Here is a 572,156-nt window from a genome sequence, read left to right on the forward strand (position 1 = left end):
TTTCTCACGGGCTCTTTGAACCATTTTTATGTATATAGATATTTTTTACTATGTCTTTTGGCCCCTTTGCCAGTACAATTTTTACTTTTCCAACCTCTTGAAATTTCCTCCTATCCTGGGATACGCACTCACCAGGCAACGTGACTTCACTCTTAAGTAAATGCACTTCTGGAAGCAAGATCTGGGGTCGCCTGCCTTGCGATCTAAGCCCGTGGCTCATGCCATGGTCTTTGTTCAGTGCCGTGAATGCCGTGAACCTGTGTAGTGTTTGTGCACCTAGAGTAGCAGACGGTCTCACATGCACCCCTTGGCCACGTTCACGAAGAGGGTCCCCTAGGTCCCAGTCCCGCGTCCTGCACCTGCTGACTCATTTACCTCTGGTTTGCAATAAATAGGTTAACGGACAGAGGTCCTCAGCCCTGTCCTTGTCAGCAGCCAGCAGCTGCAGCTACAGCATGGCTGTAGACTGAAGCTATTGTTACCGTCACCTGCTTGGCGCCCATGACACCTCCCGCCCAGTCGTCTCCCAAGATTCCTTACATGCAGGGGCGACACTGAACCTCTAACCTCGGCCCCGGATTCTGCCCCTCACTGACGGCCAGCACCTTTCCAGCCGTCCTTCCTGATGTCCGTCCACCCGTGCACACCTTGCCTGCCTCTGAGACGCCCCCTGCGTTACACGCGATAACACGTTCGCTCATTCCTTCTGGAAAGAACGCTGTCCGTCCGCGTCTCCTCGATCCGTAGGGCTGGTGTGGACTGAACCGGTAAACCAAGACAGCAGGTGCAAAAGGTGAGTGGACACTGGCCGGACGGTTCCAGGGTTGTGTAAGCTTTACGGAGAGGATGCTGGAGGCGTGGCGCAGAAGGAAGTTTGTTTTGCTGAAGCAGTTTCAGAAGTAGAAATTCATCAGGGTTCGAGGATTTGAGGATAAATTGAATGGCACGAGACTACATGTTTGTGGTGGTAAACTGAGATTTGTTCTTGAATAGGGACCCTCCCCCCTGCCCCTCCCCCCGCCTTCCTCCTGGATCACGGTGGCATCTTCTGTGACTGTGGTCCCTGCCACAATTCAGGATGGGCGGGCGTCAGTTTGGCTCCCTTTGAATCTTTACGGTTTTCTCTCCCACGGCCCGTTTTCCGACCATCTCAGCCACGTTTCCTTGTGCCCTCGTGACCAGAGGCTCCCTGGAAAGAGTGGCAGGTTGAACCAGAACATCTGATCAAAGCTGCCACTCGTTGGTGACTTCAAGAGGCTCTGAGCTGCCTGGTCCCAGCCTGGCTTCTGAGGGCTTGTGGGCGTGGGCGTGTGCACAAGAGTACCCGAGTATGAGTGTGAAGATATGTACGTGAGTGTGTTAGTGTGTGTTTAAGTTGGTGTGAGAGCACATGAGCTTATGTGTGTGTGTGTACGTGTGAGTGTACTGGGTATGAGGGTGTGTGTGAATGTGTGCGTGTGAGTGTGTACGTGAGAATGTAGTGTGTGTGTGTGCATGTGTGCATGAGTTGTGTGTGAGCACATGCCGTCTACACACCCAAGTTGCCCCCGAGCCTGTGAGAAACTACACTGGCAATTTGGGTCGTCCCGCCGTTTACCAGGGGCGTGCGTCCGAACGTCCATCCGTCTGAGAGAAACTAGCGTCTCTTGGCCTGTCTCCTACTATGTGAGGTGAGGTCTCGCCTCCTCTCCCGGCTGCGTCTGTGGGACGAAGCGTCATTCTGCTTCGTCACCTGCAGGCACCAGCACAGGTCAAACCCCAGAACCGTCTAAGACACATGCAGCCACGTGTGAACGCTCCCGGGGCCGCTCCATTTCAAGGCATCACTGACTCGTTAATTAGCTAATTAACCAAATTACCCTCTGGGCTCTAGAATGTTCACAAGTGCGCACAAGCACGCACCCCTGCACGCGGTTTGCCCGCAGGATCCTGGACCCTAAGTGTCGACCACCACTTAAGCAAGTTCCAATGACCCTGGTGTCTTCTGTCCCTGGGTCTCGGTCACCCGTTCTTTCTTCGGGAGCCAACGAGCTCCAGTTTTCAGAAGGAAGAGCATGATGTCTTCAGAAACCATCCCAGATCTGCCCGCTTTAATTCAGGGAACCCCAGTGGGTGACCACGAGGCCCCAGAAGCCTGACGAGGCCTGAGCCAACACTGACTGGATGATAAGGCACAAACATTGGCCAGATGCCCCGTCACTCCCCCAGCCCCACAAGGTCACCCTCTCCTCACCCATCCTCCCTGGCAGGCAGAATAGGAGAACTCTTGAATACCCAGGGGATGGAATTCAGGACCAAAAGCTGGGTCTTACGTGAGTGGATTGCCTCATAGGATGACAGGATGTGGTGATTTCTCACTTCTATACCCTCAGATCCAGTCTAGGACTGAGCGGGATTGCAGAAAGCCCTAGATGGCGGTCGAAGTCTGGGTGTTAAAAACCCTCCCCCTACTAGAAACGTGCCAAGCAGGAAAAGTTGTGATTTCTCTGGCCCTGGTCTTTATGTGTCTAAGATGTAAGGGTCAGTAATGCCTCGGGTCACGTAGGGCCATGACACCCGGGATCGTGCAAGTAACATGGGCTCTAATGAGCAGTCTCAGGGTCTGCTTCCTTTGAAAGAGGAAACAGTCCCTCGCTGAGAAGTTCAGCGATCACAAACCAAGGTCAAAATTCCCACAATATTTATGCATTTAGATCACGGTTCAGAGAATAAAACAAGGCCACTAAGCTTCAGGAAGAGGACCCTGGAGCCGTGCACAGTGACCAAGGCTCTGAGGTGGAACAGAGCCATGGAGCTCGGGCGCTGCGTCCTGAGGGTGCGGGACAAGGGGCCCACGCAGGGAGCATGAGCTCTGAGCCTGGGCTAGAAAAGCCTAGTTCTGGTGGGGTCTTAGGGATGCTGAGAAGCATCTCTGGCAAAATGCTGACGTCCACCAGAAAGCATGCACACCCGCGGCCTCATGAGAGCAGACGCGGGAGGGCTTGGTGGTCCCACAGGTGGGTCTTGGCAGGGTTAGGAGATGGGACAGCTCATTTAAGATGCCAATTGTTTAAAATGGGCAAGAGCCTCGCCACCAGACCCCCGTGTCACACACACACACACACACACACACACACACACAATTCCAGGACACTTTTCTAAAGGGGGTACGTCACAGCATCACTACATTAACTTCTTCTCGCAGGAAGCATCTCAAAGAGACACTTTGATCTTTTTTTGGTTCAGACCAATAATGTTTCAGTTGTCCTCATCTGAGCACCCTGGCCACGCTGCTTATGTCACACCGTTGAGTATGTCAGCTACCCAAACCCAGAATCCTTAGAGCCTCAGATTTGCATTTTATGCCCCAGTTGACCAAACGATCCCAGCCGGCCACACACCACCACTGGGGAAAATGATCTCCGTGGCCGTTAGGCAAGTGCCCATCCAACGGCTGGGGACAAGTCACAGTGCGTCCAAAACACATCCAGTTCTGCCACTGGACCGACACTTTAGGGACAGGAATATGCCTCAACTGTTAAAACATTCTAGACTTAAAATATGTTACATTTGGATTTTTCCCTGAACATCTGCTATCCATTTGCCTCCATTGAAATGGACATTTGTGGACAGCGCTTTGCCTGTAAAATCCCACCATTTCTTTTTCTTCACTTTGCTTTGCTTCGCTTTAATTTCTTTCTTTTTTTTTTTTTTTTTTTTGGTGGTTATGAAGACCAAAAGAATTGAACAGAAAGAGTGAGACAGGAAAATTAGAACAATCTGAGACACAGGGGGGTGGGTGTAAGACCCTCGACGGGAATAAAGAAGAGAAGGCAGGTGTACACGTGGATGTAGGTGTCGATTTGCATATACTTACATATGATCGATAGATAGATGATAGATAAATAAATAGATGATAGATAGATAATAGCTAGAGAGATAGATGATAGATATACAGATAGATGACAGATAGATGAAGTCTAGATAGATAGATAGATAGATAGATAGATAGATAGATGACAGATAGATAGATAGATAGACAGTAGATAGATAGATTAGATAGATAGATAGATAGATAGATAGATGACAGACACATAGATGATAGATAGATAGATAGATAGATGATAGATAGATAGTAGCTAGAGAGATAGATGATAGATAGATGACAGATAGACAATAGATGATAGATAGATAGATAGATAATAGCTAGAGAGAGAGATGACAGATAGATAAATAGATGAAGGCTAGATAGAGAGATGATAGATAGATAGATAGATAGATGATAGATGATAGATAGATGATAGACAGAGAGAAAGAGATAAACATATATTTGTTATGGCATCATTTATAGTAACAAAAAACTACATAGAACCAAAATGCCCAAAAAGAGAAGTGAGCCCATTAAAATGTCTCCAACTTGTTGGCATTTCTATCCATCCTCTGCCATTCAGCTCAGATGCAAACACTTCGTGGCTGAGGATCCGAAACCCTCGAGCCGAGTTGGATGCTTTTCTTCCCGAAACTCTAAACATATTCATGCATTTCTTAATGAACTTGTCACATTCCACCAAAACAACGTTTCGCTTTCCCCCTATGGAACCATGAGCTTTTTGGAGCGGGAACCAAGTCAGTTTAGCAAACTGCGTGCTAAACGGGAACGCGGGAACGCCTCTTAGAATGCAGAAACACAGTAACGGCTTGCAGAACACACGAGAAAAATTAAAATCCTGTATCGTTACACGTTCCCATGCAAATCCACCATGAAAAAGAATTGTAAAGACTCCAGACTTGAAAGAGCAAAGTAACTGTGGAAAGACAGAGCCAGGGAGGGCATTAAAGGTCATGTGATGTAATCCCCACACTTTACAAACACAGAAACCCAGAAAGCAGGGGTCTGAGGAGCTGGGACTCACTCAACAAACATCTGAGCTTCTGAGCCACGCACGCCCCCTCCCGCTGTTCCAGATTTTTCTGCAAAAATCCCAGGAAACAGACACCACTTGGGAACCGAGCCGAGAGCTCCGAGCCACTCCAGAGACACTGTGGGAGAGCACTGCTCCGTGCCACGGGGTGGCCGGCTGGTGTGGCGCCAGAGCCCCCAGTGGGGCAGGACAGCCTGCCTCCAGGTCCCCAGGACCACCTGCCTGCGCCCCTGTGCTCCGCCAGGTCACCTGCCTTCCATCCGAGGAGGGAGCTGTGTTCAGGAAAGTGCAACACGTGAGAAGAAAATATTCAGATGCAGATGAATCTCTCTGCTTTGGGGGCACACCCAAGCCCCCAAAGCCCCGGGTCCCCCCGCCCCAGTGGTTCCCACAGTGCAGACTGTGAAGTTCAGCAAACCACAGTCCGCGTCCCCCAGATTTCTCCCAAGGGGACCTCTCTGAGCAAAACCAGGTTCCCAGGAAGGTGTGGTCCTCCTCGCACTGGGGAGCCCTCAAGGACACCGTTTTTGCACCTCGATTCCTCCGTTCTGGCCACGGCATTTCTGACGTGGGGTTTGTGCTAGCTCTAAGGACCAAACACTTCAAAGGGCCGGTAAATCAACTCCAGAAACCTCATGCGGTGGTGTTTAAAATGAGATCAAGTGCTTGCTATTATTTCAAGCTGTTTGGGGGGATTCTGTTGCTCATCACGCGTATATGTTCGTGTTTCCATTTATATTTTTGTCTACAGTTTGGTTCCTAAAACAAATGTTTCAATGTGTTTTGTGGAAAAGATGTTGACAGCCACAGCATAATTTGATGTAATAATTAAAGGGCACGGCATAAAAATAGCATCTCAAGATTATTTATAGAAAATGGAGGTGCACACGGGTTTCTTTGATTTTTTTTAATCCGCTTTCATGAAAACTGTTTTTAATTCAGTAATCAGCAACATATACTTAGTTCACTGCCTAAAGTAACAAAACATTCTAGAAATGCAAGACCCACGGCTGACATGTCCGTAGAAAGGGCACCGCACACCTGCTGAGTGGACGGCAGGGCAAACCGGCACAAAGGCACGCACTTTGCCAGGAAGTCTCGGGGACAACACCACGCGAACAGGCAATACAGCACTTGGAGCTCTATCCCAAGAGTCAGGAAATGTGCTGGGCACAGAGATATTCCCCACAACCTTCTGTTTAGTGCAGAGAAACTGACCACGGTTATGACCACCAAAGAACAGGGGCGCCTGGGCAGCTCAGTCCGTTGAGCATCTGACTCTTGATTTCGGCTCAGGTCATGATCTTGCGGTTCATGGGTTTGAGCCCCGCGTTGGGCTCTGTGCTGACAGCTCAGAGCCTGGAGCTGCTTGGGATTCTCTCTCTCTGCCCCTCTCCTGCTGGCTCTTTCTCTCTGTCTGTCTGTCTGTCTCTCTCTCAAAATACATAAGAATAAGCTTTAAAAAAAAAACAATTGAAGAATTAGATAAAGTCATTTTCAATGAACCTAAACTGCGTAACTGCAGAAACTCTCTTATTTATTTGACACCAGCTTCAGCCTTTGGGTCACCAGATGCTGTTAAAATTCACTCTCACTTTCCAGGGAAGGTCCTGCCCTGTCGTTTTGCCAATTCCATGCACTGTGTCTCTCGATGGCCCTTCGTTTCTGGGTGCCTGTGCAACGTGCGTCCCTGATGTGTGCGTGTCGAGACGTGGCCCGGCTCTGCTTGGAGGAAGTCCTGGGCAGGCACGAGCCAGGGTGGCGGGAGTGAGCAGATGACTGGACTGTCCCGGGTCCCCCAGGGCCAGGAGGGAGGAGGCAAGGACTGATGTGGCCTGAGTAGAAGACAAAAGTCCCCACAGGGAGGGAGTGAGGGACATGCCGGCAGACCTCACATCCGTCGGAGGAATGCCGGGGGCCATGACAGGGCAGGACACTCACAAGAACCAGGCCAGGGTGCCGGTGGGGGAACTGACACAGACCACCATGAAGCCACCAAGCCAGATGTGGGGGACAGAGAGCACTCAGCAGACTTGCACCCCGGCTCCAGACACAGCCTGTGAGCGGTAGGTCCTCCCAGGGCCCACGAGGGTGAGGAGGAAGCTGGTGCCCGTTCTCCTCACTGCCGGGCTCACACCGACCACGGGCCGGGTGGTGGGTGCACTGAGCAGGCGAGGAGCTGGTAAGGGTGCCAGCGCGATGCTCAGTGCACAGGTTAACACAGCTGCTGCGGCGACGCCCTTCCGAGCAGGTGCACCTGCAGCTGTGGGGGCTTGTCCTTACAGACGAACACCGGCCAGGAGATTCTCCAAGCCGCCAGAGGTGCACAGGGTAGTGGTACAGGACCAGCACCAGCCTGGGTTCCAGAAAGAACCTAGCTGCAGGTTCCGAGAACCTTCATGGCGCTCACAGCTGTATTCCCCTCACAGCATTTGTAAGGGTTTACTCTAGGACACTTTCTGAGAAGAGAAACATAAAAGATTTCATACATAACGGTGAAGGATTAGAAGAACTTATGTTCTACATAAGAGAAGAGGTCCATTTACCTGGGATACATCTGGAACATTACATTACAGGCGAGTATAATGCATTTTAACAACTATTTTATAATAATATGAAAAGTGGATGATATCATGCATTTTTGAAAATGAGGATAAAATTACATAGATGATAAAAAAGTATATATAATGTTATTTTCACCTGATTTTCATCACATAACTATAATTCACATGTATACGCAGAGAATAAAATTATGTGATTACAGTAAAGCCTTGGTTTGTGAACATAATTCCTTCTGGAAACATGCTTGTAATCCAATGCACACGTGTATTACTTGAAAGTGAATTTCAATAAACATTAAAAAAAATTTTTTAAGTGAATTTCAAGAACCATTGGCTCAGTTGTGATCACGTGACTTTCAGTGTCACAGATGACTCATATTGCAAGATGCCAAGATACCTCTCGTTTATCAAGTTAAAATTCGTTAGAAATGTTTGCTCATCTTGCAAAACACAGAACAAGTTACGCACAATCCAATGTTTTACTGCACGTGCATATTTATAACTACATAAAAACCTTCATAGCAGAAAAATTAGCAGAAATTTCACCCCCCAAAAAAATGGCCCATAGGTATCAGTTACTACTACTGTAATTATTTTTAAGCTATGTGCTTTTTGGAAAGAAAAATCAAAAATGATAAATAATCAGCCCGTAGCGTGTCTATTCCCTGGTGAAAACTGAGCCAATGGCATTAAAAACCGGTAAGTAAACATCGCCCCCCGGACTCAGCGTTTGGCCCCCGCCCCATCGCCGTGGCCTCATCCTGCAAGTGGCTGAGGCTGATTGGATGCTGGGAAAGAGACCACGCGGTCCTGCCTGCAAAGCACATGGCACAATGGAGCCAGCGTTCCATCCTTCCTGCTCCTTGACCGCCACCTGCGAGGGAAGACAGTAGTCAGTGGTACTGCTGAGCCCACAGCCCCCAAGGGCAGCATGACCAGGGGAGGCTGGGCTGCACGGAAGCCTCAAGGTCCCCCTCATCCCCAGGGATGCTTCTCCCCCATGCATCCTTCATGCCGTCTGCAGGGTCTCCCGTGCCAGGGACAGAGCTCAGCCACCCCCGTGTGCCTCTGTGCAGCACAGAGCAGCTAGAGCCCAAATCCAGGTGGGAAACAGGAGATGTGGGGCTCCACCCTCCTGACCCCTTCAAGTAAAAGCTCTGGATAGAGGCAAGGGGGCCACTGAGCCCCACAACTCCCCCACCGTCAGGGGCTGTGCTCCCTGCCCAGCTCTATCCCCCCACACTGCGGTACGAGCCCAGTATTTGTGGGGCTGGTCCCTCCAGGGCTTGTCCGTCTCAAGATTCACTTGGCCATTCTGGGCCCTATGTATTGTGTTCAGATTTTATTCTCTTCTATTCTATTCTATTTTTGGAGCAGGGAGAGAGAGAGAGAGAGAGAGAGAGAGAGAGAAAATCTAAAGCAGGCTCAATGCTCAGCATTCGGCCTGACACGGAGTCAGTCTCATGACCCTGGGATCATGACCTGAGCCGAAATCAAGAGTCAGATGCTCAACTGACTGAGCCCCCCGACGCCCCTTCCGTTGAGATTTTAGAACCAGCTTGTCACTGTCCCCTCCAGAGAGACTGCCGGAACGTAGACTGTGCCTATCCGTTTGCTGATAACCTCAAACTATTCCAGTAACTCGACCTTCAAAATATCCCAATTGAATGTAGCACATCCTTGTGTTACTCGGGAAGCGTTAGTTGATTTCAGTCCTATTTTAGAGCTTGCTGTGTAGACAGATGTACATCACTTCTTAGACTGCATCCTGGGGAAGTGGTGTCTTTATGCTGTTAGGTTCTTTTCACATACTAAGGATTAATTTTTAATTTGTTGTTGCTGGTACATGGAGGTATAATTGATGTTTCTATATTGACCTTTTACCCAAGGATACAAAATATTACCAAGCTCACTTATTTTGATAATTTCCCTGAGAACTCTTCTAGATTCTCTGCATCCAATGCTCCCTTTTTCAGACCTCCTCCTGTCGCCAGGTTTGAACGTGCCCTCCATTTGCTGGCAGCCAGCAGGAGCACGGATGCTCGTATCTTCTCATTTTCCACCTCACGACGGAGACGGCAGCCACACAGAGCCGGTCTGCGTTTCTTCAAGCGATTGTTGGGAAGAAGTCAGTCTTTTTGTAATTGCTGTGTTCACGGACCGGGCTGCTTGCAAGCCTGCAGCTCACAATTTGTTTTTGCCACTATTCCCACGGCCCCGTCGCCCTTTCCTGTTCCCGTCTCGCCTCGTTGTGAATTGATCGAGTGGTTTGTGCTCCGTTCTCTCCCCCATCGGTTTCGTCATCGGGCACTCTGTTCCCTCCTTGGCGTTACCCAGAGGTCGTGATGTGCTTTCTTGACCCGGCAAAGTCTCGTGTTGGCTTGTCCCATAACCACCTGCCAGGCAATGTGGGGACCTCAGCACAATTCAGTGACACTTGTCCACTCCTGGGTTTTATGCCGTTGTTGAAGAGAAGTTCACTTATTTCTTTAACTTTTTAAATTGTGAAATCATTTCAAACTTATTAAAAAGTTACAAGAAGGGGCGCCTGGGTGGCTCAGCCAGTTGGGCATCTGACTTCGGCTCAGGTCATGATCTCACGGCTCATGGGTTCGAGCCCCGCATTGGGCTCTGTGCTGACAGCTCAGAGCCTGGAGCCTGCTTCGGATTCTGTGTCTCCCTCTCTCTCTGCCCCTCCCCTGCTTGTGCTCTGTCTCTCTCTCTCTCTCTCTCTCTCAAAAATAGATAAATGTTAAAAAAATTGTTTAAAGCTGCAAGAAAAATACAGAGAAATTTTATATTCCCTCCACACAGGTTTACTGTTTGTTTAAGTTTTTGTCATTTGTCTGTGTAGATAAATATTGTGTGAAGTGTATAAGAGTATCTGTGTTTATTATACCCCTCAACTCATTAATATTTCAGTGCCTATTTCCTAAAACAAGGATGTTTTCTTACAAAACTGTAACACAGTTTCAAAGTCAGGAAATTTATCATGTATGTATTATGTTTAAATGAGCTATGGTCAATATTCCAACTTTTTTCAATTATTCTTTATAGCCAGTCTCTCTCCAGCACAGGGTACCGCCGGATGGCACGTCACATCTGTCCCCCATGTGTCTTTGATCTTCTTGAATCTGGACCACTTCCTGCCATAACACTAACATCTTGGAGAATATAGATGAGATATTTTAGATACTTTCTTCACTTGACTTACCCGATGTTTGTTCACGAATTCCCCACATGACACAGTATGGTTGTGTGTCCTTCTCAGGGTGTCCTGCTCAAAGGCAGGTGACATCCACTCATCCTTTGCCAGTTTGGGTCACCCAGGAGAGCTGCGGTCCGGTGTCCCCTCCTCTGCTGATTTTTCCCTTTAACTGCTAAGCGGTTCGCGGGGAGATGACCTCTAATCAAATTCTGCTCAAGATCTGGAACCCACCCATGACTCCCACTCAAACCAATTATGATACAAAGGCCTCAAAATCATCATGGTAGAAACCTCCACTCTCCACGCTTGTCAGTTCCCAGACCACCTGCTTGCTGTCCGTGTCAGTGTATTTCTCCCACAAGCTTTTCATCTCTTAAGCCAGGTCAACTAATCTGTCTGCCGTCTCCTCCGGTCTGTCTCACGCATCTGTGTGTTGTCTTATGGGCTCCAACACTGTCCTTTCCTTATTGACACTGATGTGCAAATCCTCCCAGAGCCTGCAGTGGGAGCTTTCTAAAACTCAGTGCCTTTCGAGATATTTTCATCATAATTTTGTAGGCAGACAAAATGTTCGGTCTCCTTGGAACCTCCTTCCCCAGACCTGGAGACCGCCATTTCTCCGAGGACCCCTGATTCCCTTCTAGTGGAAAATGGGTATTTTTTTCTAATACCAAGATCTGGACCCTAGGAGTGTTCATCGCCCCTGAGGCATCATTGCTTCCTGACATTTTCACCAGACAAAAGTAGTGTGTGTGTGTGTGTGTGTGTGTACATGTGAGCGTATACACACACACACACACACACACACACAGGTACATACACGTTCCAGTCCCTCCTGTACCACGAAGGTCTCCCTGTTTTTTTCTTGGCCTGTCCCTGCTTGTACATCTCTGATTCCCAACATTACCGCTGCCCTTGGTTGGTGCTACCCTGCATTAAGGTGGTTCCCAGGGGGGCCAGAGTGGCTCAGTTCGCTAAGCAGCCAATTCTTGATTTCAGCTCAGGTCATGATCTCACGGTTTGTGAGTTCAAGCCCATGTTGGGCTCTGTGCTGACAGTGTGGGGCCTGCTTGGAATTCTCTCTCTCTCTCTCTCTCTCTCTGCCCCTCTCCCACTTGCCCTGTCTCTGTCTCTCTCAAAATAAATCAACAAACTTTAAAAAATAAATAAGTAAATGGGGCGCCTGGGTGGCTCAGTCGGTGAACCGTCCAACTCTTAATCTCCGCTCAGGTCGTGACCTCACGATTTGTGAGTTGGGGCCCCACGCCGGGCTCTGTGCTGACAGCTCAGAGCCTGGAGCCTGCTTCGGATTCTGTCTCTGTCTCTCTCTCTGCCCCTCCCCCCACTCGTGCTCTGTCTCTCTCTCTCTCTCAAAAATAAATATATTAAATACATAAATAGGGGCGCCTGGGTGGCTCAGTCGGTTAAGCATCCCGCTTGGGCTCAGGTCATGATCTCGCGGTCCGTGAGTCGGAGCCCCGCATCGGGCTCTGCGCTGACAGCTCGGAGCCTGGAGCCTGCTTCGGATTCTGTGTCTCCCTCTCTCTCTGCCCCTCCCTGACTCACACTCTGTCTCTCTCTCTCTCTCCAAAATAAACATTTAAAAATTTTTATTTATAAATAAATAAATAAATAAATAAATAAAATGTGATTTTTAAATAGAAGACATAAAGTGATTCCCGAGCGGCTACACACACATCCCACTACGGCAGCACAGCGTCCCGAGAGCTGTGGGATTGCACAAGTTCGTTCCGAAGATACTTTTACCACCACGTCTCCTACCTCGGCCGGGTTACTCACATTCAGTCGTTCCCCCTTGCGATGAGGGCCAAGTAGAATTATACTGTTTTGTTTGTGCTTGCATTCAGCCTTAGTCCCCCAGCCCCCATAATTGCTGATTCAACGCTATTTTCTGAATATGTGGAATCCTGACGTGTTTCCAAAAGTCAGACCTTGAAGACGTGCCCAGAGATCGACGCCCTGCCCTGGTCCTTCTGCGACCCTGTTCCCTGCCCGGGTCAAACCAGTCCCCTCGTCTTCTGGTCCATCCTTCCAGGGCTTTGTTTTGGGGTTCTTCCCCCAAAACTGTTGGATATGTGTATATTTCGTGACTTCCCCTTCCTTCTTACCGGGCAGGCTGCACGTCTTTCTTCTTTTACAAAACTGCTTATTTCTCCTTGTGTGTCAGCAACGTATTTTTTAATCACTCTGCTATACTCGGACATTTTGGTAATTTCCAATATTTTGCAATTATAAACAACGTTACAATGAATAATCGTGGGCACATTTTGCATTACTAAAGGTGTGTCTTCAGGGTAAATTTCTGGAGGTGGGATTCTGGGTCCAACTATGTATGGGTTCTGGGTATTGCCAAGTTTGTGTCCCCAGGGGGTTCCTCCATCTGGCTTTCTCCAGAGCACAGCAGAGCAGTTCCCGTTTCACAAGAGGCTCAGCAAGTATACGGTCCACTAAATATATGTATATATTTAATGTTAATTTATGTTTGAAAGAGACAGAGAGAGACAGGGCGCGATGGGGGGGGAGGGGCAGAAAGAGGGAGACACAGAATGGGAAGCAGGATCCAGGATCCAAGGTGTCAGCACAGAGCCCGACACAGGGCTCGAACCCATGCACCATGAGATCATGACCCGAGCCGAAGTCGGACGCTTAACCGACTGAGCCCCCCCCAGGTGTCCCCAGGTTTGGCATACTTGCCTGTGTAACCACCAATCAGTATGACTACAATTTGCGTTTCTCTTACCAGGAGTGAAGCTTGCGCATCGTTTTGAAATGTTTAAGAGTTATTATTATATATCTTATTTGTGTGTGAATCACCTATTTTTATCCTCTCTGTAGCCATTTTGTAGGGCTTTTCATTTAAAAATACCAATTCCAAATCATTCCGAATTTCTTGTACAAGTATATTTGTCCAGATGTATGTCCAAAAGACAAAAGTTGATGAATTTGTGACTCTCAATCTGCCTTTTGGCCAAATTCAGGAAGCTTTGAAGTGATGTACATGGGAACGAGCGTCTGAACTGCGGCAAAGATTTAAGATCAAAGGAGAAAACCGTGAACATCTTTGTGCATGAGTCTCATGGCCAACAGCAGCCCAGGCAGCACAGAGATGACCCTGTAAGCCCACAGCCCCAAGGACCCTACAGAGTAATGTTGCGTGTATAATTCACGAGTCTCTAATTGAGGACGAGGCTAATACAGTCATAAATCCGTGTTCTGGACTCTCCTTCATGCGAATAATTGCCAGATTATCAAGGGATAGTTCAACATAGTTAAAGTAGCTCCATAAAAAAGTTTTTTGAATATGTCTTCTATGTACTAAGGATATCAGTTCCCTTATCTGTGACATAGGTTGCTATACTGACTCAGGATTATTATTGGTGCTTTTTGCCAGGAACACATTTTTTTTTTTTAGGAAGTCAAACCAATCAGCCTTTCTTGGTTGCCCCTACATCAAGACATTGCCAGAAAGCCTTTCCCTACACTGAGGTTTTGAAGGCATTCACACGTATTTATTGCATATTTCCTATTTTACATCACTATCTCTAGCTCATTTGGGCGTTCTTGCAGTTATGGAGTGCAGGACGGGTCTGATCATGCCTTTTCTTAGTGGCTCTCCTGCTGGCCCCCCGACCCTCCTTCTTCCTCAGGTGTTTCCTGCGTACCCTCTTGTGTTTACTTTTCCTTATGAACTTTGGTGTCAACTTTCCAGGTCTAGGGAGAAAAGCTTGTTGGTGTTTTCACTGGTTTTACACTGACTTTATGAAGTAAGAGTGGAACAGTCATTCATTTCATGTTCAGGCATCACGGGAACCACAGTGTGTCTGTATTTTTGAAGGCTACTTCTGTGTTTTCCAGGCCTTCATTTAGCTCTTGAGTACTTTTTTTCTTTATTTTATTCGTATCTTTACCTGTTTGTCTGATTTGATAGAAATTACCTTGTTGTTCAGTGATTTTTATTAGAAACTGGGTTGACTTTTACCAAAAGTTGTCATCATCCAATGGGGAAATCACGTGACTCTTCCTTAGCCACGTTTATAAGATACATAATATTAACAGATTTCCTAATATCGAATCACCCTTGAATGAACCTCTAAAACCAGTTGGTCTCAGAATATTCCTAAATATTTATTGGTGCTGGAATTGTTTTGTTAAAATTTTGATCTAGGTTATTGCTTGGTTATTTAAAATTAATATTGGTTTTCAAATTCCTTCTTTATGTTATTTTATCAGGTTTAAGTATCATTGCTATTTTGCTTCATAAAAAAGAACTAGAAGTTTCAATCTGGTCTCTAAAAGCTTGGTCTCTAATTCCCCTGGGAACTGATGGCTTCCTGTGAAATAGTCCTCCACAACTTTCTCCAGTTTTCCTGTGAAATGGGTCTGTTAATGAATTCTGTTACTACTTGCCTGGGCTTTCTGATAAATGTTCTGTTTCACTAAGGTCTCCAGCTATAACTGTATGGACACAGGCAAGGCTGTCTCTCCTGGTTCTCAACTTTCTGCACATTCTCTCCCTGAGCCTCTGTCTCCCTGTCTGTCTCCCTGTCTGTCTCTCAGTCTGTCTGTCTGTTTCCCTGTCTATCTCTCAGACTCTCCATGTCTTTCTCTCTGGCCTCTGTATCTGTGTTATCTCTCTCTTTGTGTCTCTGTTTCTCTGTGTCTCCCCATAGCTGTATCTCTGTCTCTCTCTCTCTGTTTCTGTCTCTGTATGTCTCTATCTACCTGTGTCTGTATCTCTGTCTCTCTGTCCCTATCTCTTTGTCTCTGTGTCTGTCTGTGTCTCTGTCTGTCTCTGATTCTTGATACCTCTGTCTCTCTTCTTTTTGTCTGTTTCTATCTCTCTGGTCTCTGAATCCGGGTTGTCTCTCTCTGTCTGTCTCTGTGTTTCCCTTTGTCTCCCCATAGCTGTATCTCTGTCTCTGTCTGCTTCTATCTCTGTGTCTCTATCTCTCTCAGTCTCTGTATCTGTATCTCTGTCCCTATCTCTGTCTCTCTGTCTCTGTCTCTCTCCTTTTTGTTTGTTTTTATCTCTCTGTCTCTGTCCCTCTGTGTCTCTGTCTCTCTGATTCTTTATATCTCTGTCTCTCTCCTTTTTGTCTGTCTCTCCCTCTGTCTCTGTCTCTGTCTGTCCTGGTTGTGTGAGTCCCGCCAACGGTAGACCAGAACCACACTCATAACCAAGCGATTTGCATGAACAATATTGTGCCAACAAATGCAGTGTTACAACCATTCTTTTCCTGGAAACTCTTTTCCTCCCGGACATTTGGGAGACACAGATTCAGTCGAAAGGAGCTGAGTTTCATCATCTTCCCAAGTCTGTTCCCGGGATTTAGCCGATGCTCCTTAGGAGGGGTAAAGACAGCGGCTTGCCGGGCGGCTGGCTGCTACACGGCCCGGCCTTGGAAAGTCCCTAGAACTCCTTAAAAGAAACAAATTGCATTTTTAACCCCAAATCCAAAGGAACAAACACAAGTCTGGCGTCTATCCACCCTGGTGCCCCGGAAGCCAATCGAGCTTAGACACTAACTCGTCCACACCGAGGGCAGGAGTCCCCGCTGAAAACATCCCAGCCCCAGACAGGCCCGCAGGCCCCTGCAGGCTGACCAAGGTCCGCAGAGGGAAACGAGTCCTTGGACGATGACCAGACGACCCCAGCCGACTGCTGTCCGTCAGAACGGGCCCAGCACGGCCGAGCCGACTGGGAAGTCAAAGCTCCAGACTTGCCCTGCAAAACTGCTGGCCAAGTGTAAAATACAACTGACAGAATGAGAATAGCATAGTGGGGCCCAATCAGGCTCATGGGCCCCGATTCCTGGTCTCTCCCTCCACCGTGTCCCTCTGCCCACCGCGGGGCGGCTCCATCCGAGAAGCCGGCTCCAGTCCCTCTACTCCTCGCTCTGCTGTCCTCACCCAGAATGTGAGGCCACGCCTCGGTCCTTCCCTCCCAGGCTCTCCACCACCCGCTCCCCGTCCGGCCACCTAGGCCCCGCACCTGGTCGCATCCCTGCGTGCTCTGTGTCCTCCCTGTGCACCTGCCCAGCCAGGAGCAGCTCTGGGGGGGGGGGGGCACAAATCCGCTTTCAAGGAGGGGCGTGGTTTTTTTGTTTTTTTTTTTTTTTAATGTTTACTTATTTTTGAGAGAGAGGGAGAGTGGGAGAGAGATTCCCAAGCAGGTTCTGTGCCATCAGTGCAGAGCCCGACATGGGGCTCGAACCCACGAACTGTGAGATCGTGACCTGAGCCGAAATCAAGAGTCAAATGATTAGAGAATGGAGCCCCCGAGGCACCCCGCAATTATTTTATTTTATTTTATTGAGTTTTTTTTATTCCCTGCAATTATTTTATTTTATTTTATTGAGTTGTTTTTTTTTTTATTCCTTGCAATTATTTTGAAAGCATGTGCTTTGAGATCAGATCAAGCCCTCACTGACCTCTTAACCTGGGCCAGTTACTTGGTCCTGAGTTCCGGGTTCTTCGTCTACCAAGTGGGAGCAGGGCTGCAGGGAAGACCCGGTGATTCTCGCAGGCACCAGGCACGGCTCCCGATGCCCGTAGAGCAGGCCGTCGTTGTTCTGTCGCTGCTGTTATTATGGCTCCAGGCAGCTAAGGGCATCCAGCACCCCTGCACCCCTGCACCGCTCCCAGAGGGGCTCGTCACACCCACCCCCCCTCAGGAACGGGCACCGGGGCCGGGTGACCACGATGCCGTCAGGGAATAACACAATCCAGGCTCTGGCAGAGTCAGCCCCAAGACACGGCCGGGCCGGCACTCTGTCAGCTGCACCTGTTCAGGCTCGTGGGGACCCAGAGTCCAGGCGGTCGGAAAGATGCGCAAGGGCCTTGCTGTACCCACCCTCTCGCTGGCCCTGGGAGCAAGGAGATTGGGGAAACTGCCAGAAGGAAATTGGACTTGGCCGCCCCTCCCCCACATGACGGGATGAGAGGGGAGCCCTCGGTGCATGGACGGCCACGGGCACACTGGCGAGATGCTGCGGGAGTCTGCACCTCACACGAGGGGCAGATGGACAGGTGCATCCGGGGACGGGCAACCGGGTAGGGAGCCGGGTGCGGAGATCCCGCCCCGGGAAACCCAGGTCCTGTGGGGCGGGGAGGGCGGGACAGGCGTTAAATCCTAGGGTCAGACGGCTGGGTCCAGAGGGCTCTGACCTTGCCCAATGGGGGAGCTTGGGCAGAGCCCACTAATCCTCTGTGGACTGAGGTGAAGACCACGCCAGCCTGGATGGATAGCGGCGAGAATTAAGCAGAACACGCACCACGCCTGGCACATGGCGAGGCCTGGACACATGCTGGGCCCATGCTTGGTTGGCGAAGGAGTGGGTAGAGGCGGGTTGGGTTGGGGACCAGCAGCAGCTGGTGGCCAGATGAGAAATAAATGGAATCTTCCAGTGAGAGCAGGCAGCAGGCGGAAGCCCAGAAGGAGGAAAGGGCCTCACGCCCCCCCCCCCTCACGCCGTGCGTCCTGGCAGAGGGGCAGATGGAAACCCGGGGCCGCCAGCCTGCCCGACCCGGGATGGGTTTCGAGGCTGCCATCAGAGTTTATAGGAGGGACCTAAGCCATGGCATTCCTCAAAGCAAAACAAAACTATGCAGTCGTGACATTCAGAAACTAGCTCCTGTCACCGTGTCTGGCTGTGGTGAGGTCATCTGAGTTTTCCCCCAGCGGGGCCGGTGCTGTCTGGACCCCTGGCCCTGTCTTTCCCACTCAATGGCCTGTAACAGGGGCCACCATCTGGCTGAGAGGGCACAGGGTGTCACAGCCCCCTCTCCACCTAGAGTCACCATCCATGCACCCTGTGCTCCCGTGAGGGCCCTTTCTGTTTGCTAGGACACCGGCCAAAACTCCGGGAAAACAAGTGACTTGTTAATGACTATGTTTTCATTCTACCTGCATTCAAATGCCAGCACCTTAATCTTACTTTTGTCTTTCTTCTTCGTCATTATTTTTCCGTGACCCACGCTTATTCAACCGCCTTATCAACCCCGTCCGACTGGACGTGTTTCCTTTCCCAGAAGGTTGGCCACAGATGCTGGAAAAGTCAGCTTTTGCAGGTGCCGGGGAAGGTGCAGGCCGGGTGGCCCCAGACATGCAGCCTTGGGGGGACGTCAGCCTCGGTGCCCCTCGGCGGACAGAACAGGCACCCGCCCGTCCAGTTACCCGCCCGCGGCACAGCCCGCTCAGTTGTGCACAGACAGGGCTGAGTGGGGCAGGGTTAGGGGCCGGAAGAGTGTTTTCCTCTGGCAGGGCCAGACCTTCCTGCTTCCTTCCAGCATGCCTCCATCACAGCAAGAGCCCTTCGGGACAACCGGGCTGGCCAGACACACAACGGTGCCCTGTGACTGCATCCTAGCTGCCCAGCTTCAGAGCGACCCCTTCCCTGTCCCCCCTGCTGCTCCGCCCAGGCCGCCAGCAGGTGCCTCTGACCCCCAGTGGGAGACAGGCAGGTCTGGGCGCCCTGTAGCACCAGCTCTGAATCCCGGACCGGCCAATTCCACGGCTGCTGTCACAGGTCCCACAGACGGGGGCTTACATAGCAGAAATATATTTCTCCCCAGCTCTGAAGGCAGGAGTCCCAGAGCAGGAAGCTTTTCACCGGTGGGGCCTCCTCTGTGTCCTTGCGGGGTGGGAGGGGCTGGGGGCTCCCCAGGGGTCTGTCAAAGAGCACTAATCCCACCCCGGGGCTCCACCTGCCAACACCATCACTCTGGGACTCGGTCTCAACATGTGAGCTTTAGGGGGGACACCAGCATCAGGTCTGTTGGAATCCCCATGGGAACGAGTTCAAGCTCATCCCTCTGCTGTCAAAGTCTTTGTTTGCAAAGGGGGACACTCTCCGTGAAAGAGAATATGTTTACGCATGAAAACACATACCCAGAAAATAGTGCGTCTTAGCTCTCTAAAGTTGACCTGACGACAACATTCAGCTGGAGAATGACTTCCACGGGGGAAATGAAAGCCCTTCATGGGAATCCCAATCCTTGCAAATCCGTCCTCGACATCATTTCTTCTCTCTTCGGTGGTTGTATCCAACTCCACAACTTGCGGCTGTTTGCCAGCCCCGATTGTGCCCCAGAAATCAAGAATCACTTTCTCAAGTGACCCTGAAGTTTCCATTGCCCATGAGAGGGTGTGTGCAAGACCCCTGTTTTCTGTTAGGGTGAGAAGTCCCATCCCGTCCCAGGTTGGCCCCTCTGGGAAGACAGAGCTGTGGCCCAGACACAATGGGCATCCAAGGGCAGATGCCACCAACCTCCGCAGAAACACCCCTGAACTGGGGCACCTAGGTGGCTCAGTCAGTGAGCGTCCGACTTCGGTTCAGGTCATGATCTCGTGGTCTGTGAGTTTGAGCCCCGCATCAGGCTCTGTGCTAACAGCTCAGAGCCTGGAGCCTGCTTCGGATTCTGTCTCCCTCTCTCTCTGCCCCTCCCCTGCTCTCTCTCTTTCTCTCTCTCTCCCTCCCCTGCATGTGCTCATTCTCTCTCTCTCTCTCTCAAAAATAAATCCCCTTGTATAAGGGGATGAGAGCCTTCTTATTCCAGAAACTTCCATGGTTCATTCCCCAAAGCCGTGTGTTCGGAATGGGTGGTAAGCATCCCTGTCCCTTGCCGACACACCACCTGTGGGCTCACAGACCAGCGCCAGCCTCTAACTACTCAGCACAGGTCATGCAGCCACTGGTGGGCCCACACATCTCCTCCTGGGGAGCCCACGGGGTCTGCTCACCGTAGTCACTAACGCCCTGGGGTGATCACATTCCACCTCTGAGAAACTGGTCAGTAGAAGCAGATTAAACCTGACCAATCCTCACTCTGTTCAGCTCACACTTGTTCTGTAACAAGAGCACACTTGACCGTGATGGGCACCGAACAAGGCATACGAGTGCTGAACCACGATATTGTGTCCCTGAAACTAATACCATGCTGTATGTTAACTGCACTGGAATTAAAATAAAATGTCTTTTAAAAGGTTGCTAAGCTGACATTTAAGTCACTTCTGTATTTATTTTTAGAGAATGAATAGCATTTTTCTCAAATAACCCATCAACAACCACAGGACCCTATGCATTAACGGCCTCCTTCCTGCCACTACGGTTGAAAGATTGTAAATAATAGAATGGAAAAAACAAATTTCTTGGGCATTATTTGGGGATACGCTTTATGCCTGAGCAGGCCCCCGGTGGACGGGATAGAGGGTGGACCTTCTGTGCTTGCTCCCATTCTGACTGTGGCCTGAGTCAACATCAGAAATGACGGGTGAGCCTGATGCCCGGAACGCCAGAAAGTATCTGAGCTGTGTAAGTGACAGATGGCCATGGGGTGGAACTCAAGGTTCCAACTGGGGCCCCGTGACACCGTGACACCGTCAGAGTCCCTACTGCTGTGCGGTGTGGGTGGGGACCCAGGCTCCCTCATGATAGCCACTGATGACGGTTCACACTTGACCATCTCGCTGCCACCCTGCAGGGGCGTCGGGAGCCCCTGAGGGCGGGCGAGTTCCCTTGACGTTTCTTGTGGTTCTTGTAGGTCTTCATTTCTGAGCTATCCTTGCACAGATCTAGAATTCTGGGTGGACAGGGATTTTGTTTTCTTTTCTTTTTTGGTGATGCTTTGCTCCAAGAAGGTGGGCAAGTGGGCCCGTTGGGGGTTGTTTTTGTACGTTAAGGATGTTGGTGTGTTTCCAACAACAAATCTGCTGGCATCTTTATCCCCGTTGGTCTGAACCAGCTGCGTTTAAGATCTTCCCTCCCTCCATCACCGGTTTGGGGCCCTTGGGGTAGGATACACTTCAGGTCATGGAGCTCTAGGGATCTGTGGTTTCACAGCTTCCATCGATTTGGAAAATGCTTATCTCTCCAATACTTTCTTGGGGTGCCTCTCCACCCACCCAGCCCCAGGGACTCTAGCTACACATGTGCCTGAAGTTGCCCCCCCACCCGGACCCCCTCTACTGCAGGTCAGAATTTCCTGCTTATTGCATGGTTGGTAATTTTTATTGGATCTCACACATTGTGAATTTTATTCTGTTGCATGCTGGATATTTCTGTATTCCTGTAAATATTCTCAAGCTTTGATCAGTTAAATTACTTGGAAACGGTATGAGGCTTTGGTTTGGTTGTGACCAGAGTTGCGCTTGGTCTGGGACTACGTGTTCCCCTCCCCAGGCAGGGCCATTCCGGCTACACCGCGCTGTTCTTCATGGATCCTGGGCCTTTCCAGGCGGCCTGAGCTGGGAGGACCAGGCGCTGTTCCTTCTAAGCCTTCCAGGTGCTTCTTTCCTTGGCCCTGGGGCGGGGGTGGGGGGCTTCTTTGTGATCCTACACTCAGTTGAACAAATTGGTGCCACTCTGTCCCCCCAACAAGTTCTCTCCAGACGCTTTGTCTCCCTGGATTCTCCTCTTCGCCTCCACTCAGGAATCCGAGAGGCTCTGCCTGGCGCCTTCCCGTACCTTCTCCTGGAAACTCTGCCAGGCCATGAGCTGGGCTCATCCTGGGCCCACCTGTGTCACCCCTGTCTTTCAGATGATACATGGATAGATAGATAGATAGATAGATAGATGATAGAGAGATGATGGATGGATGATAGATAGATAGATGATAGATAGATAGATAGATAGATAAAAAGATATGATGGATGGATATGATGAAAGGATTGATAGATGATGGATGGATGGATGGATGGACGATAGATGATAGATAGATAAATAGATAGATAGATGATGGATGGATAGATAGATAGATGATAGATAGATAGATAATAGATGGACAGATAGGTAACGGATAGATAGATGATAGACAGACACATATAAAGATGGACAGAAAATAAAATGACAGGGAAGACATACCTCTAAAGCATAACAAAAATACAGAACAGAATCACTGAGAGAGTAAGCACGTGGCATTTTTGGCATTTTTGGCAACACAGCAGCTGCCATAGCAAAAGGGAAGAAGACACGAGTGTCCTTCCAACCACAGGAGCTCCCACCCAGCGCTGGTGCCCGTCCCTTCTGCTGGCACATCACTGGCTGAAGCAGTCACACAGCGGTGCCCAAGTTCAAGGGGGCAGACTTGCAAACGAACCCGGTGCCGGAGTAGGAAGAACCAGAAATGCTGGCGAGCGCCACTAAAGCCCGTCAGCAAAGCTGTAAAACGGAGGATCTGGCTGAGGTCGCGATTAGACCAAACCCACCGTGGTTCCCTGCCTGGGTGCAGGGCATCATCTGTCACAGAATCAACGTCCTCAGGCAAAGAAGGATGGGCTGATGAGAAAGGCAGCACCCATACGCCACAGGGGTGAAGCCCTCAGTGTCCAGCCCTGTCCACAGCGTGGAGGGTAGTGACAAAGGGACCCCTTGCCGTCCCAGAAACGCCATCTGCGTTAGAGGCGTTCCTTTTGTGAGCTTCCTACCTCAAACACATTACAGACATTTCAGATAAATAGTTCTTACGTGAGCTCCTGCCGGCTGCACCTGCCCTCCGCCTCCTGGAATGCAAACGTGAGAGCCTAGGACACACGAGATAACGTCATCCGATAATCCTGAGCTCACCATCATCCCCTCCCCTGAGAACCAACCCCTCTCTGCAAGGTGGGCTCATTTTAAAGGTGTCTTCTTCCTCCCAGAAGCTCCCAAGCCCCTGGCACAGTGATGTCTAATCCAGAAAATGGGTTTGAGCTTGACCAGTGCTGGCTCGAGACTTAGCACACTGGGCGTGGATGTCGCAGACCTCCTAGCTGGTGAACTGGTGCAAGTAACCTCATCTGTCAGACCCTTAGTTCTGTCACTGAACATTGAAACAGGATGTCTCTCCTTGAGAAGGGCCTGATGCGTGGGGAGAAATGCGTCAATGGCGGCCCCCATGGTCGGAACAGAAAAAACGTCCGCTCTGACGTCTGGCTCCTCCCCACAACACCACGTGGCCTCTCACTGTGCATCTCAGCGCTTATCATGATTTGTCTCAGGACATATCAAAGTCAAAGTAGACACTTTTCTTTTTCAGTATACAGGAAGACCTTGGTTTGCCAGCACAATTTGTTCCGGAAACATGCTTGTAATCCAAAGCACTTGTATCTCAAGGCAAATTTCAAGAACCATCGGCTCAGCTATGATCACCCGATGTTCAGCACCATGCACAACTCGTGTTGCAAGACATCGCTCGTTTATCAAGTTAAAATTTATGAGAAATACTTGCTTGGCTCGTGGAACACTCACAGAACACGTGACTAGCAATCCAAGGTTTTACTGTGTATGTTCTGGCCCTGGATGGGAGGGGGACACGGGGCTAATAAAATCTGAAATGGAATTAACAGAAAAACTGGTCAAGGAGCCTTTCAAAAGCAGAATCATAACGTCCTCACGAAAATCCAAACGTTCAAAATAACCCCTGGTAGAAATTAGTGCTCAAAGAGTCCAAAAATTACACGTGGGGGTAGGAAGCTTTATCATGGAAGGCCAAGCCCAGTCAAAAGAATGCGAGCTACTTTTTTTAACGCTTGCTTTTTCTCCCCAGTCAAATCTTGTTTTTTCCCTGGGAGTGAGTCAAACACACAATGCTGTGACAGGCAGAAAGAATTCAGTGTTTTTCCCACTGGTGTGTGTTGAGTCATTACCGGCAATACATAGCTGTTTTGTTGTTCTGTTTTTGCATGAAATATCCGCATTTCCATCTAGGAAAGTTGAGTTCTGACAGGTTTCCATTCATGATCAAAACAAGAACCATCTTCCTACTGCCTCACTTCTTGATGAGCTCTATTGTCTCTGACTTGGGTCATTCTCCATCACGGCCTCTGAGGGGACAGATGACGGCGACTCTGTGCCATATTCCGGGTAAGCATTTTTTCCCAGTGCTATCTCAGAAGCTGAATTTAAAATTCTTAACTGTCTGGTGCGAGATTATGTACTCGCACTTTGCAGGGGAAGGAACGGAAGGCCGCTGACCTTGGCCGCACCACAGGACAGCCGTCAGCAGGTGCACGGCTGGGGCCCGCGGACACCTGTGCTCCACCGTGCCACCTCTCTGTTGATGAGGTAGAGACTCTCCTTGTGATGAACAAAGCATGTGTCTGTCCCTTGTTATACTGGGCATCATGGGTTGGGCCGCGCCCCCCAAAATTCACATCTTGACATCCTAGCCCCTGGAACCTTGGAATGGGACCTTATTTGGATATAGGGTCGTCAAACAGGCAGTTAAGGTCACATGAGGTCGTTCGGGGAGCCCTGTCTGATATGACTGGTGTGGATCAGGTCACAGAGGGGCGACCCCGTGAGGACACAGGGAGAAGCTGGCCACCCACAGTCATGGAGGGAGGCCTCAGGAGGAAAGGGTCCTGCCCACACGTGCAGCTCAGACTCTCAGCCTCCAGAACCGGGAGCAAGTCGATTTTATTGTCTAAGCCACCCGGTTTGTGGCGCTTTTTGTCACAGCCCCTTGAGCAGACTGAGAGACCGGGTGGCATCTGTCATTGTGTTTCCATGCAGCCGGGCCCAGGAGAAAGAGACCTTGAGCCTCAGCCCTAGAGACTGAGCCGCTGGCCCCACAGACAGGGCCCCCGAGAGCGCGTCCTCACCCACCCACGTCCGCGCCTCTAGCTGGCTCCCCTCCCGGCTGTGTGTCTGGGCCATGGCCAAGCACAGCCTTCCCTCTCTCGAGGAATGTGCCGCTCCCCCCTGGCGAGGATGGGATTGCCCGAGGGGAGGTGAGCCCTGGCCTCGTACCCCGAAACGTCAGGCAGCTGCCAATGCGGTCACGAGTGCAGACGCGGCTGCCTTGGAGGGAGTCCACCCCGCGGCACCTGGGAGCCGGAGGGGCCCCTGGAGATCCATGCTGGGACCGCAGGATGGGGCCCCTGGACGGACGGGACACATTGGCTCAGCTCCCGGCAGAGGTCAGTGTCGCTATCACGACACAGACTTCCAGGCCCCCCGGTCTCGGGGTGCAGCCCCCACAGACTTGCTGCCGCTCTGCAGTTAGGGTTCCTTCCTTGACTCGCTTGTGTGATACTTGTGTGTTTGACATGCGCTTAGGCGTGAGGACCTTCTCCCTTGTTCCCTTGTGTCTGAGCCCGTGCATTATTTTTAACCCTGGATCACTGTCCTGGAAATGATAACTCTTAGGAAACCTGGCTCCAATTATTTCCATTTAGAATTCTATCGACAGCAGTAATCCTCACGGTTGTGCTCAAAAATGCGTCATGTGAGGGGGGCCGGGGGGGCTCAGTCGGTTGAGCATCCGACTCTTGACTTCGGCTCAGGTCTTGATCTCACGCTTCGGGGGTTCGAGCCCTGCGTCGGGCTCCGTGCTGACAACGTGGAGCCTGCTTGGGATTCTCTCCCTCCCTCTCTCTCTGCCCCTCCCCTGCTCATGCTCTCTGTCTTTCTCTCTGCAAATAAATAAACTTTAAAAAAAATGCACCGTGTGATAAGAATAGTCCTTCTTACACTGCTGCGTCAAGGAATACTGGCAGCTTGTGGTGTTTGGTGATTCCCTGTGACTTCCCTCCAGTTGTCACACTATTTCACACAGGGCGTGGTGCCCCCCCCCACCCCACTCCCTCACCCTCCACAAACAGCTGAGGAGTGTCATGAGATAGCGTCACTTAAGAAAGTAGTTTTGCAATTCCAGGAATCCCCGAACGTCCTATATCCACACACGAGACAGACCCCAGACCCCAAGTCCCTGCATCCTTGGTCCTTAGCTGGCTGTGTTGGGTCCAGAAGGGTGGATTGGGTGGAAATGGAACAGAAAAGGGGACAAACAAGAGTAGCATTGTGAGGAGAGGGAGGGACAGGAAAGACGAAAAGGAAGGCTCCGGGTGATCCAGATGAAGACACGGAGGGCAGTGGCCGGGTGCAGGGAAGGGGGCAGAGCAGGAGGTGAGCAGGTGAGCACAGCAGGAAGACAGGGGAAGAGGGCCATGCTGAGCAGGAAGATGTGCTCTCGGGGACAGCACCGTGGGACAGGGATGCCTGACACACACGTGGCCACAGAACACCAGTGTATCTCCGGGGACACGAGCCCCTCTGGAGCCACGGTGGCATGTCCCATGCAAATGACCCACAGGCAGTTGGAAGTTTCCGTCCACAAGGGAGTCTGGGTGACAGGTGTGTGTTAGCCTCGAGAGGACACGGAAGCCAAAGCCAAGAGAGAGGCCCAGGTGACCGTCCATCCATCCATCTGGACTGGGACAGAGACAACAGGGACAGATTTCCCGCAGCTCTGGAGGCTGGAGGGTGGGGCCGGAAGATTCGGTGTCTGTGTCCTCATGGGCGAGGGGGCGAGGGGGCCTCCTCTGGGGAGGGCCCCAACCCCTCCTGAGGTGACCTCATCACCTCCAAGGCCCCCCTCTGACCACCACCGCTGTGTGGTTCAGACTCCAATGCACAGTTTGGGGGACACAAACGTTCCGTCTACAGCCACAACCTTAGAGACAATGGACAACATGGAAAGGGAAAGGGAAGAAATCCAAAGCTCGGAATCTGAGGACAGTGTCCTTGGAAGGGCTGATGGAGGGGACAAAGGATGAAGAACCCGAGTGTCACACACCCAAGCACACGAGTGCTTCATAAAGGAAGGGGCGTCAGGGGGTAAAATGGCACCAGGGAGTCACAGGCGACAAAGACAAGAGATGGGAAGACAAGAAAGCCCTCAGTCACTCTCCAGTCGCGTGGCTGTGGGAGCCGACACGGGGCCTCACTTCCCCGGAGACACAGGAGACAGTGGCTGATAAGAAGCAGCACACGTTGGCTGCTCTCTCGGGGGGTTGGCGTAAGCTGGGGTAGAAGCAGGTCAGAAAGACGGGCTTTAGTCCAGTGCAGCAAGAGGACAAGAACTCCCGAGATTCCTGTAGAGACGTCTGTGTATCAGGTGCCTCAGGACGCTTGAGACCCTCTGACCAGAACTGACGTCTCCCACCTGCTTCCAGGTCTGGAGAGGACCGCCCACGCCAGGTACGCGCAGGGGGACCCAGGGACGTGAGTGAGGGCACCACCCGCCAAATGGTACCACCGGGTGGCCCCCAGGACAAGTCCCCTGCCCGCAAGGTGAGGTGTCTAGGGGGCTGCGGTAAGTACGGCTGAGGCACAGACGTGCCTGCAGCCAAGAAAGCATTTTCACCATGATATTTGTCACCAAGGAGCCATCATATTGCTATGACACAATATGGAAAGAGAACCAGGGTCGTTTTAATCCAAATTGGGGTAAGAGAACCGTGGTGGTTTTAAAGCCAAAATCTGAAGGACTTTCCCCCGAGCTCTGTGCCAGGTAAGTGCGTCTACACGGCCAAGGCCACCTCACTTTGGGATGAAAGCTTGTCTGTCTTGAGCGCAAGAAACTTGAAACAACCACGTTCCTCTATTTAGCCAGCAAGGGCAGTAGCGGGACACTTGAATGCCTCTTGGAGACTCTTTAGTTAGCACTTACTGAGAATAATTACTCCCATACGTTTGGCAGTATTTGTGTTTTTATGTTACATACATTTATAAAATTTTCAAATTCTACAACACATCACCCGTGATGTGATAAGTGCATTTAAAGCACTTAAAATCCCACCACCAGGGAAACATGCTTTTCACACTGTGTATGTGATTTTCCAGATATTGATACAAAAAACTAAGTGAAAATATCAGGGCGCCTGGGCAGCTCAGGAGGTTAAGCATCCGACTTCCGCTCGGGTCATGATCTCGGGGTTTGTGGGTTCAAGCCCCACGTTGGACACTGCGCTGACAGCTCAGAGCCTGGAGCCTGCTTTGGATTCTGTGTCTCCCTCACTCTCTGCCCCTCCCCCACTCATGTTCTGTCTCTCTCTCTCTCTCTCTCTCTCTCTCTCTCTCTCAAGAATAAATAAACATTAGGGGCCCCCAGGTGGCTCAGTCGGTTAGGCGTCCGACTTCAGCTCAGGTCATGATCTCACAGTCCGTGAGTTTGAGCCCCGCATCGGGCTCTGTACTCACAGCTCAGAGCCAGGAGCCTGCTTCGGATTCTGTGTCTCCCTCTTTCTCTGCCCCTCCCCTGCTCATGCTCTGTCTCTCTCTGTCTCAAAAATAAATAAAAAAACATTTTTAAAAAAATTTTAAAAAAGAATAAGTAAACATTAAAAAAATTAAAACAAAAAATAAAAAAGAAACTCACACGATGTACTTCAAATTTAAAATAAACATGAATTTTCAGAAATACAGTTTCTCAGGAATTAAAGCCCACATCTGAGAAAGAGTAGTGGACTCCCCATAGTCGAATAAAATTGTTTTATAATATCAGCACTTAAGGTGCTTGAAGACCCCGGGTCCCTGACTCCTCACTACACCCTTTTCCTCATGAGCCCTTTGAGCCCCAGACAAGAACAAATGTGTCCCCGGTCACTCAGCTCCGGGATAACAGACAAGGTTCTCACATCCGGGACTCCGGTACTTTCTACGTATCCCAACAGGTTTCATGTCAGAAAATCATAGACATTAAAACTGAGAGCTCAATGAGAGGCTGTCTAGTTAAACACCTTTATTTTTTTAATCCAGAAAGAGAGCTGACCTGTCCAAAAGGCAGACCACATCTTAGCCAGTGACAGACCTCGAACCCAGATGTCCCACGTGCCCTCCTCTCTCTTTTTAATTTTATTAAACCCTGAGTATAATTTTGCTGCACATGCCATGATATGTTTTCATTTTTTAAAAAGCCACACGATGTTCTATAAAGGAGGGAAACAGCCTCAAGTGTGGTAGCAAAGCTAATAGTGTGGCATCAGCTTTGCTGTCCCCAAGCCCCACGCTTTACCGCATACACCTGTGCCTGAACACACGAGAACCGCATGGGCCGCACAAAACAACTGGAGGTATTCCAGAGGTTGCACACCCCTGACTGCCGGGGCGGGGGGGGGGGGTGAGCGAGGTCGCGGGCGCTCCGTGGCCATGCTGTTTCATACCGCCTTCTTCTTAAATGGTTTTTAACATTTATTCATTTTTGAGAGACGGAGTGCGAGCAGGGGAGGGGCAGACAGAGAGGGAGACACAGAATCCGAAGCAGGTTCCGGGGTCCGAGCTGTCAGCACAGAGCCCGCTGCGGGGCTCGAACCCACCAACCGTGAGATGTCATGACCCGAGCCGACGTCGGACGCTGAACCGACTGAGCCCCCCTGTGCCCCTCATACCACCTTCTTCTTAAGAATTTTGTAAGGATATAAGCATAATCCTACTGGATGAGGGCCCACCTAATGGCCACATCTTAACTCCACCCAGAAGCCTGTCTGCTATTCTGTGTTAGAACCAGTAACAGTGGAGATGACATTTAGCTTTGTAGACACAAACCTACCAGCCAAGCACACACAGCCGAGAGGTATAATCTTTTAAACGTTGATGTATTTATTTTGAGATGGAGAGGGCACAAGCAGGGGAGGGGCAGAGAGAGGCAGAGAGAAGCCCCAGCAGGCTCCGCGCTGTCAGCACAGAGCCCGACGTGGGGCTCAAACTCATGAACCCTGAGATGGTGACCTGAGCTGAAATCGAGGGTTGGGCCCTTACCCAACCGAGCCAGCAGGCGCCCCGGCGTGTTGACTTAGAGGAACCCTGGAATCAAAGCCAATAGAACCTTGAGTTCCCATACATTTTCCCTCAGTGTAAGCAAACCGTAGAAACTCCCTGCCTCCAAGCCACCTCTCGGTCAGCCTGGTGCGGAGGGCCACGTCCCAGCTGGGTCGCTGCTAAAATTCAAGGAGGGACGCACAGAGGGACATATCGATGGGGGGCCTCCATCCCACATTCACACAACCACCTACTGCATGCACGACTTTGCGACGTGTGAACGATTCTGTCCATTTTCCTGGGCAGAGCCCAGGGAAGCAGACCTCCAGCCCCCCCCACACACCCCCTGCACAGAAGGCTGGGCACCACAGGCTCCAAGAGGCCAGGATTTTGTGGGAACACAGCCAAGGCTCCATCTCGACTGGACCCTCCTGCCTAGGACTCTCCCAGGCCCCAAGTGAGCCATCCGCACACACACAAACACACACACACATACACGGGGCAGGAAGGACGAGGCTCACAGCACTTTGACGAAGCAGTATCCTCTCTCGTGTCCTGTTCTCAAATTATCACGGCGGGCCGTGTCCTGGGGAAGCCGAGCCCAAGCTTTTCTGCCGATGGACGCCCACCGACCACAAGCAAGGACTGCGGGTGAGCGAGACAGACTCTGGGTCCCCTCCCGTCCCGGCAGCCCGCAGGGGAAGCCCCAGCTGAACAGAGGCCACGGCTCCTGACCCCTGCAGACCCCTGCCCGGGCACCAAGCTGTGGGGCTAAGGGGTGGAGAGCCCACGCTCTGAGGAAGGATTTAACCCAGGGAGGAAAGCTGGTCAACTGTGCAGCATGAAACACACGCTGGGGGAGACCAGCCAGCCCGGGGCTGAAGTGGGTAATGACAGCAGCTGGGAGGAGGAAGATGCCCGCAGAAGCACGCGGAGAAAGAACCTGCCGGAACCTGGCGGCCGGATCACCACGTGAGAAGCAAACCGCAAGAGGAAGGAAATGTCTGTGCATTTTGAAGATGGCCTGGAGAGGCCTGGGTCCTGTCGCTGGGGTCCTCGTCATGTCCTGTAGGACAAGCACACACAGGGGTGAGGGGTGGACACCAGCGTGCCAGGGTGCCGCTTGGATTTGGGCGATTGTGGTGAAGAGGTGAGCGCTGGCGTGAGCGCGGACAACCAAGAGGGAGGGCGTCTGATGTTCTGCAGGAAACTTCTGCTCTTTCTTTTGGGGATTTTGGGGTCGGAGAGAGGCTACCGAGCTTCTGCACCTCTTTCTGGGGTTGGGGACCCCCAGCACGCCACACTTCCCCGCAGATGGGACCCTGTCTCCCGGCAGGGGAGCTGGGCCGGCCGGTCACTGCTCGCCCGGCCCCAAGCAGCCCCGCAAAACGGGCAGGCTGTGACACCTTCTCCAAGCAGTCACTGAGGGAGCCCTCCCGCCACACTCGGGTGCCCCTCCCTGCACACGGACCCCAGGATGTAGAGCCTCTGACCCGGGGAGAGGACGGGGACCAATCATCCTGCCCCTCGCAGGGGAAATCGCCTTCCCCCGCTGATTCTGCCGAGTCACGCACGTGGCCAAGACAGAGAGCCCCTGGCTGGCCGCCCCTGTCCCCGTAGCCAGAGTGCAGGCGGCCCAGGAGCGGGGGAAGGGAAGAGAAGGGGAAGGGGTAGCCAGGACGGGGCCCTCGACTTCTCCTCTCCTGCCGCTAGAACCAGCCAAAAGCCCCCCAATGCCCCCGCCCCATCCCCGCTGCCCGAGCACATGAGTAGCAAATGTCTTGTTTTCTCTCTGGGGAGGAACCCGACACCCTCCACACTTGTGAGCCAAGCCAGCCGTCACACGATCAAGGACACAACACCTTATATTTTCTAGGAAAACGACAACATACAAATCCGGGTGGATCCGGATCTCCAATCTCCAGGGAGACAGCACTTCCTCTTTGTCAGTCTGTAGGGAACAATATCTAACATCTCTTGACTTGGGTTTTCTCGCTTATCCCAGGAAAACCCTCTCCTTCTAGGGGGAACTGGAGGGGCTGCTCCACGCGATTCCCGGTCAGAGACCGCCACCTGCTGGACATAGGACGGGCTGGGGCTGCGTGATTTCCGCAGCCTGGAAAATACCCCGGACAAGTCTATTTCTTGCCGGGTTTGGACAGATAAACGAGCCTCAGCCACTATCTGGTGCCCGTGTGGAGAGGTCTGGAAGCACCTGAGCTGTCCCTCGGTGCAGTGGCCCAACCGTGAGCATGTGTCAGCATGGAGTCCCCAGCCCTGCCTGACTGTGCTGTGTACTACAGGACGGCGGAGGGGGACCACGCCAAGGTGACCCCAGTCACGGCCCAGGGATGACAGAGGTCTCACAACAGGAATGAGCCTGGGGCCGGCCCATCTGAATTCCAGCCCCTCCCTGGGTCTCTGGACAAGCAGAACCCCCACACGAGGGTGGAGACCTGATCCCATCACCCCCCACACTCCCCACCTCCCACAGACAAGGTCTGAATTCCTCGGGGGACCCAGAGCTCACCCGGCCCCTTCTGCCCACAGTCCTGCTCACAAGACACGGAGATGCCAAGGAATCCACCGACTTCAGAGGGGAAAGGACAAGCAAAGGCCCTGTGGCCCCAGAGTCACAGCCGGTGCAGTGGACATCCCTTCCCCCACCCACCACCGTCCCCAGTGCTGGCAGAGACCTGGGCCCACAATCATGCCATGTATGTGACAGCAGCTTAGTGCGCGGGCATCTCGCTCGTTGTGAAAAGCAGGGATAGGGGAACGTGCTCTGAGAAGGCCGGTGGTCAACACGGAGGCCCCAGTGTCTGTGACAGCCCTCACGGCCACCGCTGCAGCAGGACGCAGCCTCGGGCAGTCCCCAACGTTGGAAGCCAACGTCCCCACCACCTGCCTCCACGCCCGCTGGTTCCATGTGACCCAGAAAAATCAACAAACAACCTGCATAAAACAGGACCGTGGTGCCGGGGGCTTACTTAAATGTCCCCGTGTGTCCCTGTGCCAGGTGAGGCTGGGCGGCCATGCTGGGGACGGGCCACGGGCAGGGGGGTCTCGGCCTCATGGACGGGGCCACTGGGCCACTGTCTTCGCCTTGGCCAGTCCTCCCCAGAGTCATCCTGCCCTGTCCCACCGATGGGGAAGCGAAGGTTCAGGGAGGCCGCCCCACAGGACACGGAGCAGCACCTCCGTATCTGTCCTGCTGTGCACGTGCCCCCGAGCCCTCCTCCCGCTGGGTCCTCCCTGGGCACCGCCTTCCCTCCCCCAGCAGCCCTCACACGGCCTTGTTTATAGCTTCCACCAGCTGGCCCACGAGCTGCCTGCAGCCTGCCAGGGACTTTCTGAGATCGCGGCTCAGCAGGCGCTCCCCTGCCCCGCCTCCCCGTCTCCCCGTCTCTCTGTCCCCTGTCCCGTTGTCTCCCTGTCTCTCCCTCCCTGTCCCCCTGTCTCCCGGTCTCTGTCTCTCTCTTTCCCCAAAGGCTGCTTCTCAGCCCCTTCCCCGAGGGGCCGCAAGGTCTTTGATGACAGCTGAGGCAGACAGGAAGGCCGCCACCACCGTGGAGCTGGTGGACCTTCTGGGAAGAGCGAATCCAGCCTGTATTAAAACAGCCGTTTGTGGGCGCAGGGGGGCTCAGTCGGTTAAGTGTCGGACTCTTGTTTTCGGCTCAGGTCATGATCTTACGGTTCGTGAGTTCAAGCCCCATATCAGGCTCTGCACTGTCAGTGTGGAGCCTGCTTGGGATTCTCACTCTCCCTCTCTCTGTCCCTCCTCTGCTCTCTCTCTCTCAAAAAATTAAATTAAATTAATAAAAAAAATAAAATAAAACGTGCCATTCGAGGTCGGGTGCACAATCAGGGAGAGCATTGTGATGACCGCCATGCAGGTGCCAGACTGTGACCCAGGGACGAGCTGTGCCTTCTGTCCATGGGGGCCACGTGCCCAGAGACACACAGCCTCACCCTCCAAGGGGCCGCGGCCCGGGAGCTGCGGGTGCGGGCAGATGGGGGGGGGGGAGGGGGACGTGTGCCCAGGAAACGAAGGAAGGAACCCCTCAGAATAAATTTATTGCACACATTGTCATGTAGTCCTTACCCAGGACATATTGCAGAACAGTACAAGCAAAACAACTCACCACACCCACGGGCCAACGAAGGGAGATCACGCCATCACGCCAACTGATGCGGAAAAGTGCGCCGTCTGCAGTGACGTCGCGGAAAAGCGTCAAGAACGTCCCATCGAGTGAGGAAACGAGTTGCGGAAGAGCCGACGTGGAAGATCCCCGCTGCGGGAAGTCTGCAGGCCACCCGGCTGTGCGGCGTGTGCGTGAGGGTGCACGGACAGGAGCCGGCTGTAGAGGAGGTCCAGGACGGCGGTGGCGCCCCTGGGGGAGGCGCACGCGGAGGCCCTGGGGGTTTGCACGGGGCTTTTACGGGCTGCTGTTCATCAGTGCTATTAATGTTTTCTTTTTTTTTGTTTTTTTTCATTTATTTATTTTTGAGACAGAGAGAGACAGAGCATGAACGGAGGAGGGTCAGAGAGAGAGGGAGACACAGAATCTGAAACAGGCTCCAGGCTCTCAGCAGTCAGCACAGAGCCCATCGCGGGGCTCGAACTCACCTACCGCGAGATCGTGACCTGAGCTGAAGTCGGACGCTTAACCGACTGAGCCACCCAGGTGCCCCAGTGCTTTCAACGCACGTAGACGTTCAGGGTAGGACACGTTCACGGTTAAGGAGTCACAAGTAACAGGAGTCCTTCTGGCTGGGCGCCTTGTGATGCGGGCACAGTGCGCCGGCCACGTGTCTGCGGGACCCCTGGTTAACCATTTCCTTGCAGGAGGAGGAGGTGGGAGCCAGCACCGAGAGCAGGATGGTCTCTGAGCCCCACACCGCTCTGTCACACAGACACACAGAGGCCATTGTCCTGAGGGCCCCAGTCACCGTTTCCTTCTTAACATTTGTGTTGCCTGCCGCCTTACCTTTCGGGTTTCTGGCACTCAGAATGTCTTCTGGCTGAAAGGAGGGGACCCACCTGCACCTGACAGCCTCCGCTAGGCCCCTATCCACCGCCATCCGTGAAGATAGCTCCTAGGGTGGCTGAGGGACACCCCATTAAGTGACAGTGACCTGCTACTGTGTGCTGGTTCTGGGGAAGGCCGCCTGACCGGGGAAGGAAGCCATGGACGCAGAGCCTACAAACGGACAGCAGGTGGACAGTGACAGGCCAGGGCCAGCTTGGGGCAGGTGGGAAGTAGGCTCTGGGGCGCAGGGGCCACCTCTCCAGAGCAGGTGCACCTCAGAGGGCTGGGGAAGGCCTCAGGCTCTTCCAGGCAGGTGCACTCCGGCCAAAGGGAATCCCGCTGGGACCCACCTTATGGACTTTCAAACAGCGGCCACCTTCCTCCGGCTCCCTGGCATCAGGAGGCAGGCATACAGCTCCTTGATTTGTTCCTGAGCAAAACTGTCCATTTCTAGCCTGAGGATCGTGCTCAGGGTCCCGTGTGCTGCTGGGACATCTGTCTTCTGTCACCATCAATGCTCTCCTCCAGCTCTGGGCCTTCCAGACCGGGTCTCAGAAGCGTGCACTGAGCCGGGTCCCCAGGTTTTGACCTCCACAGGCCTCCGCTCTATCTCTGGGGCGTCTGAGCTCAAGCCTAGCTTACATCACGACCGGGCTTCCTGGGGTCTGGTCCTGGTGACCCTCAGGGAAACCTCACGGGGCTGCTCAGCTCAGATAGAGACTGGAGGGCAGGGCAGACCGTCTGCCTTTTCTCATCTTCCACCCCCTTCCACACTCACCCCATGGCCTCTCTGCACATACAAGGACCCAGTGGCAGTCCCGCCACCGGCTGAGACCCACGTAGGCCACTGCGCGCACCTGCTCCTCCAGGTCCGGCCTCAGGGACCGTGCCGTCGGCTCCCAAAAGGAACACCCACAGCACATCCTGCAGCGCAGCCGACCCTGAGCCAAGCGCGGGTGGCCTCCCCACCACACACCAGCTCTGCCCGGTGCCCCTCGCCTTCCCGGGCACGGGCCTCAGAGAAAAGCCTCCTTCTAGAACTGCCTGGGACGTGGTCTTCCCAGCTTTCCCGGCCCGTGAACCTCAAGGCTTCTGGCAAAAAACACCTCGACACCCCCGCACCCCAGAGCATTTGCTGCCCCCTTCCCGAGGACCTTCAAGGCTGTGGGCATCCGTGGTGGCACCTCTCCTTGCCCGCCACTGCTGACCGGCCATCCCTCTGTCTGCTGCCCACGGGGCCGCACACGCCTGGTCCCGTGTCCATGCAGGGAAGGTGGAGTCAGGGAGAGAGCGCCTTCGTGCACAAACCCAGGAGTGGCCTGTCCCCGGGGCCACACAGACTGTCGCCTAGCCCCGGGCACACCGTGTCCACCCTGGGCTTTAGCAAACGAGCCTGACTGTGTGCAGAAACCCCTGGATGTGCATCAACAGACCCGCTTCTGGCTCCACTGCCCTCGCTCAGGCGTGACCCCGAGTGCGCAGGTTCCCTCCATGGCCTCATCAGACAGAGTAGCAGGCATGTCCCAGGGCCCCCAGCACGTGCTTCCTTGACTCCATAAAGTCTTTCCAAGCTTCCAGCACGTTCTCCTGCTTCTCCGCAGGTCCCGAAGGAGGGACACCCCAGCGGGCCCAGGGTCAGCAGGCACCACACGCACGGTGGCCGTGCTGGGCTCACGTCTTAGGAAAACATCAGCCGTTTGTTTCTCTGAGGACTGGAGAGAAGCACGGTCACCATAAAAGCTCATAAAGGAACTGGCAGAACACAGAGGAAAAGTTAAACCGAAACACGTGGGAGAGCACCACACAGGCCAGAACTCCTTCTCCCCTTTCCCTCCAGGCATGAGAGGGGTGCCAGGTCCGAGCCGGGGCTCCGTCCATGGGCAGCACTGCAGAGATGTGACTGCAGAGACAGAGGGAGACAGAGACAGAGACACAGCGAGGCACGGGGGACAGACTCAGAGACGGACAGAGACAGGGAGGTGCAGAGAGGCACAGGGAGAGTGGAGATGGAGATCATGGGACAAGGCAGACAGGGTCATGTTGTAAAAGTGAAATCTGGGGGCACCTGGGCAGCTCAGTCGGTTAAGCATCTGACTCTTGGGTTTCAGCTCAGGTTGTGATCTCACCGTTCGTGGGTTCGAGCCCCGCGTCGGGCTCTGCGCTGACAGCTCGGAGCCTGGAACCTGCTTCTGATTCTCTCTCCCTGCCCCCCCTTCTCTCTCTCTCTCTCTCTCTCACACACACACACACACACACAAAATAAAATAAACTTTAAAAAACACTAAAATCTGTACGAACTCAACTTTTCAGGCTATCACATCTCACTCCTGATTTGTGTCAGAAGTGGAGGTGACGATGACATGTGACAGGAGGTGACACGGCAGCCACCCTGCTCTCCCACCACCAGGAACTGGCCTCAAAGCCCAAGCTGGTGCTGGGCCTGGTCTCCTGCCCGTCCCTGTGAGCTCCATCCTGGAACTCGGCTTCCGTTCCTCCATCCGGCCGTCCCTCCCTTCCTCAGCCCATCCCGGGTCCCCTGATGACAGGACTCTGGCCGCCCTGACCGGCCACTCGCACACGGCGCTCGCCCCTTGCCCTGGGCAGTTTCCAGCTTCTGTTTCCAGCAATGGGAGCGTCTGCATCGGGTCTGCTACACAACATCCTGTGCCCAGAGGAGGGTCCCCTATCCCTGCCTTGGGCCCCGTGTCTCAGGCCAGAGAGGAATTCTACAGCAGACACAGGAAGGAGAAATATCGTCCTACCGAGCTGAGCTTGAACCCTAATTCTTGGTCATTTAACGCCACTGAACCTGGGAACAGGTCATAGGTCAAGCTCACACAAGGTGCTGTTGGAACCTGAAACATCACACGGTGCTTAAGGGTTTGTGCTCTGGGGCGCCTGCGGGGCTCAGTCAGCGGAGCTCCCGACTCCTGATTTCAGCTCAGGTCATGCTGTCTCAGTTCACGGGTTCAAACCCCTCGTCGGGCTCTGTGCTGACAGCACTGAGCCTGCTTGGGATCCTGTCTCTCTCTCTCTCTCTCTCTCTGCCCTCTCCCCTGCTTGCTCTCTCAAAAATAAACAAACATGAAAAAAAATTTTTAAAAAAGAGTTTGTGCTCAAAGGCCCATTCAATCCCCTGCACATGTTGAGACCCTGACCAAAGGGCTAGCCTGGCTGGGTGCTGGTGGGGTTATTGCAGATGCTGTCACTGTGATTAGTGTCATCCTGTCATTATCAAAGGGCTCGACAGGATCAGGACCCCTTTGCACAGAACTCATTAGCAGGCTTCTGGATGGTTCTCCTTCCTGTGGATTCGTGTTCCCTCAGATTCTTACAGGGGCCTGGTTTCCATCACAGAGATCCCGAAAGCACATCCAGGGACCCTAGGGCCCAGCCCCCAGCCTGTGGGTGTGGCTTCCCCAAGCAGTGAGGCCACGGGCCGCCCAAGGGCGGGAGTGGGACCTCAAGCCCGGTGGACCCACCTGCTTCTGGCCCTCATGTCACTTGCGCTCACCCTGAATAATTGGGAATTCGGCATTGCATCAGCCACGAAAGCCACGGAACAAGGGATTAAGCGTACCCGACAGGTGTGGGCCACCAGCCCCGCTGAACGGCCTGCACAGCCCCCAACAGATGGGGATGCCGGCCCGGCCCCTCAGTGTGACCCCCCAGCTGATCACTTTTCACAGGGGAGGCACCCTGTCATAGACTCTCTGTGGAAGACGGAGGTAAAGTCTCCATCCCAAGGCAGCCAGCCAGGTGCAGGCAAGAGTGACCCCCACCAGGCACCCGTCCAGCAAGGGGAGGGCTGGACGGGGATGTGACTGTGACGGGTGATGACTGTCCCTCTCTACATAAAAGGAATGGCCCAGCTATCAGGCATGGGGGGGTGGGAGAGCCTTTCCTGCCCATGGGCTGACTCCCCTGGCTGGCGCTGGTCCCTGTGAGGGACCAGGGTGCTCCTAAAAATTGTGAGGCCAGGGTGCCCATGGATCCCCAAAGAACTCGGCGCCCAGAGGCCCCATCCTCAGGGGAAAAGCTGGGAATGTCTGCCCAGCAGAGGCCCGAGAATGGAAGCTCCCTGATGCTCCTGTCCTCAGCCAGCATCCTGCCTTCTCTCACCCAAGGCCTTAAGAGAAGGCCCCGGGGTAGGGAACGGGCAGAGCCTTCGCGTCAGAGCACGGGGCTTAAATTTCCACCCTGCCTCTCTGTGGCTGCGTCACGCGCAACGAGTTTACGTGAACTCATGGACTTCACAAAGCAGATCACGAACGTGACTCTTGGTGGCACCTGGCGCAGGGAGGGAGCGAATAGTCCCCCAAGACGCTGCCGTTCCCGTGAGGCCGACAGTCTGCGTTCTGTCCCCACAGAAGTCACTGCTCCTGGAAGCCAGCGTCCAGCTGTGGGCTCTGGGTACCCACGTGTGCCCACAAAGCCACTGGTGACTGACCCCCAGCTGTCTGGAGAGGCAGATGCAGCAAGCCCCCTGCATCTCCATGTCGACCACCAGATGGCCCAGAAGCTTCCAGGGGAAGGTGGGAGTAAGCAGGTGTCCCTGTGTCTGGCGGGTTTCGGGCCCTGAGCCGAGCAACCCTGGGGTCAGTGGCCGAGCCCTGCAGGAGCCTCGGGCCGATTCTGAGTCCCCGGCCTGACGGTCCATCCCCAGGCCACCTGCTGCCTGAGATCTCCAGGGTTCCGGGCGGGCTGTCACTGAGCTGAAGGCAGTAACCAAGGAGGGCAGGTCTTTACCGGTCCCCAGGACTCTGCTGGCGCTGAAGGCCTCCCCTCCAGCGACTCTCTGGCGACAGGACAGGAATGAGGTCTCAGGACGTGGACCCACCTGTCACGCACTCTCTAGAACCAGCTTAGCACTGCTGCCTCCGTTTACCGCCCCTCCTTCTGCAGAGATGTGAGACGTGGCGCACTTGAAGGGCACCGATACCTCTGAGCACCACCCAGCTTCCTTCCAGTCTTCCACTTGGAACCTTTCCACTGGGGGACGCCGGCTGAGGGGTGAGGTGACAAAAGGCCCCGTATTCCCACCTGCCTATGTCTGATGTCTGGGGCTCCAGCCGCCTCCCTCCAGCACGAGGGCCAGGGGCCACAGAACATTCGGTTTTGAAGCTCAGCCCTAGTGAGCAAGCACCCTTGAAGACACGCAGTGAAGACGCGCCTGTCCCCTCCGCGTTGTGAGCCCGCAGCTGTGGCCTTGAGGACCCTGGGATGGGGGGGAGGGGCTAAAAAAAGACAAGGACCTTTCGCAGTCTTCCACGTTTTCCTGGCAGGTGACCGCCAAAGCCGATGGACTCAAACAAGGCCCCTGAAATGAGTCGGATTCAAAACGAAAGGCTCTCCTGGGGGCGTGGTCAGCGCGCGCGCCAGTTTGCACGCACAGAGACGGACAAACGGGAGGTTTCCGTCTCTCCGGGGCTCGGCCGCTTTGATCCCCCGGAGAAGCTGACTTCTCTGGTCAGACGTGAAGCGAGACCGCGCACCACCCGAATTCTGCCTACCGGGCGGGGAGACGCGCGTTGGCGGAGCTGTGGGAGGGTCACGGTGTCAGGGGCGGGGAGAAAGCAGCCCAGTAGACTTACTACCCCCCATGTCAGACTCTGCACCATGAACACGCTTCTCCACGCGCAGGCGAGTACTTTATTTTGCACGTCTGAGCCCCTGTGCCGGCGGGTCCCCAAGCTCCAACCTCAGCGCTGGTCTAAGATGGACCTGCCTGGGGCCAAGTGATCCTAGGGGGTGGAGGAGAGTCATTTGCAAAGTGGTCCTTGTCAAGGCCTGGCTTCCACCACCGGGTCTCTGCTGCCTGGGGTGAGCGGGGGCCCCGAGCCCCGCGTGGCTCAGAGCTGCGAGCAGGGCGCCGGAGGAGGGCTGGGGGCCAAAGCCCTCGTGAGCAGGATAAACCACGTGTGTCCGATCTCGTCCTCGGAGCACACGTCAGCGCTGGGAAGCCGAGCGGCCGTAGGTGGGAATGGAAAACACCAAAGCCGTCTCGGGTCATAAAGAAAATGCTTTCGGTGCTCAGAGCTGTAAATCAGCAAGAGCAACAGGCCGTGTCCTGGCCCGGCGCGGAATGTCGTGGATCCCACATGTGCCTAGAGATGGCCCGTGACTCACAGCGGGAGGCTCGCGGCCAGGACCCCGCGGCGGCTGCCGCCACATCGACCGGTGGTGGGGGCTTCATGTCCCGCCAGCTCCGCTCCTCGGGGCCAGGAAGCGCACTTGTCCGCCTCTCCGGCCTGGCCCTGCTCCCTCGGAAAGACCTTCCCTCTCCAATTCGTCTGCTGACTCTCTTTGGGGCAAACACGGCGTATTTCACATTCCATCAGCCAAATAAAAAGAGGGTGGGAGAAACACAACTCTGAGAGACTACACTCACTTTGAGGACACTGCGGAATTCTTTTCACGGGGCAGTCCTTTGACTTGGCAGAAAATTTTGATTTTAGAGAAAAGTGCCATCACGGCCTGTGACTGCTCATCTCCTACTTGGGCAGCAGGTGGGTGATGTCCATGGTCGCCTGGTGAGTGTCCGGTGGTGCAGCCGGTTTTAGGACCCCTGAGTCCCCCACTCGCAGGCATAGACATGGGAGGTCATCCCCAGGTGGTCTACACTGGGGCCAGTCCAGCACCAGGAATCGTGATGTCTGCATGGATTCCCACGTGGTAGAAACTAACAGCTGTAAGGGTGACTCCCGGGGCCCACAGGAAGCGCACTTGATGGCCAAGTGTGGGGCAAAGGTCAGAGCCCCCAGCTTCCGATGGGGCTCTGACTTCCCACACAAGCACTAAGCCCCCAATTTGGCTTTTTGCATTTCCTGCAGGAATGAGAGAATTTCCCCAGCTTCTTTCATTTGGAATTGTTTTTAGGATAGAAGAAACAGAACATAGTGGAAAATGATCATGTAAAAGAAAAGCCAATATTCTGGGGTGCCTGGGTGGCTCAGTCGGTTAAGCGTCCGACTTCGGCTCAGGTCATGATCTCGCGGTTTGTGAGTTCGAGCCCCATATCAGGCTCTGTGCTGACGGCTCGGAGCCTGGAGCCTGCTTCAGATTCTGTTTCCCTCTCTTTCTGCCCCTGTCCCACTGGCACTCTTTCTCTCTCAAAAATAAACATAAAAAAAACAATTAAAAAAAAATCTATTCTCACAGCAAAGTGTCCAGTAAAGTACTGTTAACCCCACCTTCCAGGCAGGGACCCTGAGATCCAGGGGCCTCCGGAGCACAGTCCTACCGCCCAACACGGGGCTCCCCCAGCCACCAGTGAAAGCCGCAGGCTGGGCGTGGCACGTGATGACTGTGCCCCCCACCCCTGCTTACACATGGTTGCAGGCCACCGCAAACCTGCACCGTAGAACCTTCCGCACGGCCGCACAGGCGAAGAGCCGGTAAGGGACACCAGACGGCTCTGCCCCAGACGCCGAGGAGCTAACATCCCCTTGCCACAGTCACCGTGGGCGCGAGCGCGCCATGGGGTCAAACATTTCCCCACTCCCTCTCCTTGTGTTCGTTCGTGGTTTTAGTTTCAGAACGGATTGCGCTCTTCACGCATCTCGAGATTTAACTACTTGGGTTAGAAAATGGCCTTCACTGAATACCCCCTTGCAAGAAAGGGAGTCCTTTTAGAAGTTGTAATTATGTTGATTCAGTAGCCATAACGTTAAATTGACACATTTTTTAGTTGTCAACAGAGATCTTGCCACGTGGTGGGGTTTGCGGCTTCCAGGCTCCCGATCCAGTCGGCTTTGCGCAGAGAACCTCGATGCGGGATCTGGCTCCTGTGCGTCTGCGGCTGCCCCGCTGGTCCAGCCCCCCTGCCCCCGTACCACACACTCACCCGACATCCGCCAAGGGTCCGGCGACACCCCCTGTTATTTGAAAACCACTAACGCCCCCTCTGTTCACACCCTTCTCCATTCCCCGAAGGGTCGCCCAGACCTGGACCACAGGGAGGAGGGTGGTGGTCCTCGTACTCCAGCCAGGAGGGCGGACAGGCTGCTTCTAGAGGGACAGACCACAAAAATACACCCTGCGTCCATACGCCCCGGGACTTCAGCCTCCCCGCCTCCCCTCCTTACCCTGTACCGGGAAGAGAACTCAAAATGACATCAGCAGCTTTCAGATGGCTTTCTATACATCCAGCACATTCATCAGTACCCGTGACCTGCACCAGTGCCCTAGCCCCCAGGAATGCTGGCATTTCGACTTCACAGATAGGAGAACAGTGGCCGAAGCAGGGGGAGCCCTTCGGCACAAGTGCCCTGAAGCAGGACCCACGGTCGTCCAGTCCACCGCGACCCGCCGCCCCACTGCTCCTTCGTGACCCGGGAGACCCCGCACGTCCGAAGTTCTTCCGGCCTTGCTTGCTTCCTGCATAAAGTGCAGATTATGATGTCTGCATCCAGAGACACAGAACCAATGGGATATACAGAGGGAGAGATCTGAGTTAATTTCATAAAGACTCGGCCCACGCCTAAGTGGAAACTGGCAAGTCTGGAACGTCAGGGCAGAGGGCGAATGAGGCTGAGCCACGAGGGGGACCAGCCGGCAAGAGCAGGGACAGCTTCTTCCCCAACAGCCTCAGGGCAAAGGGGCTGCTTTGGGAAGCCCCAGACCTTTCTCTGACCCATCGCAGGAGACCCACCCATATGACGGGAGGTTATGTGCTTCAGCGGACGTCTGCGGACACGAAATCCCTCCCTGGCCGCGTGCACACGGCAGTGTGAGCAAGCAGCGGGGCACCATGGCCGCCTGGCCACGCTGGCACGTGACCTTCACCTTCGCTGTGTTCAGAGGCCATTGCAAGGTGGGGTCCAGAGTGTTCTCCTGCTCAAGGTGCCTGCCCCTGACAAAGGCAGCCACAGCCTGGAGTCCCAGCCAGGGGCAAGGGCCAGGAGCCAGGGGCCAGGGGCCAAGAGCCAGGGGTCAGGAGGGACCAGGGCCAGATGTGAGGGGCCAAGAGGGGCCAGGGGCCAGGAGGGGCCAGGGCCAGATGTGAAGGACCAGGAGGGGCCAGGGCCAGATGTGAGGGGCCAGGAGGAGCCAGGGGTCAGGAGCCAAGAGGCAGGCGCCAGGAGGGGCCAGGTTCCAGGGGGCAGAGGGCAGGTGAGGGGACCTCCAGCTCAGGACCACCCCCTGGACAGCCATCCCCACTTGAGCACCAGCTGAGGACACGCCCCGACGGCCTTCCACGCTGGGGTCTCTTCTCTCCATGTGTGTTTGTGTTTCCTCATGTTTGAGCATCTATTTATTCTGTCCTAAAAACACTTCAGCCCCCGGCCCGCTGCCTCGTTTTCCGCTGCCCGTCCCTGCTCTCCTCACGCCCCTCACCCCCGGCCGCCCGCCTTCCACATCCTGAGTGCCTGTCACTGCTTCCTGAGCAGCCTCGCTGTGCCCACGTGCACAGGTGCTTTCTCCTTCTGCCCCATCCTGCCCTTTCGCGGCCTCCAGGCCTGCGCGGTGGGAGCACTCGGGTAGCTGATTCGATTTGATTTTGTTCACTTCACTCTTTCTCCTTTTCATCATTTATCTCTATGTTTTCATTTTCCTACTCCATTTGTAAAGCCTTTGCTCTAGCGATTCTGTTCTCCAACCTTCATTACTTGGAGGGGCTCCCTGTTTGCTAAGTATTTTCCCATAGGTCTGTGTCACCTGAAAACGGGTCTGGGATGCACAGCGAGTCCTGTCACGGGTGCCAACTTAGACCCTCCCGAATTCTGCACCTGGTGCAGGCACACACGGCCCCACCTGGCCCCACCCAGCTCCCACTCGGCCCCACTCAGCCCCACTTAGCTCCCACTCAGTCCCAAAAGGCCACATTCCAGGTCTTTGCCAGATGAAGGGGCTTCTGAAACACTGTCTCGGTGCTATGGGGTCTGCACCCCTGTCTGCCACTGGAGCTGGACACCTGAGACCCCACCCAGGCGTGTTCTGTCCAGATGAGGTGGCCTCCCGGCTCTGGCGCCAGACCTGCCTCCTTCCTGAGGGCTGTGCTGCCTGCTTCACCTCTCTGTGCCTCGGTTTCCCCACTCTAATGTGTTCCTAGTAACGCACGGGGAGGCAGGTGTGCAGACAGGACCCCTCCAGAGTCTTCTCAGCACAGCTGCTCGCTTCCTCCCGACAGTGGGGGGTGTGGAAGGTGTGGTCTGTGGGCACAGCGGGATGCCATCCAGCCCCGAGAGGGGGATCCTGCCCTGTGACACCACGGGTGAGCCTTGAGACACGAGGCTAAGGGAGGGAAGCCAGATACAGGAAAACAAGTAGCGTATGATCGTCCCTACAGGGGAAGGTAAACCAGTAGGAACCATAGAGTCAGCGAGCCAGTGGGGTTGCAGGAGGTGGGGAGGGCACTGGAGTCACTAATCAACGGGGGTAACAAGGTAGAGCAAGGGAATCAGCTCTAGAGCACCGCCCAGGGCTGTGCCTGTCGCCAGCTGTGATGGGCTGAACCTGTGTTAGGTGTTCCCACCACAACAAAATAAAATTAAGGGGAGAGAGAGAGACAGTGTGTGTCTCCAGGCTGGGGCTTGCTTCTCCCAGGGACCTGCTCTCTAACTCAGTCTCCTTTCTAACTACTTCTAGTCCTTGCTAAACGTCCCAGTGTTGACAGAGCCTCAGCACGCCGACTGCCACGCCTGACCCAGTTACAGAACACAGCAGCCCGCTTAACCCTAATCCCCCCCTGGGGCTTACATCCCACCCGCGAGGGGCCTCTCTTGGTACGCAGCACCTCGGCCCCTCACCTGACAGTGTGGACCCACGATGAGGCTGCCACTCCCGCCCCTCGCCCCCACCCCTGGCTCGCCACCGCGCCACCCACCCGGCAACTTGACCGCAGGCAGCTGTAACACATTACAATTATTTGCAGCAGGAAGGAAGCCTCCCCCAAAGCACTGACTTCTAGGAACCTCCGTCTTGATTCCAAGAATAATATTTGTGGCTGACACCATGAGTATGCTATGATGGCCACGAGCTGCCTCTCTTTCCAGCTCTCAAGGCGGCGCCAAGGACTCTGCACGCTGTCCCCTGCTCGGTTCCACCCGTTCTGCCGTTTAGCAAATTGCTTTCCTGGTGAGTGTCAGAACTAGCTATCCTCTGGACAAATATCCCTCTAAAAATGCCTGTCCTCCGGCACAAGCCAGGAGCTGGGCTGAGACACCCACCCCCACCATCGGCTTCCATCTTCTGTGAACTATCTTAAAAAAGATTCAGGGATAGACGGGCGCCTGGGGGACTCAGTCGGTTAAGCATCCGACTTCGACTCAGGTCATGATCTCGTGGTTCGTGGGTTCAAGCCCCGCATCAGGCTCTGTGCTGACAGCTCGGAGCCTGGAGCCTGGAGCTTGCTTCGGATTCTGTGTCTCCCTCTCTCTCTGCCTCTCCCCTGCTCGCACTCTGTGTCTCTCAAAAATAAAACAAACATTAAAAAGAAATAAATACTAGTTACAGGGAGTTTCAAATGCCTAGCAAATGCTTGAGGTATACCTTTTAGCCAAGTAACCATAATGCTCCTTGCATATTCAGTATGATCTCAATTATATTTAAAAAGAGAGAGAGAGACAAGAAAATTACCAAACTGGCCATCATGTTAACAATGATTGTCTCCGGGTGGTGAAATTAGGAGTAAATTATGTGTTACATCATTTTATATTTCCTGTTTCTTTTAACTCCCTACAATAGCATAAATTTTATTAGGAAGCATAGGGAAAAAAATGAAAACAAACAAAAGCTTTCTGTATCTTCAATACAGAATCAATGACTCCAAGAAACATCCCTGGGTTTACCTGTTTCGGTCCTAAATGTCAAAGAAATGTCTGCTCTCTTTCTAACAAGAGTCATGGACAAGATGGTCGCGGTTTTCCTTGTACGTACTTTAATGGGCAACATTTTGTGTTGACAAAGATGTTTTATTTTTGTAAGGACACATCCAGCTTATTCCTTTTTGCTCCATACTAATCAGACTAGATTTTACCCAAATCAGAAGAGAATTCGGTTAACATTAACTTTGGGGTCTTTCGTCAAAACATTTCCAGCTGTTGTGCCTTGAAACTCCTTTTTTACTTCACCAAGATGTAATTCACATACCATAACATTCACCCTTGGAAGAAACACAACCTAGTGATTTTAGTACATTCACAAAATTGTACAAGCAACACCATTCATTCCAGAACATTTTTATCACCCCAAAAAGAAAGACGATCCCACCAGCAAATACTCCTCATCCCCTGCCCCAGCCCCTGGAATCCACTAATCTGATTTCTGTCTCTGTGGTCTTGACTGTTCTGAACGTTTATATAAATGCAATCATATGGGATGCAGCCTTTTGTGTCTGGTTTCTTTGGCTTAACCACAGTGCCTTCAAGGTTCATCTATGTGAAGCATGTGTAAGCACCCCATTCCTTTTTCTTGGTTGAATGATATTTCACTTTATGGATGTACCACATGGTCTAATCTGCTTCTTAATTGATAGACATTCAAGTTGTTTCCACTTTGGGCCATTATGAATAAATGCTGCTGGGAGCCTTCATGTACAAGATTTTGTGTGGACACATGTTTTCAATTTTTCCATATGTATGTATCTGTAGAAGTGGATTTGTTGAGTCATATGGTAACCGGATTTTAACTTGTTGAGGATTTTCCAGACTCTTTTCCAAAGTGTCTGCACCATTTTACATTCCCACCAGCCATGAATGAGAGCTCCAGTGTCTCCACACCCTCAGTAATTAATATTTGCCTATTTTATTCTAGCCATCCTGGAGGACTTGAGAGGACTTCTCATTATGGTTTAGCTTTGCATTTCCTTAATGACTAAGGATGTTGAGCATCTTTTCATGTGCCCATGGGCCATCTGCATTTCGTCTTTAGAGAAATGTTGATTCAAATTCTCTGTCTCTTTTTAATTGGGCTATTTATCTCTTCATTGTTGGGTTGTAAGAGTTCTTTGCATATTCTGGACACTAGACCTCCAACAGATGTATGATTTGTGATACCTCCAACTTTGTTCTTCCTTTTTCAAGATTCCCTTAGCTATTCTTGGCTGCTTGAATTTCCCTATAAATTTTGGGATCAGCTTGTCAATTTTTACTTAAAAAAAAAAGGCAGGGGCACCTAGGTGGCTTAATTGGTTGAGCGTCTGACTTCAGTTCAGGTCATGATCTCACAGTTCATGGGTTGGAGGCCTGCATCGGGCTCTGTGCTCACAGCTCAGAGCCTGGAGCCTGCTTCAGAGTCTGTGTCTCCCTCTCTCTCTGCCCCTCCCCTGCTCACACTCTGACTCTCTCTCCCAAAAGTAAATAAACATTTAAAAAAGATTTTTTTTTTAAAAGGCAGCTGTGAGTTGATAGAGATCGTGTTGAATCAGCAGATCAATTTAGGAAGTTTTGGCCCCAAACAATATTAAGTCTTCCAGGCCACAAATACAAGGTGTCTATTCAGATTTCAGATCTTCTTTAATTTCTTTCGATGATATAACTGGTGTCTGTGGCCCTGCAGATGTAATGTAAGTGATGTAATCTGGTGTATAACTTGTACACTTTTTGTTATATTTTCAGAAGTATTTTATTCCTATTTATGTTATCGTAAATGGAATTGTGTCCTTATATATAATTTTGGATTGTTCGTTGGTAATATATAAAATACAAGTTACTTTTGTACATTTATCTTGTATCTTGCAACCTTGCTGAACTTTTATTAGCTCCAATTGCTTTTGCGGAGGTCTCTGGATTTCCTACACACCGTGTAGAAATGGAAATGCACACGTCATCTGGAAACGCACATAGTTGTGTTTCTTCCTTTGCGATCAGGATGCCTTTCGTGTCTTTCTTTTTATGAGCAGAGCTTCATTCAACCGCGTGAAGCATTCCTGATTCAAACAAGAACATTTTCCAATCTACAGGATTCAGGGTAAAGCCGCATTCCCCTCGTGGGAGTCAGGATGAGTCACAGCCTCAGGGTGCCCACATGCCTTTGATCCGAGTCACCGCCCCACCCCCACCCCCCAGCCTGTTCCCCAGCTGACCTCGTTTATAGAACTGGGCTTCTCGGCTGGTTTTCTTCCCATTTAAGATGTAAGACTGGGCCTCTTCCAGCAACTCAGCAGACGCCTGGTCTCAGCCCCTGGAGGAGGTAGGGTGGAGGGGACCTCTGTCCTCGTGTCTGCTGGCAGGGGTGGGGGGAGGGGGTGGTCTTGCTACATTCAGATTCTGCGGGGCCACAGACTCCACTACCTACCTAGTCAGAGATGCCAAGTTGCCCAGCACCACCCATACCTCGGGTCGTGGACCCAGACCTGCTCCTTCTCACAGCAAGAGCCGAGCTATTCTCACAACCCGCTTCCTCTCCCTGCTCCACCTCCTTGGGACAGAGGCCGGTGCTCCTGGGGCCATCCCAGAGCAGGGGAGGGGAGATGGTACCGTGGAAAGGGGCAGGGGAAAACCCACACATTTAGAGAAAACGTCAAAAGGAGAAGAGAGGAAAGGAGAAGGAGCCGGAAACAAGTGAATGTCCCTTTGGAGCCAAGCGTGTTACACACTTCATTTCATTTAACTGACACACGGGAGGAGGACCTGTGTTCTTTCCATGGGTAAAACTTATGTTCTTTCCATGGACAGTCTTTAACATGTGTTTTTAATTTTTTTGATGTTTGTTTATTTGGGGGAGAGAGAGACAGAGCTTGAGTGGGGGAGGGGGGCAGAGAGAGAGGGAGACACAGGATCCAAAGCAGGCTCCAGGCTCTGAGCTGTCGGCACAGAGCCCGACCTGGAACTCGAACTACAAGCTGTGAGATCACGACCTGAGCCAAAAATCCAACAGTTGGACGCTTAACCAACTGAGCTGCCCAGCCACCCCTTAACATGACTTTTTAAATAATGTGCTCAAGGTCATGGACCTGGGCTTACAACTGAACTCTCTCCTCACAGTCACCTGACTCCCTGGCCCAGGGTCCCCACAGTACCTCTAGGAGTGATTTTCCCGAGGTAAGTGCTGGTGACAAAGATGCCTAAAAACATGAAACAGCAGGTGGCATGTGGCTTAGAGCTCTGGGGGTGTCCTGTGTGCCACACACAGAGTGTCCCCATCAGGTGCCTTCCCTGGTCTCCGGTCACAGGGTTGAGTCATGACATCCTGTTCACTGAGAAGGAGCCGCTCCTTTTAGGAACGTACCTTTAACCTCAAAGCACAGACAGGCTGTATGAGCCTTGCGGGCGCCTCTAACTCTCCAACTAGCCCTGCAAATCCGGGCAACTCACCGATCCCCTCCAGATGCTGCCTCCCGTGGACAGAGTGGGTGTCGGAAGACCAACCTCGCTGGTTTGCTGGGAGAACAGCCCGAGCTTCCCAGTCCCCCAGCTACCCGACCAGTATAACCCACAGGCTGCCGACTGTGTTCCTGGGGTGCCGGAGAAGATCCACCCACTCCGAGTGCACACACGGGGGCCTTGGTGGGGCCTCCACATCCTCCCTTAGGAATCAAATCAAAGGCCTCCCCACCCGCCCAAGGCGACAGCTGATCTGGTTCCTGCCCTCACTACTGTCCCGCTGGGTACCCTGGCCCCCCTCCCCGGGGCACCTCTGGGGACACAGGTTGCCGCTGGGGCCTGGGCAAGATAGTGCTGCAGACCCCCAGACCAGCATGCTCCCTGCAGAGGAACGAACGTGTTCCTCCCCAGGGTACGTGGCGCCTTGGCGCACGATCCCTGACGAAGGCTCACAGAATGTTCCGGAACACGAGCTTCCTCGATTTCTCCTCGTGCCATCCCACCCCCAGGGATCCTGACGGCAGTGCTCAGGGCCTAGGCTGGGGACCCGATGTAGGGACAGGTGCCACTCTCCGCTCAGAATGTCAGGCCGGCCCGGTCCGCCTCGGCGTGATGTTCCCCCACCCGACCCTGCTGCCCAACCTGAGTCGCAGCCAGCTAGGAGGAGGTGAGGCAGCGCCCCGGGTCCTGAGCTGCCACAGTAGCTCCGAGCCCAGAACAAACAGTGGCGGGAAGCCAGGGGCGGTCACGCAGCGCCCGCTGCCACCCGCCAGGGCTGTTCTCAGCAGCACCCTGTGGTTGCTCAACAGTCCCCCCCACACACAAGCCACCCCAGCCCACCCGCTCCCGCTGCCGGCAGGGACACCAGGCGCCAGCACGGGCTCTGTCGCCGGAGATCGATGAGGAAGGTGTGTCCAGGCCTGAGCCCCAGTGACTCACACCCCACCCCCGACCCGCTGGCACCGAGGGCGGCTGTCGGCAGCCAGAACGGGGTCCCTCAGAGCAGGAAGGACAGCGGGTGGGACACTAGATAAACGAAAGCACAACATGTCTTTTATTCCTGTTGCTGTCACTTGGCTCCTTACCTGGCCCCAGGTCCTCTCTCGCGGTGAAGTATGGTTGACGGGAGGCATACGGGACGCAAGCAAGTCACTAGAAGGCACAACACATGGAGGAGGCCCAGGGTTTGTTTAAAACAGGGAAGGTGTCAGGAACAGTATCTGACCCTAAACAGGAAGGGGAAACTGACGCCTGCTCCAGCGCGATGAGCCGTGATGCCCCATGAGTAAGCCAGACCCAGCAGGACAAACCCTGTCTGCTTCTGCCTCCAGGAGCGGAGACAGTGTAGAGGGTGGGAGCCCCGGGCAGTGGGGGGAGCTGGGGAGTTGGTGTTCAACAGGGGCAGAGTTTCGGTTTGGAAAGACAAGAAAGTTCCGGAGGAGGACCGAGGGGGTGGCCATATGACAGTGTGAATGTGCCGAACGCCACTGAATTGTACTCTTAAAAATGGTGAAGATGGTAAATGTTATATTAGGTGTACGTCACCCCAATTTACTTTTTTAACTTTTTTACATTTATTTTTGACAGAGAGAGAGAGAATGAGCGGGTGAAGGGCAGAGAGGGAGACACAGAATCCAAAGCAGGTTCCAGGTTCCGAGCTGTCAGCACAGAGCCCAACGCGGGGCTCAAACCCATGAAACTTGAGATCATGACCTGAACCGAAGTCAGCCACTTAACTGAGCCACCAGGAAACACTTTTTAAAATTCTCATTACATATTTAATGTGTTCTTAATAATGCGCTCAGTGGGGGGGGGGGTATTTAATAAAAAATAATAATTATGTGCTCAGTGGTTGAGACACATACCTGCCCAAGAGGCAGGCGGTCCTCACCTGGTGGCCTGACCCTGGGTGATGGATCAGGGGCCCAGGGACAGCTTGTCCTGCAACCTGACCTCTAACCCCGCCCATCCCGCCTGCAGCCCTCCTGTCACTTGCTTCTGGGGCAGGTATAAGGAAGACAAGACTCCCTCCACACCTGGGACCTCGGGTGCTTCACCTCCCTGTGGGCGGGGACGTGGAGAAGGGGAGTCAAGCCCACCCTGCCCTACCTTCCAGTCAGCACCACTTCAGGGCAGGGAAGAGCCAGCCCAGAGCCCGCCTGGTGTGCCTTCTCCCTGTTGTCGGGCCGGCACGTGGGGTGTGTGCAGCCAGGCAGGTAAAGGAGCCTGGCATTTGCTGGCGCCACCGGTGCCCCCAAGTTCCCATGACCCCACTGCACACATGAGCCCGGAAGGCGCCTGGAAGAATCCGAAGTGCAGGCAGGGAGCAGGGACCCAGTCTGTGGCCCGTGCTCCATAGTCAGACAAAGCGAGCGTCCTCCGTCCTCTGAGAAAACAGCCTCCTGAAAGTACCATGCAGACACTTTCCTGGGAGGAAAGGGACACTGTCAAAGCCCCTGGCCTTCTGAGGGCAGCGGAGGGTGGCCCAGGTGGGGAGGGGAGAGGGGGTGAGATCCAGCAGGTAAAACCACCAGGCTTCCATACCTGTCCCCAGCTTCCAAGGGGCTGCAGGCTGGGACCCTCCCACCCCCACCCCCACCCCCACCCCCACGCTGGCCGCCAGCAGCCCTGCGTGCGCCTGCCTCCCGGAGGTTAAAGTTACGTTCCTTCCATGCAGCACCTCAAGGTCAGCAAAGAAAGAACTTCAGACCAGACCAAGCGGGGCCGCACACTCCACCATGTGCATGGGCTGCATCTGGGCGCGTGCATGTGCACGAATGTGGATGTACCTGTGTGCACACGTCTGTCCGCACGTACGCACGCACCTCAGCTCTAAGTCTGTGGGCCTCAGGTGCTGGCGTCACGACCTGCACACCTCGCGTTGCAGCCACACCCCCCCACCTGGCACGGACGCAGAACTCTCATCCATCCCCAGGCTTGGGCTCTGGCTGCTCTGCCCAGAGCGAGGCCAGCCCGTTCTCCCCGTGAGCCTCTGCTCCTCCACGGTTTGGAAGAGGTCGGGCCCCACAAACTCAGGGGGGAACTCGCAGGACCCTAACTGGGCATCTGAGGACTGGGAGGGGCCTGGAGGAGGCAAGCTCCCAACAGGGAGCTGGGTTTCAGAAAGGAAGGCTCAGCAGGGCGGACGGAAGCAGGCATCGGCATGGCTGGAAACCGGAGACCAAGCCAGGCCTAGGAAGGGGCTGCCGGCCAGCTGGGGAGGCAGGGGCCTGAGGCACAAATAGAGGCCGTGACCAGGCATCAAGGCAAAACTCATACATACATAGACTTGGAAATGGAGTCCATGTGGGGTGGGAGGCCTGGGGCATCTTCGGCTGAGCCAGAAGCTGAGGGTCCTGAGATTCTGGCCTCTCGGTGTCCTGTCCCAAAAGACATTGGCCCAGTAGACGCGCCAATATTTTGAGTGTCTGCCTCCATCCTTTGAGTATAGAATGCAGAAGGAAGCCAAGCTCAGTGGAAAGTGAAATTTAAATCCACTACAACCCTAATCCATCCCGGAAGGAGCTGATCAACAAGCATGCATCTTTCCTAAAGCAAAAACAAAAGGAATAAACTAAAAAGAAACCCCCCCCCCACAGAGGCCAGCAGAGACCCCCAACCATCTCTCTACTGTAAATAATGCAGCGTCCACGTGAAAACGTGATGCACCTGACTCAGAAGCCGCCACTAGTGGCCGAAAGGGCCTCAGCACGGAGTCCCTGACCCACACCCCAGACTCCGTCCACGCTGTCCCAGGAAGCACAGCAGAGGCGGAGAAAAGGCGCAGAATCGAAGCCAGGAACTCAGCTCCGTTTGCAGAAACTGTGCCCAGCGTTTGTGTGCGTGAGTGCCGGCCCCATACGGGAGCAAATCCCAGGAGGGTCTGTGCGGAAGGACTCCTGGCCGGTTCCCCTAACCAGGGGCAAGGAAGACGTGTTTCAAGCATGAGGCCAAAACGTAAGAAGAAAGATTAAAAGCCATTTTCATCACAACGCAGTCCGTAGGTGGGAGTTCGGGGGCTGACCCTGACCTCAAAGCTGCTGTATCACTGAGCCCACAAGCCGTGCGTGCAGCCTCAGAACTTGAGACTCCGGGCCACCCATTCCAGAAGGCCCCTCAGCTCTGCAAGAGTACAGTGTTGTGATGCGTTTTTGACCCCTCAAGACCTCTAAGTCAGCCCGACAAAACCAAATTCTCTCTTGAGTCCAAGAGGGTCCCGTCCTTGTTAGGGGCACCAGCAGCCACGGGGTCAGAACCTGAGAGTAATATGAGACCCCATCATTTTCCCTAGACACCCCCCCCCGTCAGCCTCCTAGTCTTGTGTCTGCTTCCTAGACACCCCCCGCCCCAAACCCCATCCCTTTCTGTCTACCCTGCCGTCAAGGTCAGCATTCAAACCATCCTGTCCGCTCATGTGCACTTCGGGAATGGACTGGGGCTACTTTTTCCGTATCCCCTGCAGAATAAGTTTATGAAAGTAGCGTCAGCAATAATAGTGTGCAGAATTTCCATTTCTGCAAACCCACACTTAAAATGGTAAAGATCATCAAAGCATCACAAAACTAGAAACCAGTTACCAAAAATCTAGGTTGACAAGATATTCCCGAACCAACCCCCAAACTAGAGTGAGTCAGAGACACAAATTCTAAACAGGTTTTCTCAGTCTCTGCACTTTGGAAGTGTTGAGCCAGATAATGATTTAAGGCGGGGGAGGGAGGAGTCTTGTACATCCGTGGCCTCCACCTGCTGGATGCCAGCACCCCCGCCCCCCGCCCCGAGTCATGACAAGCATTAGTGACTCCAGACATATCCTCTGGCACTTTGAATATTGCACGGCTATCCAAAATGGGGAGACTATGGGGAGAGCAAATGCAAAATACAGTTTAACTTTTTTTTTTAAATTTTTTTTAACGTTTATTTATTTTTGAGACAGAGAGAGACAGAGCATGAACGGGGGAGGGTCAGAGAGACGGAGACACAGAATCTGAAACAGGCTCCAGGTTCTGAGCTGTCAGCCCAGAGCCCGACGCGGGGCTCGAACTCACAGATTGCGAGATCGTGACCTGAGCCGAAGTCGGCCGCTTAACCGACTGAGCCACCCAGGCGCCCCTAGTTTAACTTTTTTTGGTAAACATATCAGTGAGGGTAAAACCACCGTTGTTAGTCTGATGGTGTTGCCTGAGTTGTGGAACAAGCAACAAAAAATGGAGATATTCTAATCGTCTCATTTCTATATCCTTGAGAGCCAAGATTCCCAACGTGAAAGAAAGGAGCCACAGATGTAGTAGAGAAGAGAAAGCACAAACACCAAAGAATTCTTGAATTTGGACAGAACACATTAGAATGAACTCCTGGGCTATTTGGTCTTTAAAAAATTTTTTTTGTTTAATGTTTATTTATTTATGAGAAAGACAGAGAGACAGAGTGCAAGCTGGGGAGGGGTAGAGAGAGGAAGGCACAGAATCCAAAGCAGGCTCCAGGCTCTGAGCTGTCAGCACAGAGCCCGACGCAGGGCTCAAACCCACAAACTATGAGATCATGACCTGAGCCGAAGTTGGACACTTAACCGACTGAGCCACCCAGGCACCCCAGCTATTTGATCTTTTGAAAAGAAGTTTCTGTAATTCTTGAGCTCAGTTCAATGAATGTTCTAGAATAATGACCAACCAGGTGCACACATGGACCATAGATTGCTGTCTTGAAATGCTTGAAATACCAAAATAACTAGGGCTTTTAGAGATCTGACGAATCCCACGCTGGGGGCAGGAAGGTACCCGAGACACCTTGTAAAATCAGATAGCAAGGAAGCTATTTGAGACCATCACCATGGCAATACTAGAAGGGACCAGAAGCCTTGATGAGTCTCCTGCTGGTCAAACATGGAGAGTCTTGAAGTCGATAAATACAGTAATTTCCATTGGATTGAAGGCTATAATATGTGTTAAATCCAAGAGTTTATCCTAATATTTTTAAAAGTAATGAGTCATCCTTCAGAGAACGAAATGACCCTCATGCTCTTGAAAATTAGTAAATACAGGAGGGAAAAGAATCCAGCATTTTTCCTACCTTCCCTTTATGAACGACACCACCACTGGGCCCACGAAGGGAAGTTTCTCTTAATAGAAGTATTCCAACTAAAAAGCGAAAAAAATAAGTGCTAGAATTAGATTATCCCCAGGTGGTTACAAACTGATGAATCGAGGCATTTGGCATCAAGGTCTGATAACATCACAAAGGGAGATAAGCTGGTGTTATAAGCTCTGTGATTAAAGAAGAAATCATGGTCCATTTTCTTACCGAAGGCACCAAACCAGAGTCGGATCATGGAGCCCCAGGATCCATTTGTCAAGCAGGAAGTACAGAGGGCAGTCGAGCTACACCATGAGTGTGCAACCATTAGATACAGATGGTGGGAGACTACAGGTCAAACAACCCAGATTCTTTTACAAAGAGGCTGCAGGAATAAGGAAGGAATGGAGGAGGACCCACATTTTAGAAGACCTTTCAAACATATGTAAGTTGTTTTAAATGCACAAGGCTGAACAGTGTCTAGGAAGCACCCTTGGGTGACAGCACCATGACAAAATGGCGGACGGGAGCTCCCCTTGTGGGGAAGAGGGCTGTAACCAGGATAGACATACGGCTGGTGTCTGTGGGGGCTGGGACAGGGCTGTTTATTGGCCTGGGTGGTGGTTATAAGTGTTTGCTTCGCGATAGCTTGTGAACCCACGTATTTGTGGTTCTTTGGGCGTGGTTTTATGTACTTGTGTTTTATTTTACAATGAAAACAGTAAAATATAATATATTGATATAACCATGTCACCCTTCCATCCTCTAGGGGGACTGGAACCTTCCAGCGATTTCCCTTGAGCTTTGCCGTAGAGTTCACCCACCCCATCTTCACCTGAGAGAACTTCACGTAATGCATGAGTATTGAGGTGTCCGTCTGCCTCGAAGACGACCCCCTTCGGCTAAGTGGTGCGCTTCCTGTGTGTGGCTTCCCCCTCTGATCAGACCAACGGCTGGGCTGGATTACTGTCCTTGAAGTGGGGGCGGGGGGCGTGCTGCTGATTTTTGCACACTGCTTCTGGCTCTGTCCTCCATGGTGCTGGCAGGTGGGGAGAGACCATCACTCATTTTGTTCCCTGCGTCCCTGAGTGTACCTGCTCTTCTGATGCCTGGACCATGTGCGTTTTATTTCCATCCCAGACCTTCGCATGGCACCCGTGAATTTCTCCACGCTCTTCGTAACAAAAACAAGACAAAAGCAAAGAAGCCTGTTAAGTTGGGGGTGACGTTGTCAAGTCAGAACCAAGTACCTTTTGGGTTCTTCTGCTATCTTGGTCATTATCTGGGATCTCTCCCACATGTACTTTTTCTCCGAGAGATTTCCCAACTCCTCAGGAATGGAACACACTGAACCTTATGCGATGGGAAAGTTCTGGCACAGTGCTCTCCTCTGACGGCCTCACATTCCTGTGTCTAGAGTGCACCGAGGACATGGACCCCAGTGGACGCCAGTTCATGCGGGAGGCAGGAGTCTGCTCAGGAAGGCTGCTTCGTCTACGGCCGTGATGAGGTTCACCCAGCGCTTGTGGAACTTTCAATGTTGGTAAGGGATTGTCCCAATGAAATACACCATATTTCCCAAAATATGCCAAATCCACCAAGTGTGCCAAAACGTCCTTTGCAGAATTCGCTTCACAGTGCGTTTCAAGAGATTTTAAATGTTCAGATCCTTCGGCACGCTAGATTTACCTTTCAAAGCATATCCTAAGGCATCCAGAAATGCAGGGAAAAATGCAAGAGCGGGCACGTTCTTACTGCATCACTCAGACTCATAAAGCATCTGGAGACCACATAGTCAAACATGAAGGAGTGATCAAAAAATGAGGTGGCCTTCAGCCAATTAAACTGAATCTTAAAGAGAATGTGACAATAGCAGGATTCGTAATACCATATTACCAGTTAGTGAAAACTAGAATCCACCTCGGAAGGTCCCGATCTTTCTGGGGGTGAGTGGGGGGGGGTGGTCTGTAAAATTGGCTGCACCTTACTTAGTTCTAGGAAGCATTTCTGGATTACACAGGTATGTAAAATAAAACAAGATTACAAGAATTAAAAGTGAAGCAAAAGAAGGGAGAAAAAAGACCAAATAGCATGAGGGATGAGGAGGAAAACAGTGCTTATGAAAAATATACAAGGGCAGGCGACAAACGCTGCCATAAAGTCACTAGCGGCCAACAAATTATGAGAAGGTGCTTCTTCGTATCTGTCTCAGAGCCAAAACTTTTTAATGGGAAAAAAAATGCTTGAACAGATATTTCCCCAAAGAAAAGACACAGGTGGCGCATGAGCACACAAAAAAGATCGTGGGCAAAAAACAGAAAACGTGACGACGCTCAGTGGACACAGAACTCTCGTTCCTTGCTCGTGGGGATGCAAAACGGGGCAATTTCCTGGAAAGACGCTTTGTCGGGGGGCGCCTGGATGGCTCCGTCAGTTAAGCATCCGACTCTTGATTTCGGTTCAGGTCAGGATCTCATGGCTCGTGAGTTCGAGCCCCGCGTCGGGCTCTGTGCTGACAGCTCGGAGCCTGGAGCTGTTTCGGATTCTGTGTCTCCCTCTCTCTCTGCCCCTCCCCTGCTCACACTCTGTGTGTGTCTCTCTCTCAAAAATAAACATTAAAAAAAATTTTAAAAACCATATGACCAGACAGAAAACTGCACATGAATGTTTATAGCAGCTTTTCAGACAGTCATAATAACTAGAATCCACACGATGTTATCGGAACGGTGAACACATACTACATGATACATGACATAACCACAGTCCCTGCGTACCATGGAACAGCCGTCAGCGGTAAGGAGGAGCACAGAATGTGGACAAGTCACAAAAGCGTTCTGCTGAGTGCAAGAAGCCACACTCAAAAGGCTCCATTTCTGTGATGTTCTGGAAAAGGCGCTACAGTGGGGACAGAGAACTGACCTACGACTGCCAGGAGTTCTGGCTGGGGGACAGGCTGGTGGGAAAGGGGTCCCATGAGGCAATATTTGGGGGATGGGATGGCTCAGTGACTTAATCAGGAGATGAATCCTTGATTTTACTTGTTTCTCAAAACCGATAGAAGTATACACACAAAAAAGAATGAACTTTACCGTATGCCAATTTATAGCGGGTTTTTTTTTTTTTAGTTTATTTATTTTGAGAGAGAGCTAGAAGCAGGGGAGGGGCAGAGAGAGGGAGAGAGAGAATCCCAAGCAGGTTCCAAGCTGTCAGCACAGAGCCCGATGTGGGGCTCGATCTCACAATGAGATCATGACCTGAGCCGGAGTCAAGAGTTGGAGGCTTAGCGGAGTGAGCCGCCCAGGCACCCCTGTTGCCACTTTAAAAATACATGTTTTTAAATGGACATAAGCCTTTCAGAGATTTGTGGTAGGTGGGGGGGGACATGAGGACATGACAAGACAATGGGAAGGGTCTGCAGGACTGTGTCTGCCACCAAGTGGAGACACTGCCTTCGAGCGACAGGGGGACTTCAGCCTTCAAAGTGCGGGTAAGAAAGGATGGGAAGACTTTGGTTTTCAGAAAGCAGGCTGGGAACACGCGCACGGGACGGGAGGGAGATGAAGGCCGTGTCACAGACATGAAAACGCCAGCGGCTGACTTGCTTTACTCTCTGACCTTTGTCTGTGGGGCTGGAGGACAGGCGTGCCTGCGGGTATGTGCACAGGGATGGCACAGCCACACCAACAGTCGTATCACAGATGGCGAGGATCTGCGCCCACGCCGGCACTCTCTCCTTTGCGCTCACAGCAGACATCACTAAGTGATCGCAGATTCTCTCCGTGGCCTGGGGCTGTGGCCCCAGGGGCTTCTCAACACGGGCCACTCCCACAAGAGCTCCCAGCCCGACTACGTACAAGTTCTGTGGTTCGCAGAACGGGTGAGCAGGTGGAAATCGCTCTTGGACCGACACTCCCCGACACTTCCCTATGTCCTACGGGCAAAGTTACGTGGGTCTCAGCCACTCCCATAATCTGCTCAACTCTGATTTTTCACTGGAGAGAGCGCTCCGCTGAAGCAACTGCACGCATCTGCACAAATCCGAGAAAAGATATCTAAGGATGTGTCCTCATTTTGCTTCGGGGGATCAGGCCTTCTCCTCTAAGCCTCGGGATTGAGATGTTTGTCGTCACCGGCAAAGCACGACGGTGGGCGGGCCAGGTTTTACACACCTGCTGCTGATGAGTCAGAGGAGGGCCTTCTCACACTTCCAGGAGGGGGGGCACGTCAAAAATATATCTTCAGCATCGCACTGTGACTCTCTTCTTTATGAATTCAGCTTTGCCAATTTCTGTCGGCTCAGACTTCAAACCATTTTTCCCTGGGCCACGTGCTATCACCTTAATTATATTAATCCTTAATATAACTATATAGATCATTAGTATGTATTATATACATACATATATCCTTGCACATATTTATTTTGTAAGCATCCAGACACTCTAAAGGGATACTTTAAAATTTCAGGGGGGGTGGGGACAAGACAGAATATACATTCACAGATGCTTGAAACAAATACAGCATAGCCGCCAAAAACACCGATAGCTTGAAAATTACCACGGAAACCGCCAATGGCGCTCCAGATGCCATGCGCAGACGCTGACCATTACTTGAGTAGATGAAGTATCCCAGACCACGAAGCTTCCCCACCGTGTCCTCTGTATATTAAGAATTACCTGGGGGCACCTGGGTGGCTCAGTTGGTTGAGTGTCCGACTTCGGCTCAGGTCATGATCTCGCGGTTTCTGAGTTGGAGCCTCGAGTAGGGCTCTGTGCCGACAGCTCAGAGCCTGGAGCCTGCTTTGGGTTCTGTGTCTCCCTCTCTCTCTCTGCCCATTCACGCTCTGTCTCTCTCTCTCTCTCAAAAATAAATAAATATTTTAAAATAACATAAAATAAAAAGAAACCCCACTTAGGCAATGCCTGGCACGACACGGTGGAGAGCTATCGCCAGGGTCCCTGCAGAGACCACACAAACTACCCTCTGAAGGCAACCTTCTCGCTGGGTCCCCTGTGGGCCCTGGCCACCTGCCAGCCACTATGCCGCCCCAGCAAACGTCTACACATCTCATCGGCTGACTCCCTGCTGTAAACATTGAGTAGTTTCACATCCTTCTTCCCTCTGGGCGTGGCCCCATCTCAGGTCCCCGGGAGCCTCCCAGACTCTCAGCTGAGTCAAGGTCAGCACCTTCCACCGCTCTTGCCAGCAGCACACTCTGCACCCACGTGGTGACTCTGACATCCGTCCCCCTCACTAGGCTGTGGGCCCCGCTCTTGGCCAGCCAGGCCGCCACAGCAAATACCGCGGACCGGGCCACTCAGACTTCAGGTGCTGATTCCTCCTCCGTTCTGGGGGCTGCGGCTTCCAGGTCTGGGGAAGCCCCCTTCTCGGTTCATGGACGACGCCTTCTCACTGTGTCTTCACATGGCAGAGAGAGGGACAGAGCTCTGCTGTGCCTCCTGAGAAGGACCCTGGTCCAATAGAATCAGGGCCCCAACCTCAGGACTTCATTCAACCTTCGTTACTTCCTTGAGGTCCCATCTCCAAACGGTAGAGCCATCCTGGGAGTTAGGACTTCAATGCCATGAATATGAACTTGGGTACAGAGAGCGGACGCAAACACCCTGTTCTGCAACAGTCCACAAAGGTAACATGTGACCTGTCTTCTGCTTGTATTTTGTCACCAGTGCCCAGCAGAAAACCCGGCACTAGGTAGTTCATAACCACGCAGAATAAAGAGACAAAGTAAGCAACGATTCTTCTAGAAGACCCGTAGATAACATAATTTTGACATGTGTCTGATCTGCTAAGCCTGCTGTGGGGAAAACTCAAAAAAGTCTCAGACATGGAAGGTTCTTGAAGGCGGCCATCTAATTTTAGACCAAAGGTCTTACGGGCAGACTTGCAGCGTATTATAACCCCTTTGTGATTTGGTGGGGGCTGTGCATTATTATGATTCTGATGAGAAAGTAGTTGAAATAGAAAGATAGTACAGAGTCTTGCAATGAAAGGTGGGCTCTTCTTTTGTGAAAGCTTCAGTCAAATACATCCTTTGGAGCTACACTTGAGGTACGCATATCCTGCCTCAGGGGTGCCAGGATATATCACCATACAAATAAAATATTCCAGGATCTCAGGAGGCAGAAGGTCTCCCGCATCGCCTACCACAGCGACTACTTACTACTGCAGGTGGCAGAGGCCGGACAAAGGGGGCAGACGGCTGCTTGGCGGGCACTGACTTCAAGGTACAAAACATCTAAAGCTCTGAACCAAACTGAGAGGCAGAAAGCTGGTCTGATCTTGACTCATCCACAAATAAGCTTTGTGACTTTGGGCAAAACATTGCACCTTTCCATCCAGCTCCGATATTTTATAACTTTATGACCCTGTTTCTCGACAATATTTATATTGGTGAGTCAAACCACCACATTTGTTTTCCGGAGCAAGCTCCAAACAATGACACAATGGCATTACATCAGGAGAATGAGGAATTATTGAAAGTCCCACTCTATTCAAAGTCCCCTCCCGCGCGGCAGGAATGACCCTCTGTCTTCTCACCCTGCCTGATCCGCTCAGTGACACTGGAGTCAGATGTACCAGGGGGGACCCCGAGCACCAAGAAGAGGCCGGGATGGCCACTTGGCCTCTGTCCTCAGCTTATCTACTCATCTAAGAGTCTGAAGAACAAAGCAAAAGGTGTCAAGGGAGATGGAGAAGTTTATTTTTCAACGAACCAAGTGATTACTGTGATGGGAGGTGTTGAAAGGTCATGAGTGGCTATATTTGTAGTATTTCCCTCCAGAATATTAAGGGCCAACTCTTGAGAAACAGAGAAAGTCGAACAGCTTCCCAGTCTATTCCAATGTATTCAGAGTCTGGATTATCTCAGGAGGATTAGAATGATTCTAGGTACAATATTCGGGCAGTCAGATACCCATGCACTTTCTATCATGGACAGAAATTCCTGCGGAAGGCTTTCTATCATCCCTTCCTATATATTTCTATCCAGGAGGGAAAGGCCTCAAAACAAGAAATGCACTGATTACAACAGAAGTGAATCTCACTGGAAGTAAACAAGGTGCCTTGAAGAGATGGAATCCAATCTTTGTCGAGGCCATGCCATGTGCCCCACGAAGGCATTTCACATATGTCACCCGATTTAACACTCATGATAGCCCAGCGATGTCAGGACACTGTCCTCTCTGGCACAGGAGGAAGCAGGGACTCAAAACACCCCCTCGCCTCAGACGGCACGTCGGCTGCGAGGCCCACTGCAAACGTGTGTCTTTGCCTCTAGGAGACTTGGGAGCACAAAGGGGAGCTCAACCCAGCTGCATTACTCGGGACAAGAAGACACCCACTGCCGTCTATTAACTCATTCAGCACAAATTTCGCGAGGCCCCGATCAAATCAACGACTCCCAAACTGTGGTGAGCATGTGAATCCCCTCGGGTAGTGTCTACAGTGAGAGCCAGATTCGGCAGCTCTGGGTGCCTGGTCACCTGCACTCCACACGCTGCCAGGTGATGCCCGTGCTGCGGTCCTTGGGCCACATTTTGAGTGGGAAGTGCAAGCTGGCCAGAGAGAATATAAAAATGGATAAGACCCAAGTGCTTCTAAGGTTAGTAGAAGAAGACACGAGACAACTACAGTCACTGAAATGCCGCGGTCATCAGGAAACCCCCAGCCGTCTGGGGTGACGGGGCTGGAGGACACCTCCTCGAGGAGGCTTTGACGCTGAGCCTGAGACAGAAGACGCATTTTCCCACAGCGAGCCCCTGGGGGGAGGGGGGGCACAGCTCGTTGCTGGGGGGAAGCAGAGGGGCAGCCAAGGCAGAGAGAGTTAACAGGACAGCAAACGGCAGAGAAACTCATAACCTCAACGCTATGAGCGGCACGAATGACAAGAAAGCTGGAAACCATAATCCCAGATTAATGATGAGGAGGCTGGGGCAAGTTCAAAATAAGGGGCACTGTGTAAAACACCTGGCCGAGGCTCCTCAAGACGTCAAGGTCATGAGAAGCAAGGCAGAGCTGAAATGCGGTCACAGACCAGAGCAGATCGGAGGGAAAGGGTGACCGAATGCCCCGTGGCATCTTGGACTGGATTCGGGAACAACAAAAAGAGAACGTTGAGAGTAAAAGTAGTGAGCTGGGAGGCGCCTGGGGGGGGCTCAGTCAGGTGGGCGAACGACTCTTGATCTCAGCTTAGGTCGTGATCTCACGGCTCATGAGCTGGATCTCTGAATCTGGCTCTGCACTGACAATGCAGATCCTGCTTGGGATTCTTTCTCCTTCTCTTTCTCTCTGCCCCTCCCCCCGTCTCTTTCTCAAAATAAATAAATAAACTTAAAAAAAATAATAATATGGGGCGCCTGGGTGGCTCTGTCGGTGAAGCGTCCAACTTCAGCTCAGACCATGACCTCGCGGTTCGTGAGATCGAGCTCTGCATCGGGCTCTGTGCTGACAGCTCTGAGCCTGGAGCCTGCTTTGGATTCCGTGTCTCCCTCTTCCTCTCTGTCCCTTCCCTGCTTGCACTCTCTCTCTGTCTCTCAAAATTAAATGTTAAATTTTTTTTTAATCTGGTTCTTCGAAAAGATCAATAAAACCCTAACAAGACCAACAAAGACCTAAAAAAGACCCAGATTACTAACGTCAGAAATCAAAGAGGGGACATCGCTCAGACCACACAAATAATAAAAGGGTAAGAATGGAAGCGTCTCTTTCCCTACACATTTAACAACTTGGATGAAGTGTTCCAGTTCCGCGAAAAACAAAAGCTATCGGAACTCATTCATGAAGATAAACCCTGACCAGCACAACATGTATTAAAGAAATTAATTTTTAGATTTAAATCTTCTAATCCACGTAGAAAATTCCCAGGACTCCACCAAAAACATTTTTTCAAGTTAGAGTCGAACTAGCTTACCGACATCACGGGGTCCGGGTCAATGTTCAAAACCCAATTGCTTCTGTATATACAGTTAACCCCTGAACGACGCAAGAGTTGGGGTGCCAGCCCCCCCCACGCACAATCCAAATTCCACATATAACTTCTGGCACCCTCAAATTTCACCACTAACAGCCTAATGTTGGCCAGAAGCCTTACTGGTAACACAAACAGCCGATAAGCACGTCTTTTGTGTGTTATATGTATCATATACTCTACCGTGCTCTTCCAATAAAGCAAATGTCACTACGGGAGCGTATTTATCAATAACGTCAGCTTACGTTGTTTGTGAGATGAGCCGTGAGCACCTACATCAATACCGTCCTCTATGATACAAAACACTGGGGATGTTATACGCATCGCACTACACATCAAAAACAGAAAGATGATGTGGGGTCACCCGGCTGGTTCAGTCAGTAGAGCATGTGATTTGATCTCGGGGTTGTGAGTTCCAGGCCCATGCTGGGCACAGAGATTACTTAAACTAAATAGGGGCACCTGGGGGGGCTCGGTTGGTTAAGCATCCGACTTTGGCTCAGGTCATGATTTCGTAGTTTGTGAGTGCGAGCCCCGCGTCGGGCTCTGTGCTGACAGCTCAGAGCCTGGAACCTGCTTGGGATTCTGTGTCTCCTTCTCTCTCTGCCCCTCCTCTGCTTGCGCTCTGTCACTGTCTCTGTTTTTCAAAAATAAATAAATGTTAAAAAAATGTAATAGAACATGCAGAGAGAAATACATCAGCCCCCACACCCGGAACCCCATCACCACAGACAGCCTCCCAGGGAGCCCCCAACGTCCCTCCCCCAGGGACCCCTGCAGAGCAGTGTGACAGGTGCATGACACAGGATCCTGTGCCCGAGGGACCCTGTGCCCAAGAGCCCCACCAGGTGAGGCAGCTCCCAGACACAAAGCACCCCATTCAAGTCACTGGAGCCCAGGAGCTGCCCCTTGGGGCGTGTTTCCTGCTTCCCTCCCAGGTAGGGCTGGGCCAGCCAGGCCAGGCCAGGCTAGGGAGTCACCCCCCTGAGGCCAAGAGAGACCGATTCCAAACCCTGTGATTTTTGGGGGGGAGGGGGTTCCTACAGGCTCCCCACCAGCAGCGCCGGCATGTAGAACCTTCCTGGGCTGGTGCAGCACGATGAGGCCGTGCTGGGTTGTGTCCGACCGCTAGTGATCACTCCTCCCTCCAGGGGACACTCCACTAACTCTGCACCAGGCACAAATGAGCGCACAGGGATGGCCGTGTGCTCGCACGTTCGCATTTGTCCAGCAGCCACTCGTATAAAAAGATCCTGGTACACCTGGCCTATCCTCCTCGTCCGTCGCCCTGTGCAGATGCTCACCTTTGTTCGGTTTCTAACGCTTATTCCGAAGTTATATCTCAGCTGACCTCCTTTTGTTGATTTTTCAGAGGATCCTTGTTAAAAAAAAAAAAAAAATACCACTAACACAGTCTAGGAAAGTTGCATGTGTCCCAAACCGAAGTGATCTGTTATTTCCAAATTTGTTCTTCGTAAATGTGGGACTTTTTCTTTCCCCTTCCTAAGCTTTTCTCGAGGGGTTATACTGTTCCAGATCTTTCCAGCATTTGGAAGAGCTGAGTGGCACACTTAACATTCCTCTTTAATTATGAAGCTGGAATAAACATCAGCGCTCGCCAGACCCGATGGTCGACCAAGGGCCGCGCGCGTTTGGCGGGTGGGGTCCTGCTGGGTCCTGCTGTGGGCTCCTGGCCCGGCTGATGTGATGGATAAGCCCCAGGATTGGCCTCTGAAGGAAGGACGAGGCAGCAAGCTTTCCATTTTGGCAGCTTCTTTGTTTACACAAAAGGGAAGGTGGAGAGGCCTGGGTCCCCACAGGCCTCCCCAGTGTTTTGCAACTTCTCCGAAAAGCTACTAGTAAGCGAGGCCTCTGCTCCAGCTGGCTGCCGGTCCGGGTGCCGCATGAAGACCGCCCCGGGGTCACTGGTGGTGCTGCCTGTGGTCAGGCGGCAGGAGCCACCCTGAGGGCGCCGAGGTGGCCCTCAGGCTGATCTTCAGGCACCAATCACACCTGGTTTCTCCTCTAGTTACACGCTGGGCACCTTCCTATCCCCTGCAACGGGGCTTCCTATGCCCTGCAACGGGGCTCATCCCTTGTGCCTTAACGCCCCTCACTCCCAGTGGCTGGAGGACACTGGCATTATCTTAGGTCACCTCACTGGGGCTGGGCCACCCGGAGCCCAGCCCTCCTTCTGTTTGACGCCCGTTATGGACAGATTGTGCCCCCCCCCCCAAAATTTCACAGGGCAAAGCCCTAACCTCAATGTCCCCAGTGTGAGTGTGTTTGGATTGAGGGTCTCTGAAGGATAACTATGTTAAATGAGGCCACTGGGGTGGGCCCTCACACCGTGTGACTAGCATCCTCCTAAGAAGAGGACATCAGGACACAGGCACACACAGAGGGGATGTCCGTTCGGGGACACGGGGAGCAGGCAGCCATCTGCATGCCCAGCAGAGAGGCCTCAGGAGTGCCACCGGCCCTGTGACCCCTCCATCCAGGACTCCGACCCCTAGAACCACAAGAAGACCAACATCTGTTGCTTAAGCCCGTGCTGTGGCACCTGGTGACACAGCCATAGCTGTCTGGCACGTGACCATCCCTGTCCCCGGAGAGGCCCCTCCTTAGGGCAGAGGACACCAGCATCTCAAGTGAGGAGCAGGGGACTGACTCTGATAAGTGGTTCCTCCTCGGTGACCTGCGAGTCAATCCAGCAGAAGCTGGTCTTTCTGGTGAGGCCACCACCAAGCAGAGAAGTGATGTCTTCATGCTCCCTGGGGTCCCTTCCAATGCCCGAGGCAACTGCCAGGACATGTCAGCTCCAGGCTGCAGGGGAAACGAAGGGATCTGGGGGAACAGGTAGACTGGTCTGGGTTCTTCCTCCTGGGCGCCCAGGACCCCTGTCCCTTCTGCTTCTCTTGGACACTGGCCCCACTCTGTTCTGATTCCAGTAGAACGGCCTCAGGCCTGGCCCCTCACAACGCCCCTCTGGCCACGGACAGACCAGGAACAGGTGACCCTGTGTGAGTCAAGGAGGACCAGCGCAGAGAAAGGGAGGCCAGCGAGGGATGCCCAGCAGGAAGGACTGTGTGGTTCCCTCCTGCTCAGACCACGGCTTTGGAGCTGGGTGAGCCCCCAGATGCCTCTCCTTCCCTCTCCTTTCCTTCCGTCCAGCTGAGGTCAGGTTTCTGCCTGGGCCCCTGAAAGTGTGTGGAGCGGGGAGGGGGGCTTTTTTCCTGGCCTGCTTGCACAAGCAGATGCTGACCACTGGGTCACAGCCATGTGCCTCCTGGATGGGGTGTGGCCTCCGGGCCCTGGGACGGTGCCCCCACCATGTCACTTGCCCTGAACCAGGGGCAGACGTGCCAGGTGACCAGCCCGTGCAGGTGCTGTCAGAGGCATCCTCTTGTTGTTCTGGGGCTTTCTGGTGCCTCTTCCACGAGGATGGGACATCCCAGACCTGCGTAAAGAGGGCAGAGCTGGTGTGGAGCCGGGCCAGAGCCCCCGAACTGCGGTCACGGCTGACCTGAGGCCGCAGGACAGAGCCACAGGCCCCCACGGGAACGTGGGGCATGAATGTCACCTCTGTTGGCTTCTGTTGTGTCCACAACGGGCCGAGGGCCACCGTGTTGACCGGTGAACCCCGACCCCAAGCAGCCCTCCCGCCGCACAGAACAGGTATCTTGTGGCTGCTGGAAAGTCTCCTGTCCTGGCGTTCCCTTCTGGAAGAGTCACCTCCGGAGCCCACGGCCAGTCCACACTTCCCGAAACACGTGGTAAACGCAGAGTCGAAACTGGTCACACATTTTCCCTCATTGTGTCCAACCCGATGTTTTTATCACGACAGAAAGTTCCACCTTACTGAAATGTGGCCGTGTTCAGGAAAACGCGCGGCGTAGAGTGAGGAGAGGCAAGGGCGGGCTGCATGCGGAAGCCGTCGGGTAAGAAGACGGGGATCCGTCCCTTCCGTGGCTGGCTGGCAGACGACAGGATTTGGGAGAGCTGCCAGCAGCCGTACCCAGCAGAACTGGGCTCCGTAGTAGAAACGTGGCCTGGGGATAGTTGAGAATAGCCCACCCCAGCAAGGGACGGACACACCGGGCAGCTCTGACATGTGTCATTCACCCCAAGGTTCTCTCAGCGTCGCGGCTGTCCCTCTGCGCACAAGACCCCCCAGCTGTGGGGCTGTGGTTTATAGGAAGACAGATCTGGTCTCCAGGCGCGCTCCCGGCACAGCTCCCAAACCCCCGGGGTTTCCTAAGTGGAGGAGCAGAAAGGTGTCTTTAGTGCTAACGGGAGTTTGGAAAAGCACCTGAAGTGGGGGCTGGTTGCCACGGAGACCGCCCACGTGGTCACAGGGGCGGGGCTGTCAGCCCCACCCCCTGACCTCGGGAGGAGGGGCTACAGCGGGACCGCCCACGTGGTTTACAGGGGCGGAGCTGTAGGCTCCACGCCCCGACCTTGGGAGGAGGGCCTGCAGGTTGGATCCATCACCAATGGCCGATGATTTCATCAATCACGCTCCTGTAATGAAACCCTCATAAAACCCAACAGACAGGGTCCCTAGAGCCTCCGGGTTGGTGAGCACGTGGAGATGGGGGGACAGCGGGCTCCGGGGCGGCAGGGAGCTCTGCGCTCCCTCCCCATCCGCGCCCTGGGCAGCTCTCCCTTTCCTCTGTTCCCGACTTAATCCTTTCACAACAGACCAGGGATCTAGTGAGCGATCTGTCCCCCGGAGTCCTGTGAGCGGCTCCGGCCAGTTCGCCAAACCCAAGGAGGGGTCGTGGGAGCCTCTAGTCTGTAGCTGGTCGGTCAGAACCCAGGTGACACGTGGATTGGCGTCTGGAGGGAGGAGGGGCCGTGCTGGGGGCCCAGCCCCTTCCTCTTGATGGTCTGTCTGTAGCCCCGAGCCACCCCTAAAATCCCATCAAAATCCCTCCACGTAAATCTGGCTTCTCCACCAACTTCCTGATGCCCTCTTCCCAAAGCCTCTTAGGTGAAACCCCCGAGCCCACCCTGAGGAAGCCTGTGGTGTCCTGGGAGCCAGCTGGGGGCTCCTGAGTCTTTAGGCCAGGGAACGTGGTCAAGTGGGGGGGTGGGCGTGCCCCACCTGAACTTGCTGGTTAGAGCCCACCATTCAGGGCAGAGACAGCTGAGCTCAGGTGGGCACCAGCAGGGGCCGTGGCTCCAGAGGGGTGATGACCCAGCCCTTCTTCACCATGCAACCCCTGGGAGGTTGGGGTTTTTTTAATTTCTTTTTTAATGCTTATTTATTTTTGAGAGAGAGACGGAGAGAACACAAGTGGGTGAGGGGCAGAGAGAGAGAGAGGGAGACACAGAATCGGAAGCAGCTCCAGGCTCTGAGCTGTCAGCACAGAGCCCGACTTGGGGCTCAAACTCATGAACCTGAGCCAAAGTCAGACGCTTAACCGCCTGAGCCCCACCCCTCTAGGTTTCCTGGCACTTGCTTTCGCTCACTGCCCAAGGGTTTCTGTTCACCTCCATGTCTGTCCAAGTGTTCCCAGTCTCCCCACCACACACACATCCCAGTCAGCTTCTTGTCCAGAAGCACACGGCCACTTGTGCTGGGTCCGTCCCTCCCACCGAGCCACACAGCAGCCTCCTCTGGGTGCCCTGGTGCTTCCTGGGTGTGGGCCTCCCCGAAGACACCGAGGCCACCATCCCAGATGCTCTGAGCCCCAGAATGTTCCTCAGTGGCTGCGTGGAGACAGGTAGATGCTTCCTCCTGCACGTGGCACTTGGTCACCTGGGCCCCAGGCTAGTGCTTCCCCCTGACCAGCTTTGCTATTGGCCGTGTCCTGCCCACCCCAAGAACCGCCACGCAGCTGGGGGGGGGGGGCTTGCGTACCCATGGGGAGAGCTTGCCACATCTGTCTCCTTGCCCCTAAGCCCACGCCCAGCAGGTCACTAGGGCAGTCCTAGTGGCCCCTCCTAAGTGGCAGATGTGTGTGGACCCCGCTCTGGACTCCGCCTTGAGCTTGCGCCCCAGCAATTGCGAGCTGGCTCGTACCACACCCTAAATTAGCCTGGGCAGGCGGCCGGAGAGCTTGGCCAGGGTGGCAGGTGGGAGGTGGTGTCCAGGGAGGGGGGCCTCAGGGCTGAGCCCAGTGACAGGAAGACAGACCCCACCCCCGCCCCGGGGAAGATGAACCTGCCCGTGGTGCCAGTCACTTTGCAACTCTGCGTGCTCGAGGGGACATGACCTCATGTCTCGAAATCGAATGTGACATGAACCAAGGCAGGCAAGAAGCCCATCGCTGTTACTGGGGATCCCTCCTCACGGGCCACACAGATTCCGGGGGACGTCGGGCAGGGCTGAGGGCCACTCAGCTCCCCTCAGCATCCCCCGTGGCCTGTGCAGTGAGCTGGGCTGTCTGCCCTGCGCCAAGCTACCTGGTCCCCCAACGTCATGCTTGCCCGGGCTGTGAAGCCTCTCTACCAAGCCTGGGGGAGCCCCCTCCCACGTGTCTGGGACCACGCAGCCCCACCCTCCAAGGATCCCGTACTGTGATAGACAAATCAGCGGAGGGAGCACATTCCGGCAAATCCTGCTTCCCATTCTACCGTCCAAAATGCCCGCAAACTCAGGAGCCCAAATGTTTGGCTGCCCTACTGGAAGGGAAAGCGTTTGTATCATACAAAACACCTTTAACCGCTCAGGAAATGTTCCCCCGAACACGTATCCCGGCACAACACTGCCAGAGGTCCTCCGGGACCTCCTTGCATGCAGCCGCACAGTGGAGCCATCTGCCATCAGACCCAAGTCGTGCTCTGGAAAAGTGAGGTAAGGTAATTATTTATTCCAATCAACAGGAGCCGTGTTTACTGACCAGGCACCTTCCAGTGGCTCCCTCTCCCCCTGTACGGAAGTCAGGAGTAAGTGCCCCCTACTGACAGGTGGCGGTAGGGAGAGCTGACGGGCCTGGGAAAAGGCACTGATAGCGTGTGTAAATCAGGGGGCGGCCGGAAAACCAAGCGGATCTCGGAACTTCAAGAGAGAAAGCTTCATTCAAAGACCTGGTTAAAACAGGGCAAAATCCAAGAGGCAGCTATGCGGTAACCCGGAGATGAAGAAGATCCGGAATCTGCTGGCCACGAGGACAGGATGCCCCACAGGAGCCAGACGGCTGGCCCAGCCCAGCTTCGAGCCCCACCAGAGCCCTCCCTGGTGTGCATTCCACGTGTCCACATACAGTCATACATCCAGAAACGACCTCTCTGGTCCCCAGCACCCAGGGGCAGGAGCAGAGAGACCTCAGACCATCAGGCAGCCCCAATGGAACAGCATGTTGGGTAAAAAGGCCTCAAAAGCCCCACTCAGGTCCTTCACTCTTGCTCTCCAGCCGGCAGAGTGGAAGTTCACTGAGAGTACCATCCGATCACTACAGGGAGCCCCAGGGATCCAGGGGAAACTTCCGGTCTGATTCAGCCCACGGGGCTCTGCAGATACAACCTCTCAGGGGCCAGGACAGAACAGCACCAAGCACACAGGGCAGGGGGACCAGGAAACGGGAGGCCCGCAGAATGGCCCGCCATGGGCCCTGGATAAATGCAACAGACCCTCACAAAGCCCTCAGGTGAAGGAGAAGGAGGCTCAAACCTGGGCATCTGCAGTCAGCCTGCTTCCACCCCATCCCTGGGGCTGCCCTGTGCCTGCCAATCGGATGGGGGCAAGGCTGGGGTTGCCTTGCGTCCTGGACACCCACAGCTGCCCTCAGCGGGGACCCAGGCTAGTTGCCAGCATCAGCAAGTAACAGTTTAGGGAGGCCTGGGTAATGCGGGCAAAGATTGTTTACTGTAAGTATGTCCCAAATTCTGCATGGGACATACTTACCCTACCCTAGTGCAATGTCACAGCGGCCTTCCTTCAGCAAGAGGATCCTCCTCTTTACGCAGGGGGATCTGAGGTCCAAAGTGTTGAGACCGCAACATGGAACTCAGGGATGGACATTCTGTTTTCCCTCCAGGTCTGCGTAGACACGCAGTGAGACCACATCTGGGTGGGGCTGGCTTCTGACATTCTCTTCAATGCTGCCCAAAACGGCTCTGTGAGCTCTGAGCTCTATAAAGAGCTCAGAGAGTCCCCAATCAGAATATAAACCTAAAACCGTAATTTAAAAAAAAGGTCGGGGGGAGGGGGGGTGCCTGGGTGGCTCAGTCAGTTGAGCGTCCAACCCTTGATTGCAGCTCAGGTCATGATCTCGTGGTTTGTGGGATGGAGCCCCAGGTCAGGCTCTGTGCTGAGCACTGAGCCTGCTTGGGATTCTCTCCCTCTCTCTCTGCCCCTCCCCTGCTCGTGCCCTCTCTCTCTCTCAAAATAAGTAAATATTTAAAATAAATTAAAATAAATTAAATAAAATTTAAAGAGGTGTAATTACAGTGCGAAAAACAAAATCAGAAACACCATGCCAGGACCCTGGTCATTCTTGGGTCCATGTTCCCTCCCTTCCTTATTACAGAAGACCAGGAGACCAGGAACCCACGTGGGTTTGCAAAACAAGACCACCTCTTCCTGGACAGTGCCTCCTTTACCAACACCATTTCAGACTCCAGGGACACAGGATTGAGCCACTGGTTCAAGGTGACGCAGCTGGGAAGCTGCTGAGGGAAGTCGAGGGGGGGGGGTGGTTCCCAGGGCCCAGTGAGCACTGACCACACCCTGCTCTCCCTTGCTTTTCTCACCATACCCTTCATATGCTCCCTCTCTTTGCTCCTGCAGATGACTTCCCCAACTTACCCTCTTACCAAGCATCTGGGCTTATTTTGGTTCGAGCATCTCATTTAATCCACATAGAAACACAGACTTAGCACGAGCTCTAGGTCAGGAGACCGGTCCCGGGTGGCACAGTGAGAAAGCCCAGAACTGCAACCACATCCTTCCATATGTAAAATCTGTGGTCTTCCCACCAGATTACTCTGCCTCTCCAAAGACTCTGAAAACCCACTCATTCATGCGAGATTCTGTTTTTCAATGGGATGAAATAAGCACGAAATGAACACTGGCATTTTAGTACATTCACAGTGTTGAGTGATCAGCACCACCATCTAGTTTCAAAACTTTTTGAAACCTTGTACCCAGTAAACAGCCGCGTTCTGTTGTCCCCACCAACACCCCCCCCCAGCCCCCTGGCAGCCACTGGTCTGCCCTGACTCTAAATTTGCCTATTCTACACACTTTAAATATAAACAGAATCCCATATGTGATCCTTTGTGTCTGGCTTCTTCTACTAACATATTTTTGAAGCTCACCCACACTGTAGTATGAATCAGTGCTCATTCCTTGCTGGGGCAAAATAAAGCCCACTGCACCAACAGATGTCTTATCCACACATCAGTTGATGGACACCAGAGTAGTTTCTACCTTTTGGATATTACGAGTGTTTCTGCAATGAACATCCATGCACACATTTTTGTTTAGATACCTGTTTACAATTCCTCACGGTATATACCCCAAAGGCGGGGCACTTCTGGGTCACAAGGAAGTCTGGAATTGTAATGGCCATTCTGGGGAAACTCTGATTTAGATAAATCCACCTTAAGAGGCGCCCTTAAAAGAGAGGACCCCAAACCTTTCAGAGACAATGGAATGCATTCTTCCGTAGGTTCTCAGAAGCTTCTAAAAGAACATCAAAACCTGCTCAGAAGGGATCCTTACAGCATAAATAAATCTTTAGCTAAAAAAAAAAAAAAAATTGGCCACCTGGGGTCACAGGCCTGTGTGTCCACCAGCGTTTTAAGGCTCCCTTCTGTCCCCCAACACAGGGTCCCTGCAGGAGCCCCCACCCCACTGGAGCAGGCTCTGAGCAAGGAGACTTTCTGTACACGCCCCGGCCCCCCAGCCAGCACCCTGGCCAGCACAGCCCAGGAAGCACCTGCGCCCGCGACCCCGCTAGGTCCTCTTCCCCGGGCCCCGCCCCCTCTCCTTCCCCGTCTCCGTCCTCCGTGTGGACCCAGGCCTTCTCTTCAGGGCTTCCCAAAAACCCCAAACCCCCAACCTCCGTCCTCCCGGAGGAACCCCGACCCCGACCCCTCCTCCCCGCAGACTCCGCCCCCTCTCCTTCCTCCACGCTGACCTCCGCCCTCTCCTCAGTCTGCGCCGAGGACCCCCGATCCCGCCCCCCCGCTCCTCCCCGGTCCTCCACGCGCACCCCCGCCCCATCCCCGTCCTCGGAACAGACCCCCCCACACCCGCTCCCACCTCCATCCTCCGCGCGGACTCCAACTCCCAACTTCCGTCCACCCCACGACCCAGGCCCCAGAGCGGAACCCCTACCCCCACCCTTCTCCCATCCTGCTCCCGGACTCCACCCCTCCAACCTCCACTCTCCTCCAGGACCCCCGCCCCCACCTGCCTGCAGACTCCGCCCCCTCTCCTTCCTGCGCGTGGACCTCCCCCCCTTCCCTCGTCCCGACTTCTGACCTCCCTGCGGAACCCCCCTAACCCCCTTCCGCGCCCACTCCATTCCCCCCAACCTCCATTCTCCTCGAGGACTCCTGACCGCTCCCCTTCCTCTGCTTGGACCCCCGCCCCCTCCCCAGTCCTCCCAGGGGACCGCGCCCCCGGCCTCCTCCCCTCCCGCCTCTCGCGTGTCGGGGAAGGAGCGCGCGCGCCGCCTGCCGGCCGCGCCGGCACCCTGCGCTCCCCGCGCATCAAGGGGCTTATTTACAGTTTTCCTTAAGGTAAAGGATTCTAGCAGCGTTATGGCCATTTCTGAAAATCCAAAATAATTAAAAACGAAGGGAAAACTCTGACCGCTGTGGCACAACTACAGGTAGCCATCGTGTATTTTCCTCCACGTTCTCCTGCGCTGCACGTGTGGTCCCAGGGGAGGACTGGCCGGCCTGGGAGGGCAGCCCAGACCCCAGGACAGGAGCCAGGTGCAGCCGCGGGGTCCCCCCGCCACCCCGGGAGCCAGGGGCAGTTTGCACCCACCCACCCAGGTCCGCAAAGGCCATGCCCACTGCATTTTCTCTAAGTCGAGGTTGAAGTGCCCTGGTCGTCTTAAGATACAGGCTCTGTGAGGCACTCATATCACACCCGCCCACGGGAAGGTCCTGGGGTCGCAGGTGTCCCTCCCAGCCGGGTCCCTGACGGCCACCGAGGAGCAGGGAGGCCCCTGAAGCTCTGTGCTCTGCCGCTCCTGGCCTACCGCTGTCACTAACCTGCCGGGGCTCGAGGGTGATTTAGAAAGACCCGACACACATGCACACGCAAGCATGCACACGCATGTACACACATGCACACGCATGTGCTCACGTGCACAAACATGCACATATATACATGCACGTGCACACAGTAACACTCATGCACACACACTTGCACGCAAACACATACACTCTATAAAGCAGACCCACCAATCCAGACTCCCTGGTGCGCAGGGGAGCTGGGGGCAAGAAACATGGGCAGGAGGTGGGGCCCTCTGTGTGCAGGTGCACAATCCCTTCCATGAGCGGAGCCTCCCACAGAGCCAAGAAGAGGTCTCCTGGCTGTGGGCAGTGGTGCTTTCAGCCCCACACACCCCCTGATGGAGCACAGGGGACTTCTCCAAGGAATACAGAGCAAAAGATCAGCAGTCCTCCAAAGTCCCTTCCATGCCCCCAGCCTAGCAAATGTTTGCGCCCATACAGAGAATATGCATACCTTGTCTAGTATCTAGGCCTGGGGGTGTATGTGTGCCTCAGTCCGGTCCTGGGGAAAGGGAAAGGAAGGAAAGGGGGAGGGGTGCGGGGGCAGTCCTGGGAGCAGTTCTCATGCTCAGTGCTCATCGTCCGGGGTGATCTGGGCTGTCTGGCAGCCAGAATGGGATTTCTCAGCTCTGCAGTGGGGTCTAGCTCTTACTATCCACTGCCCCCCCCCCCCCCCGGGTTGTTTGGAGGGTTGTATGAGATGATGCCCAGCACAGAGTAAATGCCTAGTCAAGTTTAAACATTAATATTGCTCAGATAACTCCCGTTCAGAACCCTCCCCTTACTTTATGTTTATTTTAAAATTTACATTCTTTGTTACCCACCGCCTAGTGGAAGGACACCGGTCGTTGCCCGTTTTGGGCAGTTCTGAAAAGCTGGTATAGACCTCCCTGTATGAGTCTTTGTTGAAGACACGTTTCTTTCCCACTGGGTAAAAACTTTAGCACAAGCTTGCTGGGTTATAAGGTATACATATATGAGAAATTGCCTATGAAATAAGAAAAGTGTATCCGAAAGTAGAAGAAAATGACAAACCGTTCCGGAAAAGACCGCATAGCGTTTGCGTTCTGCCAGCGGCATGAAGACGTTCAGTAACCCCACGCCCTTCTTGGGGTCCTCGGCTGTGGTTTTCACCACGCCCGGAGAGACGGGGTGATGGCTCACGGTGGTTTTAATGTGTATGTCCCCGACTCCTAACGATGCTGGGGTCATTTTCATGTGCCGATCTGCTGGTTGCGTATCTTCTTTGTAAAGCTCCTGTTGAAATCACTTCCCCATTTTCCCCAACGTCCGCTTTTAAATGTAACCGTGTCCATTTTCCGCAGATCTTCTCCTGCTTTCCTCTGGACAGCCGGGAGGCGAGAGGCCCGCTTAAGAGCCTAAACCGCTCAGATACACACACCTGCTCATGGCCGCCCACAGGCTGGGAGAGCTAGTAATTCTGGACCGTGGTGATGACGATGATGGTGGTGACAACGGTGATGAGGACACAGCACCACCCACGGAGAGCTCACTGTGTCCTGGGCTTCACACCAGCTCTTTACGCCTCACCTCAGCTTATCTCCGTTGCAACCCTGTAGAGAAATGGTGTCTGCGGCCCCTCATCACACAGCGGAGCCTGAGCAGGCTGCCCCCCTCCCCTGCATGCTGAGCACACGCCTGTCCACACTGCTGCTCGGCACCAACCAGAGCCACCAACCTCTTTAGGTGCCATGGAAGCACCTTCCCCGTGTCTCATTCATCTGCTGTCTCTGCGCTCCCAGCTGCAGCGGGAACAGCTCCCGTGCCCTCACGGTTGCAATTTGGTGGATGGACCCCTCTCCACACCTGGAGAGGTGATTCTCTGGGCAGGGCCGGCTTCTTCAGGAGGACAGTCCTCCCCACCACCCGCGCCCTCCTGCCGCCTCCTGGAATGCCAGGCCCCGGGCCCCCCTGCTGGACGTGACAGCTTTTCTGGCCACGGCCAAGTAGGCTCGTGGGGCCGCTGCAGAGCAGCCTGGCTCCCTCGGCCTTCTCCCTCACACCTGCTCCGGGGGGAGCACAGGCTGGCTGAGAGGTCAGGCCAGCCCCGCCACGTCTCTGGCCATTTTTACACGGTGAGATGCCCCCACAGATGTGGCCCTGGAAAACAATCCGGTTTGGACAAGCAGGTCCTAGAGTTCCAGTTCTCCTTCCCCGAGGATTTGCTGCTGAGCCCTCTGGAAGGGGCCGGGGAGGAAGTGGGACAGGAGGAGAAAGGTGCCCCACCTGGGCTCTGACCCTCCTGGCCCCCAGCGAAGGCTGACGTCTTCTGGGGGCTTCTGAGGGTCTTCAGAGCCTGTGCCCCATTGCCCCGCACCTCCCTGGACCTGGGCAATCACTGCCTCTCTCTCTTCTGCGTGCTCAGAACTGTTTACCCTGCCGGGTGGCGGTGGGGACAAACGCACAATGGAAGACCCCATCCACCTGGTTGTCTCCCAGAGTCAACTCCCCCCCCCACCGCCTCCCGCATCAGGGGCCGCAGTCCAGGCCCAAGCCCCACCCGGCCACGTGGTCCAGCCCGTGTCTCTGCCAAATTCTCACCAGCCTGCCCTGCAATGTGGTCAAGAGCCCGCCCCCAGATTCCCAGTGACTGACAGAGGCTGAGGACAGACGGGCTCTTCCGTGCCCGCCTGTGCACCCCTGGGAAATCCGACCTGCCGAGTCGGATTTCTTCATCCGAGGTGATGTTGGAAAGCTCGGCCCAGGTCTTTGGGAGAGCTGGCCGCCCCATTCGGAGCCCCCATTATGTCTGGGGAACTGCCTATCCCCACGTCTCCCGCAGTCTCTCGGCTCTGCCGGGCCTCAGAGCAGGCGCCCAGGGCCTCTGGGCACAGCAGAGAAGCCTGGCACCAGCCTACAGCCTCATCCTCAGCAGACAAATCTCATCTCTTAAAATCAACACTGGGCAGAAGACTGACAGAGAAAGGCTTTTTTTTTTTTTAACTTTTTTTTTTTAATGTTTATTTATTTTTGAGACAGAGAGAGACACAGCATGAACAGGGAAGGGGCAGAGAGAGAGGGAGACACAGAATGTGAAGCAGGCTCCAGGCTCTGAGCTGTCAGCACAGAGCCCAATGCAGGGCTCGAACTCACGAACTGTGAGATCGTGACCTGAGCCGAAGTCAGATGCTTAACCGACTGAGCCACCCAGGCGCCCCCAGAGAAAGGTTTTTGTCCAGCCTCCCCAGTCTCGCCTCCCAGACCGCTGCCCCGGGTGACAGGCAGGGCCTCAGCCCATCCAGTGCTGGGTGCTGCAGGCCAAGTCCCGGCTCCCTCCTCACCGGGATGCCTGGATCCCAGCTTGGATCTCCGAGGATGCTCAAGTCTGTCTTTACTCTCCTCCTGGATTCTCTTCTGGTTTTACTTTTACAACTGTGTTCTTGAGATACAACGCACAGCATGTCACGTCACCCACTGAAGATGTAAGACTGGGTGGTTCTCAGTAGCTTCCGTGCCATCCACCAACACCACAGTCAGGGGGCATCTCCATCCCCTGGGGAGGAAGCGTGTTCTGGTTTTCTCCTGGGATTCCTCTGTGCCTCTCACCTGAGCACGAGGATGGCTTGTGTGGAGGGAAGAGAGGACGGTGCTCCGTCCTCCCCTCGGAGCTCATCCGCCCCCACTCCTGGCAAGACGGAGACGCCCAGGCCAGACCAGCGCGCTCGCCTGGGAGGGGAAGCTTCTGGAACCAGCTGCTGGGGGTCTACCCCCAGCCTCCCCTGTGCAAGCCAGCACACCAGCCCCCCACCTGAACTCGGAAAGGCTTGCCCGCCCCTGTCCTGTGTGTGTGTGGGGGGGGGGGCGGGGAGTGTCACCGCTTTCGTCACTTTTCACGGGGCTCAGCTTTTCAGGGTTGGAAATGCTGATGGTCCACAAATCTTGTGGATTCACCTAACGGGGGTGACAGACCATCGACGATTTGCAAGCACAACTGTGGCTAGAAATGACGCGCACGGGCTGTGCTAGCCCATCCGCGTGTGTTCGCGGAGTTCATTCTCAGGACGACCTTGCAGGGAAGCACTACAACCGTTCTCCTCGGACAAAGGAGCCGGCTCAGGTGGCCGGTCACAGCCGCAGAGGGAATGCGCGTCCGTTTCCGGCGCCACCTGCAGGCCCGCGGCTGACAGCGCAGCGCGGTTGGGACGGTGGGGGGGGGGGGGGGGGGGGTCCCGCCCTGCTGCAGTAAGCCGCGCTGGCCACCAGGGGGCAATGCCGCCCGCCATGCGCTCAGCAGCGCCCCCCCACCCCCACCCCTCCCGGCTTAAGCGCAAATCCCTGGCATCTTCCGGTCCAAATGCAGGGCAAAGCGCAGCAGGAAGAGCCAGTTCACGGGAATCGCTCACTGGGGGAGAGGTGCAGGGACGGGGCCTCTCAGGGAGGACACAGGCTCTGGCCGCCCAGCTGGGGCACCGAGAGAAAGACACTAAATCAAACACAAGGGCGACCACAAACTGCGATTCTTCTTTTTTTTTTCCAGGCCTGTGTCCCGATCAAGCTACTGACCCTTTCTGCCGCCGATCGTCATTGTCTGTAAATGGGCGAGGGCCACCTGCAGCTGTGTGTGTCCAAGCAGGAGGGTCACCTCGCTCGTCCCCACCCTACCACGGGAACGACAGGGGCACGGGGACAGCTCCCGGGGCCGCCCACTGGGGCTGTCTGCAGGCAGTGCGACAGATGGTCACCCGGGCCATCTGTGTGGGGCCCTATCCCCCCGGTACAGCGTGCCTCAAGTGGGGACTGCCTGGACTCTGCAGCCCAGGAAGGGCGGACCCATAAACCAGCAGGTGCTGGCGCTGTGCTTGGTAAACAGTAGGCACTCAACCAATGTCTGCTTTCTTGTCCCAATTACACCTGCTGTCCCTCCAGAATCCGGGTGACCGTACACGGTCTGCAGAACCATGAGCTCCCCCCGACAGGATGCATGCCCTTCCCTGGATCCACCCTCCGCTTGTGGGTCAGATTATGGGCTGTCTTGGCCAACATCCACAGTTGCTTCAAAACGTGTCTTTTGTTGCTGGTGGGCAGGCCCATGTTTGTCCATTCGATCCCGTTGGCTGCTCGTGTTGCCTGGGGTCCTGCGTCCTTTGCGGAGCTCCCCCCGTTGCCGAGAAGGGGGCGTTGAGCCCCCAGCCACAAGTGTGGGTTTGCCTCTCCTTCAGGCTCCACCAGCCTTGGCTTCCATCGCTGAGGCTCTGTCTGGTGGGTAGGCGTCGAGGGTCGTCATGTCTTCCCCGGGGACTGAGCCTCCACGGCTGTATGACGGGCCTCCTTGCGCCTTGCTGTGTCCTGTGCCCTGAAGTATGTGTGGTCAGACACTGGTACAGGGCCTTGGCGTTTTAAAATTAACGTTGGCAAGATAGTCTCAAATCCTAATTTCAACCCGCTGTCACTGAATCCGAAGCATAAAGCATGCAGTTGGGTCGTGTTTTGGTTCTCTTGTGCCAAGCTCTGTCCCTTGGTCGGTGTGCTTAGTTCAAGTGTTTTTATTTATTTATTTATGTGCATTTATTTATTTTTGAGAGACAGAGGGAGAGCACGAGTGGGGGAGGGGCAGAGAGGTGGGGGGGATTAAAGCCCAAGCAGGCTCCGTGCTGTCAGTGTCGAGCCCGACTCGGGGCTCAATCCCACGAACCGTGACATCATGACCAGTTTAGGGACTGTAGAATTCACAGCAGACAGTTGCACGGATTTTTTTGCTGTCGTTTGTCTAGTTTGGGGCTCACTCAGCTTCTTGCATCTACAGGCCGGGTCTTTGTGGATTTGGGGTCTTTGGTGGCTGCCTCAACTACTCTGTAGCCCCCGCTCTCCTGCTCCCCTCCCGGGACTCAAGAACACTGCGGTTGTGTCTTCCGTGACTGTCCCCACGGGTTCCGGAGGTGGCCCACTTCTTGTGGCAGGCTCCCTTGTTCGGTCCCAGAAGGCAGGGCCCCTCTCCTGTCCCCTCCATCCGTGACCCCACCTCCAGTGAGTTGTTGTTTGTACCTTTCCGTTCTGTAAGGAAACTTCCGTCTGCTTCGTTTCCATCGCCTGTTTCTTTGCTGTGCTTTTCTGTCTTTTCACTTGCGTGAGGACGGCTTGCATGTGCCGGCTGAAGCCTCGTCGGCTGCTTTGTCCTCGGCCGGGGATTCTGGCCTCGGATTCATCTGGATGTTGGGGGCAGAGGACTGTCTTTTCTCCTGTCATGAGTTTCCTGGTTCCCGGTACATGGGTCGTTTTGGGGTGGTTTTCTACCGTCGCCAGGACGCTTGGACTCTTATGTTGGGAGCCTCTGGCTCCTACTAACCTCTGATCGGTCAGGCGGTGACCCGGTGTACGTGTGGCCCCGGGTCCTGGCGCCACACGGCTGTGCCCGCACGGATGGCTCAATCATCACTGTGTTGCCGCAGCATTTTGGTCTGTGTGGTTTCCCTGGTGCTGAGGCTCCCGTGGTCCCTGCGGCTGCTGCTGGCAGCACAGGTGTCTCAGTGGTAGAGACAGTGGAGCCGTGGTTCAGGGAGACTTCCGTGGCTGAGCCTTTCTGTGGACCCCATGACAGCGGGAGACAGTGTGTTCCCCGGGAGGGGCACAGCCTCCTCCTGGTGGCCCCCCACCACCCTGATGTCTCAGATCCATGGGGACAGAGAGGCCTCGGGCCAGGTCACCTGTCGTGGCATCGAGCACCCTCCCACAGGCAAAGGGCTTTGGGGTCCGATACCCCCCACTGCTGCCCTGGCCCAGGCACTGCAGACCGTGATTCCTCAGGGACGCTAAGGCCATTTCTTCTTGGATCCTTTTCTTGTTACCAGCCCAACAGCCTTGCACCCAAACGTGTTTGGATACAGCCAGTCCCGCGTCATGCAATGTCCCTGCCCAGCATGTGCCCACGGCCCCAAGTCTGCCTGGAAACTCCAACTTTGCGTCTGCTGTGTGAAATGTAACCTCTGAGGCCCTGAGGAAGCTCATCTCACGCTCTTGGTGACCACACATACCCCTATCAGAAACAAGAACCATGAGGGAGGATGGGACAGGAAGTCCCCCATGGGCAGGACAAGGGGCCATCTCCCAGAGATCCAGGGGTCTCCCAGTGGGCAGGACCTGGGCGCCCATCTTCAATAGACCCAGGGTCCCCCGTCGGCGGGACCCAGATGCCCATCTCCAACAGATCCAGGGCCCTGTGGGGGTGGGACCCAGACGCCCATCACAATACCTCCATCAGCAGTAGCCCCTGGGTGACGAACACAGAGTTAATCTGCACGGCAGACTCCAGGCCGGGCAGTGCCTGGTGGTGGCTGGTCTCTGGAATCCTCTGGCAGACTCCAGGCCACCGTGACAAACCCAAACTGTGTTCCTGGAAACCCACCCTGCTGGGCCCCGCCCACCTTGACTCCTTGCTGTGACACTGGTGGTCAAGGGTCCAGCCCCTGCCCCCCCAAACCTCTTGTTGGACACGACTCTCCCTTATGCTCCTGGCTGGGACTGAGCAGTTGTGTTTACGTGAATGGTCGCAGCCCTTGGCTTTATGATGACAGTGACCTCATCTGTGCCCGAGGCCTGCAGTGGGAAAGGCAGGCAGTGTGTAGTGCGGCCCAGTGACCATCCCCCCACCAGGGCCTGGGCGACAGTTCTGGGCTTTAGGGACGCAGAGAGTGAGGGGCCATGGGTCCTGTGTCCCCATCAGTCACATGGGGAGGGACGTCGACCAGGGAAGGCGGCCCAGACCCAAGACGGCAAAAAGCCAGCATGATGGGCCCCCACCTGGCGGTGGGGGGAGACCGAGGAGGGTGGTTCCGGGCACGACCAGCATCTGTTATTGAAGCAACAGGTGAACCCACCAGACTTCAGGTTCAGGCCTCAACTCTGTAGATGCGGGAAGAGTCCCCTCGGGGGCTGAACATCAAAACGGATCAGTATCTATGAGCAGCACCACACGTTATGATTCAGTTCTTAGTATCTTCGAATGTAGGTTTTCGAAGGTCTCTGGGCAGAAATCTTGAAATGCATTCCTAAAGGCAAAACATGTTAATTTATCATGGAACCCAAGGACCCACAAAGAAATCAGCTTCAAACTCCCGATTCAACACATGCAGACACACACGTGCACACGCCCACGCACACACAGATGGACGCGCACATGTACGCTTTCATCCACCGCAAGAAATGCCTGCCTCCCCGAGGCTTTGCCACGTTTATAATTTTATTATACTCTGAATAGAGATGATATTTGAGAAGCAGAGAAAATGACTATACAAAGGCTTATAGAACATTCATTTACATACTGGATATATTCTTTACAATGTAAGAAAAGTAAAAATACCCACTAATAAGTAAGGCAGATAAGGAGACGTGAGGTCTAGGACGCCAGGGATACACGTGGAGACCCTTGAATTCGGTTTGACTTAATGTGGTTATAGGTTAGCACTGGAGGAATACAGCATACGGTTAACAAGCAGGTTAATAGGACCCTGGCTATGACACTGTGGGGGGCAGGCCTCATGACCTCCCCAGGACAGGACCCCTGTGCCTGCTGGCGCCCGGAAGCCAGGTGTCAGGGACAGCGTCTTCCGCAGAGTGACCCCTGGCCTGCGTGGGGGGGCGGGACAGGGCTCCCCGCGGTCTGAGCCCCCAGTTTATGGATTTGTCTTGTTCTGTGAAACGGGTGTGTAACAGGGAGAAATCCGTCATACCAGCTCGCCAGAACCCGCGGAACTGGCTTCCCTTGGCTCCGGAGAGGGAGCGAACTTCCTGACGCCCTGACCCCTGCGAGAAGCCGCAGCTGGCCAGTCAGTTCAAAACGCAAGCGGGTGTGGCTTCTGGAATGCTCCGGACAGGGACTGCACAGGAGGCCCCGATGCCTCGGTCATCCGACGGCCTGTGCTCCCGAATCCCACACCCACCCCTGCTCGGATTTCTAAACGAGCCCTCTTCCTTCATCGGAAGGACCCGGGACCTGGGCTGCTGTCTCTGGGTCAAACTGGGTAGAAGCCATCTCAGGCTCAGGTCCCTTTGGCTGAATTTCTGCCACAAAGGGAAAGCTGTGATGCCAGTGGCCTCTGCCGAGGACCGGGCCACCAAGGCTTCCGGGAGACACTCACAGAGTCTCTCACAGCCACCACTACACCTGTCAGCGGAGAAGGTCCGCGAAGACCAAGGCAAACATTTGGCACAGAAATGAGGCACTTGTGATCGGTGCAGCTACTGGACCAGCCGGGAACCGTGTCCGCCTTCTCAGCGCCCATGGGGACTCGCGCACTCGGGATGCGCATGGCCCCACGTCGGTCTCTGACCCGCTTAAAGCAGAGACCTCACGAGACACACTCCCACCCCCTCCTGTGTGGCTGCCGGCGACTCTGGGAGGCCCAAGAGCTGCTCTGGACTTTGCAGAGCCGGGCAGGGCGGGCAGCTCCCAGGGCCGAGAGGCGCCTTACACTGAAGACCAGGCCTTCCTTCCAGCTCCCGCTCCGGGGGACACACAGGGCCCTCGGCACGAACGGCACAGCTGGTTTGGTCTCCAAGGTGGTGCAGAGCAACGGACCTCAGCTCAAGAACAGCCTGGAAGGTCTGAGCCTCGTGCTGTTCCTCCTGTCTCTCTGCTCAGGACGCTAGAAATACAGGATCCCACGGGGGGCCGCAGAGGCGGGACGAGTGGCCGGCAGCTCACAGAGGGGCGAGTCTAAACCCAAATGTGACCCACCCTCCGGAACCTTCCTCCCCAGAAGGGACGTCACCCGCAGCCCGGAAATGCAACGTTGACCATCAGGCTGCAGGCGGTCGAGGCTGTCAGGGCTGCGGCCCCCGATCACCTGTGCACCCACACGGGCTCGGCCCCGCGGCCCGCAGCGATGGGACCTGTCCCGTCCAGCAACAGGAAAGTGTCATCATAAATAATTTGGCATAAGCAGAATATAAATTACATGAAATGGCATTTCACGTCCCTCTTCTTTCTCCTCTCGCGGCCAGTGCACCGCTCAGACTCGGCGTGTGAGCAGGAGGCTGGGGCCACCACCGCCGCTGGGCCGAGGCTCTCTGACGTCATCGGGTGACCTCCCCGTCCTCACAGCCATCGCACTGTCCCCTCCCCAGAGTTCCGGAAGGGCCTGACCTGCACGAGCCTTCGTCAGACGTGCAAACCCTTCTCGGTTAGCCAGCGTCTCTGTCGTGGAGAGAGGTCTCCTCCCGGGGGCACAGGAGGGACCGGAGCCCTCCGCACCGGTGATGGCCCCGCTGCTCACGCAGGGCCACAACCAAAGGGCCGGGCGCCCTCCTTCCCACAGACGCCGGCGTGCAAGGAACACGTTTCCTTACATGGCCCCTTCCAACGTGGTGGAGCCCAGGTGGGCGTTGCAGGTGCCCAACTGCCTCCACCCAGGAAGCACCTGGCAGCAGGAATGTGTGGGGAGCAGTCTTCCAGGGGAGGCAGGAGAGGGCGGGCTGTGTCCTCAGATCTATAAGGCCGGAGAGGGATCCCCTTCGCCTCCTGGGGCTGCAGCGTCAGGCTCACCAGCCGCCACCCGGCAGACGCCCCGGCCCCCCTCCTGTCTCTGGCGGGAAGGGGCTCAGATCTTCTTAGGGGAGCCGATCATGACCTTTGACACAAAGTTGACGATGGCGCTGGCGGGCTGCTCCGGGTCATGCTCCGCAAATAAGTGGCACACGTTGTCTGTGGCACTGCCCTGCTTCCGGGCCACAAAACCAAAGACTCTGCGAAAGGAAAGCCGAGGTCAGACTGCCAGTGTCCGTCTGCTTCCTCCCACACTGCAGCCACCGCGACCCGCCACTCATGCTGCCCCCTAGCCCGACACCTGCCCACACCTGCCCACACCTGCTTGACACCTGTCCACACCTGTCCGACAACCTGTCCACACCTGCCCAAGAACCTGTCCATACCTGCCTGACACCTGTCTACACCTGCCCGACTACGTGCCCACACCTGCCTGACACCTGTCCACACTTGCCTGACTACCTGTCCACACCTGCCCGACAACCTGCCCACACCTGTCTGATATCTGTCTATACCTGTCCAACACCCATCCACACCTGCCCACCTCACAGGTCAAGCAGTTGTGTGGCTGGCCACTGCCCCGGTCCATTCCTGGCCAGAATCCTGCAGACTCTGGACGGGATGGGCTCCTGGGCCCCCACCCAGCATGTGGACCCAGCCCAAGGGAGGGCTGGGGTCCTCGGGTACGGGGGCAAGCGGCTTGCTCTCTCCTCGATCAGGTTACGTGGGGCACAGACCTCACGGGGCACCGGGGCGGTGAGGGGAGCGCTCACACCTCCAGGGGTCAGAGCTCCCCTCTCCAGCCCCCTACACCCCAGTCAAGACAACACGCTACCAAGGAGACTGCTTAGAAGCACAGCACGTCTAATTATTTTTCTTAGAAGAATGGAACTGTTCTCTGGATAGGCTTCCGTGAGCCCTCAGCTTCCCATAGTGACTTCCATTGTCTGGTTCCCTGGCAAAGCCCCTTCTCCATCTTTGAAAAATGAAGGATTTTTCTGTTCCTGTTTAGCGGTTTCCAAGCGGGCTCGGCTCAAGTAACCCCGATGGCGTCGCACATTCCACGCAGGCACGAGTGCCGTCAGCCCCACGTGCCAGAGCGGGGCAGCCGAGGCCCCACCTGGGGTCTCCATGCGCTTTATCAGACCCCAAGACAAACATCACTGCGAGATGGGGACGCCAGAGCCAGACCCCTGTGATGTGACATTCCAGGCAATCAAATTCAGGTTACACCGAGGAAGCCGGCCTGGGGAGTGCACACAGCTCCGGAAAGTTCTGGGAGCGCCGTGCAGTTTCAGCCCGCCATCTGCGTCTGGGAAACACTGACCACCGTGTGGTTCACGCTCACACACAGGCAGTCCTTCCTTCCACCCTGACCTTGACGTGCCCGCCGCGCACGCCGCTCTGAGCAGCCAAAAAGCCGTGCAATCCGGTCCTCGCTACCCGACCACACGTACGGGTCGAATAGAAGTGCTGTGCCTGCAGATAAGAGCCCGCAGAAACGCAGACCCTGGGCAGGCCCTTCCCACGGAAAGGGATACTTTCAGTTTTGTTTACGGCACAACCCAAACCCGCTGGCGAGATTCAGTCATTTCCTGACGGAAACCCCATTTGCAAACCTGTAAGAGAATGTACTTTGGAGAAGGAAGGTGCGGCATCCCGGGACCTTACCTCGAGCAGGGGCCGTCTGTGATCCACCTTGCAGATTAAAAGAGGAGGAAGAGTTACGTTAGTCTCTTTATTAACTTAACGGGCAAAGGATGCTTAACGCATCGCTTCATACACACAGGGATTTCTTACTTCCTGTCCTGTGGATCCAGCGCGCAGAAAATCACACTGCTCACGGGGTAGTGCCTCCTGAAGAAGAGCCTGTGGGGACAGGGCGGAGGGGGACAGGGTCCCATCACCAGGTATCAGGGCGACGGTGATGCGTGGGGCAGCCCCCCCCCCAAAGGCGGTTTTATTACTGGTCAAAGAGCCCTGTGTACCACCATCAGAGGTGGACAGAGCGGGTGTGGGGGGAGCTGGTGCTCGGCAAGAGGGAAGCTCTCAGCAGGGCAACCCTGTGCAAGTGCCAGCCGCGTGGAGGTCGGGACCGAGCCCGGGAGCCCTGGCACCCAGAGAGAGGGGCCAGTGAGCGTGGCCTTCCTGTTCTCAGCCCACGAACCACCCACCATCGCCAGCCGTATTTCCTCGCTGGGGACAGGGCGTCGTCAAGGATGGGAACCCAACTCAGCTATGAGGATGCACCTGATGGCGCCAGGGGGAACTGTCACACTGGCTGTGGGGCGGGTGCCAAGGACAGGTCGGGCTGCACCGGGGAGGGTGGGTGCCAGGGGACCCATCCTGTGCCCCGTGAAGCTCCTGCCGTTCTTCTGCTCTTACTGTTGAGGACCCGGCTCTCTTGCTAACCACACCAGTCTGTTTCCGTAACAGGTAAATGGGAAGTGCATCTGAAATGCCTTCAATCCTGAGGTCAAAGGCTCTGCGGGGGCGGGGGAGGACCAGGCACTGTCTGTGCACCTGACTCCTCGGGCTGGGCACTATACTGTTCCCGCCGGAACTCGGTGACAGCTCTGATGAAGGCCACCGAGATACTGTCTATCACCCGGATAATCAGACACCGTCTAGACACGTGAAGGTCATCACCTGTTATATAATGTCTGGATTATGATGAACGATTATTACTAGCACGTGTTACTCTTACCCAGAACTAATCATTATTAGGTTACAATCATCTGGACGCTGAAATAGTATCTAGCAAGGTCACCTGAGCTCCGTGTCACCTGAGACGGGACGACCACCCATCACATGTACGGACACTGAGCAGACCGGGGGGCTCTACCATGATCCCCGGGTGTTTTTACAGAATCAACTTAAAAGATATTTGCATTTAAACATACACAGGCGGGGCGCCTGGGTGGCTCAGTTGGTTAAGTATCTGACTCTTGATTTCAGCTCAGGTCATGATCTCACGGTTCATGGGTTCAAACCCCACATCCAGCTCTGTGCTGACAGTGTGGAGCCCGCTTGGGATTCTCTCTCTCTGCCCCTCCCCTGCTCGCTTGCGCAGTCTCCCTCTCAAATAAACTTAAAATTTTTTTTTATCTAAATAAAAATTATACACACGTGTGTGATACTCAAAGGTCCAAATCTCTCTCTCTTCTGACAATTTTACCACATCCTAAGAAGAAAACCTTTGGGCTGAATATCAGGGGGTTGCACATGGCTCCTGGGAGGTGCGGAAGGGAGTGCGGGTGATGGACGCATCCCCAGGGGCCGCGCAGGCTGGTGGGGGGTCTGGCCCCGGGGACTCACTTCCTCTGGTTGTCGGTCAGGGTGATGCCCTGGGCGGACACCTTGAAGTGCACGACGGTGCACAAGGGAGGTGGCTCCTGGACCAGCGTGAGGCTCAGGGCCTTCTGGACGGCCTGGTGGCCGGTGAGGGACTCTGTCTCCACCGAGTTCAGGTACCAGACGTTGCAGGCTGCGAGACACAACGGGGAGACGCTGTGTTAGTGTGACCCCTGCCAGGTGCCCCGGCGCAGAGCCCTTGGCCCCCGATCCCGAAGGCGTGGGGAGCGAGGGACCGGGGACACACCTGCCCTGAGGCCCCAACCCGGGAGTCTCCTGGCGTCCCCGGTGGGGCTGGGGTCCCCTCCCTAGCCTTAGTGTGGGCGTGAGTCCACAGATAAGCAAATGTGCCAGAGGGAGGCATTTGTGTGATCCGCGTGAGCCAGGCTGGTCAGCCTGTCCTGCCTGTGCCACGTGCTGCCACGGGCTGGGGGCTTCTCTGCAGCAGCTTTGCAGGGAAAGCAAACTGCTGAGTGCGAGTGGGGCTTAGTAAACAGCCCGATGGCGCTGAGCCCGGATCCCTGCAGCTCATGCAGAAGCGGACGTTGGGCTTTGGTGGCGCGTGGGAGGTCTGCGTCACTCTGCCTGCCACCTGCTCCCTGCAGGAGCCACGGCCTTGCCTGGCCGACCACCACCACCGTGTCCCCCGGAGCACAGCCGCCTGCGCCCCCGCCGGCCAGACGCCAGGGTCCGTGTGAGTGCCCACAGCTGGCAAGCTGCTAGCCATCCACTGCTTCCAGGCAAATGCTGCAAGCCACAGCTAATTCACAGCTAACTTTTAAAGTTTGGGAAGCTCTGGGCCTCGAAGCCTCAGTGCCTCAGTGAGACCTGGGTTTGCGCCAACAAGTTCATGTGCCCTCGATCCCGGGGTGCCAGGCGCTACAAGCCTGCTGGCCAGGCTCTTTACCGACGTAGCGGGGAAAAGCCACCCGAATCCAATCGTCGGAGTCTCTGGAACAGGCCCAACTGGAAAGGCCAAGAATGAAGGAAGCAGGTTCCAGAAAACCTCCCGGGCGGCGTCTTCTGCCGGAGCATCCCCCACAAGGAGCCTCCGACAGGCTCAGAGGGGAGTTTCCCCGAGACACTAACTTTTCTCTGCAAAGTTCCCCGAAGCATCCGCTCACTCCCACCCTCGCCAAGGGGAGCTGGAGACTTCACCCCTGTCGTGGCCAGACGCGCCCTGTGCCATCAGCATTGTTCAGAGAGAAGTTTCCACCCCGAACACCAGTGTTTCCATTTCCCCGAGCTCCACTGACGTTGCTCAGTCCTGAGGACACTCAGTGCGTGTCCAGCCGCGACAGACACTTCACAGACACCATCTCACCCAGTCTGCACCCTGTCCCGGGTGGAGGGGCATATGAGTGAGGACACTGCGGCCTGGAGGTGCTGGGAAGGTGCCAGAAACCTCGCAGCCCCTGGGTGTCCAAGCCCCCGTGCCACCCCAGCTTCGTGCTGGCCGCTGCAGCGTCTACCGAGAACCTACTGGGTACCAGGCAGGTTCCCTGAGAAATGTCGGCCAATGTTCTGAAGGGTGAGCTGTGGACTTTACCGTGTGCGACTGTCTCCGGCCACAGATATGCCTGCAGACGACGCCCCGTGCTCGTCCCGACCGCAGACGCCCCTTTAGACGCCCGCACCTGCACCTGCATGTTCCCACCAGGAGGGGGTGATCAGGGGCAGGCGGAAACAGGAGACACACCCTGCTGCTCCCTGCTGGCGGCCACCGTCCCCACCATCCCCAGGGGACCTGCAGCTGCCATCTGACCTTGAGAGCTTTACAGGTGCCATCTTGGGGCAGAGCGTGGGTCAACACAAAGTCCTCACAACTGCAGCCGCCCAGCGCTCGGCCCCTGCCACGCTCTGACCAGACGGACTTTTGCGAAACGCGGGCGTGAACCAGGACTGCGCTGGCGGACGATAACCGGGCAGCATTTATCAGGAGGCTTGGAGAACAGGGCTGCACTCGCTGACCCAGAGGTCCCGCCTCTGAGAAGGCTTAGAAAGGAGGGCGACCAACCCGACCTTCTCACAACCAATGTGACAGGGGAGCGCAGGGGCAGCGGCTGACGCTGCGCTGTGGTTCGCAGGGAAGCCAGAAAGGGAGGAATTCTCGGCACAAGGAGAAGACGTTTTCTTTTCCTCCTTGGTTGGTTGTATCGAGACGAGAAGACGGATGCGAGTGGAGCCCTGGCGCATAGCCACCTCCCGAGTTAGGTGCTCGAACCCTCGCGCCTCACGCCCTCGGCTCGTGCAGTGATCGTACACCAGCTCTTTCTGGAAGCCGCACACACGGTAGAGGTTAATGGGGAAAGCGGACTAGAAACCACATCCGTGCCGCGGTCAGGCATATAAAATAACACGCATGAGTGTGAGAGCGGGAGCTGGATGGGTGCCTGGAAAATTTACCATACTGTGACTTTCGGGGGGTGGACATTCTGCCTTTGATTTCATTCCTGTCACTGTGATGCGGTTCCAAAAAAAAAGAAAAAAGAAAATTCTGATCTAACTACAGTGAAATCCCACACAGCTGGCACGGCCTGGCTCTGAGCCAGGACAGGCTGCCACCAATCTCACCCCCGCTCCCTTGCGGCACCACAAATGGCCTTTTGATGAGGAGTCGGGGTTTGGGGAATCTGGGTCCTGAGGGCAGAGCCACGTGGTCCTTCCTCAAAGCAGAAAAGGGAGGTTGCCCCTCCCGGGGACTGCTCTGCTGAGCCCAAGGGTCCCGGAGCCCCTGCCTTCCAGGAGACGAAGGGGTATGTCCTGGGGGGACCCGGCCCCCGACCAGCGCTCCAGGTGGGAACGACCACGTGCAGTGGGGCCACACCCATCAGACCCCTAGGGATCAAAGCCTCAGGGACACACGGGTTCACCCAGCCCGTTTCTGGGAATGTGGGTCCTAAGACAGCGATGCAAGATTCAGAAAAACAGACGTGATGCAGACAGCGCTGCCTGTACTGAGCAGCCAGAGAGAAGTCAAGCAAAGAAACAGCCAGACGAGCGACCGTGAGGAGCCGAACCACGAGATGGACCATTTCGCAGCCACTGAAAACGAGACCCACATCGTGTGCAAAAAACGGCGACCTTCTTACGTGACGTGAAGAAAGGAAAAACATCCAGGGCGTGTGGGAAACTCACTTCCTCTCTCTCCAGTGTCTTCCCTTCCTTTAACTTACAGATCAGACTTCTTTTATAAAGAAAAGAAATGTCGTGACGTGGCTAGTTTAAGAACACAACCTGACGTTTCTGGGAAACGTGCCAAAGGCCTGGTAATGCCTTCTCTGGACGGAACGCAGCCGCTGCTTTCCCAGCACCAGGGAAGAGTGCGGCCCAAACCCCAACAGTCACTGAGGCCAGAACAACCCACAGGGCCTGGGCCCAAAGGAGGAGAAGACGTGTGCATCCTTGCTGGAGCTGCCCACTCCTGCTAACACTCCCTAGTGCGGCTTCCTCGGCTTGATGGGGAGGAGACTCGGAGAATTCAGGGAATTCGAGAACCACTGCCAGTTCTGAAGGTGGATTAGGACACACGCAAAATTTAAGAAAAATCAGGGGCGCCCGGGGGTCAGTCAATTAAGAGTCCGACTTCGGCTCAGGTCATGATCTCACGGTTCGTGAGTTCGAGCCCTGCCTCAGGCTCTGTGCCGACAGCTCGGAGCCTGGGGCCTGTTTCAGATTCTGTGTCTCCCTCTCTCTCTCTGCCCCTCCCCTACTTGCTCTCCTTACTCTCAAAAATAAAATAAACATTTAAAAAACAAAATTTAAGAAAAAACACTAAATCCATTCCCTTGAAGTGATCGCCAGTGGGACAGTCTGACCGCCTTCTGGCCACAGTCGTCCCACACTGTGGGGCCTTGGGGAGCTCCCTGCTGGCTCTGTCCTCGCTCCGGCCACGGATCTGTGTCCTGATGCCACTCCCAGCCTTGTCACCCAGGAAGTGCTGCGTGGAAATTTAACCGCCTCCATGTGTCTTAGAAACATGAGATTTTAAAAGGACATTGTGTAAACGCTCAGCTCAGATGCTCACAGAAGACTCCAGGGTCCTGCCTCAAGTCCTGGGAACTGCCACCCTTCACAAAGGCAAACCAATGATAACTGCCGCATGTTACTGAACGAGATTATAAAGTGAACCTAAAAATGATACCCTGCAATAGAAGAAAAGGCTTTTGTTTTCTAAATACACATACACACACACACACACACACACACACACACACACACATGTATGTATGTATATATTTATGTGTGTGTGCCTGTATATATACGTATATACATACACACACATACATATATATTTATTTATTTTGAGAGAGAAAGACAGTGCAAGGAAGATGGGCAGACAGAGAAGGAGAGAAGAGAATCCCGAGCAGGGCTCAAACTCGTGAAGTGGTGAGATCGTGACCTGAGCCCAAACCAAGAGTCAAGAGGCTCAACCGACAGAGCCACGCAGGTGCCCCGAACAAAAAGCTTTAACATCTAAAAATAAGGGCGATTGTGGTTCCCAATTACGAGTAACTAATTCATTGATCCATTTATTAATTGCACAGTTGTTGGGAAAATGTTTGATAACCATGATGCTTAAGGAGAAACTTGCCAGGCAGCTTGCCGTGAGATGATATAAAGCCAAGTGCACAGTCCAGAGGCGTGCGGGCTGGGATGTAAACCTGAGCTGAGCACAAGCGGAGATGTCACAGCAGGGGGGAAAGGCCATTTCTCCCGGGCCAGGAAGAGCATTTTTCCATGAAAGCACAGTGGCAGGCAAACAACAACCTTGTGGGTGACCACATTATAGTTCCCAAGGCAGTTTTCAATGTCAGATTCACTTGGTCTCTGCAGCCATGCTGTGGCAAGAGATCATTATCATTATACTAAGATCTGTGTGGCTGAGTGCATCACCGGAGGTCAAAACCCTGAGTGGCAGAGCCTGGACTTGAACCCAGGACTCACACAGCCACATTCCACATTTTTGGGGTTTCATGTTCTAACGTACTCGCTGTTTGGGGCAAACTCTGTCACCTTTGTTCTGGCCACACAAAACTTACCCCTCAAGGATAAGTCTGAAAAGAGTTCAACACAAAATCATTCGTTGTGAAACCAGAGAGATGAACTTTAGCTGAGCAAGAGGCAGAGAGACAGGGAGTTATTGCACAGAAGAACAATGCACGTTGTACAGAGGAAGAAAATAGCTGTATGTTTCACTGACCTCCATCACAGAGCCACAGTTGTAAGCTATTCTACAGATAAGAGGTGCAGAAAGGAGGTATTTCGAGCCCAGGCCTCCAGCAGACTCCGAAATTCCCTCCCCAACATTTCTGAAAGCAAACGCCCACCATGTATGAAAGGCCTCCTGTGGGGAACTGGGTTCCCTCACAGCTGCAGACCCACAGGAGTCCTGTGGCCTCAGCCTTGTCCACACTGGGGCCACTAGGGCTGCATCTAATGCTGCAACAGTGACCAGGGTGACAGAGCGTGGCAGGAAACAAGATTACTATACAAGTCAATCCCTTACCATCCACCAGCAGAGGACAATCACAATTTGGAACTAAAAGAACAAAACAATTTAGGTTAGCAGCTCCAAAAGCAGAATACCTAGGTATAAATCCAATAAAATTACGTATAAGATCTATTTACGAGAAAAACTACAAAACTTTGAAAAAATAAACAATAACTGAATAAATGGAGAGATTCCACTTTATGAATAGGAGGGCTCAATTTTGTCAAGATGTCAATTCTTCCTAACTTGATCTCTAGATTCAATACAATTCCAATAAAGATCCCAGCAAGTTATTTTGTGGATATTGACAAACCAGTTCTGGAGTTTCTATGGAAGCAAAACACCAAGAAGAACCAAAATAAGATCAAAGGAGAAGCACCGAGTTGTAAGACTGACAGTACCTGACTTCAAGATCTGTTAGAAAGCTGGAAGTCAAGGCTGTATCACTGGTAAAAGAACAGACAGAGAGATCAATGGAACACAACAGACAGCAGAGAAATAGACCCCCAACAATACAGTCAACTGATCTTTGACAAAAGAGCAAAGACAACGCCATGGAGCAAAGATGGTCTCTTCAACAGATGGTGCGGGAAGGACGTCCCCGTGCAAAACAGGGACTCTAGACAGAGACACCACCCCCCAACACTCAGAGTGGACCACAGACCTGAATGTAACATGTAAAACTAGAACTCTTCTGGAAGATCCCACAGGAGAAAATCAGGATCACCTTGGGTTTGGTGATAATTTTTTTAGATACAACACAAAAGACACAACCCACAAAATAAAGAAATGGTGGACTGGATTTCGTTAAAATTAAAAACTTCTGCTCTGCAAGAGACAGCATCAAGAGCATGAGAAGGTGAGCCACAGATGGGAGAAAATATTTGCAAAAGACATGTCCGATAAAGGACTGATCTCCAAAATATACAAAGAGCTCTTACCAGTCAACAATAAGAAAACAACCAACCCGGGGTGCCTGGGTGGCTCAGTCGGTTAAGCATCTGACTTCAGCTCAGGTCATGATCTCATGGTTCGTGGGTTTGAGCCCCACGTTGGGCTCTGTACTGACGGTTCAGAGCCTGGAGCTGCTTCGGATTCTGTATCTCCCTCTCTCTCTGTCTCTCCCCCTATCGTGCTCTGTATTCTCTCTCTCTCTCAAAAATAAACATTAAAAACAAACAACCAACCCAACTAAAAAATGGACGAAACACCTTAACAGATCTCTCACCCAAGAAAGTATACAGATAGCAAAGATGAAGAGATGACCCCCGTCATGGTCCATCAGGGAAATGCAGGTGAAAACATGGCACCCCACTACACACCTATTAGAACGGCCAAACTCCAGAACCCTCATGACACCCAGCGCTGGCGAGGATGCTGAGCGGCGGGAACGCTCACTCATGGCTGGTGGGAACGCAAAATGGCGCGGCCGCTCTGCAAGACACTGCTGGAAACATGCTCCCACCACCCGATCCAGCAGCCGTGCTCCTTGGCATTTACCCAGAGGAGGGGACATCAGAAACCTGCACACGATGTTTATGGCAGCTTTACTCAGTTGCCGAAAGCTGGAAGCAACCGGGATGTCCCTCAGCAGGTGAACAGATACATAAGCTGCGGTCCATCCAGATGATGGAGTATTACTTGGCACCAGAAAAAAAACAAAAATGAGCCACCGAGCCATGAAAAGACACGAAGGAGACTTATACCACATCACTAAGTGACAAAAGCCAATGTGAGAAGGCCACCAACCATACGATCCAGCTATGAGACGTTCTAGAAAAGGCACAACTTCAGAGACAGTAAAAGGACCAGTGTTACCAGGGGTTTGGAGGGCAGGGATGAGGACGGAGCACGGAGGAGTTTAAGGACAACAAAGTTACCTTGGGTGACCCCCTAACGGTGGATATGCATCATTGTAACATTTGTGCAAACCCACCGAGTGACTACCACCAAGAGTGAGCCCCAGTGTAGACTGCGGACTCTGGGTGATAATGATGTGTAAACGCTGTAACAGGGGGCGCCGTGCATGCAGGGGCAGGGGGGTGTGTGGGAAATCTCTGCATCTTCAATTTTGACGTGAGCCTTAAAGCACTCTAAGGAATAGTCTATTAATTAAAAAAATAAAGTGCCCAGGCAAGCCCCGTGGGGAGGGACTGTGCCCCCTGGGCTGGGGGCAGCGCGGGGGAAACAGTCAGCCTATTTAGTGAAGCCCTCTGAAAGCTCTTATATTTACAGCTGGAGGTGCGGCCCCCGCACCCCATCTCCCCAGATGAAACGCAGCTCTGGACTTTCTCCTACTGTCTGGTCTTGTTTGTGGTGGGGTATCTATAGCCTGGGGAGTCCTGGTTCTGTCCTCCCACACTCGGTGCCCACCCTGTCCTGGGGTGGCTTCCAGAAAAGGAAGCTCCTTCAGGCACACAGCTGGGAAAGGAAACCCACAGACCCAAGGTGACAAAGGAGGCCGTGTCACTGATCCCCCTTCTGCCCCCAGGAACCAGGACGCGGGAGCGCGAAGCCAGCTACTGACCTGCCCCTTGCTTGAGGAGCTCGGCGGCTGAGTTGGCCGCCGTCTGGGGAGAACTATCGGCTATTTCCTCCAGCGGATCTGCGAGAAGGAACAAGAAAGAAAATGCAGAAATGAGTCCGGCTCATCGGAAAACAATCTTCACGACACCATTACACTCGTGACCGGGTTCCCAGCTGGTGACCAGCGCCGGTCTGCGGAGCTGAGATGGTCTCCTGGGGACCACGGCCCCACCCGCAGAAACCAGCACCAGGTTCTGGGCAGGGGGTACGGCGACACGAGCCGGCAAGACCTCTTCCTCACCTCTGCATCGCTGTGTACCAACAATTTCAAAAGTTACATTGCACTCACCTGTATTTTAAAATCACCACTATGGGATACAGTAATGTTCTGTGAAATTAATACTGCCTACCTAGGGACCTGGGAAATATGGCCAATCCCACCGTTATGAGGCAAGGGCTTTAGTTCCCTAACTACAGAGATGGTCAGACCGTCACAAAGGTGAAGAGAATACTTTGTCACCTAAGCTCAAAAATATCAACGCCCTGCTGAACTCGTAGAATCGCAAAAATTAGCGCGAACGGCCTTGAAGGTCTCTCGCTGCGGGCATTTTCTATCCAGGGGAACGGTTCACAAAGCGCGTCAGGTGACGGTGTTGCTGAGGGCGGCCTCGGGTCTGCAGGCTGGGGTGCACCACCGGATGCTCAGCCTTTAGGGTTTACCCACAGAGCAACACTCTGGTCTGGTTTCCCTCAACGGATCGTCACGGACCCGGCACTGCTGTGCCCGACACATACACACCCACACACCTGCACGCGCGCACACACACGCAAGCACGTGCACACACATACGTGGGCACACACGCGTGCGCACACACGCCAAGCCAGCACCGGGGACCCGCGGGTGTACCTCTGTCTGGAATGAGCAGCTTGCAGGGCAAAGCCAAGGGTGTGATGGAATGCTGACACACCAAAGCCGTCAGGCTCCCTGCAAACAGACGAACAGACAAGAGTTAACACGGCCCTAAATACCGCATTGCTTGGCCGATTTACCCACGGGAAAGAGGCCGCCACCGAGGGTGAGCCTTTATATTTTTAGCAACTAACACGCCCCATGATTGTGGGACTTTGCGCAGAACTTCAATAAAGTGACAAGTGCAGGTGAACAGCTAAGAAGTGGGGGCGCCTGGGGGCTCAAGCAGGTAACCGTCCGACTTCGGCTCAGGTCATGATCTGAAGGTCTGTGAGTTCGAGACCCTCATCAGGCTCTGTGCTGACAGCTCAGAGCCTGGAACCCGTTTCGATTCTGTGTCTCCCTCTCTCTCTGGCCCTCCCCCATTCGTGCTCTGTCTCTCTCTCTCAAAAATAAAATAAAAACATTAAAAAAAAAAACAGCTAAGAGGTAAAGAAACTGCAAGTGACTCTCAGCCCAGACACACAGTCACCAATTTATAAAGAGTAAGTCGGCCGTCTGCCGAGCCTGAGGCCACCTCCGTGGACCCCGCAAGGTGCTTCTGAAGGTTAAGACAATGCCGTGCTTAAGTCTGCACGTGAGTCTGGGCGTCTTCCCAGCAAGCCTGCGACGTCGGGGAGTTCTGGTCTTGCAGGGCCGCACTCCGGCTCTGACCTGGTCCACGCTCATAGCCCTGGGTGCCCACCAGAGCGTGGACATCTGTATTTCAGTCTTGAACCTGCTTCCCATCCGTTTGGTTTCAAGAAAGCTTTCAGAGCATTTCCATACCCAGTTTATTCCAGAGACGCTAAGGGAGCGAGGCACCCTCGGCGTGATAGCCCTGCCTCTCGGGGGCGGCAGGGGGATGCACACTGCGTGGGCCAGAACGGGGACTGTGCCCCTCAGCCACTTACCGAAATAGGGCTCGTTGGGGCAGCCTTTCAACCGCACTCCCTTCGGGGTACACTCGATCAGAAAGTGCCGCACAAGCTCGTTGGCCAGATCTCCCGCTGTGGGAAGAGATTTAAAAGGAAAAAGAGAGAATTTAAAAACGGGAGCCCGGGAGGATGGGAGAGGGGGACAGAACACGGGCTAAAGGGAGGGGCCGTGGGTGGGGCTGTCCTGGGAAGGAGCGCGGAGCCCCCACGGGGACATGCCCAGAGGTGCAGGGGTCCTGGGGACAGACCCGCAGACGCTCTGCAAGAACCCCCAGTGTGGGGAACGAGTCAGCAGCTGCAAGCAGGAACACGGGCGTCTGGCACCTTCCCGTCTTACGTACGCGGGGGGATCAGAGGGCTCGGGACACAAGGGGGATACTCGGGAGTGAGCCACTGAGAAGAGTTGGAGGAGCCAGTCTTGTGGATGCGACTGACCCAGGAGCCGCGTAACAGGCCCCGAGGAAGGAAGCCCCCCCCCCGTCACTGTGACTGCACAGAACACCAGTGTCCCCACCAGTCAGGCATCCTACGAGGCGCCTGGCAAAAACGCAGCGAAGGGCACACCGTCTGAGGGCAGAATACGAATAACACAGTAAACACAGGGAAAGAGGCGACAGTTCTGTGCCCCCTGTGCCCACCACGGACCGCGTCTGCGGTCACTTCTGTTTCTGAGCAGGAGGCAGCCGGACAACAGGACCCGCTGCTGGGGGGTCTGGTCCCTCGCCTTGCCCGTGGGCGGCTCGCACCCGTGGTCCACAGACAATGGCGGTGACACAGGGACGGTGGGGCTGGCAGGAAGGGAAAGGGCCAGACTCCTCGAGAGGCAGCATGGCGCCTCATCTCTGAGGAAAATGATCCGCGTCTTCAGCACTGAAGGGGACACACGGCCCCGGTGACGAGTGCCTCGGAGGGACAGCCAGCTGCCCAGAGAACAGATCCGTCCTCAGGATGACTGTCGCTGCATGGTCTCCGGGTACCACAGGCGGGATGCTGGCACGCTGAGCTCTCTCCTCCCAAACTTATCTGTGGACTAGGGCTGGGCGAGGACAGGCAGCCTGCGGGTGCCAGTGACATTGTGCTTCATGCACCTGCTGTTCTGTGTCCTGTTTCATCATCTTCACCTCAGGGCCGAGTCAAAGTCGGCCTGCGTGGTGGACGCACACCTGGAGGCGAGAACGCACTCACGGCATCCTCTGTGCTTCCAAAGTGACAGTGTGACACTACGTGCAGGAAAGATGTTGGCTGGAAGTTTCCATGGAGACCGTCCCAGCTCTCCACCGGGACCCCATCTCCGCAGACACAAGATGCTCCGGTCCCCAGACTCTTGTCTGCTATGATCCTCACCCAGGACTGGTGGGGACACACGGGGCTTCTGGAGCTGCTCTCAAGGCTGAGCTCTTCCTTTTTTTTGTTTTTTAATTTTTTTTTTTCTTTTTGAGAAAGAGACAAAGAGTGTGAGCAGGGGAGGGGCAGAGAGAGACAGGGAGAGGGAGACACAGAATCCAAAGCAGGGTCCAGGCTCTGAGCTGTCAGCACAGAGCCCAATGTGGGGCTCGAACCCATGAACCGTGAGATCATGACCTGAGCCAAAGTCGGATGCTTAACCGACAGCCCCCCAGGTGCCCCCAAGGCTGAGCTATTATACTTGATCTGCACGAAGCCTCCTCCCCCCTTGCTTCCAGATGCCACTATCCAGACTTGGGGTCTGTGCTGAGTCATGTGCACCCCCACCCACAGCCACCTGTGCCCAAAGGGACACCTGGGTTTCCCTCAAGCCCCTCGGTCGCGCCTGAGGCCGGACGCCTTGACTGCCAAACCTCACTTCCCTCCAGGCACAGCCCTAAGGCCGTTTCTCCTGGAAGCCGTGGGCACAGCCTACGCCCGGGATTTCTACACACCCTCTTCCATCCTGGGCGCGGAATGTGGGTGAACCATGAGCTCTTCCCGCTCCCAGTGAGGCCAGTGCAGGGGGAGCTGCCTCGGTTTACTGCCTCTCGCCTCACTGTGCTTCCCAGATGTTGTGCTGTTTACAACCCGACGGTTTGTGGTGATCCTGAGTCAAGCCAATCCATCGGTGCTATTTACTCGCTTCGCGTCTCTGTGCCACAGCTTTGGTGTTCTTGCAGTATTTCAAACTTTCTCATTATTATTACGTTCGTTACAGTGATCTGTGGTCAGTGATAGGCAGTTAGCTTTTTTATCAATGAAGTATTTTTTCATTAAGGTACACACGTTGACTTTTTAGACTTAAGGCTACTGCACACAGAGTAGCCCACAGTACAGAGTAAACGTAACTTCTACACGCACCAGGAGACCAAAAAGCTTCTTGGATGCGCATTATTGCGATATGGGCTTTATCGACCTGTCTGGAGACGTGCTCGCAAGGTCTCCGAGGTGGGCCTGTGTTCATGCCCTGGAAAGCTGTCAGTGAGGAAAGACAGCAATAGATAAAAGCAGTCTCACAAGTAGAAAACAACGAATCTTGGGGTGCCTGGGGGTGGGGGGCTCAGTCAGTTGAGGGTCTGACTTGATCTCAGCTCAGGTCGTGATCTCACGGTTCGAGACATGGGGCTCCAAGTCGGGCTCAGCACTGAGCACGGGGCCTGCTTTGGACTCTGTCTCTCTCTGCCCCTCTCCCCTGCTTGCTCTCTCTCTCTCACTCTCTAAAATAAAACATCAAATAAAATAAAGTAAAATAAAACAATGAATCTCATAATATGAGCAAAAGCAGGTCACAAAATACACGTTAGTTTCCTTCTATAAAGTTGAGAGCAGGCACAACTATGGATTCCAATTTTGGTGGTTAATATAATTTAGGTGGTTAATAATTTAACCTCCTACTTACGAGGCTTCCCTGGGTGATCTGAACTGTGTGTGCGTCAGGAATGGAGGAAGGGACAGGCGGGAACTGGAAGGGACATGCGTGTCACTGGGGAGGGCCCGAAAGGGCACGTGACTCCCTACTGGAACTGTATCAGCGTGAACTCACCAACTTTTTAAAGTGATACAGTCCCTCCTCTGGTCACTAGCCAGAAGCAGGGACACTGTGACACCAAGAAGCCCACCCAGGACTGACACATTCTGGTTTCCAGGCTCTGTCCCCCAGCACACAGACGCAGGGACTTTTGGAGAAATGGCGGGGCAGGGAAAACTGGAGGTGCTCACGGGCCGACGGCATGATGTCAGGACATGGGGCCAGTGCCAAGGGCCTCACAGAGCCCACTCTGGGGTGGCCGGAAGGTCCCACAACGATGGATTATGACGCATGGGAGGGGCATGCAGGGGCTTGCCCCCAAGGTTGTCTCCTGGGCCGTGGGAACGTGTGTGTTTGCTTCAAGATAACGTGTGTCCTACACCAAGGCATCGCAAACTTCTCTGCACCCTGGTTATGTTCACGACAAAAAGGGTTCCAGAGAGTAAGCAGATTAGAACACGGCTGTACATGGTTCATCAGGCCAAAGAAAGGTCATCTTATGACTCCAGGCTGACACCAGCATCACTTTTAATCCACCAAAATTCTCCGCCAAGAGTAGGCACAAGAATCGTGTATGTGGGGGCGCCTGGGTGGCGCAGTCGGTTAAGCGTCCGACTTCAGCCAGGTCACGATCTCGCGGTCCGGGAGTTCGAGCCCCGCGTCAGGCTCTGGGCTGATGGCTCAGAGCCTGGAGCCTGTTTCCGATTCTGTGTCTCCCTCTCTCTCTGCCCCTCCCCCGTTCATGCTCTGTCTCTCTCTGTCCCAAAAATAAATAAACGTTGAAAAAAAAAATTTTTTTAAAAATAAAAAAAAAAAAAAAAGAATCGTGTATGCGGGACACTGCCTTTTACGTGGGAAAGAAGGAAAAGTGTGTGTTTCCACGCACTGGACAGACGGTCGGGAAGGACACACAGGAATGTATCAAGGTTCCCGGCGCAGAACAGGGCCCAGGGGCTGTTCGCTCCGGCAGCTGGACAATGGAACGCGTCACCTACTCGAAGCAATAAAGAAATAGAATTCACAAGTAATTATCGTCCTTGCCTGAACAAGGACGGCACTTAGTGGGCCACAATAGAAACAGACAGAAGGAAACCTGAGCGCAGCTGTAAGAGTCGTCTCACTGGTGGAAACGTGAGCCACACACACTCCATGTGGGTTACTTCACCCAACGGGCCCCCCCAGATCCCTACCTTTCTTGTTCAGCTGCAGGACGGAGGGCGGGGGAGTGGCCACCTTCATGGCCAGGCCGTAGGCTCCTCGGAAGGAGTGGCTGTCCCTGACGATGAACGACCCAGGCTCCTTGTCCTTCAGCATGGCGATGGCTGGGGAGGGAAGCAGAGAAACACACACGTCTGCCGGGGCCCCCCACGGCCCAGCAAGCCACCTCCGTTCACGGCCTTTGCAAACTGGGTCAGGGGAGCAGGCCCGCCGTTCCTTGGGGGGGCGAGGCTCTGTAATGACGCACAGTTTTCAAGGAGGGCCTGACTGCCAAGGACGCAGACCACCCCGCCAAATGTTGGCTCACGAAGGTACCAGTCATGGTCCCCGAGCTCTCCTGGCACACAGCACGGCCGTTACCCCCATGGCACCTGTGAGCTATGAGGACCCCAGCTGACCGTCCAGGACACCGGCCCCCAGCTGAGGTGCCCGGCCCGGGTCTCCATACACACAATGTGGCGGGCAGGAAGGAGGCACAAGGCGGTCTCCCATCCCCGCCGGGGCCCCGTCCGGCACCCTCTCCCCGTGGGGAGTTTTTCTCAGAGACTTTAGAGTGTGTGCTTCCCACATAGCAGAAGGAAAGAAGCCTCTGTTACATTTTCCAAACACAAAAGGATGGGCTCCAAAAGTTACTGGACATTTAACGCAAATCCCAAGACTCGCCTCAGGGGATGGCAAAAATGTGGCCTTAGGTGGCCCTCCGTCCCCTGGGTCCGTGGCAGCCTGGATGGGGCTGGGAGCCCCCTACCCACGTGGCTGTCATCGGCCAGGGCTGACAGCTGGGCCTGGCACAGTCATCCTCCCAACTTCCCGCCTGAGGCTGGGGGCTCGCAGCGAAAATGCGGCTTCAAAATCACACCCCTCCCTCCACGTTCAAAACCTGGGCCCCGGGGCCTGGGCTCAGGGTCCTGCAAGATGGCAGCTTGGGGCAGACGACAACCTGTTGCCCAGACACCGGCCAGAATGTCCGCTCGTAACCGGACCACATCTTACAACTTAGCTTATCGACTTGAGGAAAGAAAGGGATTTCAAGTATAAAGTGACCCAAAATGACAGCCACGGAACTGCCGTGTCTGAAATGGAGCAGGATGTCCACGGGTGACATCTCAGCAAACAGCGCCATGGGGCCCACTGTCCGAGGCCCAGCTCCCAGTGAAATGACCAGGTTCCCCTTCTCTCACGTGGGACAGCGCCCTCCCCCATGTCCAGGCCGAGGCCCCCGCGCAGGAGCGGGCAAACTGCACGCAGTGGCGGTGAGGGCTCGGCTCTCCGGAAGGGGGCAGGTTTGGGGTGGCCCTGGGAGGTGCCTTCGCCCCTGCTGCCCGACCGTCTACACGGGCTCGGGGCTGCAGGGCAGGTGGGCGTGCTGGGGCACCAGGACCCGGCCACCGACACCAGCAGGCTTCTGCTCCTGGAGTGTTTCTACATCTGGGGGCTGACCGTGGAAGCGGGAGGAAATGATCCTTAGAGAATGACCTACTTTCAACTGTGATCTACCTCACAGAGCTTTTTCTTTCCCTTTTAACGGTGCGATCTTCCCTGGCTGTGGTGGACAGAGGCGCCCCAGCCTCAAAGGGCACAGGGGAGGCTGGGTCTGCTCTGCGGAGGAGGGGGGGGGTGGGGATCGAGGACAAGGTCAGACCCTGTTCTGAAACAGAATGAGCCAGGACACATCCTGGACGCGGCACAAGGCCCTGCCCAGAGCGGGCCTCACGCTCCCCTCGGAAGTGGCCGTGTCCTCACTGTCTCGCGAAACCAGTGCTTTCAAAGCCAGAGCACGGGGGCCCAGTGCATCCTGCCGGAACAGCTGTATCTCGTATCTACCTCACCTGGAGGCCCCGTTTACCCTGCATAACTTCTACGTGCAGGTTAAAAAACTCCCAAGGCACCGACCTGGACACGGGCGTATGTGACCAGCCTTGTCCCCAAAAAAGGCACATCCCCACAGTTAAAACACAAAGCAAACCAGACCAAACTAAACCCACAGGCAGCTTTCTGCCATCTGCAGAAGGTGGGCGCTCAAGGGAACGTTAGTCGGGGGTTGGGGGGGTGACCTCTACACAAAACACAGAGAACACGGAGAAGTTGTGCTCTGTGTGGCTCAACCGGGAAACTCCATGCCCAGCGCACATGTGAACTATTTCAACATGAGGTCCCAGCAGAGAAACACTTGCACACGTGTGGCACAGAGGACCACCCCTGCATGCCTACCAGGCGCCCCCCCATGCCCAACCTCTCCAGAACCTTCCAAGGCAGGGCCCTGCCACGTGTGTCCTATGGGACCACCTGCCCCTAGGGGGAGCCCCGGCTCCTCAGAAAGCCCACCCACCCACCATCCCAGGCTGGAGGCTGCACCAGCGGAAAAGGAACTCCACACAGAATCTTCTAGAACACAGTGCGTGACAGGCCCTTTTCAGACCATCCCACTGGACCAGGCACTTAGCACTGGGGTTCATGGCCTCAGTCATGGGGGTTCTTGCACCACGAGCAGGGAGGGGACAAGAATGTGGCGCTCAGCCACGCAGCACGGCCACAAAGGCCAATTCAGGAACTCGGAGGTCCCCCCAGGCCGCAGGCTCCCCCCATGCAACGTGACAATAGGTTCGTTGAGCTCGTGGGAAGAAAGGCACATTCTTACCGTGTTTATGATCCACTTAACTGAATACAAGAATTCCAACGAGAAAGTTGAACAGTGCCGTTTTCCAGCCACTTAACTGTTTCTCTCCAGGCAGTTGTGAGAACTAATCTTCAGGACAAGGCCTGAGGACTTTGTGCAGAAACTGTCCCCCATGTGGGCTGCGTGAGGACCTGCCCTTCATCCCTCCTCCCTGCTCTGAGGCACGCTGTCCCGGCTCGGCCCCCGGGATTCGGCTCAGACAGTGCATGTGCAGCCACATCCCTGCCTCCAGCGACCCCACCAAGCCTGCGTCAGGATGACAGCTGCTCACCCCAGGGGCCACCCCCACCTCTTCCCCAGCTGGCCGCCCCCCTCCTGGACACCACTCCTGTGAATCTTCCAGGAAGAAGTGATACGTGACTTAGCTGCTCAAAAACACCAACGACTTGGAATTTTCCCAGCTGCCGCGGGGCAGGACCACAGGCACACACCGTGTGGCATGTGTGTGAGGCAGGTGGGGACGCCCACCACGGGCCCCCTGATTGCCTGTCTTTCCGCTGTGGACAAATGCACGTGCACAGAGGCCAGGGTGTTGGGGAGACTTCCGGCCTTCCTCCTTCCCCCGAGGCTCAGGGCCTGGACGGGGACACCGGGAACATCTCTGCCTGTGACCATCTGCAGTCATCGCTGCCAATGGCAGCAGGCAGAGCCACCAGAAAGCACACGGGCATGCCGCCATGCTCACGGGCAGCACTCACGTCTGCCCAGCTCCCTCATTAGGACTGAGCCTCTGCTGTAAAAACCTAAAGGTGCATTTTCTGCAGAGGTAGGTGATAAAGGGCAGGCCTTGCTCAAGGCCACGAGCCCCGGACGTTCCCACCCCGGGGTCCTGTCCTGCCCACGCACCTTGCTCTCGGGAGATATCCGCCTTGTACCAGAATTTGGATGTGTCTTGGACAAAGTTCACGGACACATGTTTATCACCCGCATTATCTGCAAAACAGAATGTAAAACCGGTCACTGCGGAGGGTTTATGGCAACCGCTCACGTCTCATGAAACCAAACGTTCAAAGTCCAATGCGGGGCAAGGATGGGGTGTCCTGGGAAAGAGCGCCGTATTTAACTACGCGGGAGCCGGCTGGTGCGCGTCAGGGAGCAGGGCTTCCTGACCAGCGCAGACTTGGGGCGACATGGTGGCCGGCCCCGGGGAGCAGGACAGACAGGCAGACGGAGTGGCTGGGTGCTGCTTAATGGTGTCAGTATCTTATTCTTACACATTTGAAACATTTCATAGTTAAATTTTGAATGAGTTCACTGAATTCGAAAAAGAAAGGGGGTTGGGGGCGCCTGGGTGGCTCAGTCAGTTAAATGTCCACCTCTTGGTTTCAGCTCAGGTCATGATCTCACAGTTCATGGGTTCGAGCCCAGCATCGGGCTCTGTGCTGGCAGCTCGGAGCCTGCTTGGGATTCTCTCTCTCCCTCTCTCTCTGCCCCTCCCCTGCTCTCTCTCTCTCAAAATAGAAACAACAACAAAAAGAAAAATTTTCGAAGAACAAGGATTCCCAGTGGCAGGAGAAACAGAACCCACCGTGGGTCAGCGCAGAAGCAGAGGGAACAGAGACCCCGCTGGACGGCTCTGGGCTCCGCTCTTAAGGCGCTGCCCGGACATCCCAGGGCTCCCTCCTCGCTGAGCAAGCGCACACAGGGCTCCCACCGGCGGAGACGTGCCTACCTGGGCTGGGTGCCATTGGCTCCAACGCCTTGGGGAAATCCGGGAGGATGTTGGGGAATGGGATGCTCATGGAACTCCCACTGTGGGGGCTGGAGAAGCCGCTGGATGAAGGGGAGGCTGAGCCCAAAGACCGGTCCCCCTCCGAGGCTCGCTTCTTCTCGGGTAGGGGCGGCTGCCCGGGCAGGGTCAGCGGACTGTGGTGGCCGCTGTGGCCCGGCGTCACCGTGAGAAAACTGGAGGACAGGAAGCCGCTGTCACCGGCCGCTGCTGCCGTCCGCGGGGTGCTGGGGGCCTGGGGTGTTCCGTGGGAATGGACCAGCAAGGCCCCGGGGTCGTCCCCAGGGGCAAGGCAGCTCCCCACGGGGGCAGTGCCGAAGCCCAAGAAGGCCTGGCCACTCGGGGGGCCCAGAGCTTCAGGTGGCTCCGCCAGGGACAGCTGGTGGTTGTGGAAAGGGGCCTGGAGCTCGGCGGGTGGGAGGTGGGGCCGCCCGGGGCTGTCGGGGCCGAGGCTGGAGCCAGGGAACTCGCCGGAGCCCAGGACGCTTCCTGCCGGCCGGCCGCTCCCCAACAGGGCCAGCGAGGCTTTGGGGCTGCTCTCCACCCATGGGAGCTCGGCGGATGGAGGGCTGTTGGAAAGACAGAGCAATCAGAACACTCTAGGAGGCGCCCGGAGATCAGCAGGGGTCCCCCAGACAGCGAAGACAGACGGGAAACCGGTGCTGAGGCTCCCCCAAAATGTCAGCAGTCAGACCCGTCCCCTTCCCTCTTCGCCGCTCACCCCAAGATGCTCAGCCCCTCGCACCCGATCACACCTTCCCTGCCTCCTCCCTCCTCACTCGGCCAAGGCCTTTCTGCTCAAGACAAAACCCGGGTCTCCGGCTCTGAAGCCTCTCAGCCCCGTGTCCAGCTGGCAGTCTGTGCCTGCCCTGCATGCACGTCGGCCACGCAGTTCACTGTGTGTGGCTTCTGGCAGAATGGCTTCCCCAGGCACAAACCACGCTCCCCATTTTCTTCTTCCCCCTCCCCTGATAGCTAGCCAGAGCACCTGACTCAGTTTCCCCTAACCAGCTGATTAAAGGAGCCCAGTAGTAATATGAGAAGTTACCCTACCCGAAGCCAGAAATTCCAGGATGGAGGGAATCAGAAATTCCAAATTTCTGGAACTCCAGAAAGTCAGCTCCCAGCCAGCATATCACACACACTCCCTAGCAAACACTTACTGCCCCAGGCATCACACCAAGTCCTCAGATGAGACCCTGACCCTGGTTTGAAGAAGAAGAACCGGACGCCTGGGTGACTCAGTCAGTTAAACGTCTGACTCTTGATTCGGCTCAGGTCATGATCTCACAGTTTGTGAGTTTGAGCCCCACATTGGGCTCTGCACTGATGCTTGGGATTCTCTCTCTCTCTGCCCCTCCCCTGTTCTCTCTCTCTCAAAATAAATAAGTAAACTTAAAAAAAAAAAAAAAAAAAGAGGAAGGAGGCAGAATCAAGAGCCGGGGCATGACGTGTCCTAGGGAAACACCAAGGAACCGTTCCTGGTCAGGGCACATGCAGTGGCTCAAGGGCCGGCCCCCACAAAGCACCGACATGACCTCTCTCCCTCTGTGTGCCCCTCCTGCTCTCGCAATCCACCAAGGGGGTGTCGCTGGGCTTTCCCGAACACCGGGACAAACTCCATGTCCCCAAGAGCACCGCCATCCTGGCCGCCGAGGGAGACCAAGCCCGAGCACCCCTGCTCCAGGCTTGGCTCAGAGCACACTGTCACAGGTGCCGGTCCTGAACTGGCCACTGTCCCCAGAGTCCACCTACCAGTGGGTTCCCTGAGCACGTGGCCCGTCAACAGTGGGGGGATGCTCTCAGGAGTGTCTATCTGTGATTACACTTCTCAAGAGCGACGACGGTTCTCAGCGCACAGAGCAGCCGCGTGTGGGCTGCAGGCCAGGCCCTCCGCCCTCCCCTCCGTGGCCTGTTCCATCTGCAAGGGCGGCTCCGCTAAGCGCAAGGGCCCGTTTCCCTACCTCTCGCGCCGCTGGCCGGGGCTGCTGCTGGAGGTGGTGCTGGACGTGAACGCCCGCTGGAAGGAGGAGGGCGCGGCCGGCATGTCAGCCCGGAGCGTCGCGGCTTTGGGCCCGACAGGGCTCTCGGACATCCCCACAGCGCGATGCGGGATCTCAGGGCAGCCTCGAGGTTCTGCAGCGAGAAAACCAGAGTGGAGATGTGCTTACAGGCCTGGTCACTATTCTTCCAGAAGGGGTGAAATGGCTTCTGAAAATCTGTGCTGCAGGGGAGGGGCCCAAAGCCACTAAGCAGGGGTCACTCTGGTCTGGTGCACTCCCCAAATGCAAGACACGGACGGAACATGCGCCCAACTTCCCCACGCTACGGTGAGCTGACGAGCTTCGTGCAAAGCTTTGTTCTGCCTTGCACACGTCATCAACATCCTGCAGGCAACTTTACACAGACAGACCGACCGTGATGATGAAGCCGGCTGGCTGTCACTTTAGAAAGGGGCTTCAGAGGGCACCTGGGGGGCTCAGTCAGTTGAGCATCCAACTTCGGCTCAGGTCATGATCTCACAGTTTGTCGGTTCGAGCCCCGCCATTGGGCTCTGTGCTGACAGCTCGGAGCCTGGAGCCTACTTGGGATTCTGTGTCTCCCTCTCTCTCTGCCCCTTCCCCACTCATGCTGTCTCTCTCAAAAATTAATAAACATTGAAATAAAAGTCAGGGGTGCCTGGGTGGCTCAGTCGGTTAAGCATCCGACTTCGGTTCAGGTCATGATCTTACAGTTCATGAAATCGAGCCAGGCTCTGCGCTGACAGCTCAAAGCCTGGAGCCTGCTTCCGATTCTGTGTATCCCTCTCTCTCTGCCCCTCCCCTGCTCACACTCTTGTCTCTTTCCCTCTCTCAACAATAAATATGGAAGGAAGGAAGGAAGGAAGGAAGGAAGGAAGGAAGGAAGGAAGGGCAAGGCCTTCTCTCTGCGAAACAGCAGAAGAGACTCCACAGAAGAGACACTTTCCACAAAGTACAGGCCCTGTGGCTGTGGCTCAGTGGGCACTTCACCTCCATGTCTCCCGAGTTGGTATCTTAGTCCACACCCTGGGCTTCGAGCTTCCTAGCACACGTCCCACCTCCAGCACAGCCCTGATGGCTGGTGTCCCCACCCCAGCAAGATGCAGAGACCCTGGCCCGGACCCTGTCACTCAGGGAGTGAGAAACTGAGTGCCATGGAAACCTGCTGTTTAACACCAAGCCAACACCTCCCTGGAATTTCATACATTTTCACGGACAAAATGCCCATCTGGTTATGGCCCGGCATCTCCATTATTTCTGGATATTTGTACAATCTTGCCTTTTTCGATATTTATTTTTGAGAAAGAGTGAGAGTGTAGAGGCAGAAAGAGAGAGAGGGAGAGACTATCCCAAGCAGGTTCCACACTGTCAGCACAGAGCCTGACGCAGAGCTTGAACCCACCAGCTGGGAGATCATGACCTGAGCTGAAGCTGGACGCTCAACCGACTGAGCCACCCAGATGCCCCACTTGCCTTTTTTTGTAAACTCAGCTTCTTAAAAAATCGACCATGGTCAATAAAATAACATTGTAAGAAATACAGGTTATTTTGCTTTCTGCTTTAGAACAAGGGAGACTTGGGGCACCCGGGGGGCTCGGTTGGTTAGGAGTCCAAATCTGGATCACAATTGTGGGACTGAGACTCCCATTGGGCTCTGCACTGAGCATGGAGCCTGCTTAAGATTCTCTCGTTCTCCCTCTGCCCCCACCCCTGCTTGTGTGCACTCCCAGTCTCTCTCTCTCTCTCCCTCTCTCTCTCTCAAAACATATAAGTTAAAAAAAAAATAACGAGAGTTGATAAAAGCATAGTAAAGTCTTTAAAAATTCTAGATCACTCCTATGACTCATTTCCAGGAAGGGGATGGCATTAGGGCGGGTAATGCATCCTGGCCACAGACCCCTTTGAAGCACGTGGAATATAGGCTGGACCCAAGTCTGTGGTCAGGGCTGTGGAAGTCCCACTGATCTAGAGAGAGAAAAAGTGAGGTTCTGAGCCACTTGGGCAGCTGGGACTTGAAGTGAGCCCGATGCCTGGTCACCAAGGCTGAGGTAGCAGCTGGGAAGCCACAAAACAAGCAGGGGTTTGGGCAGTTTCACGGTGGGGCTCTAGGCACTTACCCAGGAAGAGAGGCCCTTGCCAACAGGGATTCCAGGTGAGGCCCCAGAGGGCCACGTCGTGGGAACACCAGCACCAGAAACAGATCAGGCCCACCTGGACCTAAATGTCTGCCTGGAGAAAATCTCCCTCTCTGGAGATACACCACCCTCCACAGCCTGCCTGTTTATTCATCGACTGATTGATCCATCCATCTTTCCATCTATCTACCCACCCGTCTAACCACGTATCATCCATCCACCCCATCATGCATCTGTCCATTCATCATCCATTCATCCACCTATCCATCAATCCATCCATCCATCTGCCTATCCATCCATCCATCCATCCATCCATCCATCCATCCATCCATCCACCTATCTAACCTAACCATCCAGCCAGTCGGCCAGTCATCTACCTACCTATCCAACCATCATCTATCCATCTACCTATCTAACCATCCATCATCTATCCATCCATCCAGCTACCTAACCTTCCATCCATCCTTCTATCCAGCTACCTAACCATCTGTCCATCCACCCTCTATCCATCCGTCTATCTATCTATCTATCTATCTATCTATCATCGATCTATAATTTCTGGACACAATTCAAATATTTAATTTAAAAAACCGATCAGGGAGCACCTGGGTGGCTCAGTCGGTTAAACATCCAACTTCAACTCAGGTCATGACCTCGCAGTTCGTGAGTTGAAGCCCCGCGTTGGGCTCTGTGCTGACAGCTCAGAGCCTGGAGCCTGCTTCAAATTCTGTGTCTCCCCCGCTCTCTACCACTCCCCGACTTGCATTGTCTGTCTCTCTCTCTCTCAAAAATAAACATCAAAAAAAATTAAAAAAATAAAAAAACCAATCAGGTGAGCCAGGTAACAGACAAAGAAATTTAAAACAAAGACAAAGAGAAAGAGAGAGAGAACACTCACAGCTATACATATGTTGGAGTTAAAAGGCATACACGCTTTAATTAAATGGAAATTGTTTCAGAAAATGTAAGAGAATTTCACAAAAAACCTGGAGTGCATTAAGAATAATCCAGTGTCGGGGCACCTGAGTGGCTCAGTCAGTTTAAGCGTCTGACTTTGGTTCAGGTCACGAACTCCTGTGGTTTGTGAGTTCGAGCTCCACATCGGGCTCTGTGCTGACGGCTCGGAGACTGGAGCCTGTTTCGGATTCTGTGTCTCCCTCTCTCTCTGCCCCTCCCCTGCTTGTGTTCGCTCATGCACGCGCGCGCGCTCGCTCTCTCTCTCTCAAAATTAAATAAACATTAAAAAAAATTTAGAAAGCAATCCATGGAATCTAACCAAGATAAGTAAAAACAAAACTACACATTTTCACTTAGTAGTCAAACTTATTAAAATCAGTGACAAACGTCGAAACATAGCACCTTGTGCAATCCTGGGAAGGGGGAAACAGAGGAACCGATTTCAGTGGTTTTTACGCACTCAGTACACTTTTCTCTACAGAGAAGCCCAGCGCTAATGTATTGTTTTTTTAAGTTCATTTATTTATTTGTGAGAGAGACAAAGAGAGCACAAGCAGGGGAGGGGCGGAGAGAGAGGGAGAGAGGATCCCAAGCAGGCTCCCCACTACCAGCACAGAGCCTGACATGGGGCTTGAACGCACCAACTGTGAGGTCGTGACCTGAGCCAAAACCAAGAGTCAGACACTTACCGACAGAGTCCCCCAGTCTCCCCACTAACGCTGTACTTGTACAAACCACACTGTAAGTCCCTGAGGACTGGCACTCCTGCATCCACAGAGGCACTTGTGGGAGGGACTGCTTCTGTCTGCGGGAGCTGGAGGGCTTCCTGGAGGAAGCATGTTTGATGGGAGCCGGGAAGGATGCAGGATTCCGGTAAAATGGACACTATGGGAGTGCTGTGCACTTTCTGCGGGCTTTGTGTGCACAGGGCAGGGCAACCCCACTGCCCCCTGCCGGGCCCCCACCCCTGTGCCAACGTGTCTCACACCTGCTATGAAGTAATGAACGAGGTAGGGGTGGCTCCGAAGTTAAAGGAAAAAGTCCAGGGCAGGATGTGGAAACAGCCCCGGGGGCTGGCCTGAGGACTCAGGGTGGTGGTCCTGATCACCCCAGGCCCGGCCAAGGAGCAAGCACCCAACTCTGGAGTCAGAAGACCTGCTTATCGGTAAAGGCCAACATGCCTGCATGAGGGTGGCTGGAGCCTGGCGGGCCACACAAGAGCGTGCACAGCACCTACCCCCCGGCAGGTGACTCCGTCACCAACGGTGCTCTCGGTGGTCCTGCTGCAGCCACAGGGGCACACGCTCTAGTGTTGCCGTGCCACAGCAGCCTCAGGAATCCCACGCCACAGCCGCGTGGCGCCTGAGATCGGCACCCCCAGGACCGAGGCAGGAGGGAGATGAGATCCTGCTTTGTTCCCGTCACCCCATCCCCGGTTCCGGAAAATAGCAAGCTCAGCGCTCCCCATGAAAGTGGCTTTGTTCACAACTCAGCACCAACTCTGGGCAATGGCTGGGTTTTGTTCCCTGCCCCAGGCCACAGAGCTTAATTAACCCTCAATCTGGAGAAGGGACAGCCAAGGACCTCAGCGTGGGGACACTGGCTTCCCGGCCACATTTGCCACAGAGCCGGGCCCTCCTGTGTGCTCAGAGACGCATGCACGCAGCTGAAGGTGGCCCCACGGGGCTGCAGGGCCCCCCACCCACCCAGCAGGAGTGGGGCCTCGAGGAGAAAGGGCACGATCTCCATCCTCAGAGGTGCGGGGCGCAGGCCCGTCCCTGTGGGACATCCAGAGAGTGTGACACAGGAACCCCACGGGGCTGGAGAAGACACTGGAAACCTGAACCAAAAACAAGCACACCAGGTCTGGGAGTTGGCCCATAGACGCAAACCCGCCTCGTGGACCCACCACCTTCCAGGAAGCGCACGCGGGGAGGGCAGGTGGAACATGTGTGGCTGACAGTGTTCACCTTGAACCTCTGCTGTTAGCAGTTACGGTGACGTTTTGAAAGGACTGTCCCTGGGCCCGGCCGCCTATTCCAGGCCATTGGCTTCTGCATTCTCAGTCTGGGTCCGGACGGAGGCCCAGGGGTGCAGTGAGGACGGTCAGGAGCTGGTGAGGCGTCCCGCCCGCGAGGGAGCTGCCTGGCCGGTGACACGTGAGGGCCCCGGAGGCCCCGACACGTGCCTCTTTCACGTCCCCAGCATCCTCCAGGCAAAGCCACGTTTGTGTTTCTCCTGACATAGTCTCACATTTCCCCTTTCCTGCTGACACCCCAGGAGGAGGCACAATTCCATCAGTGTTTGGAAACCAGGCCCCTGGCTTCCTGGTTCCCTGGGCCAGCTGCTGTCCTGGCGCCCCTCCCTCCGGGGCTCCCAGACCTTCCAGGACCTTCCGGGCCCAGGCTCCCCTCAGCTTCCCCTTCCTGCACTTCCTTTACCCAGAACAGGGGTGACAGAGGGTCGTGGGCTTTTTTCCAAAAGGTCTATTTTTAGGCCCCGCTGGGGCCGCTGCAGGAGGTTCCGTGGGAAGCTGGATAACATCTGCTCCCCGCTGGCCGCGATTCTCAGCACAGGAAAAGTTTCCAGGAAGAAGGGGGCCCCTCATGCTCGCTGCCCGCCCAGCCCAAGCCGGCCAGACCCAGGTCTATGCGTGCTGGGACGTGGCCCCCACCTTAGGCGCAGGGACCACAATGTGCTGCACAAGTCGGGGTGCAGGACATCAACACAAAGTCACGCCTCCCTGCCTTCCTGTGCGTGAAGAATCTTACAAAGCACAACAACGATTGACTCGTGCGTCAGTGACTGTTAATTACAAACTGCAGCTACACTTCCACATGGCCTTTAAGGAAACGTGAAATAAATTTAGCAGGGGGGATGTCAAGAGGATACTCACCTATCCCGGGTAAGAAAGAGGAGTTTTGCTATTTGACCACCTGACTGAGCCTCAGGCCGTGAGAAACAGGCATATTCTCGGTCACCCCTCTGGAAGCGAGTGTGAGGCTGTACATTCGTATGGTCGATCCATCATCGATCGATCCAGCCTCCACCATCATCCATCTGTCACCACGTCCCCCCAACACCCTGCCCTCCTGCTCACACCCGGGGACTACGGAGTTAACTGTGGACCATCAGAGAGATTTCTGCACGAGTAGTATGAACACATTTTTCATCTCCGTCCCTGTATCTCCAGGTGTGAAGGTTGGGGCTGCCAGGGCTGCCCACACCCCCTGAGGTTCTGGACCTGGGCTCTTGACCACAAGTCACGGACCGCTGGCCGCACTCCCAGCCTCTGGCACTCCATCTGCAGAATCCCACCCGTGAACAGCAGCTCAGATGTCTTCTCGGGTCTGTTCAGCTCTAAATTTAAAGTGTTATTTTTAAAAAGCATGACTTTGCATGGGAAGCTGGGTAGAAGTGATTTTTTTTTTTAAAGGAAGTCCTTATCTTAGCACGCTTCTGTTATTTGTCTACGAACAGCAGGCCATTAAGCCGAGCTTCTGGAAAGCAAAGGAAGGACAGCCAAGCAACCAGATAGAAGGAGAATTAAGTAGGGAAAACCCCTGAAAGGCTGGAACAGCCAAGGCCTCCGTGTGTGTTTCTGGATAAAAATCAAAGCCGCGTACCCGTAGCCCCACAGAAGGAAATGGCGGATGACCTCCGCGTGGACGGACACGTACTTTCTCGGTCCTGAGCTTTTCCCTTCGTGCATCTTCGGGTCAAAATCTCTGACCGTGAATGTGTTCTACGGCTAAGGTCAGCATTTTCCGTGCGTAGCCGGAATGCCCCCCCCGGGGGTGAACTGGTTCCCTCTTATAGAAGGACCGACGTTCTCGTTCCCCCGACAGACTCAGAAGTGCCCGGCCGACGCCGGGGTCAAGGCTCCTGTCTGGGTGCAGACGGCTGACCCCGCCGTGATGCCCTCCTCCAAGCGGGAGGTACCCCCTCCAGAAACATCTGCAGGCCTCCCCCAGCCGGGAGAACTGAGAACCTGCGCACACAGCTCAAACAGCCCGTTGCAGTCGGGACCCTGTGTTTTCCAGCCTCTTTGAGGATGTCTCTTTTCCATTCAGAGGTTCTGATTCAAACATGCTGGCAGGAAAACACACTTCCCCCTAGTTAGCTGGGGTGGTGCCGGGAATTCTAATGTGGAAACGGGGAGAGTTTCCAAAGCATTTGCTACCCGTGCGATGCACCACGTGAGTCCAGTCTCTCAGGCGCTCACGGGGCCCCGTGGCAACCCACAAAATTGGGCTTTGGTGTGTGCGCCCAGGAGGACAAACTGCTTCCGTCCGCAGGGCTCGGCAAAGAACGGCTTCGGGGCCAGGGGTCCTGGGGATACCGAGACCACCCGGAGCCTGGACGCAGGAAGCTGCACACAGAGCGGAGAAGCAGGCAGGGGTGAGGCGTCGTGACCAAAACCCCAAGGCTAGAACCTTCCTCTGCGGCTCACTGACATCTCCCTTTCCAAGAAAGAACGTGGTAAAGGACACACAAACTTCACGATCTTAACCACCTGTGGTGTGCAGTTCAGCAGCACCCAGGACGCCCACGCCGTGCGCCTCAGCACTGCCATCCTCCCAAACCAAAGCTCTGTCCCTGTTAGACACTCCTCCCCACCCCTCCCCCAGCCCCGCACCCACCTTCCTCCTCCCCGGACGGGACCCCTCGCAGGACCTTGCCCAAGTGGAATCATCCAGTATGCGTGCTTCTGTGTCTGGCTTCTGTCCTCAAGGGTCATCCGTGTGGCAGCATGTACGAAAATGTCCTTCCTTCTTAGGCTGATGATATTCCACTGCTGGACGGGCCACGTTTTGTTTATCCTTCATCCAAGGGTGGGTACGTGTGTGCTCAGCCCTCTGGCTCCTGTGAGTAGCCCCACGTCTTTCTCCCGTGTTCTGTCAGCCAGTTACGTGGTGGGGACCGGTCACTTGCAGCAGCCCCAGTGATAGGAGATCTTGAAGCTGCTGTCCACTGGGTAGGAATCAAGGCAGACTGGAATGCACATGGCAGATGGTGTCGGGCTACCCGGGGGACAGGGTGCCAGGGAGAAGGAGGCACTGGACCTCCCTCAGGGAAGCCTTCCTTGTGCGGAGGCCAGAGCCCAGAGAAAGTGCTTTCCAGGCAGAGGGGAGCCTATGCACCTGCTGGCGGGTCAGCCGAGGAGAGACAGGGAGTGTGGTCACCACAGCCTGCGTCCCAGGATTTACACGCAGACGGAGGCCAGCAGCAGACACGGACCCCACAGACGACGCCCAGGTCTGTCGGTGAAGATGCCTGTCCTCGTGACCCCCGTTTGGTTACAAGTCCCAAGTTCCCCGAACAATTCCAGCCCCACAACGGGGCCAGGCCACAGGACAAAAATTCTTGATGTTTTCTTCCTTTGGGCACAATTCCAGCAATCGGCTTTCCGCTAGAAATGCACGTGGGTTTCATGTGAAACGCTGCCACGGGACATCTAAGGAGAGGTCACTTCAGCCCGGCAAAGACTGCTAACATATGGACCCTTAAGAGCCTTCAACCAGTATGTGGGTGGGAGCCTTCTTCCCACCATGACTGTACTGCAGAACTTCACAGTCACGTTCAAAGGGCCTGTGGCACAAGCCTGCCTCTTGCCATGACTGGAAGACCCCATTTCCCACGGAAAATCTGATGGACATACATCCAAGGCATCCTTATGGGCTGCTTACGCCCCAGAACCCCTGGGCATTTGGGGACCTGCCTCTGGGACCCCAGCAGGCTAATGGGAGGTTTCTGTCCCAATTTCAGAAACCGGAAGCCTGCCATTTTCAGGAGATTATCACCGCTCAGATCCTAAAACCAGGTCCCCAGCCAGGCAGCAGTGAGTATGCAAAACCCGTAAATCACCCTGAGATCATGGGATCGTAAGACCACAAACCCTGTTAGGTCAGTGCTGGAAATCTCAGCCTCAGTTAACACTGCGTGGCTCCCTGGGTTCCCGCCATTACTGAGTGTGTGAAGCTGATACGTCTTCACAACGTGTGCTGAGACACAGCAGATATTTTTGTTAGAAAAAGCAAGTTTTCATAGAGTGTCAGCACATTACCAATAATCCCTACGTGCAGGGCCCTTTGCAGGCTTACTTGGTCCTCAAAACAACTGGTCAGGGTCTGCACTGTCACCAGCTGACCTGACGGGAAGCCACATCTTCCAGAAACTCCCGTGCCTCGTTGGCCGGAGGGGATTCCAGAACCTTCTCCTGAATTCCCATCGTCATGCTCCTCTTCCTTCTGGACCCGGACTCCCTGGGTCAGAGTCCTGGTGTCACACATGTACCCGCGATCTATTCCTCACACAATGCGATCTATTCCTCAGGTCCTGGAAGCTAAAGTTGGAGATCCAGGCGTGGCCGGGCTGGTCCCTCCCCAGGCCTCTCCTGGATGCAGGGACGGCCGTCTCCTCCCCGTGTCCTCACGTGGTCGTCCCTCTGCATGTCTGTGTCCTGATGTCCTCCGCTTACAAAGACGCCATCACACTGGACCAGGGCCGCCCTAATCATCTCCTTTCACCATAGTCACATCTGCAAATCCCTGCCCCCGAATCCAGCTGCATTCTGACATCAACATGTGAACTTCCGGGGAGGACATGCCCACAGTACTAGGCGCACGTTTTGGGGCGACATAGCCTCTTTGGAAATGGCAGGATAAGAATGAGGGCGCGTGCTTCAGGGTCATGGGGAGGACTCCCTCGGGAGGACACGAAGGGTGCTCACTACGGCGGGCAATGAGGAACGAGAGATGGGAGGAGGAGACCACCTGTCATCTCCCCTCGTCCTCGGGGCCCTGGATGGCGGCCCCGACAAGGCTGAGGCAGACATCCAGAGGCGCAAGCAACCTCAGACTCTGGGAGCCCTCGCCGGACGGTGCAGTGTCCACGGCACCCGCCATCCCTACCTGCGGCCTAGTGGGTGATCAGGAGGCTCCGAGGGGACGACACTGTGGCTCCCTGGACCCTAATGTCTTCACTCTGGCTATTTTCCACTCGGGTTCCCACCTGACACCATTTCCGACAAGCAGGCTGGTCACGCCGATCCACAAAAGGTCTTTGCTAACACGATCTTGGTGGTCAAGGTGTGGGGGAGGCTGTGCACGCACGTGGGAGCTTCAGGCCTGCGTTGCTCTCTGTGCTGGCAGTGGAGAGCCTGCTTGGGATCCTCTCTCCCTCTCTCTCTCTGCCCCTCCCTCCCCTGCTCTCTCTCTCAAAATAAAAGGAAAAAAAACTTGCTCCAAACATCTCACTGTAACTTCCAGCACCCAGTCACCACAACAGACGCTCCCTCCACAAGAGGCCAGGCCAGACGGCAGGTGGCCGCCCCCGCAGAGCCACATCCTGGGACCCTCTCCCCAGAACGACCCCTCCCCCAGGACAGGATGCAGGAAATCGCTCCGCTTTGGGGGGAAGGAGGAAACAGACCCGAGGGACCTGATCCTAAGACACATTTCCTTCTCTCCAAAGTGAAGGGCAAACCGAAATCCGCAGCGGATACGGGAGCGCCGCTCCTGGTCTCAGACGCCCCAGCCGCCCCCCACATGAGTGGTCTGTCCTGTCTTCACAGTCCCTTAAACAGAACCACGAGAACTGACGGGGACCGAGCGTTCTCTGACCTTCTCGGCCATCCTGGAGGAAGGGGGATTCTCTGTGTCCAAAGCATGAGCCGTTCCCTGAGATGCGAGCAAGGGTCAGCCTGGCCCCGGAGACCCATACAGGGACCCGGATGGGGACCCACTCTCGCCGTAGCGGGAGAGACAGGGGAGGGTGAGACCAGAACAAGCGAGGATAAACAGGAAGGGCGAATTTCATGATTAAGGGAAGAGGAAGGCAGAAAGAAGCTGGTGGAGAAGTCTGGACAGGGCCCAAGTGCATGTGCACGGAGGCCTGGACGCCTCAGACAAGTCTGGGGAGTGCTGCACCATGGTGGAAGCTTCCTGTCCTCCAGAGGGGTCCCTCGTGGTGACAAGCCCCTCCCGGGTGCCGGCGCCCTTGGCCACCCATGGCCAGAACCCCCCGCAGATCCTCCAGGGGCCCCGAGAGGGAGCCGAGGCCGCTCCAGTCCTTGGGGAACCCCTGGACTCGGCGGGGGCTGCGGGTGGGGACGCAGCTCCCTGCCTGACCCTGTCCTCACAGAAACCTCAACTCTGCGTGCCCATCTTTTACTACACGGGAGCCGCGGTTTACTGACACCCCAGGTGCCTGGGTCCACAGGGCGCCTCCCCGCGAGGACGCGGCTCTCCAGAGCAGGAAGCCGCGGAAGAGGAGGCAGAGCTGAGATGTGGACGCGGGAGTAGGGTCTCCGTGGCGCGGTCGCAGCTCCAGCACCACGGCCCCTGGCCTGGCGACAAGGGGGCCGACGCGTTCCCTCTTCCTGCAAGTCTGCCCAAGGTGCGCGTTCCAGGAAGCCTGTCATCAAGGGGTCCCCACCCTGTGGCCACGTCCCCAGAGGGCCATCAGGCACCACACCAACCCCTGCCCAAGGGGCAAAAGGTAAGGCTCTGGGCCCTCCGGAAACATCCACCTTCCTTCAGGGCAACGGCCGGGGCGTGCCTCTCCCCTCCCTCCCTCCCTCCCTCCCTCCCAGCAGATCCCTCAGCACACAGTCAAACACAGTCTTACTTCTAGACTCTTCATGATAAACTGTCCCCACGTTCTACTGCAACCCCGCCCACTCCGGGGAACAGGACAGCATCCCGAGCTCAAGGCTTCACACCCCACACGGGATCCGCTCATGGAGTCCCCATCAAGTGCCCCTTGCAGCTAAGGCTGGGATTTACCTCCTTGGCTCCTGCGGGCCACTCCCGGTGCCCGTGGACCATGCCTCCGCCCCGAGAGTCACGTCCCTACTTCACCTCGGTGTCCCATGTCTCAGCACCGAGGACGTGTTTGTACAGCAAATGTTTACCGAATTAGCAAAGCTAAAAACAGTCTGGTTGGGAACTTGTGGTTCCGGCCAGGAGGGAGCAGCCTCGCCGTGAAACTACACCCTGGATGTCACCAGGCCGCGGCACAGGAGACCCGGACAGGTGCACAGGCAGCGGCTGCCCAGGGCCCTGGGACCTGTGGGGGTGAGCCACCTGCTGGCCTTACTGCCTCCCACAGGTCCCGGGACTACCGACCAGCACGGACAAATCAGCTCCAGGAAAAGCCTGCTCACCTCTCCAAAAGGCCAAACCAACCAAACAAAAGAAAGTGGCCACACAGCCACAGAAAACCATTCTGGCAATACCTGCCCCAGGCCAACTCAACACCCACAGAAACCCGAAACGTAGGTTCAGGACAGCCAGGCAGTAAGCTCATCTTTCCCAACACCCCCGCTTCCCAGAGGAAGGGGGCCCTCAGGATGTGCCCCCAACCCCGGGAGACATGGGCATGGCGCAGGGCCCTCTGCCTCCAGCCAGAGGCGGAACAGCAGGGCCAGCGGGAAGGTGAATCTCACCACCACATGGTCCATGCTGCAGAAAGGAGACCAGACAAAATAAATCCAGAGCCTCCCCACATGGCATCAGGAAGGCCCCCTCGTCACACTAGGGACCAGGAAAGTCACTTGGATGAGCGCAGACTGTGAACGATGACGGCGTCAGCATGAATCGGGTGCTGGGATTACCTGGCAAGGATTTTACAGCAGCCTCAGAACCCTGCTTCTGGAAACATTTGCGTACTCTCTTCAAACAAATGGGGGGGAGGGGAACAACAACAAACCCAAAATCTCAGTAAGGAAGTAAAAGTTACCAAAAAATGGTAGAAATGAAACATGCAGTAAGAGAAGTGTGAACAGCAACGTGGGGGGGACAGGGAGGGGATCCTGGCCATAAGGTCCAGCAGGAGCATTTATCCCACGTGAACAGCACAGCAAAACAGGCCCAGGGGAGGGACCTGAGCGCCAGCAACAGAAGATCCGATGGCTGTGCCCTGGGGGACCCAGAACAGGGAGAGCCCGGCTGGAGGTCCTGAGAAGAAACGATATCTGAAACCCCCCCAGATGTGGCCAAGCAGCTGACTGATCCCCAAACAGGATAAACAAGAAACACCCCACCCATCATGAGGAAGCTTCTGGACGCCAGAGACAAGGAGCCCATCCTACACACAGCCCCAGAGAGGAACACCTATGGGCAACTTCAGTTCAAACATGGGTAACTAATTCATCTGAAACCAAAAGCCCAAAACGAACTGGCCCCCATGTCGCAATGACCGAAGGAAAAGGACTGCCAACTGGGAGTTCTACCAGGCGGCCAAAATATCCCTCCGCCACTGGGGAAAATAAGACATTCGCAGATGACGAAGAACGAACAGAATTTGTTGTTCACAAACCTACTCTTAACGAATGGCCAAAGGACACTGTCCAGAAAGAATGACAATCACGAGGCTTGGAACGTCCAAGATAAAGGAGACATCAGAATGGGTGAAAAGTACCTAAGACAGGCAAGAAAACAGAAGCCAAGGGGCGAGATCCAGGGCAGCAAACAGAGGAACGCTCCGCCCCTACCGCTCCCAAGAACTGTGCCTGATGTTTAAGCCCCTGCCCCACCTGCACGTAACGCACACACGCGGCAGAGAGGGGTCCACGTTGCCCTTGTCTGCGTGGCAAACCGTTCTGGGATTCTCTGCAGAGCAGCCCCTTTCCCATGGACAGCACCCCCTTTTCTCGACCCAGACTTCTAGTCGCTGTGAGTCTGGTCTCACCTTCACCTCCCAGGTGATGGACAGGCCCTTTGCACGCTCAATTCTCTGGCTCGCTGGCAAGTCCTCGCGTCCGGTGGCGGGACCCTAGCTAATGAAGATCCTTTACTCCGTGACTTCTAAAAGCACTTCATCAAGTCCCATTGCAAGAAACCCATCGGTGTTCTGATTGGAACTACATTAAATGCACACACGAGGTTGGTAAGATGTGACACCTTCACGACGTTATCTTCCTACCCAGGAACATGGTCTTTCTCCTCCTTTATTTGTATCTTTTTAAACATCTCCTTACTAAACTTGTAAACGTTCCCCTATTAACAAAAGAAGTGTCACTTCAGACAGTGTGCAAGCAGCTTTATTACCCCAGTTTTCCTTCAGCTGCCTCCATGTCACTCCTGGCTTGCCTTCGCCCAGCCCAAAGGCCAAGACCCTGCTGAAGACAGAAAGTCTACAGACAGCAGAAGGGACAAGACAGCTGGAAAATGGCATCCTTCTCAAAGATTCTGTCTTGGACAGACTGTGTCACATCTGCTCCTGTAACAGCCACAAGGAGGGGCCCCAACACCCACATCTTCTAAGACCAAATTTCATCTTCAGGGGACCCTTCTTCTTACCCCCTCAAGCGCTGTCAAGGAGCTCCATAACATTCTAGAAGCTTCTCTCTCTGCACTCAGTCACCCGGGAAAGCTGGCTCATCCTTGGGTCCTCCAACCCCATTCTCTCCCACTGAGTTTGTAAAAGTCTGTGTCACTTTCCTTGACCTGGTTTACCTGGCACCCACCTGATCTCCCTGAGGCTAATCACCTGTCAAGTATCAGACAGAGAACATGGCTCGAGGCCGACACTAGTTAGTGGCAGAAAGGGAAGCTGAGCTGGTCCACTTCCCTCAACTTACATCCTGGCAGGATGGAGTGGACAGTGGGCATGGTCTGGACCCCAGCTCTCACTGTCCCTGTGACCCAGTTCCCTCCATGTCACAGGGGAATGCCAGCATGGACGACTGGTCTCAGGTGACCTTAGGTAAAGTGAATGGGGAGGAAATCGCCACGGACCCAACTCGGCACCGAGGCCAGCGGGCCACTGATGCCTGCAGAGCCACCAGCCTCCACGAGTCACTTAATGTCCTTCAGCCACACAACCTCACGGCCACCTTCCTGACTCCAACTCAGCTCGGCAGCCTAATGCTTTCGGACGGCACTTTGCTGCTTTCTTCAAATACAGGGAGAAGCCACGGAAGGACAGGACACACAAAAGTCAGACAGGTAGCAGTCGGGGACATCTTTCCACAAGCGGTCCTGAACGCATAATCTGTGGGCCTCCAACTGACAGAGGGACCCTCCAACCCAGACCTTCACCCGGCCCTCAGCCCAATGCTGTGTGAGCAGCTCTGGATGCCCATGGCTTTCACATCAGATTTCTCCAAAAGGTTTTAAAATCCCGGTTACGTCACACATATCAACTTTCTTTAATCCTCATGAAAACGTTCCCGTGTGCAAACCATTAGTCCTGCATTGTGGACGAGCTTCTGAACAGCGAGGTTAATTAAGAAACTTGGGGGGCGCCTGGTGGCTCAGTTGGTTGAGTGTCTGACTCTTGATTTCATCTCAGGTCACCATTTCATGGTTCATGGGTTCGAGCCCTGTGTCAGGCTCTGTGCCGACAGCTCAGAGCCTGCCTGGGATTCTCTCTCTTTCTCTCTGCCCCTCCCCTGCTCATGTTCTCTCTCCCCGAGAATAAATAAAAATAAACTTTAAAAAAATACACTTAAAAAAAAAAAAAAAAAAAGACCCTTGGTCAAAGGAGACCAGCTCATCTCTGTGACTCGGAAACCTATGTTCTTGCCCCGAGACGACTTCGCCCCGCACTGGGGAGACGTCCAAGTCAAAACCCAGCCCTAAGGTACTGACTCTTCCCCCCCAAATACAACAGATGCCACCGTGGCAGGGAGTCCCCTGCATGTTGAGAAGGCACAGGTGCGGGTGAGGCATCTCCGGCCACCAACACTTGATGGAAGGACAGAACGACCTCTCTTCTCTTGCAATCAACGGACCAAAACTCTCGAATCTCACACCTCAGGAGTCAGAAAAACACTCCCATGCTACCCAATTTCTAGTATCTTGATGTGTGCAAGAAATTCACGGGAAATTACTCCCATGTATGAACTGTGTACATTTTAACGCATTAAACCGGGGGTAACACTGGAACAGACACTACCTTCTGGGCAGGAGCGGAGGAATCTCCCAATTCTGGAAGGGAGCACACACAAGACCCTCCGGGGAAAGAACCAGAAGGCGACGACTGATTGGTTTGGGCTTCTCTTTCTTCAAGAGGCTGAATACCCTATGAAGCATCTGGGGTTTTCCCGTCTCTCCCTCTTACCCGTCCCCATCCTTCCAGCTACAGCACCGGCACGGTGTGGCACCAGCCCAGGGGTCAGCAGATGTGGAGGCCAGCACTACCCTTGGGCACGGGTGCCGGGTGGCCCCTCAGACCCAGGCACCTGCCCTGTCCACGTCCTGTAGGCTCTCATGGGTGCAGTAGGAGGACAGATGCAGGGAGGGACCCCATCCCCCACCCCCACCCCCACCCCCGCCAGGTTCTACTCCCACCCCCACCCCCCAGGTTCTGGCTGCAGAGAGGGACCCACACCCCCCTCCCCCAGGCTCTGGCTGCAGGGAGAGACCCCCCACCCCCACCCCCCAGGTTCTGGCTGCAGGGAGGGACCCCCCCCACCCCCACCCCCACCCCCACACCAGACTGCTCCCAGTGCCTCCTCCCACACTCGCTGACAGTCTACAGCTCCCAGGAAGCTGAGTACAGCACCTGGGTGCAGCCCGGGCCTCCACCACGGGGAAAGCTGACGTCCCCCAGGGCCTGGGGCAGACGGGACAGCCCTGGAACAGGGCAGGCAGGCTTGCTCGGTCTCAGCAAAAGAATGTGCTGTGCTGGGAAGCAGCCGGGCTCCCAAAGCCGCACATCTGTGAACCAGGCTTTCGGCAGAGACAAAGCGTGGCTTTCTTCTGGCAGGAGGGGCCCCCTGGGTTCCGGGGCTGGGGTGTCTATTGCAGAGTCTTAGGGCCCGAGGGCTGTCACCAAGTGACAGGGGACACGGGGAGGGGAGAGTTACCCTCCTCCCAAGTCTAGCTCCCCAGCTCCCAGGCCCTGGGACTCTGCACCCCTGTCCCCTCCCCCCACCCCTCCCCCACCTCCGGGGAGCTCAGGTTTCAGCCTGCCCCCCCCCCCAATGCCAGCAGGCTTCGGGTGGACCAGAGAGGCCGCTTACCTGGGCAGCTCGGGGTGCCACTCAATCCACGGAAGGGCCCGGGAAGTCGTGGGCCAGGCGGAAGGCGCTCCCTCCGTGGGCTGTCCCTAGCGGCCCAGTGTGTGAGCAGCGTCCCCCACCCCTGGGGCAGGGCGACTCTGGGTTCCGGTGTCCCGGGGGGGTCGGGGCGGGACGGGGGCGGCCACCTCCGTGGAGGCCCATTCAGAGGGCGGCAGGGGAGAGCCCGTCCACGGAAAGAATCCGGGACTGCTGTGCGGGCCGCCTGCCCAGTCACTGCCTCCAGACGCGGCCCCGCCTGCTGGCCGCGCGGTTCGCTTCCTCTCAGTCTCCCTTCTCCCTGCTTTAACCTCTTACAAACCCCCCAGCTGAAGCCGTCCCCAGCTCTGGTTCAGCCCCTCGGCCGGTGTCACCCAAGGGATGAACAGAGAGTCCAGGGGGCCCTGCAAGCCCCCCTTCCTGAGAAGGACCAGCACCCCAGGACATGCTCTTCCAGCCCCACCTCCCCCAAAGTGGACCAGATCCTCTGGGATCCCCGCTCACAATGGAGAAGCTCCAGCAGCCACCGGAGTCCCTGGTCAGCCCTGCCCTGCCTACCAGGGTCCCCCGGATGGGGGCACACTGCTCACCGGGGCTGCCCCCACCAGCCCAGGGCAGCCAGGGACCTGCCTCCTGCTCAAATCCTGGAGGTTTCCTTCCTGACCACGGTGGACTCCAACACCCGCCACCCGCCACCTTACCATGTCTTTCCAGCTCTTAGCTGGGTCCCCTGGCTGCCAGCCTATTTCCCCAGCAGGCTGCTGGCGGGCCTGAACATTAGGTCCCTCTCCTCCCTCTTCTCTGCTCCTGTCCTTCCCTCTATCTGAAAAGCCACACTGCCGCCCCCACAAACAAACTGGTGAAGAATTCCTATACACTCTTCAAAGCCCATTTCGAATGACCCTGCATTTTTACATGACTTGGAACACCATCGCACTCAGTCACACGGAGGTATGTGCTCCATCCCCCTGCGGCCTGGCTTCCCCCAAGGCCCCAAGGCCCCCTCAGAGCACGAGGTCCCTCCCAGGACACCCGTTTCTTGCTCTCGTCCCAGCGGGGCCTCCGGAGCACTGCAATGGCCCCGGGTGCACACACACAGGGGAGCTTCCAGCCACTGCCTGCCTGGCCCTCTGATGCACTCATCACCCCGGTGAAAGCCGGCAGGCCCGCGCCCCTCACTAGGACCCCCGGGGCCACCTCTCTGTTACTGGCCAGGAAGATCCCCAGATCGCTGTCCTCGAGGTCCAGGCAGGGCACTTCCTGCGGATTGTTTATGTGCCTAAGGGAGAGCAAAGGATATGTCGGAAATGCCTGACCATGGCGCAGGGCAGCCTCGGCCGGCGGATGGACGGGCCCTTCCCGTGGTCGACTCTGCCTGAACAGAAAGGAAGGATCACGTCGTGCGGCTGGGCCCAGGAAGGCACTCCTCGGGGTGGGTCCTTCCCGTGGTGCCCGGCAGACGCCACCGCAGGCCTGACGAGTATGGGGCAGCCGTCGGGGCGGTGGTGGGGCGGGGGGGCGGGGTGCAGAGGGGAAGCAGCACAAGCTTTCTGCAAATGCCGCTACCGTGTGGCTTTGGTGCAACTCTTCCCTGACCTGGGCTCTCGGCATGGGCGGGAGTCTACAGACATTTTAGAACCTTCTGGAGATGTGTCTGCCCTGCCTCCTTCTCCTCTTTGCTGGGGGTCCCAACAGGGATGAAGCTGGTCTCATGGCTGTGCTGTGAGTAGCAGCAAGTCAACCGATGAAAAGTCAGGAGATTGTCTCCTGAAACTGCTGACCCCCACCTTGCAAGCCCGACCTGGGTCAGCGGGAGGACACTCCTGAGCTCACCCTCACCTGGCTGGGCCCCGGCAGGCTCACCCCCAGGTCAGTAAGGTCACAGATCAAATGCAGATACGGCCCGTCTACTGTGCTGCCCCACACGCACGGCCCGGCTGCCCTCCCTCCACGCGCTCGGCTCAGACGGCACCCACTGGAATCAGGTCCTCACCAGGCCCGGATGAGCACCCCGCCCGCGTGGGGTTCACCCAATGAAGCTGAGCCTGACACCCAACAACTGGGGTATCAGCAGGATACGTCTTAGGACTAAAAGCTCCTCCTGTGTGCACAGGAGGGGGCCCCAGGACCCCAGAGAGGAGGCATCGGAGACCCGCACGCAGGACTTCAGCAAGGGCTCTGCCCTAGAAACACAGAAGTGAGGGATCTCCGGAAGGTCCTGAACGACACACATCAGACAGGGGTCCTCGGGGTGGTTCTGACACCCTCCCCCTGCTTTCCCGGGGGTCCACTACCCCCCCCCCCAGCATCTGGGGAGGCGCTGCTCTAGGCTGCTTATGATCCAGTCCACTGATGGGCTTTTGCAGAGAAGGGATGAAAAGCAAACACTAAAAGCAACCGCACAAGCTCAGTGATACTCTGACTACACGGTCACCCAATGTCAAGGTCCTCCAATGCCTGGTCAGACCGCCCATCTGCCTAGTATGAGACCACCTGCACCCGTGGGCACACAGAACTCACCCACAAACCCACTGGAGCGCACGCTGGGCCTGGGAGCATCTGAAAGGAAACTCTCCCTTTTCTCCCCACTATTGAATTCTTACTTCCCTGGCTTCTGGGTTTTCTATACATTCGCTCCCTTACAGAAGCACACACGAAGGCATGGCACATAATAAACGCTGAAAAAGCGACGAATCCCTCAACGTAGGCCTACCTAGGCATATGTGCAGGCGCTAGCCATCCGAGGCGCTAGTCCACGCCACACGTGTGCGGTCACGCGCTGACACGTGATGGTATTTAAACCAGAGACTGTGTTTCTTTGCCTAAACGGTGGTTTGGTCAGGGCCTCTGTCCCTCGGGGACACACCCTAACCTGGGGGCTCAGGTGGCAGCCAGGAACGGGGCGGGGGGAGGGGGCGAGAGACGTCTGGCCCTCCTCAGGCCTCGTAACCCACGACCTCCCTGAGTGTACCCAGCAGCACGTGGTGTTTACCCGGTGCTCTGTGGCGCTCACCTCTGGGTGCGCGGTGTGTGAGGGGCGGGAACGGGGCCTCTGTCAGAGAAATGGCACCTGTGCCCGCGTTTCCTTTGGGTCCCTCCCCCCCATTCCAAGAGGTGTCCGACTGGCCGCGGGGACTCCCCACCGCACACACGCCAGGGGCCGCTGCGGGGCGGACAGGAGGCGGAACCACCCATCCAGTCCCAGGACCGAGCCCAGTGTTTCAATGTTGATAACCGACGGGGCTTTGGAAGTGCATTCAGAATTAAAACAAACAAACAAAAAACTTACGGGAAGGCAAATTTTTGGCAGGTGATCCTCTCCACAGGCTGGAATCCACCTTCCTTTCTCAGAGACCGCCCCCCATGCCACCCACGACACAGCTCCTTAACTGTTGTTTAAGTTTCAAAGATGCCAGAGGTCCCACAACTTGTGTAAGACCAGAGAGCAGGGCCCCCGGAGGCTGTCACCAAGGCCTGGGGCTGCAGGGCCCAGGATCAAGGGGACAGCAACCCCTCCACACACACACACACACACACACACACACACACACACACACACACACACCCTTCTCCCCCCCACCTCTAGCCTCCACTGGGGAAACACAGAAGTTCAGCGCTCTGAGATTCAAGAACAGTCCAGCAGAGGGGGAAGCAATGAGCTGAGTCCACTAAATTGGGAAACACAAAGACCCCTCTAAGCCAAAGGAAAGCACACAAAAGACTGCATTCATCGCAGTCGGACACAGTCGGTTCATGCGGGCACTTGCAAGCTGGCCGGCTCAGCAGACGAGGTGCTTGCACAGAAGGCCAACGTGCGTATTTTCAGGGCTGCATTCACTCAAGTGAATGAACGCTCTCATTCCCAAGCCTGGCCGCACACGGACTCCACCAGCCCACCAGGATGTTTACTTAAAAAGAAAAAACTTTTTAATGTTTATTTGTTTTTGTGAGAGAGAGAGACAGACAGACAGAACACAAGCAGGGGAGGGGCAGAGAGAGAGGGAGACACAGAATCCGAAGCAGGCTCCAGGCTCCGAGCTGTCAGCACAGAGCCCGACGCGGGGCTTGAACCCATGAACTGTGAGATCATGACCTGAGCCGAAGTCGGACGCTTAACCAACTAAGCCAACCAGGCATCCCAGGATGTTTATTTTTAAATAGATTTTGAAACACTCAATTTTTCTTTCTTTACTTTCTTAATCTGGGGCCTCGGGGGTCAGGGGTCTGGGCAACAGTTGTTCATCCACAGCCATTTTGTGGGGTCAGGAGGCCCTGTTGTGCACGGGTCAGTGTGCAAGGGCATCACACGTGTGCAGAGACGTGGATACACCCTTTCCGTTCACACACAGGCACCTAAACACGGACACAGGATCAGTATATACGTAAATGTGCTTGTTTTCAGGATCTGCAAGATTCAAAGCAATCAGAGCCATCTGTAAACGTCACACACGTTCATGTTCAGCACATGCCTTTACTCCTACTGTAAACACTCTCATCGCAAGTTCATCGCATTTCAAAAAAAAAGCCAACTCGGGTACAGGAAGGAAAGGGGATGCTTGGTGGAAGCATTTTGCAATTTGTCAAGCTTTGAAGAATGACAACTTTTTTTTTTTTATTTAAACAAAAAGAAAGCATTGCCTCCAAGTACTCTCTCTCACTCTCTCTCAACGAGACATTCCAGGCTGCTCCCTCTGGCAAACGTCCCCCGTCTCGGCCCTTTGAATCCAACTCCAAGGGGTCCCAGCAGCACTACCCCAAGACCAGGGGTGAAGCCCTATATACTCTGTCCTGCCGGGGGATCAGAATTCCTCCTGGTCTCAGGGCACCCGGGTGGTGCAGTCGGTCAAGCATCTGACTCTTGATCTCAGCTCAGGTCATGATCTTACGGTTCGTGAGTTCAAGCCCCAAGTCAGGCTCTGCACCAACAGCACAGAGCCTGTTTGGGATTCTCTCTCCCTCGCTCTCTCTCTCTCTCCCCCACTCGCACACTCTGTCTCAAAATAAATAAATAAACTTGAAAAACAAAACAGCTAGTTTTATGTTCCATTTTACTCTAGTTAAAAAAAAAATCTATCATGGATTAAATTTGAAGCTGCTATACATCAGAGGCAAATTTTGTAATGAAACATTCTCTCATTTTTTCCCACTTTGCAAACAAATATCAAGGCTAAGTATTGGATCAGAAATGACAGAACAGCTCATATCCTGAACTCCATCATTCTGTCTCTTTCCTGTATGAGGCTTGCGAGCAAATCACCCCTTCACGCAAAATCTTCAAACTTTGTTTTCAAGAAGCACATTTCCTCCTGAGGCTTTAAAAGCTTCACACCCAATTCCAAAGTGTGTAGGGGGTCCCCACCCCAACAAGCAATTCTCCAACACGACACAGCTGGGGCTCCTACAATTCGCCTTGACTCTGACACCATCTACCCGGTGAGACAGCGTCAGACCCCCCAAGCTGAGGGCTCATCCTCCAGCACGGCCCCACCCCCCTCCAGACACCAGTCCACCTGTCACCTGGGTTCTGACCCACCAGCTACAAACTAGAGGCTCTCACGACCCCTCCCAGGGTTTGGTGAACTGGCTGGAGCCGCTCACAGGACTCGGGGGACAGGTCGCTCACTAGATCGCTGGTCTGTTGTAAAAGGATTAAGTCAGGAACAGAGGGAAGGGAGAGCTGCCCAGGGCGCGGATGGGGAGGGGGCGCCGAACTCCCTGCCGCCCTGGGGCCCACTGTCCTCCCGTCTCCACGTGCTTACCAACCCAGAAGCTCTCGGGACCCGTCTGCTGGGTTTTATGGGGGTGTCATTACAGGAGCCTGATTGATGAAATATCGGCCATTGGTGATGGATCCAACCTGCAGCTCCTCCTCCCGAGGCCAGGGGGTAGGGCCGACAGCTCCCCCAGTAACCACGTGGGCGGTCCCGCTGTAGCCCCTCCTCCCGAGGTCAGAGGGTGGGGCCAATAGCCACGCTCCTGTGAACACGTGGGCGGTCTCCCTGCAGCCCCTCCTCCCGAGGTCGGGGGGTGGGGCTGACAGCCCCGCCCCTGTGACCACGTGGGCGGTCTCCGTGGCAACCAGCCCCCACCCCCAGGTGCTTTTCCAAACTCCTGTTAGCACTAGAGACACCTTTCTGCTCCTCCACTTAGGAAACCCTGAGGGTTTGGGAGCTGTGCCGGGAGCGCGCCTGGAGACCAGATCTGTCTTACTAGAAACCAGAGTCCCAGGGTCCATTATGGAATCGCTGAGAAGTCTAAGGATGGCGTCCCCGCGTGCACGTGTTTCCCGGGCGTAACCAGGCAGGTCAGAGGGGCATTTCACACACACACACCATCAACCGTCCGGGGTTGCCACTGCAGGCTGGCGCTGGAGGGTCCTGGGTGGGTCAGACCTGCCCGTCTCCGTCCTCACGGGGCTCCCTGGGTCAAATGTGAAACCTCAAAACCTCACAGGACGCCACCCTGTGTCCCCTCCTGTCCCCAATCCTTCCAGTTAACCAGCACCCCTGGTGGTTACAACCCGCCTCCTGGAGAATTAAATAGTATCTGATCTGAATTCAGATTTAAGTGCTGATTATTTGGGACAAGTGTTTAAATGTCCCTCTTGGTCCCTGAGCAGGCGCTGTGAGAGCAGCTTACTGAGGCCCCCCAACAGCAGGGAGGGGCTGTCTGGGCTCTGACTCTCCCCCCACCCCCACCCCGGCTTCTCATTCCTGAATCTCCCAGTACTCCTGGCGCACACGCTGACACACTTTCTGTTTATCTGGCTTGGTCACTGCGGAGGGGCTGGTGTCTGGTGAGGGGTGAATGAATGGGAGGCTCTGCCAGGCAGGCCGCCACTGAAACCAGGTGGCCAGAGGGAGACCAGAGCACAGGACCTGTGGCCCAGGGAGCACGCACTGCACCCGACGCCACGCTGCAGGATGGGCCTGACCTGCGACAGAGTGCCTCTGTGACCAAATAGGACTCAGGACCTGAGAGCCCCTTCTCCAGAGGCCCCTTGGCCAGCTGGCCTCGGAGCGCCCTGATGTGGCCAGGATTCTGCAAAGTCATCCCCACCCTGTGTCCAAGCCTCTGCCCTCCAGCAGCAAGAATCCTGCTGGGCCAGTTTTGCAAAACGCCCCCTTCCCTTGCCCTGCCTCTCAGTAACTTTCCACCCACTGACCTGTCCCTGTGCTGAAGTGTAGCCCAGATCTCCCCTGCAGGCTGTCTTTCCCACCTGCACCCGGTGCCTATCACCGTCTCTGACACCTGTCTGGTGGGTCTGGGTTTCTGCAGACTCAGAGGGACACAGAGAGGGTTTCTGCAAAGTAGAGTTCTGCTAACTGTGTGCTGAAACGAAGCCAGAACGTCCCTGAGACTGTAATGGTCACAGCAACAAAATGAGAAACCCGCTATTTCTCCCTTAGCCTAGTTAGTGCTTAGCCCTGCTCCCGCTTCAAACTCGCAGACCTCCTCAACAGGCAACAACCGGTGTGAACTGGCCGAACACACTGGGTCCTCTCCTGGGGTCCTCGCCGCCCCAGGATCACTGATCCTCCCGGATCACGCCCTGCACTTCCAGGAGGGCGGGGCTGGTTGACCACAAGTGCCCAGGGCATGCGTGAGGACCGCACCCACCACCAAGGACTCTCTTACCTATACTTTAACTTCTCATCATGCAGAATTCCAAACACATACAGAAGGAGGCAGAACCATAGGATAAACCTCCGTGGAAACCACCCCCCCACCCCCAGCTGGTCAACTGGCAGCCAATACTCTCTCTTCAACCACACCTGAACCGTCTCCCCTAGTGGGATTTACACCGAACTTATCAGTTTGAGCCCCTTGTAAATTCACACACAGCTATCAAGTGTTACACAAGGATGCCCCATACCCCCTTTTTTTTGCAATAAAAAATTATATTAGTCTAGAAGTTCTTAAATTTAAATTCAAGTTAACATAGAGTGTAGTAATGGTTTCAGGAGAACCCAGTGGTTCGTCTCTTATATGTAACAGCCGGTGCTCATTGCAACAGGTGCCCTCCTTAATGCCCATCCCCCAGCCAGCCCATCCCGCCAACCACCTACCCTCCATCAACCCTCACTCTGCTCTCTGTATTTAATAGTGTCTTATGATTTGCCTCCCTCTGTTTTCATCTTAGTTTTCCTGCCCTTCCCCTACTACTGTGTTCATCTGGTTGTGTTTCTTAAATTCCACGAGTGAAATCATACGATATCTTCGTCTTGACCTCTTTCACTCAGCATAATACCCTCCAGTTCCATCCACGCTGTTGCAAATGGCAAGATGTCATTCTTTTTCATCGCTGAGTACTATTCCGTTCCATCATACATCACATCTTCTTTATCCATTCGTCCTACCCTACAACCCAGCGATTGCACTACTTTGGAATTTAGCCAAAGGATACAAAAATGCTGATTCAAGGGGTGCCTGGGTGGCTCAGTCAGTTAAGCATCTGACTTCAGCTCAGGTTATGATCTCACGGTTGGCAAGCTGGGGCCCTGTGTGGGGCTCTGTGCTGACAGCTCAGAGTCTGGAGCCTGCTTCGGATTCTCCCCCTCTCTCTTACCCCTCCCTTACGTGTGCTCTCTCTCTCTCTCTCTCTCTCTCTCTCTCTCTCAAAAATAAACTTAAATACATAACTAAATAAGCAAATAACTAAAAGGAAAGACTGAATTTTTAAAAATGCTGATTCAAAGGGGGCACATGCACCCCAATGTTTATAGCAGCACTATTGACAATAGCCCTATCCTCCTTATCCACTTTGCCCCGAAGGCAGAATCTGACAGAAGGACACCAGGACCTTGACGTTGATACAGCCAACACAGGCAACATCCTCACCCACAAGGGCCCCTCTAAAACCACATCTTCCCCCACATCCTTCCCCCCTCTGTCCTTCCTATAAACCCCTAGAAGACACTATAATTCTTTCTACAATTCTGCCATGGCAAGGGCGTTACAGACATGGAACCATACAGTATGTCAACTTCAGGGAATGACTTTGCTCTGGAAACTCATCCAGGTTATTCAGTGTTATCAGGAGTTGGCTGGGTTTCACCGTGTGGACGGAGCTCGGACTGTGTGACCATTCACCTGCTGAAGGACATCTAGGCTGTCTCCAGCTGTGGGCTACTAAAAACAGAGCCGCTACAAATCCCTGCGGAGGGGTTTTTGTGTGACTGGAAGTCCATTTCTTCAGGATAAAAACTCAGGGGTCCACTGCATAGTTTTTTGTTTTGTTTTTTTGTTTTGTTTTGTTTTTTTTTTAGAAAGTGCCAGACCATTTCCCACAGAGAGGCAGCACCATTTTACACCCCCACCAGCAGTAAACGAGACTTCCCATTTCTCCACATCCTCACCAGCATTTGGTGCTGATGCTATTTTTTACTTTTCCCATTCTGCTAGGTCCGTAGTGATCCCGAGGTCTACACTAGCATCTCGCTGGTGGCTCATGGCGCTGGACGTCCTTCACATGCTTATCTGCTGTCTGTCCATCCTCCTCAGTGAGGGGTCTCTGGGCTTATACCCGCGTTCTGATCACGTTGTTTCTCGGTATGTAGAGGGCAAAGACTTTCTCTCAGTCTGCTGTTTCCTTTTCAACATCTTAGCAGTCTCTTCCTGAAGCAAACTCTTTCAATTTTGATGGAGTCTAACTTTATCAATCTTCCCTTTTACTCTCGCTTAGCCTGGGATCCCAAAGATTTTCTATTTGTTTTTCCTAAAAGTTTTATAGTTTTATATTTTAGTTTGTGATCCATTTAAGGTTAATTTTTGTATAAGATACAAGACTTTGGTTGATGTTCTTTTTGGGTTTTTTTTTGTTTGTTTACTTATTTTTGAGAGAGAGAGAGCGAGCGAGCACAGAGGAGGAGCACAGAGAGAGAGGGAGACACAGAATCCGAAGCCTTCTTCAGGCTCTGACCTGTCAGCACAGAGCCAGATGCAGGGCTCAAACCCACCAATTGTTAGATCATAACCTGAGCTGAAGTCGGAGGCTTAACTGACTGAGCCACCCAGGCATGCCCCCCCCCCCTTTTTTTGACTGTGTGTCCCCAGTGGCTACATATTTGTGAAAAGGACAGTTTTTCTTTCATTGAACTTGCTTTTGCACCTTTTCCAAAAGAAATCAGTTGGGCATATTTGTGGGGGTGTATTTGGGGTTTTTTTATTCCATTCCACTGGTTTTGTGTCTGTACCACGCCCCACCCCACACCACACAGTCCTGATTTCTGGTGACCCAGAAAGTCTAGAACTTGGTTAGCCCATGCCTCCTACTTTATTCTTTTTCAAAATTATTTTAGCTATCCTGGGGTACCTGGGAGGCTCCGTCGGTTAAGCGTCCAACTTTGGCTCAGGTCATGGTCTCTTAGTTCATGACTTCGAGCCTGGAGCCTGCTTCAGATTCTGTGTCTCCCTCTCTCTCGACCCTCCCGCACTCACGCTCTGTCTCTCTCTCTCTTAAAAATAAATAAACATCAAAATTATTTTAGCTATCCTAGTTCCCCTGCATTTCCATATAAGCTTTAGAATTGTCTTGCCTAGATCTACAAAAAATACCTTGTTTGGATTTTGTAGGAATTGTGTTAAAACTGTACATAAGTTTGAGAAGAACCAACATGTTCACCAGGGTGAGTGTTCCAACTCATGAACACGGTATTTCTCTCCACTTATGTATATCTTCTTTGATTATTCTTCACCGACACCATGGAGTTTTCAACATATGAGACTTGCATGTTTTCTTTGGCTTACGCTTTAGTATTCGCTTTTTCGATCTATTATAAATAGCACTGTATATTTAACTGAGGTCTATACGCGTTCACTGCTGGTATATAGAAATATAATTGATTTTTGTGTGTTTCTCTGCTGCCCTGCAACCAGCTGACTTAATTGTTCTGGGAGATTTTTTTATAGATTCCTGGGAATTCTCCACAAAGATAAATCGTGAATCTGCAAGAAGGGGCAGTTTTATTTCTTCCCTTCCACTCTCGTCTTGTATTTCCTTTTCTTGCACAATGCCCCCTGTAGAATTTCCAGCATTATGTGCAAGCTGCAGGGTTTTTTAGATTCTTTTTTTGAGGCTGAGGAAGCTCCCCTCTGAGCTATTCTACCGGGAATTTACAGTCATGAAAAGATGTGGATTTTGTCCAAAAAATTTCCTTCGCATCTACGAATATAACATCATGTGATTTTTCTTCTTTATCCATTAAATATGATGGATTACACTGACGGATACTGAAGGAGCTTTGCATTCTTAGAATAAATCCCATTTGGTCAAGGTGTGTAATTTTTTATATATACTATGGTTCTATTTACTCATGTTTGGTTAAGGGATTTTGAGTCTGTTCATAAGGGATATCGGTCTATCTTTTCCTTTTTGTTGTCTGTGTCTGGGTTTGGTACTAGGGTAACTCTGTCTTCATAGAACGAATTCTATGTTTCTAGAAGGGGTTGTGTAAAATTAGTGTTAATTGTTCTTTAAATATTTGGTACAATTCTCCAGTAAAACCATCAGGGCCGGGAGATTTCTTCTGGGGGAAAATGTGTAAATTACAAATTCAATTTCCTTGATAGTTACACAGCATCATACTGTCTGTTTCACGTTGGGTGAGTGGTCACCACACGTGCTCACCACTAACCCCTGGGTATGGAGCCACTGTCCCGATCCTGTCCGCAGGGTCTGCGGTGACAGGCCCCCCCTTCACTGCTGACATTACTAATCTGTGCTTCCCCCTTTTTTGTCTGTCTTTAGAGAGATCTGTCAACTTTCCTGATCTCCTCACAAAACCCGCTTTTTTTCATTTACTTTTTCTCATTTCCTTGTTCATAACTTCATTGACCTTATATTATATATTTCTATTATATTACTGTAATTTCATTGGTTCTGCTTATATGTATTATTTTCTCCCCTCTGGCCATCTTGGGGTCCTGGAGGCAGGAGTTCAAACATACCCGTTCCAGACAACGGGTATGTTTATGGCCGTGAACTTTCCCATCAGCACTGTGTTTGAGGTCTCTCCCACCAATTTTGAAATGTTTTACTTTTGCTGTTTTCAGGTCAAGATGCTTTTGGATTTCCCTTGAGAGTTCCTCTTGGACCCACGAATTACGGGCTGCTTCATTTCCAGGCGTTTGGGAATTCTCCCGTTACCGGGAGGAAGCATGGCACGCTTTCTTCTGGCTCTGTGATTTCACATCCCAGGATGCGGTCCCCTCGGGTTCCGTGGTCCCAGTACCCATGGTCAGTCTGCCTTTTCCCCCCACCATTCAGCCTCTGGCACCTGTTCCACACAGACCGCCAGGTGTGCAGTCTCACCTTGCGGGAGGAACGGGGAAAACAACATCTAGTCCATGCAAGGATGACAGCGCCACCCTCTAGATGCGGATCTAAAGCAAATCCTCTCGTGTGTCCACACAGTGGCATTTGGCTCTAAGTGACACAGAAGCAGGCATTAAGTTGCCTGGAGGATCCCACCCCGACACGGCACACTGGTCCCAAACGGGGCACTGCTGTACCTGCAGACGAGGAAACAGGCTCAGAGGGGCGCTGAGTCGGAGGCATGGTTCTTCGATGAAAGGACTCAAATCCCAGCCCCCTGAGACCATCCCTGTGCTTTCCCAGCACTGACACGAAGTCACTCCTGGTCTAGCTGAGGAAAGTGAAAACCGAATCCTGTCTACTCTAACACCCTGGATCAAAAGCCCCCGGCTGGGGAGTGAGGCGGACCTGTGTCTGCTGTGTGGCTCAGGGGGATGCGTTTCACCTCTCTGTGTAGGTTCCTCACCTGTGAGTAGGACGGCCCCGTCACGTGACCACAACGTGAGAGAAATCACACTGGGAAGAACACAGAGCCAACGTGGACTACGCATGAGCTAGTGCAGTCACCACGGAGCCATCCGCGGTCTGGGGAAGTCACCCACCACCCAGGGAAGTCACCCGCCGCCCAGAATGAGGGACCAACCGCGTCAGGACTGCCGGACGAAAACTCCAGAAGACTCACAGGTGTTCTTAGGATGAAATACACTCCCTGTAATGCGTTCGCTTCTTGTATCTGAAATCAAAGCCCTACGTCTCCCACGGGGACATTTACACAGGGAAGGCACTAGGACGACACACTGGCTACACTGATGCCGAATGTGCGCTGGCTGCGTGGGGCCGTGGACCACACCGGCCCCACCCACACCGTTCCCCTCTCCGGGCCTTTCTCAAGTTCCGGAAGGGTTGATACTCCACACAGGGACCCCAGAGGCCAAGTCAGAGGCTGCTGCTCAACCTGAAGGTTCTTTCCGGCATTTTCTGTCCTCAGGCTGATCATCCACACCCTCCGGCTGCCACCAGCACGTCTCCAACAAAGCTGGTCTCGATACACCGACATCAGCCCTCGGTCGTGGTGGGCTGGTGGGGGAGGAGGTGGGAACGAAGTCCCTGTGTTTGCCACCATCTACATCGTCCCAGTACAGAACAGATTTCTCCGCATGACGCTTACGGAACACACACGTGCACCAGCACCGCGCACCCTCTCCCTACTCCGCGCTTTACTCCCACCTGCTAGGAAAGGGGGCAGTGTGACCGCGGGGCTCTGCGTGGACAGAGACACAGTATGGTCCTGGAGCCACAGGGGACTTGGGGAGAAGGACAGCCCTTCCTCTAAAGGACGCACAGATCTGGTTTTCTCTAGGAAAGGAAGGACGGGGCACCGGCTGTCGTCACGACAACACTGCTGGGGAAGGAGGCGGGAGTTACGTGCTCTCCCAAAAACTGTGCGAGACGACCATTCAGGGAGCCTTCTTCCGCAGGGGAGAAAACCAGCAAAAGGAATCCACACTCACAGAGAAGAAAGATTTTCAAATGCGCCTGCGGGGCTCAATCCGTTGAGTGTCTCGTTTCAGCTCAGGTCATGATCTCATTGTTTGTGGGTTCGAGCCCCGCATCGGGCTCTGTGCTGGCAGCTCAGAGCCTGGAGCCTGCTCTGGATTCTGGGTGTCCCTCTCTCTCTGCCCCTCCCCCGCTCATGCTCTGTCTCTCTCTCAAAAATAAATAAACATTAAAAAAATTTTAAATAATAAAATGAACGCACATTTAAAAAATAATACTAAATGGACGTTGGGCTCTAACTATAGCCCCTCTCCATGTGCCTGAGGTCATGCTTGAGGTCAGCCCGTAGAGCGGCCCCTTCACTGCTGCTCAGCTACCGTTCCCTCCCGGGGCCCACATGTCATACTTGAACACTGCACTGCGTATGGTAAGTGTTTGGGGGCTGAGACAGACCCCTCCCGACAGCCGTCGCTCCCCTGGGAAGATCCAGGAGAGCGGCTGGGGGTCTCAGGCGGGCGGCCGTAATGCGGAGCAGGGAGCTCCCTGGCCCTGGGGCCCCAGTTCCTCTGTAAAGGGCAGGCCTTCTTCCAGCTTCTGGGCAGGGAGGAGTGGAGAAGCAGGGATTCTCCGCCCCAGAGCCCACCACCCCTCCCAGCTTGCTCGAGTGGCAGACCCGGGATGTACCGCAGACGTGCACCCACAGGACACAGGTGGTGGTCAGCCCCCAGCATCTGCACAGCACAGTGACAGCCCTCCTCGCTTTCTAGGCTCCGGAGATGGGACACCCGCGAAAACGTTTCTGCGTGAGTCGCCTGGGCAGGGGGAGGACAGACTCTTACCGTGAGCACCTCTGTACAGACCACTGGCGCTGCCCGTCTGCGACCCAGGCGGGCTGAACGGCGCATAACGCGGGGGCGTCGTCACTGGAAAAGAAAGCAGAGCGGAGCCCTTGTGGCCGTGTCCTCCCTGACGGGGCGCCCTGCCCACCACGAGCCTGGCTCTGTTCTTACCATACAGTGTTTCCGCAGACACGGGAAACGCGGGCGTGGGAGAGGGTGAGTCACTGCCGCTTTTGGTTGGAGAGAAGTTCCTGCCACTGATCCCATCGGGGTCTGGGGGGTACGCGGCAGCCACCGTCTGGAATTGGCACAGGGAGTCAGGTGAAGGCCACCTCCTGACGGCGGGCCCGGACTGGCCCACCGTGCGGGGACAAGAGGCCGCGTCCCCACGCACAGCCCTGCCACTGGCGGCCACGGAAAACTGGGGAGAGCTTCAGTAACACGAAGGAAGAGGGACATCCCTGCGGCCTGTCCACCCCCGGACACACGGAGCTGGCAGAGACGGCTCAGCTCGGGGACGCGGGCGCTCGGGGGAAAAACAGGATAAAAATCATCGCTACCTGTGGTGTGCCGGTGGGTACGTGAAAGAACACAGACACACCCACGGCACAGAGAACAGTCTGGAAGTATTCATCCCAAATGTCTCTCTTCTGGTCTATTCTGGGCTCCAATCTTCCCCCCCCAACCCCCGACGAGGAGGAAGACACAGAAGGGGAGGGCTCAGAGTACCGGGTTCCGACCCGTCTACCTGCAATATCTCAGCCGCACCTCCCTGGAAGATGCTCCGTGGATCCCACCACGGGGCCCCACACCCACCCCGACCCACTTCCTTCCTGCTTCCCTCCTGGGGAGTCTGTGTGCCCCTGGCCACCGCCGTCCACCTTCAGCCACCTGCCCGCTCCCACCTCACCCCACTGTGCAGTCAGGGCGCAGAGGCTCAGAGGAGCCTACGGTGGCCACGCCGTGCCCTCTGGGGAGGGCCGTGCACCCGGGCTCTCCTGACCACACCCCCTGCTCTTCCGGGAGGAACCCCATCTGTGAGACAGGAGGGACTCTGGGGTGTCAACAGGACCGCGATCGGGAAGTGTGCAGGCCCCGCTGTCAGGTGGCGGTGCGTACCTCCTTGGCGTCCGCCGGAGACAGGAAAGGCGCCAGGCTCACGGCCTGTTCCGCACCCGGGGTCTTTCCCCATCCACACTTGGGGAAGGCCGGCTGCCCCGCACCATCGTTGTCATACTGCCCGAGGCTGAGCTTCCGGAATCTTCCGCCCGGTGGCTCGTCCCCTGGGGAGCCTGACAGAGAGACACGTGGGCTGCAGGTGATTTTACTGCAGCGAGCGCACAGACCTTAATTAAGACCCGACCATACTTTCTCTAAGGGTGCTTCCTATTTTCTTTCACTTTTTGTTTGTTCTAGTTCCAAAACATTTTCATCTCCCAAAAGGAAGCCCCACGCCCCCTCCCTCCGCCCCCGGCAGCCTCTGTGGACTGGCCTGTTCCAGACATTTCCTATAAACGGAATCACACACCACGTGTCCTTTGCCGTCTGGCTTCTGTCACCAAGTGTGGTGTCCCAACCTGCCACTGTCTCACCTACCTTTGTTCACTTCCTGTTTCTCCCAGGAGGGATCTTGGTGCACCTGAGGCCAGGACGGAGCCCGCCCTCCCCTCGTCGAGGGCGCACGGAGGATCCTTGGTGGCTAGAACCCGGCCCGGCCAGGCCCCCTGATGGCTGCAGGCGCCTGGGGACTTTATGATCTGAGACCCCTCACCCCTTATCAGGCTTCGGGGTCCACTTTGGGGTCAGACTACTTGCATTTTGCTTTAGGACAGCCCAGGACGGAACAGAGACACAGGATGTTTCCCTGACTCATGAATATGCCCCCGTACGCACCTGCCTGCACAGACATCTCCCTTCTTCAGATGCTGTCCCACCTCTTTACCTTGGCACCCTGTCCATCCCCTATTTGCTCACGAGCACGACCCCAGCACACGTGGATAGTAACATCACATCTGTTAACTCGTTCACCCTTAATTTCATGCCTGGTCGGTGGTGCTTGCTCAGGGAGACTCGGGGATTGCTGTCGATGGATGTGCGCGCGACAGGGGGGTCCTCACCCTTGGGGTGCACAAGGCAGCCCCGCCAGAAACCAGCAGCTCCTGCAACTGAGCCCCCCCACCCCCCACCCCCCGCTGCTGAGCCGGATTCGGGGCAGGACAGAACCTTAGGACGCACCCACCATACCGAGAAAGGACTGGACAGGTGTCCAGTGGCAGGTGAGCACCAGGGACCTGTGGACCCATCGTTTGCATGAATCAATACCTCCTGCTTCTGAGCCTGTAAGAACATGGTCCAGGCAGCCACTAAGGGTCTGCTGCTGGCATGAGGCCCAGGCAGCCACTGAGGGTCTGCCGGAATAGGGTTCAGAGCATGCTCGACGGAAGTGGGGGGCATTTTCAGGCTGTGATCTGCACAGAAGCATCTCATGAAAGTTTCTCTTCCCAAAGGAGCAAAAACACAGGCGACATAGTCAGCAGAGGCCAGGCCTGTCTCGGTGACAGTCCCTGGCCTCCTCTGGGACCGAGAGCCTTCATCCCAGGGTGACACTCCTGGAGAAACGGGTCAGGTGTGAGATGCGGCCACAGCACAAGGACAGGCCAGCAGGAGCGACCCCTGCCAGGTGGGCAGGGCAAACCGAGTGAACCTGCAGCATGGAAAGTTAGGAGTTCGCTTTGAGGAGTAAAAAAATGCACCAAAATGTTCAGAGACGGCTGTCTCTGGTTGTGGGGTTCCAGGCAGCGTTCATGTTTCTTGTTCGTTTCCACCTTCTCTCAAGTTGTCACTAATGACATGTATTACTTTTTAATATTTATTTATTTATTTTGAGAGTGCATGAGCACAAGCAGGGTGTGGGCAGAGAGAGAGAGAGAGAGAGAGAGAGAGAGAGAGAGAGAGGATCCCAAGCAGGCTCTGCTCTGTCAGCACAGAGCCCAACGTGGGGCTCGAACCCCCCAACCATGAGATCGTGACTTGAGCCAAAACCAAGAGTCATACACTTAACCGACGGAGCTACCCAGGTGCCCCTGATATGTATTACTTTCAAAGCCAGAAAAATAAGACGCAGATGGTCTCCCAGGAGGAAGGTTTCCTTCCGCTCCGCCAGGTCCTGTGTGCCGATTCCCACCCCCCGATGCGTCTCTGTGGCTCTCCCGCTGGCAGAACCGATTCGGTGCCGGGGTGACTGTCTCTCTGCTTAGGGCCAGAGCCTGAGTCTGCGCCACGTCTGGGTGGCGGGGCTCGTGGGGGGCGCACAGCCCAGCGAGGGCAGGACAGTGTCCCCAGAGGCGGACACACAGGCGGCCCGCCCTTCGGTCATTGGGCAAACTGGAAGGCAGGCCTGCCCACCTGCCGGGAGGGCCTCCCTTGGACTTGACTTGCATAACGAAATGCTGCACACCTACTCCCGAACTGTATGAAGAACCTGCGCCATCACCCCGGTGGTGCCCACGTTTTTCCTTTCCAGTGAAGAAGTCAAATCCAGGGAAAGGAGAAAACGAGAGACCGAATGAAGGCAGGAGAGACTCTCTGAGCTAAAGCTGCATGCCAGGAACACCAGCAGGTGGGCTCAGTCCCCCACGGGGAGGGGTCAGCTCTGAGAAGGATCCCTCTCTGGGCCCCTGGGCACCTGCTGTCCCCACGCACCCCCTGCCCTGTCCCAGCCCTACATCCCCGTTCAGATCCCCTGCCCTGCCCCGCCCCGCCCCCACACTAAGATTCACCTGCTTCCTGCCACTTCCCAGCCAGTAGCCAAGGCGCCGGGACCTCGCCAGCCCTGCAGGGTCACGCAGGATGCTGGAATGGATGCAGAAAACACGGCAGTACAGGGCCGCGGGGGGGGTCTGTGAAAATCTCTGGGGACCTGCACATCCGCCCACCAGCCCTGATCACGTTCTCAGTGTGATGTCCACAGAGGGCGGGTCAGAGGGCTCCTCCTTTACCGGCTGCTGTGAGCCTGCCCCACCCGGGGACCTGCTTCTTCTGCCCACATGCGGCATGTGGCCGGCCACGCGATGGTCACACAATTGGACGCCGCCAATCCCTGTGGTCCCCGTGCTGGGCATGCACATGTCTTCAGGCTGGTCTCCTTTCCTCCCGCCACCGGACACTACTTCCCAGGCTTAAAGTGGGGCAGGTGTCCCCGGGAGACCCCCTCCTTGCCATTCCCAAACACCAGTATGTCTCATGTTTGCAATTTGACTTTATTCCCGGGGAGGGGGGAGGTACTGGGGTCACACCCTGGACTGTTCAGGTGTCACTTGGGCCTCGGCCAGGCTTGAAGAGGCTCAGGCTCACTAAGGGATGCAGGAGCTCGCTGAGCCTGAGACTCAAGCAACGCTGGGTCCTTCAGGCATTCAGGGGACACGCAATGACGGAGCCCCGCTGGGACTGGGCCATGCACACAGGACGATAGGTGGCCTCAGCCCCCGCACACCCAGTCACTCAGTCTACGGCGGATGCAACTTACATCACTCACCACCAGAAGGTGGGCAATAACATCACCCTCGGTAACTCAGAACCCACCCATACCCTCCCTGCACCACCCCACGGGGGCCATCTGTTCGGGTCTACGAAGGACTTGAGATCCTACAGTGTGGGGTCACAGCCCCTCCTCTGTCCCACTGAAATAAATACTGTGACAGGAAGGAGGACTCACCACCCTGGTCCCTGGCGTGGGACCCCCTCCATCCTCCAAACTCCACAGCAGGGCTGGAGACCTGGGCGGTAGGGGAGTCACCTGCGGGCGGGGTTCTCCCGCCTCACCCAGCACTGGGTCAGCCCTCCGGGGACTGGGACCCACGCCCAGTTAGAACCACAAATCTAAAACAGCCGTTCGCAAACCCGGCTGCATATTAGAATCGCACTAGAATTCTAGGCATACAGACCTCCCCGCCTTTCCCGTGGAGCCTGTGGGGAGGGGGGCCCAGATTAGAACCTCCCGGTGTTACCAACACACAACCAGGCTGAGAACCGAGGCTGGGGTCGGTCGAGCCCGGATTCACACTGGAGTCGTGCAGGTGGGGAGCGCTTAGGATAATTCTGATGCCCCCGGTCAACTCAACCTGGCCCTTTAGGGGCAGAAAGTAGCCATGCTCCTGCTCTAGAGCAGACAGAAACCCATGACTTTCTAGAACAGCACCTTTATCTCCCATCTGGGCCGGCAGAAGGCGAGGTGCCCTCAAGCTATTTATTTGTCTTTATACAAGCAGAGAAGAGTGAAGCCCTGCGTCACCAGGCCTGCACAGCGGGTTCTGGAAACTCCCGTGCATTCTTAGGAGTGAAAACAAACAAAGTCCAAACACCGCCCCACGGTGTGCTTGAGGCCTCCGCCTCCGGACTTCAGCTCATTCAGCTAAACGCACCCACCTCCTCCAGAAGACATTGGGAGAGGTCAAGGGGCAGCATGACAGTGAAAGGCCCACCCTTCCTAGCTGAAAGTTTACAGGAGGACACGGCGAGCTTTATTTCTGCCTAAACGGAAACAGGGATTGGCTGGCCAGATCTAAGAGGCGTTTGTTAGAAAGGCCTAGTGATGGGGCGCCTGGGGGGCTCGGTCCCATAAGCATGCGACTCGGTTTTGGCTCAGGTCCAGATCTTGTGGTTTGTGAGTTCCAGCCCCGCACGTCTGGCTCTGTGCTGACAGCGTGGAGCCTGCTTGGGATTCTCTTTCTCTCTCTCTCTGCTCCTTGTCTGCTCCCTCTCTCTGTCTCTCTCTCAGAATAAAACTTAAAACAATTTTTAAATTAAAATTTAAAATTAAAGATTTTTAAATTAAAAGAAAAAAATTCCTAACGCTGACGACCACGCAGGACCACAGCACGGACGGCCTTCAGCAGCACAGACCTCTGCTTCTGGGGCTGTCTCCACCGTCTGTGACCCCAGCCCAGACTCAGGAGAGCCCACGGGAATGGGCCGTCACTGGCAGAAGAATGCTAAGAGGCCAAGTGAGGCAAGCCTGTCTCTCTGCATTGCAACACTGAAAGGCCTTTTCACCGGACACACTGAAGTGCTCGGTCAGCTAGCTAGCGCTGCTTGCAAAACGGCCTGCTCAAAAGGGAAACGGTAAGTCCGAAAAGCTAGGAAGTCTCTCCTTCCAGTATGAGAAACTTGAGCAACACACCTCGCATGTTTCACTGCCCTAAGCTAGGACCTCAAGCACATACGGGGGAAGCCAGAGAGCCACCAAAAGGCGAGATCGCGCCTCGACTCACACGGGACTTTCAATTTTTTTTCTTAATCTTTGTTTTTGAGAGACAGGGAGAGAGAGAGAGAGAGCACACGAGCAGGGGAGAAACAGAAAGAGAGGGAGACGCAGAATCCGAAGCAGGCTCCAGGCTCTGAGCTGTCAGCACAGAGCCCGACGCGGGGCTCGAACTCACAAACCACGAGATCATGCCCTGAGCCGAAGTTGGATGCTCAATTGACTGAGCCACCCAGGCGCCCCTGACTTTTATTTTAATATTTGTTTATTTTTGAGAGAGAGAGAGAGAGAGAGAGAGAGACAGAGCATGAGCAGGGGAGGGGCAGACAGAGAGGGAGACACAGAGCCGGGAGCAGGTTCCAGGCTCCGAGCTGTCAGCACAGAGCCCGACGCGGGGCTCGAACCCATGAACCGTGAGATCATGACCTGAGCCAAAGTCGGACGCTCAACCGACGGAGCCACCCAGGCGCCCCTCACACGGGACTTTTACACTCAAGACACCATCAACAAAGGCTAGGGCCTGGCTTCGGTTCCCTTTTTTGCTTATTTGAATTTATCTTCCTTTTGAATGATCCTTCCCCTCCCCAAATGGTCTCTTCAGACATGTCATCTCCGTTTTTAGCAGTTTTGGCATTGACGGAGGACGGTTGCCAGAGCTGTCCACCTGCAGGGCCGCCCTCAGTGGACGTGCAGGCAGGTCCTGGCTGCTGGGCTGGAAGGAGACTTCTGAACAGAAGCAGGAGCTGGGACACTCCCGGGGCCGTCCCTGCTCAGACGTCACGACCTCCCTACCCCGTGAGAGAGGATCTCACCGCCCTCTATCCACGGACTGAAAAATAAACTGGCACCTGTCTGAAAGTGAGGGTGCCTGGGGCCATCACACCTGTGCGGACCAGCTGCTTCTACCACATCAGAGCCCAGAGGGTCTCCAAGGCAAACTTTCAAACATCTGAGGGGATGGTCCCCAAGACATGATAAACAACAAATTGCCACGTGGCCTGGAAGTTCGACTCAAGAACTGAAAACATCCCGACTGATACCTGTATGTGGTTGTTCCCGGCAGCACTATTCACGGCAGCCCCCCGCGCTCAGATGAGTGGAGACACGTGACGTGGCCCAACCACACAGGGGAGTACCATTCAGCCCCACGCGGCAACAAAGCTCTAACATATGCCACACCACGGAGGAGCGTGGAAAAGCGGACGCCCGTGAAAGCAATCAGACACGGCAGGCCACACGTTGTACGATTCCACGCACGAAATACCTGGCACAGGCCAACACGTGGAGTCAGAAAACAAGCCAGGGGCTGGGGCCGGCCTGACTGCTGATGGCTATGGGCTCGGCTGGGATGCGCACTTCGCAAGTTACTAAACTCAGGGCTTTGGAGACTTGCCATGGACGCAGGGGGTCTCGGGCGTTCCGGGGGCTCCTACGCCAAAATGCCACGGGCTCTTCCATTTCTCCTAATACCCGGTATCGGGGTAGGAGCTGCGGCCTTCCCTCCAACATCTCCACAGGGCAGGCCTCACTGCCAGGCTCCCACCCAGGGCCCCCCGCCCCGCAGACATGCTCAGAGGCAGCCATCCTGGCGCTGGGGTGACCCTGGCCAGTGGCAGGTCGGCGGGTCTCTCCCACGGGAAACAAGGTGTGCAGGGCCACGGGTTCAAGCTGCTTTCTGAGCACCAGCAAACCCTCACGATCCCACAGCGGATCCCTTCGCTTTGGGGTTGAACGCGTAACTTAAACGGATGGGCCTTCCACAATCGATCGTTGCAAGTGGCTGCTTCTCACTGCTCTGAATTCCCCTCAATATAAACAGGTCCCCTGACTTGGGAGTATTAGAGCGACAGACACCCTCATCTGTGGAAGCACATGAAGATGCCGGCAGTGAGGCCCGCCCGCAGGATGGGGGCCTGCCAGGGTCCTGTAATCATGGGCTGGGGGTTGATGTAACACGAACAAAGTATTCGGCAACACGAAGCAAGGAGCCCTTGAGGTCCGGGAAAAACAGAGCCCACTGTCTGCCGTCGGCGGGACCACAAATTTCGCAGACTGAGTCATTTCTTCGGTTACCTGGTGTCATCAGGTGACGTCTCTCCCACTTAACGGATGTGACCCAAGAAACCGCCTAACTGGGCTGCAGGGAGGGGCGCACAGACGTCAGCCACAGCCAGGGAGTCAGACCAGCACGAGGGAGCCACAGAGGTACAGAGGGAGCAAACACCACGGAACCCAACTCCCCCCCACCCCGTTTCACCAGGTCAAAGCTTTCGTCAGAAAGCTCTGGATGGGGGCCAGGCTCCCCACACTGCCCTGTGATGAACCTCCTGAAGGGCCCAACTCAGCAGAGCCGTCCACTTTTCCGCCAGCACCACACCCCCCTGCTGTGCACCACACCCCACATCCCCCTGCCGGGACACAAAGGGGTTTCCTGGCTCGTGGTGGGGTCAGGAGTTTAGCGGAAGAAGAGCTCAGCCATGCGATGCAGGGTCAGACAGACAGTAGCTCTGTGCACCTGCCATGGTAGGTGCCGAGATCACAGGTGATGCAGGGAAGCTCAAACATAACACCTGGAACAGCATGAGCACTCAGAGTGACAGTGCTTACTCTCGCTGTTAACCATCGTCGTGAACAACGCCAGTATCACCCTGGTGATCATCAGTCCCACCATCTCCTCCATTACTACCTTCGTCACCATTGTCATCATCTCCATCACCACCATCCTCCTCAGAAGCAGGCAGAGCGCCTGGGGGCAGGGACCTATTCCTGCTCTACTGCAGGGGACGCTGGACAGATCACTTCATCTCTCGACGCCTCCCAAACCTCAACCATAAGACGGGAATCCATCCAGGCGGCAAAGGGGCCTGAGGGAGAGGAAGGGGGTCCAGAGAGCAACGCCAGAGAGCGGCAAGGTCGCCATCGGTGTGACCGGCTCAGCAGGACAGGTGGCCCTCGGGCCCACACACAGAAGGACGAGGAGGTGAGAGTGTCCCCCGCTTTGTGACTCCCGTCTTCGCTTACAGCAGGGACCCAGGGAGCCTGCTGACATACCAGCGCAGGACGGCCTGGCCTCGCGTAGACACCATGCTCTTGAGGGGGCGCTGGGTCCAGACCCTGCCTGAGCCCGGCCGGGCGTCTTCTCCTCGGCCTCCCTGGACGTTGGTGGCACGCAGGCTTGGACGCCCGGCCGGACTCCCCGCAGCCTCCACACGCAGCTCCCTGCCCCTCACAGCCTCCCTCCATCCCAGCACCGCTGCCCGCTGGCTGCCCTCCCAGGCTGACCCGCCAGCTCTCCGCGGCCCCCAGCTTTATGCCACCCAGACACGGAGAACAAGTCACAGACCCCGTCCCAACACCTGTCCCTACGTTCACGAAGCCACACACCCCGAGGTCACCGCCTGTCTGCTACAGCCACCCCAGCCTTCTAGGCCCCACAGCAGGACAGCAAGGCCCCGCCCTGGTCCCTGCACCACACGTCCCGGGGCTCAGGACCCCACAGCCCTAGCCTCCTGGAGTCAGCGTGGCCCCACAGCAGCAGGGGCGCATAGAGACGGTGCCCGGATCCCCTCATCCCCGACTGCCTGGAACCCGCCCCTCCCTCCATCCTTCCCTATGCCCGAGCCCCCCACCCTCTGGGCCTGGCCACGAGCAGCCCTCTGCTCCCAGCAAAGCCAGCTCGGCACTGTGCACTTGCTGACCTGTCCCCACATGGTCATGCCCAGGGGCGCGACTGTCCTCCCTGCGGGCCTCCCCCAGACCCAGAAAAGAGCCCAGCATGCGAGGCCCCGTTCTGTAAAGGCACGCATGAACGCAGTGTGCAACCGCCCGCTCACCTTGCCGCACCGGGGCCCTGCCGGGGCCCTCTCCCGTGTCCCACAGCCTGCCTCCCAGGCTGTCAGGCGGCATGGGGCCGTTGGCCTGGATGCCCGGCGTGTTCATGTGGGTGGGGACGGGCTCAAAGGTAGGGTCCAGCTCCAAGATGAGCCTGTTGAGCTGCTCGATGGACTGGTCGATGTCCAGGGTGGGCGAGCCCGGGGAGGGGTCCGCGCCGGGCTCCAGTCCAGTCCCGTTCACGACCCTGACGTCTGGAAACCTGGGCTTGAAGGCTTTGCCGGGAGGGGGCCGCTGTGCATCGGGGAGGTGGGGCCCGGGGCCCACGCTCCTCTGCGGGGCCACTCTGCTGCCGGTCCCCCGGGTGGGGGTGACCAGAACCCGGGGCTGGGCCTGCAGCAGGCCGGACCCGTCCTCCGGGCCACGGCCGACGAGCCTGGCCTCCCCATCAGGAGCAAAGCTGTACTGCTGGGCGGCCACAATCTGCTGCTGGCACACCCAGGTGTGTGTGGAGTAGCCGCTCTGCCCGTAGGCCTGCGTCTGCGCGGACACGGAGGGCCTCCGCAACGCCGGGGGCGGCTGCTTGGCCTCTCGGATCCCGAAAGCCCGCTCCCGCTCGAACGGGGCGTCCACTCCAAGGCTCAGGTCGGGGGCGAGGCCACCGTGCGCATCTTCGCCAGCACTGCTGCCAAAGCCGTCGGACAGGAGGGAGTTCTGGCTGCTCTGGTAGCAGGCGAAGGGGCCCAGGTGGGCCGACTGGTGTCCCTCCGAGGACGACAGGGTCCCGATGCTGTCCACGCTGTGCAGGTCGTGGCCGGGCATGTCGTCGTCCAGGATGTCCGTCTCCCGCTCCTTGAGCGCGGCATCTCCGTTCACGTGCACCTGAGCCGGCACGACGTGGCGTGTGCCGCTGTGCTTGCTGGGAGCATCGGTCATATCCTTGAGGGGGCTTCCGGAATCTTCCAGGCCAAAGCCGCTGAGCAGCTGGTCCAGCTCGGCCTTCTCCTGGGGGCTGAGGCCCCGCCTGGGGCCCGCAGCCAGCCGCTCCTCCGTCCTGTCGGTCCTGACGGAGGCGGTGGAGTGGCCAGAGTCGCTGCTGACGGACAGGGTGTGGTCACCGTGGTCTGGGCTGGTGGTGGCGGGGACGGCCGGGGCCCCGCCTGGGACGCCGGGATCTGAGGCACTCTTCTTCCTCACCTTGGCATACAGGCTGCCATCGACCGGGCCCTGCGTGTGCGGCACTGGGGGAGAAAACGGAGACCAGCTGTGAGTCAAGGCTGAAAGCGTCCTTCAGGCTCCCGGATGCACATGTGCACCTGCCTGAACCAAAAGACGAACCTGTAACAGACAATGTGCTGTAATTAGGGACAAGTACTCCTCTGGGACCCCAAAATTCTGCATTCCCCCCCCACACCGGCAGAGCGAGTACCAGCCCAAGCAATTCTAGCAGCTTCAGGCCCCAGAACCCTTTCTACCTTTTTACGCAAAGGGAGCCATCACTTAGAGAATTTTCCAGATTCTCCAAGCTTAGGAGTCATCCTGTCTGGAGGACTGGGAGTTAATTTTGTCACGAGCCTGAACCCTGAGCACGGCCGAGCCTGCAAATCATCAGGAGGCGAGAACCCATCGTGCACGGGACACGGGCCGGCCGGCCCTCGGTGGGGAGAGACAGACAGGGGCCTGTCGGGACTGCCCCACGGAGTGGTGTCCTTCCACCGGGAGGGTGAAGCGAATCTTCGTGCACTGACCTCCCTCTGCCTGGCAGGACAGTCGGGAAACACAGATGAGGCCTCACATCAGGGCAGGAAGAGTGGACCCCCCCCTACTATTATTAACTACGAATGGGGCAGGCGCAGAGCGGGGTCCTGGGCGAGCCGGTGTCCACACCCTCTTGCCCCCTGGGACACGGCAGGGACACCAGAGCGAGGCAGCTGCTGAGGGCTGCACCCGCGCTCTAGGCACCTGGGAGCCACCACATCCAGGGGCGACTGGGCCTCTGGAGAAACCCGCCCTGAGATCCGGCTCCTGGCCTGGCGGGCTGGGTGCCCGCAACCACGGAAGTGCCTGGGTCACGCTCCAACATGCGGCTGGACTCGTGCAGGGCCCGTGTTCCCATGGCCCGTGCTCCCCTGGCTGCAAATGAGGGTGTGTTCTACATGCAGGCTTGACGTGAGGGTGAGGAGACACAGAGCGCAGATGAGGGGCTGCACTGGCCTGAGAAAACACGCATTCACTTTGGCTTCCATGGGAGCCCCTCTGGCGCCGGGAGGCATCAGCCCCTGCGAGACCCACGGAGCACGCGCCTTCCTTCCCCGTGAGGCCGGAGGCAACTCTGTACGAATCTCAGACCCTGCCGCGTCGACGGACAGAGGGGTCCGAGCAGGCCTGGCCGGCGGGTGTCTGGCCAGAGCACAAACCACTGGGCCACACAGCCGGGTGGCCGTCACGAATTCTAGAAGCGCGTCCCACCTGCCAGAACTGTGCATCCGTGACTTCCACATCCTTCTCCCTAAATCTCAAATAAACGCACAGGCGCAATGACTTTTTAAAGGAAGCCAAGAGTGGCGCCTGGGTGGCTCAGTCGGTCAAGCGTCCGACTTCAGCTCAGGTCATGATCTCACGGTTCGTGGGTTTGAGCCCCGCATCGGCTCGGAGCCTGGAGCCTGCTTCGGATTCCGTGTCTCCCTGTCTCTCTGCCCCTCCCCCACTCATGCTCTGTCTCTGACTCTCTCTCTCTCTCAAAAATGAATAAACATTAAAAACATTTTTTAGTAAAATTAAAAAACTAAAAAGTTAAAAAAATTAAAATTAAAAGAGGAAGCCAAGAATGAATGGTACAAAATTTCTTCCAGTGATTGTTCTGAGTTAGAACCCCTTGGCCAACCCCAGGCCAGGAATGGTCCACAAGGAAGGGTCTGCGTGACGGGTACAGGACCCGAAATGCCCTGGGCCGAGGAGTCCCCAGTTACCCTCAGTACCCTCAGCCCTACCCTCAGTAGCCATCTCAAGACAATAGCAAACGCATTATGACCCCACACTGGCTCTGTGTGAGACCCAGCACTTAGGACATTGGATCTGTAGCCCCCAGGGGGCTCAGGGACCTTCCCACCCACAGTGTGGACAGGATGCAGACATATGGCACCACGGGCTTCCGCCTAAACGTCCTACCACACGCACAGGTTGCAAGACCCATGTCCCATCTTCGGGAAAGGAACAGGAAGCAGCACAGCCCCAAGACCGACCTGCCCAAACCTGGGGATCCCTCTGTCGGAGCTCGGGTCTTCCCAAAGGCCCAGGAGCTCTGGGGACTGTCCAGATGTGCCCACAGACACACCCACTTGTGATCTGGGGGCGGGGGAGTTGGCTGTGGGGCGAGGAGAAGGGGAGGGGCCTCGGGCCCCCACACCCCCACCCTGTACTCTGGCCAAGGGCTAGCACTTCTACAAGCATCTGGACTGGTTTTTCACTTGAAGGAACAAGATGTCCCTGTTACCCTGCAGCCTCGAGATGGGAGTCCCGATCCGCATTTATGCTCCTGCATTCGGCTCACTCTCTGTTCAAGCCCCTGGTTCCTCATTTACAAAATTGACTCATTATCCCTATCTTTTAGGGCAGTTATGGGAGAGAACAACACAGGGGGCCAGTAAGCTATCATCAGCAGGCAGAGAGAGGTCTGTCCCAGGTGGACAGAGCCCAGGAGTCCCTCCCTGCCCCCCCCCCCCCCCCCCGCTGCTCCTAGACCACAGCAGGCACACACTTGCCCCTGCCCCAGGGCCTTTGCTCATGCTGTTCTTTGCCTCCATTGCTCTCCATCCCGGCTCGTTCCCTCCTCTCCTCAGCAGAGCTTCCCTGACCATCCTTTCCCCTGGGGTAGGGGGCTTCCTCTGTTTGTCTGTGGTACAACTACCTACAAACACGTTGTAGGTGTGCACACATATTACTTACTGTCTGTGCCCCCCACCACAACACGAGCTCTGGGAGGCCTTGGGGGTTTTTGCTCCTGGTGGTATCCACAAAATTAGGGAACAGATCCTGGTACCCAGTGGGCACCAAGCAACCAAGAGACTCAATGCTCTATTATGTTCTCATGCAAGAAAAACTGGGGAGCTATTCTGGAAAGTTCCACCATCTCTGTGGGCAAGAGCTGAAAACCACTAACTAGGCCAAGACAAACACACAGCAGCAGGGTGTGAAGGCAGACGTGGCTGCAGCCTGGGTTCCCCACCTCCCAGCAGCGGTGCCCCCCCCCCCACCGGACCCCCCCCAACCCCCCGGACCCCGTGAGCCTGGCCCAGGACAGTAGTCACGCTGCTGGCTGGTCTCCCCACGCTACAGAGCAAAGCTGAAGAAGTACCTGAGGGCACCCGATCCGAGGCTCCAAGACATCAAAGAAAACACATTGTGGCCCACTGTGTCTCTGGGCAGGCAGAGGAGTCAGTCGGGGGCCACAGGACGGGGCACGACTGTGAGGAGGGCACAGCCCTGGCATACAGTGGGTGCATTAACAATGGCACTGTGTCTCTGCACTTCCCGCCTCCCCCGCTGCCCTGCCTGCAGGCTTCCCCATAAGCCACGTCTTCCCACAGGTTCACGGCCCACCTCTGGCTTCTGCACCGCACACGGAAAAGCCCCACGTCACCTACACGGGGCTGCTGTCGTGTTTCCAGAGACCCAGCATGAAAACAGCAGGGCATGGGTAGTGAAAAGCCTCCCGGTTGGGAGCCCAACGCCAGGGGCTTGCGTGGCCACCCACCCAGCCCTCCCCAAAACACTAACTCGGGCCCCACCCCCTTGTGCAGAGCCCCCAGAGGCCTCACGCCACTGTTAAGGATGCCCGTACTTGAGGATGGCATAGGGCCCCTTATGATGCAGCCCGGGTCTGGAAAAGAAAAGTGCAAAGTGTTATCCAGGGCCCAGATGCAGCCCAGAACTCCAGCTGTGGTCCCAGTTCCCTTGTGCAGGTGTGGCTGGGCCCAGGGTCAAGAAGGACTCAGCCACTCGAGGGAAGGAGGCGCCAGGCTTCAAGTTCCGCACCATCTGGGAACTGGACACTAGAAGCGGCCCCTGGGGGTGGGTATGTGGCTCAGGACGGAGATTCTGGAAGGTGCAGCCAGTGGCTTCTTCTGCCCCCGGGGCATCTTTTTATACAGTTCAACAATTCGTTTTAACTTTGTGTTTCCAGCTCAAAGGGAATCTGACTGATCCTTGTTCCGCCAGGGAAAACCCTGATCCCAGAAGGTAGAGGCCGAGGGGGACGGCACCTGTTCAGTGCCCCTGTGCTCGGAGCTTTGCAGCTGGGCATACAGACTCACTGCCTTCACTGGTCCAGCCCGGGACCAGCCAACTCCCCCCAAGCCATTCCCCCCTCTCCTGTCACCTTTCCCTTCGAGCTGCCCCCACCCCTCCTGCCGGAACCCCAGGCTCCTTTCCACAGGAGGCCTGGGAGTTGCCTGGTAATGATTTCCCCACCCCCAGGGCCTAGTTAAAAATCAAACACACAATAATTCAGCTCTGATTAGGGCTGAATGACACAGCAGGGCGGTTTATCATCTGGAAAAGAACAAGAAGGAAGAAAACACAGAACAGGCTGGGACCCCACCCCGGCCCTGCCCACCCCCACCTGCCCTGGGAAGGGGGCTTTCCTACAAAGAGGGAAAGAGGCACTCAAAAAACATTTCAGAAGTAATGCAAGAACCTGGGTAAAACCAAAAACAAACCAAAACAGAGGAGAACATAACTTCCCATGCTGGCTGAACACACATTAAGCAACACCCACCTGTGCTCACAGGTGTGTTAAAAATCAGCCAAAGGGAACAGCGGAATCTTCTCCCAGACACGGACCACTCAGCCCCCAAAAAGGCACAGAAATGATGGGCAGGATGGGCCGCTGTCCCGGGGCCCCGCTTCCAACAAAAGTCCACTCAAAACAAAGAACAAACCCGACGGACTTATATAGCGACCTGGATTCCTTTCTTTTTTCCACATACTGACCCTGAATCTTACGTTCTATTCTTGTGTCAGGTTTGTTCAAGCCCGTTAAGCGTCCGACTCTAGACTTCAGCTCAGGTCATGACCTCATGGTTCGTGGGATCGAGCCCCGCGTTGGGCTCTGCACGGGCATCCCAGAGCCTGCTTGGGATTCTCTCTCTCTCTTTCTCTCTCTGCTCCTCCCCCGCTTTCTCTCAAAATGAATAAATAAACTTTAAAAAAAGAAAGCTCAAGTTTCATTTCAAAAGAGAGAACAGGGTGCTCCCCATGAGTCCTCATTGGAGAAAACGAGAAAGCGCCCTGGGGGAATGTTCACCGGAGGGCCCCCACGCACTTGACGGCTGCCGGCGGCGACCAACAGAGAAGGAGGAGGAAGGGTCAGGGGACTCCCTTCCGCACTCAGTCCGGGCTACAGGGGGAGAAGCAGGAGGTGAAGGAGCAGCGGGCACATCTCAGGCATCCGACAGGCCGACAGGGGCAGAAGGGGGGAGCAGGATGCGAGAAGGTGCATGCCCAGACGTGGCTATGCCTTCAGGGGAACAGAGAAGTGGGGACGCCCTTTCCCGAAATCGCCATGGCATCAGGATGACATTCTGAAGGCAAAGGCTCTTCGTGCCTGGGCTCCGTGACACCCCCGGGATGGGTCTCACTTAATCCCCAGAGCGATGCTGTGAGGCAGGAATTGGAAACCCCATTTTGCAGATGAGAAAACAGAGGCTCGGAGAGGCTGTGCAGATGTTTCAGACAAAAACAGGCCTCCGGAACGGGGGCAGAGCATCTGGGACTCCACCGACCTCGGGCCCACCCCAGGTTCCTGCCGCCCGGTATTTTAAAACACTGAACTTCCAGAGGTGACCAACCGCTTCTGTGGAATTAACAACTTAATTTTGGAGAGGAATTTGCCGGAATGTTTTCTCTGCAATTTCCACACACACACCCCACTCCCTCCTCGGCAACCGCCCGGACAGTGTGCTTTCCTCCCTAACTCCTGACGTGCCTCCTGGTGCTCCAGGCCGCTGGGCTGGTGCCAGGTTCTGTGTCCCTTTCCCAGGCTGCAGGGCAGTGGGCACCCAGGCAGACTGTGTGTCTCTGTGCTCAGAATCATGACCTGCCCCCTCCCGCTGTGCCCACAGCCGCTGGGGACAGGACCCCCCACCCCCGAGAAAGGGAAGTCCGCCTGCCAGGACGCACCTGATTGGCCATTTCTCTGCACTCGGAGGGTCACAGCTGCCTCTGGCGGGACCCTCCACGTGACTCGCTCCGGCCACCCAGCCAGACCGACCGCTTCAGCACCATGTCCCCACAGCCCACGGTTCTCACGGCTTCCCAGCATGGAAGAAGGAACATCACAACCGGCCCCCCATGGCCTTCTGGGATAAAGGCCCTCAAGGGGAGGTACGGAGGGGCCCCAGGGGTGATTGGCGACACAGAAACATCCTGTATCTTGACTGTGGTGGGAGCTTCGTAGAAAGAAAGGCAAACTTGGGGCGCCTGGGTGGCGCAGTCGGTTAAGCGTCCGACTTCAGCCAGGTCACGATCTCGCGGTCCGTGAGTTCGAGCCCCGCGTCGGGCTCTGGGCTGATGGCTCAGAGCCTGGAGCCTGTTTCTGATTCTGTGTCTCCCTCTCTCTCTGCCCCTCCCCCGTTCATGCTCTGTCTCTCTCTGTCCCAAAAATAAAATAAACGTTGGAAAAAAAAAAAAGAAAGAAAGAAAGGCAAACTTGAACAGCACACTAAGCTCAGTACATTTTACCGTACGTAAAGTACCCCGCGATCAAAACCCCCGTCGTGTGAAGTCAAGAAGGAAAGGAGACTCAGTGCACTGCGTCCACCCTGCTGTGGCTCCCTCCCCCTCCTCCCTCTCTTCTAGGCCTTTCCTTCCTGCTCCCAGGCCCCGTGATGTGGCCAGAACTCTCCTCCCCTTGGGGTGGCGGTCCCTGGGGCCCCTCTGTGCCCCCCCCTGTGCCACAGAGTCCATGTGGACTTTTCCACGGGAGTGGATTATGAGCACACTTTCACTCCCTTCCACAATCCATCTGGGTTCCAATCCTGATTAAAAATCCTGACCGCAGCTGTGTGACCTTGGGTGCGTTACTCAGCCCCTCTGACCTCACTTTCCTTATCTGCGGAGAACTGAGCCGGCGAGGGGGAGGGAGAGCAAGGGCGAGTTGGAGGATCGTGGGACTATCCAGTGAGACCACCACAGACACAGTGTCACACGTAGGCCCAGGGCGAACACTGTCCCCTCCCCGTCCCGGTGACCGATTCCGGGATCCCCTACCACCTGTGTCTGTGTTCTCTGGGCCCAGAGCCTGGGGAGCAGGAGCTAGTCCCATCAATGAGTGCCTGGAATTCAGCTCAACCAACCGTACCCTTTTGGGAACTGAGCTGAAAGACGGATTCTTCACAGAACAGCGAAGAAGATGGTTTTTTAAAATAACATCCCCCAATGCTCCCGAAGTCACGGTCTGACCTGACCCAGGCCACCAGGCAGGCTTCAACTGTCCTGCACATCCCACAGCCTGGCCCTGGGACCCAGCCGCCACCCCAAGCTCCTTGGGGTCCTTAATGGTACAGAGGACACAAGTGGCCGCCCTAAGTGGGAGGAGGTTCCCGGGGCCTCTCCGCCGCCCTGTTAGCTCAGCACGAGCCCTGGAAGGCGTAGAACTCGCCGCTGCAGAACCACGATGTCCAAGGGGCTCAGCAGCTGCGTGACAGTCACCCTGGCTCCAGTGGACCTTCCAGCACAACCCTGGAGCCTTCAGTCTGCACCTCCGGACCCCGGCGGGGGTGGGTAGAGACCGTGTCTCCTGCACCTGCTACCTAGGCTCTGGCACACAGATGCAGATGCAGCAGCAGTGTGGACGGCCCAGCTTGCTATTCTGAGAATGGACCCTGCAGGGACACCGACCTGCGTCTAGACCTTTGGCATTGGGCCAGTGTCTCGGTGCCCGTTGTGTCATGCAGAGGGTGCACCCAGGTCCCAGCCTCTGAGACCCAGAGAACTCTGTCCCCCAGCAAGGCGCTGGAAGGGGGATGGGACCAGACGGGGAGACGCGGGTGTCCCCGGGATGCCTCCTACCCTCAGGGGGCCGTGGGGACTGAGACCTGAGGCCCCACTTTTCACAAGTGCCCAGCAGGAGCTGGTGGGGGGGAGGATCCTTCAGGTGGAGGGGCATTATCTCACCAGGTCACTCAGAGATCTCTCTCTCCTCTCGGGCACATGTAACTGCACCCCTACAAACCGCTCCTGAAACCAGGTTTGCTTTTCTTTTACTCCGACAGGATTCCACCCCTGTGCTGATTAAAGACTGCCCTGCATTCATATCAAATTATTTCTCCTTCCAGAGTAAATCCAGAGCTACGAGCAGCGACCACGCTTAGGTCTCTGAGAACACAACCTCTCATCCCCAAAAGCAGACACGCAGTGACCATGCAGCGACTCTGACAGATCACAGAGTAACAGGAAAGCCACCCCCTACCCTGTGCCCCGGCTTCTGTTCTACCAAAAGCAGAAGATGCCAGAATTGCACGGCCATGAAGGCAGGGCCTGCCCTCTGGACCAGGATACCCGGCTCCTCCCCTGAGGCCCAGAATTACCTGCCTCCTGGGACGGGGCTCCCCGTGGTGTGCCTTCTTACCTTGACAGTGAGCGCTGCCTGGGGCCCCCAACTCAGAGCCACCCCCCCCCCCCCCACCCGCCCCCGAAACCACAAGGCAGGAACGCGTCTCCTGCCAAGCCGGCATGGAATTCGCTCCCTCCGGAGCCCAGATGAGCTCTGGGAGAACGTTCTCTAGAAACAAGGCAGGCTGTAAATTCTTGGAGAAACACGGAGTAGGAGGGGAAAAAAATGCAGGAGTGGAACATTCCAACGGGAAGTCTGAGGGGACCCGCCTCTCCAGGAAGGGAGGCGCCCACCGCGGGGGCCCAGCGTCTCAGAGCTGGGACTCCAGGACTCCAGGTGATCCCTCCTGTCCCCGGGCGAGGCGCAGCACACTGCGACGAAGGGCACTGGGGCACACGGCAGGGCCGTGCCCGGACAGCCCACACAAACACCACGGCACGGCACCTCTCCTAGCCGACGCCCCAGCTCACGCCCGTCCTGTCCAGGGCATTTATCCGGGCAGTGTGTGACCGGCTCCCTTCGCGGCCACTCCTAACTGTGAAAACACATTCCAGACCCAGCCGGCCAGGGGAACAGGCCATCCCCGCCACCGAATCAGAGCTCCCCTGGGCCGGCCGGCCACAAACCCCATCCCAAACCACCACTGCCTCTCTAAGAGGAGAGGCACTTACGGGGCCCCTAACCTGCAAACAGTCTTCCCTGGGCCCGCATGGTGCTCCTTCCTGCCAACCTGAAATGGATTCCTTTACATCCCGGGCGTCCTCCCCTTTTCTGGGGAGAACCGTCTCCTGCCACCCGTGGTTCTGTCTGGTTTGCAACCTCAGAGAAGCGCGGGGCTCTGCTGCAGGTCTGCGAAGCCTCGCAGAAGCCACGCACGCACACGCTCCCCGCTCACCTTCCTTCCAAACGGCCCAGCGGTGTGCTCAAGCTATGCCCGGGGGACCCGCTTTTCCAGGCAGGACGGCAGCATCCCGCTGGGGGGGTGCAGGTCGGCCTCCCTCTCAGGCCAGGGCAGAAGGTAGAAGGTCTAGGCTAAGAGGGGGACTCGATGGCTCCAAAAAGGGCAGCGCAATGTAAACATGAGGGCGGGGTTTCACGCAATCAGGTTCAGTGAAATTTGAACCCTGGAGGCTGAGGAGGCGGGGAAAAGTTTCTCCAGAGCCACTCAGCCAGACCTCAGCTTTGACTTCCAAGCCTCCAGCTGACACCGGGAGCCAGCCCGACACACAGTGTGAGCATCCGACAGCCGGCCAGAACATCCCCGCCTGGCATCCTTCCTCTCTGGGGCTGTGCCTCCTTCTCCAGCTGGATGGGGCCGAGTCTGTCCTCCGTGCTAATCGCACAGCCTGCATGCGCCTCCCCTCCCCGCGTTCCCCCACATTTCAGGCCTCAGTACCTGCTACCCGGGTGGTCTGCGGACCCCAGTTTACCCCTGCCCTGGCTGCAAAGCGGTGGGGCACGGTCACATGCCTTTACTCTTTAAACGAACAGAACACGCCTGCACAAACCAGCACAGACCATCCGACGCCTGCACATCCCCACAGCACAACCAGAACCCTTACCGGGGTCACTGCTCCGTCACCGTGAGGTGGGACACAACCAGGCGGTCAGCGCGGGCAGGGCAGCGCCCACCTCCAATAAGCCACCCCCAAGTGGCCACAGAGACACGAGGCATGGACAGGAGGCCACGACAAAAGTCCGCGCTCACCCAGGAAAAAGGATCTCTTCTATTAGGGGCACAACGCACGTTTCTTGCGCAAGAAGGTCTATGCAATCTGGCACCGGCAAGGTCACAGATAATCCATTTGCCATCGAGGGAGGGGACCTCACCATACCTGCTGTGCAATTAACACTGTCACCGTAATCATGGAAGTGACTCACTGAGCACATGGTATTTCCTCTGTGAAGAATTCACATGGAAAGGAAAGAAATCAGAGTTGGAAGTTCTCCGGGGCCTTCCAGGCTTTGCCGGGTTGGAGCCAGCTCTGCGTCTGGGTGTGAGCGGGGGTCCTGGCCTTCTGCTGGACGAGACCCTGGAGATCAGACCCATGCGTCTCAAGCTGGCGCCCGTGCCAGGACTCAGCAGTGAGAAGGAGACGCGAGCGTCTATACTCGGATCTGGGTCTCCTCTCTCTGTTTCTAACAGGCTGCAGGTCTCAGCGTCCACGCTGCTGGCCACTGAGCACGTTCAACATGCGGTTACCTCCCAGCACTCCCTGCCAGTGGGTTTGAGTACACGGAGCCCGTTCCGGCTGTTAGCATGAACCTCTCCCGAAACAACGTGGTCTTTGAGGCTTTGCTGATGTTTGCCCGGAAGGGAGCTGTGTGGCTCAGGGTCTGGAAAGGCCTCAAAACTTTTAGCCCACACAGAGCTATAATTGTGCACACAGGGTGACCCATCTAATGCGGAAAAGACGCGGTGGGCTTCCCGAGTGTCTCTGGAAGCAGTCAGTAGGTGGCACAGGAGTCCTGCAGGATGCCCGGTGGACCCTCACCTGCAGGGTCCAGGCTGAAAGATCATTCCCCTCACGCCCTGCTCGTCGGGACCTGCTCCTCGTCCAAAGGCAAAGTATCACTGCTGAAATCTTGCCTGAATTCCCAAGATCAACGCCAGTATATCCGTGGGTGTTTGGTCTAAGGGTAGTAAGAATGGATTCCAGGTAACAAATGTGCCACGTTCAATATGGATTTAAAAACAAAGGGGCGCCTGGGTGGCTCAGTCGGTTTAGCATCCGACTCTTGATCCTGGCTCAGGTCATCGTCTCATGGTGCGTGAATTCGAGCGCTGACAGGACAGAGCCTGCTTGGGAATCTCTCTCCCCCTCTCTCTTTGCGCCTCTCTCATTCTCTGTCTCAAAAATAAACTTAAAAAAATTTTTAATTAAAAAACACTGCTGAGCTTTCATAGCAGGACTGTCCTCGGAACGTTTCCACCACCAATCCTGATTTACTTCCATTTCCTGTAGTGACGTCCCCAGAGCCAGGACAGCACAGGGTACAGCAGGCTGTGAACAAGCCATTGTTATGTCAGTATAAACCAACAAGGTAAGTCTCTCCATGCCTCTTGGTTTCGGGGAGATAACCTCTTAGGGACAGCTGTGCACCTGTCCAGGGCCCGTTCAGTGAGGGGGTCACTGACTATGCAGGTGACCCCACCTTTAGGACAGCCAGGCCGTGGGCAGGGCAGGCCCAGGGAGCTGTCAAGATGCTTGTCCACTGGGAACCGCTTCCTTGGCTTCTGCACCTGCCCGTCACTGCAGACACCTTCCCCGCCCCCCACCAGCCTGACATCAGCCTCCTCTCTCAACCAGACACACCTGTCACCCAGTCACCTACAGGCCAGGTCCCCACCAAGAAGGACCCTTCTAGGCACAGTACTGCCCTGTAGCGCTAACTCCCTGGCTTTGCTCCCAGAACACGTGTCCTCCATTCAGGGGACAGGGGCACGGAGGATGCCACCTTCCCTGCCCTCGATGGAAGCCCCCCTACTCACACACACACTGAGCACTTTGAGGGCACTTGACACTCACACTGCTGACACAGTGTCACATACTGCCACTAAAACGACCCCAATTCCCAAGAAATGGCTGGATGCTTTGTGAGCCATATGCTCTGCAATCTGGGCTGGACATGCTAAATATAACTCCAGGACAGACACTCTGTCTCACACTTGCTCCTCCCACCATCCTCCCTGCCCCTGATGACAGCTTCCAGAACAAGAACAATAAAACACAGCCACACCCTCTGTCCTTGGACCTGTAGTGAGAATAAAAACCTAATCGGGGGCGCCTGGGTGGCGCAGTCGGTTAAGCGTCCGACTTCAGCCAGGTCACGATCTCGCGGTCCGTGAGTTCGAGCCCCGCGTCAGGCTCTGGGCTGATGGCTCGGAGCCTGGAGCCTGTTTCCGATTCTGTGTCTCCCTCTCTCTCTGCCCCTCCCCCGTTCATGCTCTGTCTCTCTCTGTCCCAAAAATAAATAAACGTTGAAAAAAAAAAAAAATTTTAAAAACCTAATCGTATGCAATTGTGTGTGTAAAAATCTCGTTTGCTGGAATTTGAAGGTGATTTCAACTATGTGCTGTCCCAAAACAACCACATGGGCAGTGGCTTCTGACTTCTGGCTTCTGACTTTTAATGGCAGAACCGGTCTTCAAATAGGACCTTCTACACAATCCCGACAGGGCAGATATAGGAGACCTAAGGATGGACGATGAGCAGAGAAGGTCCCGGCAGGGGAATGGGTGGGGAGGGGAAAGTCATCTCCTGAGGTGCCTGCTGGAGACCGTAGACTTGCAGGACATGAAGCCTGTGCCCAGAGACACCCTCACTGCCACCTGTTACCTAGCAACTCCTGGGGCCAGAGCCAGAGCAACAAGACTATGTGGGCGCGCTGGGGGGCGGGGCGCGCTGGGGGGCGGGGCGCGCTGGGGGGCGGGGCGCGCTGGGGGGCGGGGCGCGCTGGGGGCGGGGGCGCGCTGGGGGCGGGGGCGCGCTGGGGGCGGGGGCGCGCTGGGGGCGGGGGCGCGCTGGGGGCGGGGGCGCGCTGGGGGCGGGGCGCGAGAGCGCAGGTGCATCCCAGCCCCCACCCTGCTCAGGCTCTTGCTCTGCTGACCAGATAGTGAAAACTCGCAATCCTTCCCACGTGGGTGGCATCAGACACCCAAAGTGTTGCCGGACTTTTCCTGTAGTAAATGTCCTGGCCTTCCCTTGAGAGGTCACTGTCCCTGCCGACTCGACCTCAAACACCTGTTTGCAATGAGCCCACTAGGGATCAGAACTCTTAAGGTGCTGGTCCCCAAGGCAGAGTCCCAAGACTGCACTCCAGGTAAGGATCAGGGACAACCAGGAACTGCCAGGCTGTGTAAGCAGGTGCAGCCATCAAAGGGCGGGCATGACAGCCACCCCTCTCACAAAGGACAGGAGGAGAGTACAAGAGGGTATATGTGCGCTGGCCTGACTCCAAGGCGGTCCAGGAGCTGCCCCTGCCTTTCAGACCCCTGTCTGTGTGCACAGGGGACTGTCCTGAGCGCATGCCCTCACAAGGCTGTGTGCGGTAGAGGCCCATGACCCCAGCCAGACCAAGCGGCCTCTGTGCCTGTGCACACTGTCTGTCCAGGGCTAATCTGCTCAACCGAGCCTGGCCGTCCCCAGGGGGCTCACATGTGTTAATGAACGCAAACTGGTCCAAACGTGAATTCTGATGCACGCACTTTCCCAGATGGCACTTGGGCTAGAAAGGCCATGGTCTCTGAGTGACAAGACAGCTCAGGGCCGGCTATCACTCATTAAACTGCCTCCAGCATCACACGTATTCTTGTCACAGGATCCAATCCGGTTTCAAGTTAACACCCAAAGGATGTTTGCATATGGTTCTTAGCACAGAGGGTGAGACTCTTGTATTTCAGATAAGATGTGCCGTCGCCCTCCTTCCCAACTGGTGCCTGCTGTCTGGGCAGATTAACTCTCTGGGTCCTGGGATCACACGTGACAGGGACCTTGGGGGCCAGGGACTGGAGGCTCTAAGTCAGGAGAGTAATGGGTAGGTGCTTGCTGAGGTCTGCACAGAACAGAGCCAGGCCCACGGTCTCATCTGCCACATTCTGGCGGACCCTCCCTCTGCTAAGCTGTCGAAGCTCCAAAGCTCACTTTGCTTCTCCAAACGTAAAACCCCAGCATGCTCTCTAAGCGGAAAAGCTTTCAGATCCACTTGTGAAATGCCAACACCTGATATTACAAGTGGATCCGGAACGAGCACACCCTGCTCCTGAGCCAGCTCCACACATTCCGCAGCCACACATTTCCTGCCCAGCAGCCCCTCCGCCCCTCCCCGGAGTGTGGCGGAGCGTCCTGGGGAAGGGGCCGAGGAATCCGAACCCCTTCAGCCATCTGCTGCAGCCCTGACAGCTTTCCGGGCACCCCGTGTCACCCTCCTGGGCCCTCCGGCCAGGTCGTCCTGGACTGTCATCCACCAGAAAGCGGTCTCTGCAGGATAACACTTCCTGATGGGACAAGCCCCCTTTCCCTCCCCCAGCAGCCACTGCTTCCTCAGGCACACCCCACGCTCCTCCACGAGCCTTCTCGCATGCCCTGCCTGCAAGAGCCCCTCCTCTGTGAGTCTCACCAAGTGACTGGCCAAGTGGCAGCTTCTCTGAGAGTTTCCTAATTCCCGGCACACACTCCAGTTCTGGCACACGGTGCATCCTATGGGGACGGCTGGGGGGTGGGGACAGGTGCATGCACAGATACACACACTGTATCTGTACCCACCCTCACCATATACAAATACGAGTATATTAGCATACATGCACACACCCACACATATACATATGCATACAAACATATATACACACATATCCATGCATATGTATATTCATATACACATACACAAATATCCATATATAGTAAAGTTGTGTACACAAATATATATACACATGTATGTAAATATACACACATATACACACTAGTATACACATATACACACATATAGTGTATTTGTACACACACATATATGTAAGCATATGCATACACAGATGTGTACACACATATATACACACAGGTATATACACATATCACACATATGTACATGTGCACGTGCAGACACACATGCACATATACGTAGACACATGCATATCCAGATACATACACATATATAGAAAATACACACATACCTATGTATACACACATATACACATATGTACACACAAATACATAGACACATACGCATATACACTATATTTGTATATACACTCACATAATAATGTACAGATGCAGATATATACACACGTGGACATATCTGCATATACATGTACACATATACACACATACGACATGTATACACATATACATGTATTCGCACGTATATATATATTTAGATATACACAGATATACACAAACACATATGCACACATGTGTAGATGTGACTATTCAGATACATATACAGAAATACATGAATGTATGTGCACGTGCACACACACACATATATACATACGCATATATACTTCTGTATATATACGTATACTCATAATCATGTATACATGCAAATATATACACACATGCAAACATATATGCTTATGCACATGCACACACATATGCACATACGTATACACACATACACACACATACACCGACATATACACACATACATACATACGCTCATGCACACACACACACACACACACACACACACACACACACATCTCCCCCATCAGAAGGCCTGCTCGCTTCTCCCTGAGCTCCTCGCATGGCAGAAACCTGGCCGGCACGAAGGGAACGAGAGCTCAGGGCAGGCGAGCCGTGTGCACAAGGAGAAAAAAAGAACTTGCAGAGGTGGAGGAGACCTGTGGAATGATCTCCTGAAAACAGGCCATTTTCCAGGTGGAGACACAGAGGTTCAGACGAGAAGGAGGCTCAGGAGTGAGCAGAGACCCTCCCCGCGGACAAGGCGCAGGGGTGCAGGCACCCCAGCACCGCACAGCAGAGTTGGCAAGGACAGACGGGACCGTGACCTGGCACAGCAGCCCTCAGGCAGCAGCACTGAGATCTGCCATCACTGGCCTCTGGGGAGTGACACTCCAGACTCAGGAGGTCCTGCTAGGGCAGTCCCCTCCGTGTGACATTCCGTGATGCTCAGTGACGGTGTAGTCATGTATCTTCAAGCAAAACAGGCAGAAAGGTGACACGGCGGGAACAGAAACATTTTCTATGTGGAACAACAGAGTCACTGGGGTCCCAGCACCACAGCCCCTTATCACAGACCCCGGCTCCACTCGGTTCCGCTGTGCCGTGGTGCCATCCACCGGTGCGGGGCGAGACGGGAGACTCCTGCTGTCCCACAGGCGTCTTGGGCTCCCCAGTCTCCACCGACCCCGTGTTAGGGTTCTCATCAAGCCCTGAGCTCCAGGGCAAGTGACGACAGCGTCAGGGGACCCTGTCAGCTGTGGGACGTGCGTGGTGGTCACAGGGACCACGTCCACTCAGCAGCTCTGCCTGTGCGATTACTGCCCGTGGGGAGCAGAAAAGGGCACTGAGAGGTCAAGTGACTTGTTCGAAGTCACACAGCTCCCGTGGAGACGAGGGAGGAACACGTGGGCGGCCAGGGCAGAGCTACGGCTCCCACTCCCCCCTGGAGGGAGGGACAGTCCCGCAGGACACACGAAAGGCGTGGGAGGAACTGCAAAAATCAAGGCCAGCGAGTACATTCCACCACCATGACCCTGACTCCATACGTGCAAGTTCACCTACTCACCAAGAATTTTTACTTCTAACCCCAGATCAACACGTGGCATTTTCGTGGCCATCCATGGAGGCGCACAGAGCAGCCACGATTTGCAGTCGCCCCACGTGCACGTTCCCAGCTCTCACGCCATCAACATGCACCCTCCAGTCCTGCTTGAGGACACAGTTTTTGCATGTCTGTGCTCTTTGCTGGTACTTTTGATGTTTATGATGACTCCCCCCTGAAGGGCTGCCCAGTGTCCTGAACGGGAGAAGCTGAGACGTGCCTTCCGGGGAAAACCCGTGTGTTAGAGACACTTTGTTTCTGCGTGGGGGGTTCACTGAATCAACAGCACAGACTAAACAAGGCCTTTATGCAGAACCGCACGTATGATGGAGTAAAGCACTGATGGGCTTAAGAAAACACAGTGACATGAGGCTCGCGAGAACCCGAAACGCCCCTGGGAGCAAAGGCTGGCGATCACTAATTCAGTGTCACGGAGATTTTACGGACCATGACCCCGAAATGACAGGGTGGCAGTCCTCCAACACGGGCAATGCCCTCCTACCGCTCCCAGGACCAGGCCTTCGAACAGGACGCCCCCCACGGCCTCCCGCCACCACCCACCCGCTGTGGCAGAGAAGCCTGTCGCCGAGTTCCGGCCACCGCCTGCATGCGTGAGAGCACCGTAGGACAGGCTGGGTCTGCTCCAGGAGCTCGCATGCCCGGCCCAGCAAGAACCTCGTCAAGTAAGAAACCAAACAGACACCAAGGTGGAGAAGCACAACGGGGAGAGGAGGAGACACTGAGCTGGCTCTCTGGGCCTCGTTCCTGCCACCTGACACACGGTGGGGGAGGGGGGGGTTCCCTGCCCATCCCAGGGAGTGCCCCCCCACCCCCGGCAACGTCCAAGTCAGCCAGCCCAGTGCAGAGACACTGACACCTTCCCAGCAGCTCGCAGCCAGCGCCCCAAGGAGACCTCTCTGCTTCTCACATACTCTCCTGAACTCACAGCCCCGGGGGCTCTGGACCCCAAAAGAGGGCAGGGTTTCTGGCATCTGAGCAGACCGCAGGGACATTTCTGATCTAACCGCCAGCAGGCTGCCCTCGCTGCCCCTCCCCTGTGCCCTCACGACGGCTGCTGGACGTACCTTCTCCGCCGGCACTCAGGCTCTCGTACGAGTCCCAGCGGATCAGGGGGTCTGCCGTGTTGAAGTCCACGATCACTCCGTGGTCATTGCACAAGTGTTCACAGCCTGCATGGGGAGGAAGTGTCAGCCACAGCCCAGGCACGCCGCCGTGCGCCAGCCTGGAGGACCAGACGGAGGCGTGCCGGGCCTGAGTGCCGAAAGCCAGCGCCAAGACCCGCGTTCCTGCTCCCAGGAGCCTGGCGCTGACCGCAGCTGGTGTGGACTCTGGCTCTCCGTCCGCTGTGCACTCAGTCCACTCTGGGCTCTGAGTACTAACTGTGCATGCCAAGAGCACCCAGATCACTTCCCAGACCGGGACGGAGAGGCACCGAGCGGTCAGCCCTGAGGCAGAGGGCAGAGAGGCGCGTTTATGCCCAGGCTCCAGGCTCCCAGACCCCTGCGCCACTCTGCCCACATTCTGGGGAAGCCAATGGTTGTGACCTCACACACCTTGCACTTAACTAGCAACTGAATTAGGGCACTGATCTCAGAAGGAAGGGGACTATCTTCTCCAGCAATTCAAGCCTGAATTAAAACGTTCTTGGGGAGCCTGGGGGGCTCAGGCAGTTAAGCATCCAACTGTAATGATCTCACAGTTTGTGGGGTCAAGCCGCACATCAGGCTCTGTGCTGATAGTGTGGAGCCTGCTTGGGATTCTGTCTCTACCTCTCTCTGCCTCTCCCCACTAGAGCACACACTCTCTCAATATTAAATAAACATTTTAAATAATAAATCAGTAAAAAATAAATTGTTTTTGAGTATGAATCTCGCTAAAGAAAAGAACCACTCCCCTTGATGATAAAGGGGCAGATTCCTCTATTTTTAGAAAAAAAAGGAGAATCTATTTGTTTGCAAATAAATATTTGTACTCAACTGTACTTCTAATCATCTTTAAACACATTCAACTGTTTGTTGGGAGAAAAGTAAACAATCAGCACGATCTCCCAGAAAGAGGGACAAAAAGCTGAGGGACCAAGGGTCCGGGCTCTTCCTCGGGCAAAAGATTCCCCATGTCTGGGGTCTTACTGATCCAACTGGGCCCTGCTGTCTGTAAGTCGCCCCTCACCACACTGAAAACTATCCTATTATTTGAAACTTGGGGGACGCCCGGTGGCTCAGTCGTTTAAGCATCTGACTCTTGATCTCAGCTCAGGTCATGATCTCACAGCTCATGAGATCAAGCCCCGCTTCTGGCTCCACGCTGACAGCATGGAGCCTGCTTGGGATTCTCCCTCCCTCCCTCTCTCTCCCTCCCTCTCTCTCTCTCTCCCCCTCCCTCACTCACGTTCTCTCTCAAAATAAATAAACTTAAAAAAAATTGTGATGACAATGTCCCAATACGCACAAAGGTGGGAGAGTGTGCCGAGACCCCATGGGACCAGACCCTCCACCCAAGCTGGCGAGCACCCTGCCTCCGCGTGCATTCTGCACCCCACCTACCTTGAATCTTCTCAGGAGTGGCAGAGAAAACTAACTCAATCTTGCCGTTATCAGGAAAACGGTCATCTGAAAAACAAATCGTGTTCGGACAAGTTTAGAGATGAAGGGGCAAAAAAGCCCGTACAAACTCCAGCCAGGATGGCGCCCACACCCACCAGGGCAGGCCCCATGGCTGAGGAGTTCTTCATGTTTCCAGAACATTCTCTGGACCAGAGCTTGGTCTTCTGTGAGACCGGCAGTTAGTGGCAGGTGGGTTCAGCGCATGGGGTGTGGGGAGAACAGGGAGAGGAGCAAACAGAGACCCACTGCCCACTGTGACCTGCATCCCAGCGGCCCGCGGGCCTCACCTTGGCTGGCGGTGTCCAAATCCTCCTTCCCGAATACCAGCCCGCAGCCCTGGACGGCCCCGGTGTGAAACTGCAGGCGGAAGATGACGTCGCGGGTGGCCGAACGGTACTTCTTGTGGTAGCACTTGATCTGGTGTGAAGAGGGGACACACAGGCCAATTCTTGAGCAGCAGGGGGTCACGGGGTAGGCCTCCCCCCACCAAGCCCTGTGGACCAGCTGCAAATGTCACCACTTCCAAGGGACCTAAGTTCTGACGACCACAGCCATGGGCCGTGGCCGTCAGGCCAATGCGGATACTCTGGTTGCAGAGGTCACATCAGGATGAACTTCCCCAGGGTCTAGTAACTCCCTGTGGGGAAGACGTCGCTTTCATCCACATTCTCTAGGTGTCACAGGCAGCTGGGCCTCACCGTCCACGCTTCATGTGCTAAATACCTATGTGTGCACTAGGATTTGGAGAGGAGAGCACAGGAGAGAGAGAGAAAGGGAGAGGCAGAGGGAGGGGAGGAGGGGAAGGGGTAGATGGGAGAGGGCCTGGCATTTAAATAACCCGAGCAAGGCTGTCCCATATCCTGGACGCTCACTTGAGAGCAGCCTCCAGAATCACCACGGCAGTGATGTGAACTCAGGGCTGCGGGTGCCCTGGGTCCCTGGGGACACCTTTATGTGGAAGCCCCCCCTCCCCCACCCAAGGGAATGAGAGAGCGCCGGGGCCACAAGGAGGTCTCCCAGGCCACCGCGGGGTGATGTCTGCAGGCGAGGACCCTCCCCCCCACAAGCAGGGCAGGGGCTCCTTCCCAGGGTGCTCAGCAGCCCAAGGCCAGAAGCAGGCTGGAGTGTGGGTGGCCGGTCCCTCTCCTGTGCGTGCCCAGCAGGGTCGGGGGGAGGCTGGGGCTCTCAGAGGCAGCCACGCTCACAAAAAAGATTTTTCTAGGGCAAAGATGGGTGTTAAATATCCAGTACATCACAAAGGCCAACGAGAAGCAGCCACGTGGACCGGGTCCAGACAGGCAATGCAGGAGAATGCCCCAGCTGAAGCCTCTGCCGTGCAGCTGCCCAGGCAAACTACCCCACAAAGGGAAAGTAAAGCCCCAGGAACCTGGGCCCACTGGCCAGGAAGTGTGCCCCCTGGGCAGAGCCAGGCCGTTGTCTCGCTCTGCGTGTCTACAAGGAAACAGTCTGATAAATACACGAAGTGTGAACAGACCGAAGGGGAGTGTTTCGTGTTGACAAACATGCCCAGGGCTGCCTGGTGCATACACAGCCCGACTCGGACCTGGCCTCCATCCTGGCCTCCGTCCTGGCCTCTGTCCTGGCCTCCGTCTGGACCGGCCCAGAGCGTCTGCACCAACCACCACGAATTCCTGAGAAATGGGAACTCGGCAATCTGCTTTCAACCAACAATGGACCTTCATCCACAGGGTCTCCTCCTGCGGCCACCTGGGGTCACAGACTCCTCAGCGGGGCCCAACCAAAGGCCGATGATGGCTGGACTTCCTTCCAGAACACGCCATGTGCTCCTCCCCTCCTGCGAGCCCTCACCTGCACGCACCCCGGGGACTGTGGTCTCAACAGAGGTGCCTACCCACCCGGACCACAGAGGAGACCCCCCAGGAGGCCCCCCAGGATGCAGCAGGTCCCCTGGTATCCCCATCTCTCCAGGAGGATGGGAGCCACACCTGGCAAGTAGGGGTGACCCAGGGAGAAGCGAGGGGGGGGGGGTCCAGGCTCACTCCAGGCCAGTTCTTAAATCTTTCTAAATGCTGAGGGGAACCAGAGCTTTAAACAATGTCCTGAGGGGGACAGTGCCCTGCCACCAGCCCGCACGGCCACAGCGCAGTGAGAAGCGGCCTTGCCAAGCGTCGGCGCCGAGGCCTGCGTGCGGGACCCCTGGTGAACAGGGGGCGCAGCAGGCGCTGGGCAGATAAGCCCCTGCGCCCATTAAAGGGCTCATCCTGCAGCCAGCACCCCCCAGGCCGGGCCCCGCCCTCCCCGGGGACCCCAGGGGCTCCCTGCGCCGCTCACCACAACTCAGCACAGCCGCACCACACACGCCATGTGGCTCAGTCACAAATCGCAGCCCCTCTGAGTGCCAGGGAGCGGGGAGGCGGAGGTCACCATGCCTGGGGCAGGGTCCGGGATGGGGATCGCCCTCCCCAGGCTGCCAGCTCCCGTCATTTCCCAGGGCCAAGTGTGACTCTGGTGTCTGAAGACTCCTGGGTTTTCCCAGGACAAGGGCTCAGAACGGAAGGAGGAGTGACCTATCCACCGTTACGGGGCAGCTGCCCGGTCCCGCTCTCCCACAGGGTGTCCCGTCCGCAGAATCCTGACAAGCCAGCTGGCGGACACCCCAGGCCTCCCTGCGCACCTCCGGAGGCTTCGTGCTGAACCTCTCTTCCCGCAGATGGGGAGGCACCCGCCGGGCCCCCCCAGCCCGGCCGCCTGCCCTGGGAACAGATGCCAGGTGCCTCCTGAGGACACAGAAAACCCCAGGAGCCTTCCTGCACAAGGTCCGGGCAGCCACCACCACAGAGCAGCTCCGACCCAGAGACGGGGCCTACCCCCGCCAGGAGCCCTGCCGGGGCACAGGCACCAGATGCAGAGCCCATAACCATCCCCCGCCCAAGCCGACAGGTGTCAGCATCGGCGGCGAGAGACAAGAATCCCGCTCCTCACACTCGGGGGAAAGAACCATCGGCAGCTACTTGACGTGAGCGCCCCAAATGCCCCCTCTAAGATACCAAGGACAGCACCTCGTAACGATCACAGTGACCGAGGCCTGTAACATCCCCTTTGTCCCTCTGGGGTTGGTGAGTTTCCACAATACGTCCATCCCCTGCCTTCAGATTTTAGAATACGCATGTCTGAAACAATTCAAAGCGTAGCAGCCTGGACTCCGTACAAAAGGGGGAAGGACATCCGTCCACCACAGCCTGTCCCCAAAGCCGCAGGGGAGCACACGGGTGTGACACGAACGTCACAACCCACCGGGAACTCTTGGGTCGGGGGAAGGAAGGCGCTCAGGTGGCACGTGGATTTCTCTGGCGGCACAGCGGCTGTTCAAGCAGTGACCCCCCGTCTCCATCCCGAGGATGATCAGCTCTCACGACACATCCATACAACACGCGAGCCCAAACGCACGTACTGGCCTGACGCTATCAGAGGCTGCAAGCTTCTAGAGGGAGGGGGCCCCGGGAGACGGGTCTGAGCGCTTGGAGCCTTCCTTGTCTTGACAAGACGATCTGGAAACCGTCGCCCAGCGTAAAACCCACCTGTGCCCTTGAGCGGTCGGCGCCCGGGCCTCGGTCCCCCCGCACCGCACACCGTGTGTGAAGTGGCGGTCCCGTCCGCGACAGAATTCCGAATCACACATGTCATGGATCCATCTGGTGGGCAAGGAGCCGGTAAGCTGACCTCCCTGCTTAACACTTGGGCTGCACGGATGTGTTTTTAATTCAAACTCTCCATCAACAAGAGAATGGTGCCTTGGACCAAGGGCTCAAAGCTTGAGGACGCAGCCCCGGGAGCGCCTGTGCCCAGGTCAGAGGCCAGCCCGCAGGTATCCCCCTCCTCTGCCTGCCGCCAGCCCTTGTCTGAGGCAGCTCCTACTTGGAGCCACCTCCCACGAAACATCCCAGCGCCCACCAGCTTAGTACAAACAGCAGAAGAAACAGGACCCTCGACACTCCCCACCAGGAAACAGAGTCCCCCAACTGCAACTCACTTTGCTGGTGGTCCCGGTGATGGCCGTCCAGATAGGCTCAGAGGACAAGCTACAACCTCACACTTGAAAGACTGAAAACCGTGATCTCTAACCCTGGTAAGTCTGAACACCCACATCATCCAGTGCCAACACGAACCACAATTTCGAAATGCCGTAATTCGTGTCCACACCCATGGAAAGGTCAGCAGGTGCTGCCTACGAACGAAAGCACAGCCGTGGAGCTAGGACCGCGGGAAGGATCAAGCCCCAGCCTGGGTCTGGGAGGTGGCCCGCACAGTCAGGGAGGAAGGTGTGCGCACAGAAGTCACAAGGAACACAGAGGCAGGCACAGTGGGAAGTGTGTGGGAACTGCCTGCCGGAGGAGCAAAGTCCACAGAGGGAGCTGAGGACATGCACAGAAGTGCCCCCAGTGGGAGGGAGTAAAGGACAGTGCTGGGTGTCCGCAGCAGCTCCCGGAGCAGGCGTCCCCTCTGTTTAGAAGTTGGGTCACAGGAGCAAGGTCGCGGAGACCCGCAGTCACTAGAACACAATGTGAGTGGCCACAGGGTTTGCACAAGCGGAGACAGCAAGGCCAGGCACGCCGGACGGGAAAGTGTTTACAAGCCCATCAAGGCCCTGGGCCGCGGCCAGGATCCCACTGCGTCCGCACCCACGCGAATTCCTCAGCGAGGTTACATAACGGCCTGGCTGTGCTCACAGAGCTCTGGCCTCCTCCCCGAGGACCTGAGGCCCTGCCCTTCGGAAGGGGTGGACCTGAGAGATGGGAGGGTCAGGTGTGCAGAGGGAGGGCGAGGGGATGGGCGGGCAGTGCTCAGGCGGTCAGACTGCTCCCTCGGCCTCACCAGGACCAGGGCCGAGCTGCGCCCTCCCCAGCGCTTTCCCGGCCCGTCAGAGCCGATGTGGCCTGACTTCCCGCAAACGCAGCCCCCGATGTCTTGCTAACAGGTCTCGGGTGAGGAAAGGGGCAAATCTATCCGGGCACACTTACCAGATCAAGGAGGGGAAAACCCAGAGGGCGAGATGCCTTCAGGAAGATGATGACCGAGGACAGTGAGCCAGCCCTGGGAACTCCTCCCACCTTCGAGGGCAGGGAGGTGGGCTCAGTGAACACCAGACCGAGAGCCAAACCCGCTACAGCTGTTGGTGGTGAACCCGTAAGTGCCCTCCCTGCTCCTCAGCATACTGAGTCACGGCTGTCGCCCAGTTCTTGAGTGGAAATGAAAATGCCTTCGTGAGGGAAGCCCTGTAACTCAATCCCCCCGGGCAGGCGACCTGGGGCTTCTCCAGGCTCCCATGGCAAGAGGCAGGAGCAGGGGTGGCTCGCACCGCCATGGAGACGCTCCACCAACCTCAGGGAAGTTTCTGTAGCATCTTTCTCCCGTGATGATCCCCGAGGTCAATTTCGGGTAGAACCAGAAGGCCTGGGGCTCCAAGCTACCGCACAACGTGCACCCACAGATGATGACCTCCAGGCCAGCCGGCGCCTCTCCCGTGACACCCCCGGGATGCTCTCCCCCCGCCGGACCCTCACGTGTCCCTCCATTGAACAAGTCACCCGCCTGCTCGTTGCACTCAAAACGGGGATGTAACTCTCGGAAGTGCGGTCTGCCTGTGACTGCCTTTCCTGTCCTCCGGGCTACGTGCGCTGCCGCGAATGCCTGAGGTGACCCATCGTCACCAGCGGTTCTTGATTTCACTGCTAATCTCGCTGGGATAGGGCTGCGAATGAACACAGGTGTCATGGGCTGGGTTGTGTCTGCCCCCCCCACAAATTCACATGTCGAGGCCTAACCCCCAGGACCTCAGAACAGGCCTGTGTTTGGAGACAGGATTCTTCAAGAGGAGATTACGGTCAACAAGGTCACCAGGACGGGCCCTGGTCCACTGCCTGGTGTCTTGTAAGAAGAGGAGATCTGGGGCACCTGGGGGGCTCTGTTGGTTGAGCAACCAACTCTTGGTTTCGGCTCAGGTCATGATCTCACTGTTTGTGAGATCAAGCCCCACATCGGGCTCTGCGCTGACAGTGTGGAGCCTGCTTGGGATTCTTTCTCTCTCTCTCTCTCTCCTGCTCCCTCACTCTCGCTCTCTCTCAAAATAAAGAAACTTTAAAAAAAAACAAAAAAAGAGGGGATCAGGAGAAGGACAGCACAGAGGGACAACCACACTGGGACACAGGGAGGAATCAGCCATCCATACACCCAGGAGAGGCCTCGGGAGGGACCATCCCAGACATGCCTGGATCTCAGACATCTAGCCTCCAGCGCCAAGAGAGAAGAAATGTGTGCAGTTTACGCCCCTGGTCTATGGAGCTTAGTTAAAGCCAGCTGGGGGGGTGCCAGGGAGGGCTCAGTCAGTTAAGTATCTGAGTCTTGATTTCGATTCAGGTCATGATCTCACGGTTTGGGAGTTTGAGCCCCGCATCTGGCTCTGTGCTGACAACATAGAGCCTGCTTGGGATTCTCTCTCTCCCTCTCTCTGCCTCTTCCCTACCTGTGTGCACGCTCTCTCTCTCTCTCTCTCTCTCTCTCTCAAAATAAATAGACACATTTTAAAAAGAAGAAAACGAAATGAGACCCTCTCTTACACTCGTGTTTCTGAGTTGCGTCAATTATTCCTTCCTGTACTCACTTGTTTATTAAATACTTGCTTGGGATTATCGGTCTCTCTCTCAGCCCCTCCCGTTTGTTCTCTCTCTCTCTCTCTCTCTCTCTCTCAAAAATAAATAAATAAAAACTTAAAAAGAAAAATAGGCCAGCTGGGAAACTAACCCAAGAGGTTGAGATCCTATGTTACTGGGAGACATTCCTGAACTGAACGTCTCAGGACTCACTTCCGTGAACGGCACAGAGAAAAGTCACCCCGTGTGATGGAAAAATACCCCTTCCCAGCTGGAGCCCCCGCACCCTCCTTGTATCTGGTAACGCTGCAGAGAGCAAGTGCAGAGGGCACAGAACTGAATTGTAAACACAGGAAACATCAATCAAGTAACGGTACTGACAGTGAAGTCCTAAAATTACCCTGCGGCAGGAACGCACAGAGGTGGGGGAGAGGCCGCGTCAGGGCACAAGCATCTCCCGGGAAAGCAGCTGGGACACCTTCACAGGCTCTTCTCATGGGAACACAAGCTCGTAGACAGGGGCCAACAGGAGACCAAACACTCACCCCGGGAGAGCCCCAGAGCGCCCAATCTGCACACTCCCTCCTGCCTCGGTGCGGGTGCCCCTGGGGCTGCCAGGGCCCATCCAGTCGCCGTCCCCGCTCCTGAAGGCTGGCAGCCCCAGGCACAGGCTCACGAGGTGGCCTGTGGTGGAGACCTGGCTGGCCAGCGTGCTCTGGCCTCTAGCCTCAGGCGTGGGCCCAGCAGCCACCCTCACTGGCTCACAGCAAAGCTGAGCCATTACTCTTGACAAGCACGATGACCAGCTGTGCACAGACAGGACTAGCACCTGGCCCCGCACCATCCAGCATGGGACACAGAGGCGTCTCAGGTGACAGATCACAGATCACGGTCTAAAGGGGGCAGCTCAGACATCCCACCTCTGATGGATAAGACCCGAGGAAAGGGGCGTCTGGTCACCAGCAGAAGGAAGCCTCTCAGGGGACAAATGATCGAGGGGGCAGGAAACCCCTCGGAGCCCCCCGCCCTCCCCGCAGGAGGGTGCTCAGCTGTTGCAGAGCAACGCCGCATGTGGACAGGGTCACAGGACGTGGAGCACGGCTCTGGGGACGCACAGCGGCTATGGGCTCAGGAGGTGCACGGGCAGCTCAGGACTGGGTGAGATGCGGGGCAAGTTCACACTCGGCATCCAGGGGACACGTGGGCAGGCTCCCAGAAACCAGCACGATGGGCGCTGGAGGCTGGTGGACACGGGCCGGGAGGGGGTGGACCTGGGGGCCCAGCACGTTGCAGAAGGGAGCAAGGGGCAGCGTGGACCTGCAGGGAGAGGCGGGGAAGACAAGGCGCGATCAAGACGGGGGTGGGGGGAGTTTGATGGACGGTCAGGAGCAGAGGGGGCTTCAGGCCAGGAGCCGAGGGAAGAGAAACCTCTGGCCGGGACCGAGGAACTTGCAGAGACAACTAGACGGGGAGGGTCTCCAGGTCTTGGCCAGAGTCCAGGGGGCTGGGTGGGAGGGGACCCAGAGAGATCCAGAAGGCCGGGCAGGCAGGAGACCCCAGCACAGCCCTGTCCCCTCCCCGAGGCCTCCTTCTCGGCGGGAGCTCCAGGCCTCGAGGTGAAGTGGGGTGGGACAAATGGGGGCCCAGACAGGCCCCTTCCCCTGCGCTCCTGGGGTTGGCCCCACTCCCCACCCACATCCGGCCCCCTCGAGTCCCCAGCACAGGGTTCTTGCTGCCACGCGTCTTCTCGTGGACCCACCACTCGACCCACACCTGTCTGTGCTCCCCCACTTCGTGACACCGTGGTAGGTCTCGCTTCACAGATCCCCAAGGACCGTGAGCATCGGCCGCACAGCCCCCTCCTGACGGCCCAGCTGCCAGCCCAGTCTGGCCTCATCCACCCGGGGACCCGGGGGCCCCCACGCCCACATCTGTGCCTCCGAACACCTCTGCTCTGCCCCAGCAGCTCACAAGTGCGAGCTGGGAACGAAATAGCCACAGAAGTGCCCCCTGATCGCTTTTTCAGACTTCCCGCCATAGCAAAGGAGGCCCAAGGAAGAGCCAGACGCCGCAGTGAGCCCCCTGCAGCCACTGGATCAGATCACGAGTACACCTGAGAAGCATGTGGGCCAGTGCACGCGGTGACAGGCACCTGTCACGCAGCCGTAGGCACCCAGAGGCACCCTCCATGTGAATGCAGCACAGGTAGAAGCGTGCCCAACACACAGGACGGCTTCCGGCCGGAGGGACGTCACGTGGGCAAGCTCGCCGTGTGACCCGCCAGCTCTAGGCACCCGAACATCGGCCGGGCCTCCCGCCCCCGCCGGCTCCCCTCCCGACCTGCCTCCCGGACCCCAAGTGCCAGACCGGACCCCTCCCACAGCCTCCCACGCTACCTCTCAGCCGCATTCCAGCTGACCCGCTCCTGAGGTTACCTTGGGCCTCCAGGGGTGGGACAGACACAGGCACGTGGCCAGGACCTGCGGGGTTTCTGGGGTGAAGGCCGTGGAGCCAGCCATCCTAACTCACCTGACCCCCTCACCCCGTGGAGGTCCTCACTTAGCAGAAGGGGCCTTCGAGCTCATGGAGGCGGGCCTCTGAGGCCACCCGGACCCTGCAGGCCGCAGCGCTGGTGGGAGCCCAGACACGGGGCCCAAAGCCAGTCCTGGGGACGCGGCCAGTACCCACGTGCGGCCGTTCGGTGCGGCCCCGCTTCCCACCGAGGCAGGGTCCTGACCCCTCTGTCCTCCCTGCTGCTCACACTTGCGCTGACAAGGGTGACCCTCCAGGGTGAGCGGCATGTTCTCGGGTGGCTGAGAAGAGCTTCAGGAACAACCAGCTGTCCCGCAAGAAAACTGCAAGCCTCCAAGCCCACACAATCTGGCAGCAACTGACTGTCACCCAGACATCGGGACACACCCAGCAAGCCTCTGGCGCCTCGAGGCCTGGGGACCCTGTGCCCTTGCCACGTGCCTGCACCCGAGTCAGACCACCCTTCCGCCCGCCCACCCGCCTCACCCACCGTGGCCCGTCCTGGGATCCGTCTCCCACAGAAGGTCCACGGCCCCACCAGCCTCCTCCGGGACGAAGATGTCACCTTGTCACTCCCTTCCTTCCTATGCTAGGGCCCCACACAGAGACCCAGAAAGCTCAAAACAGGACAGTTGCGTAAATAAATTCCTGGTAAGGAAGGAAGGAAGGAGGGAGGGGACGGGGAAGGGTGTGGAAGGGGGGAGGAGAAGAGAAGGAAAGGAGGGAGGAGGCGGGGATGAGGGACCCAGGCCGCCGGCCAGGCCTCCACCACCGCCTCACAAAGACCCCGCAGCCACCAGCCCACAATCAGGTGGGAGGGAGGCCCCCCGCGTTTGAGAGTCATCTTCCACACTTCAGGGCTTCGGCCACCTCCCTCGGGTCCCCACAAGGGGACTTAGCTGCTGACCACAGGGAGCACCCATCCCAGGGACAGGGCCTCCAGAGGCCTCTGCCTTGCCCAGGAGTAGTGACTTAGGGATCTGGGTGCACGTCCTTAACAGCGTCCCCGCTAGCCTCTCCTGGCCTCCTCATCCCCGGCCTCTTTTTTAAAGCTGGAACATCAGACCGGTGCATGGAGCGGGCAGATAGAAGCCACAGCCATGTGCAGCCCTGGGAGGGGGTGGGGTCCAGAACATAGCAGGTGCTTCCTCACTGCTCTGCCCGATGGCCAACAATCGAGGAGGTCCTGGAAGACACACCCTCCCCTCTCCCCCTCGGTCTCCCCACCAGAGGGAAAAGGCTGGGAGTTGCTCTCAGAACACTCTAGAAGAGAAGCCTTTCCTCCCCGGGGACGGTGCAACACAGTGGCCCACCCGACACCTCAGTTCTGTGGCCTATGGAATGAGGACACCAGCCTCTTTCACAGTGAGGTCCCCAGGGACAGGGGACAAGCTGTGACGTGCACCTGAGGAGAACTCTCCCAGGGACACAGCAATGTAACATCGGTGCCCAGGGCACCTACGTTTGTGACCCCCCTGACCTGACTTGCATGAGAATTCAGGATGGGTCAACCACTGAGAAAGGGTTTTAAGACCTTTTAGGGGCGCCTGGGTGGCTTAGTCACTTGAGCATGTGACTCCTGATTTTGGCTTAGGTCATGATCCAGGGTCATGGGATTGAAACCCACATCAGGCTCTGTGCTGAATGGAGCCTGCTTAAAATTCTCTTCTTCTCTCTCTCCCTGTCTCTCCCCCGCTTGCACACACGTATGCATGCTCTCTCTCTCTCTCTCTCTCTCTCTCTAAGATAAATAAAAACTGAAAAAAAAAAAAAGATAAATAAAAACTGAAAAAAAAAATCCAAAGGTTTAAGGGAAATTGATAAGAATCCTCAAAAACTTGGAATGAGCCATTTCCAATCTGGTCACAGGTGCTCCCAGGCCCTGGAGACACTCAAGCAAATCAATTCAGTGTACGTGGGAAGCCATACTGCCTCAAGGTTTCAAGGGAAATTTCTCTAAAATTCATTAGACGGAAGATTTTTTCTACATTCAAGACAGAGAAAAGGCAAAAATGTAGCAGCTAATCTCATCCCAGAACCAGTACATACAGGAATCAAACTCATCCAGAGGAACCGCTGGTTAGGACATCAGCCAAGCTGTGATTCGCTAGCTGGACTGCACACGGGGGCCTCTGAGGATGCCTGAGATCGCACATCACAGCCGAGACCAGGGACCCTCGGAAGGGCAGTGGCCGAGCCAGGACTCGCATTTCGGAGAACATACTGCTAAGCGGTTCTCACCATTCGCTCTGTCCCTTCTACTAAAATAGCTCTAGGGGTGCCTGGGCGGCTCAGTCAGTTAATTGTCCAACTCCTGATTTCAGCTCAGGTCATGATCTTGTGGTTCATGGGTTCGAGCCCAGCATCGGGCTCCACGCTGACAGCTCAGAGCCTGGAGCCTGCTTCGGATGCTGTGTCTCCCTCTCTCTCTGCCCCTCCCCTGCTCATACTCTGTCTTTCTCATTACTTGGAAATGCAACTTTACAAAAAGGAGAAACATTGGATTGATAGCAGCTACTTTTTGGGTGGGAGAAAAAGAAAGGTTGGGAAGGCTGGGGGGCTCAGTCGGTTAAGAATCCAACTTCAGCTCAAGTCACGATCTCATGGTTCGTGAGTTTGAGCCCCGCATCGGGCTCGGTGCTGACAGCTCAGAGCCTGGAGCCTGCTTCAGATTCCGTGTCTCCCTCTCTCTCTCTGCCCCTACCCACGCACGCTCTGTCTCTCTCAAAAGTAAATAAACATTAGAACAATTTTAAACCAAATAAAACAGCTTCACTCAGACAACAAGCCAGCTGCCCCAAAGTAAAGGCCACCCTTCACTCCTCGAGGCGCTGACCAGGAGGGGGACACACCGCGTGCACTCACCATGATGTCCCCCTTCAGCAGCTGGGCCGGCTCGATGGCGATGTGGACCCTGCCTTGGTTTCCCGGGCCGATGTTGCTTGGGGATAAACAAGGTAGAGCTTAATGCAACCTCAGGACTTAACAGAAACGTTGTGTGAGAAAAGCGACTTCGTAACGCAAACTCAGAGATGACGCGAAACATCCCGCCAGGCTCCGGGATCCAAGTCGAGCGCATCACGGCCAGGCTGCCACCCACGTGTGGGTCCATGGTCAGTCCAGACACAGGACGGCAGCTCGTTCTGAGCGGTGGCAGCACCATGAGGCCACATCTTACCTGACGCCCTTTATACTAACGCTCATAAAACATCTAGGGGCGCCTGGTGGAGGGGGGGCTCAGCTGGTTAAGCATCGGACTTCGGCTCAGGTCATGATCTCACAGTTTGTGGGTTCGAGCCCTGCGTCCGGCTCTGTGCTGACAGCTCGGAGCCTGGAGCCTGCTTTGGGTTCTGTGTCCCCCTCTCTGCCCCTCCCCCGCTCATGCTCTGTCTCTCTCAAAAATAAACTATAAAATTTAAAATAAAAATAAAACATGTAAATGCACACAAAAGCAAACCAGAAAAGCCTAGAAACCATACAAATTCCGAGGACATGTGTCTGCCCTTTGTCTAAAATGCACAGAGGAGGGGCACCTGGGGGGCTCAGTCAGTTAAGTGTCCACCTTCGGCTCAGGTCATGATCTCACAGTTTGTGGGTTCGAGCCCCGCGTTCAGCTCGGTGCAGACAGCTCAGAGCCTGGAGCCAGCTTCGGGTTCTGTGTCTCCCTCTCTGTCCCTCCCCTGCTCTCGCTCTGTCTCTCCCTCCCTCTCTGCCCCTCCCCCACTTGCACTCTCTCCCTTTCAAAAATAAGCAATAAGAAAATTAAATTAAATTAAATTTAAAAAATAAAACGCATGGGGGAGAGAAAAGCACGGGACTCTGGTATGGCTACTTCCATCCAGTTTGGGGCCTGCCCACCCTCCAGGCCCCGGTCCACACCCCTCTCTGGAGCCAACCGTGCACCTGCCTTGACTGCTGGCCAGGCACTCCCGGCTGGATGCCCCCACCCCTTCCCGCAGGACAGGCGGCTCGGCAAGGCCCATCTCCTGCGAAGGTGGCACACTTACTATATCCCCGATGTGTACACGGGCTGCATGGCCTGGTAGAGCTTCAGAAAGGGCCGGCATGCTGGAAGAGAGGCGGAATCATCTATAGACACAGGAGTGTGGCCAACAGCAAAAGAGAGACAAGGTGGCCACGGGCTGTGCCCGAGCTTCAGAAGCAGCGCTGGTATAAGGTCACCGGGGTCCCTGGGGAGAGGAGCCCCCCCTCACTGGCTTTCTCCGGCCGGTGACCAGGACGCCCGGGGCCCGGATCCCATGTGAGCCTCTCCGTGGGAGAAAGGGGGGCCTGTCAAGTGCAGGGTCTGGGACGGGCCAGCAAACCTCGAGACCCTGCTGGGAGCGGACACTCACCTCCGCCCGTGTCAAAGTTGGGAGTGCCGTGCAGGATGACAAAATGCAGGAACAGTGGCGAGGTGTTCATTTTCACCGTCCCCGACAGGAGCCCGCTGAGGAACTGAACGTACCTGCAAAGCAACGGCGGCTTAGGGCCCCTGCAGCAGGGGCCTAACCCCAAGCTGGACGTTTCCTGGGGTTCTGGGAGGGGCCCCAGCCCCCACTGCTCACAGTGAGGGGGGCCGCAGCATCCAGGTGTGACCCTGGGGAGCACAGCCTGGGCACGCAGCCCCGTCGGGATCCCTGGACACCCCACACTGCGGGCAGCCTCTCCGTCTGTCCCCCAGCCCAGAGCCACGCTGGGCCAGGCCACAGGGCTGTTACAGTTCCCCCACCCTGGGGGAGGAGAGGCTCTGTAAGCACCTCACACTTCTAACAGGGTCCCTCTGCCCTCACCTCCCACCCCACGCAAAGACCCTGGACGGGCCCCCTGCCCATCAGAGGGGTCAGAGCGCCCATCACCAAGCAGGCGTGGGTTCTCATATCATGAAGGTTTAGCGGGGGATGTACAATAAGCATGTCTGTGACCACAAATGCCATTAAGGAACAACGAATCCCATCCACCCCCACCCCTGCACATCACTCCACTCCTAAGACAAGCACATGTGGCAAATGTCACTCGTGTAAAGTATCTGGACAGAGTGGAGCCTGCATCCGTGTCCCTCCCCCCAACTGTGACAATCACAAGTCTGTGGCTCCTGCTTTTCGAAGGCAAGCCCCAGCTCAGCACGGGACCCTCGGCTCTGAGCGCCCAGCCCCAGCCCGAGACCCCAACCCAGGCAGGTCAGGACGGCAGCCAGAGATGGCCGGTCACCCCTTCCGGTCTCCAGGGCCGCAGGCGGCTGACTGGCAGCAGATCCCAAATGTGCAGCCAGGCCGGTGGCCCCACGTGTGCCCACTACCGTGTGCCTGCGTGCTGGCCGGTCCACGCACAGTGCTGGCCCCAGGGGCTCCTCACGGGTGCTGGGCGCACACATCACTCAGACCCCCTCTCTACGCTTTGATTTACTCCAGCGTGCACGCAGGGAGGGGTAAGAAAACCTTGTATGGTACAACACATGTCGAATCTCTATGAAGTTCTCTTTGGGGTGGCCTCGTCCCGCTGTCCCCCAAAGTGTCAGCACAAGCGCGAATGCCCCGGGATGACAACCACGTGCACTGCAAGCCTGCTCGGCAGCTGTGGCCAGGGTCGGGGCCGAGCCAGCGGAGTCTGCACATGGGGGACAGGTAGCCAGGCCATGTTCCACAGGTCTACGTCTGTACGCAGCCACCCAGAAGCCCCCGTCGGCACCGAAGACCAGAAAATCGGTCCACGGGTGGACAGGAGACACAAAAGAAAATGAAAGGGCTTCCTGATCAGTTCCTCCAGCAGACCGCGGGCAGGACTGGTCCCAGCCGTGGTGTTCACCGCGGCAAAGGCAGGAAGGAGCGCAAGGGCCCCAGCCGCCTGCCCGACTCTCGAAGCGCACAGCTTGCAAACCCCGTTCCAAACAGCTCCACCGTCTCCCACCACCTCCTCCTGCTTTCGAGGGAAGAAACTCCCTGGGAGGTCGTTTTCCCGCATCATCTCTGTGCAGAAGGTGCAGACATGGCGCGTGTACGGGCAGGAGACACACACACGTCACTCGTGTGCCAAAGCAGCTTGAGATCTGCCGATATTCGCCACGTTGCTTAACCAGCTGCCAGAGGGAATTTATGGCTGGGGTTCTCTTGAATCTCAAACATGTGATCTGCACTTGGGTAAGCCACAGGAGGGCATGGGGGGGGCCACCCTGGTTCCGAGCAGGGGACACCTGATGGCCGCAGCGGGTACGCTCCCCGAGGAGAGAGGATGGGCACCCGGTCCCTTTGCACCCATCCGCCTCCCGTACAAATGCTCTTTCAGACACACAGGCGTTGTGTCAAGACTACAGAAACGTCAGAGCCAAATGAAGCTATACTGGGGTGTGTCTGGCTCTCAGACACACCTACGAATCTTAAATTTCTGCAGGCCAGACATCGGGGCTCTGATCCCTTCACCAGACTGCAGGCCAGACATTGGGGCTCTGGCCCCTTCACCATGCAGGGTCGGACACAGGAAGGACCCCACCAGGGGCCACCTTGGGACCCCTCCTGCCCCGCGCCCCTGGGAAGGTCCGCTGGCCCCGTCGTCCCTCCCTGATGGAGTCTGGACACGTGTGCCGCTGTCTCGACCCCCTCCCAGGAAGAAGAGTGCAGAGGAGAAGGGGCACAGAAACCCTCATCGTTCACTCGTCACATGCACAGCGTTGATGACAAGCTAAGACTGCAGAAATGGTGTTTTATTTATCAGAGCAAAAAGAATGCCACATTCATCAGCAACCCCGGGGCTTCAGCAAGGGGCTCCTCAGCATCAGCCGGAAGCCGACCGCTCTGTGGCTTTTGAGGGTAAGGAACAGGGGCGCCCGGGGTGGCTCAGTCGGCTCAGCTCATGATCTCACAGTTCGTGAGTTCGAGCCCCGTGTCGGGCTCTGTACTGACAGTGTGGAGCCTGCTTGGGATTCTCTCTCTCTCTCTCTCTCTCTTTCTGCTCCTCCCCTGCTCACCCTCTCTCTGTCTCTCTGTCTCACTCTCTCAAAATAAATAAATAAATATAAAAAAAATAAGAGTAAGGAACAGAGTGGCAGAGAATGGACCCCCTGTCAAACAGGGTCCCGCCTTGGAGCTCATCACCGAGTATTAATTAAGCGAAAGCTTGGAGGTGGCTTGCTGTTGAGGCCCCAACAAACCCCCACAAACCCCCAGCAAACTAATTAAGTCACTCACCACGAGACCCACTTTGAAATGGTTTCTCAAACGCAGTCCTGACATAGGCCACGATGTCCCCCCTCGGGGTGGCCGGGACCACAGGGAGGGGGTCGTCGGAGCCTCTGTCACACAGATGTGTCCGTCCTGGGCTCTTCAGGCCTCAAAGTGCTTCCAGGCGTACTGTATGCACGCACTCAGTCACCTACCCACTTGAGAACATCTCCCAAGGCGGGAGCTGGGTAGAGAACATCCCTCTAGCCCGTGGGTGCAGGAAGATTCACCTGGGAATGCAGAATGGAGCCCACACGACCATTACGCAACGTCAACACTACAGCTTTCAGCGCACGCCGACAGGAAGTACACGTGGCAGGCGTGGGTTTGCGAAAGTGAGAGGGCTTTCCTCCATTTTCCACACTCTTGCACTGCTATTAAACAGCTACAGTAAAAGGGCGCCTGCATGGTTCAGCTGGCTAAGCGTCTGACTTTGGCTCAGGCCATGATCTCACGGTCCGCGAGTTCGAGCCCCGTGTCGGGCTCTGTGCTGACAGCTCGGAGCCTGGAACCTGCTTTGGAATCTGTGCCTCCCTCTCTCTTTGCCCCTCCCCTGCTCGTGCTCTGTTTCTGTCTCTCGAAAATGAATAAATGTTTAAAAAAAAATTTTTAAAAAGCTACAGTAAATCCTAAGAGCAAAAAGAAGAAAATAAGGCAAACATTCTTCCTTGGTGGGTGCTGAGCATTTTGAGTGGATAGAAATACAAACCATATGATGGTGTCAACAGATGCAGAAAAAACACTGGACAGAATACAACATTGGTTTATGATAAAAAGTCTCAACAAAGTGGGTATACAAGGAGCACGCCTCCACATAACAAAGGCCATGCATGACAAGCCTGCAGCAAACATCGTACCCAATGCTGAGAAGCTGACAGCTTTTTCTCCAAGATCAGGAACAAGACAGGGATGCCCACCCTTGCTACTTTTATTCAACATAGTGTTGAAGTCCTAGCCACAGCAATCAGACAAGAAAAAGAAATGAGAGGCATCCAAATCAGAAAGATTTAAAACTGTCATGGTTTGTGGGTGACATGATATTATACATAGAAAACCCTAATCCTCCCTTCAAAAATTGTTATGACTAATAAATGAATTTGGTAAAGTTGTTGGGGCGCCTGGGGGGCTCAGTCGGTTAAGCATCTGACTTCGGCTCAGGTCATGATCTCACGGTTTGTGAGTTCAAGCCCCACATTGGGCTCTGTGCTGGCAGATTGAGCCTGGAACCTGCTTCGGATTCTATGTCTCCCCCTCTCTCTGCCCCTCCCCTGCTCATGCTCTCTCTCTCTCTCTCTCTCTCTTTCTTGAAAACAAATAAACAGTAAAAAAATTTTTTTTTTAATTTTGTAAAATTGAAGCATACAAAATTAACATACATCAATAGGTTGCATTTCTAGACAGCTAAGAATGTACTACCAGAGAGAGAAATTAAGAAACAGCCCAGGGGTGACTGGGTGGCTCAGTTAAGCGTCCATCTGACTCTTGGTTTCAGCTCAGGGCATGATTTCGCGGTTTTGTGAGTTCAAGCCCCGCGTCAGGCTTTGTGCTAGCAGCACAGAGCCTGCTTGGGATTCTCTGTCTGCCTTTCTCTCTGCCCCTCTTCCACTCATGCTGTCTTCTCTGTGATAAATAAACTTAAAAAAAATTTTTTTTAATAAAAAAAAAGAAAGAAAGAACCCATTCACAACTGCCTCAAAACGAATGAAACAGCTAGAAATAAACTTAACCAAAGCAGTGGAAGACCAGTATGCTAAAAACCGTAAGACACTGATGGAAAAAACTAAAGACGACACAAACAGAAAAACGTTCCATGCTGATGGATTGGGAAGAACAATATCGTTAAAATGTCCATCCTACCAAAAGCAAGTGACAGATTCAATGCAAACCCTATCAAAATTCCAATGGCATTTTTCATCACAGAAATAGCAAAAAGCAAACAAACAAAAAAGCACCTTAAAGTTCACATGGAACCACGAAGGAGCCTAGACAGCCAAAGCAGTCTTGAGAAAAAATAACAAAGCCAGAGGTATAACACTTCCCGATTTCAAACTAAGTTACAAAACTGTAGTAAACAAGACAGTACGGCACTGGCATCAAAACAGGTCAATGGAACAGAAGAGAGAGCCCAGAAATAAGCCCACGCACGTCCGGTCAATTCGTTTATGACAAAGGAGCCAAGAATATACAATGGAAGAAAGCAGTCTCCTCAATCAACAGTGTTGAGAAAACGGGGCCACTGTCTTACCCCGTGCACAAACTAAACTCAAAATGGATTGAAGACTTGAACATAAGACCTGAAACCATAAAAATCCTAGAAGAAGACATCGGTCTTGGTGATGACGTTTTTAATTGGAACCAAAGCAAAAATAAACATGTGGGATCGCATCAAACTAAAACAACTTCCACACAGCGAAAGAGTCCATCATCAAAAGGACAAGGCGGCCCACAGAATGGGAGAAGATACTTACACAATGTGGTTAATAAGGGGTTGGTATCGAAAATATATGCAGAAGAGATACAGCTCCACAGCAAAAAAACAAAAACAAACAAAAAAACAATAATCCAATTGAAAATGGGCAGTAGACATGAACAGACAGTTCTCCAAAGAAGACATCCACATGGCCCACAGACACATGGAAAGATGCTCAAATCACTGATCATCAGGGAAATGCAAATCAAAACCACCATGAGATACCACGTGACACCTGTCAGAACAGCAAAAATAACAGCACCAGAAACTACAGGTGTTGGCAAGGATGCGGAGAAAAAGGAACGCCCTTGGGCTGTTGCTGGGAATGCAAACTGGTGCAGTCACTATGGAAAACCGTGTGGAGGTTCCTCAAAAAGTTAAAAATAGAACTACCATATGATCTGGTAACTCCACGTATAGGTATTTTGCCAATGAAAACAAAAACACCTACTTGAAAAGGTCATCTGGGGGCACCTGGATGGCTCAGTCAGTTGAGCATCCGACTTCAGCTCAGGTCATGATCTCAGGGTTCCGGAGTTCAAGCCCCACGTCGGGCTCTGTGCTGACAGCTCAGAGCCTGAAGCCTGTTTTGGATTGTGTGTCTCCCTCTCTCTCTGCCCCTCCCCTGCTCTCACTCTCTATGTCTCTCCCTCTCAAAAGTAAATAGGCATCAAAAAAATTAAAAAAATAAAAGAAAGAAAAGGTCATCTGCACCCGTGGTTACTGCAGCATTACTGATGGTAACTGACGGTAGCCAAGACGTGGAAACAGCCCAAGTGTCTATCAAAGGACAGACGAATAAAGGTGTGGCATAGATATACCACAGGATGTTAATCAGCTCTAAAAACAAGAAAGAAATCTTAACATCTGCAACAACTTGGATGGAAACTACTATGTAAAGTAAAATCTCCAACAGAGAAAAACAAATATCCTATGACTTCACTTATATGTTGAACCAGAAAACAAAACAAATGAACAAATAAAACAAGCTCCAAAGCTCACACACACAGAGAACACATTGGTGGTTGCCAGAGGCAGGGGTTACTGGATGGGTAAAAGGCGGGAGAAGAGGAGGGGGAGGAAGGAAGAAGGAGGGAGGAGGAAGGGGAAGAAAAAGAAGAGAGGAGGAGGAGGAAGAGGGAGGAGGAGGAGGAGGAGAAGGAGAAGCAAGAGGAGGGAGAGGGGAAGGAAAAAGGAAAGAGGAAGAAGAGGTAAAAGGAAGAGGTGGAGGAAGAAAAGGAAGGACATGGAGGAGGGAGGGGGAAGAGGAGGAGGAAGAGAGGAGGAGCAGGATAGGAGAGGGGAGAGGAGGACAGGGGGAGGGGCAGGGGAGAAATGGGAACCTCTCTTCCCTGGCGGGAGCAGAGCATCCAGGGGGCTCCCTCCTAGTTTAAGTCACACCCACACGGGAACGTCTGCTGCCACCCTGGAAAGGGCCCAACAGGGAAACGCCACGTCAGGGTTCAAAACAGAACGAGGGGCTCGGTGTACCTGTAATACTAACGAAATGCTGGGTTTCTTGCAAGCGACTCACACTCCCTTGTGGGGTGTGTGGCTCAGAGTGGGTTCAGACTCAGAGTCCCACACCACCCACACAGCCGGGTCTGAACACACACGGACCTGGACACGGGAAACACCCAGGAAAAAAGGAGGCAGTGCCTTTGGTGGTCCTTGAAATCCCTCTCCCAGATGGAACCGAAACACGCCTATGAGCCGCCCCAAGGATTCCCTCGGAGGCTGGGGAAGCAGGTGCAGGAGACAGAAAGCCATCCTGGCAACTGCCTCGGCCATCCTTGGCAAATCCCCTGCTGTCAGCCTTAAAATAGAAGCGCAGAGGCTGTGTGCCCGGCTCCGTGTCACTGTCAGCAAGACGTGGGGCCGGGAGGAGGCCGCCCAGGACCCCTCTCGCTGGACCCTGACCTGCTGCGCACACCCTGACCCCGTCCGCCTTCTTCAGCTGGGCGCGGAGGGCGGCATGCACTCCCCTGGGGACACATGGCGAGAGAGTCGGCTGTCCCAGGCCCCTTCCGACCCCGCACACCGAGCATCCCGGGGGCTCCAGAGAGAGGGTAGTGGGCGGGCCAGGGAGGCTAACATGATGGAAGACGCCCCGGGCTCAGGAGCTGAGCGTCTAGCACAGGGGTCGGGGCCAACCACAAACCTGCCACAGAGCCATGTTCGCTCATTTCCGAATGCCTGTGCCGCTCTCCCGTGAGGACAGCCGTGACAGAGACCACGTGGCCTGCACGGCCCAGAACCTCCACCCGCCAGCAGATTACAGACACAGTTCACCAACCCGACCCGGCAGATAGAAACCAGTTCTGGCATCAGAGCACAAATTCACCCCTGCACCAAGCGTGCGGGAAGGACGCCTGGGTCCCCCTCTCAGAGCCAGCCGGGGCCGGGGGCTCCCCTCCCACCCACACACAGTGGCTCATCTCTGCCACTGGGCACCCACCAGCCCTCCCCTCCTGTTCTTGCCTTGTCAGGGGAGGCGCCTCTTCTGTCCCCACCTTCTGAAATATGAAATCTCACCCACCTGTTCACTCAGGCGTGGGGACACGTACGTACCGTTTCTGGGACGGCTGCATTAAATCCGAAACTTTATCATCGTAGAACTTCTTCATCGCAAATCTATCCAGGGCCTGGTCGGCGCTGGGGAAGGAGAGAGATGGACAGAGACACAGCGTTGACCCCGTGGAATCACAGGTGGCGGGGTGACACGGGACAGGTGGTATGGCTGTCCTGAGTGACCGGCTCCCACGGGAGCCCCACCTCTGCCATGCCTGCACGCGTGCACCCCAGCCTAGCATTAGCATCTCCTCTTGGACCCCAATCCCGGGAGTATGTTCGGGCCACCGTGGAAGCCAGGACTGCGGGTCTGGAGCTCTGTCCCAAACAGCAGGTGGCTTCCATGGGCCCCGCATGAGTCTTCGGATCACCGGGGTTTGGGGCACAGTCAGAGCTCTACGGTCAGGAACACCCAGCAAGTCCCCGGAGAGCAGTGTGGGACCCGCAGGGGGGTTACGACTGTCAGCAGGCCGGGGGGGGGGGGGGGGTCAGAAGGCTGCGCCAACATGGTTCCGAGGTGGCCACCACAGGGAACGCTGCTCACCAACAATCCCACGCTGACCTCAGCTCTACAACGCCCACCAGCGCACACGGCAGGATCCAGGAGACCCCGTAAGGGGCATTTCACGGGCCTGCCTGATCTGACTCAGATGAATCGTGGAACGTGGGTACAAGAGGTCGCAGTAAAAAGCTTCCTTGGAAATGTGATCTACGGGTGAGCCCTCCCCTTAGCACGTGTACGTGCACCTCCAGAAAATCGGTATTTCACCGCCTGCGTTTGTCTTAAAGCTGGACTGATGGGGTGGTCCCGTACGGAAGATCCCCTCAAGCTCTGAATATTTACCATGTCGAGGACTTGTTTTCAAGCTGGAAAGTACGGTTACATATCCACCCGTTCGCTTGTAAGCACTCCTTTCCCCAGAGCTCTCGTGTCCCACTAAACGTGGGACACTGATAACGCATCTGGGCCTGTGCGTGTTCAGTATTAACGTCACTGTTAGCATCAGGAGTGTTCCCAGGGACGGTCTCTGTGATTGCTCGTCTTCAGGGAGCCGACACACGAGCATCCTCCCTACTGTTTGATTTCCAGTTTCGGATCTGATCTGGAGCACGGTTTCACGACAGAGCTCTTAAAAACGCGTGCTCCAGGGGTGCCTGGGTGGCTCAGTCAGTTAAGCGTCCCACTTCGGCTCAGGTCAGCCTGCTTTGGATTCTGCCTCTCTCTCCCTCTCAAACAAATAAACATTAAAAAATTTTTTTAAGAAAACAGAAAGGCAGGTGTCGCTCCATTTTAGCGAGAAGTACTTAACACCGTTACTCGTGCGGCTGCCAACAGCATTAACAGCGGCAAATACCCGAGTACTGGTACTGGACGTTACATGCCACGATGCACTGAACGGCCACAAAACCGCACGAGGCTCAGCCACCATTCCCCCCTTCGCAGGCAAGGACCCCAAGGCTTTGAGGTTCATGAAAATGGCCCGAGTCTGTGGCGGAGATGAGCCCCAACTATGGAGAAAAATGGAGGATTGAGGAGGGGTGTTGCGGGTGCTCTAGGGCTTGAAGCCGCTGGGCTCTGTGCCCCCTGACCTGCCAGGTGAGCCCCCGCCCATGGAGCCCGGGTTGCAGGCACAGCCACGTGGCTGCGGCAGAAACAGGGGGCGACGCTGTGCAGGCGGCACGTGGTCTGTGTTGCACGCTGTGGCTCGGCGGAGGGAGTCCAAGTGAGCAGGAGCCTCGGGGTCTGGCACACGCCCAGACGCTGACTATCAGTGAGGGGCGATCCGGTTTGCAGGGGGGGCTGGGACCCCCCCCCCCCCCCGCCAGCCCCAAGCTCCCTGGTCCACGTCCAGAGAAAACATTTGGGAAGTCAAATTTCACTCCTTGGCGCTGGCAAGGCCAGGATCTGTGGGCCGCTATGAACAGGGCGCGTGTCCTCATAACTGGGGCAGCTCCTGCTTCACAGGAGGGTACGTGTGGACGCAAACCCACAGGGAACGACACTCTGGGCTGGGTTGCGGCGTGAGTGGTTTGCACCAGGAGATTCCCGCCAGCCTCCTGCGCCCGACGTCCCGGCCAAGGGTCCCGTGGTGGCTCTTCCGGCCCCCGGGGACCAGAGGGGACCGGAGACAGCTCCCCGAGCCTTGGTTTCCCCATTGGTAAAGCGTGAGCGGTGACTGGTTCACCCCCTGGGTTACTCAGGAGGATTGAGGGAGAAAAGACCAACTTGCAAAGTACATTCCAGACGCCAAGGACACGCAAACCACCGTGGCCACTCGTCTTGACAAGGTACAAGGTATCCAGGGAGGCTACACGGCTCTCGCTCTTAAGACGGGTGACGTCCGTCCCTGCTGTTTTCGGCACAGAACGAGGGAGCGCTCACCAGCTGCCTCAAGGCGACGTCGGGGTCAATCAGACACCTGCACGTCCTTCTCAGCAGCACCAACCACTAGCGGGGCGCTTTCCCCGTCCCGAGGGCCGGCCGAGCCTCCCACCCCGTCCCGGAGCTTCCGACACCCAGGGCAGCGCGGACGCCCCTCGTACCTGGCCGACACGTTGGTGAAGTGCATGTACGACGATATCACCACGCCGATGCGTCCCTTTCCGCCCTGCAGGAGACAAAAGAGGGACTCAGTTTCTCTGGACTCACACCGCAGAGACGGAACGCTCGCAGATGACAAAGAGCCTGCTTTGGGGGGGGTAGCCACCGTCAGCCTCCACCGGTCCCCGATCTGGGGATGGCAGCATCCAGCAGGCAGGCAGCGTGCACACCGGGTGCCCACGGCAGGTGCCACCTGGGGCATGGGGCAGATCTGCACAGAGGTGGCCGGTTAGCTCGCCATCTCCCACGGGGGACCAGCAGCATGTGCGGGGGGAGACACGCAACGGGTGTAGACTGGCCTGCAAGTGAGCTGAAGCCCCGCCCCACAGGCCGAGGTTATGAGGGCTGCACACGCAGCCTGGAAAGCCCGGAGGGCAGATGCCAGCGTGCTGGCAGCACCTCACCCCTGCCACCACTTACCCAGCCCTGCCTGGTTACACACAGGGACCGTGGCCCAAGAATGCAGGGGCTCAGTCCGTGACCACAGACACACACAGCCCAGACGCGGCAGCCAGCCGGAACCACGGGCCAACGGGACCCACAGGACTGGGTGTGTGGCAACACCACCGCTGTGACAGGCCGCCTGCCGCCTTCTGGAACATACTGCAACAATCCAGCCCAGCGGTCAGCAAACCACACTCCACCAGCCCCTTCTGCCCACTACCTGTGGGCACACACTACCTGTGTCCACACAACCTGCGAGCCCAGGGCTATGTTTCTGAACAGTTGAAGAAGAAGCAAAACTATGACATCTGTGACACGTGACAGTCACCTAAAGGTCAGCTGTCACTGTTTGACCCCAGCCATGCCCGTCTGCTTAGGTGCACGAGGGGTATTTCCACCGTCAACAGCAGGTGTGAGCAGTTACGGTCACCCCGCACCCGCAAAAGCCCAAAATATTCAGTCTGGGTTTTTCATGAAAAGTCAGCCAACTCGGACGTAGAGGCGCATGAAGCCAAAATGGCAGGGGCACCAGCACGCAGGCCCCCACGTCGGTCCTCAAGAAGAAATGGCCAAGCAGATCCGGTCACAACTCTGAGGACCCACACCACGTGGGAATGTCACCCAGGAGCGGGCAGCTCTCTGCCCATGCAAGTCAGGTGCACAGACACACGCCATTTACTGGCACAAACCCACTGCTAGCAAACAGCCCCTCGGCCCGGTGGGGCACTCATGGGACATTCACGGCCACCGCGCTTGGTCACTCATGGTCTCTGTGGTGCTCGCACGAGACTCCGAAAGGTTCAACTCCACCAGCTGTCTGTCCTCCACAGTTGTCAGAATCACTGACTGCACAAGTTGCTGAAGGTGAGTCCTTTGTACAGACTCAAAACCAGATGCTGTGGGCATGGAAACTTCTAGAAGAACCGTCTGCTCAGTCAGCAGCTAGCAGGTGGTGGGTGGGCAGTGAAGGAGACTAGGGGCAAAACCGCACAACCCCTACCCTTCACAGCAGACGGGAGAGCGGGGCCGTTGCAGGGCTGACCTGTGTCTGCCCCCCACCCCCCAGGCCAAGCGCCCCAGCTCTGCCTGCATTCCCAGCACGTGCAGAAGGAAACACACACTCTGCTGAGCTCGCAGGTTTTGGCCAAGTCCCCGATGTCACCCCTGCTACGATCAAGGTGAACTTCTGTTAACGCCGACATCTAAAGTTCACACTCAGAGGGGGCTTCTCTCTCACAGCACGTTTTCTAGAACGCCTCGGGAATGGCTTCCACGCCCCCAGAACGGTGCAAGGTTTTCCAGAACTCTCAAGGTCTAGTGTGCCAGGATCTTCCGGGGGCCCGGCCTGGGGGCCTATGAGCCACAGGGGCATCACCATCGCTCCACCAAAGTCACCAGGCCACGGCTAACGAAGACCCGTTTGTTTTAACTAACAAGAATTGGTTAAAAATTTAAAAAGCCTATCTTCTTTTGAAGTTTGAAGCAAGACGCAAATTTGGAGAGAAGGTCCTTCCATCTAATGCAATCCTGAAAAGCTCCACTTAGCTTAGTTTTGTAAGAAAACTAGTGGGGGGCCTGGCTGGCTGTTTGATGGAGAAGGAAAATCAAGTTAGAAATGAGAAAAAGCAAGAAAAGCAGAGAAAGAAACGTCGTCCCTGTTCGTGTGCACCTGAAAGGCTTTCCTCCAAGCTGGGAGCCACCGCACTCCATGAGGGGGGCCAGGAGGTGTCCTACTGCCCCCAGAACAGGGGGTCTTTGTACCCTGGGGGGAGACTGTGCAGAAAGCCCCACACAGCCCGAGGGGGAGGTTCTCTGAAACTAAACTCAATAACGCAATGGATTTTCGTGCAGCTTTGGAACATGAAAAGATCTGAAAAGGAGACATCCCAAGAAGGAAATGTCAACGCTTTCAAGATGCTCTGACAGTCACAGAACACGGTGTATAAGGGACAAAATGGGGAGCAGACCCTTTCCCTCTGGGACCAATGCCCACCCACCGCACCGTCCTTTCCCAAAGCACCTCCCACATGGAGGGTATGGGCCACGGGCTTCCCCGCTCGGGAAATCCGCTCTCCGTCTGGCTGCACTCCATGCCAGCCGGATCCAAGAAGCCAGGGAATGCAGGGAGGCCGTGCGAAACCAGAGAAGAGAAAAGATCCCAGGTGGTCGGAGGCCAGGCGCGGCCCGGACAGTGCCCCCACGGCCAGCACCCGCCAGCCTGCAAGGGGGTGGCCACGTACGGTCCCCATCCAGCTGCCGGCCGGGGGACGACCACGTTTGCAACAGCATCCTGCCTGCAGCGTGGGGGTGGGTACATCACAGCAGGAGTCAGACGGCACCCCCAGCCCACTGCTGTCCATCCTAACAGCACCCTTTTCCTTCTCAAAGGGCTTTCTTGGGGCGCCTGGGGCCTCAGTCAGGTAAGTGTCTGACTTCAGCTCAGGTCATGACCTCGCGGTTCGTGGGTTCGAGCCCCGCGTTGGACTCTGTGCTGACAGCTTGGAGCCTGGAGCCTGCTTCAGATTCTTCAGGTCTCCCTCTCTCTCTCTGCCCCTCCCCTGTTCATGCTCTGTCTGTCTGTCTCTCTCTCTCTCTCTCTCTCAAAAATAAACAATAAAAAAATTTTTTAAAGGGCTTTCTTTCTTTTAAAATGGTGGGAAGATAAAATGGTTCGCTATCATTCCTGCCCTTCATTCGTTTCAAAATGTTCAGCTACGTGTTCAGCAACCCAAGTCCCACAAACTCTGGAGCCAAACTCTGGGAGGGGGAAATGATGGCTCTTCATTTTTAAGGACAAGTGCGCGAACGTGACCACAGAGGCTGATGGACAGCGCCATGGGTGTGACGGGCGGTCTGTGGGCCCCCCGCCCCGCCACCGGCCTCCCCCACCCTGCCCTCCACCCCAGGTGCGAGGTGGCACTCACCCTGCAGTGGATGACAACCACGTGCTGGGGGTCACTGTTCAGCCAGGACTCCTGCGCCTTGCAGACGGTGCACACCTGGTCCAGGGGTGGCGCATGTAGCTCGGGCCAGCCCACGTCCAGAATCTGCAACGAGACATGGGCCCCGGGGGTCCTCTTGGGGGCTCTGGTGGCACCAGGCACCCCACCACGGCCCTTCTATCTATATTTCATCTAACAGTAAGGAACACTGGGCCGTGTTCCTCTTCTAAAACCTGCTGGGAAGGCCCTGGGGTGGCCCAGTCGGTTGAGCATCTGACTCTTGATTTCGGCTCAGATCATGATCCTAGGGTTGTGAGTTCAAGCCCCACGTCAGGCTCTGTGCTGACAGTGTGGAGCCTGCTTGGGATTGATTCTCTGCCCCCCCTGCCCCCCCCACCTCGCGCACACACTCGTGCACGCCCTCTCTAAAATAAAAAATAATCATGATAAAACTTATTTTAAAAAATTAAAATAAATAAAACCTGCTGGAAATTGTGGCCAGGCTCCTTCACTGGAAAGAAAAACGTGAAGGATTATGTTGCCCCCGTGAGACAACTACTCTGCTTTTTGCAGCTGGGATGGCAATTCTAGAAAGGACTTTCAGAGCCGCTAATGGGGCAGGGCTCGTGGGGAGAGCCAAGGCCCGGTCAGATCTGAAACTGGAGTTCTTGGCCGGAGCTACTGCCAAAAATCCCTCCGGGCAGACGAAAATCGCAGCTTGGGGAAATTCAGGGAGCCGTTCCCCACGCAGCGTGCAGACAACATCTCAGAGAGAGGCCCGCTGGGTGCACTTGGGAGAAACACGGTCCTCAAAGGACAGAAGCGGGCCCACGAAGGAGGAAGCGCCTTGAGCCCGGCTTCAATCTGGAGCCGGAACAGAGAAGGTCCTCATCGCCTGACACCAACACCAGCACCCGCCCCTGCCCCACGACGCAAAACACTTTCTATTTTCCTTTTCCTTTCTTGAAGGGGAAGGGAAGGCCGAGCTCCCTTCCCTAGGAGTAACAGAAGTAACATGAAACGATGGAAAATTTCAGAGAAATGCCGGCAAGCTGAAAAATATCACATACCCCCTTCCGCCACTCGGGGGAACAGCTGTAGCATTTAGGTGACACCCTGAGGTTTTTGTCCACATAGCGGAGACGCTACTGTCTTATCCCAGTGGCTGCAGAATGTTCCCACGCATGGATCATGTATGCTGTTTACGCCATCACTTACACATGTGAGCAATTTCAAAAATTTCCCCTAAATCTTGACAACTAAGAATAACGGAGGGAGAACGAAACAGGTGACAGGCGGGAGATCCTGGCAGAGGAGACGCCACATGCGTGTGCACACACGCTTGTGCACACATGTGTGTAAACCCAGGAGAGGCTGAACGCAGTCTGAGGATCACGCCAACGTCGACTTCTGGCATCGACATTTTATTACTTATCATTAGTTCCACCCGGGGGAAGACAGGGGCCGGGACAAGTGGGCTCTCTCTGTATATTTCTGCAAGTTCCGGCAAATGTGTACTTCCTTCAGACTAAAGCAGCTGATTTATTTAAAAAAAAAATTTTTTTTTAATGTTTTTATTTATTTTTGAGACAGAGAGAGACAGAGTATGAGCAGGGGAGGGGCAGAGAGAGAGGGAGACACAGAATCCGAAGCAGGCTCCAGGCTCTAGGCTGTCAGTGCAGAGCCTGACACAGGGCTTGAACCCACGGACTGTGAGATCATGACCTGAGCCGAAGTCAGACACTTAACCGACTGAGCCAAGCAGGCGCCCCTAAAGCAGCTGATTTAAAAATAACCCCCAGATAAGGGCAGTTCCTGATTCCCCTAATGACGTCACATCCCACAAAGGCTTGCCGGGAACAGCTTCCGCACCAGCAGATACGCATCGTGCACGTTTGATAAAACAAAACTCAGAATATAAAGGGTGAAGGTCCGTACCTTTGGGTTAAGCTTCGTGAGGTCGTACCTCTTTTCAGAAAGGTTTAACACCTGTAAAGGGGAAGGAACAAGCCGTCAGACAACTCAGCGTCCTCGGAGGTCAAAGAGGAAACCGCTGGTTTTCACGTTCACCCGCCGCCTGCCTTCGAGGTACCGAGGATGATAAAAGGTGGAATCGTACGTAGGAACGGAGGACAGCTGAGCGCAGGGGCCTGTCCAGCTGGTGCGGTTCGCCACCCGCTTTCCTCAGAACCAAGAGCCCTCCTGCCTGATAAGACCCGTCACCCTGGGCAGCCTCGCTCAACGGCCTGCGGGTTCAGTTAGTTATACTGGCTGCACGTCCATCAGAGGATGCAGGTGTAGACGGGGAAGAGATGAGCCCACCCAGGATTCTTAACTCAGATCTGTACCAGACACGCACACGGGTCTTTCTTCAGACATTTCCAAAGGGTCCTAAGGGTCCTTGTCCCAAAACAAGGCAGGGACCGCTGCCCTCACTGTTGGCGGGGGCCAGGGGTAGGCTCTGGCCCTACAGCTGCGTGTCCGGGGCCCAGGGCCCTCCCGGGTCTCAGAGGACACCTGCAGGGGACCAGCCGTGCGCTGACCCCTGGGCCAGGCATCAGGACGGGGCAGACAGTTCCTGCAGGGCCTTGGGGAGAAAGGAAGCCCCTGGGACAAGAGTGTGATGGGACAAGAGTGTGACGCTCTCGGCTAGGACAGGCTTTCCCCTGCCCGCAGCCAGGTCATCACGCCAAGGACTGGCGTCCGAGGGACCCAGGAGCCAGGACGGCACGGCTCCAGCCCGACCCTGACCACTCAGCTCCGGGCCGGCACAGCCTGTGGGAAGCGACGAGGGGTCACCTCCGCTCGCCCTGCCTCGTTTGCAGGCAGCAGGCGGCCGATTAGTCATCTGAGACCGATAAGGGCACAATAACGGCCTTGTCGTTTAGAGCGAAGATTAGCTGCTTGGATGGAGATAAGAACAGCGTCGGGGCAGGTGCAGCGGAGGCGTGAGGGGTTGTAATTTAACCCAAGATCACACGGGGCCGCTCCCCTGGGGCTGCCACGGCGCGAACACACAGGACAAGCCAGGGGATGCGGGAGACGCTGGCCACGCTTACCCCCAAGCGGGGACTCTCCCCCTCCACAACATCACACGCGTTCCCGGCTGTTGGCAGCAGGGAGAGGCTTAGCCGTGATGCAGGGACGCCAACCCCACAGGGGCTGGCGGCCCCCTCCTGATGCTGAGCGCCCAGCGCACCAGGACGGCTGCCCACCACTCGCTCAGGGGCAGCGGCCATGGGCAGGGGACAGCTGCACTTCCCCGGGGACACTCGTGACCTCATGCCACAGCAGGTGGCACGTGGAACAAAAGCCCCAGTGGGAGGGAGCCCCGGGGCATCTCCATGAAGCCAGGCACAGAGTGAGGGACCACGGCCACCCCACAGACTCAGTGGCCACCCCAAGACTCTCAGTGGTTTCTTCACATTTCAGGAAACTCAGTGTCTTCCCAGTCACAGTGCCCAGTGTTCCCCCACACCGTCCCTGCACTCAGTGTCCCCTCTCCTACTCTCCCCGCGCTCAGTGCCCCCCCCACACCATCCCTGTGCTCAGTGTCCCCCCCACATCGTCCCCAGGCTCGGTGTCCCCCCCACCCTCCCCAGGCTCAGTGTCCCCCCCCCCACCATCCCCAGGCTCAGTGTCCCCCCCCACCATCCCCGCATTCGGTGTCCCCCCCACTCACCAGGTAGTTGTCCCCGTGTTTGGACCTCAGCATGCGCGTCACCTCCTGCAGGTTGTGCAGGTAGGACTCCTCGGAGCAGCTGGCGGGGAAGGACACGGCGATGATGCGCTCAGTGATGTAGGTGAGGTCCAGCTCGCGGCCGTCCTCCATGGCGGGGCTCAGCACCGCGGGCCTAGGAGAGGGGGCCGGTCAGGACGCGGAGGTGCCCACACTGGCTGCTCGCAGGGGAGCCCCGGCGGCAGCCCCCCGGGGGGCTGTGTGTCTATTCCGAGTGTGTTTGCATCACAGGAGCCCCTGCCCTGCGGCAGAGGGAGACCCCCAGGGGACGGACTCTGGAGGGAGGAGCCTGGTCCTCACTCCTGGGGGTCAGGACGGCGGGAGCAGAGGCCCCGTGGCGGGTCCTCAGGTCTTCCTGCCCCACCTGGAGACAGGTGTGGGGGCCGTGGAGGGGACGCGCTGGGAAGGAGTATGGGCGGCCACCCTACAGGTGCCTCCCCTCGGCCACAGGGGCGGCCGGCTCTACCAACAGGGCTACTGTGTGCAGGCTCCTGGGGAGTTGGGGGTGGGAGGGCAGGGGTGCGGAGGCAGGACCACCGACCACAACGGGGCCTACAGAGGGGAGGGCTGCTGAGGCTGGGACGGCACCGTGGGGATCATGTCCCGAGAGCCCTCCCTCCTCATCCTCATGGCAGGGCAGGCCCCCAGAGCTGACGGTGGCCGGGGATGAGGTGTTGGGTCAGCCCCAGCGCGTTAAGACCCACAGAAAACCCACAAAGGGACACAGGACGGTCACAGGAAGGTGGTTTTGGTCCACAGCCATCGCTACCAGGAGCTTCGAGCCTTTGTGGCTGCCACCTGTTTATCGACTGCCCCTTTTATAGGTGTTTCTCTCCTAATTTTGGAAAATTCAAAAACCTACAAAAGTTTAACCAACCGCTACGGACCCACCGTCTCACTTCGACATTAACACACGTTTCCGCCCACACCCCCTCGTCCACCACTCTGGCCGCCGTGAAGAAATCCCAGACATTGTTACCACCTCATTTATAAACATTTTAGTATTTCCTTCTGGAAGACAGACACTTCTTAGGAATACCTACGGTGCTGTTATTATACCCACTGGAAGGAACATCATCAGATCCAGCATCATAAACTTAGTCATTTAAGTTGATTTATTCAAATCAGGATGCAAAACATCACCAAGATGTTTTTTCTCTGCCTTATGCACATATGGCCGCAAAAGAGTTTTGATGACTTTTAAAAATTAAATCAGGTTTTGGGGCATGTGGGTGGCTCAGTCATTTGAGCATCTGAGTCTTGATTTCATCTCAGGTCATGATCCCAGGGTCGCTGGGTCAAACCCCATGTCAGGCTCAGCACTGAGGATGGAGCCCGCTTAAGATTCTCTCTCTCTCCCTGGGGCGCCTAGGTGGCTCAGTCGCTTGAGCGTCTGACTTCGGCTCAGGTCACGATCTCACGGTTCATGAGTTCAAGCCCTGCATCGGGCTCTGTGCTGATGGCTCAGAGCCTGGAGCCTGCTTCAGATTCTATGTCTCCCTCTCTCTCTGCCCCTCCATCGCTCACACTCTGACTCTCTCTCTCTCTCAAAATAAATAAATAATAAATAAATAAATAAATAAATAAATAAATAAACATTAAAAGATTCTCTCTCTCTCCCTCTGCCTCTCTCCCCAACCCCCAAATAAAATAAAATAAAACAAACCAAAACAAAATAAATCAGCTTTTTAAACACTGATATAAAAAGTAATAACGTGTCTTATCCACCAACCACAGCTCCTGAGAGACTGCCCCACATGGAGCACTGGCCGTGGCCATCCCAGCAGGCCCTGCCCTCAGGCAGACAGAGCTTGGTGCACCTGCTGGGCTCAACTCTGGAACGCCCCCCAAGTTCACCTGCACAAAGAAGCCAGGGCTGTGCATGGAAACAATCACATTCCCACAATCTGGGCTTCAATGCTGGGAAGGTGCATCCAGGGGGGAAAAAAAAAAGAGCTTTCTACACCTTGGAACACGACCACAGACACGCATCACCTGGAAACATGACCACAGACTCGAGGAAGACCACACTCAGGCTTCCTGTCGTATCTGGCCTGAGGCAGGGACACCAGGTTCTGGACGCTTACCTGGACGGCCCGGCACGGCAGACAGCAGCAGATGGTGCAGAGCCCCCTGGAGCCTGCAAACGACAAAGCACAGGTCAGTCCCACGCAGTCCACAGCCACCAACCCACAGAGAAGGAAGGATGGCCACCGTTCTGTGATTTAGTCATTAAGTGGGAAGTCAAACACGGTGACTGCTGGCGCCTCTTACGGCCAGGGAGGGTCTCCAGCATGTCAGGGCCCTATGATTGCAGAGCCCCAGCCACATGGTCCACGAACCCCCAGCAGGACAAACCCACCCACGGCACCTGTAAATGCCTGTCCCCTGTATACAGGAGGTGTTCGACCAACGCTCACTAGATCACTACCATTATCATCAGACTGACTCGAACAAAACAAAGCCTGATAATTCTCTATTGCTTCTACTATTTGCTTTTTAAGGTTTGTTCGTTTATTTTGAAAGACAGAGACAGAGACAGAGAGAGAGAGAGACAGAGAAAGGGAGAGGGAGAGAGAGAGAGAGAGAGAGAGGGAGAGGGAGAGGGGGAGAGAGAGAGAGAGGGAGAGGGAGAGGGAGAGGGAGAGGGAGAGAGAGAGAGAGAGAGAGAGAGAGAATCCCAAGCAGGCTCCACACCATCAGCACAGAGCCTGACATGGGGCTCGATTTCATGAACCTTGAGATCATGACCTGAACCGAAATCAAGAGTTGGACACTTAACCCACTGAGTCACCCAGGCGCCCCAACATCTACCATTTTTTTAAAAAGCCCATCCTGCAGGGAAAAAGCCTCAGGTGTGATGACTTTACAATTTGCAAGATCCTTCCATGTGTGCGTGTGTTAACGTGATCCACAAAGGCCGCGTAGACACAATCTCAGGAGACACGCCCAGCAACTTTGTGAGTAGGAATTACCTCCCACATTTCAAAAGTGGGGAAACCGAGGCTCAAAGAGGTGTGCAAGGCATTGCCAAAGATGGCAGAGGCGGGAGAGCCCGTAAGCCCAGCACGGTGTTCCCGAGTGCCCTTCCTGGGACTCGCCGGCCCCTTCCCAGAGCCTGCCGCGTGTCCTGGCCCCGCTCTGCGGATGGAGTGCGCAGTGATGCTGGGAGCGTGTGGCGCAGGAAGCACAGAGTGCCCAGGGAGGCTGCCCGCTGGCTGTCCCTGGCGGACGGGTGCCTCTCGTACGGGTCCCGCCTTACAGACGAGTCCGGGACTGAGCCGGCTCCCTCGGTGCCTGGGACTCTGAGCAGCGTGGACAGCGGCTCCCAGGAGGTCAGGGGGCTGGGCCCACTCTCCCCAAAGCAGCCCTGAGGCCCAGCACTTCCCAGACGGGTCCCAGCCAGCCCCCAGCCCAGGGAATCCCCACCTGCATCCCCTGGCACGGATGGATGGCAGATAGATCCAGGGCAGACACACGACAGGTGCATATACACAATGCGTAGACACATACGTGAAAGGCGGGTCGCTAAACACACACGTGCACACACACACAAAGCGATAGGAAGGCTGGGCCGCCTGCCCCTACCCCTAGCCCCACCTGCAGCCGCCCCACGGTGCCAGTTTAGACTGAAGTAATTAATGTGCACGGACTGAAAACCAGACAAGATCCACGCGTGTAAGTTTGTAGAGAAAGCACACGTTCCTTGAGGGCAAGGCCCTTCACGCTTTCCAGCCCACACATCACCTAACTGGATGACGGGCCAGAACCACCGCTCACCGCCTGCACCCCCTCCCCCCAGCCCGGTGGTGAGGCCTCCTCCCCCACCCCTCAGGTGCACGGGGAGGTGGGCAGAGCCGCAGATCAGCGTGGAGGGGCAGGGGTCCCTGCAGTGAGGGGATCACCTCAAAAGAATGTGTCCCAGGAAGAGCACAGCTGGTGACTGACCATGAAGTAGCTCTATTCTGCATCTTGGGGACAGTGAGGAGACGGGCGTGGCCCGAACAGGTGCATGGAGGGGAAGAGTGGCAGGAGGGGTCCCTAGGACAGATACAAGGCCAGCTTGGGACCCTGTTTCTGGCCCTCTCCCTGAGGGGACGGGGTCCGGGTCCTCTGACCACGTGGCCCCCTGTTCCACCAGCAGCATCCTGTGACAGGCCACAGTGGACTGCGGTCAGAAAGCTCACCACACCTGGTGGGCCACCTGGCTCCCGGTGGGAACCCCCATAGGCAGCCTGGGAAACAGCATCCAGAAAGACCGTGTTGTGTCTAGAATCGCACAGTGAAGATGTGATAGCAACTTCTGACACTAAACCCAGGGCTCTTTCGATCCCCTGGCCCTGGTGGCCCAACGGCCAGGCCAGCATCAAGGAGGTCGGGAGAGTGAGCACAGCCCCCACCGCAGAGGACAGAGCGGCTGGGACCGAGCCACCTCTGGAAGCCAGCCTCTGAGACTCCACGCGCACCGGACTCCCTCCCTCAGAGGCTACGTTTGGAGCCAAGCGGATGACGTGTGGGTGATGGGACCCCGGGTACACAGAGATGGTAGCCCCTTGGGTGCCCACTCTGCTGTGTAGCGGCTAGGAGACTCTACAGAAGGGGCAAGACTTCCCAAAACACGTCACTGGCCAGAAGGGTACCCTCAGGTATGCAGTCTCTGTGCGTCTGTGCTGGAGAGCAAAGAACCAATCTGCTCGTGGGGTTCAAAAGCCGAGCCCCCCTTCAAACACCACAACGCATTTCACGGCTGAGGAATGACCCAGAAACCAGCTTCCTGGAAATCTACCAAAGAGGAAGGTCCCTTGTGCACCAGAACCCTGCATCCTAACCCCATACAGGAAGTGGGAGAAAACCTCTCTGCGGGAAGACCCCAGGCCCCCGGGGCTGCGCTTTGCTCGCAGTGCTTGGCAAGAAGACGTTGCCCACCCACCTTCCCGGGAAGTCTTCTGAGGACACCGCCAGCCACTCTTATCGTTACCGACCAGAGCGACAGAGATAACACAGGCGATTCCGGAGCTGGCTCCTGGTCCCCACCTGCCTCTGCCCAGCCCCGCCTCCTTCACCCCTGTCTATTTGGCACCCGCTTATCACAGCCCGCAACTTCTAAAGGCGCGAAGAAACCCGGTGGGAGACGGAGGGGAGGGGCACTGGTGGAATCCGTGGCAAAGGTTACACCTGCAACAGGGGAAGCGCAAGCCCACGCTGCCCCAAAGGCACTGTTTCCGGTGAGGGCCAGGCAGCGCACGTGCTGGGCCCCTAAGCGGTCCTGGGACCCCGACCAAGTCACTGGCCTCCCTGGCCAGCAGTCGCTTTGGGTCCAGCACTTGGAAGGCAGAGAGAACGCAGCCCCGGAGCCCAGGACCCTGGCCAGCAGCCAGGCGGGTGCTCCAGCAGGTAACCACTCGATCGCTGCATCTGCCCAGAGGGGCTCTCTTGCCCAACACACTTTTGCAATAATCGATCCTCATTTCTTTTGCTACTGGTGTTACTTCTATGTTTGAAACGCGCTCAGAAGTAGCAACTCTGTAGCTGTGGGATATAAACCCACAGACCCATCTTGCAGGAGGGGACACCAATCCCCCGTGATATCTGCACGCAGACACAACTGTCTTTTTTAAGAGAGGCAGACAGAGCCCGTGCTCGCTCCGAGTGGGTCACCCCAGGGCCAAAGGCAGGGCTGCATGGCTTTTCTTGGGAGAAACTGGTCCAGGCCTTGTCAGGAGACACGGTTCCCCATGAGACCGCCTTTGTGCTGTCACTCTGCACCCTGCAAACCTGGAAAGGTCCTTCACCTGCTCCAGCCTCAGCCACCCTCCTCATCTTTCTAGAAGAGGGGTTCCAGTCCCCACCTCACCTGGGGGCTAGGGCCCACACAGGACTTGCAGGAAACACCTGCTGTCCATATAGGGATCCTGCAGCTCCGGCCCTACAGGACCCAACCCCACGCTCCAGTGTCCCCTCCTACAGGACCCCCCCCCCCGACGGCCCCTCCTACAAGACCCCGCCCCCCCGCGCCCCCTCCTATAGGACCCCGCCCCCAGTGACTCCTCCTACATGACCCTGCCCGCCCACCCGCGCTGTCCCACTGGACCCGCCCCCCAGCACCCAGTCTTATAGGGAGCCATTCCCATGACCAGTGGGTAGCACTAGAAAACTGGCCCAAATTTGGGTGACAATGGCCCAAATATGTCTGTGAGACAAAGGCTTTGCCACTAGTAACCTGGCCCCTTTCTAAGCAGATGGCCCGTGGAGGGAAAGCTGGGGTTCCAAGCAGGACCCCGAGCCCCGTCAGCTGTGGGGCCTGATCACTGGTCTCGTCTGGGATCTGATCAGCAGGCTGGCAGGGACCTTCCCCCCTCCCTGGGTACCGCAGGGTCTGCAGCTGTGGGACACCCCAAAGTCAGCATGGGCAGCGTCAGAACCAGACCAGGCCAACCCCCAAGACTCTGCCCGTTCACACACCCTGCAGCACCCCAAATGTGAACCCTCAGCGCAGAGCCTGGTACTACAAGCACACGTTGTCTCCTACTTTTTCAGACGAAAAGTACAGTCCACACGTGGCACAAGACAGACACCTCGAAGACCTGACTGTTAGATGCACAAAGTCCCATAGGACCCACAGGACCCTGCTCTCCCACCTCAAGTGACTGGCGTCCAGGCCAGAAGACAGGACACTCTGGGTCTGAACCGACAGGTTGGATTTCCAACAATCACGTCCCAGCAGCAGAGGACTTGCTCATGGCTTCGAGGAGGGACGCTGGACAAACCTAATGCAGGGGTGAGTCTATACCAAGGACTCCTGGCCACAGAGCACGGAGCACCCCCCCCCCCCCCCGCCAAGGGCTTCCAGAAGGACCCAGCTTGGGGGCAGGGAGGGCAGTGAGGACACCTAACACCCAGCCGGAAAACAGAGGGAGGACGCAGACAGCGTGCCCCCGACACACGTCACCTGGCAGGTAAGCAGCAGGCCACGGCTGGACGACGTTGCCCCTTCCCGGTGGCTGTGACCAGCCACGTGGGGACGGCCAGCAGGCACCTGGCCAGGGTAGCCACCCAGGCTGTCCCAGAACCGCAGGACCTCCTGCAGATGAGGGCCCTCATCTGTAAAATGGGCTCCTACATTCAGCAACCTCTCTGCAGGGGTGCTGTGGCGCCACAGCAGGCCTGGCACGATGCACCCTTAGCATCTCGATTTCTGCGTGTTGTCTGGGAAACCAGGAAGACGGAGAAGACCTGCCTAATGAGACTCACGAGGTGGATGGTGCCCCCATGTCAGCAAGGAGGGCCTGTCCCCAACGCGGTGGGCTGGCGGGGACACCCCAGGTGGACGGGAGCCTGAGGAGAACTCACAGCCCATCTGTAGGGCTAATGCTGGTGCCGTGTCCCCACATCCCACTGCTGTGAGCCAAGGGCAGGCACCTCCCTCTCTCCACCCCTGCCCCATGGCCCTTCTCTTCCAGTTTTCCCAGCACACTCCACCCTTCCTGCCTCAGGACCTTTGCATATGCCCTGCAGGTCTGGAATGCTCTTCACCCACTTAGGCAAGCCTCACCTGGTTAGCTCCTTTTAATCCTAGACCTCTCAGCTCAGATATCACCTCCCCAGCAAAGCGGCCCCAATCCCTGGCCCTGTTTGTATGTGCCATGATGGCACAGCCCTCAACTGCACAGAAATAACTCGCCACATGAATTCTCGCCCATGCTGTGCACCTCCCTCCGCCACCCCAGGTAAAGACCCACAGAGGCAGTGGCTCCCACCTTCCACCTGGGGACCACGTCCTACCCCAGCAGCTGGCAGAGCACGCAGTTTGTGGGATACAGGAGGGAATAAGCCCACCGCCAACCGCCACACGTCCAAGGGATGATCTGGCCATGTTAGAGGCACGGGAATACCGCTGTACGTTTCGGTCCTAAATGCCTGTCATGTTTATTCGTAGGATAATAAAGTCAATGCACCGAGCGGCCTGAACACCCGGCCCCTAAAAGGGCAACAGAATGAAAGGTAGGAAGTGTGTCCGCCTTTGTGAGATCACATCAGAGGGAATCAATGACTCTGGGGGATACCTGGAAAGAAACTGTCCCTTGCACAGCCACAAGGCGACACGAGGCAAGAACCCGGAACGGGGGTGGGGGGTTCTGGCGCAGGTGGGAGCTCGCCCTAGCTCCTGCTCAGAGACCGAAGGCTGTGCCCCTGCTGCCCACCTCCCCTCACCCTCTCGGGCTTCAGGATGACGAGCAGAGACCCTCTGCGGCAGGGGTCCCAGCCAGGTGTGGACCGCAGGGAGCCGTGGGGCCTGTGCGCTGCTCCCAGCTGCTCAGACGGCCCTGAAACCCACAGCCACTAACAGTTCCGTAAAAAGGAACAAAAAGGACAGTTGCGTAACCGAAGCCAGATTCACAAGGAAGCAGGGCTCCGGGGCCAGGGGCAGGGAGCAGGCCAGCCGCGCGCAGGAAGAAAGCACAGTCCACAGACCAGCGGAAGCACACCGCACACGGCAAACGGGAAAAAAAAAATGAAAACCTTTTGCAAAGGCAATAACCAGCCACGTCCACTGGACAAATCCGAAGGCACGGATTCGTTCACTTGCTGCCCAGCAGGCAGGGTGCAGCAGTCAAGCACTTCCCGGCTGCTTCCCAGGCTGTCCAACCTTGAGAATTTACTCAACCTTCTGTGACTCAGTTTCCACACCTGGAAAGCAGAGGTGTGGGCAGCATTGGGTGAGGAAGCACGTGGACAGAGCTAACAACACCAGCTGTGCACCCAGTCGCCGTATGGGGTGCCAGGCGGGGGCTGGCCCCGAAAGCCAGCCTCCCCCAAAAGCCCATATGGACCGCAGTGCCTGGCGAGACCCTCTCACCACCGTGCAGCGGGAGAATCAAGACCTTCCCAAAGCCAGCCAGACAGACAGACAGACAACCACTTCTCCCTTCCACAAGAAGGCCAGAAACAAAGTCATTACCAGGAGCACCCAGCTTGAACGTCTTTCTTACCGCACTTAAACACGAGCAGCAGTGAGTGTCCAAAAAAAACATAGCAGGCTCGAGTTAGGAAATTAAAAGAACGTCACTCTGCTCCCCACCACCCCCCCGCCCCAGCTCCTCTAGGAGCAGCACGGTGTCGCTCTGAGGGAGGTTCTCTCTGAGCCAAGTCTACACCAAGCACTCAGCACTCGGCGGGAAGTAGGCTGCACCATATGGAAGGAAGGCGCCCGTGAAAGCAGAGGGCAAGGAGGAAGGGGGTTCCCAGCAGGAAGCCGCCGGCGGGAGAAGCGTCAGACCTGGCACTACATGGAACTTTTACTGCCCCCTCGCAGCAGAGCAAGGACGTGAGCAAACAGAGCAGGGGCACCGGGGAGAAAGCCACTGCCAAGTACACGCGGCCCCACAGATCCCTCCGGGAGCAGAACTCACGGCGCTGCTGAGGGGCCCCGGGGCCAGGGCTTCGCCTTCAGAAGCAGGCCCCTCTCACCGCCTGGCTCCTTCCCCGCTTCGAGTCCCGCGCCCTCTCCCTGCCCGTGGCCTCACAGGGAGCAGGTGGGACGGCGCCCGCCCCGCCGTGGCTGGGGAAGTCTCAAGGGCAGCGGTGCCGGAGCCGCGGGCAGGCCCAGCCCACAGCAGCAGCACGCATGCCTGCACGCTGGGCACCAGCAGCATGCGCCCAGCCCGGGCCCTGCAGGACCCAGGGGAGCAGGACAGGCTCACTGGGCAGGGGCTGCGTCCCTGACGGCAACCCGGCTTCCGGGGGGTGGGGGGGTGGAAATGGGGGCACAGTGAGAGGTGTCCGGTGTCCAAAGCCCTACCCCCACCCTCACCCCCAGAGCAGCCTACTGCACATTCCTGGGTGGGCAGGTCTCAGGCCGGTATCCCGCGCTGCACAGGTGCCTGGTGCCCACCCTCCTCTCTCTGTCCCTTACGTGGACACAAACACAAGGTCTGAGTGCGTAGCCGGACCAGAGAGAAGAAGCAGGGTCTCTCCTAACACGTGCCCCTCGGGCTCCAAGGCTCCCGGAGACCAAAACAGAGAGAGGGGGGCTGGACATACATCAGACAGTGGGACTACAGCGACTTTCCAGGCACCCAGGCTGTCTGCGCCTGGATCGAACTGGGCCAGTCGTCACTCAGAGCTGGGAGAGGAGGACCCAGAGCACAGCACACACCCCACGGCCAGGTCTACGCTGGCAACCACTGGCCTGATTTCGTTACCAAACGGTCAGGCTCATCCCCTACATTCAGAGGGAGACACAAGCGTGCTCGTTTGTAATTCCGTCTCTCACGCACGTTTCTTTTATTCTGATCCATTATCTCATAACGAGAACATCTCTCCCTATAAAGAGGACCACGGGAGAGCATAGTGGGTCCGCTGGGCCCCTCCCTACCCCGTCCCTGGCATGAGGGCTGGGGGACACCGGGTCCACACAGGTCTCCTTCCAGCCAGATGCGCAGCAGGCCTGGAGCCCACAGGCCGGGGTCTGCCTCAGGTGGCTTGGCTCCTGCAGGCTGGCAGGCCTTCCTGAGAGCAAGCGTGGGGACAGACAGCCGCCCCTTCACCTGTCAGGTCAGCCGACCTGGGAACAGACAGCATCTCTCACTCTTGGGAAGCTCCGGCTCCCACCTCTGTGAACCAGGTTGACAAGAGAGGTGTCCCACCCTGGTTGTGAGGACAGGAGAGGCCGGAGGGACACGCGGTCCCCAGGCTGCGCACGGCGGACATCAGCACGCTGCACCATCACCGGCCCCGTAAGGGGAGAGAAGGCTCTAGGCCACCTCCCGTGTCGTGCAAGTGCGGGATGGGACAGGGAGGCGCCTGCTTCCTGGTGGGGGAGCAGCCCAGACGGGCCGAGTGTGGGCATGGGTCAGGCGTTTATCCCTTACCGCATGGTGACAGAGGACATGGTAAGCCAGGGATCCAGCTCTCTCAAAACTGCCCTCAAATTCCCAGCAGGAGCATTTTCAACTGAGGCAGCAACAGCTAGGGAAGTGAGCCAGCGCACGGAGTGATCCTCCACGGTCGAGGAGCCATGCCGGCCACACTCTTCCAAAGGCAGCCGAGGGTCCCGTCATTCATTCTGCAGTTGGAAGCTTTAGCAGCAGGGACCCAAGTCTGCTCCAGGTGTGCCCAGCGGGGCCGTGTCCCCATCCGGCCCCAAGGTCCACCAAGGGCAGCCCGGATGACGCCACAGAGACCCTCAGACGCTGACAAATGTGGACCAAGAAGTAGGCCCTCCACCCCGCCCCCAGCAGTCCCCGAGGGAAGGCGGCCTGGGGTGCCCACCGAGCCTGCTGAACAGAGACAGCCAATAGTGGAGTCCAGGACATGCCGTCTCTACCCTGAGAAGGGCACAGCAGGCCTCGGCTTTGGTCACTTATGAATCATCAGGTTTCCGGGATGGCCATCCCGGTGCCCTTGACCACCAGCAGGTGGACCACTTCCTGTGGCCCCATCTGTCCTCATGCACGCCTAAGACAGCCCAGTGAGCATCCTCCCTGCCAGCACCAGAAACATGCTCCATTAAAATGCACCATCCAGGGGCGCCTTGGTGGCTCAGTCGGTTAAGCGTCCAACTTCAGCCAGGTCACGATCTTGCGGTCCGCGAGTTCGAGCCCCGCGTCTGGCTCTGGGCTAATGGCTCAGAGCCTGGAGCCCGCTTCCAATTCTGTGCCTCCCTCTCTCTCTGCCCCTCCCCCGTTCAGGCTTTGTCTCTCTCTGTCTCAAAAATAAATAAACGTTAAAAAAAATAAAATAAAATAAAATGCACCATCCACCCAGGCTGAGGTCTCCCGGGCTGCACCACTCGGGATCCTGGCACTGTGCCCACGTGACGAACCGAGCGATCCCCAGAGGGGCTGGATGACAGTCCCACAAGCGCCGGAAAGCAGCAAGAGCATAGGTGACGATGGTCACTGATGGGCCTAGAGACAGGAGCACCGCCCAGCTACAGAAACGGGGCGAGGGGACCTTCAGGAGACTGCCCTGGAGACAGCCAGAAGAGCCCCAGGGAGGGGCCCAGACCACACGGGGACGAGGCAACAGGGGGCCCTGAGGTCAGGGTTTCTGGTGCCTGAACCCAGTCAGAGCATTTCCTGGGTCAGGAGAAGTCCTGCAGAAGTCTCTGAAAAGGGGTGACAAACAGGGTCCTAGATGTGTTCTGAAGAGGTTTTCAGAACCCCTTGCTGGCAGCGTCAGCAAGGTTCACCAAAGGGGGCGCACCTGACCACAGATGGTGCGGGTGGGAACCCAGTGCCACCAGCTGTGGGGATAGGAGTTGCTCCAGCGGGTGCCAAGCGTGCGTCCCCCTCCTGTGAGGACAGCGATGGCATCGGGTGACCACTGGAAGCCTCGGTTTCCCCACTTGCCCTCTGGGGCCAGTCACTGAACATGCCTAAGCGTGGAGCCGTCGGATGAGACCCCGCCCAGAGAGAGAGCTCAGCACTGTGCCTGGCAGGCGGTAAGCGCCCATAGCATCAGCTTTATCCGTGTTGTAATCTCACCACCGAGGCCCGCCACGGATGCCAGGAGCAGGGGAAGGAGCACAAGGGCTACTGGGGCCAGGGCGACCCAGAGGACCTGAGAGAAGGGTGGGTGCCCACAGGACCTGGTCCCGTGGCTGAGGAGGGGGACGGAAGGGGGTCCAAGGACCAGAGCCGTGGTGCACGTGGGCAAGCCACACCCACAGGACCCACAGTGCACGACCCACAGGCCACGACCCACCTGACACGACAGTATTCCTCCACTTTCATTTAGTTGCTGCTAAATTTTTAACAAGAAATTCTCCAGGAAGATGAGAAAAAAAAGAAAACTGGGTTTGATCGTTCACTAGATCCCTGGTCTATTGTAAAACCATTAAGTCAGGAACAGAGGAAAGGGAGAGCCGCCCAGGGCATGGTTAGGGAGGGGGCACCGAGCTCCCTGCCGCCCCAGGGCCCACTGTCCCCCCATCTCCACGTGCTCACCAACCCAGAGGTTCTAGGGACCTTGTCTGTTGGGTTTTATGGGGGTTTCATTACAGGAGCATGATTGATGAAATCATCGGCCTTTGGTGATTGATCTAACCTGCAGCCCCTCCTCCCGAGACCAGGGGGTGGGGCCGACGGCTCCGCCCCTGTGACCACGTGGGCGGTCTCCCTGCAGCCCCTCCTCCCGAGGTGGGGGGGAGGGGGTAGGACCGATAGCCCCGCCCCTGTAACCACGTGGGTCGTCCCCTGCCAGCCCCTCCTCCCGAGGTCAAGGGGTGGGGCTGATAGCCCCGCCCCTGTGACCCGTGGGCGGTAACCCTGCAGCCCCTCCTCCCGTGGTGATGGGATAGGACTGATAGCCCCGCCCCTGTAACCACGTGGTTGGTCCCACTGCAGCCCCTCCTCCCGAGGTCAGGGGGTGGGGCCGAAAGCTCCACCCCTCGTGGGCAGTCTCCCTGCAGCCCCTCCTCAGGGGTCAGGGGGTGGGGCTCCCGAGGTCAGGGTGTGGCACAGACAGCTCCACCCCTATAACCACGTGGGCGGTCCCCCTGCAGCCCCTCCTCCCGAGGTCAGGGGGTGGGGCCTGCAGCTCCGCCCCTGTAACCATGTGGGCGGTCTCCCTAGGCACCACTCCCCACCCTCAGGTGCTTTACCTCCTTAGCACAGTAAGAGCCACCTATCTACTCCTCCACTTAAGAAACCCCAAGGGTTTGGGGCACTGTGCTGAAAATGGGGACAAAGACCAAATCTGTATTTCTTACAAATCACAGTATCCAACGTCCCTAAATTAACGGCTGCCCAAAACCAAGCTCAAACTCCATTCCCCTTCATGCTTTCCTACCAGTGAAGATACCAGATTTCCTAATCTTCAGGGAACTTCCTAATTTCCTAATTTCCAGGGAAATTCCTTCAAATGACCACCTGAAATTGCCATTTACCAAGTTACCATTTCAAAAACCATCCCCAAGGTTTTGGGCTCTTCACTGCCACCTAAAAGGGCACCTCTCGCTTCCAGTCACGTCCAGTTGCTTCCCCAGTGACCCTGGGGAAGTGCCTTCGGTGGGTAAAGCTGGGCTCAAAACCCAGCCTGGTCTCTACAGACAGGATGTTCTTGGCTCAACCGGGCGAGCCGGTCCACTGGGATCCTCGTCTGCGAAAAGGGGAAGGACATTCACCCAGGGTGCTCCCAGCAGCCCGTAAACAGGGAAGCTGGCCCAAAGCTACCTGCTGCCTTTTCTAACCTGCGCTTGCTTTTGCAATGAGATCCCCTTTCCGATCGCTCCTCTGACAGCTAAGAGTCAGACGAGTGAGAAGGTGGCACCGTCCAATAACCCAGAGAACACAGGTCACATCAGGAGAGTAGTCTCCTTGGATCAACCCCTACCCACAAAACCTACCCACAAAATGGGGTCAACCTACCCACCACATACAGAACGTGACCTGCTGGGCAAGCTTCGTGTGCAATCGTAATTCCTCACTGAAATGCTGTTCCCTCTTGTCCCTGTGAGGAAGTCAAGTTCCCGGCACCAACCCAACCCGACCTGACCAAGGACACAAGGCTCATCCGTGAAAGCCTCAGATCCCCAAGGTCTGTGCCCAGGCCCAGTCTACCCACACAGTCAGACAATGTGACACTCACCTGGACCTCAGCCAAGCACAACTTAAAAATGGTAAGTTTTTAAATGGGGGTCACTTAAAAAACAATCAAATGGACGGGGCGCCTGAGTGGCTCCATTGGTTGAGTATCCGACTCTTGATTCGGCTCAGGTCATGACCTCGTAGTTCATGAGTTCAAGCCCTGCTCTGTGCTGAGAGCCTCTCTCTCTCTGCCCCTCCCTGCTCTCACTCTCTCCAAATAAGTAAATAAACTTTTTAAAAAAATGATAAAATGGGGGCGCCTGGGTGGCTTGGTCGGTTAAGCGTCCGACTTCAGCTCAGGTCATGATCTCACGGTCCGTGAGTTCGAGCCCCGCGTCGGGCTCTGTGCTGACAGCTTGGAGCCTGAAGCCTGCTTCAGATTCTGTGTCTCCCTCTCTCTCTGCCCCTCCCCCACTCATGCTCTGTCTCTCTCTGTCTCAAAAATAAATAAACATTAAAAAAAAATTTTTTTTTAAATGATAAAATGGTGACTATTATATTTTCAGAGGTGTCCTCTATCTAAACACAGGGCTTTGATCTGGGAATGCTTCATGGGCCAGTGAGGCCGTTTAGACCAGCTGTGCCTCCCACAATGGTTTTTCTCTCTTTTCTGTACTCAGGAAGGTCATGTGTCCAGCACATGCTGGACCTGAAAGTTTATAATATATGATATAATTAATGCAATGATATAATTAATACAATGTGATAGGATATACAACATATAATATGATATGATATACATGATATACAATACATATATGATAGGATACAATATATGATATGACATGATATAATATAATCCTCAAATTTTCTCCTACAAAGTAGTTTTCAACAGCTGCATGGCATCCAGCAGGAGCACAATTTCCTCTGTGCCTGAATGTCATTTGGGCCCCAAAATTTGTCACTCGCAAGTGGCACTGTGATCAGCCCCTTACAGTTTACAACTTTTCAGCGTCCTTAGCGGCTGCCTCAGGGTGATCACCCCTCTCTCTCTGCCCCTCCTGGGATTCTCTCTCTGCGCCTTGCTCACTTATGCTCGCTCACTCTCTCTCTCTCTCAAAAAACAAAACAAAAAAAGCAAGAAAATGGCAGGTGAGTCTTGGCGGGAGCCATAGTGACAGCCACACGGCAGTTTGCAGATTAGACTTGAACCCTGTCTTGCCCTCCAAGAACCGAATGAATGAAGTGAATGAATGAATGAATGAACCGAATGAACCGAATGAATGAATGAATTTTCGGAGGAACCCCCATACAACTGTCCAGAGCGGCTGCACCAGTCTGCGTTCCCACCAGCAGTGCACGAGGGCTCCCCTTTCTCGGCATCCTCGCCAACACCTGTTCTTTCCTGAGTCATTCATTTTAGCCACGCTGACAGCTGTGAGGTGCTGTCTCATCGTGGTTTTGATCTGCATCTCCCTGATGACGAGTGATGCTGAGCATCTTTTCATGTGTCTGTTGGTGTCGGGAGGTCTTCTTTAGCGAAATATCTGTTCAGACCCCTGCCCATTTTTTAATCAAATTATGTGGCGTTTCGGTGATGAGTTGCGTTAAGTTCTTCACATATTTTGGATATGCTCCTCTCAATGGATACAGCAAAACAATGATTGGAAGAGCTGTGTGCACCCCTTTGCTTACTGCAGTGTTACTTACACCAGCCAAGATACAGACACAGCCCGAGTGTCCATCAATAGACGAATGGATACAGGAGACTGTAGTACACACACAATGGAATATTTCTCTGCCATAAAAAAGAGGGATATCTTTGCAACAACGTGCATCGAGCTAGAGAACATTGCGCTAAGGGAAATAAGTCAGAGGAAGACAAATACCGTATGACTTCACTCACTATGTGGCATCTAAAAAGCAAAGCAAATGAACCAACAGAAAGCAGGAACAGACCCATAAATACAGAGAACAAACCGATGGGCTCCAGATGGAAGAGAAAGAGGAGACGCAGGCTTCCGGTTACGGAATGAACAAGTCACAGGGATAGCATAGGGAATACAGTCGATGGTACTGTGATAATGTGGTATCATGACAGGTGGTACCAATGCTTACCACGGTCAGCGCTGTGTGCGTAACATATACAACTGTCCCATCACTACACTATACACCTGAAATCAATATAACCTTGCATGTCAACCCTCTGTCTTTTTTTTTTTTAATGTTTATGTATTTTTGAGAAAGAGAGAGACACAGTGTGAGCGGTGGGAGGTGCAGAGAGAGACAGAGACAGAGACAGAATCCGAAGCAGGCTCCAGGCTCCGAGCTGTCAGCACAGAGCCCGATGCGAGGCTCGAACTCACAGACTGCAAGATCATGGCCTGAGCCCAAGTCAGACGCTTAACCCACTGAGCCACCCAGGCGCCCCTGTCAACTGTATTTCAGTGATAAAAACATTTTTAAGTAATTTAAATAAAGCCATCCCAAGACTGCCCTACTAGCCTTCAGTAATCCTTACCTGGCTGGTCATTCCTTCCGTTCCGGAAGATGGACACGGGCAGCACAGTGCCTCCGGCTGGGCGCCCGGAGCCAGGCTCTTCAATCCTGGACCACATCCCCCGTCACCCTGCAGGTGGACCGAGAGCCCACCATGCCGGCCCCCGAGCCTGCCCTGGCCAGATGTACTGTCTGCCGTCACTGCACAAACCGACCACGTGTGAGCCTCAGAAGCCAAAGACGTGCTGCTCCTGGAAGGTGGGGATCCGTGTCTGGGCTCCATCGGGCCCACAGGGCAGCTGCAGGGCGGGGCAGAGCAAGGGCTCGGGTGTGGGCAGGCCGTCCCATAAGTCTGGGGAAGCTTTCACAACGAACGCTCTGCGGAGGCCGAACGGGGAATTTCAGGTCAGGGGAACCCCAGGCTGTCAGATGGAGACAGAGCCAGACGGGGACGGCTGTCTGTCTCAGATGCAAGTATGTGCTCAAGTGTAGGATTCCGCAAGTCAACAGACATTCTGATCCAGCAACCACCCACAACCCCTGATCGTGTTAAATGGCAGGTCTGACTGTGTGAAGCAAACAGCGCGGGATACACAAGAACCTGTTGCCATCCCGTGTGCACGTCCAGCCCAGAGGCCACCTCCGTCCTACCGAGCCGGCACAGCATCCCCTGAGCTGAGGACCCTCCCACCCCCACTGCCCCCAGAGAGAGCAGAGGCCCAGGCCGGGCAGGGGGAGGCACAGCGTTAACGCGCGGCAGGGCTGGGACCCAGGGTCCCAGAGAACCTTTCTGCACAAGGACAGACGGTCTACTTCTCTCTTCCCTAGCACCCCCAAAAAGTCAAGAAAACTGCCCACCCCAGGCGCGAAGGGAGGCAGCAAAAGCGGGCTAGGGTCTGCGCTGACAGGCAAGCCAGGGGTACAGGAAGTTCGCAGGTGACGACTTAACAATGGAGCCGTCTGAGGACCCCCGATCACTACCCCATCAGTGCATTCGATTCTTGCTATTCCGGATCATGCTGTCCTACAAAGTCAGGGTGAACACCCGACAGCTCTCCTGGGCCTGGAGTGCTAGACCCCGCAGCACTGCAGGCGGGCATTTTCAACTGGGGGAGCACTAACAGGGAGCACTGACGTGCAAGACCACGTGCACTGAGCATCACTTGCTGGGGGCAGGTGTTCAGCTGACGCAGCACCTCCTGGGGTCCCCTGAGCTGGGGGGGCAGCTCCCATGGTCCCCATCCTGTGTGGGTCCGTGGGTGTCCACAAATGCGCAGGGACTGCAGATTCGGGACTACAAACTCATTCCAGCAAGGCTGCAAATCCGCAGACACAAAATCTGCAAATGAGACGGTTCGACCACAGCTGAATCTATGAGAACCCGTAGATGGGGAGTCTTGGAGTCACATAAGAAATAGCGGGAAAATGTCCCCATTTCTTTCCCATTTTTTTATTGATTTATTTGGGGGGGAGGGGCAGAGAGAGAGAGAGAGAGAGAGAGAGACCCAAGCAGGCTCTGTGCTGTCAGCGTGGAGCCTGATGCAGGGCTGGAACTCACAAACCATGAGATCATGACCTGAGCCAAAACCAAGAGTCCCACGCTTAACCGATTGAGCCCCCAGGCGCCCCAAATGTCCCCATTCTAACAGAGTAAATGTTAATCTGACAGAGTAAATCTGACAGAGTAAATCTGTCACGATAACATTACAGAACAAATCACGACCACGGTCTAGTCCAGTCGTATTTCCAAGCGTGTGACCCTGTCTCTTTCCACCGAGGATGCCTTACACTCACAGTTCAGGAGATCGCACCCGGGCTCTGACGCGGACCCTGCTTGGGATTCTCTCTCCCTCTCTCTGTCCCCTCCCGCACTCGCACAATCTCTCTCGCTCTCTCAAAATAAATAAAATGTTAAAAAAGATCTGGGGACTCCCCCCACCCCCGGAATGGCTCACTCAGCTGTAGTGGAGCAGAGAATACGGGTCCCTAATCTCCCACCTTGACAATGAGGCTGCCGATGTGGGATCACACATTGCAGCCCACGGACCTGAATACTCTGTGCCCTGCTCGGTTTGCATGAAAAATCATGTTACCAAATGCAGTGCTGGCTCGACTGAAGCATTCCTTGCTGTCACTGTTGCAGACCCCAATCACCTTAGGAAAGACCACTGCAGACTCTACTTGAATACCCCCAAGGACAGACAGCTCGCTACCTCATCACGTCCAAGCCCATTTTTAACTCTGAATTTCCCAAACTTCTCTGTCACACTGAGTCCAAATCTTCCCCCCACTCAATGCACGCGCCTTGGCCCCATCTCTTCCACCAGCAAATCTTATTAAAGTTAACCTCTGGGGAGGGAACTAGATGGTCTTCCTGGGGGAACAGAATGAGAATGCCCTTGGCTACTCTGAAACGACCCCTATTCTTTATGAGGAATAATTGCTTTAAACAAGGCATAAATGAACCAAACGTTGCCATTTCAGAAAACAGTTATCAACCCTGTGTCATGTGCTGATGAACTCAGCAGGTTTGCAGTGAAACACTTCATCAAGCAGACTCGTCTTTCCAGATGTCACCAGCCCGTCTGTCCGTCTGTCCGGAATGCCACACTGATGACTCAGGGGCAAGCCTGAGCCATTAGGTCACACACGACAACAGAAACACTGGGGGGCAATTCCTACCAGTAAGGGGGAAGAGGTCCGGGCCAGCCCTGACCTCCGTGCTCACACTTAAGCCACATCCCGGCTGGACTCCTGAGTTCCAGGGGCCACCTGCTCACCCCCAAGACCCCCCCCACGCCCACCTGCACCCCTCCCTGCACCGTTGTAAGGCTGGCCCCACACATCACATCACCTCCTCTGTAAATGTTTCAGTAAGCGTTCTCAGAAGCTGGTTTTTGTTTTTTATTTTAGAGAGATCATGAGCTGGGGAAAGGGGCAGAGAGAGACAGAAAGAGAGAATCCCAAGCAGGCTCCACATGGTCAGCGCAGAGCCCAACGCAGGGCTCGAACCCACGAACTATGACATCATGAACCTGAGCCGAAATCGAGAGTCAGACGCTTAACCGACGGAGCCACCCAGGCACCCCTGAGTTTTTCAAATACAACCACAAAATGCCTCTAACATTAACAATAATTCCTTAATGCCACCACACAATGAATCAACATTCCCATTTCCCTGTCTTACAAGTTTTGTTTTTGTTTTTTGTTTTTTTTTTACAGTCAGATTGTGGGAATCCAGCTCCAAATAAAGCCTGACCATGTTTATCTAACGTCTCTTCGCTTCCTTAACAACAGAGGTGCTTCCTCCTCTGGCAAGTTTTTTGGAGGTGACCATGTGCTTTCTGCCCAGCAGAACTTCCCCACCCTGGATTCTGCTGACCCGACAGGAACTTCTCCGTATCGCCTGGCCCCGTGCTTCCTGTATGCTGCGGATGGGCCTGGGCTCGGTGTGGTTCTGGTCTGGTTTCTGCCAGGCCCACGTGCCTGGCCGACTTCCCCCGACGAGGCACATGACCCTAGCAGCTTCTTTTTGTGACCCAGGAGGTCACAGAGGGTCAGGGCCGCTCAGCTATTGCAACTGGGCACATTTTAACTCGGTCACTTTCTGGACATCTGCTGGCCAGCATTTCTCCTAAAACAAAACTTTCCCTCTTTGTGAAAAAAAAACAAAAAAACCAAGCTTTCCCTCTTTATCTATTTTTAACCTTGAGGTACAGCTTGTGCAACAAAAGAAGGTTAAAAGCTGGTTTCTCAGGGCGCCTGGGTGGCTCAGTTGGTTAAGCAACCGACTTTTGATTTCCGGCCTGCCTGGGATTCTCTCTCTCTCTCTCTCTCTCTTTCTTTCTCTCTCTCTCTGAAAAATTAAAAAAAAAGCTTGTTTCTCTTTATTTACCAATATTCGGGAAGTTGGCCCCCTAACACTCCTCAAAGGCCACTAACAAAGTTTCAGGTTTGGGTTTTTTTTTTTTCCTTTAGTAAGGGCTTTTACGTAAAGTCTGCTGCCGAGATCAGAAAGTGACATCGCGGCCCCAAGTCGCAACGCTGACTGCTCTCACAAAGGGATCCAGCCCCACGTCTGCACTGGTCCTCGGGAGTCCGCCATCCAGACTCCGTTCAATCTGGTGACGGGCCACTGCCCTCACCACGCAGCTGGACACGCGGGTGACGGCCGGCGAGGGGGCTGTGCCCGGTCCCCACCACCGGGAAGCAACATGTGAGCCCGGTGGAGAAGCTTCTCAGAACCCGGCAGGGGCCCAGCAGCCGTGTGGCATCTTCGTTGTTCTGTCTGCACAGGCGGGCCTCAGACTGCGACGGGACAAAACCTTTCTCTTGATGGAACCATTTCCTAATAACTCAAAGGAAAAGCCGCGGGAAGTGCACCAGGAGAGTGAGACAAGTGAGCCCGGCGGGGAGGCCTGAACTGCCCGCTGCCTGGTGGCCTTCGCCCACACACGCACCCCAAACACACGGAGCGACCTCCCCAAACCTCAGAGACGCGTGCAGTGACCCCAGGAAGGTACCTGTCCCGGGCCCCTGGCTCTCTGAACCGAGACGTTCCCAGCTTGGCCGGGACACCACAGACACCACCCCAGCCAGCCCGACACCCGCTTCTATGGCTAAGGAAACAGGAGGTAGAGACCCCAGTCACATAGAACCGTGGGAGGAATCGGGTTCCAGAACGCTGGGCTCCCCAGGCTGGCGGCCAGGGTCCCTCTCCCGCAGAGACCCACACGGCTCTGGTGGGGGCGATGCTGTTGTGTGCGTTTTGGGTAGTAATTACCCCTCTCAAAGGTAAAAACGCACTCTGGTCACTTAAGTGCCATCGATGGCACTTAATGGCACAAAGTGCCACGATGGCACGAAGATGTCTCTGCCGACACTCACGGGGTCCTGACTCGGGGTATTAAACCAGTCAGCGCTCAGCCCTCCTTCAAGTGGCACACCGCTATTTCCACCCCAATCCCACTCAGCCACTGCCTTCCAGGGTCCCCCCACATTCGAAGTCTGTGGCTGCTATAGAATCCATGCCACAAAAGAAAGGCCACTCAACCTGACCTTCTTCTCCGTGGCAGATTCCAGCCTGGGGACGTGGGGACACTCATTCACCGAAGAACGGGGCCCCCGTCGGCCCCGAGGGCCAGGGCTGCTGGGCACCGGAAGCAGCAAAGCCCACGACGCAGTCAGTGGCCCGTGCCCGTGTGTCCCACACCGCTGGCAGTGGACGTGAGGGACGCCAGTGTCACATGCTGGACGGGAACAGACGCAGACAAGCCTTGGCTGGTGTGACCGGCCTGCAGCCAGCGTGGGTGTTAATCATCAGCCAGGCTCTGCGCTCCCCCCTGGAGGTAAGCGGACACCAGGTCAACGTGTCCCCTGCTGCGTGTCCCTCCACCTGCCACCTGCTGCTTCTCAGGTGGCAGCAACATCTAGGTCAGCCCTGCTTATCAGCACGGGCTCATTGTGTGAGGCTCAGCATGGGTAGGGGGGCTCCTGAATTCCTGGAGGCTCGTCCCTCCTTCTCTAAGGGTCTGTGAACCAAGGCTCCCGGTCGCCCACCGGCAGTTCCCACGAGGGAGGCGCACACGGGGCCGCCTTGCCCGGTAATGCAGGCAAATGCTCCCTGGCCAGCTGGAAAACACCAAAAGCCCGGATGTAACATTAGGTGCGGGAGGGAACAGTGAAATCAAAGCAAAGTGCGGACCAAAGTCTGGCCTGTGGTTGGAAAGGGGCGGGGCCTCGGTTTCCCGGAGAAATCTGTGCCAGGTGCAGAGATGGCCCCAGGGCGGTACTGGGGGGAGGCTCAGCCAACAGGTGCAGACGGAGGCTGGGGGCAAAGGTCAATGCAAGAGGGCCCCTCCCCCCCACCCCATGGCACACTCAGGCCGACTTAATGCCCGTCCAGGCCCCGGCAGACGCAGGGGCTTGGCTGGCCTCCCCCGGAAAGCTCTGGAAGGCTGAATCCCCAAGTTCAGAACCACTGTTCCTCCTTCAAACACCTTCCCTGCTCTTCTGCATGCCCACAACGTCCATGGGGTCCGCAGCAGGGCCCAGACAGTCATGGCCAGCCATGCCCAGAGCCACAGAGTGCACCTGTCCCCCACGATGGCCCCAGCACAGGGCTGTGGCCAAGAGCAGGGAGAGCCCAGGAGCGCTGGGCAACACACGAGGGGTGGAGGGCGCGTGCACTGCGCTGCCAGCAGCCGCTCGGAGGCCTCCTTCCAGCCTCTTGGGGCTCCTGGGGCTGCTGTCCCCCGACCTCTCCTGTGGCCTGCGACCACATCCCCTGCTCTGCTCTTGACGACATGGGTTCAGGCTGACTTCTCCACGTCCGCAAACTCAGCCACATCCCAGGTTCCAGATGGACAGGAATCTGGGGGGCACACAGGTCATCACCCGGGCAGGTGCGGTATCCGGGTCAGGGGTGAGGCCTCCTCTGTGCTCCTTCTCACTGCGGATCACTTTCTTATCTCAGATGCCAGCTGGGGGCCTGCGCTGGGAGGCCCCTCTTCATCCAGGATCACTTGTTCCCTGCGAGGGCAGGGGGCTCAGTCAGGTGGGCGTCTGACTCTTGATCTCGGCTCACGTCATGATCTCATGGTTCGTGGGTTTGGGACCTGCGTCAGGCTCTGCGCTCACAGCGTGGAGGCTGCTTGGGATTCTCTCCCTCTCTCTCTGCCTCTCCCCGGCTCGTGCACTCTCTCAAAATAAATAAACTTAAAAAAAAAAAAAAAAAAAAAGATCTGGACTACTACCCAACAGGACTCCTGAGACGTTTCCCTGTAAGATCCGAGCATGAAAGAACAAGGACGTTCGCAACACTCTGCTGCCTGAAGGAAGTTATTCCATCACGGCCCCGGTGAAACACACTCGTGTGAGATGCACAGGCGCGGCAGCCGTGGGTCCAGACACGGCCGTGCGTGCACACGCGTCCTAGATTTCGCGACTTCCGGAAAACAGAGGCATCGCTCAGCTAAGACCCTGCCGTGCCGAGCAGATCCGCGTCTGTGCTTCTGAGGCGTCCTGCAGCGTGGAACTAGTCTGTGGGCAGGGATGATCCACAGCTGACCACAGACCCGCACGTACTGAGGGGAAGACAAGAAAGCCGCACGGAACCCGCGGTGGACTGGAGCCGGCGAGAGAGGCCGGGCCATCCCAGGACCTCCAGCGACCCTGCTATACAAAGCCCCCTCCCAATACTTGACAGGTGGAAAGCTTGACTGTGTCGCTGGTAGCTAATCCTGCAATAAAATAAAGGCCGTATCATTCAAGCGGATCTCCTCTCATCCGTCTCAAACTTCCAGCTGTCCCTTTTGGTGGGCGTTTTTTCTGAAACAATCCAGTACCTTTCGAAGAATCCGTCACGGCCACGGGTAGGCAGTGTGACACGGGCAGCATGTGCTCAACAGTCACTCAGCCCTTGTGCTCATCTCCACCCATCAGCTCTTCCTCTGCCCCTGTGAGTTTACACAAACCACACCGAACTGCGTCCCAACGCGTGCACACACACCCCGTAGCCCGCACGCACACGCAGGTGCTGCCAACAGAACCCAGTGTGGCAACTCTGGCCTCAGTGTGCGCAACCTGACACCTAAGGTCACCTGCTACAGAAACCAGCCACCGTCTTCACTTTAATTAAACACAGAGAAGTCCGGCCACGTGAGCTCGGTAAACAGCGAGCTCCAATTTCAGAAGCTATTCTGCACGGCCCCTCCTGCAGCACGAGAAACCGCAACAGCCCAGCAAAAACCACCGCTGTGTGAGCCAGGTGAGGGCTGGCACCTGCCTCCTAAGCCGAGCCTGGCGCTGCCCCGGAGGCCTGCGGCACGTGGCCACCGCAAGGCGGGGACGCGGCACCTCAGACGCCGAGGAGCCACGCTGGCTGTTGGGGCCCTCCCTGGACCGAGGCCGCCGTGTACTTCCAGGAACCCTGGCCCTGCGAGGAGTACCCGCCTGCTGGGACTCCAGCGTGTGCTGGCGAAAGCCACAGCTGCACCCAGAGAGAGTCGAGGTCCGTTCCCGCACTGGCGTGAGTCCGCTCCCCTGGAGGGACATGGAAGGCAATGACCGGGAGGGAAACACCCAACGGCACCCTGCCTGGAGCGCCAGTAATCACCCACCACCGTGCCCAATGCGGGCGCCCTCGACATCTCCCAGCAGGCTCCGGGGACGCGAGTCCCCTGCGTGTCCATCCAGGCACCTCCACCCCTCACTAGCAGATGGAACGGTCTGGAACTGATCAAACCAGTTCTCCCCGGCCAGATGGCAAAGGAACAATGGTCAAAAACAAACAAACCGAAAGACCTTTACTGCCCTCCCGCATTCGCTGAACAGCAAAAAAGGCTCTTGCCCTCCCTGTGTCTTTTCCACGTGCCACAGCCTGTGCCCAGACGTTCCACGCACTATTCCCCCTGCTCCTCGCAGCGACCCGCGAGGAAGGGGACAGCGTCCCACGTGCAGAGGTGGAGTCCCGTGCAAGGTGGTGCGGCTCTCCAGGTGGTCCGGTGCTTGAAATCACCAAAGCATTCTGTGCCCGTGTGTGCCCGTGCACACACATGGTCGGTGTGCCCACGCTCGTCTGCAGAAACACTTCAAACAGAGGCCCAGCTCGGCCTGGGAGAGCCTGACCGCCTCTCCCATCACGAGACCTCGGCTACCTGGAGAACCAGCGGTGCCTCTGCTGGTTGGGGGCCAGCCGACCGGACTCCCCGGGGGCCGTCCAGGCGGGAAGCAGACAGACCGGATGGCCAGGGTCATTCTTTCCTATCCTGGTGGGAGCGTCAGCCGGGCCGCCATGGCTCAGGCCGTGCCCCCAGCCACCGCCCGCACCCCACATGATTTCCCATGACACGCATCCCCTGCAGATTCCTGCCGCCCTCCCACAGCCCACACCCCGCGTGACTTCCCACAACGCACGCGACCCCCACGGATTCCTGCTGCCCTCCTTGCTGACAAGGTGCGCACCTTCTATCCTGGTTTCCTTTCCACACAGACGCCCTTTGACACAGGTGCCACAGCACCATGATACACACAGACGCCCTGTGACACGAGTGCCACGGCACCGTGACCCACACAGACATCCTGTGACACGAGTGCCACAGCACCGTGACCCAGACACCCTGTGACACGAGTGCCACAGCACCGTGACCCAGACACCCTGTGACACGAGTGCCACAGCACCGTGACACACACAGACGCCTGGCCACATGGGCACCATGACACACACACATCCTATGACACTGGTGTCACAGCACCATGACCCATACAAATGCTCTGTGACACGGACACATTGTGGCCCACATTCTATCACTAAAAAAATGGACTGAGGTATCTTCTGTCACAGACCAGGAAACCCAGGCTGAGCACAGGAACCCCTGACGTCTGGAGATCTGAAAGGCAGATGTTACAAGGGCGAGCCTGGAAAGCGTGCAAATGGCCTGAGGCCAGGGGTCTGTGCAGAGGCTCTGTGAGGAGAGCAGGTCCTGTCTGAGGTCCACGGGGGGCCTGACAGCCCCAAAGAACGCCCCACATGAAGAAAGAGACAGTCCCGTGTGACAAGCCCGGGGCCCCAGGAGACACCGAGGACCCACCTGTTCCACGTGCACCTGTGGTGAGTCACCCCCGGAAATGGGAAGAAACAGGGTAAGCGGACGGGCTCCCGGGAAAACTCCACGGAACGTCAGCCCGGGCACGGCCCCCGAGGCTGAGCCCATCGGACCCCTCTCACGGCCACGAAGCTGCAGCATCAAAGACAAGACGTGTAGTTAAGAAAGTCCAGATTTTTCCTCACTTTTACGAGGTCTAGCTCCTTTTAGAGAACGTCATAAAAAGCATGGAGCCTCCCCTCCGGAGCAGCACCCCCTGCTCCCACAGAATCTCCTCTGCAATTTCAAACACGCAGCGGACTCCCAGGCTAGGAGCTCAGGAGCCGGAGGGGGGCCCTCCCCACTGTGCAGCGTGGGGATCGGGGCCACAACGAGGAGGTGGGGGCCCTGCCTGGTGGTCCTCAGGCCGCCCCCACACCGACGGCCACACCTCGCGCCCATATGCCCTCCAAAATGAACTACCTTTTCTAGAACTCTTGCCTTGAGTTGCTCTGGGGCCCGACCTCCTTCTCGGAGCAGAGGAGGCGGGAAGAGCTGGGGTGCTCAGAACAGGCCAGCATGGGACAGGCTCTCCTGCTCCGGGAGCACGAACCGCCCTGGGCAGACAGGTGAGAGGATGACACCTGTCGTGCAGTCCTGTGAGGCCAGGATCCTGGCACCTGCAAGCAGGAATCGGCCCCTCGTGAGCCGCTGCCCCCCGGGGACCTGGGACTGCCCCCCACCCCATCCTCAAAGTAGAAATGTGCACAGACCCCAGGGATCTGACTCATTGTCCCTGCGGCCTGGAGTGGGTGGCAGCATGACCTTGGCTCTGGCCGTGAAGACTATTTATAACCCCCTTGCTTATCTTCAGTTCCTCAAGGAACATGACACATGGTCACTGGTTTGTCTGGAACGTCCATCGCTCCAATGCTGACTCATATGCTCGTCTGGGGCAGGGCTCTGTCTCCTGACATCCACGCCCCCCACCCGCACCCCCTCCCCACACATAGCCCCTCGCTGCCCAGATCTGCCCACCCGATGGCCAGCGTCCCTGCACTGACTGATACCTTCCGGAAACAGGAACATATCTCCGTGACACGTGTGGCCTCAGCTCCACACACACACGTATCAACGTTTCACGAGTGTGGGAGGGAATACGTGAACAGATAAACATAAAGCAAAAAGAAAAGGAAGAAAAACGGTCTCTGGAAATATGGGGAGTTAGACAGGCCCTACAGGGTGGTGACAGCCAGACAAGCCAGCCCATGGAGCATGGAGGTGAAGTCTGTGCGTGGAACTGTCCACGCAGCACCTGCACAACCCAGTGCTCCCCTCGACGGGGACTTGCGAGGCAAGGACTTGCGAGGAATTGGGGCTCCTGTCTTTGGAAAATCACTACCTGGGACGCCTGGGTGGCTCAGCCAATTAAGAGTCCGACTTCAGTTCAGGTCATGATTTCACGGTTCGTTAGTTCGAGCCCCCGCGTCGGGCTCTGTGCTGACAGCTCAGAGCCTGGAGCCTGCTTCGGATTCTGTGTCTCCCTCTCTCTCTGCCCCTCCCCTGCTCATGCTCTGTCTCTCTCTCTCTCTCTCTCTCTCTCTCTCTCTCTCTCTCTCAAAAATAAATAAACATTAAAATAAAAGTCAGGGGCGTCTGGGTGGCTCAGTCGGTTGAGCATCCCACTTCGGCTCAGGGCATGATCTCGGGGTTCGTGGGTTCGAGCCCCACGTCGGGCTCTGTGCTGACAGCTCAGAGCCTGGAGCCTGCTTCGGATTCTGTGTCTCCCTCTCTCTCTCTGCCCCTTCCCTAACTTGGGACATTCTGGTAAAGGCAGACCAGTGGGGACAGAAATGAGATGGGCAGTTGCCCTCGGGGCAGGTGCGGGGTTGGGGTGGGGGGAGTAGAGCACAGAAAATTTTTAGTGAAAATGGTCTGCGTGACGCTATGAAGGTAGATGCGTGTGATCCAGTGGTCCAGATCCACAAAACGCACACCACCAATGTGTAAACCATGGACTGCGGTTAATAAAATGTATCCGTATCTGCTCATCAAGGGTAACAAATGTGCCACATTACAGCACGATGGTTAACAAGGAAATCACGAGGGCAGAGGGCTATCCACCTTTGCTGTAAATCTAAACCTGTCCTAAAAAATAAAGTCTACTCACTATTTCTCATTGTTCACAGTCTGAAAGCAAGCGTTTGCTGGGTGAGTAAAAGGAAAATGTCTATTCAATCTCAGAAACGGGAGTCTCGGGCGCCTGGGGGGCCCAGTCGGTTAAGCCTTTGACTATTAGTTTCAGCTCAGGTCATGATCTCACGGTTCGTGAGTTCGAGCCCCGCATCGGGCTCTGTGCTGACAGCTCAGAGCCTGGAGCCCGCATCGGATTCTGTGTTTCCCCCTCTCTCTCTGTCCCTCCCCTACTTGTGCATGCTCGCTCACTCGCTCTCTCTCTCAAAAATAAACATCTAAAAAAAAAAGTGAGTCTTAAAAACAGCAGCTACCAAGTATTCTGTCCAGAAGCCGCTGCTCCCCACAAGTCCCCCAGGCCACAGGGGTGCGGGGACATTGCCCACCTGGCCCCAGCATGTCCCCCCAGGGAATGAGTGCAGGCTCTGGACTGGCCTGATGCTCACAGCAGCCCCATCCATGGCTGACGACTCTGGAGAGCTCTGCCATTCTCCACGGGGGCAGGTCAGACAGGTCGTAGAGGAGGCCTCTCCTCTCCCATCACAAACCGCACAAACCATAGTCTTCACTGGAGAGTGAGCAGGGGTGGGGAGGGGCGAGCAGGCTCCCCAGCTCAGAACAAGACAAGCAACGATGCTCAACCTTTGCACGTCTCCAGTCTACGCTCATGCCCGGAAAAGAGCCTCTGGGCCAGAGAAGCGATTACAACCCGCCGCAACCGAGGTCTGTTCCCGCCGCAGCCGCACCGTTACAAACGTTACAAAACGCAAACACAAAACATCTGAGAGCTACAATGCGTTTGCAAATAAAATTGCACAAGAAGCACCAGGTCACAGAAGAGGGTGTGGCCTGGGAAAGCCACCTGCCGGTAAAGAGAAAACAGTAATATTTACGTCAAGAACCGCAAGCACCTAACTTGGCAAAGACCGCTGTTGAGTGGACGCAGTGGGCACGTGTTCCTCCGGCGTGGCTCAAGCCGATCATCACAGGGTGGGAGGGAGCTACGTAAGAACAGACTGCACGTTCAGGCTGCGTCCCCTCCCTTGGAACAAGACGGAGGAGGGCAGCAAACTGTGGCCCGGCACAACTGTGGTAGGAGGGCCCAGGGGGCACGCCTGGTCCCCCATGGGCCATGCTGCCTGGCACTGGGATGGAAGCAGCCACGAAAGAGGTGCCCCCCCACCTTGCATATCCTAGACACTCGGGTGCTCCCTCCAGCTCTTCGGCCCGACCAGAGAGGCACCGGGCTCTCCACCAGCCACGCACCTGCCGCTCTGACCGGGGGCCCGCCTGCCTGCCCCTGGGGACGGAGACATCAGGCCGCCACGCCACGGGCGGCTGTCCGGGGGTCAGGTCGGGTCAGCCACGGCACAGCTCGCTCACCTGCTTTGTGTCCCCAACTGACTGCGACCTCAGATCACACGCCCCACAGCGCCCCCTACTATTTTCATTCCACAAAAGAAAATACGGCGGTGGGGACCGCTGCCAGGTGGGCCTGGCCCTCCTAGTCACCAAGGAGCTGATGCTTCTCAGTACTCAGCCCCTGCAGGAGCCGGTCTTGCCTCGCGGTCAGAGCTCAAAACCTGGCAGCACCTGCCACAGGCTGGGGGACCGACGTGGCTGTGCTCCTGGGAGCGGTCCTCCAGCAGGACGCCCACAGATCCCGGGGCGCACAGCCGGTGCGTTACAGGGAGGCCAAGGCGGCACCTGGGGGTCTGGGGAAGCCCCTTCCTGCTCCAGAGGGGGGCCCAAGCAAGCAGAGGGAGGAGAACGGGGCCCAGCTGCCGCCACCAGGGAGCACCCACGGGGATACCCACGGCTCCGCGAAGGTGCACGTTCACGTCCAGCAGGGCCAAGCGCCGTGTCGGCAGGTTCCGCTCACTGGCCCTCGCTGCAACCCAGGCAGCCAGTGGGCATCCCGTTGACGCGTGAAGCGTGAGTCCCAGAGACGCCGGGGAATGTGGGCAGGTGCCACCAGGTCCCAACTCCACGTCCCCGGCTGCACTTTCTCACCACAAGCACCCGGAGCGTGGGCGAGGGGAGGAGCCCACGGGGGACAGGGCAGGACAGCTGTACCAGCACCCCCACCAGTGACTAAGAGAGCCCCAGAGAGGTGGCAGGAGGCCCACTTCCAAACCACCTTATGGCCATGTCATAGCTGTATTTGGGGCCCCGTCACGGTAACCAAGGACGACCACAAACAAACAGGACTGCGCCCGGCCACACCTGGCCACACCACAAGATGGTATCTAAACCTGTCCCCCAGCCAGCAGGTGGACAGGTGACCAGAACAGAGGCAGGATGGGAGGGGCAGGGCTCACACCCGGGAGCCACTGTGCCCTAGGAATGGGAGTGTGGGTGTGAGCGTTGGTGTGTGTACGTGATGGAAGGTGTGTGCACATGTGTCTGTGCACGTGTGTCTGTGCACGCTCACACACAACCCAGGTCTGGGGAACCAGGGTCCTCTGGCCAACGCCACAGGGCTGACCCAGGCTAGGACAGTCAGGCCTCTTCTCCGCGGGGAGGGAGACTGTCCGGTAACGGCTGGCCTGACCCCTCTGTTTACTTCTGGAAATGAAGGTCCTGGGAAAGAAATTACAGTTCGTCTCTCCCGGCGCCTTCCAGAGATGGTTTCCTTTCCATCGGCTCAACAAAACAATGAACTCAGCTTTTGGTGTCCTCAGTTCTTACGAAATTTTGCTTTGCACGAAGCCACATAAAACAGGACACTTCCCACTGGTCTCTCTAGAAGTGTATCCGAGGGCGCAGAGGAAAGTTAAAGTAGAGCTGACCTTCTCGGAATCCTGGACAATCCCAGTCGTGCTGGGCCACGTGAGCCAGCCCCCCAGAAGCCCGCAGAAGCCCACACAAGTTCACAGAAGCCCAGAGAAGCCCGCAGAACCCCAGAGAAGCCCACAGAACCCCAGAGAAGCCCGCAGAAGCCCACAGAAGCCCGCAGAAGCTGGCAGCTAGGTCTTCTCTCCGGCCATTCTTCCTACCTGCTCTCCAGGTAATTCTGCCCACAGCTAAATTCTCCCCAGTCTGGCCTCAAGCCAGCATGCAAGAATTCTCAAGCCCAGGTTCCAGAAGGGGGCATCACCTCGCGAGTACCAAGTTATTAAGATGCATTAAATCGGGGCGCCTGGGGAGCTCAGTCCGCTGCGCATCCGGCTCTTGATTTTGGCTCAGGTCACGATCCCAGGGTTCCTGAGCTTGAGCCCCATATTGGGCTCCACACTAACAGCCTGGAGCCTGCTTGGGATTCTCTCTCTCCCCTTCTGCCCGCCCAGCCCTCTCTCTCAAAAAAAAAACAAAAAAAACAAAAAAAAACAAAAAAAACCAAGATGCATTAAATCAATGCACCCATGTGCCCAAAATAAACGCACCCACCACCAACAGACGTCAAGCAAGACAACAGGGAGAGAAAACCAGGTGGGCCACCGACTCGCCTAGCAGGTGGCTTAAGAGGCCCTCACACACAACTTGCCTCATTAACTAAAATCACTTCAGGGCAAACATGTGGATTCCAACAGAAGCTGTGCAGAACCAAGTTTACCTTCGTTCTTTACAAAGGCGATTCTTTTTTTTTTTTTTCCTTTTTTTTTTTTTTTAAATTTTTTTTTCAACGTTTTTTTATTTATTTTTGGGACAGAGAGAGACAGAGCATGAACAGGGGAGGGGCAGAGAGAGAGGGAGACACAGAATCGGAAACAGGCTCCAGGCTCCGAGCCATCAGCCCAGAGCCTGACGCGGGGCTCGAACTCACGGACCGCGAGATCGTGACCTGGCTGAAGTCGGACGCTTAACCGACTGCGCCACCCAGGCGCCCCTCAAAGGCGATTCTTTACGAAGGAAATGCTGTGTACTGAGATCACGCTGCAGCCCCTTCCTCCCGAAATGCTAATCCCACAGACCCCCTCCCTGCTCCCTCACGCCCTGAGCCAGCCTGGACAGACGGATGCCCTGGTGCAGGGCCTGCCACCGGCCCCACGAGTGCACAGAATCTCGAAGTCCCCAAATCTCTGCACAGAACAGCAGCCCGGAGGGAGGAAGGCAGGAATTTCCTCCAGAATCTTCAATATTCTCTTCATCTTTTATTATTTTACAGCCTAAACCTCTTAGGCTGTCGTGTTACAACCGATAAAACACCAGGTGTTTTTATCCCCCCATGACATAGAATGGAGAAAAGATAAAAGTTCAATTGTGTTCACTCGCGTTGGTTATAAACAGGGGGCAGAGTGATGACAAGAGGGAGGCCCCTCTCCCCGTGACAGTCGGCTGGGCGGTCGGAGAAAAGTCCCGCAGACCCCGCACCTGAATCACCTCCCATCCCTGAGGGTGCGAGTCCGCGATCCACGCATGGCAGGGCCAGATTCCCCCCTCCCCTTGGTGCCCTCCCCTTGGTGCCCACGGCCACCTGCTCCTCGTGTCCACACAGTGGTCCCTCCGTGTGTGTGTGGGTCCTGATCCCCTCTTCTTATAAGACCACTGGTCCTATGGGATCACTCCAGCCATGTCACTCAACCTCGATCACCTCTCTCGAGGCCCCGTCTCCAGATACAGTCACATTCCAAGGGTCTGGGTCAGGGCTTCAACTTGTGGATTTGGGGGTGGGGGCACATTGAGCCACAGCGCCCCCAACAAAGGTCTGACAGGGCTGTCAGAGAACCACGGTCAACACAGGACCTGCCCACAAGCCCAGAGGGAACAGGGTCCTCCAGGCAGGGCCCCGGCGGCTGCCATGTGGGCAGGTAACTGGGCTCCTTGCCCGGGTTTGCCTGGAAATGCTCCTCCAGGTGGGGCGGGAGGCCACAGAGTCCTCTGAACAAGGACAGCGACGATGCAAAGGGATGGGCACACAGAGCACAGAACGGAATGAAAACAATACAATACTGCCCGGCATTCATCTGATTACAAACATTTGCTGGAGACCAGAAACCTCAGGGGAGTCTATTGTGGGAACAATGTCCCAGTCATGCCTCTCAAGGGGGCGCGGAAGAGCCCCCATGAGCCCACTGTGGTACGCTCGCTCAGTGACCAGCTCGCACTCCTGTCCTGGGTCTGCGTGACCAGATCAGGCCAAGTGGGGAGGCCTGGCACCTCCCTGATGGTCTCACTTTCCAGGAGAGGCAGCTGGGGGCCTCAGAGGCAAAGTGTCGTGTGCAGGACCCCAAGCACCTGAACAAGGCCAGAATCGAGCCCTACAGACCCCTGGCCTGGACCCCTACCAGACTCCTGACTCCAATGTTTTTGCAAAGAGAGAGAGAGAGAGAAAAAAAAAAAAAGACATCATCCAGTAGGTTAATAAGATGACAATGGCTTGCTAAAGAACAAGAAAAAAATCTCATAAATACAATTTAATCGCATAAAGGCAATTATATATTATGTAACTTAAGCAGCTTTAAAAAAAAAACATGTTTACTATCTGGTCATTCGAAAGACCAAGACCAAGATGTAACTGCACCCAACTCCTGGACCCATTTCCTCAAGAAAACTGCAGGTCTCAAATCCAAGCCATTCGGAACCAGTTTCATCCTGACCAGCCTGCAAATGCATCACAAGTGACCGAGAATTGATAATCATAAGAGTATCCGAGTCGGCAGATAACCTACATTTTAATTCACTAGAAGAAACCGATGGCCACCCCTACAGTAACGCCTGTGCTACGTGCAAAGCTTCCCTGTGAGGAGCCAAGCAGGTTGTGTCTTCGCGGTGGGGGCATCACCGCACTTTGGAGCGCGACTCTGCTTCGCCCCAATCAGGCGGGAACAGGACAGAGGATGGGCTGGCACCCAGGAGACGCACAGAACCAGGCAGGTCCGGCGAGCGCCGTCCTTTGCTGTATCCCCACAGGGGGACTGGAGGCAAGCAGCTCTCAACTGTCACCTTTCAAAGCACAAAGCAGCGAGGACCCCACAGGTGACGTTGGACCAAGAAAGACTATGACACCCCGGGTGTCCACCTGCTTCAGGGGCAAAGGCCACGAACCTCAGAGGGGGGCAGACGAACCTCAGAGGGGGCAGATGGGGGAGGGTCTCCAGCGGTACAGCAAGTGCCTGTGGGGCGAGAGCACTGTCCCGGCCTCCCGTGTGGTCACGCCCACCGGCCCACGGTCAGGCTGCACATTTAGGACGCAAAGCTTTTCCAACCATGTGCTTCAATTTTAAATTAAAGTTTACCTTTTAAATATAATATACACACATTTCAAAGGTACTGAGTCCGTTGGATAGGACAGAAAAGTCCCAAGAGGCACAACCCCCTGCCCTCCCCGCAAACCCATCTTCGCACGTCCTCTGTCCTCCCCCGTGCCCTCTCCTAGTGGCCTGATCAGCTCGGGTGGCCCCTCCTTCCTCAGCCACTGTGGTTTCCTCTACTCCCAGCAAGCCCCTCCTCTCTTTCTTCCTCCACTAAGCCCCTCCCCTCCCCACCAAGCCCCTCCCCCGCCCAGCCCCTCCTCTTTCCTCCCTCCACCAAGCCCCTCCCCTCCCAATCAAGCCCCTCCCCCACGAAGCCCCTCTCCTTTCTCCTTCCAGGAAGCCCTGACCCTCCCCATCTAGCCCCTCCCCCACCCAGCCCCTCCTCTTTCCTCCCTCCACCAAGCCCCTCCCCTCCCAATCAAGCCCCTCCCCCACAAAGCCCCTCTCCTCTTTCTCCTTCCAGAAAGCCCTGAGCCTCCCCACCAAGCCCCTCCTCCCTCTCTTCCACCAAGCCCTCTTCCCCTCTCCCCCACCAAGCCCCCCACACACACTTCATAGGAACAACTGTGTGGTGGGAGGTCTTTGCAGACAGGGAGATGGGGTAACAGCCCTCCCTGGGCTCGGACACCCGCACCAGACATTTAGGAGATAGCACCGCCGTGTGCAACGTGCACGGGGCCAGGAGAAAGTGTGCACTGTGCCAAAACTCCTGAGTACAGAGTGCGCGCTTTTGTTTTTCTTTAAGAGACCAGCCTAAGAAGGACAGGACCCCTCCCCGTGACGTTTTTAACACCTTCCTCTTGCTGCCAGAGAAAGGAAAAGAAGGCACAAACATACTGCAGTCTTTTGAGGAAGGAAAGGGGCCGCCCCACAGGGGGTGCTGAAGGGGACTTCCCCAAAAACACTCCTTCTGCAAGGTCCACGAATAGCACAGTGAACTGTTTGGTTTGCACCAACTCCCCGTGATCCAGGGAAGGGCTGCCAACACAAGGAAAAAATGACAAATTCTGACAGCTTGCAACTTCTCCTCAAATCTGAAAAGAAAACATTTAACTCAGGCATCAGGGGGCAGAGAGGCAGGCTGCCCACCCCCCCCCCCCCCACCGAGTGTCCACAAAGACCTCCCTGGGTTCTCCCATCACAAGCTACACTGGAGTTCACGGTTACAAAGTCCCGCCGCACCCAGAGCCGTCTGCAGCCCCATCCATCTGCCGTGGTCTGCCCAAAAACGCCAGACTTAACTCCCTGCTGGCCCTCTGTGTGCACCCCCCATTTCCCTGTGCAGCACAGAACTTTCCAATGGGCCTCCCACGGCCGGGTCAACATGCCCCACACACTTCTTAAGTCAAAAATAAGCCTCTAGGGGCGCCTGGGTGGCGCAGTCGGTTAAGCGTCCGACTTCAGCCAGGTCACGATCTCGCGGTCCTTGAGTTCAAGCCCCGCGTCAGGCTCTGGGCTGATGGCTCAGAACCTGGAGCCTGTTTCCGATTCTGTGTCTCCCTCTCTCTCTGCCCCTCCCCCATTCATGCTCTGTCTCTCTCTGTCCCAAAAAAAATAAATAAACGTTGAAAAAAAAAATATTAAAAAAAAAAAAAGCCTCTAAAAGGACAAAAAGGCATTAAGTAAAGACTCTGGAATCAGAATTGTGATGTCAGAGCCATTGTGAACCATTCAGGCATGCTGTCCTCTCTGCCCCCCGAAAAAGCAGAAGCCTGGGTGCCCCCCTGCAAGGATCGAGGGGCAGGCCCAGCTGCGTGGGGGCAGAGGGGACCCTGCGGGGTTCAGAGCTGCAGGTACAGGGACACAGGGGACCCGCTCTGCACGCCCCCCGACGCCAGCGCCTGGCCCACCAAGACTGCCAGCCGCGGAAAGAATGGGCCAGGGAAGATGCACAGAGAGAAAAGCAGAGGATGGCAATGGTCTGTGAATTCTAACAGGTGCACTGCAGCTGTGGGGCGGGAGCAAAGGGTCTGGGGGAAGAGGGTCCATGAAGCCACAGGAGCACCAGGCATGGGCAGGCTGGGGAGGGCGCAGGGCAGCAGCATGGTGGTTGGTGGGGGGGATCCCGGGGAGCTGGGGAGAGAGGCTGGCAGCACAATGGGGGCACGGAGTACAGATTCTGAGCAGCTCAAAACATGCATGCTGGTCCATAAAAGGCGGTAGCTTGCCTGGAAAAGTAAATCACAAACAGGGATTAGCTCACAGGCAATGTGAGCGAGGGAAAAAGAACTAGCATCTTCTAGAAAGCAGCCAGGGCCACTGTAGACACAGGCGAGTGGCAAGGCGACCATGGAGAGTCTGGAGCGGTCTGTGGAGGGGACCCCCCCTTGTATGGCAGATGGAGGTGATGAGCAGGCCACCAGGAGCATGTGGAAGTCAAACGTGGCAGCATCAGGGGTGTGTGAGCTGATCCACGGCACGTGGGTGGCTTGGAAGGAGCCACAGGGGTACATCCGGCCTGGGGGTCAGCAGGTCGTAACCTGCACCTGCACGCCTGAGCAGGGCGGGGCAGGGAGTCAGGAGATGCAGAGAGTAGCTGTCACAGCAGGTAGGTGGGATGGTGCCACCCCAAGAGGGGACAGATGAAGAATTCCACATGCACCTGGCACATGTGGCCATGGGGCCAGACGAGGGAGGGGGGGGTGGCACGGAGCCGGCCAGAGCCAAGGCAGCCCCAACAGGGACGAACGTTGGGGCGGTCCCGGTCTCAGGAACAACGAGCCCGCTCCAATGCCACTGGCCGGACAGAACCACATTCAGGTTGGGCCCACGCTGCGTAAGAGGCACAAGCTGAGCCAATTAAATGAGATTTATCTGCTTGAAGAAGATCCTATTTCCGGGAAGAGAAAGCACACCACACTTTAGCGTCGCGTAAACAGTTAAGGAACAAAACGCATATTGATTTGTGCCGTTCACGCACGGGTCAACGTGCCAGGAGACGGCTGAATTAGGACAATGATGACCATGACCGCAGAGAGTATGGTCTCCAGTTACCACAGCTGCAGAGAAATACACCTGTTTCTAGGATGCAGGATGCAAATGAGCCCAGTACTCCAGTTCAAGGAGGAGACGCTCCCTCCAGAAGGCCCCCCCCAGGCTGCTGAAGCTGGTTCTCGGAACCGCTTGTGAAAGATGCCTGTGTTCTGATTCTGTGATGAAAGGGACCACGGCCAGAGCTATAGCTTCCATGGGGCGGTCAAGCTCAGGCCCGGGGTGTGTCTGTGGGCCCCCCCGTTTTGCGGGCTGCTTCTGATGGCTACACGTGGAAAGTTCTATCTTCCACTTCCGTTCTCCCAGACGGAGAGCAGGCGTGAGGACAGAGTTTCGCAAACCGGTGAATCCGGTCACTGACGCTTAGAGAGAAGGAAAGTCTTCGCCGAGCACTCCTTCTTGGTTTTGTCCACAGTCAAGGGCCATGCGCCCCCAGCAGCCTGTCAAACCATTACTGCTGCCATTCGTCCCGCTCCCCCACGTCCCACAGATGCAGGGGACACAGGACACTGGCTAATCTGTCACGCAGGCCTCCGTTCGAGGGGTCTCTGTGAAGGATAAGACACTCAGGCCAAGTGTGACAAGGCAGGAAGGGCCGTGCTCCCAGGAACCTTCCAGAATGTCCACATTTAAACGGCTGCGGCTCTGCACCTCCCCTCTCGTGGAGCTGACTTCAGAGGCTGAGCCAAGCCCTTTGAGGAAAACCAGTGACCGAGGCAAGAGCAGGGACCTCACCACACACTGATGCCAGCGATTCCGGGATTCATCAAAAATCCAGTCATCCCCACAGGCCCAGAGCCCCGCCACCAACAGAGTCCCGGAGACGTGCCCCCAGCCCTGCTGGCACTTCCAAAGGCAGCCTGAGAAACTAGCACTGCCCAGAACTCCAGGCTCACACTGGAGAGGAAGGACCCGAGCAAAGCCCTGGGGGCGGGGGGGGGTGGGTACAGACATCCCACGGGCATCATCCCTGGGACAGAAGCAGACACCGCGGGACCAGGCCTGGAGCCTCCCGCTGTTTCGGAGAAGGAGCAGAGGGTGCGGGCTGGGGGGGGATGAGGCCCCAGCTCCACAGCCAATCCAGGAAGAGCACACGGACGGCGAAAACCTGACACCCCTGACCCAGTGGCCAGTGACAGTCCCCGCTTGCGGGTCCGATGAGGGGGGCGCCCGAAGGACCACACCGGGGACACTCGCAAGCAGGGGAACCGGCAGGTGTAAGTTCATGGTTACAACGTCTCGCTTACACCAGTGGACACCTGGCAACACCAAGGACAGGCATGACAGTGGTTTCTGAGGACATCTTGGGCTCTGGGCCTCGTGGCAACTCCTGCACCAACCACGGCCGTAACACAGGCATCACTAGCACGTGAGGCCGGCAGAGGCAGGAGCCGAGGGCTGAGCTGCCGTGGCCCAGCCTGAACCTTCAGGGAGAGGAGCCACGTGCCCATTACCAAGCTCGGCATCTGGCAGGGGGACGGGGGGTGGAGGCTAAAGGCTCCCAGCTTGGCAGCCACGTGACAGCCACAGAAAGCAGGCCCTGCGGCAGCCTGTGACCCCTCACCCCTCCTGAAGGGGGCCTCCACTCACGGAGGTACAGTCCTATACTTTATCTCCAGCAAGGCGTGTCCAGAAAGGGGAGCAGCAAGCCGGCCCTGGGCAGCACACCGTGGAAGGGACAAAGGGGTCTGAGCACAGAGGCCTGGCTCCCAAGACAGGTGGCAGGTGGCTCTGGCGAGACTGGCGGGGGGACCCTGCACAAGGTGTCTGCCCCACAGCCCCTGCAAGTGTTCAGCTCTGCCATGTCACGGGTCAGTCCCCACGCGGAGGCCTCACTATCCGGAGGTCTGCAGAAAGAGTGCCGATTCAATACTTAACGCTCTGAACTGAGGGCGCCTCTGAGAGCACGTGTGTCTGGTCTGGGCCGACGTGGAAGGGACCACGTTGGACCACACACATCTGGGCCATCAAGTGGGAGGGACTCCTACCCTCCCACTCGCCAAAGCCCAGTGGAACCCCGCCTTCGGCACACTTGGGAGATACCGGGGAACCCCCATCCCCTGCCTTTCTGAAAAGGTTCTTTCTCCTACTTCCTTATGCTCCTGCCAGTGAGTCAACCAGCGGCCAAGGGAAAAACCAACTCATGATGCCCAAGCGATGCATAAGACTCCAGTGAATGAGCACAGCCTCCCAGGGAGCAAAATATTTGGAATCCCAAATTTTGCAGCCATTATACATAGATTGTGGGACTTCCTGAAAACCTAAATAATCAAGATTACCATAATCAACAGGGAAGAACATAATCCACGCGGAATGGGGGACATATCACTCACCTGTTTGACCCATGAACAAACCGTAGCCCTAGAGACTTACTCCAGCGGACAAGAAGCCCCCATGGGGATCACAGCCTGGGTCACTGCCCCCGAGTGCCCCCTGAGCTCAAGGCCTTGCCTGAGGGGCCACATTGCCCAACGGCCAGGAAGACACTGACCTAAGTCCATCCGGCCTTCTAGGTCCCAACTCGTGGTTCGGCTTCCCTGCCTGAGACCTGTGGCCTGTGGCTCAGCTGGGTTTCTGGAAGATGGCTCTCTCCTTGGCGACGAGAGTATGGTGGGGTTCACCGAGGAGGTCACAGAGGGAACCCACCGTGCCTGCCTTCCCCAGGTGAGCGAGCAGCTGGACCTTGTTCTAAACCACAGTACCCCCTTGTCGGTCAAGAAAGCCAGCAAGCCCTGGGCACGTTGCACGCGCGCGCGCACACACACACACACACAAGGTAAGCAGGGACCCACGCTGCCTGGGAGAACCACATCTCGGCTCCTGGGAGACAGAACTGTCCCCACCCCTTATCTCCAGGGGCAGCTGGGAGTTTATGGCCCCTCTAGGCACGGCAGCAAATATAAGAAGGGGCTTTGTTATTGCTGGTGGAATGCCCTCCTGCCTTTCAAAGCTGGCTATCGAAAAAACCGAATACGGATACATTTCCCCTACCCTGATCTACTGAGAGAGAACGCTTATCTACCTCTCAGCAAACTGCCAATTACTGCGGCTAGAAATGCCATAATCGGTGATAGCTAAGACTTCTGGTATAGTTTCTGAGCCAAAGAATTCAATCCCATAAGTAGCCGGCTCTGGGCCCCTTCAAGAAACGGTGCCAACAGGAGCGGGGCTCAATTCTTCTCTGTCAGGCAGGTGTGGCCGGGCCTGTGATACTGTCATAGACAGAGGCGCACAGTGGCACACACACAACACACACTCGCATGCACGCATCTGCATGTACACATATATGCACATCCAGGCACACACACACAGGCACACACATCCAGGCACACACACGGGCACAGACACACGCACAGACACACACACACACACGCAGGATGACAGGACAGCCAGCACTGCTGTTCGGACGCACATCATCTGACAGCTCTGAGAGGTGGGGGAACCAGGGGTTCGAAGAGGACGGTGCTGCCGGCCCAGGCTGGGTAACCCTCTCCACTCCCAGTGCGCTCCAAATCCCCCATACAAAAAGTTTAAAAAGAAAACTCATTTAATCTCTTCCTTGAAAAAAAACACAGGGCCGGACTAGCCTTCCACATGTGTGTGCATGTGAGGGTACATGTGTCTGTGTGTGAAAAGTGTGACTGTGACCTGTGTGAATTGTGTGTGTGCATGTGTGTGTGTGTATTCCTGCATGGGTGTGAAGTGTGTGTGCATGTATGCGTGTGCGTTCCTGTATGGGTGTGACCTGTGTGTGTGCATGTGCATGCATGTGTGTGCGCGTGTGTGCCTGTATGGCAGTGACCGTGTGCGTATGTGTGTGCATGTAGTTTCTGTATGGGTGTGACCATGTGCATGTGTGCATGTACATTCTTGTACAGGTGTGACGTGTGTGTGCACGCATGTGTGTGCATGTGTGTTCCTGTATGGCTGTGACTGTGTACGTGTGTGCACATGTGTGTGCACATGGCGTTCCTGTATGGCTGTGACCATGTGCGTGCACGTGTGTGCGTGCGTTCCTGTATGGCTGTGACCACGTGCGTGCATGTGTGTATGTGTGTGTGTTCCTGTATGGCTGTGACTGTGTGCATTTATGTGTGTGCGTTCCTGTATGGGTGTGAACTGTGTGCGTGTGCACACGTGTGTGCATGTGTTCCTGTATGGGTGTGACTTGTGTGTGTGTGCGTGCATGTTTGTGCATGTGTGTGCCTGTGTGGCAGTGACCGTGTGCGTGTGTGCGCGCGTGTGTGTGTATGTTTCTGTATGGGTGTGACCATGTGCATGTGTGCATTCCTGTACAGGTGTGATGTGTATGTATGCGCACATGTGTCTGCGTGTGTGTTCCTGTATGGCTGTGACCGTGTGCGTGTATGCATGTGCGTCCCTGTATGGGTGTGAACTGTGTGCGTGTGCATGCATATGTGTGCATGTATTCCTGTATGGGTGTGACGTGTGTATGTGTGTGCGTGCGCATGTGTGTGCGTGCGCATGTGTGTGCGTGTGTGTTCCTATATGGCTGTGACTGTGTGCGTGTGTGCACATGTGTGTGCACATGGCGTTCCTGTATGGCTGTGACCATGTGCGTGCACGTGTGTGCGTGTGTTCCTGTATGGCTGTGACCGTGTGCGTGTGTGAGCATGTGTGTGCGTGTGGCGGGTAGGGTGAAGGGACTCGGCATCCCTGGCCCCCCCACATAGAACTTCACGAGAAGCGCGAGCCCGCCCCCAGCACCCAGCCCTGCCCGGAGCCGGCGCCAGTCGGAAATTCCCAGCAACAGCTGCCCAGGAGGAGCCCGGCAGCCACAGAATCCCAAGGCTCTCCAAAAGCCCATCTCCCCTGGGGCCTCCAGCCACAGGGCTGCGGGACCTGAGGGGGGCTCCCACCGAGGCACGGCGGGCCAGCCAGAGTGGGGGTGCCACACGCTCAGGCCCCACTGCGGACCGCCAGCATGCCTGCAAAACTTGGAGGTGCAGACACCGTGACCCAGGCAGAAAACCAGGCCTGTCCAAGGGTTCCCATGATGGCCCACCGCCATCTCCAGGCCTCCTCACTGCCCCACAGAGGTCCTAACCCCACCCCAGCACCCCAGACTTCCAGTGCTTCTAGGGGTGCTCGACAACTCAGCCCTCCAAGGAACTCAAACCCCAGCCCAACTCTCCCCGATTCAGGGCCCCCGACTCCCGTGACAGCCTGAGAACCCCAACCAATCTAAGAACAACTAACCCTAATGAGCCCCCCAAACCCCCCCTACCAGGCCTGTGCCCTAAACCCTATTCCCACCCCCACAGAGCCCCGAAAAGTGGCACGATGTAATCATGAGAAAGAAGGGGTCGCCCGCTGGGCGGGAGGCCTGTGCCGAGGCCAGGGCCAATTACTTGATTCTCATCTGAAACCAAATTCTTGAGTTTTACTTTCTATAATTAGGAACACAGAGCCCAAGGCTCTAAGGCTTCCTCCGGAGACGAAAAGTATACGTGCTATCGAAGCATCTAGCAGCCCTTTCCCGAGGGTTTCACGCCTGTGGCCACAGGCCAAGGCGTCCGCCTTCTGCACCCGCCTGCCGTGGGGCAAAGGCCAAGGCGGGGTCACGGCCCCCGGGGAAGGAGCTCAACGGGTGCTTACCTTGGCTTCACATTTCTTGTGGCAGGGATACTTGCAGGCTGCAAGACAAAGAGAAAGAAGGTGTGTAAGTGGAGCAGGTTCTACAGCACCAGGTCTGGCACCCATGAACCCTCTGGACCCTTAGGGATTGGAGCTGCGGGGGGGGGGGGGGGGTCCGCCCCCACCCAGTGGCTCCAAGCTTCGGGCCAGAGCCCAGTGCCCATGGTGTGCAGGCACCCAGCTGTGGGCGGCGCTCCCGGGATCCCGGGAGGAGACCCGTGGTGGATCTGAGTTGTACGAAGCCTCCTCCGTGCCCGTGGGGATGCCAGCTTCTCCCTGTGGATGGGCGGATGGGAAACTAGAAAATCCACAACCTCCCCCCCATCCCTCCCCCCCCCCCCCCCCCCCCGCCAGAGCCAGACCTGGCGCCTGTCACTTAGTGAGAAAGCTGCCAGTGGAGCGCCACACTCCCCGCGCTTCCGGACGGCCTGGGAACGCACTGTCAGAATCAATCCACGTCTGAATTCCTGCAGGGGAATCCTTCAGCTGGGGCCATTGTGTGAGCAGCGGAGAGACTGTGTCAGTCCGGGGGGCCCCCGACGGTGCAGACTTAGAGCCGGAACCAATGGGGATTTCGCAGGCCCGCCCTCCGGAGGCTGTGGCCAGGCTGATGGCAGGACAGCGCCAGCGGCCCCCACGAGCCTCGGGCACGCGGCCAGTGCCCAGATGCCAGGCAGAAACCGCGGGACAGGGAACCCCATCGTGGGGTCCAGGGGGCAGCTGTGAGACGGGGGGCAAGGACCTAATCGACCGCACTGCCCGGAGCCGGGCCAGTGACCTCTCTGGGCCTCCATTTCCTCTCCCGGGGTGACGGCAATGCCCAGGGGACCCATTCAAGAGACCACTTTCAGACTACAAACACAATGTCAAGGTACACAAGTGTGCGGGGTCCTGAGGGAATAAGGCCTTGGGGGTCAGGAGGCAGGCCCCAAACCCGGCTAGCATGTGGAAGCCCAGAATGTTCCCCCAACACACACACACCCCGTCCCTCTCTGCTCCAGGAGCTGGACTCAGAAACACTGAACTGATGCAGGTCCCTGCAGGACTGACTGAGGATACCTCAAAGTAAGGCGGCCGCTGGCGGATGGTTACTGGATCTCCAGGACCAATGGCCAGGGTAGTTATCTTCGCGGGATCTCTTTTCTGAATGGTTTCTCTCTGCCTCTGAGGTTTGTGAGATTATCCGCAAAGACAAATATTTACTCTCTGTGTCCTAATGGGTGCACACAGCCAACAGGCCATGAGGGATTTCCTCATCAGGATGGGCTCGCCTCCGGAAGGGGCTTCCAGATGAGAAAGGCGGAGGGAAACACGGCCAGGGGCTGGAGGGCAGCGGGGGTCCCGAGGCAGAAGACGTCCGGCAGAGGCCCACGGACTTTGCGTAAGTCAGAAGTAGCAGAAATGCACGGAGGAACCGCCCTGGCGGGGCGGGTGGCTTGCAGCCTGGCACTGGGACGGGAATCTCATGGTGGTCAGACTTCCAGGATGGCCCGAGGGACCCGTGTGCCCCTGCAAAGAGCCTCACGTGGGGGAACTGAGGCCTCGTCAGCCACCGAGGGAGCCGGCTCGGAAGGCCTGGTTAGAGCCACAGGCCTCCCAAACCCCTGTCCCATAGACGCAGGGAGAAATGAGACACGCTGTCGCCACGGGTCGGCACGAACTTCTGGAGGAATCCACCACGCCGTGGCAGATAATTACGACCACAGGCCAACTCAACCCGGAGAGGGCTCTGGTCAGTGGCAGGGTGACGGTAGTGTGACACATTCATGGTGAACAGCCAGCCGACTCAGCCAGAAGAGAGCCAAAGGCAAAGCCGCGACATTCACAAAGGTCGACTTTACAGCAACGTAGTACAAACCACTCAAGTGCTAAGGTGGTGACCCAAGAAGTGGGCTGTTGCTTATAGAATGGACGCTGGTGACCCCCATAGTTTTATGGATGGCCCCTCGGGTTGTCCTCAGAGTAGCGATTTGGTGGTCAATCTGAGGCCCCACCACGTCCCCCCCATCCCAGCGCTTCATGGACACCTCCACCTGCCATCTTGGCCCCATGCCGCTGTCTCTGCCTAGAGCTCCCCACACACCCTTCCGTGTCCCGATGACTCGTTTCTTTCTCCAAGACTGAAAGCGGCAGCCGCCTTCTCCACCTGGAAGCCCTCCATCACTCCTCCTAGGCCGGGCTAAGTGCGTCAGTGTGTTCCAGAAGCCCCAGCCTGCCTTCCTCTCCACTCCCCACTGCTCAGCACTTCACAGTGATCTCTGCCCCCGTCTGCCTCCTCCGGACCAAGCTCACCCAGGACGGTGTCCTAGGTTGTATACCACCAACCTCCCGCAAGAGCGTCATGAACACAAGCAAGGGCGGCTCGTGCCGACCGAACGACCACCGCACACAAGGTCGCCGCAATAACACCTTCCACGGCACAGGCTTGCTGGACTTTCACATGTTTCCTCTGACCGCCAGCCTCGCCCTAACCTCGTACCCTTCTCAGAAGTCAACACGGCCACTCACGCCCTGCTGCTGTTTGCTTCCGGCTTTCCTGCTGTATAATCGACAAAATTGTATATATTTAAAGGGTACATACAGCTTGAATACTTGACACAGGTCTACATTGTGAGGCATTTGCCACAATCATGTTAATTATCACATCCATCGCATGACGTGGGTGTGAACGCTTAAGATCTATTCTCACAGCGGGGAGCCTAGGAGGCTCAGTCGGTTAACTGTCCGACTTCGGCTCAGGTCATGATCCGAGAGCTCACGGGTTCGAGCCCCGCGTTGGGCTCTGTGCCAACAGCTCGGAGCCTGGAGCCTGCTTCGAATGCTGTGTCTCCCTCTCTCTCCCTCAAAACTAAATAAACGTGAAAAAAGAAGAGAGAGAGACAGAGAGCGAGTGGAGATCAATGCCACGGGTCGAGTGGGGGCTGCACTCAGCGCAGCCCTGCTGGAAGAAGGTCGAGGGTCCGCGTGGGGCCTGTGCCTCCTTCGGGCTCTGAGGCCTGGAGGACAGACAGGCATCCAGTCCGCCGCCGTGTCCCTTCACCCCCAGGGTCTGTGCGCCGCACACCGGGTTCCCCGTGCAGATACGGGGTCTGCAAAGCACAGGTGCGAATCCCGGCCCCGCTGCCCAGGGCACCGAGCTGTCCCGGAAGGGCTAACCCCTCCAGAGCCTCGGGGCCCAGGCCGGGCAGCACCCTGCACACGGCACCCCTCACATCCCTCCCGAGCGAGAGACGGCCCTCAGCCTCAGGTTCACCAGCCTCCCCCTGTCGCCGGGAACTGGCCGGGCAGACAGGCCGGATGGGACCGGGGGCCCCAGCACAAGGACACCTGCCCAGACACACACACTGCTCCGCCACGCTGCTCTCTCAGTTGACTCGATGGTCCCATCTGCCACCGCATCCCGGGGTCATAACACAGCATCGGGCACAAAGCAGGCACTGACGGCGAATACCAGTGATCGGCCACCTACCCCAAGCTTCACCCATGATCGCTTAGCATACTGTGGACTGGGATGGCTTCAAAGACGGGACTCCCTGCTCTGTGAGCCCCTCACACACAGGACTCCCAAATCAGACTGTTACTCTCACACACAGGACTCCCCCCACAGTCTGTGTTGCCCCCCCCACAGAACTCCCCCCTCAGACTGTGTTCCCCCCCCCCACACACACACACACAGGACTCCCCTCTCAGACTATGAGCCCCTCACACAAAGGACACCCCTCACAAACAAGACTTCCCCTCAAACTGTGAGCCCCACACACACGGAACTCCCCCTCAGACCGTGTTCCCCCCACATATAGGACTCCCCCCTCAGACTGTGTTCCCCCCACAGACAAGACTCCCCCCTCAGACCATGAGCCTCCGCACACAGAGCACAGTTTCCTCATCCCGTCATTCTAGCAGGTGCTTAACATGTGTGTTGTTTAGTGAAGGGGCAAAGCCATCATCAAATCCTCCCGACAAAACCGCCTCCCTCCGCTTCCCTCCGGCCTCCTTGTTGCTCCCTCTCTCAGCCCTCATCTCCTCAGGCTCCTCCCTAGAGTGTTCCGCTCCACAGCCTTCCTTCATTCTGTCACTTTTCCACCCGATCTGTCCTCCCCTATCCAGTTTGAGATCCACGCAAAGCCTTTCTGGCGGGATCAGTGCCGCGTGGCGGGCCCGGTGTCCTCCCGGATCTGTCTTCCCCTTGGGGCGAAATCCCCAAGCTCACATCTGTCAGACCCACTCAGAACCACAACACTGAGGGCACCCGCACCTGTACCCTCCACTGGCTTATCTCACATGTGACCAGACTGGGTGTGTGAGAGCATTACCCGTGGAAACTGAACCCCTCAAGCCACCCGAGGGGACCTGGCGGAGCCGCGGGAACAGGTTACCACACACCCTAACTGTGGCCGGCGCACGTGCTCAGAGCAGCTTGAGGTGAGCCACAACCAGACACATAGCCCCACCAACACCCTCATTTCCATCTCTGCATGTCCCTGGAAAGTTCCAGAAATAGGGATAAAATAGCCCCAATGTGCAAGCATAACCGCTTCTTAAAAATTAAGCTTTTTCGGGGCACACGATGGCCCAGTCGGTTGAGTGTCCGACTCTTGATTTCGGCTCAGGTCATGATCTCATGGTTCGTGAGTTCGAGCCCCACATCGGGCCCTGCACTGACAGCATAGAGTCTGCTTGAGATTCTCTCTCTCCCCCTTTCCCTCTACCCTTCCCTGGCTCGCTCACTCGCTCTCTCTCTCTCTCTTTCTCAAAATCAATAAACTTTTTCTGCTAACCTAGCCACATAGGAAATATGTGGTAAATCAAGAGGTTAAAATGTGAAAACAAGGCATTTGAAAGTCAAGAAGGAGCCAGAAAAGGAACAGCAAAAACATGAGCCTGAGTCACAGAATATACCCCAACCCTTCTCCACCATCACCGTCAGCATCATCTCCATTGTCCCATCGTCACCATCACGATCACCATGGTCACCAACACCACCACCAAAGTCACCACCATCACCATCACTAACACTTTTGGACACTTTCCTGAGCCGGTCGGTCAACGAGCTCTGTGTTCCACGTGTACTTATATGCTACCCAGGGTCACTCAAAAGGAAAATTCAAGCACAGACAGGCAGAGCGGGAAATCTCCACCGTCCATGCTCCCCTCCAGCACACCCACTGCTTCTCCAGAAATGAACCAAAGAAAGGGCCTCCCACCACAACCTCACGAAGCTCGCATGCGTGGCTGCTCAGATAACACGTGACAGGCAGGCCTTACCGTCCACGGGCGCCACGCACACAGGGGCTCGACACGCAAACTCACGTGACGGGTATTGATCACAGGACACAAAACGACTCGCGGTCTCCTTTCTGTCTCTAGTTTACTGAGAAAAGGAAGAGACCATAGAGACAAACTATGTTTTGTCAGGTGCACCAAACAGAACCACGAAAGGGCCACGATTTCCCCTGAGCAGCCAGTCACTCACCCTGTCGGGCCCCGTCTATACCGGCAATGACCCTGCCGAGCTCCAGACTCCAGCTCTGGGAGCAGCATGCCCACATCCTGCCCCCTTGCGTCCACAGGTGTGTCCATGGGGCAGGGGAAAGGCCCGGTCCTCAGAATGCTGAAAATACCCCAACTCTCCTGATTTACCCCCATGAGATCGGTCTTTCCACGGGCCTTTATCCCCTGACAATGTCACGGCCACATCGGGAGCCATCAGAGTGATCCCTGAACAAAAGAGTATCAAAGCCTGCCATGCAAGACCTCTCTTGGCCTGGGGTGCAGCTCACAGGGAACCAGTTGAAGGGGGTCCCCCAGACCCTGTCACACAGGCCACCTCCAGGGAGAAAGGAGAGGGCCACACACTAGTAAAGAAGAGGACTCAAGGTGCAGACTCTGAAACAGAGATTCTAGGGAGTCGGGCAGGGGGGCACTGCTGGCAGCCGTGAGACTGATGTCTCCGGGAGCACCATCGGCAAGCGCTGTGAGGAAGGGTCACCTCGTCACCCTGCAGAAGGAAGTCTGACCATACTCCCCCGCCCTGTGACGCGGACCCACGACCCCCAGCCCAGACTCCAGGGCTCAAGGGAGCCATTACACACCGTTGTCACAGACTGATTAACATGCAAGCAGGAGAAACACGTCACAAACATGTCGACCGCCCGGTGCTTAAGCATCACACGGCGAAGCTGGTGGCTTTGTCTCCCGACGGCAGTGGCGCCTGACAGCGGGCTGAAGCGCCCCACACAGCAAGCCCTGACCCCGAGGTGCAGAACGTTCATTTGCAAACTCTTAGGGGGTCAGAGCACACGACTCAATGACAAGCATCACGGACACCACGGGCCGGACAGAGGGCAGTCACGCCCGCGCGGTCACTGCTGTCCCCAACCCGACACCAGTAACTCTCTGCTCCTTCTGGACGAGCTTCCTCCCGGCACAAATCTGTGTAAATACGGCGGGTCCCTGCCCAGCACAGCTGGGGGATAAACACAGGCCAGGAAGGGGAATTCTGCGATTTAACTTCTGGAAACTCCCAAAAGAAGGTTTTCATTTTGGTTTTCTGTTTGTTTGTTTGTTTGCTATGTTTCGGTTTCACAGCAAGAGAATGAGAAACACAGACTCACCTCGGCATGAAATTCCTTGGCTGTCAATAACCTGCTTGCAAACCCCGCACACCTTGGGTTTTTTGAAGGCTGTGCTCTTAAAGCTGTGCAGGCTCGGTAACTCTTCTGGCTGAAAACGCAGAAGGAGAAGCTGTCAGCTCTACAATTCCTAGGGCGTTTGCTCGCTCTTTTCCCTTCCAGGAAACAAGGCGTCCAGGCGGAGTTTGGGAAGAGCTAAAAGAGGAACTTGACCCGTTACACAGAGAAGAAGGAGAAGCCGGCGCTGGGATTCCCCGGGGGAGCCTCGGATACCCCGTCAGCATTCTCGACGCCAGAGCCCCCACGGAAGCGCACCCCCACCCTGCCCACAAATCCCCCTGTAAATGGGTGATGGGAGTCAGGAGCCGGCACTCATCAGTGCTGTTCATGTGATCGCGTGTTAGCTCCCACGCTGTGGGCGCACAACCACCTAGTTCCCGGACAAAGTACCCCAGAGGCATTCCCGGACCTCATCGCTTGCTTGCTCCTCTGGAAGAAGTGCTCGGCCAACAGCACCACTGTGTTCAGGGGAAGCCAAGTGACTGATAATCCCGGCCCCTTGGCTTCTCCGAGGGAATGTGCACGTCTGTGGAAGGAGAAGCGGTCACAGGCGACCAGCGTGTCACATTCATGGTTCCTCCCTAAACCTGGCACAGCACGGAATCCGCTACGCACACTGGTCCTGGGAGTAAACGAACCACTTACCTACCCAACCCGCGTTGGGAAGGTCAAGGCTCATGGCCGCATCTGATAATCTTACAAAACTTCAACCTGCCTTAGAAACCAAACACCAGTCCTCCTATCCAATTGGTGATACGTGTCGGTGCGTCCCCCCCTCCACCCAGTAACTGACACCCACGTGGAGGCCCCACACCACCACCAGGTAAAGACTCGACTCCCTGAGAGATGAAATGTTACCAAGAATGTAACTCCAATGATACAAATACAGTTTCTTATAAATGTTTTTAGATCTACACCAGTTCTGTGACCCAGCAATGTCACTCCTGCAGACGCTAAGGCAGAAATAAGTGCATATGCCCACAAGTCTTGTGCAAGAATGGTCAGCGCTGCCTTACTTAATAGTGCCCGAGGGACGCCTGGGCGGTGCAGTCGGGTAACCATCAGACTTCGGCTCAGGTCATGATCTCACGGCTCATGGGTTCGAGCCCTGCGTTGGACTCTGTGCTGACAGCTCAAAGCCTGGAACCTGCTTCCGATTCTGTGTCTTCCTCTCTCTCTGCCCCTCCCCTGCTCATGTTCTCTCTCTCTCTCTCTCTCTCTCTCTCTCTCTCTCTCAAAAATAAATAAACATTAAAATAAAAGCCAGGGGCGCCTGGGTGGCTCAGTTGGTTGAGCATCCCACTTCGGCTCAGGGCATCATCTCACAGTCTGTGAGTTTGAGCCCCAGGTCGGGCTCTGTGCTGACAGCTCAGAGCCTGGATCCTGCTTCGGATTCTGTGTCTCCCTTTCTCTCTGCCCCTCCTCTGTTCACACTCTGTCTGTCTGTCTGTCTCTCTCTCTGTCTCTCAAAAATAAACATTAAAAATAAAAAAAAAAGAGTGCCCCAAAGAGGAAATAACCCAAATGTCCATCAGAAGGAGACTGGACAGAGAAAGCCTGATATATTCCTACCATGGAACACTGTCTCAGGTACACTCAACAGCTTGCTACTAATACACATGACGTCACGCATCCCGGGTGGGCATCCAAAGCATGACTGTGCTAAACAAAAACACTCCGACACAAAAGCACACAGCGATGCCTATTTATAGAAGGTTCACGAACAGGCGAACCCATCTATCTAGTTCCTCAGAGGCAGGGAAAAAAGTGGCCCGAGTTCTGTGACTGCCCCAGATTCCTGCACCGAGCAAGGTCCCAGGATGCAGGGAAGAAGGGGGCCAGGGTACCTACTACCGGGATGGAAGAGACGGTACTAAGCGTCCACAGAACAAAGCAGAAAGGGCTCACTCACCCGAATACCACAAGACAGAGCTGCATGGAAGGCCTAAGATGTGCAGAGGGCCCTCTGAACCGTCCAGCCGGGTACTGACGAGCACGCGCATGCGGATTGTGCGAGCGTCACGGTACGAACTGCCCGAAACAAGGCAGAGAAAGAAGAGACCCCCTAAGTAAAGAGATAGATGAACAGAGCAACAGTGAGCGGGGGGAAAGTTCGAGCAGCCTAACACAGGTGTCACTGGGGCCTCTGTAAAGGAAGGAGGGGAATAGTTGAGAAAATAATGGCTAAAACTGCTCCAAAATCTGAGCAGAACTCTAAACCCATAGACTGAAGAACAAATCCCAAGTACAAGAAGTGTGTCAGTGGGGTTGCCGACTTTGGCTCGGGTCATGATCTCACGATTCGTGAGTTCGAGCCCCGCGTCGGGCTCTGTACTGACAGCTCAGAGCCTGGAGCCTGGTTCAAAGTCTATGTCTCCCCCTCTCTCTGCCCCTCCCCTGCTCGCTCTCTCTCTCTCTCTCTCTCTCAAAAATAAACATCAAACACTAAAAAAGGAAGTGTGCCAGAAATGACACACAATAATCACACTGCTTGAACCCAGAGATACACAGAAAATTGTGCCCCCAGAGGGTAGGAAAAGGCATGTTAGGACAGGGGACAACCATTAGCAAAACAGCAGATTTCTCTCAGAAAATAAAGCAAGTAAGAAAACAGAAGAGAGATACAAAGTGCCGAGAGAAAATCTGCCAACCTAGAATTCTGGACCCGGCAGAAAGAGCTTTCAAAAATTCAAGTGAATTTAAAAATTCTTATGATACACAAAAGCTGAAATAATTCATCACCAGCTGACATGACACCACAAGACAAGCTACACGTCATCTGAGCGCAAGGAAAATGATTGCGAGCGGAAAGATGGCTTTACACAGAAGGTACAGCACCAGAAATGGTTAAGTACGTGCACAGATCGGTACATAAGATTTTCTCATACTGGAAACTCACTACAAGATAAGTGGCCAGGCAAAAACTAATAATGATGAAACGTGGGGCTCAACACATGTAAAAGTAAATATAATAAAACGGCACAAAGCTCAGGAAAAGAGGGATGAAAGCATTTTACTGGAAGGCTCTCCTACTATCTGTGAAGTTGTATACTATCACGCAAAGGCGACTGTGATAAACTGTAAGCCCCAAAGCAACCACTAAAATAATGAGGGATAGATAGATAATAATCCAACAAAGCAGATAAAAGGAAATTATTGTTTACAAATTCAATTAATCAGGGGTCACCTGGGTGGCTCAGGCGGTGGAGCGTGTGACTCTTGATCTCGGGGTCATGAGTTAGAGCCCCATGCTGGGTAGAGAGATTACTTAAAAAATAAAATATTTAGGGGCGCCTGGGTGGCGCAGTCAGTTAAGCGTCCGACTTCAGCTCAGGGCATGATCTCACAGTTCGTGGGTTCGAGCCCCACGTTGGGCTCTGTGCTGACAGCTCGGAGCCTGCTTCAGATCCTGTGTCTCCCTCTCTCTCTCTGCACCTCCCCCACTCATGCTCTGTCTCTCAAAAATGAATAAACATTAAAACAATTGTTAATAAAAATGTAAAAAATAACGAATTAAATAAAAGTTCAATTAATCTAAACATGGCAAAAAAGAGAGAGTAGATCAATGACTAGGTGAGAGAAATAGAAAACATGGTAGATTGAAACCTCACCGTGTTAGGAATCACATTACACAAACAGTTTAAATACCTTAATTAAAAGGCAATGGTTGGGGCGCCTGGGTGGCGCAGTCGGTTAAGCATCCGACTTCAGCCAGGTTACGATCTCGCGGTCCGTGAGTTCGAGCCTCGCGTCAGGCTCTGGGCTGATGGCTTGAAGCCTGGAGCCTGTTTCCGATTCTGTGTCTCCCTCTCTCTCTGCCCCTCCCCCGTTCATGCTCTGTCTCTCTCTGTCCCAAAAACAAATAAACGTTGAAAAAAAAAAAAAAAAGGCAATGGTTGTCAGATTATACTCTTTTAAAAAGAAGAGTATTTTAAAAGAATAGAAAAAATATACAATGATAATGTTAATCAAAGGAAAGCTGGAGTGGCTATACTGCTATCAGACATCGTAGACTCCAGATCAAAGAACATTACCCACGATTTCCTAATGATAAAAGCGTACATGCATCAAGAGAGCATACGATCCTAAACATGTACGCACCTATTAACAAAACGTTCAAAATACATGAAGCAAGAAATGACAGGATCACAGAGACAAAGACACAAATGTGTAAATACAATCAGAAACTTAATTATCCCTGTGTTAGACTGAACTGTGTCCCCACGAAACTCATACATTGAAGCCCTGACCCCAAATGGGATGTATTTGGAGATGGGGCCTCTAAAGAGGTGATTAAGGCCAAATAAGCTCATAAGGGTGGGATCCTAATACAGTAATTCTTGTAGGTGCCCTTACAAGAAGGGGAAGAGACACGGGGGGGGGGGGGTGGCTCACATGCGAGGGTCGTCCATCTGGGGACTCAGAAGAAGGCCATCATCTACAAACCAAGGGAAAAGGCCTCAGGAAAGACCAAGCAATAAGCAAAGATACACAAAAGCTGAACGGCATTATCAAATAACTTGGCCTAGTTGACATCTGACCCCAAGCACAGAAGACACATCCTTTTCGAGTGCATGAAGAATGCTTCCTGAGGCAGAACGCAGTCTGGAACATAAAACAAGTCCAAATAAACTTAAAAGTATTCAAACTGTACTAAATATGTTCTCTGACCACAATGGCATTGTATTAGAAACTATTAATATATATATATATATATATATATATATATATATATATCCCTGCAAAATCCTTCAAGTACTTGGAAACTAAATAACACACTTCTAAATAATACATCATGGCAAACAGGATTTGTTCCAGGGAGGCAGACTTAGTTGAACATTCAAATATCAATCAATAAACTAAAAAAAAACCTACAATCTTTCAATTAATCAGAAAATAACTCTGACAAAATCCAAGATCCATTTCCTGAGAAACACTCTCAAATCAGGACAGAAACTTTCTCAACTTGGTAACATCTACTGCAAACCCCATATTTAACGACGACAGACTGCTTTCCCTTTAAGCTCTGGAACAAGGCAAGGATGTCTTCAATCAACATTTCTATTTAATGTTGTTCTAGAGGTTCTAATCAGTGCAACCGGGCAAGAAAAATAAATAATAGGTATCCAGTTTGGAAAGGAAAAGGTAAAACTGGCTTTAATCACTGATGACACCACTATCTATTTAAAAAAAAAAAAAAAAAAAGGGCACCTGGGTGGTTCAGTCGGTTGAGCATCTGACTGCAGTTCAGGTCATGATCTCACAGTTCATGAGTTCAAGCCCCACATCAGGCTCTATGCGGAAAGCTCAGAACTTACTTCCAAGTAAGTAAGTAAGAACCTGCTTCAGGTTCTGTGTCTCCCTCTCTCTCTGCCCCTCCCCTGCTCATGCTCTGTCTGTCTCTGTCCCTCCCCCACATGTGCTCATTCTCTCTCTCTTTCAAAAATAAATAAACATTTGAAAATAAATAAATAGGGGCGCCTGGGTGGCTCAGTGGGTTAAGCATCCAACTTTGGCTTGGGTCGTGATCTGACAGTTCATGAGTTCAAGCCCCACATCAGGCTCTATGCTAACAGCTTGGAACCTGGAGCATGCTTCGGATTCTGTGTCTCCCTCTCTCTCTCCTTGCTTGTGCTGCCTCTCTCTCTCCCTCTCTCTCTCTCTCTCTCAAAAATAAAGATATAAAAATTAAAACATAATAATAATAAAAATATAAAGAAACAAATATCTCACAAAATCTACAAAAAAGTTCTAGAACTAACAAGCAAGTTTAGCAAAGTGGAAGGACAGGAGATCAATGAATGTACAAACTGTATTTCTACATACTAGCAATGAACATTCAGAATCTAAAATTCAAAGAACATTACCATTTACAGCATCATCAAAAATATTAAATCCTCAGGGATAAACCTTACAAATTCTATGAAAGGCTTATAAAGGAAAAACTATAAATCATTTCAGAAAGAAAGTGAGGAAGACCTAAACAGATAGAGATATACCATGTTCATGGATAATGTAGTTAAGCTGCAGTTCTTCCATAAAATCCACAGATTCAACACAATCTGAATAAAAAATCTGGTTTTTTTTCATTTACAGATGGATTCTAAAACTCATATTTAAATTCAAAGCACTTAGAATTGCCAAAACAACTTATAAGATGGCACATAATTAAGTGTACAATTCAATCACATTTTCTATTACATTTTGAAACTGCATCTTCTTCCAAAGTATATTCTCAGGATCCCATATCACACTAGAAAGTACGAGGTGTTGAATGAACACTCTGAATCCTAGTTTTCGACAAATGTTGCCCTGAGGTCTATGGAAGTGCGATTCATCAGCACACAGACCACACCTCCTTACTCCCTGACCTATGGCAGACATAACTAATCACTCACAGCTCCTGTCCCCAGTTGGTCTTACAAGCTTGTCAGCAGACAGCTCCACCAGCCACTGCCAAGGGACGGAAACTGGCAGAGGGGCGATTCCAGTGTGAACAGATGCTGGGGTGGGTCTCTCCTTCCCTGCAGTTCAACCTGTCCTGAGTGCTGGCAGCTTACAGCTTTCCAGGGGACCGTCTCTAGTCCCATTCTCACCCATGTCTTCCCTGACCACATCTAGTCCCTCAGCCATCTTGTCACTTCATCAGTCATCTCGTGGTGTTTTTGTTGACCTTGCCAAGCCTAAGGAGGCAACGTGTCATGAACCAAGCAGGACACAGGTTCTGCTGCCTGCTGTACAAGCTCTGTAACCCTGGGCAAGTCACTAGAGACTTGGGGACACAGAGGATACCTTCCCCTTCTGCCTATGAAGAGAGCTCCTGTCAATGACCAACCGCTATACCAGGTGCCAGTTGTGTGCCCCGGCAGCCTAAGGGAATCACCTGGTCAGTTTTTAAAACCACTCTGCTACGGGCACCAGGGTGGCTCAGTCGGTTAGACTCCAACTCTTGGTTTCAGCTCAGGTCACGATCTCACAGTTTGTGGGTTCCAGCCCTGCATCGGGTTCTGCACTGACAGTGCAGAGCCTGCTTGGGATTCTCTCTCTCCCTCTCCTCTGCCCCTCCCCTGCTTGCTCTCCCTCTCTCAAAATAAATAAATGAACCTTAGAAAACAAAAAAGGAAACCACTCTGCCTAAACCCCACCCAGACCAGTGAACACAGATAATCTGGAAATGGGGCCAGAACACAAACTTTTTCAAAACTCATCCCACGATTCCAATCTGCAGCTGACCTGAGAGCCACTGCTACATAATGGACTATTCTATAAGGATCCATCCTGCACACACATAGGGCACTGTTAGTATGTGCTTGTTCACATCCTTATTATTACGGGTTTTTTTCAGGAGACTCAACTTTTTTTTTAATGTTTATTTATTTTTGAGAGAGAGAGGGCACGCAGAAGCTGGGGAGAGGCAGCAAATCCAAAGCGGGTTCCGTGCTGACAGCACAGAGCCCAATTTGGGGCTCAAACTCACAACCCGCGAGATCATGACCGGAGCCAAAGTTGGAGACTTAACCAACTGAGCCCCCCGGGTGCCCCAAGAGATTTAACTTTATGATAACGGGGCTCCTGCGCTCGAGGTTTGCAAAAGGTGGACGCCGGAGCCCCTAGGACAAGCTCAGGACATTGGCAGGCTCCTTCTGTGCCGTAACCATGACCACCACTGTCCCACAAACAGGGAAAAGATGCAAAACCGAAACCACATGGCCAAAGGAAAGGGTTGTGGGCTCAGACCCTGTCTCCACCCGTCTCGTGCTCAGACAGGAGCAGGCTCTCAGGCATCTAAAAATACAGTCCTCTGTGGCAGTGGCCCAGTTGGCACAGGCTTCCCCCCTCGTGTTTCAGTCATTTGTTTATATGCCTTCTCGCCTATGCTCTATTGCAACGTCCCAAAGGCAGGACACGGGGCTCTCATCCATTTGCCTCAGAGTCTCCCCCCCACCCCCCACTCCCCGCGAGGCGCGCCTGGCAGAAGGGCGAACCTTTGGACCCTCAATTAACATTTGTTAACGGAATGAATTGGCCCCAGTTCCTGGGCCAGTGGAGGATACTGTGACCTTTTATTCCTTACAAATACCTTTATTGGAACCGGGGAGAAAGAGGCACTGTGTTCCTGCGGTTTCCTGGCCCGCTAGGCCGCCTCTAGAAGACCGGAGGGGGAAACAGCAGAGGTGCTGTTCGGAAGCCGATGCCCGGTCGGTGGCCGTGTCCCCGAGGACTCCGCTCCAGATAGTGTAATAACATCTGCTCACGCTTCATCTGTACATAACATCTCCATTGTGAAATGAGCTAGACGGGATTAGACTGCCTTTGTTTTCACCTGATACTTTGCTTTCATTTCTCCAGGGGAGGGGGGCCGCGGGGTGCGCGGGGGAGGGGAGGCTTCAGTGCTGCCGCGTTTAGCAAGCTCGGGTTCAGGAATCTAAATTGCATTTAATTGTCGGGAGCAGACAGTTGGAAGGGCAGCGAGCAGGGCTGCCCGGTCTACGAGGACTCCCCGAGGGGTACCCAGTAATTAGTGCCGCTCTTGATTGTGAAGTCTCTTTTCAGACAGAAAAATCTCTGCAAAGCTGAGCAAGGAAAGCCCCACGTGAGCGGGGAAGGGTAACCCTCTGCTCTGCTCTACGCAAGTGCAAAACTGCACAGACCTCTCCCTACGGTCAGGGGGCTAATGTTACAGTAGCGAGGCAGGGACCCTCACAAAGGCTGAATCAGCACACCCTGAGCTGTTCTCCTCTTGGGAAAGAGGATCTCAGGGTGAGTTCTGGTACTTGGCATTCTGGCCAGCAGACGGGGGAACCAACTTGACCCTGAAGTTCAAGGGCCACAAAACCCTTCTGCAGGGACACAGTGGCCCCTAAAGCCGCCCACCGAGGTTTCCACCCCATGGCAGCCACAGATCACAGGCGTCCAGACAGATGCCCTTTCCGCACAGCACACTACACACAGTCCCCAAGATTCCCAGCAAGAGTGCCTGGCTGCTAAACTGAAAATCGCAATGGAGGGCAACCCAAAGTGACTCAAAGCGGCTGACATTTTGACTTCTCCTTTCTCAGAACCTTAGAAAAGTTTCCTGGAAAAAGAATGCACTAAATGCCTAACCATTAGACTCAAAGAAAGGGGTGCTCAACCTTCTGGGGGCATCTGCTGGGTCCAATGCCAACGCTGCGGAGGACTGTCCCCTGCACCACGGACTGCAATGTGGCCCCGGTGACCTTGCACTCTGGCAACATGCTAGCGCATCCCCGACATCAGCACAGGGCCAGCGGCCCTCTCCCTTTGAAAGAAACCTGCGCTGTGCCTCAGATCTGCGTCACGACCAATGTCCTACTTCCACTCGGGAAAAGGAGTCCACGGAAACAGGATCGAGAGGCAGCTGGATTGGAGAGTTAACCCTGAACCGCCCCCCACTCCACGTGGGCTCACCAGGGCCCCCGCCTCCCACCAGGCAACGGCTGGCATCCCCGCTAGGGGCCCCCTGCGCGCGCACACAAGGTACTCACGCGCGTGCACACAGAAACATGCGGGAAGGTGCACGCTAGCGCACAGAGAGGGCACGCGAGCACACACGGGCGCGCACAGCCACGGGCGCACGGACGCACGTGGGCGCACGGACACGCTTCCACCCGCGCGCGCACCGGTCTCAAAGCGCTCCCCCCGCCCCGCGCCCTCGCTCCCAGCTCCGAGCGCCCCGCTCCCCCTCTCCAAGAAGCCCGAGCCGCAGCGCCCCCTCTGCCCCGCGCCCCTGAGGCCCCGCACCCACTCACCTGGCGCCGGTGCCGGCGCGCCCGGGCCCCGCGCGCGCACCCTCCAGGGGGCCCCGAGGTCAAGGCGCGCAGCCGCATGGCCGCCCAGGCGCCCGCAGAGAACACAGCCCGGCCCCGCGAGGTCGGCCGCGGCGGGCGCTGTCCCCTCTCCCGCGCCCGAGCGGGGCTGGGATGCCTCCAGGGCCCCTACGCCTGCAAGTCCCAGGAAAAGTTGGACCCCGGAGCCCCGAAAGGACGCAGCCGGCACCTCCACGTCCACTCTACCGTCAGGAGTCAGACGCCGGGAACAAAAGCCAGGCGAGCGAGCGCACGGTCCCCCGGGCGCCCCTCCATCTGACACGAATTAGCCCTCCCTCCCCCGCCCCAGACCGCAGCTCCAGAGCAGGCAAAAGGCTTCTCAGCCAAACGCAGGCAAAGTGGAGAAGAAACGCCTCCCCGGGCAGGGCTGGGGGGCAAACCTTCCGCTGCCATCAGACTTGATTACCCACGCCTTTGGCTGGAGGTCAGCTTGGCTAGGATTTCAGACCTCTCCGGGAATGCCAACCCAGGGGCTGAACATCAAACCTGCCGGCTCTCAGGCTTCCAGGATTTTAAAATCCTGAGTGTCGTTCACTAAACCTGCATCTGTAATGCTCAGTATTGAGGGCAGTCTGCGCAGCTAACCAACAGTGCGTTTGGGGTGGAAAGAAGGAAAATTCCAACGCAGAAAGGTTCTCTTTCCAGTGCACCTCTTCAAGCGAGGAAAGCAGGCAGCCCTCCCTGCTAGAGATGGCTGAGGACCACGTGCGGGTCCCAGCAAGCTCGCAGCTAATGATTGGGGTCCTTCCACAGCTGGGGGGCTGGGATCCCCGCTCTCTTCCCCGCCTCACCATCCTCGGGACCGTCCAGCTGCTGGACAATCACATCCTGCTTTCTAGAGTCCTGCTTTCCTCTCTGGCTCTGCAGCTTTAGAAAGAAATTTAAAACCCCAAGCGTGGGAGGTGAAGGTGACCCGGAGGGTCCAGGCAGAATGTCACAGGAAGAGGAAGCCAGACACCTGGAAAGTGGAAGGGTCACTTAGCCTGTAGGGCAGCCCAGAGCCAGGCTGGATGCACGGACAGAACAGCTCGCTTCCTAAGCTCGCCAGAACCCCCCCCCCACCTGCCTCCATGGGACTGAGGGGACACGGCTGTCACTGTGGAGCAGTGGATCTCAGCTCACTGGCCTGCCTCTGTGCCCGGCCCAAGAGCCATCCTAACCCCCACCCCCACCCCCACCCCCCACACACCACAGCTCAGCCCTGCGTGGTTCTAACACTCTGTTTCGCATCTCTGATTCCGTGAGCAACTCCAATGCCTTAGCGCCGGGAGCAGTCGGGGTGGGCTAGAGCTAGGCCTTTATGGCTAACACATGTGCGAATTCCAGCCACGGATTCAAGGCCAGAATTAACCTCTCGGGTTCCGGCACTGAACACCCATCTTCCTGTTTCTGCAGGGAAACAGCAAAGCTCTGACTTTCAGCCACACACACACACACACACACAACAACAACAACAACAGCAACATAACAAACAGCATCACGCCATTCAGATGCAGACACCTGTTTATTCTCATGGCTCCCACTCAGTTTAAGCCTCTCTTCATTCATCCATTCATTCATTTCCGAGATTCATTCATCACTATTCATTTTTCTGGGCCGCATTCAGACTTGTGTTTTTTGCAAACGTTTCTCAGTCCTGTTTCTGTTAAAAAATTTTTTTTTTAATGTTTATTTAGTTTTGAGAGAGACAGACCGACCGCGAGCAGGGGAGGAACAGGGAGAGAGGGAGAGACACAGAATCCGAAGCAGGCTCCAGGCTCTGAGCTGTTAGCACAGAGCCCGATGCGGGGCTCGAACCCACAGGCCGCAAGATCATGACCTGAGCTGAAGTCGGACGCGTAACTGACTGAGCCACCCAGGCAACCCTCTCAGTCCTGTGTCTACTATACGTCCCTCTCCCCCACTGAGGGACACGGGACCTGAGGTGCCATCTGTGCCGAACTTGTTTCTGATTCCCCGCCATCTAATACAAGATGGGGTGCCAACCAGCGTCTAGGGGCTGAGCTGGAAGCACATCATTCTGCTATCTGAAAACACTCTTTCCAGAAACCAGCTGGATCTGCCTCCAGCCTTCCCCATGGACCCAGCAGAGGTGAACCCCAGCCACCATCAGGTGCCCCCCCAACGTGGTCAGGCTCCCTGACCTGGAGGCGGGGCTCCACACTCTGTAGGGGGCAGAGGACCCCCTGCAAATGGCCAGCAAGTGCTCAGGAGCTCCAATGCCCAAGATGCTCTTGTGTTCAAAGGGACACCCCAAAACCCCTCTCATTTAAAAAGTCCATCATTCAAAACATCAGTGCACTTTAGTACTACTCGTGGGTCAGATGTACGTGGTACGTGTCACGGGTGACAAGCAATAGGTGAGAATCAACAGATGAGACCAGGGGCTTTGGGTCCGAGTCCAGAACATGACAGCCCAAGTGAGTCCCCCCAGCACACGACACTGGGAGCCCCGCCGTGGCTCCCCACTTTGCCGGCTGGCCACTGCTCCAGCCCCCCTTCCCTGGGTCCTCCTGCAGCATCCCCCAGACCCAGGCTCCTGGGCTCTGTGCCCTGGCGGGTGCTGGGGCCCCCCTCAGGGCTTCCCAGAGTTTTCCGATTCTCCTTTGTTGAGTGGAAAGTACAGCCTTTCCAGGCTCAGCCCAGGACCCATCTCCTGCGCGGCCTCCCCAACTGCGCACCACCCCTCACACCCAAGCCCACCTCAGCCGTGGGCCTGACTCTGCAGCGCGGCCGTCTGTCTGAGCCTCGGCCTGGGCCTGCAGGGTCTAACCTCCGTCTGGGGTTTTCTACACAACACAAGCGGGGGCAATAAATGCTGGGCAAGAATGAAAAAAACCCGTTTCGCTGCATTTCCATGACGTCAAGGCCAGCTACTCCGTCCGTCTCAGCTCACCGTCTGGCCCCCTCGGAAGCCAGCTGAAACGTGGGGTCTGGGGGCAGCGGAGTCTGGGGGTGCTGGGGAGCCCAGAAGCCAGGCCAGGCCCTGACCTCCAGCCTGCAGAGGACAGACCTCAGGGGCTCCAGGGTCCACACCACGAGGGCAAACTGCAGTGCTGGGCGTCAGACCGGAAGCCAAGACCGGACTGGGGACGGGAGCCCAGGACGAGGCCAATTCTGACACAGGATTCGGGGCTCCCTGGGGGAGGGCGGAAGTGGGGTCTGCTCCCCACACACCCCCACACCCACACGCTTACAGAGCCGTCCAGAAACACTGATGGAGCCGCTGTGTGCCTGGCATGGCTGGGAGAATGCCCACCGCTACCCCCGATGGCAGAAACACCCCCACAGGTGCCCGAGGGGCTGTGGGTCCACTCTCGGGAGCGTCAGATGTTTCCCAAACAGGAAAGAGCCAGGGACCAGAGCAAGGTCACAGCACACGGCGTTTCAGTGAACTGAAGGGACCTGGGTGGCAGTAAGGTCGGGCCAGGGGATGAGCGCCAGTGTGGGGGTGGAGAGCCTGGTCCCAGGCCATATTGTCGCAGGGGGGCCTGACCCCAGCATCGGTGGGGAGACAGGAGCTGCATGAACACCGGGTCCCGGGGGCCCCACGGTGCAGCAGTTTGCAGTGAGGGCAGAGGGAGGCAGGTCGGAGGGGAGGGCCAGGAAGCTGCTGGATGTGAGGACCGGGAAGGGGTGTGGGGAGCGGAGGACATGGAGGAGGGCGGTACAGGAGGAAGGACCAGGGAGGCATCGAGGGCAAGAAGAGCAGAGCCCGTCCCTCGCTAACGGGGACAGGAAGAGTCAGGAAACGCCGTGTTGCAGGCCTGAATCGGATGCTGGTCTGGCCCGTGGTTTCCATGGAGACACAGATACAGACAAATGAAAACTGATGTCAGTGTGCACACACACACACACACACATCCACACCCGCGCACGCATCACCCCACGCCCCGGCTCTGTCCACGGCGAGGAAGCAGCCCCCAACAGCAGTGGCCACACCCGGCACCCAGGACTCGATTTAAAATCCTATTTCCCAGGGCACCTGGGGGCTCAGTCAGTTAAGCATCTGATTCTGGGTTTCAGCTCAGGTTGTGATCTCACGGTTCGTGAGTTCAAGCCCCACATCGGTTCTGCACTGGCAGCTCAGAACCTGCTTGGGATTCTCTCTCTCTCCCTCTCTCTCTCTCAAAATAAGTAAACTTTAGAAATGAAATAAACTGAAGTTGAAAAGAATAGAATTAAAATAAAATAAAGTAAAATAAAGTAGAAACGAATAAAATAAAATAAAATAAAGTTGAATAGAATAGAGTGGAGTAGAGTAAAGTAGAATAATCCTATTTCCCGGTAAAAGAAACCAGGGCTCCTCGCAGACATGGCTGATTTCAGGTGTGAGTCAGGGACAGTAAAAACGAACCTACAATACCTTGTTTTTATTCTGCGGCTTTTTTTGCCGGAAAGTAAGGGAATGCTCACAGAATGATGGGGCCGTGTCTCGAGGACACCAGAGCAGCCCCGAAGAGGCTGGCAGGACCAGACACAACTTGAACATCAAAATAAACAGTGATGACACCCGGGAATAAAGTCGGACCCAGGAGTCCTGCTGGTAGAGATGAGGGAGCACCCTGAAGGTCCGATGAGGTGCCCACGTGGTCTCGAGGCACCTCCTCATCTGGAAGGACAAGGGGGGACGGGCTCAGAGGTAACTGAGGGGCGGGGCATAAGTGTAAAGTTCAGCTTCCACGCGTCGTGGGAGCTTGGAGAGGAAACCCATCACCTGCCGTTCAGTCACGGTCCCCCTCTGCAGGTGGTCTCAGAGTACCTCCCCTCACTGTAACGGGGCAAAGGGTGAGCCGGCCAGAGAAGGCTGGCCGTGCCCCTTCGGCACAGGGTCAGAGCGACCGAGACTTTGGTGGGACCCGTCCCCCGTGAGAGCTCGGCTCTAGGGCACAGACCGACCCTGACCCGAACGAGGGGGTAGGGCCCCAGATCTGCGGCCCCCGGGGACTGGATGGATCCTGGATGGGACCTGCAAGGGGCCCACCAAGCACTCTGGGCAGACAGCTCGTGTCTTCACCCCCCTCCCCAGCACACATGAGACTGTCACAGGCCAGGCATTGGTCCCTGCCGGTCCACAGCTGGCCCATGGCTCGATGACCCTGAGTGCCAGGGAGTCTCCCAGAGCCACCTACGGCACTTTGAAAAGCACTTGGCCTCTGATGATGTTAGAGGCCCCAGGCCCAGGGTTTTCTGAGGCCAGCGAGTGGCTGGCAGCTCTCATCTGCAGCGACCTCTGGGCACAGCCTTCTCCCCTCGTGCGGAGGCAGGGACGCCAGCCATGCTGGGGGCTGGTCTCACACCTGGGCCTCCTCCAGCACAGGCCTGGCTCTCAGGACCTTCCTTCTCCTCCTTTCCCTGCTCCCCCTGCTCTGTTCTGCCCACGGGAGGGTGGCAGGACCCAGTGGGCCCCGAGGGGTGCTACCCACAGTCCACTTCTTCCTGACTCGGCATCACTGAGGAAGCCCCACATGCCCCTCTCACTGCTGGTGACACAGCTTGTGCCCAGACAGTGCCAGGACGGGGAGAAGACGGGCCGCTGGACAGAAGGAGAAACTGAGTCCCAGGGCATCCAGAGATGCATGGGGACCCAGGAGAGACAGAGAGCTGGCTTGCAGTGTCCCCCAAGGAGCACAGATGCGTGACCCCCGGGACACGGGGGACAGGATCAGACTGAAGTGCTGTGTGTTTAGAGCCTGACCCTGGAAGATGGTTAAAGCAGCAGGTGTGACCTACTCAGGAGGGCGCCGAACCGTCAGGGGTTCCTTCTCCAAGCTCTGTCCTTCACACCTGCCTTTCTGGAGAAAGTCACAGCAGGTGCTCAGGAACCCCATGGGGAGTCCCCTGGCCTGGCAGAGGCCATACAGCCTGGTAACCAAAGTGTCTTCCAAGTGACTCCCTGCCAGAGCTCACAGCCCACTCCCCACGTCTGGTGGCTTCTTCCAGAAGCAAGGTGGTGACCTCTGACACCCTCAGCACAAAGGTTTCTGCTGATGCGGAGAGAGTGAGCACCTATTCTCACTTTCCCCGTGTGTGTCCTACCCACCCTCGAAAAGCACGGAAAAGGCACTTTTGCTACAATGGCGACCTCTGAGGTGTGGGCGTATGCCCCCCCACCCCCCCCCACCCCCCCCCCCCCCGCTCCAAACCAGCAGCTGCTTCAGGAAAGAACTAGAAGTTCGGGACGAAGGGAGGTGGATCCAGGGCCGCTGCCCCCCCACGCAGGCTCCTGCTGCCCGGACTTCTTCCTGTCGCCATGTGGCGACCGGGATGAGGACAGGACGGGAAGACAGAGGAGGGGCTGGGCGAGGCGGGGAGGTGTCTTTGCTGCTGCACCTGCCCAAGGTGGGGACACGAGGGCGGGGAGGCTGCACAGACCCCCGAGCACCACGGACGCCTGGCCCTGAGGTGTGTGGACTCCTGTCCAGCGGACGTCACGGCCTCAAATGCAAACTGAAAAGGCAGAAGCAAACCCCACCGGGCGCCTCTTCCCTGCGTCCACCCCAACGGGCACAGAGCACATCCTTCATCAGGTGACAGCGGAGCCCCGCCCAGGAGTCTATCTGCAGGAGGGGCCGGACGGGAAAGGAAACAGACACCGAGTGTTCTTGCCTCTGCACGGAGATGGCCCAGGGGAAGGGGAGCTGGGGGCCCTCAGGGAGCCTCTCTGCCACCCACACCCACAGCCTGCCTGAGGCCGAGGGCCCCGGGCCTCTGGTCGGCACTCACGGTCCCCATGGAGCAGACCCAGGGCGGACAAGCCCGCAGCCACCCCATCCTGTCCCAGTTACCCTGGAGGCCGGGCGGGGGGCCAGCGAGCGGCCTCTGTCGAGCACGGGGAGACAAGGCTGGGGGGGGTTGGGGGCTTGGCCTCCGCTCCCCGATGCTCTCCGCATTGACACTGCCTCCAAGTACAAGGAAACCCCCGGAATCAGCTAGTTTCTGAGCAAATCCGCCAGGCCCACGAATGCAGGATGGGACCCTTCAGTTCCTCCCCCAAACCCGGGCTGTGGGTACACCCTCCCCCACAGTGCTCCCCACTGCCAGCAAGCTGACGGATCTCAGAGCTAGTTCTGTGTCCCACCGAGGAAAATCGAGGTCCCTGTCCAGGCCTGGTGGCAGGTCTCAATACACCAACTGTGGCTGGACGTTCTCCATCCCCCAGCAGGCCGGTTCTGGGGGACGCGATCTCCCGTTTCTCAGAGGTAAATGGAGGCTCTGGGAAGTGAACCTGCCCCACTGCCTGGGTAGCCCCAAACCCGTGCGTTTCCTCAGGCGGGTGTGAGGACAGGGGACCCAGGCCCGCTGCCCATCTGCAGGAGCACACGGCCCAGCAGCCCTCGAGCTCTCCAGGCCCCCCACATGCCTCCCCCAGCCGCCCCTCCCCGGCTCGGGGGGCCTGGATCCCACGGTGAGAATGAGGATTCGCGGTATGGGACAGGCGGACAGCGCCCCCCTCCCCCCGCCACGCTTGAGTCACCAAGCTGCGTCTGGAACACCCTCGGATTACCCTCGGCCCACCCATAGGCGTCTGATCTGCAGCCGGTGACACCTGGCACCCCAGCACACGCCCCGCTGTCCCCCGTGGCCTGGAGCATCACGCCCCAGGAGGCTGGACCCACACAGGCCACACAGACACAGATGAGACCTAGCCAGGCTGCGCCCTGACCCTCTCTGCTGCTGGCTGTGTGTCCACAGGTCTGCTAGCAACCACTCTGGGCCAGTTTCTTCACCTGCCGACGGGGACGGCAGCATCACTACCAACCTCCACCAGTCCGAGAGGCTGACTCTACGTGCCTTCCTCCCCCTCACTCAGAGGGTCAGGCTCTTAACAAACAACGGAAAGATAAAGTCGAGGCGTCTGAGGAAGCGTCACTGTTGACCCATTTCTAACTCTTTATTCCTGAAGTTTTTAAAAAGGCCAAAGCGGTTTGTGTTGACTGCTGTCACTGTGAGTCCGTATTCTTATTCCTGGGCAGGTGTTGATGCAGGGCTGGGGGTCGGGGGAGACGGGGACTTTGGGACCGCTCCCCTGGTACCTGGTGCCCCTCAAACCCAGGGAGGCCAGGAATCTTCTCTCTCTCCCTCACAGAGAAGCTGTGAGCCCACCTGGCCCCCCGCCCAAAGGGAGCGGATAACCAAATCCTGAGGTTTGAATTTCCGCAGAAGGCAGCCTGTCCTTCCCACAGATGGGGACTCGCCCAGTTCTCATGGCCCATAGCCTCGCTAAGGCTAAATGGTCACTGATCAGTCTTCCACCTGAGCCACCGTCCAGGGACGGCTTCTGTCATTCACACGGGACCCAGGCCTCACTGTTCAGAGCTGGACTGAGCCTCCCTGGGGACAGCTTTTCATTCATCTGGCTCCTGCTGGCTCCGGGGCCCTCGAGCATCAGCCCACGGGGGCTGGGCGGTGTGTCTGCCGGGGACCGCTGTCTGTCCCCCCACTTCCAGAAAGGTCAGTCATGTTGCGTTTATAATTTTAAAATCTTCGAGTTAATAAATAAAGCTTTTACATTCTATACTCTTGACAAGTTTAAAAGCTTTGATTTTCAAATGAATGCTCTGTATTAGAGTCATAACGCTCATACGATAAATAAATTTATTTTCACCCTGGAGTTACCAGATCTTAAAACCAACCAACACTCTCATTTTTACAACTAAGATACATGAAAAAAATTCTTAAGTGCCAAAATTTTGGTTCAAGTGCTTTCTCACTCAACTTACGCATCTAGAAGGCATTCAATCTACAAATCTTAATAATCACAATTAGATGAATTTCAGGCTTGGTTCTTAACGATCTAGGAGCAGCCATTTACAAAAGTGCCCCAAATGCCATCATTTCATTCAAGGCCACCAAGCATGAGCCTGTCACACCCTGGAAACCAAAGTCCAACGTCACAATGACATCATCTGGCAGATGAACTTGAAATCGATTCCAGCTACAATGGCTGAGTGACAGACAGTGACTTACATTAACAAAGCTTACCATGGTGACCATCTTGCAATATATACAAATACCAGACCACTATGTTGCACACCAGACGCTAATACAACATTATACATCAATTAAACCTCAATTCTAGAAAAGTAACGATAAAGGTCAGAAGAGTTTTTAATCAGTTCATTTTGGGAGAACAGAAAATCTATCGGCCAACGTACGTCTAGTGGGGAAGAAGGGCAGAAATGACCATGAATTGCCTTACTGACTTCCTTCCGTGGCTAAAAGACCCAGATGAAGGAAGGTTTAGCAAAACCATTAAAGAGGAAAAGAGCCCACATGCATTCTGGGCGTGGGCTTACAAAAGTACAAATTCAGAAGTTAGAGAATATGTTACAGCACAGGATCCGTCCTGCTCCCCACCCTCCCTTAGGATGGGCTATTCCACGTCAGCGCAAGTCAGCACGGGGCTTCTCCTGTGGCATCACCGTGCCCATCGCACAGAAGCAGCACAGCGTGTGGCTGGTGTCCCCGAGCGTCCCCCCCACCACCCCGCAGGGGCAGACACATAACCGGCCGCACAGGTAACTGACTGGGTCAATAAAGACAGACCAGGTTTGAAGCTGGCGGTCACTGGAGGCCACACCCTGCGGTCACACCCGTGTTGTATCTGCTGCCCTTTGATTTCTGATTAGCTGACGGACAGTGATTCACAGCGACCATTCACCCACCCATCATCCGCTCCCCAGTTTACTATGTGGGAGGGACCAAGGGAAGACAGCGCCCTAGGAGGGGTGGTCCCGGAGGCGCCGGGGGCTGGGCTCAAGGTTAGACTTGATCCCTGCGAAAACAGGGAGGCTTGTAGCCAAGGGAGGGAGCAGCAGGGGTGGAGACAGGCACTGGCCAGGACCTGCGGAAATGCCTGTGGGAAGGACTGAGGCCGCTCCAAGGGGTCAGAAGGACCCTGGCTGCGCTGAGGACTAAGGGCCATTCAGGGCAGGAATCTTCAGAGCTCATGGGCGCTGGGGCTAAGATGAGCCCCCATGCTTTCACAGGAGGACTCCCCTAAGTGTGGGCTCGGAGGCTGTCCTCCAGCTCTCGGGGTCTCCCCCGCATGGGCACAGGGGCACGGGGACACCTGTCCTTCTACCAGGTGGCCAGGTCCAGACTGTGTACTTGCTATGCACCAGGTCAGGAAGGGGAAGGTCAGGGGCACAAGCCAAGGTCACACCGCCCACAAGGAGGGCTCAGTGTGGACTCCAGGAAACCTCTCCACGGGGATGCTGCGTTCATTCATTCACTCATTCACTCATTCACTCCTCTGACCACCCATCACCCTCCGTGGTCGGCACCTGTGGGTGTATAACTGCTCTGTTCTTTTTTTTTTTTTTTTACACTTTTTTTGAGAGACAGAGAGAGAGAGAGCGCGCGCGCGCGCGCGCGCGCGCGCATGAGTGGGGGAGGGGCAGAGAGAGAGGGAGACACAGAATCTGAAGCAGGCTCCAGGGTCTGAGCTGTCAGCACAGAGCCCAATGTGGGGCTCGAACCCACAAACCGTGAGATCATGACCTGAGCTGAAGTCAGACACTCAACTGACTGAGCCACTCAGGCACCCTCCCTTTTTTTTTTTTAACTTTTTTTAATGTTTTGTTTATTTTTGAGAGACAGACAGACAGAGCATGACCGAGGGAGAGACAGAGAGAGAGGGAGACAGAATCCCAAGCAGGCTCCAGGCTCCAAGCTCACAGCATAGAGCCTAATGCAGGGCTCGAACTCACGAACCGATCAGCAAGATCACGACCTGAGCCGCAGTTGGGCGCGTAACCGACTGAGCCCCCCAGGCGCCCCTAGCCGCTCTGTTCTACACACACAGGAGCTCAGCTGCCGCCCCAAGTGCAGGCCACCCAGCTCGCGGACACCCTCAGCAGCTATACCCTGAAATGAACACACAGCAGGCTGCCTCCTGCCTGGAGCCCAGCCCCCCGCCCCCGAGGGACCCGGCTCTCGTTCCCCCAAGGTCCTCACCAGCTTCTTCCTCCCTGCACTACCGTCCCCCAGCAGACGCACACCCCAGCTTTAAAGACAGCCCTCCTTGTCCGCACCTCTCTTCCCTGCTGCTGGCTACAGTGCCCACTACCCACCGTCCCGTTCACACCAGGACCCACAACAACAGCCCACCAAAGCTCCTACCTGTCCCCAGCCAGCCACTGCGGTCACACCCATAACTGACTCTGCTCTTGTCAGAGGCACCTGACGGCTCCTTCCTCCCTGGTTTCCATGACCCCGTGTCCTAGACCCTCCCCCTCACCAGACGGGCCCTAGTTCCCCTTGGGGGCCCTCTGCCCCTGGTCACCACTAAGTATCCTGGACCCTACCCTGCACACGCCCCACTGCTGTCCCCTCCAGCCCTTCCTCCTGAATACTGAGCTCTGGGTACCACCCACTCCTCACCCCCACTGGGCTGTCCCAAAGGCAGCATTAACCTCAGCCCTCCCAGTCAGAGTTCTGGATTTTCTCCCCAAACATGGCCCTGGTGTCCAGGACCACCACCCTGTTCCAGGCACCAGCAAGCTGACCGTCTCCTCATCCGCAGGCCAGCTAGATGCATCGTCGTAACCAGGGATCAGGACATGACAACCCTCTGGCACTCCCCAGCTTTTGAAAAGACCCCTTTAACAAAAAAAAACCCAGTGTCCTGGGCCCATAGACCCCCTGAGCCAGCCCCTGCCCCCCCGGACCTGCTTGCCTCCTAGGCTCTTCTCTAACCTGCTGGGCTAGCTGCTGCCTCAGGACATTTGCACGTGCTCCCCCCCCCCCCACATACAACTGCAACTTCCCGTTGTCCGTCAAAGCACAACCCCTCAGGCCTTGCCTGACGCCCTGTGGAAACAGTCCACCACCTCTGCCCACGCTGGCTCCGCCTTCCACCACGTTTTCCTTCAGGTCCCTATTACTATCTAACATCAATGTGCACAGGATGGGCAGTCAGCCCACACACCCCTCACTCTGAAGGCCCGGCCCAGAGGCTGCGTCTGGCTCCTCCTGGCAGGGAGCCCACCCTGTGCTTTGGTCTCCGTTCTGCCTTCCGTTTGGGGGCATGTGACCGCCAAACGTCCACACAGGTCTCCCCAGCAGAGCCCGCTCAAGACTTGGTCTGTAACCCAGACAGAAATGGAACCACTTGGAAGGTTCTGAGCAAAGGAATGCCATGATGTGACTTGAAATGTTTAAAAAGGTTCCTCAGGCTGCCCTGTGACCAAGAGACAGGGGATGGAGGGGTGGCAGGGTGCGACCCAACGCCCCTGGCCGGGGACAAGGTGGCTCACCGATGGCACCAGGCGGGGGCAGGTGTCCGGGGAGAGGCAGAGGCAGGTGGGGGGTGGACAGCCATGGACAGGATGGTCCCGTCCCACTGCGGTGTTCACATGGCACTCATGAGATCACGAGGCCTGGGGATGGGCAGAAGGGATGGATGAGCGATGGGAAGATACGGGGCGGGGCTCCGCACAGCTGCGGTCAGCGTCCAGAACTGCAGCCAGGGGCCGGCGGTGACTTGGGGTCACACCTGGAAAGTGATTTGACCCTATGTGATCTGTCCGGAGAGCCACAAAATCTGTCCGCGCTCCTGGCCCGACCACCGCACCCCTGCAGGCCCAACTGAGGGCTCTTAAAACAGAAGCACCAGGCGCCAAGGGGTGACCACACCATTGACAGCGGGAGGCACCCGAAGTCCACCCACTGGGAGGATACGGTGTCCCCAGCACCTAGCCCAGGGGACACATCCTGCAGACAAGGAAGAAGGAGCTGGGAGCAAATCCATAGTTGGAATCATTATGTAAACATTAATGCTCTCCTCGAAGAAGAGACACAATAACGAAGATTGATCTCTGCTTGTTACTGGGAGGAAACACAGAACGGTATGTGGGCAGCTGGGCGGATTCCACAATGATCTGTGCCAAGGAAGCAGCAACTTCTGGGGGTGCCGGGGCTCCCTCCCCCCCCCCCCCCCCCCCCCCCCGCCTCTCCAAGGTATCGTGGCTGCGGCCTGTGTCATAGGACGGGGAACGTTTGCACAGACCTTGCAAAGGGGCAGCCAGCGTGTGTCTGCAGGCACCCCACCCCCAGCACATTTTTCCGACACACCCAACGCATTTCTTTTTTTTAGTACTGTTCCCCCGAGGCTATTTTGGCTGTAAGAGAGATTCTAACAAAATAGCAGGGATTTGACAAATAAAAGAACTACTTAAAGATGCGTTCCCGTTCATCTTGCCAAGCCCGGAAGCCAGTCTACAGCGCAGCTCGTGAGCGAGCGTGAGAAACAGCCTGCCTGGGAAAACAGAAAAAATCCCTGCTCTCCCGGCCTCTGTTCCAGAAGTCCACAACACGCGTACACACACACACACACAAGCATGCACCCACACATCTATGCAACGGTACACGCGTGTGTGCACGCACCAGCATGCATGCCCACATGTACACATATACACACAGCACTGCGTGTACGCGTGTGCACATACACGCATAACACGTGTGTGCCTGTATGTGCAGTTACACACCGCGTGGGTGTGCGTGCACGTGCAGCCATACACAGCATGTGTACCCCACAGACTACTGGGCACTGGGCAGCTCTGTAGGAGATTCTGGAGAAGCTTTTATTTATTTTTTATTTATTTATTTGGGGGAGGGGAAAGGGCAGAGAGAGGGAGAGGATCCCAAGCAGGCTCCGTGCTGTCAGCGCAGAGCCCGACATGGGGCTCGATCCTCTGAACAGTGAGATCACGACCTGAGCCAAAATCGAGAGTCAGACACTCAACCAACCGAGCCCCCCAGGCGCCCCTGGAGAAGCTTTTCAATCAGGATGTGATCTTTTAAAAATTCCTTTCATTTAATGAAACTGAAGTCGGAGACCCTGAGGTCTCCTTCTTGGTCTTGGATGCCCGTCCTGGACACCAAGGGCCATAACCCCTAGATGGGGTCTCCCCTGGCCGTCTGCAGCCCCTCTGCCCCCCACCGACACTATGTCCCACTCACAGCCCATCCCAGAGCATCCTGGGTCGTCACAGGATGCTCTGCACAGCCCACAAGGGTGTGATTACTGTTTGGTGCTTGACCTTCTTTGTGTGACCCCCATCGCTGGGCCCTGCCGTGAAACAGCTGCTCTTGTCAACAGGTGTACCTCCAGGTCCCCTTCCCCAGAGGAGCAGCTGTCAACAGGTGTACCTCTAGGTCCCCTTCCCCAGCAGAGCAAAGCCGCAGCCTCCCTTGCAGACAAGACCAGAGGGGGACAGGACGAGATGTCTGAGACGATTCAGCACAGACCCCAGGCTGGACCGTCTGCCACGTCCCCAGACCCAAAGGGCAAGGCTCCCCCCACAAGTGCTCCTGTGCGGGCTCAGCCCCTGCGGCAGGCATGGCCCCCGTGGGTTCGGGTGCGGAGGGCGCGGTCCTCACTTGACGGGGGCGGGCTGTGGCTCAGAGGGCTGTCCCCACGCAGAGCGCTCCAGGAAGGCCACCCGAGAGCAGAAGGGCGAGTGGGCAGGGGACAGAGCACCGTGATGGACCCCCAATCCAGAGACTGACCCCAGGAGAACACCCTCATTAGAAAGGTCTGGAGCCAACCACGGGCTCGATGCGTCTGGGAAAGTTTCCAGCACCTTACTCAAGAGATGGGTAGACTTTCCTCTCCCCAGGCTTCTTCCCGACAGGAACAAGGAACACGGAACGCCCACGCGGCCCCTGAGGGGCCGTCCACAAACAGGAGCCACCGTCACCTTGACCCCAACACCGTCACCTTCACCATGACTCACTCCCGCTTGCTCTGAGCTTGCAAAGCGACCTTTTCTGAGCTCCCAAGGCAATCTTTTCACCCAAACACGGGCCACTTTAACCCAGTCCTCTGCCCGGCCAAAGCCTTCCATGCTTTAATCCTGCAACAACAGGAAATGGATGTCCACGATAGACCATGACCAGACTGCCACGTCATTGTTTTCTTCCCAGTTCATTTTCTCAAGGACGGACGGCTCTGCCCAGCATCAGCGGGCACGTCAAGGGCATCTGAAAACATGAGGGACCCTTGTTTGTTTTCATTGTCACCACTGGGGCGGCCGCGAGCTTTGGGAAGGAGGAGGTAGGAGAGATGCTGTAACATCCTGGGGCAAAGCCTCCAACAAAGAATCATTCCACCCGGGACGCCGCGAGGCGGGCATGAAAGGGTGGCATCCGTGTTCCGAAGCCGGCATCATGGAATTTTCCGGAAAGAGCCTACAAACTGAAAGGTGCCCTATTTTCAGAAGGCCCGGGTAGGAGGCGGGCGGTGAGCAGGCCAGGCCCTCAGGACATCCTCTCCCCTAGGTCCGTCTGTGGCCCACTCCCACCGCACGGAGGAGGCCCCAGCAAGTCATCGGGCTGCACAGGGGCGACGCTTCCTGCAGGCAGATAGGAGAAGTGCTTCCAGCCAGAGCGCGGGCACCCCGACATCACAGGGAAAGGGAATGTGCTGGAAGCAAGCCGCTGCAGGCCCAGGCACCCGGATCAAAGAGGCTGGGCCAGCTCCCCACAGGCCCCGCCAGGAATGCGCCGGCTCCCTGTCTCTGTTTTTCTTTGCTTTTCGTAGCCAGCGGCCAAAAGCAAAGCTCCCCGTCCTTTCAGGCCCACTGGATGCTCGCAAAGGATCCACACCCTCCCCCCGGGCGCTCCCAGACTCCCCCAGAAATGTCCCTCAGCCCAGAGAGCACCCCTCCCCTGCAGTGAGGGCGGGTGGGGGGGGAACAGGCCCTGGGTTTCATCCTACAGAGGCGGGGTTCATTCATGCCACTCCAGCATCACCCGCTTGCAGATTTCAACTGGCTCTTGTTTCCTGGCTGGAAAAACTGGGGCGCCTGGGGGGCTCAGTCAGTTGAGCGTCCCACTTCGGCTCAGGTCATGATCTCACGGCTCATGAGTTCGAGCCCCATGTGGGGCTCTGTGCTGATAACAGCTCAGCTAGGAACCTGGAGCCTGCTTCGGATTCTGTGTCTCCCTCTCTCTACCCCTCCCCTGCTCTTGCTCTGTTTTTCTCTCTCAAAAATAAATAAACATTTAAAAAATTAAAAAAAAGAAAAAAGAAAAGAAAAGACAAATTGGGACAGAATCACCCCAACACCACACAGCACAGGTAAAGGACAGAGACATTGGGGCTCTCCTGGCCCCAACGTCTCTGTCCCCTGCACACACCCAGCAGGAAAACTCAGCCTAGAACCTTCCTCACAGGGTTGCAGGTTATGCCCAAGACAGGGGGTCAGGAGGGGGCTTTCAGGAGCCCGTCCACGGGCCGGGGCGTGGGAAAACGACGAGAAACCTGCCACAGCCCAAACTGCCACCTGGGAGCTTGAAGGACCCCAAGAGGCAAACGCCCAACTTCCATTCACAGGAGTTGCTCCCTTGACCTTTCAAGTCCCACATCGAGTGCCTCCTTCCATTAATATGAGACACTGGGGACACATGCTCGGATTTTAGTAACGGGGGCGGACATCCCCCAGGGCGGCAGAAGCAACATTATGACGTGGACCATCTGGTGAGCTCCAAGGACCTTCTGGCACAGGCAGTGACTCAGACCCCAGGGCCACCCACCAAGACTGGAGACCCAGGGGCTGGGGCGGGGAGCTGACCTTCCCTTCGTGATAACCACCATGACCCAGCAAGACCCGTCAGTTTCCAGCTCTCCTTGCCTGAGGCCCCAGGCAACGCAGGGCAGGGCGTGACACCTGACCTGTCCTAGCATCAGGTCACCAGGGCCTGGAGGCGGCTCCCCGACAGGCCATCTCTCCATCTCTGTCCCCGTCCACCCTCCACCCTCCGCCCTCTGCCCAGCGCCCTCCACCAGTGCGGACAGAGCTGCTGGGGGTGGACGCAGAAGGACCAGCCGCCAGGAGGGCACAGGAAAAGATGCGGACTAGGCGACCAGCAGGGAGAGGAGATGCGGGCGGGTGCGGGGGGGAGGCATGAGGAGGGCAAACTGGGGAGAGGTGAGGTCTGGCATGCTGGTTTTAGGGCTACATTCCTGCTTTGGGGAGTGACCAAAAATGTCATCATAAATACTGTTTGCACTTTGGTTTTTTTAGTGTGGTTTTTTTTTTTTTTTTGAGAGAGAGCAGGGGAGGGGCAGAGAGAGAGGGAGAGAATCCCAAGCAGGTTCCACGCCGTCAGCGCAGAGCCCGAATTGGGGCTCAAACTTATGAACCGCGAGATCATGACCTGAGCCGAAACCAAGAGTTGGACACTGAGCCCCCCTGGTGCCCCCAAATACCGTTCCTAAAGGCAGCCCTCACACAAACAAGGACCATGCTCACTGTCGGGGGTGCAGAGCCCCAGCTCAGGAAGCCCCTTCCCGAAGCTTAGGGGACGACACTCCACGCCGTGGCTCATGTTGGCAAACACAGCTGGTGCGGTGACAGCCACCATGGTGCAGAGTCGGGGAAACTGAGGCTCGGGTGGACGAGGAGACAAGAACTTCAGGTACTAGAAGGAGGCGGGCCTGGCAGCTGACCCTGACCTCTGTCCTCACATGTGCCCTGGCTGCCTGATGAAGCCACGAATCTCCGAAGGCAGCCGTCCACACACACACAGCCTCGCAGGCCCAGCAGGAACCCAAGCCCGGAGCCTCGGTTCTGCCGACTGGCGTCCAAGGACTGTGCCTCGAGTCCCCTGCCCAAGCTCCACAGGCTCCTGTCCTGACTCCCGGCCTCCTGACATCGCAGCCCTTCCAGAAGCCCCTAGGGGAGCCCCTTGAATGCTGCCTCCCCCGCCCCCCATGGCAGGCCTCCCTCTGCTCCTGCCACACGTGGCCCCTCAGGCCGACCCCTAACCTCTGACCTTCGTGTCCGCTCGTGGGGACTGTGGGCTCACCTCCACGTGACTTCACCAAACCTCACACCACCGCCACAAGGACACTGGGGGTCAGCGCCCGGGCCCGGGTCACAGAGCGAGGCCACCATGGGGCTGGACGCTTGGCCTGTGTCTCCTGAGGGAGAGGCGCGGCCTCGGGGATGCTCAGAAAGTATGTCCCCACGGGAACATCCTGCTAAGCCGTGTCAGGGACCAGCAGAGAACAGTCGCCTCTCTCCCCTTGACCAGCCCCCCAAATAAACAAAGGAATGTGGCCAACGTGGCAACGGCACTGTCCGGTCAGTGTGAAAACTTCCGTGGAAGCAGCAGGACTGGGGGGACAGGGGACAAGGACCGCCCAGAACGGCAGGGACCCCCAACTCCCAGAATTCCAAAGATGCCCTCCTCCCCACCTTCCCGGCAGCAAAGCCACAGGAAGGCACTGAGAAAGTTCTATCATGTCCAAGCTGAGACCTGCAGCCGGTGTTCAACATGCCCAGGACGCAGGCCCCGAAGTGTCACCTCGGTCACCAAGGGCAGCTCCTGACGCGCCTCCCACCTGCCCCTCCCGTGGGACCTGAGCCCATGCACAGGATGGAGCCTGTTCATCAGAGGCTGGGCACATCTCCTCCAGCACCGGCGACCTCCTCTGCCCCGCGTCAGCACATCGGGACACCCCTGGACCCGCCTGCCCGCCCGACAAGCCACGCGAGCCACACAAGTGTCTCCCATTTTACAGCAATGACATTTCAGAAAGAAGCAGGTGATGTTGACTGTAATGATGTATTTTCTGTAACCCAATACATCTGAAGGTCACCTGCGTGTAACTGAAACGAAAACCATCAGGGAGACAGTCAGCCCTTTTCTGTACGGTCTTCAGAATCGCGTGCATTATATATCCTGCCCGCCCATCTCCATTTGGACACATTTCCAAGTTACAGTGAAATGCAGTCTTAGCAAAAGCAGCGTTTTTTTTAAAGTTTATTTATTTTGAGAGAAAGAAAGAGAGAGTGTGAGGGGGTGAGGGGCAGAGAGAGGGAGTCACAGAACCCAAAGCGGGCTCCAGGCTCTGAGCTGTCAGCACAGAGCCTGATGCAGGGCTCCAACCCACGAACCGCGAGATCATGACCTGAGCCGAGATAGGAGTCGGACGTCTAAACCACTAAGCCACCCAGGTGCCCCCCCAGACAGCTTTTAAATTGAATTATAATCCACAGAATATTGGTATCGTCCTCCCTCGTCACCCCCCACACCTGGCGCGTGGCCAGGAGAACACGCGCTCCGCCGAACAGACTCAGCCCACGTCAGGTTCAGAGGAAGACAGCTCAGCAACACGAGGGTCTCTGCGAGGACTCACCAGGCCAGCCGTGTTCGAGCCCGTTGTGTCAAATCGTGGCAGCGCGGCCCCCAAGGTGCCCCGGGGAAGCCATCGCGGACACGCACCGCTCGGAGGGCACAGCGGGGAATGCACGTGGCCACCTCTGTGGCCCTTGGAAGGCTGAGTCCTTTCTCCTGTGGTCCCGGGACACCCTGTGCAGTTCCATGTTTGCATCCAGGACACCTGGGTCCCTAGGAACGTTCCTCCCACAGACCCGCATTTCTGGCCGATGCCCTTGGCCGCCACCCAGGGCGTTCAAGCCCGTGTGTTCCCCCAGCGTGTTGGGTGGACAGTGTGGGCCCCCTCCCCCCCCGAGGCGTTTCCCTCAAGACTCAGCCTCAGAAACACCTCCGCTCCCTGGATCAACTTGGGTTCACGTTATCTGCTTTTAGCGTGATCCATTGTGTTTTATTTCATGGACACGGCAAAGCTACTGACAGCAATGGTTTCCCTTCCCGCGCTGCTGCCAGGAAGCTCACGGCCAAATCCCTGCGATCACGGGGACTTCGTGCCGAACCCGCCAGATGCTGACCTTCCGCAGGCTCCACGGTCTTGTCAGATCGTTTCTCTGGGTCGTGCATTTTTTTTTTTTTTTAATATTTCATCCCTCTGTATCTGTTTCCGTGTGCTTTTCAAATCATTTTGGGAACTTGGCAGGGTATTGAATTATGAAAATGAATTAAGATTCCGTGGGTTAGGAGAGCCTTCTGGGGCCCAGAGGCCACCATGGGAGACCCCGAACTCACCTCCCCCACGGACACGCTAATTTTATAGCTGTGCACAGAGCCATTCCCCCTGAAGAAGAACCGAGGGCACAGGGACCACAGTGAGAACACCAGGGAGACATGGGCGCCAGGGGACCCGCTCCCCACACAGCAACCGGCAGGAGGGAGGGAGCTCACTGCAGATCCCGCGCACGCTCCCCGCCCTGGGACGCGAGGAGACAACCAGGCTGTCAGTGAAGGAGATCCACGTACGAACCCTGGAGCATCTAACAAACAGGCCAGGAATCGCTGGAACTCTCTCCAAGGTTGGAGGCCCCGTCCAGGATCACTTCCTATCTTCCCATTTACCCTTAGTGCAGATGTGAGCAGGGTCCAGGCACTCTGCCAGCCTTTCTGGGTGCCCCCCGCAAGCCCGTGCCCCCAGCCCACAGCAGCTCCTGCCGTCCCACCACGGTAGCCCTGGCAGGGCTTGCCGCGGGTCACACCCAGCCCGCATCTGCTCTAGGCCACCCGGTCCACCAAGGTGAACCCAGTGAAGCTCACACCAGGAGCCTCTGACCCACATGCCCTCCAACTCCAGCCGTCCCACCACGACAGCCTAGGCACCTTGAACCCCAGTATCCCCAGGACCATACCCGCAGCAACGCCAGCACACCTGCCAAGACAGCCCCAGTGAAGGGCACCCAGGACCTCCCCACCCCAGGCAGTACTCACTCCAGACCAAATTGGAAACACAATGGTCCAAAATCTATGGGATGCACCAAACAGTTCCAAGAGTAGAGTTAATAGCAATACAAGCCAAATATGAAAAATCCCAGGGCACATGGGCAGCTCAGTCAATTAAGTGTCCAACTCTTGATTTCAGCTCAGGTCATGATCTCATGGCTCATGGGATCGAGCCCGGTGTCGGGCTCTGTGCTGACAGCACAGACCCTGCTTGGGATTCTCCTTCCCTCTCTCTCTGCCCCTCCCCCATTCTCACTGCCTCTCTCAAAACAATTAAAAAAAAGAAAAGAAACGTGAAAAATCCTCAATAAACAATCTAACTTTACACAAAGAAGAGCAAGCAAACTCCTAAGTTAGTAGAAGGAAAGAAATGATAAAGATGAGAGTGGATATAAATGAAACTGAGACTAAAACAAAATTTTAAATACCAATGAAACTACAAGCTGCTTCTCCGAAAATATAAATGAAATCAACAAACCTCTAGCCTGACTCATCAAGAAAAAAAGAGCAGGTCCAAATATATAAAAACAGAGGAGACGTTACAACCAGCATCACAAAATACAGAGGATTGTAAGAGACTGCTACAAACAACTATACACCAACAAACTGGACAAATTCCTAGAAACATACGACCTTCCCAGACTGAATCACGAAGCGACAGAAAATCTGAACAGACTTATTACAAGGAAAGAAAGTGAATCCATAATTTAAAAACTCCCAAAGCACAAAAGTTTAGGATGAGATGGCTTTGCAGGTGAGTTCTAGCAAACATTTAAAGAGTTAGCACCCATCCTTCTCAAATTGTTCCAAAAAATACAAGAGAAAGGAATGCTTCCAAACTGATTCTATGAAGCCAGAATTATCCTGATACCAAAGCCAAAGATACACACACACACACACACACACACACACACACACACAAAATGACAGTTCAATAACCCTGATAAACACAGACACAAAAATCCTCAAAAAAATACTAGCAAACCAAATTCAACAGTGCGTTAAAAGGATCATTCACCGCGATCAAGTGGGATTTATTCCAGGGATGCATAGATGGTTGGACATCTGCAAGTTGGTCAGTGTGATACACAACGTTAACAACACGAAGGATAAACATCACATGATCATCCCAATAGATGGAGAAAAGGCATTTGACAAAATTCAATATCCACTAATGATAAAAACTCTCAACAAAGTAGGTATAGAAGGACCATATCTCAACATAATAAAAGCCATGTATAAGAAGCCCCAGCAACATCATACTCAACAGTTGAAAAGCTAAAGCTTTTCCTCTAAGAAACAAAACAAGGATGTCCAGTCTCACAACTTTTACTCAACACAGTTTTGGAAAGTCCAAGACACAGCGATTACACACGATGAAGAAATAAAGGGATTCAAATTGGAAAAGAAGTAACACTGTCACTATTTGCAGATGACATGATACTATCTGTTGAAAACCCTTAAGACTCCACCAAAAAATTATCAGATCTAATGAATGAATTCAGTAAGGTCACAGGATACATAATCAACATACAGAAATCTGTTGCATTTCTTTTTTTTTTTTAATTTACACCCAAATTAGCATAGAGTGAAACAATGATTTCAGGAGTAGATTCCTTAATGCCCCTTATGCATTTAGCCCATCCCCCTCCCACAACCCCTCCAGTAACCCTCAGTTTGTTCTCCATATTTATGAGTTTCTTCCATTTTGTCCCCCTCCCTGCTTTTATATTATTTTTGTTTCCCTTCCCTTATGTTCATCTGTTTTGTCTCCTATAAGTACAGTCATATGATATTTGTCTTTCTGTGACTAATTTCATTTAGCATAATACCCTCCAGTTCCATCCATGTAGTGCAAATGGCAAGATTTCATTCTTTTCGATTGCAGAGTAATACTCCATTGTGTGTGTGTGTGTGTGTGTGTGTGTGTGTGTGTGTGTGTATATATATATATATATATATATATATATACCACATCTTCTTTATCCATTCATCCGTCGATGGACATTTGGGCTCTTTCCATACTTTGGCTATTGTCAATAGTGCTGCTATAAACATGGGGGTGCATGGTCCCTTCGAAACAGCACACCTGTATCCCTTGGATAAATGCTTAGTAGTGCAATTGCTGGGTTGTAGGGTAGTTCTGTTTTTAGTTTTTTGAGGAACCTCCATACTGTTTTCCAGAGTGCCTGCACCAGCTTACATTCCCATCTGTTGCATTTCTATACACCAATAACAAGTTATCAAAAAGAGAAATTAGGAAAATAATCCATTACAACAGCCGGGAATAAATTTAACAAAGTGGTAAAAAAAATCCGTACACTGAAAACTATAAGACACTGATGAAAGAACTTGAAGATGACACAAACAAACACAAAGATATACCATGCTCATGGATTAGGAGAATTGATATTGATAAAATGTCCATACTCCGAAGTGATCTACAATGCAATGTAATCCCTACCAAAATAGCAATAGCAATCGCTTCTCAGTCTTTTGGCTAAGATCAAGTGTGAAATACCAACAGCATTTTCCACAGACGGAACTAGACCAAAGAATCCTAAAATGTGTATGGACAGCCACAGAAGACCCCTAATAGTCAAAGCCATCTTGAGAAAGAACAAAACTGGACATACCATGTTGTTCATGTCAACTGTACAAAGCTGTAGTGATCCAGTGTGGTCCTGGCACAAAGACAGACATATAGATAATGGAACAGAATAGAGAACCCAGAAATAAACCCACAATCGTATGGCCAATGAATGTATGACAAAGCAGAAAAGACTATCCAATAGAATAAGGACAGTCTCCTCAGCAAGTGGTGCTGGGAAAACTGGACAGCGACATGCAGAAGAATGAACCTGGACCACGTTCTCACACCAACACAAAAATAAATTCAAAGTGGATTAAAGACTTGAGTGAGATCCAAAACCATAAAGCTCCTATTAAGTTCTTTACATTGGTCTTAGCGATATTTTTGGGGAACAGTCTGCTGAAGCAAGGGCAAGAAAAGCTACTGTAAACACGTGGGACTGCATCAAACTAAAAGGCTTCTGCACAACGGAGGAAACAACCAGCAAAACTAAAAGGCAACCACAGAATGGGAGAAGATATTTGCAAATGACATGTCTGATAAAGGATTAGTATCCAAAATCTATAAAGAATTTATACAACCACACACACACACACACACACACACCAAACATTATCCAATTAAAAGTGGTCAGAAGACATGGGGTGCCTGGGTGGCTCAGCTGGTTAGGCGTCCAACTTCAGCTCAGGTCACGATCTCACAGTTTGTGAGTTCAAGCCCCATGTCGGGCTCTGTGCTGACAGCTCAGAGCCTGGAGCCTGTGTCTCCTCTCTCTCTGCCTCTCCCCTAACTCACACTCTCTCTCTCTCTCTCAAAAAAAACCTAAACATTAAAAAAAAAGCAGGTCAGAAGGCATATCCTGAACGGACACTTTCGAAAGAAGGCATCCAGATGGCCACAGACACATGAAAAGGTGTCTCATCATCACTCATCATCGGGGAAATACAAATCAAAACCACAAGAAGATACCACCTCACACCTGTTCAGAATGGCTAAAATTAACACAAGAAACAACAGGTGTCGGCGCGGATGTGGAGAAAGAGGACCCTCTTGCACTGCTTGGTGGGAATGCAAACTGGTGCAGCCGCTCTGGAGAAGAGAACAGAGGTCCTCAAAAAGTTAAAAATAGAACTGCCCTCTAATTCCAGTGATTTTACTTCTGGTATATATCCAAAAGAAATAAAAACATTAATTAGAAAAGATACATGCACCCTATGTCTACTGAAGCATTATTTACAGTAGCTAAGATACGGAAGCAGCCCGAGTGTCCATTGACGAATGAATGGATAAAGGAGAGGCGGTGTTTGTACACAATGGGATATTACCCAACCATAAAAGTGAATGAAATCTTGCCATCTGTAACAACATGGATGGACCTAGAAGGTATCATGCTAGGTGAATGAAGTCAGACAGAAGAAGGACAAATTCTATTTGATTTCACTTACATGCGGAATCTAAAAACAAGAAAACACAGACAGACTTCTAAAGAACAATGTGGTCGTTGCCAGAAAGAAGTGGGTGGGGAATGGGCAAAATAGGAAAAGAGAATTAAAAGGTACAAACTTCTAGTTATAAAAGAAAAAAAATGAGGCACCTGGGTGCTCGGTCAGTTGGGCATCCGACTTCGGCTCAGGTCTGATCTCAGGGGTTAGTGAGTTCAAGCCCCACATCGGGCTCTGTGCTGACAGCTCGGAGCCTGGAGCTTGCTTCAGATTCTGTGTCTCCCTCTCTACTCTGCCCTCCCCTGCTCATCTCTCTGTCTCTCTCTCTCTCTCTCTCTCAAAATAAACATTACAAAAAAATAAGATGCTGGATACCATGCACCACATAGGGATTATAGTAACAGAATCGAAGCACTTTGTATGGGACGATCATATCTAGATTTACGGTAGTGGTCACTTCATGATGGGTATACATGTTGAACCACTATGTTGTACTCCTGAAACATACAACATGGTATGTCAGCTACACTTCAATTAAAAAAGGAAGAAGAAAGAAAGAAAGAAAGAAAGAAAAGAAAGAAAGAAAGAAAGAGCTAAGTAAACATTTTAAAAGAGCCCCAGACTGGGCCTCCCAGTCCCTGGGACACAGGAGGTCACAGGAACCGGACAGGGGCGCCCCTCTCTGAGGCCAGCCACACCATCCCCGGGGGCAGGTGCATGGGGGTGGATGTGCTCACGTCCTATCCTCCTGCCGGCGTGGTGGGTGACTTTGCCCTGTAACCTCTCCTGCTGGTGGACAGCCGAAAGAAGAGAAGCAGGGACCCACAGGGCCTGGGGACACCTCTCGGGGCCTGCTGGGGGGCGGGGGCCAGCCAGACAGCAGCTGCGCCGGGGGAACACGTCCAGGCAGACACAGCCAGCAAAACGGTGGGCCCGCTGCCCCCCACCACTTCAGTGTGCTGAGGGTCAAGAGCACCAGGCTCGGCTGGGGTGCAATAAACATCAGGTGCCCCAAAGCACTGAGTGAGGAAGGGGACAAGCAGACAAAGGGCTGGTGCCCCTCCTGCCCGTTTTCGGACACCAGCTGGGGCCTGTGAAGTGACACGCGCCACGTCATTCCTTAAGCGGGGGACACACGCGACACTAGGGAAACAGAGCCATGCAGTGCAGTCACACCATGGCCCTCGAGAGGCCAGCTGCCCACTGAGAGAAGGGCACACGGGCCAGCAGACGCAGGACCGCAGGGCCCGCGAACGAGGCCAGCCTGGTGCTATGTACCCCCCGCCCCCGTCCCTCATCCCAACGGCGAGCTGTGGGCTCCCGCCACAAGCATACACACAGCAGATGGAAACAGCTCTCCAAAATTTGGCCAGGTTTGTTAATGTTCATTTGTTTATTTTGAGAAAGGGAGAGTGCGCGAGCAGGGGAGAGAGAATCCCAAGCAGGTTCCGTGCCACCAGCACAGCCAGACACAGGACTCGAACTCACAAACCGTGAGATGCTCGACCTGAGCCGAAACCAAGACTCAAATACTTAACCGACTGAGCCACCCAGGTGCCCCGAGGCCAGTTTTTTGTTTTGTTTTGTTTTGTTTCCTTTTGTCTTGTTTTGTTTTTTATGTGTTCCGTGCGAAAGAATTATGAACGTGACCTCGGCAGGCTGGACAGAAAGCCAGTTAAGGAGGACGGGCCACTGCTGTCCCCGCAGGAGTCTGCTGGGTGCCCCGCGTTTTTACCAGAACAAAACCCTCGTTTAAATATTAGACAAGAGATTACACATCCTGGTGAGTCTGCATCAACACTGGAATCCATTCTGAGCGTGAGACAAAGGAAATCATTCTTGCCATTTTTTTACAGTGCGGGTTTCAAGGAAACCCCACCACTCGCTGCGGTCCAAAAAGAATATTCTTTTGTGCTGCGCGACCAGTAAACTCAGGCCTTGTGTTCGCGGCTCTGGTCGGGGAGCCTGCATGGGTTCCTAGCGGGCATTTACTGGCAACTCTCAATAATATGACAACTTGAAATGTGGCAGTTTTCCAAGGAAGTAACAGTGGGTTGGATTCTCAAGTCTGTAAGAGGCCGTGTCAGCGGCCCTTGCCTGAAAGTTAATGGAGCTCACTGCAAAGCAAACCTTCCAGAAAAAAGAAAATGGCGGCCCTGAAAAAATTACTGAAACCCTGGGGTAACACGTGAGCACGCCCCTCTCTTCCAGTAAAGAATCAGCTTCTAGAAGGTTTCCCTTGGGGTGTGGAACTGTGTCCTTGGTTTGTGAAGCACGCCGGCGTGCTGCCGATGAGGGGGGGACAGGGCTCCCGGGACCCGGTGACAAAACGTCTTGCCCAAGGGCACACCGTTAACTCTGTGCAGCTTCCAAAGCTCTTATCTTACAAAATCGAAAGCAGCAGCCTTGAAAGAGCTCAGATGTTAGTGAGAGAGACATGTGAACACAAATGAGCGAGCTGATCCCAGAGGGCGTCAGGAAGGGTACACGGGCTGTGACGGCCAACATCCGCAGCCCACCTCCTTCCCAGGTGCCTGGCAGGGTACGTAGGGGTCAGAAATGCTTACCTGGGATGGAGTCTTCTGAAAAGGCTGAGAAACTGAAGATGAAAAGGAAGGAAAACGCAGTGTGTCCTCAAGATGACCTCACGTCACCAGGAGCGTCCTTAGGCCGTTCAGCAAGGCTGCCAGAGAAGCTCCGTGGCTGTCCCGGGTCCAGGACCACAGGCCGGCTCCCATTCTGCCCCAGCCCCAGGGTATACAGCCAGCTGCCCCCAGCCAAGGGCCTCCTCTCTGCTCAACACCATCTGGCACCACAGGATGTAGACATGCTGATGTCCTCAGAGCACTCGGGTCTGACACCAGGCGGAACACAGCGGAAACAACAGGTTTAGACCAATGGAAGGCAGGCAGGCAGCCCCAAAGTCAATGGGGGCAAACAAGAGACTGAGGTTGGCCAAAGGCTCCGGCAGCCCCCAGCCCGTTGACCTAACCCATCTTGGCTCGAGACCCAGGAAGCTGAACCCGGCCAGACCCCACAGAACACTCCAGGCTGCAGAGCTGAGCTCGGCCCCTCCAGGTCCTGGCCACACGATTACCCAGAGCACTGGTCACAGAGCCTCATGGAGCCACGGCCAGCCTGCCTGTGGCCTCAGTGCCCACCATCCTGACACACGTTGTCAGCTACCGACTGTTGTTCACCCTGCACGTGGTGACCCCGTAAGGAGACCTACATTGGCGGGGCCCTGGCCGCCAGCCCGAGGAGTGGCGCAAGAGACCTGGACGCTGGGGACCGTGGGCACCACGGGGCCCCCCAACTGCACCCACCCGGTGGCCACATCACCGTGGTAACAGCAGTCGGGCGATGGCATCTCCAGCAATAACGGAAACGCTGTGACAGCTAACTATGCTCTCCAAGATGACGCACACCATGGGTATTCCCCTAGAAACGGGGTGGGAAGGGGCGAGGACAAGAGAACTCGACTCTGCCGTTGCCCCTGACCTCATCCAAACATCTCATCCGGTCACAATCACACTTGCAGGTGGGCGACCAGAAAGGGCTTTGTGGGGCACCTAGGAGCTGCCAGGGCCATTCCAGAAGTGGAGGTGCACAGGCTTTGGGAAAACAGACCTCGGATGCTCCCAGCGTCCCCCCATGCGGTACCGGATGGGCAGGGCCTCCCAAGGACCAGGCGGCGCATCAGAACTTCCTCAGGGCTCCAGCCCCCGAGCTGCCTGCCCAGAAGTGGGTCAGGACCCCGTGTGCCAGTCCCGGGACGCAGGCCTGGTCCACCCGGCTGCTCCTGTGGGCTGAGCGTCTCCCCCCACCCCCAGATGCAGAGGGCCAGGACCCCTCCCCGCTGCAGAGGGCCACCTCGTCCGGCGCCCCTCCTGTGTGGCTGCCTGCACTTGGGGCAGCCTGCTGCAGCTCCTGGCCACACTAGAGAGCTCCCATGGGCCCCGTCGCAGACTTCGCCCCCACTGGTTAAACAGCGTGGAGACTTGAGGCTTGGACACTTTCCCCAGGTTAGCAAGTGGAACGTTCTACCCTGTGCCTTCTCATCCCCTCTGCCCTCCTCCACCCCATCCCTCCTCCAGGGCCTCATGCTCCCAAGGCCACTTCCCCGAGGGCTCCTTCCCCAGAGCCCCCAGGACTCCCCCTCTCCCAGCTTCCCTGCAACTCTGCAACTCTGCGATCCAACTCCAGTCCCCTTTGAAAGAAGGCCCCAGGCCCAGCCTTCAGGGAGCCCTGTGCCTGGCCTCAGAAGAAGCTTCCGTAAGGGGGAAGCCTGTAAGAATGTCTGCCCCTCCGCGTTCCCCAAACCTGACCAATGCCGCCACTACCCACGTTGGAAAAGATGCCAGTGAATCTGGTCCAACTGCAAGGCAGGGGAGATCTAGGGCCTGCTCCTTGGCATCCCTGACTCGAGATCCTACACGCATTCTTGGAAGATAAAAATTAACCAGCGACCAGCAGGCTTGGGCCTCTTGCTCTTAAGGCACAGGTCGGGACCCGTGCACAGGTCGGGAGGGTGGCCTGTCCCCAAAGCTCAGCACCTGCAGGGCCCCGGCACCGAGGCCAAACCAAAGCAGGCCCGGGTCCGAAAAGCGGCCGATGGAGCCCTGGGTAATTGCACTCATAGATCATAGACTCTGGCATGCGGTTCCCAGACTGAACTATTTATCCAAATTAAAACCATTCTCCAGAAACAGAATCAACCCTTTTAATTGAAAATAAAACCAAGCAACTCTGAAGGCTCTTTTTTTTTTTTTTTTAAATGAAAGACATTCTTCCTGCCTCGTTCCATTAATCACTGAGTTTACACAATCTGTCAAAATAGCTCAGTAAGAAGTCTCCGTCTTCCTTCCCCCGCGGGCCTGGTTTCCACCCTGTGGGCGCCAACTAGGCCCAGCAGTCAGGGATGCTGGGCAGACACAGAGAGGCTCTAACGAGCACATTGCGATGTGACTGCATATATCAAGGGGACGTCCAAAAGTCTGTGTCCTCTCCTGGGCACATGCCCAGCAGAAAGGAAAGCGGGGGCTAAAAAACAGATACCTGTACGTCCTTGACCACAGCGGCCCTGCTCACAACAGCCAAACCCGAGTGACCCTCTCCAAGGAAGAGAATGTGCTCCATCCACACGAGAGAATATTCTTCAGCCTTGAAACAGAAGGACATTCTAACACCTGCTGCAAGACAAGTGAACCTCGGAGGTCGTGATGCCGAGTGGGATAAGCCCAAAAAGACAAATTGTGGGGCGTCTGGGGGGCTCAGTCGGTTAAGCGTCCAACTTCGGCTCAGGTCAGGGTCTCAAGGTTCATGGATTCAAGCCCCATGTCAGACTGTGCTAACAGCTCAGAGCCTGGAGCCTGCTTCGGGCTTAAAAAAAAAAAAAAAAAGACAAATCGTGTGTGACCTCACTTGAACAAGGTCCCTGGAGGACTCATTCACAGAGACAGAATGTAGGGGGGATAGAGCGGGGGGGGGCTGGGGGAGGGGTGGGGAGTTAGTGCTTCATGGGGACAGGGCTTCTCCAGAGGGAAACGGATCTGGGGATGGACTGCATGAATGTGCTCAACACCGCTGAACTGTGTGCTTGAACTCTTCAAGTTAACGCGGAAAATGTTATGGTTTATGTATTTTACCACGATACCAAAAGAAGTTTGTGTTCTGACCTCGGTCAGACTTGCAAGTCCTTCCGCGGACATGACGGGCCAGGATCTTGCTCAACAGCCCCCGTGCAGGGATGATGCATGCAGGCGGTGCATGCAGAGGACACGGCCCTCACGTCCGCTACGACACATCCCTCTCCTGGGGCACTGTCACCGATGCCTGTGCGTGTGCAGAGGTGGTTACAGGGGGCAGGGGGGCAGGGCAAGGGATGCATTTACTGCCTTGTTGGTGCTAAAACTGCACGTGATCTCAGCGAGGTAAAGTCCAGAAGCACAGCCCTCCAGAACACTGCCTCTGGGCCAGTGCTTACAGAAAGACGGCTCTCCAAGTCGACAGCCATGTATTGCGTGACAATTATTTTGTAGAAAGAGTCCGAAATCAATTTAAGAAGCTAAGACATCCACTACCTGGGAAGCTTCTCTGACTGGGGAACAATGTTGGTGACAACTGTCCCCTCCCCTCCTGGCCCAGGACAAGGGGAAATGCCTGCCCAACCAGCTGAGGGCATAGATAGGCCCCTTCCTTCCCTCACTGCCCAACCCCCCCCCCACCCCTGGGGACTTCAGATCCCGTCCCCAGATCACCAGGACAAACGAGTCCCACCACTTCCTCCAAGGATCACACTGCTGGCCCCGTGGGGGATCAGATAGCGCCTCCAAGAATGCGGAAGTGGTATTCCAGCAGGAGACCCCGGAGCTATGGAAATTCAGCAGTGGCCCTGGGCCACAAGCAGGGAGGAAACCCCAACCTAACTCCAAGAGGCAACCCCAAAGTCACACAAAACACCACCACAGGGCTTGCTGGGCGTGCTGGTGTGAGTCCCCTGGAGGGCACCGAGGCCCCAGGCTGCAGGTGGGGAGCCCCAAGGATACTCCCCACGACAAAGGGCGGCTTTACCCCAAGTCTGTGGCCACCAGAACCCTCTTTCCTCCCAGCAGCTGCCCGAGCCGCGCCTTTGATCTGCGTCCAAAATCCCCAGTAGGGGGGTGAGGCTCAGGAAGCCCCTGGGAGGTGATGAATTAGGAGGGAGAAGGCCAGGACCCAGTCAATGGAGCCCTTTTGTTCCCCCAGCCAGCTCCAGCCCGGCTCCGGGAGGAATGCGCACAGAACGCAGACGCCCAGCTAATGGCCCGGCCTGGCCCCAGGGCGCCTCGCCGGCCAGATGTGGGCCTGCCCACGCTTCTCCTGCGGCTCACGATGAGTGACAGGCAGCACCCTGCAGCTGTGTGCCGGGAACTGGAGAAGGGTCCCCACTCCAGGCCCGTCCTGCCCACAGCAGAGCCGCCAGAGGCCGGCAAGGCCTTCCGGGCCACTCCAGTAGACACTTGCCTTCTCTGTCGGCTGCAGCTAGTTCTTGGGCCTTCCGAACCTCGGGGGGTAGTTTCCCTGCTCACAGCCGCTCTCAGAAAGTCTACGCTCAGGGCACACCCTGCGTGGCCTCTGAGCACAGTGCCGGCTGCCTGGAGCCTCAGCCTCCTGGACGGGGCCCACGGGCACAGCCCGGCCCCGGGAGCGTGAGCGGTTCGCCACTCGGGAAGCTGGAACGGGGGCCCACAGATGACTCCTAAAGCTGAAGAACAAAGCCGGGGCTGCCAAGGGTGCAGTGAGCGCTCTCCGGTCTCCCCAGGAGAGGAAGAGGAAGGCGGGAGCCCCCATGCGCCACAATGAGCACTGACGGAGGAAGGAAGAGAGGCAGAAAGCGACAACAGGCTCCCTGTCCGAGGAAGCAGCTGGGGCAGGAGCCCCGCCAGCTGCGGACACCTCGCCAGCCCCTCGCGGGGACCCATGGAGACCCCTGGTCTTGGGAACAAGTCCCAAGATTGCAGATGGACCTGGGTTCCAATCCGGGACGCCCCCCCCCCCCCCCCCCACACCACCAAGGCGTGCACTCAGAGGCTCTGCCCCCCGCCCATCACTAAAGCAGGACAGACTGTCCCCATCAGACCAGGGTTCCAACCAGCCCCAGGTCTTGAGAGCTCTGGAAAGCGGAGACAAAAACCACGCCTTGCGAGGAGGGTGGGGGAAGATCAGGTCCTGTGTCGGTGAGGACAGCTAAGCTGTCAAAAAGGTGCTACTGCAAGGCCATTAGCTGAGCACAGAGGCCCTGTCCAGCCCAGGGACGAGGGACAGACGCATCGGAAAGACTTCTCTCCCAGAGCTGGTGGCTCCAAGTTGCCAGATCAGGAATGCCCCACCGGAGGGAATTTTCCTGATTACGGACCAAGACTCCTTAAACACACATTTTTCATCAAATTAGCCCATTTGGGACAATATATATTAATACTAGATCACTGCCTTCTTTTTAAAAAAAAATTAACATAATTTTTAAAATGCGCAGGGGTCATCGCTGATGACACGAGCAGGGGGCAGTGACACAGGGGGGCACTCTGACCACTCCTAAGGGCTCCCCCAACCCGTGGTGGTCATCCTTGCCCTCGCAGGCCTCCCCCGCTCCAATTCAGCGGCTCCCCAGGGGGATTCTGGGACACCCGGCAGGGCTGTACCAAATCCAGGCACAGCAGATACCCAGATGTCCCCGAATGCACAACCTCGTGGATGTGACAGAGCACCCCTGACCCACACTGCCCCATGGACATTCACCAAACACTGTGCAGACAGGCAGAAGGCAACAGGAAGTTCTAGAAACCAGGAGATTCTGGTTTCCTGCCCTTCTAGGAAAGGGACAGTCGTGGAGAGATAACCGTGCCTACCCTGAGCCCACTCCAGCTGTGGAACCACCCTGCCCGCTTTCCACAGGGCTCAGCCCATGAGAACAGACTCACAACATTCACTGAAGCCAGCAGAACTCACGTTCAACGGCACTTTGATGGAAGCGATTCTGAATGTCTAGGTGTTTTAAAAGCAGCGGCGGAATGGTGTTCGATACCAGCTCCACATGGGCACCCCCAGAAAGGCTCCCCCCTGCATGCACCCCGCCCCCCGCTGGGCAGCAAGGGTTCCAGCAGCTAGAACAGTGCGCGGGACCCAGACAGTGACAGTGACCAGTGATGGCTTCCTACACCCAAACAGTAGCTCTGACTTAACCAAACACCTACTGAACTACCCAACTAACCAGGAGTCCTTTTTCGGGATCGACAGAGGTGACTACAGGGGCCTCCAGGTGCACGGGGCACAGATCACCCCGTGCTTACGGAGTTCTACCAGAAAGGGCCTGTATCTTCCGGACCCCAGCCCAGCTCCTGGGGGCAGAACCAGACCCCGCTGGAGGACCAGCCCAGGAACAGGGCCTCTCCCAGAGAAAGTCATGGCTGGGAGCCACCCTAGAGAAGCCTCCCACTCAGAGAGCAGCGGCCCCACAACAGTAACACTGCTGGCTAAGGCTGGCGGGTTCTCCAGCAAGAACGCCCTGCACCTCTCCACCCCACAGGAGCTGGGGGGGGGGGGGGGGGGGGGGGGGGGGGGGGCTGGGAGGGAACAGAAAGCTTTCTCCCCACACGGGGGTGGTTTATGCCAGGCTGGTCCTAGACAAGGAGCCTAAGCGCCAGGGCACCAGCCAGAGCTTTGATGGGATCCCTGTTTGTCAATTTACTCATCTGTAAAATAGGCCAGCCAGCAGTGGGTCAGAAACCTTCCCCACTAGGCCCCTCCCCTCACTTTTCTTGCCTTTTAGCCTTCTTCCCAGGCCTTTTTCTCCCCCTAAATCCCCATCAGCAACATCCCCTGCAGGACCATAATATTTAACCCCGTGACCTTCACCTCCCACAGGCACATTTGCAAGTTGCTCCTTTTGAAACCATTAGGTGCCAAACCTACACTTTGTAAAAGCTGGTCAATTTGCATCAAGGAGCACCCGGTTCCCAGATACTACTTTTTCCACCTTCTCAGTGCTTTGCAAAGCAAGAACTCAGCTGCTGCCACAGCTCACTTTGCACCTCATCAGCTGAGGAACCTGCTGTCAGAACCTGCATCCAACAGCAGGGGCGAGGACAGGGCCCTGCAAACCTCCATCCCGGCTGGAGCCCTGCGCCACACCACATTTCATCAACCTGAACAAGATGCTCGGCCTTTCTCTGCCTCCGTTTGTGCACCTGTAAAATGGGGCAACAACCCCAGTCCCATCTGAGGAAGGCCACTGGGATGAAATGCAATAAAGGCATGAGGAGCATTTAGCACAAGCAATTGCTCACTAAGTACCTGCTGTTACTATGTGATTACTTTGCCTCAGAGGTCACTATTACTTGGCAATATTGCAAAGTAAGATACTATTACTTGGTCTTTGAGGTCAGGAGTCTGGCCTCCAGCCAGGTCCCAGGCAGCTCCCTGTGCACAAAGGTCCCCTCATTCTCCGGGACTGGCCTCGTTCCCTCCACCCTCCAGCTGCACAGACTCGCCGGCCCCTCCCGGCTCCTCCAGGCCTCTCCACAGAAACGCCTTTCTTAATACTTGTTGATTGATTTGCAAATATACCTCCCAGGCCCCAGAGAGGAGAGAATCCAATCTCTTTCAAAGGGCAGAGAACTAACTACAGCACTTCAAAGACGGCAACAGGCAGACCAAACACAACAAAATGTCAAACCGGCCGGTTCTGAAACGCTTTGCAACTTTAATGCAATGAAAACTTTAATGCAATGAAAACTTTTACCCGATTTCAGTGCATTTTTAGTCTTTGAGGATCACGTTCATGAAAACCTCCAGAAGGTCAAAGTGTGTGGAGGACTGGAGCCCCCTCAGGGTCGGGGGACTTCTGAACAGGCAGTGACCGCCCTCCACAGTGCGCCCTGCTGGCCCCACTTCCCCGGGCGCTTTTATTAATCGCGGTGGGGAAGGGGGTCGCCCTCTGGCAGCTCCGGAGTCCCTTCCCGCCACACCACAGATTTTCACATCCCCTCAAGCAAAGACCCCAGCGCCCCGGTCGGGCCGCGGCGCCCCCCCGAACGCAGCCCCCCGCGGGCGCCCCGCGCGCCCCGACCCTCCCCCCTGCCGCTTGTCAGCGACCGCGCCGGCCGGCCGGGGGCACGTGCCACAGGTGGCGCCGGCCCCGAGCGCCCCCCCCCGGCGCCCCCCGCGAGGCTCCTGCGCCTTCAGAAGTCAGGAGGGAGCGCCCGGGGACCCCCGCCCCCGGCTCCCGCCCACCTCGGGGACCGGGACAGGGCCCCGGCGCGGCTCTCCGCCCTGCGGTCTCTGGACGCGTCCCCGAAAGCGAAGTCCGCCGCGCAGCGCCGCCCCGGCCGCGCCCCCGGACCCCAGATCCTCGCCTCCGCCCGCGCTGCGTCCCCGAGCCCCTCCCCGCGCCCGGCGCGCAATCGCGGCCGCCGGCCCGACACAAAGCGGGCGGCGGCGCGGCCCGGTACCTGGGCGAGCGGCGGGTCCCGCGGGGGCGATGGCAGCAGGGCCGGGCGCCGAGCAGCGCGGCGGCAGCGCGGGCGGGCCGTCCTCCTGGCTCGCGGCCGCGCCCGCCCGCGGCCCCCTCGAGGCGGCGCGGGCAATCGCCACCGCCGCGCCCGGCCGCGGTCACCTGGCCCCGTGCGCCTCCGCGGGACCGCGAGACGGTGAACCCACCTGGGGGGCCCCTGCTCCGAGTGTCCGCGGGCTGCGGGTTGGGGCGCGAAGGGCTGCTGGGTCCGGATCCCTGCAAAACTGGCTCGTTCGTTCACTCCTGCATTCACTCATTCATTCAGCCACGCACGCGTGCATCCGGCGCTAGGGTTACCGCGCTCTCGGGAACCCAGACCTCCCTGCCCCGCAGCTTACAATCTAGTAGGGTCGTGCAGACGCAAAGCCGCACAGCCACGACAGGCAAAGCACAAGATGCTTAACAAGTCCCTGGAAGGTCAGGCCAGTGGAGGGAGGGGTCAGAGAAGACTTCAAAAGTCACATGACTTCTTAAAATGAGCCTGGAGAAAGGAGCAGGATTTAGGCTGGCCAGGAGCATTCTGGAAGAGCGGGTCCTGGGAAGAGGGGTGCTCAGGGGAGGAAAGGAAGAGAGATGCCAGCATCCCCCAGACCCACATATCCCCTCAGTCAGCCTCTCGGCCTTGGTTTTCCCACTAGTGAAATCCGGGAAGTGGGCAGCAACCTCCAAAGATCCCCTTGGAAAACGCACACCCTTTGGCAGAATTAGAAGCGCTGTACCTTGGGACGCCTGGGGGGCTCAGCTCGTTGAACATTCAACTCTTGATTTCCCCTGGGGTCATGACCTTGCAGTTTGTGAGATTCAGCCCCACCTGGGGCATAGGGATTCTGCTAGGATCCCACCAGGAGAGGCTGGGCTCGCCTTGAGGTGCAGTTACCAGGAGCGTCCCTGATCAAGGGCCCAGCGCCTCTTCGCAAGTGCATTGCTCTACAGGGTAGCATTATTTCTCAAGAGGTCAAAAGCACATAACTCATTCTCAGACTGAGCTGGGCATTCTTACTCTGGGGTAAATGCTTCCTGAGCATTGAACCCCAGGCCTCAGGAATAGGACAGACATTTTTCCTGCCCTCTAGGAACCCCAGCCCAGGGCTGACAGGAGGGGGAGGGGGGACCCAAAATGGAGCCTCAGGGGAGGAGTCCACAGCCAGCTGACCCCTAAATGGGGCTGAGGCTGGTATTAACTATCTTCTTTTTACCCATAAGGAAACAAGCTGAAATCCTAGATAATTTGTCCAAGGTCCCCCAGCTGCTCAGCAACAGAATATGAGAAATCCAGAACCATCAGGACAATAAGCTACGCTTACCCCTTTCGGAGCTGCCCGGCTCGTCCCCCCCCCCCACCCACATTCGCACCAACTGGCTCTTTGCTTGAACATCCCGAGCCTACCAGGTCTATCCATCTTGCATGTCAGAATCTGTCACGATGTCCAGGTCCCGAAGTGAACTCGAACTTCATAAGGTATCAGGATGTCCACTTGCCAGAACAAGGCCAGATACGTTCACGGCTGGGAAGCTGGGTGTCTTCATCCCTACCAGGCAGCCTCTTCTAGAATTTCTGTCCTCAAATTGCTCTCCCTCAAAGTCCCACCCGCCCCACTGCCTCTCACCAGCTGGCCAGCCGCACCACCTCCTTATTTCTGGGGCTGTGGCGACTTGGAGACCTATTGAGACAGTGTCTGTCCTCATTTCCCCCCCAGAGCCCTAAGAAGGGAGGAGGCACCCTGCACCTGGTGTTCTCGAATATTCTGCCTGCCGTAGTCCGTGCCACTGGCTCCCTGATTCAACAAAGTGCAGGTGGCCACACCTGCGGGGTGCTTTCTCAGGTCCGAGGCCGGCCCCCTTCACTGCCCACAACTTTGAGTTTCCAAGAACTTCAACAAAGAGTGGGACAGCCACAATTATCTGAAAAAGGGACACGCATTTTTTCCATTCTTACCCATCCAAAAATATCTCAATCTGAAAGCAAAAGTCTCAAACCAGTTTAGCTAAGGGAAAAACGGCTTCTCACCAAGAGCTGCCAGTCCCTTCCCAGCACAGCAGACAGGGCAGGGGGGAGTCTGGGCGAGGGCTCCACCAAGTCTCTAGCACCCTGAGCCCCTCTGTGCTGCCTCACTCTTGTTCCCACTGGAGTCCAGAAAGAACTTTCTGGAAGCTTGTCATTGCTATGAAGATGGTCTTGGCCGTGGCCAAAGTCTGATAATTTAGTATCCCGGGTCAAAGGAAGCATGTGGCCAAGGACTTGGATAATTTTCTCACTTGCTTGCACTGAAAATGAGCATTTTCCAGAGAGCCAGTTGGAAGGGGCAGCAGAAAACAGGACGAGGTTCACGGTGCTGTAGAAACCATGAGGCCAGAGCGTGGCCCCAAGCCCGCGTGGCACATGTCGGTAGCGTGCTTCTTGAGAGATCTCTGGGATACCGTATCCTCTCCCCAAACACACAACCCAGCAGCTGGCCTCTTCTGATTTCCAGAGCCTTCCCCAAACCCGCGGGACCTTGGTTCCCTCTCCACCACAGTGTGCGCGCACACCCTCTTCTGTAGCCATGGCCCTGTGGCCCAGTGCCTCAGTGCCTGTGCGGTTGCAGGAGCCGCGGGTGTGGGTTAGGGTTAGGGTTCTGAGACAGAGACGAGCAGGGTCATCCCCCTAGAGATGAGAGGGAGGGGAGGCAGCAGGTGTGGTGCTGCAGGAGGCGTGCTAGGACACATGGGTCGGTCTTGGGGGTGGGCCACCCCGGGAAGGTGGACCCCCGTGGAAAGACACTCTTTGCAGAGGAGCCCGACCCCAAAGGAGGCCGAGGCCGAGGGCTGGCCCCCAGAGCCTGGCCGGCGGCAAGGGCATCGAAGGGAGCCAGCTGGTTATTGCAGGCCCCTTGCGGGTCCCACTGGGCTGGCGCCCTCTCCAGAATGACTGGCTGGTTCTTGGGGCTCCGGCCATGCTCAAAACAGTTGGGGGGCGGGGGAAGACCTGCCCCAGCCCCGAGAGCAGCCTGCAGACCGAACCCAGCAGGGCCCCATCCTACAGGTACTTAGAGTGGGAGCCCAGGAGACCCAAAGCCAGGAGTGTGAGGACAAACATGACAGTGGCCAAGCAGAAGGCAAGATGCCACTGGGCAGACCCCACTGGGGCTTCTGGTGCCTGCTGTCGAGGCCCCTGGCTGCCGGGTTTTCTGTTCCTGCAGCTGGGTGCCTTCCTAACCGGATCAAGATACACGGACCCACCTGCCGGTGCTTCCCAGGACATCTGAGCCATGGGGAGGTCTCTGGCCACCCGAAGGGGGAGCTGCTTGGAGGGTCTGGACTCTGCCTCCTGCCTCACCCCACCTCCCTTCACCCTGTGGTCCTATGCGGCAGGGGCAGAGCCCCAAAGCCCCAGCAGTGAGGAGCTCACACGTCTAGCTGGCTGGGGGCTCTGGTCCAGAAGGAGAGCCCAGCGGTCATTGGTGCTCCTGCTGCCTTCTCCCCAATAGGTCTTTTCTCCCCGATGCTGCACTGGGTGCATGGGCCACAGAGCGTCTCCAGCGAGGGTTCATGTTGAAGAAATGGGAGATTCTGGAAGAATGGACAAATCCAGGGAGAGGTCTGGAAAGTCGGGGAGTGCTAAGTGACTGACGTTTAGTCCAGTGTCCCAAAGGGGTGAAACATACTGTACATACCTGTGAGAACATCTAACCCTAACCCTCCAAATGCAGAAGAGGGTCGCAAAGGTGCTTTGGTCCCATCTCAGGGTCAAGAGAGCTGAGTTCCGGGTGGTCCGGTGATCACCCGAGGTCTCACCCAAGTCAGCAGCGTTTTCTCTGGCTTCCTTTGAAATGAACTTGATCCTTTATTCAGAACACCACTGGATGGGCGCCTGAGTGGCTCGGTCGGTTGAGTGTCCGTCCAACTCTTGATTTCGGTTGGGTCGTCATCTCGAGGTTTGTGAATTTGAGACCCACGACTGTGCCATCAGAGCAGAGCCTGCTTGACATTCTGTCTCCATCTCTCTCTCTCTCTCTCTCTCTCTCTCTTTGTGCCCCTCCCCCCGCTTGTGCTTGATCTCTCCTCAAAATAAATAAATAAATCTTTAAAAAATAAACAAATAAATAAAATAAAACGCCACTGGAGAAGACTGGGAAGGAGTGACCCCAGGGCCAAGAGGCACACCTAGCTCCCGGGCCCCGGTTCTAACCCCTCTCCCCACTAAGAGGAGCCCCACTAAGAGGAGCGGGGGCTCTGGGAGAGGCGGCTGGTTCTAGGGCGGGGCAGGAGGAAACCAGTGAGCTGAGCCTGGGGCACCTCGTGTTGCCAGAGAGCGAGGCCGTGCTCACAGCTAACAGGATGGAGGCAGCCAAAAGGACACGGCCTCCAAGTCTGACGAGCTCTCTCTCGGTGGTCAAACCTAGAGCAATGTGGGCCACAAAATAAATACAGTTTTGGGTTGTAATTCAAAATATACATGCCAATACCCAGGCGTCCATACACATTGACTGACTGGTCGATCGATTGAATGTATGCTGAGTGACAGAGAACAGCCAAAACTCCCTGGCAGAATTCCAAACAATCTATGTGTGTAGCTCCCCTCCAGGAGACAGGGAGACGGCGCCTCATCCCCACGCGAGTGTGGCTGCTTTGGTGACCCCCTTCCTCTGAGAGAGCAGGGGTCGGAGGCCTGGGAGCAAGTGAGGCGGGCAAACTGGACAGCAGTGACCTCAGCCCGGCGATCGGGGTGCACGGTGATGGGTGGCTCCCATGTGAGCTGGTGGCACTAGGGCCCTGCCTCTGTGCTTCCTCCCAGCTCACCCTGAACCCCAGCCTCAGGAGGAGAAGCTGGCCCGTCCCAGCTGAGGGTCAGTCCAGAAAACACCCTACCAGTCTCATCAAAACTCCCAAGGTCGTCAGAAACAAAGTCCGAGAACTGCCCGGCCAGAAGGATCCCTGGATGGGGTCCTGGGACAGAGAAAGGACAGCAGGGTCCAACAAATGAACTCCGAATACGTGTGGGCTTTGGGAGAGAGTGAGGTCCCAGCTCTGGTGTTTAGCTGTGCCAAGGTGACACTGTAATGCAAGGTACCCATCAGAGAACAGTGACGGGGGGGGGGGTAGGGTCTATCCGGGGACTCTGCCCTGTCCTTGTTCTCAAATAACAAGCTTATTTTCAAAAGGGTCAACGGAGCTATAAGGAGAAACGCCTTCCTTATAGATGTGAGCACAGCCATGCTTCCCTGGCTGCAGATGTCCTGCAGATCCCGTCCCCCCATGTCCCTCCCTCCGTGCCCCAAGTGCCAGATGTCCTGCAGACCACCCCTCCACACCCTGGAACGAGCAGAGCCCCCCACCCACCCAAACTTCCTGTGACCCTTTGGCCACAAAGAAACCTGCTTTCCTTGCTTGGGGAGCTTGTCCAAACCCGCACTTGTGGACGTTTGGCGCTCTTTCCCTCAATCCCCAGCACATCTGCACCCTTCTTAACTTTTTTTTTCTTTTTGAGTGAAATACTAGAGTTATTCCGAGAGACGAAATGTACTGGTTGAAGAATCTGTGCAATACTTCTTCTGATTCTGTGCCTGGGACAAATGGCCACACAGTCACCGGCATCTCTCACCTGAGCACGGACAGTGGGCACTGCTTTGGGTCATACACTGCAAAGAAAGCCATACACGGGTCCGTTGCTAAACCATACATGTCCCTGCTTCAGATAATACGAATATTCCTGAAACTTCAGAACACCAATCACACCTGACTTTCAACCTGCCGACGTAAAGGGAACTACAAAAGGTAGTACCTCCGTCTTCCTTTATTCCATGTATCAGAGTGAGGAATGCTCTAGATTCCTGAAAGTGGTAACAATCCCTGACAATCTAATTGCTTTCTGCACGAGCAGCACAGATTCCAACATCACCATGGGGGAAGCCTGCTTCAAGACAAGCCGTGATCCCTGCACCAAGCCGAGGTCCAGGCCCCCAGAAGACCCCAGAGTCTCCCCTGCAGAGCCTGGGAGGGGAGGGCTGACCGTGGGCAGCTGCGGGAGTCCGGAACCTCTGGCCATGGTCCCGACCAAGCCCGGGACAGCGGAGAGCTGAGGTCAGCCCTCCAATGTGAATGACAAGCCGAGGGCCAGACTGAGCTCGGATCTCCTGATCCAGTTGGACCAGCTGGACAGCAGTACGTCCCCACCAAATATCACAAGAATGAGGCTATCTGGGGCAGGGGCCTGGGGAGGTGACATGGAGGGCCCTTCCCTCTAGACCCACAGACACATCCCCATGCGCACAGCCCCACCTGCAGGGCCCGAGACACAATCACCTCCGGTGGGAGAGAGAGAGAGACCTTCAGTGGGGAAGCCCCTCTCACTAAGCCCCTCCGTCTGGGGCCTGAGGGGAGGGGAGGGGCGTGGGGGGAAGCAGGGCAGGCCTGTCTTCCTGGAAACCGGTCTGCAGTCCAGGCCCGACACTTCAGATGGGAGCTAAGACAGAGAAAGGGGGTCTGCCAAGACAGGACAGAGGGAGGCTGGGTCTCTGCAGCCACACAGAGAGAGCCCCCGGCTGCCAATGCCATGCGCACCGACATAGACGAGCCCCGGAGGGGAGCCCCAGGGCTCTGCGTGTGACAGCAGCATGGGAACGGGGGCGGGGGCTCCCCTGTGGGACCTCGAAGGGCACCTCCCGTGTGGTGTGGCCTTCACGGCATTCTCAGTCACCTGCCCCTCGTGAGGCCGCTGTGCTGAACTGGGATCCCCAAAATTCACGTGTGGGAGTTCTAACTCCCGGGATCATGGAATATGACTGTACTTGGAGATGCGGTCTTCAAAGAGGTGACTGATGTGAAACGAGGTCACTAGCGTGGGCCGGAATCCAGTGTAACCGGCGTCCTTATAGGAAGCGGGGATCAGGACACACAGGCAGGGGGAACGACCATGTGAGGACACAGGGGAGGAGACAGCCGCGTGCACCCCCAGGAGCATAGCCTTGGGAGGGACCGGCCCACTGATGCTCGGGTCTCCGACTTCCAGCCCCAGAAGGTGAGAGACTGCCTTCTCTCCTTCCTCAGAAGGTGTTTGACCTGCCAGCCAGCTGGTACTTCACCAGGAGCCTGAGCGGAGTAAGAAGCCCCGAGGTCACTGGCTCGCTCGCTCACTCACCCACCCAGCAAGGTTCACCGGACCTACTGTGCGCCAGGCACGTGGCACTTAGAGGCTGTAACATCCATCCAACAGACCTTCAAAAGGGCACGTGCTCCGGCAGCCGTGCTCGTTCCCAGGCCCTAAGGGTGTGTTCACCGAGCAAACCAGTACTAAGCCCTCGCCGGTGGCAGCGGCCGGGCCCCTGCCTCCGGGCCCCCTGCAGTGAGATCCCAGGGCCAGAGTTAGGCGACTGTGGGTCATGCCAGGCCCATCTGAGAAATCCAGAATGTTCCAGCTGGAGAAGTCCCCGACCTCCACCTTTCAGGTCAGGATGTCCCCTTTACCAGGCTCACACTCATGAGGCTCAGCCTGAATGCTTCCAAGCGAATGGGACCCCCCAGCCACAGAAACGTCAGCCCACTGTCCCCAGTTCTAAGGTCCGGAGAAGCTGTGATTGTGTGAAGATGCCCCAAGGGGTGTGCAGGGCAGGTACCCTGGAGGAAGAGGAAGGTGTGGACGTGTTGACCAGCGAGGCCCGGGAAGGAGCCGGGTGTAGGGGCAAGGACAGCCCTCCTGAGCCTGGGTGCAGGCATCCAAGGAGGTGGGCCTGAGGGGAGGGGACAAGACCCGAGAGCCCAGCTGGAGAGGACAGGACCCCAGAGCCCAGCCGGAGTGGACAGGACCCCAGAGCCCAGCCGGAGTGGACAGGACCCCAGAGCCCAGCCGGAGGGGACAGGACCCCAGAGCCCAGCCGGAGGGTCCCTGCCTCAGGCAGGAGAGAAGGCGGAGGTACAAGGCTCAGCTCAGGCCCTTTCAGTTCTGGGAGAGAACCTGTAAACCGAGGCCATGGCCCCTGTAGTCTTGGGGTCTGTGCAGGATGGAGGGGGGCCTCCCTGTGGCCTCTGCACAGGGTCTGCCATCCACTGGTGCCAGTTCCGTGACCACGGAGACCTACTGCGGGGGGGGGGGGGGGGGGGGGCACAGGGCCCAGGGCCGGGGAGAGAATGCAGGGAGGGCCAGTCCGTTCTCCTCTTCCTGTTTCTAGATGGGCCAGCAGGCCAGCGGCCAGGGCTCTGTGGCTTTGTTTTGTTCCTCTGCGTTGAAACGATTATGAATTACAGAAGGAATTACTCGGGTGTGCACTAAGCAGCTCTCCACCAAGAACCCCGCTGCAGAGAAAATCTGGCTCCGCAGATGCCCCATGGTTCGCCTGGTAGGGTCTCTCTCCCCCGTCAGACTCCCTTCAGATGCTCCGGGCCTCTCCCCACTCCGACCCAGAGCTCAGCACATTCGGGGAGCGATTTCTGTTCCTCAGCGCCCCCCTTCACTCTCCGCGACCTTTTGCACAATACACCAGTGTCTACGAATTAGACCACAGGTGCATAATCTTCTGGGAAATGATGCCATTTTCTTTTTTTAAGCTTTAATTTTTATTTCTGTTAAAGGTTATTTATTTTGAGAGAGAGAGCAGGGGAGGGAGAGACAGAATCCCAAGCAGGCTCCGCACTGCTGGACGCAGGGCTTGATCTCATGAACCTCAAGATCATGACCTGAGCCGAAATCAAGAGTCGGGACGCTTAACAGACCGAGCCACGCAGGTGTCTCAATGATGCCATTTTCTGCTGAGAAGGGGATCCTGGGAGGAAAGAGGGACCCCTCAGTCTCTGTCCCGCATCTTGAGCCAGTGGTGGCCCCATGCTGTGTCCAGGTTCCCGAAAGGCTGGCCGGAGGCTCACGGGGGCTCAGGCCCTAATCTGATATCAGTGGAGGCACCGTGACAATGAATTTTAAACTGCTCTCAGTTTATGTCTGCATAAGTTTTCTTCATAAACACCCAAAACTAAGGATCACTCCTTGAATCAAAGTCAACTTACCACTCACCTTTAGCCAGACTGCATCCCTCAAGTGCCATCAAAGGAAATGAGAAAGCCCCAGCTGTGCATTTGCCCATCAGAGAAGGGGATCTGGAAACTTCTCTGCAGGGGCCGGACCAGTTGGCCTGCCCCATGGCTCACTCCTGATGATGTTCTTACCTCAGCATCCAGCCGGCTCAGCCGGGGGGGGGGGGGGGGGGGGGTCCCTCCCGGCACCGCCTGGGTGGGAAAGGTCAGCAGTGGGAATCCAAAAGAGAAAGCTAGGTATCGGAGTGGATGCCTGCCTTGGTGGGGCCTCTGCCCCCCCTTCCTCCTCCTCCCCTCCACCCACACGCTCCAGGAATTAGTTATAAAATGATACTGGTTTACAAAGGTAGTCAACAGCAAGATTCTTTCTAAACATATATTCCTTTGAACATGTAACATGTAATTTATTTATTAGAAAAACAAGCTTGCATGTAACATCTCAGGAATGCATCTGTTTCTTGCAGCCGTGCTCCCCCATCCCTGGCTGAACAGCAGCCACAGGCCCCACAGACTGCACCTGACCTCGGGGCGGTGTGTTTCAGAGTTGCTTTTGGTTCTGAGGTTCGAAAGCCTCCCTATGCTGGACAAGATAGCATCAGTATGAGAAAGATAAAGGCCGACTGATCTGGCTCTTCCTTTGCGGGGGTGTGTCCCTGCAGAGCTGGGGGCCTGTGCACCGCGCCCCCCACAGTGGCGTGTGGGTCCCTCTGTCTTCGCCTGGGAGCACAGCTGGGAATCAGGCCGAATGTGAAACCCTAGAGTGGCCGAGTGTTTGCTATGTGACTTTGGCAAGTTAATTAATTTCTCTGTGCCCTGGTTCCCTCTTCTGTAAAAGATGGAGAGGCTGGGGCGCCTGGGTGTGAGTTCGAGCCCCGCGTCAGGCTCTGCGCTGATGGCTCGGAACCTGCTTGGGATTCTGTCTCTCCCTCGCTGTCTGCCCCTCCCCTGCTTGTGTGCTCATGCTCTCTCTCTCTCTTTCAAAATAAATAAGCTTAAAAAAGAAAAAAGATGGAGTTGATAATTGAATCAATCCCATCCGGCTGTTGGGAGCACAGGCTCCCGAGTTCTGTTTAGAACCTCGTCCCGTGCTCCGCGCAGATGCAGCCACCTTGGCCGCTCTCTGTGCGACCTCCCCCCACCCCTCCCTGTGACCCTGACACCCTCGAGGACAGCAGCACCTCCACTGTCACCAAGGGAGGCTGGCGTGGCTTCTGCTGACTGAACCCTCTTCACCTGGGTCCCCCCACCCCCACCACCGCAGAATCTCCGGCCTGAGGTGTGGCTTCCCAGCACGGGGATCACCAACATCTCCTAGGGGGGGGGTGGATAAGCAGGCAGATCCCTGAGGCCAGGGCTCCAAATTCCAAGGCTGGGTCCAGGAATGTGCTGTAAAAAAAAGGCTTGTTTTTGTCATTCCCGCCCAAGAGAGAGAGAGAGAGAGAGAGAGAGAGAGATGTATATATTTAGGAGAGCTTTGTTTTCCCGAACATTATTAACCAGCAACTCCTTTCTATTTAAAGACCAGCTTCCGTGGGGGGGAGGGGAGGGGAAGCCCGAAGATTTTAAACTAGTCCAAGAATGTAGGTGGGCGTATTCCCAGCAGATCTAAGGGAGGAACTCTGTCCTGCAGGATTCCTTTGCCCGGCTGCCTGTTTCCCAGGGCTTGCGCTCTCAACGCCTTGTGCCCCTCCTACCTGGGCTCTCCAAGGGGTCAGGTAGGACAGGAGGGTTTGGGGGAGCAAACCTTTGGTACATGAAGATTCTGACGGTCTGACAGGCACCCGGGACACTGAAGGTTTTCAGAGAAGAGGTGTGAACGGGTCCCCTGAAACACCCACTTTCGCCCAAGAGCAGAGGGCCCCTCCAGTGTGCGTCCCCTCCCCCAGGCCTCAGGAAGTCCCCTGCCCTGCTGAGTCACTCCTGTTATCCCCTGGGGTACCCGCAGCAGGGCCCCCAGCCTACAGCTGGAACAAGTGAGGTTGGCTTGGGCCGAGTCTGCTGACAGCACCGTGAGGAGCATTAGGTCCCCGGGGCTGTGCCTCTAGAAATCTCGGGGACCCGATGGTTGCACCACCGGAGTCCCCAGATTGTATCCCAAGACATTAGGGCCCTCTGGGTTTGTATCCTGAGACACAAGGGCCCCTTAGACTGCACCCTACGAAACCCCAAGCCCCCTCAGATTGCACCCTGAGAAATCTTGGGGCCCGGGGATCATATCCTGTGAAAATCCAGGACCCTTGACCCCTCCAGGGTTGCACCCCAAGAAACCCTGTGACCCCCAGGTTGCACCCCAAAAGCCTAGCCCCTCTGGCTTGCAGCCCAAGAAACTCTGTGGCCTCTAGATTATAACCCAAAACACTAGAGCCCTCTGGGATTGTACCTTTGAGACCCAGGGGCCCTCAGACTGCACCCCAAGAATCCCCAAGCCCCCTCGGATAGCACCTTGAGAAACCCTGGGGTCCCCCAGTTGCACTCCATGAAAACCCAAGACCCCCCACTCCCTCCAGGGTTGCACCCCCAAGGAGTCCCTGGGCCCCAGGCTCCTTCCAATGATCTTGTGAATGATATTTTTAGTCCCAAGAGGAAACTTAGCATCCAATGGGGTCTCTGCTCTGCAGACCTCAGGTGAGAGACCCTCCTTGGGTCTCCATCCATATCTTTGGAAGGGGGTCTTTGGAGAGGAGGTGGGGGCTCCACCCTGGCCTTCCCTGGCCAGGCCAGAACCACAGGGCCCCCGGGGCTGAATAAAGATGAATATCTTTATTTCTAAATAAGTAAATACATATCAGGGACACCCTCCCTGGTTTCCACCCCTTGGATCCTCCAGGGTCCAGCGTGAAGGAGCACAGAGGCCACAGGTCCCCCCTCTCTGCCCCACCTGCCCTGCCCCATCCAAGGCCTCTTCAAGGAGAGCAGCAAATCAGACACCTGACAGTCGCCCATCACCGCTTAGAAACATGGAGCCTGACCTTCCCGAGGTTTCCGAGGGGAAGCCAGGCAAAGACGATGCAGACAGTAGCCGAAGTCCTGGCTGCTGCTCTTATAGATCAAACAGCAAAGAAAGGCAAGCACTTGGATAATGTATTGGTAATTAAATAAGACTTCTTCTGAGCCCTGCAGGCTTCCGGGATTCCTTCTGAGCAGAGCCCCCCTTTGACAAAGGAAAGCCACGGAACGTGGGACCAACAGACCACTCACCTGCCATGGCCAGCCTGAGGAGCCTCACGGAGGAGGAACCATTTGTTTTTGTTTTGTTTTTTAACGCAAGCTCTACGCCAACATGGACCTTGAACGCACGACCCCGAGATCAAGAATCACATGCTCTTCCGACGGAGTCAGCCTGGCGCCCCTGGAGGAACCGTTTTTTATGCCCTTACATTGCATCTGGGGCGTGTGGGTGGCTCAGTTTGTTACGGAACCGGGCTGGAACGCTGGTGGGAAAAACACGCGGCACTCGGAGACCGTGGGGGATCGGAGATTATTTAACACCGGCGGGCTCAGAGGAGACCATTTCTCCAAAGATCTGAGCCCTGAATGCGAGCAGAAGGGTAATTTATAGTTATCAGCCTCCATATTTGTGGGGTTGGGGAGTGGTTTTCATGCTCAGCAACAAAGGAAGAAGAACCCGGAGGAGGGTTCTCTAAGCTAGAGACCAGAGTTTGTTTTAGTCCAATCAGTCACCTTTGGTGTGCTTTATCCACTTCCCCAACGGGTGAGGGTATAACCCTTGATTTGGGCTCCACGTCACGGTCTCACCGTTCATGAGTTCAAGACCCAGCATAGGGCCCTGCGCTGACGGTCAGACCCTGCTTGGGGATTCTCTGTCTCTCGTCTCTGTCTTTCGGTCCCTCCCCTGCTTTCACTCTCTCTCTCTCTCAAAATAAATAATAAACATTTTTAAAATTGCATCTAAAAATGTCGAAAGAAAGAAACAGTTGAAAGTATTTGTCATAAAACAAGGCCTTTCTCCCAAACGTTCTTGATTTTAACTTTTATCCTCAAAGTGAGGGGCCAGAAGTGAGGGAGAGGTCTCTGCTGCAGTTTTACTGTTTAACACACACTATCAATCACTAAACCCAGGGCTGCCCCAGAGGCCCCTCAGAGAGCAGGGTGACCTCCAGTGACCCGGCTCTGCCCTCTAGCACTGTCTCTCCTGCATTAAAGCTACCTTCTCTGGCCATCACTGACCCCCCAAAAGAGGAGGTCATGTCCCACTTTGGTCCTCTGTGGGGCCTTGATCAAGCGGCGGCTGGGATTCAGCCTCAAGGAAGCCGGCCGTGACCCCGCCTGACGTTCAGGTGCAGAGACGGTCAGCGATCTTGTTTGTAATTACAGAAACGCAACAACCGGTCAGTACTTCCTGAGGACATCACAAGCCTTCCGTAGCTACTGTGACCCGTTTCGGGGCGGAAACCCCCCCGAAGGACATGTGGGCCCCTGCCGGCCTGGCTCCAAGCCTAGCCTGCCTCTCCAGGGGACCTCATTAGGGGCCCCCAGACTGAAATTGGATGGAACCATTTACAAGGACAGCCTCAAAACTTCTTAGCTAAAGAACACTTTGCTCATGCTATGTGCTCCTGTCTATAAAAATACGCTCAGGAGAGACCCAGGAAGAAGGCAAGGTATACCAGGGTGAGTAGGGCCACCCTGGGTGATTGAGCACAGTCTCACCTTGCACGGTTCCTGGTTTTCCAGTATTCCACCGTGGGCTTTCATAATGTGCAACAAAACCACATTTGTGAGCACTTTAAAGTTTTGGGTTGTTTTTTTTTTTTTTTTAATATTTATTTCTTTTGAGAGAGAGAGAGAGAGAGAGACAGAGTGCAAACAGGGAGGGGCAAAGAGAGGGAGAGAGGGAGACACAGAATCCAAAGCAGGCTCCAGGCTCTGAGCTGTCAGCACAGAGCCCGACGAACGGTGAGATCAATGACCTGAGCCAAAGTCGGACCCTCAACCGACTGAGCCCCCCAGGCGCCGTCAGTATTTTAATATGATGTGTCCTCGTAACCTGGGCCCTGTCCTTATTGGCTTCTGAGACTTCACTCCCCACAGAGAGAAGGGCGGCTCTGTTCTTTCCACCCCTGCACAGCCTCAGCCAACCCCCTGCTTGATGTCAGTGTGGATACTGTTTCTCAGGAAAGCACATTTCACGTCTGCAAACAAAATGACACAAAGCAGCTTTTTCAGCCTGGCCAGCTCTTGCCACATACTTGGGATGCCGAAATTCTTCCTAGTCGCCTGGAAAGCCCCAGTGACCAACCTAGACGTGCACTTCTGAGTAAATAATTTTATTTGCCAACATTCCTTTCTGGGAAGAATCTTTCAGCTTGTCCATGCGGTTCCGTCTACCAGCCCCGCACTGTGCAGCCTGGGGAGCTCCCCCACAGCGTCTGCGTAAACTGGGGCGCTCGCGGGATCCAGGCCCCCCCCCCCCCGCGCGTGGTCACTGTGAGTCTGTCACAGTGATAAACTGCTAAGATAAGTGTGACTTCCTCAGCAAGTAACAGCAGAATCAAGTTCGCTGCTGTGTGAATGTACCCTCGTTCCTGATCTTGCCGACACACGCATATGGGTGGTAGTCGAGGGTCGACTTGCATACACAATCCTGGCTGCGCCCGTGGGACGGCGGCCATCCTCCGCCACGGGTGTTGTGCTGGTTGGAATTCTGAGAGTTCCAGGTAACGAAGCAAATGTCGAGGAAGAGGTTCGCTCTCTCCACCATTTTGCTAAAATGGCATCTGATGTGCGGAGCAGGTATTAGACCAGATGTCAGCAGGGCTGGCACGTTGGTGGCTCATTTTCTGGGTGTGGGTGGTGCTGGCCTGGCCCGCACGAACCATCAGGAGATCCGGGAGAGTGGGGTGGGCTTGTCAAGGGGTGGCCGTGGTGGGGGACACACAGAAGCCAGCAAGAGACACATCAGGGCAGCTGGGTGACCAGCTGGGGATCATTCTCTGCTGGACCTCAGCCTTACTGCTGAATGTGGGCAAGTCTGAGCCATGGACGGTGACCACAGTGCGACTGTCAACACCCAAGGTTAAATCGTGTCTGGTCAAGGTGGGGACATGTGTGTTAGGGTTTTACTATAGATTCCTTCTGCCCACTGTGTGCTTATTAACTCTGTACAATTACAAATGGTATCTTATTTTGCATTTTTTTTTAAGTTTATTTATTTTCAGAGACAAACAGAGAGAGAGAGAGAGAGTACGGGGACCCTCACAGCTCACGTCAAGGGGAGCTGACCACTTGGGGGTAGAGATGGGGATGTCCACTGCTCAGGAGTGTGGGTGCTGAACACTGACCAGACTCGCGGGAGGATCGAATCCCCAAGCGCCGGCTGCCCTCTGCGTCCATGACCCTGAACCCCGGAGAAACCATCACCACTATTGCTAACGTTCTGAGCCATGACCACATGGCGGTGCCTGAGTGTATCAGCTTCTCTAACTTCCAAAGGCACCCCAGAACCGCCTCTCGTGGTGACAGAACGTGGTGACAGGAGATACTGATGTGTGGGCACCGAACACACTTCTGGAGCCCGCTGTGGCCGGCAGATCTGGGTGTGAACCTGCAGCTTGACACGGGGCCCCGTTACCTCTACTCGAGAGTTTAGTGAGTCGGCCAAGGTCAGTTACCCAGCATCCGCGGGGACTCCTAGTGACGATACGCCCACCTCATGAGCATGAAAGCCCACCCTCAGCCCTGGTGTAGACCTACCAGGACGCTCCGATGAGGCGGAGGGCAACTTGGATGTGTCGGATGCAGAGGGAGCTCAGACACACGCAGGAGAAACACCAGGGGCCGGGGGTCTGGAGGCAGAAAGACGGGTTGGATGGCAGGCTTGGGGTGGGTGCTTTGCCCCAACAGCTGGGGGAACCTCTGTAACCGCACAGCTGTAGAAGGGCATGATTCTGTCCAGCGGGAGATTGTCCAGAGAGGTGAAGTCCATCACAGACTCAGTTTCCCCACCCAGCCCTTCTCTGCCAGGCGGGCTTCCTCACCCACACGGACACCAAGCCACTTCTCATGGTCACACAGAGCACTGTCGGTGGTGACCTGGCGGGGACTGACCTGGGAACGTCTGCAGTCCGTCCTCCACCGTACGGCTGCAGGCCGTCTTCCAGCCCAGAGGACAGTGAGTCCTCGGGGGGCTCCACGGTTACAGCAGGCCGCACAGCTGTCCCCGGCACTGTGCTCTGCCAGCTCCCTAGTGTCCCCCTGTGTGACCGAGTCCCCTCCCCCACAAGAATTCCCAGCAAAACAGGGAGCGCAGTCAGGACCAGCCGCATCCACAGACACATCGGGTCCTGCTACGCTGCGGGCTGTTTGCCGAGGGGGCTGCGGTTTGTCATGAGGCTGGGAGGTCTGTCCCTCAAGGAGCAAATTCTCTACATGGCAGTTTAGTAGCTGATGGGGGTGCTGGAGAATGACAAGTGGGTTGTTAAAGGGTACTAGCTTTCCGTGGAGACAGAAACAGCCCCCATGTGGTGCCAAGAGACCTGTCACAGCACCGGCCACCAGAGGAGATGCTGGGACCCCACTGCCCACTTGGGAGCAGGTGCACACCAAGGGCCGTCCCGGAAATGCCTTGCAGGTGTCTGCCCAGATGGACCGGCTTCTCCCCAGACTCGTCCGCAAGTATGGGGGGTCAGGCCCTGCCTTCCACGTGCAGGGTCCCATGGGTGCCCGGAGGCTGGTGGCTCCAGGACCCATCGCCAGCACTCCTGTAGCGTCTCGGCTGCCCCCCCCCCCCCCAGCAGCCAGAGGCTGCAGCAGGAGGGAGACGTGCTCCCTGCTTGGTCACACACTGAGAGTGGGGACACGCAACCAGGGCACCCAGGGCGCCCAGGGCCCCCAGAGCAGACTTGGCCCTTATCTTACTGGTCAGATTAACCTGCACGTGCACGTCCTGGATGAACCACTGCGGGGGCAGCAGACCTCGAATGCTGCACCCAGGGTCCTGCTTGGGGCAGCTCCTGATCAAACTGGGCATGGGGGGAGGGGAGGGCTGAGGGGGCCCCAGGAGCCAGCCTGCAGGGAGCCTCGGGAGGGCGGTCCAGGTGCCCCTGGGGGTGAGCGAGGCCAAGAGGCAGGATTCACAGGGGTCCCACGGGGGCCGGGCGCCCTGAGTCCCCAGAGAAGGACAGAGTTCTTCTTTCTTTTTAAAGTAAGCTTAGTTATTTATTTATTTTGGGAGGGGGAGGGCCGAGAGAGGGAGAGACAGAATCCCAAGCAGGTTCTGTGTTGTCAACACTGGGGTCGAACCCATGAATCATGAGATCGTGACTTGAGCTGAAACCAAGAGTCGGGACGCTGACCAGCTAAGCCACCCAGGCGCCCCCAGATTTATTTCTTTCTAAAAAATATATATTTGATGTTTACTTATTTTTGAGGGGGGGGGGAGGGGCAGAGAGAGGGAGACACAGAATTGGAAGCAGACTCCAGGCTCCGAGCTTTCAACACAGAGCCCGACTTAGGGCTTGAACTCATGAACCACGAGATTGTGACCTGAGCTGAAGTCGGATGCTTAACCGACCGAGCCCGTCTCCCCCCACACCCCCAGATTTATTTCTTAATAAATTACTTGGGTAGAGGGGGAAAGGGGATGCAGGGCTGAACAGAAAAAGGTTATTGGGGCCTGAGAGAGGGCCAGATAAGTCCTTGTTCAGTTGTTGGTGCTTGAGAAATTCTCCATAGGTGCCAGCTGCCCTGTGCTTCTGTTCTTCTCTCTCTCTGTCTCTCTCTCTCGTTGCCTCTCCTTCTCTCTGTCTCGCTCTCTCTCATTGTCTCTTCTCTCTCTCTCTCATCTCTCCTCTCTCTGCCTCTCTGTCTCGTCTCTCCTTCTCTCTGCCTCTCTCTCTTTGTCTCTCCTCCTCTCTCTCTCTCTGTCTCTCTGTCTCTCCTCTTTCTCTGTCTCTCTCTTTGTCCTCTTCTTCTCTTTCTCTGTCTCTCTCTCATTGTCTCTCCTTCTCTCTGCCTCTCTCTCTCTTCTTTTTAAGCATCCTTCCCTCCAAACATTGTCCTGGGTCCTAAATATTGACACGGAAGGGACACATTAGGTCTTCGCTGTGCTGGGGATTCATTAGCCTCGGACCCTTCTCGATTGTTCCCTCAAACCTTGAGCACTTTGCAAAAACGTCTTGGTGGTAACAAATGAGGGTCAGGAGGTGCCCGAGAACAGAGCCGGGCGGATTAACACTCTCGTGGTGCGTCTGCGGGCCACAGGAAGCCCGGCCTGGCGCGAGGGCGCCCGGCTGCCGTGAACTCGCTCTTGGTTGTTGAAAAGACCCAGCGCGGCCGCGACCTTCAAACATAACTCCGTTCTGTGTGGTCGCAGTTGGGCGTGGGGAATTTTCTAAATCAAAAGCAGCTGTTGCTTCCTATTTACTGTTAGGCTGAGTCACACAGACTCTTTGCAGCAATCACGGGGCCGGGAGACCCCCGCTCCGCGACGCCGGCCCTCAGTCCCAGCACAGAGACCCAGGTCGCTGCACGGCAGCGGTTTGTGTTAGTTTGCGGGGCGCCCGGGAGTTCTGGGCGGCGGAGGCCGGGTCTCTGACCCGGGCTTTCTAGGAACTCTCTGGCATGGACAGGGAGGGCACGTCCTCGGGTTCTCCCGGAACAGGGAACCCCTACTGAACATGCTTGGCTCACATTGTGATTCAGAGCCAAGAGCTGTTTTCCAGTTGCTTTTATTTTATTGCAAAAAGTATAGCAGGCATGCAATCAGAAATCCAACGTTACTGGGGCCCCTGGGGGGCTCAGTCGGTTGAGCGTCTGATTCGGCTCAGACCATGATCTCACGGTTTGTGAATTCGAGCCCTGCTTCGGGCTCTGTACTGACAGCTCAGCCTGCTTGGGATTCTCCCTCTTTCTCTGCCCTTCCCCTGCTTGCACTCGCTCTTTCTCTCTCAAAATAAATAAATGAACTTAAAGTGGGGGGGGGCGCATGGGTGGCTTAGTCGGTTGAGCGTCCGACTTCGGCTCAGGTCATGATTTCGCGGTTCGTGGGTTTTGAGTCCCACATCAGGCTCTGCGCTGACAGCTCAGGGCCTGGAGCCTGCTTCGGATTCTGTGCCTCCCCTCCTCTCTGCCCCTCCCTGCTCGCGCTCTGTCTCTTTCTCTCAAAATAAATAAACATCAAAAAATTAAAGAAAAACAAAGAAATCCGATGTTGCAGGAGGGCTATAAGCCTCCTCCCCTGCACCAAAATTCCCAGCCTGACTTCTCTGACGTTACAGCTCCTAATTGTACCCGGGTACATCACTCCAGAAGTTTCTCTGAAGCTGGGGGGGCAGTGAGCTTTGGGAAGCAGATGGCCTGGGTTTCAATACCAACTCCTCCATGTCACTGGCTGTGTCGCCTTGTCTCCTGTAAACTCAGGGCCTCGGTTTCCTCTTCTGTGACATGGGGCACAACTCCCGAGTCAGAGCGTTGGATGTGGTGATGCATGGGGAGTGCTTAGCATGGGTTCGGCATGCACGCTAACTAGCTGTGAATTACTGCCACCAATCTAATATCGGGAGCCCTTTCCACCACCCACCCAAGCCAGGATTGCCTCCTAAGCGTCCCTGAACAATGGTGAAAACCCCAGCCGGTCTCTGGGTTTCAGCCTCCTGGACCTGCTGCCCACTGTGCTGAAGTGACCCTTCCAAAGCACAGGATGCGACAGCTCAAATGTGTCTCTCTTTTTTTTTTTTAAGTTTTTTCTAAATCTATATTTTTTTAAGTTTTTTTTTTTTTTTTTAGAGAGACTGTGCATGTGGGGGAGGTGCAAGGGCAGGCAGACAGAGGCTCTGAAGCAGGACTCCGCAATGACCCAGAGACCCCGACGTGGGGCTTGAACTCATGAACCATGAGATCATGACCTGAGCCGAAGTCAGACTCTTCACTGACTGAGTCACCCAGGCGTCCCTTAAATTTATTTATTTTGAGAGAGAGAGAGACAGCATGAGCAGGGGGAGGGGCAAGAAGGAGAGAGCAGAGAATCCCAAGCAGGCTCCACACTAGTGATGTGGGACCTGACATGGGGCTTGAACCCATCACCCGTGAGATCGTGACCTGAGCCGAAATCACGAGCCTGGTGTTCCGCCGGCTGAGCCGCCCAGGCTCCCCTCTTTAATTCTTTTAAAACCCCGTCCCTAGGGGTGCCTGGGTGGCTCAGTCGGTTGAGCGTCCGACTTCGGCTCGGGTCGTGATCTCGCGGTCCGTGAGTTCGAGCCCCACGTCGGGCTCTGTGCTGACAGCTCAGAGCCTGGAGCCTGTTTCAGATTCTGTGTCTCCCTTTCTCTGACCCTCCCCCGTTCATTCTCTGTCTCTCTCTGTCTCAAAAATAAAACGTAAAAAAAAAAATTTTTTTAAACAAAACAAAACAAAAAAAAAACACCCCGTCCCTAGCCAGCGGCCCCAGTCAGGCTCCTAGGCCACCAGCGCATCACTTTGTGAATCTGGGGTCCCACAGGGTGGGGCGCTTTGGTTTTGGGTGTCCATTGTCTCCCTCCTTCTCACTGCTCTGGCGGCTGGACATCTGAGATCAGAAGCCTGCACGGTGGGCTGTCGGGTGAGGCCCCTTCCTGGCTTGCACAGGGCCACCCTCTTGGTGTTCAGGGCCTCCCCACACGGACCTTGGGGGGACGCAGACACTCAGCCCACAAACGGCATCCTGTTTCTCAAGAGCTAAGAAAGCGGGTGGAGAAGGAAGTTCTCTACCTGAGACCCTCTCTGGCCCCTTGGCCGGCGGCCTGGGCTCCCCTTGCTGGGAGTCATGGGCCCTGAGACCTCTCTGTGCAGCTGATGCCCGCCGATGACGGCTCCGTCCCTGCACACTCCCCAGTGATACGGGTTTACCTCCCACTTCTTTCTGTCTGCCACGAGGAGACAGCGGCTCCGGGAGGTGACAGACCTGACCCCTGCCCCTCTCACGTTCGGATAAGCACATGTCATCGCCAGATTCCCGCAGCGGGGGAGGTGGGCCGTGTCCGCTCTGAACAAAACCGCAAGCTCCCTGTCCCTGGCCCCACGCGGGCCCCGTCGCAGTTGCCCCCAAGGTAGAAGAGGACGGTGCTGTGCGTGAGCCATCTGCCGCCCGGACCCCCCCTTCTGCCATGCCCCAGGGACTGTGAGGGGACCAGCAGCCAGCAAGTGCAGGAGGCCCCGTCTTCGAGGAAAAGCGGCTGCGGGAGGGGTGACGTCGAGGACACGGCTGTGGAGGGGCGCTCGTTTTTGACACGGTGGAGCTCAAGGGGGCCACCACTCAGGAGTCCACTGGGAAATGCCGCGGCCCCTTTACCGGGGAGCCGAAAGCCCGCAGCCAGTCTGCAGAAGGTGGTTTGCCAGAATCTGGCGCTGGCCAGGGTCCTGTCCCTGAGGGACACATGGCCTGGGGCCTGGGGAGGCTCTCAGTAGAGCACGGGAGGCCCACGGGAAAGGCTCAGGTGGGGGACACAGGGAAGGAGGCAGGGGACAGGGAGGCGGCCCACGTGCTGTGTTGTTTTTTGGTTGAGTTCATTGCCAACCTTTAAGGAATCCAGCTGCTTTACACAAAATCCAGGGTTCTTGGCTTCTTGTGAAATAAGACACCACGGAGGCCACGTTCCCCGGGTGAGGACCGGAGCGAGGCCCACCACACTCAGCTGGGGGCTGAGGTCACCCCGGCACCCGGGGTCCCTGGAGGCCTGAGCTGCTGAGCACCATGTCAGGACACGTGGCCACTATTAATCTCTGCGTGGAAGTTCTCAGGGCTTCCCTGTGCTGGGTTCTGATGCTCACTGGCTGTCAGCTGTGTGATGGTGGAGGCCCGGGAGTGTCTGATGGTGGAGGCCCTGGGGTGTGTGTGATGGTGGAGGCCCTGGGGTGTGTGATGGTGGAGGCCCGGGAGTGTGGTGGTGGAGGCCCTGGGGTTGTGTGATGGTGGAGGCCCCCGAGTGTGTGATGGGGAAGGCCCGGGAGTGTGTGGTGGTGGAGGCCCGGAGTGTCTGATGGTGGAGACCCCCAAGTGTGTGATGGTGGAGGCTCCCGAGTGTGTGATGGTGGAGGCCCAGGAGTGTGTGGTGGTGGAGGCCCAGGAGTGTCTGATGGTGGAGGCCCCGAGTGTGTGATGGTGGAGGCCCTGGGGTGTGTGATGGTGGAGGCCCGGGAGTGTGTGATGGTGGAGGCCCCCGAAGTGTGTGATGGTGGAGGCCCTGGGGTGTGTGTGATGGTGGAGGCCCGGGAGTGTCTGATGGTGGAGGCCCCTGAGTGTGTGATGGCAGAGGCCCTGGGGTGTGTGTGATGGTGGAGGCCCCCGAGTGTGTGATGGTGGAGGCCCGGGAGTGTGTGATGGCGGAGGCCCTGGGGTGTGTGTGATGGTGGAGGCCCTGGGTGGTGTGATGGTGGAGGCCCCCGAGTGTGATGGTGGAGGCCCCGGCCCCGAGGGTGTGTGATGGTGGAGGCCCCCGAGGTTGGGGCCTGGGGTGTGTGATGGTGGAGGCCCCGGGTGGTGTGTGATGGTGGAGGCCCCGGGGTGTGTGATGGTGGAGGCCCCGGGGTGTGTGATGGTCGAGACTGGGGACAGTGTTATGGTGGAGCTCCAGCACCCAGGTCCAGCAAAAGGTGTGATTTAAATTGGTTTATGGCACTTTTAACTTGCTAATTCTGTAGGGGATCCTGACCCACAGCTTGTCAATCAGCGTCGGTGAGAAGCTGCGTGTTAGAGATCCACGCAGGGGTCTGAGGGTGAGGTGGCTTCTGAGGGGCGTGGGGGACAATGAGTGTCAGGAGCACCCACTCAGAAGCCCTCTGAAGGCCTTGGAGGATGGACAGATATGGAGGAAGACCCTCGTTGTCCCCCTGGCTCCCTGTTGTCACCACCTCACGCAGAGGTAACGGGACAGAAGGCCTGGAGTCTGAACACCCCTGGGAATCAGGAAAGAGTCCTGTTTGGCCAGACCTCGGGTGGGTGTGGGAGGTGAGCCGGAACAGCAGGTGACCACCGGCCAAGGTCGGTCCTCACCCCGTGTCGCAGCCCAGGTGCCCGGGCTGGGAGGTACTAGAACCTTCCATCTGGCCCCATGCCCCATGGGGGAACCCGGGTTCGAGCAAAGCCCACTGCCCTCTTTGCCCCACAGAGACACGTGCTCTGAGATGGCTGCCCCGGTGTCATCAGGGAGCTACTCCATAAGGTAGGGGACAGCCTCGGGGTACTGGCAAAGCTCACACTTCACGGAGCACAAGACTGTGCTGTGGAAAGCAAGACAGTGGGGCTGGGAAGGGGGGAGGGCTGTGGCTCACCCCTGTGGGACCGGGGACCCCAGATGGGGCTCCGATGGGCGTCCCCAAGGACCCGCAGAGAATGAAATGACAGCATAGGCAAAACTCACAGTGGTCTCTGGTCCAGGGGAAGGGCCACCCCCCCCTTTCTTCCTGGTGGGCGTGCGCCCCTGTTCTGCTGAGTCCTGCAGTCCCTGCTGGGTGGCCTGGAGACCCCCTCTGCGGCACAGGCTTCCAGGTCACCCGCTCCCTGGTGTGGTCCGGCCAGGGACAGCCCACCCCCGTGGTAAGCCGAGCCTCCCCTGGAATGCAGGATGGCGCATCGGGGGACCCTGTGAACAGGACTAATCTGCTTTACTTTGGCAGCTCTCCCTGGAAAAGAGAAGTGTGGGGGAGGGGTGGAGAAAAGCCAGAGACCCTGGCAGGAAGCGGTTAGGGGCCTCGGGTTAGGCCGAGACATTTTGTTTTCCAGAGGATTCTGCAGGACTGAAAGTGACAAGGCCTGCCAGTAAATGATGCGTGAAGAACCCCAACACACGAAGAAGGGGACTGGCTCAGACAGCATCATTGCCCTGATGGCACAAGGGGGGGGGGTCACTGTTCTGTCCCCATGGGGGTCAGCAGCCTACGTGTGACACGGGTGTGCATATCCTGTCCAGAGCAGGGACACCAGGTGCCTGCCGAGCTCTGCTTGGCCACAGGCCTGTGGAACCAGCCACGTGATGGGAACCAGCCACAGTGCCCGGAGCTGCCAGTACCACGCGTGGGCACTGTCCCCGCAGCACGGATGGCCAACGGTGGCTGTGATTCGGGCAGATGTTTAAGTAGATTGTCCCTCCAGACCAGCTAAGCTCGTGGGATGTGCAGAAGGAGGCCGATAAGCATGTTAGGGGTGCAAAGTCGTTGGGATTCCCTTGGTCTCTGGAGTCAGCAGCGAACCAGATGTCTGGGTGCGGCCGTACGTTGGTCTTGACCCCAGGCTTCCACCAGGTGGTGACCAGGCCACCTCTTCCGGCGTGCCCTCAGTAGAGTCCTCATCATCTGGAAGAATTTGGAAATACGGTGTTAGGAAACAACAAACAAGAGAGACAAGAGCCCCGGGCTCCCTGAGTCTCCAAGATGAGCTGACTTCTGGTGAGATTGGGAGAGGGTCCCAGGCCAGCTGCACCCTCGATTCAATGAGGGACCAAGTGCGCCATCATTTGTGCGGTCGTGAATTCCTGCGGCGTTTTCTGAGCATGTGCAAACTTGTTATCTCTGCATGCTCTCAGCCCAGAAAAATAAAGCAAAACAGACTCAAAGAACTACATAATGTAAAGTAACCTGCATCCCTGCTCTGGACCCCAAAACCTGGCCTCATTTTCAGAAAAACCCTCCATTTCAGAGCCAACTATTTTATTTTATTTTATTTTATTTTAATTAATTAATTTATTTATAACATTTATTCGCCTTTGAGAGAGAGAGAGAGGCAGAGCACGAGCTGGGGGAGGGGGCAGAGAGAGGGAGGCACAGAATCTGAAGCTGGCTCCAGGCTCTGAGCTGTCAGCACAGAGCCCGACGCAGGGCTCGAACCCATGAGCCGTGAGATCATGACCTGAGCCGAAGTTGGACGCTTAAGTGACTGAGCCCCCCAGGCGCCCCAAGAGCCAACCATTTAAAAAATTCTGCCTCCCGTGGTTTGCCACGAGCAGTAAACATCCCCGAGGAGCCGTCCTGTGCTTCCGGTCAAGTTCGAAGCTTTCGGACCTGCTGGGCCCCAGAAAAGGGTTCAGAGAAAGGGAGGGCCATCCTGTTCTGTTTGTCGTCTACGGCCAGCCTATTTTAGTCTTTAAAATCTCATTCCTTCCACTGAGGTTGTCTAATTAGAGGGTCCCGCTGGCCCCGGACTCACCTTCTGGACAGTACACCGAGGGACAACCGCCGCTCTGTTCCTGGATCATGAAATAGCTGAAAACCAAAGCCAGAAACAAAACCCACAAACAACAAACCCCCAAACACTGCAATCAGGAATGACTATGAATGCATCCTTTCCCTGGCCGACCGTGGAGACCAGAGTCCTGGGAAAGTCTCAGCCTCCCCTGAGGGTGGAGGGCGGGGGGAGGGGGGTTCGGCTCTGAGCCTCTCCCCGAGCCCAAGATGGATATGTGGATTTGAGGCTTCACGGAGACTTTCATCAGACCAAACCGCAGGAGATAGATGGGTTTCACTCTGAGATCCCTCCCTTGTTTTTGTGGAGAAAGTTTCACTGACATTTAAAAATAGATCTGTGTCTCCATCTGAAGAGTCACCTAATTCATGAGGACATTCGGGTTGGTTTGTGGGGACGAGAAAATCGGGTTTTGAAAGAAAGCAGTAAATTATCCACCTCTCTCGCCGCCAGGAAAACTGAAACAAGATCATCTAAAAGGGGAGAGAAAAGCTTTGGAAACGCTGGGGCGAGGGGCTGGCGTACCACGCTGTGCGTAGAGGCTGCTGGGATGTTGGGGGGTGGTTTGCACCCCTGAAACCCTCCCGCACGCCCCCCACCTGCAGGGGTTCCCGCTGCAAGAGGCTTCCAGCGGCCCGAGGTGGAACGTCAGCATCCAAGAGGAAAGAGACCTCTCTGGACCAGACGCACCAACAACTTTAAAATCTGCGAGCTCACGGCTGAGAAAGGAAGCTGCCTGGTGGCTGGGAGGACGCTGGGGAACGTCGGCAGGAACTGGAAGCAGGACTTGTGGGTTTATCCGCTTTCCCCTGGGTGACCACAGGGCCGGCTTCACCACCCGGAAGGAAGGGACCACATTCTACCCCATCTTTGCGACGCTCAGTGTTGGGCACATCAGGAGTGGCATCTCTGTGCCTGCACAGACGCCCGCCCTCCACACTCGTGGTCACCTCAGCCGACTGAAGGAAGTGGCCGCCCCAGATTCCCACGGGAAGCCTGGCTGCTGTGCGTCTCCACCAGCCAAGGGCGGGGTTGGGATGCTTTTCCCCTGAGGCTGGAGCCCCTCGTTTCCAATCTCGGGGGGCTGCGAGGTCACTGCCTTCCTCACTTCAGAAGCAGCCCCCGCTTGCTACAGTTTTCCGACCTAAAGGCCCCATCCTATGTCGTCTGCTGCTCGCCTCGGGTTCTGCTAAACTGGCTTCATCCCAAGAGGGTCCCCAGTTACACCTCCATCTTTGAGGAGGAGCCATGTCTGGGCCTAGGATGACCCCAGAAAGGTTGGACAGGGACCAGGTTCATCTCGCCTCTCCGGGACGGGTTGACAGCAGAGTGACATTGGAAACCCAGCACACGGGGCATCGGGCCCTCTGTCTCCTGTCCGTGGAAGCCCCTGGAGGACAGGGCCTGAGCTCTGTCACTCTGTAGCCCTCTCAGGGTGCAATAAACGTAATAGATCAGAGACTGAGGCTGAGAGTCACATGCCCGAGGTCCCACTGTCAGGACGGGCCAGTCCCTGCCGGAGCCAGTGACGGACCAGTCTCTTTGTAATCCCTCAGGTACACAGGGCCTAGAGTGACCCCTGCATGCCCTTACCAGGCCCTCACCAAAATCCCGAAGGACAGACAAGCTCCGGATGTATGATATTATCATTTCAACACAAATCTTCAAAACAATCCCAGGCGAATTCTGGACCAAATACCCAATTCACAGGAATTTTGTAAAACAAACCACGAGCCATCTAAAACGTTTTGGGCGAATGTGGCTGTTTGCCTGGTCCTGTCACCCTGGGTTGCCCGGGAAATTAGAGGTCCCCTGGGGACGAAGACTGAGAAGGTCGGCCAGAGCAGGCGTGTGATCCGAGGTCAGGGTGCTGGGAGGTCCAGGCAGGTTCCGGCCCGCGCGCACAGACGACCCCCGAGGCTCAGTTTCTGTTTTATAAAATGGGGTAACACGACTTTCCCAAAGACCACCCGAAATTCCCATTTTTAAAGGGTACCTGCAAAGCTCTGCGTAAACACTGATTCTCCTCTCTGGCCCTAACGTTGGAGCCTTATGTTACGTTCTGTCCTCTGCCTTGTTGCCGAGCTTAGAGAAGACGAAATGCATGTTTGAAATGAGCCGTATGCTCGCTTTTTCTGTACATAATTGTTGGTGAATCCTAAGCGGGTTCTGGAGGCCGCCTCAGGAGTCCTAGGTCCTTTGGGGTGCCCAGTATTTGTGATTTCACCTACAAACGAATCCAGCTCCAGGTCAGGCTAACTTGAGGAAGAATAAACAGGCATCGCCAGTGGGAAACAACGAGCCCTCTTCTCGGATTTGCTAATTTCTTCAGCTTTTTTTTTTTTTTTTTTCAATTTCCAACCTCATGCCTTTAACCAAGACCGGTCTCCAGGCCGTGTGCCCCAGACTCTGCCCCTCCAGGCCACCATCCCTGCCTAGACACACCCTGCTTCCTACCTGCAGACTCTCCCATCAGATGCAACCCTCCAGCCCGCTCTAGAATCTTCCACTCGCCCAACTTCAGGCCCTCCTCCTCGAACCCCAGCTGCTTCACTCACTGCAAGGGGGTCCTCCTCACCTGGAGAACCGGAAGTTGAGAGTCACCAGGTGCAATCAGCCCCCGGCCGGCTTCGATCCCTGGTGTGTGACCCACATGCACCACAAGTCCTTGATTTCAAAGGAATTGTATTTAAATCACCTGGTGCCACAAGATGGCTTGGAGAGAGCAGCACGAATGAAATCACTGGGTTGAGCGGATCATTAAAAAGTGAGTATATTCCTGGGGGCCTGGGGGGCTCAGTAGGTGAAGCATCTGACTTTGGCTTGGGTCATGATCTCGCGGTTCACAGGTTCGAGTCCCGCGTCAGACTCTGTGCTGATGGCGAGGAACCTGGTTGGGATTCTCTCTCTCCCTCTCTCTGCCCCTCCTGCTCTCTCAGAACAAATAAGTAAGCGTAACGACGTGAGTCTATTACAATATTAAAAGTCCCCAGCGTGCGGGGAGGAGGGGCCAGGTCACTGCAATGAGATGATGCCCCCACTGGATCTTGTCTAAAATTACCCCTGATGTTCCTTTCATGCCAACCACGGGAGCGATCTGTCCCTTTGCCCATGAGCTGTTAGAAGTACATTTCTCTGTGGTTTTTTTTTTAGTGAAAAAAAGATGAAACAACATGAAGGCACAGGACCGCTGTCAATGGTCTCAGAGGCTTTAAAATAAGCCTCGAGTCAGCCCTGAGCCCAGTTTGCACCCCCTTCCCCCCCAGCTGCCCCCACGCTGCCATTGCAACCCCAGGGTTAGGAGAACATTGGAAAACATTCGAGTTGCCTCGCTCGGAGCACAGATCCCTCAAACAGACGCAGGGCCTGAAATTACAGGCCGGTCAGTGCAATTGCAGAATGAGGTTTGCACAGGCCCAGCCCGTGCTTCTGGGAATGTGAGGGTGTGAGGAGCTCGGGCATGCTCACTTGGGGAAATCGGGGATTGCCCGGATCCTGCGCCCCTTGAAGACTGAGGGGGGCAGAGGCTTGGGTCACCTGACATCTACAACAGGATGCTGTCACAGGATGCCTCCCACGCCCCAGGGGCCACCCGGGGGACCCTGGACAAAACTCAAGGCTGTGAGTCCATCTGACCCTGCCTCGGGAAGTGGCAGGGGTGAAGGGGGCAGGGGAGGCTTCACCCTCTCAATTCCCAGGCTGTGGGAAGGCAGGGCGCTGACAGGTCAACAGAGAAGGGCGGCCCTGGGAGGCGGCTCTTGTGGTCAGGACAGTGGCTGTTTGTGGGGTGGGTAGGGCAGGCGCTGAGAGGGCCCACGGGGTGGTCCAGACTCTTGGACCATGTTGGTGGCCTCTTCCCGCCTGGGGGTGGGGGGGGTGGTGGGGGTTCCACGGGTGTGTCCACTTCCTGATAAGACATCAGGAGGTTCTGTACCCCTTTCTGTGTGTTTGTTATTCATAAAAGTTTTTTAAAGAAGTTTTACTTATTTTTTAAAAAAAAATTTCATGTTTATTTTTGAGAAAGAGAGAGAGAGAGAGAGAGACAGAGAATGAGCAGGGGAGGGGCAGATACTGAGGGAGACACAGAATTTGAAGCAGGCTCCAGTTTCCAAGCTGTCAGCACAGAGAGCCTGACGTGGGGCTCGAACCCATGAACCGTGAGATCATGACCTGAGCCGAAGTTGGATGCTTAACCAACTGAGCCACCCAGGCTCGCACACTCTCCCAGTTTCCCGCACATCAGACGGCGTTGGTTCAGGCAGATGATGCTGGTGGGGGGACAGTGGCTCCCCGTGGCTCTAAGATATAGTCCTAGCTCCCACCCACCACCTTTCCAGATGCTTCTCCTGTTTGCCCCTCCCCCCGATGCTGAGTGGCCTCCCCAACACACTTCTCTTCTCGTGCCCTTCCCTACGAACTCTGATGGCTTCGGCTTCTCTTTCAGGGCCAAGTTTGAAGGCAGCCTCACTTCTCCGGTACGGAGGGGGAGGGGTGGCTTCCTGCTCTTGCTGCACAACCACCCTCCCTGGGGGGGGGAGGGGCGGGAATCGGACGGCGAGAGGCTGGCACATCTCCTTCCTTCTTGGAGGACTGGGCCTCTGAGCCTTCTTAAGTGAAAATATTAATTATAGTAATAATGAAATGGCAACATTATTATTTATTCAAGACTGAGAAAGTGCTGTTTTGCAAAAGGCTGGGGTGCAGAAGTTGGGGTCACTCACCTGTAGCCTCTCAGTGTAGGTTTGCAGACAGACAGTAGAGCCCAGAGCCTCTCAGGCTGGACCACACACATTACCTCACTCAGGACGCGGGCCGTCTTCACTGGCCTTCCCCGTTGTGAACCTTCCCAAGCCTCTGAGGTGTCGCTCACCATAAACGAGGGAGGCGCACGGCCATGAAAGTCTGCAGCTAACGTCACACTGGACGGCGGAAGACTGATGTTTCTTCCCAAGAATGGGAGTAAGGCAAGAACGTCCACTCGACCAGTGGTATTCAAAATGGCGCTGGGGTTTTAGCCAGTGTGCTAAGGCAAGGAAAGGGAAGAAAGCACATGTAGATCAGGGAAGAAGAAAGATAACACGATCATCTACCTAGAATATGCCAAGGAATCAACCAAATATCTCCTGGAACCAATAAGTGAGCTCAGCAAACTCGTAGGATACATGTCGACACACGCAAATTCCTTGTATGTCAATGCAATAGCACCGAACACGTGAATCTGAAATTAAACAAATAATAGCACTTGGCATTTGCTCAACAAAAAAGGAATCCTTAGGTACAAATTTAACAAAGCATACAGAGGGCTTTGTATGCTGCAAAACTACAAAAAGCATATGAGAAAAATCAAAGATTAAATCGATGGGGAGCTATGTTGTGTCATGGATTGCAGACTCAACAGAGTGAGGATGCCAAGTCTCCCAGATGGGCAGGTTCTATTCCCAGAAAGATATGTTGTAGGTTCTCAACTCACATGGAAAGGAAATGGGCTAGAAGAGCTAAAATAATTTTTAAAAAGAGAGCACCATGGGAGGAATCAGCCCACTCGATTTCAAGACGTGGTCCCTAACTGCCACAATCAAGACCAGGGCAGTGGTGGAGGGACAGACACAGATCGGCAGAGGAGGGAAAACCCAGAAACAGAGGGAGAACCCAGAAACAGAGCTGCACTGACATGGGCAGCTGATGCTGGACAAAAGTGCAAAAGCTAGTCCATGGAGGGGAACTTTTTTAACAAGTGGATTCTGGGGCAATTCGGGCACCCACGGAGAAAAACTGAACCTCCACCAAAGCTGCACCGCTGTGCAAAATGAACTCAAATGCATCATGGATTTAGAAGTAAAACCATAGAACTTTCATTAAAAACTAGGAAAAAATGCTTGGGATCCACAGTTAGGCAAAACGTTCTCAGGCTTGGCCATGGATGTTTGATGTTGAGCATCTTATCTTGTCTCTAAGTGGCTGTCTGTTTGTCTTCTTTGGGGAAAGGGCTTCTCAAGTTCTTTGCCCATTTTTAAATCAGGTTGTATTTGCTGTTTTTATTGAGTGTTCTTTTTATATCATGCGTAATGATCCTTTGTCAGATATGAGTGTGCAAATATTTTCGCACAGTTTGTGGGTTGCTTTTTTGACTCTGTTGATATTTCATCTTGATCAAATCCAAATTGTCTATTTTTCTTTTGTTTCCTATGGATTTGGTGTCATATCTAAGAAGTCTTTGCCAAATCCAATGTCATGAAGCTTCCCTGTTATATTTTCCCCCAATCATTTGATAGCTTTAGCTCTTACCTTTGATCCATTTTGAGACAGTTTATTTAAATTTTTATTTTAGAGGAGAGAGAGTGCACAAGTAGGGGAGAAGGGCAGATGAGGAGAGAGAGAGAGAGTGTGTGTGAGCAGGGAAGGGGCAGAGAGAGAGGGAGACACAGAATCCGAAGCAGACTCCAGGCTCTGAGCTGTCAGCAACAGAGCCCGACGTGGGGCTCGAACCCACGAACCGTGAGATCATGACCTGAGGCGAAGTCAGACACTTAACCGACCGAGCTACCCAGGTGCCCCTACTTTTTCTTTTTCCAATTTGAAAGACATTTCTTTCTTGCCCAATTGCTGTGGCTGGTAAATAACATTCTTGAAATGGCAAGATGCTAGAAATGGAGAGCAGATCTGGGGTGTCCGGGGGTTCAGGAAGGGAAGAAAGGAGCTAGGTGGGTGTGACTATAAAAGACCCCAAGAGCCATCCCTGTGGTGATGGAGTGTGCTGTGTCTTGACTGTATTCACGCCAGAATCCCAGATGAGGTGCTCGCCTAGGGTTCTGTAACGTGCACTTTAGGGAAAGTGGGTAAAGGGTACATAAAATGTCTCTGTATTGGGTCTCACAACTGCATATAAATCTATAATTATCTCAAAAAGGAAAAATTTAATACAAAAATTTGACCTTGTAGTTCACAAATTTGAGCTTTTGTTCATTTCATTACTCTAGAACTTTATTTCGGTTAAAGAAGAGTATTGGTATGTGATGGGCTAAAACTTAGTTTAATGGCTCTGTTTTAGCCACGGTATGCAGCAAGATGGGACATACGTGTCAGTGCAAAGAGGGAATCTGAGCCCCGGGAGCCGGCATGATGCGGTGCTGGGCAGGAGGATGACAGAAACGCCTTTGAGGGTCACTTGATTTCAGGAGTCCGGCCAGCCCTCCTGTGTTCCGGTGGGTTCTCGCCAGGAGCGAGGGTTTTCTCTCCAGAGTGGGTGATGTGCAGCCGTGCCTGGTGACAACCTGGCTTTGGACCAGTCACGCCGGGCTCTCGTGCCAGCCCAGCCCTGCAAGCAGGGGTGGGGAGGACAATTTATCTCGCTCAACTCCAATCCCCTCAGCAAAATTGCTGTCACAACGCCTGCTGGGTCAGATTGCCATTGGCAAAGCAAAGAGCCTGGAGGTGCCTTTGGTCGTGTTGGATGCTTTATTTATTTTTATCTTTGTGGATCGTTGAAACCGCACAGCTACGAAGGGCTGAAACAGTTACGCTGACATTTGCACAGTTCTCTGCTCGGGGCCACGCCGCTGCTCAGGAGGCCTGTTGGAGGCCGCTCCTTGCACGGTGGTCTTCCCACTGTTTTTCTGTGTGACAGAGAGTGAGCTGTTCTCCCTCTCTGGGCTCCTGTGTCTCTGACTTGGCCGAATGGCCGGGCTTCCATCTGCAGACATTAAACCGAATCTAGGGGCGCCTGGGTGGCTCAGTCGGTTGAGTGTCCGACTTTGGCTCAGGTCATGATCTCCTGGTTCGTGGGTTTGAGCCCCACATCAGGCTCTGTGCTGACGGCTCAGAGCCTGGAGCGTGCTTCGGATTCCGTGTCTCCCCCTCTCTCTGCCCCTCCCCCTGCTCATGCTCTGTCTTTCTCTCTCAAGAATAAATAAACATTTTAAAAAAGTGTTTTAAGCTGAATCTAGTCATGATTTGTGCATCTTGGCTAAAGCCCATGAGGTCTGTGATAAGTTCAGGGAAAAGGGAATTCTTGGTAAGCAGTTGGCTTTCCTGTAATACAGACAGAGCCTGGGAGTTGGGACATTTGGCTCTGGACCAGTGAACTGAATTTTTTTTTTTTTTATTTAGAAAAATTTTTATTTATTTTTGAGAGAGAGAGAGACAGAGCACGAGCAGGGGAGGAGCAGAGAGAGAGGGAGACACAGAATCCGAAGCAGGCTCTAGGCTCCCAGCCGTCAGCACAGAGCCCGGCGTGGGGCTCGAACTCACGGACCGCGAGATCATGATCTGACTCGAAGTTGGACGCTTAAAACCGACTGAGCCCCCAAGTGCCCCACAAACTGAATTTTTTTTTTTTAATTTTTTTTTTCAACGTTTATTTATTTTTGGGACAGAGAGAGACAGAGCATGAACGGGGGAGGGGCAGAGAGAGAGGGAGACACAGAATCGGAAACAGGCTCCAGGCTCCGAGCCATCAGCCCAGAGCCTGATGCGGGGCTCGAACCCACGGACCGCGAGATCGTGACCTGGCTGAAGTCGGACGCTTAACCGACTGCGCCACCCAGGCGCCCCCTCAAACTGAATTTTTAATGGTGTCTCTGGTGCAAGAGAGAAGTGGCTTCCAAGAAACACGGGTGTCTTAGTGCACGTCTTCTGTTTTTCCCACAGTCAAGTGGGCGGGACTTCAGAAGCCGACTTGTCTTCATGTTTCCCTGGACCCGTTCCTCCCCTAGCCTCAGGCCTGTAAGTTTCTTGCCAGCGCACCTGTGGGCCAGCGCCCCTGTGGGCCAGCTGTCCCTTCCGTCTGGAATACCTCTCTGTCCACAGAGTTCCGTTCCCCCTCCTACACCCCACCTGCTGGTTACCCAGCGGGATTAAACTGTCCTCCTCTGGAGGCCCGTGGACTTGCCCATTGAACTGTGAAGTCTACTAACGCAAGTGGCTGAGGTCGGGGATGAGGTGGACGGCCCGGGTCTGCACCTGACTCTGCCGCTCGCTGGCCGGGGAACTTGGAACATCTCTGTGCCTCGCTCCCCTGATCTGCGCACTGGGGTTAACAATTGTAGGTTCCTGGCGGCGAGTGGACATATGGGCCCTGGCCCCCCTGGCCCTGAGCCGCCTGCAGGCAGAAGCCCTGTTCACTGTCACGTCCCCGGTGTCACGGACAGGACACGGGCAGATTCCCCGCGTGTGGTTGATCAGGGGTGTTGTTTGTGCCAGGCCGTCCTTCCATCCCCTCCGTGGTCGAATGGAAATAGGGTTCCTCCCCCGGATCTCTCAGATTCTCCCACATGGAGTTTACGAGAAACGCTCCCCTCCCTGCTCTTTTGCGTGGGGGGAGCTAACGGGCACCGGGCACTGCGCCAGACCTTCTATGTGTTCCTCCATTTAACCTTCTTCTAAAGGCACCGTGCACTGCTCGCGGGTCATTTTGCATGGGTGCGAATAGCATCAGAGAAGTTAAGCAACTGCCCAGAGCCACACAGCTGTTCACAAGAGGCGCTCCCAGAGTGGGGGGCTGGGCGCCCAGAGCCGGCTCTCTGTCCCCTCACTGTGTGCCATTACACTTCGTAAACTCTGTAGGGGTGGAGGACACGTCCTGGGAGCAGTTGGTGGGGTGTTTAGGGACCTGCCTTCGCACCCGGCGGATATGGAGGCACGGAAGAGGAATGTTCCAAGAAGTGTTCAGAGCCTGATGGCGAGGCAGGGAGCGCGGCTTCTGTTCAAGGAAACGGTGGAGAATTCATAGGGGTCACCGTGAAGGAGGCCTGTGGCTCGGAAGGCCCTGGAACTCACTCGGGCTGCCCTGCCGGGCACTGCGATGTCCAGTAATCTCGGAATGGAGAGCGGGAGGGGGGAGGGAGGAGGGTCCCAGTGGCCCACACAGAGCTGCCTTCAGACCCCCTCGGCACCCACGCCCGTACTTCCCCACGGATCCCAGAAGATGGAATGTCCTTTATCAGGACAAAGGTCGGTCCTCAGTAGCCCCTGCATCCTGAGGGGCTGGTCTTCAGGATGGGCCTGCTGGAAGCCCAGCTCCGTGGCAGGAAGAGGGCTTGAATCCCCTCATGGGGATGGACCCTGGCACTCAGTTGAGGACCCAGCTCCCCAGCTGGGCCTGGCGGACCACAGCCTGCAGCCCTGCCAGGCCTCAGGTTTCTGGTCCCAGTGGGGGCTGGGCTCCCTGGCTGCTCAAGTCCCCTCCCCCCCCCCCACCTGCTGGAGGAGGGGCCTGACAGGCTTACCTCCCTTTTGTTTGAGCCCTTAAAACTCCACCAGCTGGAGGGGACTGAGTGCAGGGACTGCTTCTGTGCACCTGAGCAGTGACAGCACCCAGGAGTGCCCCCCCACCCACGCCGGGGGCCTCTTGAAGACACCTGCATGCACCCCTCAGGAGCCGCCTGCTCAGCTGGGTCCTGGCTGCGCTGGCCTGGGCTCTCAGAGCCTGGGGAGCTGGAGACCCAGCGTGGCGCCTGCCCCAACCGGGCTCTTCTGGACCCGAGGGCCTCCCCCATGCTCCACTGGGAAGCCCCCGCCCCGTTTCACTGCCCCAGGAGGATTCCCCACCCTGCCTGCCTGCAGCCCCTCCTGTGATGCCCCCATTACCCCCTCCCTGTCCTTGCCTCTTGCCCCAAATCTGCCTCCTCTCCCCCACGTGCATCCTGGGCACCTTGGGGAGGGGTATATCGGTCCCTTCACCGTGTCCCGCGGGGCAGTCCTGACTGTACCCTGGACCGGCTTCCAGAGTCACCCCCACCCGGTGCCCAGAGGACACTGCTAAGTGGAGGCAATCGCCTTGGCCCCCAAAGAGTACAGGGGTGGGGGACAACACTCTGAAAAACTCCCAGGAGCAGTTGATTTGCGCCCGACTTAAAAAAATACATTTCTAGGGGCGCCTGGGGGGCTCAGTGGGTCAAGCGTCAGACTCTTGATTTCCGCTCAGGTCATGATCTCATGGTTCATGAGTTTGAGCCCCGCGTAGGGCTCTGCATCGGCAGCACGGAGCCCGCTCGGGATCCTCTCTCTCCCTCCCTCTCTGCCCCTCCTCCACCACCACTCTCTCAAAATAAATAAGTAAACTTAAAAAAAAAATACATTTCTATCGTTTCAAACATGCATACAAAAGCAATTCTCTTCTGACCACGTGACAGGAGCAGATTAAAATCCTCCTGTGCAGCGTGCGTGTGTAAAGCCAGTCTATACTGTGTTGTCCCCCCGCACCGAGTACAAGAGCAGTTCGGTGTCTGCCCTTGAAAGTGCAGATGCCAGAGAAGCTCCGGGGAGCCCATGTCCCCGGCGGCACAGGGGGCCGGGGGCCGCCGCCCATTTGCGGCAACGCCAGCAGCCCCAGCAGCTCTAGCAGCGCCTGTTTTTGGTTCAGGTGTAATCTTCCCTCAGGTACAGTTACCAGGACTCGATGACTTCTCCCCGAGCTGCTGATTCTGCTCGTTTCCGAGTGTTCACTGGTAATGATGTCACAGCCCCGGGGGTGATGGGGACCCCTGCCCGCAGGACACAGCTGCCCGGAGGGGCCCCCAGGTGTTGAGGGACATCGAAATCGCTTCTGACATTCGTATCAAACATCACGTGCCTTTAAGTTCTTTCCTGGGAGGTTGCGGTCTCAGGAGGACACATTTCTTTATTCCAGACGCTGCCGAGCGGACTCTGGATCACACACAGCTGGGCTTGCTGGCTCGTGCTATTTGCCTGTTTAGAGGGGGACAGCCTTCCCGGCCTCCCGGGCTGGTGGCTTCCCAGGCTGGTGGCCTCTGGGGCTGGTGGCTTCCCAGGCTGGTGGCTTCCGGGGCTGGTGGCCTCCCAGTCTGGTGGCCTCCTGGGCTGGTGGCTTTCCAGGTTGGTGGCCTCTGGGGCTGGTGGCCACCTGGGCTGGTGACCTCCTGGGCTGGTGGCTTCCCAGACTGGTGGCCTCTGTGGCTGGTGACCTCCCAGGCTGGTGGCTTCCCGGGATGGTGGCCTCCCAGACTGGTGGCCTCCGGGGCCGGTGGCTTCCCAGGCTGGTGGCCTCTGTGGCTGGTGACCTCCCAGGCTGGTGGTTTCCTGGGATGGTGGCCTCCCAGGCTGGTGGCCTCCTGGGCTGGTGGCTTCCTGGGCTGGTGGTCTCATAGGCTGGTGGCCACCTAGGCTGGTGACCTCCTGGGCTGGTGACCTCCTGGGCTGGTGGCATCCCAGGCTGGTGGCTTCCCGGGCTGGTGGCCTCTGTGGCTGGTGGCCTCCCAGGCTGGTGGTTTCCTGGGATGGTGGCCTCACAGGCTGGTGGCCTCCCAGGCTGGTGGCTTCCCACGCTGGTGACCTCACAGGCTGGTGGCCTCCCGGACTGGTGGCTTCCCACACTGGTGGCCCCCCTGTGGCTGAACCGGGGGCCGTGTGCGCAGGGAAGGGGCAGCCTCCAGCCTCAGGAATCAGCCCGGGAAGATGCACAGTCTGAGGAGAGACTCCGGACTCTCCCAGAGATAAATTAGTCAACGCCTTGTTGAGAAGGGACTGTGAGCGCTCAGGGGGGCCCCGTGTGCCAGGACTGCCCCGTCAGTGTGGAGGAAAGAGTGGCTTTCAGTCCAGGTTTGTTTTTCGGTCTTCCCATCAGTCAGAAGGACAAAGAAGGTTTCTCCCTCCATCTTTGGATTTTTTTTAGAAATGCATTTTAGTCGTTCAATTTATTTTATTCATGGAGAAAACTAAGTCCACAAATGGCACCTAGCTAATGACAAACGATCCTGAGGTCATGTTAGGGAGGGGCGACCCCTCGACATTCCAGCTTTCTGAGGGTCCTCGAATAGGACCGGACCCCACTCTTCCCTGCCTCCCCCGACATCCTCTAGGACCCTGTGCAATTATTTTCACATGGCTCCCTCCCTATCAGGTGTGAGCAGGAACTCAGCGAGGTGAGCTCATGTCCACACAGAATCATCCAATAAACACTACTGCTTCTGGCTGAAGCCACTGAGGGAGCTGTCTGCATTAGAACATGGTTTGTTTTTTAAAGTTTATTTATTTTGAGAGAGAGGAGAGAGAGAGAGAGAGAGAGTGGTGGGGAGGGGCAGAGAGAGGGAGAGAGGATCCCAAGAAAGCTCTGTGCTATCAGCACAGAGCCAAATGAGGGGCTCGAACTCACGAACCATAAGATCATGACCTGAGCCGAAATCAAGAAAGACGCTTATAAATGGTCAGGAAGTCTCTGTACCACCTTGCAGGGCTCTCTTCACTGGTGGGGGTCTCGGTGTCCCCAACATCCCATCTTGCCCCATCCAGCACCCCTCCCCGAGGACTAGCCCGAGGCCAGGTCTCTGGGTCAGGGGTGCGCCCCCAGCAGGGCCCTCGGGTCACCCATCCGTGGGCTCTGCCGAGCGGCTGGTTTGCAGCTTTGAAGACTGGACGTTCTCAGCACAGCCCGGCTGATTTTGGGCGCCTTGTTCTTCAGGGTGATCTGCAAACACTTCCTATGACTGCTGGGTGTACTAGGCTCCAGATAAAGCTCTTCCAGGTGCTGGAGGCCCCTGTGCGCACTGGCTCCCGGCCCTCCCCACCCCCATAGCCCATGCAAGGACCCGCACGACTACAGGGGAGTCTGGCAGCACCTCCCCGTCTCAACATCCTAATCCATCTGCCAGGGGCGCCTGGGTGGCTCAGTTGGTTAAGTGTCTGACTTCGGCTCAGGATCATGATCTCACGGTTTGTGGGTTCGAGCCCCGTGTCGGGCTCTGAGCTGACAGCTCAGAGCCTGCCTGTAGCCTGCTTCGGATTCTGTCTCCTTCTCTCTCTGCCCCTCCCCACTTGTGCTCTGTCTCTCAAAAATAAATAAATGTAAAAAAAAATTAAAAAAAAATCCTAATCCATCTGCCAGAGCCCCTTGGCCGCGCCAGGTATCACATGAGGTCACATGATGGAGACGCCACGACCGTGCCTCCCCCAGATGCAGGGTTGGCCCGGCCCCTGAGCCCTGCCACCCCCCCCACCCCCCTCACCCCCCCCACCCCTGTCTACACGCTCCCCTACTCCCTGGCCTGGGGGCTGGCTTGTTCGCAGCTGGGACCCCCGGCCACCCCCCCAACTCTCCGCCTGGAGGCCTGGCCCTGGGTTGGGATCCCACCCTTCTTCTCTTCTCAACGACCTGCTCCGGGACCCTCCTCCCTCCCTGTTACGGATGCTATCTTTCCAGCCAGACCTACTCAGGCCCCTTCTATCTTGAGCAGCCCACCCCCACCCTCCAGGCCTCCAGGGTAATAGAGGGTCCCTCCCACTGTCTGAGAACTAGCGGCAAGGGCTTCCGGGCATTGGTAAATGTGGTGATATCCCACCAACCTGTCCGATTCCCGCTGGGGGGGGGGGTCACAATTTTCTTGCTTTTGTGTGATCGTGGTTGCTGGAAGCAACTGTGTTGCTTCTGGAGACACGTTTACCAGAAGCACGACTTGGACCGTACACGTTCCTACTGAAGACACCTCGCTTGGGATCAGACAACACATATTAAAATAGGGCGCCCCTGGGGATGGTGGGGAGGGGGGAGGCAGAGGGCAGGGTGGCCAGGCCGGGCCCGGGATTCTCCAGCCGACGTTCGTTCGGGGAGAGCCATCCCCCTCACCCCTCCCTGCTACACATGCCCCAAATCACACCTGCCTTAGAAAGTCAATGAACTTCAGGGTGCCCGGGTGGCTCAGTAGGTAAAACACGATCTCCGGGTCATGAATTCAATCCCCACGTTGGGTATAGAGATGACTTAAAAATTAACTAATTTAACAAAAGAAAAAGAGAAAGAAAAAAAGAAAATCCATGAACCTCAGGGTGCCTAGGTGGCTCAGTCAGTAGAGCATGCGAGGCTCGATCTCCGGTCGTGAGTTCGAGCCCCACGTTGGGTGTAGAGATGACTTAAACATAACTAATCAAAAAAAAAAAAAAAAGAAAGAAAGAAAATCCATGCATTTCGGGGTGCCTGAGTGGCTCAGGCGGTAGAGTGGAGTCTGTCCAGCTGAGCAGGGAGTCTGAGGCTTGTGATGGACCCAGCCCCCCATGTCCAGGTGAGATTTTAACCCCAGGTGTGTTGGTCCTAAAGCCGGTGCCCCTTTCGTGGCCTCTCTGGGGAATGCTATCATCAAAAAACTTCAACAATAAAATTCTTTGCACCTTTAAGGTGTTGAGGGGTGTTCGTTAGCCCAAATGCATCATTCACCCCCTCCCTGGTGCCCAGCACCTCCCAGGCAGTCTACCAGATGCAGAGACTGTCCCCATGATTAGGACGCGGTTCTTAGGTCAGCGGGGAACGGGGATCCCGACTCCCTCCCAGCACAATCCAGCCTCTGTCCAGGCATCCTGCCATCACTTATGAAATCCTCACCCTCTGCCAGACGTACAAAGGCCCTGGGGATGAAAATGGGAGGGCGTGTGCCTTACCTGCAGGAGCCCACCTGGAGCAGGTGCTGGGGCACCGAGGAAGCTGTATGGGGAGCCGGGGTGAATGGGGGGCTCTGTGGCCCTGGACCGAGCACTGGGGGAGAATTACCGTACGCAAGCCGATTCCCCCTGCCCCAGGCTTCTCTCTGCACATCCCTTTATTTAGGGAAGACAGAGAGAGTTACCTTCTCCTCTTGGCCTCTGCCAGCTCTGAGTAGGGGGTGCAGTCGAGTATGGGGCCGGGCTCCCCACTCAGGGTCTCCACCTATGGTTCCATTCTGAGTTTTCTGGTTCATTCCTCGGTCAATGCATTCATTCGTGCATGGACAGTATGAGCAGATGTGAGGGGCCAGGCGCGGGCAGTGTCTGCAGACAGGTGACTGTGGTCCTTTCTCCCAGGAAATGTCGGCGTGACTGGCACCAGCAGAAGGGTTGATGGTGGGAGGGGTTGAGTGCGCTGTTCTACGTTCACGGAGACCCTCGACCTCCTCTTCCTGTCCGATTCTTCTACCAGGACCTGCTCTGCCCATGAAATGGTGAAGAAAAAAAAGCCAAAAAACCTTCCCCATTAAACTAACTTTTGTCACCAACGTCATGAGGATGGTTACAGTTTGCCTGCTGGAAAGTAAGTGGGGAAACAACCGCTGAAAGAATTCTCTGGGCAAAGCATGCTATGTGCACACGTATGGATACATGCCTGCTTTGTTCCAGAAAGGACTGGAAATCGCCTATGAAGAAACATAGGACCCCGTTAGCTAGTTGATTCTCTGACTTTTCTTGGAAGTTTGCATCCTTGTTGTGAAGGTAGAATGCTGGGCTGGCGGCAGAGAAACATGGAACGGAAGCCCCCTTACCTGTTGCAAGACTTGGAGAGGCTCGGCCCGTCCCGTGGGGACACAGCCCCGTGTACTGTCTGTGCGCAGAGTGCCTGGCCAGGAGGAACCAGGAAAGTTTGCCTCCATCTGACCATAAATTATGCATTCTGGCAAAACTCCCCGAACATGGCACACACTTTTAGGGACTTCAGTCTTCCTTCCTTCCTCCCTCCCTCCCTCTCTTCCTTCCTCCCTTTTTCTTTCTTTTTAATGTTTTAGTTTTGAGATAGAGCACGAGCAGGGGAGGGGCAGAGAGAGAGGGAGACGCAGGATCTGAAGCAGGCTCCAAGCTGTGAGCTGTCAGCACAGAGCCCGACGCGGGGCTCGAACTCATGAACCAGATTATGACCTGAGCCAAAAATCAAGAGTTGGACACTCAACTGACTGAGCCACCCAAGAGCCCTGGGAATTCAGTATTTCAATCAGCTCTCATGTGAATAAGGTCCAATGAAGGTATAGTCCACTGGAAAAAAATAGATGATGTTTTTCTTTTTGCACATTTCTTTGTATCTTTGGTGCAAATGACCCAAACCCTGAAATATCACACTTGGAAGAAAAGTGTGAGAAATACAAAGCCCTTCCTGGACACAGTGAGGACTCAGTTGGGGGTAGCTGCTCTGGTTGTTATAGAGACCACAGAGTAATGGTCTGTTTGGTGCAGGGATCAAATGGCGGGGGGGGGGGGTACTAGGAAGCCACCCCGAGTCCCAGCTGGGGTCCCCTGGCTCGTGTTCCCAGGAGCCCAGCGGACCAGGTCCTGGCTTCCCATCCCCAGAACCAGGGCCCTGGTCCAGCTTTGGTTGAAGGTGGAGAACTATCCCCCACCTGCCCTGGGGCGAGGCTAGGAATGCAGACCACAAACCTTTACTACTCGCAAGCGGGTCCCAACAGCCAAGCCCCTTGGAGCTGTGCACCAAGGTGCATTCAGAGCTGTGGTGACACCTTCTAGTCGGAGCCGGGGTCAGCCTCCCTGCTGGGGTGCATACAGTACCGGAGAGACCCACAGACCCCTCCGGGGTGGCAGCTCGCCCAGCTCTTTTTCCCTGTCCCTGCAGGGCTGGGGGTGCCTGAGCACACCTCCGGCCTCTCCTCCTGCCCGAAACAGCATCACATCGTCTGTGGAAGGGTTTTTCCCACATGCAAAGTGAAGGACCTGGGGCCACAACCCAGTGGGTGGGATCCTCCGCCCCAGGGCACCCAGCACCTTCTCAGGCTCCCTGGCTCTCCTTGGCGGTCCCTCTGGGGGGTGGGGAGTCCTGTCCTCCAGCTCCATCTGTCAAACTCGGGCACAGCCTTCAAGGACAGAGATCTGTGGGGCAGAAAGGAGCCTTCCTAACACGGTGTCTGAGATGGTCCCGCCTCCTCCCTGCGGGACTTTGCTCCTGCCCTGCAGAATTGATCCCTTGAGCTGTGCTGGGGGGGAGGGGGAAGGGGGGGGTTGGGCCTCACACCTTGCCCTTGTGCGGGCTCCCAGAAGCTCCCAGTAGAAGCGTGTTGAGTGAAGAAGCTGTTTGTGCAGGAAGCTTTCGTGTAGGCCACTGCCCCTTACAAACAAGAGTGAGTGAAATGGACCAGTCAACACAGCAAGGGGCCAAGAGCCCCTGAGTGGCCTTTCAGGGTGTTCACGTGGGGGAGGGGGTGCTGTACGTGGGGCTCCAGGAAACACGGAGCCCTGGGGCCCAGGAGGAGGGTGAGCGCCCCAGCCAGCTCAGCTGCAGCTCAGCTGTCAAAGAACCATCAGGAACGCCTTCAGTGTTTTCTTTCCGTGTGCAGAGTTGAGTGCCTGCTGTATACCAGCAACTGTGCAGACCCTGGGGGTGTCGCCATGGGTGAAGTCAGTGTCCCCGCCTCCAGGCACTCGCAGAGCCTGAGGGGAGGCCGGCAGGTCCATCCCCCTGAGTAAATGTGGGGGGTGGGGTGGGGTGGGGGGGTGGGGGGTGGTCTCCTTGTCCCTAGGGCGTAGGAGGTGCCCCGTGAGCAAAAGTCTCCTATTAAAAACAATCAGAGCAGTTGTTACTATTGAGTGCATCCCTATGTCAGGCGCTGACCTAAATGCCACTTTTTTTTTTTTAAGTTTATTTATTTTGAGAGAGAGTGAGCGAGCAGGAGAAGGGCAGAGAGGGAGGGACAGAGAGAATCCCAGGCAGGCTCCGCGCTGTTAGCACGGAGCCCGATGCAGGGCTGGAACTCTCCAACCCTGAGATCATGACCTGAGCCCAGATCAAAAGTCAGATGCTTAAGGGACTGAGCCCCCCAGGTGCCCCTAAATGCAGCATTCTTAACTCATTCATTCATCCCAGGGACAGTCCTAATCTTACAGATGAGGAAATGGGGGTGAGCACGAGGGATGTGACGCGGGACGTACGTGGGGGCCGGACCCCAACCCTAGCCCGCCTTTCTCCATCACAAAACCCGTTCCCCCGTGAGCCGTGGTCCGAATCTGGTGCATGGGGTGGGGGTGGGGTGTTGTTTCTCCAGAAACGGCTGCGGGGACCCCAGCTTTGTTCTCCCTGTTTCTCGGGGACACGTATCGCTGCCCTGGCCTCCTGCCGGACACCGTACTAAAGGCCCAGGAGCAGGAAACCGAGGCCGGATTCGCTGCCGCCCCCGCCAAGCCCTCCTCCAACGCGCACCTGCAGGGAGGCCGGCTGGCCTCTGGCCTCTGGCCTCTAACTTCCAGCTTTCGTTTTCGGTGTTCTTTCTATTCTTAGCCTGAGCCCCACGCTTCCTCTCCGCAACATGCAAATGTCGGGCTGTCACAGATGGCTGCAAAGTCACAGCCCGGTGTTCCCAGCAGCAAGCGTGGGATTGCATAGGGCTAGGCCTTCATTTTGTAAACCCTCCTCGACTGCAGTTGGTGAGTTTTCCGCAAGCCGGCATTGCCTCGGGAGGACAATCGTTTTCCCGGGGATCAGAAAGCAGGCAGGCCTCGCCCCTTGGCTTCCCCACCTGAAAAGTGGGGCCCGACTAGCACTTTCCTCACCAGGCCGGTGAAGGGCATAGCTTACGAACATTATTAAGCACCTTGTGCATACTGGAGGTTGGGTCCTCGGGGGGCAATCAGATGTGGACCCTGCCCTTGAGGGGCTGGTGGGGAAGACAGGTTTCCACAGGCAACTAAAATTCAGAATGGTGCACACGATGGAGCAGTGATGGGCACATCCTGGGGGCAGCTAGAGGAGGGGGCTCTCCGGGAGGCCTGGACTTCTGAGCATGGGCGTAGGGAAGGACGAGAGAGCCCGCGGCATTCGGGGTGGACACGGGTCCGTGGAGGCCACTGCATGGGGGGCAGGGGACGAGGGGTGGCACCTGGCTCCACTGGGCCCCTGCTTTATTGGCAAGACTGGACCACCTGGCACCTTCAACAGGGCTGTTTTGAAGAGATCTCTGTGACAGAACGACAGCCAGAGATATTGGTAGGTCCAAGTCAGCCCGACGGTGGGTCACGATCACCATGTTCCCGCCCCACCGCATCCTCACCAGCACGCGGGGCCCGGCCGCTGTTGCTACGCTGGCGGGTGCGTCCCACGGCCTCGTGTGCGCCCATGCGGGTGTCCCTGGGTGTGTCCCCTGTCTCGTGGGCTCTTACCGTGCACGTCCCCGGGTGAGTCCCGCTCTCGTGCGCTCTCACCGTGCGCATCCCCGTTGACCAACGACTGGGAGGCCATCTCTGCACGTGCCCGTCTTCCGGCTGCGTGTTCTCCAGGGGAGACTCTTGCCTGCCTCTTCCTGGCCTTTTGCAGTGACATTTTGAGGGAGATCCATGCCTGCAGGGGTTCGGGCTGGGAGGGGGGGGCCTTGTGGGGACAGCGACACAAACGTTCACAGGTGATTCATGACCGTGACACCCACGTGGAAGCCAGGCCGGCTCGCTGGCCTCGCCGTCTTACTGCCGCTAAGGAGGACCGGGGCCCGGAGACAGGACATGGTCTCCCCGCGTGCACTGTGTGCGGCCTCTGCAGGTGCCTGTGGTTCTCTAAGTGTCTCCAAACGAGGATTTAAAGAGCCAAGTCCGTGCCAATCTCTACGCCTGCAGGGGAGCCGTAAACCTGGCATCGTCACCACGCACCCCTCTCCGATTAGTCCTTCGTCCTCAAACAGCTACATCTTGCACGTGCGGGCTCCACGGCCCCCGAGAAACCACAGTGTCCTGTGGGAACACCCGCCCGCAGCACCTGGGGACCAGGAAGATGGAGACAGAAGATGGAGACAGGACCCGTCTCCAGGGAGCGGAGAAATGCAGGCCGGTCCCCCAGCCCCTCCCAGGGCCCATCTGCGCTGAGTGACAATCTCCTCCTAATGAGAAGCAATAAAGGCTAATTATCCACAGTTTCACAGGAGTTTCTCAACACCCTCTGCATAAAAAAGCAAGGCCACCCAGCCTGTGGATAGCAGCCTGCAGGGGTCCAGTGGTGTTGTTTAAACAGAGCTAAACAGAGGCATCAAAGGGGTTTTTACAGCAGCTGGGGAAGAGAGGCCACTGGGGGGTGGGGGGCCGTGCGCTTCCCCGTGGAGTCGAACCTGGGGGTTGGCCTCCGTGGAGCTGGGGTGAGGATGCACATCGTAAACAGGGGGCGCAGCCACACACACCCCGAGGGTCTAGGTAACAGCACCGTCCGTAGGGGATCAGCTAAGCCCACATTTATCTCACTCAACCTCCTTATCTGGCGCCTTGGAAGCAGGGTTTGGATGCCTCCCTACAGCAGGGTGTTGGCTCCGGTTCCCTGGGTTCGCTGCCACTTTCCAGGGGGCCTGGGATCACACCCGTGGTGACGCCTGGCCACGCATGGTTTGCTCCTATGTTCCCGGGGCCCGGTCTGAGGAGTGGAGTCGGCAGGATGAGTGAGAAGTGAGCAGGGGCTCAGAGAAACCCCCAGCGGGCAGAGGCATCTGCCCACTCGCACTCCTCTTGAGGCCTGTTCTGCGCGGGGCCTGGAGGGCAGCCCGGACCAGGACCTGCCAGGCTCACAAGCTTCCACTCCAGCAGTGGGGGCAACAGCGGTCCGCACGGGGGACATGGGCAGTCCAGAGAGCGCTGGGCGTCAGTGCCAGGGTGCAGACTCGGAGTCTGGGGGATTGTGGAGATTCTCGGGGGCTGTTGGCTCTTCTTGACGTGTACAACCTGCCCAGGACAGGGCACCGAGGACACACAATGTCCTGGGCTGGACAAGGGCTGGTGTAGGGGGAGGACGGCGGGGCCCGATGGGAGGTGAGCGGAGGTTTTTGAGAGTGAGGATCAGGTCAGATTCCAAAATCGGGCAGCTAGTGACAAGCATGGGAGGAGAGTGGTGGGAAATGGCAGGGAAAGCACACTCACACGGATGTGCACATGCACGCGCACACACACACACACATGCTCATGTACACACATACCTGCACTGATACACTCATATGCATGCACACCCATGCACTGACACGCATACGTGTGCATGCTCACACACCCACACTGACATCCACACCCACGGTGACACATGTGTACATGCACACCCACACTGACACGCACATGAATGCATGCACACACATTGACACACATGTGTGCATGCACACACGGACCCTGTCATGTGCGCACCCAGTCACATGGACACACATGTGTGAACCCTCACACACGCATACCCATACTGACACGCAAACGTGCACGCACTCACACCCACACTCACATTGACACACACGTGTGAATGCTCACACGCACACCCATATGGACATGCACGTGTGTGAACGTGCACACCTGCCCCCCCACTGGCACACACGTATGCACACGCACACCCACACTGGCATGCACACGTGCACACACACACGTGTGCACACATGCACACGCTGACATGCACACGTGTGCGCACACCCCACATGCTGGCACACAGACACACACGCACACACACGAATGCATGCTGTGAATGCACACACGGGCACACATGCAACCCATGCACACACACACTGACACACACGTGCACACACATGCACACGATGCATGCACACACACAGCAGAGGTGATGCTCCAGGTGCTGACCGTGCACATGTAAATGAGGGAGAGACTGCACTGGCGTTGCGATGTGCCGGCCGGTTTGCTGAGGAGGCACTGGGTTGCCCAGTGATCGTCTCTTTCCCGGTGTTAGTCCTGCTGCCCACAAGTGTAATCGACACCCAATCAGGAGTAGAGAGAATAGTTCAGAGACGAGAAGATACACAACCCCTCAATGTCGTTTTTAAATGGCACAGAAAATTGCGACCTGGGTGTGATCTTTCTCCAGGAACATTTAAACTGATTTATGGAATTGACTTCAATTGCATAGGAGTGAATGCATTACCTGGAGAAAACAGCATCCAAGCTGTGTGCTGAAGGCCATCAGACACTTATTTTAGATTATTTAGATTATTTTGATTTCCAACCTCACGAAGAAAGTCAAACCCTGGCTCTCTCACTTAAAGGCAACCTGATGCAGCGGTCAACATGGTGTCTTTACGTCCCGTACCCGTCGGAAGCAGCACAGAAGAGCCACGTCTCTGTCTCTCGTGCAGCCTTGGGCTGGAGCCAGGTCCAGCACCTGGCAGGATTTTGATTCCACCTTGCGATTAAAGTTTAAGAAATGACTGTTTGCCTGGTTCTGGTATCTTATCAAAGAACAATATCCATACTAATCGGAAAATGTGTTAAAGGATTCCCCCTGTCCCAACTACTTATCTGTGCCAGGCCAGATTTTCTTCACGTATTTCACCAAAAGAACCTATCAGAAGAGACAGAACACGGAAGCGACTGAGAACCCAGCTGACTCCCAGGGCAGATCTGCTTAAGAGTGAAATAGTGTTTGCTCATTAAATTGGTTTTGGAATGTACAGTGATTTTCTTGCAAAAGCCGTCATTTATGTTCATGTGTCATTATTATGTTTGAAATTTTTTTAATGTTTTATTTATTTTTGACAGAGAGAGAGAGAGAGACAGAGCATGAGTGGGGGAGGGTCAGAGAGAGAGGGAGATACAGAATCCGAAGCAGGCTCCAGGCTCTGAGCCATCAGCACAGACCCCGACACGGGGCTCGAACTCACAGACTGTGAGATCATGACCTGAACTGAGGTCTGGTGCTCAACTGACTGAGCCACCCAGGCGCCTCTATAATTATTATGTTTGAAATAAATGTTTGGGGCTTAGCCATTTTAATTTCTACTATGGAAAATATTAACACATATAATCCACATAAACAGAAGCTCTTTGGGGTTCTTAATAAACATTGAGAGAGGAAAAGGTTCTGAGGCAGTTTAAGAGCATCTGGTGTTTATAGGGTGTTCTGGAATGAGTTTGGGAGGAGGGGCTGGATAGGGCGAATTACTCATTGGATTGGGAAGAATCTGGGGTGTGCAAGTCCATGAGGGAGGAGGCAGGAAGGGAGCAGCATGGGTGCAGGACAGGTCAAGGGGTCCAGCAGGTGTGGATGGCCAGTGTGGGGGTTGTAAGAGGCTTAAAAAAATTTTTTTTTAATGTTTTATTTATTTTCCACAGAGAGAGAGAGAGACAGAGCGTGATGGGGGGAGGGGCAGAGAGAGAGGGAGACACAATCCGAAGCAGGCTCCAGGCTCCGAGCTGTCAGCACAGAGCCTGACGTGGGGCTCGGATTCACAGACCACGAGACCACCGAGCCGAAGCTGGATACTCGACCGACCAAGCCACCCAGGAGCCCCAGACACAACCAGGCTTCAAAGAGTGCCTCGCGGTGGTGCCCACAGATGCTTAACACGTGGGCAACATGCAGTAACGTTTGTAGGGTGCCTGCGTGCGAAAGAAATTGGACCAGATGACCTTCACCGTCTCCACAGCCCCATTCACTGAGCGCACCTGGTGATGGAACCACTTCCTTACATAGATTCGCACATTACGTACTTAGGAACTTAAGTGAATGTGCTCTATTTCATTACATATAGTTCTATTTGTTAATGACGTGTATGTTCCTTATTTGCCAGTTAGACATATTGGCTATTTAAATGGTTATTTTAGGGAACTAAAGCATCTTTGTGTGGACAGCCCACACTGACCTTCTGTGCACTTTTTTCCTCTTAAACCGAGTTGTAGTAAAATGCGTCATAGTAACGAGCGGTTGTAGGAATGAAAGGAGCGGCGGGACAGATTCCGGCGCAAACGTCCACTCCCATCCGCCCTCCCTTCCTCCCATAATAATTGAACAGCGCCCTCGGCCTGCTGCTGTGCGAGCGCTGTGACTGTTTAAGCGTTGGTAAGGGGTTCCTCTTATTCAGGCGCTGCAAATCCCCATAATCCGGGGGACTGTATAATCGAACTAAAATCCCATTTTTACTTAAGAAAACGATACTAACCTACCTGTCTCTGTTACTCGATCTTCAAAACCACTTTTCTTTTTTTTTTTTAATTTTTTTTTTAACGTTTTATTTTATTTTTGAGACAGAGAGAGACAGAGAATGAACAGGGGAGGGGCAGAGAGAGAGGGAGACACAGAATCTGAAATGGGCTCCAGGCTCTGAGCTGTCAGCACAGAGCCCGACGCGGGGCTCGAACTCACGGACCGTGAGATCATGACCTGAGCCGAAGTCGGACGCTCAACCGACTGAGCCACCCAGGCGCCCCCAAAACACTTTTCTTTTTATGTGTGTTACCAAATAGCCCATTCGTCCTTCCTTACACGAACACAGAAAGGCTGATTTTTAAAACGTGTGAACATTCCAGGATCACAACACCCGAGAATTCTTAGGAGCCAGGACAGCAGACCCCCGGCGTGTGGATTTCCTGAGCGGTTCTGCAGAACTGCGGGCCAGATGGCAACGGCCGGGTGCTGCTTTTCACACCCACTGTCTTAAAATGCTCCAAGACTAGCTGGCTGTGCTCGAATCTCATCCTGTTTTGTACAGAGCTATTATATGCTGAAATACTTTTCAGACAAATGATACAACAATTTACTTGCATCTTTGATATACCATGTTTTGAACAGTTAAATATGACCTTTCTGGAATCTTATTTACAAAGAGAGACTGGTTTGTGTTAGACACAAGTAGAGAATTCCACTTTTTCCAAGAACAACGCGTAATTTTTTTTTAGCCATATTTTACTCATATGGAACATGTGGTTATTGCATTACTAAAAATATCAGAATAATTTATGACTTTTAGAAAATCCACGATGCTGGTCCTTATTTTGAAAAACAACAGAGTCAGGGTTGGTGGATGGTTAGTTTCTTTTAGATACTTTTAGTGTGTTTTATCACAGAAGGCTGGGAAGTAGAAACACAAAACTTGATCCTTGCATCTCAGAATATGATTTTGCCTTTTTTAAAAATTTTTTTTAATGTTTATTTATTTTTGAGACAGAGTTAGAGCACGAGTGGGGAAGGGGCAGAGACAGAGGGAGACACAGAATCCGAAGCAGGCTCCAGGCTCCGAGCTGTCAGCACAGAGCCTGACGTGGGGCTTGAACCCACGGACCGTGAGATCATGACCTGAGCCGAAGTCAGACGCTTAACCGACTGAGCCACCCAGGCGCCCCTTTTTTTTCCCCTTTCTTAAACCAGTCGTGCCTTTCTTTTCAAATTTGGAAATTAAAAAAATTTTTTTAAATGTTTATTTATTTTTGAGAGGGACACAGAAACAGAACGTGAGCAGGGGAGGGGCAGAGAGAGAGAGAGAAAAGGAGACACAGAATCCAAAAAGGCTCCAGGCTCTGAGCTGTCAGCACAGAGCCCGACGCGGGGCTTGAACTCACGAACTGCGAGATCATGATCTGAGCTGAAGTGGGACGCTTAACCAACTGAGCCACCCAGATGCCCCTGGTCTCTTTAATCATTTAAAAATAAAGTCAGCAGGGGCGCCTAGGTGGCTCAGTCACTCGAGTGTCTGACTTCGGCTCAGGTCATGATCTCACGGTTCGTGAGTTCGAGCCCCGCGTCGGGCTCTGTGCTGACAGCTCGGAGCCTGGAGCCTGCTTCGGATTCTGTGTCTCCCTCTCTCTCTGCCCCTTCCCCGCTCATACTCTGCCTCTCTCTGTCTCTCAAAAATGAATAAACGTTAACAAAAAGTAAAAATAAAGTCAGCATTCTTTTTAAGGAGCTGCTTCAAAGACCTGATGGAGTGATATAATGCCGCTTCTCAGCTTATTTGTTCTTTCTCCTACAACAGGACGAGCACTGGAAAAATGGAAAGATGAAGTCCTGGCAGGTTGTGAGAAGGGGTGTGTGGCCATAAAGTTGTGGAGGATGTGGCCGGGGAGGTGACATCCCAGAGACCCGGATGTCTCCCATTAGACAGATCGGGAAGACACTGCGCGTCTGTCCTTGGCGAGGACACACCGCCAAGTTTCAGTCCTCACGTGATCCGTCTGAATGCGTTTCTTCCTCAGGACGCTAATCTGCTTGGCATCTAGGACACCCACCGGGACCTGGCTGCTTTCCTCGTCACCACTCGGCTGCCCCTCACTCCACTGTTCTCTCTTCACACTCCCCCGGGATGGCGGCATCAGCCCTCAAGGTTGCACCCATCATGCACCTGTCACGCACACCCTGCCGTTTACTGCCATGCCGGTCCCTTTCCTGAGCCTCGGTCCCCGAGGCATCCTGACACCTCCCAGCCACCTCATTGGACCCACCTTGCACCACGCTCTGCAATGCACACTCCTCGTCCGTTCCTCCCTGGTCTGCTCCAGGCAGTGCTCCCCACCCGGGGCCGAGACCAGAAGAGCCTCCTGTGTCCACTTGGACGCTGTCCCCGACTCCTCTGGGGACTAGGACTTTGTCACTAGTTCTGTTCTGTGGATTTTACTTCCCAGGTTCCCCTGGAAACCATCCATTCCTCTCTGCCAATCTGTGTCTTGGTCAGGCCCACGGTCATCATCTCTTACCTCACCTTGAGAATCGCCGAGGACCTGGTTTCTCTCCCTCTTACCCAGCCTAACAACTGGCGGGACAGCCAGGCAGCCCCCCTCAAACCCAGGTCTCGTCCCGCCCCCTAAGTGAAACGCTTCAGAGGCGCTCCATCTCGTTTGAGAAAAGCCGAAACCTACCGTGATGATCACAAAAAGTGCCTGAACGCACACGGCCTTTCCTGTCTGGGTGGGAGGCAGCCTGGGATGCTGAATCGGGGGGGGGGGGGGTTAAGGGACAGGCGACCTGCCCGCATCTCCTGGCTCTGAGATGTATCCCTGCGTCGGAATTCACGGAGCCGAGTCTCCCACTACAGACAACCCCAGATTTGAGGTCGTGGGTACATCCTCTGCTCATACGGAGCTTTGTGCTGAGAAGCTCACTAACATTTCTTGTAGAACTGCAGTGGTAGTCGGTATGGTCTGCTACAAGGAGCACTCGATCCCTGCGTGAGTTCCATTCCAGGAAATATTTAGCCTCCGCGGTTGCAGGCATCTGTTTTCTGTTGCCCACATTTTAAGTCTGCGTAACCTGGGGTCTCCTCTGGCTGTAGGCGCCGGAAAACTTGGAGCCAGATGCATTTTCCAGGGACTGTAAACCGCATGGCTCTGGTGTCAGAGACTCCAAAGCCCGTTGCTTCCTTGAAATGGATTCTTTTCAGCCACCCCTGACCGCGGAGGCTGAACACAGTGGATAAAACACCGAATATCGCACATCCGGTTGTAAGCTTCTTAATTCATCACCTCCGGAATTCCAGGATATACGAGGAAGGCAGGAGCCATGGTCTGGGGGAGAACTGGTGTGCAGAGCATTTGTCTCCCTCCGTGGGGGTGCTGGTGGCTCTTTTCCACTCTCTCAACCTGCCCCGCTGAGTGGCGGTCCGCGAGAGTCCCTGGGGAGCGGGACTTGTGACCCCATGCACGGAGAGCAGTCCAGACCCCCTACCTGACTCTCACCCAGAAACAGCTAAAGCTGAGAGGTTGGTGGGGCCTTGGACAGAGGGGTGAAGGTGTGGGTTGCCATGGGCTAGATGGGGAATCAGGATCGAATCATTGTGGCAGGGTTCTGGCAGAAGAGGGGGGGTCGTTTACTGTTCTTCCTCCTCCTGGGCACCAGGGAGATCACACCGCCCTCAAACCACTGGCGGTCGGATGTGGCCATGGGTTTGCTTTGCCCATCAGTATGCGGGCAGAAATGATGTGAGTCGCTCCCAGGTAGAAGTTTTAAGGGCCAGTGGATGCGAGTTGCCTCTGTCGCTCTGTTATGACGGCTATCGACGAATCACTGGTGGCCATTCATTCCGTTCAGGGCCTGGCGTGCAGAGGCCACGGAAAGGAGAACCCAGCCCAACTGCAAGGGTCAAGGATCCCTGCAGGATGTCTTCTCGGTGAGGGGGGACCTGCTGCAGACAGCACTGCACCAGGACACTGTCCCCTTCCTGCCCAAACCGGGGTGTCTATGCGCCTCTGGCTGCCGCGCACGTCCTGATGAAGGGCGTCCTGGGGACCCGCTGTCGGCAGGCTGTGCAGGGCGTCCGTCGGGTGTGCACGGTGGGTGTGGGGGGGGAGGGGACCCTCACGTGCAGGCTGCATGGCTCTGCGCGGTGACACCTCAGCCTCAGTGACAGCCGGAGCTTGAGGACCCTGTCCAGTGACGAGGTAGGGATGACGGAACCCCGCCCCCCCCCCGCGGCACGCACGCACGCATAGAACCCCCCCCATCCCCGCGCGCGCGTGTGCAGACACACACACACACACACACACGCACGCAACCCCTCCCCCCGCGCATGCACGGAAACCGAGAAGGGACAATGTTAACCGGAAATCACTATAAGGGAGGCATCGCCTTCTGCCCACAAGACGGACTTCGCGGAGACGCGGAGGAGGATGCAGGCCCAGGTGCCCGAGCGCCAGGGGAGGAGCGGCTGCGGTTGGTGCCGGCCGAGGCCTCAATCAGGAGGACAGCCTGGAGGCAACCCCGGAACCGCAGCCTGGCTCTGTCAGAGCTTTGTAAAGACGCAGCCGCCAGCGAGCGATCCGCTGCTCCGCTCGTTCCGCAACGTCGGTTCCTCGTTTGGGAGGAATGTGTGTTGTCTTCACGGAGTCTTGGATGATTAGCACCTCCTTCCATGGAGTTTGTTCTAGGCGCTGAGCCATACATTCTGCGTAGTACATGTCGGGACTCACGTTACATACAAGTACGCGTGGACAAGATCTTTACATCGTGAGGTCATTGTCCTACTTGATGGTCTCAGTGACAGCAAGGTCAGGTTGCCCAATGTTTGCCTAAGGACTTTTTATACATTTTCTTAAATGTTTATTTTTTGAGGGAGAGAGAGAGAGACAGCACAAGTGGGGGAGGGGCAGAGAGAGGGAGATACAGAATCGGAAGCAGGCTCCAGGCTCCGAGCTGTCAGCCCAGAGTCCAACCCCCGGGCTTGAACTCGCTAACCGCGAGATCATGAGCTGAGCTGAAGTCAGGCACTTAACCGACCGCACCACCCAGGCGCCCCAGGACACAGAGCTTCTGGCTTTAGATTGTGTGACCACTGTGGCCCTACCGGGCAGGCACCCCTCCCCACCTCCTCGTTGGTCCAGTCAGCTGAGCTGCAGGCTGGAGGGCACCCCGGAAGCAGGGTCTGTGTGGTGGGGGGCACAAGGTGGGTAGAAACTGCACCTGGGCTGCAGTAGGCCCCCCACAGGAAAGTCTCCAGCAACAAACCTGGTGTTTTTCACCATCGGAGAGATTCTCTTTTTCTCGTGGAAAAATCCAGGCGAACAGAGGTTATCCACACCACAGGTCAAGCGGTGAGGTCATTATTGCTTTAGCTCTGGGGGGGGGGGTCTCTGACATGAGGTTGGGATGGAACCACACCGTCACTCGGCATAGACTTCTACATCCTGGACGGAGAGCGAGAGGGAGGCCCCAGCCCCGGGTGTGGGGCCCAGAGCCCCGCACAGGTGGTGTGGTTCACCTGTCCCATTACCAGGAAGTTTACGGACTGTGGCCGTGGGACATCAGTGTGACCGCAGGTTAGCACCCAAGGGGAGTTTTTGTTTGTTTGTTTTTTAATTCAATGTTAGAGAAAAAATTGGAAAAGATGTCAAAGGTGAAACAACAACAAGGTCCGGTTATATTTACGGGAATAAAAACAGTACAGAGTGGAAGCAGACAGAGGAGAAATAAAAATGATAGAAAAGTGGAAGGAAAGAGAGGGGTGTGGATGGAGGAAGGAGAACAAGGAAAAGGGAGGCAGGCTCTTGGCAAAGACAGGTTTGCAAGAGAGAAAAAAACAGAGGGTGGGCCGGCGGGAGGCTCCTCTGTGGGATAAAGGGGGCCCCCCAGCTCTTCTGTGGGCTCCACGCCAGCACAGGGCTCTCAAGGTTCGCAGCAACCTGGCTCCAAGACTTTAAAATATCGCCGCATCTCAGCTCAAGAATTTCCTATAAAGCTCACGGGCTGACAGCAGGAAGCCGGGCCGGGTTCAAACCTTCTTTCTCGGGTTCAGCAGCGCGCTGCCAGCGGGGGGCACAGCGGGAGCTGAGGGAGGGTCTGTCCTGAGGCAGAAAATGTGCAGAAGTCACGGGGACATCATTTTAGGTATAATGAAGGAGGCTATGGAAAGCAGAGCGTCCCCTCCAACCAACCGACACTGCATGGGCGATTGTGCGTTTTTCTGCACAGAATTCCATTTATTTACACATCACGGACATTCTCTGGCCCTACAGTGGGCACCAGCTTCAGCTTCCTGTACTAATTACCCCCAAATGAACCAGGAAAGCAGAAAGTCCTCACTTCTAAGAAGCTGGAAGTTAACAGTCCCCAGGTGAGGACTCCAGGACAGGAGCTGGTTTCCTAGCCGTCCCCACTCCTGGGAGCACATGAAGGGAAAGAACCCCGGTCCTCGGGGAGCACAGAGAAAGGAAGGGACCCTGGTGGTCCTCAGGGAGCACAGGGAAGGAAAGGAACCCCAGTCCTTGGGGAGCACAGAGAAAGGAGAGGACCTCAGTGGTCCTCGGGGAACACAGAGAAAGGAAGGAACCCGGGTCCCCCGAGCACAGAGAAAGGAAGGAGAAGTAGCTTCAAAGGGCCTTTTGAGGAGGAGGAGCGGGGAGAGGGACATGATGCAGGCCTCTGGGGTGACCAGGCAGAAGACACTTACCAATGTCCTGTGAAAGCCATGCGGGATGTCCTGGGGGTCTAAGGAGAGCGTGGGCCCTGGAGGCAGGACGCAGCCCACACTGCGGTCACCCACCACGCTCCTGGTTCACTGGCCTCCTGACTGAGCGTGACAGAAAAGCCCTTTATGCCCCTGGGATCCCTCTCTCTGCACCCCGGGGTGAGCCGGCCGGTGGGGGGGGCCCAGTGGCCTCCAGAGAGAGCCTCAGGGAAGCTGAATGGACGCGGGGCCTGCGGACGGCAGACGGGGTCCGGGACCCGGGGTGGGGAGTTCTGTCCTAGTTTGTGCCGGGCCCACAGAGACCAGAGGCCAGGCCTCAGGTCACCATGGACACAGTGCCTCCCCCGCGCACCAGTGCACACCTTGCACATCCTTCCTGTCTGGCACGTTCATGTCCCCCTATGTGGCTGGAGCTATGAGCTGGCAGCTAGCACAGTTCCAGTGCCCGGGTTTGCTGCCCGGCTGGGCCCCGTGCGGATGGAGGTGGCTGGGACTCGGCGGGTTGTAGCCCGACTGCCCAGGACGGGCCGGGGAGGCGTGAGTGTGGGCGCCCCTGCCGCCTCCGCTAAGCCAGAAACAGGCGTGCACCTGCTCGGCGGTGTTTCAGAGTCTCCCCAGGAGATTTTCCATGCAGTGGGGTGGACACCCGCCGTGTGGCCCTCACTTCTGACCGGAAGGGCCCGGGCATCTGCGGGCAGCCTGCGTGCCCTGGATCGGCCTCCCGAGTCCAGGGCCCGGTGCCCGGGCAGGAAGTACACCGTGTCAAGGACAAAACGCTGGGATTCCATCCAAATCGTGGGTGCACTGAAGGCAAATTGCTCCCTGAAATCAGAGCGGGTGACCACTCGAAGGCCGAGGGGGCCTCCAAAGACAGCTGTGCTTGGCCCGGGGCCTGCTGGGGCCCGAGGCTGGGGGCCAACCCCATGATAGGGGAGGCACGCAGAGGGTCTTCTGGAAAAGAGACCCTGGGAATGGGGAGCGCTGCAGGGGTGGCCCATGCAGGGCTCTGAGTCACGGTGGGGCCTTTGGCAGGAGCTCAGACAGTGGGACGGTGAGTGTGGGAGCTGCTAGGGTGTGGAGCCAGAACTGAGCGTGGACGCCAGGGCCCAAAGTGTCCCTGAGCACCCGAGACAATGCCACGTGCATCCACGGATGGTGCTGGCTTCTCCGAGGAGGTGATGTACTTGCCTTTCTTTTTTTTTTTTTCAATGTTTGTTTATTCTTGAGAGAGAGACAGAGTGTGAGCAGGGGAGGGGCAGAGAGGGAGACACAGAATCTGAAGCAGGCTCCAGGCTCTGAGCTGTGAGCACAGAGCCCAACGTGCGGCTTGAATTCACAAACTGTGAGATCACGACCTGAGTCAAAGTCAAATGCTTAACTGATTGAGCCCCCAGACACCCAGCCTTCCTTTTTTTTTTTTTTTAAGATTATTTATTTTGAGGGAGAGAGAGAGAGAGAGAGAGAGAGAAAACCAAGCAGGCTCCAAGCTGTCAGCACAGAGCCCGACGCAGAACTCAAACCCATGAACCATGAGATTGTGACTTGAGCTGAAATCAAGAGTCAGACGCTCAACCGACCGAGCCACCCAGGCGCCCCTGTATTTTCTTTCTTAAGCATAATTCAGAAAAGACTGGGTCACGTGCCTTTCAGGCTCCGAGGAGGCCGAGAGCAGGCAGTTTGGAAGTGAGGGGAAGGGCAGGAGTCATGAGAAAGACATGGGCAGGCAGGGGGGATGCAGGGCTACGGCCCAGTTCACGGGCTGGTTAGAAGCCCTTGGTCCCCGTGCCTCAGTTTCCGCACTGTAACCGGAACCACCAGGAACAGAGCCTCCCTCCTGGGTTTTGTGAAGAGCTGGCACGCCCCGTTGGGGTTGGCGGGTCCAGGTTTGAGGCAGAGGCCCTGCGGGAGCATCTCGGGCTAGTGCCCTTGGCCAGCTGCTGGCAGCCCTCACCTGTTGAGGAGGGTCTGTCTTCCCATGGGCGCCGTATGGGGAAGGTTTGCTGCAGAAGTCCTGAGATTCTAGCACCTGCTGGCTTTTGTTTCAGGGAAACAACTTTGAGTCACTTCACGACTTCATTTTGGGGGATGGTGCCTTTGCCCATTCGTTTGACACAGACAAGTCAAAAGTGAAAGGTCTTCACCCCGCACGGATTTACATCCATATACAGCGCGTGCAATTACACTGGACATTAAGTTTGAGACACTGTTAAAGGCAAACCGCTCCAAATGGCCTCATGATGACGGGCGATCCCACAGGCTCGGTTCCCTCCTTCGTTTGACCCCCTTAGGAGAAGGCCTTGGCAGCACAGGGACAGGAGTGGCCAGGAAGGGCCGTGCTCCCAAAGTCCCACCAAGTGGCCTGGAAGCAGCTGGGAGACTCCGCTCGCGGAGTCCTGACTTCAGTCCCGCTCACGAACCTCAGAGCGGCTAACCCACAACACTCCATCTTGGCTAAATTAGCGTCTTCAAAGGAAATCCTTTAAAGTAAATATAAAAGATTGTCTTTAAATAGCACAAGAACTGAAATATTTGAGGCTAAGGGGCCCCGAAATAGACATTGCATACAGTAATAGGAACGCCATCGCACGCTGCCTCAGAGGAGACACCCTGGCGACTCTGAAAAATATAACAGGAAAAAAGATGTTTCCCCTCAATAATTACTGCAGAAGTTCTATTGAAAGCCGATTAACTTGGGGCACCTGGGTGGCTCACTCAGCTGAGCCTCCGCCTCTTGATTTCATGAGTCATGATCTCACGGTTCGTGGGATCGAGTCCCGTGTCAGGCTCTGTGCTGACAGTGCAGAGCCTGCGTGAGAGTCTCTGTCTCCCACTCTCTCTCTTTCAAGATAAAAGATAAACTTAGAAAAAAACTGATTAACTTAATTTGGGGAAGATTTCTCTAATACTGGTGATATTTAGTGTGAAATGGTCACCCTTAAGGATAACTGGTTACGTGCAAGGTGGCAAGATGTAGCCAAAACCAGAAATGCATTAAACAAATTTTTTTGTTTATTTTTGAGAGAGAGAGACAGAAAGTGAGCAGGGGAGGGGCAGAGAGAGAGGGAGATACAGAATCTGAAGCAGGTTCTAGGCTCTGAGCTGTCAGCACAGAGCCCGACGTGGGGCTTGAACTCACAACCCTGAGATTGGGACCTGAGCCGAAGTCGGACGCCCAACCAACTGAGCCACTGAGGCGCCCCAAAAATGCATTTTATACTTCTTGGTCCGGTAATCCAAGTTCCAAGAATTCCTCCCCAGGGAATATTTCCAGAGAGGGCACCATTTAGATGTACCATAGTGTTTGCTGTAGTTATTTTGTGCTTGAGGGAGTCATTTGTAGCAGGGGTTGGCAAACTAGGTCCCTCTGACGGTCTCCATAAATACAGTTCTATCGGAACACGTTCATTCACACGCTGTCTGTGGTCCCGCGTGGTGCCGTGGCAGAATGGAGACGCTCGCAAAGCTGAAAAAGATTTGCTATCCAGTCTCTTTTGCAGTGTTGACTTTTTAAAAATTTTGCATTCAGGGGGCGCCTAGCTGGCTCATTCGGTAGAGAATGCAACTCCTGATCTCAGGGTCTGGAGTTCGAGCCCCACGTACGGCACGGAGTTTACTTAAAATTAAAAAAATTACAAAATACGATAAAATCCTACACCATGGTATTGCTCTCTTCACTAAATCATTCACCTTATATCCTTCTGTAAACCTTAAGTTTAATCCTAAGTATTTTTTTTACTTGAAAAAATTGTTTTAAGTTCATTTATTTATGTTGTTGAGAAAGAGACAGAGAGAGTGAGCAGGGGAGGAGCAGAGGGAGAGTGAGAGAGAGAGAATCCCGAGCAGGCTCCATGCTGTCAGCACAGAGCTTGATGTGGGACTTGATCTCAAACCGTGAGATCATGACCTGAGCCGAAACTAAGAGTCAGGTGCTTGACCGACTGAGCCACCCAGGCGCCCCTAATCCTAAGTATTTTATATTTTGCTTATTACTATGAACAGAATACTTTTAAAAAATGATGTTCTCTTGCTGATAATATTTCTTTATTAAAAAACTTTTTTTTTTTTTTTTTTTAGAGCGAGAGAGGGCAGGGCAGAAGGAGAGAGAGAGAGAGAGAGAGAGAGAGAGAGAGAGAGACTCCTAACCTGGCTCCACATTCAATGAGGAGCCCGACGTGGGGCTTGATCCCACAACCCTGGGATCATGACCTGAGCCGAAATCAAGAGTCGGACACTCAACTGACGGAGCCACTCGGGCACCACCTGGGCGCCCCGTCCCCTCAAATATTTCTGTTGTAATCAACCTCCTTCTGTACTCTTATTTGGTCAATTAACCTCTACCTGATTCTCTTAAACGTTTTGTGTAGACAGTCACATTATCTGTCCCTTCCCTTCAATGTCTGCCTCTTATACGGCGTCAGCGGAAGCTTCTAGGGCGCTGTTGGGTATTAGCGGGGGTGATGAGCATCGTTCCAGCACTTCTGAAATGGCCTTCCCCTCGTCACTCAGAATTCGGGAGCCTTCAGCCGGCCCTACAATCCCCCACGACGTGAGCTCCTGCTTCCTGGAGATGCTCCAGACCAGCCCATCTTCAAATAAGACAAGTGCAGCGAGGGCAGCCGAGGGGGCGGTGCTCGGGCGGATTCCTTTTCTGGCTTATCGGAAACCTGGCTCCTGTCCACTGCCTGGTCGCTGGGTGTGGGTGGCAGTACTTCAGCTTTTTCTTTCCGGGCACATAATGACAGGGGTGAGGTACACACGGCTCCAGGCCGCCCAAACAAAAGCGCCAATTCTACTGAAACGGGAGGAAGTACGCAGCGCAGATGGCCGGGGACGCGCCGGATGGGGGCGGGCTCTCGGTTGCCACCCGTGAGCACGGAGACGCGGGGCGGGTTTCTGAGCCTCGGTGTTCTCAGCTGCGAAATCGGCCTTGCGGGGCTGCGGCGAGGGTTCGAAGGGGCACTCTGGGCAGCATCCCCGGGTGCGCAAGCCCGTCTCTTCTGGGCGCGTGGGGGGTGGCCGTGGAGGGGGGCGCCTACCTGCTTGTTCTTTCAGACTCTCTCTCTCGCAGCCCTGCAAGCCCGCGTCCAGGATGGCAAGAGCAGACACAGTCGGGGGTGTTTGGTTTTTGGTTCAAGTGAGCCCCTCTTTGCTGTAGAACAGACTCCTCTTTTCCATTCCTTTTAGCGGACTGTCCCAGTGTAAGTCCCCAGTGGGCACATGACAACTGTTGGTAGCCACAGGTCACTGAAGCCAGAAAGTACCCTCTGGGCTTCCCAGCTCTGAGACAGACAGGCAGAGCTCGCCTGTGTGGAATGCAGGGACTGGGCACTTGGCGCAAGGGGCTCTAGCTGGGCACCTGGCTCTCCATGTGGATCTGGGCCAGCCCTGAGGAAGGAGGAGGGGGAGGAGAGACAAGGAGGAGGGGGAGGGAGAGACAAGGAGGAGGGGGAGCACAGAGAGGGGAAGAGGGAGAAGGAGGCAGGGGAAGGGGAGGGAGAGGGGGAGCACAGGGAGAGGGAGGAGGGGGAGCATGAGGAGGGGAGGAGGGCGAGCACATGGAGAGAAAAGGGGAGCAGGAGCACAATGATGGGGAGGGGGGAACAGGAGGAGGGGGAAGAGGAGGGGGAGGATGAAGAGGGGAGGGGGGAAAGAGGAGTGGAGGGGGGAGGAGGAAATGGAGGAGAGGGAGAAGGGGGAGGGGAGGAGGGGGCACGAGGAGGGGGAGGAGGAAGAGGAGGAGGGAGAGCAGGAGCAGGAGAAAGGAGAGGTGGTGGGGGAGGAGGTTGGAAGTTGCACGGGCCCACCCTTTCGTCCACAGACCTCCCTCAGTCCCTGACTTCATGTTCTGCTTTCTGCCTGTTGGGCCAAGTCCCCTGGAGACCCCCTGACCATCAGGGTCCCCCTTTCCCACCGCTAGACCATCCTCTGATTTTTGCTGCTGCCCACAAGAGCCCTTGAACTTACTGTGAACTTCACGGCGATCGCCCTCCTCCCCTGGCCCGGCCGTTGTAAATAATCATGTCGATGGTAATGAAAAGGATCGGGGAGGCGGCGGCGGGAGGCCAGCCAGACTCCCAGACTCAACCGGGAATGAGGGATGTCACGTCCAGGGGACTGCTCTATGTACTCGGCGTTAATAAATCAGAATAATTAAATACTGGTCCAAGTTATTTGGAATTCCTCTCTTTCATTCCGGGCAGCGTTTATGGGAAGACAAGACAACGGCCGCCCATCCCTCCCTCGTTATTTCACACTGAATGCCCGGCCTGGCCTGGGGCTTGGCGTGTGGCCTCCTTCCCATGCTTCCCCCACAAACTGGCCCCCATCTGGACCACGCGCTCTTGCTGTCTCCTCCCTCCCCCACTCCCCACGATGGTCTTGGTGGCCAGGACGCTGGCCAGGGGCTTCCTGGAGACACAGCCTGGGGCCGGGGCTTGAAAAAAATCATAGCCGGCCCTAGATTAGGCGGCACGCTGGGCTCTCCACCTGCCACCTGCTGGAGCCTCGCAACCTCCCTTTGGGAGGTAAAGGCCCTGAGGCTCTGAGCCCCCACCTGAATCTTAACCTCTGTCCTGTCCCCTCCAGCAGGTGTATCAGGCGAGGCCGGGTAAGAGACGTCTCTTAAATCTCAGCAGCTTTACAAGGCAGGGCTTCACTTCTCGGGCCTACAAGTTCAGAGGGGATGTCCCCTTCAGGCACCCATCCCACGGGGGGGACCCTCCTCCACAGGTGGTCAGGTTTGCCTTCACAGAAGGGGGAGCAAGGCACAGAGGTCTCTGCCCACATTCATGCTCCTGCCCAGACATGACACCTGTAACCCCTCTCACGGAGCTCCCGCCCAGAGGCAGCCACATGCCCCATCTAATTGCAAGGAGTCTGGGGGTGCAGTTTCCTGAGCCCTGGGGGGGAGAGAGGGTGGTGGGTGAGCCCCGTGAAGTCACTACCCCGTCTGCCGATGTCTAGGCCCAGGAAGTCTCTGCTGTAGGGGCCGTCCTGCGCATGGTGGGATGTTTAGCAGTGTCTCTGGTGTCTCCCCACCTGACGCCAGTAGCAATGCCCAGGTGTGACGGCCCAGAAGGTCTCCAAGCCTTGCCAAATGCCCCGTCTGAGAACCACTGGTCTGTATCACTTGTGTGTCTGTGGGGAAGTTACTCCTCTGTCCCAAACTTCCTTTACTAATTTGAAATTTGTGTCACTACCACTCACCTCACGGAGATGCCATGGAGATTAAACTTTATTATCTTTATCACGTGTGATCGTGCGCGGCCCTGAATCCTGTGTCACTGCCCATCTGACCCCCGGGCTGGCGTACTGACTGGGGTGACGGATGGACAGACGGATGGACGGACGGATGGAGGAGTGACAAGGTCTGGCATGGCACAGCGCTGAGTGAGAGCCACCTACCTTGTCCCTGTGATCTGCTTGCGCACAGGTAGGGGTTTCTGGGCCTTCGCTTCCCACGGCAGGTGTGTCCCCCCCACCCCCCACCGCTTCCAACGCGGCTTTGTTCCCGCTGCTCTCCCAAGGCGGGGGCAGCTCCTGCCGGGGTCCCGGGCTACAGTGGCCGCAGGGAGGGCCCTGCTCCCTCTGCAGACAACCATGCTTCTGCTCGTGAGGAGCTCTGGGGACCGAGGGCACGCGCTCTGCTGACTCGACACTGGCTCACACATCCACACGCACCCACACACTCCACTGTCTTCTTGCGTCACGGTGATGTGGTCAGGATGGGGGGGGCACGTTTCTTGGGCCCCTGGGGTGTTTCCTCAAGGGCTTGGGGCTGCGCCTCCCCTCCTGGCCTGATCTCACGTCCTGGAGCCCTTGGTCTGGGCACCCCTGCCCGGCTCGCCCTAGGCACCCGCACCCCCTCCAGCTCCCCGGCGGGTGGGCAGGTGTCTGTCCACACTTCGGTCCTGCACCCTGTCGTCCCCCCGCCCGCTCCCCCTCACAGCTCCTCCGGGCCTTTCTCATGCACCCTGGGTCTGGGGACGGGGAGGGCCTGGGTGCTCTGGCGGGAGGAGGTGCCAGCCCGCCTCCGGCACTCGGTCCCAGGACCGTGAGGACACCCGGGAGCTTCCATCTCCTCCGTTGCCAAGCGACAACGGTATTTACCCCAGAATTTGGACGCGGGGGTGGACCGAGTGGTTCCACCAAGTTTTGCGCAAGAAGAGTGGGGTCACACCCGGCAAAGGCTGAGACCTGCCCTTCTGCCTGGCTCCACCTGGGGCATCTCTGCGGCCACCTGGCGCCCCAGAGACAGGAGAGCATCCTGACACTATGCCGCTCCACTCGTGCACGGACCCCACGCGCTTGGCCCTGGTTGGGGAATCCCGGACAAGCACGGTGGCCTCGTCTGTGTCATCCATGGCTGAGGGGGAGGGGAGCTGCAGAAACCACCAGACCCTCCTAGGGATGAGTCTCTTGTCCTCTGTTGGTGCTTTCCTGGGTCGGCCCCTCGTAGGTTTACCGGTGTCCTTCCAGAAACGAGGCTCCTCGGTCCTGCTCTCCGGGGCTCCGCAGTCCGGGGCTGAGATGACGCTTACTGCCACCCCCCTGAGACAACATGGGCATGACCTGGCAGGACACAGGGACACCCTGTGTCAGCCCAGAGAGGCTGCGTTGGGGAAAACTGTGTTCCTGATGGTGCGGTGTGGGGCTTGGGTCTCTGAGATGTGGCGTGGGATGCCTTGGGGTCAGGAGAGAGGAAGGAGGGGCGGGGGGGTGTCAGGAGAGAGGAAGGGGCGGCGGGGTGGGGTGCGGGGAGAACCAGCGCAGGTGGAACAGCATGGACTTGTTGCACAAGATCAGGTCTGGTGCGAAATAACCCTCCTTCCTCACAAAGCGCCACAAGCATCCGAATCGCACGCGGGGCCTGGGACCCGGGTGCAGCTGCTGCAGTCCGGTGCTGAATGCCAGCAAGGCCCAACGGTTTAAAAAGCCTGCAAGTCCCCGCGGCAGCACGGCCCCACCTCGGTCCTGTGAAAGAATGCTATTCAAGGCATCCAGAGATGAAGTCATCAGGATTCTTTCAAGGCCGCTTAGATTTCATGTAACCTGAAACTCTGACACGAGCAAGTTCCTGCCTATGGATAAACCTCCCCAAACCCTCCCTTTCTACCCTTCCTTTGATCTACTGACAGACAAAAGGGACACGGGCAGGGTTGCCCGGGGAAGAAGCCAGGGCCTTCAGGTCCCGGGTCCACCCCACGATTACTCAGAATTCACACAAGAGGGGTTAAGGGGCAGTGCCTGGCTGCAGAGTGGAAACCTGGACAGGAAGAAATGAGTAAATGCCAGAGTCTGGGAGCCAGTCCTGGGGGGTTCTGGGGGATCCCTGAACGTGACTCCAGACTCTGACATGGTCCAGATGCTCAGGCTCTAGGATCCCACTGGGAAGAAGGAGGGGAGCAGGGCCGGCCTGGGGCAGGGCGGGTGATCCTGCAGGCAGGTGGGAAGCTCACAGCTTCAGAGGTGCCCCCCTGCCCCCTCCCACCCCCCAGGGCACCAGGCTGTCCTCACTCAGGAACAGGACAAGCCCTGGGAGGCCCATGCTGCTGGCACGCTCTTCTGCCCACCTCTGGGGAATGTTCACAAACTCCCTGAGAGAAGCAACCAAAAATGAGAAACTTCAGGACCAAGGTTGCCCTTGAAGGACTCACCTTGAAGGGATTCAGATCCCTTAGAGCTTGACGCTTGGCGTCACTGAGGGGACACATTCATATCTGAATGGCGAGTGTGACTGTTAATTACATGGGTCATCGTACCAGGTATTTTGTCAAACATTACCCTAAAAGTTGCCGTGAAAGTATTTTTGGAATAGTAGTAATTCACTGCAGCGGACTTTTGAGTGAAGCAGATTACATTCTATAATGTGGGTGGGTCTCATCCAATCAGTTGAAGGACTTAGACAAAAAGACTGGACGTCCCCTGAGCACAAGGGGATTCTGCTTCCAGGCGCCTTCCCACCTAAACTGCACTGCTGACTCTTCCCTGGGTCTGGGCCTCTGGCCTGCTGGACTGCCCTGCAGATTTTAGACTTGCCAGCCTTACTCGAGCCATTTCCCCCCAATGAATGTCTCTACCCCCACGGTCTCTTTCTCCATATGTACATAAAGAAACATATAAAAATATATGAAGATGTAGATGACAGATTAGATGATACACAGATAGACAAATAGATAGACAGACATCCTGTTGGTTCTGTTTTTCTGGAAAAACCCGGAGCCATTTTTCTTTGTCCAGCAAATCAGTATTAGAAACCCCCAGGTGTCAAAGGTTCCGTCTGTGGGCGAAAGGGGAGGACTCTCCATTCTCAGCACATCCGTTTCTATCAGCGCCGCTTAGACAATGACTCTGCTTGTGAATCCGCCCTCCATCAGCAAAACGCTGTGCCCAGGAAGAGAACCCGGAACCTCTTGCCGTCAAGGCTCATCCAGAGTTCTGTGATGAACACGCCAACGTTTGGCCTCATGGAAGATTCTGTGACCGAACGGTCTCCTTTCCACACTTGCATTAAGCCAGCTGAGAGAAGCCTGTACTGATTTGGGCCCTCGGACAGCATTTACCAGGACGGAATGACTCGCAGGCAGTAGGTCAACCGTCGGCTTTGAGAGGTGGTATAAATAACCAAGTGTCGAATACAAAGAAAGAGTCAGGGGCACCTCAGTGGCTCAGTCGGTTAAGTGTCTGACTTTGGCTCAGGTCATGGTCTCACGGTTCGAGGGTTCGAGCCCCGAGTCAATGAAGAGCCTGCCTGGGATTCTCTCTCTCCCTCTCTCTCTGCCCCTCCCCCGCTCACGCGGTCTCTCTCTCAAAATAAACAAACGTGAAAAAAAAAAAAAAAAGGAAAAAGTCAAAGCACAGACAGTATCACCCACGGGACAAGAGGGGGGTGCTCTGTGCCAGACAGAGCCCGGTGTCCGCTGGCGCGTTCCTTCACATATCTCTGCCTCAGTTTCCTCACCCGCAACCAGGCAGCCCTGCCCACTTTGTAGGCTGCGCTGGCCTGATGAGATGGAGAAGGTGAGATGCCGTGCCCCATAGAGCCGGTGACCGACAGATGTTAGCGGCCCTCTGTGCACCGGAGGGACCCGAAAATGGTGGGGGCAGGTGGATGATGATGATGAAGGAGGCTGGTAGTTTCCGTCCAGCCGGGCTGGCACTGGAAGTGCTTCCCAGTCTTGTGTTTTGCCGCAGAAGCCCACTGCTCCCCCGTAAAGCCCGCACGGGCCCCCCAGCCGGGGTTTTCTTCCTTGTGCACAATTTAACATCCGGTCAGGCGCCCCTGCGGCCCCGAGCCGGTGGTGGGCACTCTGGCCAGATGGCGGAGGGATAAGCCGATTACGCCGCAGAGCTCCGGCCTGCTTTGCAAGGATGTAATGATCCCCATTAGCGCGTGTCAGTGGACAGCAGGATTTGAATTAGGAATTCTTGATTGAAAGCCTGACCACGTTTGAACTCTCCATAACCTGGTAAATTCTGAAAATGTCTCTATTAGGAGGAAATTCAAGCTGTGCTGCTGCTGGATGGATTCTAGATTAGCGGTAGGAAATCTCATTACAAAAGTGTAAGGAGACGTCACAGTTCCTCAATACTCAGAACAAGCAAGCAACATCACCTTGTTTTTGACATTCAGCATTGAAACCAGATTTTTATTGCCTTTGCCGTGAACTTGTTTCCCTGTTCTTACTGCAGTGAATGAAACCCATTTCTGCATGTCCTTGACTCTCTATCGCTTGCTGTGAAGTCTGTGACCTGAGAGAAACACGCAGGAGTCAAGATGCTTTGCATCGATGGCTCTCCGCTTTCCTGGTCTCTCTTCCCCTCTATTTGTCTTTATACCATTTCGTCTTTCCTTTTAAGCATACCCTCATCTGAAAAAAAAAAAAAAATTAAGTTTATTCATTTTGCTGGTGTGTGTTGGTCGGGGAGGGGCAGAGAGAGAAGGAGAGACAGAATCCCAGGCAGGCTCCATGCCGTCAGCACCAAGACCGCTGCGGAGCTCCGACTCACGAACTGTGAGATCGTGACCTGAGCCAAAATCAAGGGTCAGATGCTTAACCGACTGAGGCACCCAAGCGCCCACAGGCCCTTCTATTTGCAAGTCACACAGTCATGCTAAAAAATTGTGTGGAACAGCCTGGAAATAGTAACTCATAGTAACGCAGCACTTCATGGGTAATGATTTCAAAGCACTTGACGTATATTCTGTGGTCACTCCAATTGTTTCTCTTAATCTCGGACTCTCTCTATTGTGTTCCAAACACCTTCCCCCCCCCACACCGCTCACACACACGCACTCACACACGTACTTACACACACGGATTTACACACACATACACACACAGTCATAGACTTATTCACACACACGTGCACTTACACACACATCACTCCAATGCACACATGGCTCTCCTGCATACATGCACACACACGCATGTACACACACGTGCATGTGCACACACACTACAGTTACATGCAGACGTGCAATGCACTCCCCCCACACGTGCACTTACAGTCACACTTGTGCACATGTATACACATGCATACACACAGATGCACGCACAGACTTACAGTGACACACACTCACACACATGTACTTGCACACACAGGGACCTGCAATTAACACAAGTGGGCGTATTAAAATTAAACGCTAAGGGGAGTCAAAGTCAGCAAAGGGAACTGTAAGGCTATAAAACAAAATCAAAGATAGATACATTAGGAATTTTTAGTTCAACATCTTCTCTCCAAATGTCAGTCAAAAAAGAGTTCTGACTCCTTTCCTGAAGAAGAAAGGCTCTTTAAAGACGGTTTTCAGAGAGGAGTTGTTTATGATCAGAGGATCCAGATGTGCTCACGTATTTCAAAAAATGCTGACACCAGAAATGCCTCCCCTAACGATGGACTCATAACTTTCTGTTTAATGTCATCGGGTGTGTATAATTCTTGCCAGCAGTGGGCGTGCACATCTTCCATCTGACGTCTGGCATGCCTACGTCTGGCACAGTCACAGTCCCCACTGCCCTGCTGAGCACGTCTCCTCCGTCCACAGAGAAGCTCCGTTTCCCCCTCTACAGACGAGAACAGGATTATCCCACGTCGTTAAACTGTATGACTTCTGCACGCTCGTTTCCCCCGACTTGATTTCTTTATTGTACAGAAGGGTAATTCAAACACCGTAATCTTGACCATTTTAATGTGTACTGTTGAGTGGTTCTTAGTGTCTTCGTGTGGTCGTGTGACCATCACCACCACCTAATCCCGGAGCACTTCCATCCTCCCCGCCAGGGGAAACCGTGCATGTTCACAGCGGTCACACATTTCTTCTTCCCCCAGACCCTGTTAACCACGCATCTACTTTCTGTCTCCGGCGAGTTGCCTGTTCCCGATTTTTCACATTCACGGAATCACACGACAGACTTGCAAAGTACCTGCCTTCGTTCACTTATCGTAATGTTTCCAAGGCTCCTCCAGGTAGGAGCACCTCACTCCTCCCTGTGGGCGACACTGGAGTGCACGGAGAAGCCACGTTGCCTGTCCCATTTGGTGGTTGATCTGCATTCGGGCTGAGCCCACCTTTTGGCTGTTAGGTAACACTGAGCGTTGTGCACCAGCGTCCGTGGACACATGTCCTCAGCTCTGCTCTGAGGATGCCTTGAGTGGAATGGGTGGGTCATGTGGTAGCTCTGTGGATCCCTTTCTGAGGAGCCACGGGACTAGTTTCCACAGCGACTGTATTGCTTTCCATGCCCACCAGCAGCATTCGAGTCCCTCTATGTTCCCGCCAACAGTGCTCCTTCTTCATTGTCATCATTATGGCCATCACGGTGGGTGCACGCTTATTTCTGCAACCTCATTTTTCCCGATGGACTGTCAAAAGGTCAGAGTCGAGGCCAGTTGCTTTCTTTTATTTGCCAGCAGGGAGAGAGGTGCGATGCATCCCCCCACTTTGCTTTTTTTTTTAATTTATTTTTTATTTTGAGAGAAAGAGCATGAGCAGGGGAGAGGCAGAGAGAGAGAGAGAGAGAGAGAGAACCCAAGTAGGCTCTGTGCCATCAGCGCAGAGCCCGACATGGGGCTCGAACCCATGAACTGCGAGATCGTGACCTGAGCCGAAATCAAGAGTCAGATGCTCAGCTGACTGAGCCCCGCAGGCGGCCCTGGACGCCTCCCTTTTTAAACCAGAAATCCTGGTACCCCATGTGAGCGGCATGGCTGTCACAACGGCTCCGGGGCGGATTCCTGCCCCCGATGGAGCCTTGGCGAGAAGGGCTCTTCTGCTGCCTGGAAATCGCCTCAATCTTGGAACCAAGAGGCATCCAGGGCTGCGCGTGCCAAGAAGAGTGTCAGCCCAACGGGAAGCAGACACCGGGGAACGATGATCAGGCGTCGGCCTAACACACTCTCAAGTCCTCCTCGCCGTCACTCTCACCCCCCTGCCCTGTGTGCAAGGGCCACCCCACGTCCTCCCCTGCGGTCAGCGACGCGCCCCAGCCCCACGTCACCTGCCGCTTCCTCGTGAGCACCAGCTGTTCACTCAGGCTTGCGTTCTAACACCTCATGCGGCGATTCCGTTGGGCTTGTTGTGGGGCCGCCGCTCCCCACGGTTTTCAGGGTGTCCCGGCTCCCGCCAGGGCGGCTGCCCAGCCTCCGGGAGCCCATCTCCTCGGCCTTGGCTGTGGGCCGGCCTTCGTCCACTTTGCCAGTGGCCCTGGTGCCTCTGGACTGGCCTTCCCGTGGCAGCTGATGCCCGAAAGTCTCTAGGGGGCTTTTAGAAGCTCTCGGGGGCTCTCGGGGGCTCTTGGGGACTCTCGGGAGCTCTTGGGGGCTGTCGGAGGCTCCCAAGGACTCTCAGGGACTCTCGGGGACTCTTGTGGACTCTCAGAAGCTCTCGGGCGCTCACATGGGAGGAGCCGTTGGCTTCCACACCGCACTGGCTCCCGGGGAAACACCAGTAACAGGCTGACCTTCTCCGGTGACTTCAGATCTCCTCCCAGCCAGGTGAGAACACACCCACGTGTTCACGGGCCCGCCTGACCCCTCAGGGACGCTGTACCCCCGTTGCAGGGGGACGCCGGTGTGGGTTAAAACATGCTCCCCCAAAAGATACCTATTTGCAAACAAACCTATGGGAAATAAGTTAGCCTGAACCCTGCACGCTTAGGGTGTGGTTGGCTCCACGTAATATGTGGCAGAAATGTACCCTCGATACTTTGGGACCGTTCTTAGCATTTCTCCCACACCGCAAGTGCCCCAGCAGTGGGGGGACGGCAGCTTTGCAGATGGGCGCAGACTGATCATGGAAATCAGCTGGTAATGACTGCAAGCTTCATTACTCGAGGAGGCCATTGGGCCGGGGTGCTGCGATGCCAAGGCGGAGGTCACCGGACCGAAGGCTGAGCCTGTCAATGGCTCGAGGGCACAAGAGCAAACCACTGAGGACAACTCCTGGAGTTTGTGCCCTTGCCCCAGTGGGGCCCTCGGCTGCTCTGAGGCCAAAAGCTCATCCACACAGAGCCACCTCTCCAGTATCCTTCAAAGGCTCTAATGGAGGTGAGAGAAATTCTCTTCCTTCTCAAGCCCGCAGGGCTTTTGTGCTTCCTGCCCTCTGCCTGCCCACTGACCCCAGGTGGTGAGCTTCCTCCACTGAGAAAGGAAGCCGTCACCTGGCCCCACCACGATGCCCAACCACAAACCCACCCACAGACCTGGAAAATCTCTCTTCCTCCAACAAGGCCCCCGCGGAATCAAGCAGAAAGGTGTTCTTGTACTTGTCCCTGGCTCACGCTCCGCTGACCCCAGGCTGGGCCTCTGCCACTCCCCGGGGTGCCGCTGTGACTTGTGCCCTGTTCCTCTGTTCACTTCCCTGTGCACGAGCCAACTGCGCAAGCCGGGCCAGGCACCCAGAGACCCGATGCACGGGCTCCGTGGAATATTCCTTGCCGGGGAACCACTGGCTATAGGTGTGGCCATATTCGTCTCCCCGGCATGTGACCAAGTGCCATGAGCAGTGACCTTTTACCAGGTTACCCTGACTGACCCTTTACCAGCAGAGCCTGGGATCTCCAGGAGTTTCGAGGGCACCATGATACGTGATACGGACCCTATGTAAGGGCACGCTTGGATTTGTAGAAGGTGGACACGGTGAGGAGGAAGTAGTCCTCTGCATGGCAGTGACATACATAAGGAACTCATTAGCCACAGGTCACAGTGGGTTGACAGTATAAACAGGCTCAAAAGGATTAGGATACTTTCGTGAGAGACAGATGAGCAGTGTGAGATCTGAGCTCATCTTTGGTTTTTTTTTCCCCCATTAAAAATACGTTTTCACTTGGGGGAACCTGGGTGGCTCCGTCGGTTGAACGTCCAACTCTTGATTTCAGCTCCAGTCATGATCTCACAGTTTATGGGATCGAGCGCCATGTCGGGCTCCGTGCTGAGGGTGGAGCCTGTTTGGGATTCTCCCCGCCCCTCCCCTCCTCTGGTCATGGGCGTGCGCGCGCGCGTGCGCGCGCACTCTCCCTCTCTCTCTCTCTTTCTCTCTCTCTCTCTAAGATAAAAAAAAAAACACAAAACATTTTCACGTATAAAAAATTAGAAATGTCAACAAGGTAGAGGTAGAAAATTAAATATGTCCAAGTATCAAAATAGGAGTGCCATCGATGTTGTGTTCCGTTCTTGATGTGAAAGCTTGTTTGCATAATTAAAACTCTGCCATGGCAACACCTTTAGAACTTGCTATGTACTGAGGCCTTCAGTCATGAATACGCCAGCAAGATATGTCAAACTCTTTGCAAAACTGTTTTTTAAATGTACGCCAAATAGTTCAGGGATATTTAGTTATTCCCAAACAGACTAGGATAAATAGCTTCGTACACAGAATTTTGAGGGCATGTTTAGACTCATTTCTTTTGGTTATATGTATTTCTTACATTGTTTTTTTTTTTCTTTTTTCTTTTGGTTAGATTTATGGACACAGACTACTGGCTAAATGATACAAGCATCAGGTTGAAAGGAATGCGCAACTTTTATGGCTTTTGAAAATAGTTGTGGCCAACTTACACATCCGCCAACATCGTGCGTGGGAACTTCCTTGATTTTACCAGCACCAGGCCTGACATTATTTTAAAGTTTATTTATTTGGAGAGAGAGAAAGAGAGAGGGAGGGAGAGAGAATCCCAAGCAGGCTCCACACTGTCAGCGCAGAGCCCGACATGGGGCTCGAACTCACAAACCACGAGATCATGACTGAGATGAAATCGGACGCTTACCTGATGGAGACACCCAGGCACCCCAGGCTTGACATGATTTTAAACATTTTTGTTAAATTTGATAGGCGGTGAAGATACCTCCTTGTTGTAATTGTTACTCCCTTATCGCCAGGAAGGGTGAAGATGTCCCCCCCCCCCCCCCCATGTATGCTCCCGAATTCTTTTTCTTCAGTTGTGAATTACTGGTCTGTCGCTCACTTGCCTGGAGGGAGTTGATTCTCATAATGCGTATGAGTTCTTTGTGTAACAAAAGTATCTGGACACTGGCATTTCCCCCGCCGGCAAGCGTGGGTAATGCTGCCTGCAGTACCGGCCGAGCCGAGGAGGAGACGTCTTGTTTTCGCTGTCTTCTCTTTCCTGGGGCTTGCTCCCCTTTACGAGCGGGGTCGAGTTTATTTTACTTGCCGCTACGATTTATTAGAATAAACGAGTCTGTGTTTTCACTAACTGTCCGCTTACTCCGACTTCCCCCAAGGAAAACACTGGCAATTGTCATATCTGGTGCTGGAAAGAAGTGTGCACCAGGGCGGCTGTGGCCTGGAGACTCCCCGCAGCCTCGCTAATCAAACCCAAACGAAGTGCGCCAGTGCCCAGACCCGGCCTTCTTCTACAGACAGGATCGGGTTACGGGGACCCAGGACAGCCTCCTCGGGGCAAGTCCAGTGGAGGAGAGGCCTGTCCACCTCCTGTCGTCTTGTCAGAGGGGCTGCTGGGAGGTTTGAGACGAGGTGTGTGCACACGGGATGCTCAAGGCCTCCACTTTGTCGTCAAGGAGAACGCCTGGGTCCGTGAGGGGTCACCACGGCGGGGTGCAGAAGAGGATGGCAGGGGGGCCTTGCCTGGTACAGTGCAGCCTGGAGGCATGCTGGGCAAGATGCCCAGTGGGGCCCTCGGGGCAGAGCCAGCCAGACCTCCCTCCCAGCAGCCCAAGGACAGGAAGGCTCCTGTGGGCGGGCAATCGTTAGCTTGAGTGTTTGAACTAGTTTGTTAGGAATTTCAATCTTGTGTTTGCAAGAGTGTTTAAAGGAACGGATTTTCTTAGGGGGACGATGAAGTTCTTAGGCATGGCTTTCTCTCAAAATCTTTTTGTTTTTAATTAGTGGACTTTTCTTTTTTAACCTGCTGATGTGATCAATTGCATTACATGATTTTTCAACGTTGACCCAGTCTTACACAAATGGTCCCTTGGGTCAGTGTGTATAATTCTTTTTGTTTTAAGTTTATTTATGTATATTGAGAGAAACAGAGAGAGAATGAGCAGGGGAGGGCAGAGAGAGGGGGAGAGAGAGAATCCCAAGCAGGCTCTGTGCTGTCAGTGCAGAGCCTGACTTGGGGCTCAATCCCATGAACCGTGAGATCATGACCTGAGCTGAAGTCAAGAGTCGGACACTCACCTGACTGAGCCACACAGGTGTCCCTGTAATTCTTTTTATACATTGTTGGATTTGATTTGCTAATATTTGTTGAGAATTTTCACATCGATGTTTATGAGAGGTATTGATCTGTAGTTTCCGTTTCTTGTAATGTCTTTGTCTGACTTCATTATTAGGGTGATGCTGGCCTCATAGAATGTATTAGGAAGTGTAGTCACTTCTACTTTCTGGAACAGATTGTAGAGAAATGGTATGATTTCTCCCTTAAATGTCTGGTAGGATTCACCAGTCAACACATCTGAGCTCACTGCTTTCTGTTTGGGAAGATTATTAATTATTGATCAAATTCTTTAACAAATATGGGCTTACTTGGATTATCTATTTCTTCTTTTATGAGTTTTATAAGATTGCGTCTTTGAAGAAATTGGTCCACGTAGGGGCTCCTGGGTGGCTCAGTAGGTTACATGTCCAACTCTTGATTTTGGTTCAGGTCATGATCTCACGGTTCATGGAATCGAGCCCTGAATCAGGCTCTGTGCTGAGAGCACAGAACCTGCTTAGGATTCTCTCTCTCTGCCCCTCCCCTCCCACTCCCTCTCAAAATAAGTATTTTAAAAAATTAAAAAAAAAATTGGTCCAAGTTATCAGGCTTATTGGCATGAACTGTTCATAATACTCTTCTAGCTTTTCAACGGTCGTGATCTGTGACTTTTAAAAATTATTCCATCGGTTTTGTTCTCTATTTGCAGGTGCTGCAACTCATTTGTCTATCTAGATAGTAACTATTTTTGCACACCTGTTGAGGTCAGGGCACCACAGTGTGGCCCTGGGAGTCAGGGGTAAGAGCGGGAAAAGGCCCCTGGCAGGATGACCCAAGTTACACCATGGGAGACCTTTGGGCACATAGGGCGTGTTTCCTGGCTGTGTAGGAAAAGTAGACCACCTGAGAGGCATTAATCAGAGATGATGGCCCAGGAGGTATTCTGTGCCCTGGGTAAGGCAAGTCTGGATGAGCATTTTCATTCTTTGGTGTGGGGTCTGCATAACAGCTAGGAGAAATCAGCCAGAGAGGCATCGGGGAGGTCACTTTGGGACAGCGACACAATGGTGGATTTATGTCAACATGCACAGAAGTGCTTTGGATGAAAGTACTTAGGCAAACTCAGTTGAGTCTATACTGAGAATGGTGGGTCATGAATTGTTGAAAGTGTAAGACGTTTTACCCAATACAACTGAAAAATGGGTTTCTTCATTGTATCTGTAGTGTTTCTTTGCTGTGTGTGAATGGTAGTGAATGGCGGCCTTTAGGGAAACGAGGGAACAGAGCCATCTCACAGGAGGCCATGACCCTGGGGGTGCAGGCTCCAGGCAGAGCCCTCTTTCCTGGAGTGGAATTTCCATCCTCTTTGGTCTCTTTGTCCTGCTGTGCAAGATTCAGACTCTGGGGATAGGGTATCCATTTGGTATGTGCTCCTGTCTCATGGGGTCTGCCTGTTTCTACCCAGTGGCAGAGAAATCATATGGGATCTAATTACTTCTTGAGGGTATGTTTCAACAAGTATAATCACTGCATTAAAAGAATCGCCCTTTAAAAATTTCCCCAAGGTTAGGGGTGCCTGGGTGGCTCAGTCGGTTAAGCGGCAGACTCTTGGTTTCAGCTCAGGTCATGGTCTCGCAGTTCATGAGATCGAGCCCCGTGTCAGGCTCCATGCTGACAGTGCAGAGCCTGCTTGGGATTCTCTTTCTTCCTGTCTCTCTGCCCCTCCTCCCTCACACCTGCTCTCTCTCAAAAATAGGTAAACTTTAAAAAGTTTTTTTTTTTTTTTAATTTTCCCAAGGTTTTGTGGTGGGTGGCTGTCATTTTAAAGTTTCCCAGGAAGTAGTTTCCTCTCTCTTTCTCTCTCTAATATATGTACACACACACACACACACACACATACACGAGCCATTTAAAACAGATGTAATGGCCCTTCACCAGGAAATGCTTCTCCAAAGATATTCTCCTGTATAGTCACGAAGCCATTATCATGCCTATGAAATTTAATATTGATTCAAATATTTTCCTTTGTCCACAAAGTGGCTTTTAAAGTTTCCTAAGCAAGACCCAGTCAAGGATCTTACGTTGCATTTAATTGCCACGTCTCCGTAATCTCCTTTAATCTAACAGTTGGCCCTACACCATCGTGTTTTGTGATTTTGTTTGACAATGGTCAAATCTTAAGAGGTCAGCTCATTTGTGGAAAATCAAGTATGTGCCAGAAGTTCTGTGGTTGATAGCATCTTAATGGTGCCTTTTACAGTTTGCTTTCCACTTGCCTCCCTCCTTGGAGGAGGCTCATCAGGCAGGGGTGGCATCCGGGAGCAGGCGATGCAGATCCTTGTTAGGAGAATGGCGGTCCCACTGCACTAGTACCTGATGCCCATGGCAGTTACAAGACTCGCCTGAATGTCTGAGATATGGCAGGACGGGCACCCAGCCGGGACCTCTGATTCCACGCCTCAGTCTGTGCAACTTGGAGGTAGCCTGTCCTTCGGCACCTCCATTTCCCCACACGGAGATTAAGGGATTACACGATCTCATCTGGGACTTAGATCCCAGCTCTTGGCGTGCTGAAAGCTCAGGCGTCCAGGAGCTCAGCAGGAGCCGGAGTGTGGCTTCTGGTGGAAGGAACGTGTTGGGACCCCGGGCTCCGGTCCTGGCTCCCTCACCTGCCACCCGCAGCCACGGGCAAGGACACTGAGCCTCTCACAGACTCCCAGCCGCCTCTCGTGGGACACAAGGTAACGTCTGCCTGCGGGGCTGAAGAAGGAGAAAACGAGACGGGGATACAGAACGCAGGGATGATGCCTGGTGCATGGCCAAAATGCTAGGTTAAACCAGATGGAAATGGAGAAGCCATAAAATACAAGACAGGGCTGAGCAGGCTGGAACTGAACAAAAGGCGCATCTGAATAGAGTCATGAAATGGTCAACGTCTTCTACTCCATTTCTTACATACTTGCAGAAAATCAAGGTCAATGTCCTGCCTCCTTTTAGGACCTAAGAACATCAGCCAGGTAGGAAAATGATAGCGGTTTGTTCCTTCTTAAGGTGATTGCTAACTTCTAGATGCAGGGTGTCTGAAGAACGCAGACAGCACCATTCAGAGCAAATGGAATGGAAACCAGATGTGACCTGGGAGCCTGACGCCATAATTCACCCACACCATGTTCTGCCGGGGGCTTCAGTCTCTGCTCAGAAAACACGTTACACAAAGATATTTGGCACAGTTTGGGGATGGCCGGCTGGAAAGTCAAAACAGAACTAAAACGTACTTAAATCTTGTGAACGCATCACTCACGTGCGTGTCTTTCTAGTTTTGGACAAAATAAAATAAACTCATAAAGAAGCAAAAGTGTTCTTCGTGGCTAAGAATTTATGTCTGGATCCAAACCATCCTGGTTTCATAAACCTTAAATCACCATGCTTCGGTCTGATGGGGAGCAGGTGGGGATTTCAGACTTGTGCCTAACGCTTTACCAGATATTCTAGAGACAAGTCCACCGTGTTTCTTCTGGAGAAAGGAGGTGAACGGGATCTCTCTGAAGGTGAAATCTATGGCAGGTACTAACTGGGTGGAAAACCAGCGGACGTTGTTGTAACGATCCAGGTGGGAAGCCCCGTGGCTGAGGCAAGGTGGTGGGAAGTGAAGGGAAGCAGGGCAGATTCTGGGGGGTCCCGTCCAGGGGGCCCTGCTTGCTGATTGAGAGACTGGACAGAGAAGGTGGGCGGCAGGAAGGGGGAAGTCCAGGGAGAATCCGGGTTTCTGGCTTGAGCTGTTGGCTGATGGTTGTGCCCCTCGCCGTAAGGGGAGATTCAGGACTTGGGAACACTTTGGGGAGAATTACCTACCCGTTCAAAACCTTGGTTTTTTTCTCTCCTAAAATGGAGAAAATGTCGTGTGGTCTGCAGTTGATACGAAAATTGGGAAGCCGTATAATACATCTAAAAGTGCCCGGGATGGAGAGCCTGTTTCCTACGCGTTTTCCCCACTACACGTACAAGGGCCCCTCCGGTGGGCCACCCCCAGCCCCTCGTCAGCACCTCCCGTGTGCAGAAGATGACCGAGCCCCGAGCCAGCTATCAGGTCGCCTACTGAGATAAGACCCTGTGATGCTGGTCCCCGCACAGGTTGCTGTTGGAACGCGGCCTTTTCATGGCACCAGGGGATTATGTTGTTAAATTTTCTCGCAAACGGACCAGTTTCTTTTTCCTTCCGGCTCTTTCTCCCTCTGGCTTCCCCCTTTCCTGCTCCTTCATTCAAGCAACAGCGGGGCCTGTATTGCTGCCGAGAAAGGATGTGATGTTTGGAAGACAAAGACCGTAAACGAGAGCGGTAGTGAGGACACCACTGCGTGGCTCCAGTTCTGCTTCTCGAGGCAAACCACTCAGGGAGTTAAGATGTGAGAGACATAAACCCACACGCACGTCGGTCTGTTCTTTCCACAACCCACAGGCACAACCCGCGATAACTCCTCTGTCCTTCATAATCCTTCCCAAGGTTGTGTGTGTGTGTGCGTGCACGCATGTGTGTGTGCACGTGCGTGTGTTTGTGTATGCGTGTGTTTGGGTGTGTGCACGCACACGTGCACATGTGCATGTATACGTGCACGCATGTGCATGTGTGCACATGTGTGCACGCATGCTGTTTTCATACGTGCAAGTGCATGCACACGCGTGTGCACGTGCACATAGGCATGCATGTGCATACGCGTGTGCACACAAGGGCATATGCGTACACGTGTGCTTGCACGTGTGCGTGTGTGCAGGTGTGTGTGTGTGTGTGCATATGCATTGCATGTGCATACACATGGGTGTGGGGGGGCGGGTGTCTCTCCAGGGACCAGCCCCTGAGTCCCACTCAGTGGGCTGTGCTCTGGCAGGTGACAAGACCTCAGAAAGGTGGGTGTGCACACGACTGACCCATAGAGGAGGAACCCCTTCTTTGTCAGATGCCTGGCAGGGGTCCAAGGGGACACCCAGCCTGGCAGCACGTCCAGGGGTGCAGGCGGCAGGGGTCAGTGGCTGGGGAGGCAGGCAGGCACATCCCTCGGTGCCACTGCGCGTGCGGAGCCCCGCATGCCCGTTCGCACAGCCACAGCGACACAGAGAACGTGCAAAGTGGGGGAGGCGTGAGAGACTCAGACCTCATCTGGAGAGGAACGAGAACCCATTTCAAAACTGTCAGTGGGGCTGGTTGGCGATGGTCTTCTGCAGGAGGTTAAGGCGATTCCAGATTCCAGGCACGCTGCCCTGTGCACGGTTATTCCTTCATCTCTGAGAGTAGACGCGGAGCGCGTTGTGACTGAACTAAGCTTGTCTTTTCCTTTGGGAAAGTGCCAGGGGGGTTTGTATGTCGGCATTCTCGGCCCTCGGCCCGCCAGGGCTCCGCGTCGACTGTAACGCACCGGGGGCGCGTGCATGGCTTCGCCTCTTTCCTCCAGGGATCCGGGGAAGCTGGCCCCGACACCACCCTTGGCTTATTGGGAACCTCCCCCCAAGCCCACATGCGTCTCTGCCTCTCCATCACGGGTTCATTACTCTGATTCAAATAAAGCAATGATTTGATTTTCCCAGGGAGCTTCATTAGAATGAGGAAAAATTAAATTTAGCAGGGAAAGGAGGAAACGAGTGAATAAAAGATATGACAAGTAATCAAATTTTAGGTCCATGAACTCCCCTGGGTGATTCAATTCTGCCACACGGAACATGAAGCCTCCTCCTCCACGCAGAAACCCGCCAATCCGTATAAATAATCGTGCTCGTGGGCAGATGCTCCCCCCGGGAAGTGTGACCTGTTTATCCCGTGGACACAGTCTGGTCCTCGAAGAGGGGGCCCGGGCCCGCAGACATTCCTGGGAACCCGCGACACACCAGAGGGTGATGCCACGAGAGCCCACTTGATCCTCAGCAACCCGGTGAGGAGGGTGATTTGTCCCCAGCTTGCCTGTGACGATGTGACAAAGCCTGCAAGAGTTTTGGAGGAACAACACAGAAATTGCCGGAGCCGGGACTTGAATCGTTCTTTGGCTCTAAGTGGCATGTTAATTCTACCGCACTGGTGGCGTCTTCTAGAAGAGGGCTCACGTGGAGGCGCCAAAGGACCGGTCCACCTAGCAGTGCCTGCTCTCGGCATCCTATTCGATTCCGGCCAATGTGAGGGGAGAGATACTCTCATGTTTTAGGGAGGGTAAGAGTCAATTTACGTAAGAATAAATTCCCAGTTTCAGAAAAACCCATCAATAAGAGATTAAGAAAGAAAAGATGGGACCCAGCGTTGGGGAGACTGTAAGGAAGGGATACGCAAACACTGCGGATGAGGGGAGTTCGCCGCCCCCGTCTTTGTACGATGTGATTTGGCAGTGGTTATGAGTTGAATTGTGTCCCCCTGAAACTCGCATATCGAAATCCTTATTTGGAAGCAGTATTGCGGATGTAATGGACGAAGTCTGGGCGGCCCTCGGCCAATATGACAGGGTCCTGAAACCGAGGGGGGCTTTGCAGAGAGAGAACACAGGGCAGAGATGCAAAGGGCGTGGGCAGCCGTCTACACTCCAGGGAGCACATTCTCCCTCCTTCCCCCCTTTGGGTCTCTGGGGCAGCACAGCCATGTGTACTGACACCCTTAAACACACGATTCCATTTGGTGCGGGAATGTCTTGCCTGTGGCCGTCTCCTCAGACAATGTGAATCAGCACAGGTTTACACATGCAAGTGTGGCTATCGGCTGCTTCCTCTAACCACCACCCGCAAGAGGCCAATCTGAGAGCCCTCTGGACCCCGGTGCATTCCTGTGAGTCCTCTGGGAGTTTGGGGTGGGGTCTCCCTCCTCCTCCGGGCTCCTGAGGGAATCTGCTGCCCGGCCGGGGGCGAGCCGTCTGGTTTGGGGGAGCCCCCTGCGTTCTGCCGGGCGCCACGGTCTCTCTGCCGCAGCCTGTGCTCCGAGTTCGGCACAGCGGCTCCGGGTGCAGGTGCGGGTGGCATCACCGTGGCCTCGGAGCCACAAAGGGTGCGTCGTCTCCCAGTCCTAACTAACTTGTGTGTGGCTTTAACACCCTCTCCAGGACCACAGTCGCAGGCCCTTGTGCCTCCTGACCCCGAGTGGTCAGGCCCACCGGGCCGACCACGGCTGTGGGCTCGTCCACCAGCCAGTGGGCCCGGCCGCCCGGCCGTTCCAGGCTCCTGCACAGCGGGGTGTCTCCCTTCTACTTGGGATCTGAATCGCCGGATGTCCCCTGCAGGACAAGAGGCGGGACCCCCCCCAGTTCTGGCTGGTTGACCCCTGTGCTTCGGTGAAGGTACTTCTGGTCTTAAATGGCATCTCACCGTGGGGCCCGTCTGTCGGACCACAGGGAGCCAGTGGAGCCGCTCTGTTGACCTTTGACCCCTGGCCCGCTAAGTGAAACAAGGTGAGTATTTCTGGGGAGGTTGAGGCCCAGAGAGGACCAGAGAATAAATCTGAGCCTGTTTCCATTCTCTTCTCCTGACGGTGATCAGTGGCTTCCCCCATTCAAGCTCAGCCCCTGTGGCCCTTTTATGCGCTGCTGTGGCTTTAAAGAGCAGAGAATGTACTGTGTGTTTCTCCCCCCCCCCCCCCCCCCCCCCCCCCCGTTTACCAGCAGAAGGGCGGAGATCAGATTACCAGCACAGAGTGATTCATCTTTTCTCCCAAGGCAGAGCCTGTGTCCACACGGCCTGTGTCCACATGAGTTCATTTTGCGGATTCAGTCGGTCAGGAGCAGGAGGCCCCAGGCAGGGGTCCGGGGGAAGAGAGGTGGGGGCCCGGGCCGGCGGACAGGGACTTTAATGTAGCTTCTGCGTTCTGGGTTTGGCTTTTTACCAGCAGTGTCTCTGATGTCCTCACTGTCCGGCTGGTCAGTGATGGTTTTCCCAGGCTCTTGGGCTGGGGGGCTGGGAGGTGTTTCCTGTCATTTGCAGAATAGGTACCATCCGGAAGCATTAATGAAGCCGCTGTGAGAACGGATGTTCGTATTTGGAGGAAAATGTGAGGCCAGGCTGTGGGTCCGAGACAGACCCCTGCCGTCACCACTGGCCTTGTAACTTAGGGAGCATTTCAAACGTGCAGAAAAGTAGAGAGAACAGCATAACCAACACCTACCTGCCCACTTAAAAATTCTACCATTTTGCCATATTTGTGTCAGTTTCCACTAAGAAATAAAACCCACTGATGAGATGCCTGAGTGGCTCAGTCGGTTAAATGTATGACTCTTGATTTCGGCTCAGGTCATGATCTCACAGTTCATGGGTTTGAGCCCCGTGTCTGACTCTGTGCTGACAGCATGGAGCCTGTTTAGAATTCACTCTCTCTCTCCCTCTCTCTGTCCTTCCCTTGCTCTCTCTCTCTCTCTCAAATAAGTAAATTAAAAAAGTAGTTAAACCACATGGAGAAGCCCCTCTGTGTTCCATTCCCTATTCTTGAATTGATGCTTCTCATTCCCAGAACATCATTGTACTATTGTTAAAGATGACCACATTTGTACACAGTATGGAGCAAAGGACCCAGTTTTTATGTGAATGCATCTTCCTGTAATATGCTTTTCTCACCCAACATTACGTTTATGCAAGTTAATGACATTGACAGATGAAGCATAATTCACTTCATTTAACTGATGCCCAGAGTTTCATTTCACAGGCATTGCACACTTTAATCGTGGTGACGGTGGACGTTTGGGTCGCTTCAGTCAAGACCTAGGAAAGGTCTGAGATCTCACCCACTTACCGGCCAGCAAGGTGGGCTGTCCCAGTTTCAGGCTGCTGGAAGAAGACATGAGGTTCTGGGGTCAGAGACAAAAGACTATCATTCACAGCCAAAGCAGCGGCCAGAGTGCCACATGTGTGCGCTGGCTCCCTAACCCTGGTGCCCACAGGGTGACATGGGGGGCCGGGCGGCAGCTGCACACTCAGCAGGTCCAGTTCAAGAGAAAGTCCCTGAGCCTGGGGGGACCCTGTGGATGCAGAGCAGATGGTACACGGGCTGCCTCTCAGTTCTGGGATGAGACATCATCCTTTGAGATCCCTTCCTCTCCTTCCTACAAACACAGCTTTGAAACATGGTGGGTCAAGAGCAGTCAAGGCTTTGCGGTCTGGGCGCAGCCAGTGAGGCACAGAGGGACCGGGTAGCCCAAGGAGGACCCCGTCTCCCAAAGCTCCCCTGTGTTAGTTCTTGCAGGTGTACAAACAGTACCCCCGTTGGTCTCCTCACAAAGACCACAGAAGAAATTGTTTTTAGCAGCGACTGTAGGAATTCGCAGCTCTCCAGGAGCAGATGGGGGTCTTTTTGCTTCTTTGTTCCCTGGCAAGCGCTCATGTCATCTCACGCTTCAATCTGTGCCCAACTGAGTGATACAGAGTGACAATGCAGTTTATTTTAATGGTTCCTTGATTTCCAATGAGTGTGAACATTTGTTCTTTCGTTGTACTGATCGTTCCGTTTCCACTTCTGTTCTTAGTCTTTTCATTTGTGCCTGTCTTGGTGGATTTGCCTTTTTCACCTGGATTTGTAGATGTTCTTTGGACATGTTACATACTAATTCATTGTCAGTTTTATGTAGTAAGACTATCTCTTCTCATCCCATGGTTGTCTTCCTTTTTTTAAAGTTTATTTATTTTTGAGAGCGAGAGTTAGAGACAGACAGAGAGAGAGCATGTGCATGAGTAGGGGAGGGACAGACAGGGAGAGAGGGAATCCCAAGCAGGCTCCACACTATCAGCGTAGAGCCTGACGTGGGGCTCAAACTCATGAACAGTGAGATCATGACCTGAGCCGAAATCCAGAGTTGGACACTCAACTGAGTCACCCAGGTGCACCCTTCATGGCTGTCTTCTTGCTTTGTTTATAGGTTTTAGTTTCAGAAAAAAAATTTAAAGTTTTAAATGTGAAAAAAGACATTACAAAAAAATACATTCCGCTTATAACAGTATTAAAAAGAATAAAATACTAGGGGAATAAGTTTAACCCTTATTATGTGATGAAAGATCAGTAGTCTGAAGACTATAAGGCTCTGATGAAAGAAATCGAAGAAGATACAAATAAATGGAAAGATACCCCATGTTCTTGGAGTGGAAAATTAATATTGTTAATATGTCCACACACAAAATGACCTATAGATTTAATGCAATCCCTATCAAAATTCCAATGGCATTTCATGCAGAAATAGAAACAATCCCAAAATTCACATGGAGCCATAGAAAACCCCAAATAGCAAAGCAACCTTGAAGAAGAAGAAGAAGAAGAAGAAGAAGAAGAAGAAGAAGAAGAAGAAAGCTAGAGGCACCACACTTCCTGATTTCAAGCTATATTAAAAAGTTGTAGTAATCAAAACATCACAGTACTGACCTGAAAACAGACAGGCAGACCCATGGAACAGAAGAGAAGGCCCAGAAAGAAATCCACACATACACAGTCACCTAATCTTTGACGAGAGTGCCAGGAACACATAATGGGGAAGAGACAGTCTTCAATAGACAATGTTGGAAATAACTGGATGTCCACATGCAGAAGAATGAAACTGGATCCCTATACCACTCACAAAAATGTAACTTGAAATGGATTAAGACTTTGGTGTAAGACCTGAAGCCATAAAACTGTTACAAGCAAACATAGGGAAGAGGCCCCTTAACATTGATCCATGCGAAGATTTTTCTAGATTTGACACCAAAAGAAAAAAAATACACAGGTGGGGCTACTTCTAACAAAAACACTTCTGCACAGCAAAAGAACATCGACAAAATGAAAAGAGGATCTACAGAACGGGAGAAAATATTTACAAAACACGTATCTGATAAGGAGTTAACAGCTAATATATACGGAACACATACAACTTAGTAGTAAGAACCAAATAAGAAAATGACTATAAATGGGCAAAGGAACTGAACATTTTTCCAAGGAAGATATCCAGATGGCCAACAGATGCATGAAACGATGCTCAACATCACTCCTCGTCATGGGAATGCAAATCCAAACCACAGCGAGGTATCACTTCACACCCGTCAGAACGGCTAAAATCAACAACTCAAGAAACAACAGGTGTTGGCAAGGATGCGGAGAGAGGGGAGCCCTCGTGCACCGCTGGTGGGAATGCAGACTGGCACGGCCATTATGGAAAACAGCATGGAGGTTCCCCCAAGAAGTTAAAATAGGACTTCTGTGATCCAGGAACCCCACTTCTGGGTATTTATCCAAAGGAAACAAAGTCACTGTTTCAGAGAGATACCAGCACCCCATGTTCACTGCAGTATTATTCACAGTGACCAAGGCATAGAAACAACCTAATGTCTGTCAGCAGATGCCTGGATAAAGAAAAAGGGGTATATGCACAGTGGAATATTACTTGGCCACAAAAAGGAAGGAAATGCTGCCATTTGCAACAACGTAGATGGACCTAGAAGACATTATGCTGAGTGTGATAAGTCAGGCACAGAAAGACAAGTATGGTAGGACATCACTCACACGTGGAATCTGAGTAGTTGGAACTCACAGAAACAGAGTGCAATGGTGGCCAGGTGCAGAGGGCTGAAGGGGTGGGTGCTGGGGAGATGTTGGTCAAGGGGCACAAGCCTTCAGTTGTAAGATGAATAATTTAGGGGATCTAATGTGCAGCACGGTGACAATAGTAATACTGTACTGGATTCTTGACATTTGCTAAAACAGTAGATCTTAGGTGTTATTATGACAGACACACACAAACACACACACACACACACACACACACACGCAGAAAGTAAGTATGGGAGCATATGTCTACCAAATCGTTAGCTTGTACATCTTAAGTATTTATGATTTTATTTGTAAATTTTATCTAAACGAAGCTGGGGAAAAGTTGTACATAATACAATTTATTTTTAATTTTTTGAATTTTGCTCTTATGTCTTGGTAAAAAAAAACCCTTTCTGGCTATAAATAAGGTCATAACAATCTTTCCTATTTTTCTTTTTTTTTAAATTTTTTTTAAACGTTTATTTTTGAGACAGAGAGAGACAGAGCATGAATGGGGGAGGGTCAGAGAAAGAGAGGGAGACACAGAATCGGAAACAGGCTCCAGGCTCCGAGCTGTCAGCATAGAGCCCCACGTGGGGCTTGAACTCACGAACCGTGAGATCATGACCTGAGCCGAAGTCGGACGCTTAACCGACCGAGCCACCCAGGCGCCCCCCTATTTTTCTTTTAAAAATATTCTGGGGCGCCTGGGTGGCTCGGGTCGGTTAAGTGTCCGACTTCGGCTCAGGTCATGATCTCGCAGTCCGTGAGTTCGAGCCCTGCGTCGGGCTCTGTGCTGACAGCTCAGAGCCTGGAGTCTGCTTCGGATTCTGTGTCTCCTCTCTCTCTGCCCCTCCCGCACTCGTGCTCTCTCTCCTCAAAACTAAACATTAAAAAATTTTAAAAATATTAAAATTTTCCTTTTTTCATTTGGGTCTCAAACACATAGGGAGCATACTCTTTTTTGTAGGTGACATAGGAATCGGGTTTATTTCCACACACGTGACACCAATGGTCTCCTCCCTAGGAATCCCCCCCATGGACTTGTCAAATATCCATTCCATCACACAGATACCACTTTACCCGTTGCTTGCGCTCAAAACCTCGCTCGGGGCTCTCCTGACTCTTGTACCTTAAGTCCAATCTGTTAGCAGAGTCTGACAGCTTAACCTTGACACAGACCCCCGCCAGCCCGACGACACTGCCACTCACACCCAACCACCCCCACCTTTTGCCTGGGTTAGTCTGTGGCCTCCCAGTCAGCCCTCCTCCCTCAACTCTTGCTGCCTACAGCTTCTTGTCCCTGCAGGAGCAGAGTGAGGGTTTTAAAAATATGCCTATCATGCCATTCCCTGCTCACACTCAGAATAAAATTTACAATTGTAACGCGTCCACAAGACTCCCCGTGACCTGGTCGTTGGCGGTCTCCTCACCTACTTTCCTTCCCTGTCTCTCTCGCTCCTCCCCTCCCTGCCCCTTCTCTCTCTGTCATATGCTGCAGATGCACACGCTATCTCTCACGCACCGACTGGGCTCCCACCTCAGGGCCTTTGCACTTGCCATCTCTCTCCCCCAGGTAGGTGCACGGCTTGCTCTAACCTCATTCAGTTTCTGATCAAATGTCACCTTGTCCAACAGGGCCTTGCCTATTCACCCTCTCTAAAATAAAACCCTTCCTGGGGCACCTGAGCGGCTCAGGCAGTTGAGCGTCTGACTCTTGATGTCAGGTCAGATCATGATCTCAGGGTTTGTGAGTGTGAGCCCCATGTCAGGCTCTGTGCCAACAGCAAGGATCCTGCTTAGGATTCTCTCCTTCTCCCTCTCTCTCTGCCCCTTTACCGCTTTCACACCACCCCCCTCTCTCAAACTAAACTATAAAATAAAATACAAAATAATACAATAAAATTAAAATAAACAAAACCCTTCCTATCACTTACTTGATTTTTCTTCATAACGTTTTTTACTACCCATCGATGGATGTAGTATATCTTGTTTATTGCACTGCAAGGCAAGCACCCCAAGGGCAGGCATTTTTGTTGGTTTTGTTCACAGAAGAAACAGAGCACGGCACGGAATAGAGCCTTAAAACATATGATGAATGGAGGACTTGAGAGCCTTGCCTTTTCTCCTGCGGAAAAGCAGGGTGTCTGCGACAGACGTAGTCGCGTGGCTTGGTGAGACGGTGTCTGTAGCGCCTCAGCACAGCCACGGCCGCCTTCACTCCTCCGTGCCTGGTGGCTAGAAAGAGAAAATGAGAAGAGATCTTACACTGAAACAAATTCCAAATCAACCTCAGATACGCAGCAGTGGGGGAAATAAATCAGTATGATGAGCCATCAGGATGGAAAAGCAGGTGGGCAGGTACATCCAGGGTAGGATTTCCGTGAACTCTAAGGCTCAGCCCGAGAGGCAGGATGGCACACTGGTTAAATGCCGACTCCAGAAGCCCAGTGCCTGGGGCTCGTGTACCGCTCCACTCCCTTACAGCTGTGTGACCTAAGCCTTGACACAAAGGGAAGTACAAACAAAACCTACTCCTCAGGGTTGTATGAAGATTCAACTAGTTAATTTTTATTTATCTTCATGTTTATTTTTGAGAGAGCAAGAGAGAGAGCACAAGTGGTGGGGAAAGGGGCAGAGAGACAGGGAGACACAGAATCCAAAGCAGGCTCCAGGCTCTGAGCAAGCGTTCGGCACAGAGCCCGACACGGCGCTCGAATCCACAAACCGCAAGATCATGACCCGAGCCGAAGTCATATGCTTAACTGACTTAGTCACCCAGGCACCCCAACTAGTTAGTATTTATTTAAAACAACTCAGAACAGTGGCTGGCATGTGGCAAGCAATGCATATGTATAAATATGGTTTGTTACCATTCACTATCAACTAGAATTTCAAAGGAAAAAAACGAACTAGACAATATTTGCTATTCTTACTGTTAGGGGTTAAATTGTGTCCCCTCAAACTTCATATGTTGACGTCCCCCTCCCCGTTGGTACCTCAGAATGTAACCAAATTTGGAGATAGAATCTTTAAAGATGTGATTAAGGCCCTAATCCCATCTGACTGGCGTCCTTATAAGAGAAGGTCACGACACAGAGGGAGAGGATGGTGTCTATTTGCCCAGGAGAGAGGCCGCAAGACAACCTGTCCTGACACCCTGACCTTGGACTTCCAGCCTCCAGCACCGCAAGGAAATCAGTTTCCACATAGGCCACATGGAATCTGTGGCACTTTGTTATGACTGCCCTAGCAAATGAACATACTACTAAAGATCTCTTATAATCAGACAAAAAAGTAAATATGTTTTCCAATTGAAAAATGGGCCAAGTGGGGCACCTGGGAGACTCAGTTGGTTAAGTGTCCAACTCTTAGTTTCAGCTCAGGTCATGATCTCACAGTTTGTGAGATCAAGCCCTGAATCGGGTTCTGCGCTGACAGTGTGGAGCCTGCTTGGGATCTTCTCTCTCTCTCTCTCTCTCTCTCTGCCTCTCCCCGCTATTGTGCAAATGCACTTTCTCTCAAAATAAATAAACATTAAAAAAGTTATAAAAAAGAAAGGTGGACCAAGTACACGAACAACAACAAAATGGACTGCACACATAAAAAATGTGTTTGATTTCACCAATAATCAAAGAAACGTGAGCTTCGACAATGACCTACTAGTTAGCGCATCAGACTGACCGACACGTAAAGAAAGAGAACCCCCAAGCCAGGCCGCCGTCCTGGCTGGCAATCTTCCGGAACAATCTTCTAGGAGCACCACACAGCTAGTTATCAAAGCTTCACCTACAAAATGCATTTTTAGTTGGTGTTTTTTCCCTAAGAATACAATTGGACACATAAGCACTCGTGGGCTCTGCCGATGTCCCGCTGGGCACAGAGGTCACTGCTCTGCCCTCGGCCACACAGCATGTGCGGTGCCCAGGCCGCACAGACGTTCTGCTGGTTCTGGCTCACAGCCCTCCCCCGACGCAGACGTGACTCTGGGCTAGGGTCAGGGAGGCCCCCGCTGCACTGGCTCAGGACCGGTATGTCCTTGTAACTCTACTGGAGTGTGCTCTACCCGAGGCAGGCCATGCGCCTTTGGAGTGTAAATCGCAGGTGCAGGACAGAAACACCTGCAGCGCCCCCTAGTGTCTCCTGGTGCCTCTTCATGACCAGGAGTCACCAGGCAGGTGAAGTGACTCGAAGAAAAGTCAGATGGGGATGGGGGTGGGGCAGTCATGGGGGTGGGACAATGTCATGGGGGTGGGGCAGTCATGTGTGGGTGGGGTAATGTGTGGGTGGGACAATGTGTGGGGGTGGGACAATATATGAGGGTGGGGCAATGTCATGGGGATGGGACAATGTGTGGGTGGGGTAGTGTCATGGGGCTTAGGACAATGTAGTGTGGGGGTGGGACAAAGTCATGGGGTGGGACAATGTCATGTGGGGGTGGGGCAATGTCATGGGGGTGGGACAATGTCATGTGGGGGTGGGATGCCATGGGGGTGGGACAGCGTCATGGGGGGTGGGATAGCATCATGGTGGTGGGGCAATGTCATGGGGGTGGGACAGTGTCATGTGGCGGTGGGGCAATGTAGGGGGTGGGACAACGTCATGGGGGTAGGGCAATGTCATGTGGGGGTGGGACAACTTCACGGGGTGGGGGGGTGGAGGAGTCATCAAAAAATACTGTGGTTTACAGTGTGGTTTAATGAAGAAAATCTTTCTCTTACAAATAATAAAGCCCTTCTGTCTTTGATGTGGTGAGGTCTCTGACCTCAGATTCATAGATTTCCGGTGCATCTGAATCCGGAGCAGTGCCACGGACACGGAGGTGCTGCCATAGGCCGTAGGCCGGTGCACACATCGGTGACTTGACGCTCCCCTTTCATCGCATCTTCGCAGGCTCCTCAGTCCGTGTGCGCTGGCCTCTCCTCCCTGACTGTCTTCCCCAAGTAGGAGGAGTCCTACTGACCTGGGCGGGGCCTCCCCTCTTGGACCTGCCCTACCTGGGAGGCAAGACCATCACTGACCAGGGGAGGAGTTTTGCCCATAGAACAAAGTGGTGACCACATCATTTTAAACACGAGATAAGCTAACAAGCTGTTCTAGCAGTAATTAAATCAGGACACTTGTCCTGCAGAGAATCTCACAGCCTTAACTCAGTTAAATAACTTATCTGGTCTAAAGCGGGCCTCAAGTTCACCGTCAGCCCTACCCAGCACCGCAAAGATTTCCATTTATTTCTTAGGTGAGGGCAGCAAATGTGGGTCCAGAAGTAGGAGATATTGGACACCGCTGACAGATGTCCTGCCATGAAGCAGCCGGCTGCACATCTGGTCAAGTGGGCAGAGTCGAAGTTACGTAGCAGTGCCGTGCACAGTGAATTCCGTGGTCCTGGGCAGACTCGCTTTCCTTTGTCTGTTTTGGTCTGGGGTATGATGCTGTTCAGAGGCCGGGAGCCTTTTGTGGCTAAAATCTGCGGATATGTGTTGCTTTCTCGGGAGCTGGCTGGGCTGTGACATCAGCGAGCGGGGTTCCGGCTTCAGGCAGACCTTCTGAATCCCTCTCGGGTCCAGCCGATTCTCTGATCTCTCTTCCACCCACATTTCCTGCCGGTGTTCTCCCTGGAGGTATCTGGTTACTGACACAAACATATTACTCTGATCCCAAATAATCCTGAATTTTTGAGCTTCCAAGAATGACTGACTCTACAGAATCCACCATGGCGCAGCGTCCCCCCTACCATCTGCGTCGTGGTACAACAGAAAGCAGCAGAAACAGATGGTGTGGGGCCCAAGATGCCCAAGATGGGGCTGGATCTCATCAGGCAGAAATCAGAGCACTCAGGATGGCCACCCCCTGGAGGGTGTCAGACACCTTCGTGCTCTGGAACTTTTCCCCTGAAAAGATAATTGAGGCACAGGATAAACCATGGGCCGGGCCAGAGGAAGGAGGTGCTGGAAGCAGCTTGGGATGTAATGCGCATTTCTGATGGGGGTCACTCTCTTGTCTGCTAGAAAAAGCACGACATTTTCTATTAGTTTTAAAGCATCATTTGCATTTATGTTAGTTTTGCGTGTTTTGATAACCTTATTTTTAAATTATTATTGTTATTTTTTTACTTTTGAGAGAATTGTAGATACATGTGCACTTGTAAAAACGTGTAGAGACCCCACGTACATTCTACCTGGCTTTCCTCAATGACAGCATCTTGCACAACCACAAGACGATCTCAACCTGGATGTTACATCTGTACAGTCAAGATACTGAACGTTTCACCCCCTGGGTCCCTCCTGCTGCCCTATTCCTGCTGCACTGTGTGCCCCCTGCTCGTCCGGATTTGCTGTGGTCCATCCCTATGATGTTGCCATTTAAAGCATGTTTGAACAGAAGCACAGAATATGTAACCTTTGAGCATGGCTCTTGCACTGGGTATAATTCTCTGGAGACTCACTCAGGTTGCTGCATGCATGGATAACAGTCCTCTTCATTGCTGCATAGTATTCCACAGCAGGCAATGCCCCTGCAGTTTAGCTGGTCAGTCAGTGAATAGATACCGGGAGGTTTCCTGTAGGGGTATTTATTTTTTTTAATTTTTTTTTCAACGTTTTTTATTTATTTTTGGGACAGAGAGAGACAGAGCATGAACGGGGGAGGGGCAGAGAGAGAGGGAGACACAGAATCGGAAACAGGCTCCAGGCTCCGAGCCATCAGCCCAGAGCCCGACGCGGGGCTCGAACTCACGGACCGCGAGATCGTGACCTGGCTGAAGTCGGACGCTTAACCGACTGCGCCACCCAGGCGCCCCTCCTGTAGGGGTATTTAAAACAAAGCTGCTGGGAACGTGCATGCACAGGGTTTTGGGTGAACGCCAGTCTCCATTTTTCTGTATCATTTTGGTACCATTTCCAGATTGTAAGTTTTCGTGTATCATTTTATAAGACATTGCTTGTTTCACAGAGGGGCTGTGCCACTTACATGCCCACCAGCGATGGATGAGAGGCCAGGTCTCTGCATCCACGGCCCCATTAAGTGCCACTACTTGGGTCTGAGCCTTTCTTATGGGTGCAGAGTGACACCTCACTGTGGTCTCGCTCTGCATCCCGCTGGTGGCCACTGACACTCACATCTTCTCCTGAGTTCCTGAACATTCCCTTCCGTGAGATGTCCGTTCCTGGTTTGGTCCATTTTCTAATGGGGTTATTTGTAATTTACTGTTGTGTTCTGAGAATTCTTTATATATTCAAATACTAGTCCTTTGTTGAACGTGCAGTTTGCAGGCATTCATCCTCTTCACAGGGTTGCTCATGGAACAAAGCTTTTCATTTTGCTCTTACAGATCAGGCTGATTTGCTTCTTTGCTTTTTCTCTTTTCAAAAATGTTACAGTTTCGTATTTTCCACTTAAGACCCATTTCAAGTTAATTTTTGTCTAAGGTGTGAGTGACTTCAAGCACTATTTCTCTTTTTTTCTTGCTTCTGGATGTCCAATCATACCAGCACCACTGCTGAAAAGGCTGTTCTCCCCCCACTGAATTATTTTGCACTTCTGTCAAAAGTTGGTTGGGTCTGTTTGCGTGGCTCTATTTCTGGGTTCTCTGCTCTATTTCCATGGTCTGTGTGTCTGTCCCTCTGCCCCCCACACCATTCTGACTACCCCCTACTGGCATGGCCATCCCTGTCCGCTGACCCAGCATCCAAGAAATCAGCCACCTGCGAGGATTATGAATTTCATCATCTGCAGCTTTCGGGAAGGAAAAGTGCTCACCGTCTGCAGGGCACTGGGCATGCTGAGGTCGCTCCAAGGTCAGCTCACATTCCTGAAATTTGATGATCACTTTTCCTTGCTCCTTGGCCTGACAACAGGGCCAGGAAGACAGTCACAAGGAAATGTAGTAAGTTAGGAAGGAGTCCCTGGCCAGCACAGGTCTCTGGAAAATGATTCAGCTCGGCTTACTGCAGAGAAAGCTTTCCTAAGGCCTCTACCTTTCTGAGGCCAAAGCCTGTGTTTTAGTGCTTTTTAGCCAGTTCTGTTACACAGACAATCCACAGTAGCGGGAGCCATCAGGGTGACGGTAGTCAGCCCTACAACAGGGCTCCCAATCCCAGAGATTTCCACAGCTTCCTTCCACATTTACTTTATTTTTTTTTAAGTTTATTTATTTATTTTGAGAGAGAGGGAGAGAGCGCAAATGGGAGAGGGGCAGAGGGAGAGAGAGAATCCCAAGCAGGCTCTGTGCTCAGCATGGAGCCTGACACGGGACTTGAACCCACAACCCTGGGATCATGACCTAAGCCCAAATCAAGAATTAGACACTCAATGCACCGAGCCACCCAGGAGCCCTCTACATTTACCTTAATTCTGAGTGTCCAATAAATTCCCACACGGGGGCAGCGAGTGGTGACGTTCTTGGGTCAGGCATGCTCACGGCGCTTGCTGTAATTAAGATGCTTCCTCTTCCGTCCGAGAAAGACCCAGGGGATGCCAGCCAGGGAGGCTCTAGACCCTGCTCTTCCTCTCCCCTTGGTCCCACTGCAAACTACCTGCTTCGCCCCTGGATGTCACAATGCGGGAAGAGCTCCTCAGGACACGTCATGAGTGGTAAGACCCCCTGTGAACTTCCACACTAGAATCTACCACGGTGGACGCTCATTTCCAAGCCGATGGGGAACGGGCTGAGTCCTTACTCATGGTGAGGAGCACAGACACCCATGTGGTGTTTTTTTTTCAATGTTTACTTATTTTTGAGAGAGAGAGAGAGACTGAGCATGAGCAGGGGACGGGCAGAGAGAGAGGGAGGCACAGGATTCAAAGCAGCTCTGGGCTCTGAGCTGTCAGCACAGAGCCCGACGTGGGGCTCGAACTCACGGACCGCGAGATCATGACCTGAACTGAAGTTGGACGCTCAACCGACTGAGCCACCCAGGTGCCCCAGTATACCCAAGTGGTCCTATTTTAAAGAATTCACTTTTGGTTATTGCCTGATTTTCTTCAGAGCCAAAGAACTCAGATGATTCGTTTATTCTATGGTTTTTATGATCATCAACATGTCCCAATATGTAAATACCTGTCGTGTGAGGCCTCCCCACAGGAGAATTTATGCCGAGGAAAAAAGAGGAGGTTTGTGAAGTTTTTGAGGATTTGGTTTTTCTTTCGTCACATCAGCGGGATTAAATTTCACAAAAAGTTGAAATTAACTAAAATGATATAACCCTTGTCTTTGAATATCTAGAGTTGCTTAAAGGTCTTTGCGATGGGTCCCCCACCAAAAGGTGGGGTGCCAATTCCAGTGCCCGCAAATGTGACCTCCCTCTGAAGATGATCGCATTAGATGACGTCATGACGGGGGGAGCCTGGGTGGCTCAGCTGGGTAAGCGTCTGACTCTTGATCTCAGCTTAGGTCATGATCTCGCAGTTCGTGGGTTCGAGCTTGGCATTGGGCTCTGTGCTGACAGCATGGGGCCTGCTTGGCATTCTCCCTCCCTCCCTCTCTCTCTCTCAAAAGTAAATAAATAAACCTAAAAAGAAAAAGACGAGGTCACGAGGGTGGGGCCTGACCCAAGGTGACTGTGTCCTTATAAAACAGGGAATTTGGACCCAGTGAGATTGGACCCCATCTCAGATTCCAGGACTCCCACGCTATTACATGATACACTTGTGTTTCTGGGACTTTGCTGCAGCCACCCTGGCAAACAGGTGCAGTATTTTACTTATTATTTTGGGAAATAACTGTAGTTTGAAAGACTCCAAGCTAACACAGAAACTTCTCGAGAAGGAAGGCGGCTGATGGTGAAGTTTAGTCTTGAGGAATTCAACCTTCTTGGCTCCCACTATGAGATCGTTTGGTTCAAGTAAATAAATGATGTTTTCATAGCAACACAGAAGTCCTGGTTTATATCCAAGTGTCTCCGGTGCTGCTCTAGCACACATCTAAATAAGAAAAAAAGGATTAACAATAATATTTCAGCTTTGCTGGAGCTCTGTCTGCCAGGAAGGAATGAATCAACCCCAACAACAACGGTCTGTCCTGTGAATTTATCGTGGGCAGACTTCATATAATCCTGAAAGCAGAGGAAATTTATCTCTGAAGTCTGTCTGTCTGAATATTTCTGTCTGGTTCTTTCCACTTCTAATATATTACACATTTGTAAATCACTTCTGAATAGTTCTCCTAAACTTAATTAGCTTTTCTTGTGATGCCAATGGAAGGGAAAAATTCCAAGACAGGCGTGGAGAAGAGTTTAGAAAAAACAAAGCTAATCGCACCCGTAACTGGGACTCCAGCGTTTGGTCATCTTGCCATTGAGTGATTCAACAGAGCCTTTTTGTTTATTTTTTATTTTTTTAAGTACTCTCTCTGCCCAGCATGGGGCTTGAACACAGGACCCCGAAATCCAGAGTCCCACGCTCCACCAACTGAGCTGGCCAGGTGCCCCAAAGCTGTTCACTTGGGAATCATCTTGAACGTCACAAAGAGGAACAAGAACAGTTCACTTGAGCACCCCTACACCTTTACTCAGAATCACGTGTTAACATTCTGCCCTATTTATTTTCCCTGTTTCTAGTAGCTTCCTTTTGCCAATAACTGATTACTCCGTATTTGCCGAGCACCGGGCCCTGTAGGAAGCCCTGAGGTGAGACACCGCTCACGGGCAGACCAGCAGGGATGATGGGTCCCATCAGCCAAATCCGGGAGCCATCTCGTCCTCATGTATCGAGTGAATCTTGGGAATTACGGGGAAGTATGTTCTTCCTGGGAAACCTCATTTTATTGCTTTATTTTAAAGATTTTATTATTTTTTAAAGTCACCTCTGCACCCAGGGCGGGGCCCGAACTCAGGACCCCAAGATCAGCAGCCGTGTGCTCCACCGTGCGAGCCAGCCCGGCGCCCCGACGCCTCACTGTAATCCAGTGTCTGCGTCATCGATGGCTGCTCGCAGCTTCCGGTGAAGAGACATGTCATGTGCCAGATCCAGGTAGGACAAAAGTCGCTCAGAACTTTGCCCCGAATTCTGAGATTTGTATTTTCCAGGTTCCAGGAAGACTGCCTTGTCGGTGGACCCCCGCCCCCAGGCCCTGAACTGCGCCCCGCACAGCACTGCCTGCCAGGCGAATGAAAACCCGGCTGAGTGACTGTGTAGCAAGCCCGGGCACAACACGGCACGTGTGGGCACAGCAGGTCCTTCTCTGAGAGGCCCCTGGAGAGCCTCCTTCACAGGACAGGACACAAGATGTCAGGAGGACAGGTCACCGTTCAACGCCCACCCAGCCCACGGTTAAAACCCAATCCCACCCCGCAGGTGTGTGACTACCCATACATCCTGTGTGTTCAGGCCGAGCGGTACTTCCTTAAACTCTTCATCACGTGTTTTCTTCTCGAGGATTTGAGTTTCGCATGTTCGGATATCTGGGATCGTGAGTCAGGAGGACAGTGTTTATAGAACCTGACTGTCATCACAGAAAGTCCTGGATGTGAGGGGGAAGCTCAGGCCATTTCCTGGACAGGTGTCTGTGACACTTGTAGGCCACCCATGTTAAAGAGAATCAAGCCTTCTACATACCTTTTAGGATGGCCCACAGACTGGCAAAGTTCGGGGAAGACGTGGGAAGGAGGTCCACCCTTTCCATGGCTCCCTGTGTCCTGACCGTCCCTGACTCACACGGCGCACACCCAAACCTCTCTGAAAGCAGAGGCCGTGGGGGATCGGGCACCAGCCCCCATCGTACACCCACATCCACGGTCACCAGTACCCGGATGTGGAAAGCGAGCTCAGATTTTCCACAGCTACACCAACTGCCCAATTCCCCTCCTGGCAGGTGGGTGCTAATGAATTACACTTCTTTCCTTCTTTTAAAAAGGACCAAGACCGCTCAGGCAGACTATAACCTGCGGTCAGGACATTCCTGACCTTCTAGATGCTCCTGCCTTGCTCAGCCATATTCATAAAAGTGAATCAAGAGGAAGATTCATAGGAAAAACCGTTCTGGCATCTCTAAATTGCATCGAAGTCTCGGTGGCCCGGCCACTCCTGCAAAGCAGCGTGTCCCAGGGGGGTGGGATGACGAGGCCTGTGCATCAGGAAGCATTTGGGGCAGAGGCTTTCTGCTCCATAAGAAGCCCCCGCTGGTGTGCCGCTGTCCTCCGGGCCCAACGGACATGGCTGGCGAGAGGGAGCGCTGTGACACTGTACGGTCGCCCAGCGGGTGAGGAGGACGGCGGCAGAGGCGGGCAGCCCCACGGCAGTTCACGGCACTGAGTCACCGCGAGAAGACAAAGGACAGTGTGATTTGCAGGTGGCTTTGGTAGTTCCAGGCATCCAATCCTTCCAGTTTATAAAGATACGAATCTTAATTATTAATGGCTGAGATGAAAACCAGCTGGTCCGAGGTTAGGAAATTCAAGCGGGTTGTTTCCTCAGATCACATCATACAAAAGAGGGTCTGTCCCGTGCCGCCCGGCCTGCTCGGCCGGTTCCAGTGCCGAGCACATTCCTGGTTCCGTCCCGCTCCAGGCCAGCTGGTCACAGCGCAGAAACGTGAGAGCCACAGGCACCCTGCGCCTCTGATGGCGTTCGAGTGCGATTGTTCTTGAACCTCAGGAAGTCGGTGTGAGTGACCACGGGCTGTGCCCGTATGAGGACTCACAACAGGCTGTGCTGTGTGCACGGAAGACTAGCGAGCACGTCCTAAGTGCAGCTGTGAGCTATTAAATATATGCACAAGGTAAGCGCCTCCAGGGATGGGAGGAGATAAATCCCTTAAAAGTGATCCTAGGAGACTTCAGAACTGACAACCTCCCCTTGTCCTTGCCTCGGTGGGAATGTTTGGGATGTTGTACCATCACACAAAGAACCGGCTCTTGACTCAACATACAGTCTTACTTCTTTGATTATATCAGTTAGGAGTGTGTTTTAAAAATTAGGAATGGGGGCGCCTAGATGGCTCAGTCAGTTAAGCCTCCAACTCTTGGTTTCAGCTCAGGTCACGGTCTCAAGGTTCGTGAAATCGAGCCCTACGTCGGGCTCTGTGCTCGCAGCACAGAGCCTGCTGGGGATTCTCTCTCTTCCCTCTCCACCCCTCCCACACCTGTTTGCATGCTATCTCTCAGTCAAAAACAAATAAATAAACGAACTTAAAAATAAAAATAAAAATTAGGAATGGATGTTGAATTTCATCAACTGCAGTCATGGAGAAAATCAAAAAGTAGTGTCTGCCATTTCTTCGTGAAGTCACTAATCTGGTTTCTAATATTTAGACCTTTCTTCTCCTGGTTTAAAACTCCCATATGATCACAGGCATTTTCTTTTCACCCGATGCTGGATTCTGTTCGCCAGTGTTTTCTGTTTCCCGTTTGGTCGTTGATGCCACGTTCTTTGTAAACATCTCTTATGTCGCTCTGATTGGCATGTACACGTCAGCTCCAGGTGTGCGGCACGGGGATCAGATATTTGCACGTGTTGCAAGATGGTCGCCACGAAGTCTAGTTAATATCTGTCACCACACATTATTGCAAAATGTGTCTTCCTTGCAGAGAGAAGTTTTCAGGTTTACTCTCCGTAGCAACCAGACATACACACGGTGTTGTAACCGGGGTCGCCTTCGCATCCTCAGGACTCCTTTCTCTTAAAATGGAACTTCGTACCTTTTGACCCCTGCACCCATTTTGCCCCCACCCCCCTGCTCTGGCAACCACTGATCTGTTCTCTGTGCCCATGAGGTTGGGTTTTTGTTCTTGTTTTGTTTTCAGATTCTACATGTAAGTGAGATCATACAGGATTTGTCTTTCTCTGTCTGACTTACTTCACTCAGTGTCTTGCCCCAAATGTGGCAAATGGCAAGACTGCATTCCGGTTTTCTTTAAGTAATTGCCTCACATGGGATTCGAACTTACACCCCGAGATCAAGAGTCACATGCCCTACTGACAGAGCCAGCCAGGTGCCTGGCAAGATTGCGTTCTTAACCCAGATCATGAGCTCCAAACACAACGATCTTCTTCTGAGAGAACACTAATTCCCAAAGCCCTGTTTTGTGATTTCTAGATACCTGCTTCCAGGGAATCAGGATCAGCACGCACTGGGCATCATGCTGGAACGCAGCCTCACTGCCCTGTCCACTGGGACACCACCAGCTGCAGGAGGGAGGGGCAGGAGTGTGCTCTCTCCACCGTTTTTTCACACCGCACAGGATGCTAAGCCCACTCAGTGTAGACGTGAGTTGAATATTTACTTATCCATCTTACAAAACTGATCTCAAGTCAGACTTTAATGTGCTTCATGTATTTTGGAAATAAACTTGATTTATCTGCTTTTCGATTTCCTCAATGATAAAGAAGTTAGATGTAACTCAAAGCAACTTTTTTTAAAATTTATTTTATTTTTTTTAACGTTTATTTATTTTTGAGACAGAGAGAGACAAAGCATGAACGGGGGAGGGTCAGAGAGAGGGAGACACAGAATCCGAAACAGGCTCCAGGCTCTGAGCTGTCAGCACAGCGCCCGACGCGGGGCTCAAGCTCACGGACCGCGAGATCATGACCTGGGCCGAAGTCGGCCGCTTAACCAACTGAGCCACCACGGCGCCCCTCAAAGCAACTTTTTAATAGAATTGTTCTATCCAATTCTCTGGCATTCCAGGGTGTGAAGTGCAAACCCAGCAGCGGTCACACACAACATCTCAATCTCTCGGCCCCTTTCTCCCCCATGACAAACCACGAGGGGCTCTGTGGACTTCGGCTTTGCCCCAGCTACTCAGACACCCACATATCCTCAAGGGGAGTCAAAGAAGAGCCCCCACCCCTAGAGGCCCACCTCCCCCTCCCCCGCCGCCCCTGGAGGCCCCCCTACCCCCCCCCCACCAGTGGCACACAGAGCCCGCAAACTTCCTGCCCTCCTTCTGTAGGAGACGGGGTTCCACATTTTGGGCAATACGTGCCTGTGGCTCCCGGAAGCCTTGGTTCCATCAGTAGGGTTCACTGCTACAGGGTTTTATTGGTTTAGATTTTTTGGTATCAACATCAGTAAGACTGGCATGTGGTGGTTTTGTCTTTTTAAGTTAGACACTTGTGCCCAGTTTTGGTATCAGCGCATTACTTTGCTCTATAGAAGCACATCTGGAAGCTTTCTCTGTCTCTGCGATCTGGAACAGTTCAGAGAACATCCTGAACTTAAGTGTTTTTTAAGTCTGGTGAGATTTCTACCATCTGGGCCAAGGTGCCTTTGGAAGAACTGTTTCCCTTGCTGCTTAAGGTTTCTGCGTGACTCGAGTTTGGTGCAGAAGAAGTACCGAGGGCCATTCTCGGGCTCCAAGTGTTTCAGAATTCACTTAATTTCCATAAAGTAATTTTCATTTTCTCAGTTTTATTTTGTACATTTAATGTACTTTCTTCCATCGCACTTCGCTGTATGTTAGCTAATAAGGTATCTACTTGTTTTTAAAAAAAAATTTTTTTTTAACGTTTATTCATTTTTGAGACAGAGAGAGACAGAGCATGAACAGGGGAGGGGCAGAGAGAGAGGGAGACACAGAATCTGAAACGGGCTCCAGGCTCTGAGCTGTCAGCACAGAGCCCGACGCGGGGCTCGAACTCACGGACCGTGAGATCATGACCTGAGCCGAAGTCAGACGCTTAACCGACTGAGCCACCCAGGCGCCCCTCTACTTAATTGTTAAGTGGAGATTCATCTTGGGTCATTTTTTGCTGCTGATTTAATTAAATTGCATTTTCATCTTTACAGATTTCTTCCTCTTGCGTGGCTTGGTTTGTGCAGGCACGTGCGTGTGTGTGCATGGATGCGTGTGCGCCTGTGCGTGTGCATGTTTCCCTGATGATTTCACTTGAAGACGTACTTTCATTTGCTGCTGCTCAGTAGCATCGGCCCTATTTTCCCCTGAGCACTGATTTAGCAGTACATGTTGTCCTTCGTTTTCTCTCTAAAGTCTAGAAATAATAACATTAACCTTACGGTATGAGTGAATACAAATGCATAAAGTTGTATTTCTTCTGAACTCTGGACTGAACCTCCCGTTATTTTATGTGACGAAGACAGTAAGTGGCATCTGTCCTTTCTTAATAGACTGTTTTTCTTCTAAGTTCCCCACACAGCTTATTTCCTATTCTGTAAAAATTATGCTTTTCTTACCATTTGCCCAATTTTCCACTGACATGCACATTTTAAACAGGTTTTTTCTTTTAGGGGCACCTGGGGTGGCTCAGTCGGTTAAGCATCTGACCTCGGTTCAGGTCTGTGAGTTCGAGCCCCACGTCGGGCTCTGTGCTGACAGCTCGGAGCCCGGAGCCTGCTTCGGATCCTGTGTCTCCCTCTCTCTCTGCCCCTCCCCCGCTTGTGTGCGTGCTCTCTCTCAAAAACAAATAACAAAACATTAAAAAAATAAAAGAATAAAAAATAAAAGTATCTCATTTTGCTGAGTGTTCTCAAATTTGCCACCTGTATCCTTCAGTCTGTCTTGTGAATTCATTTTTCTTTTGCTCGGCCTGTGTTTCCGGCCATCTGCTTCTTTTCTTTCCTCAACTCTGTCAATTTCTCCTTTGTGTTTTTTTTTTTTTTAATGCAGAAATTCACTTTTCTATCTTATTTTTAATGTTTATTTTTGAGAGAGAGAGAGAGAGAGAGAGAGAGAGAGAGAGAGAGAGAGAGCAACCTTCCATCGTGGCTTTGCACTCTTATTTCAGAGAAGTAAAACTTTTCGGTGCATTCAGGCCTGTGCGTGGAGTACACTTGCCTACGGCCTGACGGGTCCGTGATGATCCTCTCCTGGCCTGGTCTCTGTCTCCTTCGTTACCATCATCTTTAACGGCTACTCTCTCAGCAGCCTGTCTCACGGTCCCATGGTTGATCTGAGTTTATCATGAGCACACCCTTCTGCGTGAGGGGGTCCACCTCGCTGCTGCCAGGGAGCACGCCCACACCACTGGGCTGTGTGACCGTGCGTCTGGGCTGCACGGACTCTCTCTGGACCTCAGGGAGCCCCCCGAGAACATGCCTCACGCTCCTCTGCCTTTTCACTGCGTCCAACCCCTGTGTGTGAATCTGGGTGGCTCTGGGCCCATGGGCCACCAACAGCCCCTCCACTGGCCGCCACATCAACAGATGGCTTCTGAAACAGGAGGCTGTCGTTCAGTCCATGAGGGCTGAGGTTCCGGGGGATTTCTGTAGCTCTTTTCTTCCAGACCAGGGGCCTTTGGCTGACCCCCACGTGTGCTGTTGAGGTTGGAGAATGTGTGCTCTTGGGAGCGGCCAGGTCCTCTCTCCCTTTGGTCTAATTTTCACTGTATTGGCCGTCATTTTGGGGGATTCTTGGTCACGTTCTGGATCACAGATATTTCCTGGGGTCTGCGGGCATGGAATTTCCATTTCTGTTTCTCACTATCTTTGTTGATTCTGGCTGTAATCAGGGGTGGGGGAGTACAGAGGTATTTCTGCTATCATTTTATGCTGGAAGTCATTTGCTACACTTTTCATTATTAAGTGGTTCTTCAGTTCTGGCCAGAGCACACCTTCCCGCCAGCTTACCCACCCTTAGGGAATATTTATGCAAATGGAATTCATGATTTGGAACAGCAACCAGTTCGTACCTCCCTTAGAACTTAAAAAAAAAACAAAAACATTTTTGCTATAAAGGAAAGAGATAAAAATAATTCCTCATTTGCTTACCCCAGTGGCTTGTTAGGCAGAAATGCTCCCCAAGGGACCACCTTCTGCCCTGGCCTCTGTCTCATCACAGGATTGCTGCTCTGGAAGAGGAAGTCGCAGGCTGTCAGACAAGCCATTAATCTTCAACAGAAGTTCCTCTAGCAGATCTGAGACTTCATCCAGGTAGTAATGCTGAAGCAAAGAAAATCACATTAGTGAGTGCCTTCGAGAACCAGATTTTTTTCTTTTTCTCTCATTTTTGAAGCGTTTACTGGTATTGACTTTAGATGGCACTGTGCTTTGTTAGAAAGCTCACTGGAGGGGCACCCGGGTGGCTCAGTCGGTTAAGCATCCCACTCTTGGTTTTGGCTCAGGTCATGATCTCACGGTTTGTGAGTTTGAGCCCCGCATTGGTCTCTGTGCTGACAGCGTGGAGCCTGCTTGGGACTCTCTTTCTCCCGATCTTTCTCTCTCTCTCCAAATAGAAGAGATAAACTTAAAAAAAAAAAAAAAAAACATAGAAAGCTCACTGGACCCTGGAGTCAGAGACCTGGGTGCTGGGCCCAAATCCTCACATCTCAGTCCCTGATTCACCGTGTCATGTACAGGCATGCCTCGGTCCCTGATTCACTGTGTCATGTACTGGCAAGTGTTAGGGTTCAGAATGTCTATGTGAGGACTCTTACATGGACTTAAAGGCAATAAGGAACGGTAAACACGTGATACAGAACGAAGTCCTATAAAAATGCACGCTATCACGACTGCACGAACCACGCTGAGGGATGACTGTCAGTCATGAAACAGCTGGGCACTCGGCGGGCAAACACTGCCTCTGATGTGCCTGCCTCCGTGTCAGGGTGACTAGGCTCAAACACTGTGCCTGAGTCCCCACGTTCTGGTAGAGGTTTGGGTCCGGTGGCAGAAACCAAAATCAAATGACGGCTCTACGGGGACAGGGTGGTGTGTGTTTGTTGGTCGAGGCGGGAATCATAAACTCCCATCTTTCTTTTATTTATTTATTTATGTTTTAAATCTTTCTTTATTTTTGAGAGAGTGAGAGAGAGACAGGGTATGAGCAGGGGAGGGGCAGAGAGAGAGGGAGACACAGAATCAGAAGCGGGCTCCAGGCTCTGAGTTGTCAGCACAGAGCCCGACGCAGGGCTGGAACCCACAAACTGTGAGATCATGACCCGAGCCGAAGTCGGACGCTCAACTGACTGAGCCACCCAGGAGCCCACAAACTCCACCTTTCTAACCCAACAGGGTCATCCAAACATAATGAGTTTGTGGAAGAGAACGTGCTTGGTAATCCCCTCAAGGCCTTAGAATTTCAACCAAAAATGTCCTGCCTTTGCAAAGAGAGTTGGCACAGAATCGCCACCATGGTTAATGACCAAAAGCCAAGTTCTGCGAGGAAGCCTCCTCTGAATGTGCCACTGTGCCCCCTAACCCAGGCCCCACAGTCACCTGACTTTCTACCGTCTCAGCCTCTTCCCGCTGTGGCCGCTCCAGTCCCAGCAAGGCCAGGCACTGTCCCCACACGCACGCAGTCACGTCTTCTAGACTCACAAGGGATTTGCTTTGGAAAGATTTTCTTTTTCGAACAAGAGTCATGAGGGAACCTCTCAGCTGGGGAGGAGGACAAAAAAGATAGACAAATTGCATGTTACCAAACCCACCATGACTTTGTTAACCTGACAGACTACGAAGTGGAGATCGCATCTCAGGATGCTGTCCTGTGAGCTTTTAGTAAGACACCAATTGCTTAGCAAAACAGGAAAACACCTCTCGTGCCTTAAGCTCACTCAGAACACACGATGGATTCAGCCTTGAGAACAAATCTTACCATAAAGGATGTTTCCGTATCTAATAGCTGAGGACAAACACTGTTAACGTGACGTGCACCTTCCACACGTAAAATTGGGTTGGGGTCCTCAGCAGCCCTGCCGGCCATGCACGTGCCCCACCGTGGGCTTGTGCCTGTGCCCGGGAGACAGGAAGAGGCGCCCTTGTGGTCTCCGCACACCGGCCCCAGTTTGTTTCTTTCTTTACTGCAGGCTGAGACTTGTTAGCTCAAAAAGCCCGTGGGCACCAAACTCAAAGTTTTGCACATTTGACTGTTTTAAAAATAGTCCAAACAAGCAAACTTTTGAGCCATGTAGGGCCTGCTTTGCATACCTTGCAGAAAGTCACCAGACAGTTGTTGCCCCTGGTAAGACAGGGTGCTGCCCCTGGTGAGACCCCACAGTGCTCCCACCCTCCGGAGCTCTGACTCAGACTTCCCTCGCGCCACTGGGTCACAGGGACACACAGAAGACCACCTCCCACCCTCCCTGCATCCACTGCCCTTCTCCCTTTCTTGAGGTGGCCCCGAGACACAGCCTCTGGACGGTCTTGTGCTGTGCGACCTGTCAAGATGTGGCCAGGTACCGCTTGTGCGTGTTGCTGTCTCTCGTGGTCATATCTTTTTCCTTGCTCGGTCCTAAATCCCTCGAACCCCTGGCAACGTGTCAGAGCCCTGCAGGGAGGCCCAGTGCCTGAGGACAGGACACCATCCGTTCAGAGAGCAGGTGTGGGTCCGAGGCTTCCTCCTCTACCAGCCACACGAGCCTGTCTCTGCAGAGACCCCCTGGGCACCACTACCTTCCTATTCTTCATGATAAAGTCCAAGCGCCTTATCATCTTAGCATGACACTCAGAGCCCTCCTGGCTCCAAGCATCGTTCCCCAAATCACGGCTGCTTAACTCTGAACTCCAGCCTTCAGACCCTGCTCCCAGGCGTCTCTGTGAGCTGGTCCCTCTCATCCAACAAAGCCCAACTCCACTATCCCTTCTGCTGTGTGAGGACTTCCTGGTCCCCTCGGGAAAACAAATGGGACTCTATTTTGCTTGTTCTTTGAGGAAGCTTCTAGGTAGGCTTTAGAACTGCATAGTTGTGCGAGATCCACGTGCTGAAAACTACAAGATGTCAAAGATGTAAATAAACAGACAGACAGACAGGATTCTTGGCTTGAAAAACTTCCTATCGGGAAGATGTCAATTCTCTCCAAATCTGATTTATACATCCTTAGAAATCTCAAAATCCCAGCATGCCGTTTTGTAGATACCAACGAGCAGATTCTATAAATTATATGGAAAGGCAAAAGAACAAGAACAGCATGAACTGAAAAAGAACAAATCTGGAGGACTCATCTGTGCCCCGTTAAGACTTACATAGAGTTCTAGTAATCAAGACAGTGTGGGATTGGCAAAAGAAGGGGTCAGCGGAATAGGAAGGACGACCCAAAACCAGAATCACGGAAACAGTGAAGTGATTGGTGGCAAAGATACACAGGCAGTTCAACGAGCTTTTTAAAGATGGTGCCGGGGCAACTGGATGTCCCAAACGTGAAAGAACAGTGACTCTGATCCACCCCTCGAAACTTATGCTAATATTCAGAACGGACCTAAATCTAAAACCTATTAACTACAAAACTTCTAAAAGAAACATAGGAGAGAATACGTGTGACGGTGGCGTTGCCATTTGGTTTTAGATAGGACACCAGTGGAATCTATAAAAGAAGAAACTGGTAAATTGGCCTTTACAAATATTAACAACTTTCCTACAAATACCACCATTAAAAGAATTAAAAGAACAAGCCACAGAATGGGAAAAATAGTTACAAATCACACATCCAATAAAGGAAATGTATCAAAATTTAAAAATTGCTACAATTCTTTGTTTATACTCGTGTCATCCTCTATGGACTATGGACAATGTCCTCTTCACCACTGCCTAAACAGAATGGGTATTCTTTAAGTAATTGTGGAATGAGTGCACGAATGAACAAATGAGTAGATGAATGGATGGATAGATGGAGAGGTGGGTGATGATTCGATGGCTGGCTGGCTGGCTGGCTACATGGATAGGCGGATGGATAGGTGGGTGGATAGATAGGTGGATAGGTGGGTGGGTGGGTGGATGGATGGTTGGCTGGCTGGCTATGTGGATAGTTGGATGGATGGAGAGGTGGGGGGATGGCTGGATGAGTAGATGGGTCGTGTGGGTGGATGAATAAGTGGATGGATGGATAGGTGGATGGACAGGTGGACATATGAATAGACAGATGGGTTAACGGATAGACAGATGAATAGGTAGATGGATGAATGGATAGGTGGATAGATGGAGGGAGGAATGGAGGGAAAAGGGAGGGAGGAAATGCAGGAGGGAGGGATCTGTGGATGAATGGGTGGATGCGTGCACGGATGGAGGGTGGGATGGGTTAATGGGTGGACGGGCAGAGGGAATACTAGATGGATGGATGAGCCGTGACCTGGAAGCTAGAAACACTGAAAGAAAAAAAGGACTCAGGTCTGAGTATTGTCAAGGTGGGGGTTTAAGTTGGTGTGTGTGTGTGTGCGTGCGTGCGTGCGTGTGTGTGTGTGTGACATGACTAGATTGGCAAGTGGCAGATCAGTAGGAAGGTGGGAAACGGATCCCCATTCCAAACTCAGCCTGAGGTTAGAGAACCTGTCCGGTGAAGGCTGGCTAATGGAGTGAAACCTTTTTAAGATGGGAAGTTTGAAATAACAAGGCAAGAGTTAGCAGCCACCACGAGAGGAGGAAAGAGGGTGCAGCTCAGCGCTTGGAGGGCTGGGGGTCTCCCTGGAGGAGGCAGCACGCTGGAATGCTCGGTCTTGCTGGACCTGTTCAGGCTGCAGGAGTGTCCAGCCCCTGCCCCTCGTAGGGCAGACGGGCCTCAGGGAGCCATGGCCACGTGGAAACGTGCACACGGACAAGGAGAGTTTCACGCCTACGGCAGACCCTGACTTCAAAGTCTGGGGCAGGTGCACGTACCGTTCCCAACCACACGGTGCTCGTTACTATAAAGAAAGCCCCGCAGCACCAAGCCGGGGCCCATGGGTCAGACTTGGAAAGACCGGGGAACGTGTCTCTTTGGCGTCTTCCTGGAAAACGGAACGGCAGGCCTCGGGAGACGTCCGTGAAGGTGCCAGGTGGTGCTGCGCGCAGGTGGGAGTGGACTGCTAGCATCAGGACGCCCGCCAGCTGTGGGGAGAAAACTCGCCATCACTCACCTGACTTGGCCCTGGTTCGGCGGAGCCCAAGACCCGCCTGGGGGCTTCTGAGGGCTTCCAAACAACAGCACACTTGGAGAAGCAGCTTTTCGGGAGTCGATCTTGTCATCCCTAGTGCCGGGTTCTGTCTGCTGCACCTTCTCTGGGGCTCTGCCCCTCCCCTCCTCCTCCCTCACCCCTCCTCCTTCGCTCTCCCCTCCCCTCCTCCTCCCTCCCCCCTTCCCCTCCTCTCTCCCTGCTCCTCCTGCACCTCTCCCCTCCCCTCCCCCTCCTCTTCCCTTCCCCTCCCCTCTCCCCGCCTTGTCTCCCCTCCCTTCCCCTCTCTCCCTCCCTCACTTGCCCCTCTCCTCCTTCCCCTTCCCCTCCCCACTTCTTCTCCCCTCCCTTCTCCTTCCCTAATCCCTCCCCCTTCTCTCCCCCTCCCTTCCTCCTCATTCCCCCTCCTTTACCCTTCCCTCCTTCCCTCACATCTCTCCTCTCTTCCTCCTCCCTCCCTACCTAGCCCTTCTCCTCCCTCCCCCCTCCCCTCTCCTCTCCCTCCCCTCTCCTCCCTCCCTTCCCCTCTTTCCTCCCTGCCCCTCCCCCTCCCCCAGTGCCCACCAGCTCCACCCCCTCCTCTATCTCAAGTGCCCAGGTACCATCTCTCCTCTCTTCCTCCCTGCACCCCACCCTAGCTGTTGCCAGCCATGCTTCATGTCTCCAGCACCTGGCAAGGAATCAGTAAAATAAACCACTTAAGAAGCAAAGGGAGTTACATTTAACTCAGGTCAAGTTTTGTGGTCTGGTTGTTGTGCCACATGGGAGACTTGATCTAGGAACCTCGGGTGGTACCACTGGTCCAGTGTGCACGTGAGTGTGTGCATGTGTGTGCACATGTGTGCAGGTCTACCCTACCTGCATGACGGACCGCCAGCCCGTCGTCACGGGTCCACGTGGGCCCCAGCCCAGCCCCCCCCCCCACCCGCTGGCCCCATTTCCCGTGCTCCTAGCCCCCGCCCTGCACCCGAGGCCTCCCTATGAAGACGCTGGCGCTCCCCTCACTGCTGTTTACTCTGAGTGGAATCACAGCCGCCAGTGGTCCGCCACGTGGGCCGAGCAAGTGTGGTTCCCCCGCACACCTGTCCCTGCGCATCCCATAATTTCTGAACAGTTGGGGCTCTGCCACTTAGTTTGGACAATGTACTCATGATATTATGTGTTCTTCTGAACAAAAAAGCATTTTTTTGAGTTGCGAAGTGGTATAACAACGACCAGTTTAGTAGTCAGAAGAGTTCCACGTACGTGCAATCTCCAAGCCCAGGGTAAATGGCCAGGCACATGCCTGCCATGCGCTCCTGGAGGCGGAGCTTGGGTACGGGCCCACAGTTGTGACAGCAGGCTCTGGAGAGGTGCAGTTGGGCTTGAAGCCGGGTCTCGACTCCAGGGTCAGCTGTTCCCGCCTTGGTTTGCTGGGCCTGTCCTGCCGAGCACGAAGCCAGCAGGGTTTGGGGATCTGTGCTTGGTTCCCCATGTGCAAGTAGAGTCTGGCACCCTGACAGTCAGATCACCTGATCAGATCACTCAGCCTGGACCCTCCCTCGGGAGCAAGGGGAGTGGAGGCCTCCCCGTGAGGAAGAGCCGGGCTGCAGGCGGCCTGGCTGTGACAGTTCAGGGAGGGAACCACCAGACAGCCCAGCTGCCATCCCGGCATTTAGCAAACGCTCCGCGGGGGAGAACAGCTGCTTTGGCAGTAGTGATGGTAATAATGCGGCTGGAACGCACGGAACAGAGCAAGCGTGGACTCGGTCGGGGCTCCTGTGCTCACGGCCACAACTCACCACGTAGCGACCGGCACCCGTGATGGAAAACCACGGGGTGATGTTGGAAGCCCGGGGCTCTAGGGGTGTCTCAGCTTGAGAGCTCGTCCCTCCCCGTCACCCCACCCAGAGAAGGTGCTAACAGAAGAGGACGCTGGCCGTGCTCACTTATCGTGGAGGGAACCTGACCCTGGCTCTGGGAGAAGCCTCACCCCTGCCGCGAAGACGCCAGCGAAAGAGCGGCGTGTCAGGAAGGAGCAGGACGCCACCGGCGTCTGGACACCAACGAGGCAGATGCACTTCAGCGTCAGGACGAATGACAGGGTCCCCTGCAGCCACGACACCCTCTGAGACAAAAGGACAGAGCAGGTCAGCACGTCACCCCAACTACCGGCTGTACCTGCCGGCCGTGCGCGAGGGGAACACCCAGCAGGCAGTGGCTGCATGTGATGACGTCCTGGTCCCAGGTGTTGGAGGGACAGCAAGCAAAGTCTGCAGAATGGACTAGGGCCAAGGACAAATCATAACACACGTTCGGAAAGACCAGGCCTGAGTTGGGACCCTGCCAGTTCTAGAAACACCAGGACAGCTTGTCGGGGCTTCAGTTCACTGAGCTGCACAACAGCAGCCACGGAGGAGGCAAAGGCCCTTCCCAAGGCCGACGGTTGGGGGGCAGCCGTGTGTTGAGTGTGGCCAGGCTGGCAAGCTGGGCCGGCTGACTTTAGCCCCGATGGAGAGTCCCGGGGCCCAGACTGTGAGGCTGTGACGAGGCGGGCACAGAGACAGCGGGGGTCAGTGCCTCCCTGCACTCAGCAAGGAAAAGGCCAGCATGGCAGCCACCATTACAGGAGGTGGAGCTCGGGAGACCAGCAAGCGAGTGCAGACACGCAGCGAAAGGCAGACAGGAGCCCGCCGTCCATCTCAGAGAAGCGGTCACCCTCCTCCCCGGAGCCTCCAGCATTGAGGACGGACACATGATAAACCAAGTCAGCACAACACAGCTGGTCAGTGCCATGAGGACAGGGCGACATTCAATGGACACGCGGAAGAGGGGTGAGGGCACTGCCTGCTCTGGGCCAGCATCTGTGTGTGCAGCTTGACCTCAGGGCCCCACCGTGCATGGCCCCGTGCCAGCCTAGAGGCTGGTCAGCATCTGGGGCACAGAAGAGCCCATTCTTCTAGGTCATTCCGGGAGGGCCCACCCCGGGGGTGTGAGGTCACTTGGGGCCCTGGCTGCCACCCATTGGGTGGAAAAGGGAGCTCCCAGAAGACCTGCAGGGTCAGGGGGGTGGCTGTGAGGCCGCAGGACAAGGAAGCTGAACATGAGAGCTCCACCTGCCTACGTCCACATCCACGACAGCTGTCCACACCACAGGCTGTGCTGGGCACACCCCCCCCAGCCCCCGAGGACTCCTGCCTGGGCTCACCCACCCGGATGTGCACTTGGCCCTGCTCCTCTGATGGAGCCCAGGCTGGTGGGGGTCAGTTCCTGTGGCAGGACCAGGGCCCTCCTGCACCATGGGAGGGGCTGACTCCACCCACCTCCGGGGCGCCGTTAGGAGGAGAGGAAACAGACATGATGTGTCTCAGTCTCTCATGTAGAGTCACTGGAGCAGTCCGTGTTCTAGAGTCACGTTCCACACACACACATGCACCCCTGCAACATGTCCCCTAAGGACTCCAGGCCCTTCCCTGTCCCATTCACCCTTGTCCTAGGCTCAGAGCATTTTCATTCAATATGGAACAAATCCCTTGTCTAGAACCTTCTAGAACGTGGATGACCTCCTCCTTCGGGCAGCCTCACAGAGCACGTGAGGCCCTGGACGCCCTTCCATACCTGATTCCATGAAGTCACAAGACTGAGGTCTAGAAACTCGTGGAAAAGTCCCTTTTGGAAGTGGTCGGCCACCTCCCCGGTGAGAGTGACCAGGTGGCTGGAGGCTGCGTGGTAGGCGAGGCCGGCTCCAACCACGGTGAGCTGTAGGGTTGAAGAGGAAGGTGCCTCAGGGGGCTCCCAGGGAGGCCCCCCCAATGGCACCCGCATGGCTAGGGGTGCAAAGTAACAGCAGGAGCAGCGAACGGATGCTGACCCCATGCTATTTGTCATCAACACGACAGAGGGGGACACGGCAAGAAGCTTGGAATTAGCTAGAGCACAACCCATTTCCTGCTAAAATTATCTTCGTTTTCAGGTAAGGACACTGGTTTTCTGGTACCGTTTTTCTCCAGGACGACGACAGGACAGCCTACCTCCAGCCAGCGCCCCGGGCTGTGCCAGTAGCTGCGGACGCCCGTCTCAGCCATGCCGGAGAGATGCAGACACAGGCCGATCAGGTTGAGCGCCAGGAAGACCAGCTGACGGAGGGACACGAGACAAAGATACGACACACCGTGTTCCCAGGTCTGCGTTCTCAGCTGGCTCCCCGCCAGGCACCAGGGGCTGTTGGTACCCTTCCCGCAGGAACCCCTCCCCCCGCCCTGCTGCCCCCTGCTGGGCGTCAGTTAGGGACACAGGTGAGCTCGTGGTGGGCCCCACGTGCAGGCAGACCCTGTGGTGCGAATAGCATGCAGCCACCCGGCAGGGTCCTCCCGGCCCGTCCTCGTACAGCTCCAGAGAACAACTTTCCACAATTTGTGAGATGTGTGTTATTATCGGCTCCTGGGCCAGGCAGAGCCTTGGAAGCTCCTGATGAACAATTTCTTGAAGTTCCTGCTTGCCCGCATTTGTCCATTTGGAGCAGCAGCAGGGACAGGATGTGCAGTAAGGTCCGAACGAGACGTGTCCCAGGGCAGGTCAGCCGTGCTGACCCCCCGTGGACCCTCCCAGGTAACACTTTTAAGCTGAACAAGCCTCTTTCGGGACGCTCCTCCACCCCTCTGCGGAGCACTGATGCCAACGCGCATCTCAAAGCAGAGAGAGGGTGCCGACTGTCCCCTGCCGGGCCCTGTGTCACAGGGGGTGGCACCGCGGGTCTGCGTGGACGTGGGGAGCAGGGACGCGGTGGGGAGCCTGGCGGGTGGGCCGCCCGAAGTGGAGCCCGGGACCCACAAGCAGGCACGGGTGCGGGCGGACCCACCTCAGGAAGCGTGAGGCGGTACCACCGGGACGAGTCACTGTGGAAGATGGCCACCGACTCCACCAGCGGGGAGAGGGCCAGGCCCCCTGCAGGGAGCAGTTCGGTGCGCAGGGACACGCTGGACAAGAGTCGAGTCGGAGGGTTATAGAGAGTGAAGTGCACGGACACGGCTCTGGTGCTGCAGTCTATCCACCTGCTGGCCCTGAGGCCGCTCAGGGCCGCGTGGGCCGCCGCCCTGCAAAGTGGTGCACATCGGGGCGAGCCAGGGCCGCCACCCCAGACCTTGCGCCCCTGGCCTCCAAGGCCACCCAGGATCCTGCGGCTGGACAGACAGGCTTCTGTGTGTCCCCCCTCTCCTTGCCCGGGACCCTGAGGCAGGACCACTCCACAGAAGGGAGGCCCTGCATCTGGCACGGGCACAGCTCGGGGAGAGGTGGCCACCTCTCACGGCAAGGCCTCTAAAACCTTCATTCCTCTTTTCCTACTGCAGACTCACTCTGGTGCCGGAAAGACGCCGCCTTTGGCCTGTCTGTGTTTGGTGACAATGCAGTAATTTCCCTCCTGTGCTGCTAGTATCACTCACAGGCACCTGTCACCGTGGCTGCTTGAGGCAGGGTCCTTGTTGCTGTCAGACAGCCCACCCCTGTGCAGGCCATGGGCTGTTACAGCTGCCGGGGAGGCCGGGCTGGGCCACCAGCTGTGGACAATGGCCAAGACTCGGGTGCCCACCTGCACAACGCAGGACCAAGGGGAGGCTGCCCTCCTTTGTGGAGCCCCATGAGGCCCAGTGTGGCTGCGTGAGGCCCAGTGAGGCCCAGTGCAGCCCTGTGAAGACCAGTGTGGACCCATAAGGACCAGTGAGGCCCAGTATGGCCCCATGAGGCCCAGTGAGGTCCCGTGAGGCCCCGTGAAGACCAGTGCGGCCCTGTGAGCATCCTGCTCAGCACAAAGCCATTGAGGACAAATGTTCATTAGATTTCCTGACCTCCAGCCTTCTGGCAAATTCTGGGGGGAACGTTTGGCTTTTCCTTCTTGTGCTGAGACTGAAGCCCTATGTTTGCCAGGCCTCCGGGCTGGGGCCTCACTCCTGTCACTCCCCAGCGAGAAGAGCTGCCCCTGACCAGGGCGGGTCGCGCCCCTGACATCTGGCCACCGCACAGAGTGATGGACGGGTAAGCGTGGACGGAGCTGACCTCTGGATCACACTGACCTTGTGCTGCCCAGGCTGAGCACCCAGTGCTCCCTCGCCCCGTAGTCCCCGGGGCCACTTGCAGCCACTCCCTGGATGGCCGGATCTGTCACAGAGCTGGTGTCGGTGGCTCCCACTTGGGGGCTATGTGTAGGAGGAGAGTCTTCAGTAAGCACTGAAGGTGGGCTGGGAAGCTGTAGGAGAAATAATCAGAAATAATCAGCTGTAGGAGGGATAATCAGATGCATGTTTCAAAGTTGGCCCTGCGGCCTGGGCTGTACACACCTGGCCACACGTGGGCACATGCTACCCTGACACACGGCCCCCACTTCCTCAAAGCCCCGTCACCCCTGGGCTCCGGCAGAGCCCGAAGGATCCACTCCGCCACGTGAAGGCCGTGCACCCGTCTGGGCTTGGACGTCAGAAGGGCTCCGTTGGCGCGGGGAACTCGGGCGAGGTGCCCACCTTCGAGCACCCCCTCCCACTAGGAGACACGAGAATACCGTTTTCAGTATTTTGGGGCTGACCTGCTTTTGCCCAGTGTGCTGGGACGGGCAGAGGGCACGGGAAAGGTTTGGCAAGAGAAGGAAGGGCAGGTGACGCCCACGGTTGTCCCAGACCCTGGCCGCTGACCGGCTCCAATCACAGCCAGGCTCCCAGCGAGGCTTCTCACGGCCTGCGGCCTTCTTGCCCGAACATCTCCCAGACTTTCCGAACTCGGAGTATTTTACAGAGAACAGACTGATGGGCGCCAGAGGGGAGGTGGGGCAGGGGGACGGCTGAAGCAGGTGATGGGGGTTAAGGGTGCACTTGTGAGGAGCACCGGGTGACGCACAGAGTTGCTGTATCCAGTGCGTATCGTACACCCGAAACCAGTGCGACATGGCGTGTTAACTCCATGTTAAGTCCACGAATCCACACATAAATCCACACGTGCACACACACAGATAAATCATACACGCACACACACACAAACACATACATACATCAATCCATCAATCCATCCATACATACATAAATGGCAAATCTCAGGAGAAAACACACACACACACACACTCTCACGTGCACTCACACGCGCTCACGGAAAGAGGTGACAAGAAGGAGAGCACCCCACCTCGCACTCGCTGTCAGAGGAAGCTCTCAGCTGTTTAATGACCAAAGCGCCCATGAGGTAGCACTTCCCGCCAAGGGCTCCGGGCTGGAGGAAGAATAAAAATGGAGACGCCTGCTACTCCTGACACCATTATCACCCTGTACGGCAGCTAATTGGAATTTAAGTAAAATTTTAAAAAATAAATAAAAACCAAACAAACGACAACCACAAAAAACATGGAGATGCCTGGACAGACAGCAAGCCTGGAATGCGTGGTGCACCACCCTCTGGAAGCCCCAGCGACAGGATTACCCGGCAGGATGGATTTAACAAACATTCTCTGGAAGACACAGCTGCCTCACGGTCTTTGCACCAAATCTAAATGGTCACTTTTTGTCTTTCTTTTTTTAAGTTTTATAAAAAAATTTATTTATCGAGAGAGAGAGAGGAAGAGAGAGAGGGAGAGAGGAAGAGAGAGAGGGAGAGAGGAAGAGAGAGAGGGAGAGAGGAAGAGAGAGAGGGAGAGAGGAAGAGAGACAGGGAGAGAGGAAGAGAGACAGGGAGAGAGGAAGACAGACAGGGAGAGAGGGAGAAGAGAGAGAGAACAGCAGGAAAGGGGCGGAGAGAGGGAGGGAGAGAATCCCAAGCAGGCTCTGCACCATCAGCACAGACCCCGATGTGGGACTTGAAGTCACAAATCCTGAGATCATGACCTGAACCGAGATCAGGAGTCAGACACTCAACCGACTGCACCCCCCCAGCAGCTCCTGCTTTTTGCCTTTTTCTAAAGTGTCTCTGGCGTCATCCACGTGACAGCATAGAATACGATAAAAGTGGAATCAGAAATGCAGCCGACCCTCGAACAGCACACTTTACACTGCACGGATCCACTGACAATGTGGGTTTCTTTAGATGAATACAAGACAGAACCGTCAATGTACTTTCTCTTCCTTAGGATTCTCTTAAGGAGATTTTCTCTTCTCCAGCTTACCGTTATTATAAGGACACGGTATATATCTAACATGTGGAATATGTGTTCATCAACTGTTTCTGCCATTGGTAAGGCACAAGGTCAACAGTAAGCTGCCAGTAGTTAAGTTTTGAGGGCATCAAAACTTGCACGTGGAATTTCAACTGCGTGGGGGTCAGCACCTCTGACCTTGTGCTGTTCAAGGGTCACCTCTACGGTGTTTGAGAAATGCGGGACAAAATCATTTTATTTTCTTAAAGAAAGGCAGAACGTAGGGTCACCTGGGTGGCTCAGTCAGTTAAGTGTCTGACTTCGGCTCAGGTCATGATCTCGCAGTTCGTGGGTTCGAGCCCCGCATCGGGCTCGTTGCTGACAACTCAGAACCTGGAGCCTGCTTCGGGTTCTGTGTGTCCCTCTCTCTCTGCCCATCCCTCACTCATGCTCTGGTCTGTCTCAAAAATAAGCGCTAAAAAAAAGGTAGAACATAAAAGATAAACAAGGGACAGGGTTATTATATGAAACGCATATATTCACTGTAAGTTTTTTTTCAGAATTTGGGGAAAGCCTTGCCTCTCTCTGGAAGCTTCCTGGATGCTCCCCCTCTGTCCTGGGGTGCCCTGTGTCCTGTGTCACAGCATTCTGCCCACTGATCTAGCCTTCTGTCCCCACTGGCCCACAAGCTCTGGTGGAGCCACCATGCCCTGCGTCCAGCCCAGCCTGGCGACTGCAGGCGTCCAGAGGTGCTGGTGCAGCTAAGGCAGGTGCACGGATCTGGAGCAAATTCGTGCTGGGCCGAGAAGCAGCAAGATGCACCCACAGCCAGGAGCCGCTGGCCCACAACCTAGAAGTCATTCACGAGCATGCAGTGTTGCAGGTCAGGTGTTTGATGATCTTGCCCACCGTGACATACTTCCCTGCAACGACCCCATGTTGAAGGGCGGACAGAAGCCCACCTGAGCACGTGGCACGCCGGCTGTGTGGGCGCCTTGCCCATGCAGGCCATCCAGCAGCGTGGTCAGACTCCAGTCCCACCAGGCCCCCACACTTGTCAGGCCGCCGGAGGAGCTCCTGGCATTCCTGAGCACAAGAGCAGAAACCAAAGGCTATTTTTCTGTAATGTACGTTTCCAGTACCTGCAGGAATAAAAGTGGGGCTGTTCGCAGCACGGGGTATGGTGTGATTCTGGATCGTGCTCTGCTCCTCGGCAATAGGCGGGAAGACCGCACAGTGATGAAGCCACCTGTCCCTTCGCTCACCTGTTCACTGGACAAACTTCACCGTGTGCCAGGCACAGGTGGGGAGAGAGAAATCATGCCCTGGCCCTCTTGTAGGGAAACAAACAATAAATCAAACAAATAAGCGAAATGGAGACTGTGTCAGGGGTCCACATTCAGGAGAGAAAGCTAAATCGTAGGAACCCGAAGGCAACGAGGGAGTGAGCCGCACAGACGTCAGAGGGAGAGTGTTCCAGGCAGGGATGGTGAGGCAGAGGCTTGGACAGGCACGGGCCTGTGAGGTCAAGGAAGGGTGTGGGGGGCGGTGTGGCCAGTGCAGGGTGAGCACCAGGAGGGGACCAGAGGAACAGGGGCCCCAGGACCCATGGGTAGAGACACAGCCCCCTCTCCACACCACTGCCTGATGGACGGCCTCCCCCTTTCTTCCCCAAAGACCCAGAATGGCCACCAAGCCTCCCAAGACGGCCTGAGTGTTCAGTGAACAGGCACAGACCGGGGACAGGATGACACATAGTAGGGGGTCAACAAATGTGGGCCTGGTTTTCTTCCAATTAATTTTTATGACTCTTGTCAGATATCTGTTTCACTTTTCCAGCAAGGAACCGAAGTAAGGGACCACCGGAATTTCGAGCTGACAACACAGATGGTTTCTGCTTGCTCAGACAACGCAGGGAAGCCACGCGCACAGGCCCAAGCCGCACATGGCTGCACGAGGAGCAGACATGTGGCTCCGAGCTGCAGTCGAATGGAAAATGAAATGTTAAACTTCTTTAGAGAGAGGACAAAATACTTTGCCCTGCCTCGAAAACACGTCTTTACATGTGGCTTCACAGAAAGGACCCGTAGCCAGGGCAAGGATGGTGTGCGCCTAATACCCCCATGGCAATGGCAACCGGTCTCATGTCTTACTACATCCGGGCCTCCCTCCACGAGGAGGGGGGACCGGGACACTTCTCGGAGGAGGTCATGTTGTGGGAAAGCGACGAGAAGTTAGGAAGTGACATGAACTCCAGTCATCCAAGGACACAATTTCTTGTTCTCCACGTGTGCGGAGAGCAGGGGGTGAGCCAAACAATCCAAGAGTGTTCTCGCTCCGTATCAGAGCTACTAAATCAATCAGGCCCACAGAGCTGGCTAAACGTCGCAAAAATAAAGTCAGCGGCTATTTTCCACTTACGGCCCTTGGATGGCATGACTATTTCATGTACTGGCACCTTACTGGGTGGTTTGCTTCTGTTTAACTTGGGACTTTCACGGAGACTTGATAGAGTCCAGAAAAACTTCAGATAAAACTTAAATATGATGGAACCCAATCTCATGATCGTTGTTTTTCTATGACAGAAGAAATCAAGCTGCCCAGCTGCCTCGCTGTGCAGGTGGGGATACGCAGGCCCAGGGTCATCAGACTTGCCCGAGTCCCCTACTAAGCAAACAAAGCCCGGTCCCTCAAATAGACGTAGTTGGTTCTTCCTGGATGCTGGCAAACGTTGAACCCTGAAAAGCTGTTGAATTTTCAGGATTAGGTACCAGGGGAGGGTAGGGGGAGAGGGTCCCCCTTGAGGCATCCCAGTACAAGCCAGGACACATCAATACCCCTCCCCTGCCTGGTGGCCGGCACATCCAGAGGTAGTGAGATTTTGCGTCGCAGTGGGAGACACAGGTCTACACAAACCAACGGGACCAGCATCTGAGCCACGAATCCAAGCATATCCATTGCTCTACATGTGAGACTTTGCACAAATATTATCTCAGCTGTGATGTTTCTGATTTGGGGACCGAGAGGAACTTCTCGTATGAGAAGTATGTCAAGTAATACTGACTTACAAAATAGGAGATCAAAAATAAACGATCCAAGCCAGAAATACCTCCGGTTTTCATCTCCTTTTCCAGAGAGAACCACCCAAATGGTCACTTTGCTTTGCACACAGCGCCTCCTGCTGGCACAACATGTGCTTGTGTGCAAGCGGGCGGAAAGCTGAGAAGTTGGTCATTAATGGAACTAACCGCGGTTGCTGCAAAGGAGGGGGGGGCAGTTGCACTGCTAGAACATTCTCTGGTGAGCAGCTGTGTTCCTGTGTTCAGTACAGAGTCGAGACTCATGAACGTGGACGTCCTGCTCCCAATACTAGTGGGCCCTAAACCTGCATTTGCTAGCCATCATCTGGGTGGGCGTCAATCACCACCTCTCTCATAGAAGACCAAAGCAAATATGTCCTTAAGTAATAGGTAAATTAAATGGATTTGCCAGCCACCCACATATGTCCCCCTGACATCAACAAAAATAAAGTCCATCAAGTTGAATTAGTCAAAGGCAAAAAATTCATAGAAAAAAAATCCAGGAATGTGTTTCAAAATATTCTCCAGAGAGTGGCACCTGGGTGGCTCAGTCGGTTAAGCGCCTGACTTTGCTCAGGTCATGATCTCATTGTTCGTGAGTTCGAGCCCCGCATCGGGCTCTGTGCTAGTTATCTCAGAGCCTGGAGCCTACTTTGGATTCTGTGTCTCCCTTTCTCTGCCCCTCACCCACTCATGCTCTGTCTCTTTCTCTCTCAAAAATAAATAAACATTTAAAAATTTATTTTTTAATATTCTCCAGAGAAAGAGAAAGTAGATGTTGGAACATGGTATTTTATTTCCACCTCCTTGACCACAGTAAAGAATCTATATGAGTTTGTGTCATGCACTTCAGAAATCAAAGCCAAACTTCTTTGAAAAGAACTCTCAGACTGAATATTTTTTGGCAGGAGAAAATAAAGTCACTTAATAACAACTTTCAAAAAAAAAAAAAAAAGGAACGGGCACATTAAGTGTCCACATTGATACAGTTCATGTCCCAATTTTGGAACCACCAAAATGTGGAGAAAATTATGGCACAACAAAATGCTGTCCGTGGTTGCCTCTGGATGGTATTTTTTTTGTTTTTTTTATTGAGCATTTTCTGCTTTCTATGTTTCCATTCTTCTGTGTTTACCCACAACGAATATGTACTATTAACAGCAGGAAGAAACAAATGAGCATATGAGAAATGGTAGACAACTCGAGGGTCTTACCACTGCTTGAAACTGCGGCCATTGGTTATGAATCACAGCAGCCTTTGGCTGAAAAATTCAGATGTTCTCCGCAAAAAAACAACAACAACAAAAAAAAATCAAAAAAACCCCGCAAAAACAACCTCAATAACCTGATTTAGCATCTTCGTGCCAGACCTTAAGGCACCTCAAAATATCGTTTTGCTATTAATGAAACTGAGATACTATAAATGTGCCCAAAGTCTGCCAAAAAGAGGCCTCCTGTCAACAGTGGGGACAACAGTGCCCAAGCCAATCTGACAATTTTTTCCAGATTTCACATGCGGGATAAGTGGTGAAACACCCTCTCTGGACCTCAATTTTGTAAAAGGAAAGTGTCCCGAGGGAGAGGATGGATCCCTTTCTTCTCTGACAGATGGCCTGTAATAGCAGACAGACAGACTTTTGTTCAAAATAACAGAGTAGGGGCAGCTGGGTGGCTCAGGGGGTTGAGCGCCCGACTTCAGTTCAGGTCATGACCTTGTGGTTCGTGAGTTCAAGCCCTGTGTCGGGCTCTGTGCTGACAGCTCAGAGCCTGGAGCCTGCTTCAAATTCTGTGTCTCCCTCTCTCTCTGCCCTCCTCCCACTCATATGTGCACACATGCTCTCTCTCTCTTTCAAGAATAAACAAACATTACAAAAAACTCCTACTGAAAAAAAAAAAAGTAACAGAGTAAAGTAACCCTCACCCTGGAACCCCAGGCTCCAGGACCTCCCCGTCGGTGATGCTGTCCATGACAAACCAGTCCTTGGCGCGGTGGCCCTGGGTTCAGAGAAGTCTGAGCAAACATCCTACCTTGTAAACTCATTCCGGATAGCTTGATTGAGGGAATATTCATCCTGGGAGACTTTCCCACACAGTACAAACCAATGCAGGAGCAGCATGAGGGTGTACATGCAAACGTCTCTGTAAGAAACACAGTTTAAAATTGGCGTCCACACAGACCCTGTGTGCACAGACCCAGCAAAATATTTTTCGTGGAATGGACCTTTGAAACCCCTGGGTGAATTTTTGTATAAGTTGAAGTATGTACTGAGGTTCTTTTTTTTTTTTTTTTTTTTTTTTTTTTTACCACACATTGAAATCCAATTTTCCTAGCACCATTTTTTTTTTTTTTAAGTAGGCTTCATGCCCAGCATGGAACCCAGCATGGAGCTTGAACTCACCACTCTGGGATCAAGATGTGAGCTGAGATCAAAAGTCGGACACTTAACTGACTGGGAGGCCACCCAGGCACCCCTCCTGGTACCATGTTTAAAAAATTTTTTTACATTTATTTATTGTTGAGAGACAGAGACAGTGTGTGAGCTGGGAAGGGGCAGAGAGAGAGAGGGAGACACAGAATCGGAAGCAAGCTCCAGGCCCCGAGCTGTCAGCACAGAGCCTGCTTGGGATTCTCTCTCCCTGTCTCTCTCTCTCTGTTTCAAAATAAATAAGTAAACTTTTTTTTAATGTTCATTTTATTTTTGAGAGAGAGAAACAGAACATGAGCAGGGAGGGGCAGAGAGAGGGAGACACAGAATCCGAAGCAGGCTCCAGGCTCTGAGCCGTCAGCACAGAGCCCGACGCGGGGCTCGAACCCACAAACTGTGAGATCATGACCTGAGCCAAAGTCGGTCCCTCAACCAACTGTGCCACCCAGGCGCCCCTACTGGTACCATTTTTAAAAAGGCTACCCTTTCTCCAATGAGACAGGCCTTCGTGTCCCATCAAAAAAATCAACTGAATGTATTTGTGTTGGTCTGTCCATCTGTCCCCGATCTTTGGGTCTATCACCAATCCCATGGTGTCTTGGTTGCCGAGGCTTTATGGTAAGTCCTAAAGTCAGCCCTCTGGCTTTGTTTGTTCTTTTCCAGAATTGTTCTGGTACCCTAATTCTTGTGCTTTCTATTGAAGTTTCAGAATCAGCGTGTCAAGATCTATGAAAAAGCTTGCGGGACGCTGGTTGGGAGTACACTGAGTTCCTATGGATCACTTGGGAAGAACTCACACCTTCACACAAGGATCCCAGCCAACGGACAGGTCTCTCCGTGTCTTTATATCTTCTTGGATGTCTTTCATTAGTGTTCTGTGGTTTTCAGCATACAAATTCTGCACGTGTGTTCTTGGATTTGAATCCAAGAGCTTCACTTCTGTTGTACTACTGTATATGCTATTCCTTTGTGCATTTTAAATTCCAGCTGTTCCCTGCTGGTGTTTGGGAACAGAACCGACTGCAGGGTGATGTTTCTCCTGCAGCTTTTCTCAATTCACGTAGGGGTTCTAGGAGCCTTTTTCACGGAATATTTGAGAGTTTTCTGTACGGACTAGTCCCGTCCTCTTGCAAGAGGCTGTGTTATTTCTTCTTTTCAAACTGGTAAACTGTGTATTTCCTCTTCTGCCTATGGCATGGGCTAGGCCTTATAACAGGAGGTTTAATCAGGGAGAGACGAGGGGACATCCTTGCCTTGTTTCTGATTCCTAAAAGCATGCCCTGGGGCACCTGGGAGGCTCAGCAGGTTAAGCATCCGACTCTTGATCTCAGCTCAGGTCATGGTCTTGCAGTTTGTGAGTTCGAGACCCATGTCGGGCTCTGTGCTGACAGCATGGAGCCTGCTTGGGATTCTGTCTCTCTCTCTCTCTGTCCCTCCCCTGCTTGCTCTCTATCTCTCTCTCAAATAAAAATAAACTTAAAAAAATTAATAAAAATTAAACCAAATTTAAAAATAAAAGCACACACTGTCTCACCACTAAGTGTGAGGTGTAGGGTTTTCATGGATCCCCTTTATTGTTTTACGGAAGTTCTTTTCTATTCCTAGTTTGCACAGATGTTTTCTCCCCATGAATGAATGTCTAATTTGGTCAAATGGTTTCTTCTGCATCTATCGAGATGATCAGATAGTTTTTCTTCCTTGCTCTGTGGATACAGTGGATTCCATTCACGGTTTCCTGCTTCGGCCTCTCTTACCCCCTCAGGCAGCACCCCTACTTGGGTGGAGGGAACTGGCGCTGTCGCTGCTCCCCTCTCTCTCTGTCCTGCTTCCCGGGGATCCCAGCACGTGCTCTCTTGTCAGCTGCAAGTTAGCACAAAAACGTGACCAGACTAGGACCAGGCCCTTTGGGGTAGGTTCCCTCCTGGGTGATGTGTTTCCCACCAGGAGGTGCTTCCCACCTGGTTCTTTCTTCTCTTCTTCATGGTGGCCTTTGTGGATGATTGATGCTTAGACTCGTTCGTTCATTAAAGGCTGAAAAATGGTCCAATCCTATCATTTTGTTTTCATCTGTTAGCTGGAATACCTCTGTAAAGAGAAATATTCCTTCCCTGTTATGTGATTTCCCAGGGGCAGTTTGGGAAGACGGGACCAATACTTTGTTACCGGCTTTTTGAAAGTTGGTTCCCACATATCTGCCGGCGCCAATCAATTACATTTCTGGTGTCACGGCAAATCTATGGATATTTGATGAGCTTTAATTCATTGTTACCACGATCTCTATCGTGATCTCTGATTTCATGTCTAATTACCCATCTCTGACCCACTCAAGCCTCTTCAAACTGGCTTCCGAGTCTAGTTATTGTTTCCTTGCTTACCAAATGTTCCAGGCTTATCTTACACATTTTCTATCACAGACTTGAAATCATGAAATCCAACGATACCTGTTTCTTCTGGGTGCAAAACGGTATTTGTACACCAGGATCTAGGCTACAGTTGCTCATTGCCCCTGGGTTTTTTCTAGGCCTTTTCTTGGTAGACAGATGTAGAAAAAATTTTTTTCCTTATTAAAAAAAAAATATTATTTCATACTTATACTTTTTCTTAAAGCATTTTTTTGAAAAATTTTTCAATGTTTATTTAGTCTTGAGAGACAGACAGAGAGAGAGAGACAGGGCTTGAGTAGGGAAGGGGCAGAGAGAGAGACACACACAGAATCCGAAGCAGGCTTCAGGCTCTGAGCTGTCAGCACAGAGCCCAACGCAGGGCTCGAACTCACAAACCGTGAGATCATGACCTGGGCGAAGTCGGACAGTCAACTGACTAAGCCACCCAGGCGCCCCTTTGTAAAGCATTTTTAATGTTTATTTATTTTTGAGAGAGAGAGAGAGAGAGAGAGAGCGAGCGAGTGAGCATGAGTGGGGAAGGCGCAGAGAGAGGGAGACACAGAATCCAAAGCAGATTCCAGGCTCTGAGCTGTCAGCACAGAGCCCAACGCTGGGCTTGAACCCAAGAACAGTGAGATCATGACTGAAGTTGAAGTCAGACGCTTAACCCACTGAGCCGCCCAGGCACCCCAACATATTTACAGTCACTTTTAGTTCAAAGTCAGGACTATAACGTTTTAATTTTTTCAGACTCAAATCTGCACCTCCTTTCTCCCACATTGAGAATTAGGAAGTCACAGAATCCCTCATTTGCCACATCCCACACGAACCAGCGCTCAGAATGAAGACAAGAACGCTGTGCTAATGACAAATACCGTTGTGGAACCCGCTGGATGACTTTCTCTCTAGTTTCTCTGTCGTTAGGGAGCAGGCTTGTAAGGTCAAATGTTTTCATCTTGAGGCAAATTTTTGAAAATCCTATTCCTTTTCTGTCCCCTAAGTAGCAATTTCCTAAAGTGGTAGGAAATCCCTCGTTCTACTGAGGACAAGCGGATGCACAGAAACTCGATTCCTAGCGGTTGGCCGAGTGGCGGGTAGCCCACTCGTACATTCTTTCCCACCTGCTTCTCTCCTGTAATGGAGAGGTGTCCCCCGTCTGTGCGGACAGTCCTCGTGCTCCAGGCGCCCTGGCCTCCCGCAAGACAGCGGGGTTATTTTTAGGCTCTTTCTGTGGCAGAAGGTCCCGCACGGCCTGTCTCGTGCCTGGGTCGTCTCGAGGTTTTGCTGACGCGCTTCCCGGAGCGGGGCCGCTGGGTCGAGGCAAACGCATCTGTGACGGTGCGGGGCTTCCCAGGTCCCCACGGGGGCGGTTCCATTCCACACTCACACGGGCGCTATGTGACAGCATCTCTTCCCCGTCAGCTCACCCCCAAACCACTGCAGATTTCTGCACTTTTAGTCTGCAATTCACTCGCTTACGAGCCCAAGTGCTATCCTCATCTGTTGGCTCCCTGAGCCCAGTTTTGTTCTAAAGAGTTGTTGGTCTTTTTTCCATTTTTTTAAACCTCTTCGTATGTTAAGATACTCCTCTTAGTTTGTCACTGTCTTTTTACTTTACGTATGACATCTTATGTCACACCAGGTATCTCTTCTTTGAGTCTGACGTCCCCAGATTTGTTTCCTCTTCTATTTCTGGATTTTAGGTCACAGGGACGTTTTCCTCACCCACAGGTCACAGAGAAATTGACACACTTTCTTCTGGGACTTGCATGGTTCTGCTTTCACATTTAAATCTTCATCCACTTGGAATTTGCACGTCTTATGAAAAAAGTATCCAGTTATTTATTTGTTTTTATGCTTCTCTCATGACTGTTCAATTATTCCTGGTTAAAAGCTCCCTCGTTTTCCTGAAGACCTGAGATGGTGCCTTTGTCATACACTCGCATGGGGTGGGATTTGCATTCGGGTCAATTTCCGGACTTCCTCATCAATTCCGTCGGGCTGTCTCTTATTCGTGTGCCCAGAGCCACCCTCTTCGGGGGCTGCAGTCTTACCGTCACGGCCAGCAGAGTGAGTCCCACGTGCTGGCTCTGCCTTCTGGGGTTTTCCTGGCCGGTTCTCCATGTTCCTTCTTCCACAGTGACTTGATCATGGGCCAGAACGAGTGATGAAGGAGGAGGAAGAGAAAGAAAAGAAAACCAGAAAGGTCTGCTGGCCCTTGATTGAGAGCGCGTTACAGTTGTAAGCTAACGTTAGATGGCACTCTAGAAGACGGGTGTCGTCTTCCCAGTCAAGGAGAAGAGGGCATGTGTTTCTTTTTTCAACGTTTTTTTTTTTTTTTTTAATTAATTTATTTATTTATTTTTGGGACAGAGAGAGACAGAGCATGAACGGGGGAGGGGCAGAGAGAGAGGGAGACACAGAATCGGAAACAGGCTCCAGGCTCTGAGCCATCAGCCCAGAGCCCAACACGGGGCTTGAACTCACGGACCGCGAGATCGTGACCTGGCTGAAGTCGGACGCAGAGGGCATGTGTTTCTAAGTCATCTTCACGTTCCTCCGGCTGCACTCGCTTCTCCTCTACCTGATGCCTGTGTGGGTCTCTTGTGTTTTATTTCCCTGCCCCGCTAAACAGTCCTCTCAAATATGTGAAGGGCCCTGCGTTTTGCATTTTCGTTTTATAGCCTGTTACCTGACTCAATTCCCTTCTGCCTGTTTTCTTGTTCATTTTTGTAGGATTTTCTAGACTGTTAGTCACGGCACATGCAAACGGAAAAGACTCAGCCTCCTGCAAACCTGCTCTCTCTGGACCCACCGTCCCCTTGGTGCCCCTCCCCTGCGGCTGGGTCCCCACCCGCATGCCACAACCCCCGCTCCCAGGCCACCAGCGCCCCCTCTGCAGGGGGGTGGGAGCAGAGCCACCCCGTCGGGCCACCACCCACCTCAGGGCCACCCGCGTCCGGGTCTCTCTCCTCATCCTCTCCCTGGTGACGCTGAGCTGGGCCGCGGACGGTGGACGTGCCCAGCGCAGACGGCGTGCTCGCTGTCGGGCAGCCACCATCTGTGGGGATGACAGCGCTGTGAGCCGGGGACCACGGATAAGGGCAGGAGGTCCCGCAGTCCGGACTGTTCATGTGGCCTGGGGCTGGGGGCAGAGCCACTTTGTGCGGGTCACATACAGTAGGCGGGCGGGCAGCGGGCCGGTGGGGGGGCAGGTCTCTGCCAGCTCTGGGGACAATGTCACTGCACAGGGGGAGCTGTCTGGCACTGACTGATTACGGGCATGGGTTAGGTGCTCAGGACGCCTAAGAAGTCAAAGACCCCTGTCCCGGGAGGTCACGTGAGTGGGGCCCTGGGGCAGGGATGCTCCCACCCCCTGCAGCCGTCGCACCATCCTCAGTCCCAAGGAGGACAGGATGCACCGAGGGACACCTTGGGCATGGGCACTTGGCCGCCAGCCCCGCATCAGGGCCGCACCTGTGACCGGGCTCGAACTGGAGGCCAAAAACACAGAAGGGCCAGCAGACCTGCCGCACAGGGGCGGCGACTGTCCGTGGGACAGAAGGAGAAAGAAAAGAGACCAGGAAGGTGAGAGAAACCAGAGCCGTGTGCTGAGGGCCACCAAGTGCAGCAGGCGTGTGGCCAAGCCTTGCAGCCCAGAGCCTCGTCACCACCCAGGTGGCCTCGGTCTAATTACATCACTGCTCCCAGCTTCACTGTGACTGATCTTACAGCAGGTGCAGTGACGCTCCCGCTGCACGAGGTGGTGGGAGAAACACGCTGAGTATGACCAAGTGGTCAGGGCGGGGCACACGCACGGCACATGCTCTCCATCACCAGGGGGTCAATGGGTTACTCAGGCAATCATGCCATAGGCCAGTTAGCCTCAGGGCTCACTGGTCACCTGCGGAAGGACGGCAGTTGGGAGAGAAAGGTAGGGGTGAGGCCCATCAGTGAGCTGGGGCGTGTCCCTGGTCATTCCACAGGAGGACACGACACCTGCCGGGGACCAGCCCGTACCCTTCCGCATGGGAGACCTTCCTCTGCCTTCGTGTTGTCCACCCCACCTGAGAGAAGGCTGCACACACAAGGGGGGTACTGATGGGAGGAGGGGGAGGAAGCAGCAAGAATTAGATTTGTTGTGAAACGCACATGACTTAGAAGTTCTCCAAAATCATGGCCAAGAATTCTACTTCTTATCTGCTTCAATAGTTTAAAGTAGGCTCATGGGGCGCCTCGGTGGCTCAGCTGGTTGAGCGTCCGACTTCCGCCCAGGTCACGATCTCACGGTTCGTGGGTTTGAGCCCCATGTCGGGCTTTGTGCTGACAGTTCAGAGTCTGGAACCTGCTTCTGATTCTGTGTCTCTGGCTCTCTCTGCCCCTCCCCCACTCACACTCTGTCTCTCTCTTTCGAGAGAGACATGTTTTAATAAACATTAAAAAAAAATAGTTTAAAGTAGGCTCAGGCCATGATCTTGAGGTTCGTGCATTTGAGCCTCATGCGGGGCTCTGTGCTGACAGAGCAGAGCCTGGTTGGGATTCTCTCTCTCTCTCAAAATAAATAAAGTAAAAACTAAAAAAAATAAATACAATAGGCGACTGTTCTTGATGCTCTGATTTCTCCGGGATTGGGGCAGAGGTAAGGAAACAGGTCTTGAGTGCTCATGCATCGCGTACGGGCACGTGAAGCAGCAGAGAAACTACATTACACCCACGGGTCTCCAAAAACGCAGTCGAGTTTGAATCCAAAGAGGAAGTTCAGACCGGCCTGCGGAGGCTGGACCACGGCACCGAGGGCGGCCTCACCTCCTCCATCTGGCTTGCACGGTGGGCCATGGGGGACCTTACACGTCCTTCCAGCTCAGAGCCCAGGTCCTTGGTGGCCTCGCGCAGAGACTTGGTGAAGAAATGTGGGTCGTCTCTCTTTCTCCAGGCAAAGCCCAAGGCCACGAGGCCGACCTGGAAGGAGAAATTAGACAAGGCACCGTCCTCGTCCCCCGTCCCTGTGACCCATGGAGCTGTCCTGGTCACAGGCTCAGGCACACCCTAGTGTCACCTGCCTAGGATTCCCCGCCCACCCACGCCCTGGGAGAGGTTGGTCCAGAGCCTCTGTGTCCCAAGGCTCCGTGTCCTCGAGTGAAAAATGGGGTTGGAGAGATGTCATCACGTGTCACCTGAATGGAGCCCTGGCTCCACGTCCAGGCCCCTGCTGATAGGAAGGGACCCCAGCAGAAGGGCCCCACTCACCAGAAGTGGCTGGGTGACAAAAACACAGCACAGCACGGACAGGGTCAGCAGGTGCAGCCACTGTGCGCATTGTGTCGGGTTAAACCTGTTCCCAGGGAGAGAGCAGCTGTCAGTACCTGCCTATCTGTGCACAGGACACCAGGCCTGAGGGTCTGTGTCGTGATGGTGCGACTGCGGGCAGCAGCAGTGGGCCTGTGGCGGGGAAGAAGCAGCAGCGGTGGGTGCCCTGTTGTTCCGCCCAAAGAAGGGAGTTCTATCTGTCCGGAGGGGATGTCAACCCCGCCATAGAGAAAGGAAAGCCCAGCACAGGGACAGAGATCATGGGCGGGGAGGGGTAATAATAATGACAATAAACTTCGCATCTGCAAAGCACTGAGCCTGGAGGACTTCATTTGCTCCTTCTAAAATCTTACAAACTAGGTACTGTGAATATTCCCATTTCACAGAGGAGCAAACTGAGGCACAGACAGTTTTTTTTTTTTAAGTAACTTGTCCATCATCACCAAGTGAGTCAATATATGCATGAAGAAAGGGAAGAGTCAAGGGCAGAGGGGCAAGTATCTTGGTTTTATGGCTGCTCCTCCTGGGCCCACAGGAGCCATGCTGAATGGCCCACTGAGGAGCAGGGACCCAGATGGAGAGGCCACCGTACGGAGAGAATCAGAATCCCTGAGATACGGGCATCTTCAACAGACAGGGGTTGAGGGTTCCTCGCTGAGCCAGTAGCCTGGCTCAGAGCCCAGCTTCTTGGGAGCTTGGCCGCTGGACCTCTCCTTCCCAAGAAGGGTCTCGAGGCCTCGGGTGACACCTGGGGCTCCATCTGGGTCGGGCTGCTGTCCCAGAGCTGGCCGGCCAGGCCCTGGGGCTCTTGGGGATTTGTGTCCGGATTCTTTGCCCGCAGGGCCGTGGGAGGGAGACCGGAGGACGAAATTAGCAACGGCCACATCTGGGCTCACACTTTGCGTTCCCAGAAATGCAAGGAATCTTTTTATCAATGAGAGACTTTCCCAAAGGCCCGAGGATATTTGAAAACCATGACTGCTCACCTGTACCCCAGAAATGCCGTCCCCAAGCCACAGGCCACAGACACCATCCAGCAAGTGGCCCACGCTGTGAAGCCTGACCAAGGCGGTGGTGCCCTCGGCCACTGGAGCACAGCAAGTCGTCCAGACCCACTGGTGGGGACTAAGGGGGAGCAGGGAAGAGGCACACGTGTTAATAGACCTCACCCCTGCCATCTGAGTGTGCCTGCTAATTCTATGTCAGCGGGACTGGGTCATGGGTGTGCAGACATTTGGTTGAACATTATTCTTGGTGTGTCCACAAGGGAATTTCCAGAGAGATGAACATTTAAATGGCTGCACTGAGGAGCACCTGGGTGGCTCAGTCAGTCAAGTGTCCGACTTTGGCTCAGTTCATGATTTTGCGGTTCGTGGGTTCAAGCCCCACATCAGTCTCTGTGCTGACAGCTCAGGGCCTGGAGCCTCCTTTGGATTCTGTGTCTCCCTCCTCTCTGCCACTCCCCCATTCGTGAGCTATTTCTCTCTCTCTCTCTCTCTCTCTCTCTCAAAAATAAACATTAAAAAATTAAAAACAATAATAAATAAATGGCTCCACTGAGTAAAGCCAGGTGCCCACCCAGTGTGGGTGGACCTCGTCCAATCAGGTGAAGGCCTGAATACAACAAGAGGCCCACCTTCCAGAGTAAGAGAGAGTTCCTTCTGCCTGACGGCCTCTGAGCAGAACATCTGCTTTTTCCTGTCTTTGGATTTGAGCTGAAACATTGGTGCTCCTGGGTCTCCAGCTTGTGGACTGTGGGTCCATGAGAACTGCCAGCTTCCATGAGCGCATGAACTAATTCCTGACAGTAAATCCTTTTATATATACACACACCTCTGCACATATGCACCGTGTTATAGGATTTGCGTTTCCGTGTAGAGCAATGAGGTCTACAGAGCGGCCGGCTGCATGCAGTAACCACCATTTCAGTCTGGGTGAAGTGGGGACACATTTCTCATATGGTCATTATCAGGGCAGAGTGCTCTTTATACTTAGGATTTTCTACCAGAATTATGCCACAGTCTGCTGCTGTATCTGCCTCACAATTTATAGTTTTCACTATGTGTATTGAGGAAGAGGAGGGGAAGGAGGGGAGAATCAGAACAAGAACAGAGAGGAGGGGGTGGAAGGAGCAGGAAGGAGGAGGAGGAGATCAGGGCCAGAGGAGGAGGAGGAGGAGGATGCAGGAGCAGGGGGAGGAGGGGGAGGAGGAGGGGGGAGGACTATGAGAAGAGCAGAGAGGAGGTGGGAAGAGCAGGGGGGAGGAGAGGGAGGGAGGAGGAGAAGGAAGGAGCAGGGGGAAGAAGGAGGTAAAGGGAGGGCCAGGAGAAGAGCAGAGAGGAGGTGGGAAGAGAGGGGGGGAGGTGGGGGAGGGAGGAGGAGGGAGGAGCAGGGGGAGGACTACCTGAGAGGAGGAGGAGGGAGAAGAAGAGGGAGAAGGGGGAGGAGCGGGGGGAGGGATAGGGGGAAAGAGTGGGAGAAGCAGAAGGGAGGAGGGAGGAGGAGGGAGGAGCAGGGGGGAGGGATGGGGAAAGAGTGGGAGGAGCAGGAGGGAGGAGGGGGAGGAGGAGGAGGAGGACCAAGAGAAGAGCAGAAAGGAGGGGGAGGGAGGAGCAGGGGGAGGAGGGGGAGGAGCGGGGAGGAGGGAGGAGAGCAGGGCCAGGCAGAGGAGGAGGGGGGGGGGCACCTGGGAGCAGCACCTCTCGCAGCTCCGGTGCGTAACCTCTCTGGAGCCGAGCACTTCATCAGAGGGTCCCCACCCCCATCTCATGTCTCCAAGAGGAGGCCGCTGGAGCCCCGCTTTCTCGGGTGATTGCTCGATAGGAGGATCCCAACCTGTTCAGAGGCGGAAGGCGGTGCGGCTCTAGGGCCGCCGCCAGCAGTGGAAGCCGAGGAGCACCTGCTGGGGAGGAGGTGCTAGGCAAGGGGGGGACCCTTGGTGCATGTACAACGGGCTGTCCTTCCTTGATGACCTCCTCAAGTCTGGTCTGCCGGGCTGAACCCCCAGGCTCCCGGCCCCGTGTGCGTGACCAGCTGTCGGCCGCAGGTGGCCGTCCTGGGGTGAATGTGACCTCCAATTCCCGCGGGGCGGGCACCTGCACTGCACGCCGCTGGCCCCGGGCCTCAACCGGTCACAGAACCCAGGTGCTCGACACCCCATCCCCCACGTGTGGGGTGCTGTGCCCACCACCGGCACCAGCCCTACCAACACCGTCCGCATGGCAGCATCCGCGGCCGGCACCTGCAGCCGGGACTCGAGGCCCTGGGTGGCCTGAAGCCAGGAAACACCACTCACACGGCCCACCACCCCGACCCCTGCAGCCACGTGCACCTGCCGGCCCAGGTCCCCGGCGGCCCCTCAGATGGCCCTGACTGGCTGCTTGGCTGCCCCCACCGGGACCCCGTCCCTGCCGGCTCAGCGCTCAGCTCCTGCCTGGTCTGGAGCTGCAGCTACCCACTGCTGTGCAGCAGAAATAGTTGAAAGCGTCAAATCTCAGAACACTCAAAAAAAAAAGTTAAGTCTACTCCTGACTTTTTAAAAGGCGTGACCAGACCCACATAAGTAAACACTGGAAACGGCCAGGACTTTGGAACAAAACTGATGGCTGTTTCGATGGGCCTGGTTCACGTGTGACCAGAGCGTCCAGGGTCATTGGGCCCGACTCCCCAGGGGCCCAGGACAGGAGGGGGCCTGGCGTCGCACACCCAGCCCCGACGTCACCTTGTGCCCCCTCCTCCCCCTCGGTCCGCTGGTGGGGGTCAGCTCCGCAGGCCTCCAGCTCCGGGGTCGGACCGCCTGCATCGCCACCGCCTGCCGCCCTTCTGCGGGCCCCGGCGCACCCAGGGAGAGTGTTACGCTGCAAAATACAAAGTCAGGACGAGGTTAACATCTCAGTGCATTCCGTCCTCTGGGGCCATACTGTGTCCTCTGAGCCACGGCTTGTGAGTGCTCCCAGGGGGTGGGCCCGGACCTCCTCAAGCCTCAGGCTGGGCAGGGGTCTGGGGAGGAGGCATGTGGCCCTGGGACTAGATCTTCTGCCTCTACAGAGAGCTGTGGGGTGTCACCTGCCCTCCAGGGGGCTGACCTGGACCTGCCAGAGCAGTGGGGCTTTGAGGCTCCACAGCGGGAGGGCAGAGAGGCCTGTGGGGGTGGGGATCGGGCATCTCCAAGCAGGGGAGCAGAGGGGAGAGCGTCCTGGACTCAGGCCTGGGGACAGAGTCTCGGCAAGGAGGCAGAGATTCAAGAGCGTAAGGAGCCTCCTGTGCCCCAAACGCTGGCCCAGACAAGAGTCACATGCCTGCAGCACAGTCACACTGGTCCCCAAAGAAGAGCCATGATGTGGATGAGCTACTTCGAAGCTGCCTTTCAGCCTGCCCTGGGTCACAGGCCGTGTCTGCTTGTCTGGACTTGTCCCGTGTCCCCTCTCGGGGCCCAGGAGCTAACAAGGGCCTCTGCTTCAAGCGACTTGTCCCCCGGACACACCCCAGGCCCAGCTTCCAAACATCACTGCTTGTACACACGTGGCTTTCCCGACTCTGACAGCCACAGCCCTTCTCGAGTGGCCTCCACGGGGACTGCTGACAGCTGGCCTCTCTCCCCGCAGGACCTGCCCTGCACACCGGCCCCAGCTGTCCCCATCCCTCCCTAGGCCTGACCAGCCGTGTCCGGGCCACGGCCAAGGGAGACAGCAGAGAGCCAGCCCTGTTGGCTGTTCTGTTTACCTTGTGTATCTTCCGAGCCTCTGGTGTCCTGCCATGGGAGTTAGGGCCTGATTTAAAAAGAGTCAGATTTAGGACATTAAACCAGGGATTCAGGATTCTCAGGGAGAGAGCCTCCTTCAGGACATGCCCCTCCCTCTGACCCTAGCAAGATGGGTCCCTGAGACCCAGGACCCGACTGCCAGAGAGGCCCTTGCATGTGGCATCTTGGCGGGGGCTGCACAACCCCTTGTGAGGGCTCTTAGCGCACGAGATGACGCTCGCTGTCCCCACAACAAACACAGTGCAAAGGACGCAGGAGACGCAAGGTCTGTGCAGCGCACTGGCCTCTTGAAGAGGCTCAGCCGGGACGGAGGGGGCCCTCCTGGCACCTCCCCGTTCAGACCTCATCCTTGGCCGCTGCCGTGACTTCACCTTTCAGGCTTTTTTAAACCCACACCTACCCTGTGCTGCCCCCATGGGCGCCCTCCTCAGGGGCAGGCGGGGCTTCACTCGGCGTGGCCCGCTGGGCTCCTGCGGGAGAAGGTGGCTGTTCAGGCAGGGGTCCCGAGGCGAGGGAGGACCCGGGACAGCAGGACCAGGTGGACGGGCTGCGGGTACCTGGCCGAGCCTCAAGAGCAGCGACAAGAGCTGAGCCGCGGGAGACGCCAGCAGGGTGCACAGGAGACCCATCTGGAAGGACCCAGCGGCCGTGTCGGGGGCGCCCAGAGCCCACAGGAGCTGCAGGAAGACAGCAAGACACACGTCCCCCAGACCCATTCCGGGTTTAGCTACAAAGGTGTTTGATGTGTGTGTACCCCACGTTTAACCAAAGCCCCTCTCCCTGAATCCTGGACCTTTCATAAAAAAACAGAAGAATCACAAAGAATCTTTTTGCTTTTCTACCATACGCATCTCTGCAGACTGAACAGACGTTTGCCGGGTGCCCCTTCTTGCGAGGCACCTCTCGCCGCACCTGACCGGAAGTGCCGGGCACCTCGCCGCACCTGACCAGAAGTGCCGGGCACCTCGCCGCACCTGACTGGAAGGCACCCATGTCCCCAGTGCGTTGATGAGCCGAGAAGATCACACACCGGGTGACCCCAGAGGGGAGGGCAAGTTCAGGTGTGCTGACCTTGGGCCCATTCCCGTCCCAGGGGGACAGGGCTCTTCCCTTCACGCTGAAAATACGTACCGCTGTCCTACCAACTCCACACACCTCTTACTCTTTTTTTAAAAAGCTCTGCCGATCCATTACTGCTATCACACATACTGGGAACACTGTGCTCCCAGGTGGATACTTCGCCGGACAGGACCCCTCGGCACGTTCCCAGCCACTGCAGGGACCACGGACGGCCTCAGGTTGTCAGAAGCAGCAAAGCTGACTCTCTTCCCATACCCCGAAGTCACCCTGTGAGCTCCCCACAGGAGAGCAGGGTCTCCGCTCTAACTGCCTGCGCTCAGGTACAAGTAACCTCTCCATCACATGAGGGACGGCCAGGCCAGCGCTGCTAAGGGCACGCTAGCATTCCAAGGGCAAACGTGGCCGTCAGAACTGTTCTCTTGTTTGTGGTCAGAGGATTTTTAAAATTTGAATTAACTGCCAACCTTAAAAGAATCCAGGAGCATTTTCTAGGACGGCCCGAGCTGCTGACCCCGCTGGGAAAGTCCTGCTCTGTGGCAGCAGGAGGCCACGAGATCCATGTGGCGGAGGTAATGCAGCAGGCCACCACCCTGCCGGCCCCCCAGCTCCGGGCGTCACCTCGGGGGCACTCGAGGCACATGGCCTCCCTCCCCTGCTTGAAACCTCTCCTAGGACTCTGAGTTTTGCTAATCCCTAAGTCCGGAAGGTGTCACACTGTGGGTCTGGGAATCGGAAGCCACTTTACAGAAAAGCCAGCGCTCTCACCCGCTCTTGCCTCGAGGCGGTGACCAGGGCAGCGAGACACGCGTACGCGCACAGCAAGGTGAAGGCGACGGTGAGGCGCGGGGTGCGCAGGAAGCCGCTGGGCGAGGGCCGGCTGTACACGGAGGTCCAGACGTGGAAGTCTTCCAGATACTCCGTGAACTTTGAATACAAGAGCTGGAACAAACAGTGCGGAGACAGCGGCGGACCTGGGGCATCTGCACCAACCGCAGGAGCTCCTGCTTGGTGAGCAGTGACCTCCTGAGCGGGGATGCCCCTGGCTCACCAGCCGGACGCCGAGCTGTGTGGGCGCTGCAGGCCCCCGCCGACCCTCGTCCGCTCGGCGCCCTAGACGCCCTGCAACCCCACCTGCGCTGGGACTCGGGGGCTTTGGGACAGGCTGTCCCTCCGCCTCTCCTTTGTCGCCCTCAAGTGTCTTCACACCCTCCTCCCCAGAGCCTCTGTTCACAAACCCCTCCCCCAGTGGAACCCTCCCCCCTCCTGCTCAGTGGAAGTGTCACCCCTCCCCTGGTGATCCTAATCAACTTTCCCAGCATGCTCCCCACAGCACAGTTAATTTTTTCTGGGCTTTGAGCACACCGAGGACCAGGAACGAGCATCCCCCTGGGTGTCCGCAGTAGCCCGGCAGCGTCTGCTACGTACTGGGCAGAACGCCACGGACAGATTTGCACGTGGTTCACAAGGTTCAGTTCAACTCAAGGAATGCTTGGTGCTCAATGCTATTCCAGAAAAATTCATGAATTTGCTTTGAAATCATCACTGAAGGGGGTGTGCCTGGGTGGCTCAGTCGGCTGAGTGCCTGACTCTTGGTTTTGGCTCAGGCCATGATCTCAGGGTTCCTGGGATTGAGCCCCAAGCTGGGCTCTGAGCTGATAGCACACAGCCTGCTTGGGATTCTCTCTCCCTCCCTCCCTCTGCCCGTCCCTGCTCATTCTCTCTCTCTCTAAAACAAAAATCCTGAAGATAACTAGAAAGTGCGAAATGCATAAGCGTTATTACAACTGCATAAAACACACTCACAAATGGGGAAAGATCAGGACAGACGCAGAGCGAGCTTCACAGCTGGTTTGTGAGGTTTTAGGGGATTCTGTCTTTTGTCATGACCCCCTGACCATGCCTGGACCGTTTCCTGGTCATTTTGGTGACCAGGAATCCAGGGCACTCACGTCTCTAATTAGCAGCCCGTTGGTCACCACAGACCACAGGCCACCGTAATTCTGTAAACGTTATTGTGGAGGAAAACCAACAACCCAAGGGCAATTCCTTCAGGCTTGCAGGCTCGCTCAGTGGCCGCATCATTTATGATGCGGCCACCTTGACTCTAACTTAGTGCTGTTCGGAGAAGCAGGGCCCTCACCGCGTCCTGCCGGTGGGTCAGTTGGCACCTACCTTCCAGAAGCCGGGTCTCCGGCGAAGGCAGCCCAGCTCCCGCTGCACGTGGCCGTCCCCCCGGCCCGCCGCCAGCCAGCACTCGGCGGGGAAGAGCCAGTGCCGCGCGGGCCCGGTGCCCAGCTCCTGCACCATGAGGTGGCTCACGTACCAGGCGGGGCAGGGCCCGCGGCTGTCGTGCCAGAGGCGGATCCTGCGGAGCGGGCCCAGCAGAGCCGGGGTGCTGGGGACACACACACGGCAGTGCCTGGTCAGGCCTGGGCGGCGGGGGCCCCGGAGGGCGGCACCGGCCCCCATTCTCGCTTTGGGGACACATCGGACATGTCAACAAACACGGGTTACACAGACTGACCTACGAAGCCCCTCTGGGGCGTAGGGGGTGGACAGGGCCCTCAGGCCCCCACAGCCACTAAGAGCGACGCCCCTGGCCGTGCTGGGCGCTGAGCACACACACAGCTTGTCCACGTGGGCCCCTGAACCCAATCCACTCAAACTCCTTAATGCATGCATGTCTGGCGTGGACTAGTCTGGAGTTAACCTCTTCTTGATGAACACAGGACACTCGGAGCCCATACGGATCGTACATGAAATTCTCCAGGAGAACAAACCTTGCAGTTCTCCCACGCTTTCTGGAAACATCAGGAGCCTGTACTCCTGATAAATTACCCCTCTCCGTTCAACCACAGGGTCTTACATAGCGTTGCTCTCCCAAGCAGGGTGAACCGAATTCACTGAGTGCTGTCAGTACCATAGGAAGGGCTGGGCGTCTGACCCTCACCAGCGGATAAACCCAACACCCCTCCTCCCTCCCTCCTGCGCTTAACCGGACTCTAGTCTACTTCACACACCCCTGGGAGCAGTGTTACAAATCCGTCTGTGTGCACGTGCTCCTTATTGGGAAGTGATGCTCAGTATTTCTGCCTCTGCGGATGCGTGCTAAGGCCACACGGGGTCTGATGGGCCGCGCTCACCTCAGGACAAAGGTGTGTCTGGAGTTCCTTTCAAACAGGGGCTTCTCTGGACAGTAGAGTTCTCTGGGTTCTGAAACTCCATTTTCTCCACACAAAACAATGTAAACCTCCAAAGACAAGAGAGTGAGAGTCTGAGATCATGAACACAGGACACTACCCTGTGTGTGCACCTTCTCCCAGCCCCCAACCTTCCCAGAACCTTCCAGAAGGCCAAGGACAACAACGCGGTCCTGAGGGGCCAAGAAGACGCCCCCACCCCGTCCCTGGATGGCGCCTCCCCAACTTCCCTGGGAGAGACGGTGAAGGAGCACCTGCCAGGGCGGCTGGATTTCTACATGTTTGATCTAGAAAACCAGATGGCAACTCGGGTTCACTAGGGCACATGTCTGTCTCAGGAGGGAAGGGACAGGACAGTGGGCGTGTTGTCCTCCCTCAGCTCAGAGGGGAGGCTGGGGAGCAGTGACGGTGACCGAGGTGGACCAGGAGCCCCGCAGGTGCACACTCCGGCCAGGAGGGCTTGCTGCCCCTCACTGGGGTGGCTTCTGTCCTACATAAGCGCCTGATTCTGGGGCTGTGCAACCTGTCACTCTTCCATTTAAGAAAGTTCCTTATGTATTTCCAGTTTTTAAAATCCTTCCCCGTTGCAAAGTACACATTTCCTTTGAGAAGTTTCTAAATATTGTTTTGTTGTTGTTTTAAGTACACTTCATGCCCTGCGTGGAGCCCAACGTGGGGCTTGAACTCACGACTCTGAGATCAAGACCTGAGCTGAGATCAAGAGTCAGACACTTAACCGACTGAACCACCCAGGTGCCCCCGTATTTTGTTTTAATCTTTAAATTTTGTGGAAGTGCTTTCGGGTATAAAATGAAGTGGACATTTCATATCGTTTTTTTCCACAAGAAAAGCCACTGTCCCCAAACGTCTTGCTGAACTGTCCCCGCTCCTCCCACGGGGACTCCCCCATCACACCCATTCCGTCCTTAGCCTCACATAGGGCTGGATGCCTGCGGTGCTCCCCACAGACGAGGTGGAGAGGGTGAGGGCTCAAAGGGGCGGCCCTGAGGGCAGGGGAGGGGGGCTCGCACAGACAGGCAGGTGAGGGAGAGCAGGACGACAGGAGAGGAGCCTCCCTCCCACCCCCCCGCCGTCAGACAGAGTCGAAGGGGCAGCTGGGACGGCCAGTGTCCACGCCATGGCTCACGCCATCCACAGCCTTGCACACGAGAGCGCAAGCCCCGCGATGAGCCCTTACCTTGGCGCTACAGTGGGCTGGAGCCCGGAAGCCTGTGTCTACAACAACTGCGTACAGCTGGTGGTCGGCTGGAGTGTCTTCTTGCAGGAAAATGTACCCCGCCTTCTCTCTCTCGTGACGATCCACACGCCTGGTTTTGGTAACCAAAAGTGCATAGAGAACCACAGAAACTGCAATCAAAATACTGGGAAGCAGGTTTCCCGGGTGTCTGTAAACAGAAGGAGAGGAATGAACAGTAAATTATGAAGATAAAGCTCCCCAGGCTGGCTCACACTCACTCACACTCACTCACACTCACATTCACACACGGGGCCCCTGCTGGTCTTCACTGATGTGTGTAGACGTCTGTTGGCCCCATAACTGGGAGAAGCAGGCAGACTCTTGCTGGGACCCGGTCAACAGGGGAAGGCGGAGGGAGCGACCTCTGCCGTCCGGTGTCGGGACGGGTCAGAGCCCCTCTGGGGGAAGCCGCTGGCGGCTGGATCAGGAGCTGGGACTCAGACAAAGCATCCCGGGAACCGGCCGGCTTCGGGGTCAGAAGGGTGCTGCGGTGCGGGGCAGTCGCTCACGTCCCGTCTCTGAGAAGCTTTCTTTATGAAATGGGATGAGAACAGGGCGCCTGGGTGGCTCAGTCTGTTAAGGGTCTGACTCTTGATTTCAGCTCAGGTCGTGATCTCCTGGGTGCGTGGGTTCGAGCCCCACATCAGGCTCTGCGCTGACAGCGTGGAGCCTGCTTGGGATTCTCTCTCTCCCTTTGCCCCTCCCCACTCACGTTGTCTCTGTCTCCCTCAAAATAAATAAATAAAACTTTAAAAATTAAAAAAGAGAGAGAAAAAGGAATGTGATGAGAACAGCCGTCTCGCTGAGCAGTACGTGCGACATCCGTAGTGGGCTTACACACGTGCATGCAGTGGGTGTTCCTTCCCTCCCTCCCGGCAGACCCTGTCCTGCGTGCTCCGGCTGCCTGCGCCCCTACACCTGTCACTCGCCACCTGCTCCAGGCACCAGCGCTGGCCGGGGGCAGGGGGCACCGAACGCTCCAGACCCATGGAGCGGGGTCCCCTTCAAGTCACTTGTGCCAGCACCCTAACCTGGACTGGAGTCTTACGGGCCTCTGACGGGGTTTCGAAGGGCGGGTGTGGGGCCTGGCTTCGTGGGGTTGCTGTCCTCCCAGAACATTCCTGTCCCTGCAGGACTCCAGGGGCTGCCCCTCCCCTGACGGCTCAGCCCCCTGAAGTTCTGTCTGAAACCACAGTTGGACAGCTGTCCTGAGTCCCAGTCACTGGGCTCCTGGTGACCCCAGTGTCCCCAGGATTAATAAAGTACAGCCAGATTCCCCATCACAATGAGCTATGGCACAGAAACCTAACACCCAATGCTCACCAGAAAATTCAGATACTCATTCAGCAAACACCCACTCGGCACCTGCTGTGTGCCAAGCCCGGTCCTCCTCTGTGTGCATGACACTGAAGAGTCAGCAGAGGGCGCCCGCTCCATGGCTCACACTCTCCTTACCCGTAGTTCAGAATTCAACACACGTATTCTTTCTTTTATGTTTATTTATTTATTTTGAGAGAGAGAGAGAGAGGGAGAGAGAGAAAGCAAATGGGGGAGGGGCAGAGAGAGAGTGAGAAAGAGAGAGTCCCAAGCAGGCTCTGCACTGTCAGCACAGAGCCCTATGCAGGGCTTGAACCCACGAACTGTGAGATCATGACCTGAGCCAAAATCCAGAGTCCGATGCTTAACTGACTGATCCACCCAGGCGCCCCCAAATACACTGTTTCTATACCAAAAAATGGCTATAGAATAGGGTTGAGTCCAAATCTATTCTCTAAAATGGGACACTTTTGGAGGGTACCTGGCTGGCTCAGTCACTAGAGCATGCGACTCTTGGTCTTAGGGTCGTGAGTTCGAGCCCCATGTTGGGTGGACAGATCACTCAAACAAAAAACCAAACTAATTTCAAAAATAATATTAATAAAACAAAATGGGACACTTTTGAAGAGAAAGAGGGAGCCACGAACACACATAAACCAGGACGAGCAAACCACCACATCCTCCCTGGCAAGAAGGACCAGCCAAGGCTCAGCCTGACAAGAAGCGCGCTGACTTTCCTGTTTATACAACTCTTGTCAGCGGATGTAAGTACAGAGAAATGTACGTGACGTTCCAGACGATAGTCTGGTAACACGGGTATTCCAAAAGGCAAGCTGACCGTAAGGGACGCGGGTTTCGGGCATACCCGGGTGTCCCGCTCGGTCAGTGGGGCAAACAAAACTTTATTCTCATTTGGAAAACGGAGCTCACCTCTGCAGCTTGGAAACGCCTTCCACTGAAAAGCCGGCGCTCAGGTTTCTTCTTGCGACAGAGACCGGTGCGAGGCGATCGTAGCTAGGAGGGAGACGCAGCTTAGGACAGCACGTGTGTGTCAAGGGCCGTGTCGACAGTGTCACGTACGCGGATTAAGGGAGGGTCGGGAAGGGTGATGGGTTGCAGCACTTATAACAGACACCTGTTTTGCAGACACCTCAGTGTCCACACCGTGCACAGTCCAGCTCAGGCCCGGACACAGCAAGTTCAAGTCCCAGCCCTGCTGTGGGCAGATGAGTGGCCACTAAGCAGACTCGGGGTACAGGGACCCTGTCACCGTCACTCCTACCAAAAGACTGACTTTGTTTGACTAAAACCCACCTCTCCCTCGTTGTCTCGTGAGCAGACCCTGTGTGGCGTTCATTCTTGTGCTCCTGGCTTGTGGAAAAGTGCCCGCGGACGGCGGGATGTGATGGAGAATGAACGGCTGTGTTAATGCGTTCGTGGTCAGTTTGACATCAGAGGTAAATACTGAGCCGTTACAGTAGGGCCGGTGATTTACTAGCCTGGGCACCGTATAAATTGAACAGCACAACCGAAGAAGAGGAGGGAGACACGCAGACATGGGCGTGAGCTGGGCATCTCGGCCTCCTAACAGACGCCACAAAACACGGCTCCTAGTGACTTGATTTTTCTCTCCCCTTCCCTCCCCTTCCCTTCCCTTCCTTCCCTCTTTCCTTCCTTTCCCTTCCTCCTTTCCTTCCCTTCCTTTCCTTCCTTCCTTCCACCCTTCCTCCCTCCATTCTCCCTTCCCTCCCACTCTTTCTCTTCCTCGCTCCCTCCTTCCCTCCCTCCTTATTTTGAGAGAGAGAAAGAGAACATACACATGGGCAGGGGAGGGGCAGAGAGAGAAAGAGAATCCCAAGCAGGCTCCACACTGTCAGCACAGAGCCGGACATGGGGTTTGATCCCACGACCTGTGAGATCATGACTTGAGCTGAAACCAAGAGTCAGACACTCAACTAACTGCGCCACCTGGGCGCCCCGAGACTCGATTCTGAGAAGGAAATGGCCATTTCTACTTCTGAACGTGCCCGATCACTGTACCCTCCCCTCTAGTGGAAAGGTTCCAGCAGAGCCTCTCACAGGACTGCCCGTTCTGCCTAGATGATAAAGAATTTCTAATTGAGCAGCGTGACCGATACACCCAAATCTTCCAGAGGGCCAATGTGGTCCGTGTGGGGACTTTCCTGCACAGGAAATCTGCCTTCACAACCACGCGGTTGGGGGGCTTCCAGCAGGTGGGGCGCCAGGGCACGGGGGGTGGGGGGGAGCGGCGAGAGCAGACGCCCCACGGCCCGAGTGCAGACGCGCCCCCAAGAACGCGCAGAGGCGGCTGACACCAGGCGCCACCCCCCACCCACCAGCACATTTCTTCAGAGGATGTGGGGGGGACAGCTACCATGTGCCGTCACCCTGGGGAGGGGAGGGTACAGAGAACCCAAGAGCCAGATCCTGCAGCATGGAGGGGACCAGACCTGCTGACAGGAGGGACGCACAGTTTTCCCAGGGCCACGGCCAGGGAGACCTCACGCTGGGCCCCACGCAGAGGAAAATGCAGCCGTGGTGTAAAAGTCAGGTTCGTCCTCACCAGCACGTCCCTACCTGCAGCTCACTTTCCCTGGAGAAGCTCCTGGCTGCGGAGAGGAGTTTGCAGACCTCCATTCCCTCGTTTCCCAGAAGACGCATCGGAGCCACTGGAAACGCACAGTGTAGTTGACGGCCTTGGCGAAATACTTGTTCCGAGGGCTTCTGTCATAGTCAGCATCCAGTAAGGATAAGTATCCCAAGCTTGTGTCTAAGGAGAGAAAAAAACCCAACTCAATACAACCTGAAGTTTGCAAAAAGGCATAATGCACCCCAAAGGTGGCCAGGGCAGGGGGGCAGTGGGTGGGGGAGGGTAGTGGGCAGTGGGGCAGGGGGCAGTGGGGGCAGTGGGACAGCAGGTAGGGGGGTAGGGGGCAGGGGGCAGTGGGACAGCAGGTAGGGGGGTAGTGGGCAGGGGGGCAGGGGGCAGTAGGGGTGGGAAGGGGGCAGTGGGACAGCGGGTAGGGGGGTAGGGGGCAGGGGGCCAGGGGGCAGGGGGCAGTGGGGGCAGTGGGACAGCAGGTAGGGGGGTAGTGGGCAGGGGGGCAGGGGGCAGTAGGGGTAGTGGGAAGGGGGCAGTGGGGGCAGTGGGACAGCGGGTAGGGGGGTAGGGGGCAGGGGGCCGGGGGGCAGGGGGCAGTGGGGGCAGTGGGACAGCAGGTAGGGGGGTAGGGGGCAGGGGGCAGTAGGGGTAGTGGGAAGGGGGGCAGTGGGGGCAGTGGGACAGCAGGTAGGGGGGTAGGGGGGCGGGGGCAGGGGGCAGTGGCGGCAGTGGGACAGCAGGTAGGGGGGTAGTGGGCAGGGGGGCAGGGGGCAGTGGGGGCAGTGGGACAGCAGGTAGGGGGGTAGGGGGTAGTGGGCAGGGGGGCAGGGGGCAGTGGGACAGCAGGTAGGGGGCTAGGGGGTAGTGGGCGGGGGGGCAGTCAGACAGTGGGTAGGGGGGTAGGGGGCAGGGGGCAGTGGGACAGTGGGTAGGGGGGTAGTGGGCAGTGAGGCAGGGGGCATGGGGCAGGAGTCAGACTCTCCAACTCCACACCACCCTACCCCTGCTCTCCTTGGCCCCTCAGCCTCCTGCCAAATACCAGTACGTCCCGAGTCTGCTGTCGTCCCGATAAGAATAGTGAGGTAACCATGAGGAGGCAGCCCGTCACTTTTGGATGACTTTTATGCTTAGAAACAAAAATATTTGGGGTGCCTGTCTGGCTTGTGTCAACTCTTGATCTCAGGGCTGTGAGTTCAAGCCCCACTTTGGGTATAGAGATTACTTAAAAATAAAATCTTTAAAAAAAATTTAATAGTCCATTTATTTAAAATTTGCCCTTAAGATTTTTTAAACACTAATTAATTTTTTTTTTTTTTTAGAGAAAGAGAGAGGGTTCATATGAGCAAGGTGCAGAGGGAGAGAGAGTGTGGAGCCCAACGTGGGGCTTGAACTCTTGAACCGTGAGATCGTGACCTGAGCTGAAGAGGGACACTTAACCGACTGAGCCACCCGGAGACCTGTCCCGAATAAATGATTTTGAGACAACCAACTACTTGTAAAAACATGAAATTAGGGTGCCTGGGTGGCTCAGTCGGTTCTTCGGCTCAGGTCATGATCTCATGGTTCATGAGTTCGAGCCCCGCGTCAGGCTCTGTGCTGACTGCTTGGAGCCCAGAGCCTGCTTTGGATTCTGTGTCTCCCTCGCTCTCTGCCCCTCCCTTGCTCATGCTCTGTCTCTGTCTCTCTCTCAAAAATAAACATTAAAAAATTTTTCAAAAAATTATGAACTTCAACCTGTATCTCACACCACCTGCAGTGAGAAGCATCGATCAGAGATCTAAACACAAACGAATGAAGCAATATAGACACCAAAAGAAAACCTAAATGTGAATGATTTCTTTCAGAACGTGGGTATAAGGAACGAATTTCTAACTAGGACTCAAAATCTAAGAGTAACTTGGGGCGCCTGGGTGGCTCAGTCGGTTACGTGTCCGACTTTGGCTCAGGTCATGATCTTGCGGTCCGTGAGTTCGAGCCCTGCATTGGGCTCTGTGCTGACAGCTCAGAGCCTGGAGCCTGTTTCAGATTCTGTGTCTCCCTCTCTCTCTGACCCTCCCCTGTTTGTGCTGTGTCTCTCTCTGTCTCAAAACTAAATAAAAAACGTTAAAAAAATTTTAAAAAAAATCTAAGAGTAACTTAAAACAAGTTGATAAATTTTACTCTTAAAAGTTTGCAATGCAAAAAAACCCCCAATGAAAACAAAGTAAAAAATATAGAAAAATATAGAAAAAATGTGGAAAAAATAAACTTGAGAGAGAAATGGGCATATATGAATAGGTCACCAAAAAAGGAGATAGTGATCTTTAAACGTGTGAAATAATGCTGAAATGACATATAAATTGCAACCTTTTTTCTTTTTTTCCCTAGGTTTATGTCGGTTTGAAATTTCTTACAATAAAAAACTATGGAGGGGCGCCTGGGTGGCTCAGTCGGTGAAGCATCTGACTCTTGACTTCGGCTCGGGTCACGATCTCACGATCCGTGGGTTTGAGCCCTGCGTGCTGACAGCACGGAACCTGCTTGCGATTCTCTCTCTCTCTCTGCCCCTCCCCCACTGGCTCTCTCCCTCTCAAAATAAATAAACTAAACAAACAAACAAAAACTATTAAAAAGAAACATCAAAGGCAAAGTGTTTTAAACTGCCAGTGAGAATCTGAAGATGGTTAACCATGTTGTCCATGCTGAAAAGAAACAAGGAGCTCACAGTGCCTGGTTCTCAGAGGAAAAGAGATCCGACAGAAACATGAAAACAGAGGCGACAGGTGCGCCAGCCAGAAGCCAATGCTTGTGCAAGGTCCACAGCCCACGGAATTGGTTGGGCCCACATGCTTACGGAGTGTGGATGCCCCGAAGCAGCCAGCCTGTTTCTTGCCTTCTGGGAACAAGAGAGACTCAGGAGCCTAAGCAAACAAGGTCGGCCCAGACTGGCCCTGCCCTGCCCTGCCCGCTGATGGCCGGGAGAGATCCTGGGGCTGCAGGGAGGCCGTCGAGTCATGGCCCTGATGCCGGGAGGCAGAGCAGCAAACAGGAGAGGCAAACACAAGGTGTCAGGGGAGCAGCCACCAGAGAGATCCCGGGGGTCGGGGAAGGTCCACCAAAGAGGAGTTTGGAGGGTCCGCAGAGGGTAGTGGAGGCCAGGAAGGGAGGTGCTGCAGAAACCGGAAGCCGCGGGAAGGTGCTGGGGAGAGGGAGACGGGCAGGGTCGGCAACCACAGCCCAGGGCACCGCTGCACACCGGGGTCAGGCTGGACGCACACGGGCCGCCTCTGCACGTGGCATGACACTTCCACCAGGAGTAGGAAAGTCCCCGCTGTCTGTGCATGTCTTGCGACAGCTGCTGTCATCACACGGACAACTAAGGCTGGTGAGGTCCTGTACACTGACCTCTCAGAGAAGCGGCAGGGACATACATGTGTACCATCGGCTCATCCCAAACGTAGACCTTTTTCATGAGAAAATCGGAAGGAGTAGGTTTCTCAGAGAACCTAGGAAGGAAAAGCAAAGCAATAGTGTCCAGTTTTGTTTTGCTTTTTTCCTGTTGAGGACCTCTGTCATGCGACATTGTGAAAGGACAAGGATGCGGGCTGGGACTCCGCGGGGCCACTGTGCGTGTCCCCCGGCAGCACCGGCTCTCAGTAAGAACTACACGCCCTCCCTCCCTTCACTGCATTAAAAATAAAAACTTCTGGGGCGCCTGGGTGGCTCAGTCGGTTAAGCGTCCGACTTCGGCTCAGGTCATGATCTCATGGTTCGTGAGTTCAAGCCCCGCGTCGGACAGCTCGGAGCCTGGAGCCTGCTTCATACTCTGTGTCTCCCTCTCTCTCTGCCCCTCTCGGACTCACACTCTGTCTCTGTCTCAAAAATAAATAAGTGTGTGTGTGTGTGTGTGTGTTTTTTTTAAAAAAGCAAAGAGCCATGCTTCCCACTCAGTGGGTCAGCTCGTGTGACCAGATGAGGGTCAGCCGACATACACTGAGTCCGTGCTGTATGCGGTGTGGATGTCCCCCTGTGGAAGACACACCTAGCTGAGGTGCCCACCTAGGCAGGGCAGCAGGACAGACGGAGGAAAGCTTTGTCCGACAGCTGAAGGATGCGGCCCTCGGGGAGGAGAAATGATCCAGCAGAACCACGGGCCCACCCAGACGGAAGTGAGCTCTCAGCGCCGGCGGCATCCGCTGGCTCTGTTCATGCAGGATTCATTCCTAAAAACCTTCCCGGCGGTCATTCACCTGTGTTCTTTTGTGATTTATCCATAGGACGGGCCTCCCGAGGCCTCACCGACTCAACATCGCTGAGAGACAGGATTCGTTTACCAAGTCTCCTCAGATACATCTCTTTGAACGCATTTTTTCTTCTTAGAAAAATAAACAGAAAGTAAGAGGATTCTGACCCAGGTCTACAAGGTGAGAGAGAAGTGGATTCTTAATGAGGCCACTGGTATTTGGGCATTTCTTATGCTAATAAGCTGAGCAGGTAGGAATCCAAAATCAGGAAAAACTCGGCAGGAAGCTTATTCTGTGAGCAGGAGACCATGTCAAATATGGCACATAATTCTGTTAGACAATGAGCTCAGGACTGCATTAAAAGTGAATTTCACTCCCTGGGGGCACCTGGGTGGCTCAATCTGTTGAGCATCAGACTCTAGATCTCGGCTCAGGTCATGATCTCCAGGTTCATGAGTTCGAGCCCCAAGCCGGGCTCTTTGCTGACAGTGCAGAGCCTGCTTGGGATTCTCTCTCTCCCCCTCTCTCTGCCCCTTCCCCACTCTCTCTCTCTCTCTCTCAAGATAAATAAACTTCATAAAAAAAGAATTAAAAGTAAATTTACTCCGTAGCTTTTTGCAAGGACTTTGTCGCTGGCTGGAAAGAAACCCTGGTGGCCTCCCCACAACACACCTTACTAGCACCATGACCGGGAACGCTCTTGAAATGGGCCTAGAGAATTCTATCCTTATCTGCAGAGACTCCTGGGGGCTTTCGGAACGCCCGGTGAACCGATGAAAATTCACTGTCTCCCGAAGCAACGCAAAGGTCGTCCTGTTTCTCCTCTCATCCTGTCACCACATGGAAAGCGAGGTCAGCAAAATTTGCCTTGGTAAAAGTCAAGGCACATGAGGCCGCGCGGCCTACGTGAAGTCGAGGTGGCTTGGGCAAGACCCCCTCACCAGGCCGTCTTCCTCCCCGAACTCCACGACCACAGGCTCCCTCAGCCGCTGCCTGCTGATGGGCCTTCTGCCGGAGCAGGTGAACAGGGACAGGGCGACAAGCGGGCCAATCTGCCGAGACAGGAGCACCTAGGAGCCGGGCGGCAGTACTGGGCACCCGACAGCAGGGGGCGGGGTGGAGAAATGCGGCTCCCTTTACTGGTTAGGAAGGCAGGACTGTGATTACTCTTATTATATTAATAATTTCTAAAGTCTAAAGTAGTTTCGTTTTTCACTTTAACAGCTCACACCAGAAGAACAGCGGCAGATCGTAGACAATCAGGAAGGTACAGAAAGGCGTACAGAAGAGACACGGATAGCTGGCCTGTGGCGCCGTGGCTCAGAGAACCCGTCTGGGGTGCTGCGTCCCGACCCGTCTCTGTGCCCCAGACACATACTGGGCACGCAATGCATGCTCCTCACTGTTTGCACAGAATCTTCCAAAGTCACTAAAAGCCCCTGACTCACGTAATTTCAACTGGCTTTCAATTTTCATGGATAATAATTCATTTAAATCACCAGTGAGCTGGATCCCTCTGTCGAACATTTAGATACATTTCTATTTAGGAGATCACACATAATGTTGTTTTGAATAAATAAGTGAAACAGCACATCTTGCTTTGAATAACTCTTTTTCCCCTTCCTCTGTAGGCTCAGTGTAGCAGCAGGTCCGGCGCGTGAAGCTGCTCGGAGAACATGCACCGTGGACGCCTGCTCGCCGTGCCTCCCCAGAAGCGAGTCTCTCTAAAGGACTGTGCTGCTGCGTGTTAAAAAAATCATTTTGATTTCTATTTCCTGTTTGTTAATTTGAATGATTTTCGGGGCGCCTGGGTGGCTCAGTCGGTTAAGTGACCGACTTCGGCTCAGGTCATGATCTCACAGCTCATGGGTTCGAGCCCCGCGTTGGGCTCTGTGCTGACAGCTCGGAGCCCAGGGCCTGCTTCAGGCTCTGTGTCTCCCTCTCTCTCTCTGCCCCTCCCCAGCTTGCACTCCATCTCTCTCAAAAATAAATAAATGTAAAAAAAAAAAATGAATGATTTTCATATGCTGACTAGCCATTTCTATTTCCCTAAGAAAATAACAACGGGTCGATGTTTTCTCAGATGAGCATTTTTCACCAAGATAAGCTGTACGTCATTCAGTCGTCAGACATTTACCGGGTACCTGAGCGAAGCGGGGGGTGTGGAACACACGGAGGACGCCGACTCTGCCCTCCCAGCTCCCTGCGACGATGGGGTTCTGCAGGTGGTTTCCGGGTGCAGGAGGCAAAGCAGGGGCTCCCAGAATCGCCAAGAGCTGGCCCCACCTTCCCCAACCTCCCCATTCTCACACCCTGCTCTGACTCTGGTCCCCTCTTCTGCCAAACCCCCCAAGAACCCGGCAGCCGCGCTTGCTGGTTCAGCCTCGAGGGGCCGGTGAGGTAAGTGTGGAAGACAAGAGGTACAGGCTAGTGGGCCCAAGGCAGCCCCGTCTCAAGTCTCACAGAGTTACATTCTTCCTCTGATTTGCAGAAACAGGTAAAACGGCCCCTTCGGCAATACTGAGTGGGCCCAGGTCCCAGGATCCCAGGGAGACCTAGTTTTGCTAAAAGCTTCTTCCAAGAAAACTAGAGCCAACCGCACATTGTAAGCGGCCCCGCTCTTGGACCTGAGCGAAACGGGCCATGCTGACCCCTCTCTTCATCATCAAAGCGTAACCACTGCACGGCGGAGGTGCTCACTGGAAGGGATGGGTCACCCGCCGTATGGTACCTGGCCTGGAGCTCGTCGCCCCGGATATGGGTTCTTCTTGAAGAGCATGAGCTGGCTAATGTAACACGGGCTTTGCATCCCCGCCGCCGCAGGCCTCTGTCCGGCCAGGCCGCCGGGTAAATGCACGCGCACGGGGCCCAGGCTCTGCACGGCGCCCTGACGGTCGTGATGAAGAAGCGTGCAGAACTCCATCTGCCCAGCGCTGACGCAGAGCTGATGCTTCTTGGCTGCAGAGAGACCGTCCTGGAACAGCAGAGAGTCAAACGCTCACAGCACAAATGAGTACGCGGTCTCAAATCCAGAAGCAGGGGAGAGACAAAGTCATGAAAAGGTAGCTCATCTCAAGGTAGTTTGGACTAGCTGGTGATACGGGGATGTAAACACCAAATACCAATAACACACAACCTGTTTTCTTTGGTTTTGGGCCCTGTGCCTGGAACATTTTATTCACTTTGCGACAACCGCTATCCTTCTATTCATTTTGCGACAACTGCTATCCTTCCGGTTTCTCAGCCCATCCAGAAGGAGCCTCAATACTGCGTGGTCTTGCTGTGTAGACAGGAGTGCGTGCCTTGGGGTTTAGTGCAGGGTGGGTGTGAGGTGAGCAGCTCGTGTTTCTAAATGCATAATTGCTAATCAGTTGCTATGAGGGGAGCATCTGTGTATTTCTGATTTCCCAAGTATTGGTTAAACCAGTAGGTCTGGACAGGAGGGAGGTAGTTATGTATCAGAGGGCTGCTTTTCACATTAACGCACATTAGAAATCATTTGTATTACTTCACTTTGCTCCTCAAGAAGCAGAAAGTGTGCTGAGAAATGCCGTCTCTAAGTCAGGCACCGCTCCAGACACCCCAAAAGGGACTCTACCAAAACACGGAAGGATGGAACGGAAGCAAAGTTTTATCGTGAATGTTACAGCATTCGCACGAAACACTCGAAATTCAAACCAAAAATCTCCAAAGGTGCCCACGACCACCCAGAACAAGCCACACGGAACTTCAGGAACCAGTTATGGTCTCGGTGTCTAGAAGCAGCCACGAGAGGGGATGGCTGTTACCAATGAAGATGAAGTCTGACTTACCAACAAGAGGGCCGAGATGACCTTAATGCCCTCTTCTTGCAGGAAGCCCATGTTCCTCAGGGTCTCCTGGTCGGACACTTCCCAGATGGCAGACACCAGCAGTATGAGCTCCAGCATCGTGCCCTCGGCCACCGCGGGCCTCCCCGAGAGCAGGCTCTGAGCCAGGAGCGCCTGGGTGGACTTCAGGACGAGAGCTGCACTCGTAAAGCTTACCTGCGGGAGAAGCGAAGGCGTAACCAGTCTCCCTGCACCTGTCTCTTCCATCACTCCTGGAAACAGCAAATGCAGCACCACAGCTCCAGATGGCGGGGTTCGAGCCCAGGTTCTGCCTAGTGGAAGATTGGCCAAATTCAGAGGTGCCAATTTCCTTTCTGGTCTTCGGTCTCCTGACCCATGAAACGACCAGAGAAAATAAGGGTCTCTAATAACCGTTACGTGAAGACGCTGCTGGGTCTGAACCCAGCGACCCTCTTATGGTTCCCCAAGCATCAACGTCTTGCCCTGCAGTGTCCCTTCCCTGCATCTGCCGGCAAAATCCTACTTTACTCTCTTTTTTCCTAAACTTCTAATAGGGACCATTTTCAAACATACATGAAAACAGAATAACCCAGCTGTGACTACTCATCGACAAGAGATTTTCTCCCTCTCCTTTGGTTTCTAAGAAGATATTTAAAAACAAATTGCATGGTTTCTACTGTTTCCATGCACGAACATGTCAGTGTGTACGGCTGACATGAGAACTCTTTCTGAAGATGTGCCCACGACGCCATTACTGCACCAGACAGGATTAATCATGATTCTTTCCCATGTATCTTTTAAAACCAACGTCAAGTGCCCACCAGGCAAAGTACTCTGCATCACTGCCCGTGTTTCTGGAGCTCCCTGTCCCCCTCCTCCTTACAGGACCTGGCATATTTACCGAAGTGTGTCTGTTCCCGCATTTAGCGCCCGTCATGGGTGCCCCAAAGACAGCACTGAATGTGTCCCTCCTTTGTGCCCTGGCAGCTCCCGGCAATTGCCAAGTAAATGGGTATTGATGAAACGAAATTAAGATTCTACTTTCTGACAGCCATGCTTGTTTAGCCAAAACGTGGCTTGGAAACACTTCCTGACATCAAACTCTTTCACCAGCAATGAGATGAAACTCGCCTGGAAACACACTGAAACTGCTATTACAGGCACCGCACACAAAGTAACTTCTCAAAATTGAAATAATAAGTTCTTATTTCAAGTAAAACAAATGCCTTTAAAGAACACATTATGCCCACCTTTCGCACTGGCCATTTTTTTAGTTTATTTTATTTTGAGAGAGAGAGGGAGAGAGAGAAAGAGCTGGGGAGAGATAGACAGAGAGGGAGGGAGAGAATGAGCAGGGGAGGGGCAGAGAGAGAGAGAATCTCAAGCTGGCTCTGCACTGTCACCACAGGGCCCGACGCAGGGCTCGAACTCACGAACTGTGAGATCATGACCTGAGATGCACCTAGAGTCAGACGCTTAACCAAATGAGCCCCCAGGTGCCCCAACACTGGCTACTTTTTAATCAAAATTACTGGAAATGGTTTCTGCAAATGACAACCCTGCTAAGGTCTGCCCACACTGAGGCCGGGGTGCGCAGACAGGGGAGCGGGACCTATGCAGATGTCTTCGGCTTCCACCAAGTCACCCCCTGGCCCGGAGGAGTAATTCCATTCCCAGGTGTCCAGAGCCCAGGAGCAGCCCTGTGACGGGTCCTCTCAGGGGGATGTGATGGGGTGCGGGATGGCACTTACGGGCAACATCCTTGATGAGTGGTGCCCCTTCTCTCTGCCTCTCTCCAGCCTGGGAAGCCTTGGGGGCACGGGCTGACAGGACCCAGGGTGCCCGCGTCACCCTGGGAAGCCCACCCACTGACACCTGTGCATGCGCGCATGACGGGGACAGGCTGCTGACATGCCGGGATGGTCCGCTACTTGTCCCAACCTGGTGTGAGATCCTAGCAGGCTAAGTCGCCTGGAGGTCAAAGACAGGCGTGCAGAAAGTGATCACCAGTCAGAGGTGCTAAAGCGCCCTAACGCAGTCACTTACAGACTTGTCCAGAACGAGTGAGCTCTGCCTGCGGGGCCCTGGAGAGCCCACCAAGAACGCACCACCTGAACCTAGCTTTGGGGAAGAAAACGGTATGTTCCCCGGGAAGAGGGGCAGGAATGTTCCAGGCTGAGGGAGAACATATAGGTTCAGGGGTGCAAGGAACATTCGGTGACAGGAACATGGTGGGTGGCCACGGAAGGTACGAGAGGAAGTGCCAAGGACACAGAGCAAGTGAAGCCCAGGCGTGAGATGCAGGAGAACGGACTCTGTCCTCAAGGTGCTGGGAAGCCACCAATGCCTTAAAGGCAGTGAGCGTCACTGACTAAAGTGTCTTCTCTGAGGTCTGCTCCGGGCAGCTGTGGGGATGTGTCCCTGCTGGGGGCCAGCCTTCCTCCCCAGGTCACTGACGGGGAGCAATTCAAGGTGATGCGGAAGTGGATCGGGCAGGAGGGAGGGAACAAGGTAACAGTCATCCACGTCCTCACTCAGTCCCTCGTTCCTGCCACACCTGTGTCATGGGCTGGGCTGGTGTCACAGCCCTGGTTGTATGGGTGCAGAGGAGTGAAAGGAGCTTGTGTTCATGAGGGAATGTTCTAGAGGCGGTGGGCACAGTTGGAGAAGTAGGGAGCACAGTAAGAGAGACAGGGAGCACATCAGGAGAGGTAAGGAGCACAACTGGAGGGGCAGGAGCACAGCTGGAGGGGCAGGGAGCACAGCTGGAGGGGCAGGAGCACAACTGGAGGCGCAGGGAGCACAACTGGAGGTGCAGGGAGCACAGCTGGAGGGGCAGGAGCACAACTGGAGGGGCAGAGAGCATAATGGGAGAAGCAGGGAGAACAGTTGGAAGGGCGGGAGCACAACTGGAGGGGGAGGGAGCACAGATGGAGGGGCAGGACCACAGCTGGAGGAGCAGGGAGCAGTTGGAGGAGCAGGGAGCAGTCAGAGGGGCAGGGAGCAGTTGGAGGGGCAGGGAGCAGTTGGAAGGGCAGGAGCACAACTGGAGGTGCAGGGAGCACAGTTGGAGGGGCGGGGAGCATAGCTGGAGGGTCAAGGAGCATAGTTGGAGGGGCAGGGAGCACAGCTGGAGAGTCAGGGAGCACAGCTGGAGGGGCAGGAGTACAGCTGGAGGGGCAGGACCATAGTTGGAGGGGCAGGAAGCAGTTGCAAGGGCAGGAGCACAGCTGGAGGGGCAGAGAGCAGTTGGAGTGCAGGGAGCACAGTTGGAGGCGCAGGGAGCACAGTTGGAGGCACAGGGAGCACAGCTGGAGGGGCAGGGAGCAGTTGGAGGGGAAGGGAGCACAGCTGGAGTGCAGGGAGCACAGCTGGAGGTGCAGGGAACACAGTTGGAGGGGAAGGGAGCACAGCTGGAGGGGCAGGGAGCAGTTGGAGGGGCAGGGAGCAGTTGGAGGGCCAGGAGCACAGCGGGAGAAGCAAGGAGCACAGCTGGAGGGGCAGGAGCACAGCTGGAGGGGCAGGGAGCATAGCTGGAGGGGCAGGGAGCATGGTTGGAGGGGCAGGAGTACAGCGGGAGAGGCAGGGAACACAGCTGGAGAGTCAGGGAGCACAGCTGGAGGGGCAGGAGTACAGCTGGAGGGGCAGGGAGCATAGCTGGAGGGGCAGGGAGCATGGTTGGAGGGGCAGGGAACAGTTGGAGGGGCAGGAGTACAGCGGGAGAGGCAGGGAGCACAGTTGGAGAGTCAGGGAGCACAGCTGGAGGGGCAGGAGTACAGCTGGAGGGGCAGGGAGCATAGCTGGAGGGGCAGGGAGCATAGCTGGAGGGGCAGGGAGCATGGTTGGAGGGGCAGGAGTACAGCGGGAGAGGCAGGGAGCACAGCTGGAGAGTCAGGGAGCACAGCTGGAGGGGCAGGAGTACAGCTGGAGGGGCAGGAGCATAGTTGGAGGGGCAGGGAGCATAGCTGGAGGGACAGGGAGCAGTTGGAGGGCAGGAGCACACTGGGAGAGGCAGGGAGCACAGCTGGAGAGTCAGGGAGCACAGCTGGAGGGGCAGGAGTACAGCTGGAGGGGCAGGACCATAGTTGGAGGGGCAGGAAGCAGTTGCAAGGGCAGGAGCACAGCTGGAGGGGCAGGGAGCAGTTGGAGGGGCAGGAGCACAGCTGGAGTGCAGGGAGCACAGTTGGAGGGGCAGGGAGCACAGCTGGAGGTGCAGGGAACACAGTTGGAGGGGAAGGGAGCACAGCTGGAGGGGCAGGGAGCAGTTGGAGGGGCAAGGAGCAGAGTCAGGGGTTACATAGAGGAGTTCCTGGGCAGGACAGGGGTGGAGACCATCAGTTCAACAACATCACTTGCCTTTAATCGAAAAGGCCGTGATGAGATCCTTGTGCACCCACCAGGCAACGGAGAAGGGAGGTGCCCACAGTGGTCACAGGCAAAGGGGCTGTGCCCAGAGAGGTCCCTTGCGGGGCAGACCAGGCAGCATGGGAGTCTGCAGGTACTGGGTCAGGAGCAGGCTCTGTGGTGAGGTGGGGCAGGCAGCCAGATCCCGACAGCTTACCTGTGTGTGAGTCACGGCGGGCTGAGCCCACCTTCTGCAGGTTCTGCTCTGAAGAGGGGCCACCACCTGCAACCACACGGGGGCCCTCACGACACCAAGGGGCAGCAGTCACACTGCTACAAGGGAGCGATGAGGTGGCCCGGATGGGACTGAGCACAAGTAGGGGGTGAGCCCTCCTGGTGGTGAGGCGTCCCTGCCAGGGCAAGGGGGGCCCTGGAAAACAGGCTGGGCTGCAGCTCGCTCTGAGGGCTGGTGTAGATGACCTCGGTGGGGTCTCCTCTCCCCTCCCAGTGAGCAGGCAGTGAGAACATCAGGGAATGGGGGCAGTGGGGCCAGAGATGTGAGGAGAAAGAAGGCGTGGACCGGAGAACCCAGCACCCAGACTACTAACAGAGAGCGACCCCCTTAACCAGAAGTATGTGTAGTACGGACGACACCATCGTAATGCGTCTCTACTTTGGGTGTTCAAACTTCTGTATTAGGGAGACCTTCCTGCCCCGTGCTCTGGGATGCGCCGTGCTATTCAGGTGAATTTGCGAGAGAAGTCCCGTTTCTAATTCAAGGGTCAAACCCTATACCGTACGTTCTTCGAGAACGGATGGAGATCCTCCCAGTTAGGCACAAAAGCAGGAAAATACACTTGGCAAGAAACAGCACTCACCTTGTGAGGGAAGTGCAGGAGGTCCCTGAACAGGAGAACAGAATCAAGCATTTCCTCCTGACCCGGAGAAACAAGCAAGCACAAGGAGGCAAAAGGGAAGGTTACTTATGCAATTTAAAGTCAAACGGTTCACCGTGTGCTCCTTCCTGCAGCCGGAGCGGATTCCGGGGCTCTGAGGCGAGGGACCGTGGAGGGACCCAGGGTCCCCTTGACCTGAGTTTCCCAGGGGGAGCAGGGTGTCCGCCTCCCCCAGCCCACCTGGAGTGTGACCGGAGGGGAAGGAGAGGGAGGGCAGAGCTCAGGGAAACTTGGGACAAGGGGGAGAGAGTCCTGAAGGAAGGAACAGCACCAGCTCAGGAAGGATCAACACTACAATGACACATGTTCTAAGATGCCAGCGTTCTCTAGTGGCAATCAGGGACAGCAGGTGCAGACGGGCAGTGACCAAGGGCAGTGACATTTGAACACACGCCCATTTCCTTAGAAGCTGCACATAATCATACACGTAACTCCGGCACGTCACTGACAAGACAGAGTCAGCTGGGTCACATCACAGTGACCTGCAGTGGTAACCACCTTGCATGGCCTCTCTTGTGAACCGACAGCATTTGTTTGTGGAAGAATGAGCACACGTGACAGAGGCCACAGCCTCGCGCCCAAGCCACGCCCTCCTGGTCCTCTTTCTTGACTGCTTTAGTAAGGCCGCTTGCTGGTGAGTCAGGCCCTGCTACCCGATGCCCATGCACAGGTACCGAGCGTGCCCTGCCCCTGATGGTACCTGATCTGCGGAAGGCAGTCTGCATGCGGAAGAAATCAGCGCATCCTGTATTCGTGACCACTGGCCGCACGGGGGACTTCTGTCCTCCGCAGCCCAGCGACTCAGGATCCTGGCGATCATGGTGATGTAGTTCCTGATTTCTGCGTAACTGCCCATCAGCTGGAGGGTGGACAGGTGCTTCAGGCTGGAATTATATCTGAAGGAAATTGGGGAGTTATCAGGATTGCTCCGACATGCTGGGAACCTCTTCGGCCTGCCTACAGAGACAGGGGTACTTGTGATAGAAATCTTCTTGGGCGGGTGAGGAGGTCGGGGCAGACAGAGAATGGCTCAGAGGAGAGATGGTCTGTGCAAGAGAAACTAAAGAGACCCAGTGAGGCAGCACATCAGAATTGCACAAAACCCTTGATCTCCGGCAAACAGAACAACAGAGACGCATCGTGGCAAACGAGGGGGTACGGTGCGGGGCTGGACGCAGACGGCAGTGTGGCTACAGCAGGCTGAAGGTCTGCACACATCCTCACAGTGGAGCTGGAAGACAGCACCCACAATCACAGTGCCGTGCACGCTCCGACCGGATGGTATGTCCTTATGCCGGACTTCGCACCATGGCTAAGAGGGGTCTGTGCCCGGGGCGCAAGAGTAACTCGAGTATGGAAATCAGTCAAGGTAATATACCATGGTAACAGATGGATGGACAAAACCCACTTAATCCTCTTGATGGATCTAGCAAAACACAGACAAAATCCAACACCCTGTCGTGAAAAAAAAAATACCCCAAAGCTAGGAATACAAAGGAACTCCTTGGACCTGAAAAAAACACAACTCCAGGGAACCCACAGCTAAGGTCACGCTAAATGTTCGGGAATGTTTCCCCGCCACGATCAGAAGCAAGACCGGGATTTCCACATTTGGCTTCCACATTCAGGCTACTCATCACTGAACTGGAAGAGTCTAGCTAATGCAGTTAAGCCAGAAGTAAGAAATTATCCAGATTGGAAAGGAGGAAAACTCTATTTGCAGATAGCATGCTCTTCTATGTGGAAAAACCCAAAGAATGCGTTCAAAAACTGTTAGAACAGACACTCGAGTTTAGCAAGGCTGTGGGACACAATTGTATCTCTACACACTAGCAATTAAAATCCAAAATAAGAGGGGGCGCCTGGGTGGCGCAGTCGGTTAAGCTTCCGACTTCAGCCAGGTCACGATCTCGCGGTCCGTGAGTTCGAGCCCCGCGTCAGGCTCTGGGCTGATGGCTCGGAGCCTGGAGCCTGTTTCCGATTCTGTGTCTCCCTCTCTCTCTGCCCCTCCCCCATTCGTGCTCTGTCTCTCTCTGTCCCAAAAATAAATAAACGTTGAAAAAAAAAATTAAAAAAAATAAAATAAAATCCAAAATAAGAGAACAAGAAAACAACTTGATTTACAGTAGCATGAAAAAGAATGAAATTCTTGTAACTAAATTTGACAAAAATATTCAATACCTATACACTGGAAACTATACAATGTTGCTGAAAGAAATGAAAATCTAAGTAAAGGGAAAACTCTGCTCATACATCAGAAGACTTCATATTCTCAAAACGATGATATTCAAAATGACTCAATGCAATCCCTATAAAAATTCCAGGTGGCTTTTTGCAGAGATTAACAATAACCAGGAGATCCAGGATAACCAAAAAAAAAATGTGGAAAAAGAACGAAGTTAGTGGATTCATGCTTCCTGATTTCAAAATTCACTGCAAAGCTACAGTGGTTAAGACAGTGTGGCAGTGCCATGAAATCAGACATAGAGATGAACAGAGCATTAATTGAGACTCCATAGCATTTATAGTCAATTGATTTTTGACAAAAGGACTAAGACAATTTAATGAGTAAGACTGACCTTTTCAACACACAGCACTAGAAGGACTAGACATCCCTGTGTGCAAAAGTGAACCTGGAGCCTTACCTCACACCACATACACAAGTTAGCTCACAGAGGATCAGAGAGCTCAGGGTAAGAGAGAAAACTAGAAATCTCCTGGAAGAAAAACACTGGAGTAAATCCTACAGATATACCAAAGGCACAAGTGATAAAAGAGAAAAATTAGGATGTTGAACTTCATCAAAATTAAACACTTTTATGTTTTTTTTTTAAAGGTTTGTTTATATAGTTTAAGGGGGGAGGGGGAGAGAGAGAGAGAGAGAGAGAGAGAGAGAGAGAGAGAGAGAATCCTAAGCAGGCTCCGTGCTGTCAGTGCAGAGCCCGACGCTGGGCTTGATCTCACGAATCGTGAGATCATGACCTGAGCTGGAATCAAGAGTCCGATGCTAAACCCACTGAGCCCCCCAAGCGCCCCGGGACTGTGTTCTGTATATGGGTGAACGAGTGGCACACAGATGATGTCTCAGTATGATGATTTCTTTTGCTCATCCTGACAAGATGGGACCCCAGGAGCCATCGTTTACTCCACCCATGGCCGACCGGGGGAGACCCGGCCCCGAGGAAACGCAGGCACGCACCGGGGTCTCTGTGCTGCTTACTCACATGTCCTTGTCCAGGCAGAGACCCCCGTGGAGACGGGGCAGCACAGTCACCGCCACGGCACACGGCTGTACCCGGGAGCCCGAGCCATCTGTGATCTCGGTGGACAGCATGACTGGAAGGGAACGTAACAGAGGATACCAACACCTCAGGACCCAGACTGTCTACTGCCAGCCATCACCAGAACAGTAACGACACCGTGCATCACAACAGAGTGAGGCGTGAGCACGGAGTGTGGCTGCCCCATCCTAGGGGCGAGGTCTGGCGTTCCAATGTAAAATGCCCCACAACAGTATGGGACACTGAGCACCAGAGAGCTGGGGACAGGGGTGCAGTCACGAGAGGCAGCAGAAGCAACAGCCACAGGCCACAGGAGCCAGGAGGTGGTTTGCTCACTCCCACTTCCTCGGCACTCACTCATCTGACCTGCAGGCCCTGGTAGCCGGCAGCTCGAGGCCACCAGCAAACGGGACCGGTCCCGCCTGGGAGCACTGGGCCAGGGGGAAGATGGAGCTGTGGGAAGCCCAGAGGACGAAAGCCACAGTCCGCAACGGAGGATTAGGCGTTGGGGTAACATTTTAAGCCGCTCCTAAGTCATGTACAGAGACACGGCAAGTCTGGAGAAAGGCAAAGGAAGTCTGCGTGAAGTCATGGGAGCGTGGTCAGAAATGCCTTTTCTGGGGCATCAGAAACTCCATCCTGTGGTGCAGGCCTAGGGTCTGGGGTGTGGATGACACTCACCATGAAAGCCATGGGGCTGGCCACAGGAGTCACGCAAAAGAGCAAAACAGAGGCATGCCATGGGCTTTCATAAAAGCATCTCAACCCAAAACACGGGGCCCAGGATTTGGGACTTAATTTTGAGGGTTGTGGTCCCTGAACCCTGGCCACCCCATCACCCCTACAAGCAAATTCTGGGCTCCCCCCTGTCCTAGGACTCTGAGCCCGTGGATATGGGGAGGCCCCATGTCAGCTGCGAGAGAGCCAGTTTAACAAGAACTGCAGGGACCCCACTGCAGGTGACGTGGCCCTCCCGCTGAAGCAGGGGACGCAGGCAAGGCAGCGGGAGCCGGCAGAATTCAGGTGGACCCCACCCTGACCCCTGCGGCTGTGGAACCTTCAGTCCAGAGATGGGATGGGCTGGGATTAAGGGTCTGCTGCACTGTATGCAGTCTGCCTGCGTTCCCCCTCGTAGGAATCTTCAAGTCAGGTCCTCGAAGGAACAGATCATCCCCGTGTCGACAACTGTAACTCCTGTGGGGTCTTTGGAATGACCTGGGTGACGTCACTCACCCTGACATTGCTCAGTGACTGTGGCCTGAAATATGGGTCTACAAATTCATCCCACATGGGGGCACCTGGGGGGCTCAGTCGGTTGAGCGTCGGACTTCGGCTCAGGTCATGATCTCGCAGTTCGTGGGTTTGAGTCCTGTGTCAGGCTCTGTGCTGACAGCTCAGAGCCTGGAGCCTGCTTCGGATCCTGTGTGTCCGTCTCTCTCTGCCCCTCCCCTGCTCATGCTCTCTCTTTCAAAAATAAATAAACATTAAAAAAGCAAAACAAAAATCCATCCAACACGGAGCTGAGGCCCTGCCCTGACGTCCTAGGTGGGCATGTGCACAGCCCTATGGTCTGCACACCCCTGCGGACAGGGTCCCACATGGCCCTGTGGGCAGGAGTCTGGAGAGAGGCACTGCCCAGTCTGAATCAAAGCATAGGGCTTCGTGCCCAACACCAGGAAGCAGGGGAGCCTGCGGGGCGAGCATCCATTTGGAGGAAACTTTCCAGGGGACAGAAGGTGCGTGTGGTTTCATTCTGGAAGAAGTGAGGCAGGCCCTGAAACCACCTGCAACCATCACCGTGCTCATCAGGACACATGGCAGATGTGCCCATCTGAGCGGATCGGTGTCCACCTCAGAAGGCCTTTGCTCAGTGTCACCCACCTACAGCCAGGAGAAGGTGCACATGTGTCTAACTGGGGGTCAGGGAGGCTTTCCTGAACTAGAAACCTTTCTGGCTGGGGTTCGGGGAGAGAGGAGGTTTAAGCAAACCAGGTGGATGAACCAGTTGCAGACGTCAGGCTGAAATACTCTCAGGTGGCCAGGTCAAAGAAACTTCTAGATGGGTGACTCTCAAACTTGCCTGCACGTCAGAATCATCCAGAAGGCTAAAAAACACCCTGTCAGCCCCCGAGATTGACGTAACGGGCACGGTCCCGCAGATGGGGCCGCTTTCCTCAGTGGTGGGGTATCTAATACGTGCAGTGGAGGGAGGCCACTGCGGCCGGCTGAGAATGGGGTAGCCCGCCGGCACAGGGGTCGGGGAAGCTGCCAGCACCGTGGAGCTCTTTTTGCTCTGGGAACAACACATACTCAACTCTACATTCCCTTACCCCCGTGTTTTCTTCGTGGCGGGAGCCCCCCGATTGGGTTCTGTCTACAACCAACGCAGGATTCACCAGAGACCGCATGTTTTGTCAGTAAACAAGGGGCGGCTTGGTCTCAAACGTTTAATCCATACTCACAAGATGTTCCCTGGCACTTCAGCATTTACACTATATCTCAGCTGTAATTTTAAAAGAAATTTATTTATAGTATCGCTAATGTCTCTACACTAGAAAGTAGGTAATCCACCTCATCTAAAAAGCATGACACTTTTCCAGGTGAATAAATAAGAACTTATTTTCTAAATAAAAAAAAAAATTTAACATTTATATATTTTTGAGACAGAGACAGAGACAGAGCACGAGCAGGGGAGGAGCAGGAGAGAGGGAGACACAGAATCCGAAGCAGGCTCCAGGCTCTGAGCTGTCAGCACAGAGCCCAACACAGGACTCAAACCCATGAAACTTGACATCATGACCTGAGCCGAAGTTGGGCGCTCAACCGACTGAGCCACCCAGGTGCCCCGAGAACTTATTTTCTAGATGCATAGTTTTAACATTTTGTAGTTTGGGGAAACCAGGGGGAAGGTTTAGGACCGTAAGCAAACACAGCCAGCAACCCACACCCACGGCCTGACTGACTTACCTTTATAGTCATCCAAGGGCTCGCCCGCGGGCAGTGCAAAGTAGTACTGGGTGTCTGTCCCGCGGTACAAAGTGTGTCTGGACCCGTTTCCTATCCGGTAACTGAATTTGTAATGGAAGTCCTAGGATCCGTTCCACGGAGAACAAAAAACAGTGTATAGGTGAACAAACTGAATCACGTCCCCAGGAAGTACACACCCCTGCCTCCTTCACTCCACCCGAGGGCACTGTTTATACACAGGCTGGGGGCAGATACTAACTTCGTGTCCCCCCGAATGCACACACGTGCGTGGGGTGACCTCCCACCTGCGGGGTCCCTCTCCCAGAGCTGAGAGGACCCCACACACTGGCTGTGCCTGTCACTCAGGGTCGTGTGCTCTCCTGGCCTGGGGTCTCCCAAAAGTCACAGAGGCACATGTGGTCTGGGCCTCCTCAGGCTGAAGGGGACACAGCAGACAGGAGATGGTGGGGGGCTCGGGCAACTTGTTCTTGGTGTCAGAACAGGGCATTTGGACAGAGAGAGAGAGAGAGAGGCAAAGCAAGAAACAGACTCTTAACTACAGAGAATACACTCATGGTCACCAGAGGACAGTGGGGGAAGGACGAGGGTTAAGGATGCATTTGTGATGAGCACTGAGTGTTATACAGAGATGTTGAATCAGGGGCACCTGGGTGGTTCAGTCGGTTAAGCGTCTAACTCTTGATTTCGGCTCAGGTCGTGATCTCACGGTTCATGGGTTGGAGCCCCACATCGGGCTCTGTGCTGACAGGGCAGAGCCTGCTTGGGATTCTCTCTCCCTCTCTTTCTGCCCCTCCTCCACTTTCTCTCTCTCTCTCCCAAAATAAATAAACTTAAAAAAAAGTGTTGAATCAATATATGGTACACCTGAAACTAACTTTGCATGTTGACCATACTGGAACTGATATAAAAACTTAACTAAAAAAAACAACCCAGGACATTTGCCTGGGCCCCAAGGGAGGCCAGAATCCGACCCTCCAGGGACACAGGCGGTGGGTTCTGAGGGAAGGGGCAGGGCGGGGGAAGGAACGGGTGGTGTCTCCCTGAGCGGGTGGAGGGCACAGCCACGGCACTCCCGCCCCCAGACCCCAGGGTTAACGTCCCACAGCATCTCCCCGGAGAGCCACCTCTGCCTCTGGGATGCACTCGGGGCAGCCGCGCGTACCGGTCTCCCTGACATGCAGAAGATGCTGAAGACGGTGTGTGCCTCGAGGCCACGATGTGGCTGCACTTGACAGGTCACGGCCCACGGAGCTGGCCTGAGCGTCACGTAAAGCTGAGCTCGCCCCAGGAAGCCGTGCTTGGAGGCTGTGGAGGAGATCGTGACAGAGAACTACAGTTGCACGAACGCACGGTCCCAGTGGGACACTGTGTGGCTGCCACCGTGCGATCCCCAGACAGCGGCATCGGCGTCGCCCGGGAACTTGCTAGAGATTCAGATTGGGTCAGAGCCCGAGTGGGGGGACCCGGTGGTGGGGGATTGCGACATGCGCAGGAGGGGGGGACCCTGCATGCGGCACCTGTCATGTGACACGTCCACAGGCACTCAATGTGCAGGCAGCCACACCCAGGCCCGGGGATCGGGAGGCACACGCAGATCATGCAGATGGAAATCAAAGTCTTGAGCACAGACACTAAAGGACACGGGGCTCCCCCTCACCGCAGACTCGCCCCCCTCCCCACCCGGGTCCTCTCGAAGTCTCACCCACAAACAGTTACATGTGGCTTACTTGAATTTAGCACCAACGCCATTTTTTATGGCTTCTGTCAACTACATTCATATCTAAATACAGAGTTCAGACTCACCAGGGAAACACACATAGTCCAATATGCACAACCATGGTTCCCCAAGCATCAAACATTTTATTTCCCATTTGCTACCATGACTGATTAGTCATTAATCGTTCCATGTTTGTTCCCATGACGCGATTTTGTTTTGTTTTTCCACTTCTGATGTCTTTTTCTTGAGGTACAACATCTAAGAATGAGATGTATAAACCATCATCCTAACAGCAGGTGCCGCACTGGAGATAACCTCGTTTACCATCCCGCTCCAGGGTCACGTGGGCCGTGGAAGTCAGCTGGGGGCCACGGCCTGGCCTGGTGTGGGCGGGAGCCCAGGGGCCAGCATGGCTGCCGGGGTGGCACAGCGAGGTGAGCCAGGACGAGCCGGGCCTCTCGCACAGAGGCCGAGTCTCTTCCTCCCAGAAGGAGTGTGACCCACCTGTGAAAATGGCCCTAAGGCTCGTCATTTGGACAAATGTCAGCAGCAAAGGGAGGGAGGGCTAGCCAATGGTTGGCTCTGTGGTATTTGGGAAAACACAGGGAAATGCCTCTCTCGTACCAAACACAGGCACCTGCCTGGGGTTTAGTCTCTGAACGCCCATGGAAGGGGCGGGACGACCTTTGCAACGATGTCAACAGAGACAGGGGGAACGAGAATGAAGCCCAGGGACCCTGCCGGCCCCTGCGGGGTCTCACAGGGAAGTCAGCCTCGTGTTGCACGCCCGGGAGAAAGGAAGCCAATGCAGAATACAACACTGGAAACGCACCAGGGTGTCCACGAGCCCAAAAGTGTGGGCACCGACCCAAACCCATCCGTACGTGTAAACTGTCAGAACCTCTGTGCTTCTTCTATGGAACTAAAGACCTCTAGGGGGCGCCTGGGAGGCTCAGTCAGTTGAGCGGTGGACTCAATCTCCGCTCAGGTTGGGATCTCACAGGTCGTGAATTTACAGCTTGTGAGTTCGAGCCCCACATTGGGCTCTATGCTGACAGTGCTGGGCCTGCTTGGGATCCTCTCTCCCCCTCTCCCTCTGCTCCTCCCCCATTTGCACGTGCTCTCTCTCTCAAAATAAATAAATTTCAAAAAAACCCCACAACAACTCTCTAGAAATGGGGCAGAATGTCCAAAAATGACCCCAAAGTGAGATGTCAGATTGAGTCACGGGAAGGCCAGAAGGGACACGGAACACAACACGGGGTAAACATGTCATGTATTCAACAAACGGTGTCCACAGAACAACAGAAATGCTACCTCGTTGGGTTTTAAATATGTGGAGGAGTTATCGACCAATTTGCAGGGAAAGAACCAGCTAATGCACTTGTCTTGGACAAAATAAAATAAATACATATGTAGTTTTCTGTGTGTGTGTGTGTGTGTGTGTGTGTGTGTGTGTGTGTGTGTTTAAGGCAAACACCTCAGCCTTTACTGTGACCTAAATACCCACCTGATCCCTTAAGGATCAGAAACACACAAGGAGGCAACAATGAGCAGTGAGTGACTGTGGGGATGGAGGGAGGGTCAGGACACCCGGGACAAGAGCTCGGGAGACTCTGAAGTGGCTGAAATTTCCAGAAAAAACATGAATGTAATGAAACCCCTCATCATCCCCCCGACCGGGTCCAGCTGACAGCGTAACATACCCACAGAGGCTTGCAGGACGTAGGTCTTCCCAGGGCTCAGTGCGAATGGCTTGATTGTCACAGTCTGTCCCGTGATACCTGCGGAGAAGGGGCACACGGAAGCCGTCACGGGAAAGCTCTGAAGGCAGGGGAGGGAGCAGATACCCTGCACCTCCATAGGCAGGGGTGCAGCAGGCTCCTCCCTGCAATGCCCCCAGATGCTCGTCACCTGCCCTCTTTACAGAGCTGAAATCTCTCCTCCAGCGTCCCCTGCTTGACAGCAGTGACCCTGAGTGGGGGTGCTGGGGGTGGGCCCAGGGTCACACTAGGCTCCGAGGGAGAGACAACGCTGGTGAGAGCTCACTCTGCACCGGTAGCATTAGGTCCAGTCTCCAAGCCGGCCAGTTTGCACATTCAGTCTGTCCGTGAGGGGTGATGAAGAAATTTCAAAGCAGGGGAGCCTGGGGGGCTCCGTCAGTTAAGTGTCCGACTCCTGATTTCCACTCAGGTCATTCGTTCTCAGTTTGTGAGATGGAGTCCTGTGTCTCTGCTGCCCTCCTCTCTCTGCCCCTCCTCCCCTGCACTCTCTCTCTGTCCCTCCCCTGTCCTGTCTCTCCAAAATAAATAAATAAATAAATAAATAAATAAATAAATAAATAAATAAATAAATAAATATTTTAAAAAGAAGATATTTCAAAGCGATTTTTATATCTTGCAGGAACCCTGTAAACCATTTCTGAAACCTGGGTGTGACTGCTGTCCCCTGGGGACTGGGTCCCTTCCCTGGGGGGCAGGGGCTGACTCTGAAGGCAGGAGGGACCCAAAATACAGGCTGGTGGTCTCCACAGGGAACCATGGTGGGGGGCGGGGGGAGAGGGGAGGAGGCAGCCGTGTGATGACAGTGGGGTAGACGTGGCCCCAGGCTTCCCCACAAGAGGCCTCAAGCCAGTACCGAGTGGAGCCAGTGTGTCACGGAGCGGGGCCACCATGCCCACTCCATGGGGTGATCGTCCTCCCCGTGGAGGTCGTGGCCTCAGCCTGGCACAGGCTGTTCCATGTGCAGACAGGGCTCCTGGGGCTACAGAGGCCAAGTCTGCCCATAAATGGGGCCCCGTCTGCTGTCCCCAGAGGGACACATACAAGGAGAAAAGGCACAATGACCCCAAGTACTTCTGTGTGGAAAGGAAATGTGGCAGAAGAAACGGGCTGGCGAGCAAACCCTTCTGGACCAGCTGCCAATTCCCATTTGTGTAGACACGCGCCGTACCGGAGGTAGTGTAGCCGTGGAAGAGTGTGCGGCCCACCGGGGACTTGGGCCAGTCAACCATGAGAGGGGGCCCAGCAGCAGCTGTGGGGGGCAAGGGGCCCAGCAGGTTGTCCCCATCACCACGGCCCCCGTCAGCACTGGAACTCGGATCTGATCCTGGGAGGCTGGGGTTGGGCCCTGGGAAGACAAGCCGACATGGTAAGGGACAGGCCGTAATGACAGTCTGACAGCCTTCATCAGTACCCGTTCTGCTGTGCGTCCTCCTGAATGACGTCGGTTCGTGCTGCGATGGCACGTTCCGTCCCTTCCACCCGCCTCTCACGTTCAGCAGACCCTCTGCGCACCAGGCCGGGTGCTGGACTGGGGCAGAGCCGCTAACCAGAGTGACAGGGGCCCTGCCTCCTGGAGCTGCCCGGGCAGGTCAGGGCGCAGGAGGACCCTGCCCCCTTGCTCCCCTGCCCCCCTCAGTACTGTAAGGCCCTGAGGCAATGAGACAATGCAGAGCCTGGGAGGGAGGAGAGGGAGAGAGGAGTCAGAGGAACGAGAGGGGCCCCTCCGAGAAGGGGCTGTCTTAGAGCTGCTGGGCCATGGTTCGGGAGGGCCCGGGTGGGCAAGGCACAGACAGGGACCAAGTAAACACTCCTGGAAGGTTGGAGATGTGGCTGGAGGGGGTGACAAAGGAAAAGGCAGGGAAATGAGGCAGAAAGTGCCAGGGCACTCTGGTGGGAGGCCCAGCATGTGACGGGAAGACATTGAGGACTGGTGGGGGGAGGGGGGGCTATGCTGTGGCCCTGAGAGGTCTCCAGCTGTGTCATATGGTGAATGAGGGCAGGCGGCAGGGACGGAGGCAGATAAAGAGCAAGGGCTCCCGCGTGGTCCAGGTGCCTGGGGTGGTGGGACACAGACACGTCGTCCACTGACCATCTGGCTGTCCTGCCCAGACACGTCGGCCACTGACCGTCCGACCATCCTGCCCACAGTCACATCATCCCCTGACCGTCCAGCCGTCCTGCCCACAGACACGTCGTCCCCTGACCGTCCGGCCGTCCTGCCCACAGACACGTCGTCCCCTGACCGTCCGGCCGTCCTGCCCACAGACACGTCGTCCCCTGACCGTCCGGCCGTCCTGCCCACAGTCACGTCGTCCCCCGACCGTCCGGCCGTCCTGCCCACAGACACGTCGTCCCCCGACCGTCCGGCCGTCCTGCCCACAGACATGTTGTCCACTGACCGTCCGGCCGTCCTGCCCACAGTCACGTCGTCCCCCGACCGTCCGGCCGTCCTGCCCACGGTCGCGTCGTCCCCCGACCGTCCGGCCGTCCTGCCCACGGACACGTCGTCCCCTGACCGTCCGGCCGTCCTGCCCACAGTCATGTCGTCCCCTGACCGTCCGGCCGTCCTGCCCACAGACACGTTGTCCCCTGACCATCCGGCTGTCCTGCCCACAGACATGTTGTCCACTGACCGTCTGGCCGTCCTGCCCACAGTCACGTCGTCCCCCGACCGTCCGGCCGTCCTGCCCACAGACACGTCGTCCCCTGACCGTCCGGCCGTCCTGCCCACAGTCATGTCGTCCCCTGACCGTCCGGCCGTCCTGCCCACAGACACGTTGTCCCCTGACCATCCGGCTGTCCTGCCCACAGACATGTTGTCCACTGACCGTCTGGCCGTCCTGCCCACAGTCACGTCGTCCCCCGACCGTCCGGCCGTCCTGCCCACAGACACGTCGTCCCCTGACCGTCCGGCCGTCCTGCTCACAGTCATGTCGTCCCCCGACCGTCCGGCCGTCCTGCCCACAGACACGTCGTCCCCTGACCGTCCGGCCGTCCTGCCCACAGACACGTCGTCCCCTGACCGTCGGCCGTCCTGCCCACAGACACGTCGTCCCCCGACCGTCCGGCCGTCCTGCCCACAGACACGTCGTCCCCCGACCGTCCGGCCGTCCTGCCCACAGACACGTCCTCCAATGACCGTCCGGCCGTCCTGCCCACAGACGACAATCCTCCAGTGACCGTGCATCTCTCCATCTGAGAACATACTCACTGTGTGCCGGTGTGCCAGGCACTGTGATCGTCTGAGGCACATGGGTTTGCACTTGCCAGGGAAGCTCCCCTGAAGAGCTAGACTAGAGCAGGACACACAAGGAGACAGCCGCGAGCACCTCGCACACCTGCTTCAGGCACAGTGAGGAGTCTGCTGGGCTGTCACAGGAGCGGGGGTGATACAAGGTAAGAAGGTGGGACCGTCCCGGAGGAAGGGAACGGAGGCTGACCGGAAAGGAGGAAGCACTCCAAGATGACAAGTGGGGAAGGCGCAAAGGGAGGTATTTTTGGCAGATGACGCTCTGGGGACTGAGGTGTGGGACAGGGGCAGTACCCACCATGGGCCTGGGGCTTTTGGAAGCGCAGGGAGCCCAAGGAGAAGTAGGTGAGCTGGAAATAAGGATTTGGGGGAGACGGCGCCATGCAGAGGAATCGGGGCTTTTTCCTTCTTTGTCTCTGGGAGCTCTTGGTGGTCGTGATGCCATGGGGCGGGGGGCAATTCTCGATTTCAGAGGTTAGACCCGAGGGGACACAGGGACCCGAGGAGGGGACACAGGGACCCAAGGAGCCCCAGAAAGAGGGAGAAGCACGGACTCACAGTCAGCGGGCTGTCTCCCTCTGGACAGCTCTGCTTCTTGGATATTGCCGTAATAGGCTTCAAAATCTACACGAGAGGAGAAAACCGTAACGTGTCATTTAAAGCCATAAGACTCTCCTGAAATTAATACCCACCCTCCTGACGCAGCACGTGGGCTGCCCCAGTGTGTTTCTAGAGTCCACATCCTGTCCTTGCGGGTGTTACCGCGTCACCACCACAGTGGAGGAGACAGTGGAGTCTGGGCCCGGCCCCGAATATGAGGGGACTGTGGCACTTACCAGAGGGGGAAGGGGACAGTCCCTGGGAGGGCGAACTTCCTCCAGGGGAGCTGGGTCCTGGAGAGCCCTGGTCCTGGGGAGTCACTCCCGGGGCCGCAGCATCACCCGTGGCGGGAACCCAGTGTCGGCTGACCGTAGGCCCTGAGGAGGGTTTCCCCGCGGCTGAAAGGCCGGGCTGGCCCCGGGTCTGTGGCGGCTCCTGTGAGAACGGCGCTCCCGTTGTGTGGCACTCCGGCCAGCTCGGCTCCGTGGACGGTGGACTGGACTCTGGTGGCCTGGAAACGGCCCCCAGCCCGGCAGAGCCCAGCAGTCCCACCGTCCTACAAAAGGGAACTTGAACAAACACAGGACAGTGTCAGAAATCTGGAGCAGAAAAGCTATGCGGTTCAAGGTTTACAGATTACATCACGTGCTGTTGTAACAGACCCGATGCAAATCTGAAAAGGACACGTATGAGAAAATTCGCGGAGCCTGGTTTTCACTGGAGGCAGGCCGTCCGGCCCCTGAGAAGCAGACGCATGGAAGCAGGCCACCAATTTGTCCACGTGTCCCCCTCGGGGCCCCGCCTGGCACGGGTCGTCCATGCGTGTTCGAGACAATGCGGCCACGTGGACTCTCTCCCGACCCTCGCTCACCTGTCAGCGTCTCGGGTCACAGTTGTAACAAGTGCTAGGATAATTTACGAGAAAGGATGAACGCCAAACACAGAAAAATTTCTGAAGACGTGAAAGACGATGTGTCGCGGTGGCCAGCTTTTAAGTGCGCCGTGACACAGCAAGATTCTGTGACAACAAAGACAAGGGATAATCCCCGGCTCTGCTGCAAGATCAACTACCGGGGTCTGTGCCCCAGGTTCCTCTAGTGCGTTCCCCACGGGCTTTGCCTCAGAAACGCTCAACTGTCTCGGGGCGTGGGAACGGCTCCGCTGGGAAGAAGTGCACATTGCCCGAGTCTCCGTGTCCCTCCAGCTGTGAGGGCAGCCGGGCTCCGAGCTCCGTGTAGGGAAGCTGCGTGCGGCCCCACCAAACGGATCCAAAAGAAGTTAAGTGTGGGTTTCTGAGGGCTTGGCACAAGCTTCTGTCATAGGAACAGCCACGCACAGCTCAGAAATAAAAGCCCTTCTGTTTGCCATTCGCCACCATCTCTCTGATCACAGACACCACCGGTGGGAACCCATGTCCCTCGTGGTTCAAACCCAGCGGCCACGGCACTCGCAGGCCACCACCCACCCCAGAGTGGGCATGTTCTCCCGGGATCCCACGTACCCTCACCATCATCCTGGCAGCACCCGGACCCACCTTCCCCACCCAAGAGAGCCAGGTCTTGGAGAAGCCCCTCTGGGCACGGGGAGCAGAGATGGGGCGAGACCTGGCCCCAAGGACGGCGGGACCTGGGAGGGACGGGGGCAAGGCATCCCTAAGGGCATAAAGGAGAGGGGCTGGGGGACACGGTCAGCGACAGGCAGGACCAGGGATGCCGGCCCAGAGGAGGCAGAGTCTGCACGCCATTAGCGATCTGTGAATCCCCGCGTCCTGCCCCGCTTAACACACGAAGGGGCAGCGACCTCACCTTCCACACTAGTCCCTTCTGTTGCGTTGACCAGGAAGAGGTCCCAGGAGTAGGACAGCCCGGACACTTGGCCACAGACTTCGCATTCAGCCTGAAGACAAAGTTCCTCGTTCCAGTTAACAAAGACGTCTCTAAAGTTGACCCAGGAGATGTGGACGAATCTGTGACGTGCAGACCGGGTTGGAGGTTTTAGGGAAAGGACTGGGTGCTTCTGTGGTCTCGTTCAGCCACGTTAAGAGGGTGTCTGTGTCACGGCCAACGTGACTGAGCACCTCTGGGATGGCCGAGCCCTCACCCAGCTCCACCCACGCGGGCCAGATCTCAGGAGGCAAACACATTGAGCTCACTGAGAGGGTGTGCGATCCCTCCAGGTCACACAGCTCGGGACAGAGCCAGGATGGCGCTCTGGCCACTCTCTCCGCAGGAGGGACGCCCCCTGAGCGTTCTCTTCACCTTGGGGCTCCGCCCCCAGTGGCCGAGGACATTCTGCATTCTCACACGGCCTCGGGTCCTCCAGGGGACACTGCATCCATGCCCTTAGCCTTGCTCCCTGCAGTCTGCTGGGCCCCACACAATCTCTCAGGCCTGCAGCCCCGCGGCCCCCCGAATTCCTTCCCCAGGCTCCTTTGCTGACCAGCACTCGCCAACACATGCCCTGAGGAACACAGTTCCTTAGGCGGTATGGGTGGTCAGGGTTTGCCGCCGCGGGCCTGATTCGACGGGTTTCTGTCCTGCGGGACTCGGGGGCCTCGGCAGGCCAAGGTAGAGAGACCCCCCCCCCAACCTCCCCGAGCATGTGTGCGGTGCAGGTGTTCCCCCTGTGTCAGACCGCGGCACCCCAGCACAGGAGGTCCGGGTGGAGGGAGCACAGCACACGGGGCCACGCAGGCTCCTCGAGGGGCCTCAGGCCGGGCTGTCCCTATGTGTGCACGTATGTGTGTCTGCGTGTAAGTGGTCACGTCTCTCTCCATGCACCACGTGCGCATGCCTGTTGGGTAGGGACGGGCCAGATGCGGGAGGCCCGTCTGGCCCCAGACCTCGCAAAGACAGGGTCCACAGGGGCCCAGATAATGCCTGACAGGACTGATAGACATCCACCTTTAGAACATGGTGAGTATCTTCAAATAAATTCTTTATCTTATGAGTAGCAGAATTATATGGTACATTGTATTTTTTTAAAAAGGGCCTAATTTATTAGTATAATTATTTAAATGATGGCCCAAGGCTTGTAGCCCTGTACTGGCATTCCTTCACTTAAAAAAAATTTTTTTTTAAGTAGGCTCCACACCCAGTGTGGGGCTTGAACTCACGACCCAGAGATCAAGAGTCACATGCTCCACTGACTGAGCCAGCAGGGCACCCCCATTTCTTCACCTTTAACACACATCACGACTCAAAACCGATGCAGGCAGTCTGGGTCTGTATGGACCTTGGAGAAGTGTCCACTCCGTCTGCTGAGACTTGTTTCTCATGGCTTCAAACCTGAACCCCTGGGGGGCGGCGGGGCTCCATCACGGTGGTCTGCCTGACCTTGGTACCACAGCTCATTTCCTCTCCTTTGCATTGGTCCTGCCAGGCACGGCCAATTTGCTTCCTCCTCCAGGAAGCCTTCCAGAACCAGCTACCCACACTTCTAACTACACCTGTTTTCAACATGACGATGGCAACTGCCTAGACCCGTTGCAGGGTCCATGTACGGAAGCAGTCCCGCTCGCCTGAGTCCTTGCGGACGTCCCGCTTGCCCCCAGCCCGCTCCTCGGGACCTAGCTCCCCAGGGGAAGTCTGAAGCAGCGGCAGGGCACGCCAGCCTGCATGGTGCCGGTGCTGAGTGAGGCCCTCACTCAGGTGCTAGTCTGGCCTCTGTGGTCATAGTATTTCTCTGCTCCTTCCACCTGCACCGCCTCCACGCTCCCATCTGGCCCAGCTTGGCGACGCCTGGAAGGCCCTGGGCAGAGGCCCTGAGATACCTTAGCCCCTTCCAGGCTTGGCCTCAGGCCCCAGACACAGGAGCCCTCCCGCTTGGAGCCCCCAGGTGCCAGCATGTGCCCAAAAGGCTCTGCCCTGGGGCCAGAGGACTGCGGATTCCCCCAGCCCTCCCTGGTCAGCCCCTTTCTCCTGTGGGCCTGGCTCCTGCATGTAGTGGCTCCCACACCCATAGGGCAGAGCATGGAAGGGTGCACCCCTTGGATCTGCAGTGCAGGGAGCACAGGACAGGACGCACCTGAGTGCCGAGTTGGGGCGAGGGGACAGGAACACCTGTGCCTCTGAAGAGTTCCGGTCGCCGCTGGACACCATCAGTGTCACGAGAAACTGGTCATAGTTGTCGTTCAGAGAGTCCGCAGGAAAGGAAAGGGTGGGAGCCCCGGCGTCCAGGCTGCGTGGAGAGGAGGTGGAGAAGCAGGGGTGCCCAGGGGCGCTGGCCGCGGTGCACTTCCAGTGATACCTGCGGGACACCACCGCAGGGCTGAACGCACCTGCTCTGGCCTGTCAGGTGACCACCCCGGGGTCACTCAGTGGGCTTTCCCGGGGCCCCAGGGGAGCAGCTGGGCAGGGAGCTGTGAGGTTGCGCTTACGCTCTGAGGCAGGGAGGGTGGGGGTGTCCAAAGCGGGAGCAGTACTGCCAGGTACCCACCCGGCTTCCTGGGCCAGGACATGAGCACCAGGCACCCTCAGTCCTCTGTACTTGCGACAGTCAGGAAGACAGCCCCAACCCCTGCCTGGGGCAGGTCCTGCCCGGGGCGGGGGGGGGGGGCAGGGACACATGGAGACAAGCAGCACCCCCCAGGGAGGTGCCGGCCCTGCAGCCTCAGGGACCCCCCCCCCGTAGCACCCCCAAATCTGCACTCCTGCTCATCCCTTCAAGGTCACTTCCCTCTCTTGGCTGCAGGTAAGCTGGACCCGGACACCCATCCTAACCCTCCCTGTATCCAGAGCCTGTCCAGCTCAGGCCCTTGTGGGAGTGACCCTCCCCGGGGCTCGGCGGGAACGATCCCCGTTCCCAGGGGGAGACTCAGCCCGTCTCAGCAAACACAAACACTGAGCTCTTGCTTCTGGGTGCCACGTGGGGCTGTCGGGAGGGTACAGCGTGACCAAGACCCCGCTGTCTCCTGAGGCCACAGTGCAGGAGGTACGCAGCCAGCTGCGTGCTTTGTCCAGAGTGCGTACACATCACCGGCAAGTTGAGGGGCTGCCTCTGGCCTCCGCCAAAGCCCACACTTGGACGCAGCAAATGTCTACGCTGGTTATTCACGAACACTCACTGAGGCCCTGCTGGGCGCCAGGCACAGGGGATATGCCAAACAGCAGCCCTGCCCTTCTGGAGGGAGCGTCCCAGAGGGAACAGACTGCTGACAGTGACAGCCGGTGAGCGGATATCTGATGTCACGGGGACAAGGCACAGAGTCGGGATGGGACCGTCGTTGCTTCAGATGGGGCCCTCAGAAGCCCCCCGGGAATGTGGTGTCTGAGTGCAGACGGAAGGAAGTGGGGTGGGGACGGTCCAGGAGTCAGCTGAGGGAAGATGCGGGAGGCACCCCCACCGCCCCGGCGCTGAGGGCAGGGGGGGAGCACAGAGCAGGAAGAGGACTCGGGGGACAGGTGGCCATAGGCCTGGGGCACGGGGAGTGCTCGGGCAGCGCTGCAGACTTTGGGGCAGGGCTTTGCGAGCTGCGTCCAGCTGCTCTGAGAAGCAGGGCCTGACGGTGGGCAGGGGACAGCCGGGCACCGGTGAGGACGCCCCGTGGGAGGAAGCCGGACACGGCCCTCACGGCAGACGGGGCCAGCGAGTCTTCCTGACAGACCAGCCACGAAGGGGGAGAAGAGCAGCCGCGGCCGCTGAAGGCTTCGGCCTCGATAACAGGAAGGGCCTTCCATCAGCAGACGGGAAGGCCGCAGAGGGCCCGACGCGCAAGGGCACAACCAGCTGGGAGTCCAATGGTGGTCTGGGTGGGGGCTGCACGGACGGTGTCCGTGGAGGGTGCAGCTCAGGGGGAGCAGGGTGCGGACGGTGTCCACATCAGGAAACTGGGTGAGGCCACCAGGGAAGGTGTGTGGACGGTCAAGGGCACCAGGCCTGAGCCGGGGCCTCTAACGTTAAGGGACGCGCGAGACTCCGAGATCAAGCTCCCCGAACACCAAAGCAAGAACTTTAGTAACGAAATAACTTATTTGCTAAGGACGGACTGTTTGTGTGAGGTGTGAGCGGGGCCTCGGGAGAGGATTAGATCATGAAGGGGGGGGGGGCCCACGAAAAGACTGGCGCTCCTATAACATGGTCCCCAGGGAGCCCCGGACCCCTTCAACCCTGTGAGGACACAGTGAGGGCGCCAGCTCTGAACCAGGAAGCAGGTCCCCCCTGGACACGGAGCCAGCTGGCACCCCGGTCCTGGCCTTCCAGCGCCCAGAGGGGACAGAAGGAAGCGTGTGATTTATGGACGACGCAGGCCAGGGTGGTTTGTTACAGCAGCTGGAACGGACTGAGGCAGTATTTCAACTTCCATTTTCCAAAACACCAACTTACAAAGCTGCTCACGTGTTTAGTTCCACACCTTCCCCAAATCCCTTACGTTACGATCCCGGGTGAAACGTCAGTTCAACTAACAAGAGTGGAGGCACTTAAGTTGTTAGAATGACGCGGCAGGATTTACGGCCACCTCTCCCAACGTTTCTGGGCCTGGATTTGGAGAAGGCGATGGGTGGGGGGAGGGGGGAGAAGCTATGCCCAGTCCAGATGGTCACACAGCCCCCCGGCTCACCTGAGAACAGCCCCAGGACTGTCTGGGTCATAAGACTGGGATCCCCTGAGGACGATGATGAACGAGGGGGCTCTGGAGATGAACAGGTGCGTGCCCTCGGAGATGACGCTCACGGGGGCCCGGGCTCGCACCTCCACCCCCACACGGTAGCTGCTGTGCACGACGCTGCCTTCCACCTGAACCTGGAACACCGCCAACAAGGGGGCATCACCTGGGGGACTGGGCAGGACGCCCTCCGGGGTAGTGGACGCTCCTCTGACTCTGGAAGGAAACTGGGGCATCTAAATGTGCCGTTGGCTCCAACAGTGGCTCCGAGCGCTGCACCGAGAGGGTCCGTTATTTCCAACCCCAGCCAGTCACCTTCGCCAGGCAAACAGCCTACTATGTGCCCGGTGGAAGCAGAGTGGCTGAAGCCGGTGAGGATGGGGGCATTCGCTCACCGCATCTGGAGGGCACACGGAGGTGGGACTCCTAGGTCTGGGGACAGAGCAACACCGTCAGTAACATGGCCCTGTCCACTCAGTCCAGATGCCAAACCTACTCCACAGACAGGGAGTCTGTCCGTCTGTCCGTGGTCTTGGACAGCACTGGCGACTTCCTTCAAACTACCTTTCTACCCCCATGTGATCGATGCTCTTGAAGCAAGTAAATGAACTTTGAGACAAATACTCTTCAACTCAGGAATATGGAACAGTTTATGAAGAAGGCATTTACAAGGGTTCTTTTAGAAGTTTGATGCAACTTTGAAACCAAATAGAGCCTAACACCCGCTGCTGTTTTCATGGGTCCTGGCTGGGTCCTCCGTGACTTTCTCCAAAAACGTACCCACGGTCCCTGCTGGCGGTTCTCCCGAGAGCGGGCCTGAGGGCGATCCACCGTCTCTGATTACACTCCAATCTGCCTGCCCAGCTCCTCCCGCCCAAGAAGCCAACAGGAACGTCCAGAGACGGGGACGTGCAGGGTGGGGGAACCCGTCAGGACAGTGACGGCAGGAGGTCTGGACATCTGAGGGAGTGGCCCCCGAAGGCGAAGTGATGACACGAGCTTGGATCTCAGCAAAAGCATCTTCTCAAGTCGGGTCGCCACAACTTGGACAAAGACACATCCGTAGCCCACTCAACGCCAACGACACGGCTGATGAGTGAGTGTGTCAACCAGTGGAGCCATTGAGCTCCGAGGCGTGGACCGCAACCTTGACCCTTCCCACGTGGGTAGGTGAGGGCACCTGTGACCCCACTGTCCGGATCTCGGGGAAAAGGGACTCTCAAGCGTTGGATGCATGAAGCTACCAGCACTGGGCCTCATCAATCATTTCGATGCCCATCTTTGTGCACCTTATCCAACGGCACGCACTAGCACAGAGCTGCAGGATGGAGAGGGAACCTATGGCCACACGGCCCTGTCCGCTTCTCTTTTTGCCAGGTCACAGAGCACTGACTCGTGACCTTACACAGTATGAACCAGCCTCTGCGTGAATGACTGTTTCTAACCACGACAATGGTACTTGTAATCTGCAGGGTTCGGAGCCACACCACAGGGAGATGGGCATCCGTGCCAGGCCTCTCGGGCAGGGGGCCAGACTGCCTGTCTTGGGAACTGTCCTCCACCCCATTCATGCCCAGCTGGAACACGGGGTGATTAGGCTGGTCACACGGTCCACACCATGACCGCACTGGGTCTGTTCTGGGCCACGTCTGTCCAGCTGAAATCTGCCCTTCTGGCAGTCGCTCCCCAAGAACCTCAGTGACAAGGAGACCCCCAAGACTGGTCACAGAACAGGAACGCCTGCTTGGTATTGTCAATGTGATGACGGACAGTAAAGACTTTAAGCCACATTAAACCAAGAAAAAATATAGACTGCTTCAGGAACAAGTGATTTCAAGAATATAATGGGGGTGCCTTGGGTGGCTCAGTCAGTTGAGTTGACTTTGGCTCAGGTCATGATCTCATGGTTCAGTTCATGAGTTCAAGCCCCGCGTCGGGCTCTGTGCTGACAGCTCAGAGCCTGCAGCCTGTTTCAGATTCTGTGTCTCCCTCTCTCTCTCTGCTCCCTCCCCTGCTTGTGCTCTGTCTCTCAAAAATAAACAAACATCAAAAAAAACATTAAAAAAATAAAGTAATAACTGGGCACCTGGGTGGCTCAGTCAGTTAAGCATCCCACTTTTGCTCAGGTCATGATCTCACGGCTCATGGGGTTAAGCCCCATATCAGACTCTGTGCTGACAGCTCAGAGTCTGGAACCTGCTTTGGATTTTGTGTCTCCCTCTCTCTCTGCCCTCCCCTACTTGTACTCTGCCTCTCTCTCTCTCTCTCTCTCTCTCAAAAATAAACATTTAAAAACAGGGAGTATTACGAATAAAACATTTCTACTATTTAAAAATTAACAGATCCTTATGATGCTTATTATAGACATACCAAACCTTGTCTCGTTTTCAGGCTCCTTCATCTGTTCCATTCCCAAAACACAAGGGCTGCCTGCTGGGGCTCCTCCCTCCTGCTCCTGTCCTCACTGCTCAGAAAGTGTCCCAAATGGACACTCTGCTCTCCTGAGGGAAATGGGGAGCAGTCTCACTGTCCTCCATGCCCTCGGGTCTTGACCTTTGCATTTTCCATTTCACTTGTGCCAGTAATCACGAGGGTAGGTGACTGGCCGTAAACCCACTTGCAGTCACCTGTTCTGCCTTTCTGCCCATGGCCACTGCGTCATTTCAGCCTCCCGTTGCCTCTGAGTTCACCATTAGAGCGCTCCAGAGTGATGGAACGTTCCAGAGAGTATTCAGTAGTGAAGTCCCATCCTTCAGTCTACTCCCAACTCTCCCCTAATTAATACTTCTGAAGTAAAGTGTGGTTCCCACTCCGCTGCCTCTGACCTTTCCTGTGGCCTTCGTCTGCAACGGTGCTACTGTGGCCGTCACCCAGCCCTTGGGGAGGGGTCCAGGGCACGGTGGAATGAGCACAGATATGGCAAGGAAGCATCTGGAAACCCTGATTGCGGTGCAATGCTGCTGAGACATGCAAGCACATGTCACTGCTCCCAGTGTGTGTGCTGGTGTCTCCAGGGACCTGAGGGACCCACATTGGTCCCCACGCATAGGGCAGGCCCTCATGTCCCAGATGAAGGAACAAAGCCCCCTCCCTGTGGAGCTGGGGCGGCACCGGTGGTCTCCAGTCCAGCCTTTACACCTGCCAGGAAGACCCCAGACCCCTCACCAGGTCTATTCCCCACTTGCCCTGCCAGCCTGTGCCCCCTCGCGAGCCCTAGTCTCCTTCAGGGTCTTGGCCCCGGCTGCTGCCTCCCACATCCTGTGCCCCATGAAGCCAACTCTCCTAGAAGAGACCACGACCTACTGTCACCATTTTTCCAGCCAAACGCAGCAAATGTCAGCACCAGCCTGGTCATCAGGGTGCCCTGGTGGCCCTGCTCTCTGACTAACATGCCCTCCCTTCTCAGGCAGCGGGCCCCTTGATGACACAAATACACCTTTAACATCCCGGGACTACCTCGGTGACATGGTCAAAGCAGGTACACAAGAAGCTTTTGCTAAACAAATAAGGAGATTTTCACGATTACTCTGTCCTCATTTGGACATAAAATGTGTTAAAGGAATCAAGCACTTCTCGAGATCCCAGCCACACCTGTTGTGACAGCCCTCTTTTTCTTGGACAGAGCAGGCTGGGGTAACAGGGGCCAGGGTCCTGTTCAGAGGCTGGTGGAAAGCACGCTGGCTGGTCACCCACCTTGGCAAGCGCGGTGTAGTTTCCGGGCTGCAGGAAGTAGCCGGGGATGGTGAGGGTCTGCCCGTGAGTGCTGACAGCAGGGGGCAGGGGCACCCGTGCCCCCTCGGAGTTCCAGAAGGTCCAGGTGTAGGAGAGGCCTTGGGAGATGTCACAGAGGATCGCAGACTCGAATGTCACACCCAGGTTCACGGGCTGAGATCTCCATACCTGCGGGTTAAAGAGAAAAGAGTCTTGAAAGGTCCATTATGCCTGACGCCACAGAGAAGCATCAAAACTTACTCTCAACATTGGGCACCAGTGACCCTCTTGCATAATCACAGGGTGGGCCCCTTACAGCTGGAATACAAAACACTGAAACAAATACACATTCTTCCTGCAGACAAAATCACGAGTCAATATACAAAAACAAGAAAGAATACGTGAATATTTATACTTATATACCCATGAGAGGAAAAATCCTTCTAAGCTTAAGATTAATGGGAAAATATGAAACGGAAAAGGTGACTAGATCTGATTCCATAGAAATGTAAACTTCTGAACAGTCAAATATAGTTTCAAAAAGATATCCACATAGAAAAGAAACACATGGGTAAAATACATGAAAGTTAGTATTGTTTAAAACGTTTTTATGTTTATTTTTGAGGAGACACAGTGACAGAGTGTGAGTGGGGGAGGGACAGAGAGAGAGGGAGGCACAGAATCCGAAGCAGGCTCCAGGCTCCGAGCTCCAAGCTGTCAGCACAGAGCCGGGCACGGGGCTCGAACCCACGAACTGTGAGATCAAGGCCTGAGCTGAAGTCGGACACTTAACCACTGAGCCCCCCAGGTGCCCCAGTATCGTTAAAAATCAAGAAATATTAGGGGTACCTGGTGGCGCAGTGGGTTAAGCATCTGTTTTCTCATCTTAGCCCAGGTCATGATCTCACAGCTCGTGAGTTCAAGCCCCGCGTCAGGCTCTGCACTGACAGTGAGGGGCCTGCTTGGGATTCTCTCTCTCCCTCTCTCCCTCTCTGCCCCTCCCCCACGTGTGTACACTCTGTCTCTCTCTAAAACAAATTTAAAAAGAAAGAAACTGGTATTTATTAAAATTGGAATGTGACTTTTGACGTTAAGTGTGTCCAGTGACAGTGGCATTCTCCTGATGCATTTCAGATGATTTCCTGTTTTTCTTTACACTCTTAGAAAATGTGTATGAGACAAAAAAACTATGAAGAAAAAACGGACTCGTCAATGTTGTTTTATTTTAAAAATGAAAAAAACTTGAGTACTCTTTTTTGTGGAAAACAACCCCAGGAGGTGCCTGGCTGGCTCAGTCAGCAGAATGTGCCACTCATGATCTCAAGGTTGTGAGTTCGAGCCCTCGCTGGGTGTAGAGCTTACTTAGAAAACAAAAAAAGAAGAGAACCCCAGATCACACAGCCAATACACAGTTTGAGCCACATGTCGTGGAGTCAACTCGACCATGTTTAACCAGGGAAAAACCCCATTTGGTGGCTCAACCCAAGAGCAGAGTCAGGATTTAAGCGCAGACCCCTCTCCCCTGATTCCAGGGGGACCCATGCTCCTAATGGCCATGTTAGGGGTCCCCCCGACCTTCTGTCCATCTCCCCGACCCAGAGAGCCCACTGCTCGTGCAGACTGATGACCTTGTAGGCACATGCTGGCCTCATGGGGGCATGGGTCTCACTTGTAAGAGACCGTCACTGTCCCGTAGGGCCCACATGGCCAGGAACCACCCGGGCCTTGCCCGAGGGACTGTGTACCCCCCGATCCCCACTGCCTTATCTGGGGTAGGAGGTCCCCAACCCAAGACCCCGGTCAGCAGCCCATCAACGGCCTCTGATGCCGGAAAACCACGGGACACATTCGGGCAAATGCAGCCGAGTCCCAGGCTTTCACTCCATGTGTCACTGGACACTTCTGCCCTGAAAGGGGAAATCCGCTCCACACGAGAGGCCTCAAAGGAACAAAAGGAATAAAAAGTGGCCCTACTTTTCCTAACCCGTAGTAGGCGCTCAGGAAAGGGCTGGCTGACACCGTGTGTACCCGAACATCCCCTTCTCCTGACAACACTTCTGTGCTTTGCACCAGCAATTTCTGGAAAGCTTCTCAGAGCCAGCTCTGAGCACCAGAGGAAGAGGGGAGAATGAAGGCCCAGTCAGCCCGGAAGGAGGACCCCTGGGCCTGGCTCTGGGCGCTCAGAGGCCCTCAGAAGTGCCGCCTCACGTCCGGCATGGAGGGCCGGCTGCACAGAGCCTCCCTTTACTGCCCCAAGTGCCATTGTTCCGGCCCAGCCCTACCTGCACCTTCCCCGGCCCCATGTTCTTCACCGGAGGTGGCTGGCAGGGCTCACGCACGACGAAAAGTTGCTTTCTCAGGGAGGCGGTGCTGACATCGTTGAAGGCGAGGACCTGGACGGTAAACTCTCCTTCCCTGGAAGGGCCACAACACACAGGATTGAAGAGACTGAGCCCGTCCGAGCCCTTTCTACCTGCGTCGGGGCCCCCATCCCTCATCCCACTGCCCTCTCCGTGCCTCCTGGGGCTGAGAACGTCCATCTTCCTCCTGCTGTCCCCAGACCGGGAGCTCCCGGGGAGCAGCTGGGTTTAATGTCACTCTTCAGTATCTGCCAACGGCATGCGCTGCAGGTCGGTTAGGAGACCCTTACATGCCGGCCTCCGTGTGCAGGGCTCTGCCTGCGCCTGAGCCCCTCACCTGCTGTAGCTGTGGCTGGCAGAGCTGCCCCCTGGGCCCACGGCGCCGTCCCCGAAGTCCCACAGGAAAGCGACGTCGCTGCCGAAGTTGAGTCTGCACTCAAAGGTCACGCTGGTGTTGAGCAGAGCCGAGGACGGGGACACGAGCCGATTGGCGACGATTCTCCTCTGCGCCCTGATGCGGTGGGGCTCCGAGGCCACCCTGCCCAGCCTGCTGGAAGCCTGCACCGTCACGCTGTACCTGGGGGGGGGGGGCAGGGACCGAGGAGGGGGCAGGTAGGGCAGGGGGAGACAGGAACAGGTCAGGGGCAGAGAACCCCGCCTCACTGCCCGAGAAAGGTGGGGGTGGGCACAGTCCTCCACAGGGCTTTCCCACTTACTGGGGGGCCACCCCTCGGTCATTAGGTAAGTCACCTCCAGAGTTGGGGGGGGGGAGGGTCAAGCACTGGGACCCCTCCTTGGAGGGGGAATTTACCCAGGTGGGGGAGATGGGATCTGAACCCAGGAAAGTTTGGTTCCAAAGCCCCACACATGTCCCTGGTGCAAGCGGGAAGGAAGGAGCCTCTTCTTTAAATTCACATTTGAGGGGCGCCTGGGGGCCCAGTCAGTTCAGCGTCCAAGCCTCTGACTTCGGCTCAGGTCATGGTCTTGCAGCTCATGGGATTCAGCCCTGAATCGGGCTCTGTGCTGACAGCTCAGAGCCTGCTTAGAATTCTCTCTCTCTCTCTCTCTCTCTCTCTCTCTCTCTTTCAGTCTCTGCCCCTCTCCTGCTCACACTCTCTCTCAAAATAAATACACTTAAAGAAATCAAAGTTTAGGGGCGCCTGGGTGGCGCAGTCGGTTAAGCGTCCGACTTCAGCCAGGTCACGATCTCGCGGTCCGTGAGTTCGAGCCCCGCGTCGGGCTCTGGGCTGATGGCCCAGAGCCCGGAGCCTGCTTCCGATTCTGTGTCTCCCTCTCTTTCTGCCCCTCCCCCGTTCATGCTCTGTCTCTCTCTGTCTCAAAAGTAAATAAAACGTTAAAAAAAAAAAAGATTTTTAAAAGAAATCAAAGTTTAAAAATGAAAAAATAAACAAATGTACATTTGAAGTCCCATTCGCGGACGCACCAGCGGCACTAAGTGTGAATGTAGCTCGAGGTCGTGGTGGGGAGATCTGTACACTGAGCTACGGCCACACTGCCAGCAGCCACCCCTCGTGATGCCCATTGACTGACCACTGGGGGATGCGGAGTCTTTTCCTAACGCTCCTGGAAGTTGTCCTCACGGGTGGGCCTTCTCCGAAATACCACAGGAACTCCAGGGGGACCGTCTCCTTGGTCACAGCCAGAAAGGTGATGTCGGTGTTGGTGGCAAACACGGTTCCGTTAGTGTAGACAGAGACGGCTGTGTACGTGAGGGAGGTACGGATGCTTCGGGCCATCCAGGGACCCCAGCCTCCTCACCTCCCACACGGTCGGGCGGGAAGGCAGGATCCTGAGCCCGCTGACACACAGGCGGCCCCAGTGCAAAGGCCAGCAAAGTCCTAAAGTGACGGGGTGATTCCCTATGAAATCTCCTGGAAAGCGTCTGGTACGGGGTCAGGGGCTCCCAGAGGATTCTGCACCATAATCCACCCCGTACCTTCAGGCTGAAGCCTCGAGGTGGGTGGTTTCTAGAAAGCCCTACAACAAACTACAGGGAAACACAGAGCTAGTTCAAGGGCAAAAGAAAATCTCAGCAGAGCTAATTGCGGACACTGGCATTGCCCGGGGCCCTCGGTGATCCCGCCTGACTCTGACAAGTCTAGAATCAGAAAGGGAACATACGCTGCATCTGGAACCGAACAGTCACGGGTTTCCATGCCTGGCCGCCGCCCGCTCGTGTCCGAGAAGTGAAGGACACGTTCCACGAGGGCCCAGTTGGAAAACGATGTGTGACGACAGTGCCTACGCGGGAAAACACAAAACAGAAAACGTGGCGACGATCTTAAAAATCCACTCCTCTGTCTCAAGCAACAGATGGTCCCCAGTTTCCATTTTTTACTCTCTCTCTCTGAATCCCAGTGGATTTCAAAATTCTGAAGCCCGAGGTTTGGAATCAGACAAGCCTGCGGAACGTGAACCCTGTCACAGAATGTTTTTCGCGGGAATCCTGTGTTTTCTCTTCTCCCCCAGGAACTGCCTGGCATGGCAGTAACTGTTAATTCCTTTGCTGGATGGCCTCGTCTTTAAAGGGCCTCCCCGGTGCGCACCAAGGAGTGTCTTACTTCACAAGGGCTCCTAACAGGGTCAGGCAGGGGCAAGCTTTTCACCCCTCGGACACGCAATGCAAAGGGCTGCACACACATGATACGTGCGCACACACGTACACATATATGCACACACGTGTGTGTGCGTGTACCGGGAGAGCAGGCACCCCACATGGTGTCAGGGTCCAGAGCAGGACCGTCACGTCTGAGCACACTGGTCTGCTGGGACAGGAGGAGAGGAGACGGGTCTTTGTTCTCAGGGACTGGTGTTCTGTGCAGCTCTTCTCTTCACGGAGACAAAATCCTCTTTTATAACAACGGTAACGCGCAGTGGGTATTTTGTTCTTCATCAATGCTCTAGAATATTTTTTTAACGTTTATTTATTTTTGAGAGGCAGAGCGTGAGCAGGGTGGGGGCAGAGAGAGAGGAGACACAGAATCTGAAACGGGCGCCAGGCTCTGCACAGACAGCAGCGAGCCCGACACGGGGCTCAAACTCATGAACCGTGAGGTCATGACCTGAGCCGAAGTCGGACGTTCAACTGACTGAGCCTGTTTTAGAATTTCTGAAAAATAAATATCTCATGTCTAAGAGTGACAGCATCTCACTGACCACACCTCCAACTCAGTTCTGACCAGGACACAGTCACCAGCCAGGAAGAGGAACCATGACGTACAAATCTGCACGAGACTACTCGGGTGGTCCATCTGTGCCAGGTCTCCCGATCCCAACTCCCAGTGCAGACCCCAAGGGCACAGACTAAAATGCCTCCTCCCTGTGTTTTGTGACATCCTGGACAGAGAGGCACTCACAGGGCTAAGTGTATAGAGAGTGTGCGGTCGGTGTGTAAGACCCCATGAGTATTATCCGGACACGTCCTCACTGGCCTCTCCTTTTCCCTGCTTCCGGGAAACATAACCCATAATTCCATCCCCTGAGGCTGAGTATCTCCGATGGGTGCCCACGCTTGCCCACGACTCTTCTTCTCACGTGTTGCTGATATTTGGCTGGGAACCTCCACTCCCACTCCACCGGCCTCCAAGCCGGGTCCCTTACAACACTGAGTGCCAAGAGAGCCCCCGCTGGCGGCCATGGGCCCGATGTGAGTGAAGCGGGAGGAGAGCGCCTGGCACCCTGTGAGCATTCAGCCGTCTGCAGCACCCGTCGGGCCTCCTCTCTGTGTGCGGACTCACTGCCACGCTGTCAGCTCCAAATGCTCTCCCCGCACCCGTTACCTCGCGGCAGACCCACTCCTCAAGGCCCATCGTGGACTGCTTACCCTGCAGGTGCACACGATCCCTCCCGAAACCTCCCAGGCCCTGGCCGTGCCCTTGGGGACGCAGCTCCGTGTCCTGGCTCCTGTTTTTCAGACGCAGACCTCCATGCGTTTACTAGACTGTGAATCCTGAGACAAGGACTCTGGATGCACCCCTCAGAGCACAGTACTGTGCAATCAGTGCTTGCTGAGCGAGGCGCGGTGAAGCAGGAGCGCGTGTCTGGATGGGGAATGGCTATGCCCCACACCGTACAAGGCCAGCACAGAGGCTCACCGCGTCCAGAGTGGAGGGTGGGAGGTTCAGACCCCAGGTGCAGCTCTTACCTTTCTGATCCGTGCGGGAGTCCGTGAGGACAAGAAGCCCGTCCTTGTGGATGCTGCTGGAGTTCATGGACACGGACACGGTCGCAGGGCCGATGTCCACGTAATAGGGGCCAAGCTCCTTTTCAGTTCCACGGAACTCACTGTGAATAACTGCCTTGAGCATATAGACTCCTTCTGGAAAAAGGAGGAAGAATGACCACTAGATGAACCATTAAAAATATGTGCAACATCAAACCTGCGTGGAAGGGCAGCGACGGTGATGATGCTGGGAACTGACACAGCAGAGGCGACTTTCTCTTTCAGGAGGGCCACATCGTGGGCACGGGACACCCCGCAGGCGGGCCACGTCGTGGGCATGGGACACTCCACAGGGCCCTGCGTGGGTTTTAGTGCTCCGCTGTGGTGAAAGTCTTAATAATTTTCATTAACAAAGGGCTCTGCATTTGCATTTTGCCCTGGGCCCCGGGAGTTCTGCTGTGGTACACATTCACAAGGATGGAGACAGACCCTGGTCACCCACTAGGCAAAACAATACAGTGGTTGTGAATATCACAAGCACACACAAGCACACGCGGCACACAACTGCCCTTTTATGAAGTGGGGTGGGGGGGTGGCGCTGAGCTGGCTGGCAGGCGGGAGACCACTGAGCACATAAAACACTCTACAAAAGTTAAGACGGGAGCCCCTGGGTGGCTCGGTCAGTTGAGCATCCGACTCTTGCTGTCAGCTTAGGTCATGATCGCACCGTTCATGAGTTCGAGCCCTGCATCGGGCTCTGTGCTGATGGCTCGGAGCCTGCTTGGGATTCTCCCTCTCTCTCTCTCTGCCCCTCCCCGACTCCCACTGTCTCTCTAAATAAATAAATATATATTTGTTTAATCTTTCTGGGGGCACTTGTGTGACTCAGTCAGCAGAGCGTCCGACTTCAAATCAGATCATGATCTCCCCATTTGTGGGTTCGAGCCCCACTTTGGGCTCCCTGCTGTCAGCACAGAGCCTGCTTCAGATCCTCTGTCTCGTTTTCTCTCTGTCCCTCCCCAACATGTGCTCTCTTTGTCAAAATTAAACAATAAAAAAAAATTATAAAAAAAAGCAGAAATTAATAAACTTAGGGGAGGAATGTAATTAATGAAATTCAAAGACTGGTCCTTTTTTTTTTTTTTTTTTTTTCCTCAACGTTTTTATTTATTTTTGGGACAGAGAGAGACAGAGCATGAACGGGGGAGGGGCAGAGAGAGAGGGAGACACAGAATCGGAAACAGGCTCCAGGCTCTGAGCCGTCAGCCCAGAGCCTGACGCGGGGCTCGAACTCACGGACCACGAGATCGTGACCTGGCTGAAGTCAGACGCTTAACCGACTGCGCCACCCAGGCGCCCCCAAAGACTGGTCCTTTAAATAAACCAATGAAACTGTGCCTGACCCAGTCAAGGACGAGGAGAAAGCATAACCCAGAAACAAGACGCGGCAGAAGGAGACACCCATGAACACTGATGAAACGTAAGGAGCCGCTACCGCCCGCTTGGCTCACTTCGTGCAAATACACGCAACAACCGGGGTTCAGTGGATGCTTTCCCAAGAAAATGTAACTTAAAAAAACTAACTGCAACAGAAATAGAAAACTTCAACAGTAAAAATAAACTCTTTCATTTATTTTTTTAAGTTGATTTATTTATCCTGAGGGGGAGGGAGGGGCAGAGACAGAGAGACAGAGAGAGAGTCCCAAGCAGGCTCCATGCTGTCAGTGCAGAGCCCAACATGGGGCTGGATCCCATGAATGGTGAGATCATAACCTGAGCTGAAATCAAGAGTTGGATGCTCAACTGACTGAGCCACCCAGGAGCCCAAAAATAAAATCTTAAAAAAAAAAAAAAGGTTGTGGGAGATCAGGGGGTGCACCTGGTCGTCTCAGTCAGTGGAGCATGCGACCCTTGATCTCAGGGTCATGAGTCTGGGCACCATGTTGGGTGTAGAGATTACGTAAAAATAAATTTTAATTTTTAAAAAAAATTTTTTATTTTTACATTTATTTTTGAAAGACAGAGTGAGACAGAGCACAAGTGGAGGAGGTGCAGAGAGAGAAGGAGACACAGAATCTGGAACAGGCTCCAGGCTCTGAGCTGTCAGCGCAGGGCCCAACGCGGGGCTCGAACTCACGAACTATGAGATCATGACCTGAGCTGAAGTCGGACGCTCAACTGACTGAGCCACCCAGGCACCCCCCGTAAAAATAAAATTTTAAAAAAATAGAAGAAGAAGAAAACATCTCAACAGATGAATTCCCACGGATAAAATAGAAGGTGGCATAGAAGAAATGGAGGCAATTAACATCTATATGCGTGTGTATGTATCAGTCTCAGAGAGTTATCAGCAAATTCTCCAAAACAGAATAATGATTTCCAAAGCTATTTAAACCATTTTAAGACCAACAAAATAAAGAAAACCTCCACACAACATCGATACCCCAAATTCAAAACAACCACACAAAACTTAGTGACTACAGACGAGTCCCATGTCATTACCAGAGGAAGAAACATAACTAAAATGTTGGGAAACTGAATTCAGCAGCATGAAGAACAGTACCCCAAATCCAGTGGGTTTTCCCTCCTAGGAATTCCAGGGCGATTCGGTATTAAGATGCTGGTTAGGGGCACCTGGGGGGCCCAGTCGGTTGAGCGTCCGACTTTGGCTAGGTCATGATCTCACAGCTTGTGTGTCAGGCTCTGTGCTGACAGCTCGGAGCCGCGAACCTGCTTTGGGTTCTGTGTCTCCCTCTCTCTCTCTGCCCCTCCCCTGCTCATGCTCTCTCTCTCTCTCTGTGTCAAAAATAAATAAACGTTAAAAAAAATAAAAAATAGAAAGATGTTGGTTAATATTTACAGCTCTAAAGAGGCAGGAAAGAAATCATAAGATCAGCTCCACAGATATTGAAAAGGGTTTCACAAGTTGGATGACTCTTGATTTTATTTCATTTTTTTTTAGTAGGCTCTAAGCCCAAAATGAGGCTTGAACTCACGACCCCATGATCAAGAGTCACATTCTCCACCAAATGAGACAGCCAGGTGCCCCATGGCTCTTGACATTAAAAAAAAGTCCTTGATAGGAACCCTCTTCCACTGTTGGTGGGAACGCAAACTGGTGCAGCCACTGTGGAAAACGGTATGGAGCTTCCTCAAAAAATTATAAATAGAACTACACTATGATGGAACATTTGCACTACTAGGTGTTTGCCCAAAGAATACAAGAATACTAATCCAAAGGGATACACACACGCCTATGCTTACTGCAGCATTTTCACAACAGCCAAACTACAGAAACAGCCCAAGCATCCATCGGCAGGTGAATGAACAGATGTGGTACATATATACAATCAGATATTATTCAGCCATAAAACAAAATGAAATCTTGCCATTTGCAATGATGTGGCTGGAACTAGACAGTATTATGCTAAGCCAAATAAGCCAGTCAGAGAAAGACAAATATGGTTTCACTTATATGTAGAATTCAGGAAACAAAACGAATGAACAAAGGAAAAGAGAGAGAGGCAAATCAAGAAACAGACTCTTAACCACAGAGAACACACTGATGGTCACCAGAAGGGAGGAGGGCGGGGGAAAGAGGTTTTGGGGATGAAGGAGGGCACTTGGGCAATGCATGGATGTGCTGAATCACTATATTGTACACCTGAAACTAACATAACACGGGTATTCAATTCCTAGCTGGAATTTGAAATTAAAAAAATTTTAAAGTCCTTGATAAAAGAGCAAAGATGAAAATTTCCTTAACATTTGATAAGTTACATCGGTCCCAAGTCTGACACCCAGTTTAACAAACGACACTAAAAGCATCTCGCGACAAAGATGCCGCCATCCTCTCCCTTCAGGCCCCCTGTTCAGGAAGTCCCAGCCAAGGTGATTAAGTAGGACAGGGAAGGACAGGTGTCAGGCCGGGGGTACGGGGTTGGCATATCACTACTTGTAAATAATGTTTACGTGACTGACAAACACTGAAGAATACGCTTCACGGTTAAGGATTTGTGGCCACTCAGAGCGATAGAACAACGTTAATAGCGAATACCAGCAACTTCTCCACACCCGACGACAACCAACCTGAAGATAACACCTGATGGGTGTCCTCTCTATGAGCTAAAACTCAGAGACCATAAAAGAAAAGATAGAGTATACTTGATAGAAATTAAAATTTCTGCATGAAAAGCAAAAACAACTCTAAGCAAAGCCTGAACACAAACGGCACACTGAGAAAAAGAACTATTACAGCTTATATCACCTACAAAGGGCTAATCTTCATAATTACCGAAAGTGCTCATACGAATACCACGGGGAGTTGAGCCGCAAAAGTGCTATTCTGGGTACAATACGGCAGACGCTGGCCCTTTCTCACGGTCAGACCTAATAACTAGTGAGAGCTGCTCTGGGGACTAGAAACCAGCCAACCCTTGTTGCAGGCAGTTTAGTAACAACCGTCAAGTTACAAATGCACCTGGGGCGCTTGGGCGGCTCAGTCAGTTGAGCATCTGACTCTGGCTCAGGTCACGGTCTCACCGTTTGTGAGTTCGAGCCTCACATCGGGCTCGCTGCTCTCAGCCTGTCAGCTCAGCCTGCTTTGGATCCCCTGTCCCCCCTCTCTCTGCCCCTCCCCCTGCTTACTCTCTCTCAAAAAATAAGTAAAAAAAAAAAAAAAACAATTACAAACGCACTTAGCATTTGAGGCAATAATTCCTCTTTTCTTTGAAGTGGCAAAATGGCACACACGTGATTAGTCACCGCGGTGTTGTCTGTGATATTGAAAGATTAGAAGAACTCTCGATGTGTACAGATAAAAAGCATGGTTAAATAGACTCAGGCACATTAATGTGCACCCTGCACGTGGCAGGGCAGGGAAGCCCGTCCTGTGGGGACGTGGGAGGAGCTCTAAGACGTGGCCAGGCGTGTGTGCCAGCGGAGAGCAGGGCTCCGAGTGCCGCACTCATCTGTGTTCAGGAGGAGAGAGGGTCATGTATGGGCACCAGAGGCCTAAGGAATAGAGAGCAGGGGTCCCTGAGGGGGGACACCCATCACCACACATACCTCTGTAAGGTGGGGGCTTGAACTATGAGGATGTCCCAAGTTCAAAAGATAATTTTAAAAGATAAACAGAAAGCAGGAAGTTGCACGCTGCTGGCGAGCGGGAAAAGGTCAGAATTCCCACCCACCCTGCCCCCCACACCAGCGCTGGGGACTCGGTCCTTCTCCGGGCAGCACGGTCCCAGTGCCACGGTGTCCAGAGAAAGAGGTTTTTTGTCACTTTGCCTACATGCAAGGTGTTCGACACTTTAGTACGAATGATGAAGCGTTCAGCATCATGCGTGTGTGCACCCACCTGAAGGACAGTGTCAGCAGTTCACACGGTGGCTCAGAGCTTTCCCTGGGGAGGGTCACGTGGCTCCCCAGGTGTGCGAGCCGGACAGACCCCTGTCCCGCCTCCCCTACGTGGGGAAGGGTAGCAGTGGGGCCGGCAGGACACAGTGAGGGAAAGTGCTCGGGGGCGGGCTCGGTGCAGCCCCCGAGCCTGTGTTACCAGGACACGGAGGGTGCAGGAGCCCCGGGAGGAGCGGGGTCTCCTCTGGACCAGTGTGGCCAGGGCTACCCGTGGGGTGTCACCGAGTCTGCACCCACTGCCCGTGCTCTAAACGGACGCCGGACCACCCACCTTTCCCAAACTGGTGGAAGGCGGTGACCGCCGTTCCCTCGGACACATCGCGGATCCTCACTTGAACCCCACAGCCGTCCCCGAAATCCAGGAGCAGACACAGACTCTCATCGGAAGCCACCTGGACCCGAAACCCCAGACTCGGAGGGGCCCAAGTGTCAGCTTCTGGGAAGCAACGAACGGCGGGATCGACTGCGTCGGCAGGACCTTGCACGGAGATGGCCCCAGGGAGACACTGAGCGAGGGGACAGAGCTGCTTGGGACGAGGCCAGGACACCGAGCCATCGTGGCCGAGGGAGCTGTGGGGGGACAGGAAGGACGGCTTCAGAGAGCATGATGGTCGACCAGGAGGGACAGAGACAGGAGGGGAGCAGCCCGCCCAGAAGCAAGCGCTACGGGACCCGAGGGCAGGGCTGACTTTCACTGGTTCCTAAAGTAGGGTCCCGGGGCCAGCAGCACCGAATCACCGACCTGGTGAGAAGTGCTGGGGGGGGGGGGGGGGCGGGGCAGTGGGAACAACGGTGGCCACCTGCGTGGTCCAGGGCGCTGAGGCTCAAGGCGCTGGCCACAACTACAATCACCGCTAGGTGGACAGGAAGACAGTGAGTCGCCGGCTCGCTGGGTGTGGCTCCCGAATCGGTGGCCTCCGCGCCACCCTTCCCCTACCTTCTGGGCAAGGTGGGAGAATGTGAAATCGGGGCGCTGGTTTGAGCGGATGCACGCGCCCCGACCGGGGCCCCCATCGTGACAGCGGCCGACGTGACGTCAGTCCCTGGAAGCAGGTCCGGGGCCATGTCCTCTGCAGAGCGCTGCCGTCCCATGGTGCAGGAGGGGGTCCCCACCATCATGCTGCAGGAGCCCACCACGGGGCGGGTGCACTGGGATTTAAGAGGTTAAGGAGAGAGGGGTGATGACGTGGCCTAGTCTGGAGTCAGGACCGGTTTCCGGGTTTCTGCCGCGTCAGACAGCCGGCGAATAGAGCGCCCCGGTGAGGCTGAGGGCTCCCTGACTCGGCTTGGCTGGCGCAGGCCGGCCCCGTGCGCCGCACACGTGGAGGGGGACAGGATTCACGCTTGCCAGCACCCCGGCCAAGAGAGCGCCCGGGACACCCACCAGCACGTTCCACCAGGAGCCTGGGGAGCCTGTATCACCCCGAGTCCACGCTGCTCCCCGGCTGAGCTACTACCAATTTGCAGGGTCAGAGATGATCAAAGTGGACAGCTGAGCGATGGCGCTCTGGCCGACAGCAAAAACGCGCTGTACATTTTCCTTATTGAGGATCCAGTCGGGTTGTGCTTTCCAACCGCCTGAGCGGGGTCTGAAGGCCCAGAAGTTGGACACACGGCTCGCCCAAAGGCCCCAGGGCCTCCTGACCCCACCAGCAGGTTTCTGGAGACAGTCGGCCGTGTCGGGCACACACCCACCTGGGGAAGACCACAGAAGGCACTGCTCACTTTCCCAGCCACACACATCTGTTGGCGACAGGGGCGCGGGCCACGGCTGCTCCAGGAGCTGGAGATTGTAACGGGAGGTTCCCGGTTGTTTCTGGACACAAAGGGAAAAGGGACAGTGAGGACGGCCATGCTTCCTTGCTCATGGGGCCCATCTGAACACGACTTTCTCCCCGGCTCTCCCGGGGGGCCCCTCTGTGACCCGCACCTGCTGCTTGGTGGTCCGGGTGACACCGGGGTGCCCTGCAAGTAGAGGCCGAACCAGTGTTCCGGGGATGAGTTTCACTGACGAGGAGCATATTTAAGGCCACAGACTAAAATCTGTGCCCAGATGGGACCCCGCTTCAGATGGCTGACCCGGAAGGCAGGTCACTGTCTACAGGGGCTCTGCTGTCCAGGGGAAATGGGCTGCCCTGAGGCAGAACAAGGCCTCCGCGGCATTCACTGTGAGGTCACAGTGGCTACTCCCGTGTAGGACGACTGCCCACTGCGTTTGGCCCATTCACAGGTTCCGGGAAAGGGATGCGAGGGCCGTGACCCACAGCCAGCAAGGATGAGGCCCTCTTAGAGGGGCCCCATCACGTTCCCTGTCACAACCCCATATACCTGGTCCGGTGAGCCACACAGGGGAACTGTGCCCAGGCCTCTCAGGTACAGGGCACTCAGGGCTATCTTCCCTCAGGCCCAGGGCACTCAGAACTGCCTCACCTCAGGTACAGGACACCGAGAGCCATCCCCTGCCTCAGGCCCAGGGCACTCAGCACTCTACCCCCCTTCACGCCCAGGGCATTCAGATGCAGTCCCCCCTCAGGTACAGGGAACACAGAAGCCATCCCCCACTCAGGTACAAAGAACTCAGACTCTGTCCTCTCTCAGGTACAAGGCACTCAGAACTGTGCCCCCCTCAGGTACAGAGGACACAGACGCCATTCCCCCCAAAGGCACAGGGCACTCAGAGCCACCCCCCCTCAAGTATAGGGAACTGAGATGCTATTCCCCCCTCAGGTACAGGGAATTCAGACGCCATCCCCTGCTCAGGCCCAGGGCACTCAGAGCCATCCCCCATCAGGTACAGGGCTGGGCACCTTCTCTTCGGGCAGGTGAAGGTTGCTTCTGGCTCTTGTGCTCTCAACCCTGGGCAGGAAACAGCGGCTCCCAGCTCACCTGGCCTTCTGGGCAAGGTCCTGGCCCACGTGATATTCCACTGCCTCCTGTCTGGACTTCAGCCCAACCCATGTAACTCACGTTTACTGTCCATGTGTGAAAGCTCTGAGGACCGCACCCGTGCCCTCATGGGAAGGGAGAAATACTCATTGCGGGAATGCTCAGGGAGTTTCAGGTCCCGTGGGCCTCACTGCCACCCTGACGGCTGCCGGGTCCAACCCTGGCCTGGGTCTCCCCCACCTCCCCTATCTTCCATCTCTATGAACCTGACTGCCCTAGGGACCTCGTGCAAGTGGACGCCCACAACATCTATCCCTCTGTTACTGGCTCATTCCGCTTCACATCACGTGCTCAAGGCCCATCTAATGCTACTGCTTTAAAGTGTGCGTGTTTCGCACCCACTACAGGGTCTAGTGCCCTTGACCCTGGCAAGGCCCGAGGTGTTCCCAGTCTTCATGGTGCCCCCGTGGATGGCTCCCACCGTGCTGGGGGAGGTTGGTCATGGCACCTGATCTATTTCTCTCAACTGGCAAGAAGAGGCCCTCTTTCCTCCATCACGGTTCGTGTTCTGCGTGCTGTCCGCGGTCTCCCGCACCCTGGGCGGCACCCCCTACGTCACCCCAGCCTGGGTGGGTCCTCGGAAGGCCCCGTGCGTGTACAGAAGAACAGAGCTCAGCCAGGGCTCCCTGACATACCTGTTGGCACTGTCGCCTGGATCTGAAGCAGCCCCTGTTCTCCCGCTGACCACACTTAATGGCGCTTCACCAGTTGTTTCCAGAATGTTCTGCGAGGGGGAAGATAACAATCATTTGAGAGCTGCTTACAAAAACTCGGTAAATTAGGGAAAGTAACACTATTCCATTCACAGACTAGCGGTTGGCCCCTGCCGTGCTGGGCTGTAGAGAACCGGCAGAGAACAAAGCAGGCTAGTCCCCTGTTCCTGCGGAGCCCACGTTCTTGGGGACCTGGGGGGCCAGCTGGCCATGGCTGCATGGCGGGCGCCAGGAGAGCAGGGGGTGACGTGGGAGGCAGGGAGGTTGGATGGGAATTTGCATGTCATTCTGAATGAGATGCAGGTTTGGGCACCAGTGTGGCATAATCTGACCAATGGTATGGAAGTGTTAGCCTGGCTACCATATTGAAAAAGGCCATGGGAGGCAAGAATCCCAAGGGACATCTTCTGACTTGACTCTAGATCCAGACATTGGATGGACTCTAGAGACACGAGTGGGCAGGGTGGTGCCACTGTCTGCCCCTGTGGAATCCCTACAAGAGGTGGGCACCATAGGACATTTTTGTCAAATTGACCAGCACAGATCTCCCTTGACGTACGAGGGGGTTGCATCCAGATGAAGCCATCATAAGTTAAAAAGACCGTTAAGTGGAAAATGCATTCAACACACCCACCGTCCCAGACATGACGGCTGAGCCTGGCCCACCTTAAACGTGCTCGGAACACCTACACAAGCCTACAGGTGGGTAAAACGCTCTTCTCACAAAGCCTGTTTTATAATAAGCTGTGGAATGTCTCATGTAACTGGTTGAATGCGGACCTGAAGGTGAGAAGCCGAGCGGCTGTGTGGGAGCAGAAGGGTGGTCAGGGCCTCGGTTGCTGACTCTTGTGACCACGTGGCTGCCTGGGAGACGCTCAGGTCCTAGCGAGTGTCACCAGCATGGGAAAATTCCAAGTACAGTTTCTATGGAACACGTATTGTTTCCATACCATGGTAAAGTGGAAAATCCCAAGATGAGCCATCGTAAGTTGCAGACCGTCTATAATGAGACTGGCTGACAGCTTCTAACTGCACTGGATGATGAGAGGGGGAGGAAAGGAGAGGCTCAGAGATTCAAACTCCCAGCTGGAGCTGCTTACAGATCTTTGTCACCTGGAAGGAATCCCGACCCTCCTGTAGCCACAGGGCTGAGACTGCTGAAAATCAAGCCAGAGGCTCCTCTCTGGGGTGTGCGTCCACACCAGCGAGAATGCTGGCCAGTACCAGGAAAAGGCACAGCCCTGTCCCCAGCCCCCGGGGGTGTGGCCCTGCCAGCAGGTGGATTTCAGCCCTGGAAAACCGATTAGACAGAACAAGCTTCTGTTGCATTAGGCCACCAGGTTTGTGATTTGTGTCGGTGGCCCCGGGAAGCCCATGCAGGAGCTTGGCTCCGACGTGGCGGCCTCGCTAGGGTGGTGGTCAGGGAGGCGGGGAGGGGGCCTCGATTAGGGACACCAGTAGGAGCCAGGAGCCAGGACGGGGCAGGAGGGGCTATGGGAGCCAAAGCAGGACCAAGCAGGAGAAAGAAGGAAAGGCAATGCCAAGGGCTTGGCAAACTCGGGGCCTGGGTGGGCACGGCCGGGCACCTGGGGCCAACTGTGCCAAGATGCGTCGCTGGCCTCCGCTCTGCCGGCGGCCGCGGCCTCCTGTGACAAAACCCACGACTCCTGCGCCAAACGGCAGGGAGGAGCTGGACGGGGGGATGGCTGTCAGACCTTTCCAGGGCTTGCCACCTCACCGGCCCACACTCAGAGCCCCGGCCCCGACAGTGCGCCACTCGGCGTACGTATAAAAGGCAGCCACCATCCTCACACTGAGTGCCCAAGCTTCAATTATTCTTGACATCACGTTTAGCACAAGTGGTTTCAGCCAATTAATAACCCAGCTCCTCCCCTCTCGGGAGGCCCTCACCGAACTGTCCACGCACACTCTCCACCTGCTCTGAGTACCAGACCTCAGCTCCCCAGAGGAAATCACAGCAAGGTGTCGAGGGCCAAGGCCAAGGCTGACAGATGCCCAGCACCCGGCCTCTCTGCACCCCCACTGCCACCTGCCAGTCCTGCTGACCGGGGGCGGGCCCTGCCCTTTCCTGGGGATGCGACCCCTCAGGCTAAGGCAGCCCCCCTCCCTGAGTCTGGAAGGTGCCATGAGCTGGGAGCAGCCAGAGGGAACAGGACAGGGGCAGGGACGGCCACCAGCTCCTGGGCCTCCATTAGCCTCCTGCCTGCAGGTCCCACAAATTCTACCTTCAGCTGAGCTAGTTTGTAACAACACAAGCTTACTGCCAAGGGTTTCTTTTCCAACTCTCCCTATTTATGCAAAATTTCCAGAACTAGTCCATGGAGGCTGAGAGAGGATTAGTTGTTGCCGGGGGAGGGGTTGGGGAGAGATGTTCACGGGGCATTTCCTTTGGGGGATGATGAAAATGTCCCGGAACAAGAGAGCAGCGACAGTGCACAACCTCGTGAATGTTCTAAGTGCCACTTAACTGCACACCTTAAAATGGTGTTGATGGTAAAAAAAATAATAATAATAATAAAGGGGGAAGGGAGGAAGAGCTTAGGCCTTACGTGAACACAGTGGAAATCACGATCCATTCTGGGGATTATACAGTTCCTGTTAAATCTAAGTTGGACCATAACCTAAATTCAGCCCGTGACGACTTCCTCCCGTTTCCCTTCCTGCCTCCACCTCTGCCCCTCGCCCACCACACATACACTCCAATCGTTGGTTAGCTACCCGCAGGGCCTCTGAAACATCACACTGCTTCTTGCCCATAAAGCCTTTTCTAACTTCTCCCGTGACCTGACCCTATGCAGCATCGCAGCCCCTGAGAAGGCGCCCAGCCCTCCCCGCCAGGCCCCTGGGCCCCAGGGATGCGGCCAAGGCTTCCGTAGCCCAGCAGCCCAGCATTTACATCGTGCTCTGTGCTTTCCTAGGCGGGAGTTCCTGGAGTGCAGGGCCCTGTCGTTTTCATTCTCAGAACCGGTGGGCACAGAGTAGATGTGGGTTATGTGCCTGTTTCCGAGTCAGTACCCAGGCAGAACCTGTGTTTGTTACCTTCTGGGATACAGTAAGGATGCTCACGTTTGCAACAGAGACAGAGCTCAGAATGAGTGGGACCATAGGGTACCCTGCATCCCACAGGCCCAGGTGGGGAAAGGCCAGGCCCCACAGACACCACAAGCATCAGCGGCAGTGTTAGGACCATAAGGGAAGCGAGTGCCGAGGGTCCCCTGGCTCCTGACCTGGGGAGTGCCAGCTTTCCAGCACACCCACAGAGACAGAATTCAGGAGAATCCCACTTTTTCTTTTCCTGTGGGTCTTCCGTAAGCAGCTGATGCTTCTGCAGAAAGAATAATAGAGTGGACGCAGGAAAATGCAGCCCCATTTAATGAAGTTTGGGAAGTGGTATTCTAGAAACTTCGTCAAAAACTTAGTCAAACTTGCTAAAGGTATGTAATGAGTAACTGAATAAAGGCTGGAATTTGGGGGGGAAGCTTACGGTGAAAATGCAGCACTTTGTTCTGGGGCAAAGTCACCACAGGGCACCTCTCCAGGGAAGGGCGTCAGGCTGTGAAAGAGTTTCCAAGGAGCGCCTCAGAAAAGTGAGCGTAGTAGCTGCAAAGGTGTGAAAGAACATTCACAAGGTTCGACCTACATTTGTGCGCATTTTACATTTACAGCACCCATCAAATTATGCCCATGGACCACAAAATAATTCAGCAAGTGCAGCTTTAAACATTGTTTGACTCTGAACAGCTTGAAATGTCTAGAAACCTCCTCTCTCCAAAGCGTGCGGCCTGAGTAGTAACTTACAGGCTGTGCTCTCCCCCGGACAGGAAGAGTTTTCTGACTAGGAATACAGTGTGGGCAGACGGGCAGAATCTGTTGGAACAGTTGTGCTAACGGCAAACTCGAGAAAGCCAAGGAACTGCAGATAACCGGCCAGCAGGACGGTACCAGCACCTACCAGCACCACACTGGGAGGGCTGGCGGCCACGCTCCTGCTGTGACCCCCAGGACCCAGCCACACCTGAGTCACAGGGCCTGCGGCTGTGGGACACAGTACTAACCATGCGCAAGCATTACTAAGGGCCCCGAATGTCTTATTCTGCAATAGCGAAAACGTAATTCTGATCAGGGGTACCCACATTTTATTCCAGACAACAAGACGCTCTGAAAACAGAAAGCGCTAAGCCAGCCCTCAGGGTTGTGTCCTGAAGACATGAAGGCTGGAGGGAATATGCCTTCCCCCACTCGGTAAAGACCCCCAGGTCTCCCAGGAGTCAGGTCGCAGTAAGGACCCGGCTCACCCACCCAGTGTGTCCTGTCTCATCACTCTCAACTCAACATCTATTCACCGAAATCACCCCCAATCTGCCATCTGAACTACAGCAGTGGGTTTTACAACCTTAACATTCACTTGGAGTAAGAAACAGTATTACTCATTTGTGTTTGTTCTAGAAAACTATATTTGCTTATTAACGTTTCACGTAACATTTAACCTATGAACTATGATCTTTGACGGGTCCCAGACCCAATTCCAAAGTCACCCCCAACACCAAGCAATTCTCAGATACCAGCAAGAATTCAGCTCTCTTCTGACGCCTTCTACCAGAGACGGCGTCAGACCCCACACACGGGTGATGGGCTCAGTCTGCCAGGCCCCCCACCCCTGCAACTTCAGGTGCCAGCCACAGCCCCAGGCTATCACCCGTAGGTTCCAACGGGCCTCCTCCTTCGGTTCTTGGTTCTTTTAATTGGTTAGAGCGGCTCACAGAACTCAGGGAGACTCGTATAGTCCCGTTCACCAGTAAAGGATATGGTGAAAAGTGGAAAAGGTGTAGGAGGGGGCATGGGGCTTGACCACTTCCCCAGGGCCCGTTGCCCCCTATCTCTGCGTGCTCACCAACCCGGAAGTTCTCTGGACCCCGTCCCCTCGGGTTTTTATGGAGCCAGAGGTTGGGGGTGGGGTGGGGGGACTGGACTTTCAACCCTGGAATCACAGGGTTGGTTGCCCCAGCAATCAACCCGCACCCCCCCCCCCAGCCCTGGGGAGGGGTCTAAAGTCTCCATTAACGTAACAAAAGACACACTCCCGCCCTCTATCACTGCAAAGTCCTGGGGTTTGGGGACGAAGACCACATACACATGAGAGATCTATTCAGGTCATCCGGATGCCCAGATGTGCATTTCCTACAAGTCACAGTATGGCACACAACTTTTAATGTGGTGTGACCAGCTCCACCGACTGGAAACACTCTCTGTAACGACTTGAAGTGGGCAAGACCTATCCGTTCTCCCCCGGCTCCCCCTGCACCAGAACATTTTACAAACTCAGTCTGGAGTCTCAACTTCACACAACACCACACCACAGAACCGCCTAATCATCAAACTGTCCAGGACCCCAGTCTGCAGCCCCACTTGGCCATTGCTCGAGGCTGGGTTGCCCGGGGATCCAGGGAGCAGGGCCATGGGGGCTGGGGGAGGAGGGGTGGGTGGGCTCAAGATCAAGGAGAGCCTGGAAACGGGCAGGAGGTCCAAGGCCTTGGGGACACCCCCCAGGGCCGGCTGAGCATGTAGGTCACCAGAGCAGGTGTGGGTGGGGCACCCACACCAGGTCCACAACAAACCCACGGTACCAGGGTCCACTTGTGTCTGGGAACGCACCCCAACGAACTTCTCCCGAACCCTGCTCTCAGATCATTACAAGTTCCCCGTTGCAGACATCCTTCCGGATTAACCTGAAACGATCCCTGTGAACTTTCACAAAGTGGCAGCTGAGCCTGGAAGAGCTCCCAACAGGAACAGAATGGGCTGACAGAGGTTAATTTTCAGATACAAATGCCCTTAGAGGTACTATGTACAGGACAGGGGACCTCCTGGGGAATACTGGAAACCCCATGACAAGTACGAGGGACCACGTGGGGAGTACTGGGGACCCTGTATAGAATACTGCATGCAGACCTCTATGAGGAGTACTGGGGACCCCATGGGGGTTACTGGGAACCCCAAAGAGGAGTTCTGGGGACCCACATGGGGAGTACCAGAAACAGCTGCAGGATAATCTCTGCCAAGGGGCGGGGAGGTTCTGGGAGCTTCTGCAGAAGGGGCTCCTTCCCATCAGGACAAAGGCAGAGCTCTGGGCTGGCAGCAGTCAGAGCTCACTCTTAGCCGGACTGCATCAGGCACAGGTAGCCTCGTTCTCGGGGCCCGCCGCACCCCACGCTGCTCGCTGCGCCCCAGCTTCTCCTAGGACACTCCCCACCTCCTCACGCCACTGACACCGTCTGTCCCGTCCTCTCCACCCCGACTGCTGTGGGCCGTTCTGATAGCCAGACACAGATGCACCTGCTCAGACGTCCAGGTAGTCTAGTCTTACCAGTAGAGGCCTTCAAAGAGCTCCCCCGGGGCCCCCAAATAGGGTTTCGGCTCCCTGGGAGCCCCCTGGGGTGCAGCCCGTCCCCACTTCTGTCTCCGGAACGCATCCCAGCTTCTCACGATAGGATTCCAGATCTGCAAGTGAACCCCACTCCCTGGACGTGGCACACAGGGCTGAAACCACATCTGGCCGGCTCCTACCGCACCTGGGAGGCTTTCCAGGGCTGCACCAGACACGCATGCTGCTCAGGGAGCAAACCCGAGCTCCCCAGACACCAATACCTTGTCCCACGACACCAGCGACACCAGCGAGGGTGGTTTCTCCAGTCCTGGGTCTCCTTCCGCCCATGTCCGAGCACCCAGAGGACGGCTGGACTCGTCGGTGTTCATAAAAGGCGCAGGATTAGCGCGGACCTCTGGGGAAAAGAACAAACGAGGTGTGGGGACTGCAGTGTTCAATGAGGAGACCCGACCTCACACACGGGTTAATGCCCCCTGCTCTCCAGGTGGGTCAGGAGTCCTGTGCCCATGGGCTCTGCCTGTGAGGGCGGCTGTGTGTATTCGGTGTTTCTTCCTTTTCATCCTCACCTGGCACAGCGTCTCAGAGGTAAACAAACACAGGCTACGTCAGGCAAGTCCAAGGCCAGAGCTCCTGCTCACGACCCGACCCTGAGGGCCCTCCCTCTCTCCTCCAGGGCTCAGGGCAGAGAGATGAGGTCAAGGGCTCCCGAATCAGGGAGATGGGCACAAAATGGGAGGAACCACAGTCATGAGACTGGGCAGGGATTTGCTGGGTAAACATGAAGACCAAGAAGATGCCCCCAAATTTACAAGCCAGGACGCTCCCACCTGAGGGCTCTGGGCGTGCCCAGCCCTGCCCAACTCCCTGCTCCCAGCTCCCTGCTCCCAGCCCTGCCCGGCTCCCAGCTCCCTGCTCCCTGATCCCAGCTGTCAGCTCCCCACTCCCAGGCCCGCCCAGCTGCCAGCTCCCAGCCAGGCCTGTGTCCATCCTCCACCTGCCTCCATATGCCGAGAGCAGACACAACACATGTTAGAAAGAGAGCCAGGGTTCCAAACAGACCCCCTTAGGCCAAGTCACCAAACCAGGGCTTCCCCCCTAACCTAACTGCTGTTCCAGCTTCCTCCAGAAATAGTCTTGGGGCTCTTGGCAGGGGGGCCTCAGTCGGTTAAGCGTCCCACTCTTGATTTCAGCTCAGGTCATGATCTCACGGTCGTGAGTTCGAGCCCCACATCAAGCTCTGCACTGACAGCACGGAGCCTACTTGGGATTCTCTCTCTCTCCCTCTCTCTGTGCCCCTCCCCTGCTCACATGCTCTCTCAAAAATAAAAACGCAGACATTAAAAAAAAAAAAAAAAAGAGCCAGACGCTTAACTGACTGAGCCACTCAGGCCCCCTTGGTGGCATTTCTTTTTAAGTGCTTAATCTCTGCCATGTGCACACACTTTTTCCCTCTTGCTGATTCCCTTCTACTGTATTGAATTCCCTGCCCATGAACCTGTAGTTTGCAAAACCCGGATGTAGGGCGGGTCCCTGCCCCTGGACGTTCTGACCCAGGCTGCAGTCTGTCTATGATGTGAAGCAGGTAGGAGAGGAGGGTGGCCACGGCTTTCTAAATGGTGCATTTAAATCCTCCTGCAAGGCTGAAGCCCGGCTCTCACAGGGCTACCAAAAATTCCAGTAGCAACTGGTGACCGGGAGGAGAGGCAGGAAGCCGAATAAACATCTGCCTTCTTGATGGAAAAGAGAGTGAGAGGGACATGGCGTCTGCTCCTCTGTCCCGGCCGACAAGGTTCAAGAACCTGGAACACTCTTTCTCTACCTGCTTGGTGGCATCTCGCCTCTTCTGCCTTTCCCCCCTGCTCCTGCTCCGGCACGACCTGGGGTGCGACCTGGGGTGCGGCACAACCTGGGGTGTGGATGGTTCCAGAACCATCCTCAGTGCCTCAGCCACTGCCGGCTCCATCCACCCTCAAGGTCAAGAAGCAAAGAGCACCCTCTTGGACCACCCACTTCAGATTCCCCCACTGGCGTCCCAGTAAAAATTGACAGTGGGGAAAACCTGACTGACTTTTAAGTGGACACAGGTGAAACAGATTTGTGTGACTAATTTAAGTTTGCCGGTTTAATTAAGATAGACCTGTGTTTAGAGTTATCGGCATTAAATATGAAACCTCGATTCTACCCAGGTTTACTAAAGTCAAATACGCTCGTGTTATCTCTGTTGCAATTTCTTAGCAAAAAGATGACTTAAGGTGATGGTTAATTTTGTCTGTCTCAAAGTTTTCATGGGTAACTGTTAAGATGGCTTTCGGAGTCTTTGGTAACCTGAAACTTTAAGGTTTTGCATGATAAACGGGACTGAACTCATTGGACACCTGGGTCTTTTCCACATGGGATGGAGTTGCTGAAGCTCTGATAACTGAACATACGTTTGCACTTTTAACCTCTTATTGCAGAGGAACTACGGCTATTTGGGTGTATTGGACCGTAAATGGAAGCGGTTTAACTTTTCTCTCTACCTAAACCCTCTAAAATTCAAACAGTCTCAGGGAGTGTTCTTTCTTTCATGGCAATTACAATTGTTTGCATAAGTTCAATAAAAATCTGTTTTCCTCGTAACAGGACACCACTGGAAATACTGGCTATTTTACCAAGACTTTGACTGGAATGTTCTATCTGAGACTGACCTGCATAGACTCAGATATGACTATCCGGCTTTAAGGAGCTAAGGTTGACTTTATGAAACACGGAGCCATAAAGCCCCTCGGAAATGTGGGCCCGATACCTTGCTTACGGAGTTCCCAGCAGCCTCACCAGATGAGCAAAGAAAGTCACTTCCTGGCAGGTGCAGGAAACGCAGGATGTCTTGGGGACCTCGTGGAGAGGAATTTGCCCAATTCCACAGGAATTGCAGGCCTGTCTGACGGAAGTACTTGGCTTGGCTTCTGGCCTGGAGAAGCTACTAAGAGTGCAATCTGGAGAATTCCGTATAAAAGATTCCGGTAAAACTTTAAGACATCCATATGATCAACCACTGTTCTTGCTGAACTTACGTAAATAATTAGGTCAAGTTTGTTAAAACTGGACTTGTTCTACAGACGAATCGGTCTTGATTTGGCCGTCTCTGGAAATGACGGTTTTTAGAGAGAAAAACCATGTTTCCGTAACGCACCCTTATGGCTGTCAAATTCTAGTTCCGATTGTCTTTAAGTGTTTGTTTGCCTAAACTGGACGACTTGAGGTAAACATCAGAAAAACTGTCGCAATAGCACAGGTATGGACAATCTTCTCGTTATCCTGTGGGGATGGTAACAGGACCCCATGGGCATATCGTTTAAACAACTGGGAAATGGGATGGATTCGCCTAACAGTTGTACGTAAAAAGACTTTTCTCACTATAGACCTATCAGCCGATAAAGACTACAGTGCTTTAATAAATTATTCACTTCAGGCTGGGTGAATTCATAAATCTCTAAACATGCCAACCATATTCTCCCTAAACCTGATCTGACAGGTCCTAGAAACCCACCCCATACAACCCCAAAGACCTTGTTTTCTCTTTTTTTTTTTTTTTTTTTTAATTTTTTTTTTTTTTAATGTTTATTTATTTCTGGGACAGAGAGAGACAGAGCATGAACGGGGGAGGGGCAGAGAGAGAGGGAGACACAGAATCGGAAACAGGCTCCAGGCTCCGAGCCATCAGCCCAGAGCCTGACGCGGGGCTCGAACTCACGGACCGCGAGATCGTGACCTGGCTGAAGTCGGACGCTTAACCGACTGCGCCACCCAGGCGCCCCAGACCTTGTTTTCTCAAAGGATGCAAAGTCTAATACAACAGGGGATTTAACTCCAAAATAAAAGGGCCCCTGCTGGGTCATATTATGCAGTGAAGTTAGAGGGGCACTCTTCATGGGCTCCTGTACCTAAAATAAAACCTGTACCCCCTTCACAGGAAATCAATGAGCAAACTAATATGCCTTCTTTTCAAAAAAAATTTTTTTTGACATTTATTCATTTTTGAAAGGCAGAGAGAGACAGAGTGCAGATGGGGGAGGGCCAGAAAGAGAGGGAGACACAGAATCCGAAGCAGGCTCCAGGCTCCGAGCTGTCAGCACAGAGCCCGACGAGGGGCTCGAACTCACGGACCGCAAGATCATGACCTGAGCCGAAGTCGGCCGCTTAACCGACTGAGCCTCCCGGTCGCCCCTAATGTGCCTTCTTATTTCTGTGAGCCTGTGGAAGACCTCAAACCTCTCTTAGGATGGTTGTACCTTTCTTCTTCGTTCTCCATTCCCCATTTCTACTAACAATTCCTTCTTGCAATGGGCCACTCAAAAGGACCACCACAGACCTGTGAGTTACAAGCCAGAAAGACCAATCCGATTGCTGCTGTGTGCTCCCACTCCCATCTGAGGAGGCTTCAAGCCTGACATCTCGAAATCTCACTGACAGCACCGGGAGACACTGGGTTTGAAATGCGCTCTAACCATTCACCTCTGTTTTTCTTGTTTCTGTAAAGATACCTCTTACTAATTAGCTGAGTGTTTACTAAACAAAGCAGAGTCTATAGGATGGCCATGCACTGCCTGTTACACAGTGGAGGCTTTAAATGGCTCTCAAGATAACATTACGGTATTAAATACGAAAATAACTCCAATGCATAAAACCGTTCTACAAACCAGAATGGCACGAGATGTGCTAACCGCTGCACGACGTGGAACTTACACTCTCGTGCAAACAAAATGCTGTGTGTATGCTCCAGATGACCAGAGAAACGTTTCTGGATTTCTGCCTGATGCAGACACTCCACTTGCTCTGAAACAATCCCTCTTTCCTTCAGTGATTGGTCAAACTCCTGGACTGGAAGATGTTCGTCAGCTACCAAAGGGCTTATTTGGGCTGATCTTTCTAGTTGTTCTAATTACTTTTTGCCGTTTTCTCCTGTGTCTCCCTGCCTGGCGCCAAGACTCATCACTGCAATGACTTCGGGCCAGCAGATGATCCTCTCTACTCAAGAAGGTTCACACACGTTGCCCACGTTGGATTCAGCTGCCTCCGCCTTTTGTAACTCCCCTATATGTTTCCCAGTTGACCCATATTCACCCGTATGGCTGGGGATGTCTCTATGCCCCCGCTCAGTGGGAAGAAGCCACAGAAGACGAGACCGTCCACCTGCAGCAACCCTGAAGATCTCAGGGTCAAAATTGTTCAGGGGGGATATGATGAGGGAGCGTGGGGTGGGCTGAGGGCAGAGCACAGGCTGACAGCCCCCCACCCCCACCCCCACCGTGGATCTGTGTGATGTTCCTCGGACACTCCTGGCCGCCCAAGAACACAAGAAGGGGGTTTAAGTGCTTGCCGTGGTGACGTGGGAAACTGAGGCAAATGAAACATCAAATCCCCTTACTGCCTACGGCTCACTGACCAGTCCTTGAAACCGGCACAGTGACCTCCCTCGAGGGGCTCAGCTGCCTCCATGATGACACTTTGCGGGGGACAAAAGGGAATCTCAGCTTCACATCACCCCACCTCGAGGACCCGGTAAGTCTCCTTCCTTTATCTCAACTGCCCCAGGACACATGCTGGCATCATGCTCCAGGCTTAGGGCCCCCGATATACACCCGAGGGGTCTCAGGACTGAGGTTTTACTAAACGGTGATAAATGGCGTTTCCCTGGCCACAGCGACCCCCTGAAGGTCCTGGAAACCTTGCTTCCAAAATTCCTAAGAGACTTACTCTATCCCCGCCCCCTCCCAAGCTGAGGGTATGTGATGAGTTACCCGTCACAACTCCAGTGCAGCTCCTCCTGCCCACGGGTCCTGTCCCCGTGCTTTAATAAATCACCTTTATGCACCAAAGATGTCTTCAAGAATTCTTTCTTGGAGGTCAGTTCCGGACTACCCCCCACCATCATCACCCCAAAACTTCATCATACCCATTGTGGCGCTCGAACTCATGACCCCATTATCAAGGGTGCAGGCTCCACTGACTGAGCCAGCTGGCGCCCCGGAATTTGGTTGTTTCACCCAAGCACTGCACACGGTTGAAAACCACTGAAGCTGACGCCGGGTTCAAGGGCGTGCATGACGCCATCTTCTCTAGCCGTGTAGATGTTTTGAAAACATTCCCACTGAGCCCTGGCCTTGCACAGAGCCTGGAGGGCACTATGCTCAGCAGCCCCCAGAGCGGGGCCGGGAATGTGGGTGGAAAGGAGGTTGTGCTCTGGGCTGGTTTCCGTCCTGGCTCCTTCACCACCAGCCTCCGGTCCCTATCAGCCACACTCACAGCTGGGGGCAGGACACCAAACCATAGGTTCTGGAGCCTGGCCACCAGGGCTGGCCCGTCCCCAGCACCGCCAGGCAGTAACACCGGCTTCAACCTTCCCCAACTTTCGGATTCGATATCGAATCCAATTTAAATTTCTGAGTCAACGCCCCTATTTACTGTCAAGAGTCCAGTGGATTCATATCACAGGCTCATAAAAGCTGAACAAGATTAACCCGCAGCCACGTTGCTGAGGCTTCTTCAAAACTACGCACAGACCAATATGCCAACCCAGGGATGACACAGTCCCCTGCCTGAACGTTCACGAGCACGTCTGTGAACGACCACGGAGAATAAAGTGACTTCCGTTTCTCTGAAACCCATCGATTCCCGGAAGTACTGTGGTCAGGTTAGCAGAAGAAAAATCTGACCTCCTAAACGACTGAAAACGTCCCCGAACTGGAAAAATCACACGGAAACATCCTGAAGATACACGGTCATAAAATTACATAAACAGAAATCACCAAAGGAGGAAGGAGTTAGATGACCAAAATCCATTCCCCACCATCGTCAGGTAAGAATCAGGAGAGTGGGTTTCGCGTTGTTTTCAACACCGACGCCCGAGCCCCAGCCACCAACACACACCATTAAATCTGGCTCATGTGCTAGACTGTGAAGTTCCTCACGTGTAACCGAGTGCATGGCCCAGAGTCGAGAACTCAAACATTCCCTTCCACCTACCATAACACTGGAAATTAAGTTTCAGGCAACCATTTAAGATTTTTATTTTAAATGTTTATTTACCTATTTTGAGAGAGAGACAGAGAGAGAGAGAGAGAGCAGGGGAATGGCAGACAGAGGGAGAGAGAGAATCCCAAGCAGGCTCCACGCACAGCCCGATTTGGGGCTCGAACTCACGAACCAGAAGATCATGATCTGAGCCGAAATCAAGAGTCAGACGCTTACTGAGCCACCCAGGGGTCCCTAAAATTTTTATTTTAAAAGACAATGGACATACTGTCCTGCGCTGTGGCCGTGAAACATCCCCCAGTAACCTGGACGCCCCCATCACGTTGCTCCAGGTCGGGGGAGCCTCACAGACTCAGTGGTTCTCAAGCGTGCAGCCCCTGGACCAGCCACGGCACCCCCCACCCAGACCTGCCTGAAGCAGAAACCCCATAATCTGGTTTCAGCGAGCCCCATGCCCCGGTGAATGCCCGGTGATGCCCTCTTGAGTTTGGGGATCCCAGGAGAGGTGGGTAAGGAAGGCTCTGGGTCCAGTGTCCCGAAGCCCAGACCTGTCACCTGCCGGCAAGCTGGGAGCAAGCCAGCGGCCTCTTATTCTCTACTTCCTCACCCGGAAAACCCAGCTAGGACGGTCCCTCCACGAGGCACAGGCAGGGATGAACTCAGGGCGGTGAACTTGGCTCCCCTTCCCAGGCCCTTACCGACTGGCGCTCCATGGAGACAGGGGGGATGAGGACCCCCGTGCTCCTCGGCTCTTGCTCTCGGGGGCTGGGCGCCACAGGAGGACCAGCAGCAGGCAGTCCGGACGTACCTGATGGGGTGGGACAAACGGGGGTGGGCACCAAGTATGGCCATCCAGCACCCGCTCTGCCATCCGCACCTGGATTTCTTGCATAAATTAATGAAGCACACAGTTGGCTTCACGTGGATGGAAAGTTGCTTCTGTGGTTTTCTGACCATTTTCCAAGTTTGGGGCCTGTTTTCACACTGTGAGTCGAAACAGATTTTTCACCTCATTTTACTATTAAAACAGGGTCCCTCCCTCCCTCCCTCCCCACCACCTCCAGGTGGTCAGCAGCGGGGGGAGCAGAGAGCAGAGCAGGCCAGGCCCCTGCCCCCCTCCCGCCGCACCTCCCCTTGCTAGCCCACACTCCTCTCTGTGGACCTGACCACTGTGGAAAGGAAGGGCCCAGACTGGCGGTTATGAGACTGTGCACCGTGTGACAGTCACAAAGCATGGTGCCAGCACGTCCTTCCCCTGTAATCCCCATGGAGGACCAGGGAGGGAGAGTGCAGGCACTTTTTTTTGTTTTTTAGTTTATTTAGTTATTTTGTGAGAGGGGGAGTACAAACAGAGGAGGGGCAGAGAAAGAAGGGGAGAGAGAGCATCCCAAGCAGGCTCCGCACTGTCAGTGCAGGGCCCAATGTGGGGCTCAAACTCACGAACCATGAGATCATGATCTGAGCTGAAACCAGGCGTCACAGGCTTAACTGACTGAGCCCCCCGGCACCCCAGTGCAGGTGCTTTTTGCAGTGAGACCAGGGAGACCCTGGAAGACAGGCAACTTGGCTCAACGTGGTGCAAACAGAGCCAACGATTCACGTTGCCCTCCCGCGTTCCCAGAGGGGATGCCCGCAGAGCCCGGGACGCAGCTCAGAGGCCCAGGTCCCTGGGTACAGAGGTGTCCAGGACCAGTATGGGGCACTGGTCGCTCCCCTACATGCTGTGGCTCCTCGGGGCCAGGGGCACCTATGCCTGGGTCCACGGGGCCACCAGCCATCCAGGAAGATCCACATGTGGTGAGTCAAATAGCCCTGAACTGAGGTGTGGGGACCGGGGCCCTGACCAGACAGGGGGTGCCATTCGGGGATGTCACCCAAGGGCTGCCTGGGCCCTGTGTCTGCACCACAGGCATGAACCCCACTCCCTGGGGCTGGGTCTCGCCTCCCCGTGAAAACACACGCAGACTTCGTGGTCGTCCCTCACTTCTCTGCGCGTCTGTGGAGTTGGGAGGGTATATCCTTTCATTTAAACCAGGCTTCTACAAAGACAAAACCCCACTTTTACCAAACCTCGAAACCTGCCTCTTGATGCAGTGCCGAAGAAGCTGCCGCTAGAGGGCAGACAGGGACACTTTATGGCACAGACAGGGACCTCGGGGACCCGGGTGAGGCCGGGTTCTGACGACGGTGGTCCTCGGCTGAGGGCCCCTGCTCAGCTTCTGCGTAATCCCAAGGACACCTTTCCGCCCCTAACCACACCTGTCTTCCACGGGCCAGGCGAGCGAGAGAATGAAAACAGGAAACGGACCATTTGGCATCGTGAGCACCATATCTCATGGTATCGCAAGACTGGAGGGGTCTCTGCCAAGGGCAGGAGCAGATCAAACAGGAAGCCCCAGGGGGCCTCCTCCCACACCAGGGGCCTGGGGCGAGGCCTGCCCACCACGCGGGGGGGGGGGCCGCTGCCAAGAGCCTAAAGACCACACCTGATGCGGTCTGCCCTCTGCAGGGGAGCCTCACGGGGGGGGGGGGGGTTTGTGCAGGGGTGTGCAGGCAGCACAGCAATTGCGCCCGCCCGGAGAGGTCAAAATCTTCTCCGCTACAAAACGGGGATGGGGGTTGAGAGGAAAGTTTAAATACGAGACTCTCCCTGGCCAGGGTGGGCCCTGCTCTGGCCCTTTCCCAGAGGACGTGTGTTCATGAGAGTGCCCCTGGGCGAGACGGCATGGCTCACACGTCCGAGCTGTGCGGACAAGACGGGCGCAAGCCAAACAGTTCCCGGCAGCGGGAATGAAGCTCTTCCCTCTCCAGAGCGGGGCGGGGCCGGCCGGGCCGGGGCGGAGCTGGGGACCGGCGCTGGCTCTGGCTGTGACTGGACCACTACCCCCATCTGCCTGGCCTCTCTCCTTTTCCTGAGGGTAAAGGGGGCACAGGGCACTGGGGTGACTCAGCCCCCAGGACGTCCTCCTCCGCAGCCACAGCCTCACAGAAGTTGGTATGGGAGACACCTCTGCTGATGGGTGCTAGCCAGTGAAACGTGGACACACCCAAAGCCGCGGAGACCCTCATGCGAACAGAGGCACCGGGCAGGAGAGCGGGGGCCCCCTCACACACAGAGGCACTGGGCAGGAGAGCAAAAGAATCTGCATCTGGCTAGGCCCTTGCGGGGAAATTGCCAGAACAGCTATTTACACGCCTTGCCTTGCTTTCTCGTGTTTGTTCTTTCGGTTGCCCCAACTACCCGTCTAAGCTCTGGGAATGCTCCTTGCCAAGGTCCTTCAAGAGGATTTCCACCCCACCCCCAGCTCCTCAATAAAACTGACACTTCACAAAATCCCCAGAAGGTTCCAGTGCGTCTGGTTAGGTGCAGAGCCAGGGCCGTGCCCGTAACCGTTCTGCCTGGAAGTGGACCGTGGGTCCTAAGCGCAAGATCTCAGGGCTGGGAGGCATCAGAAGTCACGCACACACGCCACAGTCTCACTCACACACACACACACACACACACACACACACCCCACATGCACACAACAGACACACGAACATATACACACAGGCACACAGCAAGCACACACAAGCACGCACTCACACAAACATGCCAGCACACCCCCCACGCTTGCACACGCACTCACATGGACACACGCACATGCAGGCACACAGACATGTTAAGTCGAACTCCGTGGTGTGGTGGGCACAGGGCACAATACAATCCCTTCCCTCTCTGCAAACAGACCAGCCGCTGTCTGCTTTCAGTGACTCTGGAGACCCCAAGGGGCGAGGTCAACCACCCCCTCCTCAATATGTTTCCCGTCCTTCTAAGGACAAAGAGATCACCCCACAGAGGGACACAGGGACACACATGACAAGAGTGCCTGCAGCAAGGCCTTGGGAGCTGGCTGGAGCAATTTAGAATCGAAGAAAAACAAGGCGATAAAAACATCAGGGGGAACAAAGTCACAGCCAAAATCAGCCAGTTTGGGGGCAGCACTGATGTGACACAAGACAGAGAAATTTTCAGCCAGGACCACGGCCACCTGGTTGGTGGTGGGGCCTCTGTTCACACGGGTTTCTTCGATACAAGGGTGGTGCCTGCCCAGACAGACTCAGCGCTAAGCGGGCACAGGGCTCGTGCAAACTCCACCAAAGGACAGATTCCTTTCACCTTCAAAGGGCCCTGGGGGGTGGACAGTGATGAAAGTGGAAGCATTTTCGGGAGAGGGGCTGGGCGTGAGGAGTGAAGGGACACGAGGGCACATGCAGGTGCGGGCTGCCTGACTCCGCTCTCAGCAGCCGGGCACCTGAGGGGGCCACCTCACTGATCCTGTGTCGGGGGCAGGGGTGTGGAAGCCACATGGCCAGCAGGCGGTCGACAGCAGAGTCGATGAGCCAGCTGTGCTGGTGCATATGGAGCGTGCGGAGGGAAGATGGAGTACAGTCTGTGTGGCCCTGGTGACGCCCGGCTTGCCCCGGGCTCTGCCCCGCACTCCACACAAGGGACGTGAGAAAAGAGCTCCACTCCATCCACGCGGGCAGCAGGTGGTTCTGGGACCCCCGCAGGCATTCTGGGTTTGCAGGAAGAGCGAAGGGCACTTTGCGGGGGTGAAGACAGCCCCCGCAGCCCGAATCCTCCTGCTTCCTTGGGCTTTACTGCAGAGACACCCCGAGACCCCGGTGCTGCCCCACCCCACCTGAGCTAGCCCGGGCCCCCAGTGCAGATGCACGTCCTTCAGGCGATGACCGGTCCAGCAGTGACCTTCAGAGCTCACGCCCTTTTGTGGCACAAAGACGGAGAAGTGGCAGGTTCGGCACCGGCAGTGCCACAGGCCAGGCACGCAGGCTGAAGTCACGGGGGTCCTCCCCGCCACGGGCTGGGTTCAAGTCGGGCTAATGCTCATTTCTGAGCAACTCCCTGAAAAGTTCCCACTTTCCCAACGCTCAAGTAAGAGTAGAATATTCCTAAGAAAATTCACGAATGCATGCTTTAAATACAGACTGTGGGGGCACTGGGGCTGGCTGTCGGTGGAGTGTGCAACTCTTGATCTCAGGGTGGAGTTTGAGCCCCACGCTGGGTGTAGGTATTTCTTAGAAATAAAATCTTTAAAAATAGTAACATAAAATACAGCTTATCAAATTCCCTAAGACCAGGGCTGCTCACCTCTCTGAGTCATCAGAAACGCCTTTAGAGACCTCCTGGGCCCTCGGGACCCAGGTCCTTCCCGGTGTCCCCGGGTCATGGCCCCAGCCACAGCAGCCAACCGGCCAGCTTCCTCCTGAGCCCCCTGGAAGACAGGGAAGTAGGGGAGATTATGCTCGTTCCTGGACACATGGCCAAAACAGGAGAGCAGAAAACCCACTGGCAATATGCTCCCCATCAGAAAGGCTTGCTTCCCTAACTCACAAAGCTGCTCTCATCCAGTCACCTGGAGTAGGTGGGGGTCCTTGTGTGTCCGCCTGCCCACCTGGGAGGGCGGGCAGCAGGGGGAGAGGGCATCTGGCAGCAGATAAGTCTGGGAAAACACTGCAACCACGGATACCACATTTGGGAGGAGAGAAAGACTGACTGGGAGTCCACACAGGACCCTTAGGGCCACCCTAGCCGTTCCCCCGACTCCTCTGCGGCCCCCAGGGCTGCCTGAGTCCTCCCACAATAAGCGTCTCTCTTTTTTCACTATTGGTCAGTTCCCTTAATTCTTTATGTTGACATTTTAGTTTAATATAAAGGATTTTGCAAAAAGTTGTCTTATTTTGTGTTTTACCTAGAAAACTAGACCACCCTTCTGTGTGGCCTGGGGTTGTTTATGGGTGTGCACGTCACTGGAGAAGACAGCGGTGTCAACTGGGGGCACCAGAAGTTCCTTCCCAGGCTGGGGGAGGGGGGTCCTGGGAGAAAGACTGAGAAGGCTGCAGGGGCACCGGAAGCTCCTTGCGGGAGGGGGGTGGAGGGGAAGGGAGGGAGAGAGGGTCCCTGGAGAAAGACTGAGGAGACTGCGCGTTCGACTTAGGCAAATTCCTCTGAATCCTGTGATTTCTAGAACATTGCTGGGGCCCTGCAGCCCAGCAGGGCAGGTGAGTAAACAGGGCCTGGAGCCCCTGGTGGGATCAGCACACAGGCCCTGCACACGGCCCCCTCCCAGCACCTCTGGCCCCCTTCGTCCTTTCCCCACGGGGAAATGTGTACCTTCCGGCTTTACCAGTGATGGGCTTTAAAGTGAGCTGTGTGCAAATACCCACCGAGTTGGCAAACAGTCCCTCTCCAGAGCCCTGGGGCTGGCACCTTCCTGTCAAATATGAGGACCTCTGTGAGCCAACATCCGCTCCTGCGGGCAGGGGACCGGGCCGGGCGTTTTCTTCCCAGGGGTCGGGGATGGAGCTCCAGGCGTCAGAGCCAACCCAAGATGCTGGGCGTGATAAGGAACTGAGAGGACTAAGGTCCCTGTGCTGTCCCCTGGGCCAGCTGCAGCCACCTGGGCTACGTAAAATTTAGCGTTTCCATCACATCAGCCACGTTTCAAGGTCAGTGTCAGACACGGGATTTGTGGGTGCTCGGAGCCCTGCGGCCGGTGAACAGGGGCCACCACCGTGTCACTTGTGAGGGCGGAAGGATGCCCGGAGGTGAGGGTGGCGCTCTCTGCAGGGCCTTCTCAGCTGTGCTCAGTACAGACACTCCAGAGGGAATCAGTTAGCAGCTTTCTCTAAGAAACAGCCCCGGAAGCCCCTCAGCAAGAGCCACCGAGGCTCTGCCAGGACGTCCCCCACCAGTCCTGGAGGCTTCTCCGCACAACTTCCCTGCACCAGGACCAAACCCCTGGGAGAACCTTCCGGAAGGCAAAGCACCCTATGCAGCCTCCACCCCTCCTTTGTGTTCCCTAAGTTCTGATGAACAAAAGCCACCTACTCAGAACTGTTCGGAGCCACAAATTCTATTCGGGATTTAGTGCTCAGTTTTGGTGCTACCTCTGAGCTAACAGTTGACTTAACTGAGGCTTGCCCGTTCCAGGGAAGGCTCAGGGCAGCTAAGACACACACGGCGGCTTGACAGTGGCACTGCGTGAGGTCCCCACCGCCAGCGCTCGGGCAGGCCCGGGTACCCTGCATACCACACCGAGCGCCCAACACCTTGGGAATGCTGTTCCTCACGGCTGGTGGCCTTTCCCTGCTCTCAGTTTGGATCCAGGCCCTGCTGTTACCATAGGACTCAGTTTCCCCGCTCTGAACGGAGCTTAGCCAGGTACCCACGTGGCAGGCCGGCACCAATGGCAACGCCCGGCACCCCACCTCTTATGGAGCAAACCGCGCCTTCGTGGGCTCCACTCCTGGAGGCCCGCACGGACGGGCACGCACTGCCCATCTCGAGATGCTCCAACCTTGGGCCTCCGCGGCACCCGCCCCACCCCAACCATGTTCTTGTCTCGACTCAGCACCGAAGTGTGCGTGGGGAGAATTTGGTAATTAAGTTCCAGCTGTGAGGGGAGGGCAAAGATCCTGGTAAAGGGGACCCTACCTTCCTCTGGGCTGCTCCCAGGAATGGGCTGCGGCAAGGACAGCAGGGGCAGGAGCAGGGGCAGGGCTCGGATGAATGCCCTCCAGCCAGGTCCCATGCAGACCGCTTCCAGGGGGCCTCCCGCTCGCAGCCCTAACCTCTGCACGCAGGACAGCCGTCCCCTGTCCTGAGAGGGGCAGTGAGCCTGGCCCTTAACACCCTGACAGCTGACCAATCACGAGCGAGCTGGGGGGTGGGTGGAGCTGGGGGGGGTCTCACCCACTCACTCCCAGCCCCCCCAGATGGGCGGCCCACCTGGTGCTAACGTGCACAGGGCAGAGGGTGAGTCCTGCATGAGGCTCCACCGTAGCTCCAGCAAGGCAATGCCCTGAATAGAGTGTGCGACGGGGGACACAGAGCCAGCACCTCACGTTGCCAGCAGAGGGCGCTCACGGGACACTTTCCGAGCAGGTTTCCAGGTAGGAAAAACACATTCCCTATGCCTGCGACTAAAACAGCAACTGTCTTACACACTCAGATACTTGTTGAATGAGCACACGGCACCTGTCCCTCTAAAATCTTCCCAATTCCCCCACGGCCTTCAAAAATAAACTAAACATCCACAGATCACTCTTCACACACCTCAACAAGTTGATCGCGAATGTCTCGGTACCCTGGCCACTTGGCAGGGCGGACACCCTGACAGCCTGTTTTCTAATTGTTCTCTCCTCCCCGCCCCCTCCTGCCGCCCCCCCCCTTCTCCTCCTCCCTCTTCCCTTCTCCGCTGCTCTCCCACTCCTTCCTTCTCTCCCTCCCTCCCCTCTCCTTCCCCCTCCCTCCCTCTCCCCTCCACCCCTCTTTCCCTCTCCGTCTGCAGAGTCGCACAGAACAATTCCACGGACTGGACACAGAAGTCACAGAAGTCACAGAAGTCACTATTCGGTACTAAAGATTTAGGGATCACTTTGATTTTTCTCTTAAAAAATACGTTATGAACGGTAAATTAACACAACCACTTTAGCATGTATCTTGTTCCAAGGCAGCAATTTAAAATGCGCAACACGTAGGGTGGGGGAATTTATTAGGGTCCAAAATACATGTTGTTATGTGTGAGCAGGGTACGGTCACTGGTGTCAGCCCCGCCCACTCCTCTGTCCCTTTATCTGGAGTAGCGGCCCCCTCCATCCTCACCAAACACAGCTACTGTGTACAGATAACTGAGACATCAAAAAGCAAAGAGCAAATCAGCATGGGAAACTCGTTTGTGGCCATGCAAGTCCGGGGCGGGAATCCTCAGGCGGGTGGGGCCCCGAAGCCCCTGCACAGCCGAGCGGTGCCACCACCCACCCACTCCAGGTCATCCCAGACGTGTCCAACAGGAAGGGAGGTCCCCTGTGTCACTAGGAACAGATGAGCCAGCCAGCACCCCGAAATCACACTGAGCGTTACCCTCCGATGTGACAAGACTGCAGGCCCTGGGCTCTGGCAGAGCCCCTGCACGGAAGGTGAGCAGCGTTCCCCCAGTAAGAGGAGGAGCAGAGGGGAAGACAGAGCAGGAGGGGAGGCTCAGCCCCAGTGGCCGCTGCCAGCAGGGGAGGACCCCACCCAGGAAACCAGACTTGGGGTTTCCCCCCCATGGTGTTCTGCTGGGCTGGTCACCCTCCGCCAGGAGCTGTGGTCACAGTGTGCGGTAACCGCTGACCAGCAGCAGACCCCCCAAGGACCAGTCTCGTGTGAGGTTTTCACCCGATGGCTGCACTTCAGCTCTAGAGGCCTTGCCCGGGACTGGGGTCAGCATCTCCCCAAATCTCCCCGGGTCTCCAGGGGAACGGGGGCTCTCCCCATGCAGGGCACGGTCAGTGGGGCTCAGGGAGGCGGCCCCCTGCCCCATGCTCCCAGGGGTCTCCGCTCATCACAGACCTGGGAAGCCCCACCAGCCTGGACCCCAGCAACTGTCCGCACCCCTCACCACAGACGCGGCAATCACGCTGCCACGCACAGCACCTTGTGGACGTGGACACAGTGCTGTGACCTTCCTGCAACACGACTAGTGAGACTTCAGCTTTCTGCTTAGGAAAGGATGCGTGTGGAAATGCAGAGTCTAAAGTCCGATGTTCCAGAAACTCTAGTTGCCAGGTGATTATGGACTGCATTCAAGTAACAAATATTATTGCTCAGTCCTTTAAAACCTAATTTTTTTTTGTTACAAAACTCATCGTAAGAGTTCTAGAAAATACCCTGGTTTACAAAGATCGAAGTAAAACATTCAGCAATGATCAGGTGTAGGTGCTGGTGTAGGTTTTCCAGCCCTTCTCTCCCCTACAGACACTCGTGTCCTCAGAACCAGAGTCACACGGTACACATGAGTGTCTGGGCTTCTTTCCGTGATGAACTGTGCACCGTAAACACCATGCTGGCCAGGGCGCTCCTTCTGCAATGTTGCTGTTAGAGTAGGAAATGCTGTCGAACCACGGATGATTCAACAAATCCCCCATAAACTCATATTTAGGATACTTCATGTTGTTTCAGTATAAGAATATTAGAACACCTCTGATTATAATCCGTGTGTCAATTCCTATAAGCACAAGTAGTGGGTGAAAGGGCACATGGCTGTTTTGAAGGCTCCTTGAAGGCTCCACACGTAATAAATCTCCAACCCGACCCCAGCAGGCACTGTCTGCTGGCTAAGGTATCTCCTTGTCCCCCACAGAGGGCTCCTACCTGCTGGCTCAAGGACACCCCAGGGGCTCAGGATTCCTCATGGACCCCCCACTGGAATCCACACAAAAGGACACAACCGTATCTCTTCAAAGTGAAGCCCTGCCCATCTGGCCACACCCATGACAACCTGAATGCCATTCAACACCTTCCCCGTCTGGGCACAGCCGTCTGGGCACCCAGGAAAATGTGGAGGTCATGTTCCAGGGTCGCTGGACTGGGTCCTGTGCCAGGCCCGGAGGGACCCGCAAGGACGTTAGTCATGAGCTGCCAGGTCGGGTATTCTTGCACACCTCTGAGCCAGCACAGGGGACGGGTGCATGAAGGAGGGGGCCTGAGCACAGAACAGCCATGCAGGGGGTATCTCCAGCGTGCGGGACACGACTGAGACACCTCAGCACTCCCAGGTGCAATTCCCGAAAGAAGTTAACCTTTCAAATTACGTGCGTGTTTCCAAGTGGACTAAACCGCTATTCCCGACCTACCAGATTTTCACCCTGGTATACTGCCCAATAAAGCGGCACCCTGGGCTCCCCTAAGTCTGTGGTTTCCACCAGCTCCCCCGGCGGTGGAGGGATGGCCATCCTCATTCAAGTCTCTGAGGGGCCGGTCCTGAGGCCGGGCCCTGGGGAACACCAAGCCTCAAGTCCTCCAGAGAATCAGAAACAGACCCCACCGTCCTGACCCCCAGGGAAGGCTGTGTGGCCAGTCCGCACAGACTCGGGCCATCCATAAAACCATCAAAATCCGGCATTACTTAAACAAACACTGTACAAACCAGAGAGAAATTACATGTGGTTTCAGGACATTTAAAAACTGCACGTAAATGTGCTATCCTACAGCAGATTTAAGACGATGACACTCTCCCAGACTCAGGAAATGACTGGTGAACACGGACTCTGAAAGGTGGGACTCATCATTCCGGCTGCATGGCAGAGCCTGGAGGAGAGGGCTTCCTATCAGACGTCAGGGACTGGGTGCCACTCCCATCCCCGCCACCAGCTGTGTGGCCGCGGGCAGGTCACAAAACCCACTCGGCAAAATCTCAGGTGTCTGAGCAGCTGTGCCCACGTCACCTGACGCCGGACAACAGAATGCCAAAAGCGGGCTATGCGCTGGAGCAGAGAACAGGCCCTGCTGTGTCGGACAGATGAAGGATGTGCTACTTTACTGCTAACTTACACTCACAAACAGCATTCTATCTTCGTTATGTGTTAAAAATCATTTAAATAATCAGAAGTAAACAATTTTCCAGGTTGGTGACTAATACATTTTCTGTAACCAAAACAAAACAAACAGAAAAAAACAAAACAGAGCCAAACCGCTTTTGTAAACTATTTTCAGGCACTGCCCCATTGAACATCACGATTTCTAAGTTTGATGCTGCAGCTAGAATTAACTTTGCTACAAGCCGAAGAGAGATGTGCTCACTTAGGGCGACATGAACAAACGTTCCGCCCCATCTGAACTCACCTGACGAGCAGCGGAAGAGGCACTCAAATACCCAGCTGGCACCGAGTACTCAGAAGAGGCCATGAAGGAAACTTTACACGTTGCGGATTTCCCACTTGTTCTTCTTCCTCGGAGCAACTGCCTTACTTCTCGGCTTTGTCGTGTGAGTTAAGACACTGTTCACGACGTCCCCATCCACGGGGCAGAGGAGAGGCCACCACGGTGGGACGTGATGGGGCGGGCCCCAGGGGATGAGACATAGTCTCGGCCCTGAACACAGGCTACTGGAGGTCTCTGTCCCTCCCCTACACACGCGGCTGTGCTTTCCAGAACATCAGAAGGCCGAGCACAGCAGCCCGCGGACCACGGGGGACACGAGATCCGAACGTCAGGGGGAGACAGAATGGAGAGGATCGTGACCCAGGACGGACAATGGCCCCGGGAACCTGGGAGGACCGGCAGCTAAGGCTCCACACACTGCAGCCAGACAGCCCCCCACAGACCCCATGACGCTCTGCGCAACCAAGGCAGTGGGAGGGCCGCCCTCGCCCATCATCCGGCTCCGGGGAGCAGAGCCAGGGTCGTCGGGCAGCTCCTAGAAGCCTCGGCTACCTGAAGCCTGCATAAAGAAACTCTTCCTTTTCTTTGCCGTGTCTTAACAAAACAGACATAAGAACAAGAAGCAACACGAAGTAGTGTGTTTATCCAACTGTGCTCCGCAAGCTCCAGTTCCCACCAGCACAGAACCAAGGGAAGAGAGGGGCCGGACGCAGCCTACGAGAAGGCCGGGATGAAGTACTGCAGGGAGACGTCCTCGTGGAGCAAATCAAAATGGACGATCTTGTTGCTCACGATGTCTGGGGAGAGAAGAAGACCTGTCACAAGGGCCGCAACCAGCGCTCGCACGCGGGGGCCCCTCTCCTGGAGCCCGGCCTCCCTGCGGCTCCGCTCCCTGCGACGTGACCGCCCACAGCCAGGGAGACGAGGCCCAGGACTCTGGTGAGAGGCCCTCATTTGCCAAATCAGTGTCCTTCTAGGAAAACACGTCTGCCACCCACGAGCAAGCTAAGTGAGGTGAGAAGGCCGAGCACGGTGGCCCGCAGACCACGGGGGACAGGCTGCAGCGCAGGCCAGAGCGCAGGAGGGGCCCGGGTCAGGCGCCGCGCTGCGCGATGGCAGGTGCACAAGCCCAGAGGGTGGAGCTCATCACTTCCACAGCAGTGAGTGCGGGAGTGAGGGCAGTGGCCAGGCCCACAGCCACTGAGGGGGCGGGGGCAGAACTGTGCCGGGGAGCCAAGGGCAGACCTCAGAGGCAAGCAGGGCTGGGGCTGGACGAAGTCTGTCAGGGTGGGCCGGCCGCAAGTGCCAAGCCGAGGAGGGAGCAGTCCCAGGGGATGGAGGCGGGGAAGGGGCATGGCGCCAGCAGAACACCCTCCAGGAGCCGCGGCGGCTGGAGACTGAGGGCAAAGGGCAGCCAGCATGCCCTGGAGGTGGGACAGTGGAGAAGCGGACCTGGGGGACGCCACCACAGAGGTGGAAACTACAGGCACAGACGCAGGGCTGAGGGACTAAGGAAAGGGTAGGAGTAATCCAATTTTGCTTTGTCACAATCTGCCACTTCTGGGGACTTCAAGTCACCTTCCCCAAGGCACAGGCAGCTCAGACGGCTGCCTCGCCTAGAACAGACAAGCTCTCTGTCCTGGGCGGGCCATGAGGGCGAGGGCGAGGGCGAGGGCGTGCGCAGGGCCAATGCCACTGCGCTGCATGGGGTCGGGCTGCGTGACCTGGGTACCACCTGGACCGCTAGCCAGGACTGCGGTCGCGCCACCCGGCAGCGGTCAGGAGCCTGGCAGCAGGTGGGACAGCTGTCTGGAGTCTGTGAGGACCCTGCGCTGAGACACAGCCACTGCTCTCAGCGTCATGAACGTGCGCCAGGCCAGGCCAAGGGTTCTCAGCATTCGGTGCAGGCGGACACCAGCACCCGCCCTAAGGCCCAGCTGTGCCAGCTCCCTCCCTCGCCCCGTCTCTCTGTCCTCCACACACCCCCTCACACCCCATCACCCCTTCCAGTGCCTTCCTGACGCGCTAACTGCCCACCCGTGATCTGCTTCGCTTCCTGTCTCTCTTGGAGGGCTGGCATTCCTTGGCACAACCACCTAGCATCTTCTATTCCTTGTCCTGGGTGCGGGCGATCTGGCGGCCGTCCCCGGCTCCGCCCACTGGTGCTGCGCATGCAGCCTGACGGTTCTTCCACAAAAGGTGTAGCTCCCTTCCACTTGCTGTGGTCAGAGTGACAAGGAGACAGAAAGAGCCTCGAAAAGTTCAGGGCGAGTAAGCCCTCCCTCACGTGTGGCCAATGAATGGCGAGAGCCGAGAGGCAGATATATGGCTGAGAAAGACAGACAGGACCCACCACGGTCACAGGGCCAGCAGGAAAAGTCAGCAGTCAGGGAGAAACGGGAGAAATGGGAGTCGAGGAGGAACCGCTCAGGTTTAGACACAGAGGGGAAATAAAGGCATACGAGGGGACCTTAAGTCTAAGTCCAGTGGGGTCAGGGGCTATGGCTGTCGGGCCAGATTAACAGAGCAGCCTGGACGATCAACAGCTGTCCTCTGGAAGCTTCTCCTTAGGCGCAGACCCACTCGTGGTGGCCGGGCGAGGCAGCCAAGCCAGCATGGCTGCAGGGCCCCAGATCAGAATCTCCAGGTGCTGCTGAATCCAGGAAAACTGCCCTGGGAAACAGGCCCACGTGACCGAGCTGTTCTGCACTTAGGACAGTGCGCAGATGCGAGACCTCCCCCCCCCCCCCCCCCCCCCACCGCCGCCCGCAGGCAACCCGAACATGCACTCACTGCACACGGCCTTTGTCGGGTTCACTTGCTGTCCGGCAAGGAACTGCAGGAGCCTCCGGATATCGATGCGCACCTCGGCCATCTGCTCCGGGTTTCTATCCTGAGACGCGTCTTCAGAGGCTGAAACGACACGCACAGCTCGGGGGTCGGGGGAGCCCGGAGGCGGCAAGCTGCCTGTTTAGATTGATGATCCACGTGACTGCCGGCTCTTGGAGCCTGGAGACGCTGCCAGATGCTAAGCGAGCATTTATCAAGTCCTTCTCTTTAAACTACGTGGCAGATTTCCAGAGAATCTTCACTTACAGTGACATCAAATCTGACCTGCTGTCCCCACTGCAGTGGAAGAAAACGCACGTGTCAGTCCCCTGACATACAAGGAGGAGGGGGACTGTCAGGCGCTAATACGAGACTGCCTGTTCTAAAGTGGAATGAAACGAGAGAAAAGGTCCTTGCAACTCCGGCAAACACCAAAGACCAGACCCTCTGTGCAATTTATCAAACTAAAGAAAGCGAGTGTCACCAAGCTCAGTCCCCCCGCACAACGATTAGCAAAGCCTGCATCACGCAGATTTCCCTTGGCAGGAACGTATGCCCTTCGCCACCAAGTGAAAACCCCTCGCTACGCTACGCCACGACGGGTCATCAACAAGCCAACTTGTGGTGATAAGAGACAAGCCAACTTGTGGTGATAGATCAAGGACTGTAAAAGTGGTGACCCGTCCTGTGTTCGGGAGGGAGGCTGCGCAGAGCTGAGCCGGTTTCACGCGACCGGCAGACGTCCCCAGGACCCTGCCTCGCGCCCGCGGCACCACCCGCCGAGTGTGTCATCCAGGCCTCGAGCCCTGCCAGCACAGATCACCTGGTCAGTGACCCCACTGTCCCCTGCTACTGAACTGGTCCCACGGTCTCTGTCGCTGTGTAGGGAGGAAAAATCTGTCAGGTGAGGAAGGCGTCTATCTGTTAATCTGATTTCATAAACACTTGGGACGTACACAGGAGGGAGGAGACCTCCACCTTGTGATGCCGCCCCAGGTGAGAAGCGGGCAGACGGGCACTGAAGAGCTGCCATGGCTCCTGGGGACCACGGGGCAGGCATCGCCCTCAGGCCCGGGAGGCCGACCTTCCCTGCTCTGGCCTCAGCTGTCTATTCTCTCCCCGAGCTTGAAACTCGGGCAGCTGAATTCCACCCGTTTTCCAGGCAGAGGTCTCAGCAACTGTGCACCTGAAACAACGTATTAAAGGCAAAACACAACCCGCCAGAAAACTCACCTGACGGAGGGTTCCCGAGATCCTTAAAGTGGGTTGTAACGCACACTAGCTCCGTTTCTATTTTCAAGTTCAATTCTCCATTTAGGTTTGCTTCAATGATCTGCAAATTGAGTATTTTACAGTCTTAAAAAAGCAAAGCAAAACAAAAGGGGTAAAGGGGGAAAGAAGACATCAGCTTCCACAAAACCAGGTGACAAGGCCACCCCACAACGGCACCAAGACCCACCCAGCACCAGTGACACAGGGAGCTCAGAAATGCCCAGAGGGGGCCCCTGAGTGGAGGCCCGGAAGCCATGTTGGGGGGGGGGGCCTGGCAGGGCACATGGGGCAAGGGGCAGGGGAGGCCGCAGGAAGAGCCTGTGCTGAGAAGAAACCCTGGGAGCAAATGTTCAAGGTGAGTGAAACAGGGGTGTGGGGCTTACAGGAGAGAAGGAGAAAGAGGGAGAGGTGATGCGGGGAGGGCTGCTACGGCATGCAGGGGGGCGGCAGCGTGCTGTGACAAGCTGTGGCCACAACAGGACTGAGAACCCGGAGTTCTGGAGCGAGAAAGCGTCTGGTCCTCTCCCACGGCTACAATGAAAACCCATGCTCTAAGAGAACTTCTGAAAGGTCTGTGGTCAGGCTCCAAATGGAGATCTTGTGGCAGGGGGATGAGGGGGAGAGAGAGAGAGAAACCCCTGGCCAGAGGGCATCTGGAGCCCAGCAGGTGCTACAGAGTGGACGCGAAGTGTAAGGGATTAGGTCTGGCTCATCAAGGGGACAGATGAGAAAAAAGAGCCTGAGTCAAGAGTCGGGGGAGCTGGGAGGTGACCAGACCTCATGCAGGCACAGAGTGGGGGCGGATGAGATGAGAGGATCGAGGATCGCAGAGGGAAGGAGACCAGGAGGGCACAGCAGGTGGGCCCAGAGAGTGCAGTAAGAGGAAATGAGATGGACGGACAGACGAAAAACAGTAATTATGGAGCAACAGAGAGACCACACGCCCTGAAGAGAGCCACAGGTAAAACACGAGGAAGTCCACGTCGTCCAAAAGGAGAGCCAGAAGAGGGGCCACCTCCGGGGACGCTGCCCACGCCTTGAGGGAAACTGGCCCCAAACAGCCCATGGTGGCTTCTCAGGGGATGGAAAAGCCCCCAGTCCCTCCCCAGGCCTCTCCCCCCTCATTAGAGCTCCCCGCTCACAAGGAGACACTGGAGGGGCCGCACCGGACCCTGTGCACCCGGAGACTAACCGGTGCTGCCCCCACTAGTCCTTCCCAAGTGACCGGATAGACGGCCGCTCTACAGGACTGTGAGCCCTTCACCGTCCCCGTACAGTGCAACCTGCATCCCCACCGCCTACGGGCAGAGACCGTAGAACCACGCTCTGCTCTGACAACTACTACACACGGGAAGGGACCGAGGAAATTAGAAGCTGGCCAACTGCCCTGTTTTCAGCTGGCTGCACCCTGGGTCATAGCTACAAATACAGCATAACCACAAAACCTTGAGAATTCGTGGGAATGTGACCCTCTATTTAAAAACCAGGCGCGGAGGTTGGCAGGGGAGATTTACAAGTTCAGAAAGGTCTGGAGACGTTGCAGCGTCCAGTCGCTGGTGCCCCTCCGCACTCCCAGCACACAGGGTGCCGGCCACCCCACCCCCACCCCCTTGCCTCCTACCTTCCCATCCAGCCTCTCCCCTGCCTGTGAGGGGCAGCACACCACCCCAGGACCCACCTCCCACCCTCCCATCCCGGGGGCCTCTCTCCCGCCTGTGAGGCTTCTGAGGGTCAGACAACATTCCTTCCAAGCTCCATCCTCTACACCAACCCTGGGGTTTTTTAACGGGACAGGATCTACCAATGACGTTCACAGTAAGATCTGTGCCACCGAACAGCTTCCAGTTTCACTGATCTGATCTGATTTCTCTTCCCAAGTCCGCATCTGCCCATTTCTAACGCCCAGCAGGTCTTGGGGAGCCCGTGTGGCAGTTTGCAGGTCAACACCCTGTTCACCCACCAATACAGGACAGCGTGTGAGGCAGTGGAAAGACAAAGGGGCATTGGGGGACCCAGGATGGTGGAGGTGCCCTGCCTGCACGCTGGAGGCAGCTACATCTACCTACACTGAGTGAGCAGCTCAGTACCCCTCGTTCGTGTTCCTCGACACTGGTGAACTCCAAGCATTTCTCATTCTAGAAACAAAACCAAAACCTTTCTGAACTTGACTGAGCTAGTATCTCTGAGGGTTTTTTTTATTATTATTACTTAAAATATGTTTTTTAATGTTTATTTATTTTTGAGAGAGAGAGACAGAGTGTGAGCAGGGGAGGGGCAGAGAGAGGGAGACACAGAATCGGAAGCAGGCTCCAGGCTCTGTGTGTCAGCACAGAGCCCGATGGGGGGCTTGAATTCACGAGCCACGAGATCATGACCTGAGCTGAAGTCACATGCTTAACCGACTGAGCCACCCAGGTACCCTGGCATTTTTTGTTTTTAAGGTTATAGTTTTAAGTAATCTCTACACCCAACGTGGGGCTGGAACTCATGACCATGAGATCGAGAGTCACATGCTCCATGACAGAGCCAGCCAGACACCCCTGAGGCTTTTAACATTAAGTACAAAACAGTCCTCCAAATTCACTATTGCATAGTATCGGAATCGTGCCCTCAAACGTTAAGTGTTTCTTGTCAACTTTATTGGTGAACCCAGAAATACACTGTTGTATTTCTAAGCACACTCCCATAGAATCTGGAAATAATATGGGATTAAAACAACACACAACAATCTGTAAACTCTCACTGCTTTTGAAAAACAGTGGTTTTATATAGACTTAATTCAGGAAAGCAGCTTGCGGTGGTTCCGGATTCACTTCAGCCTTTAACGCTCTCTTCCACTTTCTTCCTAATCCAGAAATCTGAGTCATCACACGATTAGCTCTACATCCCCTGAGCACAGCCAGTGTCTGGTGCACGGCCACCGTTCTGTCACTACCCAGGGAGGGAACTGACAAACGACGGGTCTCTGACCCCCGGCTGCTTATGTCTACTCTGGAACTCACCAGAACGCTGCCCTCACCAACATCCTCTGTCTCTTAAGGGTCTGGATGGGATCTTGCTTCTCCCAGTGATCTTCTCAATGGTAATTACCTACCACTCTGCAGCGCTGACTCAATGTACTGAGCACTGAACATAAGGTACCTACCTCTCCATCTGTGGAAAGTCGCAAAGCCCCCGTGAAGGTGCGCAATCCTGCCCACTTTGGGTGACACCCAGGACAGGGCCCATAGGTTGGGTAGTGTGGCCAGGAGGGGGCCCAGGTCTGTGTGGCCCCAAGGACTCCCCTTTGCCACCAGGTCACTACACTGTTCCACCTGCTGTTACCACTAAGCTGATGTACATAGCTCTGAGTGGCTTGTAAGCTAACAGGTGACGCACAGCAGGACCGTGTCAGACCCCAGCACACACACACCTCCCGTCCTGAACCGGAAGCTCAGGTGGGCCGACAAGCCCTCAGGGGCTGGAGTCTGAGGTGGCACCTGCAGACGGCGGGGACTCCTGGCCCCCGCACATGCCTTCCCTGCTCCTACATGGGTCCCACGCGCACCGCCCCACGGCCGCATCCCCCACTGAAGGAGGTGGGGACAAGGCTGTGAGTCTCAGCAAGGGCCTCCTAGTGCCTCCGGGATGGGGATGCGAGAGTGCTAGCGCCCTCTCTTCCCTCATTCTCTTGCCACGACTTTCAGATGCAGAATTCTGGTCATCTAGGCATGCTCACTATGCACTTGGCCACCCTGACTTTCCACCGAGTATTCCAGACTGCAGTGGCCGCGCCACAAACTTTCTGTTTTTAAACATTCCAGAGAAGAGAAAAACACCTCCGATGACTCGGTCTGTCTCAGCGACTTTGCTGACTCATTTCCATGGGACCGAAAGAACAAACAACCAGATCCTTGGATTAATTGCCCTGCTTTTCCCTGTGGGCCTCCCTGAGCCTCTCTGCAGGTGCCCGGACTCGCCGCAGAGGAGGCCCCCAGCCTGACGACTGGCTCGACGTGAAAGCCGTCACAGGACACCGGCGTTCTGGGACAGCTCGGACCTGCGCTCGCCGAGACACGTGGTACGTGGACGGGACGCTCAGCTGTGCTGATACCAATGATTTGTTAAAGAAACACACATCAGCAAACAAAACGTGACGCTCTGTCCGGGGCACAAGAATCTGCTGAAAGCATCCCTGACGCACTATAAACACGACTACGAGGGGTCAGGGCAAACACAAAGGCTCCCCCTGCGAAGGGGGCTGAAAAGCACTAGAACAGCTTCTCAGGGCATCTGAGACTGCAGGCTCTCCACCACAGGCCGGGTCCTTGAGCCCACCTCGGCAGGGGGACCTGCGCCCTGGGACGCCACCAGGTGAGCGAGGATGCACCCACACCTTTGCCAGGCGAGGCTTCCTCCCAGGACACTCAGCCCGAGCCTGACACCTCCAAGATGCTGGGAAAGCTCTTCACTAAACAAGTGACCACTTACAAGGTGATTGCTGATGTTTTTCATTTTTTCCACGATGCTCTTCATGGTCTTCAAAACTGGCAAATAGATGCTAACCTGCAGAATGGAGGAGAAAAACCATTAACGCAGCCAAGGACGGACGGTGCTCACCACCTATGTCGGAAATGTGCAGTTGCTTAGAAGCTCTGAAATCCTGTTTCCAAGTTGTGGGAACAGAGCTCCTTTAAAACTAGGAAAAGAGGGGCGCCTGGTGGGCTCAGTCGGTTGAGTGTCTGACTTCAGCTCAGGTCATGATCTCGGGATTCGTGGGTTCAAGCCCTGTGTTGGGCTCTGTGCCGACAGCTCAGAGCCTGGAGCCTGCTTCGGATTCTGTGTCTCCCTCTCTCTCTGACCCTCCCCCGTTTGTGCTCGGTCTCTCTCTGTCTCAAAAATAAACAAACATTAAAAAATTAAAATTAAAAAAAAAAAAAAAAAACTAGGAAAAGAAAACAACCCTACAACCTTACTGACCCCCGCCTGCCTGCCTCCGGGACACCTTGGCGCCCTTGTCCCCGTGGCGTCCACCTGGTTCCAACGGGGTGGCCCTCCCGCTGACGTGCACCAGTATGCGCCCAGGCGCCCACGTCCCCATGGTGTCCTCCCGGTTCCAGGGGGGCAGCCCTCCCGCTGAAGTGCACCTGCGCACGCCCAGGGGACGGGACTCAGCACAGCCCGCAGGGCCACCTGCCACCTCACAGACGCTGCGGGTGGGTCGGGCCCCAGCGCTCAGACCCTCAGACCCGGCCCCCCACGTTGCTGGAGACAGCGCGGTCTTCCTCCCGGTCAGTGTGGATGGCCTCCCAGAGTCCAGTAAATAGCCTACGCGGTATATTTTCACAATTCCTTCTTGCTCTGATTGTAAGCAAAACGTAAGGGACCCTCTGGCACCACACTCACTGTCAGGGGCTCTGGGACTCCTGGCAGCACGCCCGGAACAGCCCCTCCTCCTCGCTTTTACACGAACCCTGGACACTAGTCCTTATGGGACGAGGAAAACTCGAGTTCTGGGAAACGGACAGAAGTGACCTTGCCCCCAAGGACTACTCTAGGTTAGTCTTATGGAAGCGCTACGACTGAGCAGGACATTCTCTGTCCTGCGTGTGAAGCGTGTGGCGTTTCTACCATGAGCAGCACGGTCTAAAGGTGTTTTATATAAACAACGGAAGGCAAACATTCCAATTTTTCCCTGGAGAATCCTTTAAAAATGACTCTCGTTTCCTCCCAGGTACATACAATCTTCAAATGAAATGTATGGCGAGACCGTAACTAAAATCAGGGACTTCAAACCACACCATTTAGTTTGCAAGCAGAGGACGGGCATCACTCACGTCGGCGTCTGGGACTGTAGGCTCTTGCAAATCCTTCCACAATTTTCTAGGAATGACCCTAACGGGGATGTCATGTGTCACAACGCGGCTACTATTCGACACTGATAACTGCCAAGAGAGAACATGTTTTCATAACGTCAATGTAGAAAAACCAGAGTAACTGAAGAATAAGTAGAAGCCGACCCCGCATCTACGTGGAATGTTCTCGACTCTTTCATCCGAGTCCATAAAACAAGCACTTCCGGCGTGGTGCCTGTCCTGCTGAGCCCTGTTGAAGTCGGGAGTGTGAGGAGTAAGTCACGGTCCCCATGTTCCAGGGACACAGATGGGTCAGGAAGCAAGAAAACAAACACGACCTTGTCTGAGCTGCATGTGACACACTGGTCACAGCCTGGAGGAAAATGAAGCAGTGACCAGATGAATGTTTGGGGAGGTTCCCAGACGGAGGGCAAGAAAGGCCTCTCCGAGAGGCAACATTTCAGATCGTGCCACAACATGGTGGGAAGATGGGGACGAGGGGAGCCCTGTCCCTCACTACATGTGAAGCCGTGAGGCAGAAGCCAACCCGTCTGCTGAAGGAACCGAGACTGTTCTTTGTGAGCTCAGCATGCAGCATCGTCTACACTGCTGGACAGAACCATGTTTATCCGTGTCCAGGGGCTTCCGTGAAACAACAGATTGACGTATCCTGCCCTTTTATTTATTTATTTTTAATTATTTACAATATTTATTCATTTATTTTGAGAGAGAAGGCGAGAGAGTATGAGCAGGCAAGGGGCAGAGACAGAGGGAGAGAGAATCCCAAGCAGGCCCCACGCTGTCAGTGCAGAGCCCGAGGTGGGGCTTCAACTCATGAACCATGAGATCAGGACCTGAGCCAAAATCAAGACTCGGACGCTTAACCTACTGAGCCACCCCAGCACCCCTAGCCAGCGCTTTTAGACAGAAAGCATCACATGTCGCTATCCTGTTTCTCCTTAAACAAGTGAGGAATCACACAAGCTTGTCCTAAGGCAGGGAATACTCTGATCGGCTCTAACATAGTGAACAGGTGAGGAATCCATTATCAGGAAGAACTTCAAACTGCGCACAGTGCTCGCACCAGAGTGGGGCACAACACACACAGCACGGTGGGGGGGGAGGCTGCCGATGGGAGGAGCGGCGCTGGACTGGCACTAACGGGAGAGGGGGTTTCAGAGAGTGAGAAGGGGACATTCCAAGCAGGATCCCCAGGGTCCCCAAAGCCTGGGAGCTGGACTAGAATGGGACACTCCGGGGAACTACTTAGACAGTGGGAGTAGGCGATGTGGCTCCAAGATGGCATAGGTGGGGCCATGCACACATGGCTTTGAACAACACATTAAGACGTGAGAACGTCGTCCTGTGAGCTGTGAGTCTGGGGGAAGGGGGGCACATCCTGAGGACAGCAGGTGTCAGATTCTTCTGGGAGCAGCACTGAACACACAGCAATTCTGGGAGACCAAGAGATCACCTAAAGGGGTTACAGATGAGGTAGGGAAAACCCTTCAAAGGGGAAAATGTATAAAAACCATGATTTCTAGATGAAGGGACCACACCTCTAAGAGGAACAGAGATGCAGGGACACGCAGACTGGAGCAGAGGCAGAAGTGTTCCCACACGGGAAGAGGCAGCATCCCAGCTGAGTACTGTGTGATTGCAGCACTATTTATACACGAGGGAATCTGACTCCAATAGAAAACAAGTATTTGTGGGCACATCTTTGCTTTTAATAAAACCAACTAGGGGCACCTGGGTGGCTCAGCCGGTTAAGCATCTGACTCCTGGTTTCAGCTCAGGTCATGAAATTCTTGGGGTTCCTTCACTCTCCCCCCTGCCCCACCACTCTCTGACCCTCGCTCAGTCTCTCTCAAAGTAAATAAATAGGGGCGCCTGGGTGGCTCAGTCGGTTGGATGTCTGACTTCGGCTCAGGTCATGACCTCACAGTTCATGAGTTCGAGCCCTGTATAGGGCTCTGTGCTGACAGCTCAGAGCCTGGAGCCTGCTTCGGATTCTGTGTCTCCCTCTCTCTCTGCGCCTCCCCCACTCACGCTCTGTCTTTCTCTCTCAAAAATAAATAAACATGAAATAAAAATAATAAACTTTAAAAAAATAAAACCAACTAGTTTTCCACGTGCTATTAGAAAGCCTGGACTTGTAGCCACTTCTAGCCCTGCTGGGAAGTCCTGGAGCACTCCCTCCTACTCACCAGCTCTATGGAGACCGTGAGGCAGGGGAAGTGTTTATTAGTCAGCTTGATCTTCAAGGCTCTGGCATTCTGGGCAGTTCTCAAAGCTCGAGATAAATTTTCCGACGTCAGCTCTAAATAAATCTCGTTGTTTTCAGCAGAGACACCTTCCATCTGAAATTCACTGAAGAAGTTCTCCTAAGGGCAGGAAAAGAGGGGTCCTCTGTCCCTTTGCAGTGGCCTTTGGGTGCGGTCCACAGGCTTCCAGAACCTTCTGCTCACCTGTTCCAGCTCACACCACATGCTCACGCCTCCATTGGCCACTTTGTCGGAGAGGATGAAGTTCAGCTTATCTGGGCTGATGCGGAGGGTACAGGTTTTGGCGAGCTTGGCGATCATGTTGCTGACGCCTGCAGCAGGGGGTTAAAGCAAGGAATTACCAGGACAACTGAGCTTAGACAACCCCCTGAACATGGTGAAACTGCTGGTGGAAAAATAACCCACTGAAAGGGGCTTTAACACGGTCGGTCACACTGGCCCCCAATAACCCTCATACCAGGAGTGATGGAATGAAGAAGGAAGGCTGCGGGGAGGTTAACTGGAGCCCAGTGAGGCATTCACTCGCTCAGCCTGCAATGGGGCCCCCCAGGCCTGCAGCGCAGGGCCAAGGGCCAGTGCAGCCCGACCAGAAGGGATGTCTGTGCTGGATACACTGTCCATCCGGGACAGCAGCAGGTTTAAGATAAAAAACTCCAGGATGGAAATCAAGTTCCATAAACAATCCTTGGCACCTGCTCTCATGCCTGCCTGTCCCCCCCCACCCAGGTCCGTTCACCCAATCCTTCCCCCAATCCTTCCCCGAGAGAAGCCCCATCCACTCCCATGGCCCATGCGGGGGAAGGGGGAGGGGGAGAGGGGTGTCCTGCACCTTTGGCCCCAAGCCCCCTAGTCCCCATCCCTTAATCCTCCCGCGAGCCCACATCCTCGTCCCCCCCCTTCCCGCGGGCTCCCATCCCCACGCCCCCCATCCCCGCGCCCCTCGACCCCCATCCCTTTCCCCCCACCTCTGTCCCCCCATCCTCCCGTGGCCCACATCCCTGTCTCCGTACCTCCACCGCTCCCTCGCGGGCCCACGCCCTCCACCCGCGTCACCCTACCTCTGTCCCCCCACCTCCGCGCCACCACCCCTTCGGTGGTCCCCGCCCCCATCCCCGCTCCCCCTCTCCCGTACCCCCTCCCGCGGCCTCCCGCCCACCATCCCCGTTCGCGCACCCCTATCCCCCCACCCCCGCGCCGCCGCCCCTCCCACGGGTCCACGGCCTCCGTTACAGCCCCGCACCACCCCCACCCGGTCGTCCCGCGGCCCGCGCCCCCTCCCCATTCGCCCCCGGCGCGCGCACTGCCTCCTTCCGGCCCGCGCTCTTCTCTACGCCCTGCTGCAGGCCCGACCCCGCTCACGTGTGAAGTGGTTCAGACAGGCCGTGTCCACGATCTTGGCCCGAAACTTCATGGCGGGACGCAGGCCCGCGCAGGGTGTCAGTCGGCCGCGGACTCGAGTCTCCTCCTAAGCGTCCCGCCGGAAACGCCGCCGCGCGCTCATTGGTTCCGCCGCCCGGCCCGCCCCGTGGGAGGCGGGGATCCCGGGTGAAGTGCCCTGGGAGGCGGGGTCTCGCGTCACGCTCGGGGTCGCACCCACGTGGGAGGCGGGGTCTGGGTCAAGTCTGCGGGAGAGGGAGGTCCCGGGTGTCACTCGGGGTCACATCCCCGGGGAGACGGGGTCCGGGTCAAGTCTACGGGAGAGGCGGGGATCCAGGATCCTGTCCCCCTGGGAGGCGGGGTCGGGGTCACACCCCCAGGATAGGCAGGGTTTGAGGTCAGGTCTGAGGGAGAGGAGGGTTAGGGATCACACTCCGGCTCGCACCCTGGGAGAGGCGGGGTCTGGGTCAGGTCTCTGGGAGAGACAGGTCCCGGTGTCACTCCGAGTCACATCCCCGGGTTAGGCAGGGTTTGGGGTCAGGGTCTGGGAGAGCTGGGTCTCGGGTCTCACTTCAGGTCACATACCCTGGGGAGGCGGGGTCCGAATCAGGTCTGCGGGGGAGGTGGAGTTCCAGGGTCATATCCCCGAGGGAGGCGGGTTCTCGCGTCACTCTCGGGATCACACCCCCGGGGAGGCGGGGTCCGGGTCAGGTCTCCTTGAGAGACAGGTCCTGGGGTATCTCTCGGGGCCACGCCCCCGGCGGAGGCGGGGTCCCGGATGTCAGATGAGGTCACACCGGGGAGGAGGGATCGGGTCAGGCGGGCCAGAGAGGCGGTTCCCAGTCTCACTCAGGGTTACACCCTAGGGGAAGGCGGGGGAGGGAGGGGTAGGTGGGGAGGGCGGTAAGGCTGGGGTCAACGTCCCGAGGGGGCGGGGTCCAGGGCCACGACTGCAGGTGGGGGCGGGGGGGGGGGGGAAGGGGTGTACCCGGATCTGGTTCTGGTCACCCCCATGGAGAGGTGGGATCTTTTGTCAGTCCCTGGATGGGCTGGTCTAGGGTCAAGCCCCAGGGTGATCTTTTTGTGACTCTGGAGTCCTCAATCCTCAAGAATGGGAAGTGTTTCTGAAGATTCACATTTTGAAAGAATTTTGTGACACCTATTTCCAATTGTTTTAAAACATTAAAAAGATCCTCTCCCTGTCTCTGCCCCTCCCCTGCTTGTGCTTTCTCTCTGTCTCTCCCTCAAAATAAACCTTAAATAATTTAAAACATTAAAAAGAAAACCCTTAGTTTATTTATAAAAGACTTGTTAGGGTGGCCAGTGACCTTTCAACATTAAATAATATTATCACTTAAATTTATACCTCTCTGGAGCAGGGCAGTTTATAAGCCCCCTCCTGGCTCAGATGGCAGTGAGGAGGGAAACACAGGCAAGAGAAATGCAGCTTCAATGAAGCCTCACGGCTCACCGCCCACTGCCGGACACGTGACACATGCGGAGGGTCACTTTACCAGACACCTGATGCGTGCGGAGGGTCACCTTCCTGGAGGAACGCACGGTGCCCCCAGTGCCTTAATGTTTTTGTCTCATTAAAGACCGGAAGTAACCTTATCTTCAGGGCACCAGCCCCTCGAGGTCCTGGAAGCCTTGCTTCCGATTCCTCAGAGACTGACTTTAAGTCTTACCCTCCTCCCTCCACTAATTTAAAAGTCTGTAATCCGCCTCCCCTCACAACCCCAGCGCAGCTCTTTCTGCCCCTGGGTCCTGCGTCCGTGCTGTAATAAAGTCACCTTTTTGCATCAAAAATGTCTCAAGAATTCTTGCTTAGCCGTTGGCTCACGAATCCCACTTCATAATCTCATCAGTAGCACCGGTTGTGAATCCTTAGAAGTGAGGGTTTTTTTTTTTTTTTTTTTTTTTACCAACAACAACCAAAAAATGGGTTTATTCACAGGAATAGCAGAAAGGAGAAGAATGCTCTTTTGTGGAGAAAAAGGAGGAAATTGGGAGAGTTTGTTTTCAAAGACGGACTATTGGAGAAAAGCAGGGCTTCTGGGCTGTAAGTTTTCTCCAGGAAGATTTGCAAGGGCGGTACATTTCTTGTAGGAGTTGGGATCTAGACCTTTCCCTGTTGGAGCCTGTAACTGATGTCTTGCTGTGGGCTCTTGGGGGGGAGGGCGGGCGCTATAATTGACACTCCTTCCTGTAATGGTGCGGAGGGGCCCCTTCCCCCTTCTAGCTCCTGGCTCCACTCCCCAGGCTTGGGCTTTCCCTTCATTCTCATATGGTAAAGACGGGGTATGTCAACACTGACCTTAAGCAATAATCCTGCAAGTTTGTCTCAAGATGAATTTTACCAGATCCTAGTTAAAATTCTTTAAAAAAATTTTTTTAATGTTTATTTATCCTTGAGAGAGAGAGAGAGAGAGAGAGAGAGAGAGAGAGAGAGAAACAGCATGAGTAAGGGAAGGGCAGAGCAAGGAAGGGACACAAAATTCAAAGCAGGCTCCAGGCTCCTAGCTGTCAGCACAGAGCCCAAACCCACAAGCCGTGAGATCATGACCTGAGCCAAACTTGGACGCTTAACCGACTGAGCCATCCAGGAACCCCCCCCCCCAGTTAAATTCTTATAATGTACATGATAGAAATGATGGCAGAGAATTAAAAAAAAAAAAATAGGAAATACACCTTCAACTGTATCCAGCCTGGTTTTCCAAATACTATATTACCCATGTTAAGAACGCATTATTTTGGGGGGTGCCTGGGTGGCTCAGTCGGTTAAGCATCTGACATCAGCTCAGGTCATGATCTCACGGTCCGTGAGTTCGAGCCCCGCATCGGGCTCTGTGCTGACAGCTCAGAGCCTGGAGCCTGTTTCAGATTCTGTGTCTCCCTCTCCCCTGCTCTGTCTCTCTCTCTCTCTCTCTCTCAAAAATAAATATTAAAAAAGTGTTTCAAAAAAGAATGTATCTTTGTAAACAATGTTTCATGCAATATTGATCTTTATTATTTTTTAGATTTTATTTATTTTTTTTTTTTAATTTTTTTTTTTAACGTTTATTTATTTTTTTTGAGACAGAGAGAGACAGAGCATGAACGGGGGAGGGGCAGAGAGAGAGGGAGACACAGAATCAGAAGCAGGCTCCAGGCTCTGAGCCATCAGCCCAGAGCCCGACGCGGGGCTCAAACTCACGGACCGCGAGATCGTGACCCGGGCTGAAGTCGGACGCTTAACCGACTGAGCCACCCAGGCGCCCCTAGATTTTATTTTTAAATTATCTGTGCACCCAACACAGGGCTCAAACTCACAACCCCAAGATCAAGAGTCACCCCATTCCACCAATGGAGCCAGCCAGAAGCCCCTGCCCTTTACTTTAAATGACTTAATTTTATGCCATAAAAAATAAAACAGATTTTTTTAAACTCGCCAGGAAGACTTCTGTGATTTTACATTCTGCATAGACAAAGGCCCAAATAATAGAGGGAATTTTGCCCCAGCAATTATAAAATTAAGCTGGAATGATGTTTACTTGAATGGGAAAAGGAATCTTCTGTATGAAGCCTCACAGTTTTCTTAAACTAAATAGATTCAGTAAACCAATAATTCCAGTTCTGATCATTAAATATACAGACACTGCTACCCCAAGTTTTTTCCAAATGAGTGTGGGGTGAGGCGCAAGATCAGCAGTGATCTCTAGAAACCTGTGTGCTCTTGAGTTTTCTAGCACAGAGCACTCTCCCTTTGCTGTCAGTCCAGCCAGTAAACAGCCTTCTGATTTAAAAACCGGCCACACCTCAACGGTTGGTAAATCAGTCCCAAGAGGATCTAGGGAACAGTGCTGGTGCTGTTTGTTATGTTTGTGTATTGTGCAAGGAAATGCCCTAATTTAGTCCTAAAATGGAAATACAGCTACAGTGTGGCAAATAAAAGCATTTACCGCCTGTCTGTCCCGGAAGCTGCACACGCCCCATGGGGGGCAGGTGACTGCTCACCTCCAGTCCCTGCGGGGAGGCCCATCTGTGGTCCCCCTGTCACGAGGCAGTGCTGGAAATCCTACGCAAGGGTAAAGAGACTGGCACAGCTCAGAGCTTCTGCATCGGATCTGACAGGCGATATTTCTCTTTTTTTCTTTTATGTGAAAAAACTGTAAAATGAGGGTGTGCATACTGTAGAGGTGGTGTGAGAGCACGCCTTCTGACAACTGTACTGTTTACGGGATGGTTTTGCTTAAATAGCTTTTCAGCGACTTCATCTTTTAGACGTGGAAGGAAAAATACTTCAATAAATTGCATAAATCTTTTCTTAATGTTTATCATTTTTGACAGAGAGAGAGACCGAGCATAAGCAGGGGAGGGGCAGAGAGAGAGAGGGAGACACAGAATCTGAAGCAGGCTCCAGGCTCTAAGCTGTCAGCACAGAGTCTGATGCGGGGCTCGAACCCATGAACCATGAGATCATGATCTGAGCCGAAGTCATTCGCTCAACCGACTGAGCCACCCAGGAGCCCCGTACATTTCATAAATATTTTTTAAATTAACATTTGTGGAGCCCACGAGAGCTATGAGGCACGGTGCTCAGGGTTGGGGTTCTGAGGAAGGGGACACCCAGCACCGAGGACAAGGGACATGGGCATCCGTTGGCTACTGTGTCCCACATACAAGGTGCCATTGAAATAGTATCTGTCAGCAGGGTGAGTTAGATGACCATCGCTTCTACATCACCTTCTCCTGATAATATCACTTTGATAACAAACACCCATATGGCAAGTGCTATTACTGCCACCTTATTTTTTTAGATGTTTATTTATTTTTGAGAGAGGGAGGGCCGGGGAGGGGCAGAGGGAGAGGGAGAGGGAGAATCCCAAGAGAATCTGCGCTGTTAGTGCAGAAGCCTGATGTGGGGCTCGAACCCACGAACCACGAGATCATGACCTGAGCCGAAACCAAGAGTCAGATGCTTAAATGAGTAAACTGGGCGCCCCTATGACCCCCATTTTAAAGATGGGGGACTACAGAGAATTGGGGATGTGAGGCGTGGTCACAGTGTAGGCTGTTTGGCTAACGGGCTGGTTACCTTAGGTGCGTTGGTTTGGCAGAAACGGCGACAGCTGGGAGCAGGTGGGAGCATCCCGTGGCCCTGAGGCTCGGTTCGCGGACCCTGCGCTCAAGAGAGGGACGAGATAGGACTGCGCTGAAGCTTCCCTTTCCTATGTTGACATGGGTGCCGACATCCCGCCACCAGCGCGACCCGTCTGCGTCTTCGCGCTCAGGAAGGCACAGGCCAGCTCTCCGGCGTCTGTCTTCTCTCCTTGTGTCCTTGCGGGGCCGTGGCTTTCAGATGGGCCACGGGCTTCCCTCATGTGCCCAGCCAGCACTGAGCCAGGTCACACTGGGGACCCCTGTCCCAGGTCTCTTGTGCCAGAAGCGTCCCGACTTCCCATTTCCGCATTTTGTCCTTTTAAAAATGTTCTTGGGGGGCGCCTGGGTGGCGCAGTAGGTTAAGCGTCCGACTTCAGCCAGGTCACGATCTCGCGGTCCGGGAGTTCGAGCCCCGCGTCGGGCTCTGGGCTGATGGCTCAGAGCCTGGAGCCTGTTTCCGATTCTGTGTCTCCCTCTCTCTCTGCCCCTCCCCCGTTCATGCTCTGTCTCTCTCTGTCCCAAAAAATAAATAAATGTTGAAAAAAAAATTTAAAAAAAAATGTTCTTGGGGCGCCTGGGTGGCTCAGTCGGTTGAGTGTCCGACTTCAGCTCAGGTCACGATCTCACGGTCCGTGAGTTCCAGCCCCGCGTCGGGCTCTGGGCTGATGGCTCAGAGCCTGGAGCCTGCTTCCGATTCTGTGTCTCCCTCTCTCTCTGCCCCTCCCCCGTTCATGCTCTGTCTCTCTCTGTCTCAAAAATAAATAAATGTTAAAAAAAAAAAATTAAAAATGTTCTTCCTTCTGTTTCTGTTTCTCATTCTCCCTTTACTTATTTAATATCCACCTTTCACCCTGGGCCGCGGGGAAATGATAAGACAGGACATATGTCCGCCCCGGGGCTCCCGGCACACAGCTCAGAAGACACTTGTCATTTCCTAAGTGACAAGAACACTAGCAGCATCTTAATGCTCTAACATGTGGTCTTTGGCCCCATTTCCCGACTCAGAGCTTGTCAGTCCCTGGGAATTTCCTGGGTGATAAGAGCGCCTTTGATTTAATCAGGGGACTCTTGGTGCACCCCATGTAGTGGCTGCTCACCAGAAGACCAAACCGTGATCCTAAGCTTGGAACTTTCAGTCCCACCCCTATTCCCCAGACTGGGGAGGGGGGCTGGGCATGGAGTTAATGATTGATCACGCCTAAGTGATGAAGCCTCCTGAGAGTCCCAACAGGGGGCGCGTGGGTGGCTCAGTCTGCTAGGTGTCCGACTCTCAATTTTGGCTCAGGTCACGATCTCACAGTTTTTGTGAATTCGAGCCCTGTGTCAGGCTCTGCACTAACAGTGCGGAGCCTGCTTGGGATTCCCTCTCTCTCTCTCTCTCTCTCTCTCTCTGCCCCTCTGCTGCTCACACTGCCTCTGTCTTTCCCAAAATAAATAAGTAAACTTAAAAAAAAATTAAAAAAAAAAATCCCAACAGTACGGGGTTCAGAGAGCTTCTGCATTGGTGGACACATCCATGTGCCGGGAGGGTGGCACACCCCAACTCCACAGGGACAGAAGCCTGCGTATGTGGGACCCTTCCAGACCTCACCCTATGTATCTTTGTCTGGCTGTTCATCCTTGTTCTTTATTATATAATAAACTGGTAAATATACGTATTTCCCCCAGTTCTGTGTTCTGGCAAATAACTGAATCCAAGGCGGGACAGGTGGTCATGAGAACCTCCGATTCGTAGCCAAGTTGGACAGATATTGTGGGGAACCTGGGGACCTGCCACTTGGCATCGCAGGTGAAGACAGTCTGGTGGGACTGAGCCCTTAACCTGTGGTATCTGCACAGGCTCTGGTTAGTGTCTGAACGGAGCTGAACCACAGGATGCCCAGCTGGTGTCACAGACTTGCTTGATGTTGGGGGAACAAAAGCCCACATCCAGCGTCAGAAAGTGGTCAGGTCGTCGTGTGAGAGTAGAGGAGAAACACGGCAGAAATGAGTTTTTCCTTTACAACCATTATGTAAGAAAGCAAAAGATCATGTCATAAAAAAGATTTGATGTCTAAGTAGGTAATGTTTTCCCATGATCTGAAAACAAAATATTATGCAGTGGGACATTTTGCTCCCACCCACGTGGGAATCCTCCTGCTAAACACTGCTGATGAATAACTTTCTAGGAACAAACATGTATATACATGTCTTTTTTTTTTTTGCACATGACATCTTGTTGAGTCAGAGGGTATACGCATCTGTAATGTCGCTAGATATCGCCACGTTCCCTGCGTCATGGTTGTGCCTGTTCACGTTTTCACCAGCAATGTGTGGGAGCCTGTTTTTCCAAAGCCTTTCCGTTAAAGTGTGATTGAACTTTTGAATTGTTCTAATTTCACTGCTGAAACAAGGTTCTGTGTCACTTTTTCCATTTTTCTTAAAACAAATACATTTGAATACCTTTTTACGTGTTTCTGTGAGCCCTCAGTTCATACTTTTGGGCTGTATTTCTGTACCTATTGATATTATTGTTGCCTTCTTGAGACTCTTGACACATGGGAAAGTAAGTCCTTCTGATATCAATGACAAGTCTTTTTTTTCCTGTTTTGTTTAAGGTTTTGTTGGCCATGCAGAGGTTTTTTGTTGTTGTTGTTTGGGATGTAGTGGAATTTATGTTTTTTTCTTTTGTGGCTTCTGAAGCTTGAATCATACTTGGAAAGGTCTTCCTCTAGCCAGTGCCATGCAGGAATTACCACAGGGTTTCTTGTTTTATTTTTATGGTTTAATTACACCTGTTAATCTTTTACCACATTGGAGTTCCTCATGTTGTAAAGTGAGTGATATGATTGCAACTTTATTTTCCTAATGAGCAGATAATTGCCCCAAGCCCAGTCTTGTTTTTCTTTTTTCTCTTGAGAGGTAGAGCGAGAGGGGGAGGAGCAGAGAGAGAGGAGAGGGAGAATCCCAAGCAGTCTCCACACTGTCAGCGCAGAGCTGGATGCGGGGCTCGATCCCATGGACCGTGAGATCACAGCCTGAGCCGAAACCAAGAGTCGGATGCTTAACCTACTGAGCCACCCGGCCGCCCCAGCAGTCGTTTCTTCCATCCCCTTTTGAGATGCCGCCTGCATCACATACACTGTTCCCACACAGATAGGGATCCATTTCTGACATACCAGAAAGACTTTCTTGTCTGTTCCACGGGTCTGTCAATGTTCTGGTACCACACCATTATCTAGCATCTCTCTCTCTCTCCTAAACGATTCCGGAATGCCAATCCCAGTGTGTGGGGTTTTCTTCTTCCACACCAAGCAATTCTCCAACACCAGGGGAGTGTCCTACAGTTCAACTCAAGTCTGACACTGTCTGCCTGGAGACGGCGTCCGAACTGCAGGCTGAGGGCTGGGTCCCACAAGGCTGCCTCTCCCCCCACCCCTGCTACAGATGCCCGGGTGTCACCTGTGCTCCTGGCTCATGCCCCCCTCTTCTTGGGTTCAGTTAACTTGCTGGAGTGGGTCAGAGGAGTGAGAAACACTTTACTTACTGGATCACCGGTCTATTATAAAAGGACAGAACTGGGGTGCCTGGGTGGCTCAGTCGGTTAAGAGGCTGACTTGGGCTCAGGTCATGATCTCATGGTCTGTGAGTTTGAGCCCCGCGTCGGGCTCTGTGCTGACAGCTCAGAGCCTGGAGCCTGTTTCAGATTCTGTGTCTCCCTCTCTCTGACCCTCCCCTGTTCATGCTCTGTCTCTCCCTGTCTCAAAAATAAATAAAACGTTAAAAAAATTAAAAAAAAAATAAATAAAAGGACAGGACTCAGAAACAGCCAGACGGGAGAGTTGCCCAGAGCGACCACTGGGGGGAGGGCATGGAGCTTCCATACCTCCCCAGGGCACAACTAACCCCCAAATCTCTGCGCTCACCAACCTGGAAGCTCTTCGAACTCCATCCTTTTGGGTTCTTGCACAAGCTGTAGTATGTGAGCACACGTGATTTAATCATTGGCCACAAATGATTGAGTTCCATCTCTAGTCCCTCCCCTCTCCCTTTACTGGAAGGTTGGGGGCGGGGCCGAAGGTTCCAAACCACAAATCCTGGTTGGTTCCCCTGGCAACCAGGGTGTTTTCCGGTCCTTAGGTGTCTCCCCCACCAGCCCAGGTCACCTCATTGGCCTAATAAGAGACACCCTGGTGCTCTCATAAATTGCCAGCGTTTTAGGAGCTCAGAGCCAGAAATGCAGACAAAGGCCAAATGTATCTTTCTTATTATAAATCACAGTATCATAGAGTTATTTCCCTCTGTTGATTCTTTCAGAGGGTTCCTGGCTTCCTAATGTGTTTATATTTCCATTTGAACCTCAGAATCAGTTTGGTTCAAAGCACAACTCTTTCGGTTTCTTAGGTATATATGTCTTGTAATTTTTTTTTTTTAACTTTTTAAAATTGAAAATATCCAATACAGGTGCTACATGTAGGCAGAATAGTGTGAGTGGACCCTCGTAGGCCAGCACTCAACTTCAACGATCGTTTACGGCCAATCTTCTTCATTGACCCCCCCCCCCCCACGCATGTCCTCCTTGTATATAATTTTAAAACATACCCCAAATATATCATTTCATCTGTAAATATTTGTTTGTTTGTTTATTTAATTTAAATTTTAGAGGAGGGGGAGGGGCAGAGAGAGAGAGAGAATCCCCAGCAGGCTCCACACTGTCAGCGCAGAGCCTAATGTGGGGCCTCAAACTCTCCAACCGCGAGATCATGACCTGACCTGAGCCGAGATCAAGAGTTGGACGCTTAACAGACTGAGCCACCCAGGGGCCCTGATGTCGATTTATATAATTTTGTATCTACTAACTTCCTGCAGCTTCTTCCTCGTTTGTAATGTATTCCTTAATTGGCTTCACTTCATTTCAAGGAATTCATCAAGCCGTCTGCAAATAGTCAGGGACAGACTTTTTCTCTAATTTTTGCCTCTAATTTCTTCTGCTTACCTGGTTGCATTGACCCAGTGCCTGCAGTCACTGTCCGATCACTTTTATTTATTTTTTTTTTTTAATTTTTTTTTCAACGTTTATTTATTTTTTGGGGACACAGAGAGACAGAGCATGAACGGGGGAGGGGCAGAGAGAGAGGGAGACACGGAATCGGAAACAGACTCCAGGCTCTGAGCCATCAGCCCAGAGCCTGACGCGGGGCTCGAACTCACGGACCGCGAGATCGTGACCTGGCTGAAGTCGGACGCCCAACCGACTGCGCCACCCAGGCGCCCCATGTCCGATCACTTTTAAATATACATATACTTCATAGCCGTGACGGTGCGTACCCGTGGCTCGTATGCTTATGCTTGTATGAATAATGGAGACTGTTGACTAATACCAGCTTCTTCCAAATACATACTTATTTTCAGTGCTTCCACATGATGCATCCTCAAAAGCTACACTACCACAAGAAGATTGAATTTATTTTTGTATTTTTTACAAGTAAATCTCATTCACATTTTCTGGGCAGGTATGAACCACTTTGAGGTTCCCCTCCCACCCCCATTTTGATGCCTATGGATGCGATGAATCTAAGGAAGTAAGACGAGTCACATATTCTGGACCTGTGGTCACGGCCGTCTGCCTGGCTTCCTCTAGGGGTACTCTCCTGGGGTGCCGTGGACCCTGAACCTATACAAACACGTGTACTTCGGGTGACCCCAGTTGCTGAGGATTTTAAGTTTCACACATAATAAAGGTTCGGAAACTTCGTGCTGAAAATAAAGAGAAGATACAAATCAATGCCTTATAAAGAAAACCATCTCAAAGAATCCCAAGGTATGCAGATCTAATGGAGAATTTGTGGACGCTTTCTTTCCTTCCTAAACAGTATTTTATGAGACACCAGTCTAATGGATGGGAAAACAAGTTCCTTTAAGTACAGGGCTCATAAGAAGGGTGAGAGAGAAGGAGATAATGTGGTGGTCTGGACATCAAATGCCTCTGCCCGTCCCACGGGGTCCCCGTGTGGGAACGGGAGACACGGCTAAACAATCAAATAGGAAACCCCACTGGGTCATTCATTTCTGACACATATAGTGTTTTCAACTTAGATTATCTCAGCGTTGGCCAAGAGGTATCGTACGCAGCACACTTATTTTGACACGGTAGGCGATGCCGTCTTAAGTCTTCCTGTGGCTGATGAGAAATAACGAAAATATATTTCATATACCTTAATGGCTTTCAGGGGGTTTATATCTTACCAGGTGGCATTTCCCCCCCCTTGAGTTAGGAAGAGAGGTATCACTCACTCTGTGTGATAAAAGTATTTATTCTCTCTTCCTGAGTTCCTGTCTCCCTACACCCATCTCTATCCCCTTTACCCAATGGGAGATAACATACTATCAAGGGAGCCCAAGAGGTAAGAGAAGGAGTGAGAAAATAATTATAGTAAAAAAAAAAGGGGGGGAGTAGAAAATAAGGAAGAATCTGGCTTAGAACACGCTCTGGTACTTGCCTGGTGTTTTGCATTAAAATCCATGTAGCATGGGGCGCCTGGGGGGCTCAGTCGGTTAAGTGTCTGACTCTTGGTTTCAGCTCAGGTCATGATCTCACAGTCTGTGAGTTCAAGCCCCACATCGGGCTCTGTGCTCACAGTGCAGAGCCTGCTTGGGACTCTCTCTCTCCCTCCCTCTCTCTCTGTGCCCCACCTTGCTCACTCTCTCTGTCTTTTTCTCAAAAATACATAAACTTAAAAAAATAATTTAAAAAAATCCATGTAGCACTTGGAGCTACAAATTAAAGTTCAGCTAAGCCTTCCTTAGCTCACACTTTTGTCATAATTATCCTCTCACAGCACTTTGCATCAACCCCACAAACCCATTCTGGGGATGGAGCTCCTCATACCCCATCTTTTCCTGGGGCTCTATTACCTGGAGCTTGAATGTTTGAATGGTGGTTCCTGTTTTGTTATACACAAACCGACCCAGGAGAATTTCTTCTCCCTCACAGTGTTTCAAGATGCCCTGTGAAAGGAAACAACAGACATGGGGGCGTGTCATGAATGGATGCTCAGTTGAATAAACGGAGCCCGTTGTCTGTTCAAGTAGCCACAATTCACGAGACACCTTGGGTGTCTACCAGGGCGCGGTGCTGTGCTAGGCGCCAGTGCTGCCCTATAAACCCGAAAGGCATTTAACTGGGGGGCTTGTGAGGCAAGAAACGGGTTGACCACAGGGCTGACTGGACATATAGACGATAGGTAGATCAATTGATAAAACGATCGATTGATCAATAGATAGATAATAGTTGGATAGATAACAGATCAACCAACAGGTAGATGATAGATAGATAGATAGATAGATAGATAAGTAGATGATAGATGGATAGATCGACCAATAGGTAGATGATTGATGATAGATAGATAAGTAGATGATAGATGATAAATAGACGATAAATAAATAGTATCTATCTATAGACAGATTGACCAATACGTAGATGATAGATAAGTAAATGATAGATGGTGGATAAATAGATGATAGATGATAGAGACAGAGAACCAGAGCAAATCCCAGCATTAACTCTGGTCTAATAACTGAATTTGCTGTTGGCATACTTTGAATGAAGGAAACACAAGGTAAGTTCCCATGCTGACCCAATGTTTTCCAAAATGAGCGAAATTTAACCCAATTGCCAGACTCAGACAACCCAAGTAACTCCAAAAAGTAAGCTTTTGTTGACTGAAAGAAAATAGTGTTATTTGTATGCTATTTCCCTTGGGCTTTTTCCTTCCTTCTCTACCCTTCAAAATGGAAGTTTTTTGAGAGGAGACAGCCTGGTGGAAATTAATTTTGTGAATCTAAACTTTGTCATTAGTTTCCCCAAATCATGGAAACACAATGCACGAAGGGTCCATTAGTTCAACTGTTTTATAATGAAAATTATATGATATGTAACTTTGATATGTAAACTTTATCACAATTTTTTAAACATGTCAGCTCTATACCTAACATGGGATTTGAACCCATGACCTCGGGATCAAGAGTCATACACTCCACTGACTGAGCCAGCCAGGTGCCCCATTATAATTTTATTAAAAGAATTGGCTACACCATGATTAAACAATGCAGCCACAATTATATGTACATACAACTCAAACCTCATTCATAGCTGACCCTAGAACATGGGTTCAACCATGTGGGTCCACATATACACGGATTTATTTTGGTAAACATAGTACAGAACTGTATTTTCTCTTCCTTTTGACTTTCTGCTTTTTTAATGTTCATTTATTTTTGAGAGAGAAAGAGAGCAAGTGGGGGAGGGACAGAGAGAGGAGGACAGACGATCTGAAGTGGCTCTGTGCTGACAGCAGTGAGCCTGACGTGGGGTTCAAACTCACGAACCTCGAGATCATCACCTGAGCCGAAGTCAGATGCTTCACCGACTGAGCCACCCAGGTGCCCCTTTTTGTGAGTTTCTTCATAACATTTTTTCCTCTCCAGCTTCCTTCCTTGGAGGAATACAGCGTATAATGTATGTAACATACAAACTATGTGTTCATCGACCGTTTATGGTATTATAAAACTTCTGGTCACCGTAGGCTGTTAGTAGTTAAGTTTTTGGCTGGTCAAGCATCACCACTGCTGGGGGCGGGGGGCTAGCTGTAGTTTATCCTGTTAAGGGAGGTGTGCGAGTTTCATTGCTGCCTTCTTTATCACTGCTTTAATTTCACTGCTTCATAAATTTGCTAAGAGAAGAGAAAAAGGATGAGAAGTGGTTTTTATTGCCTGATGGGCTACCCATAATTCATCTGTAATGAGCAACTGAGTTCGCCTCTCTGAGGTGGGGTTCGACCCACTCAGATCCAACCTAAGTCAGCTGTAGGTGTCAGCAGGCTCTGCGTCAAAGGGGAGCAGCTTCTGTTCTGTCCTGTCCTGTTCTGTCCTGTAACAGAATTCTGTTCTGTTCTGTTCTGTCCTGACCCCAGAATCATGGCATTTATAGGCGTTCCAATGGTGCACAGAGCAGGCCAGGCGCCCATGTTTTAACTGTGAGACCCCCTCCAGATGGGGTCACCGGGGAGCTGAAGAAAGGCACAAGTTGGGCGCCTGGGTGGCTCAGTTGGTTAAGTGTCTGCCTTTGACTCAGGTTGTGATCTCATGGTTTGTGGGTTCGAGCCCCACGTCGGGCTCTGTGCCTGCTTCAGATCCTCTGTTCCCCCTTCTCTCTGCCCCTTCCCCACTCACACTCTCTCTTAAAATAAATCAACTTAAAAAAATTTTTTTAAAGGCTTAAAAAAAAGAAAGGCATAAACCAACAGGGAACACCTGGGAACAGGCACTAAGACAAGAAGTCTGCAGATAGCCACCTGGTTACTGGTGGAGTGGCCTGGAGAAAGCATGGATTTCCTGTGTGTAGCGGGACCAACAGCATGTCGATACTGTCATTGCAAGTATCCAGAAAGGGCAGAGACGGGTTCATTGGGGTGGGGGCTGGGAGGGGGCTGCAGTGGGGGGGGAGGGTACCATGCACCTGTTCTCACAGCGTGTGGCTGGTCACGCTGAAATCCCCACGCAACAAGGTTGTGGGATTCCTTGAGGGTCAACCTAACCCTGTATCACACTGGGGGCGTTGGAAGAAACAGCCTAAGCAGACCACCCACCCAAGAAGCTCACACACCAAGTGTGCAGAGCTTTGAGCTAGCTTTTCACCCTTTGTCTCTGAAATGCGACAGAAAAGCATCACCAGCCACGAGAGAAGAGCCACTTTCAACAAATAGGAAAAGTGGTATTTGGGGATAAAGACAGGGGAGGGAACAGAAGAAAACACCACAGAACTGAAACGAATTCCGTTAATATCTTCCAAAACTGAACATACTGTATCCATGAAGGAAGACATTTAGACTCTAAAGACGGGAGTTATTTACAGAAAAAAGAAAAAGTCTTGGAATAATCATGACAGCAGAAATGAAGAATTCAACAAATGGGTTAAGATATAAGTTGGCAAAATCTTTCAGAAGGTGGAGCAAAGAAACAAAGGAGAATCAGAGAGAAAAGATTTTTTTTTTAAATAATAGAAGAGGTGATTACGTTGAATCCCCAGGATGCAGAGATGAAGTTCATGCAGATCAGATAAGAGGGGGCAATGCGGACAAGAAGGACATCTTTAAAAAGTAAAATAAAGAAGAAACTTAGAAACTGTCTGACATGAAGGAACATAATGGCAGGATTTTGACACTCCTGAAAAAGAGATAATGAATGTTTTTGTGATAGGGATATAGAAAAGTAAGCAAATTATTTTTTAAGTTTATGTATTTATTTTGAGAGAGAGAGAGCAGGGGAGGGGCAGAGAAAGAGGGAGAGAGAGAGAATCCCACACAGGCTCTGCACTATCAGCACAGAGCCCAACGTGGGGCTCGATCCCATGAACCTCGAGATCATGACCTGAGCTGAAACCAAGAGTCGGATGCTTAACCGACTGAGCCAGCCAGGTGCCTCAAGCAAAGTGAATTAAAAAGAGACATTTGTTGTCCTCAGGAACATCAAAACTCTTACACAAAGAAACTCGTATACGATATGGCTCAAATGAGAACATCACTGACACGGTTACAGCGAAAACACTGCATACCAATTGAAAGTAAGAGATACTGTCTGGCAGCATCTCGAACATGAAATGCAGGTTTACCATGTGATCTAGTAATTCCACTTCCAGGTACAGTTCCGAGTGAAAAGAAAACCAATGTCCACACAAAGACTCGTACACAAACGTTCCCAGCAGCATTATTCATCACAGTCAAAGAAGTGGAAGCAAACCCAACGCCCATCATCTGACGAATGGATACGTAAAACGTGGTCTATCCACCCAGCGAAGTAGTTATTATTCAACAATTGAAAAAATAAAGTGCTGACACGTTATGACACAGATGAACCTTGAAAACATGATCCCAAGTGGGAGGAGCCATTCGCGAAGGACCACATGTTCTATGATTTCATTTATAGGAAATATCCAGAATGAGTGACTCTACAGAGACTAAGTAGGTCAGTGGTGGCAGGGAGTGACAGACGGAAGATGAGAGGTGACAGCTAACGAGTGCACGTTTTCTGTCGGGAGCAACAAAAATGTTCCAGGGGTGCCTGGGTGGCTCAGTTGTTGAGCGTCTGACTCTAGATTTTGGCTCAGGTCATGATCTCACAATTCGTGAGATCAAGCCCCACATCAGACTTTGTGCTGATAGTGCTTAGGATTCTCTGATTCTCTCTCTCTCTCTCTCTCTCTCTCTCTCTCTTTCTGCCCTTCCCCCAATTCGAGCTCTCAAAAGAAATAAACATTTTTTAAACATGTTCTAAAATTGATGGTAGGGATGGATACTCTGTGAATATACCACAAGCCACTGAAGTGTACATTTTATGTATTTGAATTGCTCGCGTGTGAATTACATCTCAATACACTTGTTGTTGTTTTATAAAAAAGTAAGACATAAAACTTTGGGGAGGTTGGGAGAGCCACGGAAGAGGCTACTCTTCATTTTTCATCAAAGGATGCCAATGGATTGATTACAAGCAAAACTGAAAGATCAAGAAGTAGAAGCAGGGGCACCTGGCAGGCTCAGTGGGAGGAGAGTGTGACTCTGGATTTTGGGGGTGGTGATTTCAAGCCCCCAAATTAGGTATAGAGAGTACCATTTTTTTTTAAATTTCTGAGTAATACTCCATTGTGTGTATGTGTGTATGTATGTATGTATATATATATGCATATCTTTTATTTTATTTTTTATTTTTTAAAATTTACATCCAAATTAGTTAGCATCTAGTGCAACAATGATTCCAGGAGTAGATTCCTTAGTGCCCCTTACCCATTTAGCCCATCCCCCCTCCCACAACCCCTCCAGTAACCCCGTTTGTTCTCCATATTTAAGTCTCTTACGTTTTGTCCCCCTCCCTGTTTTTATGTTATTTTTGTTTCCCTTCCCTCATGTTCATCTGTTTTGTCTCTTAATGTCCTCATATGAGTGAAGTCATATGATTTTTGTCTTTCTCTGACTGACTCATTTCACTTAGCATAATACCCGCCTGTTCCATCCACGTAGTTGCAAATGGCAAGATTTCATTCTTTTTGATTGCCGAGTAATACTCCATTGTATATATACACCACATTTTCTTTATCCACTCATCCATTGAGGGACATTTGGGCTCTTTCCATACTTTGGCTACTGTTGATAGTGCTGCTATAAACATGGGAGTGCATGTGTCCCTTCGAAACAGCACACCTATATCCCGTGGATAAATGCCTAGTGGTGCAATTGCTGGGTCATAGGGTAGTTCTATTTTTAGTTTTTTGAGGAACCTCCATACTGTTTTCCAGAGTGGCTGCACCAGCTTGCATTCCTAAGAGATTACTTTTCAAAAAGGGAATGTAGGGGTGCCTGGGTGGCTCAGTCTATTAAAGTGTCTGATTTCAGCTCAGGTCGTGATCTCACGGTTCATGAGATCCAACCCTGCGTCAGGCTCTGTGCTGACAGTGTGGAGCCTGCTTGGGATTCTCTCTCTTTCCCCTCTCCCTCTGCCTCTCCCCTACTTGTGCTTTATCTCTCTCTCAAAATAAATAAATAAACTTAAAAATAAAGAAGTAACAGGGGCGCCTGGTGGCTCAGTCGGTTAAGCATCCGACTTCAGCTCAGGTCATGGTCTCACTGTTCCTGAGTTCGAGCCCCGAATCGGGCTCTGTGCTGACAGCTCAGAGCCTGGAGCCTGTTTCGGATTCTGTGTCTTTCTCTCTGTCTCTGCCCCTCCCCTGCCCATGCTCTGTCTCTGTCTCTCTCAAAAATAAACATACATTAATGAAAAATTTTTTAAAAAGAAGTAACCATAAAAACAGATATGAAGGCAAGTACCCAAAGGAGTGGCTAAAACTTTCGCAGGCAGAAGCTTCCAGAGAGTAGAAACCTGGGGTGAGAGCCCTGGCACAAGAAAGTGCTGAATTATAAGCATATAAGAATGTTCATTTTTAAATTGTGCACAGATAGCTTTGATAAAAGCAAAAAAAAATAAGTAATAGAACGTATCTGGTCCAACCCTTGCCTTGTCGATGGCAGAGCAGAGGTCCAGGGAACAAGTAACTCTCTCACAGTGATAAAAACGGTTAGCTGCTCATCCCAGCGTCTGATTCCCAGCCACCCCCTCCTATCATAACCCACTCGGAACACCGATTTTGATTGCTTCTCACATAGACGGAAAATTCCTTGGGTGCGCTGGAGATGTTTCCTGAGGGAGACACCTTCTGGGAGATGTGCTCCATGGTAACAGCAGTGGGTGTGATCTTCCTGGCGAGCTGGATCAGGGCGTGACCCTGGGAACCTGGGAAGGCCCAGCACTTTCCAGGATGGACATCCGGCTGGAAAGAAAACATGGAGTTAATCTCTTATGTGGCTGTATAAATCCACCGCTGCAATATTGGTCAGCAAACCACTACTGACCACAGATCTCACGTACGCCCATAACATGAAGGCGTTTTATGGGTACACATCATGCAGGAAAACTGCCAAGATACCTATGGGTTCAGTTGTTCTTCCAGAGCACATTATGTTTACGGCAAACAAAGCCTTTTATTGCAGGATTATATACTATATGATTAGATAATTGATTTACGGTGTTTTCTTTTGTTGCTCTAATTAGACTGTGGGCAGCTAGGAGGCGGCGAGTTGGCATGGGTGGTAAAGATATGATGGTGGTGGCGATGGAGATGGCAGTCGTTGTAAGAAAGAAAAATGACGTCTACCACTTTCTAGATCTAGAGTCTGGAATGAGATCCATACGATTGCTCCTGAAGGGCTTCCTACCTTGAGAACTGACTTTAGGTTTGTAGGTTATAGTTAAGAAGAGCCCCACCATCTGTTGATGTCTGTCCAGAGCCTTTTGAATTGAACTCAAATGTTAGTGGAAATCTTGTTTGGAAATTTCTCCTGTTGTAACTGGACTTTGTAAGAATGCATTGGCCTGAGCAGCATGTAGCACAGTGTGGGAGCTGAGGGGACATGCACCTTGAGCAGGTATTTGTTCGAAGACTGAAGCTTTCAAAGAAAACGGGGGTGGGGCGCAGAATCAACGTAAGGAAAAGACATGGAATGTCTATGTCCTATTTAAGAAGTCAAATCATCTAGTCTACTGGTCTTAAAATAATAAAAACAACTAATAATCAATCATAATTTACTGCTCATACAATAAGAAAAAATTTAGATAGTTTGATGACTATTGAAATGCAAGAGGATGGGTTCAGATTCTGTGACAAGTTCAGAGTGGCCTCTGTTTCGGTGTTAATATTTTCATGATACATAATAAGAACAAAACCCTACAATAATACATTCCTCTTAGTCTAGCTTTTACCTGAAGAATAACATTTGGGGGCATTTCATAGGTTAAGAACCCGATCCCATGCCAGTAAAGTTTTGCTTTGTTATTTTTGTAACTTTCGGAGGTCCCAGCTTCAATGACAGAGGCCCCTAAAAAAATAAAATAATTAAAAAAATAAAACATTATGCAACCCCAAACACGTCACTTGCATTTTATTTATTTTATTTTTAAGAGATATTTATTTATTTTTAGAAAGAGAGGGGGGCACAGAGGGACAGAGAATCCCAAGCAGGCCCCAAGTCACCAGCACAGAACCCAACATGGGAATCGATACCATGAATCACGAAACATGAGATCATGACCTGAAGTGAAATTAAGAGTCAGCTGTCCAACCAACTGAGCCACCAAGGCACCCCAGTCATTTATATATATATATAAATGTGTATATATATTGTATGTATATATATATATACATATACAAATATATAACTGTATGCATATGTATATAGAAATAACATTTTTTTAAATTTTTTTTCAACGTTTATTTATTTTTGGGACAGAGAGAGACAGAGCATGAACGGGGGAGGGGCAGAGAGAGAGGAAGACACAGAATCGGAAACAGGCTCCAGGCTCTGAGCCATCAGCCCAGAGCCTGACGCGGGGCTCGAACTCCCGGACCGCGAGATCGTGACCTGGCTGAAGTCGGACGCTTAACCGACTGCGCCACCCAGGCGCCCCAGAAATAACATTTTTTAAATGTTTATTTATTTTTGATAGAGAGAGAGCTAGCAGGAGAGGGGCAGAGACAGAGGAAGACAGAATCCCCATCAGGCACCACACTGTTAGCACAGAGCCCTATGTGGGGCTCGAACCCACAAACCGTGAGATCATAACCTGAGCTGAAACCAAGAGTTGGAAGCTTAACCGACTGAACCACCCCCCACCCCGGTCATTTGTATTTTTAAATTTTTTTTTTCAACGTTTATTTGTTTTTGGGACAGAGAGAGACAGAGCATGAACGGGGGAGGGGCAGAGAGAGAGGGAGACACAGAATCGGAAACAGGCTCCAGGCTCTGAGCCATCAGCCCAGAGCCCGACGCGGGGCTCGAACTCACGGACCGCGAGATCGTGACCTGGCTGAAGTCGGACGCTTAACCGACTGCGCCACCCAGGCGCCCCCATTTGTATTTTAATAATGTTGTTAGCAAAGTATTCCCAGGCAGATTACAATTAAGTTAAGGTTCACACTCGGGAACCGGCTGGGAAAGTATGACTTCTGGCTCTCATTACTGCTGAGATGTTGTCACTTTGAGAAAATCATGTTTGTTCCATGTCATTTCACAAAACTTCTGAAACTGGTATTAACTGAATTCCAGAGCAGTTGCATCAGAGGTGGAAATATCATGTGCATAGCGTTTATTACTTAGACATATGGACCCCCATATTTTCACAGCTCGTGTGATGAGACTTTATGTCAGCCCAATCTACTTGAAAAAAAGCATAAAACCCGACATTATAAATGTATCCACAAGTTATGTTCGTAAGAGCAATTCTGTAGATTCACTGAGCTTTAATTTTAACCGAAGAAATCCAAAAGTATACTCGTCGAATGTTATCCCTTCAGGTTATTTCAGTTTAGAAGCAAAATGTAGTTTAGACACAAGAAATTAAGAAAATGCAAATCGTTTCCTCAAGCTGTATCTGGATATCACAATACAAAGCTAAAAATGCATGTACCTGACTGAGTATCCAGTTGCCAGTATTTTTTCTGAGATGGCAGAATCTGAAATAGTTACTGTGCACCTAAGGTTTCCAGATTTAGCAAGTAAAAATACAAGACTCCCAGTTAAATTTGAATTTCAGATAAAAAAATAAGCAATTTTTTAGTATGAGCATGTCCCATACAATATATGGGAGATACTTATACTTAAAGGTTAATTGCTGTTTGCCTGAAATTCACATGTAACTGGGCATCCTTTTTTTTTTTATACTAAGCAGGTTTTCTTTTCTTTTAAGATTTTTTAAATTTTATTTATTTTGAGAGAGAGAGAGAGATAGAGAGAGAGAGAGGGAGAATCCCAAGTAGGCTCCAGGATATCAGCACAGAGCCCTACACGGGGTTTGATCCCACGAACCATGAGATCACGGCCTGGCCAAAATCAAGAGTCAGATGCTTAACCTATCAAGCCACACAGGTGCCCCTAAGCAGGTTTTCTTGATCAATTTTTTTTTAAGGTCTTATTTTTAAGTAATCTCTACACTGAACAAGGGGCTTGAACTCACAACCCCGAGATCAAATGTCAAACACTCTACTGACTGAGCCAGCCAGGTGCCCCAGGTATATAGGTTTTTTTTTTTTTTTTTTAAGAATGTATATGTATTCACTTTTTCATTCATTTATTTTTAAATTTCTAATCAGCTTTATTGAGATAAAATCCACATACTACATTATTCACCCATTTCAAGAGTACAAGTGGGTGGTTTTTCTAATATTCACAGAGTTGTACAACCATGACCACAATCAATATTAGAACATTTCAATCAGGGGCACCTGGGTGGCTCAGTCGGTTGAGAGCCCAACTCTTAATTTTGGCTCAGGTCAAGATCTCACAGTTCGTGAGATCAAGCCCCGTGTCAGGCTTTTTGCTGACGGCACAGAGCCTGCTTGGGATTCTCTTCCTCTCTCTCTCTGCTCCTCCCCTTCCCCAAATAAATAAATAAACATTTAATTTTTTTTAATTTTTTTTAATGTTTATTTATTTTTGAGAGAGAGAGACAGAGAGACAGAGAGACAGAGCATGGGCAGGGGAGGGGCAGAGAGAGAGGGAGACACAGAATCCGAAGCAGGCTCTAGGCTCCGAGCTGTCAGCACACAGCCGGACATGGGGCTCAAACCCACGAACCGTGAGATCATGACCTGAGCCGAAGTCGGGCACTTAACCCACTGAGCCACCTAGGCGCCCCATAAATAAATACACATTTTAAAAAAGAAATCTTTTCTGAACTTAGTCACAAGGATCTTTCTTTTAGAAGTTTTATAGCTTTAAACTTTACATTTAGGTCAGTCTCCCATTTTGAGTTAATTTTTGTAAGGTGTAAGTGATGAGTCGAGATTTATTTGCTGAAAATGTCTCACTTCTCCAGCACCATTAACTTGCCTTTTCTCCTTTGCCAAAAATCACCTTGCCCTCTATGTGTGGGACTATTTCTGGACTCGCTATTCTGTTCCACTGATTTCAGCAAGACCACACTCCGTTAATTACTGTAGCTCTGTAATAAGCCTTAACATCAGAGAATGTCAATCCTCATACTTTGTTCTTCCTTTTCTTTTTTTTTTTATATTTATTTTGAGAGAGAGAGAGAGCACAAGTGGGGAAGTGCAGAGAGAGAGAGTCAGAGGATCTGAAGCAGGCTCCAAGCTGACAGCAGAGAGCCCCATGTGGGGCTTGAACTCACAAACCACGAGATCATGACCCCAGCCGAAGTCAGACGCTTAACTGAATGAACCTCCCAGGCTCCCCTGTTCTTCGTTTTCAAAACTGTTTTGGCTATTCTGGTTCCTCTGTGATTCCACATACATTTTAGAAACAACTTGTAGATTTGTATAGACAATTCTTCTGGGATTGAGTCAATAGACCAGTTAGCGAGATTTGCCATCTTAAATGAATTGACCCTTCTAATCCATAAACGTGTAACTCACCTCCACGTGGGTCACTTCTGGGTTTTTCATTGCCCTCCACAATCTGCCTGCTTTTGTTTACTTTTCATCAGACTTGGGTCTGATAAAAAGCCAGACTTTTTATATTATATATATATATATTATATATGTAATATAAATATATATATTATATATATTATATATGTAATATAAATATATATTATATATATTATATATATTATATAAATATTATATATTTTTATATTTTGTCCAAAACTTTTAGTCGTATGTAATCAGTTGGTGGAGGAGGTGGGGGGATGGGAAGCTGGCATGGGCTCCCTTTGTCTTGGCTCAAGAAGCTGCTATCGTGTCTCACGTTTATTGAGAAACCATAACCATTTTCTGCTTTCCCTTACTCTAGTGGGTTACCCCTGGACTTACACTTGTCATCATGAATTCTTCAAAATGGAAGCCGTAAATACATTCAATAGGGAAGAGGAAAGAAAGTATAAAAATGGTGTTTCCAAATGCCAATACTGAAAAAAAAAAGGATTCTGCAGTTCACCTTCCTTTGCTTTATCTCAGTGCTGATTCTCCCCAAACTTCAGGGAACTCAGGTTCAGCAAGTCTCTTCTCTTGCTCTGTCTCTTTCAACACACACACACACATGCACACACACACACACACACACACCCCGTATAATCATTCTAGTCCAAATGCTGTCAACTCGATACAGGATACAGATTTATTGCCCCACTCTAAATCTGGCTTTGTCAGTTGGTAAATACCAGTGTGACTGCGTGTGCTTTACACTTTCTCCCTCTTTCTCTCTTTCCACATGGTTCACCGAACACATTGTTTATAGGCTATCACAGACAGGTAGAGAATATTAAGGTTCATGGTGTAAACTCTAAGCACTTAAGCATTCATTTTATTAATGGCAAGACATTTAGAACACATCCTGTCTTTCACCACGATTATTCAATCACGAATAATGCATTTAGATTAGTCATTAGCAGTCATTGTAGGTTGTAATGATTGTGTCACCTGTTCTATTTTCTGCATCCCCAACCTCACTGTGACACATCAGCTTCCTTCATGGTCCTGGACTCATGCTAATGAAGACGCACACCTTTGCTGCCTCCGAGATGCGCACCCAGAAAACATCAACTACAACCATGTCTATAGTCTGCCTCATTGTCTAGATTTGCTCATTTTTCCTCCTTCTCAATTACTGGACAGATAACTATGTTTTCTTAATAAACACATATGGAGAATCGAGACCCTTGGGAAGCATGAACTTTTTCCAGTTTTTACTCACCTGCTGACTTAAGGGCATAGTCAGCCATCTGGACTTGGTCTTCTCTCAACTTTTTAAGGATGGAATTCACCAAGTTTGACATTTCCTGTACAAATATTAAAAAGGGGTTTCTGTTAATCGCAGCCAAGTGTTGAGTTTTGACAATTCACTTTGTCGATTTGGACCTGCGTGCCATCATCTGCCAAATAACAATAACAGTGAACATCTACTGAGCTGCACACATCCAAGCACTATGCACAGATTTCTAATGACCTTCATGGCTCTGTGGGATCGCCACTCCCTGGGGCAGCTGACATGTGTCCAGACACCCTCCAAGTCCCAGCAAGGTTGGACCGAAGGCCCCTTTGGAAGCCCCAGCGACTGCCTGTCGTACTGTGATCCCCACCACCCCCCATCATTCGGGTCTCATTTAGTAATAAAGACTTGAACATTCTGTAAGTATTCAGGAATCAAGGCAGTTGACAGAGAGCACGTGACTGCTTGTTAGAAAGTATCCATCCTTTGAGGTAATATAGGACTCTTGGTTACGCAAGAAGACCACTGATTTCACCTCAGGTCATGATCTCACAGGTCATGGGATCGAGCCCCATGTCAGCCTCTGCAATCACAGCACAGAGCCTGCTTGGATTTCTCTGCACCACGCCCCCTTTCCCTCCCTGCTCTCTCTCTCTCAAAATAAATAAATAAACTTAAAAAAATATATTGGTTTCTTAAGGGCATTTTGATTCTCAAAAAGCAGAAGCCCCACCCTTCAAGCTGTGACTGATGGAAGCCCTTGTCCCAGGGCCATGACAAAATAGGGTCTGGAAGACAGCAGGTGTCAGGGTGAGGTTTCCGGGTGCTTCAGAAAGTAGACATCATTCCCTCTCTCCCTCCCTCTCTGCCCATGCTGTCTCTCTCAAAATAAATAGATAAATAAACTTAAAAATATACTTTTAAAAATAGGGCCACCTGGGTAGCTCAGTCAGTTGAGTGTCCAACTCTTGATTTCAGCTCAGGTCATGATCTCACAGTTTGTGAGTTTGAGCCCCATGTCAGGCTCTGTGCTGACAGTGTGGAGCCTACTTAGGATTCTCTCTCTTTCTCTCTCTCTCTCTCCACCCTTTTTGCTCGTGCTCTTTTCCTTTCTCTCAAAATAAATAAACAAAAAAAAATGTATAATATTTTTATTTATGGACCTGAATCAGGTGCACTTGACATTATCAGTACCCAACATGGGGCTCAACCCCACCAACCATGAGATCATGACCTGAGCCGAAATCAAGAGTCAGACACTTAACTGACTGAGCCACCCAGGCACCCCCAAAATGCTTTGTTCTTTAAGTACGTGTGTATAGACATCAGAGGCTGCCACTTCTGAATGATCTTCTGTTTGTTTTCCTGGAAAATAAAACAGAATCAGTCATTTATTTGGCGGGAAGTCAGTCATATTGCCACAGTCTTCTCTGTGATTCAGCAGTGATGAAAAATTGGGTGTGTGCGGCAAGCTTTCCTGAGGTAAGCTGCTGTCAGGGAGAAGGTTAGAGAGGAGGACACAAACCACATAACAGCCTGCACTCGATCTTTCTGCGCTGAGAAGCCGTGGAGTGTGACCCCCACCCAAGCCTCCCTCACCTCGTCAATGGCCCCCATGGGGTTCCGGTCCTCGCCTCCGTCCGTGTCCCCGCTGTAGTTGTGCAGACCATCTCGCGTATCTCTAAGCAAAGCCTTCAGAACATCTATTTGTTCAATCAAAAATAGAATTTTTCGGAAGTTGTTCTCCAGAGTCTGGCTTTCCTTCCTGTGAATGGAGACCCCCAGTGTGAAGGGTGAGAGTGGGGGCTTCCCATCACCAGCCAGGCTTCAGGAGCGGCCGAGGAAGAAGTGATGAGGCTTTATGTTGTAGCGGAGACCAAGTCTCGAGAGAGAGCTCAGGGCCACCCCTTTGTCTAAGGAACCGCCTCTAACTACCGATGAAAGGCAAGGACACTCAGGGGAAGCTTCTGGAAGGCGGCCCAATGCTTAGGACGCACTCTTCCCAGGCAACTGAGGCTCATCCAACCTTGCATGTCCCTCCCTCAGGGCTCTGGCCGCCCTGACTGAGACTGGGTGATTTCACGGTGTGAATCCTCAAGCCTAACTCCCACCTTATTCGAATGGGGAACCCCCTGCATCTCCAGTGGGGCATGGAGCTGTGGTCTTCAACCTGAGCCCTGAGGAGGGCTGGAGGCTGCAGTCCAGGGCAACTCCCTGTCACTGTCACTGGCGAGGAGGGTGCCAGACTTTACTCTTGAAGAATAGGTTCTGCCATTTTGACAGTTTGAAAATGACTGGTGGGCTGAATAAGAACATGTCAAGCCAGTAGGTATTTCTCTCTCTCTCTCTTTTTTTAATGTTTATTTATTTTTGGGAGAGAAAGAGAGAGAGTGCGAGTAGGGGAGGGACAGCGAGAGAGGAGGACAGAGGATCTCAAGCAGGCTCTGCACTGACAGCAGAGAGCCGGATGCAGGGCTCGAACTGTGAGCTCATGACCTGAGCTGAAGTCGGACGCTCAACCGAGTGAGCCACCCAGGCGCCCCAACAACAGGTATTCTCTTATGTTGAAAAATGTAAGCACTACTTATCTAGTATTTTCTCCCCAATTTGTAAAACAATACATGTTCACGGTTTAGAAAATATAAAACGCTTCCAGAAATAAACACCGTTACAGTTTGGTGTGTTTCTAACACTTTTTATTCCATGCAAAAAAGTTAGTAGCAAAGTAGAGATCCTGTTGACAATTTTGTGTCCTGCTGCCCACAGGGAGGGCGCCTGGGTGGCTCAGTCGGTTAAGCCTCTGACTACTGGTTTCAGCTCAGGTCCTGATCTCACGGTCCGTGAGTTCGACTCCCATGTCAGTCTCTGTGCTGACAGTGTGGAGCCTGCTTGGGATTCTTTCTCTCTCCCTCTCTCTGTTCCTCCCCACTTGTGCTCTCTCTCTCTCTCTCTCTCTCTCTCAAAATAAATAAACCGAAAAAAAAGAATGACCCACAGAAGCAGGAATGATTTCATTTTTATAGTTTTACGAAAACATCCCACTGCTGCAGTCCCGCCAGAAAGCCCCACGTGGCAGAAAAATCTCACTCACCTTAAAAGCTCCAGGTGCTCCTTTGGCATACGAAGTCTGGCCTGGAAAACAAACAAACAAAGAAACCAAATCAGTCCCAATCCTGCCTGTCTGAATAGAGTTAGTCTTCTTATTCGTAAAGGGGAGAGAAATCACATTTCCACCCTGATACACGTGCATGGCAGGTGGGACGCTGAGTGTCCTCTGAGACACCTGTGTCCTTTCCAGACTTTCCTTGGAAAAGTCACGTTCAGGGGAGATGATCTGAAAGTGGGGAGTCTGTTGTACTGGAGTCCGAGAGGCTGTCCGTGAGGACACAGAATGGGCCGGGGGGGGGGGCGGGGGGAGGGCAGAAGGAGGGGGGAGGCGAGAAAGAGGGAGGGAGGGGGGCGGAGGGCCATGCTGCGGCCTTAGGCTGTCCTTGTAAACAGTGAGGGGCATCCCCTTTCTACAGGAGGGACCCGAACATCAATCATCGGAGTGCCCGGGTGGCTCAGTCGGTTAAACGTCTGACTCTTGGTTTTGGCTCAGGTCATGATCTCACGGTTCGTGAGTTCGAGCCCCACGACAGCGTGGAGCCTGCCTGGGATTCTCTGTCTCTGTCTCTCTCCCCGGCGAAAAATAAATAAATAAACTTAAAAATATCCATACAGAAAATACTCCCTCATTTATTTGTTGCTAAATGTGTTTGGGGGTTCCTTGAAAACTAAACGTCTCAGGATTAAAAAAATACATATTTTATTTTGGCTTCTCCCCCAAAGGGTTTCAGCTGGCTCCTACTATAAGCACACACACAACGTGACACATACAATTAATTCCCTCAACTGTTTCAATCCAGTTTCCTGGAGGCATATCCAGTGTTTGAAAAGCACTATCAAGTTATTAAGATTCAAAATAAAAAGGTCACTAAAAAAACTGTGAATCGTTTATCTGTTTTTCAGGAGTTTATCCTAAGTAAGAAATTAAGCACGGTTGGAAAGATTTGGCAACGGGGATGTTCATAATATCGAAAAACTGCAAACAATTCAATTGTCCGGAAATATGTATTATTGAATATGAGATTGTTTTTCACATATTTATTCAGATATAGTCACTGGAAATTAGGCAGACATAAAATGCCATTATAACATGGTATCTAGAGAGAAGGGAACGTTGTATAAAGTCTATCATTAATTGAATAAAAGCAGATTCTATGGTCCACAGCTTAGGATCTAAAAAGAAGTCACCCAGGGGTGCCTGGGTGGCTCAGTCAGTTAAGTGTCCGACTCTTGATCTCGGCTCAAGTCATGATCTCATGGTTGGTGAGTTCGAGCCCTGTATCGGGCTCCACGCTACCAGCATGGAGCCTGCTTGGGATTCTGTGTCCTCCTCCCCCTCTGCCCCTCCTGGGATGGTTATCTCTCTCTCTCAAAAATAAATAAACATAGAAAGAAGTCACCCAGAAATAAGCCCCAGTCAGTGTCATGCGATTTCTAACAGGGCTTTCTCCTGTGTGTAAGACAAGGTAACACTGGTCAACAGTGTGACTGTAGAGAAACCCTGTCCTCATGAGACACACGCTCTAGGTGCTCAGCCGGAGGCACTTTTAGGGGGAAGGCGCTGCTGGGTGTGCTGTCTGCCCCCAAACTGAGACGTGGAAGGGAAGAATGTCTTTTGAAAAGAGACCTTCATTTTTCGTGTTGGTATCTAGTGAGTCCCCCATGTGGCTGGGGACCACGTTAGGCTCTGGACAAGCTTCTTGCTTGTTACCTTCCAGTAGGAGGATCAGAGGGGCAGGAAGAGGCTCTGCAAGTCAACCAAGCGTCCACGGCAAAGTGGAGGCTGGGATGTGCAGGGCAAGGTCATGGGCAGTCTAGCTGGCCGCAGAAGGCTCTCTGAGGAGAGGACACTTGGGCTGGGCTGGAAAGTAGAGAGGAGACCCCCTTGCAAGACCTGGGCAGAACACCGCAGGCAAAGCCCTGGCAGAAACCACCAGGGGAATTTGAGTGTATGAGGCCGGGTTCTCCAGAGAAACAGAACCAGTGTCAGGAGAGAGAGGAAAAGACACACAATCGGGGAGCTTGGAAAGTCTAACACCTGCAGGGGAGGCTGGCATCCTGGAGGCCCAGAGAAGGGCTCATATTGTAGCTCAAGTCTGAAGGCCGTTTGGAGACAGAGTTTCTTCCTTTTTCTCTTAAGACCTTCAACTGGTTGGGTATGCCCACCCACATGATGGAGGATAATTTGCTTTACTCACAGCCTGTCAGCTTAATGTCAATCATATCAAAAAATACCTTCACAGCAACACCTAGACTAGCGTTTGGCCAAACATCTGGGCACATAGCCTAGCGAAGTTGACCCACAGAATTAGCCATCGAAATAGGAGTTAATCCCAAATTGGCAGTAACCGCTGAATTCTCTGTTGTCCACGCCAAATTCTCATCTCTGTTCCCTGGTGATAACCTGACTATCTGGCCCCAGTTCCAGTTTTTAATTTTTTAATGTTTACTATTTATTGTTGAGAGACAGAGAGAAACAGAATGTGAGCAGGGGAGAGGCAGAGAGAGAGAGGGAGACACAGAATCCGAAGCAGGCTCCAGGCTCCAAGCTGTCAGCATGGAGCCCGACGCGGGGCTCGAACCCACGAACCGTGAGATCTTGACCTGAGCCGAAGTCGGACGCCCAACCGACTGAGCCACCCAGGAGCCCCTGGGATCCTGGTCTTTGATGTGAGGACCACGTGGTAGAGGGGATTCCTCAGGCTGGCCTTCCTTGTGGGGTTTCCTTGTGTTCTTCTTTCATCCGGACCCAGGCACCCAGGATACACAGATCCTCAGTGTTTGCAGAAAGGTAGCTTCCTTGCGACTGGGAGAGATTCCAGGTTTCAACCTATGAACTTCCCAGGGAACGGCCCTCACTGGGTTGGAATGCGGAGGGGACCCAACCAGCACCCTCTCCCTGTGTAGGGACCCCACACGACCAGACACACTGGACTCCAGCGGCTGCTGGCTGAGCCGGGAAACGGGGTCTCCAAGGGAAGTGGCCACGAAATCAGGTGCAAGGTCACTGACGGGGTGGAGTCCGTCGGTCTGGCCTTCTTTCCGCAGAGCAGTGGCTCACCCGGCTCCTGTCATTCTTCTCTGCTCTGGTCTTTGGAGGCCAGCGCGTGGGGTGGGCGAGACCCGGGCTGGAATGCAGGAGAGGCAGAGGCGGGTGGGCCAGAGAGGGGACACCCGTGTCTGGCCTCAGTCTAAGCCCACTGAGATCAAACTGGCTTTGGGACAAAGGGGAGGCTGGCCCATCCAGAGTGTCAGGCAGTGGCTAACATGATTTGCCATTTTCTACGTGCTGGGGCTTCCCCTGAGGAGCTGCCTTAGCTCAGGTGTTGTGACAGAACACCCTGGACACCGGGGGCTGATGAACAACGGACACCGATTTCTCACAGTCCTGGAGGCTGGATGTCTGAGTTCAAGGCCGGCAGACTGAGCATCTGGTGAGAACTACTTCCTGGTTCTTAGCGTCTCCTTGCTGTGTCCTCACATGGTGGAGCGACGGTCTGGGAGCGGTCTGGGGTCTCCCCATGACCTCACCCAAAGGCCAAAGGCCCCTCCTCCACGAACCTGGGGCTTGGGTTTCAACTGGGAGGGAACACTCAGTCTGTGGCATTCTGACCCGGCACCCCAAATGAATGTCCTTTGCGGGTGCAAAACACGTCCATTCTGTCCCAATAGCCTCCAAAGTCTTAGTTCATTCCAGCCTGACTGAAAAGTCTAAAGTTCACAGCCTCGGGGCGGTTGGGTGGCTCAGGGGCGCCTGGGTGGCTCAGTCGGTTAAGCGTCCGACTTCGGCTCAGGTCATGATCTCACAGTTCGTGAGTTCGAGCCCCGCGTCGGGCTCTGTGCTGACAGCTCAGAGCCTGGAGCCTGCTTCACATTCTGTGTCTCCCTCTCTCTCTGCCCCTTCCCTGCTCATGCTGTGTCTCTCTCTGTCTCAAAAAAAAAAAAAAATAAAATAAACATTAAAAAAAAATTTTTTTTAAATAAATAAAAAATAAAGTTCACAGCCTCATCAAAATAGCATCTAAGTCAGATACGGGTGAGATTCTAGAAGCAAATTTCCTTCCAGCTGTGAAACTGTGGAATCAAACGTGTTCTGTGTGAAATCAGCGATGGGACAGGCACAGGATAGACACCTCATTGCCGACGGGAAGAAACAGGGCAGACCAGAGTTCGCAAACATTCAGTATATGGCAAGAGCCCACGGGGATCAGAGGCTGGGCGAATTTGCAGGGTCTCGCAGCCAGAAAGGCACTTACCAGAACGCTGATCCCCATGTTATTTCCATTAGATATTCACATGCAAAACAAATGTTACCTTTGTTTGCATGTGAATATCTAATCTGGCGTACTAAGTTTTAAACGAGTGACATACAAAATGACTTAACAAAAGATCACCTGGTAATTATAAAGTCTGGAACCGCATTCTGCAATTAGAGCATAAAAGTGACTGGATTTCTGAGGAAACTCCGTTTCTTTCAGCCACATGTGATTCCCAAGCCCTGTTAAAGAAAATACCAACTCTGATTAAAGGAGTTTGCAACATTTATGATGTTTGCACGTATTTATAGGAATTTCTCTAAGTGTGAAGGATACATACACTGTTAAAAAGAATATTGGGGGCCCCTGGGTGGCTCAGTTGGTTGAGCGTCCAACTCTTAGTTTTGGCTCAGGTTATGATTTCATAGTTCGGGCGTTCAAGCCCCACATCAGGCTCTGTGCTGACAGTGCGGAGCCTGCTTGGGATTCTCTTTCCCTCTCTCTTTGACCGCCCCCCCGCCCCGTGCTTGCGTGTGTGAGCTCGCACGCTCTCTCTCTCTCACTCTCCCACGTGCAAAAATAAATAAATAGATAAATAAATAAATCAACATTTAAAAAAATAAAAAGAATATCAGATACTTGGGTGACAGTATGGAAAATGGCAATATTGGGTGCTTCACAAAATCACTTCTCCCTTGAAGTGTCCAGATACTGGCAAAGGCAAACAGGACCAACAATTTTTGGACTCCGAAATCTAATCCCAAACTTAAAGCAACTAGAGGACTGAAGAAAAAAGCAGATTATTTTTGTTAAGGGGCAGTGTGGGACTTCCGCTCCCCTGCCTGCCACTCTCCATTCCCCAGCATGAGGGCAGGGCTGCGGGATGGCAGGGAACATTCCTGGGGGGTGGGGGGGACAACTAATACCAATTTGTTCTTAAAACAGACGGTGAGTTCTGACCTGCCTGGTGTTCCTGCTTCCTTGGGCTAGAAGGGGTTTCTGGTAGGCTGTGATGTCTGTTAAAAGATTTAAGGACATAAACTGGCCTTGCCCACCTGGGAAAGGGATGGTGAATGGGACAAGTGACAGACAGACAGACCCAAGAGCATGGGAGGGAGAAGTGAGAGGAGGCAGTCTCTTGTGGGAATAAGAGCTTGGAAGGGAAAAGGTGCAGCACCATGCACGTCCAGCACGGCACACATGTTTAGGACAGACCGTAGACACGATCCCACACTTGCACCTCTGGTGGCCCTGCGGGCTCTGTGTGAGCAGGAGGTGACAGCTAAGCCGGCAGTGTGGGGGATCGGCGTACTGAGAGAGTGCCCCAGCTTAGAGCCACAGGATCGAGGCATGGGGGGCCCTCCTCGCGCTGTCTCTCAGTGACTCCAGGAACCGTGTCATGTCACTCATTGTCCCCTGAGATACCAAACAGCGACCATCACTAAGCCAATGGCCATGACCTCCAACAAGGAATAACAACAATCCCTGGGAATGGGGGGACATCTGACTCCTGAGTCACCACATTAAAATTTTGAGCGCCTCGGGGGCTCAGTCAGTTGAGTGTCCAACTCGATTTCAGCTCAGGTCATGATCTCACAGTTCAAGAGTTTGAGCCACATCAGGGTCTATGCTGATGGCGTGGACCCTGCTTGGGATTCTCTCTCTCTCCTTCTCTCTCTCTCTCTCTCTCTCTCTCTCTGTCCCTCCCCTGATATTGGGTGTGCACACACTCTCTCTCTGTCTCTCTCTGTCCTTCTCTCTCTCTCAAAATAAATAAATAGGGGTGTCTGGGTGGGTCAGTCGGTTGAGCGTCGGACTTCGGCTTAGGTCATGATCTCACGGTCTGTGAGTTTGAGCCCCGTATCGGGCTCTGTGCTGACTGCTCAGAGCCTGGAGCCTGTTTCAGATTCTGTGTCGCCCTCTCTCTCTGCCCCTCCCCCGCTCACGCTCCGTCTCGCTCTCTCTCTGTCAAAAATAAATAAACATTAAAAAAAAATTTAAAAATAAATAAATAAATAAACTTAAAACAATAAAAATAATAAAATACTGAAATGTCCAGTTTCCAACACAAAACTACAAGGCACACGAAGAAACACGGAAGTCCAGCCAATGGGAAAAAAAATGACCGAAGCCATCCCTAAGAAAGTCCAAATGTTGGACTTTTTGGAGTTACTAAATAAAAACTTCAAATCAACTGTCTTTTTTTTTTATTATTATTTTTTTTTATTTAAAAAAATTTTTTTTCAACGTTTTTTATTTATTTTTGGGACAGAGAGAGACAGAGCACGAACAGGGGAGGGTCAGAGAGAGGGAGACACAGAATCGGAAACAGGCTCCAGGCTCTGAGCCATCAGCCCAGAGCCTGACGCGGGGCTCGAACTCACGGACCGCGAGATCGTGACCTGGCTGAAGTCGGACGCTTAACCGACTGCGCCACCCAGGCGCCCCATCAAATCAACTGTCTTAAATATGCTAAAAAAAACTGAAGGAAATCAAGGACAAAGAATGAAAGAAATCCAAAGAAATGATACATGAATGAAATGAGAATAACGATAGAAAAATTATAAAGGGAACCAAATATAAGTTCTGGAGCTAAAAAGCACAATAACTGAAACGAACAATTCACTGGAGGGCTCGACAGACTTGAGCAGGTGGAAGAAAGAATCAATGGGCTCAAGGATCAGGATCAGATGATCGGAGTCACGGAGCCTGAGGAGGAGCAGCAGCAGGGAAACAAGAATACAGAAACCAGAGCCTAGGAGCCCCGCAGGACACCCTCATACATATGCATATAGACTTCCAGAGTTCCAGAACAGCCACGAGACACAGGGGCAGAAAGAAGACAGGAAGATATAACGGCCGAAAACTCCCCAGGTCGATGAAAAGCATAAATCTACACATTCAAGAAACTCAACAAACTCTAACTAGGATAAACTCAAAGACGCACCGCACCAAGACACGCTATGAGTCGGTCCAAAGTCAAAGGCAGAGAATCTTGAAAGCACAGTACTTGTGATGTACAAGGAACCCTCAATAAGATCATCACATTTCTCAGCAGAAACCACGGCAACCAGGCAGGGGCATATTTAACGTGAGGAAAGGAAAAAGAAAACCGCCAACCGAGATCTCCTCCATCCAGCAAAACTACCCTTCAAGATGGAGAGGAAGCCTGTGGAGGCTCAGTCATTTAAGCATCTGACCTAGGCTCAGGTCATGATCTCACGATTTGTGAG

At 54.6% G+C, this 572,156-nt stretch overlaps 4 protein-coding genes and 1 non-coding gene across 8 annotated transcripts in view; 1 reads left to right on the plus strand and 4 right to left on the minus strand.

Annotated features, from left to right (window-relative positions):
- Positions 1-84,951: 84,951 nt before the first annotated feature.
- On the minus strand, positions 84,952-301,482 carry TNS3 (tensin 3). Its single transcript, XM_032592493.1, has 31 exons — positions 301,437-301,482; positions 300,498-300,736; positions 254,921-255,029; positions 248,268-248,305; positions 206,741-206,793; positions 204,597-204,768; positions 202,853-202,903; positions 200,897-201,019; positions 197,471-197,535; positions 194,927-195,010; positions 187,027-187,139; positions 186,679-186,739; positions 185,537-185,612; positions 173,798-173,927; positions 173,451-173,516; positions 171,972-172,076; positions 152,996-154,234; positions 144,023-144,195; positions 143,075-143,201; positions 142,904-142,987; positions 111,092-111,263; positions 109,071-109,696; positions 108,245-108,331; positions 104,694-104,825; positions 100,506-100,601; positions 99,550-99,627; positions 98,644-98,721; positions 90,587-90,755; positions 89,069-89,137; positions 88,940-88,966; positions 84,952-87,468 (listed from the first exon to the last, which is right to left on the minus strand). The coding sequence occupies exons 1-31, from the start codon at positions 301,480-301,482 to the stop codon at positions 87,324-87,326; spliced, it is 4,833 nt and encodes a 1,610-aa protein (XP_032448384.1). The 3' UTR covers positions 84,952-87,323.
- Positions 301,483-320,705: 19,223 nt separating this feature from the next.
- Positions 320,706-320,790, plus strand: TRNAR-UCG. The gene has a single exon. It is a non-coding gene; the product is annotated as a tRNA-Arg (tRNA).
- Positions 320,791-406,332: 85,542 nt separating this feature from the next.
- PKD1L1 (polycystin 1 like 1, transient receptor potential channel interacting) lies at positions 406,333-524,040 on the minus strand. Its single transcript, XM_030307634.1, is given in 55 exon segments — positions 406,333-406,382; positions 406,385-406,478; positions 409,687-409,896; positions 411,934-412,068; positions 413,559-413,699; positions 413,972-414,076; positions 414,799-415,033; positions 416,009-416,181; positions 417,102-417,185; positions 419,004-419,127; positions 423,150-423,260; positions 428,874-428,992; positions 430,738-430,890; positions 431,179-431,263; positions 432,225-432,363; positions 434,960-435,095; positions 435,961-436,007; positions 436,401-436,470; positions 436,558-436,677; positions 437,846-438,019; positions 439,253-439,475; positions 440,224-440,330; positions 441,479-441,686; positions 443,786-443,869; positions 445,454-445,646; positions 448,863-448,963; positions 450,374-450,531; positions 450,643-450,753; positions 452,433-452,675; positions 453,514-453,726; positions 458,754-458,810; positions 459,532-459,727; positions 462,056-462,167; positions 465,080-465,200; positions 466,263-466,405; positions 468,524-468,601; positions 469,770-469,946; positions 472,410-472,475; positions 472,688-473,020; positions 474,257-474,417; positions 476,478-476,699; positions 479,011-479,192; positions 482,749-482,955; positions 485,049-485,181; positions 485,464-485,703; positions 486,678-486,846; positions 487,269-487,388; positions 489,292-489,465; positions 494,999-495,297; positions 495,665-495,876; positions 496,423-496,543; positions 498,309-498,397; positions 505,053-505,186; positions 516,959-517,082; positions 523,475-524,040. Coding segments are annotated over 55 exon segments (8,079 nt in total). The 5' UTR covers positions 523,538-524,040.
- A 96-nt stretch (positions 524,041-524,136) lies between these two features.
- HUS1 (HUS1 checkpoint clamp component) lies at positions 524,137-537,294 on the minus strand. 4 transcript variants are annotated; one of them, XR_003967077.1, is made up of 9 exons: positions 537,096-537,294; positions 535,920-536,047; positions 535,659-535,835; positions 533,431-533,538; positions 532,085-532,159; positions 527,576-527,675; positions 526,307-526,426; positions 525,984-526,186; positions 524,238-524,310 (listed from the first exon to the last, which is right to left on the minus strand). XR_003967077.1 is itself a non-coding variant. In XM_030307636.1 (8 exons), exons 1-8 carry the CDS (start codon positions 537,145-537,147, stop codon positions 524,228-524,230), a joined length of 843 nt encoding a protein of 280 aa, XP_030163496.1. In that variant the 5' UTR covers positions 537,148-537,282; the 3' UTR covers positions 524,137-524,227. The 4 variants fall into 4 exon arrangements, 2 of the variants coding, with proteins under 2 accessions (XP_030163496.1, XP_030163495.1); XM_030307636.1 differs by lacking the exon at positions 525,984-526,186 and having other exon boundaries at positions 524,137-524,310; positions 537,096-537,282; XM_030307635.1 differs by lacking the exons at positions 525,984-526,186; positions 537,096-537,294 and adding an exon at positions 536,194-536,463 and having other exon boundaries at positions 524,137-524,310.
- A 10,489-nt stretch (positions 537,295-547,783) lies between these two features.
- SUN3 (Sad1 and UNC84 domain containing 3) overlaps positions 547,784-572,156 on the minus strand; it is a 30,719-nt gene continuing 6,346 nt past the window's right edge. The window contains exons 3-10 of the mRNA XM_032592366.1: positions 569,062-569,165; positions 564,651-564,691; positions 563,171-563,324; positions 561,545-561,629; positions 556,599-556,714; positions 555,442-555,609; positions 549,150-549,242; positions 547,784-547,991 (exon numbers count right to left, since the gene is read on the minus strand). Of these exons, the coding sequence (XP_032448257.1) occupies positions 547,872-547,991; positions 549,150-549,242; positions 555,442-555,609; positions 556,599-556,714; positions 561,545-561,629; positions 563,171-563,324; positions 564,651-564,691; positions 569,062-569,165 (881 nt within the window). The 3' untranslated portion in view covers positions 547,784-547,871. The remainder of the gene's footprint in view (positions 547,992-549,149; positions 549,243-555,441; positions 555,610-556,598; positions 556,715-561,544; positions 561,630-563,170; positions 563,325-564,650; positions 564,692-569,061; positions 569,166-572,156) is intronic.

This window comes from Lynx canadensis, chromosome A2, assembly GCF_007474595.2.
Source record: "Lynx canadensis isolate LIC74 chromosome A2, mLynCan4.pri.v2, whole genome shotgun sequence".
Taxonomy (NCBI): domain Eukaryota; kingdom Metazoa; phylum Chordata; class Mammalia; order Carnivora; family Felidae; genus Lynx; species Lynx canadensis.

Bases quoted from the DNA above. Each gene is read 5' to 3' on its own strand.
- TNS3 (XM_032592493.1), bottom strand. From the start codon at position 301,482: ATGCACTTGCGAAGAGGCGCTGGGCCCTTGATCAGGGACGCTCCTG. The intron at 300,737-301,436 runs GTAACTGCACCT...CCCAACCCGCAG, and splicing joins CTTGATCAGGGACGCTCCTG to CCCGCGGACACTCGGAGCAG. The intron at 88,967-89,068 runs GTAAGAAATCCC...TTAATCTGCAAG, and splicing joins CTGGATCCACAGGACAGGAA to GTGGATCACAGACGGCCCCT.
- HUS1 (XM_030307635.1), bottom strand. From the start codon at position 536,254: ATGCCTCACTGGGCTCCAGTTAACCTCCCCGCAGCCTTCCTTCTTCAT. The intron at 533,539-535,658 runs GTGAGTAGGAGG...CTCTCTTGGCAG, and splicing joins TCACGGTCTCCATAGAGCTG to TTATCAGTGTCGAATAGTAG. The intron at 532,160-533,430 runs GTGAGTGATGCC...TCCATTCTGCAG, and splicing joins CTACAGTCCCAGACGCCGAC to GTTAGCATCTATTTGCCAGT.